Below are 576,716 nucleotides of genomic sequence, written 5' to 3' on the forward strand. Positions count from 1 at the left end.
CCCACCAGCCGTCTCTACAACCTTTCCCGTCCAGAGAGGGAAGCCATGGAGATGTACATAAAGGACTCCTTAGCCGCTGGTATCATCAGGCCCTCCTCATCTCCCCTGGGTGCTGGCTTCTTCTTCGTTAAGAAGAGAGACGCCACCCTCCGGCCTTGCATTGACTTTAGAGGACTCAACAACATCACCATAAAAAATAAATACCCTCTCCCCCTCCTGAGTTCAGCGTTCGAGCCATTACATGGAGCCACCATCTTTTCCAAGCTTGACCTCCGCAACGCCTACCACCTGGTGAGAATTAGGGAGGGGGACGAGTGGAAAACTGCCTTCAACACACCCCTGGGTCACTTCAAGTACAGAGTCATGCCTTTTGGACTCACTAACGCCCCCGCTGTTTTTCAAGCCCTCATCAATGATGTGCTCAGAGACTTCCTCAACCGGTTTGTGTTCGTGTACCTGGATGACATCCTCATCTTCTCTCGTTCCCTGGAGGAACACGTCACCCATGTCCGCCAAGTCCTTCAGCGGCTCCTGGAGAACAGACTCTATGCTAAGGCTGAAAAATGTGAGTTCCACGTTCCTTCTGTCAAGTTTTTGGGTTTTGTCATTGGCTGTGGGCAGGTGAAGGCGGATCCAGAGAAAATCAAGACAGTGGTGGAATGGCCGGTCCCCTCCTCCGTCAAGCAGCTTCAGAAGTTCCTTGGCTTCGCCAACTTCTACGGCCGCTTCATCCGCAATTACAGCAGCCTGGCAGCACCACTCACGAGACTCACCTCTTCCAAGACCCCTTTTCGCTGGACCCCTGAAGCTGAGACAGCCTTTAACACCCTCAAAGAGTGCTTTACCTCAGCCCCCATCCTGGTCCAACCCAATCCTTCTCTGCAGTTCATCCTAGAGGTGGACGCCTCTGATGTTGGAGTAGGAGCTGTCCTCTCCCAGCGCTCCCCCAGCGACCAGAAACTTCACCCCTGCGCCTTCTTCTCCAAAAAACTTTTGCCGGCAGAGAGGAATTATGATGTGGGAAACCGTGAACTGTTAGCCATCAAGCTAGCACTCGAGGAATGGAGACACTGGCTCGAGGGGGCAGAACTTCCCTTTCTGGTTTGGACAGATCACAAAAACCTCGCATACATTCAGACAGCCAAGACATTAAACTCTCGCCAAGCCCGCTGGGCTCTGTTTTTTGACCGCTTCTGAAGAAGAAGCCCCCTCGAGTCCAGCCCCCATTGTCCCGTCATCCCTGGTGGTTACATTTACATTTACCCTGACAAGCCTGGTGGGTCGCCTGGTGGCGACCATTGAGGGGGGGAGTACTGTCATGAGTCTGTGTTCCCAGTGTGTCTCCCCTCCTCCGTGTCTGTGTCTCCCTCTCTCCTAGGGGCGGGTCCAGTAAGCCAGCAGGTGTGCAGGCTACGCACCTGTTCCTCATTCTCATCAGTCTCAGTTAAAGCCCGGTCTCTCCAGCCACTCGTTGTCAGATCGTCCAGTTTCCCACGCGGTATACTGTGTTTTGACTCTCGGCTCCTTCAGTGATCTTGTTGCCAGTGTTTCCTGTTGCTGTTTCGTTGTGACTTACTTTGTTTCTCCTGTGATCAGGAATCCTCCTTGCTCACCTGCATTCTGCCTGCGCCTGCTGGATCCGCCCCCGTCCTTCACCGTGCCTCACCGTTGTGCCCCACCACCTCGTCTCTCCACCCTGCCTTCGCCCTGCCTCACTGCACTGCCTCGCCATCCAGCCACAACATTCAATTAAAGCACCTTTAACTCATTCCTGTCTCCGAGTCTCGCTTTTGGGTCCCACTCTCAGCTGTTTAACGTGACAGATATGAATCGCTTGGCTTCTTTACCATTATCACTAGTGAGGCACATTAATTTAATTAAAATGATAGTACTACCAAAGTTCTAATATCTCTTCCAAAGTATCCCAATTCTAATTAAAAAGACTTGATAAAAGTATTACTACTTTTATATGGGGGAACAAACCTAGTTGAATTAGCAAGACCCACCTCCAAAGATCAAAGCGCTCAGGTGGTTTAGCTCTGCCCAATTTCCTCTTCTATTACTGGCCGTGCAACATCCAGAAGTTAATTCACTTGTTCGAAGACACACCAGTTGCAGGAAAGGCAGTTTGGGTGCAATTAGAGTTCTCCTCGTGCCAACACCATTTGGGCTCAGTGGTTTGCACAGCCCTGTCCCTTCTTGGTAATAATCTAAGTTCAAGCATAATAGTTAATCAATATGGGCTCAATTTAGAAGACATTTTGGGCTGCAAGGACCTTCTATCCTCTGCCCCATTAAGTCTAATCACATGTTCATTCCCTCTTGCACAGACCCTGCTTTCACTTTGTGGGTTAATAAGGGGATTAGGACAATTAATAATTTATACATGGAAGACATATTTGCATCTTTTTTTTTTTCTTTTTCGACTTACCTAAGAACCACTTTTTTCGTTATTTATAGGTCAGGAGCTTTGTATAAAAGACATTTAATTCATTTCCAGATAAGCCCATTAAATCACAAATTGACCATATACTTGGATTGAATTTGGAGAGTGGTCGATTGATATCTCAGATCTATTGGCTCATTGACAACATTAACCCTCACCCCATTGAAAACTTAAAAGCAGCTTGGGACTCTGACCTTGGAGTAGCTCTAACTGACGACCAATGGGACTCACTCTTAGACTTGATACACACATTGTCAACATCCGCCAAACATGGCCTAATACAACTGAAAGTGGTACATAGGGTCCATCTTACTAATGCTAGATTGGCAAAGATTTACCTAAACACAGAACCATTATGCCCTCGATGCAAAGGCCAGCCTGCAGACCTAATGCACATGTTCTGGTTGTGTCCAGGTCTCCACAATTTCTGGTCAAGTATTTTTAAAGCTTTTGGTGTGATGTTTGGAATCTGGTGTGACCCAGACCCAATCTGTGCCCTCTTTGGTTTAACATCAAAGGAATCCCGGGCCCTTTTGCCAAATAAAGCCTATGGTGTCATCTACAGCCATCTACTTAATAAGTGTGTAAACCCATCCCCTAGCCTGGTTTTAAGAATCTTAGATGAGACTATGACACTCTCGCACTTTCAGACCATCTCTCTAGATGTGTTCTCTAAATTACTGCTCTCATCTAAACCTACAACCTGTTTATTTGACCCTCTCCCGGCAAAACGAATTAAAGAACTCCTTCCGATTCTTGGCACCCCACTACTCAACATTATTAACAGGTCCCTCTCATCTGGCATTGTCCCCACTTCTTTCAAATCAGCTGTAATCAAACCACTACTCAAAAAACCTACTCTTGATCCTGACGTTCTCAACAACTTCAGACCAATCTCAAATCTCCCTTTCATCTCAAAGGTCCTTGAAAAAATAGTCTCCAGTTAACTCACTGATCACCTTTCACGCAATAGCCTCCTTGATCCTTTTCAATCTGGTTTCAAACCACTACATAGCACTGAGACTGCCCTCACCAAAATAACCAGTGACCTTCTCCTTGCATCTGATTCCAATTCTTCTTCACTTCTCATTCTCCTAGATTTAAGTGCAGCTTTTGATAGGGTCGATCACAACATTCTGCTAGATCGTCTGTCCAATCACGTAGGCATCCATGGTACTGCACTTTCCTGGTTACAATCATATCTGAGTGACAGAAAGCACTGTGTCTCATATAAAAACACTACATCCATATCCTCCTTAGTGCAGTTTGGCGTACCACAGGGATCTGTCTTGGGTCCCTTACTCTTTTGTATATACTTACTGCCCCTTGGTGACATATTTCGTAGATTTGGCATTAACTATCATTGTTATGCCGATGACACGCAAATTTACATTCCACTTACACCTGACAATCAATCCCAAATTACAAATCTTGAATCCTGCTTAGCTGCTGTTACTCACTGGATGTCACAAAATTTTTTACGACTGAATGCCAACAAAACCGAACTACTAATCCTAGGCCCGAGCACCCAACTACCACTCCTCACTGACCTTAGTCTAAACATTGATAACTGTGTTGTCACCCCAAAATCAACAGTTAAAAACCTTGGTGTGACTTTTGATTCATCTCTGTCCTTCGATGCAGAAATCCTAGTTCACGCCTTTGTTTCATCTAGACTAGATTATTGCAATATCCTCCTCTCTGGCCTACCGCAGCGCAGCACAAACAAATTACAACTTGTTCAAAATGCAGCAGCCAGGATACTTACCAAAACCAGGAAATATGAGCACATAACCCCAGCTTTAATCACTCTCCACTGGCTCCCAATCCAGTCCAGATCAGACTTCAAGCTGCTTTTACTCACCTATAAATCTCTTCATGGCCTAGCACCCCCATACTTATCCAAACTAATCACTCCATACGTTCCAGCACGTGCTCTCCGTTCACAAAATGGTAACTACCTCACAGTCCCCAAAGTTCACAAAAAATCAGTAGGTGGTAGAGCATTTTCCCACCGTGCCCCACTTCTCTGGAACCGGCTCCCCCAACCACTAAGGGATGCTGAATCTGTTGACATTTTTAAATCAAGACTAAAAACCTATTTATTTTCCCAAGCATATGGCACAACTTGATAGCACTTTTTTTTTTTAATCTGTAAATTGTATTTTTCTAATGTATTTTATCTATGTGAACTGTAAAGTGTTTCGAGACCATGTTTATGGTGATTTTACACTTTAAATAAAGCTGAATTGAATTGAAATTGAATTGTGTCGTAGCCTTCACTACACTCCTTGCGAGACGTTTGATCCTTTTAAGATGGAAACAACATGCTCCCCCATCCTTCTCCCACTGGATCAAAGACGTTATGTATTTCTTAAAACCTGAAAAAATAAAATAGACATTTAAAGGGTCCTCCCAGACCTTTGCTAAGATATGGAGACCCTTCCTGGACTTTCTGACTCTATACACGAACCCTTTGATAAAGAGTGAGGTGGGAGTAAAGGATAAGGTGAGAGGTCCTATTGCAATAGTTACAGCAGGTTTTTTTTTGCTTTTTGTTGTTGTTGTTGTTGTTGTTGTTGTTGTTGTTGTTTTCCCCTTTCTTTTCAATCCCCTTAAATTGCTTGTTATAACCCTTTATTTACTCATGTTTAATTAGTCTTTGTTTGTGTAACTGATACTGTATTTGATTATCTGAGTATGGCTCTTCTTCCTCTATATTAATATTCTGTACCATGCAATCTTAAGGACGAGTGGGTGGGGTGGTGGGGATGGGGATGGTTTTTTTTTCATTTGGCAACATGCTTGATGATTATTGCTTTTTTGTATTTGGGAGATGAACTGAATCAAGTATGCCTTATTTGTGTTGTTCTGTTTTTGTGGGATAAGCACAGTGAACCATATCAATTTATGTTGTCCTTTAAATTAATTTAGTGTCACATGTTCCTTACATAGAAATTAGATTCTAAGAGTTTCTGGGAACAATTGGCAACTTAAACTATTTTAGGTGATGTGAATTTTTTTTTTAGCAAGCTACATTCGTACTGAGAAGCTGCTGTGTGAAGACAAAGTCTTACAGAAAAAAAAAATCCAACTGTGTAACTACACAGTGTACCTGTGTCTTGTGTTTAGCCACAGCCATAGTTTTCAACATCCCCTGTTTGTCTCAGGACCACAGACTTAAATTTAGCCCACAAGTCACCATCTTTGTGGCATTTATGGATTTTTGGCAGTGAATAGGACTCTATGTTTATTTCTTCCAATGCATGTGTGTGTTGACCTCAAGTATATTGTGTTTGTTGTGTGTGTGTGTGTGTGTGTGCGTGTGTATGTGTGTGTGTGTGTATATTAACTGAGCTATGTGCTTATCATCAGTAACTTCTGTGCTCATCGGAGCCTAGCTTTGCCTGTGCGTATGAGCTATATTGGTAGTAAAATCGTATTCCAAAATGGTTCCGTTATCATCCAGTTTCATTATGAATAAATGTGGCTCTCTTAACGGTCAGTGACTGCCCAGCCTGACCTCACAGCACATCTCTTAGTAATACTGTTATTTTTCCAAGGGGTGTAAACACACACTAATTTTAATCTATTAGTAAAAAATAAACTACTATATCGGGTATTATGGAACAGCATGGACTGACACTGGAAACACGAATAATAATTTGCCATGTAACATCTTTTTTTTAAAAATGTGAAATAATCTGAAACAACATGAAATGCCTTATCAAATCTACATTTTAATCCCTACATTAAGATACGTAGGGGCCCCAGATCAAAAATGAGCTGCAAGGCCACTATCAGCCCCACCTTCTTCCCCTTCTCTGTATAATGTGTACATTATTGTGGAGGACCACCGAGCCTCAGGTTGGTTGTGTTGTAATTTCATTAAGCACAAGCGGACTGAGCAATGTGTGCTAACTAAGATTGATTCACCTGTGTTGGCAGCTGCAGGTGAATTGCAAAAGAAAATAGACAACCTGTCGAGTGATTTGAGAGCTGAAATCCTCAATGTACGCTCAGACCTTACTAAAGTAATTGATGATATACAGAAGGAAAGCATGATGTTTGCAACAGGCGTTGGAGATCTCGAGGAGGGAGCTAATTGCTATGATAACCGGGTAGTGGAGCTCGAAGCTAAAGTCACCACACTGTCCTTGCAAGTAACCCAGCTGATGGACAAGACTGAAAATTTGGAGTGTCGACATGAGCTAACTGTAGGCTGATCGGTGTGGAGGAAGGATTTGGACTAGGATTTCAACTACTGCAGGAGACGCTGGGCTTGGATTATACTCCGACGCTTGACCGGGCACACAGGGGCTTACAGCCGAGACCAAAAGAGGGGGGCACCCTGCGACCGGTAATTATCAAATTCCACTACTTTCAGGAGAAAGTTGACGTTCTCCGAAAGGCCATGGGACGGGGCCCATTTTTCACAACGGTAAGCTTTTCACATCTACCCGGACTACTCGGCCGCGGTCAGGAAAAGGAGAGCAGCCTTCACTGATGTCCGGGATTTACTTTGCCGATGCCCAGGTGTGAAATATGGTCTCCTATATCAAGCTACACTCAAGATCACGACCCCAGCTGGTGAACAAACGTCTTTGGAGGACCCGACCAAGGCAAAGCGCTATATTGAGGCCAACCTGTGCCCATGGGAGACAGAGGGAGAGTGAAAATTAATGTTTGGGACCATGACAGGTACTATTTATGCTACATTGTGAAGCTACAGCCGGTGGAACAAGCTGGCCAAGTACCGATCTGTTTACTACACTGCAGTTGGTTGCATTTTACGTTTGGACTATGATTGAGACTGAGGGATATTTGCAGCCATCATGGAAACATAGACGGAAAAGCAAAATTAGTACTTTGGGAACTGGGAGCCACTGTGGAAATGCGTGTAGCAAAAAGACATTAGGTTACGGTGGCAGATTTGTTAAGTGCAGGTAATAAGACTTTACACACACACACTTTATCTGGACCTGGAAAATCTTTTTCTAATGTTAAGAGATTTATTTATTTTTATGTGAATTCCGGAGCTATAATGCCACTTTTTAAGTTGAATTGTGACTCATTTTTTCTCAGCCAGTTTCTAACTTATTTTATTGATTGATTTATTTTCAATTACAAAAAAAATTATAATAATGTGGGTGTATGTGTGGGTGTATGTGTGTGCATATGTGTACATATATGTGTATGTGTGTGCATGTATGTGTATGTATATCTATATACTGTATATATATATATATATATATATATACACACACATCTGTCTTTTTTTTCACATGTATCTTTATTGGGTTGTCAATACATAACAATATCCACAGTGCCACATGATACCCATTTTTATCGACCATATAAGAATAAAACACAAGCCGACCCTCCCACCTCCCCAACAACATCAAAACAACAAACACACAAACCAAACATACATATGGGAGGAGTTCAAAGAAGTTCTGGAATTTTTTGTGTATTGTGCTTAGGGCTACATGGTCGGTTGCATACCCAAACCTATAAAATTTGTAACATTTATTCCATAAAATAACTTAATGTATTGTGTTAATCTCCCAGAGAAGAGAGAGAATTGACATAGGACAGAATGGGATTCCAAGTTTTGTTGAATTTTTCAGAGTGACCCCTTAAACTATTTTTAATTTTCTCAAAGAAAAGGTAGGACAATAAGTCTTTCAGCCAAGAATTAGGCGATGGAGGTTTCTGATCCTCCAGTGAAGTAAGATACGTCTGCAGGCTACCACAGAAGCAGAAGCAATGATATTGCTCTCCTTTGAGGTAAAACAAGTAAATTCTTAAGGAACACCGAAAATAGAGGTCAAGGGGCTCGGGACCACAGCTCTATTGAGGGCTTTTGAAAGTGTATCATAAAAAGAGGACCAGAATGAACTCAGCTTTGGACAGGAGAAAAACATTTCTGTGATTGGCAGGGGATAAACAGCATCTGCCACACACGTCACCTGTGTTAAACAGTTTATCAAGTTTGATTTTGGATAGGTGTATCCTATGTAAGACCTTAAACTGGATCAGTGTCAGGCTAGCACAGGATGCAGTAGAATTGACCCTGTTCAGGGCCCTCTGCCACCACTCATCTGAGAAGGAAGTACCAAATTCTTTTTCCCAAGTATTTCTAGATGTCAGGGGAGATGATAATAATGACATTATTAACTTTACCACAGCTGAAATGAATCCACAGGCTACAGGGAAGGGTAGCATTGTATCAGTAAGAGAATCAGGTGGTTTATGGGGAAAGTTAGGTAGGTTGCAGTGGACAAAGTCTCGGGTTTGAAAATATCTAAATAAATGAGATTGTGGGAGGTCAAATGTAATCTTAAGATTGTCAAAAGATGCAAAGACACTGTCAACAAACAATTGTTTAAAATGAACCAGACCTTTCTCCTTCCACACAGAGAAGACTGGGTCGAGTGCGGCAGGCTGAAATAAATGGTTGTCACAGATAGGCAATAAAAGGGAAGGAGAAACAATTTTAAGATGCCGTCTAAACTGCCTCCAAATCTTTACAGTGGATAGGATAATCAGGTTAGAAGTGTATTTGGCAGGGTATGAGTTTAAGGGAGCGCATATTAAAGCTGATAAAGACGTAGAGTCACAAGAGCAAGCTTCCATTTGACACCAATCTGTAGAAGGGGAATTGTATCAAATGTGGATTTTTTGAATATTGGCTGCCCAATAGCACCATCTTCTTTATTCCTTTGTAAGATACAATGTTTTGTTCTTGGGGTCTTGCCTGCCCAAATAAAAAATGAAATGCTTCTATCTAGTTGCTTAAAAAAAGATAGGGGAAAGAATATTAGTAAACATTGAAAAAGGAATAGAAACCTGTGTAAAACATCCATTTTAATTGAGTTGATTCTACCAAAAAGTGAGAGGGGGAGAGTATTCCAGCGTTGCAGATCTGATTTCACCTCTTTAACCAACTTCAAAATGTTGTGCTTATAGAGTGAGGCAAGACTATATGAAATGCTAATTCCTAAGTATTGGAAGCCAGAGGATGGCAAGCAGAAAGGAAGCATCTGAGCTGGGATCTGTTTTGCTGTGTTATTAAGAGGGAAACATTCACTCTTCCTAATGTTCAGCTTGTAGCCTGAAAAGGAGCCAAATGTTTGTAAAATGTCAAGAATATTATTGATGCAAGCCATTGGGTTTGAGACATAAAGTAAGAGGTCATCGGCGTAAAGCGAGACCCTGTGCTCGATCCCGTCTCTGTAAATACCAGTGAAAAGTGGAGAGCTCCAAAGAGCAATAGAAAGTGGTTCAACTGCAACAGCAAACAGTATAGGCGACAAAGGACAGCCTTGGCGGCAGCCACGATTTAAGGAGAAAAGTTCAGATTGAGTTGAGTTAATAGTCACACTAGCAGTAGGGGCACTATATAACAGTTGAACCCATGAAATGTACGTTTGCCCAAAGTCAAATCTGTTAAGAACTGAAAATAAATAACCCCACTCCACGCGGTCAAATGCTTTCTCCACATCCATAGTAATCACCATTTGAGCATCCTGTGTGTTTGAAACCGGTTTGGTTGCCAGAGATGATACTTGGTAGGCAGGGGTCAAGACGGCTAGCAAGGATCTTAGCAAACAATTTTATGTCAGAGTTGAGTAAACTGACCGGTCTCCAACTGCTACATTGTTCCAGGTTTTTATTTTTCTTTGGAATTAGTGAAATTGATGCTCGAGTTAAGGATAAAGGGAGATTTCCACACTTCAAAGAATCACTGAACATATCCAGTAACAACAGAGCTAGCTCATCAGAAAATGTCTTTAAAAATTCAGCTGGGAAGCCGTCTGGGCCTGGTGCCTTGCCATTCTGCATTGAGTTAAGAGGGGCTGAAACCTCTTCCAGACAGAGTGGGGCATCTAACTTAGTTTTGGTTGTTTCATGAATGATAGGGAAATCTAAGTTGTCTAAGAATTTATACATTGAAGAATTTTCAGATGGGGCTTCTGACTTGTAATGATTGGCATTATAGTTGGATGTAACCATTACCGATATTACGGTAAATCTCGGTTAATTTTTACACGGTAAGAATTACCGTTTATGTTTAAATTAATTGTATTATCACGGTGGATTATCGCATGTGTAAACACAAAGAATGAAAACATAGCGGAAGGTGGTGATAGCGGCACTCAGGACATTTTCCCCCCAACTAAACGCACAAAGTCTGAGGTCTGGGCGTACTTTGGGTTTCTGAAGAATGCCGAGGGACAGCTGATGGAGGACAACTATCCTGTGTGCAGAACATGCAGAAAGAAAGTTGCTGCGAAGGGTAGCAACACTACACATCTGCTGGCTCATCTCCGTGACCATCATCCACAGCTTTACAGCCAATGCAAGTTATGCCATGCAAACGTCAGTTATTGTGCGAGGGACTTCGGTTTTACTAAGATTGTCATAATGTGTAACTCTCGAAGTATACGGGACATCTGAGCCGTATCTGTCCTCCTAAACGGCGACTAGGTTTTCCGTTTTCGTTTAAGACACTTAGGAGCTAATACTAGCCGAGTAGCTAATAGCCGTATTAGCAGCAATGTTGCTAAGTGTTTCAAAACGAAACGGAGCTGAAAACACTGAGCGGAGAGGACAGAATATAAACTGACGTAACATAACGCTAATTGAGATCAACTATGATTGAATCACTGTGATTATGGTTATTGTATGGCGAGCTAGAATAGACATAGACGGCCAGTTATGCTTTCTCGACATAAGCTCAAGGAAACAACATAAAACGCTGCCGTGTTAACCTTTGACCGAGAGCCTTAATGGACTCTAGGTTTTATAAGGTTAATTAAATTCACTGCACACAGTCTTGACCTAACACACACACACACACACACACACACACACGAGAACATGCACTCCTTTTCTCATACAGGCACTCCTTCACATGCACACTTCTAATGTGTGAATTATTCTGTGTAACGATGACCATTGTCCTTAGGGTTTTTTTGGTTTCTCCTGCACATTTGGATATCTATTCTATATATTGTATGTTTTTTGTTATACTCTTGCATTGTTTTGTTTTATATATATATATATTTTCCTCTCGTGCTAATAAATAATAATATATAAATTGTTTACATATTTTGCTGACTGTTAAGATGCACCAGACAAGTAAGCTTTGTTCCTGTAATTTGTTTACATATTAAACATAAAGTAATTAAAATAAATTTTTCTGTTGCTGTGCCAATCCCGTGTCCCTTTAATGTGAAAGTTTCATTTTAATATAAGATTTTGGCTGATAACATTTTAGTATGATAAGGAAGTTACAAGATTTATTGAAGTTATTTCAATGTATCTATTTTTTGGACAATTTACAGCACTATAATCGAGATATCAAATTTTCCATATCGTTACATCCCTAGTATAATAGAGAGCAAGAGCCTTATTTATCTCAACTACAGTTTGGGGGCTTTTGCGAATTTCAAGAGGCGGATTGGCGCTTAAGTTGCAGTGCTAAAGACATGAGGCCAAAGCGTATTCCATCCTTGTACAGCAAAGCCTTCACTTTGTTGAAGGTGGCCCACTTCTTGGCGAGTGTGGCACTGAAATCTTCAAAAATCCTGATGGAATGGCCACGGTATGAGATGTCCCGGTTCCTTCCTGGTCCACTGCAGTGCACGTTCCTTCTGAGTGTATTTGTGGAAGCGCACAATAAGGGGCCAGGATCCTTGCAGTGGTTTCAGGCCCAAGCTGCAGTGCGCACAGTCCAGTTCCAAGTTGGGATCCAGTAGCGCGCCCCCGATGACTTCTTTGAACATTGCGGACATGAAAAGTCGAGCATCATCTCCTTCCATTCCCTCTGGGATGCCAATCACACAGAGATTCTGCCTTTTGGAACGGGAAACCAGATCTCCAATGGCAAGTTTTCATTAGTCTGGGCAGTAGACTCCAACTTAGATTTCAGTGTGGCCACTTCATTTTCTAAAGTGGTGATTCCATCTGAATGAGCACTGAGAGCCATTTCCATACCAGCGATAGTGGCGGAGTGAGTGGCCACAGTGTCCGTGATCTTTTGAAGAGAAGTTTGAATCGGGACCAGGGCGGTGGTTAAGGTAGTGGTAAGTTCACCTGTTATGTCCTTACGTAGCTTCTCCAGTTCATCAACTAGCATGTCAGATGTTAGCTGCTGGGTGCGAGCTGTCTCTGCGCTGGGGCTGTGGGGATCCATCTTGCTAGCATCCTTGTCTTGTGGGCTGAAATGTTGAGTCAGCTGTTGTTGATGTTTGCCACGACTGCCATGAGATTTACTCATTTTGGTTTGATGGAATAGTGATGAGTGAAATATGGTAATGAAAACCTGGGTGTAGATATTTAAAAATGATAAAATATCAGGGACCAAACTCCATGTGTCCGATCACTCCATCCCACCATGTGATCCCCCATATATATGCATCTTAATCTAGTTTTTATCTATGTCTACCTTGATTAGGTACATCCTCCAACTGCAAGTCTAATGTGTAAGGTGATATCTCAGCTTGTGACCATATAAGTAATAATTCTTGAGGGGCGAGGCTGTGTGCCGAGGAACGCTGATTGGTGGAACATGCACTTGCAGTGTTCGGCACTTCCTGGCACGGGCAGCCACTGCAAACTTTATTTCATTTCTACAAGTTTCACTTGTGTTTTGATTAAAGATGGGTACCGAAACCTGGTACTAAATTATCAAAGACTGTAGTATTGATAAGCGGCAATGGTATTGGTTCTTTTGTGCCGGTGCTGAACTCCTCCACACACACATCCACTCACACATGCCTACACGACACGGTAACCGGTGAACAGCCGAGCGGCCGTGGTGGAAACAAAGTGAAGGTAACTCGAAAATGACTCGAGTTGATTAACCCTTAGCGAGTAAGAAGCCAATACTTTGTCAATATGTGTTCAGCAAGCGTAAATATGTAGACAGTGATATTCAATAAGCTCCGTCCACAGTCTCTCATCCACCGTCACTAACATTATATCTTACACAAGGACAGCACACTAGTTCGGCTGATAGTGAATTGTTACTAATAAGTTCTGTATGTAGACTTACGTTTGACACTTATCTTAAAAGACTTTTAAATTTAGCTGCCTGCTGAGACAAACAGCCTCTACTCTCTACATGAACACTAATGTCTCATTGTGTCATATGGATTACTGTTGATTTATTATGCTGATCTGTTCTGTATGACATCTATTGCATGTCTGTCCGTCCTGGAAGAGGGATCCCTCCTCAGTTGCTCTTCCTGAGGTTTCTACCGTTTTTTTCCCCCGTTAAAGGGTTTTTTGGGGGGGGAGTTTTTCCTTATCCGCTGTGAGGGTCTAAAGGACAGAGGGATGTTGTATGCTGTAAAGCCCTGTGAGGCAAATTGTGATTTGTGATACTGGGCTTTATAAATAAAATTGATTGATTGATTGATTGATTGATTGATAATGTTACCATGTTACCAGCCAATAAGCTCGCGAAGCTGAAGATAGGGCACACGCCAAATCATTTACATCATCACGCTAATGAATGCAAATATAAATACAAATATTCAGTCATTTGAAATTGTTAAAGCGCTATATCATGTTTTTGCAGGAGACATATCTGAATATTAACTCTCAAAAGAGGTTAAGATGTAAATGGATCGGACAAACGTTTCATTCACGTTTTAACTCTAAAGCCAGTGAAACAGCTATTCTTATTCGGAAGGAGGTTCCTTTTGAACTCTCTAAAGTTATCTCCGATATTAATGGCAGGTATGTTGTTGCAGTTGGTTGGCTAGCATCTATGGCCCAACCTGGGATGATTCACAATTCTTTATTAATATCTTTTCAGCACTTCCTGATCTTACCTCTTACAAATTGGTGTTGGGTGGAGACTTTAATTACGTTCTTCATGCCCATTTAGACAGATCAAATCCGAGACCAAATAGTACTCTGTCATCGGCTGCAGTAGCCATTAACTCTTTCCTTTGCTCTTTCGGCCTGTCAGACCCATGGCGGAGTAAAAATCCTACTGTAAAACAATTTTCTTTTTTTCCCTCATCCACCATAGTTACTCCAGGATTGACTATTTCATTATAGACAGTCACCTAATTCCTCGTACTCTTACTCGTCGTCCTCCGCTTATCCGGGTCCGGGTTGCGGGGGCAGCAGCCTCAGCAAAGAAGCCCAGACAGTCCTCTCCCCAGCCACTTCCGTCAGCTCTTCCGAGGGAACCCCGAGGTGTTCCCAGGCCAGCCGGGCGATGTAATCCCTCCAGCGTGTTCTGGGGCAGCCCCGAGTCTCCTCCCAGTTGGACATGCCTGAAACACCTCCAAAGGGAGGCGTCCAGAAGGCATCCTTACCAGATGCCTGAACCACCTCAACTGGCTCCTCTCGATGTGGAGGAGCAGCGGCTCTACTCCGAGTCCCTCCCGGATGTCGGAGCTCCTCACCCTATCTCTAAGGCTGAGCCCAGCCACCCTGCGGAGGAAACTCATTTTGGCCGCCTGTACTTGCGATCTCGTTCTTTCGGTCACTACCCAGAGCTCGTGCCCATAGGTGAGGGTTGGAACGTAGATCGACCGTTAAAACGAGAGCTTTACTTTCTGGTTAAGCTCCCTCTTCACCACAACAGACCGGTTAAGCCCCTGCATCACTACTGACGCTGCCCCAGTCCGCCTGTCAATCTCCCGCTCCATCCTACCCTCACTCGTGAACAAGATCCCGAGATACTTAAACTCCTCCACCTGAGGCAGGACCTCCCCCCCGACCTGGAGTGGGCAATCCACCCTTTTCCGGCTGAGGACCATGGCCTCAGACATTCAGGTGCTGATTCTCATCCCAGCCGCTTCACACTCGGCTACGAACCGTCCCAGCAAGAGCCGGAGGTCACTGTTCGATGGGGCTAGGAGGACCACGTCATCCGCAGAAAGCAGGGACAAGATCCTCCCGTTACCGAACCTGACACCCTCCACCACTCGGCTGCGCCTAGAAATTCTGTCCAGGAAAGTTATGAACAGAACTGGTGACAAAGGGCAGCCCTGGTGGAGTCCAACTCTCACCGGGAACAGGTCTGACTTACTGCCGGCCACGCTTACCAGACTCGCGCTCCTTCGGTACAGGGACCTTAGCCCTTAGCAAGGGGCCACCAACCCATACTCCCGGAGCACCCCCCACAGGATGCCCCTGGGAACACGGTCATGAGCCTTCTCCAAATCCACAAAACACATGTGGACTGGTTGGGCGAACTCCCATGTCCCCTCCAGCACCCTGGCTGGATCCACGGTTCCGTGTCTGGGACGAAAACCACATTGCTCTTCCTCAATCTGAGGTTCAACTATTGACCGGACCCTCTTCTCCAGCACCGTGGAGTAGACCTTACTGGGTAGGCTGAGGAGTGTGATCCCCCTGTTTTTGGAACACACCCTCTGGTCCCCTTTCTTGAAGATGGGGAGTACCACCCCGGTCTGCCACTCTGGCACTGCCCCCGATGTCCACGCAATGTTGCAGAGGCATGTCAACCAGGACAGCCCTACAACATCCAGAGCCTTGAGATATCCAGGGCGAATCTCATCCATCCCCAACAGCAGCTCCCCACCCCCACTGTAAACAGTGTGAGCAAGTTGCCGCCTTCCCCCCCAAGGTGCCGGATGGTTTGCCAGAACCTCTTTGGAGCCAATCAGTAGTCTTTCTCCATGGCCTCATCGAACTCCTCCCACACCCAAGTCTTTGCCTCCACGACTGCCGCTGCTGCGCTCCGCTTGGCCCGCTGGTACACGCCAGCTGCTTCCGGAGACCCACAGAGCAACCATGCCCTGTAGGCCTCCTTCTTCAGCCTCACCCCACCTCACCCTCACCTCTAGTGTCCACCAGCGGGTTCAGGGATTACCGTCGCAACTGGCCCCAGTGGCCTTGCGGCCACAGCTCGCAACCACCGCCTCAACAATGGCAGAGCGGAACAAGGCCCATTCGGACTCAATGTCACCCTCTGCCCTCAGGATGCGGTCAAAGCTCTCCCGGAGGAGGGAGCTGAAGATCATCTTAACAGGTTCTTCCACCAGGCGTTCCCAGCAGACCCTCACTGCTCGTTTGGGCCTGCCGGGTCTGCGCGGCGTCCTCCCCTGCCACCTGATCCAACTCACCACCAGGTGGTGATCAGTTCTGCTCCTCTCTTCACCCGAGTGTCCAGAACATATGGCCGCAGGTCAAATGATACGACTACAAAGTCAATCATTGACCTGCGACCTAGGCTGTCCTGGTGCCACGTGCACCAATGGACATCCTTATGTTCGAACATGGTGTTAGTTATGGCCAAACTGCGACCTGCACAGAAGTCCAATAACTGAACCCCACTCGAGTTCAGATCAGGCAAGCCGTTCCTCCCAATCACGCCCCTCCAGGTCCTGCTGTCATTGCCCACGTGAGCGTTGAAGTCCCCCAGCAGAACAATGGAGTCCCCGGTTGGGGCACTGTCCAGCACCTGTCCCAGGGACTCCAAAAAGGGTGGGTACTCTGAACTGTTGTTCGGTGCATAAGCACAGACAACAGTCAGGATCCGTTCCCCGACCTGAAGGTGCAGGGAAGCAATCCTTTCGTCTACTGATGTAAACCCCAACGTACAGGCAGAGAGACTGGGGGCTATCAGAAAGCCCACCCCGGCCCTCCGCCTCTCACCCGGAGCAACTCCAGCAAAAGAGAGAGTCCAACCCCTCTCAAGGACTTGGGTTCCAGAGCTGGAACTACGTGTCGAGGTGAGGCCAACTATATCTAGCCGGTAACGCTCAACCTCTTCCACTAGCTCTGGCTCCTTCCCCGCCATTCCATGTCCCAAGAACCAACTTCCGTAGCCGAGGATCGGACCGCTAAGGCCCCTGCCTTGGTCTGCTGCCCAATCCACAACGCACCACTCCCTTCTGGATCCCTCTGCGGGTGGTGGGCCTGCAGGGGGACAAGCCCATGTAGCCGGTTCAGGCTGGGCCCGGTCGAACCCCATGGGCAAAGGCCCGGCCACCAGGCGCTCGCCCAAGGGCCCCAACCCCAGGCCTGGCTCCAGGACGTGGCCCCGGTAACCCTCCGGGCCGGGTACACAATCTCCTGTTGTCTTCCATCATGAAGGGTCTTTTGAACCATTCTTCGTCTGGCCCTTCGCCCAGAACCAATCTGCCATGGGAAACCCTACCAGGGGCAAAATGCCCCCAACAGCATAGCTCCTAGGGTCATGGAATTCCACCTAATTCCTTTGGTTTCTAAAAGTCAGTCGTATAATATATCATCATATAACACCCCTTGTGGGGTGCCCCCTCACTCTGACATCTCTCCACTTTGTGAATGTATAGGTCCTGTTTGTGCATGTGTATGTTTTTCAGACCTGTGTGTTAATGACAAAAAGAGTAAAAAAATTGAATTTCCCCTCAGGGGGATTAATAAAGCTGTGACGGCCTCCTGCCTCTAGGGCCTGCTGTTGTGTTTTGTGTTCCCTCTTTTGTGTTGTCTTCTTTCCCTGCAGGTCGTAGGTGGGGCTTGCCACACCTGGGTGGACCTGGCCAGTCCACAGGTGTATAAGAGCTGGCACTGCTCCTCACATTGTTCTCTGCTCCTCTCTGCTCTGCTCTGCGCCGCTCCATGACCTACCTGGTGCGGCTGCATCACTGCGCCCGCGATTCCTCGGCGCATTATGTTGTGGTTTAGTTAGTTCTGTTAGTATTTGATTATGTTGCCAATTACCTAAGTTTATATTGTTTGTAATAAAATCATTTCGTTTTACTTTCACAACCGTACGTCTCCTCGTCTTTGTCATGGCTTTGAGCCAGGTCATGACAAAAGCATATAAAAAAATAAATAAATAAAAATAAAAAAAGCACTTTGTAAATGCAGGTTCAACAGTAATAACCTCCAGATATGTATTTGATGAAAATTGCAAATACTTTTACAGGCGCGCATTTGAGAATTTCAATTGCACATATTTAAAACAAGAAATATTTGTGTGTGCATCACAAATATGTTTATAAATCTTATTTTTTATATGTGGATATTCTTTTACTTGGAATGAAATTAAACGTAAAAACATATTTTTGTGTGCATTGAAAATGTGCTTGTGTTTTGAGTCATACATATATATATATATATATATATCCAAATATATTTGTGAATCCTTTGTTGTGCATTTATTAATTCCTGTGTGCATTTATTTAGATAGCTCCATATTCCCCCATGTCCAATGGGGGATGAAGTACGTAAATAAAAATGGGGGATGATAATATATCAACAAATCATTTATTCTGGAACAACAAGCAAGGTACATACAGTACATGTTTTCTCTGAGGAATACTGTAAGTCTGTGGGTTTCTCAGTTCATCATCAGATTTGTATTTATACTGATATTTCCTCAGGAAGTGAATGTTAACCCCCAATAATTAAGGAGGACATCAAAATAGACACACCGCAAATAAAGGTTAGAGCCAAGGGTTATCATATCTTTTCTTCATTAAAATATTTGGATACAAAACAGGATTCAACATGTGTTGGGATATGTTCTTAAATCATTGCAGCAGGCAGTTTTCCATTGGATAGATTTTACTAAGGAAAGTTGCAGTGTCTCTAGTTATAAAAGCCTCTCCAGTACCAGCAGGTACAGTTGAGACCTGCAGCTATGAGCAGGATGACCAGCAGAGTGATGAACAGGCCAAAGCCGATGATGGTGGCAACTACGGCCCAGACTAACGTCCTCTTGGACATATCAATCAGAGGTGACTTGAGGGCCATCCGCACCCTGCGTGCCCGCCGCCGGTCCTGAGGAGGGTAGCGGGACAGGTTGACATTCTCCATGCCCAGAGAGCGGACCAGGCACGCCCTGTGGTGGCTCAGTGTGTCAAAGGTGTGTTTACCATGGTAGCGGCCCATACCACTCTGACCTGGAGGGGTCACAAACAACCCTGCAGTTATGCCTTTTCAATTAAAACAACTGCATTTTACAACCTTTTACTGTCTGGTATTCAGTGTTCATAAGTCCTGTGTGTGAGTGCGCTTCTCACACAGCACTCTCACATCTACTTCATACTAAAAGACAGCTAAGGGAATGGCAAGTGTAAAGCAGGTCTAGCTTCTCCTGCACTACAGACTTTATTAATGTTATCTTTAGCTGATTCGTGTCATTTTCCCTTAGAACACATGGTTTTGCCAGAAGGACTGTTAGACAGTGACCTCAGCCCAAACTACTTGTGCATCAGATTGAGAATGTATTTTTAATTTGGTTGATTAATGTGGTAATGAAGTGTGTGAAAATAGTTAGAAGTGTATTAATAAATACCCAGAGCACAAAGTGACATCATCCAATAACTTGTTTTGCCAGACCAATAGTAAACAACTCAAAAGATTGCACTAAAACAGAGTAAACCAACAAATTCTCACACAGGAGAAGCTGGAACCACCGGTTTGCATTTTTTTTTAAATAACTTAAATGGTGAAACCGTTTTTAAATTATTAATCAATAGAGTCAATTTACAAATCAGTTCACCTTAACCATTCATGTTTTTTGTGCAATTTCAAAATGCTAAAATGTATTGTCACCTTGTTTTGAGCTAGACTGTATTAGAGGGGAAATTTGGGCCAAACAAAAAAGATTGCCCTGAGGACCCCCTAACTGCACCTGCAATGTAGTGTAGATTAGGGATGCACAATACTGGATTTTTTGCTGAATATCCTACTAATTTGGCTGGTAACAGATGCCGATATATCCATATTATATGGAAAATTGTGCAACTTTCTTCCCTGAATCCTCTGACTGAATATACTTCTTTATCTGTATGCTTTTGAGTCTGAAATAAAGATTGATTGATTGATTGATTGATTGATTGATTACCCCAGTTTATCTATATTTTTATATGAATTTTCATTTATGTAGACCTTCTTATGTAATACCCTTGTTTAAGACCTTGGCCTCTAGTTTCCCGGTGCAGCGCAGGGTGGCGCAGGGTGGCGAACCCCGCCCAGAGCTAATTTCGAGCAGCGCAACCCAAGACACGTTCAGTTTGGCACTTTGGCAGGCCGAGGTGCGCTGAGATGGGTTTGGCAGCGCAGCAGGGGAGGTGTCGACAGATCAAGCTTGGCGCAGTGACAGTTTCATGCCAAAAGGCTTCACCGAAGGTGCGCTAAAAGCTCGCCAGCTGAAACCAGGTTTACTGTCAACGCAGGTGTAAGTTGAAGTTTGGCTGACCGGCGGACAGTGCGCACACGTCACCAAAACCTCACAGGCAGGTTTCCAGAATGTCAGGCACATTAACGATGCAATAAATACCCAAAAAACACTATTCAATGCAACTATCTGCAATCAGCACATAAATGTATCTCTATATCGACTGTCCCATCACATGTGATGTCAGATCAAAGGGGATTGGCACCGTTTGGCACGTTTGACACGCGTAATGGAAACCCAACCTGATTTGATTAACACAGTTGCAAACTAATGAGTTCACATCCCTCTCAGCCAACCACAAACAGCCACAGCATCAGATAGGGAGTATATATTCAGCATCTGTCATCTTAGAAAAGTCAAAAGAAAAGAAACAGAGTGAGACTGCACATGCGCGCGCACATGAGAGAAACACAACATTGATTTACAATTGTGGTGACCTCCTCCCAGGCAACCTTTGCATCATCAGCCCGTGGAGGTCTGCTCGCAGTTCCGTATATTCGGACACTGCGAGCTTGGACCTCCCGGACCAAAACATCAGTTTCCTCCTGGGAGCAGTTTGGCTGTCTGACGCTGCTGCTCTCTTCTGCCATGGCGAATTGAGTAAACTCTCATTACACCTTCGCGGCGCATTTAAGGGCGAGGAGAGGGGCTCATTTGATTGGTGTGATGTGTGTAAAACCCACTCCACGCCTTCTCTCCTCCCTTTTTCCGACTTGCGCATATAGGAGGTACGGAGGTGGGAAATAGGAGTAGCTGCGCCAGCGCGCACAGTGTGCCAAACTCGCAAAATCCGCCTGGCCACACCCAGTCGGTCTGCAAAACTAGAGGCCCGTGTATTTATACTTGCATTGTGTAATAATATTGTTTCATTTTCTGATTTATATGCATTTCAAAAGAATGTTTCCTTTAAAATTTGTAAAGCCCAAAGGAAAATAATAATAACAGCCTTTTGTTTTCTAAGGTTATTTTATTTTGCGCAGCTTAAAGAAAAAAGAGTTTACTCCATAGAGTACAAGTTGAACAGGTGGTAATTTGCTTGTTATGCTGTTGGCCTGTCATGGGGGCGAAGAAGAAGAAAAGGGTCAGACCTGGCAATGCTGGAGAAATAGCAGCATGGAGGAGAGCAGCCCACAGTGAGTAGGAAAAAGTACTAAATGGTGAGCCAGCTACAACTGACTGTAAGCACAGGAGCATACAGTGCATGGGGTTTTGTTCAGTGACTATGAATGACTGTAAAAAACAGTTTTTACAAAGTGTCATGCCGGAAGAACCGTGTGGATGGTTTAGCCCACTAGCATAAAGCTAGCTATTTTAGCTGCCACTAACTATTGTGGATTTTAGCTCACTAGCCATTAGCTAGCTCAGCAGTTGAGTTTACACTGGTCAGTGGAGAGGATAACACTACATCAGAAGAGGATGACACAGCATTGCGGGACTCATCCTTAACATCATAGGTTTTTTAGCATCGGCCTTTGGATTTAAAACTGTTTTGTTTTTTTTTTCTGTGAAAGACCTTGTTTGGCAGCGGCCTCTGGATTTACTGTGGTCAGGAGCTCCACCATACATACTACAGAGACGTTGACAGACTGTAACAATACCACATCTGTGGGCCCAATTGTTTTATTGTTTAGTACGTATTCATATCACAGTTTGTCAATACACTGAAATGACAAACTTATCTGGGTTCATTTATGGTGATGAGAATATAATCTTCACACAGCATTTTGTACTATATTGTAAGTCCTTTTGCACCAAAAAGTTGGTAACCAAAAGTAGGCCTACTAAAAGTTAGTAATCATAAGCACTCAAGGCATTTTATCTTTGGTTAATGGTCATTTCATTGTCATTTAACAGCATGTCAGAGCTATCTTTTCTGCTTCGTTGCTCTGGTAGTAATCAACATAGTATGAGCCAACTGTGAAAGGGTTATAGGTACTTATTTTATCATCTGTTTATCTGACTGTTTTAATTTTGTCATTTATATTCGTCATACATACTTGAATATCTTTCAGATATGTTGTTTTGTTACTTGTGCTGTATCATTTACCTGTTTTGTACATGTTGACATTGTCAATTTAAAAAAAAAAAAGAGCTCAATTTGTCATATCAGAAGAGACTGACATGTTGGCCAATTCTGATTCATTCATTTTAAGGCCAATATCGGCCCATACCGATGATGCGCTGATATTATCATGCATCCCTAGTCTAGATGAGTAAACATGCAGACAGTAATGCAATTTCAGTCTTACCAACACCACCAAACGGGAGTGAGCTGAGTGTGTAGTGTATCATGACGTCATTGACTGTCACTCCTCCACTTGTGGTCTCATTAATCATCCTTTTTGTTGCCTTTGAGAGACAAGAAGAAAGGGAAGGAAAAAGATAAACAACATTAAAGATTAAAACATGTTTTTTTTTAATCTCCTCTTACCTTCTTATCAGAGCAGAAGATGTAGAGAGCCAGAGGTTTCTCTCTCTCGTTGATGAAGCGGATGGCATCATCCATATCACTCACAGTTACTATAGGCAGCAGGGGGCCAAAAATCTCCTCCTGCATCAGCCTGGAGTGAGGGGGCACATCCTTCAGCACTGTTGGGGCTGCACAGACAGTGTCAGAAATCTGAAATTACACACAGCACTCTGACTTATTCACTATATCACTGTTCCTTCCTACCGATGTAGCGCTGTGAGGCATCACTCTGTCCTCCAACCACAGTGGTGTAACCCTCCATCAGACCCATGATTCTGTTGAAATGACGCTGGTTGATGATTCGGCCATAGTCTGGCGAGCACTTGGGATCAGCACCATAAAATTCCTTGGATGGATCAAAAGGTATTGATGAAACTCCAGGCTGTGCAGTTTCATTTAAATAAAGATGTGAGCTGAGGCAGGTTAAAAGGATGCTACCAGTAGAGTTTGTCGGATGCTTTCCACCACTCGGCCCTGGATGCAGGGTTCACACAGGATGTAGTCTGGAGCGATGCATGTCTGACCACAGTTGACAAACTTCCCCCATGTGATACGACTGCACACAAACCATGTGGAAGAACACATTTACAGTGCTGATCATTTTCATTTACAGTTCAACTAATGAACAGTGTATGTTTCAGGGTTTGAAGGCTTTTAAGTACAAGTATGCATGAATAGCTAAACCAAATTCTAGCAAACTGCTAAATTTGTGGTTTTGTTCCATCCTCACAAATGGAAATACATTTGCATTGTTTTTAACCCTTTTCCAAACCAGTATTTAAGTTTTACACTGAATTTTCTACGTTCCAGACAGCTACTGGTTTCCATGTGTTTCACTACATGTTGATCTGACTCGTTTGTTTTGTTGTTATTGTTGATGCTGTTGTTGCAAAAAAAAAAAAAAAAAAAAAAAGGTTAACAGCTTTCTCCTAATGTAAACAAATTAATCACTGTGACAAATTCTTCAGGAAGTCTCTCAAATACCGTATTTTGTTAGAGCATACTGAAATGAAAAGAAACAGATGCCTGCCAATAAGGTAAGAAATCAATCCTTAAAGCCACTACAAGGAACTTTTAACTGGATATGCAAAAGTCTCTTGTTTCTGCTGATGTCTGTGCGTGACCTACAACAGCAAATGAGACCATCGATGTGAAGATAAGCTATTTCTATATAGTATATCCATACCTTTAGGAAACTGTCTCTGGGTCCACCCCAGGTCTCTTCCAGGACGAAACGATTTACGGCACTCAGACGGCACACGTCATCTTACCTAGCTGCTTACATTTATAGTGACCCTTATAAATAGTTGTTATTCCTCCTCCTCGACCCGACGTCCGCGGGGAGTTAAAATAGCAGCAATCATCGGGTAAAAGTTCTGTGAAAGCACTGGACTCACCAACAGTCAGCCACGTCTCAGTCACCCAGAGAAAACCCAATCCTCGGGGAGTCAGGAAATCCTTCAGGATAAACGTTTTGTTCACTAGCGATCTAGCATTTACCAGCTCAATCCTGGCAGGAGCCAGCAGGTCCACAGCATTAGCTGTCCAGAGAGCCACACGCAGAGGCCGCAGGTTGCGCAGATTCACCCCGCACCAGCGGGGACGAGGAGAGCAGGGGCCGCAGGGCTGGAACACCTCATCCGGGCTGACGACAGGTGCCAGCCAGGCGTCGACAGGGTCCAGCGAGTGCCGAGAAATAAAGAGGTGAGGCACTGCTCCATACTCAGTCCAAGAAGCCGTGGAAGTGCTCGCCAAACAGGCCTTCAGCCTTACCTGCTGACCGCTGCGTCTACCCCGGTGGCAGTGGCGCTTACGCTGGAGAGGTGGAGCTGGGGCACAACAGAGGTGAGCTGGGATCCCCGATAGGAACGGGGGCAAAGTTTTCCCGTCTTGTTGTTTCATGCATCCCCAAAATAAACACATGCGCGAGCCAGGTAAGCGTCTTTACGACAATGCGTGCTAGAGCTCATGGGAAATGTAGGCTTCATTCCGGCAAAACACTACCGCTTTTGTCCACAGGGTTGCCAAAATCAACTCAAAATGAAAGTTCCTTGTAGGGGCTTTAATGTAAGATATAGTTTGGAAAATTGAGTAATGTAAAGTGAAGCATAGGTCTTTTGTATTTGATACCAAAATCAGTAATGTGTAGGTTATTTACCTCAGTATTCCATAATACCGCTTTATTATTATCACTTCCATTTAATGATAAATGTACTGTTCAGTGGTAGTACACTGTTAAGAAATAAACATTAAAAATAAAAAGAGAAAAAATGACAGAAAACAATTTAAAAACACAAAGAAATTGTAATTTGTATTAAAAACTCTGTAAAATTGCAGATATTATCTGTAAATTAACAATCCAAGTGTTATTTTAAGTATTATGCTAATAAAACCAAATTAGATTTATTTCTCTTTTTTTTAACAAAAAATACTGTATTATTTATACAGTATTTTTTTCTGCTTTCTGAAATTACAGAAAAATGTATGCAAAGTTACAATTATTATCTGTAATTAAATATGTTGCTCATTATTATAATGGTGTATGTCCATACCAATAATGTCAAGTTTTTCTTTGTAATTTTAAGGTAAAGCTTATTATGTGTTTTTTCGTTGTTGTATTTTTACATTCAAAGTCTGTAACCCAGTTGGATGGAAAATAACTGTTTTTTTGTTTTTTGTTTTCTACAAAACTCTGTAAAATTGCAGCTATTATCTGTAAATTAACAACCCAAGTGTGTTTTTACTGGGTTTTTTTTTTTTTTACTTTTAAATACTGTATTATTTATACAGTATTTTTTCAGCTTTTCTTAACTTAAAGAAAATACACGTAACATTACAATAATTATCTGTAATTAAATATGTAGCTCATTATGTAAAGGTTCATGTCCATACTTACAATTTTCTTTGTAATTCTGGAGTAAATCTAATTAGTTTTATATTTATGGCTTTGTGCTAACACTACACTTTTACATAACTGCAGACATAGCAGCTGTGATAGTAAACGCTGCTGCCTCGTTGGTCAAAGTGCTAAACCTCAACAGATCACTACCGTCATACAGTACAAGGTACTGTATTTTTGGCATAAACCATGAGGCCAAATTGCCAAATTAACAATGATAATATCTTGCCCTCAGACCCAACAGCCAGCATTACACTCTGTGTATGACTACTGGTGATATGGGCTGCTCTGGTGAGTGGTGTGTTACCGGCAGGCGACTACGATGTTACAGTTTTTGTCAATGTAGCAGGGGCTCTTCCCTCCCAGCTCCAGGGTCACTGGGGTGAGGTGGCGAGCTGCAGCCTCCATCACTACTTTACCCACCGCGCTGCTGCCTGTGTAGAAGACGTGGTCAAACCTGAGCCTCAGCAGCTCCTGTGTCTCTGACACTCCACCTGTTACAACTGGGTACAGATCCTGGAGATAAACAGCGAAGTTTTATTTAGTATACCATTAAATATACACCTGTGTCAAATACACCGGGTAACTAACAAAAATATAAAGCATGTTTGAAAATGATTTGCATGCTCCTGACACATTCAAGATGAGTCCGCTCATACAGCAGGCACTTGGCCCTGGCGTCAGACATATCTGTGAATGACTGTACTCTGTTGGTACGAGGAATTGATGTCACAGCAGCTCTGAACATTATTCCATCAACAATAGCAGTTTAGTGTTCAGACCTTGTCCAGATAGCGAGGCAGCAGAGCCCGGAGGAGGAGGGACGAGTACTCACTGAGCTCTGACGGCTTCACCACAGCTGCATTGCCTGCAGAGAGAGAACACAAGCTTCTGTGAATGGAATGAGATCACTGAGTGACGGAAAGCAGACAAGTAGGAGGCTGAGAATGCAGGGCTGAGGATGCTATCAAACTGGAGTTCACACAAACATATTTCTCTATCATTTTTTCTCAGACTTGTGCTGCAGAACGCAACTTTGACCAACATGCATATTTGAAGTCATTAACTAATATTTTTATTTGTATTTTATTTTTGTATTTATTATTTTATTATCTGTTATTTCAATATCTGCAAATGATCGCTGAAGTAAGTGTATAGGTAATACACTATTTACCCAGAAGAGTGACAATGAATAAGAATCATCATCTCTTTATCTATGCACAATTTACAAAACCCAATTAAAAGGAAGCACATTACTCCAAAAACTTAAAAAGCAAGGAGGAAAAATTATTTTTCTTCAGAAAATACATTTGAGCTAAGTGGAACATATAAAACTGGAAAATTAGCTTCAGCCCAAGTGTTTTCCTCGTCCCACACATCAGCCAGAGGAGCAATGTGTGGTAATGGAGGTCTAGATGACTACATTTAAATACACTACAAAGAGACACTGAGAGGCTGGTGATAGAAAGGTTCCCTACCAGCAGCAATAGCTCCAACCAGGGGCAGGAGAGTGAGGGCCCAGGGATAGTTCCAGGCCCCGATGATGAGCACCACTCCCAGAGGCTCCGGCTGGACATAAACCTCATCTGATATGGTGAGGAGGTTCTTCTCAACTGGCCTTGGAGCCGTCCACTCTGCCATTTTCTCGATGGCCAATTTGATCTCATTCTCAATGCCAATTAGCTCCAAGAGTGGCGTGTCATACTGGCTCTGTAGGAAATCCAGCATACTTAACATATTTCACAACATTACATGTTACATGCAGCACTGTGTTGTGTCTGCACTCACCCTGTTGATGTCCTGTTTTAGAGCAGTGGAGATCTCAGTCTCTTTCTCAGTGATCATCCTCTGCAGGGCGTTGAGCTGCTGCAGTCTGAACTCGAGAGGCCGTGACCTGCCGCTGAGGAAGGCCTCCTTGGCTCGCTGCACCACCTGCCTCTCCATACAGTCAGCTGGAGGACAGCAAAGAGCCTCTGGATCAGCAGACGGAAATGTAGGACAGCAACGTCTGTTAAAATAGCCAGTTTTCAGTCATGCTCTTCTGAGCACAATGAACTAGCAAAATATCCTACAATGACCAAAGCTTTTTCAGAGCTCTGAGCAAACAATTAATTTCCCCTCCTTCATCAATACACATGATGCTTTCTCTAATAAATTATACGGTTACCTACGTGAAAACATACAAACCTAGAATTATTGCCCTGCGGTTGTATGCCTCCATGCACCTGTCAAGTTTCTCTTACAGTTTTCATACATGTCTGCGAAAACATGGACGGTTCACACACATATCCCCCCCCCCCTTGACAGCACAGAAGATCTATGCAATCAGCATAGTTTCAATGTGGACACCCAAGATTAGTGTCACCAATTAACTATCTCTCCTTTTCTGTTCCTGAGATATGATGTTGCATGGCCAGAAAAATGTTCGCAGTGCAGTTGACCTTTGACCTTTTGGCTATATAACATGTCATGACTTCATCACTTTATCCTGTTAGACATTTGTGCAAAGTTTTGTCATAGTTGGCTTAAGAATTCTTGAGTTATGGATAAAACATGTTTTGTGAAGTCACAAGCCCCTTTTACACTGCCAGATTTTCCGCAAATGTTGGGCCATTTTGCCAGCAAGCTGTGAGTGTTTAGACACAGAGAGCCGGATTGGCGAGTTAATCCGAGGTGCCTAATTTTCTGCCTCGTAGGGTAGTCATATTGGCGGAACCCTTTTAGTTTAAACAGACTGAGACGGCCTTCCGTAACAGGAGGGGCTGTTAATGACTTGTGGGAGGAGCTGTTGATGACGCCACACGTACAAGCCACTAGCGGTGGATAAACAGGAAACAGCTGATAGCAGGAATTAGCGAGCAGCTAGTAGCAAGAGGGAAACGCAAACCTGACAGACACTGTAAAGATGAGCAACTGGGGAGACAAGGAATTGAGCGCCGTCCTTGCCCTCGCAAATGAAGAGGCCATTAACCGTCAAATGACGAGAATGATGAAGAACGGGCCAACTTACAAGAGAAAGCACAGAGCTCCCGAAGGAGTTCCCGAAGGACTGACCAGCCGCAGCTTCCCTCCCACATTACTGGTTACGTCACACGCTGAGCCACACATTTTGTTACTTGCTCACGCCCCACATTGCCCTGAAAAAGGCACATTCTGTATAAACAAAAGTAGGTAGGCGGCATTTTGCCGCACTCCTCGATTTTGTTTTTACATTGCCAATGCTGAAAAAAGACTGACTGGGCTTTCCTGCAAATTTGCACAATTCCTTTCTTAAAAGGGCTAGTGACCTTGACCTTTGATCTTCAACCACCAAAGTCTAATCAGTTCATTTTTGAGTCTAAGTGAAGGTTTGTACCAAATTTAAAGAGATTCTTTCGAGCGTACTGGAAATATAGTGATCACCAGAATGTGATGGACTGATGGACAACCTGAAAAAATAACATAAATGACTGTTTAACCGTTTTATTCAGTCTTATAAGTGATGCCAAAAGACAACAACAGTAACATAGTGCCTACAGTTATACAACAAACCAGCCTTTTAAAAATGTTGTTTCCTCTTTAACCCAGATTTGGATTTCTATTTCTTCCAAAAAATACCTCCACTGACCTTTTGTTTTGTTTTGTTTTGTTTTGCTTTGATTGGATGCAAATATACCTGAACAAAATTGTCTTGTATGATTTTTACCAAAATGCTCAAATAAATACCCATAACATTGTTGTTTTTAAAATGAAAGTAAAAGCTACTATAAATATGCTTTAAAGGTAACTGTTGTTTTCATTGGGTGGCTTGTTGTTATTGTGATAGATCCTTCAACTGGGGTCCGTTTCACAAAGCAGGTTTAGTGGAAACTCAGAGTCTGTTAACCCTGAAATGAGGGAAACTCTTCTGTTTCAAAAAGGGAGGTAACTCAAACCAGAGAAAGAGGGGTAACTCTAGCCTGTTTCAGAGAGAGAGGTAACTTAAGCTCTCGGTCAGTTACCGTAGTAACAGACTCTATGAACCTAACCTGGTCGGGACCATGTTTTTCTCAATGAACCTCGAGTTTCTCTCTGTCTCCGCCCTCTTTCAGAGCCGCACACTCCATTTGATTTCCTCATTCATTCAGTCAGCAGGCGAGTTTTGGCGTAGCCTAGTTCTGCCGTCTGACATTAAAAAAATCATTTAAGAAATCAGAGTCAGTATTACAAGTCCATTAGGCACAGTAGGTGGAGACTTTTTTCACTAACATGTATGGGGTGCCGTTTGTAAAGTGTCTCACGCTGAAAATAACATCAACATTTTGCCACATTTAGCTTCAAACAATGTTTAAAAAAGTATTGTGATTTTTTTAACGTCACCTTTTACCACATTTACAGCAATATTTGTTAACTTAGAAATATATTAAATAGTTAAATCTAAATATTAAATGTGGCACCTAAATGTTAAATGTTAAATCTAAATATTAAATCTAAATCTAAATGTTAAATCTAAATATTAAATCTAAATCTAAATGCTAAATCTAAATCTAAATGTTAAATCTAAATGCTAAATATAAATATAAATATAAATGTTAAATCTAAATCTAAATGTTAAATCTAAATGTTTTGGGTGAAACTAAATATTTAGCTAATATGCAAATTCACACTGCCGGTCACCAGAAGTACCAAAATAAAAGCTTGAGATGGTCAGACTGTTTATAGAATCAAATAACGAATTAAAACCAACTTATCGGGGGAAATGGACACTTGAACATACATTAGCGTGATAATAACTACCTAAAATAACAAGAAACGTGTTTGGAGAAATTTTATTTGATGTGTACTTTGAGCTGTTAGTGTCCCTTCTGAGGGAATCACCTTGTTGTTTACAAATACTTCCAGGTAGAAAACCAGCGGAGTTTAGCAACATATATATATGCACATCTCACGTTTTTCACGTCACTGTATCACCGTTTAGACTAATCTGGTGTTTGTAAAGTCTATAAACACTATGACTGAACAAACATTACTATCACGGTCTGAAATTAATAACATGGTTATCGTAGATTAGCGGGGCTAACTGTTAGCTGTTAGCCCCGTTAGCGGTGTCTGTAATGACTCACTAACTCTAAACGGTCCGTGAAGAAAATATTTTTTCCAGCGGATGTCTTAGTTACAACATGATTGAGCTAACTGGAGTAGTTTAATGTCGTATCCGACAATGGGAGACATTTAACAGATGACGTCCTGATAGCTTTGCTGCTGCTGCAGCCACTGATGCTTTCTAGACATCGTGATTTCCCAAAACTGAATAAATACCACACATCGCAACACAAAACTGCTTTGCTAGCTCAATCATGTTGTAACTAAGACATCCGCTGGAAAAAAATATTTTTTTCACGGACCGTTTAGAGTTAGTGAGTCATTACAGACACTGCTAACGGGGCTAAGAACTGACGGTTGTTAGCTTAGCTTAGGTTGTTAGTCCCTCCGAAGGGACACTAACAACTCAAAGTACACGTCAAATAAAATTTCTCCAAACACGTTTCTTGTTATTTTAGGTAGTTATTATCATGCTAATGTATGTTCAAGTGTCCATTTCCCCCGATAAGTTGGTTTTAATTCGTTATTTGATTCTATAAACAGTGTGACCATCTCGAGCTTTTATTTTGGTACTTCTGGTGACCGGCAGTGTGAATTTGCATATTAGCTAAATATTTAGTTTCACCCAAAACATTTAGATTTAACATTTAGATTTAGATTTAGATTTAATATTTAGATTTAACATTTACATTTATATTTATATTTATATTTAGCATTTAGATTTAGATTTAACATTTAGATTTAGATTTAGATTTAGCATTTAGATTTAACATTTAACATTTAGGTGCCACATTTAATATTTAGATTTAACTATTTAATATATTTCTAATTTAACAAATATTGCTGTAAATGTGGTAAAAGGTGACGTTAAAAAAATCACAATACTTTTTTAAACATTGTTTGAAGCTAAATGTGGCAAAATGTTGATGTTATTTTCAGCGTGAGACACTTTACAAACGGCACCCCATAAACATGACATGTCCTTTTGATAACGATCCCGTGGATGAAGGTGCAGCATTACTGCACAGAGAATTAAATGTTTGTCGGGAGATGGTTATCAGACCGCGCATAGATGTTTTAGCATTTCCACACAATTATCTTTTTGAGCGGTACCGTTTCACGTCACAGTCCATCATCTACGTACACAACCTAATCCGTCCTTACATTTGCAACATTACCAATCGTAGTCATGCTCTCACACCCCAGCAGATATTGTGTGTTGCACTCATAGACTGTATAAAAATGCGCTGCGTTTCTTTGCAAATGGAAGTTTTTTGTACAATGTCGGAGATGCTGAGCACTTGAGTAAGGCAACTGTATGCAGGGCGGTCAGAAAAGTGTGCTCGTTTTACAGGCATCTGCCTTCTTTCTGTTGGCTGAGTAGAAGTCTGTGTTAGTTTAAATAGGCTTAATTATTTAACAGAACATGATATAGATGAGAACACATTTATGTGTGTGAAAACAGCATTATGTTGGGGATAAAACAACTGCACAGTCAAACAGCCACTTAATATTTACTTTACAATGTAAAACATGATCAAAATGAGGCACCCCCATGAGATTATGCCGAGGTCTTACCTGTTTGAACAGTGTTTTTATATTTCATCCTAAACTGCTGCCAAGTGCGCTTCTCCCCGCGGGATTGCATCTACATGAAATAAATTAATAGGCTACCATTCAAGCGGTTTTCCCCTGTAATATTATTGTGCTTGCAAAGGACTACATTTAAACTTACGCATTGACCCGAACAGCAATGTTCTCCCACGCCGTCTCCCTCTCTTTTGCAGCTGCAGTGGTGTTGCACTTCTTTTTGAAAACGTGTGCAAACTCTCCGTATGAGCGCATTAAGATTTCTAATTCTAGTGGAGTGAAAAACGCAGCGCTCCTCTTCCCCGTTGCCATGGTGACTTGTTGAATCGGGGCTCCATTGATGCTGGCTTTTTATAGTTGTGGTGCACGCGCTTAACTCCAGGTGAAACTACTCCGAGTTGATTAAACTGATTCACATCAGCTGTTCTGGAACCAGAAACTCAGAGTTTCCTATCTCAGAGTAGATCAACTCAGAGTTCAGGATTAGACTCAGAGTTTGTTGAACCTGCTTTGTGAAACGGACCCCACATATTTGAAGAAGACTTGACCACCTCCTCTTGTAGCCCAGTTTGATGGCTCGATTTAATGGATTGTTGATTTTCTAAGCTGTAAAATAAAGCAGGTCAGCACATCACTCTCTTACAACATGACCACCTGCACAGGCTCCCCTCAGGGATCTGTTTTATCATCCCTTTTGTTTATTTTATATACCAAGTCTCGCACTAGAAACTTCTTAACAGGCACTTAACTAAGTATGTGGAAGATATTGCCTTAGTGACCATCCTACAAAATGGGGACGAGGAGCATGGGCCAGTTCTTGAAGTCAAATCTATTTCTGAATACCTCTAAAACAAAGGAAATGTCAAAACATTTAGATGGCTGCATTCCTCTGTCCCTGCTTATATCAATGGAGAGCCAATGCAAACTGTTAGAGAATACAAGTACCTTGGCATTGCGCACTTGGCCACAAGCTTAAATGGCACATGTGGACTGATGGCATATGCACCGAGACAAAACAAAGAAAGTACTTTATAGAGAAAATGTTTAAATGTCCACAACAAAATGCTCAAAATTGTGCTATTACTGAAAGTGTTTTATCCTTCTGCATAATTTGCTGATTCAGTAATGCTCGAGAAGCACAGAAAAAGACTGTCAGAAAAACTGTTTAAACCACCAGTAAACTACTAGAAAGTAGCTTACCAAGTATGGAATGCAAATACAGAGACAAAATGATGACAATGGCAAGCAACATTGTGGATGACCAGAGGCACCCTCTTGCCTCCCAATTTAATCTATTGCTTTCTGGGCAACGATGTTATCCTCCTCTATTCACTACAACCAGAGCCAATGTCTCATTTGTTCCACAAGCCATTAAGTTTTTACACAGGTAATGCACACATCACCTTATCCCATATGCAATGTGGCCCCTTCGTCCTGGTCCCAAAAGATGTCCAGCTGGTCTTTCCCCCTCCTCCTATTTGTATGGGCATATGAATGAGTAGGCCTATGTCTAAGTATGTCTATAGATGATTTTTTGTATGTGTGACTTTCATTATACTGGTACATGTATGTTTATGGTTTCTTTGTAATTGTGTGATAAAATGCCTTTGTGATTATGCTGCAAACCAATATCCCCATGGGAACAAATAAAAGTTATCTATTCTACCTATTTGCTTCAGTCTGTGAGAGTATCTCTCCCTTTGGATTATAAGCCACATCTACTGTGAGGTCAGGTCATTTGGGACACGTTTTGGTAGACTATAAAAGCATCTAAAACTCTGAAGACTACCCGAAGTGTTACTTTTATACCTTGTTATGGTTCTCTGCTATAGTTCTGTAAAGAAAATAAGTTGCCAAGTAAAATCATTTAGAAACTTTGGACATTCAAACATATCAATAACCCCAACCTCACTCCAATGGCATGTTCAGGTAAAATGGGACAGTCATGTTTGTTTGTTTTAAATGGTTAAATCCATTTGTCAGTTCAGTCATTAATTCATTAAACCATTAATGTAACCTGTGGCTATTTATTTAAAAAGGTTGTCCATCTTTTCTAACATGCTTTCCCTGTTCTTTCGCTTCCTGTTCCTCTGTGCCGTATTATCTTCAATGGACAAGCATGCGTGTAGTAGTCAGTGGTGTAATATAGACTAATATAGGCAGTATGATTGCACTGGGGGCCCCGGGGTGGAAGGGCCCATAGAGAGAGCAGGCCCTTGAAAGTGATACAGTTTGCCAACTCAGAAATATTTAGCTTAATTTTTCTGTCCCATTTTCCCCGAGTGCATTCAGTGCTCTCTCAAAACCCTTTCTCATAAAAAGTAAAGTGCATTATGAAAATATGTTAATTATAAGTCAAACATTTAATAAAATGCAGCATCCTGCATATACATTTTTGTTATTATTTTCACTGCAGTAATCATATTAGCAAAAAGAGAAACATGTTACATGGCTTTCCTTGCAAGTTCTGGAACCAGTGATTATTTACTTTTTGCTCTGCACATACTCATTGTTTCAGATCAATAAAAATAATTGACTCAAATAAAGGACATTTGTAGAAACAATGTCATGACATGTTGGTGATTGGCTGCTAATGTTTAAAGAGCACAAGATGGAAAACCTTATTTGTCCCATTTGACCTGAATTCCCCCTTACCATTGAGATGTGCTTTTGCTGAATGATGGTGGGATTAGAATCTGCATTTCTGCTGTAGTTCGTACAAATGTCTCACAAAGTGAGGATCGCGCATTAACAGGTAGCCTAAACTGTGACAGCAGGGCCTGGACAGCCTCAGTAACGATCTGAGCGCGCTGTGATCGAATATCAACATCATGTCATGGCAGCATTAGTTTAGTCGTCTGATTCAGGAAACAAAATGAGAAAACATAAAAACAGACTTACCTGTGTTCAGGTCAGATACACATCCAGTGGGTTCTTTATAAAAATATGAGTATAATAATCCCTCACTTATTTGATCTGAATGCGATTCAGATGTCCGACACGCTGCGGGCTGACTGACTGACTGACTGAGGCTCATTATACTGTGTTATAGTCAGTCAGGCTGCTCTAGGATCAGTTTAAACCCCCCCCCCCCCCCCCCCCCCATCATGGAGCTCGTTGATAGCAGCCATGTCATAAATTACAATAACCTTGGGATCTTGTTAATTATATACCACTGTTAAGATATATCAAACTCATAAATCACTTATGTATAAAATGAAAAACACATTGTTAAAAAAAACTAGCAGCAAAACAATGAATTTTAACTTTTTAGTTGAGATTTAATTGAAAGTGTAGAACACGATAAAAAAGAGAACTGGCATCATTAAGAGCAAACACGATATTCCCATTTTGATGGATTATGACCATGTGATTAATCACTGTACCAGTGCTAAGTACTCTGACTAGCAGTGACAGAATGTTTCATAGTTACAGAATTTTAAAGTCAAATCTCCATTTACCAGATTAAATACAAATATTACAGATAATATAACTATGATAATGATGTGAAACAATAAAAACTTCAATAGCAGCTTAAGATGTAAAAGAAATGAAAAGGACGGGCTACATGAATGAGTAATGATATGGACCAGTAAATCTCAGGAGTGCTGTATTTCACTATAAGTCAGGAGTTCATCTTGGGACAAGACAGGATTTAACTTGGGCCATCAGTTTGTGCTCCTCTGCTTCACTGCAGGAATCTCTGAAAGAAACATGACCACCAAATGAATAAGTGTAAAGAGACAAATTCAAAGTGTTTGAAATACAGGGATAACTAACTGTTTACAGAATCACAAGTGTGGATGTCAACAAACATGGTGGGGTGGACCAAAACAAAAGGGCCATTTAGCAGAGGAGAGTAAAGCATGCTGGGTAATTAAAGGGAGGCGGATAAAGGGGCATTATGCTGGTAGATTTCCTGGACAACACTGCACATTGTCTGCTGGAGACAAAGCCATTGCTGTATGGGGGTACAGGCCTGTAGGACTGTGGGTATGTATGGGGGAGTGCTCATATCTGGTTATCTTGGGAAACATATTTGTCATTATTTAAAAGGCTGTAAATTACACCCCAGAGTTTAAAAAAATCTCTCTTTAAAAGTTAATCATTGTTTTTCAGTTGTTAGATAAAGCATGACTGTTGCATAAATCACGAAGGCTTCCTGCTATTAAGGTGAAAATAGTCCCATCAGTCATTCTAAAGTCATGCCAGCACTGATTATCACTGTATACAGTTTTCAGTGTTAACCTTAGGTCAGACAATGAGACAACAAAGTACTTGTATTTTTTAAAAAAGAAAAAAGCACTTACAGGAAAACAACATTTTATTCTGTAAGACAAGTCAGTGGTGACATGGTTGTTGGGCAATTTTTTAAAAGGGGTTGTGTGGAGTACTTATCCATATTCAGTGTATTACACAGTAGATGTCAGTCAGTGCACCTCCAGTTTGGAGTAGCAGGCTTAGGTCTGACTGGGTAGCTAAGCAATAGACTGCTGTGGAGGGGTCAGCAACAAATCCCATTTTAGCCACCTAAAAAAAGTGAGTTTAAGTGTAGGCTATATTAAGAATATGTTCACAGCTTTACCTTGCCATCAAACAGTGATTTCCAATGGGAAAATGGAATTGTTATATCGTTCTCTTCAGAGCCAAGCTCCATTGAGAAAAACAGTGATTAAACATTGATGAACACAGGAACTGCTGGTCTACCACTGCCTTTAACAGTTAGTTTGTAAAGTAAGTAACTAATCAATGCAGTGGTACACCAGGTTAGCAAGCTAAAATTACAGTTTTTGTCAGTGGAGTTTGGTGTTTTTGACAAGAGAATAGAGGGGAACTGAAGCTATTAATGGTTTCACAGTTGGGATGGGCTGTCTGACAGAAGTGGTTAAGCCTTACAAAGTGTACATGATATTGATTTCTTTGAGGTGTGACTTGTTTTTACTAGCTAAATTACGTTTTGTTACTGACCCCTCCACAGCAGTACATTGCTAAGCTTCAGTGTTGGACTCCGGCCTGCTTCTCCAAACTGGAGGCGTACTGACTTACATCTGCTGTATGTAATACACCGTCTATGGATATGTACCTCAGACCCAAAAAATCCGGACTTTCCCTTTAAGGCCTAAGGCAGGGGTGGGCAATCATTTTCTACAGAGGGCAACATCAGAAATCTGTTATGGTTTAGGGGGCAGACAGACATAGCAGATGTGTTTTATGTGCACTATCACAGTAAATATTGGGTTCTACATAAAGCACTCATTTCTGGTTTATAACAATTCAAACAAAATGAAACATAGTTTCCAGCCTACAGTACTAATTAAAGAAATAATGTTCCGAATATAACAAACAAAAAACAACATACTAAGTACTAAGTTTTCAGGGATAAAATTACCCCTCCTGTTATACTGGACTTTGAAAACTATGGAAAATCTTTTTCTCACTTGAATTAATACATTTTTGATCAAACCCATTCAGGCATCTTTATAAAAAGTCCAGATTACATCTCTAGGCTTTAGGTGGAATTTAGGTGGAATTACCCAAATGCATTTTACTTACTGGCCTAACACAAGTGTACAAGTCAACACACAGGCTTTCTGCGACACAACAACCTATCTTAGAGGGAGGAATAAAACCTCTGACGCGCTTGGAGAAGGGCACTAAAACAAGGTGTCATTTCTGGTGTATGCAGAGCACAGCTGACACATGTTCATCTGTGAGAAAGGATCTGTATCTCCATTTGTTTGTTCATCATTTCAATAAAGCACATGGCTTCACCACCTCAGTGGAGAAATATTTAGAAGCTTATACCTTGTTAAATATCATTAAGGATTAACCTTTCTCTTTTTGCCACTTTTTTTTTAAGTGCAGAATGCTTGCATCCTAGCTGGGGGTTTGTGTGAACGTCAGAGTGGCAGAGGTAGCCTGCATTCAGCTATGTATTGAGACAGCAAACACAGATGTTTCATACACCTCTGAAGCAAAAATAAAAGTATAGGATTAATTAATTTGAAGGAAGGTTAACAGCATTTCTAATTGATTTTTTAGAATCAGAATCACCTTTACTGGCAACAAGTGCAACTTGTGTGCAAAGTGTGCATGCACAATGAGGATCCAGCTAAATAAAGGAGGATCCTGGTCTTGAATCTGGACTGGACCCAGCACTGGAACTTAAATGACTGAACACACACAAACAATGGTAGAACACTGCAGATGTGGAACCAGGTTCAACACACACAAAAACACTGCAGCTAATCCCTCCTGAAAGACATCAGTTTTTATGTTAAGGCTGGTGATTTCTTAGGGTCAACAAATGGCATGAAATTAACCATTAACCAAAACCTGCGGTGACTTGATGTTACTAACAATTATTGTTTTGTATCTAAAACCTGATGTATCTTACAGGGACAGTTTGGATTTTTTTGTAGTGGGGTTGTATGAGATACTTATCCATAGTCAGTGTGTTACGATACAGTAGATGTCAGTCAGCCTGCCACCAGTTTGGAGAAGCCAGATGGGTCAGACATGGAAGCTAAGTAATGCACTGCTGTGGACAGGGTCAGCAACAAAATGTATTTTAGCCACATGAAAAAGTTCCACCTAAAGAAATCAATATCACTTTAAGCACATACTATATTGAGAGTATTTTCACAGCTTCACCTTAATGTCAGACAGAGTAGAACCTGGAGACCAAAGAAGTTAGTGTGCCACACACAAGGTTTGCAACTAACTTTCCGGCAACAAGGAGAACCAAGCTGAGTTAGCACCCCAACATCTAACTCTGCAAAGACCCCAAGCTACCGGCTTCCTCGGATCTGCACCTTTGGAACCAAGGACACAACAAAGACCGCTTCTGGGACCACAGCTCTCTCCAGCCTTCCACTTCCTGCTAACAAAAGCAGCACACCACAAAGCGACTCTTTCCTCCATCCATCCAAGGATTGGTAATGTAACAAGTGGACATAGTGTTGTAAATTATAGTATAGGCCTCACAGGGGAACACCATAAATGTTGAGAACAATACTGGGCATCACACGGAGGCACCAAAAATGTAGGGAATCTACTGCTGATACTGTAAAAGAGGGGATACTATTTGTTGTGATCTAGGCACCAGTGCTATGTTTTACACAGTGGCACCATTTGTTGGGACTTAAGCCTTAACACAGGCATGACCTCGTAATAGATCTCTTGGCTATCTGAAATAATTAATAATTACTGATAATAATCATTAATTATATTAAATAATGTGACTTAATTAACATTAAATCACCTCGTGGGGCACCATTCTCGAAAAGGAAAAAATGATAGCCAGTGAAAGATATCAGTCTCATAACGTTCACTAAACTGTCAATTTGGAATTTTGATTAATAATTAAATTAACAACAATAACCACATTTAATAGTAAAGCCTGAAGGATTTTGGAGTTCTTGACAAAGCAGAAGTTGACTATTCATTCACTCTTGTGCAACATTAAACAGACAGCAGGTATAATTCCAAAAAAATATATTTATTCATAAAGGAAGCAAAGCAAAACAAACTCACTAATTCTAACTAACTAACTAACTATATACAAGCTTGGTGTGTGTGTGTGTGTGTGTGTGTGTGTGTGTGTGTGTGTGTGTGTGTGTGTGTGCGTGCAAGAGAGAGAGGGAGAAAGACAAAGGCGGGTGTGGTAATCAAAGGGCCGTTTGGCCTACAAAACAAAGTGGCTGACAACAGAGAACTACAAGATGTCTGAATCAAAGCTGGCTTCAGGTTGGGGGAGGGTTTGTCTGACTGTGTGGTCAGGACAAAGACAAAGGAAAAGAAGCAGGACTTTGAGTTGCCTCTTTGGGTGTAGCTCTGTTGAAAGCAAATTTGTTACTGAGTCTATGTGAATGTGATATGTGTTGCAAACTGTCTGGATTAGTGCAGAGGATGTTTAGTTGCGTGCAAGATTCCATCTGAGAACAGCATTAGCAAACTAACATCACGTAACTTTGGCGAAGCCAACTAACCAATAACCTAACTGCAAACAATAAACAGAGAACTACTTATACACTGAACGCAACTCACTGGACTTGCATAAACCAAATCGGTTTTCCAGAAAACTTCTTAGGAAGCTACAGACGTGTAAAACAAAACAGTGCCGATATCAAAAGAAAACCTTTTATTCCTCTTTTGACTGGTGTGGTATATTTTAGTTCCTTTACCTGCACCACAAATGCGGCCAAGCCAGCTAACGTGGCCAGCAGTGCCATGCGCCGCAGCCTGCACACATTGACCTCCTTGAGCAGAATGAATCGAGTCCAGCCCAGCTTTTTGGCTGTGTGAGGGGGATAACGTATGTTGTTGACTCCTTCCATCTTCAGCTGCTTGATCAGACAGCTGCGCAGGTGGCTAAGCTGGTCAAAGCTGTGTCGGCCGTGGTAACAGCCCATACCACTGTTACCTGAGAAGATGTGTGAGAATAAGTCAGTTATAAATGTGTGTTTATTCCTCCAAATCTAAAAGAGGCTAAATAGCTGCAGGTTGATTTACTTGTTATGCACTTACCAACTCCTCCAAAGGGCAGAGCACTTACACTAAAGTGTACCAGACAGTCATTAGCCAGCAGAGCTCCACTGGATGTCTCAGCTATCATCCTTTTGATCAGCTGTTTATCAGACAGGAACAGTCAGGGCAAGTCAATCAGACAAGAGCAATCTTAACATCAAAACCATTCAAAAATCACGGTGACAACTAGAATTACTGCCTTGCCATTTTTTTACCTCCACAAACCAGTCAAGTTGGTCAAAGGCTTTCTGCCAAAAAGGGGTCTCTTGGTTAAGGTTAGAAAACAGTCACAGTTTGGGTTAAAATTAATGGATTTCTTTCAATATCTGACCAAATGTCGCCCCTGTTCTCGAGAAATGACATTGAGCAACAGCCAGGAAAGTGTTTTTGCAGAACATTATGACATCACAGTGAAGCTGACCTTTGAACTTTTAGATAAAAAAAAACATTTCATTACTTCATCATTTTATCCTATTAGACATTTCTTGTTAATCATGTCATAAGTAGTGTGTGAACTTTTGAGTTATGGCCAAAAATATGTTTTGTGAGGTCACAGTGACCTTGACCTTTGACCACCAAATTCTAATTAGTTCATTCTTAAGTTCAAGTGGACATTTGTGCATCAAATATGAGAAAAATTCCTTAAGGCCTTCTTGAGATACAGTGTTCACAAGAATGCGACAGATGAGGTCACAGTGACATTGGCCTTTGACTTCTGACCATCAAAATCTTATCACTTAATTGATGAGTCCAAGTGGATGTTTGTGCCAAATCTAATGAAATTCCCTCAAGGTGTTCTTGAGATATTGTGTTCACAAGAATGGGATGGACAGGCAGCAAATGTACAGCCCGAAAACATAATGTCTTCAGCAACAGCTGCATAAAAACATCTAAATATTAACATCTGAAAATAAACATGTTTACTGGTGATGATGTTACCTTGTTGTCATGGGAGAAGATATATATAACCAGAGGTTTTTCTCTCTCATTAATAAACTGAATGGCCTCGTCTACACCGTTCACTGTGATGATGGGCAGCAGTGGCCCAAAGATCTCTTCCTTCATCACTTTGGATTTTCCTGTCACGTCCTTCAGCACAGTGGGGGCTGCAAGGAGACAGGCAGGAGAGGTTCACTCTAAGATGTATTGCTACTGCGTTTTGCACGGTGGACAAACAAGATACAAGTGGTGTAGTGTAATATGGCTTCCAGTTGTAAGTATCCTGGCAAGAAATAAAATATCGGTATGTTCTTTACATATTACATATACAGCAGAACCACTAGTACTTTTATTTTGAAGCACCCAGCTTGTCTAGGCCAGAAGTGTGGATGTTTTTATTGTGAACTCGAAGCTTCCAGTCAACGGTTAGCTGTTGGCCGTTAGCACAAAGTTAAACTGTTGCTGCTGCTCCTTTAAATGTGAGAATTTATTCACTTTGAGCTGGACAAAAACTAACAGCTCTCTAGTTCATGTATTAATAGTATTTGCAAGTCACACTGATTTTCTATGGTCGCAAAATGTGACAACATAGTCGTGGTCTGGAGCCCTGCAGATACAAAAACACACACTTCTGCTCACACTATCGTTAAACTCATTGTTTTAAACTGCTACTGCGGTGCTACTACACGTGATATTTTATTCACTGTGAGCTGGGAACAAATTAACAGCTTTCCAGTCCATATATTAATAATATTTCCTAGTCACAGTGGTGCTCCATAGTTGAAAAATGGCACTAAAAAGTGACGTTAGTGGTCTATAGCCCTGCAGATGAGAAACATGTTTCACCTGCTCAGTGTCGCTCAGGAGAAAGTGGTCTGGATGGGCGGAGGAGTGTGTGTGAAGTATCATGTTTGTGAGTCTTTCTTTTTGTGTGTGTGCGTGTCTGTGAGATAGAGAGAGCTATAGGAGAGGGTGAAAGAACCAAAACGCCAAAGACAGTCTCATGCAGGTGGCTGACAGTTTATACTCGATGTTCACAATGTTGCATAGGCTACAACCCACAAAGAACAAGCAGCAGTACATAGAGCATATTCAATATTTCACCCGCCCTTACAATAAGGGCTACCACCAATAAAATATCAATTATTCAGCTGGCCTGAACTAACTCTATCTCAATTAATTCAGTTTACACAACTTCAGATGCTTGCTTCACATACAGTACAAATTCTATTTAGCAACCAATTGTTCAAACATATCATGTACCTATGTAGCACTGGGATTCATCACTGTCTCCACCAACAGCAACTGTGCTCCCCTCCATAAGAGCCACGATCCTCTTAAAGTGCCGCTGGTTAATAATGCGTCCGTAATCCTCAAAGGTTTCAGGATTATCCGTGTAAAACTCCTGTGATATGTGAAATAAAAGAGAAATGATGTTCATATAACTTAGAATCTCACTGTTAAAGACAATTTATAGATGATAAGGGGAAAGCAATATGAACAATAGTTCCTCTATATCAAGTTATGGTTTCTACTGTTTAATATGGGATATGGATACACTGTTTTCCTATTCTTAGTATGTAAACCAGATTGTGCTCTTGGTATTGCACCACTACAAAGGTGGGCTCTGATAAACTAAAGCCCACAGAGATGGTGCTACAGAGCCGCTACAAAATCCCTTCTTTATGCCACCTTTGCATTTTTACAAAGGACCAAACAGCGGTAGCATCAAGGGCTCCAGCTCCATTGTGTGATTTTAGACAGCATGCAGGCATCATGGAAGCTTAAGAGGCATAAAAGGCGTGACATGTAACACAACAACGTCGGCTTCAATATATGTGTCAGCATAACATGACAGTAACTACACTATCATTTACGATCCTTGTTATATGGCAGCTGAGCTCGTCCTCTGCTCGGAGGGTAAGGAGCTCCTGGACCTCATTGTCTTCCCAATTTGTGGACAGTTATGGGTGCTGTTCCTATTCTTGAGTTAGCTGCTAATTGCTACCCCCTACATTTTAATTCTCCCACAGTGGTTTACACACAACACATTGCCAAAACATCACAGCCTTCACTCATGATCTCACAAATGTATGACAGAATACTGGGTGTATGGTCATTTCCATGCAAAGTTCATCTTTTATCATTGTGGATGTGAGTGGAGGATACGATCAAATCTCACATTAGGTCCTTGCTCGTGTTCGCAAGTTTGAGTGAGTGACTTGCGGTGCCTAAGTAAATCTGGCTGAATTGGAGGTTTGTTATTAGACCATTCTTTGACTGGTATCTTAGTATTTGCAGCCACATATTAATCACTAAAAAAACGTATGGCCACCATATGGACTCACGCTCTCTATCACAGCTGGCATTTGCATGGCTCTGTGGGGCTGACTGCGGGCTGACTGAAGGATAAACACTGCTTGTGCTCGGTTTTATCTGAAACTTTTCTTTTTTCATAAACACTGACAAACCAAAGCATGTTTATATAATTTATCATTAAAACATCCTTAAAAAGAAAGAAATAAACCACGTAACAGTGTAATTATTTAAATACTAGTAGCCTATGGGTTATTACATTTTTAATGGTGTCCAGCCCCTACACAGGTAGTGTGACTATGTCTCCTCTGCCACCTGTTATGTCCAAAACAGAAGCAGACCCCATACACGCAGCCACGTGCTCCTTGGTCCCGGACAATTATAAGCCTTTATATGAATATTAGGGTATAACAATACCAATATTATATGATGTACAGGCTAATATTATAAATATATGTATACTATAGGTTGGTACATATCATGGATGTATAAATTCAATATTCCAAGCTCAAGTTCAATTGTCCACTACAACACCATTGACCTCAATAGTGATTTCATTTATACTGCGTTTTTCTGACTTCCTTTGATGTCAGTTTTCAGGCTGCAAAGTCTTACTACGGCTATTTAGGGCAACAAAAAGTTTACTTTGGATGCCTCGATACAATGGAAAACCAAGAAAGCATGGCAGAGGAGATAACCACACACCAATGCAACTGGGCTGGACAGCCACAAATAAGGTTCACAGGCTGAGATCAATGCAAAAAAATGTCAAATTATCTAAGACATCCATGCACAAAAAGAAGGGTGCTCAAAGTGCAAAAAATAATTTTAAAAAAGTGAATAAATAGTTTCTGTTTTCAGGCTGCCAAATAGAACCAGTTGTTTAAATTGGATCTGGGACATCAGAGAAGTTTCTCTTCTTGGCAGTATTTTTATTTTATTATCACTGACATTTTCAGCACTGTAATGCGTCTTTAAGTGTCCTGAAAAGCGCTATATAAATCTGATGCATCATTATTATTATTAGTAGTAGTATTAGTAGTAGTAGTAGTACGCCTCTCCATGTCGTAAACTCTATGGGTAAGGCCTCTAAACCCAGAATATATCGGGGCGGGATATTTACATGATGACTGTATTCAGCAATCACATTTATGAACATCCGATCATTCCTACACTGTGATTGGCGAGATAAGACCAACCTTGATGCACTTCTTTATCTCTTCTACCACTTGGCTCTGGATGGATGATTCACACAGGATAAAGTCTGGAGCAATGCATGTCTGACCACAGTTGACAAACTTTCCCCACGTGATGCGACTGTATTGGGAGAAAAAAATAATGCAAAAGCATCAAACCTTGAAGAAACACTTTTACGTTATGGTAGCTCTCCAACTGCTGTATGTTTGGTGGTTATTTGAGCTTCAACATTTTTGTGTTATGTTTTACAGTCCACACTAACCGACATGCAACAGCTATGTCACAGTTTTTGTCAATGTAGCAGGGGCTCTTTCCTCCCAGCTCCAGGGTCACTGGGGTGAGATGGCGAGCTGCAGCCGCCATCACCAATTTACCCACTGTGCTGTTTCCTGTGTAGAAAATGTGGTCAAATCTCTGCTTCAGCAACTCCTGGGTCTCTGACACTCCACCTGTCACCACTGGGTACAGATCCTACGGAATGTATAAGGACTTATTAAAATACATGTACATTTAGACAACATGTAGATGAAGGAGAAAGAGCTAACATATTATAACTGAACAAAGAAAGCTCACTTTGTCCAGATAGTGAGGGAGAAGTTCATCCATGACCTTGGCAGAGTGAGAGCTGACCTCAGACGGCTTTATTACTGCTGCATTACCTGAAAGATGAAAAAGAGACACTGTGGCAGGATATGTAATGAAAAAGAAAAAGGTCTTTTGCCAATGAAAGGAAAGCCCAGTCACAATAGGGAAGCAAGTGACACTCACCCACACTTCTCACAGTAAACCCTGTAATGCATGTTTTGATAAAGTTCATCATTTATTAGAGAGCTAATTCTGCTGCCTGTCTTATAATAACCAGCAGTGCACAAGCACTGAATGACAAGAGGTTAAGTTGGGACTCCTATTTAATTCCGCTTTGCTCACATACTGTAGTGTTTCGCTGGATATTCATAATTTCAGCCATGTCGCTGGCATGTATGAAAACTGGGATATGACTGTTCTTGCAGCCACACAACTCACTTAAAAGTCTACTTTACACTACATGGTTCAAGTGACCCAATTCCAGATATCTGCCAATAGGTCTGTAATCTAAACAGACAGCTTGGACATTTCCTGGCAATCCACGTCGTACGTCATGAATAATGCGACGACAGGGCATTTTGATGACATGCTCATGCGCGAGGGAAAAGAAGGAAAGCCGAATAAATCGCACGTTAATCAAAAACTATGAACCAAAAAAGCACAATCTATCCAGAGTGAGACAAACTGCTTGATCCCCGTCTCCAGTGTACCAGCAGAGAACCTGCAGAACCGAATCAGCAAAAAACCACACCGGGCTACACAGCCTCTCTACCTGAGCAGCTGAAGCTGCGGCTCGCACCCTCGACACACAGACGGTGCTTCTGCATGCCAGCCAAACGTGTGCGCAACTGTGAGAAATAAATATGTGAAGTGTACACTGCTTTTCTATCATTTTTTTTTTCTTTCTTTCATTCTGTCAGCGACATACACTCCAACACAGGATGGGTTGTTTTTATTGACTGAGTTGATAATTAAGCCATATTGATGCACGGATCGGCTCTGATAGTACTCGAATCAGCATGTACCTAGCAATCATCCGGCCGCACCCGGCTGCAGCTGCACGGACATTTCCACCGCTCTGTGTAGGCTAAGTTATCTTTTAAATTATGTGGAGCAGCGCCAGCTTTCCAGGTGATTTATTCTTTAACGATTAACTTCAAATATTTAAAGTTAGTCCTTAAAATTGCTTTCAGTAATGTAAACATTTCCATGCGCGCAGTAATGTCACTGTAGCAAATACCGTGGGACATTTACACAGTGGTCAAGAGTGCTGAACCGGAAGTGTCGCACAAAAAACGGAAGCTGGCTGCGTTCTGTTTTGCCTCCGTGTCTCCGTGAAAAATAAATTGAATAGAACATGTAAACAGCAGTCAAGAAAAATTGGATATAGGCAACAAATCAGAATTGGGCATCAAGACATGGTAGTGTAAAGGCAGCCTAAATGTGTCGTGGCTGCATTGCATTCTGGTCTCTTGAATGTTCTGTCAATGTGGAAATTAACATGTGTGCTTCCTCCGTGATATATTCATCCCTGTATTATTGTTGAATGCAAATTGTTAAAGGGATAGTTCAGGGTTTTTTTTTAAGTGGGGTTGTATAGGGTACTTATCCATAGATATTGTATATTACACACAGTAGAGGTCAGTCAACATGCCCCCAGTTCGGACAAGCAGGCTGGAGTCTAACCTAATCAATGTACTGCTGTGGAGGGGTCAGCAACAAAACCTACTTTTGCCATCTAAAAAAAACCAGTCCCACCTAAAAAAAAATTATTATCATTTTAAGTGTATGCTATATTGAGAGTATTTTCACTGCTTTACCTTAATGTCACGCAGTCATTTTCAACAGGAAAATGAATCTGCTACATGTATATTACTCTCTTCAGAACCAGACTCCATTGAGAAAAACAGTGATTTAACATTGCTGAACACAGGCACTGCCGGTCTACCACTGCCTTGATCAGTTATTCTGTTTGTGTTATTGTGTGACTTTGGCATTTAAAAGGGTTAGTTCAGTTTCCCTAAAGTCACACAATAACACACACTAACTGGCGGATTGAAACAGTAGTAGTCCGGCAGCTGTTATGTTCAGTGTGCTAAAATTACTGTTTTTGTCAATGGAGTCAGGTGGCTTTTAACAAGAGCACAGATGGGGAACTGAATCCAAAGATAGCTATCCCATCAGAACAAGCTGTCTAATCATCAGTCAGAGACCCCTCAGTCAACTGAGATTGCTTCAAGTCTAACAGTTTTTTAATTCTTTGCAAGTCAGTGTGCTGTGCGGTGTACTTCTGGGGATGTTTTGGTCCCCAGATTTTACTGTGGAGTGAGCCTTCATGCTACTCTTTAGTACAGACAGCTGTGGACTGGATGCAGTGGCACGGAGAAGGAGGAGAAACTTTGCACCACAAGGTTTCGAGATAACATTATCATCTCTCTTCTGATTAGAAGTGGTGAATTTACAGCTTACAGATACTTAATACGAAACGTCTCTGGCTTTAGTTTGATATATAGTGATGGCAAAAATATTGATGCACATTTCCGATCCAACGTTAGCGCAATCAGCTTGTTGACTATATTACTTGAATGCCACTATCACACTGAACATCCAACTGAGCCCCGTTTAGACTTTCAAACCAAACCTTATATGAAAAAAAAAAAAAAAGCATCACTGAGTGTTAATATTAAACAGCCAAATTTGATCTGAGCGCATGTAGCATCTGTGACCTATCATATGCTATGCACCTTTAAAAACACCAGTAACCCTATCTACAAAAACATGTAGCTATACAGTATATGGGTATATTTAGTACCAGCAGCAATCGCTCCAACAAGTGGCTGGAGGGTAACAGCCCAGGGGTAGTTCCAGGCCCCGATGATGAGCACCACTCCCAAAGGCTCCGGCTGCACATAAACCTCATCTGCTATGGTGAGGAGGTTCTTCTCTACTGGCCGAGGAGCTGCCCACTCTGCCAGTTTCTGTATAGCCAGGTTGATCTCTCCCTCCAGTCCCAGCATCTCAAACAGCTCCGTCCCATGTTCACTCTGAAAGCAGGAGGGGCAGAAACCAGTGCTCATCCCCAATTGGTTTGTTTATTCATTTGTTAATTCACCTTTTTTTTTTTTTTTTTTTTAAATTTGTTAGGCAGAAACAAATTACCGTTACCGGAAATGTTTAGCCTCAAAGTCTAATCATCATCTGCAGCTAGACTGTTAGATCATCTAAAGAAAGCAAACTAATAGTAACATTGTGTTGAGTACCATTTAGTTCATCCACTCAAGCTTTAATTTTCAGTATCACTTTATGTGATATCACCTGGGGCTGGGCAATAAACTGCATATACATATACGATATGATATATATTAATTTGTTGGAGATAAAAATAATTAGGCTTAATTCAAATTAGGCAGACAGGCACTGCTGTCAATACTGCAGTGACTTAAATGTTTTTAATTGCCTTTTTTTTTAAAAAATGCACAAATTTAATTCAACCGTTGTCATTGTTCTCAAATTTCCTTAACTTGCTACATCCCATATGGTAACAGCTAGCTAGCAAAAATTATCAAAAGGTGATAATAAATTGTGTGCTCTGCTTTAGGCTGCTATCAGCATTATTTTTATAGCATCACCTGCTATATATAAAAAAAAAATGTAAACTCAGTAATACATAACGCCCTTTGGTTCACACAGTGCAGTGGTGCTGACAGTAATAAGGGCTGCACATGTGACGGGAGAATGCACTGTGCATGCAGATGGTTGTAATTTTACTAAATTCCTATTTAATGTGATGCCAGCAAATAATCTGTACATGTGACAGAAGAGTGTGCTGCTAAATGCAGTGCAGTGTTACAATTCAATTGAATGGGTATACTTTTAACCAAAACATGCCAGTAGATCTAATAATGCCTTTTTATGTTCACTCTTAAAATGTGTGCTTTTTAAATTGAAATTGTGAAAAAAAAAATCAAAAATTCAAATAACTGAGTTTAACTTCCATTGGAAATTTTCCAACTTTTTGCAACCCTCAACTTGGCTGCGCACTTCATTGTTGTCTCAAGATTTACTACGCAAGTGACACAGGTGTTTGATTTGGGGAATGAAGGGAATATCACAGCCTTCAAATGTTTCAGAAAAACGTTTGTATATTGGTTCAAAACATGGATGCTGAGATAATTGACTCTACCCGTTAGAAAAACAATTTTTAAGGTAAAGCTGAAAAATACTGAGATGCTTTTCATTTTACACTTTGTTGTCCAACTCTACTGAAACTGACTGAATATACACTTTCCTGTATTTGAAAAGTGTACATTACTCTTTAAAGGCAAAGAGCATCATGGAATGATTTCATAACATAATTTCATTCCGATTTCAACAGATGTCCTGTTTTTCCTAATGACCTTAAAAGTAAGCACTGCAATTTCACATATAGTGATAATAATCTGGGCAGTGAATGTTTGCTCTGCTGGCATAATGTCTGCTATATAGTCTTGTCAGTACTGACCCCATGCTCCCTAGGAAGTAGGGGTGGAGGGGTGGGGGAAAGATCGATTCTTTGATATATCGCGATGCAGACGTGGACGACTCCGCATCAATTCACAAATGTCAATAATATATTGTGTCAATGTATGATTATAACATGATGTTGACGGAACAAAAGAGGCGGAACGTAACTGTGACGTCAGTGTAGCACCCGGAGAGTCTATGGCACGGATGAGCTAAAGTTCACTTGTGCTATTTCATCTTCACAAAAGACAGCAGTTGCAAGCTTGTTTTAATTTAATGTCTAAATAATTACATTTGCGAGGCGAACATGAAGTCCTCCTCCCTGCTCCTGACAGTTTTTCACCTTATGAGCTCTTTTAAGGTCTAAGATACTTTGTGAATAACTTTTATCTTTACAAGGACCTAGTCTTAACTTTAAGGGGAAATTCTGAGAAAATGTCACAGTTCTTAGAATTTTCTTATAATTTCGTCACTAGGAGCAACTCTTAGCACTAGGCAGCTTCATGAATACGGCCCCTGATTATCAGAATGTACATAACATAGCTTAAGAAACTCCACACAGCCTGGTAAACACTTTTCATGTTAACGTGATTGTGCTTTGAAGTTGTTACAATTCATCCAGGCTGTGAGTTTGTTATATCACAGAATAGTTGATTATCCAAAGGATGGCCAGTGTGGCGTGTTGCTTTAAATGTTGCTAGCATTATCTCCTTTCCTCTCATAAAAGATGGTCCAGTGTATCCTATTATAAGGTATTATAAAGGAGACACTGAAGCACTTTTCCTTAATATTAAGGGAATTTGAACAGCTCTTATCACGGCAGACACTCTAATACTTCCAGGTCATTTTACTCAGTCAGTAACCTTCCTAAGCAAAAAGGACTTTTCTACTGATACACTGATACAGCACTTCTACACTGCCATCATTGAGTCCATCCTCATCTCCTCCATCACCACCTGGTACGCTGCTGCCACAGCCAAGGACAAGGGCAGACTGCAGTGCATCATCTGCTCTGCTGAGAAGGTGATTGGCTGCAATCTGCCATCCCTACAGGACCTGTAGACCTCCAGGACCCTAAAGCAAGCAGAAAAGATTGCCGCTGACCCCTCCCACCATGAACACAAACTCTTTTTAACACTTCCCTCAGGGAGCTGCTGTCCATCAAGACCAAAACCTCCTGCCACAAAAACATTTTTCCCTCACTGCAGTGGGCCTCATCTACAGGATTCGGGACCCCCACTAATATGGACTCTTATGCATTACATTATTACACATCTTGGACTGCTATCTTTGCACACTGCACATATCCACTCTACTGTGCATTTTTTGCACATCCTCGGATTAATATTTTAATATTCAACTGTACAGGTTTTTTTTAATTAAATGCCTTAAACAACTATATTGCACATATCTTAGGATCTTATATCTTTGCATTTTCATTGTATTTTTTCTTTTCTAAATTCAAATTCATAAGTGTTGCAGAACTTTACCTTACTTTACTTTAGAACTTTACTTTACTTTTATTTTCATTCCTCTTAATGTGATTACCGTGTTAAATGTATGCACCAAAAACCAAAGCAAACTCCATGGAAGTGAAAACCTACTTGGCGAAAAATCCTTTTCTGACTCTGATTCACTGGAGCCCTGTAAAGTTCAAACCCACCTTGCCGAGGTCCTTTGTGACAGCATCTGCGATGTCCTTCCTCCTCTCAGTGATGAAGCGGTGCAGGCTCTTCAGCTGCTGGACTCTGAACTCCAGAGGTTTGGTCTTCCCAGTCTGGAAGGACTTCCTGGCCAACTGTACAGCCAGCTGTTCTCGGGACATCCTAAACTTAAAATGAATATACAGTATGAGGGCCTGGCGTCACCATTTGGAGTCCCTTGACACCTTGTTTGATTTAACAAAATTCTAATTACCGGATTCGCCATACCTTTCGTCAATTCTTCCTGTAAGTCCAGACGGGCTTTGCATTGGTTGATAATGACAGCAATAGCACAGCAAACTGTTGTTACATAGCAAGCTATAACAAATATACCAACAAACACAAACGATCAATATCTGTGTAAGTAATAGGCCTACCTGAAGACCAGTTATTGCAAATTAAAGTTTTACCATTTAACGCCAGTCGCACGATTTACTGTGACGTTAAACTGCTGACATCAGTTAGCCAGAGATATTGGATGAAGCGAGATACCCCACTCAGCTCACTTCCTGATTCAGTGACATCAGCGCCACGCCCCCGTAGGAGACTTGCGGCAGCTCTGAATGTATTGTTGTCAATGAGGAAAATGAACGTGATCACAATTTATGGTCAATTCTTTCGCCATATAGTCACTAAAGTAAATATTAGGTTCATCTTCCACAAGCCACATATCTTCCCAATATTCTGACACTAAAGCTGCATTTTTCATCCGCACAGATCAAGAGAAAGTTAACTTTGTTTGAGCCCTGTCCGTCTCAGAAAACAAGTTCTCGCGAGATCTCGTAATCCCGATAAACAGGCGGTAAAATCACAGTTAGCTTACAAACAGTTATTTACCGCCAGTAATAAATAAAAAATGCCTAAGATTTGTGCAGCAATAGGCTGCGATAATAGGAAGAATGTATTTTCATTCCACCTGCTTCTCGATCCGCATACACAGACATCCACAGACATCCACAGAGCCTCTGTTCAACACGGTGATAGGAAGGGGGGGTTTGAGGGAGAACAGGCTCTGATTGGAGGGAGACCTAACCACGCCCACATAGGAGACAGGAAGAGTAACCGTGTTCTTAACACTGGATAAGCCTATGGTGGGGTATCTCCCTTCATCCAATATCTCTGGACAGAGCCCTTGAATAGTTGTTATATTCTACGGCACTGTCTCTGGACATATATACGCTCCTACACACACCAGCCCCCTCACACATTGCCCTCATTCCTGTCACACTCGCACCCCGCCCCCCTACCTATACTCATTCAATCCCAAACATGCCATTAACTCACAGAACACTGACATTATAACAGAACATTTACTGCAGGGTCGCTACAATACATATATGTATATATATATATATATATATATATATATATATATATATATGTGTGTGTATGTGTGTGTGTGTGTGTGTGTGTGTGTGTGTATATGTGTGTGTATGTATGTGTACTGTGTATTGTCTTTCGGCACTACCTTGTTCTCTATAGCTGATGTAAGGTGAATTACTCCTGTGTGGGATCAATAAAGTTCTTATCGTAGCCATCTGAGAAGATTAAATACATTGTTTTTGGTGCCTAACTGTTTCCCAAGTACATTAGTGTGTGTGTGAATGAATAAACGAGAGGCATTAACGTAAATTTCTTTGTAGAAAGGCGCTTTATGAAATTAAGTCCATTTACTTCTATTAGTTTACAGCTAGCTGTTTAGCCCCTCCCACCTAGGAAAAAATGTGAGGAGCTAGCGCTAGGAGCGATGAGCGAGCATTGTCGGTTTAAGAGACAAGAGACGTCCTTTCCACCATAGACATATATATATGTATACGTATATATGTCTATGCTTTCCACGGTAGCGTCATGTGAAGCGACGTCCATTTCTGATAACGGCGGCACGGCTGGATCTGCTGCATATCTACATCCCAAGTCACATTAATTATATTTGCTGATCAAAGCCCCCCCCCCCCGTGATGACTTTGGTCACACACTTTTGCATGTATTGCCCAAGCCCCAACCTCCGGGGGAGACGAGTGAGACCAATGCGGAAGTGCCAAAAACTGCAGTTCACTGACTGTCCACTTGAGGCTGGCTCCGGAAGTGAGTCAATTCCCGTAGACCCCCATGTTAAAATGCCCATCTTTAGAGCAGAAATAAACATGTTTACAGCCTGGTACAAAAAATGGTTTTGGTCTCTATAGTTAAGTTCCCCTTTCATGACAACTCTGGGGGGGGGGTGAAATTTTTTGTAACTCTTCCGTTTAAATGTTATTAAGGTTTGAAATTGCGCATAATTAAGGGCGTGGTCACTTTGACTGACAGGTCGCACCATCACAGGTGGCTAACTAGCATGCTAACTAGCCGCTGGCTCTGCTGCAGAGCTGAGCCTCGACTCGGCCGTCTGCTCGGCGTCATCTCAGCCAATTCGTGCCCATATTCAAGGCATTGAACCTGTACTCTCAGCCGTGTTTGCGCCTTTCGGATAATTTTTCAGGCAAATATTGGAGTAATATGGCTTGCTGTTCGACTAATTATACCAACAGACCGTCCAAGAAGTCTGTGCTCCAGGTTTTTCGGTAAGTGAAATTCTGAAATTCTAGTATTATTTTTTTTATGTTTATATGTTAGCACTAATTAGCGGTCACCATCTAGCTTGTCAGCAGCGTGTATCGGTGTTTGCGGTCACCACCTAGCTTGTCAGCTTATTATTATATTATTAAGTCTTTATTCAATACATGTAAAATCACGTTGATACCGGAGGTCTCATTTTCAAATGCGACCTGTATCACAGCAGCAACATCCACATCAAGTTACAGAGCCACAGACAATACGATACAACACAAGCTTAGCTCGTTAACTAGCTAACCAGCCAGCTAACGGTTAGCCTTCGAGCAAGACGCCAGTCCGGGGATGCATCGAAGTCAGAGCCTGACAGAGAAGTGTTAGGATTTAACGTTAGGCATTTAGGGGGAGAATATTTTGAACAAAAGGCTGAGGTTTGAAAATAAAGGTCCACCACGTTAGTTGGCTAACGTGTTGCAATGTTAACGTTGTCATATGAGCAGTGTAACGTTAACGTAACATTAAGCCTATACTTGTGTATTTAAATTAAAAAGTGGCGAACTGTGTGAAATTACAATAAGGTGTGTAACATCATTGAAAAAAAAACTAATGTGACATTTGACTGTCACATATAAAATATTAAGAAGACTAGTGTATGATATAGGCCTGTGCTTAAACAACAATAGATAATGCACAGACAGAATATGAGGACTGTGATGGCCACCACCTTTTTGTTTTGCTAAAATAAATTGATTATGATCTGTTAAACACTGAAGTAAGTTAAGTTGTATTGTTTGCATGTAAAGGTGTCTGTAAAGTAGGTAGCTAACACATATATTACTTTTAATATCTATTTGTCTGTGTAAAGTTTTCCTCTAGGTGACCCAGACAGACTGGACCAGTGGACTCCAAACAAGACTTCCCGTCTGTGCAGTGAACACTTTGAGAGTCATCACTTCAGCACTGACTCCAGGATAAAGACAACTTTTTTTATACAGTACCTCACAAAGAGTCAAGAAACTTATTAGTTTAAAATGATGAATTATTGTCCATAATACATTTAAATGCATTACATAAATTACTAATTGTCATACATTACTAAGTACTCGATTAGGGCACAGCTTGCTCTGTACTATTACTGATAAGGTGAAATTACTGACACACCAGTGCAGTTTAGTGTTCCCCTGATGCAAAAGGCCAAATGAAGATTTTATCAATCAAGGAACATGACATGTATTTACCGACTTTAACATTTTAGTGTCTTTTATGCAAAGACCCTTTATCAAAGTGAGAATTACTACCTTTTTCCCCACAGTCTGTGAAGAACCAATGGAAAAAATATTCTCAAAATGAGACAGCCGAACATAGCATGATTCCACAGTGGCAGTGAGCTTTGAGAACAGTTCAGTTTCCTTTTGATAGCAACAATTATTTTAATGTGGATGAATTGCATACTGTACATTCATACTCCACTTGTCTTGATAGTACAGTTAAATTTAAAATCACATTCAAATATAAAGTTGAATATCTACAGAACTTAAACACAAAACTATTTTATGAATTACAGCCACTTACTCAGCAATAAGATCATTTTGGTGGTGAGTGGGCTTTTAACCAAGACAGGCTGTAGTTAATGTTTTCTACCTGTGTTTTTAACCTATTATCTTTCTCTCATGTAGGACACTTGAGGAAAGTTACAACGCCTCAGCCAATGTGATATTTACTCCACAGTAAAGAGGTTGTTTAACAAGAAATTAAGATTTTGCAAATTATGACACTGGGTCCTAATCCATAGGTTTTATAATTACTGTTATAAATCTTTTCATTTATTTCATGTGTACTTTTTGTAACATTTTAAAATGGATGTTTTCATGAATGCAAGCTTTGACTTAATTTTGTTAAACTGTTTGTGAAACGGTTCGAATTTTTGTGATATAAAGTGGATCAGACAAAATTTACTTTAGAATAAAAGCTAATTTCTTGAAAGCTGTCTTTCATCAGTTTCCTGTGATGATTGGAAATATAGTGGGGATTTAAACCTTTAACAAAATATAATAGTTATTAATGGCATCTTAATGTTTTCATTTATGTCTTAACATTTACCCAAGTTTGCATTTGTCTTAGCAGAATGTAAAAAAAAAAAATGAAAAGCTGATGTTATGTGCTGGTTTTGTTTGGACATTTCTTTAAGACAAATGAAGAAAATTCACTGAGAAAGTCTCCTCCTTTTGTGAAAAACAAGGAAATATCTGCACATTGAATAGTTTTAAGTCCCGTAGGAGGTATTATTTATTTGTGACGTTGTGACATATGAGAAGGTTCTGTGGATATTGCTCGGTATTGAGACTTATATAGTGAGGCTAAAAAAAAACAGCAACACATATTTGGCTGATTATGTTTCTGTTTGCCTCACTATAAAAACGTCACAGTACCTTTGCCTGAGGAAGACCCTCTCAGAGTTGGCAACATAGCGAACAAGTGATACCTCCTTGGGGGCTTCAAAACTATTGTGTCCAGCTAATTCTTTGTTTTTCACTTTGAGCCCTTTTATCCAGTCACATTCTTCTGTGTTAAAACTAGACTTCTAACAGAGCAGCAAACAAAGGTCACTCTCCAAAATCTTCTCAGGCTCTGCTGCTGGGTGTAAGATGCTTAGTTATCTTCAAGTACAAAGTTAAAATAATCAGGACCACACAGAAATGGACAGCTTAATTTTTTGTCAGTGACAATGTTAAACATTAATGCTTAATGTTTTGTCTGTAGTATATGATTTGTTTGTCCTTTCAATTGACAGTCAGATTTGATTGTGAAATACAACATTCAGTCAGTAACAAAGACAAAAGGAGTGCAAATGTAAATAGAATTTATTGAAATTTATTGAAAACAAGTTATAGATGAATATCAAAAACTCAACATTAGCCATGACAGCCTGGGCTATGATCAGGCCTAACAAAATGTGTCCTAAAGGCCAAATTCAGAAGCAGTAACAGTGCCAACTGTAAGCAGTTCACTGCGTTTGGAGGTGGTCTTTAAGACAATTAACTAATTTACTTAAAAACATATAATTTTCCCTAGGTGTGAGATGAATGTGTCTGATGTGAGGGTGCTCAATTATGGCACCATTTAAACTATGAACAAATGTAGCCATAACACACATTTCCTGGCCTTATCAATCTTTGCTGGATTGCCACCAGCCTCCCACCTGCATCTTTGGGCCAGTGAAGAAAATATTATCTTAATGCCAGGATGCTGGAGGTGAAGCTGGTGCAGGTCCTCCATCATGCTGACCAGCTTCTTGACACTGCTGACCTTCACCATGCCATTGCCGCCACAGTGGATGATGAGGACATCTGGTGCTGCTCTTCCTCGCAGGGAGTGCGAAAAGAAGGAGAGAAGGCCTCTCCACTGCAGTCAGCCAAACCAGCTGTTGCTATCTGCATAAAGTATTAAAGCATGAAATCCCGCATTTTTAATGTACGAAAGCATCCTGTATCATAACTACATATGTGCCTTTTGTAACAAACCAAACCGCGTGAAGATCAGTTGAAAATTCAGTGAGTTATTCTATTTTACTTGTGCATACAGCTCCTTCCTCAATAGAAGTGAATGCACTGTGGAGGCGAAGCGAGACCCATCCAAGATGGCGGCCGGCGAGGACGCGCTCAGGCAGTCGATGCGGCGTCTGTGTATATATGTCTATGTGAGTTAGCTAACTGGTTCTTGTTCTTCTTCTTCTTCTTCCTCCTCCTACTCCTACTCTTCTTCTACGTTTTATTGGTGGTTGGCAAACCAGCTTTTGAGTGCATTATCGGCACCTACTGGACTGGAGAATCGTGCATCGGCAGGAAAATGAAATAAAACAAAAACAAGTCAGCGAATAAATACTAAATTAAAATCTCTCCATAACTCGTAAGTGGCTGAAGCCCAAGGCTCCCTCGGTTGAAGATTGGATAGACATAGTTCATCAGAAATATACAATGTAAAAAGTGACATATTCCCTCAGAGTACAACTACATAAATTCCCTTATAGGGTCAAAGTGGCTTGACATTATTAAGTCCCAAAGACCAGACTTAACATGAGACACCTGTGCATAGTTTGAATAATGCCATTCCTCCTGTTCAAAAGGTCAGCAGTAGGGCCTTTTGTGCTTTACTTTTGCAACATTTAAAAAAAAAAAACCAACTCTGCTAATAGCTCATAGATAGCTCATAGTATATACAAAAAATACGTAACTTAACTAAAATCTCAGATTCCTCTGTAATACCAGAGTCGCCAGGGTTACATGTGGAGCTCTGTATTAGTTTCTCTTTCCTTCTTCTCCAACTCAACATGAGTTTATAGGTGTTGATGACAGCTGAAAGTCCAAATGAAAGAAAATGTAGTGTGTATGTATATGTACATGTGTGTGTGTGTGTGTGTGGGGGGGGGGGGGGAGTAAGACCTGCATGCATTTGTCAAAATGTGTGGCTGAGTTTGACTGTGAATTGGCTTTTGAAGAGGACCTATTATGTTTTTTCCCCTTTTCCTTCATGTTTTATAGCTGTAGGCCTCAGCTAAATGGCTAACCAATGTTATTGTTTTGAAATGCTTTTGCTACACAGTAAGTTAAACTGCCAGTTGGGAGGTCTCAGTGAGATGAATTTAACGATTACATTGTGGAGAATCTAACAGAGCTAACAATGTATAGCATGTCCATAATGACAAAAGTTTCAACATTATTATGTGTGATGCCCGATCCAAGCAGCTAACTCATTCGCTCAAACAGGGGGTCGAATTAAGACCTGCATTTATTTGTCAAAAAGTGTGGCTGCACTCAGAGTTTGCTTGGGATTGGGAATCAAACTCTGGGAAATTATGATAGATGTACAAGGTGTTTTTTACTTGTAGCTCTGTTACATGAAGGCCATTCACAATATCGTTACCAACATTGTAGTAATTTAATTTATATACAATTACTAAATCAGCCTACTACCACCTTAAAAACATTGCAAGAATAAAATAATTTCTATCTAAACAAGATACAGAAAAACTTGTTCATGCTTTCATTTTCAGCAGGCTGGACTATTGTAACGGTGTCTTCACAGGCCTGAGTAAAAAATCAATCAAACAACTGCAGCTTGTCCAGAACGCTGCTGCCAAGTCCTCACCAACACCAAGAGAGTGGAGCACATTACACCAGTGCTTAAGTCACTGCACTGGCTTCCTGTGTGTCAAAGGATAGACTTTAAAATCTTGTTACTTGTCTATAAAGCATTAAATGGTCTCGGGCCTAAATACATCTCTGATATACTTGTACGTTATGAAGCATCCAGACCCCTCAGATCATCTGGAACAGGTTTACTCAGTGTTCCCAGGATCAAAACCAAACAAGGTGAAGCAGCCTTTAGTTTCTATGCTCCCCGCCTGTGGAGCAAACTTCCAGGATATCTGAGGTCGGCTGAAAGTGTCAACTCATTTAAATCAGGGCTTAAAACATTACTATTTACTGCATCTTACCAGTGAACTAGATATGTAACTTATTGTTAGGATAATCTGTAGCTGTTGTTTTTATATTTGTCTTCTGTTGCTTTTGCTTTATGTTTGCTTTTTAAATGCATTTTCTGCACTGTTTTTAACTATTTATTGTCTTGCTTTTAGCTTTTATTTTTAATTATCTGTTGTTCCTTTAATGTTTTATTTTAATGCATTGCTCTTGTAAAGCACATTGAATTGCCTTGTGTATCGCAGGCTCCCAATTCCATCTGTGATGTTTTTATTCCCACAGCTGGGGAAATCATAAGTTCGCACAATTTTGGTATTCCTCTGTTCACCTACAGCAGCTGACGAGGGTGTGTCGTGAGCCTGAGCCGTGTTCGCGCTGTAGTAGTAGGTATATATAGGGCCCCTTTTAAAAAAGAAAAGAAAGCAACAGCAACAGACAATGAAAAGATTGTTCAAAAAGGAGTGGAAAGAAGTCGAAATTTCATCTCACCCCTTCATAAGAAAGAAACTGATCATTTGCGGACTCTTAATAGCACCATTAATTAGCGCCAACATTTTGTTTTGTTGGAGGAAATGATCCCTGTTAAAGATAATGGGCCTAATTGACAGCTTTGCTGCTGGAAATGTGGAAAGTAGCCTATCATGTCTACACTTCATGGTGTTTGAGGGATTTTCCTTTTTGTTTTTTAAAGAGGGAGACTAAGTATATTTTTGCGCGGCTGTTAATTTCTAACACAGCTCAATATCAGGATGATTTTATTCAGACTATCAATTTGGTGTTGATGATTTAATTGTGGCATCAGCTTTAAGGTTTATTGTAGCATATATAACATTATGACAAAGAAGACCAATTTATCAGACGCAATGATGTTAGATGATAATTGTATTATACACGCAATTCATCTGTGCAGCATTGATTTCATGGGATTCAAGGGTGTGATCAGTGTCAGATGCCACGGTGTTGGCCTTTTCTGTAATGTTGCTTTTCTCCTCCTCATATTTTAGTAGAATTAATCTCTGATCCTCACATGAGAAATACTTTTTTCCTCACATACGGCGCTCTGTGGTGACGCTCAGTGATGCTCAGTGATGCTGCGCTTCTCTCATGATTGTGATTGGTCCGCTGCGTGCGCGTTCACAGCTCTTAAAAAGCAACCCTGGGTTGAGTTACCGAGTTGATATCCAGCGTCGTGATACCGATTATGCTGATTGCCATTGTCAGGGTTAGTCAACCCAGGATAGGTCTGGGTAACCCAGGAAAGGTTGCTCTCGCTTCGTGATACAGGCCCCTGCTCAACAAATAAATGCGGAAACAAAAGACAATAAAACTAACCTAACTCCTAACTGAAAAACTCAACAACTAAAATGGCTTCTCCCTCCTACTTCTGGGGCCTGTATCACGAAGCAGGATTAATGTCTTAGCGAGTTAACTTAAGGGTTAACCCTGGGTTTTCCGTCTCACGAAGCCGGTTCAGTTCTTATCGGGCTAGATCACCATGGTAACTTACTCTGAACGGCTATCCTGCTCTGGAGCAGGGTAAGTTCAGGGTTGAATCTGATCCTATAAAAAGCACCACCCACTGGCCAATCAGCTGTTCGGAAAAAAATGACTCCACTGACAGAAATGCAGCCCAGTCATGACGGGAAGTTTAATTAATTTGATTGATTTTGATTTGAAAGTTTATTTTGAACATTAAAAAAGAAAAGAAAACAACAACAACAGACAATGAAAAGATTGTTCAAAAAGGAGTGGAAAGAAGTCGAAATTTCATCCCACCCCCTTCATAAGAAAGAAACTGATCATTTGCGGACTCTTAATAGCACCATTAATTAGTGCCAACATTTTGTTTTGTTGGAGGAAATGATCCCTGTTAAAGATAATGGGCCTAATTGACAGCTTTGCTGCTGGAAATGTGGAAAGTAGCCTATCATGTCTACACTTCATGGTGTTTGAGGGATAGGTAGCCTATATTTTGCACAGCTGTTAATTTCTAACACAGCTCAATATCAGGATGATTTTATTCAGACTATCAATTTGGTGTTGATGATTTAATTGTGGCGTCAGCTTTAAGGTTTATTGTAGCATATATAACATTATGACAAAGAAGACCAATTTATCAGACGCAATGATGTTAGATGATAATTGTATTATACACGCAATTCATCTGCGCAGCATTGATTTCATGGGATTCAAGGGTGTGATCAGTGTCAGATGCACAGGTACAGGTACTGTAGCCACTTGAACCAGTGATGAGTAATTTAACCTACACAATTTTATTTGCTACCTTGTTTTGTCTTGATTTTTCCCTCTCTCCTCCTCTCTTTCTTCTTTCCTGACCCATTTTTTTTTCCTTCTCTATTATGTGATTTCATTGATGTTTTGACAGGGGAATTTCTTTGATGAGCTTTTAGTGGCTTCTAACCTCTCCGGCACTTTTCTTTTTTTAATCTTGTAAATGTTATACTGTCTGTTACTGTCATTATGTGCAAATAAACTAATCTAAACTAAAACTAAACATTATTCATCCTGTTATGCGTTGCCATGCATGTTTCCTCCTCCTGCAGCTGCCACGGTGTTGGCCTTTTCTGTAATGTTGCTTTTCTCCTCCTCATATTTTAGTAGAATTAATCTCTGATCCTCACTAGAAATACTTTTTTCCTCACATACGGCGCTCTGTGAGGACGCTCAGTGACGCTCAGTGATGCCTCCCCTTCTGTTCCCGAGATATGATGTTGAGTAATGGCCAGAAAAGAGTTTTTGCAGAATATTTAAATGTCACAGCAAAGTTTACCTTTGACCTTTTGGATATAAAATTTCATCACTTAATAATTATACCCTATTAGACATTTGTGTGAAATAGTGTCATTATTAGCCAAGAATCTTAAGTTATGGCCAAAAGCATGTTTTGTGGGGTCACAGTGACCTTGACCTTTGACCACCAAACTGATCAGTTCATTCTTAAGTTCAAGTGGACGTTTGCACCAAATTTGAGGAAACTCCCTCAAGGCCTTGTTGAGATAATATGTTTAAAAGAATGAGACGGATGCATGGTCACAGTGATCTTGACCTCTGACCACAAAAATCACATCACTTTGTTGTCCAAGTGGATGTTTTTGCCAAATTTCAAGAAATTCCCTCAAGATATTTGTGAGATATCGCGTTTATGCGAATGACACAGATGCAAAGTCACAGTGATCTTAACCTTTGACCTTGGACCACCAAAACCTAATCACTTCCTTGTTCAGTCTGGAGCAGACGTTTGCTCCGAATTTGAAGAAATTCCCTCAAGGTGTTCGAGATATTGCGTTCACAATAAAACACATTTGACCACCAAATCTGATTAGCTCATTGTTGAGTCCAAGTGGATGTTAGTGCCAAATTTGAAGATATTCCCTCAGGGTGTTCTTCAGATATCACCTTCAGAAGAATGGGAAGGATGGACAGACAGACAGCTGGGCAACCTGAAAACATTATGCTTTCAGCCACAGCTATCACCAGCGTGGTGGCATTAAAAAAAAGATAAATTAAAAGAAAACACAACAACAAATTTCATTTTTGTTTGTTTTTATTAACAAAGACAGACACCCCTTTTTGAGGGGCACAAGTATAACATTAACATTTCTCTTTGAAAAACTGGTGCTTGGAAAGGATTGCATTTTCTGGGTCATGAGTCTGACAGCAGATTTTTTCAGAATGCATTCAGATCAAGCTGGGGAGGCGCAAAACAACGGTACATACATTCAAGATTCTAGAGGTTCTACGGGGTAAAAATGCAGACTTTGTACCCATGCTTCATCTAAACACAGTCCATGGGCAAAATAGTTGAGAGTAAAACTCAGGTTGGTTTCCATCAGCTTTATTTGTCACTCTGCACTCTGGTAATGGTAAAAGGCTTGTGTGGTTCAGAGTGCTCATGACAAGGACGAGAGAAACAGAAACCCGATATGTTTAAAAAACAAAACAAAAAAACAATACATTACAGAAACAGACCCAGAGACCACTGGGTGCCTGTGAATGCATTTATACACATTTTTACACAGAAAAATAATGTATTCACACCTGTACAGAGGAGTACGCCTTTGTGTGCTTTCACAAGAAGGCATCTTCTTTTCCAACGTTAACTGTATACTACTGGCCGTAATGCACACCTGCCAAGTGCACGTGTGTTTATATACACTCATACATACAGTACATACACTGTTGGAGCACAGCAGACGATTGAGGGGAGGCAGAAGGGACAGAGTGGATGTTGGGCAGTGCAGATTGTGACAAATCAAAACATTTTGGAAAACAAGTATGAAATCTAAAGACATCACACTCATTTCAGAATATTTCATAAGACCCACTGAAGAAATATGAGTCTTGATCCTAATAATGAACAATCCTGGTAGAAAGAGTTCTCTGGAAAGTTTTGGAGCTGCCACAAGTTTTGCTTTATTCTTTGGCACACCCCTGTTGTGCCAAAAGAGGTTTCTTTATCAAACCCTTGGCATACATGAATAAAATGTATCAAATTCAACTATGTACATATAAAGATTTGTGCTCTTTCACTGACAAGCAGGCCATCTGATGCTAGCATCAATGCCCTCAAAACTCAAACTGTGATCTCACATGCACGCACCTCCCTCCCAAAAAGAGGGGAAAGGAATCATCACATGCACCACATACAAATATATACAAGTTTGCAAACATCAAGTTTTGTTAAAAAATGAGCTACAGATACTGACAGGACATAAAAAGCTGTAGTATTATAGTAAAATGAAACTTATTATGGTAACTTGTCAAGTAATATGACCATTCAGTTTCACACTTCAGTCCATCAGGGTTTAAAGAGGTAAAAATAATAAAAGGTAATCAAAGCTCCTCAGCCCTGTATGTATAAGTCATTTATCAAACTACAGTATTTTAAAGAATGATGTTGGTTTGAATAGTAAAGAACAGGGAAACCTTAAAATGCTGCATTCAAATTGTAGCCCACTTTTCCTTATGTCAGACATATTTACTGTATCTGGAGTTAAAGGGATATTTTAACTGATTTAGCATTACACTTCCATTAAGTTGGAGAACAACTAATATGGGTCAAGATCCCTAAGTATCCTACATATCCTATAATGCAACCCGATACCATCTGCCATTAGACCCTCCTTGCTTGGTAATGCCTCCATTTCCAACTCCACACCACCAGTTTACAACACTTTATACTTTTACATTATCTGTTAAAAAAACTGGAGTCTCCAGGCCCAGTCAAGATAACTCTCATGACATCATCTAGGTCAAAATCTCGGGAAACCCCACTTTAAAATAGTTTATTGATGTCTTCCCCATTGCCCGAAGAACAGTGCTGTGTACACTGCTCTGCTGCAGACAGGTATGCCTTTCTGTGTGTTCTGTTTGTTTGTCACTGGTGTGTCACGTCTGATGTTACAGCTGGCCAGAAGACAGGTTAACAAACAGCAGAAAGCAGCATGGAGGCCTGTGAAACTGATACGGTGGTTACTTTTTTTCCTACTTATTCAGTCTCTCTTTCAAACTCAGTGCAGACTCACTTGTTGTAGCGCTACTTGGGCAGAAATGGATGGTATTTTGTGGTTGTGCGTCAGTGCATCTCGCTGGTAAAGGTAGCTAAAATTAGCGCATTCACCTGGGTGTTGCATTTCCATTACTGCCAATTGGAGCCACAGTCATCTGACGTGGGTATGAATGCCGATTGTAACCTTTCCCATCACATACAGTATATAAGCCAGGTGTAAGCAGGTGTTTGGGGGGTTTTGTTCAGTGGGAAAGGGGCAATTTTTTTTTACAATTCACAGGCTGAGGAGAGCTTCTTGTGACAAATTAACTGATTTTTGTGTGTAAAATTGGTGACATGCCTATTTATATATAGGAATTTAAATCAGCTAACAAGACAAACTAGGCCCCAAAAAGCTGAGCTGCAGCCAATAGGTCTTGGCCAACAGCACTGTTTTCCACCCAAGTTTCCCTGGTGGGAAATGTATGCATTCTGTAGATGTGTTTATTGTGCATACAGAGCAGATCAGTTTTAACGGTGGGAGCGGGAGTGATCAGAAAACCCCTCCCCTGCCTTCACATTTTTATCTTCAGAACTTGTACAGATAAACGTCTCATCCTCTCAATCTACAATAAAGTGCTTGAGCTAACACAAGAAACATAAAAACAAAGCAGTTACAAAACTACGTGTTCCACTGCTTACATGTCTAATTTCTGTAACAAGAGTTTGTTTCATGTAAAAATCCATGTTGGTGAATCTGTTACAGTGATCAGCCATAAGCCTTTTGCTAATTCTTCCATTTCCTTCCACGCCAATACTTGAGGTTCAAGATAGGCAGGAAAATCAAACATCCATGTTCTTCTGAACCAATAAATAACAACAACTTAAACATAGAGTAAATTACCACTGATATTACAGAATAAGCAGAATTTAAAAAAAAAACATGAAGTGCTTCATGAGGAGTCTCTTGAAGCCCACAACACTGTCTCATAGTCCTGTCCATCCTCTTTCTCTTCTGGTAAAAAACAAATATCCTTAAAGATGGACTTTAGTTTTTATTTATGTTGATCAAATGGTTTTCCTCCATCATAGCATAAGAAAAAAAAATGCACTTGAAAGTGCACGCATTATGTTCACATCCGGTTTCAGCCTTTTGTTTCTGCATCCATTGTCATCTTTGGTTGTAAATTTGTGCATCAGTTGCTTGTCACAGTTCAGTCCATGATGCACTGGTATGATGATAAATACAGATGAAACCTATCAAGGTGCTGAAAAGTGCTTCAACTGCTACAGGAGAGAACAGCAGCTTTATGTGAATGCAAGTCAATAGTTTTAGGATGTGGTCCCTGTGTGTGTACATGTGCGTTTGTGTGAGGGCTACTACTCGTAGAGTGTGACAGTGCAGTAGCAGAGGGCTGAGATCCTGCGGTCCACGCTGGCCTTGTCTGCAGGGAGAGTAAACAAAACAGCAACATATAAATAGAAGTCATTTAAGCAAACACTTAAATAAATAAAATCAGTGAAGGCAGACTAAAAGGCTGCTAGATCTGCAGATTCAGCAAACTCTCTTAACTGCACAGTTTTTGACCTTTGACCAGCAAAATCTATTCAGCTTTTTGTTGAGTCCAAGGGAACGTCTGTGCCAAATTTGAAGAAATTCCGTCAAGGTGTTTTTGAGGTATCACTTTTAAAAGGACGCGACAGATGCAAGGTCACGGTGACCTTGACCTTTGACCACCAAAATCCAAATCAGTTCATTGTTGATTGAAAGTGTGCATTTTGTACCAAATCTGAACAAAATTACTTTCTTGAGATATTGCATTCACAAGGATGAGATGGATGGACAGACTGATGCACGTACGAACAGACGTACAGACAACCCGAAAACATAATGCCTCCGGCCACAGCTATCGCTGGCACAGAGGCATAAAACATAAATGTAGCAGTGTCAGTGGTGGTGTTAGAGGACCGCAAAATACCAAAATATTACTACAGCTGTTAATACTGGGTCATCTCAAAGCTGTACCATGACAGACATATGAGTGAATAGTTTGACTTTAACTAAGTCAAACAGGGTCTGAAATGAACCTTTTCCACTAATTGCCACTTTGTCTGCCACTTTTGAAATGTGTGTGCTCATTGAAGGAGTATTTAGATCATTCAGACTTCATTTAATGTAAAGAATGTCATTCAGTGTTTGATATAACCTCCACTTTACCGGCTGCAACATTAAAATGCTGAACACGTTAAAGCAACAATAATTATAATCCAAAAATATGTATTCTTCTTAAATGACCCATTCTGCAGGAGGAGTACTTTTACTTCTAGTATTTTAAGTAGGCCTTTATTTAAATGCTAATATTTATGTATTTTAATTTTTTAATGATTACACTTTAGTAATACTACCTTTAATTAAGTAAAAGATTAAGCACCCCTCGGACACTTGTAAATCACAGTGTTTCAATTACACCATGCCTTTTGAGGGAGCCCTATTTTGCGGGCGTAGAATGGTACTGTGCACATGCACGTGCATACATGAATGTGTCTGCCTATCTTTGGAAGCAAGACATGAGAACTTTTGTTGGGTCCTGAGGAGCCGCATTGTTTTATTTTTGAACAAACTGAAACCTACAGTGTACATTTATTACCACTTGACAACTGAACTGCTATTTTCACCTCTGCTCTGGTCACCAACACCCATCTGCTCTGAACACATCCAGCATCACAGTTCCTGTCTGTCTCTCTCTCTGTCAGTTTCAATTTCAAAGAGCTTTATTGGCATGACAGTTTAGAAACAATATCGCAAAAGTGATTCATAGTAATTTCAATACATGGATAAAATCAAATAAAGTATATAAAAAGAAAAGAAAATAATAATAATAACAATAATTACAGATAAAATAGAATACACTAATATGTTTTCAGTTGGACATGGAGCAGGAGAATAGCTCATCTGTGATCACTGTCTGTTCTCTGAGGCTCTCACATGTTTTGATAAACTTTGCTGTTTCCAGGACAACATGTTTTCTCTCCCAGCAGGTACTGCATTTTCACTGCATCACCGGATTGAGAGAACTCTTCACACTGTGAGATCAGTGTGAAGAGTTTGTCTCTGATGTCCGAGTATCTCCTGCAGTGGAGCAGGAAGTGCTGCTCAGTCTCTGGTTGGTTCTGCTGGCAGAGCGAGCACACTCCTCAGCCTCTCATCCTGTAGCCTACTCAGGTACTCTGCTACACCGCACTCTCTCCTTAGAGCTGAGTAACACTGCAGCCTGCTTTGGTTCTGGATCTCATTTCTCCAGAAGGTGATGTAGCTGAGTTTATGTTGGTTGATGATCTGATTGGGGTGGTAGTGGGACGTGGGGGTGTGGGTGGTATGTGTGGGGGCAGAGCTGAGTTTTAGTACTAACTGGCTAAGCTTGCTGTTCTCTATGGTCTCCTCTTGGCTTTGAGGTGCGGTGACCAGACGTCCCCGATTTCCGAGGACATCCCCCGATTTGGATGACCTGTCCCTGGTAAAAGCTGTCCCTGAAAATGTCCCCGATTGTGACACTGAATGGGGGAAAAATGCGTGCAGACTCAAACGCCAGTTATTACGGTAGTCAGTAAACGCATCGCCTGAGAAGACGTCGTATGACTTACAGACGTTATCAGGAAGCACGACCAGATGCAGCAGCATCAACAACAACAATCTAGAGGCAGCAAAAAGGAGAGAAAAGGAGACCGGTGGCCATGTTAAATGGTATGTTGTTATGAACTTATTTATTTTGTGTGAACTGGCAGTAGACTTGACTCTGTGTGTGTGTGTGTGTGTGTGTGTGTGTGTGTGTGTGAAGTGAGGTAAAGTAAGTATGATTGTAACATGCAGTGCGTAACATGCAGGAGAGGAGATAGAAGGAGAAACTGGCTGAATGTAGTCTGTCCCCCTGATGAGTGACTTTTGTGAGTGCACTTTATAAATGTAGGCTATTCTTTGATTTTAATAAAGCAGCATTTTGTTGATGTTGTTTAGCCTTACTGATGCTGTTGCATGGGGGATACAATTATTTTTATTGTAATGAAAAAATCATATCTGCAGTAGAAAGTTGCATTTTGGAAATTTGGTTTGGTACAAAGTGGTACATGGTCTGAAAGGTTGAGGAACCTCTGATGTAGGTCTAGCACATTTCAAACAGAGGCAATTACATAGAGCAGATAAAAAAGAGCACAATGACTAAATTATGTAAGTATATTACCAAAACTGATGTTATTTCTTTAAGAAAATATTCACTTACTATTGGCTCTGTTCTTGCAGTTTTTCTCATGTTCTCCTCTGCTCTTATTCTACCCAGGCTCCTGGGGCGGAGGCTACGGAGGTGGATGAATGAGGGGATCATGGTGATGTCACCCATTTTTTGATTGCCACCTCAAGTCATAAATATCAGTTCAGTATTCAGGTATGAGTACAAACCTTTGACCAAAAAAAATCCATCCTCAAGCTAATAAGATTAAGATATTTTTGTCCTCCTCAGTGGATGGATGGTTGGTGATGTCACTCATTTGTTTGATTGATTGCAACCTTTTGTGTAATAAAAGCTGGTCAAAATACACAAAAAAGTACTTGTCCCCGTTTTTTTATTTCATAATGATAATATTTAATGATTTTTCACCGCCGCTCTGAAAATGTCCCTGATTTTCATCTCAGAAATCTGGTCACCTTACTTTGAGGGGCTTTGTATTGATATGAGTCCGGGTCACTTAATTTTAAGTGGTTGTAGAATTTTAGAGATCGTTTTTGGATTTGGATCAGAATGGGAAATCGGCCCAGTTCTGCTCAGCAGCCATTGTTGGGGGTGTTTCTACGCAGACGTGTCACGTCAATAGAACGACGTCGTTAGCCAAGATAACGTTTCTGAAATTCAGTTTACCAACTTTTCGGTTTCCAGCAGTGAGTCAGCAGAACTAGCGTTAGCTAGCTAATGTTAGTGAACGTTAGCTAGCTAACGCTAGTTAGACACTAGTTAGACGCTAGCTAGCTAACGTTAGCGAACATTAGCTAGCTAGCAAAGCTAACGCTAGTTCTGCTGACTCACTGCTCATGTTCAGTCAGAAGTCCGTTTCTGAAACTCAGTTTACCAACTTTTCGGTTTCCAGCAGTGAGTCAGCAGAACTAGCGTTAGCTAGCGAACATTAGCTAGCTATCTAAGCTAAAGCTAGAACCTAGAACGCTAAAACCTATAACAACCTATCTTTGTTTTACCTATAGCAACCTATCTTTGTTTTACCCTTGTGTCAGTCCGTTTTACTGGGTTTGCTACAGCTGCTCTACAACCTTCTCCTAGCCATTAGCTTTACTACAGGCTCTCATGACCCACCACCACCACCATCTCTCCATCACCATAGATAATTGTATCATATTGATCTAGTTTATTATGTTGATCGAGTGTTTGTCATTTTGCTGTGCTGTGCTTCCCTATCTGGATAAGGACAAAATATAAATATAATATTATATGAATATAATATTGAATACGGTACCTAAAATTCTCACAGATCAATGCTCCCTGCTATTTTAATAGGTATATCCTTTGTTCTGTTGGCAGTAGGACTACTTCGTGAGTGCCAGTAGAGGGCCAGTAGATGGCGCTATAGCCCCATGTTCAAAATCTGCGCTGGACGCTTGTCAACGTCATCACGTTTTAACAATGCAACGGACAAGTCCTTGGCTTGTTTGCAGTGAGGCAGAGAGCCACAGTACAACCCTAACATTTACATGAGGTTCACAGACAATTTTGTGTGTTTTCTGCAGTAAACACAGGTTCTCCTTCATCTCAGGCCCATTTAGTGGCCGTAACTTGCATAAAATGCATAAATGGTAATTTATGCATTATTTATTACGATTTAGGGGAGATTTCCTGTTAGTAGTGATCACACACGGCAACATAGCAACCATCTTGATAATAAACGATCTTTGGCCGATCATGTGACCGCTCACAGCTTTATTTATTTTGGTGTATCTGTGTTTCAACATTAGGCCGCCTAACAAGATGAGTGAGTGTGTATGATGTGTCCTTTTTTATTGCCTTGGCACGCGGTTGCCAATAACATTGGCTAACGTTATCTACGTCACGTTACGTTACGTTTTGCTGTCAGTAGTGGAAACCGACCTGGGTTCGTTTGTGTGTATTAACGTTAGCGTGTAGCCAAATATTTTATGCAACACAATAAGCTTAGCTATGTTTGCAATATTTTCCTAGCTGCTAGGGTTTGTTTACACAAAATAGTTTAAATGGCAAGGTGTAGATGCGTTAAGAGTGTGTGTGTGTGTGTGTGTCTGGACGGGGGGGGGGGGGGTCGGTTTTGTGTTTGGGCCCTATCCAACCTCAAGGCGTTGTGCAGCAGGGGCCCAAAATAAGTGATTTGAGGGCATCCCCCTAAAAAATTTGTGCCCCCTCACATTTTGGGGTTGCATGACGCCCCTGTTTCTACGTACTTTCAAAACGTTTCTGCACATTTCTAAGTGCAGCGTTTCTATTGGGTGCTTGTCCCCTTTCTTGAATTCTTGATTGTTGAGGGGACCCCATACTTCACTGCCATCTAGAATAATAGGTTCGATTATAGTTTGCATTATTTTTATAACTCTGGTGTTTTCCATATTAACCGACAGGGCCCACATCAAGCAGAATCTTTGCAGATGATCCAGCTGCAGTTGGAGAGCATCTGCGGTTGGTGCAAGCAGGATCATATCGTCAGCAAACAGCAGACATTTTATCTCGGTGTCACCTAGTAATACTCCGGGGATGACAGAAAGCTCTACGGACTTTGCCAGGTCATTTATATAAATATCAAACAGGGTGGGGCTGAGGCTGCAGCCCTGTCTTACCCTTCGACCCTGCTGGAAATGATCTGTTTCTCTGCTGCCGATTTTGACTGCACATTTATTATTGGCATACATTGATTTGACTACATCATATGTTTTGCCTCCTACTCCATTTTTTCATAGTTTTAGGAAAAGGCCTTGATGCTAGATTGAGTCAAATGCTTTTTTTAAGTCATTGAAGCAAGAAAAAATGTTCTTGTTTTGGTGGACTTGTTTGTTAATTAGGCTATGGAGGGTATAAATATGATCTGTGGTTCGATGTTTTGGTGTGAATCCAATCTGACTTCTACTCAGGATGTTATGTTGGTGGAGGAAGTCTTGTAGTCAGTGGTTGATGATGCTGCAGAGCAACTTTCCTAAATTACTGCTTATACATATACCCCGGTAGTTTTCCAGGTCAAGTTTGTCTCCATTTTTGAATATCAGTGTCAAGATTCCTTGGCTTCAGATGTCGGGGAAATAACCAACACTGAGAACAAAGTTAATTTTAGTATAGCACAGCATTTCACATAAGATACCATCAGGACCACTGGCCTTTTTTGTGCACAGGTTCTGGATTTTTGCTAATAACTCTAATCACTGCTCTGTGATTGGAAAGTCCAGAGGATTTTGGTTCTGTTTAATCACAGATTCTAAAGTCTGGAGTTTTTTTACAGTGGTCCTGTTGGGTTGAATTCAGATTTATTTCTCTGTATAGATTTTCAAACTGATTTTTCCATATTTGACCATTTTGAATAAGTATCTTGCTGTGGTTTAGTGAGGTAGTACCAATATTTCCAGAAATGTGTTGTGCCTGTTGGGATTCACAGGACCACAGAAGATTTGTCATTTGTTAAAATCTAAACTGGACATGTGAAGGCTTCTCTTCTCTGCATGCTCTTTGTTCTTCAGACAAAGAGAGCTATTTCTCACCTCAGTGAGAACAGTCGCCAAACTTGATTGGACAGGACTTTTACAGTGACACGTGACTCTGTGATGTCACAGGCATCTGTAGAAGATCTGCTCCCTTCAGACAATCTTTCTCTTACTCAGGAGCTGCCGAACAGCTCACACTTCTTTCCTGCTGGGCCTGGAACAGCCCAGATCTTCATTCATCTTCTAACCGCTTCATCCTCTTGAGGGTCGCGGGGGGGCTGGAGCCTATCCCAGCTGACATCGGGCGAGAGGCAGGGTACACCCTGGACAGGTCGCCAGACTATCGCAAGGAACAGCCCAGATGTTATATATAATTTATACATACTATATATATATATATATATATATATATATATATATATATATATTAGTATCTCACATAAGTGAGTACAGTACACCCCTCCCATTTTGCAAATATTTCATTTTATCTTTTCATGGGACAACACTATAGAAATGACACTTTGATATAACTTAAAGCAGTCAGTGTACAGCTGACATGTACAGTGTACATGGAGCAGATAGATGTGAAGACACCTTATGCTATATATATATATATATATATATATATGTGTGTGTGTGTGTGTGTGTGGTGTATATATACACACATATACACACAAACATATATATATATATATATATATATTGTATTGTATATTGTGCTTTTGTGCTTGACTATTTGATGTATCACTGAGGTTGCATTTATGAATGATCCATATTTGTATTGTTTTTAATGTTAATCTGAACCAGCTGGTTTCTGTTGAAAGGGACACACGCCCACAAACCATTTAACGCTGAGCACGGCTATGAGCTGAGATGCGTCCATTCGACTGCTGCTGTGCAATCCACTATATTAAAAAGTATTATACTTATTAGTGAGTGCTGTCGGGTTTTTCTGCTTTGCTGTAATTTTTTTGGACCGGCACCCAATTACGCTTTGAGACTTTTGAGTGAGCACGCCAAGTTTGCTGAAGACTTATCTCCATACACAACAGTACTAGTCAGCCGGCCGTGACCTCCCCAAGATGGCGGCGACGTTGACGCATTGCTGAAACGGGCCGAAGACGTCAACGAGGTATCTACTGTATATGACATCTATGGTCCTGACCACACAGTCAGACAAACACCTCCCCTGACCTGAAGCCACCTTTGAATCGGCCATCCTGTAGCTCTGTTGTCAGCCATTTTGTTTTGTAGGCCAAACAGCACTTTGATCACCACACCCGCCTTCGTCTCTCTCTCTCGCACACACACACACACCCACACCCACACACACACACACACACACACACACACACACCAAGCTTGTACATAGTTAGTTAGAATTAGTGAGTTTGTTTTGCTTTGTTTACTTTGTGAATAAATATAATTCTTTGGAATCATACCTACTGTCTGTTTAATGTTGCACAAGAGTGAATGAATAGCCAACCTCTGCTGCGTCAAGAACTCCGAAATCCTCCAGCTTTACTGTTAATTTTGGTTGTTGTCATTAATTTAATTATTAATCAAAACTCCAAATTAATAGTTTAGCGTATTTTATGAGACTGATATCTTTAACTGGCTATCATTTTCCCTTTACAGGAATGGTTCCCCACGAGGTGATTTAATGTTAATTAAGTCACATTATTTAACATAATTATTAATTATTATTAATAATTATTTCTGATAGCCAGTTTACAACTTCAATGGTGTCCCCTTGGTGAGGCCTAATATTGTTGTTCCCAACATAATTGGTGTCTCCGTGTGACACCCTGAAAATGTTGACCCCAACATGCCAATGGACTTTCAATTACATCAAGTTGGTGTTGGATATGTTTCTCTCTTTTTGTTCTCAGTGTTCTTTTGTATTGGTTTAATGTTTTACAGTATTGATGGCGAAGGTCCGGGTTATTTGGTTGTCTGTGTTTTTGATTTGATAGCTCTCTTAGTCAGTGTGCTTTACAAAAAAACAATTTCTGTGACTCACTATTGGACCAACCTTATCAAAACTTGTCAGAACTTTATTGGTATCTAATGGCACAACAAAAATTACACCATAAATCAGAAATTCATCGTCAAAACATCACAAAACCTGTTTAAATTGGTCAATGGGGCCAACAAGTCCAACAAGTATATTCCCCATGTTGAACGGTCAGCTCTGTACATGACTTGTAAGACAGGTCGGGAATTTTTCTTATACCCAGATAGCTGTAATTTCAGGAAGACAGTGAATTTGACAAATTCTCTTAAATCATTCGGAAATGCCAGTTGAGACCCAATCTGTCATTTAAACGTTTCCTGCATAAAGTCTGTTGTGAAGTACTGTGAGTGTGTGTGTGCCTCAGAGTTTGTACTCACACTTGACCACGTTCTCAATGTCAGTGGGGTCCTGAAGGATCTTGGACAGGCCGTCCAGCAGCATTGCAGCCTTGCTGTAGCGGTATGCTATATCTTCTGTTTGCTTGAACATCTCATCCAGAGCTGCTGACTGAACCTGAAACACACATACAGCATCGCATTAGGCTGACCAGTATAGATTACTGCTGCACTTAACTAAACACATTGTTTGAAAAACCTGGTGTAAATGACTAGAATTAATACCAGACTACAGTCATTTTGTCACTCTAAGCCCTGAACATTTTTGTTTCTGTACTGTGTATGTGAGACTCACCATCTCCACCGCATAATTATAGATGAGCTTCTCTGCAGTGACGCTGTTGATTTCATCCACAAAACGCTGCTTATCGGAGAAGAAGTGGTTGAGTTTGTCAGTCAACTGCCGACAGAGGGAGATGCAGCTTTTGTAGCGCTCATTCAGACCCTTCACCACTGAGAGAAAACAAGATTTGGGATTGGTATTTTTGCATAAACTTGTATTTGAAAGTTAGAAATGTTTTACATACTGTGTCTTTCTGCTGCTGATTAAATGCGTGAAAAGCATATTTCTCCTCTTTTCTCACCTACAGTTTCCATTTTAATGCATTGGTCACAGTTTAAGTCAAGTGATGACAAATTAAATGTCCTCACCCTGTTTGACAGCAGTGGAAGGATTGAGCTTGGCTGATTTAATCTGAGCTTTAGCCAGATGGAGGGAGGAAGCCAGGAGCTGAGCTGCCTTCATATAGAGCACCAACTGCTCCACCTGCCTGTAGGGGGCAGCACAACCATACAATTTATACTGCGCAAGTACATACATAAAATACAGTAGAACACACAGTAGCAACACCAGTGAACAAAGAGCCTCCTCAGACTACATGACATCATTATCTATATGAGATTATCAGTGAGTCAGAAGAGACTTTATTCATTCCTTACCCCCACTCTTTGCTGAGCTGGCTGATCTGGTCCACAACCACACTATCCTGTGGAGGGTAGAGGGAAGCGGCCGACACACCAAGCTCCGTCCCTCCAGCTCGCACTGCTGCCATCTCCAGTACACAGTCAGTGAACGAAAGTATCATCCTTAGGTGCATCAGGGTGTCTGTATGCTCCCGCTGGATCAGACATGACAAAGAGTAGAATTAAAACACAGAAGAAGATGAGAAGAGTGTACAAGTGAGTCATTAAGTTGTCTAAGGGCCTGTGTCCACATAGTGTTTTTGCCTTAGTGTCGATTTTGTTTTTTCAATTGTTCCCAATGAGGAGAGCAAATACTGCCACCTGGAGAAAAGGTGCCACACCCAGCGTCGTTTTTTAAAGCACTCCAGCTGTTATGTGCAGCCCCTCCGAGCACTGAAAATCTTTGAACTTTGCTTACAGGCGCTAGTGACATCATTGCCACGTCTTTAGACACTGTATGTCAATCATAAACTATCACAACAAACACAGAAAAGGTGGGAGAAGATCAGCTAGACACTGAATGTTGTTGGTGAGTGTTGTGCTTTTATCCCTGTACGCGTTGTAACCTTGTTAACTGTGTAGTAAACCCTCTGTAAATGCAGCATTACTTTCGCTACTTAGCTAACAGTAGTATCAAGATATTGTGATAGAAAAAGCACCAGGGGCGCTTTCTTTTATTTCTCCAGCGCTCTGCCACCGCTTTTCTACTGAAGAAAAATGCTATGCGGACACATGCCCTAATTGATCAATTTCTCGATTAAGTGAGGAAAAATAGACACCAAACTTTTGAACTCAAACCTCCTCACCTCCATGAGGGTCTCCTCGGGCAGCTCAGGGGCTTCAAATGTGATGAATCCCTCCAAGCTGGGAGGGGAGGTACCATAGGGAACGTAGCGCAGGCTGCTGGGTGCCCCCTCAGTCCCGGGGACAGCCTGCCCGCCCCCAAAACCTCCTGGAGGAGAGGAGCCCATGGCCATGCCTGGAGGAGAACCGACATAAACCCGGCCACTAGTGGAACACAGGGAGCCAGCTGAACTGTTGGATCCCACTGAGAGAAAGATGGGGAGGGGAGAGATTAATTACATCTGACAAATACTACTTCACTAAGAAAACCTCACAGCCTTCTTGCCTCTAAGTGCTTATTTATTTGCATACTACCTCAGCTCAGGTGAACGGTCCTCACCTGAAGTGGTGCGTGGTCGTGTGCCCAGATGGCTGCAGGTAGGAGGAGTGCTGCTGTTTGGTGGTGAACCCACAGTGAAAAGGACTGTACGGGGACTTGCTGACCCACCGGGAACATGGCCACTGGGACCTGCAGGGGCTTTGGAAGAAGGCATTTGACTGTTTTAATTCTTAAATGAAGATGAAGTTTAAATTAAGCTTCAATAATGATAATAACAATAATAATAATAATAATAATAATGATGATGATAATAAAACTAGAATTACAGCCTTGCAGTTCTATGCCTCTGCGAACCAGTCAAGTTGCCGCTACAGTTTACATCCATGTCTGTGAAAACATGGATGCTTCACACACATCAATTCAGTGTCTCGCCAAATGTCTCCCTTTCTGTTCCTGCATTACAGCACTGAATAATAGCAAGAAAAGTGTTTTATTCAGAACATAATGATGTCACAGTGAAGCTGATCTTTGACCTTTTGGATATAAATTGTAAGCACTTCATCATTTTATGCTATTAGATATTTGTGTGAAATTTTGTCCTAATTAGTGTATGAATTCTTCAGTTATGGCCAAAAATAATTTTTTTTTGAGGTCACAGCAACCTTGACCTGCTTCGACCACCAAATTCTGATCAGTTCATTCTTGAGTCCAAGTGGACGTTTGAGCCAAATGTGTAGAAATTCTCTTGAGGCGTTCTTGAGATATCATGTTCACAAAATTGTGACAGATGGATGGACAACCCGAAAACACAGCTATTGCTGGTGCGGAGGCATGAAAAAGCATTAAATACACTGTAAGACGAAACAGTTTAATTCAGCTATTATGTTTATGGGTCAAAGACGTGGCATGTCAATTCTGGTGTCCAAAGCATATTTATATTGTTAAAAATATATAAATATTTCAAAACACTACATTATGTTACTCAACTCTCCCCTCTTTACTTACTCATATGAGTATTCACTATAAGAAATGAAAATTTAAGGAGCTATTGAGCTCAAAAGTACCAAATTGTCCTTCCTGGGTAACGTCCCTGCTTAAATCTAAGTACAAAAATATGCAAAAAATGTCAGAAATCTTAATGAAAGGATTAATTATCTACTGGGGCATAATTGTGTTAATGTTTGCAATGACATATGCAAATATAGAAACAATGCTAAGGTTATTTACATTTTAACGCAAGAAATACTTTTGTCTCCACAGATGGATTTCCATAATGTCCTTCCTGGGTAACAGTCTATAGTGGCTATATATTACCATATTTGGATTTGGATAGTCATGTGACAGACTGCTGTATCAGCCAGAAGATTCTGAAGGACCCCCAAAACACATTACAAGGTCAAAAATTCTCTCTTAAAATGTTGATATTTTGACCTTTTCAGTCACTGGTGCGATATGTCCTCAAATCATGTGTCTTTCTGGATAACACTAATAAAACATTTATGATGTTTATATATTTAAAAACTACCTATTTCATGTGAAATATTACACTGATGCGTTGAAGTTTAAGTTATAGTTTTCCACAGTAGGCCTAGTTAAAGCCTGATTATAAAGGGAAAATTGTTTTTTTGTCCTTCCTGGATAACGATATGTCCTCCCTGGATAACAAAGATCTTCTGTTACCCAGGACATGTCCTCTGTTATCCAGAGTGGACATGTTTATCAGTGCAGATTTGTATTAGTATCTGTAGCTTTTTAGGCATTGACTTGATATTGTTATATTATATTAATAACAATATGTATTTATGTTATGTATTTTTTTTTTTAACTTTTATGGTATTTTCTGTTATTTATCTTGAATTTATCTTATTCAATGAACACAGGCCATTATCATAGATTTTTGTGAATTTATAGTCCAAAAATGAACCAATAATAATGCTATAATCTAATATTTATGTTTTTAATAAGGTTTTAGTACAGTTTTTTGTTTTGTTCTTCCAGATGCCACTGTCTGATAAAGAGAGGCAGAGACTATACAGGGCTAGGAAGAATGCTGATCCACAAGCTAGGGCTGAGTATCTTGAGGAAAAGAGAGCAAGGTATTGTGATTTAGTGAAGGCAGATCAGTAAAAAGGAAAAAAAAATCAAAATAGGTTTACACACATTGCAAAAGGCTTAGATGTTTTAGTTAACCCTCCTGTTATGTTGTGGGTCAAACTGACCCATTTCAATGTTTAAGAACACAGAAAACATGTTTTTATTAAGTTTTAGAGCATGAAACTGTTTCTGCTGGACTTGATTAGTGTAATGAACATGTAAACGAAAATGACTACTGACACGACAGTCATAATGGAGGAAGGGTAGGAATATCACATTTCTTGCAAATCGAGACACAAGAGAAGAGAATGACAGCCCAGGAGGCTCTGGAACATCCTTGATCAGGATAGTGAAGATGAGGAGGAATTGTCTGAAAATGAAGATGATCTTCATATCAACTCTGATCATGATGATGAATTTTCAGACCATCAACTCCAAGAGAAACATTCATATCAAAAAATGGCCAGATAGAATATTGAATGCCTCATTTTTGCCAGTGTACTAAAAAAAATCAGTTTGAAAGTTATTTTTTAATGAAAAACGAGTGAATTCTCATAAGTAAACCATGATCTGTAAGGGGTGAAACACTTGATTACATTAAATAATGATTGTATTAATATAAATTGAGCTAACGATAATGTTTATAGAGAGAAATATATTTACCTCCACCAAAGAGGTTATGTTTCCACCGGCGTTGTTCTGTTTGTCTGTTTGTTCATTTGTTCATTTGTTTGTTTGTTTGTTTGTTTGTTTGTTTGTCTGCAAAATAACTCAAAAAAGTTAAAAACGGATTTTGACGAAATTTCCAGGAAAGGTGGATAATGGGACAAGGAACAGATAAAATTTTGGTGGTGATCGGTTGAAGCAAAGTGGATAAAATAATAAATAACGTCTATGGTCTGACAGCCTCAGCAGCAATTAAGACGGTGAAAATAGCGCCATCTGGTGGCCAGAAAGCACGTCTTGTTCTACTTGCTAAATATTGTTAAATTCTAAAGTTGAAATTAATGTTCTGTGTTGGAAAAAAGACTGTGAAAAATACAAAAAAGATTATATTCTGTGTTGGTACAAAATAAAAACGAAGTAAATACACCACAGTGTCTACCTTGTGAAGGCATATATAACCTAATAATGATAGTGATGCAAAGAAACCTAATTGTGATGCAGGCTGCAAAATCTGATGCAGAGGGGGAGGGAATATCACCTACTTGGCGGAGGTCTGCACTCTCTGAGTGCTTTTCTAGTTTTAAACTACTTTCAGATGGTTAAATATCCACCGGGTCAATTTGATCCGGAAACATCATTGCATTACTTGATAAATGAGTTACATTGTTGCATGACATGAAAGATTAAAAAACATCTTTTCAGATCTTTAACAGCTGTCAGTCTCTTTGTATTATGTATGTTTGTTGAAAAAAATATGTTCCTGAGACAGCCTTTAATGATAATTACTTTGAAATCTTGCAGTATGTCATTCTGGGTAACAATGAGTCAAGTCAAGTCAAGTCAGTCAAGTAATTTAACCCAGATTTTCATGTTATATTACTCAATCATGTTTCTTGAGTTGAGGATACAATAACAACCCTTTTACCTTTACTATAAAACATTTTAAGACATTTTCCATCTTTTTTTCTCTTTTTGGCATGGAACATTGTGTGATCAACAGCAACTAATGAACCCATTTCAGTATAAATATCCAAATATATTACATTAATTGTAATGAAAATGTTTTCTGAGCAGTAATTGTTTGTTGAGCTCTAACTATAGTTATCTATAAACTTTTATATGCCAACAATGGTAGACATTTTAATTAATTTTCAATTCCATTCCCAGGAAGGACATTTTCCATGGAATTATCCATATGATTGACTGAAAAATGTTAATTGCATTTTTAAAATGAATTATTTTTGTTGAGTTATATACAGAACACTCTAATAAAGATAGAAATGCCTAAATTGGCATTTTTAGCCAATTTGATTTATTTTCAATTTTCAAATCCTTATTTGTCTTTGACCCTTATACAGATCTTTTTAAATGTAAGAACACAGACGAGACATAAGTAATTTCATATTGACTAAATGCCTGAACCAAGAAAACCTTTAGTAACTGTCCATTGAGTGTGCAGCAGTGCACCCATACCTGTGTCCATGGGTCGCTCTGCATTCAAGCTGTCAGTGCTGCCCTGATAGGCCTGTCCACCCAGAGTGATTCTGATTGGCTGCTCAGATAGACGACCTGTACTAACAGACCTAATGGGAAACCACGGATAACGTCAGCACGTTGTTAAACAATAGACAAAATGACGTCACATGATATGGGCTAGACAGAGGGGGATCAAAGTTATACAAAGTCCTAGTGCCTGTTCCTTGAAAAACGCGTAAATACACGACATGGGTGACGTATCACAGGTCTCAACTGATTACAACCTGGAAATTAAAACTGTTCTTTTCTGCAAATCTCTGATCTTTATGTTGGGGAAGTACAACAATTTAGAAGCAGTCACTGTTAGATTTAGACATGTCTTTAAAGAAATGCATGTGAAACAAACCTGAACCAGTGTGAAACTAAAACACTCCATGTAAACCGACAAAACAGATAAAGAAGCAAGTAGGTAACTAAAAAGACATTTCCAGGAACTCCTGTATCTAGTCCAAAGTTTAACATTAGATTTCAATCAGGTTGATAAGTGATATCTTACTTATCAACTGTACAATAAATAGTATATGTATACTGAATAGCATCATATCCATCATAATGGCAATGAAGCACAATGACTGGACCAGACCTAATAGCTATCAGTGGACATTCATTTATCAGTGTGACAGTTGAGGTGGAAGCTGAGATGGGTGCAAAACAAAAGTAATGGGAGACTGTAGATCTGGGCAAGTAAAGAGAACAGACAGAGAACATGTTCTTTTCAGTGAGTCCTACCTGCCGAAGGTCCTGCTGGCCTCAGGGGCAGCCGGGCGTCCGGTGAGGTATGGGCTGCAGTGGTGGGCACAGATATCCCGGGCATCTGCCAATGTCTTGGTTGGCACAGGGCTATCAGCCAGTGCCATCAGGTTACAGGATGCCTGTGTTTTAGGGATCTTGAATGGCGCCGAAATGGCCTGAATGGAAAAAAAACAAATAACAGGGAAATTTTAACAACTGATATTTAAGTTTATTTGGTATCTGCACGCTTAATATCTTCACTTCACCTTTGTTGGGGAGCCAATGATGGTGGGCAGCGGTGACTTCTGCAGCCAGTCAGATGTGCGGGGGGAGGAGCCCAGGAGCTTGGTGGGGGAGGAGCCAAGGTTGACTGGCCGCCCGAGCTGAGGGGAATGACTGCAGGAGGAGGAGGAGGAGGAGGGCTGAACAGGGTCTGACAACTGCTTGTGGAGTTTCTGCCTGGTCTGGTAGACCTCAGTCAGGGTGGGGGCACTCTGAAGCCGAGCCCCCAGGAGTTGAGAGGATGGGACAGGGGAACCTTGAAAACGTAGAGGGGCTTGATAAGAGCTCAGTTCAATTTGATGAGCCATGTCATATACAGCAGTATGATAAGCAACTTGTGTAATATCCATTCAGATCAATCAAGGGCAGTGTATCTTTGTGCATTCTCTCTGGCAAGTCAGAGGAGACATAACTTCAACCCTTTTTATATAGACATCGCCCTATAGGACCACTAAAAAGTCCCCTCTTGATGCTGCCTTTGCATTTTTACACAGAACCAAACGACAGCGGCATCATACTGCTCCAGTGTGTGATTTTAGATAGCACGCTGGCATCACATAGTCAAAAGTGACAAGCGTGGGGCATTGGTGGCTTAGTGGTAGAGCAGACACCCCATGTACAAGGCTGTTGCCGCAGCGGCCCGGGTTCGACTCCAGCCTGTGGCCCTTTGCTGCATGTCACTCCCTCTCTCTCTCCCCTTTCACACTTGTCTGTCCTATCCATTAAAGGCTAAAACTGCCCAAAAAAAATCTTAAAAAAAATAATAATAAAAAAGTGACAAGCGTGACGTGTAACACAACAGTGTCAGCCTCTCGTGCGATATACAACACACACGTCAGCAGCACCTTATAAACAATAACAATGGCATAACATGTCAATAATAATCATTTACCTACCCTGTTATATGGCAGCTCATCTTGTGCTCTGCTCAGAGGGTAAGACGCTCCTAGACCTCACCGTTTTCCCAATTTACAAAAATTTTCAGTTGTTCTTTTTTTTTTTTTTTTTTTTTTTTGAGTTAGCTGCTAACAGCTGGCAGCTACTTTTTAAATCTCCCGCGGTGGCTCGCATGCATAACACGTTGTCAAAACATCACATATATGCTGCCGTCCTGCTGGCTGTCCCATTTATACAGACATCGTTTTGGTGCTGTTGCTACAGAGGCCAGACCTATCCATCCCCTCATTTCACAATTGTATCTTTAATACAGAACAGCGAGGCGGCATAACAGCGTGATACTTCGCCTTGAACAGGCAGTGTAAAAAGGGCTTTCGTGTCTCATTTGTCTCTCAGCTTAAGGCAGTCTTCAGCTCTAACCCTTTCTCTACATGGGAGAAAAAACTTTTATGAGCTTTGCTCCATCACAGTTTCTACCCAACCAGCTACAGTACAAAAGACAAGACTCTACTGACAGTACACTACCCATCTTTTAATAAAATGGTCACTATGATCGCAAACCTCTTGACACAAACAGCCAAGAAGATCTACGACATCTCTAGTCTTAATATAACAGCAGCGTCAGACACAAAAACCTTGACTCCTTATGACTCATATGCTTTGTCAATGATACAGTCATGACACACAAGAGAGAATCAAAACAACTAACTGCAGTTAATGCTAATACTAACTATTGTAAATGCCAATGCATATCATATTATACTGTGTGGTATTTCTGTACTGGCTTTTTGGCAAGGGGCTATATGGATTTGTGTCCTGTTCAGTTTAACTTCTTTTGCAAACTATAACCTACACTTTGCATGTATATGCACTCCAGCTTTGACATTAACTGTCTGTGCTTTAATACCTTAAACCATTTGCTGTTTCAACAGCCCACATTCACCTACAGTTGGCACAGTTTGCTGTGGGTTAACCCAGTCACCAGGCTATGTAGGGACAGCTGAAGTTTTGCCTGTGAACTGACCTCCCGAGGAGCTGCGGCTGCGAGGCTCGTGGTTCTGCAGGTGACAGCAGCAGTGACCCAGCTGCTCAGGGATAGTGCCCACTGCAAACAAAGTTATTTTCATTGTGAGCTGCTGGACATGTTTAATGCATGTCTGGAAGGTGTTATTAAAAAGATGTCTAGACATGCCCTTACCAAGAGGTGAAGGGGAGTAGGGACGGGAGCTGCCAGTGGAGAGACGTCTGCCTACTGTCTGAGGGATATCTGCAGAGCTGGGGGACCCCGAGCCCACCTTGGGAAACCCCATAGGACTAGTGTTGGAGCGCCTCACAGTGGCAGACCTAGAAAACACAAACACTCATAACATACATAGAATTCATTCCAGTTTCAGAGCCATGACGAAAATGCTTTGTCTCAATCAACACTGAACTAATCAAAATAATTAATGACAGAAGTTTACTTGTTGGAGGTAAGCTGTTTGCAGAGGTGGGTGCAGTTAAGAGCCTGTTGTCTGCAGCTCTTCATCTAACATCTCACTGTGGATGATTATGCGTTTACAGCCCCCATGGTTTAGCATCCCTACCACTACTAGGCAGTAAAGACATGCTCAGCATGATGACGTTCCATAGTCTCATTTTGCCACTTGTTAGCAACCCCCTTTTTTAAAGCACATAAAGTTTTAAAATTCACAGGGGGGGATTTACTGTCATATTTTATGTCACAGAATAAAACATTAAAGTCTCTTTAGCTTATGTTGACCACAGACTTTATTTCAGGCATCTAACCAAAAACACACTGACTCTGAGACAGTGGAACCAGCAGTGCTAAAATTAACTAACTCATATCCAGGTATTAGGACTCAATCCTCTATTAAACGAGCTGCTACTCCAGAAACATTATGCAAATCCTTATTTCCATGGCTACAATCACCACAGGAGGAATTTAATGATAAAACAATTAAATTACCAGACAAACACAAGCCCACACAGACGCCAACACAATACAACCTTTAAATAATGAGCGCATTTACAGCTGATTAAAGCCTACAGTAGCCCTAGTATTCTCTGTTTCAGACAATAGACTGGTAACAGGAGGAACAGAACTAATTTTCCTGTGTAACAAGGTGCCACTCTTCTTTCTTCCTCTGCCCTCCCATCTGCTTTATCTTTACATAAAACCACCAACAAACCCTCCCAGCAACAGGGTGAGGAGCCACCAACTCTGGCAGGTATGTACTGTATCTGATGTAATTTCAGTGAAACTTTATGGCTGATGAAATAACAGCCTGGGCTTTCATTACCTAGTCAGAAAGTTCACTCCCAAGTGTTTAGAATAATATTAGTAACACGACAAAAGGTCAACAAATAAGTGCCCATTTCAGGTGTTTCATTACTAATCACTAAACAGGTATATATAATAAAAGTTAAGTCAGAACTATCCAGCACCAAGAGCACAAACTGTTCTTACCTGGGGGAGCTGTACAGTGTGGTTGTCGGGCTGCTAGACAGATTTTGCTTGATGCGCTGGTAGTTACGGATCTGGGTAGGAACAGGGATTGGGGTGGTCTCAGCCCGTGGGGATACCATCGGGGTCTGTCCGGGGATAGGCTGCAGCTGCCTGGAGGGACAGAATGGGGAGATGAAGGCAGTTAGTCAGTCCGCACGAAAGTGCTTCTGCTTCCATATCTGCAGGGCATCTTCAGGGGTGTCAACACCCATAATAACTTAAAACTCCAGCTGCTGCTTATGTAATAAATAAAACATAAACAAGGACAAGAGTAAAATGTAGGGAGTTTGCCTCTATGGCTTCATGTTCTTTGATCACTTGCCGTGTAAAAGCAGGTTGAGGAAGTTAAGTTTAGCCCGGTCGATCATGAGGGCAGTGGAAAAAAAGGGGGGGGGCCTCCATGTAAACACAAGGCAGCACCAATCAACTTAAAGCTCATGCTGCTGGGGGCAGGGCTAGAGGCAGGGGCAGTTAATAGCACGTGCAAGGGACGTCTTCTGTGTTCAGCAGACACAGAAGGGGAAGTGCAGAGAGGCACAGCTCATTTGCATTCTTTTGTTATTCCAGAAGAGACAGAATGTTCTCAAACATTGAGTCATGACCGAGTCACCCACAGAGGACCTTTACTTACATGTAGAATGCAAAAAAAGAGGAGGAGTGAAGAAAATGGCCGTTAGAGAGTGGCACCAGTTGGAAACCAGTATTATGTAATGATGTAAAAGCCTGGGAGGGTCTACAAGGGAGAGAGGAGGAGGACACGTGAGGCAAAGACTAGTCCAGACAAAGAGCCAGAGAGGAGTCGTTTTGTTTATTCCTTCAAATCAAAAATACAAACATGGCCACATGCTGTCCTTCTCCACACACTAAACACAGATCAAGAAGACATATGATACAGTATCCCATGATAGAGGGTTTCTATTTTTCTCCTGGTTGCTAAAAGCTTTATTGATCCCAGCCAAGGTTTAGGATGGAGAAGAATGCTGTGCTCTGTTGCTTCCTTGTTAAAAAGAGAGATAGAGAATTTATAGGTCAGTGAACAGCTGCTTTTTTAAGGACAGAGACTTGAACTTAAGTCAGTTGCCACTCCACTGACCTGTTTTCTACCAAGTAGCTAAAGAGTTCCAGCCTCTTTCTTTTTTATAATTTGTCACTTCTGATACTCCTCATTCATCTTCCCCTTTTCCTTACATTACCTTGTTTGTCCATCCACCAATTTCTTGCTTTATTAACAATGATCATCTCGCTCCAGACATCTTATTTTCTCTCCAACTCCCCAAACACACACTGCCCTCCATCTATCCTTTTCCTCAACTCCAATCAATATAGGACAAACAGGGCTCAGAGGATAAACAAGGCTGTGATACAGAAGCTCTTTAATAGTGGGGCTGATGCTACTAAATTGCAAGGGACACCTCCTGTAGTGAAGAAAAACCTGGTTCTTCCTGTTTCAATTGTCAACTAATTAGGCAAGCAGAAAACAGATATTGCTATGGAGAGACTGTAAAAGGTCAGCAGAGGGAGTGAGTAAAGATGTCAGCATGATCAGCCAGAGGACAATGAGACAGAACAGCAACAGAGACAAAAAAAGAGTGAGTGCAATGACAAAGGGAACAGAGGGGAAAGAGAACAGTTTAGCTTAAGGCTGTTTACATATGCAAACAGGACAGAAGGGAGATAGAGTAACTATAAAGCAGTGTCTGACTGCAGGTTATTAACAAATGAGAAGGGGAAGATCAAAAACAATAGCCCCTTTTACACAGTGATCATGCTTTAAGGACACTATGAAATCTCTTCTTTATAATGCCTTTGCATTTTTACACATAACTGAACAATGGCGGCATCATGTTGTTCCAGTGTGGGATTTTGGACAGCATGCCGGCACCGCAAAATCAAAGAGGCGTGACAGACATGATGTTTAAAACAACAGTGTCTGCCCTTAGTGTGACATACAACAGATGTGTCAGCAGCACTTTGTTAACAATAACATGGCTAAACAATTATTTACCGTTTCTGTCATATGACGGCTGATCTTGTCCTGTGCTCAGAGGGTAAAGAGCTCCCGGACCTCATTGTTTTCACAATTTGCAGACAGTTTCAGGGGCTGCTCTTCTGTTTAAGTTGGCTGCTAACTGCTACAGGCTACTTTTCAGATCTCCCACGATGGGTCACACACTTAACACGTCATCAAAATGTCATACCCATGTCATCCATGATCCTGTCCTACTGGCTGTCCCGTTTATAAAGACATAATTTTGGTACTGTTACTACTTCCAATGCTGAATCTAAGGTGAGACCACTCTGTCCCCCCAGTCCACAACTGTACCTATTATACAGAACAGCTAGACACCATAATGGTGTGAACAGCATCTTGGAGATGCAGTATAAAAGGGGCTACTAGCTCTTGAAGGTGGGACTTTCACACTGTTATGCCCCCTCACCGTTCACCGTTCTGTCTCCCCATGGAATGGGGGGAAAAAGTTGTCTCAACTTTAAGGCAGCATCAGAGGTAGTAACAGTGCAGAATGATGTCTCTATTAATGGGACAGCTAGCAGGACGACTTCATGGGTGGCACGGATGAGGCGTTTTGATGACGTGTTATGTGTGCAACCCACCGCGGGAGATTTATAAAGTAGCCGACAGCAGTTAGTAGCTATATCAAAGAAAAAGAACAGCAGCTGAAAATGTCCATAAGTGATGAAATATTGAGGTCCAGGAGCTCCTTATCCTCCAAGCAGAGGACGAGATCAGCAGCCATGTAACAGGGACCGTAAATGTTTGTTATTGCCATGTTAATGCCATTGATGCCGCTGTTGTTTGGTTCTGTGTAAAAAGCAAAGGCAGTATAAAGAGACATCATAGTTGCCCTATTGTCTCCAGGATTTACATCTTCAGCAAGAACCAATGGGCATGAGGCTGAAGGCCAAGGACAGAGTGGGAAAGTCCAATTATATTGAGAAATGTACCTTCACATTGATAGTTTCAGTCTTTTCATTGGACTTGTTGGCAATAAGAAAAATCTGGATTAATAGCAGCCTTTTTGACCTGATACTAAATTTAAGACCAATTTAGTTGGAGAAAGAAGAAACAATTCGTGTCTGATGAAATATAGCTAGTGACAGTTCAAAAATGTTAAATGAGCAGAACATAAAACAGCAGGAAATAACTGCTGGACATGAGGTGTGTTTATTGAGTATGGTGAGTATTAGTAGTAAATTCTACTAACTATTTTTAAAGCTGAAGAGGTCAGTAACTGCCTTCACTTTGGGAGCAGAATGTGTTTGCAGTGCATGTGAGCATGTTTTGATCTTTGAATACACAGCTGAAGCCCATTAATAACACTCAGTTTGTTGTGTGTTGGTGAGTATGCAAGTCTATTCTTATCCCACAGTCCTTGGTGGGTCAGGTGCTTTATTTAGAACAGCACCACCTTGTTTGGCTCTATGTCTGATTCATATCTCACTAATCATGTAGAGTCTAGGAGGTGGGCAGAGCAATTCAGTCATGACAAATGGACAGTGAGTGTGAGTGATATGTGGTGTAAAGCTGAGTGGAGGTTGTTTTGCTGGTGGTCTGAAAGCCAGAAATAGTGAAAGGAAGAAACAAAGGATGCCTCGTTGACATAAAAACACATGAAGAATAGATGAAATTACCTCACACAGGTACACTTAAATTCAAGGCTGCATGTGAAATTAAATGACTCAGCATCATGTCACACTCCCACTGGACAGTCTGTCTATTTTTTACTCTGACTCTGGTCGACATCAAGCTCATACTCTATGAACTGTGTCTGATTAGCAGGCTCATATGAAATCTGTGCTATCAGAACTCCACAGATTTTCCATAGATTTTAGGAAGACAGATGCTGCTTGTAAAACTCAGAATGTTGTCACTGTCTCCTCAACTTCCTTGTGCATGTGTGTGACAGTCGTGTGCTATATTCAGTTGGCATTAAAATCAAAGTTAGTGGTGTAATGAAAAGAAATGTCAAAAATAACATTTACTTTTAACAGAGTGTTCATAGATTGACAAATAATTTTTTGCTCTCTCTGCTCCATACTGAACCTTTCATTTTAAAGGCCATGTGTCCCACATTTAATTGATTGACTTTTCTAACAAATGCTTACATTTTTTCTTGAAGTATTCATGATTAATCAAATTTTTGATTCAAAGTTTCTACCAAAATCTACTAAGTAAATAGTTTAGCCTGCTTCTGGAAATTTTAGGTTTTAATGTATTGTGTGGGGGCTATTAGGGATGCACAATAACTTTTCTTTTAAACCGATACCGATAACTTTCAGCTCCTAAAGGCCGATACCGATAACTGATAACCGATAAAACACACACACACACACACACACACACACACACACACACACACATACATACATATATATATATATATATATATATATATATATATATACACACACACACACACACACACATATACATACATACATACATAATGTATGTGTGTTTGTTATCGGTATCGGACATCAATCAATACTATGAACAAAACCAAAACAGTTTTGACTCTTTAAATGAAGAGATATTTATTTTTTCCGATGAAAAACTATTGGCAAGCATCTCAAACATTTTCGACAAGATATCAAACAAAAAAACTATTTGATATCTCAAATGAACATCAATTTAAATAAGGTGCATTACTTATTGATATAAAAATAAAGGCCCCTTGAACTGATGCAAATACATGCATTGGGATTACAAACTGAAAAAGTTCATTCCAGAAGTTAAAAAAAATAATAACAAAAAAAATAAAAAAAATAAAATAATAATCACTTTTCTATAATACATCAATGATATTTCAAAGGAATAAATTACTTATTGACTTATTCATACTTCAAAAACAGCATCAATAAGTGATTAACATGGGGGGGATCAAAATAAAATAAATAAATGAAATAAAAATCAACCAGCCACCCTCCTCCCCTGACAAGTCCCTTCATAAGTAAAGAACTGTCCCTAAAGTTTCTCCTCTGATACGCTACATACTGTGTGCCGCCATGGCTCGGCTGTTCAGGTACTTTTGGGCAGTCATGACAACAAGTTATTCACCTGGAGCCGGACTTCTCCGTTGCCGGTAAGCCGTTATAATGCGCCGCCGTATTTGACAGGAATACGTATTCCTGTCCGTGTCTGTGACCTCCGTTCAACCCACAACCGGAGGGATTCACCGTTACTGTTTATTGCTACGCTGCCGACATTTTACTCTGTCCGTCACCGCAAGCTGTTTGATTGCGTTATCAAAACACGCCGCTATTATTTGGCCTTGCTTTTCACTTATTCCACCGAATACCGAATGTGTGTTTTTTTTGCAATATTCGGCCGAATATATATATATATATATATATATATATATATATATATACATAAGTATATGACCAAATTATATATGTTATCGGGACTATTCGTCATGATATCGGACTTATCGGAATGATATAATAATTTCCTGTTATCAGCCCAATAATTATCGGCCCGATAGTTATCGTGCACCCCTAGTGTTAATAAGAACATTGTTTCCTTTGGACAAAGCCAAACTGTTTTCTTGTTTCCAGTCTTTATGCTAAGCCAACTGACAAACTCTCAGTAAGTAAGCAAATATTTCACAAAATATCGAACTGCTTTAATTCCTTTTACATTTATTGTCAAAGCAGTAATGCCTCCCATTGAATCAGGTTTCCTGTATAGGTTTTAATTTCTCTTTCTAGAACTTCATTTCTGTGTTTATAGCTTTAAGCATTGGATTAATTAGAACTCATGCAATTTGTAAAGTACGGTATGTGTGATGACTGTAATAAACCTTTGTATTTCTGTATATTATCCAAATCTATATCTGGTGGACAGCATTGTACTCACCCACCACACATGAGGAACTCACTGGACAGCCGGCGGCATGCTCCCATTGGCTGGTCATCTGAGGACAGACAAAGAAAGAAGGAACAAAAAGAATAATGAAGGTGCAACAGGATTTACTGACACTCCCAGTGCTATGCACTTTGTTAATTGTTTGACTGGAGGTCTAGCAGGTGTGTGTGTATGTGTGTGTGTGTGTGTGTGTGTTGCAGCAGGTGCAGAGCATGAGGGTTCACAGTCAAGAGGGTAAGAGTGTGTACCTACTGTTTGTGGACTGATGTCTACAATTACAGCATGAAATGGTTAGCAGCTGTCTAATCTACTGGCTGTGGATTTTGTGACATGTGCTATGTGAGTGTGTGGGAACATGTGTGCTGTAGGTATCAACAGCAGGTAGTGAATGCCACCTCACTACATGTGTGCGGTAGCCATGGCTTAGTGTGTGTAATGAGTACAGTTTCAAGACATTGGCGTGCTTGCAAAGACCAGATGTCTGTCATTCATTTCTGGGTCTACAGGTCACATGTACTTCAGACAGTATATACAACCACCCCACCTCCTGCCACTGGCTTTGGGTGCTTCCCAGCAGTCTGGCCTTTACTGTGTAAATCTTCTGTCTGTGACTGTGCAGTATGTAAATTGATTAGATAAGCATTTATTGAACCCCTAGACTGAAAATTCAGGTGTTGTAGCACCACAAAGACAGAAATAATATGTGCAGATAAACAGAGAAGTGAAAAAAAAAAAAAAAAATAGAATAACATATATAGAACTAGTATAAGCAGGGGTGGACTGGAACAAAAAGTTGGCCCTGGCATTTTTGCCATATATAATAATGCTAGGGCTGCTCGATTATGGAAAAAATCATAAAAATCATAAATCACTGGGTCAAAATTGAAATCACGTTTATGCAAACGATTATGCAGCGCACGTGATGACTTAAATTGTTTACACGACGGCATGTCATTTCTGTCTCTACATGGTCGCGCGTTTACAATTCTCCTCTGCTTTCTGTACACACACAGACACAGACCAGCCTCTGTCGCTCTCCCTCTGCCATTTTCCGCACACTGTTTTTGAAATCTTTTGCGATCACCTGCCCCTCGCATTATTCATAGTTCACCTACTCCTCACTGGCTCGTGGAGTGAATAGAGGAGAGGAGGGGAGGGGAGGGGGCAGTATTGCGCATGCGCGGCTTTCGTAGAAGACAAAATAACATCTCCAGGCGTCTGTGACCAAAAATCAATTTACCCTCGATTTCATTAATTTTGAAATCGTTTGACCTCAAAATCGTAATCCCGATCACCAGACAATTAATTGCACAGCCTTAAATAATGCTATACCTGACTACCTCAGATATGAGTGATTACAATACTGATAGACTCATACCAGCCCAGACGTTGCCCAGGTTAACAAGGTCCGCGTCAGTTGCCAGGGAACCAGGGCAATCTGATGACAAATGGCTTACTGTAACAAGACATACATGGACAACACGGATATGATGGAATGCTTCTATACCAGCAATCCCAGTGAGAAGGGATATATGCAGAGAATGTGGGACTCATGGATACTTCGAAACCCACAATCTACACTAACTAAGAAACATCTGGTAGCACAGTGTTCCAACTAGAGATCAATGAAATACTTCAACAATGCCATGGCAAGGGGGAGCCGGGACGACGGGTCAGCGGGGGGATGTCATCATCACCCCTACAATCTGAGATTGGGTACCAAGCCCCAGTAGATAAAAACAACCTCAATGTAAAAGCAGCTGACCTGAGAAGGAAGATCATGAACAAACTGGAAACCTGGAGCCTCTGACGAATCCCGAAGCTGAGTTGCCAAGTACCATCGGATGATCTGCTAGATGTGAATAATTAATACTATCCCTACAAGGACCATCACTGAGACCAACAAGCTGATTAAGAGTACAGCAACAGTAATCCTGGAGATGTTTGGATACAAGATGGACATAGTACAGAAGAACCAACACCCTCCAGACGGTTGGAGGCCAAGATAAAGGCAACACAGAGAGAAGTTAGCCAACTAGCAGAGCTACACAGAGGGAACATGGTGAATAAAGGGGTACCAGGGAAATACAACAAGCTCTCCATTCCTGAGGCACTTGGAGCTGCCAAACAAAGACTAACAGCTCTTGTCACAGGCCGTGACAGTCCTGATCATGACAGACCCCCAGAAGGGAACCATCCCATCCAACTACAGACAGATAACCTGTCTCTGCACAACATGGAAGCTCCTGTCAGGCATCATAGCCAGGCATATGGTCCAATACATGAGCGAGGCACAGAAAGGAATTAGCAGTAACATTAGAGGAGCCAAGCACCAGCTACTGGTCGACAGAGCAATCGCCAGAGACTGCAAGAACAGGAAGACCAACCTGTGAACCACTTGGATTGACCATAAGAAAGCCTATGACTCAATGCCACACACGTGGATACTAGAATGTTTAGAACTATATAAAATCAACAGAACACTAAGAGCCTTCATAAAGAACTCCACTTGAATGTGGAAGATGACCCTAGAGGCCAACTCAAAGCAGATTGCCCAAGTCAACATCAAATGCAGCATATATCAAGGGGGTGCACTGTCACCACTGCTGTTCTGCATAGGCCTGAATCCCCTCAGTCAGATCATCAAGAAGATTGGCTATGGATACCGATTCTGAAGTGGGGTAACAATCAGCCATCTGCTCTACATAAATGAAAGTGTGGCCGGATGGTATCAAAGAGAGGCAAGATGATCAGAACTGAGGGAGTTGACCTACCAGAGGGCAACACAGGGGTGATATCCAGGACAGCTACAAGTAACTTGGGATCCAACAGGCTAATGGAAATCATGAGGAGGCCACAAGAAAGTCGACCACAACCAAATACCTCCAGAGAGTAAGGCAAGTCCTGAGAAGTCAGCTGAATGGTCAGAACAAGGTCCAAACCATCAACATGTATAGTGCCAGTCATCAGATACCCAGCTGGGATCGTAAGCTGGCCAAAAGAGGAGATAGAAGCCACCGATACAAACACAAGAAAGCTCCTCACCATGCATGGAGGGTTCCACCCCATGTCCAGCACCCTGAGGCTATATACTAAGTGGAAAGAAGGAAGCCGAAGACTAGCATCAGAGTCACTATCCAGGATGAAACATCCAAAATCCAGGGGCACCGTCAGATAGAGGAAGTGGCTGATATCAAGAAGACCTACCAGTGGCTGGAGAATGCTGGACTGACAGACAGCACAGAGGCATCAATCATCGCAGCACAAGAACAGGCCTAAAGCACAAGGGCCACAAAGGCCAGGGTTTACCACAGCAGATCAGACCCAAGGTGTGGGCTGTGCAAAGATGCCCCTGAGACGGTCTAGCACATAGTGGCAGGGTGTAAGATGCAAGCAGGATCAGCATGCATGGAGAGGCACAAACAAGTGGCTGGGATAGTGTACAGGAACATTTGTACCCAGTATGGGATCGAGGTACCCAAATGCCAATGGGACACACAACCAAAGGTGGCTGACAATAACAGGGCTAAGATCCTGCGGGACTTCAGCTCCCAGACTGACAAACAGCTGCTGGCTAACCAACTGGACATAGTGGTGGTTGACAAACACCAGAAGAGAGCAATGGTGTTCATATAAAGCTCTTCCTAGGACAGCACACTTCTGGACTGAGGCTTCAAATGTTGTTCCTGGAACATGCCGAAGCCACTCAGACACCCACCAGTTTGGGGGTCAATGCCCTGAGTGTACCTACTTCCACAGGACCACGTCAACTTTGACCTTCCACATCTGATCCAGCTGTTCTTTCAACTGTTGATACTTCTCCAACTTTTCATGTTCCTTCTCTCTGATGTTGCTGTCAGCTGGTATCACCACATCTACCATCATATATATATACGCACACACACACACACACACACACACAGACATATATATATATATATATATTTGTGTGTGTATATAAAAAAAATTCCCTCTCAGCCTCACTTGGTGGGGGCGGTGGTGTGTTTCCTCAAGCTCAGGTCCTCTACCAGAGGCCTGGGAGTGTGAGAGTTCTGCGCAGTATCTTAGCTGTTCCTAGGACTGCACTCTTCTAGACAGAGACCTAAGATGTTTTATCTGGAATCTGCTGGTGCCAGTCTCCCAGTTTGGTGGTCACAGCCCCCAGTGCTCCGATTACCACTTGGACCACTTTGGACCTCACCTTCCACATCTGTTCTAGTTGTTCCTTCAGCCTCTAGTACTTTTTAGTCTTTTCATGCTCTTTCTTCCTGATGTTACTGTCAGCTGGGATTGCCCCATCTACCACAACTGCCCTCTTCTGCTCCTTGTCAGCCACCACTACGTCTGGTTGGTTAGCTAGCAGCTGCTTGTCACTCTGGAACTTGAAGGCCCACAGGATCTTAGCCCTGTTGTTCTCAACTATTATCGTGGGTGTCTGACAATATAACAATATAAGTATGTGTGTTGGCACTTACAACTGTCAGTAGAGATGTGAGGCACCAGGACAAAGTCGTCAGTGTCACAGGACGAGTTCTTACTGCTGGTGCTTCCTGCAGACTCTTTAGACAGCTGCAGGAAGCTAGGCGAACCGAGTGGAGGGGATGACAGACCATCTTCTGCTAGTGTCTGCATGTCCGGAAGAGACTGTGTGTTCACAGACACAGAGAGAGAGAGAGAGAGAGAGAGAGAGAGAGATAGAGAGAGAGAGAGAGCGAGAGAGAGAGAGAGAGAGAGAGAGAAGGGGGGGGGGGGGGGGTAATGAATGATGCAATTAAGGCTTCCAGGCAGGGCAGTGCTGACTGTCAAGCTAATGTTATCACATTGTTAGAGAGAACACTGACATCCTGGGAAATTAGCTTGCCCTGCATTCCAACTGCTGCTGTGAGATGAGATGTACCACTGTGCAAACATTTTTCAACACACATTTTTGCTTTTGCTCCCATTTTTCACAGGTCAAGGTTAAAGATCTAAGACTTTTTGTGCACTGAATAAATCTATTTCTCTCAAATTTTGGTCTCAAATGTGTTCAAATCCGTGTCAGTAAACACTTGTCCGTTTCCAAGATAATCCATCTAGCTGACAGGTGTGGCATATCAAGATGCGCATTAAACAGCATTACACCACAGGTGTGTCTTGGGATGGTCACAATAAAAGGCCACTCTAAAATGTGCAGTTTGATCACACATCACAATGCCACAGATGTCACATAAGTGCACAAGTTGGTTACAATGACAACCAACTGTCAGGTCAAGACTCTGGTGATGATGATGAGCATGCAGACGAGCTTCCCTGAGACGATTTCTGATAGTTTTTGCAAAATTCTTTGGATGTGCAAACCAAGTGTTGCATCAGCTGTTCAGGTGGCTAGTCTCAGACGGTCTTGCAGGTGAAAATGCTGGATCTGGAAATCCTAAGCTGGTGTAGTTAAACATGGTCTGCCATTGTGAGGCTGGTTGGATGTTGTGCCAAATTCACAGAAACAACATTGGGCTGGCTTATGGTAGTGAAATGAACATTCAGTTCACTGCCAATAGCTCTGGTGGACGTTCCTGCAGTCAGCATGCCAATGGCACACTCCCTAAAAATTGAGATGATTGTGATCAGACTGCACATATAGTCCCATCCCAATGCACACCTGTGTAGTAATGATGCTGTTAAATCAGCATCTTGGTATGCCACAGAATAAATGCTCTCTAACACAGATTTAACAAATCTGTGACCAAAAATTGAGAGAAATACATCTTTTCAGTGCATAAAAGTGGTCGTAGATCTTTAACTTAAACCCGTTAAAACAGGAGCAAAAACAAAATTGTTGCGTTCAAGATTTTGTTCAGTATATTAACATTTTAGTAGCATTAGCTTTAGCTCTTAAAGCAGCAGTATTCATAATACTGTTCCTGTTACTGCATCTCGCTAACTCGGCTCTACTGCATGTCACTAACTCTGCTTCTTCTCCAGAGCCTTTGTGCTCCACTGTCTGGCAGGTTAACTCATATAGCAGCTGTGCCTGGATTGTGTGACGTGGTTGCGCTGCTGCCATGGTCCTGCCTGATACTGCCTACTGCTGCTGTTATCATTAGTCATACTTCTATTGTTATTATACATATATGATTATTATTGTCACATATATACTATCATATATTAACATAGAATTACAACACATTGGACCACAATGGCCATATTTATTATAATAATATTATTACTTAAATTAATGTTGTTGTAAGCTATTGTCATTACTGTCTGTCCTGCATCTCTCTTTATGTCTCATTTTGTCAAATGGAATACTGTAAATTTATTATGTTGATCTGTTCTGTATGACATCTATTGCACGTCTGTTCATCCTGGAAGAGGGAACCTTCCTCAGTTGCTCAGTTTTGGGAAGTTTTTCCTTATCCACTGTGAGTGTCAAAAGGACAGAGGGATGTTGTATGCTGTAAAGCCCTCTGAGGCAAAATTGTGATTTGTGATATTGGCCTTTATAAATAAAATTGAAATAAAATGGTTAGTATTTTATTTCCTTTATTACAGTGTAAGTGTAATCCCTTTTGAATGAGGATTCATAAAGTAATATCAAACTCACAGGAGGGGAGTTGTATCGGACGCATGGGGAGCTGCCACAGGAGCTGTCAGTCACTGCGCTGGAGGCACTGGGGACTGGCACTGGACACGCTGAGGAGAATAAATACACAATTAATGATGTTTTTAAGTTGGATGATGTGGAAGTGTAGTACAGCAAGTTATCTTGCTTAGGAATGTGACCTTTGTGCTTACATTTTTTAATGGTAGATGAAGGCTCCAGGAAAGGATGGCTGAAAAATGTATCTGTAGAGTGAGGGGTTTAGAGAGACAAAACAGATCAGAGAATTTTTTTAACAACATATTATATATATATACAGTACAGGCCAAAAGTTTGGACACACCTTCTCATTCAATGCGTTTTCTTTATTTTCATGACTACTTACATTGTAGATTCTCACTGAAGGCATCAAAACTATGAATGAACACATGTGGAGTTATGTACTTAACAAAAAAAGGTGAAATAACTGAAAACATGTTTTATATTCTAATTTCTTCAAAATAGCCACCCTTTGCTCTGATTACTGCTTTGCACACTCTTGGCATTCTCTCCATGAGCTTCAAGAGGTAGTCACCTGAAATGGTTTCCACTTCACAGGTGTGCCTTATCAGGGTTAATTAGTGGAATTTCTTGCTTTATCAATGGGGTTGGGACCATCAGTTGTGTTGTGCAGAAGTCAGGTTAATACACAGCCGACAGCCCTATTGGACAACTGTTAAAATTCATATTATGGCAAGAACCAATCAGCTAACTAAAGAAAAACGAGTGGCCATCATTACTTTAAGAAATGAAGGTCAGTCAGTCCGGAAAATTGCAAAAACGTTAAATGTGTCCCCAAGTGGAGTCGCAAAAACCATCAAGCACTACAACGAAACTGGCACACATGAGGACCGACCCAGGAAAGGAAGACCAAGAGTCACCTCTGCTTCTGAGGATAAGTTCATCCGAGTCACCAGCCTCAGAAATCGCAAGTTAACAGCAGCTCAGATCAGAGACCAGATGAATGCCACACAGAGTTCTAGCAGCAGACCCATCTCTAGAACAACTGTTAAGAGGAGACTGCGTGAATCAGGCCTTCATGGTCAAATAGCTGCTAGGAAACCACTGCTAAGGACAGGCAACAAGCAGAAGAGATTTGTTTGGGCCAAGAAACACAAGGAATGGACATTAGACCAGTGGAAATCTGTGCTTTGGTCTGATGAGTCCAAATTTGAGATCTTTGGTTCCAACCGCCGTGTCTTTGTGAGACGCAGAAAAGGTGAACGGATGGATTCCACATGCCTGGTTCCCACTGTGAAGCATGGAGGAGGAGGTGTGATGGTGTGGGGGTGTTTTGCTGGTGACACTGTTGGGGATTTATTCAAAATTGAAGGCACACTGAACCAGCATGGTTACCACAGCATCCTGCAGCGACATGCCATCCCATCAGGTTTGCGTTTAGTTGGACGATCATTTATTTTTCAACAGGACAATGACCCCAAACACACCTCCATGCTGTGTAAGGGCTATTTGACCAAGAAGGAGAGTGATGGAGTGCTGCGGCAGATGACCTGGCCTCCACAGTCACCGGACCTGGACCCAATCGAGATGGTTTGGGGTGAGCTGGACCGCAGAGTGAAGGCAAAGGGGCCAACAAGTGCTAAACACCTCTGGGAACTCCTTCAAGACTGTTGGAAAACCATTTCAGGTGACTACCTCTTGAAGCTCATGGAGAGAATGCCAAGAGTGTGCAAAGCAGTAATCAGAGCAAAGGGTGGCTATTTTGAAGAAACTAGAATATAAAACATGTTTTCAGTTATTTCACCTTTTTTTGTTAAGTACATAACTCCACATGTGTTCATTCATAGTTTTGATGCCTTCAGTGAGAATCTACAATGTAAATAGTCATGAAAATAAAGAAAATGCATTGAATGAGAAGGTGTGTCCAAACTTTTGGCCTGTACTGTATATATATATATATATATACATATATATATATAAAAATATAAAACTGAACAATACATGTGTCATTACAAGTTCAACGACATTACTCTGATGTTACCACTGACCAAAGTCCATCCTGTCTTTCTGATTCCTCTGCAGCAGCCCAAGCAAAAGGTTGCCAAGTTGTTGGGATGTCTCCCTTGGGATGCTGGGTAATGAGAACATGGGAACATTAACCCCTTATATTTTGTAGAGTGCCTACAGACAACAATCTTAAGTTCTAAGTTCACATTATGTAAGATGGATCTAATCAAGTCTTGGTTGCAATTTGTCAGACTGTACAACATCAATTAAGAGGCAAAGCCTGGGGAACTGCAGCCCCACAGTGTAAACAGAAACACAACTAAGATTCTACAGTCGCGCTAGTGGCTCTGTGAGGCTATACTGAGGCACAGCAGAGCTTAAGGCTAAACACTAACCTCATGCTCACATGCTCATAATGACAAGGCCAACATGCTAATGCTAATAAGGTATACTTTTTGTAAAAGTTACCATATTAGCTGAGCATGCTAACAGTTACTAATCAGCAATAAACACAAATACAGCTGAACCTGAATGGAATGTCACTGGTTTACAGGTATTTGATCATAAACCAAAGCATTGGACAAATAAGGAGTTTGACCTGATCAGAGAAGCAGGTGACAAGTCAGAGTCACCAAAGTGATAACAGTTCATCGTGAGGGGAACATGACTGTGTGTGCCATATACATGACAATTCATTCCAAAGTTGTTGAGATATTTCACTAATAAACAAAAATGTCCACATCCTGGTGGGGCTAAAGGAAAAATAAGGTGGTGACCTAAGAATCCATGAAGACTTGTACATAATATTATTGCAATCCATCCTATAGTTGTTGAAATACAGTATTTCAGTCTGGACCCAAGTGGTGGATTGAATTACAAACACTGCCATTGACAGAGCCACACTACTACCATTGTCCCTGCTTGCATCTAGCTAAAAACAGATTCAAGCAGGAACATGTCATCAACTGGCATCATCCATCTGCACCAGTCTTAAACATTTTACCAGTTTTCTCAAAATTGTCACCCTTTATTTGGGACAACCCAAATCACACAAAAGGAGCCTTAAAACAAAAGACGAGGCTTTGTGGCTTACACAGGTTGTAAATTCTTGTTCTTCTCATAGAACATCCTCAGGTCTTGGGGACTATTGGCCTGAAAATATCAATAGAAAACTTAGTTAGACAGGCACACACACATATACAAACACATTTGTTACTGGTTTGGTGTGCATAGTATTAACCTGGAATGGTGGCTTGCCAACCAGACATTGGTAAATGACTGTCCCTATGCTCCACAAGTCAGCCTTTGCATCATAGTTCTGGGACATGATGACCTCTGGGGCCTAAGGGAGGAAAGGTCATATGTAAAAATCCAGAGCAGGGACACCTACTCAATACACTACTGAGAAAGCTGACAGGGCATCTGAAAGTGACTGACCTCAGCTGGAATTCTACACACACACAAAACATACACAATGAAAGACACTGACCATGTACATGGGCGACCCACAGAGTGTGGCTGCCATCATGTTGCTCTGGAGGTAACGTGCAAAGCCAAAGTCAGCTGCAAAACAGAAGCATGAAACAAACCAGTCAGTACATGTTTAATTATTACAAGCGACACAAGCCGCCATTGTTAGACTTTGGAGAATGCTTGGGAGACAAACACTGGGAACAGTAACGCATGCATAAAATTGTTTTGCACTCAAAACAGAGCTAAGACAGAGATGGAAAATGCCATCAGTCAGAAATGTGTTTATTACATTACTGTAGTTCCCAAAATAAGATGTTTTAAGTTTAGAAAACATAGTGGCTATTTTTGTTTTTAATGTGCATGTTATGTACTGTGCACTTTTGCCTTTCATTTTGCTTCTGATTAAAGATATTTCATATTTACAATAATATATATATATATATATATATATATACACACACATATATATGTATATATATATATATATATATATATATATATATATACACACACATATATATATGTGTATATATATATATATATATATATATATATATTTAGATTTAGATTATGTGGCCTCTAAATTTAAAACTTGGACCAACCAAAGCAGCATGACTTAGACGCTGTTTAAGAATTATACATATACACAATATACTGTAACTATAAATTTGGATTAAATAGATGTTAGACATTGTCTTTTCTTTTAGCCAGACAAAAGGTGGGAAATACACTGTACATTCACTGCAAGACACCAGATACATAAGCATATCGATATGAAATATATTTTATTTATTTACTTAACCTTTATTTAACCAGAAAATCTCGAGATCAAAAATCTCTTCTTCATGTAATAGTTCCTGAAAGCATGTAACAGTTTTAGAAAACTTGTAGCTCACCATGTACCATGTACTGATTTGAAATTCCTTTCAGCTGGAATAAAAGGCTGATAAAGGAGTTGTTGTTTTTTTTTTTTTTAATCTAATTCTGTCACCTATTTTGATGCGGATGCCACTGATGTTGGACTTCTTGCGACCCACATATGACAGGAGGATGTTCTGTGGCTTTAGGTCCCGGTGGATGATTCCTTTGCTGTTGAGGATGCGCATGGCAGCAGCAATCTGCTGGAGGAAAACCCTAAGTGTGTCTTCTCTTAGTGTCCCCTTGGCTAAAGAAGAGGAGAGACAAAAACGTGTTAACTGTGTGCATACAACTTTTGTTTGTTTACAAGGAAACTCCACAGGGCACCTTTAAGCAAACGTGCTCATTTAGAAGTACCTTCTTAAGGATAACAATTTTAAGGCTGACCTACTGATCTCATTTAGGGGCTTCCTGCTGCCTAATGAAGGGCACTGATTTACTTGTTTCCTTGGTTTACTTATTTCCTTGCATTACCCCAACACTCCACAACTTAAATTACTGCCTCCCACTTCTATGCCTCTGTGCACCAATCAAGTTGCACTTACAGTTTACATCCATGTCTCTGAAAAGATAGATGCTTTACACACATCTTCCTCCCAGCACAGAAGATCTTAACAATCAGCACGATTTCAAGGTGGACACCCAAGATTAGTGTCACCAATTCAGTATCTAACCAAATGTCTCCCCTTCTGCTTCTGAGTTATCATGTTGAATAATGGCCAGAAAAGTGTTCTTGCAGAACATTATGATGTCACATTGAAGTTGACCTTTTGGATATAAAATGTCACAGTGACCTTTGACTTTCAACCACCAAATTCTAAGCAGTTCATCGTTGCGTCCAAGTGGCCATTTGTACCAAATTTGAGAAAATTCCTTCAGGGTGCTCATGAGATAATGCGTTCACAAGAACAAGAGAGAAGTAAGGTCACAGTGGCCTTGACTATTGACCATCAAAATCCAGTCCAGGAGTCCATGTTGACAGGTGTGCCAAATCTGGAAAAAAAAAAAAAAAAAAAATCCATCCCTAAAAGTGTTCTTGAGATACTGCGTTCACATGAATGGGATGGACGTACATATGGACGGAAATACAACCCATAAACGTGATGCCTCCGGCAACCGCTATTGCCGGCACAGAGGCATAAAAACTGCTCATCAGCCTCACATGATTAAAGCTATAAAATAATCCTGAGGTAAATAAAGTCGCTGGTGGTCATGACATGAGTCTTTTCTGACGTTAGACTAAGAGGATTCCTCTCTCATTGTCTTTATCCCCCTCTCTCTCCATCACACCGTTGTGATTACAGTGTAGGTATAAATCAAACTAGTAAGCATTCATCAAGAACATTAATATTAATTAATATTATTAATTTGGGGGTTTGCTGCTCTTTGCCCACCACTGTAGACCAACTTCTATCACAGACAAGTTGTGTAAGTGGTAAAATTATTCACTAGTGAGATCCTCTTGTGTAATGCAGGATCATCATTACCTATGCATTCTTCACAGACTTGCTGAAACACATAGGTGAACACAGCATCCCTCCCCTGATGAGACTACAGTCACAACGACTAATAAGTTCAAGCAATGCAGACAGTTGGATGCAATCTGGTACACAGAGCACAGTTACACTCTGAACAAGTGCTATAACCCCACAGGATTCATTACACAACCACATAAGATAATGATGTGGAGACTCCTGAATCACCCTGTCACCGATGGGTCTGACCATGACCCATTCTCTAATGTGCAAAATGTGGACATGTGGAGCAGGTGAAATATGCAAAAGTACAGAGCTGTTCTAGCAATACAATCAATGTTTTTATGTAACAGAGGTGTAAACACCTGTGGTTATCTGGCAGATGTGTTGGCAAACTGCTTTACATTTGGGGGGATTTGAAGAAGGCGATTTGATTTTAACTCTATAAAACCATTCACAGCATCTTTAATATTACATTATGAGTGTTCAGCACATTTTGTGACCCTCTTTGAACACCTATGTCAAATAAGGTGAGTGAACCATTCTTATGCTCAAATGCTGTGAGAGGAGATACCCTGAAGTGTTGAGGAGAACCGTTTAGTTTGTTTCCATATAAATGATGTGCAGTAAAGAAACAGACAATTTGATAGTAAATGTTTAGCTTCTGTATGTGGAATTGCTATTATACATCAATTACAAACATTTGACAGAAAAAGTTTCACTCAAAACCCTCTAGCTTCCCTCTGCCCTACGAGCAGAGGTGTGAACTGGAGTCACATGACTTGGACTTGGGTCAAACTTGAGGCACAAATTTCATGACCTTAGACTCTACCTGACAAAATCAAGAAAGACTTGCAACTCCACTTGGACTTTATTACCAATGGCTCATGACTTCACTTAGACTTAAGCCTTCTGACTGAAAAATATTTGATATCTTTTACAAAGCCCACAGAATAAAAAGTATGTTAAAATGTGTGCCACAAATCAATTAATTTTCTTTCAGTATCTGATTGAACTAACACTAATGTTATTTATTCCCAGCAAATTCACTTTGTTTGAACCAATCCGAAGCACCCAGTCAAGCTGTGGGAAAGAACCATGAAGAACTACTGAGTGCCAGTTGGAAAAAATGATACCAAAGATCATTTCATTCATGTACAAAAACTATAAAGTGGTCCAAAAAAAAAAAAAACTAACAGCAGTATGCAAAACGTGCAGGTAGAAAATTACAGAAAGAGATGCAACAACTTCGAACTTTGCTCAACATCTGAGATTGCACAAAGAAGGTTAAGTCGAGGCTAACACTCACATAATTAGCAAGCTTATGTTTAGCCAACATTGGCTTAACAGCTAAGAATGTTTCATACAGGCTTGTTTTGACAAATAAATTCAAATTTTAAAAAGCATTCGTGATTTATGTTCATTTCAAATTGTTATTACATTTGTTAAAGAACACATTATGACTTGTTTAGGACTTGGGACTTGATTTGGGACTTGTCTGTCTTGACCTGGGACTTAACTTGGGTCTCAAATGCAAAGACTTGAGACTTACTTGTGACTCGCAAAACAAAGACTTGGTCCCATTTCTGTTTACTAGATTTCCTCCAGAGCTTTCACAATGTGTAATGTGGCTGAAAAGGGCTAAAGGCTGTAGAAGAAATCTAGTAAGCGGACCTATAAGTACAAACAATCTGTAAACAGAAAGTATTTCACTTACTACAGTAGTGAAACAAAATTAATTTTAACTATTTTTCTTTAATCAGGGTTTTGTTTAATGTCTTTCATAAGGACTGTTTACAAGTATTTAAGAAACAGACACCATTTTTAAGTAAAGCTGCAAGCAACGTTGGGCGAGACCTCGGAGTCACGCCGTTTTGGCCTCCAGCTCACGTAGACAGTTCTAGACAAAAGTGTAGACGATTTTAGACCCCTCTGCACTCAGTTGACAATTTCTCCACATTTGCTCATGTTAATTTCAGAGGCAGTAGCTCCCTTCCTGTTGAATTTAGGTCAGGGATGTCAGCGCGTGATTTGTAGGTCTCGATGAGACGAACAAGCTAGTTTTGGTTGAATGTTTCTACGACATTCCTACAGGCCGCAGTGGCCATTTTAGTGTGTCTAGGTGGCGCTAGAGATCCCACTTTGGCACTTTTGGGGTTCATTTTTTCCCCCCCATTTTATCAAATTTTTTGCCAGTTCTGACATGCGTGCCAATTTTGGTGAGTTTTTGAGCATGTTTAGGGGGTCAAATTTTGTTTTTTTGCACACCAATGGGGTCCTGTGTCATGCAATAAGTGCCCTTCTTTCCTTTTCGCCCCTGCCTTTCAAATATCCATCGCTGAGAGAGAGAGACAAGCTGTGAGAGACCAGGCAGATGGAGATGGCTTTAAAATGTCTTGACCTCCTCCCTTTTATTCCCAAACCATGGGTCCAATCGTCAATCTGAACATACCAGCAGAGAGATACACTTGTCCCGAACGGAGACATATAGGTTTTTATGTTTGTGGAGTCAAAAAATGCGATCTTGGTCGCAAGTTTAAGATGTCTAGCTCACAGCTGGCAATTTCTCCACATTTGCTCATGTTACTTTCAGAGGCACTAGCTCACTTCCTGTTGGATTTAGGTCAGGGGTGTAAGTGCGTGATTTGTAGGTCTTGATGAGAAGAACAAGCCAGTTTTGGTTTGATCTTTCTACGACATTCCTACGGGCCACAGCAGCCATTTTAGTGTGTCTAGGTGGCACGAAGATTGTCAGGAGGTTTTGTGTCACGTCACCTTTAAGAGGACATAAAATCCAAACCGTTTGAGTAATGACAAAGTTACTCAGAAGATCTGTTCAGCAGGAATTGGCCTGTGATGTGTGCAAGTTTGAACCTGATACAATAAACAGTGGGCCATATTAGTGTGTCTAGGTGGCGCAAGATCGTCAGGAGGTTTTGTGTCACGTCACCTTTAAGAGGGTATAAAATCCAAACTGTTTGAGTAATGACAAAGTTATGAAGAGGATCTGTTCAGCAGGAGTTGGCCTGTAATGTGTGCTTGTTTGGAGCTGATATGATAAATGGTGTAGGCGAAATCTTACTTTAAAGGGCAAATAGTTCACTTCCTGTTGAGTTTAGGTCAGGGGTGTCAGTGCGTGATTTGGTCTGAGACGAACGATGAGACGAACAAGCCAGGTTTGGTTTGATCTTTCTACGACATTCCTACGGGCTGCAGTGGCCATTTTAGTGTGCCTAGGTGGCGCTAGAGAGCCCATTTTGGCACTTTAGGGGTTAATTTTATCAAAATTTTTGCCAGTCCTGACATAAGTGCCAATTTTGGTGAGTTTTTGAGCATGTTTAGGGGGTCAAAGTCGAGCTCAAAGAGGCGGCGGGAGAAAGACTAAAGAAAGAAAGACAGAACAATAATAATAATAATAATAATAATAATAATAAACGTACCAAAAACAATTAATTAATTAATCCTGAGTCATTGACTCAACCAGGAATGTCTTTCATTTCAATGATTACAGAAGACATGAATTTAATATCCGTCTGTTATCTACACTGCAAAACCATAAGCATGAAACTTGAAATTCTGGTTTCCTCACTTGCTACTTTAGATTCAAGCAGTGAGAGTGAGACACACTATGCCCATGATGTCACTCAGTACATTTACATGTCTGACTAAAACCAGACTTTCAAAATACATGTTAACATATTAGTCATACTGAAATTGTACTAAATCAAATTTGTCAAAGTCGGACTAACACCCAAATTATACAAATGGGAGTCGAATTACTCCTGCATGTTTACAGTCAATTAGACCCACACTGGCCTAGGTGCTCTGCGCATGCTCCACATTTTCTGCCCTGGTATAACAATCAGCTCACCTTTAAAGCCTTGTCATAATTCAAATTCGAAAGCTACAGTTAATGCTTAACCTTGGTTAGTGAGGGGGGGACAAAATAAGGGGCCTGACCCTGGACCCTTACTGACTCCAGCAGATGAACATAGACAACGAAACTTAAATATACTCAAGGATGATTTATTTTTATCTTGTGCCCCACCCCAAATGAAAATACAAAAAAAAACAAACCAAAAAAAAAAACATAAGGTTGAAAAAAAGGTATTCGGCGGAATTTCCCTTTTAATAATAACTGTCCTCATCCAAGAAAAGATAATCCCAGTGCTAAAGGACAATCCATTGTCCAATGCTTAAAATGAAAAAATAGGCTCTGGGAAAAAACAATGCATTGCCAAAAATGAAAAATGTTGAGAAAAAAGAGGAATCACACTCATCAGGGTGGAATAAACAGAAACAATCTGGTCCTACTTGGAGGATGGGTCCGTTTCTTTCTGGTTCTCCACACACAGTCGAGGAAACACCAAAAACATGAGTTGTAGAAAACTTCTTCTTCTTCCAAGGCAGACTGCTACACTGCACCTCTGTTCCTCTTCCTCTTTCCCAAACAAAATCAAAAGAACCCTCTCCAAACAATTCCCTGCTCTTTTATGTCCTACCTGCCACGCCCCTTCACCTGAGTGCAGCACACCTGAACACAGTTAACTACCAGGAGGAACAAGATTAGAGCGGGGTTGAGATGGAGACACTGGAAGACACATGAAGATTATATTAGAAGGCTAATCTGTTATTCAAACCCTCTAGCAATCCTGTACATGATCCTCGCCTCAGTGTCACACTGGGCTTTGACCAGTTGGTCAAATGCATAACAGAAGAACAGTTTGCCACAAGCTAACCGTAGTTAACTTGTTTGTTGTTTGTTTGGTCTGTGAAATAATAGGTCCAGTACCAACAAGCTGAAAGGGGGCATAACGCCAACTATCGTAGCTGAGTCGGACATACTTAGGTCAGTAAATAGATTCCCCTCCAATGGTTGTCAACTGGGACAAGGACAGTAGTCCAATTAAATGGCCTAGTCGAGCTATGGTTATAGCTCGACTTAACTATGCATGTAAATGTACTGACTGACAATACAAAGATGGCTACACGCCAGTGGTAACTCAAAACCAGTGGTGGAATCAGTAAAGTAATGGGGGCCATCATTAACAGTGTTTGTCTTTTTGTTTTTTGTGTGTTTCACTGGTGTTAAAATGCTACATCTCAGACTTTGGCCAAGAGGAGAGACTGAATTTTTGGACGAGGGACACACTAGTATGTATGCATCTGGATTATTTTATGTTCTTTATTTTTACTTTTTGGTATTTGAGGGTTCTGAAACATGCAAAACAGAACTTTCACTGTCCACTTTGTGTAAGATAACTTGTTGCTGTATGACTAGAAATGCTGGCCTTTGTTATAAACTATCACAGAGGCATAAACACTGTGCTGACTGGCTCTGAACTAGAGAAGGAACCCTTTGTGAAAAGCTGTAGTGGTTCCCACACACATACCACCAACCCGGAAAACATGAGGACATGCAATATTCACTCACAGACACACACCATCTCTTCAACATTCCCACATGATATTTCACAAACTATCCATCACACATAGATAATAATCACATGCACACATTCCCACACCTACACTCACAACAGCTGCAGTCACAGTACGTGCGTTTACATGGAGCCATGTATTCCTTTTGCATTCAGGTTGGAAGCCCTACCTGAATAGAATGCTCCTTGTAAACACCTCAACCCGAGTGAAAACAGCCAACCCGAAAGAAAATCTAATTGGGTGCACAGGGGTGGAATATTCCTTTTCAGAACCCGAATGGAAGAGTTTTTCTGTCTTGTATACACCTCCTACCCGATTTCAGCGATTCCGTTCTTTCTGCGCATTCTTGTTTCCTTGCCCTTCTGGCGCGATGACGTATACAGCATGCATAGCAACGGGCTGAGATAGAGCAGAGCAGTCAGACCCGTTGCACTCACCGGTTTCCATTCGCCACAGCACGGACCTCTATCCCCCTTCTTCGACCTTCTAACTCTCTTCTCCTCCTCAACAAACCAAGTATTAGCAGAACAAGATTGTTGTCGTACTGCTGCTTCAAGAATATAAGCAAAACAAGCCCGAAAAAGGCACTAAGAACGGCGTCGTCAAGCATCTTATTATCCAGAGTGAGGACTACTGTGTTTTCTTCCGGTACATGTAAAATCCGCCCCGCCCCCTATCCAATCAGAAACCTTCCCTGCCCCAAACCTTGCGCAGACCCGAATAAAGGCAATTAAACTGATCTACCATTCGGAATGAATATTTCCCATGTAAACTACCTGGAAAGACTTTAATTCCGAATGATTTCATTCAGATTTATTTCATTCTGAATGAGAAGCCATCATGTAACCACACCCAGTGTGATGCTTACCTTGCAGGTAGTCAGCGAGATCACCTCCATTACAGTACTGTGTGTAGGGAGACAAACAGTCACTATCAACAATTATTAAATTCAGGTTCAACAATGTCAAGCTGAGAAGCACATTTCAGCATTTGGTATTATATATGCATGATTGTTCAAATCCAAGCCCAGATAATGGCAGACTCATCAATTAATCTGCTGAAAGACTGGAGCTTTATCTATGCTGACAACTAAAGTGCAATTAGTTCTTATGAGGGATAACAAGATTAGGCAGACGAGATTAGTGTGGTAGGTTAAAAGAAAGTGAACTGCTGGGTGGATGAGCAAAGACGAGGTAGACTAAAACTACAGTCCACTCCCACAGAACAGGATTCCTGAGTGTAACCCTGCTTGCTTCACCCTGGCCCCTGGGTCTGAGGTGAACTTCCTGTACAGGTGACATATTTAATCCCTGTCCCCTTCTCCTCAAGAGGCTCTTGCCTTTTGCCAGGCCGCCATTGTAAATGAGAATTTGTTCTCAATGACTAAAAAAAAAAAAAAAAAAAAGGGAAAAACTCCTTTGCATAGATTCTCTAAGCTTTACTGTAGAAATTAACAGCATCCTTCCAAAATATGACCTTCTTTAGTGTTTTGATGATGGTGGTGGAGAGCATCTAATACTTTCACTCCACAGTCACCCATAGCTGTTCAGTGTGGTTGAAATCTGCCAAAGCTTCTTTACATAATTTTCAAAATCATCAAATGATTAAAGAGGCAACAGATAGACAGGATTCGTTTCTTTCTTTCTTTTTTCTTTTTTTTAGCTTGGCGCCACCTAGCATCAGCGGTGTTGCTTGCACTGTCGCAATGACCAAATTGACCGTGGGGATCAGAGACAATCAATAAAATGTAGGCTGTAAAGCCACCGGTACACCTCTATGTATATGTAGAATGAGAAGGTGTGTGGACACTCTACTAAATAAACGCGTAAGGAGACGAGCAACAATTATCAGACCTATCTGAAGAAAAAACAAATAGTCCGCTGCGCGTCGGGGTTCCATTCCCCTGTCGGGAGTTATTTTTCAACAGTCACCGGCTCACTATACATTATCCTGCTTTTAGAACATGGCACTCTTAAATACTTGATTCTGATTGGTCAATCAACAAAATTCTGCGGTGTTTATTTCTCGAGGTATCACCGCTGCTCTGCTGCTCCGTTGCTCCGTTGCTCCGTTGCTAGGGACGCCATAGCAATGGTCGACTAAGGAGCATCAAAATTTAGTCATTTAGTCCACACAGCTCTCCCAAACTGGCCTGGAGAGCAGGGAGATCATGTCAGTCACTGGCCATAAATGTGAGGGCAGCCTTCGCAGCTGCCGTAGAATGGCAATGAGGATGTCAGCCGACCAACACTCGCTACCCGGTCCCTGGTTGCGGCAATTTGCGATGCTGGCCAGCTAGGAATGAACTAGCAGCCAGTACAGTACAGTCCTCTCTCGTCTAGCGAACATTTAGCCATGTTACTTACTGATCCATTAGAAAGAACGCTAGCTGGACATCGGTTTTGAAGCCTCTTTGGTCACGGAGCTCCCTCCATCTCTTGAATGCCTGACTGAGGTTTACTCGTTTCTCCTCTTCTTTTATCACTCTCCTTTTTGCTCTTCTTTGCCTCCTCAGACAGAGGAGCTCATTTTCTTTCGCTAGGCCATTGTTCACTTGTTTCCAAACTTTGTCCGTCTGCCATTGTGCTCGTGACTCAACTATCTCATGCCCAACTCCTCATAAGAACCAGCTCCAGTCCTTGACTGGCTGACCGACCAGTTTCGCAATACATGACGCGTTTCCTGCCATAAAGCAGATTTTTTTCCGCGAAATTTAGGCACCAGTGGCAGAAGCTTATTGCAAAGACTGCAAAGCCACTAAGTAACCTATGTAAACGCTGATAGTCTGATTTTACTGTGGCTACTACCCTGTGCAACCCACATTATTTTCATAATGATATATTTAGGAAAAGATGCTATCTGTTGCCTCTTATTCTGGGTTTTCCTCCAATTTGTCTATATATATTTAACCTTTCTGCAAGTGATGACACACTATAAATACTGTGAAAATGTGGCCTGACACAACACAATACTTAAAAACAGTTGATAGACACCACTAGTAGATGACAGATAATTATACACTGCATGATTCTACTTTGTACACAAAACAAATAAAACATGGCCTTCCTCCCTCTGTCAGTCAAGCATGCAAAAAACCTGTAGCTTCACTACCTGACTGTAGCCTCTAATGAAGCTGAATTTAATTCTGGCCTTTTTTGATCAGCATCCAGCTTCCGTGTATTAATGCTCTGGGTGACTTCATCCTAAAATGAAGAATTCTTATAGACTTATACTGAAAATTATAACTACAAAAAGCCATTATCTGGGACAGCTAATTGCCCATTGTGTATTTCTGTGTCATATGGAAGCGTAGTTCAGCCACGCCAGTTAAAAAAAAAAAAAAAAAATGATAAATATCAGGTAATAACATGAAAAGCTTCTTGTTATAACAAAAAGTTCTTCATGGTTTTACAAGATATGTTAATTTTATAACAAGATATTTTCACATTAGGACAAGACACTTTTCTTGTAAAAACAACAACAACAAAAAAACTTGTCATCTACTTTGTTATAACCTGAAAGGTTTCACATAACACAAAAGTTTTCTTGTGAAAAAAAAACAAACTTTTGTTCTAACAATATACTATTTATTTTGTTATAACGTGAAACGTTCCACATTATACCAAGAAACTTTTCTTGAAAAAAAGAAAAACTTTTCTTATGACAATATACTATTTATTTTGTTAAAATGTGAAACATTTCACATTATAAGAAACTTTTTTGAAAAAAGAAAACTTTTCATTATAACAATAAATAATGTGAAAAGTTTCATGTTTTTACAGCCTCTCCCAGGTGATTTTGACAGAGAATCGTTAAAACCCTTGTTAGTATAGGCTAACAGTATGCACACTTACCATGATATCATCCACTGTGCTTAATAACATATATATCTATAACGTGAAACATATACTGGCATAACAAGATAAATAGTATATCATTATAACAAGAAAAGAACACAAAATAAGCTTTGCTATAATGTGTAAATATCTGGCTATAACATGAAAATATCTTCTAAAAATGTGAAAAACATCTTGTTATAACAAGCAACTTTTCACGTTATTACCTGATACTGAGCGTTTTTGTTAGTTTTTTTTTGTTTTTTGTTTTTTTCTGGCATGGCAGTACTGTACTTTCATGGTGTCAGCTCCAAAAACAACATAATAAAAAAAACACCATGATGTCAATCAATGTAACCTAGTCCTACGACAGTTAATCCAAACACACAACATTCCATTGGATTATTAATGAGTATACTGTAGAGCTGTCTACGCATAGAGCAAAACAGGATTTTAAGCAAAGGCTTTCAGGTAACATGATTCCTAGAAAACAGAGGGGTGTATTTTCAATGAGTAACTTGCAGTCAGGGTGTGTTTTCTACCCTGCAGCCAGCTGAGAGTGTCGCAAAACAAGTGGAGACATTTAGGGAGGATGCAGAAAGAAAAACAAAAGAGGAAAAGGCAAGTCAAAAGACTGCCAAAAGGGGAAGAACACATGCAGACAGCCACTGTTGGGGGTAAACCATTACATAATTTATGTTATCACGTTACTTACATAAATAAAGTGTTGTTAATTAACTAATTCATCTTTAGAGTAAGTAACATAGAAACAAGTTACACTGAATTTCCCAGCACAAGTGACAGCACATGAGAAGAGGGTATGAATGAGCTCTGACTCCTCAAATACCCAGACATTTCTATACTTACCTCCATGACCAGGAAAACAGAGTTGGGTGTTTCCTGGAAGAGAAGAGACACAGAATCAGTTACAGAAGCCATTTGCCCTGAAGCAGCTGTCAGCTCAATCACACATCCATAAGAAAACAGCCTTGAGGAAAAAATCCACAATACATAACACCAGCACTTGCTATTTTTTGCTATATCTAAATATAGATTTCTGTCTTATGGAAATGCTGTTTAATGGTTGTGACACAGACAATATTTCAAATTTTGCTCAGCAGCAAGTCATGGAAAAACTACCCCTGTCAACAATGTAACATTGCATAAACATTGCACACACTGGCACAAGAAGCATGATGGAACGTGTTGAGCTAAATTGAGCTAAAAATGGAAGGTCATGGCTTCAATGATAACCAATCACCTTATTTCAACACCTTTAACTTTTCAACAAGGTTCAAAACAATGATGTTCAGTGTCAGGACTTCTATGTAATCTAATCATTGAACCATCAGCAGAGAAAATAAGATCTAAAAAGAACATTAAAAGCACAAAACTTAAGTACTGGAATGATGGTGGACTTGAAGCGTGTGGGTATGACAGACTGAGCCAGGGACAGGTTGAATATCATTGTGAACACTGGCACTAGTTGGTCAGCCAATAGTTTGAGGACCCGCCCATTGACACCCTCTGGTCCTGTTGTTTTCTTGATATTCACATGCTTAAAAGCCCTCCTGACATCATGCTCAGAGAGGAACCTAACAGAAAGAACCAATTCATTAAGCTCTGCTTCATCTGAATTTATTCATAGGCTGCTGAATGTCTCTAAGTGAGCATAAAAGTTATTCATTTACTATAGATGCATCTTCACCCCAGTTCAGACCATATATTCACAGTGAGACAGGTTAAAACTTGCAACTATTGCAATGCGTCATACTGGTTCACACCAATGCAAATGAACAATGTGTCGTCTCCATAGCAGCATCTTTATGTACTTCTGACGAGCCAATAAACATCACTGCAACTTTTTTCTGCAACGTTGTACAACTGTTGGGTCTCGATGCAAATCTTTGGTCTGAACTGGGCTTAGACCTTGCCACATGCTTCTGGGAATTTCCTCCTGGAATTTTAGTTCCACTTTCTCCCAGTGGTCCCTTTAAGCTTCTTTTTTCAGTCTACATCGTAGACTGCTGCTTTCTAATTGTTCATGTTTCCTGACTACTCTATAGCTGCCTCTGAATGGCATATAGCAGTGATCCAGAGTGTTTATTCCCCTTGTGGGACAAGGAATATATTGAAAGGAGACAGGCATAACCATAATAAAGTGATCCTTAACTTGAAGTCTCCAGCAACAGTGAGCGCAGTTCGGTCAGTCTGTGAGCTGTTCAGGTCTTTGCAGACATTTGGCAGGGCAGCATCTGTATTCACTTGTGATGGAATGTAGACCTCTAATGACTGACGTAAAGTCCCTTGGTAGAATGTGCAATCTACATTTGATTGTTAATAACTCCAGATCAGGTCACAGGAACGGGATAGCATTTTAATAATCCCGCTGTCACACCAGTATTTACCATAAAGTGTAGGCCTTCTCCTTTCCTCTTACATGAGTCCTCTGTTTGGTCCGATCAGTATACAAAAAGGGTCACCTGGTTGAATGGCGTTGTCCGGTATTCCAGGATTAGCCAAGTTTCAGTGAAGGATATTACAGTTCCTGATATCTAGTTGGAAACTGACACAGGCACAGGGATAATCCAGTTTATTGTCCAAGCCTCTACATCAGCGAGCAGGATGCTTGATAGAGAAGATCAGTATGGTCGGACTCCGGGTTTTTTTCAGACCTAAATGTATTGCAGAGTTTTGCACAGCGACGACCGGATCTTTGCTCTCAAACCACAAAAAAATGTGATGGCACATTTCACATTGGCTAGTCATCCTGTTTAATTTGTCTTCTGATTAAATTGGAACCGTTGAAACAAGTTGTAGGAAGCCTCTGCAAGTAATTGGTTGCTGGCAGACATTCTGTGCTGCAATAAAATGGTTAATTAGCAGTGCTGTGCACCGTAGAGCCGATGCACTTCTGGTTTTGGCTTCTCTAGCTTTACTGCTGTGTAGCCTACAGCCTTTATAGACTGAGCTGAGTAGTGATGCAGTGATGTAGTGACGATCACTGCTGCCCGTCCTGCAGGTCCATTTGCGGGTCCCGCGGGTTACAGGTCAACCCGCGGGACCCGCAAATGGACCTGCGGGACGGGCAGCAGTGATCGTCTGTTAAATCGGTCTGTAAATGATATTTTGACATTATTGGCTATTACTGTCATGGCACCCGAAGGTACTGATGCGTTGAGCAGGTGACAGTCCGCGGCCGTTTCCAAAACACACTTGTGTCATGCACTCCAAAAGAAACTTGTTGAAACTTTAAACAATAATTTATTGTACAAAATGGGGGAAACAAACACTGACAAAAACGGTTCCATAATTCTAAGCTACAAGTTAGAGGGAATAGTGATAAAGTGGTAAAACTTGGCATTGGCTACCAGCTCCGTTGGTAGGCTATTAGGGGTGTAACGATACATCGATCCACATCGATACATCGATTCATTGATTAACGATCCAATTATATTGATGCAAAATGAAAACATCGATCCATATCGTCATCTTAAAGATACACATTTATTTTGAAATTCACATAGCACGTCTATGTCACCATTTCTGGGCAAGTGCGCCTCCGCTCAAACAACAAACAGAGCTCAGAAATAAAATAGTCAAATCATATTCTAGTTGTTTTTGTGAGTTGATGTAAATGATTGTGTTAGATGGGCATATGATATCGCGTCATATCGATCGCAGGCTCCTGAATCAAATCGAATCAAAATCGTATCGTGACAGACTTTGTGATATCGGCAAACATCATATCGCCATCCAAACAAATCGATATAATATCGTATTGTGATGAAGCTGGTGATTTACACCCCTATAGGCTATACTATATTTTCACATTTTTAACAATGCAATTTAAAAGCTTTGATTTTTATTGATAACCTACATTTACCAAACAACAAAAAGACTACATTTAGCACCAAAAAAAAATGTTTAAAAAAAAAAAAAGTAAATAAAAAAATGAATATTGAATACCAAATTTTCATAACAAATATTCGAATATCCCAATATTTGGGTACAGCCCTACAAATTACAACCAAACAAACAAAAAAAATCTACCAGCATCTGTGACCCCTTTCAGTCCATCCTCCCCATCCTAAACCCCATCCTCACACTCCTTTAATGGATGTACTCCTCATGGTCTCATACATTAACATACTACTTCTCTGCTCTTTGCATTTCATCACAATGAGCAACTTCACGTGACACATGCAGTGCATGTGTCACGTGATGTAAACACGGGTAAGGAAAGCTCGTATTTTCGCTGGTCTCTGAGCGCGGAGGACAGAGAAGCAGTCAGAGCTACAGGCTACAATGAGGCTAAAAACAGAGTTCGTATGACGTTTTTCGAAACAACCTTTTATGTCGGGGCTGCAGGACACTTGGATCACTACGGATGAGCATGTTGGAGATATTTTGTGGTTTCAATTTTTTGTTCTTGGACATTAGTCTGGGGTGCCGTTAGCCATTAGGTGTGCTACCCACTCCCCCCTCGGATCTCCGCAAGGGATGTGAGGACTCTAAAACTTCACCAGAGCCCCCCTCGACATGAGGGTGAGTAGATAATGGCTGAATTTTCATTTTTGGGTGCACTATCCCTTTAAAGGCCACTTTTTCTAAATTGATTGTTTCCATTGCCTCAGTGATCCATTCCTTCTCAGACGGAGCTTTTGAGCAGATCCAGTTGTTCATAATTATTTTCTTTGAGATCATACATAGAGAGAGGAAGACCTTTTTATCCTTAAATGAAACTTTGTTAAGTTGGTGTAAATTGCCTAATATATATGACTCTGGTGTTAGTGGAATAGTTATGTTAATATGGCTCATTGCCTGTTTTGTTATACCAAACCAAATCTCTTGTTTTTTTTGTGGCAGTCCCAAAGTAAGTGAAACAAAGTTCCATCAGCATTGCCACATTTCAGACATTTACTGTCTTCTTTTAAGCCCATTTTAAACAGTTTTGATGGTGTGTAGTATAGCCTATTAAGTATTTTAAATGATCTTAGTTTGTTTTTTATACAACGAAAAGGCTGCCTTGCATTTTTCCATAAGTCATTCCAGGACAGTTCTTCCTCTCATTTATGTAGATCTCTAGCCCCTTTTTTTTTTTGCACAACCGTTAAATTGATCATCACTGCTATCATTTAGAATTGTATACCATAATTTAACTATATTTTTATTCAGCAGGTCATGACTGAAGAGGACATTTTCAAATTTGTGTGTGTAATTGCTCAAAATATCTATCGAAACAGATTTTTTAATAGAGTACTGTAAAGTAATGTAATTCAAGTATTCGCTTTTTGTAATGTTGAATTCAGTCATTAGTTCATCAACACTTTTACAACAGTTGTTTGAGAGAATGTGACAAAGCTCAGTTACTCCATTGTCTTTCAATTTCTTCCACTTAATGACCTTTTTGTTAAATGTTATATTTGAGTTCTGCCATATTGGCTGGTTTATCGAAGTATCTGTGTTAATTCTGAGAATCTTTGTACATGACTTTAAAATATTGAAAGACACTTCAATGGGGGTTCCAATCAATTCCTTAGTAAGAGTTTTCATTAAGTATAGACATTTTGTGTCAATATTTAAGCATGTAATACACTCTCCTCAACTGTTTTCCAGTCTTTAATCACACTGGGATCAAATGACATTTGTACTTGTTGACAACCAAATGATAAATAATAGTGAAAAAAATTAGGAAGCTGTAAACCACCTTTTTTGTTTGGATTAGACATCCTCAGGTATGAACATCGAGCTTTTTTACCATGCCATACAAATGCTGAGATTGCTTTGTGTAAATCATCAAACCAGGCTTTTCGTATTGTAACAGGCAACATTCTCAAGATGTAATTGATAGTAGGAAGAATATTCATTTTTCCAATATTCACTCGACCCCAAAGAGATATGGGAAGGCTTGACCAACGATCAATATTTGCATTTATTTTATTAAAAGTTTGAGTGAGATTTGTATCCCTCGTTTGGTAGATGTTTGATGTAATTTTTTAATCCTAAATATGTTATTTCTGTTTGTTTCCATTTTATTATGGTATTGTTTACACATGAGATATCACAAGTTTTGTTGAAAGGCATAATTCACATTTCTCCCAATTTATTTTATATCCTAACAGAGAGCCATAGTGAGTAGTGATCTGATTTAGATGAAAAAGTGAGGATTCCACATCTGTTAAATACAATATAATATCATCACAATACAATGATATTTTATGCGTTTGGCTTCCAATTTGTATGTGTTTCATATTGTTTTCAGATCTAATTTTCTCAGCTAGTGGCTCAATGGCAAAATTAAACAATAGTCCTGAAACCGGAAATCCTTGTTTTGCACTTTGATGTAGAGTGAATGGTTTGGAGCAGAGGTCATTAGTTCTTACTGAAGCCGTTGGTTTAAGATAAAGCATTATAATCCACTGTATGAAGTTAGTGCAAAATCCATATTTCTGCAAAGTAGTGAACATAAATAACCATTCAATGCGGTCGAAGGCTCTTTCAGCATCTAATGTACACAGTGCAGCCGACATGGTGAGTTTTTTTGAATAGTACGTATATGATATTAAATAGTTTCCTTGTATTATCAGATGAATATCGTTTCTTCATGAAGCCAGTTTGGTCAGTGTGTATCAGCTTTCCGACTACCTTAAATAATCTTGCTGCAAGAATTTTAGCCAAGATTTTATTATCAAGATTTGCTAAAGATATTGGACGATAATTCTTGCACATTAGAGGGTCCTTACCTTTTTTATGAATTAATGAAATATGTGAATAATTAAATAAAGGTGAAAAACTTCCATTTTCAAATGATGCTTGATATGTCTGCAGTAGCAGAGGTGATTGATCCTCACTGAACTCCTGATAGAACTCTGCGTTGTAGCCATCAGGAATCAAGGAATTTATGGCCTGATTTACTTCATATATGGTTATTGGCTGATCGAGTGTATGTTTTTCCTCTTCTGTTAAGAAGGCAAGATTAACGTGATTAAAAAAGATTTGTAGTGACTCAGGTTATCATCACTGTCAGACCTGTAGAGGTTTTTGTAAAATTCTGTAAATGTTTGTTTATTTGATCAGGATCAGAGGATATTGAGTTGTTTGGCAATCTGATACTAGAAAATGTATTTTTTGTCATCTGTTTTTTAAGTCTTGAAGCCAATAGCATTCCTGCCTTTTCCCAACTTTCATAGTAATTTAATTTTGCTCTCTTTAATTTATATTTAATTTTGCCTCTTATAATGTCATCATATTTAACCTTTAACTTGCACAGTTCTGTCCATACTCGTCCTTGTATTCATTTGACAGTAAACTTTGTAACAGCTTTAAAAATAACCAAAAAAAACAAGACAAAACATAGTTTCTTTCAACACTAGAATTAAGATATATTCACAAACGAAAAAACATAAAAAACAATAAGTAGTGTTTAACTTTTGATTGAACACTAAATTAAAACCCTCGGCGCACACTGCAGCACAATCAAACAGATGCGCAACTCAGAGCATCAGAAGTGTCTCTGACACCAGACTCAAAGCGGACCGGTGGAACTGGAAAATGCATATTTTACATCAATAAAATCTAGTTTATCATTATTTTGAGTCACATTGTTGAAAAAATTTAGTCGTCTGTGTTCAAGCAGGATAATAGCAGGTCTCCATTGTGCGTCGGGCTTTCTATTTCCTTGTCGGAGATTTTTTCTTTTTTAATTACATGATATATAGGCTATTCTCCCTTAACTCACCAGTAAAAAATACCTTTATCCATTTCAGATAACCAGTGCCAATAATATCCCCGTTCTCTGATTTACTGTGAAACATTTTTAGGCAACTCATGCAAAAATCAGACCAGAGGACTCCACAACCATACTTATTAGGCCTACGAGTTACTACTTACGTTTTTCAAGTGATTTCCCAAATTTGTTGTTGAGCTGTGATATGCCAATTGCTTTTGGCAAATCTGGCGCTCTGCTTTCTGGGGGTTGTCGGGCATATTTTAAAGTGCAACCACACATCTGATGACCTCTTGGACATGTCTGCCAGCTCTTAGTGCGCTCATTGTCAGTATCGGACTGGTGGGGGTTAGTGTTAAAGCCTCCCCCAAAAAAACAAAGGAAAAAAAAAAGCGCAGAAGCTTCGAATTTTTTTTCTTTCACAATCGAATCCAGTGCCATCAAACGAAGCTTCGAATTTTTTGGGTCAGCCCTAAAAAGTATAATCTCTGACATCACTGTGCATTGTTCTCCAAATGTCTACAAGTCCGGAGGCATGCATTAACTTCAGTAATGTAAATACAGATTTTTTTGGTTGGCTTATCTTTCCACTCTTGTCAACTTGTGGGTTTAGTGTTAAATTTAGATCTCCCCCTAATATTATTGTCGAGTTAAAAAATCTAATAGTTTACTCTCTACTGTACTGAAAAATGTTGGACAATCTTCATTAGGTGCATATACAGTGGTGGAAAAAAGTTTTCGGACACCCCATGCATTTGTGAAATATTGCATTAAGAATCACTCTTAGGTCTTCAAGTGCAATTTCTTTTAGTACAGTCACAGCCAAAATACTAAATAAATCCTAAAAAAGCCATTAAAAACTTAAAATTGATTGGTTCCATAAAAATACATAAGAAATTTTGAGTATTGGGTCATTTTGGTACCAGTGATGAAGGTCGTTCTTTTTATTAAAAGACACAATTTTTGTTGCCAAGCTTCGTGTCTACATAAAGCCAGCACATTTGAAAGTTCTTCAGACACAAAAATGGCTAAAACAAGGAACCTAACGCAGGAAACACACCTGAAGATAAAGATTCTCAGCCAGGAAGGGTACAGCTGCTGCCAGATAGCTAGGAAGTGCAGATGCAGTCCTTCAGCAGTTGGATACACTCTGCAGAAATACAGCCGAACCAACAGCTTGGAAGACAAACCAAGATCTGGGCGTCCAAGGGTTTCTTCAGCAAGAAATGACCGCATCCTGATCCGCATGCGCAGGCAAAACCGCCGAATGACATCACAGGAGCTTCAGCAGCAGTGGTCAAACCAAACTGGTGTCCAGTGTTCCACCCGCACTGTACGTGGCCGACTTTTAGATCATAGCTTAAGGTCCTACAAGGCTATCAAGAAGCCCCTGATCAATGAGAGACAGAGGTTAGCCCGGCGTCGTTGGGCCCAGGCACACAAGAACTGGACAGCCAGGAATTGGAAGAAGATTTTGTAGTCAGATGAGTACCCTCCTACTAATGTGAGGGTACGCAGAAGGCCAGGCGAAGCATTATCTCCAGCATGTACAGTACCTACTGTCAAGCATGATGGAGGCAGTATCATGGTTTGGGGATACATGAGTGCTGCTGGTGTTGGTCATCTCACTGTCTGTGATGGCACATTGAACTCTACCAAGTATTGTACCATTCTCGAAACCCACATGCTCCCTTCTGCGCGTGCACTGTTCCGTCGAGGTAAAAACTGGATGTTTCAACAAGATAATGCCCTTGCCACACATCCAAGGCCAGTAGAACTTGACTGCAGGAGCACAGTATCCAGGTCTTAGAGTGGCCAGCTCAATCCCCGGACATGAGCCCCATTGAAAATCTGTGGTGGATTATCAAAAGGTCTGTTTCAAAGCATAAACCAAAGAATTTAGAAGAATTAAAAGCAGTAATTCAAGAAGAATGGGACAAGATTACCCCTCAACAGTGTGAAAGGCTCGTGGGGAACATGCCAGCCAGGATTAGAGCTCTACTACGTGCCAATGGCAGGACTACTAAATATTAATTTGATGATGTGATGGTTTATTTATTTTTTGTTCAGTTTTGAACACATTCTCTGTTATTTGTTGACTTTGATACCGACAATGTTGAGAACTGACATACTGAAACTGTCAAGAATTTAGTTTTGTTAGTTTTTCTTGTAAACAATAAACAAAAAAATATAATTTGCATTTGTTTGTATCTGTCTAATGCAGCCACACCTTTTGAAACACAAAAAAGATTTTTCCACAAATATTTCATGATAATATTTCAGTTTGTGTAAAATTTTAAGGGTGTCCGAAAACTTTTTTCCACCACTGTATATTTACTAAAGTAAAGTTTTTTAACCCCACAGAAACATTAATAAGAATATACCTCCCAGATGAATCTCTTAGTACATTGTTGACTGTGAAGTTTAATTTCTTATTAAATATGACAGCAACACCAGCCCTCTTTGAGGACTGTCCAGCACCAAGTACCTCTCCAACCCATTCTCTTTTTAAATGGCTCAGCTTTTCTGTTTTTACATGTGTTTCTTGGAGAAAGATGATCTCTTAATTCTCTCCTGTTCATTAAACTAGATTAGATTAAATATCAAACAAAAGAGCATATTTCTTCTTTTCATTGTCAAATACAAATGGATGCAATGAAACAGTAAGGGTAGCTTTCAATTACATCCCAGAGACTGTTGAGAGGTACACATCTTCTCCTCTCAGTTTCCACTCACCCGTTTATCCCACCCTCCCCTTGATTCCCCTCACACCCATCCCCACACATACACAAAAGGGGCCACACATAAAAGAAGAAAACAAACAAACAAATACACATTAAAACAGAGAAAAGCACACAAAGGTCTATAGGGAGAACCTCCATAATCTGTTCTCCTCGGCTGTCCATTTTAAAGTCACTGTTACCTAATGCTTTCAAGAAACTATAAGAATAGAAAAAAAAATGTTGTCCCTTTTATATAGCTATTCGGGCTTATCAACGTCTACACCTAGTGTGACGGATTTAAATCAAGATAGTAGTTTTAACTGAGGAATTCGACAACAGTCTTACCACTGTAACAAAGCAGGTAGCATCACTTTACCCAGGTTTACTCCGCACCAACAGCTCCATTTGCGGCCTCGGAATCCAGAAATGCAGAGGCTTTAGCAACATCTTCAAACGTATAGCACTTGCCGGCCCGATTTAGAAGGTGGCTGGGTACAGCAGAAAAGCCTGGAAATGGGCCTTCTGTGCCCTGTTCAGGACCGGGTAGCAGGGCTTATGTCTTTTGGATGTAGCCTTGCTGTAGTCCAATGCAAACTTTATCTGATGACCAGCTACCTGCACTGGATGTCTTCAGGACTCATTGAGTGTCCAATCCCGGTCAGTGCACCTCAGGCACTATAAGATCAAAGGGCGGGGTTGAGAATAGGCATCTCTGGGCGCACCAACCCTGTGCGCACGCATTATTTCTGGAGGTTGCTCAGCCAGTGCAGGATACCATTTTGGGATGTTGGCCAATAAATATTGCCTGGCATTTGATGACTCGATTCCCTCCTTAAGGTTAATCAATAGTATATTCTCTCTACATGCTCGATCTTCAAGCTGGGTGAGTCTGTCCTCATATGTGACTAGGGCCGTAACGGTACATGTATTTGTGTCGAACCATTCGGTACGCAACTTTCGGTTCGGCACGACCCTGTACCGAATTATTGGGCACAGGATATTATTTTATTTTATTTTGTTTTATTTTAATTCCGTTTTTGCGAGCTGAACCATTTAAAATATCTAGTTCCCTGACGGACATAATTGAGTGACGGACCGAGTCCGACCGTAAATCTCCGCTTTCACTTTGTGCAGCGCATTCTCGCATTTTGACAACATGGCAAGCGAGCCTGATGAACCTGAAGACCCACCCACAAACCTTAAGTCCTCCGTTTGGGAACACTTTGGTTTCAGGGTAAAATACGAAGATGGAAATAAACAAGTGGACAAGACAAAAGCAGTGTGCCGACACTGCAGAACAGCGGTAGGGTATGTACTTGGAAACACGTCTAACATGCTTACGCATCTAAAGCGACACCACCCAAGTTTGAACGTTAACCGGCACGACTAGAAAAAGCAATCTGGTGCAAACTACAATATTGTCGTCGTTTACAAAGAAAGAGCGTTTCCCTGACCATCGCGCTAAAGAAATAACCAACGCCATTGGAGTTGAGTAAAATTGTTTCAGCTGCACTTTAGATATAAGCATGTTTTGTTTACTGCACTTTAACAAAGTGGGAAAGCTAAGTAAGTTCCTAGTAAAACTGAATCTGAGCAGGCTTTAAAGCTGACCAGCTGCACTATACTTTTTATTGAGTAAAACTGTTTAAGCAGAAATGTATATTTATATTTTTCATTCAAAAAATGTGTTAAAAAAACAGCAGGATTTTATTTTTCACTTTTATATTTCTATTTTCATTCAAACAATGTGAAAAAGCAGGATTTTATATGTATATGTTTGATTCAAAAATTGTGTAAAAAGAGTTAACTGCTGTGGTGGTATGTTTTAATAAGGTTACCAATAAGTAAAACATATTTAATAGTTGTCTATTTTTTTCATTACTGTACCGAAAAAAAAACCGAACCGTGACTTGTGTACCGAGGTACGTACCGAACCGAGATTTTTGTGTACCGTTACACCCCTATATTTGACCAGTCTGGTCTGATATTGCGCACAGTCTGTCTCAAGTTTTATCACACGGGAGTCAATCTTCCCCACAGTGTCGTGCAGTGATTTTAGCTGCTCAGCTTTGCGATTCAGAGGAGACTGCATCGTGTCGACTTTTTTTTCTAGCCGAATAAATCGTTCTTTAACGACATCATCTGCTTCTTGAAAATGTTTGGACAACACATTTTCAATGAATTTTGCGAGAGATGCAGAGTCTTTGCAGTCAAAAGCAGCGTCGGAAAGTTGGTTCATTGTTTGGCGTTCACGTGAGGCAACTCTCCTAGCGTGCATCAAGTGTGCAAAGTTTCACACTCTTATCTTAATAAATCCCAGGTATTCATTTACTCACAGCAGTTCAGTTGAAAAGTCCCTCGCATTAGGACATTTAGAACATTTATGGACAGCTCGGAGAGCACAGTCGGTGTCACTCTACCACCATCACACCAGAAGCTCCAGCTCTTTACTCTGCACTCAAATTGTGATTTGTGATACTGGGCTTTATAAATAAAATTGATGGTATTGGTTCTTTTGTGACGGCCCTGAACTACTCCACATAAACACACTTCTACACACACAGACGCCTACACGACACGGTAACCAGTGAACAGCCGAGCGGCCGTGGTGAAAACAAAGTGAAGAAAACTCAAAAACTACTCAAGTTAAACCTTGCTGAGTAAGCTGCCAATACTGTATCAATACATGTGTTCAGCAGGCATGAACATGTAAACATGTAGACAGCAATATTCAATAGGCTCCATACGCAGTCTCTCATCCACCGTCACTAACGTTATGTCTTACACAAGGACAGCACGCTAGTTCAGCTGATAGGGAATTGTTTCAAATAAGCTCAAATGACAGCTGTCTGTATGTAGACTAACTTAGTTTGACACTTGTCTAAAAATACTTTTAAATTTGGCTGCTGGCTGAGACAAACAGCTCCAACTCTCTCCACCAGCATGTAACCAGCCAAGCTGGCAGAGCCAAATACAGGGCACACGAATCATCTTCGTCATCAGCCTGATTTGAATACATTTTCCGGAACTTTGAGGTGCAGTGGAAACGCAAACCACACAGATTACCAGGAATTCTTTTACCCAGGTAAATAAATTCCTGGAAATAAAAGTTCCTGGAAATGTTGGTGGAAAAGGGGCTAATGTTTAAATTTGAAAACTTTGACTGACCAGGTTGCAAAGTCAGCAGGGGGAGAGTTGTGAGTTGATTTCTCAATCCTGGTGAGTGTCTCAAAGTCATATTTCATCACTGTTGTTTTTATCATTAATAACAAAAGCACAAATAAAATAGATGTAGAGCATAGATTTAGCATAAATATTAGTGGAGCTGATCAGGTCTGTGCCTTGTAGGGGGATCAGGGTAAAGTGTCACAAAAGATTATTGCACAATCACAAACTCAAGTGTCCCCCACCCAGCATCAGAGAAAACTGATAAACAAATAGCAGCCTGACAAGCTCTAAAAGCTGCTGCCTTATTTTTTTACAGTGTGTTTTGGCACTTCTGATGTCAGTGTCTCTGGCTGCTGCAGTTGGCTCATTTTGGTTTGTGGCCTAATTGCTAAGAAGTGAGATGAATTTCAAGAGACAGGTGGTGACAGCAGCACATAGGGCAGCCTTTGTTTGTGAGGGTTTAGAGGAAGTAGCGGCACACAGTTAAGAAAGTATTGACTGCTTGAACTGTTTACAAGAATCAATGTTTTCTAGAGGGTGCTGCTCGTAACTGGCTGCATCTGAAATAAACAGTGGACTTTGGACCTAATAGCTCGATGCCAGATGAGGGCTGGGCTCCAAAACATTCCCTTCCAGCAAAAAACTATTCCAAAACAACTACGATATAAATAGCCCCTCTGTCATCATAACCTTGTCGCACTCATGTAATGTTAGAAGCGGTTTGAAACTGACAAAACAATACACACAAAAATACTCCCAACTGCCAAGAGTCCATGTGAGCCAAATAAGCACTGTGTCTGGTTAGTTGTTAACTTAATGCGTCACACTACAGCTCCAGGAGTGGTTATGTAACAATATGGGGGTAGGGATATGGACAAACTGGAGAGGGTGACGATGGAAAGGAGAGAGGGAGAGAGAGAGAGAGAGAGAGAGAGAGAGAGAGTGAGAGAGAGAGAGAGAGAGAGTGTGTGTGTGTGTGTGTGTGTGTGTGTGTGTGTGTACTGGGGAAGCATTTGTGGTGAGCCAGTGTGCTTTTGTCACACAAGCAACTACCTTATTACAGTTACAGGACAACAGTTATTATCTGCTGAGGACAAAAGGTCAGGATTACTTCTTGATTTTCAGAGTGGTTCACTCTTGAGTGTATTGTTTTGCAGCCAGGTACACAATTTGTTATTGCACAGATATGCTGATATGAACAGTAACAGTACACACAAAACACTGTGCACAGAAAGGAACAGAACATGCCATAAAAATGCACTAACCTGCCAGAATGTAATGAAGTCAGGTCAAGTCAACTTTATTTATAGAGCACATTTAAAAACAACAATCATTGACCAAAGTGCTTTACAATGGATACAATGGATACTTCTCTCCCAGAAGGGTTCGACTCGTTTCCGGAGAGGATACGCTGGCGAGAACGGACAGAAAGGAGGCGACGGCGGCGCTGCGAAAGATGCCGTAAATGAGGCAAATGAGCCGGTATCAAAGCTAGGCTAACCGCAACACCGCACAAACCAGCGGTTCCAAGCGTCTTTCTCGCCAGCGTCCGCTCCCTGGTTAACAAGATGGACGAGATTAAACTACGGGACGTTAACAACCGGATAAACAGCTGTATCATGGTGATAACAGAGACCTGGCTGCATGAAAACATCCCGGACCTAGCCGCGGAGCTAGCAGGATGTACAATCTTCCGGGCGGGCCACACATCGGACTCCGGTAAGAAGATAGGAGGAGGTGTGTGTGTGTCTATATTAACAACAGTTGGTGCACGGACGCTGCCGTTATTGAGAGACACTGCTGTCCAGACCTGGGGTTTCTAATGTTGAAGTGCAGACCTTATTATTTGCCCAGGGAAATAACTCAAGTGTTTGTAACTGCCGTGTATATCCACCCGCGAGCTAATGCTAATGTAACTATGAGCAGACTGCATGACAGCGTCATCAGGCAACAAAACAAACACCCAGAGGGCTTCTTCATCGTCGCTGGAGACTTTAATCACACCAACTTAAAGACTGTGCTCCCCAGATTTTACAAGAATGTTGACATTCAAACAAGGAAGGCCAGAACACTAGACCAGGTCTACACCAACATCTCTGGAGCCTACAAAGCCCGCCCCTCCCCCCACCTCGGACACTCACACCATCTTTCCCTGTTCCTGACACCAGCTTACAAACCCCTCATCTGTAGGTCTAAGTCACAGTATAAGTCAGTGCAGTGCTGGACTGAGGAGGCCACACTATCCTTGCAGGACTGTTTTGAGGACACCATATATGAGCTCTTTGAAGACCCAGACATTGAGCTCCACACTTTCTCTGTACTGTCATACATCAGTTTCTGCATGGACAATGTAACATCAAGGAAACAGGAGAAAACATTCCCCAACCAAAAACCCTGGTTTAATGCCAATATCAGAGCACTACTCCAGGCCAGGGATTCAGCACTGAGGTCAAGGGACAGGGAAGCCTACAGAAAGGCTAGAGCGGACCTGAACAGAGGCATCAAGGCTGCTAAAGCGAAGTACAGAGAACAGATAGAGGCCAACCTCAGGGAGAACAACCCCTGCTCCATGTGGAAAGGCATACAGAATATTACGGACTATAAACCATGCCACAACACCGCCTCCCCCACCGACACTTCTCTCCCAGACCAGCTCAACACCGTTTTCTCCCGCTTTGAAGAGGACAACAGACAGGCAGAGGACACACAGCTGACATCATCAGAGCACGACCAGCCCCCCACCGTCCAACAACACCAGGTACTGCGATTCCTGCGTGGCATCAACACCAGGAAAGCACCAGGACCGGATGGAGTACCAGGGAGGGTGCTGAAATCATGTGCTCATCAGCTTGCTGCAGTATTCACTAACATCTTTAACCGTTCACTGCAGCAAGCCACAGTCCCCACCTGCCTGAAAACTGCCACCATAATCCCTGTGCCCAAATCCTCTGCCATCACAGGGTTGATGTGGTGGCCCTGACACCGGTGATCACGAAATGTATGGAGAGACTGGTGTTACAGCATGTCAAGGCCCACATCCCACCTGGCTTTGACCAACATCAGTTCGCCTACAGGTCCAACAGATCCACAGACGACGCCATCGCCCTCCACACCACTCTCAGCCACATTGAAAGCCCCAACATATATATCAGGATGCTGTTTGTTGACTTCAGCTCGGCATTTAACTCCATCAGCCCCAGCCGACTCATCAACAAACTGCAGACACTACAACTTGGAACCTCCCTCTGTCTGTGAATCAAGGACTTCCTGACTAACAGACCCCAGCATGTCAGAATGGGCACCTCCACATCCTCCACCATCATCCTCAATACTGGTGTTCCTCAGGGCTGTGTGCTGAGTCCAGTCTTGTACACACTGTACACTCATGACTGAGTCGCTACTCATGGCTCCAATACCCTCATCAAATTTGCGGATGATACAACCGTTTTGGGGCTCATCAACAACGGGGACGAGGCACCATACAAGGAAGAGGTCCAAGCACTGGCTGCCTGGTGCAGTGACAACCACCTCAACCTCAACACCAAGAAGACAAAAGAAGTCATCATTGACATCTGGAAGTCGAGTACCACACTGCACTCAGGCCTGAGCATCACTGGGGAGGAAGTGGAATGGGTCACCAGCTTTAAGCTCCTTGGTCTGCACATCTCGGAGGACCTGGGCTGGACTGTGAATGCCACCCTTATCATCAAAAAGGCCCAGCAGCGTCTATTCTTTCTGAGAACGCTGAGGAGGAACAAACTCCCTCCACCTCTGCTGAAAAACTTCTACCACTGCACAATAGAGAGTGTCCTCACCTATGGATGTACGGTGTGGTATGTCAGCTGCACTGCATCTGAAAAGAAACAACTGCAGCAGGTCATCAAGACGGCTCAGTGGATCATCGGCTCCCCACTTCCACACCTAGAGGAGATCTACTCCAGCTTCCCCATGGCTGTGAAGAGACTGCTGCAGGAACCATGTCCACACACCTACTACTACCTGGACTACTGACTGTCTTGCACTTTTGATACAGAATATTACAGTCTGTATCTGTTGTAAATATTCTAAACTGCACCTTATTTTTAATATTTTACTATTTATATTACATTATATTTTATGACTAGGACATACTGCTGCTACAAGGAGATGTTGCCAAACGGAATTTCATTGTTCAAAGCTTCTGAAATTATGCACAACCAAGAAAAATAATCAACTAAAACAGTAGAGTTCCTGCTCACAGGTCTTCTTAAAAACATTAATACAAAGGGTCTTAGAAATAAGGTCCAACTTTGTTTAAAGCCTGGACTGATTTAAAACACGATACATACTGTAAATGCCTTGAGCAAATTCAATGAAAAAGATGAATATCTAACAAATTTTGTAAGATGCTTTGGCTGATGATTTCCATTGCCTAGATTCCATTAAAAATATTCAAACGAAACATAGAAGGAAAGATAGAGGAAACAGAAAGAGAGAGCACTGAAAACTTGAGAACTCTGTCACCTCTGGTTTTTAACTTTGTAAGTGAGATGGAAAGCAGTGATTTGTCAGTGGATCTGAGGGGACAAAAGGTGGAATAGGGAGTGAGGAGTTCTGAAATATAATCTGGTGCTAGTCCATGCAGTGCTTTAAAAACAAATAAAAGAGTCTTAAAATAAATCCTATACTTTACAGGTAACTAGTGAAGCGAGGCCAATACAGGGGAAATGTGATCACTTCTCCTGGTACCAGTAATGAGCCTTGCTGCTGAATTCTGAACGAGCTGCAAGTGTGATAGAGCTGACTGGTTGATGCCAGTGTAGATGGAATTACAGTAATCTAATCGGGAGGAGATGAAAGCATGAACCTGAATTTCTAAATCTTTTATGGACAGAAATTATTTAACTTTTGCAATGGATCTAAGATGGAAGAAGCTTGAACTGACAACTGAGTTGATCTGTTTATCAAATTTAAAGCCAGAGTCAAAGATGACACCAAGATTCTTTACATGAGATTTCAAATGCGAAGACAGAGGACCAAGAGCACTGGTAACAGAGGCAGAAATGTCTGTAAGGCCAAAGATGAGGACCTCAGTTTTGTCATGGTTCAGCTGGAGAAAGCTTCGTGCCATTTTAGATTGTATGTCATTAATACAGTGTAATAGTGAATTAATGCTGCAAGGATGTGATGGTTTGGGAGGTACAACTGGGAATCATCTGCATAACAGAAGATAAGATATATTGTATTTCCTTAATATAGAGCCTAATGGAAGCATGTATAGTGAAAATAAAATTGGGCCTAAAATGGAACCTTGAGGAACACCATAGAAGATGGGAGCACTGACAGGCCAGTCCCTGAATGCCAACAACATGCTCCAAGCGGTCCAAGAGAATGGAGTGATCCACAGTATCAAATGCTGCTGAAAGATCTAAGAGAATCAGAGTGGCATAACATCCCGAGTCTAAGGATAAAAGTAAGTCATTTGTTACTCTCAACAAGGCAGATTCTGTGCTATGATGCTTTCTAAAGCCTGATTGAAATTTGTCCAGAATGCTGTAACTGTCAAGGTAGGAGATGAGTTGAGAGAAAACAATTTTTTCAGGACTATTGATAAAAATGAGAGCTTTGATATTGGACGGTAGTTACCAGGAACAGATGGACCATGATTTTCTTTTTTGATGAGAGGATGAATGACAGCATGTTTAAAGCATGTATGGACATAGCCGTTCACTAGAGAGCTATTAATTACTGAGAGAACACTGGGCAGACATGACTGTTAAAGTCTCCCAGGATCAGCACATGATCAGAATTAATGAGTACTGAGGATAGGAAGTGAGAGAACTCATCTATAAATTTTGGGTTGAATTTAGGGGGCCTGTATATGAGTGCTCAAAGTACCGGAGTTGATCTTTCAATCTTACACAACATCAATTCAAAACTTGTGACAGGAGTTTACAGTTAAAAACATTTTTAAAAATCACAGCAACACCCCCTCCCTGGCCAGTGGTGCGCGGTGAAATAAGAAATTTGTAATTTGGAAGACACAATTCAGAGAAGGCACTGACTTCACCAGGTCGTTGCCAGGATCTGGGGTTAGTGATAACAGAAATCAGTGAGCCTTGACAATTAATAGGTTTTGTGGGGAGGACCAATTAAAGTGGTGCTGCTATTGGAGGCTGGCAGGGGGCGCTGTGGTCAGCAATAGCGTCCAGAAGTGAGGGGAGGGGAGAAAGAGGTTGAGTGCGTACAGTTGGATGTGTTTACTGTCAGTCAAGTGGAGGTGGGTGCTCAACAGGACACAGTCAGATCAATATTAATTGATAAGAGCCGTGATCCTTCTCGGCTAGGATGCAGACCGTGCCTGCCAAACAATCAAGGTCTGCCCAAGGAAGTGGTAAAGTTGTCAGCAAAGGGAACATTTCTGCTTAGACAGTAACCCTTCAGCCAGAGACGGCTGGTGGTGATGTCACCAAAGCAAGGTGGGGGAAGCGGGACGGAAATAATTACCTGCTTCCCAGTGACCAGCAGGCTGTCCAACAGGTGGATGAAGAGTTTCTTTAGAAGATCCGACTTTTCTTGTTTTAGGTCATCTATGCCAGCCTCGACAACCACCGTGGAGGCAGAAGTGTGCTGGGCTGTAGCCTGCAGGGTGGCAGATGTAATATCCCTGACGGTGGCACCAGGGTGGCAGAAGGTCTGACCGTTGCGTACCGCCACATGTCTGACCATGGAGGACCCCACAATCAGCACAGAAGGAGGGTGCTGTTCCTGGGCATGCACCACTGACCTCCTGGAGGTGTGTTGGCGGCGCAATGGAGCCTGCTGTAGATGTCCCAGGTGTCGCTGGACCCCATCCGCTCCGGACATTTGTCTGATGGAAACCACGGCTGGGTGGAGGAATGGGAGCCGGTGGAGAGTCGGAACTTGCACCCACAGGGGGGAATTTCACACTCAGAATGTCGAACCTGTTGGCCAGCTGTAAGTCTAGAGATGGAGGAGGAAGGGACAGGAGAGCACCATTTCCTTTGGTAACCACTGACCAGGGCACCGGGTCCAGTTTAAGGGGTGTCGAGCTCACCAGAGCCTTCACTTCATCCCTGCCGCTGAGACGCCATAGCTCTGGTCGGTCCCGACAGAGGGTGGAGGTCGCCGATGTTTTGGTCTTTGCACCTTGGAAGTACCAATGGGTTGCAGATTGTTGAAGCTGTCACAGGCACTGGAGATTCAGCAGTGACGGAGCCGGTCCATGGTAAAGTGGTGTCATTGTTGGTGGACGTGTTTCGGTTACCATAACCAGAGGACTTAAGGAGTGTTGTATGTTTTGCCTGGGACGAGTCGACAGCAGAGAAGTCCACGAGCAATTTGTCCTTCTCTTAAGATCTGTCCGCAGATCTGCGATGCCTTCCTTCAGCTTTGAAAAAGGTAGGAAGGCATGACTCACACCCAGCCGACATGACAGAATAGTTTGTAACTCGGTCGCTCAAGTGAGAGAAACAAGACCGAGATGAGTCAGGAGAGGCTTTGTAGATAGCCGAAACATCCACAGAGGTCTCTCCTAATCTGAGGCCAGCAGTTACATTGACAAAAACCAGTATAAATCACAGATAAATTAGATTCTTGTTTAAAAACAGTGTTTCGCTGGTGTGGTTTGGTGTGCGGCTGCGAGGAACAGTCACAGCTCAACTTTTCCTCCAAAGTCTTTAAAAGTACAAGCCCAATGACTTAGATTCCTCATCCAGTTAAAGGACACGTTTTAATACAATCAGTGTCTTGTACAGGATGTATAAAAAAGAGGCCAAAAAAGTTTTACAAACTGGACAAATACTTAGCTTGCGGGAGCTGCACATGGAAGTCGAAAGCCATACATGCCGTAAAACCCCACTGAGCAAGCAACGTCTGTGGACGTCCAAGACTAGTTGATATCTTGTCCACAGATGTGATATCAACTAGTCTTGGACGTCCACAGACGTTGCTTGCTCAGTGGGACATAGCCATAATACACTTTCATGTGAAGTGCCAACACAGTGAAATACAGAAATTTAATGTAATAATTTCATTTGTATTGAAAACTTTCTAAGGCACAGAGTTGAATTATGGTCCACAAAAAACATGTTATGCAAGAGAGACACATGTACTGAAAATCATGTGTTTACTCATGCCTATGTGTTGATCAAACATGTTAAACACTAACTACATGTTCTGTGTGTGTGTGTGTGTGTTTGTGTGTGTGTGTGCCTCTGCCTCGGTGAGCAGTAAGTAACAGTGTTTTCCTCTGAGTCCCAGCCAGTTAAATGTCTGGAAAGCAAAGCTCTGTGAAGGAATGTGGGCAGAGGCCAGGGAGGTTCATACGGCAGGTTTTCTAGGAAAACTCACTGAGCTCCAAAAATCCCCTCCGAAAGTGTCCCAGAACATCGAATGTCCGTCTCTTTTCTTTTCAGCCTTCTTCATGTCAGTCCTGCCTCAATACCTTGTTTAACGCACACACACACACACACACACACACACACACACACACACACACACACACACACCAAAATACTTCATAGAAGCAACCACCCTCCTCCTTTGTTTACCTTTGAACCAACTATTATTCTCAACAATTTCTTTGTTTCTGTTTGTGTCAATAACTGAATAAACTAGAGACCACCTTGCAATGAAATCACCACAAACACACCTCCTGTTATCTCTGTTGCCAGTTCACAGAAGTCCAAACAGCAAAGCTGCACTGTGCAGCATGAGTGAGAGAGGAGGGAGAACACAGGACACCTTGTAATTAGACCAGTCTCCCTCACACTGCTGCAGCTTCCTCAACATCTCAATGGAGGAGGACTGGGAGCCGCCGAGCTATGTCCTTAAGACAGTTATTAAACACATCAAATGAGCAGAGCTTCTCCCAACTAAAGCCAGAATAAGGACCTGCAATTTGTCATGGGTGCACATACTCCCACATCTAGCCATGCAGTGTTTTGTCAATGCATAGCTATTCTGAGAGAAAAACAGGTAGCTGCTACTTCTTTACCTTTTTGTCCATACTCATGTGCTTGCTTGGCTTGGCTCAATTTTGTTTGACTTGGCCATTACAACAGGGCTACCTATTTCAAGGTGTGACTTAAACTGATGATGGCTTGTCTTGAGTGATGATGTTTAAAAGCAGCAGGCTGATCTATGGCTAAAGTCCGTTGTTATTTTGTTGCAAACATTCTTCCATCACCCAGCAGGGCAGGTAAAAGAAGTTTACCTGTTGGGAGTTGAGTTCGTTTGCAGAGGTGCAGTAAGAGCCTGTTGTTCATCAACATCCCACTGTAGCTGTTTCTGTTTGTACTCTTTCGCCCTGTGGTATCAGTAGCCACTGACACAGTTCCACAATTTTGGCAATAAACACATTACATTGCTATAGATTTTTCACAATGAAAGTCCCCCATTATTTTACTGTGTAAAAGATTTTATTGTGAAGCAGCATAATAAGAAAATGTTGTGTTCTCATCAGCAGTAACTTAATATGACTCCTGTGCAGCTGAAAGCAAACATGAAACAGTAAAATAAATCCGATATCTAGACTAAAAAGAGGACACAGGAGAGAAACTAAACTCCAAATCACAAAGATTCAGTTAGAAACTACAAAGGTACTGAAAGCTGAACAAATAGAGACTCTAAAAACATCTTTCTTTCTGGTCTCCTGCACAGACAGATTTGAGTTGAGTCTCGCAACACATGCTTGATTGGGCAAGGGGTCGTAGGGGGTTGACTGCCATCGGCAAGACATTACCGCTGCCTGCTTGGAGGCAGTGGGTCGCACTTATTGCCCTACTCCAGAGATGTTCCATCTATGCCACAGCTCGGTGTGGCTCGGCACATCTAAACTGGTAATGGAAAGACAAATCGACGCAGCATGGTTTGACTCAGTGCAGCCAAACCCTGTAATGGAAAAAGGGTACTTTACCCACTGAAGCAGCTTGTGATTCACATAGAGGCAGCCTTAAGTTTACTACATTCATAAAAGCTGACAAGAGGCCATATAGGTGTACATGAAGGCTTTAGTATCAATAAGTGAAGTTTTAAAACATTTTGAAACCTTTTTAATGCTTTAACCTGCTGGTCATATCTTCTGTTCTGATCGAACAACACGTTTAATGGCACTTTTCTAATTAGTTCGCCTTATATTTTAGACCTAATTCAGCCAAATAATACTGATCCTGCACAGACTGACAATCTGCAGGGCTAAGAAGTCCTGTAGAAGAACTGTGGTTGCGCAAAATGTTCTCTCTGCACTGCACATATGCCAGATGCCTATCTCCTCCAGTTTACTTGCAAAGTAAATGTAGTGCTGCCAGAGCACAACAGAGGCATACATATTCAGTGAAGATATTCAGTCTCAAGGACACTCTCCGGCTTCCGTAGGTGGAATAATGTTCTTCTTCACATAAGTCATAGCTTTGTCCGGGTCAGTAAACTCCATGTCCTCCCCTCTGTACATGACCACGTCACGCTGGAAACAGTATCCCATACCGGTCACGAAGCAGCTTCCTCACCTCTGTAAACGCAGCCCGGGCTTTAGCTACAGTTGCCGTGTAGTCCGGAAAGATGGTGATTGGTTCCCCGTTGAAACGGAGTGGACCCCGAGTGCGTGCGCGTCACAGTACGGCCCCAGGCTCCGATGCAAGCGGTCGATCAGTGGCTCTTTATCCAACTGTAGCACTTCAGTAGGCAGCTTTGACACAAAGGTTGTGGCGCTGGAGTCGGGTGTTTCGGGTACACCAATGATTCTTATGTTACATCTCCTCATCCTTCCTTTGATATCCTCACACTTCATTTTCAGTTCTGCCAATTCTGTCTTCATCTCACTCACAGTATTTTGTAGAGTAGCCACTTCATCCGACCAAGCCGATAGATTGTGTTGGAGGATCCAGTATACTTATATTTCCTCAGATTGGTTGCCATCTTGGCACCACTGCGGAGCTGTTTCAATTTCCGATTGAGTTTAGAGATAGTTTACTGTTGTATGAAATGGAATACACCTTACGTTTTTCGCTTAAAATAGAGGTTTAATGGGAGCTCATGTCAAACACAGCTTACTCCATTGCAGCCAAGCCCTTCCTCTCCGAGCTGCTTTTCTGAAGCAAAACAAAAGTTTACATGTTCTAAAAAAAAAGAGAAAACATTGCATGTCCTGCGATGTGACTCGCACATGCACACATTGCGATGGCAATGTTCAAACAATATATCGTGCAGCCCTACTAGGAAGGTGCTATAATAGTGCAGTTCAATCTAAATTAATCCTGTTGACAGCTCTGTGTCCACTTTATTGAGTTAATACTATTGTTGGGATTCACAGGACCACAGATGATTTGTCATTTGTTAAAATATAAACTGGAGAGGCTTTTCCTCTCTGCATGCTCTTTGTTCTCCAAACAAAGACAGCTATTTATATTCTCACCTCACACCTCAGACAGTCCTGCTCTCTTACTCGGGAACTGCGGAGCAGCCCACACATCTTTCCTGCTGGGCCTGGAAAGGCCCAGATGCTCAGACCCTTGCTCCTTGCCCTGAACCATCAAAGGTGGGGCAATTGCTAACAGACTCTCTTTTTTCCTGGACCACGAGTTGCCCACACTCAAGGCTGAGGCAAACCTGAACCAGAGAAGTTAGACTTGCAAGCACAAGGTTTGCAACTAGCTTTCCAGCAACAAGGAACTAAGTGAGTTAGCACTAACTCTGCAAGGACCCCGAGCGACTGGCTTCCTCGGATCAGAACCTTTGGAACAAGGACACAGCAAAGACTGCAGCTGGAACCACAGCTCTTTCCAGCCTTCTTCTGCCGGCTAACAAAGCAGTACACCACCAAGTGACTCTTCTTTTCCCGCTTCTTTTCCTTTGTCTTTGTCCTGACCACATAGTCACACAAACACCTCCCCCAACCTCAAGCCAGCTTTGATTTGGCCATCTTGTAGTTCTCTGTTGTCATCCATTTTGTTTTGTGGGCCAAACGGCTCTTTGATCACCACACCAGCCTTTGTCTTCCTCTCTCTCTCGCGCACACACACACACACACACACACACACACACACACACACACACACACCAAGCTTGTATATAGTTAGTTAGAATTTGTGTGTTTTGGTTTGCTTTGCTAGTTTGTGAATAAATATAATTCTTTGGAATCATACCTGCTGTCTGTTTAATGTTGCACAGGAGTGAATGAATCGTCAACCTCTGCTGCGTCAAGAACTCCAAAATCCTTCAGGCGTTACTGTTAATTTTGGTTGTTGTCATTAGTTTAATTATTAATCAAAACTCCAAATTAATAGTTTAACGTATTTTATGAGACTGATATCTTTAACTGGCTATCATTTTTCCCTTTACGGGAATGGTGTCCCACGAGGTGATTTAATGTTAATTAAGTCACATTATTTAACATAATTATTAATTATTATTAATAATAATTATTAATTATTTCTGATAGCCAATTGACCCCGACATAATTGGTGCCTCCGTGTGATGCCCTAATATGTTGCTGTTATCATTAGTCATACTTCTCTTATTATACACATATGATTATTGTCACATATGTATACCATCAGATATTAATATATACTTTCAACATATTGTACCACAATAGCCAGAATTATAATTATAATATTATTACTTTCATTAATGTTGTTGTAAGATATTACCATTGCTGTCTATTCTGCATCTCTCTCTGTCTCTCTTTCTGTCTCATTGTGTCATACGGATTACTGTTAATTTATTATGTTGATCTGTTCTGTACGACATCTATTGCACATCTGTTCGTCCTGGAAGAGGGATCCCTCCTCAGTTGCTCTTCCTGAGGTTTCTACCGTTTTTCTCCCCCGTTAAAGTTTTTTTTTTGGGGGGGGGGGGTTCCTTATCTGCTGCAAGGGTCCTAAGGACAGAGGGATGTCGTATGCTGTAAAGCCCTGTGAGGCAAATGGTGATTTGTGATATTGTTCTTCATAAATAAAATTGATTGACTGATTGATTGATTGATCACAACATATTTGGTGCCACCGTGTGAGACCTAAAATTATGTTCCCAACATATTTGGTGCCTCCGTGTGAAGCCCAAATTTAAATCCCAACACTATGGTAGCTAATGTTATAATCTCAAAGGCTGAGAGGGCAAGCTGCTGCTCAGAGATACTGAATAAACTGAGTAAGATACTGATGGGATGATCTAATGGTACTAGTCGGTCAGTACACAACTAAATGTTTTGCTACAATGTACCATGCTGAAAAACAGTCAGCTAAAGCTGTTTGTTTACTGACTGACAGACTCATCAGTCTGAATGTTTTTAAACAGCAAAAAGACACAATCTTCACGAACTTTGACAAACTATCAAATCAGTACAAAGTGTTGTTTCACCATTTAAGTCAACATTGCAGTGTAGCGTCAGCTTTTCAAGAACCATGAAATACAGTACAGGCCAAAAGTTTGGACACACCTTCTCATTCAATGCCTTTTCTTTATTTTCGTGACTATTTACATTGTAGATTCTCACTGAAGGCATCAAAACTATGAATGAACACATGTGGAGTTATGTACTTAACAAAAAAATGTAAAATAACTGAAAACATGTTTTATATTCTAGTTTCTTCAAAATAGCCACCCTTTGCTCTGATTACTGCTTTGCACACTCTTGGCATTCTCTCCATGAGCTTCAAGAGGTAGTCACCTGAAATGGTTTTCCAACAGTCTTGAAGGAGTTCCCAGAGATGTTTAGCACTTGTTGGCCCCTTTGCCTTCATTCTGCGGTCCAGCTCACCCCAAACCATCTCGATTGGGTTCAGGTCCGGTGACTGTGGAGGCCAGGTCATCTGCCGCAGCACTCCATCACTCTCCTTCTTGGTCAAATAGCCCTTACACAGCCTGGAGGTGTGTTTGGGGTCATTGTCCTGTTGAAAAATAAATGATCGTCCAACTAAACGCAAACCGGATGGGATGGCATGTCGCTGCAGGATGCTGTGGTAGCCATGCTGGTTCAGTGTGCCTTCAATTTTGAATAAATCCCCAACAGTGTCACCAACAAAACACCCCCACACCATCACACCTCCTCCTCCATGCTTCACAGTGGGAACCAGGCATGTGGAATCCATCCGTTCACCTTTTCTGCGTCTCACAAAGACACGGCGGTTGGAACCGAAGATCTCAAATTTGGACTCATCAGACCAAAGCACAGATTTCCACTGGTCTAATGTCCATTCCTTGTGTTTCTTGGCCCAAACAAATCTCTTCTGCTTGTTGCCTGTCCTTAGCAGAGGTTTCCTAGCAGCTATTTGACCATGAAGGCCTGATTCGCGCAGTCTCCTCTTAACAGTTGTTCTAGAGATGGGTCTGCTGCTAGAACTCTGTGTGGCATTCATCTGGTCTCTGATCTGAGCTGCTGTTAACTTGCGATTTCTGAGGCTGGTGACTCGGATGAACTTATCCTCAGAAGCAGAGGTGACTCTTGGTCTTCCTTTCCTGGGTCGGTCCTCATGTGTGCCAGTTTCGTTGTAGCGCTTGATGGTTTTTGCGACTCCACGTGGGGACACATTTAAAGTTTTTGCAATTTTCCGGACTGACTGACCTTCATTTCTTAAAGTAATGATGGCCACTCGTTTTTCTTTAGTTAGCTGATTGGTTCTTGCCATAATATGAATTTTAACAGTTGTCCAATAGGGCTGTCGGCTGTGTATTAACCTGACTTCTGCACAACACAACTGATGGTCCCAACCCCATTGATAAAGCAAGAAATTCCACTAATTAACCCTGATAAGGCACACCTGTGAAGTGGAAACCATTTCAGGTGACTACCTCTTGAAGCTCATCAAGAGAATGCCAAGAGTGTGCAAAGCAGTAATCAGAGCAAAGGGTGGCTATTTTGAAGAAACTAGAATATAAAACATGTTTTCAGTTATTTCACCTTTTTTTGTTAAGTACATAACTCCACATGTGTTCATTCATAGTTTTGATGCCTTCAGTGAGAATCTACAATGTAAATAGTCATGAAAATAAAAAAAACGCATTGAATGAGAAGGTGTGTCCAAACTTTTGGACTTTCTGTACTGTATTTAATAGTATTGGTATCATTCAACTTTTCAATAATATTCATACTAATTAAGCTCCTTCCCAGCTTTCCATCTATTCCTACTACTTCACCTTCTTTTTACACATTAAAGCCAGCATTGCAGTGTAAAGTCAGCCTTTTAAAAACTAAAATATACCACAGTATTGCTTTCATTCAACTATTCAATGACATTCATCCACATTTAAGCCAGCATTGCAGTGTAGTGTAAGCTTTTTAAAACACCTTCAAATATTCCTCATCATTCAAACATGCATGGTATCATTCAATGTTTCAAGTGAGCATTGTAGTGTAGTGTAAGCTATTCAGCTTGAGCATTCACACGCACACACCATGTCACATGTTAATTGCAGGTGTGACATGGTGTGTGCGTGTCTCAGAAATGACAGGAGCAGAATCTCCATTTTAATGAGCGTGTAAACATTATATATCAGCATTATCCATCTAAGATACACTACTACGGCCTTTACTACTAATTTCTAATTTTACTAATGTTGCTACTTTTGGGATTATAAATGTTAAATACGTATTTCAACATATTTACATACATACAATATTATTAACACATACATGTAGTATGTATTACATGTAGTTTGCAGTACTTGTAGTAGGCAGTACATATCAATGAATCAGCTACTGCCATTAATAGTACTCGGTGGCGGTAGCAGGCATCTGTCAAAATTTAGTATATGTATACTGTTGGACTGTATGTATAAAGGGGTTCAAGTGTCACCATAGCGCATTCTGACTCAAACTGCATTATCAGGTTTGTAGCAGAAGCTGCCCTCAGACTGACTTTGTAGAGGCTGTACAGCACAACCCTGACAACTGGACTGATGGAATTGATGGGATCACCTAAGTCAAGAGAGACAGAGGGTATTCTTAGGCCCTGATAGCACAGGACGCTGCACTGTGTTTTTTTTTTAACTGATGCCATTAGTAAAAACTTTTTATTGTTGCCAGGCAACCACCCCATCTCCTCTTGACATTCCTATGTAATCAACGTACTGTTTATTTACTTTATTTATTTGACAAATACTAGTATCTAGTCCCTAAAATGTTCAGGCAGAGGGTACTTGCTCTAGCTCTGGTTGAGGGTGAGAGGCTATCAGTTAATAGTTTGTCAGGCGCAAGGAAACAGAGATCTGTGTGGGTACACATGACCCTTAAAAAGAGGGTGGATTACAAGGAGTACCACCAGTTGGTCCAGGAGCTGCGCCAATGGCTGTTTCCAGGCATATTTTAGGATGACTCAGGGGCATTTTGACAACCTGCTGTCTATCGTTGGGACGTATAGCTCTGGGTATCCAGCAACTGCTACCACCAGTTTCTCCTGTTTGCCAGCTGTAAATTTGTTGTCATGACCACCACAGAAGGCCGCCTCCTAAATCATCCGACTGGACAATGGGGAAAAGGCAGATATGACGTGGGGCGTTTTTCTGCTCTGAGTTAAAGTTTTTTCAACACAAGGCGTTCAGAGCGCTCCTGCAAAAACTCCAGGCGCTTAGAGTGCGAAAAACGCAAGGCACATCACAATGCAAAAAACGTCAGCAAAAAACTTCATTTTCATTAAAATCAATTACAAAAAGGCACCCCAAACTGCTAAAACACATCCTGTGTGACCAGGGCCTTATTCAGCATTAAACTGAAGGACAAGCAACAGCAACATTGACCCTCTTTAATTATCTGACTAGACTCAAGTTTTTCTAACACTGGCTCCATACAGTAGATACTGGAACAGACACGGTCTCAGACACACCTGCTTGTGCACCACTCAAAGAATGACAGAGCAATTATCACTCAGTGGAGATTAATATTAAAATACTATTGAACACTTCATACTATATTATTCTAACATCAATTTGATGCAGAAAAGAAAAACATACCTGGACATCGTAAAGTGCCACAATGTTTTCATGCTGCAGCTCCTGAGTAAAAAACAGGACAGAAAATTGCATGTGTGATTCATTGGCAGGAACTTACATACTACAGCAGCTAAAGGCACCATTTTGATCAATATTTCTATCAGGGAAGTTGAGGTACCTCTCTGTCAAAGGTGCAGACTCACATAAGGTCAATGCCAAATCATTCTTTAAATACACTGAGGAGATAAGTTAGAGGCAATTAAGTGTCATGCTCACCTTAAGGATTTTGATTTCCTTGCCAAGAAGGATCTGGGACTTGGACAGGTTCTTCTTATTAATGCTCTTGATCGCCACCTCCCAATCTGTCTTCTGCAGAACATAGAGAGCAGGACAGAAAGGAAAAAAGATCAAACTTAATCCCAATGTCCTTGTAAAATGTCCCCTTAACTTGTATCAAAGATTAATGAAACAGGTAGTCCTGCTGATGTCAAGTCAAGTCACTTCTATTTTTGTAGCACATTTAAAAACAACAGGAGTTTAACCAACGTGGTTTCCAATAGGGGTAGATGTGTTCTATGATTGGAAAAGTAAAAAAGGTGCATAAAAGGCAATAATACATCCTGTAATGCAATACAATGATAACAGAGAGAAGGAAAGAACAAAAAGTAGAGGCTAAAACAAAATAAATGACACAAAGAAAAAAGCGGCAAGAGGATGTTTAAAAAATAAGCCTTGGACTGTTCACTTTTGTACAACACCTCAACCATTCTTACATTCTTACAACATATTAAGTTTGGTGTTCAACTTGTTTTGATTCATAACACCTAATGAACCAAATCCTTACAGTGTTATTATTGGCTGAAATACGACAGAATTGTCAACTAGCTACACTTTGTTACCATCTTCAGTCTGACATTGTCTGTGCGTTCCACTGCCCATACTGTACAGTATGCCAGATATTTTTTTTAATATGTTCCAATATGCTCATGCAGGCTTGGAAAGCAGCACCAGCCACCAGTCGGCTGCTAGATTTGCTTCACTCATATACTAATACCAGAATATTCTACTACATCTGGTTGAATTTTTGCGGTATGCAAGCCAGCATGCTTCTCTGGCTATTCTGACCCACAATCCTCTTCACAGCGGAAAATATGTCACATCAACTGAGCAGCAAACAGATTACAGCTTGACAGCTGATAGAAGCCCCAATGATAAATGACAGTATTAAAGTAACTGGTGACCAGTCAAATAGTAAAAATAAGAATATTGATTATTAAAGTGAACAAAATAATCATTAAGATTACTGACAACAAAAGGACATAACTAGAAAAATAACAATGACAGAGAAATGTAATTTTTCTGTTGTGAATATATTAGAATCTACAATGTATGCAGTTGTAACTGAAAAGTTAAAACTACACACATTACAAAGTAGCAATGGCAGAGCTCTCTGGGTTATCCTCCATCTCTGGCGAGTTTGGCAAATGGCGTTTTTTTTTTTTTTATTTCCAAGTTAGCTGATATATGAGCAAGAGGGTCAAAGTTTGGGGCACAATGTTACAAAGAAGCAGATGCCCCGATTATGTGCGTACTACATGCAACAATACATACTTTGTAAGGGCAGCTGCAGTACCTACTAAAAGTATGTGATTCAGAGTGCACCCTGTATTCACTCTTTCCGTGGGAAACAATTGCCTGAAGCTTATGTCATTTTAAGTCCACAACGATGCACAGCCATACCAAAATACTTTATTTGCCGGGATTTTAAGAGTGTAGCTGAACAAAGTACAACAAACTTTGATGTGAGGCAATATTGAGAAGATGTCTTAGAACAGCCTTGATAGCAGCAAGCATCTTGTCTAGCACTTGCCATTGTTGTTTATACTCCTTGGTGGTTTCAGCACACCATTTGACAACAGCTTAACAATGGTGTTAGTCCCACCTGTGGCACTGATTGGCTTTTGGTTAGTCCTACCACAGAGCTCATTGACTTTTTTCTTTTTTTTTTAAATTTTAACCAAGAAACTGCTGTTTCAGTAAGCTCGGTGGAGTGGGCGGATTCAAGGGTGTGCACCTAGGCAGGTGTTACTACTCTAATACACTGTAATTACATTCTTTGGTTCAGCCAACCATTTACTTCTTTCTAAGCAGGCAATTTCCAATACTTTCCAAATTGGAATTCAGTAAGGTGCAGTAAGAGCCTGTTGTCTGTAGCTCTTCAACTAACATATCACTGTGGCTGATTCTGCTTTTATTCTTCCCCCCTGCAGTCTTAGGCACGGTGGTGTAGTGGTTAGCACTGTCGCCTCATATCAAGAGTGTTCCTGGTTTCTGGTTTGAACCCAGGGTGGGGGAGCCCTTCTATATGGAGTTTGCATGTTCTCTCCGTGTCAGTGTGGATTTTCTCTGCGTACTCCGGCTTCCTCCCACAATCCAAAGAGATGCAGGCAAGGTTAATTGGTAACTATAAATCGGCCGTAGGTGTGAATGTGAGCATGAATGATTGTTTGTCTCTATGTTTTAGCCCTGCGATAGTCCGGCAACCTATCCAGGGTGTACCCTGCCTCTCACCCAGTGTCAGCTGGGATAGGATCCAGGCCCCCCGCAACCCTCAAGAGGATAAGTGGTTACGGAAAATGAATGAATGAATGAAAACAAAATTCCATTAATTCAGTAATAAAAACATTTCATTTCCTGCAGATTCTTCACAACAAAAGTCCCCCGTTATTTTGTTATGTAAAGGCTTTTAGTGTGAAGCAGCAAAATAAGGAAATATTGAGTTTTCATCAGCAGTAACTTCACACGACCCATACAGCTGAAAGTGAACATGAAACTAGGGCTGCAGCTATCACTTTTTTTAATAATCGAGTATTCTATAGATTATTCTGACAATTAATCAAGTAATTGGATAAGAAATACTGCGTGTTTTCATTAAATTATTTTTGCTTTATTTAAAGGGGCAAAAAGCGAAATCCTTTCACCGCAATGTTTGCAGTTGTGCATTGACTGTAGACCAAAACAAAGTGTGTCATGAATAGGGTTGGGTACCGAAACTCTGTATTTTTTGTACTTGGTACCGATTCACGTTGGTACTACCGAGTACCGATTCACTTAAAATGAATCGGTGCCAAATTTCGGTACCTGAGGTGGAGGCGGAGCGAGAGCGCATGACTCGCACCTCAGACTCAGCAACAATGGCGACAAAAAAAAAAAAGCGCAGACAAAAGTTAATGTGCAGCACTGTTCCTAAATGTTCTCAATAAAATGTTGAAACTGAGAAGTTTAGACTATGGGCTCGAATGATGCATAGTGCGTCCAAATTCACACCCGTTCTTCTCTGTGGATTTTCTCCGCGACCATGTGTCATAGCGAGAAGCCACGCATATCAGCGGAAACAGCAGAACTGTAGCTTTCCGACAAGGCCAAGTACTTGTCGGTAATCCAATGTTTTCACAGCGAAAAAAATTGATAAAATTACAATAAAATGATGTATAACAGAGCTTTCATACAGCTTTGCACACACATTATTCTTGGATGGATTACTCGCGAACGCAGGCTCGCACAGAAATGCCACGCATATCACATGAAAGCGCAGGACCACACACATCATTGTGCTGTCATCCCATCACGCTTGTCTACAAAATAAAAACCTGACGAATTTCTTTACAATTCATTATACAGATCTTGTTATCAGTCACTTCATATAGTGAGGAATATCGTATCTTACCACGTCTTAGGCTTGCGTGTGTTTCTCCCTGTCTATCCACATTTGTAGTCCGGCTTTCAAGATGCAAATATCTCCATATTGTCCAGTTGACACTCCACCAAACTTTGTATGACAAGACAAGCGCACTTCACCTTTGCGCACCCAGACAACTGCAGCCTAATTATGCATGCTGACAGGGCCGTAGTCACCATATACATTGAGGGGGACACGTGCCCCCCCACCAGTGCCCAAAATGTCCCCCCAATATATAACTGAAACTGAAAAACAAATATTACCTTGGAGGACATCATTGCACTTGGTTGACTATTTTTTTTATGATCTCAGATGTAAATATTGCATGTTTCTTTCAGATAAAACACATTTTTGACTTTTGAATGAGTCAGTGGAATTTCTTGCAATAATGAAAAAATACTGCCAATCATGTCCGCCTGGCACAAACCACATGTTTTGGACAGCTGTGAAGTGACAGAATGTCCCAGCATCATGGTTCTTATATTGCCAGATTCCAGAGAGCCTCCCTTCTTCATATATGGCAGAATATGTCAACTTCCAACTTGCTATGCTGAGATACATGTAAGAATTTAGGCACACAGATTTGTTTTTTTCATTGATATAAAAATTAATATAAAGTACAGGCACATAGAAGGACATGGAATGATGAGATTGTCCTGAAAAAAAACCAAAACAAAAACACCAAGATATGGCATGTGTACGTAGCCTTTATAATGACTGTGATATGAGCTTAAAAGTAAAGGCAGTAAAAATACCCCAAAAAGGCCTAGGGCCCATAGGGTTAAAAAGTACCGAAATAAGGTACCGTTTGGTACTGGTACCGAATTCCAGATACTGGTACCGGTACCGTATTCCTCACTATATGAAGTGACTGATAACAAGATCTGTATAATGGATTGTAAAGAAATTCGTTAGGTTTTTATTTTGTAGACAACTGATCTGGATTTAAGCTACAGTTCTGCTGTTTCCGCTGATATGCGTGGCTTCTCGCTATGACGCACGGTCGCGGAGAAAATCCACAGAGAAGAACGGGTGTGAATTTGGACGCACTATGCATCATTTGGGCCATAGTCTAAACTTCTCAGTTTCAACATTTTATTGAGAACATTTAGGAACAGTGCTGCACGTTAACTTTTGTCTGCGCATTTTTTTTTGTCGCCATTGTTGCTGAGTCTGAGGTGCGAGTCATGCGCTCTCGCTCCACCTCCACCTCAGGTACCAAAATTTGGCAAGATTCATTTTAAGTGAATCAGTACTCGGTAGTACTGACGTGAATCGGTACCAAGTACAAAATGTACCGAGTTTCGGTACCCAACTGTATTAACATCCCTACGCTTCTCCGCCAGGCTCAGTGAGCCGGAACGAAGAAGCGTGGGGACGTTAGCATTAGCACTAGTCGGCTGCCATGCTAACGTTCCGGGAGCCTGCTTAAGCATGGGGACGTCAGCGCTAGCACTAGTCGGCTGCCATGCTAACGTTCCAACTCTTCACCGTGAGACCAGGCTCACGGGCTTCTGGCTCCAGCTCACGGAGAAGAGAGGAATGTTAGTGTTAGCTCCCAGAGTTAGCACTAGAGCTACTACGGCTACTGGAGTAACTTGCAGCTATGGAGCACTTCTACCAGTTCTTCTAGTCACTGAGCCTCACCTCCATTTCAGCAAATATATTGCATTTATTACAGGTACCATCATCACTGAAGTAGGCAGGGGAATAGCTAAACACTAGTCTCGCTCACCAGACCTTTCTCAAGAAAAGAAAGGTCTGGCTGGGCCGACTCTCACTTTAAGATTGGAGAAAAAAACGCCACGGCTGCTTGTATTTCTTTCAACCAATCACAATCGTTCTTGGCGGTGCCACAGCAATGGTGCGCTTGCAAAAATATTGCCAGGGGGAAACAAGATTTGGTGTAACACACCCACAAAAATATCGCCTACAGGACGTGAACCATGGCAGAAAAATGGCTACATCCCCGCAAGATCAAACACCGCAAAAGTTAGTAAAGGATGTGTTGAAAACTGCAACCGGAGGTGGTAGGGCGGGACTTCAGCGGGTGGCTCGTTCCGCCCAATGAGAGGCTGATCTTTGCAGCGAACTTCCACCCACTCAGGCTAGCTAAACACAGCCGCCAGGCTCCCCGTCGGCCTACATTTTACAATTCTAATTGCAAATGTTAGCTGGGCTGCCGGGCTACTCACCTAACACAATCGTAACGCCTGACCCATTGCTGGGACAGAGCCGCTAATAACTCAAGCTCCGGACATTAACCCATGCTACGATTGTAACATTAAATTTAATTTAATTGACATAGCGACATGTGCCTAACGTTACTGTAACACTAATTAAAACAGACATTTGACTTTATGTTGTACCTGTCCAGGAGAAGAAGAGCTAGCTCCGAGTCAGATTGCAGTGCTCTCCACCTTGGAAATGCAAGGCCAATGTTAATCTGGGTTCTGTCCCTTTCTATATCTGACAACTTCTTCGCCAACAACTGTTGTTTCTTTAGAGGTAATGTCAGATCCTGGTCGTCTTCAGGTGTACATTCAGCTCTCTGCCATTTCATTTCGAAAATACGCGCTGCTAGGGATGTAACGATTACCGATATTACGGTAAATCTCGGTTAATTTTTACACGGTAATAATTACTGTTTATGTTTAAATTAATTGCATTATCGTGGTGGATTATCAGAATATGTAATAACAGCCTCATTCAAGTCTTGCGATGCAGGCGCTGCCTTAATGTTTAGCATGTGTAAACACAAAGAAGGAAAACATGGCAGAAGGTGGTGATAGCGGCACTCAGGACATTTCCCCCCCAACTAAACGCACAAAGTCTGAGGTCTGGGCGTACTTTGAGTTTCTGAAGAATGCCAAGGGACAGCTGATAGAGGACAACTATCCTGTGTGCAGAACATGCAGAAAGAAAGTTGCTGTGAAGGGTAGCAACACTACAAATCTGCTGGCTCATCTCCGTGACCATCATCCACAGCTTTACAGCCAATGCAAGTTATGCTATGCAAACGTCAGTTATTGTGTGAGGGACTTCGGTTTTACTAAGATTGTCATGATGTGTAATTTGAGCCATATCTGTCCTCCTAAACGGCGACTAGGTTTTCTGTTTTCGTTTAAGACACTTAGGAGCTAATACTAGCTGAGTAGCTAATAGCCGTATTAGCAGCTATGTTGCTAAGTGTTTCAAAACGAAACAGAGCTGAAAACATTGAGAGGAGGCGACAGAATATAAACCGACGTAACGTAACGCTAATTGAGATCAACTATGATTGAATCACTGTGATTATGGTTACTGTATGGCGAGCTAGAATCGATACAGACGGCCAGTTATGCTTTCTTGACATAAGCTCAAGGAAACAACATAAACCGCTGCCGTGTTAACCTTTGATTGAGAGCCTTAATGGACTCTCGGTTTTACAAGGTTAATTAACGTTAAATTCACTGCTCACAGTCTTGACCTAACACACACACACACACACACACACACACACACACACACACACACAAGAACATGCACTCCTTTTCTCATACAGGTACTCCTCTCACACGCACACATTTAATGTGTGAATTATTCTGTGTAATGATGACCATTGTCCTTAGGGCTTTTTTGGTTTCTCCTGCACATTTGTGATATCTATTCTATATATTGTATGTTTTTTTGTTCTACTCTTGCATTGTTTTGTTTTATATATATTTTTCCTCTCATGCTAATAAATAAATAATATATAAATTGTTTACATATTTTGCTGACTGTTCACGTGAACGTACATGAATGCGCGCCGGACCGGCTTGTAAACAATGGGCTGGAGATCAACACAGAGAGAGGGTGTGTGAGGTCATGCTATACTCCAGATGAAATTACACCTCTAGTTCTTCACATAGCAATTTTTTAATTCCTTCAATCTAGAAATGATGAATTTTGCTTATTGCCCCTTTAAGAGCAAGAGTAATATATAAAAGACAAAATAATAAAAAGTCTCTGAAATGAGAGAAATGAGCAACAAATTTGTTTCCTTTTATGAAAATTCAACATTTTTATTGCTATAAATGCAAAAACATTTGTCTGCAGTGTGCACTTTAACAGTTGTGACAGATCAAATGATGCATCTGCTGTCTGTAAACTCAACTACTTACTCAGTTGAACATGGTGGAACCCCCTGCACAAAGCTGTCCAAAGTAAGACTTCCTAAGACTGGGTAGTTTAGAATCATTCACTGTGGTCAAGGGGTGCCTTACACCTGCTGACCCTACTTACTGCAATCCCAATAAATATACCTGCTTTACTTGATTTGTGCATTTAGGCTCCATTTTCTGGTGTGTGTGTGTGTGTGTGTGTGTGTGTGTGTGTGTGTCTGTGTCTGAGAATGACTGCAGGGGAGCATGTGTACATGAGTGTAAACAAAATGACAACAGCATTTTATTTTCCATGTGTTACTACTTTCTATAACAAAACTTGGCTATTTCACATGATACATCGCCAGATAACGTTAGCGACCGCATTGATTTCTGTTCAGCCATTGTCAAGCCATTATACATGTACGTTCTTTACATGCATTATGAATCTCAGCTAGCACTCACTGATGCAATTAAACGTGACATTGACATTAGCTTGTTGTGTCGGGTCCACTGGCAAACTCGATTGCATAATAACTTTTACAAAGTGTGTAACAGAGCTGTAACATATGCAATCTGCAGTGTATGCCAAGATAAAATACCTCGAGGGGGAAGCAAGGTGAAACATTTCAACAACAAATTTTATATGGCATTTGAAGACGTGGCACCTAGCGGAGCATGGAGAGTTTGTTCAGCTGACAGTGAAGAGTGAAAAGAAAAAGGCAGAGAAGGCAGCATCCAAATGCCAGATAACAAAAACCACTTTAGAGTGCACCTGCCTGTATGACCATGATCATCAGAAGGCTATGGCAATCACAAGAACAGTCATTGTATTTATAGGGCTGGGCTATCAGCAACTCATTGAGGTGAAAGATTCTGAATTCCACCGAATGTTTTCTCACATTGACCCCAAGGACTCTCCAAGGCCGCACACATTAAACAGATGTTGCCCTACCCGAGCTCTACCAGGCAATGTATTCACATATAGATAGCCTCCTGATAGAAGACGTTTCTTCTATTTGCTTTACAAGTGACATCTGGAGCTTGGATGTCAGCCCCATGTCAATGCTGAGTTTGAAAGCTCACTGGATTGATGCAAACTTCCAATTTCGTAAAGCAGTCATGCATTCACAAAAGTTCTCACATTCCCATACTGCTGCAGCACTGCATGTCATACGCAGAGATAATGCCTGAAACACAGTATAAGCCATGGAAGATACCAAATTATAAAGTTTCGGAGGTATGGCCCATGCATTTCAGCTGGCTGTCCATAGTGTAGTGCTGTCTCAGTGCAGCATAAACAACCTTACAGCTACGGGAAGGCGCATTGCGGGGCACTTCAAGTACTCTCCACTTGCATTTTCCAGATTACAGAGACAGGGTTTCTCACATATTTATTTATTTGTGGCAGTCAGCCATGAATAAAGCATACGCCACCATGTTTTGATTTTCTAGTTTTGAACCTGAACCGTTCATTATGTGCACTGTTGGAATATATAAACCATTCAGTAATTTGTTGCTGAACAGTCGGAGAGATGGAGTTAGGGCTGTCAACGAATATTCTAAATTCGAATTTAAATTCGAATGTGAAAATTGATATTCGATTGTGGAGGAAAAAAAAAAACACCACCGCAGCTGTCCTCTTTGCGAGTGGGCGTTGGCCTGGGCCGCTGCACTGAACGCACTGCATAAGGCCACACCGCCCGCGTAAGTGCTGCGAAGGGCAGCGCACCGAAATTCTCACGCAAGCCGGAGCACTTCCATTCACATCAGACGCACATTTCTCCACGCTGGTCGGCAAGCGGTTCTGCTCCCAGCTGTTGTCTCCGTCACCCGGCTTGACACATTCGCTCGCGCAGAAAATAGACCAGACACCAAAACGATTGCTGCAGGGCGCAAGCCAGCCACGGAGCTGCGTGGCGCGGCGCAGCCGGTGTGAATGACACAATCGGTTAACATGGGCGCCGAAGGGAAACTGGCTTCGCTTCTCGGCGCTTCAAGGCTATTCGCAGCGCTTCCGTGGGCGGTGTGGCCTGACGGGTCAGGGAGGGGGGGCGAGCAAGAGGTCTGCGGCCGTTTATAACGTAATGTTATAGATAATTGTTTTATGTGTTTTAATGTGTAGGTATGTAAATGTTTTCAAAGACGTTTATGTTGAAATAAAAATACCTACAAGTAGTTATGTTTCCTTGTATTAATACATATACAAGTATGTTTCCTTGTATTAGTTTGCCCTCTTGTGGAGATAATGCGAAAAAAAAATCTAATGGTTTGAACCTATGAGTTATTTTTAGAAGGAATATTCAAACGTCATTTTTGAGCAATTTTGACAGCCCTAGACGGAGTAGCAGAATGTCAGGTGCAGTGACAGTGAAATTCAACCATTTATTGCACTGAATCTAAAACTTTACTTTCACTTACGAACAGCTGTTCCTCTCACCCATCAATCTGATCTGATTCACTTTGATCAGATCAACTGTACAATTATCCACACTGCCACTCAAATTACTACAAACTGCTGCTGAGAAAAAAAATGTTCACGGACTTATAAAAACCTCTGATTAGAGAGGGGACACTGAATGATATACAAGGACACACGGGCAAGAAAAACAAAACAAACAAAAAGAAAACCAGAGTCAGCAAGCCATTCATGGTTTTTTTTTTCAGTAACCTCTCTGTAATACGAACCCAGCAACTCACATTAAACATCAAATTGTATCACTGCACAGAGCACACCTCCTCATATTTTAGTGCTTTTTCTACTTTTCAGAAATTTTTACAAAAAAAGAAAATGTTTTTTCCCCCAGTAACTTCCAGTGTCACATTTAGTTTCACATATATTCAAGAACAGCATTGAAAGCTGCTGTAATCATGAGACGTTGATAATTAAAGTGTAGGGATCAATATTCAGTCAGTATTATGAATTCATGAATTAATCTGAATAAATATTCATAAAAATAGAAGACAAGAAGTGACCAAAGAAGTCCTAACATGATTTAAAAAAGTTTCCCTATAAGGTTTGCTGTGAAGCTGCTAAAAATGAATCTATGACCATATAAAATTTGAAGTAGACTGTGATGGTTACACGCACCTGTGCATGTACACAAAAAAAGCCCTATTAGAAGAATGGAAGAAATTCTAGCTGTCCCAATAACACCAGGCCACTTGGGTTTCTGACAGCTAGGCCAGCCTAGTACACTGAATGACTGCTGAATGACGAGGCACTCAGATGACAGCTAGAGCGGCAGCCAATCCACTTAAACTAAAAGCTAAGAGGGAGGAGAGAGACCTATTTTCTGACTGGGCTGAAATAATGTTTCCAGATGAGCTCCTGGAGCAGGTATAAAAAGACCTCAGAGCTCACATGAGCTCAAAAGGCTCTTAGGACATGTGCTACACATGCAAACACCCAGCTAAGGACACAAAAATAGATCCAGTGGGAAATGCTTGTGCCTATCACCTTGAGGAAAACACACAGGTAGTGTGAACAAATTTAATCAACATGGTCAGTTAAGCGGGATAATAAGGAAGGAATTCTATGGATAAAAAGACATGCTTTCCAAATGAATGTAGGTTAAAAGGATCTGTTCTAGTTCTGCAAGTGCACTCTACTTAAAGACTGGCATAGAATCTAGCACATGAGCGAGTGACATGAGTCTGCGTGTCTGTGACACACTGTCAACTGAGCTGCATCCATATCCAGATCACTGACAGCCTGCCCAGCCAAGTATGACTCAGCTGCCGACACTACACCCATAACAAAAAAATAAAAAAATAAAAATAAAAGGTGAACCCACTGGCCCATCATGCAATGCTGGAGGGTGAGGAGACATGCGGGTGGGGTGAAAGGTGTTCTATCAAACTAAATTAATGGCTTGGTAGTGCACAGTGTAATGGAGAGTTAAGCAGTGCAGAGTAGGCAGTTCTCCTCTGCCCAGAGTCATGCTGCAAAGACTGAAGTGTGCTTACATTTTCCAAAATAATGCATAATCCCATTTATGAATCACAGTGGATTACAGAGGTGAGAGCAACAAAGAGATTAACGTCAGCAACGCTGCAACCAGACATTGGCTGAAGGTGTTGTGATAGACAGCGGAAGAATGAGACTGAGCAGAAGACTATGATACCAAAGGAGTATCAACATACTTTAGATCTAATCTGGGGCAATTAGAGAAATTTTAGTCAATATGATCGTAAATTATGTGAAAATGTCAACTGGGACAGAGTTAATATTAAAGGGTGACTTCAGCTGACTGACATTTATAACACAGAGGTAACACATCTAGAAAAAGCCTAATAAGTTTGACTTTAATGTAAAATCTGTATGTGGCACTAACTGGTCAGGTATGAATTTATCCTAAGCTAAATAAATAAAATGAAATAAAATTTCATAAATCAGTTGATACATTTACATCTCATTTATCTTCCCAAAATGTCTCTACAACCTTTGAAGAGGAAGACCATATACTTAGTGATTTCATGAGAACCAATGCTCACAATACCTTTCGATTCCATGATGAAAAACACCCGGTGATACTCTTCTTTTTTTTTTTTTTTAAAACGAAGAACCGATACCAGCATAAGAATCGGTGCTATGACTCTTCAGGAACTGATGGGGCAGTATACGTCATAGCGTTACAGTCCATGCCTACATTCAGAGTGAGGGGGTGACGAGGAAGAGGAAAGAGAGGCTGCCTGCGAAAGCCCACATTCAGAACCAGTCACGGACGCACTTCGGGCCAGAAAATAGATCTGCTTTCAATATATGCAGTTTTAAACACCACTTTGTCTGTTTATTAATTGCTTTTAACTCGAATAAATTCCAAATTGCTTCTGAACCGTCCATGCTCCGTGCTGAGCTTTGTCCAGACTCCAGACATCTCCCTCTCTCCCCCAGCCCCTCCCCTGGGAGAGAGTCGGGCGGTCTCCTATGAGCCCAGCCTTCAAGACGTGCAACACTCCGTTAAATGTGATCATCAAAAAATATCCCAATTAAAATCAGTAGCATAATAAGCAGACATGTTCCATGTTATTTTGTTTAATTTCAACAACACAGAGAACAGCTTGAACAAGCTGCGTGTGAGCTAACGGTCAGGGATTTCACTCTCAGCAGTATGTGACTGCGCACGTGCGTCTACCTCCGAAACACAGCAGTTGTGGTGCGTTTCATTTATTGTACTGGGACGTTTGATTTTGTCACAACTGGACCATGGACGTCAAAAACGCCGTTTGCACCGTAGTGGGGCGGCATAGCTCAATATTTTTCTAGACTCGTTCAGTTTTGTGATAAAGGCACCAAATTTGGCAGATGTGTTGACAAATATATTTAGAACAAATCTGGATAGTGGACAGAAACTCGCCCCCTGGTGGCCAGAGCAGGCAATTGAATCCTACCTGCCCATGGACCCCTCCTGTTAATTGGATCCACTCCAAAATGTAATGGCTTCTAAATTGGGCCATGCTACATGCCTCCACCAAGTTTTGTGAAAATCAGTTGGACAGTTTTCATGTAATACTCATACAAAAAATGAATGGAAGTGAATGTGGACACGCCCCCTGAGTTGGATCAACGCCAAAATTGAATGTATTCTAAGCTGGTATGTGTTACATCCCTCCACCAAATTTTGTGAAAATCGGTCAGACAGTTTTTGTATAATTCTGCTAACAAACTAATAAATTGGGCAACATAGCTAAAGATTGTTCATTTTTGCAATAAAAGCACCAAATCTGGTATATTTAAAGCTTAATATACTGGAATAGAACATTGTGTTGGATGTCTTTAATTTACTATTATCCTACATTAGAATAAAACATATTTTACACTTTAACCGGTCTCTATATCATATTTGTGGTGCAGCAGCTTGCGGGGGTGACCAAAGTGTTCTATTCCAGTACATTAAAGTTACAATGTGTAACTTACGTGGCTGTTTATTAGCAAATATCAACTATTGCTTTCATAAATATATACTTACTAAAGTGTAATGCAATTCACATACAAATGGAAGCTTTCTCATAGGCTTAGAATGATTTCTCTCTATATACACAGGCAGGGCGCGGTTTGCTGGAGGCTGCCCTCTTGCTTCTCCATATTTGAATACAGTGGCCGAAAGGGATATACGCGCTTCACCTTTCGCGTTTACCTAGAACTTGCCGTCACTGGAGACGGTTAAGGTGAAGATCAATCCGGGCGCTTCTGCTTGAACCTGTTTTGTACTTTTATGATTCTGTCGCACTTTAAATGGAGGACCACACATATGTTTTGCCCCGTAAGAGGGAAACCACGCCACCAAATAAAAGAAAAAGATCAGATAAGTGAGGACGGGACAAAACGCAAGTGAATATCGCCGTTGCTTATTCCAGGTGGAAAGAACTCCTGTGGAAGAACACTCTGGAAACGCATATATTATAATCGTACCAACCTATATTTGCCACACTGTACCGTGACTATCACATAAATGTGCTATTTTAGCATTACTGTGCTAATGTTTGCTCATGTTACCAAAACAATTAGAGATAAAACACTGCAAGCTTCCTCATTCCATAGTACAGTTTAAATGGTCAAGTAATGGCTTCCGATATTTAGGTATTCACATTACCACATCTCTCGCCGATCTTTATCGCAATAATTTTGCTCCCCTGTTTGAAAAGACCATAGAGGATTTTGGCCGCTGGTCGGTTTTACCCATATCGCTTGTGGGACAGATAAGTCTGATTAAGATGGTTGTCCTCCCCAAGTTTTTATACTTTTTTCAGCACCTCCCTGTTTTGCTGACTAAATCTTTCTTCGACAACTTGGATAAGAGAATTTCAACATTCTTATGGAATGGCAAACCGGCAAGAATCCGCAAATCAATTCTGCAGTCCCCTAAAGACAGAGGTGGTTTCGCCCTCCCTGTCTTTAGATATTATTATTGGGCAGCCAATGTGCAAAAACTTCTTTTCTGGATGTGTGAAGATCAAGAATCCTTGCCTGTGTTTAGAAAACAAAGTCTTTCCTTTTTTATTGCGCTCAGTTTTGTGTGCACAACTTCCTCTACCTGTGTCGAGTATGGCCAGCTGTCCTATTGTGACTGTCTCTTTAAAGATCTGGTGTCAGTTTAGAAAGGCTTTTGGCTTTCCGGGTCCATCCACTCTGACCTCCATATACAGAAACTGTGCCTTCGAGCCATCGAGGACCGATTCAGCATTCCGGGTCTGGCATAACAATGGTATAAAGTCAGTTAACGATTTGTACACAAACAAGACAAGGAGTATAACCTCCCTCAACATCATCTTTTTTGTTTCTTTCAGGTCCGTGACTATGTTAAAAAAAATTTCCCCACTTTCCAAATCACCCTCCAGAAACCTTAGTTGATACTCTTTTAAACACAGATCCGATTGCCAAGGGATGTATTTCTTTTTTGTATAGGTCTATTTGGGCTACATCTCCAACTTCCCTTACTGCTGTTCAAAACGCGTGGGAGGAGAGTCTTAATATTAAATTAACTGAGCAACAATGGCAATCTGCATTGTTGCACTGCACTCTTTCTCTTGTTAACTTGTGATCAATCTGTGCTAGGCACAGGCTGATCCAATGTAAAGTTCTTTTTAGAACTCACTATACAAACGCAAGACTTGCGAAAATATACCCTTCTGTTAGCGATTCCTGTGCAGGGCTCAACAATAACGATTGCCCGATTGCCCGGGGCAAGTAAAACTCAAGGTCGGGCATGTAAACTAACAACTCACTTGCCCGATCGGGCAAGTTGCTAAAAATAGTAAAAGTTAATAACTAATTGATAAAATAAAGGTATTTTAAAATGTGCTCTTCTGCTCTGATGCAGCGGTCTCTCTGCCTGAAGTCACAGGCACAGCTGTGTAACCGTGTCCTGCCCACAGACCCCATTGATATTATTTTGTGCGACGGATGCTTCATATAATAACATAACAATATAGGCTACTATTTATGGTGTTATGTCATCATGTCATTTCTGTCTCTACTTGGTCACGCGTTAACAATTCTCCTCTGCTCTCTGTATCGCGCACGGCGGAGTTCCGCCACACACAGGTGAGCACACTAGAGCGGTTCGGGCCGCATTTTCCTGACCAAACCCGACCCCAAGCCTGGTGCAGTTTGTCAGCTGACAAAGATATTGAAATGGACAGTGTGTAAATAACCACCAACAGACTGCTGTTACGCACAGACAAACACGCTGCTCGCACAGCAGCTCAGTACGGCACTCATGCTGAGCTTGTGTTGCGTTCAGGCGTTGTCACGTAAATAACAACTTCCAACACTTAAACAGGTCATAGCACAAAACAGCAGCAGGTCAAGTGACTTTTTACTTTATTATATTCAATAAAATTGTATGTTCCTAAATCTTGAGACACCTCATATGTAAGCTAGACAGAAGCTAGACAATACATATATATATATATGTCTGAAAAATATATCTGCCAAATTTGGTGCTTTTATCACAAAACTGAACGATTTTATAGCTATGCCGCCCCACTACCAGGACAGGACAAACTTAAATAGTTTATTGAGTTTATTGCAGATGTTGATCAATGTTTTTTTACAACAAAAAATAGGTAAAGAGGAAAAGAGAAAAAGAAAAAATATAAGTAATATTAATCTGTTGATAGAAATGTTATTTTATATGCAACTATTTTAATAAAGTATTTTTTGTTTAAGTACATGGGATCTTAAGATTTTTTTTTATTTTTTTATTTTTTTATTTTTTTTACCGTGGTATCAGCTTTGGTATCGAGAATCGTGTAATTTTACTGGTATCAGCACCGACTGAATTTTTGGTATCGTGACATACTAAAAATAACTAACATATTCATCAAGTTTATCCGGTGTAATAACCTTACCAGCACTCAAACAGAGATTAATTTTTACTATATTGAGAGCTTTCATCAATGACTTCTGGGATAATCACTGCCTACAGTGAAGCAGTGGCTTGAAAAAATGGATGTGGTAGGAAAGAGAAACTTGAATAGTTTGATATGATTAAGTTTGTTATCCATTCCTCTCTTATTTAAAAAGAAAACATACTTCGACATAACAAACTCACTAGGCTACTTCTAATACATTTACTATGCGCTTCATAATTTGTGGGTGGTATTCAATGATTTATCAATGAATCAAGTATATATGCAGATTAATTGGCAATGAAGATAATTAGTTGCAGCTCTACTGTTCATCCTTTTAAATTCTTGATTATTCATACTGTATACATTTCAGCCACATGCACACTTAGGTAGCGGTGGAAATCACCAGAGGATCCCTGGTAAGATATTATGACAATACTTTGGTCACGATACAAAATAACTGCAATATTAAATACGTTGCAATATACTGAGTATTGCAATAATACATATTGTAATCTACTGCCTTTCTTCAACCGTAAATTATTACCCCAAAGGAAAACTTTGTCAACACCTCTTTTATGCAATATGATGCAATATCACTTCAGACATTATTTTGTGCTGCGCAATGTATCTAGTGGATTAAAAAGGCAATGATTTTCTTATTCTAGTAGGCTACCTGAAGTTTAATTTAGATTTGTAATATTGAAAATTTATACAATAAACGAAAAAGATACTTGGCACTGTGGGTTGATATGACACGGTCTAGGGCTGCACGGTATATGCAGTAGACGGTAGAAATGATATAAATTTGGCCCACGGTAGAGATTTGTGCTCTACCATCCTATCATCGATGACGTCATCGCACCTGCCTCAGTGTGAAAATGGCTGCGAGCACACAGACAGCGGAGCAAGAGGAGCTGGTTCACGTCCGTGATTTAGCGTAGCATGTGCAACATGTTATGCTGGAGAACTTGTGAGTGAGTGAGTTAATGTCTTATTAACAGCCCCGGACTTCTCAGACTCTTTTAGCGACTTAATGCTCAGAGTGAACTCATTCAGTGTCTCCTCTGGCAGCAGCACAGCGTCTCTCCCTCTCCTCTCTCGCCGTGCGCACACAGGAGTTGGTTTTCGGCAAGAGAGTTTGTCATAAACCTTTGGTAATGTAAACCTATGTGACGCTAGGGGCTCCACAAAAAACTCCATATGTGAATGTGTGATAGTTGTGGTATCATAGCAGCCTGTCACAGGTTACAGCGTGATGATTAGAGGAGAAATGGCAAAACATAAAGGTCCAGGTGGAAAAAACACAACTCAGTCATTTAGGATTTTGCTAAAAGAAGGAAATTACCTTTTGATATAGATCCCAGGGAACATTTTGCACCATAGAGTACTGGGTTTTAATTTTGAGTTTTGAGATCTGCATTCTGCACAATAAATGCTCTAAAAAATACATTATATCTTTGCTTTTGTTGTTGTTTTTTTATCAATTTAGCTTTGCTAAAGGACTACAAAACCCATTCAGAAACACTTCTATTATAACTTTTACACTTAAATTTATACCGCGATATATACCATTACCGTGAAGGGATTCGATTTATACTGTGATATAAATTTTAGGTCATACCGCCCAGCCCTAACACGGTCACACAAAAATATCATGATACTAAGCTGTATCGATTTTACCTTCACCCCTACACTTAGGGAAATGAGCCAGGCTGTGTTCTAGCTGCTGTGCCATGTTCCAACTTGTCTCTGAAAAATGTTAAGTTTAATATATTTTGCAGAGTTGCAGAGGGTCACGGTTTTCAAAGGATGTAAATGTAACTGGGTTTTGGCATAAAACTACAGAGATGTGTTTCTGTTCTGGCATTTGTTGTTAAATCAAATTCTTAACAAAGTCAAAAACACAATTGCTACTGCAAATTGGCTGATTGTCCAGCCTAATCTTTTGTGATTTTTGTATAATTTCTTGATATCATACTCTAACAAGAGCCTATATGTAACATCCAACTCTGCCTATGCAATGACTCAATCCATCACATCTGATGCATGCAGGTGGCTCTGACCTTCCTGTTCCTCCAACGTGGAAATAATCCTATAAATAGGCTAAATCGCATGCAGATGATAGGACTTAAAAAAGTAAATACACTGATCACATGCCAGGACCATTTTAACAGCACAGGAAGGAATGTGAGCAGTGGACGGATGTGCTTGATGCACAGCTTCCAGGATGACTGGGTGATTGTTTGCAGGCCTGCAGTCAGCTTAGTTTCTGAGCTGTGAGTTAGTTATCGATTGCTCCTCTGCCCAGGCTACAGCAGGGACTGTGGAAATGCTCTAAAGTGGCTTTTACTGAGGAATTCAGAACCATCTGTTTCACACCAGTAGCAGTGGGGGCAACATGATGTCATCTCCTGCATCTCTGTCAGATATATGCAAACAAACTCACCAGTTCCTGTATGTGATTAAAAAAAAAGATACATCCAAGTCAATTGTATTGACTTAATTCAATTTCTGCGTATTCTGTTAATAGTGTAGTAGGGTCCAGTGCTTCACTATGGACAAACTTTGTGCAGTTCTTACATGAGTGAGGATTGTATCCTTAAAAAGACGAAGGCAAAACATGCATCCCATCCTCCCTCCTGCCTCAGTACGTAAGCAAGTCATTCACTGCTGCCTGACTCATCCATTTCATGAATGAACCAAGAGGCATAAATACACTTACACAACTAACATCAGGCTGACGAATTAACACTGAAATCACCTGTCACATCATGACTTCACCATACATCAGATTGGATCAAGATGTTTAGCCATAAAAGCAGTGAAACATTACCACCACTGTCTGTTGCTTATTATTACAAAGCAATAAAAAGCTACTGACAGCCCACACATGCTGCTGCAGGACTGCATTCTGCAATGCCTCTGACTGACCCAGATTTTTAAATGAAGCTGCCTACTTGCCCCAATTTATCCTGCAAAAGACGAGGGAGAAGAAAGCAAGATAACACTGCAGGCAAGTTATTTATTTACCTTCCTGTGTCTTCCTTTAAACACCACAGCAAAGGCTCCGTGTCCAACCAAGTCTTTTCTGCTGTACTCAAAATCTCCCACAGTTTCCATTGTGATGGACTGATGGTCGAGTTGATACTGGGCACTGGTGGATAGCTGTAAATGTTGCTCTCCTCTTCAGAAAATTATCCTAGAGCAAATGATGCTCTCAGTCCTGGCAATGTTGCTTCTTGCACTACGGATTTATTTCATGTCAGGCTGCTCTGGTGTCCCTTATTGCATAAATAAGAGATGCAGTCAGGATATGATGCATTCACGTAACCTCTAAATAAGTTGAGATGTTTGTAATATCACACTGAACAGACGGTTGTGAGCATGGCTAACAACAATCCTGAGCTAAACTGTATCAGTGCCAGCTGTCAGTCTTTGACCCAGTTGGATAGCTGCAATCCAGCTTTGCATTACTCTCCAAGCAGGCTCACTAACACACTGTGTCCCTGGTCACCTAACCTGTTCAGTGGGACAGTTTAACGTTAACTTACATGATGCCAACCCAGTTGGACATGACTATGCAAAGACTGAAAGTAGCTGCAGACACCGAGCTATCTGTTAGCCTGACAGTGACATAACCCTGGGGCTACACCTAGCGTCATAGCTGCTGCCCATAGCAGGTCTCTACAAACATGTCCACAATAATATGTTAATAATGTTACCTTGTTTGGTGATGCTGGGCAATGTAAGCGTCATCTATCTAAAATACAAGTTGTAGCGACATATAAAGCTAGCTAACATCCGCGAGCCTACAGTCAGTGTTAGCATAAAAAATCTTAAGGATGCAACGCGAATGTCAACACATTACTGCTGTTAATCTGAAGATGTTAGTCCTTATGATATGTCTTCTTCGACGAGACGCCCGAGTCCACAAAACACATTTCTCTCCTCTTGAAAGACACTGATGTTTCTCCAGTGAGCACTGATTTCGTCCGTGTGACATACAAGAACACTTGGTTGTTTCCTTCGTCGTCGAGTCTGACAGAATAGCTTACGATAATGTTAGCCCTGGGAGTAGCTGTCTTCTTCAGTTATATTTAGTTTCACATTAAGACACTGTACGTTGACGTGTTAATAAAAGCTGTACAGTATTTACTCCCGGTACAGTCACATCATGACAGAGTGATGGTACTCCGGTCCCGACAGTCATTTGAACAAAACTGAAATGTAGTAGGCTATCATGTTCTCTGTTTATATCCTATCCTTCCGCGCAGGCCAGACTTTTCCTTCCGCTGCGAAGGGTAGTCCGCCTGCAGGAGCAGGTTAGAGGACGCTGTTTGTTTTTGTTGTTGTTGTTGTTATGTACTGTTTTTTTGTTTGTAAGTGTTGTTGAGTATATGTGCTAACCCTGATCATCTATATGGCAGCAACAACATTATTTTTTAATTATAATCGTTTTTGGATGGTCCAAAGTAGGCTATTTAGAGGATGTGATCAAACTGTCTTGGGATCCCCAAGAGTTGTTATGGGCTGTAGTTTAATTCATTTGAAATTATTCAAATGATTTCGGACTGACTGTTACATGAAAAGCATCTGATAACGTCTGTGTTGTATAATGTATCCTATATTTCAGATATTTATATCTATATTATTGCATTTTTGTATCTTTTGCAACAAAAAGAACTTGGGTGAAAGAGGAGGACGTTGCTCTTGACATTCTCAGATTATATAGGCTATGCCTATGTCATTCATTCTTTTTAAGAAATGACAAAGTTAAGTAATATGTGAAACTCAGGTATCAATCAAGAACTGACTGAAAAAAATTGACACAGTTAAAAGGGTCAGTTCAGATTTTCTCAAGTGGGGTTGTATGCGGTACATATCCGTGGATATCTCAAGACCATCTGTCTTCCAAGACAGATGGTTCGAAAGAGGTGTAAAAGAAGCCATCTAAAAACCATCTCTCAATAGAGGAGGAGGTCTGCGACACCACCTATCCCCCACCTATAATGCTGTCCTTTCATCCTTGCCCAGAAAATTTAACAACTTAACCTCTTAAAACAATGGTCGTTCACAAATGGCCCCATGTGACTCTAACGACTCCAATGACAACCGTTGCAGCAGTTTCAGCGAAGATCGTTGACACACCATTGGAGCACTAACGAACCAGTGACATCATTGGCCTTGTGAAGACCTCCCCAGAGGTTAAATACCTGGGTTGTTTCTACACCAGTTTGTCAGACTAGTTCCAGCCTAGTCTGACAGGCATGAACTGATGAAGCCTCTTGGATAAGAGGTTAAACGACTTCTAAGACAAAACCAAGTCCAGGTGCGTTCGATTCAATTGCCTTGAGATAACTATGACCTGGATGAATGAGAACATCCACAGGCATATCCATAGATAGTACATTATGTACCATAGATGGTGGTCAACACACCCCCTGTTTGGAGAAGCAGGCTGGAGCTCAGCACTTAAGCCATGTAATCTATTGCTGTGTAGGGGTCGGCAACTATTTTAGCCACCTAAAAAAAATCTGAATCAGTTTGATTGTACACTATTATTAAAATATTTTCACTGCTTTACTTTATAATTAGACAGCAATTTCTGACTTGAGCAAATCTTAGACTTGAGAAAAAACATTAATTTAACTTTGCTGAACACAGGAGCTGCTGGTCTACCGCTGCCTTGATCAGTTAGTTTGTGTTATTGTGTGACTTTGGTGTTCAAAGTTAGTTAGTTTGGTTAGTTTGGATTCACCAAAATCACACAACAATACAAAATAACTAACTGAATGTTGTAGTGGAAGACCAGCAGCTCACATTTTCAGCGAGCTAAATTTTTTGTTTTTGTCAATGGAGTTTGGTATCTTTAATGAGAGCATAGATGGGGAAATGTGGTCATTAATGGCTCCCCCGTTTGAACAGGCTGTCTAATAGAAAGGCAAAACAATGATAATACTCTCAATATAGCATACTTTTAAAGTGATACTGATTTTTTTCTTTAATTAGGACTTTTTTAGGTGGCTAAAATACATTTTGTTGCTGACCCCTTAGACACATTAGGCAAACAAATGGGGGAAAACAGGGAAGCACTGAACAAGTTACAAGTCTGTTGCTTACCATAGCCTACAGTGTACACCCACTGTTCAGATCTGACACCTTCTGGTGTCTGACAACAACATAACTAATAGTAGACTTTTTGTCTTAAAGACCCTTCTGGCATTTTGAACAAAAGCTAAACTGTTAAATGCATCACAGGCTCAGGCTGCATAAATGACATCCCTCTGTCCTTAGGACCCTTTAGGGAATATAAATATGTCGTCCCCCCCCCGCCCCCCCCCCTTTTTAAATTGAACAAAATATATAAAACTGCATCAGTCATCATAATTAAAGAGATGATCAAAGAAACAAACATAATCAGTAAACGAGACAAGGAATCAGGGGTGTAAAATATAGACTCTGTATATATTTTTATCATTATTCATGTACTGATAACATACAATTTGGACTATACTGTGATCTGAACAATATTTTTGTTTCATTATAAGTTTCACAAATATAACAGAACTGCTGTAATGTTCTTTATTTTTAGAGAAGGGGGTGGCTGGACTGTTACTTCTTTCTTATCTATTTATTTATTTTGACCCTCAAAATACAAATATCTTCCTTGAGCCTCCCTGAGTTACTGTCAGAAAATACATGACCCTCCCCTTCACCATTAATTAGTTATTAGATTTTACAAACCTACCCCGTTGATGTTTGAAAGTTAGAAGTTGAAGCTGAGACTTCCTGTAAGATGGCGGGCTGACAGGTCGGCTGCCTAGCTTTTTAGCTACAGACCGATCGCAATATTGAACATAGACTACAAGTTATTTACATCAGTTATTTCCAAAAGACTGAACACTTTTATAGTAGAATTAATAGACGAAGACCAAACAGGGTTTATATCGGGTCATCAAACCCAAGACAATATTCAAAGAACTAAGTGAATAGAGAAATAATACAAGAAATAATTGGGCAAACACAAGGACAGAATCAAAGTATTATGTTGATGCTGAAAAGGCATTTGACTGTGTTTTTTTTTTTTGTTTAAGATATTTTTTGGGCATTTTAACCTTTAATTGACAGGACAGACAAGTGTGAGAAGGGGAGAGAGAGGGGGAGTGACATGCAGGAAATGGCCACAGGCTGGAGTTGAATCCGGGCCCCTGTAGCAACAGCCTTGTACATGGAGCACCTGCTCTATCCACTAAGCCACCGATGCCCCGCATTTGACTGTGTTAACTTGACATTTCTTTATCAAGTATTAGAGCAATTCGGATTCAATAATAAATCTGTACAAATGATAAAAACATTGTACCAAAATCCTACTGCTAGAATCAAAATTAATGGAAATTTGACTGATAGAATATGGTTGCAGAGATCAGCCAGACAAGGTTGTTGTCTATCACCAATTTTGTTTGCGATCTTTATAGAACCGTTAGCCCAAGCAGTCCGACAAAATACAGAACTTAAAGGGGTTACAATTAAAGGGGTTAAATGGGTCTTCCCAAATTAATGGAGTACTTTTATGCAGTCCAACTGAGACCTGTATACTGTTGGTGTAAGTCAGAATTTAAAGCAAAATCGAAAGATATACAAAAAGAAACAAACCAAATTCCAATACAAAGTATGATTGGAGCTAACAAATTATCCAAGGAACTAGAATCTAACATGAATCAAATAACACCACACACACTAGATCTGTGATTTTAAGTACTGAAAAAGTATAAGATTCAAAATGAGGCAAATATTCTAAGATGGGTAGCCTATGTTAGTCATTTCAAACCTGCAAAATACAATCAAGGATTTCAGCATTGAGAAGGAAACAGGTGTACCAATGACTGTTACCTTGTGATTTCTTTACCAGTGATGTGTAAATGGATTTGTTAATAGAACACTCAAGGTCCACAGTAATCTCTGTGTGTGTTTGTGTGTTTGTTCAGGAACTTAAAGCTGGTGACTCTCACCAGCTGCACCAGTAACACCCATGATGGGTGTGTTGTTTTCTGAGGTCAGCACTACGTTTCTTTATTTTGTTGACATTTAACTACAGGTTGACGTCAGGACATCAAACCACAAGGTGTTCCTCCTCCTCCTCTCTATTGGGAGCAGGAGTGTGACTCATCTATATCACAATATTGACATGAGTACACTTTATAGTGTTGTTGCTGTGATAAGCCATGGATGAACAGAGAGTACAGAAAAGGGCTGAGCTCCATGGTGGTGGAGTAAAGTGTCCCGTTGCAGAGTGTACTGAGCAGTCACTTGTGGTAGGCCTGTGTTACCCAGCCAGCATTCACAAACAATAACACAGTCATTAAAGGCAGTATAAAGTACTAATACTCATAGTCCTCTAATAAAGTGATGGAATACTTCATTGCTATTATTATTTTTTTTCTCTATTTTGGGGATTCTGGGTCTGTATTCTTATGTCCTACTATTGTTGAAAATAAAGATTTTACGTAATTCATATACTATACAAAATGCTTTGAACAATTCTAGCCCACTTTATAAATGAACAGATGATCCACTATTCTGTTTTTTTTTTTTTTTTTACTTTATTTCAGAAAGTTGTTGGCTGACAGATCATTCTCTATAGCTTTGAAAAGATTGAGAGTAGGCTATACATTGATTTGCAAATGTATTCATCCCATGAACATCTGAACCATATTTAATCAAAATGTCTACAGTGGGGGTGTTGTGGTGTACTACGGGTTAAAGATATTGTAACAAATTTTCTCGTAAAATTACAGAAAACTACTGGCAGCTGTAGATGCCAGCATCCTACTGTAATTTACTTCAACAGTTTATTACCATTAAATTTAGTACAGTATTTTACAGCAGAATGTGACATTTACAGTGTAATACTGTATCTTACCTGCCAGTAATATACTGTATCTCTGCAGTGTTGCTATTGTAATTTACATTAATGGTTTTTAACTGTTCGTGTTAAAGTACACGATACTTAAATATTTTTTTTATATTCAAATTCATATAAACTACTGTAAAGTGTAGACATATGCTTTAAATCAGGGGTTAAATCAGGCCAAAGGCCCTTTAACTGAAAGGGAGATGGAGCAGGGAACCACTACTACATATATCATATAAAACTGAGTAGCATATTACTGGGCCTACATTAATGTACAGGGCAGCCTAAAGTACCATGTATAAACATACTTCTTTCTGGTGCATACAATACTAAGCTATTAAAATAATAATTATTGACTCATAACCTCTCAGATAGATCACATACTAATGGTACACCTAAAAATGTGGAAAAATAAAAGTCAGTTCTTCTTAGATTTGGCCTGCTTGTGTCCAGACTTGGTGGTGGAGTTGTATGTTGAGGACAGCACCATGGTGAGGAGCAGCAACACAGGCACCAGCAGGTATGGCAAGTATATGGAGACTAGCAGCCAGCGCTCCTGCAGAGTCTGGGGACCAGGATGGGGTTTCATAGGGAACTTATGGAGGAGGATGTGAGCTACAATTGGGATCAGTGTGGTGGCCACATGTGTGGAATACACAATGGCAGGAGTCCTGATCCACTTACAACCACCTGAAAGACAAGAAACACTGAGTGATCAAAAGACGCTCCAGCTGGAGAACACACTTTATGGTAGGAAATAGTTCCAATAACAACTGCTGTAACCCAATCACCAGAATAAATGTTGGCATTGTATTTTTCTGCAAAACAAAGATAACAGATACCTTACATGTGTACGTTATTATGTCGCGGATATGTTGAAACTTGATGTTTCTTCACATTTCAACAATGCTGTGGATAACGTGGTTAGGTTTAGGCACAAATACCACTTGGGTTATGGTTAGGAAAAGATAATGTTTTGGCTTTAAATACCCACTTTTGGTGGTACAATCCCAGCTGGATACACAACGATGTCTTTGTAAAAAGCAACAGCTCTTCGTGACACTAACCCGGCAGGAAATGCAGTGACAGGCCATTCAAAAACACCCATTTTTTGGTGGCTAAAAAGCCACTGGGAATGCAGCAATGACGATTGAAAAAACAATTGTATGTCTGTTGTGATTTCTAGCCTTTGTTGTATGATTTTGTTGTTTGGTTAAATGTTTTGTTTATTTATTTATTTATTTATATTGATATCCTGGGACTCAAGGAAAATTTCAGAATTTTATTCTGACAATAAAGTGAAATCAAATCAAATCAAATTGGTTGTTGTTTGTTGGCCTCAAACAGTGGTCTGCAGCTTGGCAGATGTCACACCATCCCCTCCACCTCCAGATGACAGTCAGCTCATATACTACCTCACTTTAGAAATGTCCCGTGTCTGGGACAGCGCACCTCCGACTTGTTTAACAATGAAAGAAAAATATATTTCAAGACCTAACCTTACATTACCCAAAGTCTAACTGTGGTTCCCCAAGACGTTATCAAAGAGTAGGCTAAAATAATTATTTCTTCGGTACGGTAGGTAATTAGCTTGGGTAAATGTTTACTGAATTCAGCAATGGGTCATACAACATTCTAAAAAGCCATTCAGCCATGTTTAAGGGTGAGTTCAGGTAATGTGAGACATCAGGTAAAGTAGCACATTATAATCATTTGACATGTGCAAAATCAACAGCCAATCATCAAACTGATCTTGAATTATTGCTACAACACTCCTTGTCACTAAACAATGGTTGGGTTGTTCTGACATCATCAGAACGGGCGTGGTCTCCCTTTAAAGGAAGTCTCTGCAGTGCAAGCACATGTTATGCTCAGCGGCATATGACATTCTATTTCTCAATGATACGGTTGTTAATGGAATTTAAATTAGATAACAACCTGCACTATGACTGAAACACACAGAAAATGTGTAAAATAATACTTTGCTTCATAAATGTCACTGTCTCACAGTACCTAAACGTCAGCTAATGTGGAAGGCATTGTTCAGGTTAAGTGAGACACTATTTTTTGCTTCACTTACGCTATAACACTATAATATATTTAACTGTTAGTATATAATCAACTCTTAGCACCACAGCCCTCTCACCCTCACACCCAGCATAGTCTATAAATTTACAGACATAAGCCTAAATCTAGATTAGTTTACCTCCATATAGGCAGGCCCATCATTAAGGCTAGATTGACAAAATAACGCTTTAAACCAGTGTTCCCCCTAACACAGCTATTATTAGTGGGTGAACTCCCTAATCCGTGATTACATGATAAATGTCCTCACATCACTTCAGTCATTAAAGCTGATGATTACAAGTCTGAAAATGAGTTGGAGTGTGGAGTTAGAAAGAAATCACCTGACCTCTGTATGACCTCTAGTTGGTAACATTTATGTAAACATACGTTTTTCCATATTTGCTGAAACTATCATTATATTTACACAGCACTAAATGAGACAGATAATCTGTGGGAAAAAAAAATCATATTCCTCTGCCTATTCTACTGCGACTGAAAACAATCAATGAGAGCTAAGGGCTCATTAACACACAATGTTAGATACAGAGAGGGAGCATGTACTCTGCCTTCATTTAATTTGTATTTGTGTACGTTTTCAGAAAGCCTAACAGGTTCGGACTCGGCGGAAGTCCACCAATGGTCATAGAGGCAGCGTAGCGTAATTAAAGCGAGATACGACTATAGGAGACGACAGAGACACTTCAGTTAACTCCGGAATGTAACGAATTGTAACTTCGTAACGTCAAAAGAATTCTTTGTCCACATGTCGGGATGTTTTAGTGACCTCACAGACCACTGCCATCTACAACGCTCCCTCTGTTGAATATCATAACCTCCTCCACCTTTGCCTCAGTTGTTGTTGTGTGAAACGTTGCCCTCTAGTGCCATCTATTGGCTATAGACCTACCTATGCCTACCATAAAGAACTCATGGAAGTTTGAGGGCAGTGAAGTTTGCAAGGGACGAATCTATTTTCGCTCATGAAGGGAGTATGAATGAGCCTTAAGAATAACTGTCCCACATTATCAAACAAGCTGTTCCACATTACTTGCTACCTGAGTGACAAAGGGGGGCAAAGTAGCATATGTTTGAAGGTGTGTAGCTTCTAAAAAATAATAGTCCCATTTCATTCCCACATACGAATGAGACTAATAAGGCCAAAAATAATTCACAGAAACATCACTGGAGTGAATTAACTGTTTTTGTAGTCTCCTGAGGCATAAACCAGAATGTGTCCCACATGATGCGTTTCTGTGTCAAAGAGCATCGCAGTATTAAACATATTTATAGCCTACATATTTTGTATAAACTGACCTTTCAGAAAAGCATAAGCTGCAACGGGAAAGAAAGGCGTCTGAAACACAGCCTCGCAGAAAATGAAAGAGCTGAACCATTCCGGCGGATACAGCACCATCGGGTCTTTGAACTCCTCTGCATACCACCTCAGGAGGTCTCTCAGCTGGTGGGGACAAAGATTCCATGTGTAAATTGTCTTATAGACACAAACAGCTGATAATGACTTTATAACTTCTATTTTCTCCTGGTTCTGACGCTTACCGGCTGAGGATACACATATCCAGGAAGCAGGGCTTGTAAGTCAATAAATACAGTGATAGGAATGTGAGAGGCAAAATAGAAGAAAAAGATTATTTCTAATACACGGAGAGACATTATCTGTCACTTGTTTGGTGCAAATGACAAGTACGAAACTGAGCCCAGATTCCCAGTAGTAGTGTGTCGTAGAAACGCGTGTTCCGAGGAGGAATTCCATTGGCTCAGAGTGGTATGGGGACGTTCCTGGACGCACCATTCAGGAGAAGGTACTTGGCATGCTACTTTAGGTGCCCCTCGTACATGTCGGATTTCCTCAATAGGCCTACTAAAATGCACAATTATGTTGTGGTAACTCCAGCGTAATCATTGTAATTGTTCACTTTACGTTTATTAAGTTAGTTGTTCTTTGATCAGTATTATCTGTTTATGTAGACTTCTTGTTGGTATGCATATATTTTTTTAAAATAATCTTGTACTGTAATGTCTGTTCTGCTGACAGTGGCCTACATTTGTTTATAACGTGCTGTGAATATGTTCTGTGTGTTCCTGGTTTACAATAGTTTTGAGGAAAAATAATACATAATGAAAAATACTTTAATATGGTGCCCCTTAAAAAAATGAACAATTTTCTCTGAAATAACCTGAAAGTGACAAAACACCATTGCTTATTCTATTTTTAATAGAAATCAGACTTTGCTTTTGATTTTTTTTTTTTAAATAATAAAACAAATGAAAACAACATGGACAAAGGTTAAGGGACCCTTGACGTAATATTTTGGTACACAATCTTCAGGGCCAGTCACAGCAATCAAACATTTTGTGCAACTGTAAACAGACAGTTTGGGCCTCTCCTCCTGAACACAGTGCTCCAGCTGTCTCAGGTTTGATAGGTGTCTCCTCTGGACTACTAGACTTTAGGCTGATATAGGCCTGGTCTGCTGGGGGAGATGTCCTTTTTCCTCCTTTCTCTCCCCTTACCAGTGGTGGATAAAGTACCTGAAAGACATACTTGTGTAAGAGTACCGATCTGGTAGAAGTTAAAGTCACACTTGAGAATATTACTTGAGTAAAAGTCAATAAGTATCTAATATTTATTGTAAGCTACATAAGTATCAAAAGTAATTCAGTGATATTAAATGGAATGAAATCATAAAAGAGGTGTTGGTTTTATGGATGGTCAATCTCCACAGGTTGTCCGGTAAAAACAGGATGCTGATGGGTGATATTAAATCCAGTTCACACACTAATTGACTTGCCACTCATTTATTTTCTCTTGGTCAGAATATCCATAGGTGAGGTAGGCTATATGATGGGTGCGATGGGTGGTTACTACGATAAAGAAATAAAACAGAGAACATGCACATAAATGAATATCTAACAATAAAAAAAACATTAACAGTATGACATGAATACAAATGGAGTTACTTAAGGAAATCACACTACAACATTGAATAGACTGTAGCGACCCTGGGGCAGTGGTGAGTGTGGTATGAGTGGAGTCAGTGTGCAGGCTGGAGATTGGTGGAGCAGAGAGGAGGAGGGCTGCCCCGCTGGGTACTGTAAGTGAGTATGTGTGTATGAAGTGTGTGTGCTACGCTGGAAGAGTCAGAGTTTTTGGAGTGCACAAATAAACGGGCCTTTTCCCCGAACGCTACTCTGGTCTCCTGCTCGTGAGTGATTCATTACACTGGTGTCAGAAGTGATTTGGGACAATGGACTACAAGCCTGGCGGGAGCTAGCCGAGCATTGGCGGTGAGTTAGCCTGTTTGCTAGCGCACGACATGGATTACTACGGCGGGAGGAGAGTGAAGAAGGAGGAGAGGGGAGACGAGGAGGAAGTAGCATGCAGGTGGTCGGAGGACATGGCCAGAGAGTTTGTGAGAGCTGCATGTGAGGTGAAGGAGCGCCTGAGAGAGGCTACTGTGAAGATGGCTAGCGATGCGGGCTTAACTCCGTCATCGGCGGCTCCCGGCATTCCTCCTCGCACCGATGTTATGCCGAGATCTGCATGCCTGCCGAGAATTGCATGCACTTCACGGGAGCGCGCGCGCACAGCCGAAAGGAAAGCTACCGTCTTGATTATTAAGGAAATGTCCTGTTTAAAAATGAAATAATCTTCTTTGTCAGGTTCATCAGTGATGATCATTGATCTGAAGTCTAGTTTTTTAATGTTTAACGTCATCAGTGTTTTATTAGAATTGGTAAAGTAGCGTTTCCTCGATTTAGACGGTGGGCCGAACGCGTTTTTCGTGTTGTTGATCGATCTCCGTCGATAGAGTACACAGTTTTTTGTGTGTGATATTAAACAATTCTATAGAGTCCGGGAAAATTTGTTGGCAGCTCTGGTTTGATCATATATTTTCACAAACTTGTATTTTAATTGTCACTCTGCTCAGGCAAATTGCAGGATAACTCTAGCTGATGAACCAATCAGATTGTAGTTTAGAGAATATCAACCAATGGCAGATGGCCTTAGGACCCGAAAATGTTAACAGGGAAAACTGACAGCTCCATCTTTTTTTTTTTTACTTATTCATGAGTGAAAATGAACAATTTAATGTAAATATATGGTATATAATCACCATCATCATTAATATATGTATGTAACATGACTGTATGATCTTAGTCTACACACATCCCTTTGCAGGTGCTAAAAATGGCCAGTGTCCTGATTTATTTTTCTATTTTCAGCTGATGTTGGCTACCACCGAGAATGCTATATGCAATATGCCAACAGAAGAAACATTGAGAGAGCTCGCAAGAGGAAAGAAAGGGCAATACAGCAGATTGAGGGTTTGTACAACATTGTGGTTTTGACTTTGGACAGTACATTCAATGTCAATTTTCATATCACAAATATTCATTTATGACACAGTGGTGAAGTATTCAGATCCTTTTGTTCAGTAAAAGTACTAATACCATAGTCATCACATAGTTTTCAATACATTTAATTCCCAACCCATTTTGTTTCTCATTACAATTAGATGATGAGGCACACACAAGTGCAAATGACCATCTGCCACCAGAGGTTAGAGTTCTTCGCTCAGCCACAACACAGGTTCCAGGTCACCTAAAGAGAACACCCCATCTCTTTCCAAGGCAGTGCATAAAATGCAAACGTGAAAAATATTTCACACAAAAACATAACCACAAGAGGGTTAAAGAGAATTTACAACAATGTGAAACATTGACAGCTGGTAAGCTGCTTCTTGCAGCTGAGGAACGCAAGGATGAAAACCTGCTACACATACGTGGGATAGATCTTGTTGCCTCAGAAGCAATGTATCATTTTAGATGCTACAGAAATTACATTGTATTTCTGTACAAAAAAGATGAAGCTGACTGCACCGGGAACAACCAGTTTCAGACTGGATACAATCATTTTTGTACAACAGTCGTGGAGGAGAGGTTACTGAAGAAACGGAAGGTATTCAAGCTTTCAGAGTTGAATGCTCTATTCAAAAAATGTGTCCATGAAAAAGAAGGAATTGACATCTCCTCTTACAAATCATTATCTTTAAAAATGAGACTACAAAAGTCCTGTCCTTTTCTGAAGTTTCAGAAATTATCAAGACATGACTTTGTCTATGTTGAGGATTTGACACCACATGAAGTGGTCCAAGATGAAGTTGCCACAGCTTCTTTTTCACCACCATCATCATCCTCTTCATCAGATGAAGATGACACAAGAGCACCTGAAACAAATGACACAAATGACATAAATGAGACAAGACTCTTGTACCATGCAGCCATGACACTTAAAGATGAAATAGTGGAAAGTGTAAAACTACCCCCACACTCAGATGGCCACCAACGGCACAGCAACTTAAAATGTCAGCTGCCTCAAATCTGATCCCAAATAAGCTCTTCAATTTTATCGCCTGGAGCACAGCCACGACAACCAATCCCTCTACTGATAATGAAAGAGTGAAAGTTAAAGAGGAGGAATCTGCAAAGGTTGTATCAATTTGTCAGGATGTTCTGAGACTTACAATGAAAGGGAGATGGCTCATGCCGAAACACTGTGCCCTAGCCATGGCTGTTAGACACATGACAGGATCAGCTCAGCTGATAGGGTTATTGAAAGGTCTTGGGCACTGTTCCTCCAACTCACAGGTGCTTGAACATGACACAGCTTTGGCACATCTGCAAATACAACGAGGTGACACATACATCCCCCAAAACATACATGTACAAATGCAAGCAACTCTTGTTTGGGACAATAACGATTTTGGAGAGGAAACATTATTGGGTAAGGGGACTACACACAATACAAATAGCATAATCATTCAAAACATGATTTCATGTGACGAACCTACCCCTGAAAACCAGTGTTTACAGAAAACAAGAAAGAGGTCACTTGATCCACCCTCTGCTCACCTTGAAACATACATCAGAGGAAAGAGCACAGGCCTGGAACATTTTGGGAAAGTAGTGGAACTAGATTTACAAACCCACATCCATGCCATGAAAACAGCATAAACATTGGATGGTGCTTAATTCCTCATGAAGACTGCAGTCCATGGTGAAGTCCTTCCTGGATGGACTGGTTTTAACACACTCATTCACAGAGGTCCAATTCCACCACCAACCAACATCGGATACGTTCCAGTGATTGATTCAAGTCCTACAGAACTGGGAACAGTATAAACCAACAGAAACTGCAAACAAACTAGAACTTCAGGAGATAGTTCTAGTCTTTGACCAAGCAATCTATGCAAAAGCTCAGGAGATATGGTGGAAGAATGAAACATACAAGGAAAGACTTACAGTCAGAATGGGGGAGTTTCACACATGTATGGCCTTCTTGTCCTGTATTGGCAAACATTTTGGGGATGCTGGCTTACAAGACATCCTGACTGAGGTTGATGATGTTATTGCTGCTGGGTCTGTTGGGGGAGTTGTAACAGGCCACCATTACAACAGAAGCATCCATAGCCACAAGTTGCTATGTGAGGCACTACACAGATTACGCTGGCAAGCATATTTTGAGACCCTACATCAGGACTGCCGTGAAACTGCTTTGAACGTCACCGCTGACCTCCAGAGAGCCTTCCTTGAAGAAGAATTTCAAGCCATCATTAAATCATGGGAGTTCAACACAATCCTTGAAGGCTATGAAAATTTCCACAAACAACAAGAAAGTAAAACATTCCAATTTTGGAACTCCTACATCGAAATTGAGGAAGACCTCCTTTGCTTCATCAGGGCCACACGAGAGGCAAATTGGGGTCTGCATCTCTCCAGCCTCCGCATCATGCTGCCATGGTTCTTTTCCTATGACAGAATGAATTACAGTAGATACATATCAGCATACTGGCTTGAGATGAACATCCTAAATGATAGTCATCCAAGAATCTACACACAGGTACAGGCAGGTGACTTTGTTGCACAGAGGCAGCAGGAATATGCCTTAACATGCACTGCATGTGACCAGGTAATAGAGCAGACAGCAAACAGGGACTCAAAGACTAAAGGTGGGCTTACAGGTTTTTCATTGAACAAAGGTGCAGTCCACAGGTGGACACTGACACAGCACGAGAGAGCAGCCATCACAATGGAGGTCAAGGACATGGCTGGGCAGAGCATGCCAACAAGACAGAGATCAGAGCTGGAGGAAAAAAGAAAGGATCAGGATGAAAAAGATGTTCAGAGCATTCTGTCAACTATACAACACATGATGAACCCATTTGATCAAACACTGGAAAAAGAGAAGCTTTACCATATAACATCAGGTCAGGTAGCATCAGAAGCTGTCTCTGCTGATCTGTTGAATGCAAAGGAGAGAGGTGAGAGGGCGTTTGTTATTTTTTTTCAACAACGTCTCAAAACAGATGAGGTGGAATTTCATGCTCCAGTGAAAAAAATGAAACTAAAGACATTTAAGGACACAGCAACCTCAAGTGTAACCAAAGTGAGAGACCGGGAGATAGGCATCAAAGCAGACAGAGATCTTTTCGCAAGGCTAATTATGATCGGAACAGCAAGGAAGATAGACATAGAGGAAATGCTGGTCTACAGTATGGGTCCCTTGCCTGCAGCCATTGCGAATATTGATGGCTCTCTTGTGACAACAGACAAAGCCAAATTAATGCACTTTCTGGAAGGATCAGCAAGTCCACCAGCAACAGTTGAAATCCCTGATAGTTCAACATGGGTGTGGGATGCAATGGCACTAATGCAGACTATGAAACCCCAAAATACATTTGGAAGGTTTGCCAACAGTGTACTAATGTACCTGATCAATGCAGCCAAAGCAAGTAAATCTAAAGTGGTGCACTTTGTCCCTGATACCTACAAAACAATGAGTGTAAAGAATGCAGAACGAGACCGACGAGGAACAAAAGGATGTCAGTTGACTACAATATATTCTGCTGAACAGAAAACACCCAAACAATGGTCTGAGTTCTTGTCTTGTGGTAATAACAAAGAGCAACTGCAACAGTTTCTTTTTGAGATGTGGTCAAAGTCCGGGAAAGATCAAATTGAAGATATTACGCTGATAGTTGGACATGGGTCTGAGTGTCACGTAATCAGAATGGCTAACAGTGGCACAGAGCTTGAGGTCTTACCGCTGCCAGCACTGTTCACAATACAGGAGGAGGCAGACACTCGGCTGTTACTTCACTGTGCACATGCCTCACAGTACAGTTCAAATATTGTGGTCAACAGTCCTGACACGGATGTGTTTGTACTGGCCATCAGTTTCTGCAAGGAAATTGGAGCAAATCTGTACTTCCACACAGGGAAGGCGGCAAACAAACGCACCATACATGTTCAGAGAATACACAACCATCTTGGTGATGAAGTCTCTGATGCTCTGATTGGTCTTCATTGTTTCACTGGCTGTGATACAGCGAGTGCTATGCATGGTGTTGGTAAACTGAAGGCAATAAAAACAATGCTATCTGACAAAGAGCACTGTGTCACATTAAGGAAGTTGGGAACATCTTTTCAACTCACAACAGAGCTTTATGAAGCAAGTGAAGCCTTTGCCTGTGCCCTCTATGACCTAAAAGGCTATAGGGATGTAAACTATGCAAGAAGTCAAATGTTCAAGAGTGGAAAGTGCACAGACAGAAGTCTACCACCAAACAGGGATGCCTTACATAAGCACACTCAGCGGGCAAACTACCAGGCAGCCACACAGGAGGTGCCTGCAGAGTCAGCCAGACATACCCCCACCAATGGCCCATGGTTGGAAGATTGAGGGAGACTTCTTTGGGACTGACTGGATGACACTTCCCCCAGCCCCTATTGGCATCTTGGAGCTCGTGTACTGCTCCTGTAAAAAAAACACAATGTGTTAAAGGGAGATGCACATGCAAACTGAACAAGCTACCATGCACAGACATGTGCCTTTGTTTGGACTGTGAGAACATTTCACACTAAGCCTTAGTGCAGGTGTGTTTTTTGCCCTTTGGCAAATTAAAAAAAGGAACTGTCTGAACTAAAAGAAAAGTTAATAATCGAAAAAAAATAAGATTCAGTTATAATTTGTATTATTGTTATTTTTCTGTTTGATGAAATACTTAAAGATGAAACAATTCAGGAGAAAGTATGTTAATGTTAAGTGATCGTCAGTTGATGTGAACTTCTGTATAAATGTTATCTTTACCACTTTAATCTCTGTCTTCTTGTCTTGTCACTGAAAGGCCAAATGAAGCTAAAACTAACTTAGCCTACTGTAATACAGTCTAGAGCTGCAACTAACGACTATTTTGATCAAGATGTCACACGTGTCCAGACGATGTGTAACAGCCTTTCAGTCACTAGGTTCGTTAGAGATGATTGGCGCACAATGCATGCCGGATAATTTTGTGTCCGACTTCATCCCATCTCGCTCTGACGTATTACAAAAGTGGACGGCGATAAAGCCGCGAGAGCGAAGCGGCCGCAGTTTTTAGAGCCAGGCGCTGCAGTTGCTCTCCACTGACTGCACTGCCTGGCTCTAACCTGATCTAACAGCTGATTGGTTTAGATGTCAACTCAACAATATAATGTTTTAGATAAACTACTCATTTTTGTTGAATTTTAGAGATTAAGATTGTATTTGTCTGATTTGAAGGGTTATTCTGTGAACAGAAAACATGTTGTGTGACTGATGGTGAAAACAAACTGATATATGGGTCTGATCACTTTTTTTAATGAATTGACATCATTCCAGACAGGATGTTAGTGTGTCTGTGACTTCCTGTACAGACTGAAGGCTGCTGGAAAACAAAGAGCATGGATACCAAGAGGCAAAGCTCCGTTGCATTTTTGCCAACAGCCACTAGGAGCGCTAACGCCATTTTGGACTGTTGAGCTTGGACTGTTGCACCTAGACAACATGCAAGATGTCAAGGAGAGAGGAGAAAAAAAGTAAAAGAAAACAGTGTAGTGCAATTAACTGCAACAACTATCAGTGGAACACTCCGCACCTGGCCTTCCACCGTTTCCCGAAGGATCCCGACAGAGGTGTAGGTTTTAAAGTGTTTTAATATCAATTTAATATGCCAGTTTTCGTGGGAAGATATATGTATACACGCATATATATATATACAGTACAGGCCAAAAGTTTGGACACACCTTCTCATTCAATGCGTTTTCTTTATTTTCATGACTATTCACATTGTAGATTCTCACTGAAGGCATCAAAACTATGAATGAACACATGTGGAGTTATGTACTTAACAAAAAAAGGTGAAATAACTGAAAACATGTTTTATATTCTAGTTTCTTCAAAATAGCCACCCTTTGCTCTGATTACTGCTTTGCACACTCTTGGCATTCTCTCCATGAGCTTCAAGAGGTAGTCACCTGAAATGGTTTCCACTTCACAGGTGTGCCTTATCAGGGTTAATTAGTGGAATTTCTTGCTTTATCAATGGGGTTGGGACCATCAGTTGTGTTGTGCAGAAGTCAGGTTAATACACAGCCGACAGCCCTATTGGACAACTGTTAAAGTTCATATTATGGCAAGAACCAATCAGCTAACTAAAGAAAAACGAGTGGCCATCATTACTTTAAGAAATGAAGGTCAGTCAGTCCGGAAAATTACAAAAACTTTAAATGTGTCCCCAAGTGGAGTCGCAAAAACCATCAAGCGCTACAACGAAACTGGCACACATGAGGACCGACCTAGGAAAGGAAGACCAAGAGTCACCTCTGATTCTGAGGATAAGTTCATCCGAGTCACCAGCCTCAGAAATCGCAAGTTAACAGCAGCTCAGATCAGAGACCAGATGAATGCCACACAGAGTTCTAGCAGCAGACCCATCTCTAGAACAACTGTTAAGAGGAGACTTGAATCAGGCCTTCATGGTCAAATAGCTGCTAGGAAACCACTGCTAAGGAGAGGCAACAAGCAGAAGAGATTTGTTTGGGCCAAGAAACACAAGGAATGGACATTAGACCAGTGGAAATCTGTGCTTTGGTCTGATGAGTCCAAATTTGAGATCTTTGGTTCCGACCGCCGTGTCTTTGTGAGACGCAGAAAAGGTGAACGGATGGATTCCACATGCCTGGTTCCCACTGTGAAGCATGGAGGAGGAGGTGTGATGGTGTGGGGGTGTTTTGCTGGTGACACTGTTGGGGATTTATTCAAAATTGAAGGCACACTGAACCAGCATGGCTACCACAGCATCCTGCAGCGACATGCCATCCCATCAGGTTTGCGTTTAGTTGGACGATCATTTATTTTTCAACAGGACAATGACCCCAAACACACCTCCAGGCTGTGTAAGGGCTATTTGACCAAGAAGGAGAGTGATGGAGTGCTGCGGCAGATGACCTGGCCTCCACAGTCACCGGACCTGAACCCAATCCAGATGGTTTGGGGTGAGCTGGACCGCAGAGTGAAGGCAAAGGGGCCAACAAGTGCTAAACACCTCTGGGAACTCCTTCAAGACTGTTGGAAAACCATTTCAGGTGACTACCTCTTGAAGCTCATGGAGAGAATGCCAAGAGTGTGCAAAGCAGTAATCAGAGCAAAGGGTGGCTATTTTGAAGAAACTAGAATATAAAACATGTTTTCAGTTATTTCACTTTTTTTTTTTTTAAGTACATAACTCCACGTGTTCATTCATAGTTTTGATGCCTTCAGTGAGAATCTACAATGTAAATAGTCATGAAAATAAAGAAAACGCATTGAATGAGAAGGTGTGTCCAAACTTTTGGCCTGTACTGTATATATATATATATATATATATGTATATATATATATATATATATATATATATATATGTAGGCCTATATATGGCCTCTTGGACCATTTATATCAGAACTGATTACTGCTTTAGCATTAAAATATATCAGATTAAAATAGCTTATATATTATTATTATTATTATTATTACTGTCCCCTTACTGTACAAACTGTAAATAAATCTTTATTCCTGACTATGTGACATCGCCATTAATGCGTTTCTAGTTAAAATATTGATTTCTTTTTTATTATTATTTTTTTTTGCTAGATTGGCTTATGATGGCTTATTTGAAGGAGTAATTAAGTTAATCTTCTCATAAGTGGATGTAATATGTAGAGATGCCATCTCGGCTGTTTTTCCTCGTTTAGTTTTTTTTTAAAGTCTATATTTTGCTTTACAAAAACGTGAAAAAGCAGCTGTGACCAAGTTATCACGAGGTGAGTAGCATTGTAAGCATAATTAATAGCGATATACTTAAGTTTGTCTGTGTGTTTTTGTATGCAAGCGGGTCTGCTGCGGTCTGCTGATAGTCCAAAATGGTGGCAGTAGGACGAAACCATGGGGGAATTTGTTGCTATGGAGCATTCTATTGAGCTTCGCCTCTTGGTATCCATGCTCTTTGTGGAAACTGTCCGACTTCACCGCAGCTTTTTGTCACCGCCCCCCGCTGCGACCACCTGCTCTCGTCTACTTTTCAGGCGAGGCGCAGTTCATCTCGAACGAGTCTATTCAGTCAGTGGCGAAGATGAAGACGGCCCCTCGCTGTCGTCCACGACAGCAGGGCCCGAGCAGTGCAGTCAGGATACTCTGAGCATTAGCTGGGTTACTCACAGCACAGTCCGTTTGTTCCTCAGGTTCTCCTCATCAGAAACTATGAACTGCAGCCTCATTAGTAGGCTGAGTTAGCTGTACTGTGGCTTAAGGTCCATTCGCTTTGCTAGCGATGAATGCTAACAACACATCGGTGGCTAATGAGCTAATACACAACGTGAATAACTGTTCAAAACACTTCAACTAATGTTAGAAACGTCTTCAGCTTCTCACGGAAGATATGCAGAAAATGTCCAGGTGAATACTGTCGGTTAGATAACATAAAGACCATGAATAAAGACACAAACTACATACTTTTTACTAGTGCTGCACGATTAATCTAATCGTAATTGCAATCGCGGTGTCAGGCTGTGGGATTACATAACCGCATAAAAGGCTGCGATTTGCGATTTAATGTAAATAAATGTTAACGTGTGTGCCTGTGAACGTGACTGCCTCTCCTGTAGTGTGTGGAGTTTGTTGACATCACGTCCACAAGCTATCCTGGTGCGTGCAGCCGGCGTGCAGCAGTGACCAACACAGAAGCTGAAGAAGAGCATGAGCTCGACCAAGAACAGCCTGAGTTGGTGGCGAAAAAAACGTCTGTTACATGGCAATACTTTGGATTTAGGTACGGCGACGTTGAACAGAAAGACGTGCTGTGTAAGTGTAAAAGTTAAAGTTGCCACGTCCCGCAGCAACACGACCAATCTATATCAACACTTGAGACAGCACAGCACAGGGAAAAGTAGGAAGAGTGCATGTGAGAGAAAGCCGAGCCGTGTAACGTTAAAGACAAAGAGACAACTGAAAGCACAGTTAAGCAAACATTTGTAAGTGTCACAGGAAAATCACGGACTCCATAACAAATGAAAAATTGAGCAATTTTGCTCGGTTTCGGCCCACTTGACATGCTGCTGTGTTGTGCTATGGTGCTGGAATTTGTCATTTACGTGACAACGCCTGAAAGCAACATATGCTCGCTCCACTGTGTGTACAGTTCCGTGCTGTGCTGCTGTGTGAGCAGCATGTTTGACTGTGCTCAGTCTGTTGATGGTCATTGACACACTGTCTGTCCATAACAATGTCAGGTCACTGCCCCCTAATATAATGTAGGGGAAACACTGAATCAAGCAAAAAGACTCATGATACCATTTATTTATTCCATTTTATTGTAATTATATTGTAATCGTAATCGCAAATCGCGATATTGTCCACCATAATCGCAATTGCACATCTTTACCAAATCGTGCAGCACTACTTTTTACGGTTAACTCCGGTCAACTCCTCTGAGCCGTGTTTACTACCTGTTTGGACGAATATCATTGGCACACTTCAAGTCAGGTAACGCTGGAACTAGTTGTTGATTGGTTTGCGGTATAGTACACCACAGCGTTTGCCTGATTAGTTTATCAAACATAAGTTTAGTTTTCATAAAAATATGATCAAATTGAGACTGCCAACAAACGGAAACATGTTCAGAAAAAATATATTAAGTTAATGTTAAAAAAGCAGCTACTCTATTGCTGAGGATCGATCATTTCAAAAACGAAAGCAAATAGGGACCTTTGGCCCACCGCCTCTGTGTCCCTGAGGATTTTCAATGGTCCTTTTAAATTTGCTTGTATTGTTGCTGTTGGCGGGGTGCCAAGTCGCATCTCTGCTATATTTGTGTTAACTTTAGTTTGTTTGCAGGTAAGGTTAAGTGATATCATTGCATTAAGTGGACTTGAAAATTATTCCCATTGGCTGCTGTTCGCAGTGGGCAGGATTGGACATATTGCTGACGACACCATGGATCCTCAGGTATGTTGTTTTTGCGGCACAGCTTTGGGCCTGCGTGATGGCCACCGTGTGTGTCCTTCCTGTTTAGGTAAGGCACATGTATTGGGTGACGTGGAAAGTCCATGTCCCGCGGCAGTTGATTTGCGTTATGAAGAAAGGGCCCGTAGGGCTAGACTAGTGCAGCAGTCTTCCCTTACGGGGGAAGCAGTTTCCTCCCCTGGTGATGAGCAGGAGTGTAGTTCTGGGCAACAGTCACACAAGCGCAGACTTGAGCAGTCCCATGGGCGTAGTTCGTTGAAAACACTAGATGTTGCAATCCCTCTTGTAGCACCACTTCTAATTCATGGGAAGTTCTTGAAAGATGGCTGCTATGAGGCTTTACCGCCAGGACACATCATCAGTTGTGTACCTCAGCATCGACGGGTGTTTCGGCCATTTAAGACAAGACACCCTCCACTGAGGCAGGCCCACCACAGGTTGATCAAGCCTGGGTGTGTGCCCGGGGGTTAACTCTTTGCCTTAGCGGCCCAGATGGTGTCGTTTCTCTTCAACCACAGCCAATGACTCGTCCTCTCAGCAGTGTTGGCCAGCTCTTTAATGGCCTGTCTGTAAGCCTGTCCCCTGACTCCAACCTCCCTAAGGAGCTTTGCTGTTGTACTGGCTACAAAGCCCCTGCATCCCACCTCCACTGGGCACACCTTTACTTTCCAGCCTCTGTCGTCTGCCTCAGCTGCTAAGATGGAGTACCGCAGCTTCTTGCGCTCATACGCTTCTTCCATGGCGTCCTCCCAGGGGACTGTCAGTTCAATGATGTAAACAAGCTGGGAGGAATTAGACCAAAGGACGAGGTCTGGTCGCAGGGTGGTCGACGCGACCTCCGGGGGGGAAAATGAGCCTCTGATCCAAGTCGACTCTGAACTGCCAATCCCTGGCTGCATTCAGTGGGCCCAGATCAGGGGTTGGGGGGTTGGTCCTCAGCTTGTCTCCCTCCGTAACAAACTATGGTGGGTGTCGGCGCGCATCCTGGTTGTTGAAGGGTTAGGCGTTGATGGATACCCACTTACACTCAAGTTTGTCAGCTAGACACCTGAGGACCTGGTTGTGTCTCCAAGTGTATCTGCCTTGAGTGAGGCTGGTCCTACAGCCAACCAGGATGTGTTTGAGCGTTGCTGGGGTCATACACAGGGGGCAGGATGGGTCTTTTCCAAGCCAAAGCTGCAGGTTTGTGGGAGAGGGCAGCACATTGTATGTAGCTCGGATGATGAAGCTCAACCTGTTGGATTCCATGCCCCGGAGTTCGCTCCATGTGAGTTTCCTCTTCTCAACGCCCTCCCATTTCATTCAGCGACCCTGTGTGGCCTGTGCTACGGTTTTGGAACGTCTAGCTGCTTCCTCCTGTCGGCACACCTCCTCTACCACCATGGTTCGACGTTCGGTTGCAGGTGCCTTTTGTCAGAGAGGTGTTACAGTTCCAAGGCCAAAGCCTCCTCTGCCTTGTTGGACGTGGCCCACTACGTCACGATGGAGGAGAGCAGATTTGGCCTGTTGCACAGCTGTGGTTGGGGTCCACTTATTCCCTGTTGCTAGGGTAGGAGCGGTGCCTCTCACTACTGGGTCCCGGGAGTCGGTGAGGGACATGTCTAGCCTCACCGTGGCACACTTGAACTCTTCAACCAGGCTAGAGATTGGTAGTGAAAGGGCTCCGTTGCTGTAGAGTCTGACGCTGCTGAGGCATTTGGGGAGTCCGAGCCACTTTCGCACATGTGAGTTCACCAGCCTTTCCAGTCGGTTGGCATGGGTTATTGAGACCTCGTACATGGTCAACGGCCACAGGAGTCTGGGTAGCAGCCCAAACTGGAAGCACCAGACTTTCAGTTTCCCTGGTAGTGCAGTGTTGTTGATCTGCCTGAGGCCATTAGCCGTGTCCTGCCGGAGTTGTTCAAGTCGCTGGGTGTCTCTGAGGTCTGCATTATACCATTGTCCAAGACTCTTAATGGGCTTCTCTAGGACTGTTGGTATTGGTTCATCACTGATGTGGAACCGCACGCCTGGTAGTTGGCCTTTAACAATGGAGATGCTGCGAGATTTGCTTGGCTTGAACTCCATTCGTGCCCACTGGATGTTTTCTTGGAGTTTCTGCAACAAGCGTCTAGTACATGGTTTTATTGTTGTAATGATGGTCATGTCGTCCATGTAGGCTCTAATTGGTGGCAGACTCAGGCCACTCTTGGTCCTTTCATCTCCCACAACCCAGCGAGATGCCCGTATGATCAGCTCCATTGCCATGACGAATGCCAGAAGGGAAATTGTGCAGCCTGCCATGATGCCGATTTCCAGATGCTGCCAGCTGGTGGTGTTGTTCTCAGCTGTTACACAGAACTGGAGATCCCAAAAGTAGCTCTTGACCAATCCTGTGATGTGGTTTGGTACGCCGAAGTAGCTGAACGCCGTCCACAAGAACTTGTGAGGGACCGAGCCAAAAGCATTGGCGAGGTCTAAGAAAACTACATGCAGGTCTCTCCGTTCCTTTTTGGCAGTTTGTATCTGGTGCCAAATAATATTGGCATGCTCCAGACATTCGGAGAAGTCCTCGATCCCGGCCTTCTGCACTGAAGTATCCACAAAGTTGTTGCTCTGCAGGAATGTAGAGAGCCTTTGTGCCAGGACACTAAAGAAGATCTTTCCCTCTACATTCAGCAGGCAGATCTGGCGAAACTGGCTGATGGATGAAGAGTCCTTCTCTTTGGGGATCAGGATGCCTCCGGCTCTTTGCCACACCTTCGGTATCACTCCCTTCTGCCATGCTACCTTCATCAGCTTCCAGAGGTGTTTAAGGACTGGTGTTCTTATAGAGCCTATACGGGATACCATTGGGCCCAGGGGCTGATGCCAATCTTGCCTGCTTCACGGTCTTCTCCACCTCACTCCATGTGGAGGGCCTTATGTCCATTTGGTGTTTGGGTGCCTGAATTGGTGGCATGTCGTTCGGGATGGTAACTGGCTCATGCCTCCGAACATCGGAGTAAGTTTTCCTCAGGTGCTCCTCCAGGTCTTTCATGGGCACTTTGAGGCTCCCACCCTTCTCTCGGTCAAAAAGGCCTTTGACAAAGCTGTAGGGATTGCTGTAGAAGAGGGTCCTTGTCCGTTCTTTCCTCTTGCGTTGCCGTCTGAGGTGCTCTGATCTTTGCAGCTTTGTCAGTCGCTGCTTTATTTCGGCCTGTAGAGCATCAAGTCCCACTCTCTCCATTTCTGTGGCCTTCCTCCACTGCTTTCTCAATTGTCTTCTTTCTTTCACCAACCTATCAATTTCCCGCTGCCTCCTGGACTTCGGCTGGATTGTCAAAGATCCTTGAGAAAGTAGTCGCAGACCAGCTGTGTGATTTTCTCCATGATAATAATCTATTTGAGGAATTTCAGTCAGGATTTAGAGTGCATCATAGCACTGAGACAGCACTAGTCAAAATTACTAATGACCTTCTCATTGCTTCAGACAAAGGACTCGTCTCTGTACTTGTTTTATTAGATCTTAGTGCAGCGTTTGACACTTTTGACCATCAAATTCTACTGCTGGGACTGGAACACTTAATTGGCCTAAAAGGTTCTGCACTGAGCTGGTTTAAATCTTATTTATCTGATTGTTTTCAGTTTGTTGACGTTCATAATGAATCATCCTCACGTACCAAAGTTTGTTTTGGAGTTCCGCAAGGTTCTGTGCTCGGACCAATCCTATTTACTCTATATATGCTTCCTTTAGGTAACATCATTAGAAATCACTCTATAAATTTCCATTGTTATGCGGATGATACTCAGTTGTATTTATCGATGAAGCCAGAAGAAACTAATCAATTAACTAAACTCCATAACTGCCTTAAAGACATAAAAACTTGGATGAGTACCGATTTCCTGATGTTAAATTCAGACAAAACTGAAGTTATTGTTCTTGGCCCCAAACATACTCAGAGACTCTTTATCTGATGACATAGTTTCTCTTGATGGCATTGCTCTGGCCTCTAGCACTACCGTAAGAAACCTCAGAGTGATATTTGATCAAGATTTGTCTTTTAATTCCATTTAAAACAAACCTCACGGACTGCATTTTTTCATCTGCGTAATATTACGAAAATTAGGCCCATCCTGACCCGAAAAGATGCAGAAAAATTGGTCCACGCTTTTGTTACCTCTAGGCTGGATTACTGTAACTCTCTATTATCAGGTAGCTCTAGTAAGTCCTTAAAAACTCTCCAGCTAATTCAGAATGCAGCAGCACGTGTACTAACAGGAACTAAGAAACGTTATCATATTTCTCCTGTTTTAGCTTCTCTGCACTGGCTCCCACACATGAGGGCTCATCGTGGCAGACTATCTGCTGACTCACCTCCGACCCAAGATGGCTCTCAAGATCCTCTGCGACGTCAAAATCGCGGTGAAAATCGTGTAATGTCAACTAGGCTTAAGATTATAGGCTTTTCAGTTCCTGTTGAAGCCCCTGCTTCATCTGACGGGGTCTGGGCTGGAATCTCACAGCCTCGTCCTTCAGCGGCAATCCCTGCGGCAGGAGATTATTGTCAAATGTTAAGTAGGTCATGGAATGCTCCTGGCAACGCTCCTCAGTTTAATTCCGGCTGCAGGGATGTCGTATGCTGTAAAGCCCTGTGAGGCAAACTGTGATTTGTGATATTGGGCTTTATAAATAAAACTGATTGATTGAGGCAGACTGACAGGACTGATATGTCTTATTCACTCAGCAGTTGACTTGTTCAATGATGGCGAGTGGATTTAATAATAGTGATAATAATGATGATGATGATGATAATAATAATAATGATAATGATGCTCATCACAGTGACAGTGGCAGGGCTACAGACCATTCTTTAATTGCCACAAACATCGGGTCCAGCTGTGCCGCCGTCATCGGGAATGGACGTCGCTTCACGTGACGCTTCAGTGGAAAGGACGTCTCATGTCTCTTAAACCGACAATGCTCGCTCATCGCTCCTAGGGCTAGCTCCTCTCCTTGCATTTTTTCCTAGGTGGGAGGGGCTAAACAGCTAGCAAAGTCGGCTAGGTAAGATAACTAGCAGTAATTTAAGAGACTTGGACGGACCCACAATTGGCCAGTCTCAATCGCAATGACAGCTTGCAAAGCATTTTTTTTTCTTCTTCTCTCGGTTTATTGGCGGATTACAAACAATTTAAAGGTGCATACCACCACCTACTGTACAAGAGTGTGCAACATCATGTCATTTAGCCTGTCTCTTAAATTCTACTCATCAGCCTAGTACGCTTGCAAAGCAGCATGGGAGTTCTGTAGTTCACGGGGAATTCAGTGCGGGAGCTGTGGTGAAAATCAGTTCTGAAACCTAAGTTTTTCGGGCTCCAGTTTCCAAAAAAAATTCGACCACACGAGTGGTGTGATAAAAAAAAAAAAAAGATATCCACACAAAAACGCAAAACCCGCTACCAAGTGATGTAATACACATGCCAAAGCAGTAGGTGGCGATGTAACTTCTAACGGAAAGGCCATTTTAACCAATCAGAAATCAGAGTCAATACCGAAATAGGGAAGTGCAGAAAATAAAAACAACCCAATCCACAAAAATAGTGCAACCTAATTTAACAATTCAACAGCAGAGGCGCCTGAACGACCAACTACACTACCACGAAGGCAGCAACAGGCCTGCCAACAGAGGTCCAACCCTGCCAGATCCAGAACCTCCCTTGGCAGGCCTGTTGCTGCTTTCATGGTAGTGTAGTTGGGGTAGCTAGCAACAGGAGCAGTCTCCTTTATTGGTGGTTAGGTTGAGCAGCTGGATATGACATCCAAAGAGAGCAGATAGGACGCTCACAAATAAAGTTAGTGTGACATATAGGTCATTTATGTGTATCTGCCCACTCAATTGTGACGTTATTTTATGCATATGATATCGATTTTGTATCTTTAAAGATACCATACAGATGCCCCCCATTCAATTTAAAGCATAACTGATTTGAGTAAAGGCACAAGAGCAAATCTGGGTATATAAAGAGTTGGTTTGCGCTGCGTTCTTCAGTTGGCAGTTACACCTAGAGTAAAGCTACTGAAGACCAGCAAAATCACCCTTTGTTTTCATTTATTCTTTCAGGTGGGTAAATGTCACCTAAGCACCTTCAGATTTTATCATTAGTCTACCCTTAATAGATAATTTGTTTATATAGTTTGTATTGTGCTTTGTGATATTGTTTGAGGGAACTGTAACGTAAGGTAACTGCATACGAGTGGATGCAACCATCACTAATGCTAGCGTAGTTCCTCCGGGATTTAAGCTTTAATTTTGACAATCTAACCTGTGACAACACATTGGCTAAGGTTTTAAGGACTGTAACTGTTGGTAGCTGTTGTTGATTTTGTTTAAATATGTTGAATTATAATTGTATGGGTTATTGTTTGTCTGGTGATTGAGCTAAACTAACTAATGCTCACGTCAGCTGTCACTTGTTGCCACAGCAACGGTAAACATTCACATACGGGCTAAGTGCAGAGTGCAGAATCAAGCTTCATTGTAAATATAGTTAAGATACATTGTATTTAACACAGGATGTGGGATTTTAGTAGTTAATAAACTTTTAGAAAAGAGCTATTTACCATCGCTCTGACTTCAAACAGTGGAGACAGGTAATAAAATACTGCAGTTATCTGATCTACACGCAACCGCTGACACCGGAGTCTTACAAAAACTTCACCATGGACTCTGGTTTCAAACAGCCAAACAGCCAAACTGCATAGAATTTCAGAAGTTTCAGAAGTACACGGGTCCGTGTGGACTAGGCCTAATAATAGCAAGAATGTTTTATTTGAACTGGTGCATGTAGATTGCTTTTGTTTAGCCAGGGCAGAACTATTCGACGGCGTAATGGTCAGTACCGTCGATGCCCCGGGGTGTAGCAGTAATGCCGGCTGTCAAGTGTTTCCAGTGGGAGAGAGGGAATCGTGGGTGTAGCCCGCTCTGTATGGAGCCACATCAAACCCACCAATAGAAACTTTTTAACTTGCAAGCAAAGATTACTGATTTATAACTAAAATGATCACATTTTTACTTACAAACTTGATTTTTGATTGCAGTTCAAGAAATATGCTCTCAAAACAGTTTTATATGATTGCAACAAAAAGACAAAAAAATACCTCCATAGTGATTCTGCTGGGCCTACTCAAAGGCCTGCTCTACAGCGGTGGTTGAATGCTTTCAACCTTCATCCAAGGAGGGACAGGCATGTGAAACTCTGAGTGACTCAGTCTTATCAGAGAGCTCTGTGTCCATGGCGGGACTGCAGGCTGCTACCACAGGGGGTTTCCTTGGGCAATCTGCCGTCAAGAAGGTCACTAGTGTTCACCGATGCATCCAGAACAGGCTGGGGAGCAGTCTGGGAGGGCAGAACAGTGAGAGGTGTCTGGGAACCACCTTGGGACACAGAACATATCAATGTGCTGGAGCTGAGGGCAGTGTACCTGGTTCTCAGGGCATTTCTTCCATTTATTCGTAGCAGACGTGTTCTGGTGAGGATGGACAATTCCTCCAATGTGTACCACATCAGCCATCAGGGGGGTCCGAAGTCTCTGCATTGTCTCAAAATTGCACAGAGTCTTCTGTCTTGGGCCTTTCCACACCTGGCCTCACACAGGGCCGTGTATCTGCCAGGAGAACTGAATCTGGCAGCAGATCTTCTGTCCAGGACCGGGCCTCTCCTGGGGGAGTAGAGACTGCACCCGGAGGTGGTGGCAGGCTTGTGGGCTCGCTTCGGCATAGCCCTGGTGGATCTGTTTGCGTCATGAGAGACAACTCACTGCCAATGGTGGTTTTCCCTGAGGCATCCAAGCGGTCCTTTGGGCCTGGATGCTCTGTCTCACGAGGGTTACTGTACGCTTGTCCCACACTGCCAGACAGAGTCGCGCAGGGGAGTTACAAGGTTCTGTTGGTGGCCCCACGGTGGTTGAGGAGACATTGGTTTCCAGCCCTTCTTCGCCTGATCCACGGTCAACCCTGTCCCTTGCCCCTCAGGGCGGACCTTCTTTCTCAGGCAGAGGGGCAAATCTGGCATCCCAAGCCAGCTGTCATGCAGTTGTGGGCTTGGCCTCTTCTCAGCCCATCACTCAGGGACTGAGTGAGGCTGTCCTGGTGACTATAGGCAATGCCAGAGCGCCCTCCACATGTGCTAATTATAATCAAAGATGGAAGTTGTTTGGGTCATGATGTCATGATAAGGGTTTGGATCCTGTCACCTGTTCACTGGCTTTGGTGCTGCTTTTCTTCCAGTCACAGCTTGATGCAGGTAGGGCAGCCAGCACTTTGAGGGTTTACTCTGCTGCAATATCCGCTTTCCATGAGCTGGTGGGGGGTCTTTCTGTAGGGAAACACCCCATGGTATCCTAATTTCTGAAAGGTGCTAAACGTTTACGTCCAGGCAGGACTTTGAGAGCTCCATCTTGGGACCTCCCTTTAGTGTTGAGGTCATTGGCTGTTGCCCCATATGAACCTCTGGAGTAGGCAGATCTGCAGCTTCTGTCACACAAGACTGCCTTCCTCCTGGCTGTATGTTCTGCCAAGAGGGTCAGTGAGCTATATACACACATATCTGTGAGTGAGAAGTGTTTAAGGTGGAAAGCAGAGAATGCAGGGGTGTTCCTGTGGCCAAACCCCTTTTTCCTCCCTAAGGTGGTAATTCATCAGACTGTGAATCAGGCAATTGAAATAAATGCATTCCGACCTAATCCTGCCTACCAAGGGGGTGTTGCTCTCAATATTTTGTGTCCAGTCAGAGCACTGAAGGCTTATGTTGAGCGTACTCGGTCACTGCGACAGGAATACACTCAGCTGTTCGTGTGTTATGGTGTTAAGCAGTTGGGCCAACCGTTGTCCAAGCAGCGTCTGTCCCACTGGTTGGTGGAGGCAATCTCTCATGCTTACTCCAGCCAAGGTTTTCCAATTCCTGACGGTCTGGTGGCCCACTCCACATGCAGTGTGGCCACTTCATGGGCAGCGCTTAAGGGAGTTGCTGTTAGTGACATTTGTGCAGCTGCGTCATGGAGTACCCCATACAAGTTTGTCAGGTTTTATAGAGTCAATGTATCATCGTTTCCATGTCAGCCACTGAGCAGGTTGGGGAGGTGTTGGACTCCTCCGTTCCCCGCGACAGTGTTGGTATGAGTCATCTAGTATAAAGACCGTGGTGACGGTCAGAAGTGAGGTCGAAATAGATCGTAAGTTATTTCCGTAACTATGGATCTATGAGACCGAATAATGACAGTCACCATCTCTTGTCGCTCGGAATGGGCTGAGGCGTTCCAGGCAAGAGGAAGACAGTAGCGGCAGTAGCTCAGTCCATAGGGACTTGGGTTGGGAACTGGAGGGTTGCCTGTCCGGACCAAATATGGAGCGTGTACTGGTGGCTGGAGAGGTGCCAGTTCACCTCCTGGGAACTACCGAGGTGCCCTTGAGCAAGGCACCGAACCCCCCAACTGCTCGGGGCACCTGTCCATGGCAGCCCCCTCACTCTGACATCTCTCCACTTTGTGCATGTATAGGTCCTGTTTGTGCATGTGTGTGTCTTTCAGACCTGTGTGTTAATGACAAAAGAGTGAAAAAAATTGAATTTCCCATCAGGGGCATTAATTAAGTTAGATAGGTTAGGAGATGGCATCATTCAGTGTAAAGACCATGGTGACATTGTTCGGTCTCATAGTTATGGACGTAACTTGCGTTAGTTTTGTGTCTGACTTCATCCCAACTTGCTCTGACGTATTACAAAAGTTGACGGCGATAAAATTGCGAGAGCGAGGCGGCCGCAGTTTTTTGAGCCAGGTGCTGCAGTTGCTCTCCACCGACTGCACTGCCTGGCTCTCACCTGATCTAACAGCTGATTGGTTTAGAGGTTGGCTCAACAATATGCCGTTTTAGATAAACTTTTAATTTTTGTTGGATTTCAGATATTTCAATTTTATTTGTCCGATTTGGAGGTTTATTCTGCAACAGAAAACATGTTGTGTGACTGATGGTGAAGTTTAGTTGTTAGAGACTAGATACATCCATCATAAACTATACAGAGTCTACTGTATATTAACAGGAGAGTGTTTTAGTTGTTCGGGGGACAAGTATTTAACATCACAAAGACTTGCGGTCAGTGGGATGTGAGGATAGCTAAAATAACATCTGTACAGATGTGAAGCCCTGACTATACTGTATCTGACTGATCTGTAATGAAAGATGTATAAAATATGAACCTCATAGTCAGACAAAATTAATTTAGCCTGTGTAGTTGAGGGGACAGGTCTGCTCTGCAGCAGCAAACTGATATGATGCTGATACACATGAAAATGAATGTAAAATAGAGGTTGAAGCATGAACATACATTATAGATCGCCTTTAAAGCATTTTAATAAATCAGTCTATTGTAACTAAAACAACTGGAGACTGAAAACAAACTCATATATGGGTCTGATAACATTTGAATAAATTGACATCATATGGGACAGGATGTAGCCTAAGTGTTTCTGTGACTTCCTGTACAGACTGAAGGCTGCTGGAAACTGTCGGGAAACTGTCTGACTTCACCGCAGCTTTTTGTCACTGCCTTCTGCTGCAGCTGCCTGCTCTCGTCTACTTTCAAGGCGAGGTGCAGTTCATCTCGAGTGAGTCTAGTGACAGTTGGTAATGATCTTTAATTAAACACAGGCAAAGCAGGCTCTTGGGCAGATAAAGAAACACAGGTAACGGTTTGTTCTTCAGGTTCAGAGCCCACACAGTCTCTGGGTTCAGGGGCCAGGGACCGACCGGGCTGAACCCAGAAGCAGGGCTGAAAATGAGGATGCGAGTCCTCGGATCTGAATACTCCAGTCTGCTAGCAGGCAGAGGTGACAGAGTGGGGCTTACTGGCGGCGTGGTCGAGAAGGCGAGGGGTCCTGAACCAGAAGAGCAGTTCAGCGAAGCAGCAGAGCCAACGAGGGACGAGCAGTCAGGGGAAGTCAGGACCAGGTGGCAGTGGCGGCGGCAGCCAATTTTTACTGGAGGTGCTGGGGGGGAGCTTGACTATTAATTGGAGGTGCTAAGGAGTTGTGGAGTGAGAGAGAGAGAGAGAGAGAGAGAGAGAGAGAGAGAGCGCACATATTTTCACAGGCCATAATACACATACTGAGCAATATAAAAGAACGACAGATTCAGACTCTTGCTCAACACAGCCTGCCCTCTCTCTCCCACACCTTAACAGACAGCCGTAAGCCATTTCAGGACCAAGGACACTGTCCTTGGTCCTGAAACGGCCCACACTAACACTAACACAACACTATCGACTATGCCAGAGTATAATGAAAAATAATTCCTGTACTGCACCTTGGCAGGCTAATATATTGTTACTCACCACTAGACGTCTTTACAGGAGAACGATGCGTCTGTTGTTATGGTTGCTGGCAAAGGCATCGATGATTTTTTCGGCGTCCAGCTCTTTGGTCCTTTTGGTGTTAATGGCCAAGAATGCCAGGTTAGTTTTGCGTGTATAGCCACTGCTGTTCCTCATGTACATCTTTAAACACTGGAGGCAAGAGAAACTCTGTTCGCAACTTGCTGAAGACATGGGAAGTGTTACTGATATACATATCAGTTTATACAAGTCTTCAAATGCATCCTTGTATGGGCCCATGAGTGACAGGAACTCCATTGTGCTGTTAACAGTGTGTCCTTTGTCTTTCTTTTTTGCAGCAGCCGGCAGACTTGGTGTAACTCTGCGGTCAAGTTCTTTTCATCTATGCCATAATACCGGGACATTGGCAGTATTTTTTGTTTGTTAAGAAATGCTGTGTGCTTAGGACTGAGGGCTGTCACACCCATTAGCATATTGTTTGCTTTTGATGAAAAGCGTCTCTTCATTTCACTTCACAAGAGTCTGTCAATAATCGGGTAAAACGAGTGCTGTCTCATGTCATCCATGGTGTCGTGCTTTCTCTCTATTGGAGCCTCAACTACAAAACTCTTCAAGTGTCGAGGTGGTTGGGCCTATCTTTTGTCGCGTGGTTGGCTCTGTGCTGTGATGCTGGCCTTCTCGCACAGCTCCTCTGCTCGCTCTCTAATATGTGTCCATGAATCCTCTGTGCGTTTTTCGGAGATGGCACTGATGACGGACTGGGCCAGGTCTCCTGCTGATGCTAGATCAAGATCGGGTGACTGCAATTGATCAGACATGAATTTAGTCAGTCTGAATAGATCTTCAAAGAGAGTCAGGTGCAGGACAAACTGCTCATCTATGATAGCAGATATAGCCCTTGCCTCAGCACTCCTGCGTAGGTTTAGTTGGCTGATAATGTCCTGCAGGGTAGCTCGGATGGATGGAAGAGCTTTCTTGATGACACACACAGTACAGGATACTGGCATGCCCAGCGTGTGTCAGGCAATCTCTTAAGCTCTATGCACTGCACTTTTGGTTTAAGTTCTATCTGCTTTTTCAAAAACATATCATGCACAGCAGACCCAGAGAAAAAGTTGTACAACATTTGTACAGTTTTGAAAAACTCAGCTGCAGTTTTCACGTTGTTGACACAGTCCACCAACACCAGATTATGAGCGTGGCAGCGTATGTAAAGCGCTTGTGGCACCTCTTGACGGAGCCTCTGTTGCTCACCGCTGTGACATCCTGACATGACAGCTGCGCCGTCATAACACTGTTCGATACATGCTTTGACATCAGTGTTGCACTGACTGAGCGTACTTTTGATACTGTTCAGTAGGAAGTCTGCATCCAGTCCATCAGCAACATCAAAATGTAAGAATTCCTCATGAACATCCCCTTTCTTCAGATAATGCACCACAATAGAAATTTGCTCCTTCTTACTGACGTCTTTACTCTCGTCTACCATAAGTGCAAAATACTCTGCCTCCTTCACTTCATCACTGATTTCTTTTCTCAACATATTTGCCATTACAGAAAAAAATCTCACTCTGAATGTCATGGTGTGTGTATTTAGCATTTGATGGATTGTCGCTAATCTTTTTGGCTACTGTACTGTCAAACATACTGATGACATTCAGCAGTTCAATGAAATTCCCTCTGTTTGTTGATTGCTCAACCTCAGCATGGCCTCTTTGAGCAATGCCCTGACAGGCTGTGTAGCACAAACTCTCCACCATGGCCTTCATGTACTGCTGACTTTCCTTGACAAGTTTTGAATGTCCTACATCAAGCAGGTGTGATATTTTTGAGCCGCTGTCCTGCTTCATCTTGAATTCAGTCCATGCCTCCATTGAAAAATTGTGTGCTGCACTTACATTATGAGACTTAAACTTGCTTGTAGCTTTTCGCCAGTTTCGGAAGCCAGTGATTGTGAATGCTGGCTCAGAATGAAATCCATGCTCACCACCGGGTTGTGAAAAATGCCTGCAGGCAAAACAAAAAGCTGCATCTCTGGTGATGCTGTTTTCCAGCCAGACATGTTGATCAAACCAGTGTACACTGAAACTCCTTTTCTGAGTCCCAAGCATCTGAGATTGGTATGCTTTCAGAATTGGATGTCTTGGCCCTTCATGTGGTTGTTGGCTAACATCCAGGGCATCCACGCAAGCACTGCCAGCTGCGTTGTTATTTGCATCATCATCAACACTGGACGTAGTAGCAGCACTGCCACTATTAGAGTCATCATCCTGATCCTCCGAGTCGAGATCTTTTTTGGACTGAGATTCTGTCTCTAAACTTACAGGACTTCTATTTGGTTGTGTCACACGAGGCCGCTAAGGTACTAAGAACCGTTCCATTTTGTCAGCTAAGTGCCCGTCACACTGTTTCTTCAATCACTTCAACCTGGCGGGGGGTCAGGTGCTGCGCTGGGGCAGGACCTACTGTAAATAATGTATTATCGGGCACCCTATAATACATTATTTATGGTACGTTTGCATTTCATGGGGGGTGCTATGGGGGTGGTATGGGCTTCGTTGGGGGTGCTGAAGCACATCCAAACCCCCCCAGCGCCGCCTATGCCAGGCGGAGAAGTCGGGACCAAGTGAGCAGACAGGACAGGCAGACTAGCCGACAATGGATGAGCAGGAGGTAAATAGAAGCCAGCCGATGGATCGAGGAACTGACGGGTAGGTGAAAGGAGAACACAGACACGTGTGGTGGCTCACAGACAGACAGTCTCTTAGCTGCAGCAGGCAACTGGCGAACAGGTGGGAACACTCAGGCTGAAGCTTCGTCGCAGGAAAACACCACACAGCCACAGGCAGAACTCGTGGTCGGGGACAAAAGACTGGTGAGTTAATGGGAAACAGACGATGCAGGCAGGTCAGAGGCAGGCAGGGTTGGCAACGGGAGATCAAGCAGTTAAGGAGTGCTGCAAAGTCTTGCATGTGGGCGAAGTACTACCTGGCAAAGGGTGAGTGAGCTCCAGAGGCTTTTAATAATAATGATAATAATAATAATAATAATGATAATGATAATACATTATACTTATATAGCGCTTCTCAGGACACTCAAAGACGCTTTACAAATTCAGGGTCAATGCTGATTCAACACATTTTTTATGCATTTATTTATTGATACATTTTCTTTTCTTCATAGTGTTAGAAACCTCAATGAATATGATTTAATCTAAAATCAGGAATACTCAAATCTGAAATGTGCAGGTGTTTTCAGTTAAAACCCATGCCAAGTTTTGTGTAAACATTTAGGAATAATTAAAAAAAATTAACACATCAAATGACCGCTACTCAAAATAGCATCCACATTTAGCAAAATGACCATCATACTACTGCAAATGAGAGTATAATGTTGTCCTATAGTATGAGCTGTTGTGGTAATGACTGTGCTCATATCTGTATGAGTATGACTGGATGTTTCCAGTCAGCTGGTAGCAAGGCAGTTGATGAAAAAACATAGCAGATGAAGAAGATAGCAGGTGTAATGAAGCATGGCAGAGGCAGCTGCTGCCCATCAGATAATGCAACTGTGACTTCAGCATCTGATATAACATATTGAGCCTATTTAGACCAGAGGCCTGTACTATGAAGCCAGTCCAACGTACTGACTAACCTGTCACATTGGCTATCTGGATAATGGGTACTACAAAGCTGGTTATCAAGTAGCTCAATCAGCTCTGGGTTTTCCTACCCGGCTGCGAGCATGTTCATGTGAAAGACGTGAGGCTGTTTATTATGAGCAACATCCTCAGACCCATGATTGAAGTAGACTGCTTCATATCATATGAGATTACATGGCAGAAAAAGTATCTGGGACTGTGAGACAGCAAAATGTAAATGGCACGGGATGTAAATGATACGCTGTAATCTTGTGACGGAAAATGTAGATCATTGATAATACTAGCCCAAAATTTACCATCAGCTGAGACTTAAATCATGTGTATGTGTCATTAGGCTCTATGTGACATTAGTATGGAGTGTTTTTGCTATTTAGTTGGATGATGATGAAACTACTCTGAATATGCCATATAAAACACTGTAAAGTAATGCCAAACTGTTTCTGCTACTTAAGTAAAGGGTGGAAAAGTAGTTTAGTTTGTGACTGATGAGATCCGTCTAACCAAAATGTTGCATTTATAAGAACAGCAGCCAACTGACAGTGTGTGGATTATTTTTCTATGAACTTTTTTCTTAGTTCTCATCACACAGGTGTCACGTTATTTTGAGCTGCAGAGATGAACTCAGAGTGTAAAATAGAAACACTGTCACTGCAGACGAAAATAAACTTTGCACAAGCTTAAAATCATGTGTTTAGTGTGTAAATTATCTCTGTGAGAAGATCTGTTTTATAAAAACCATTGGCAACAGAGCCCTGGAGCAATGAAATGATTCTGCTGACCTATAACAATAGACTACTCTTTTTTTAATTGAGATTCCGAACTTTTGTCAAGGGTGTGATTAAGGATGATCACGCAACACTTGGTCCAACTTGACATAAAATGGGTAAGTTATAGAGCTTTTAGCACACTGCCACCAAAGCAACCTCCTGCACTGATTGATTCCTTGTTGGTGACGCATCAGGATTACTTATTTACTTACTCCTCTTCGTCCCCTATGGGACATAAGGCTTCAATGACATCAGGATGCATTAGTGTTTACTCAGCAAAAGATGTGTGGTCAAATGCGTCCCAGACTGCCTCAGCAAGTGGTCTCAGTGATTGGATCACGATGTGTCTTGGTGGTCGTTTATAGGTATAAACAAGCTTAATAGTCCATGTATTGGACAAACTGAAAGTTTGACCTGACCTGATCAACACTGTAACCATTCATCCTGTGGGGAACATGACCGTCTGCACAAAAATTGTCAAAATATTTAGTCTTAAACAAAAAAGTGATCAACTGATCTCTCTTCTAGAGCCACAACATTTCAGTGGCTTAGATCAAATTCTGCATTACTCAAAGCACTAATAAAAACACATTTCAGTCTGGTGTCATTTCCTCTGCAGAATTTAATTTGTTGCTTGGGTATTTTGTTACAGATCAACAGTATCACTCCATATACAACTACAAGTACAGTATTTTGTACAGTTCATATTCAAATACATATTTTTCATTGGCTTATTTACAAAACACATTTTTTTATGTACATGTTTTAATATCAGTGCAACGTCACTTTCTTTCAACAAACAGCTTACAAAAAAGTTTTTTAAATTAACACATCTGGTTCAGATCCAACATAAATGAACTTAAATAAAAACAGGCTACAGACACTGACAGACAGCTCAGTAGTAGATCGCACTGCCTGCCAACACTCTATTCTACTGTGTGTGTGTGTGTGTGTGTGTGTGTGTGTGTGTGTGTTTGTGTGTGTTTGGGGAGGGGGTGGGGGGCTTAAGATAATATCCCCGTGGTTCACAAGATTGGTGTTTACCTAATTTCAGCATCAAAATTCACTTCTGTTGGGCAGAAAATCTTTGTTCCTGGATTTAAATTGTGTTATTTTGCTAATACAGTTTAAGCTACAGGTGTGGTAAGCTTAGCATCACACAAGTAGTCCAACAGTGCAAGGGAACATTCACAGCCACAAAAGACAGCTATTGCACCTTTAAATGAAGCAAACATTACAAACTGGGTTCTCAAGACGCTATCTTTAGGGAAATTTGCCCTTTAATTCATCTGATGAAGTTTTAAACAGACACAAACTGGACCTTGTCTACAGCTCAGTGCAAAGGCAGGAGGGCAGAGGACAAAAAGAACTGAGCAAGTAAACATAAATAGCACTCATCCGTTCGTTTCCATTTGTTCAACAAATCTACTCTGCAAAGAAAAAATAAGTTTCATTCAGTGACATTATCTCCTAAATACATCCACAATGACGTTATCTCCTCAAAAATACAGCAGCTTAAAAGGGGCGAGCGCAGAGATCCATCTCCTGTCATCTAAAAGACAAAGTATGGTGCTGCTGACTGTCTTCTGTCTCTTCACAGTGATTAGATTGAGCCCCGCGCAGGAGGAGCTCCATACACGCTGCTACACACTAGACACAAAGCTCTATCACTGTTCTCCACACAGCAAAACCTGCCAGACTAAGCTCAACAGTCACATCAAGAAGCCAGATCTTCAGATAAAAGCTGGAATAGAATTTAGAGTTTACATAAAACCAATAATTTGACTTAGCACAAAGAAGACAAGTGACACTCTAAATGTTGGGTCCAGTAATGTGTGAAGCTTTTACAGATGTGACTACAGTCAGACACACACTGCAGCTCTCAATGTTTTTCACAGGCTGTGGTCACTGTTGGACAATAAATGAACAATAAACTGAAACTATGTGATATCAGTGATTCTGTTTATGAGGACAGAAGTTTTGGTAACACTTGTATGGGTGTGGAAGTTTTTTAGCATTTCTGATTTCCAAGGAATCTCCTTAAAACAATCCAAATTTTGATTAAATGTTAAATAAATTAGGAAACATTTTGGAACTGAATTGTCTCAGTTTCCCCTGCAATTAGCACCAAATTATGTAATTCTTTTAGAAGTCTTCCATTGATTCACACTTCCATATAATTTCCTTTATAGGAAATGATTGTGTCTATGGGAGCCTTTAGGGCCAAAGTAACCTACTAGGGTGTGCCTGGGCAAAAATAGGGCTATGGGCCCCCACCTATGGGGTACTGTGCCAACCAAAAATACAGGACTTTAAGATCTGGTTTAAATAAAGGCTTTAATGGTGGATATTACAAAAATAAAATAAAAATAAAAAATGCAATTCATCAAATTAGCTCTAGGACACTGGGGGATCTGCCCAATTTGCCTGGTTGGTAGTCCAGCTTTGAGACCCTTAAAATCAAGTGTTACTGAAGCTTCTACAGATATTAAACAGGGTGCCATCTTGAAAATCAACACAAGGTGCAGACTCCATTTATAGCAATATTGAGATGTCTTATGAGTGGCCCTTAAGGATTCATTCAGCACCCTCACAAACTGATTTCTGCACAGTGGTTTCACTTACCTCCTGGCTGCTGTGATGAACAGGTGTACGCCAGGACACTGTGACATAATTGCAGGATGTGCTTACAGGAGACTCTAAGTACAAGAAATAGGCTCCAACCTTTGAACTGGAGAGGACAGTAACACTCAGCCTGGTGTTAAACTCCATCGATAAACACATCAAAATTTGTTTGCAAGTGTTTTCTGGAGTTGTACTACATATGAAAAAAAGCTGTGTGAAGTCTGATAATGTCCTCACGTGATGTCACTTGAGTCAGCATTAGTTAGGGCTGATAATGGAAATGAAAAAAATCTGGGGGTGGGGAGTTACACAGAAGTGAGATACCAGACCTCTGTAGCTGTTTAAAGCTGTAGTTGGTAACTTTTATATTTGCTGAAACTATCACCATATTCACACAGCACTAAATGAGACAGATAATCTGAAAAAAATATATTCGCCAGCCTATTCAACTGCTACTAAAAACAACCCATGAGAGCTAAGGGCTTATTTATGCTCAATGTTAGATACAGAGACCGAGACGAACAGAGCTTTCTGTCTGTACTCTGCATTCATTTAATCTGTATTTGTCCATGTTTTCTGGAAGCTTATGGATAAGGATGAGACAGAGCACCACCAGACATTGTGGAGGCAGTGTAGCATAGTTCAAGTGAAATATGACCATAGGAGAAAACAAAGACATTTAAATAATGGCAGAATGGAAGGAATCAGTAATACATAAATAATATTAGGATGTATATAATGGCCACACAGACAATCATCTACAATGCTGAGTCCACTTAAATGCACAGTATTATGACCTCCTCCACCATCGCCTCGTTTGTTTGTGTGTGAAACCTTTGACTCCATCCTGAGATGTATAATCGACTCTCTTGGCTGACTGTGGAGGCTAAACTAAAATCTAGTCTTTTTTTTATTCAAGCATACTGTCATAGAGGCGTCTCAGTTTGGAATATGCTCCCTACCAGCATTAGACAGATAAAAAATAGATATTCCTTCAAGAAGTCACTAAAACTAAAATTGATGAATCACATGTAATTTTTGTTGTGGCAGTTCTGGAACATTTTTGTGAATTTTATTTTATTATTTTGTAGTTTTTTTTTTTTTTTTTTACTTGGTGCAGTAAGTTTGTGACAATCTTGTTTTTGTCCTAATTTTGGGTTGATATTGAATTCTACTGTCTCACTGATATTGTGTGATTTTAAATTGATGTACTTTTAATGTTGTTTTGTGAGTGGACCCCAGGAAGACTAGCAACCACTTTGTGGAAGCTAATGGGGATCCAAATAAAGAATAAAGAATATTGACATTTGACTGTATCCATGCCATCTTAAAGGACAGATGGACGTATATAAGCAGCGGCGTTTACAACGTTTGGAAAAGACAAATCTATTTTTTAAATGAACCTTATGGAGTCTTTGATGCAGCTGTTAATCATGTCAATCACTGCTCATGAACTGCGGTCAAACTGTTATTCTAGGCAGTGCTGATCAAATATGAATGAAGATTCTGTTACTGCATTAACTACTTCTCACCTCAAATAATGTCAGAAACATATTTTACTATACTGTCAAGCTGTAAAATGAAAAAGCTGGTCCGTACAGCCACAAACTTTTTCATTTTACTGATAAACAGTTACTAAAATATGTTTCTGAAAACATCTGAGGTGAGAGATAGGCAGTGCAGTGACAGCATCTTGATTCATATTTGATCAGCAGTGCCTGGTTTGACTGCACACGAGCAGTGACACAGCCAGCACATGACTGACAGTTGTCTAAGAGACTCCTCGGCTCTGACTGGTTGTTGTCAGTGTGCTGCAGCAGATTCTAGCAAATTAGAAGCAGTAGGAAGAGGAGGAGGGAAGTGATTTTTTTCACAGACTGGCAGTCTCATGTAAATCTCTCAGAATATAGTGACAGTTTCAGCAAATATGACACAAAGTTATTTTTTATAAAAGTTAACAACTAAAACTTTATCTGTTACTAACACCAAAACATCCGACTGAACTGTCAGCCACTGAGATGCATTCTGGATAACATAAGCACCAGGTATTGACAAGAAGGATGAATGTGTGACATGAAAAGGATATCTCTCTGAGTGAAATGCTAAATTGGTGGAGTACTACTGTAAGTAACAATAACATTAAAATGACAGGCAAAATCATTTTGTACCTACAACAAAGTGTTCCTCAATGGCCCAAATTTGTCTGGTTTCATATTGGGGAGAATACAAACATTACCATTACAGATGAGTTTGAATCTCAATGGTTGGGAAATGCAGCAGGTGAAAAGTTCATGTTCTGAAGGTGCCTTGAAGACAAGCCTGATGCCTCTGCTGTAGCTTTAAGATAAACAGCCATTCTCAACCTGAAGTGGCTACTAGATTCCGCCTTGACAAAAGAAGATCACAACAATAAAATAAATCTTTTATAAAACAACGTCTTTGCAGAATCACAACCCCCCAACCCCGCCCACCTTACCACAAAAAAAAAAAAAAAAAAAAAAAAAAAAAATCAAACAATCAAACATATACTGTATATTATTCTTTTAGCATCTCTGTTTTGAAATCATGGCACCTGTCCTAATCAAACCCAAATTGATATTCAACCTTTTTGAGTTTCAGAGAAGTTATGGGTACACACAGGTTAACATTGCACAAATCACCACTGATATTTGGCAGAATAAAAAACAGTTCTGGCAGTCTGGGGGTGGGGGTCTGAAATGTGTGTACCATGACTCCTATATTGGAAGGAAGCATTTTATTTATAATTATTAATACTGTCACAGACTTTTAGGGTACAGTTGGCCGACAGACTGCAGGAAGCGATGAGGTAGCATGTGACTTATGTTTTCCCTGGTGACACTATCGCTAAAGAAAACCTTTGGAGAACCATTTATTAAAAGCCGACACAGTATCCAGTATAATAGATACCAAATTTTCTGTGGCATCAGATATGACATCAGCACAGGTACTTTAATTTTTGGGCCCTGTTAAACTTGGCATTTAAAACCCAACCTGTATCCAATTAGTGGCCTTGCAATTACACCTGAACTTTATTCTGTGGCCTCATTATTTTCCTTCCTCAGTAAGATACCCAGGCTCAGATCATATGATAACTCGAAGTGTCTTTTTTTTCTCATTTTGACATCACAAGTGATAAATGCACAAAAACAAAGCAACATCACTTCATGACTTGGCCATACTAGCATACATTTAGAGATGCTTTAGTATGCAAGTATGTATATGTTACAAGTGTGTTATGTTGAGGGTTGTTCACGAGGGGAGGAGGGGGTTTGTTTTGCTGGGCTCAGCAAAGTGCACCACTTTAGTGCTTTCACCGGGGCTTCATTGTTATCTTGGCAAACCTTCGCACCAAATTATGTTTGCTATCAAGTGAAAGTGCTGTGACGCGTCTCTAAAGACAGATACCACAGTTCGACTCTAGTCATTAGCAGTTTGTGAGAATTCTTCTTTACGTCTGGTGCTTCCTGCTCAGAGCAGCAGGTGGGAGCAGAGAGCAGATGTAGTGATAGCTGAAGGAAGTCGAGGTGCCATCACTGGAGGACACAGTATTTTTTGTAGTCGGACTCAAAGTCTTCATCCATGCTACTGGTGTCAGCCATTTTCTTGCCATCGATCTTTGGCAGGAACTGGGAGTAGTCGACTCCCTGTTGTTCGTAGAAGAGGATGTAGGCTGAGTCAGTGTCGATCTCCTCTGAGTGCACTTCCTGGAGGAATTTTTTTAAACACAGAGGGGTTGTGATTCATCTTTTTAAGGTACATGCCAATGAACCTGTTAGGTATTGTTACAAGCAAATGTGTGGTGGTATGCATCCATTACTCGGATGAATTTCCAAATATTACATACAGTGGATTTTATTCCAATGAGTTTGTATAGATCTGTTTTCACTTAGACATCTCTATTCTGTCAATTTGAGTAGAAACTAGAGCACAGAAGATTTGTGTGCCTGAAATCTGAAATCTTTTCCGGAGCAGGGGGCTTGGTTTTGCGGTCACAAAATGAAGAAATAGAAATGTATGTGTTGCAAAGGAACGTGTTTATTATCAAAACGAACAAAAAGATTATAGCTTTAGTAGTTACTTTTCAGATTAAACTTTTATAGCATAATGAGTTTATAAGTAAAGATTAAACTTTCAGGGTTCACCAGACTTTTTGACTTATAGCTCCTACATCTCTTTGTTGCCTGGGTGCTATTTATTTTTAGAAGCTAAATCATTTAGGCTGTTTGCAAAATTGTATCGCGCTTAATGTGAATTAAACAGGCGGTTACGTCGAAATTTCGCCTCTGGGCAAGCATGTCATCATTGAAATGGATCATATAATGTTGTGGTGGTAACTTTAAAACTTCAGCATAGAGGACTTTCATTGCAACTTTCGTTTCTGTCTGGTTTCTGTTACCTTACCTTCAAAATTACCGCTGGCTTACCGGAGCCTCTCCTGCTCTGTCTGTGCTCTGTGTCTCAATGTGACATGATGTGAAAGCATGCACAGGCGTCAGTGTTGATTGGCTATCACTTGTGCCATGTAACCAATGCAGTAGGGACTGCAGGCAGGGAGGGAGACAATCGATTATTGATAAAAAAATGTCTGATGCCGATTGTAGTAAACAGTAGGATGTGTTTACTCGCACACTGTGTGCCTAAATCATTTTCCCGGTTCGCACATATATATATTTTTAGGGGCAAATGCGATTGAAATGCTCGCACTGCAGAGCACTTCTGCCTGTGCCGGACAGAAACTTCGCCACGCTGGAAATCCGGCGCTGTGCCAGAGAACTTTAACCCCTGGTGAAAACATAGATGCTTCACACACGCCTTCCCTCCGGTAGCACAGAAGATCTATACAATTAGTACAGTTTCAAGGTGGACACCCAAGATTAGTGTCACCAATTCAGTATCTGATAGAATCCCCTGATGTTTTTGCAAAACATTATGATGTCACAGTGAAGTTGACCTTTGACCTTTTGGATATAAAATGTCATCACCAAATCATTATATCCTATTTCATTCCTCAACATTTGTGTCAATTTCTTCCATAATAATTGCCTGAATTCTTGAGTTATGGGCAACAAACATGTTTTGTGGGGTCACTGTGACCCTGACCTTTGACCTTCAACCACCAAATTCTAATCAGTTTATTCTTCAGTCCAATTGGACGATCGTGTCAAATTTTCAGGAAACTCCCTCAAGGCCTTCTTGAGATACTGAATGAGATGGATGCAAGGTCACAATGACATTGGCCTTTGACCACCAAAATCTAATTGGTTCATTGCTGAATCCAAAGTCCTGTTTCCACCAAACACTTTGGGTATAGTACCTCTGGGACCGAAGTAACCCATCAGACATGGTACCTAGACCCTTGGCCCGTTTAGTGTTTTCACCGTAAACAGTACTCTTAAATATGGGTGGGGTTGTTGTCACTCACTGCTCTGTCCAGCACTCACTGTATTTCCTCATCAGTGGTGATGCAGAGGGAAGTCTGCACTTCGTTTATCGTCCAGAGAGCGAGGCTGCATGCCAGCATTTTCAGAACAAAATAGAACAGGCTGTTGTTTTAAGATGTATTTTGGGCATTTTTGCCTTTAATGGATAGGACAGTGTGGCGTGAAGGGGGGAGAGAGAAGGGGGACAACACGCACCAAACGGCCGCGGGTTGGAATCGAACCCAGGCTGCTGCAGCAAGGACAGAGCCTTTGTACATGGGGCACCTGCTCTATCCACTAAGTCACTGACACCCCATGAGTCTCTCTCGATTGGATATTTAAAAATAGCAGGTATGTGCATTTAGTCCTTCTCAGGCAAGCACAGGGGATTAGTGTGTTGTAGCCCACAGGAACGATGCTCCACAATGATTTTTTTTTTCTCCAAGTGAGGATCAGAATATATGCAGTTCACATAACTCGGTCAAAATATATACATATTTTTAAACACTTGAAGATCAACTTACAAGAAACAATAAAAACTAATGGAATGGTCAGAGTTGTATTGAAATTAAGGTGTGCTGATGGATTCACGTTTTCAACTCATGCATTGAGTAACATTACAAGTAAACGTTCCACCTTAAAAGTAGCTGGCAGTTAACCCAGTGAATTAAGTTAATTTTTTCTCAGTCTACAAGACCATTCTCACTGAGGGCGAATATCCGTGCGAATTATTCTCACGGAGAAAAAGATAAAAGTTGATTTCATGGGTTCTTATGGAAGTTTGCACACCGGAGCGGAACTTTCGTGCAGTGAAAAAAGTTTCCGCCCAGACTTTGACCCCCCCCGCGGAATTCGCCGGCGGAACTACACAGCTGGGCCAATGAAATTGTTTGTTTATAGTCACGCAGACCCAGGAGAGTCTGAAATCCAGCCAGGCAGGACAGTATGGGAGAAAGGTTGATAAATCTCGTTTCACAGCACCGCGTCCTTTTTGATAAAAGACGGGATGTTTTTATGAACAGTGAATTAAAGGACAACGTCTGGCAGTCCATTGTCCAGCTTGGTGGCTGCGGTGAGAGTGGTAAGTGCTAAAGAAAGTTGATGTTGACGTTTGTTAAACATTAGCTTGCTATCTCGCTGCTGCTGCTGTCGTCCATGTTCACCCACACCTGTTCACACTGCGCGGAATTGGAACACAACAATGCGAAATTCCGCACCGTGTCGGTACCATGCCTGTGTATATGGTTTGAACACGGAAAAGCGCTGCGCGAATATTCTGCAAATCCGTCCCGCATTTCTGCATCGCGGCAGTGAGAATGAACCTTACAGCCGCTGCGAGAGGCAGCAAAACATCCTTTCATTTTATAGTTTTATTTTAACTAATGTATCTAAGACTTGCCACTGTATGAACAGTGGTTACATAAGCCTCAAAACCAGCCACAACTCAGCCCTGAGCAAAATTGAAGTCCACTAGTGACCAGTTAGCAGACTGCAGCGTTCACAGCTCCACCTTTTAGTACCGGATCTGTGTGCTAGGTACCCCAACAGAGGGGTGACTAAAATGGAGATGGTAAGGAACGCTTCCATTGGTACAATTCACAACTTTTCAGTGGAAACGGAAAAAAATGTGTATCAAACTCAACTGAACCATCAGACTGCTTGGTGGAAACAGGGCTCAAGTGAACATTTGTGCCACATTTGAAGAAATTCCCTCAATGTGATATCATGTCCATGAGAATGGGACAGATGGACAACCTGAAAACATAATGCCTCCAGCGCAGGCTATTGCCGGGATGAAGGCATGAAAAAATTCCCTTTAACCTAACTGACCCTTAACTGCCCTGCCCAGAGTCTTGACTCTTTTGTCTGAGGAACCTGTGCCTGTCAAGCTTTCCAGCCTAGCACTCAATATATGCAGCATGCCCTGGACGTGAGACAGAGTTATACAGATTGATTTTTAGTCGCCAACCATTGATATGGATGGCTCTAATGACAACTGTCACTGACAGATTATATCACCATGGTGACCATGCTAATAAACATTAGCTTGGTTGGATAGTCTTTCTCCAGCTCTCACATATGAAATCAGAACCCTGGAAAAAGGATGTTAAATATGCATTTGATGGCTAAATATGTGATGTAATGGGAACTCAGCACCATGTACTGATGCAAAACAGACTGAAGCTGAAGGTCCCAAGCAAACACTCAGGTCCCTCAACAACTGGTGAAAAAAAAAAGTAGCACCATTGTTCTTGCAGGGCTACATACTGTACATTTTTTGTACACCATAAAAAAAATTAAGGATGAGGAATAACTGATGTGTTTGGCAAAGTAATCTTGGGCATACTGACTAAAAATCCAATACAGAGCAGAAGCTGCTAGCATTACCCTCAACTTTGACTTCATAGCATTGTGCTGCTCGGTGAATGTGTCAGTCCTGAAAGTTACTTTTTCTAACTCCCCGAATCGTTACGTTAGCTAATATTATACTAGTGTTGTCTCTTGGCTGTGGTGCTAACACTAACATTAGCCATTTACTTTATAGCAACTATGGAGATAGATTTGTCTCATTATTTGTTTGAGCCGATGGACAACCCATGTGTTAATGTGTAATCTGTATATTTAAAACACCTTCCACAAATACAAATAAAGACTTAAATAGGTGTAAATAGGGATGCATGATATTGGATTTTTTGCCAATATCTGATATGCCGATTGTGATGGTTACAGCCACCCATGGTAATGTTTTCCCAAGCCACACTCTGTAAACTCATTATTTTGTTATCTACACAGGTTACTTTTATTTATGGTCAACCATACCTGAACAATTCTCATCACACAGTTGGTTTGATTTAGAAATTGTTTATTTGCTTTCAACCTTACACTGTTTAAGTGTACGCAGTCTAGCCTTGTAGGGTTACACAGGCAAACTGTTTGATATCAATCATGTGTTTCTTTGTCTTCGAATTACCAGGGAAGTCCCCCGTGGAGCATAAGGCGTGGCTGAGGGCTGAGGACTCTTAAATCCTGAAGCAAACCATGCTTTTCATTAGGCCAAACCATGTGCTGCCATGTCATAGGAGGGATTTGGGTTTTGTTTTGTGTTTAGCTGTAGTAGCTGTCCATTTTGGTTACCCCTTGTGTATTATTTGATTTGGCCAAGCCACTGTATACTCCCTTGTGTGCCATTTTGACATGTCAGTGTGTTCAGTTAACACCTTGTTAAGTTGTTATATTTAGTATAGTTGTGTTATGTTGACCTCTTTAACTCATCTGTTCACCATGGCTTTTTAATTCAATAATCCATCTCATGCCCAGTGTACCATTACAGTTTCTCTGCTTTCTTCTGTTGTTTGTTATAGTTTTGTTGCTTTTCTGTACTGCTTGTGTTGTATTGTACTGTTCTGTTGGTGTTATTGTTTCATTACTATGTATTGTAAAGTGACCTTGGGTTTCTTGAAAGGCACTATATACAGGCATGAAAATGGGTCAGGGGTGGAAAAAGGTGAGAAGGATACGAGACCCAGCACTTGCTAGGGGGTCCCGGGGTTATGCTTCTCAATTGTTTTTTGGTGGAAAAATGAGCTTCCAAATGCTCATATCTGATTTCTTTTAGATTTACTCTAGTGGTGGGCACATGCAGAATTATAAGATTGCACAAAAACAAACATATGAATGTATAATTAAGTGCAAATAAAGTATCTTTACATGTTCACATATGTTGTATAAGAGACGAGACCAGGGGCGGACTGGGATACAAATTCAGCCTGGGACATTCAGGTGCACCGGCCCACATACCGGCCCACGCATCAGCCCACACACCGACCCACACGTTTCTACCTATAATCCTCTATATGCTTGTACACACTACACGAACGCTGTCCTCAGAATCAACTGCATAAGAAAATCAGCAGTTATTGTTTAATTCCAGACTATAAAATAAATGCAATAATGAATTGGCCACAAATGGCTATGTGCTTATTATTCAACTTAAAATAAGAGCATATGACTCTATTCTAATGCATCTAATTTTATACACAATATAATTGACTGCCCTGCCCTGCCCTGCCCTGCTCTTATATTACATAACCCTTCTTAGTTGGCTCACGGCCATGAACTAAGGAGGTATAAATTGGGCAATAGGCCCTATAGTCAGCTTTTAGTCAACTTATTACTACAACAAAAGAATCCCACTTAATACTACTAAAAAGTTTTTCCTCTGGCTAAAATGTAATGCATAGTAGGCTGTGCCTTCACATCGCACCTGTCATATTTCTGGTCTCATCCTCCTCCTCATCACGACTGGGGTTAGTTTGTCCCTCAGCTTCATTGTTCTTGGGACTGGACCCAACAACTATATGTAATAACACTGACCAACAACAATATATCCTCTTTTTTCCTTCCTAATTTTAGGGATTATCAAGTCTCTTCTGTAGTGGAATTAACATCATTTTATGCATGCATACTCATGATGGCCCACCAGCAGATGGAGACATGAAATACAATACCACTTAATGTATGTAACATTCATTCATTGTACCAAATAAAAAAAGCATGCTGGCTGATTCTAGTAGTTCATTTGAAAGCTGATATTGTCCGATACCGATAAGGTGACGATATTATCGTGCATTCCTACTTGTAAACTCAAAAACCTAATAAAAAAAATATAAAAACGTTCTGCAAATAGACAAACAATTTTATTTTTTTTTTTTAAACAGAGGCTAAAAACCGGATTCATGAATATTTGTTGAAAAGTTATTAATGTTAGGAAGATATTCACAGATGTTATTTCATCTATTTGTAATTTCATTAATTTTTTTTTTTTTAAATATGTGGATTTTGTTTTAGTATTTGCAGATCCATTTTTATATTTGCAAATTAGGTTTTTGGGGTTTACAAATCTTTTTTTGTATTTGTGGAAGGTGTTTTATATGTACAGATTACACATTAACACATGGGTTGTTGATCGGTTCACTCAAGTAATACTGAAACACTTTTGATTTTGCTCTTGTATTTTTGATTTTGTAAAGACCGTAAAAACAACCCTCTTAACTCTTCACATTAGCATATTGCTTCTTTGACTGCCTCATGTTCGCCGCTAAAGTCACCAAAGCCTCTGGAAAAAGCTTAGCAGGCTGAGCCATGCCTGTTTGCGCTACTATGGGTGGGGTTTAACAATCAATTACTTTGAGTCAATATAATTAAAAACGACAAAAGTCCAAAGGGGACTCTTTATTGACAGTGTGGATGAATGTGATACTATATGTTTGGCCAGTTACCTATGGCAATGATCAAAATGCAGGTATGAAAGGTATTCTATTAATTTTGGAAATAAAATATGAAGTGTCTTAATGCATTACCTTACAGCTGCTGTCATTGTAACAGTACCATTTCTCATTAGGGTTTTTGGCATACGTCACATAGTGGCCTCCTCCCATGATTCCTGAATGGCACTGATGAGATAAAGCAGTAAAATAATTTTAGATATGTTTCAAAGCTTACTGAGGAAGCCTTAAACTACTCGTATCACAGTAACGTCAATGTATGGTACTTACTGATATTGCATAGAGGTTGTAGATGGCGTCCAGACACATATTGTCTCTGTGCTGGAGCAGCAAGTTGTCAGGGTCCATGGTGCTCTCTGTGCTGCAGTCTGAGCTCAGCCCGTTGCTGTCACCGTTCACCAGGACCACGTCACAGTGGCTACTGGATGCCTCAGTACTGCACGATGACTCTGACGTGATTGCCTCTCCGGATCCAGGAAGGCCTGATATTGCAGGCCCTGTTGTGCTCCCCTCTTTGTCTGTCTGTGGTGCGCCCTCCTGTAGCTCAGTTTCAGGATTAGCAGCTCCATCCAGGTTTTCCTTGCTGTTAGAGAGACGGTGTCTGCTGCCCAGCTGGGGCAGGCGTAGCCGGCCTGACCTGCGGCCTCCACTGCTGGTCTTTGGGCTGCCAGAGGGGCTGCTGGTCCGACTGAGAGAGGGTGCTGACTTCCTGCTGGAGGCAGGGGAGGCTGTTGGGAAACCACAAAGTAAAATTTACTTCCTGCACCGGTGGCCATTAGCTGCTTTGCTTATTTAAACTTCAGTCTATTTTGCTTCACATGCTTTCATGCTCTTAATCATGCTCTTGAACACATAACCAAAAAACATGTCTCTTTAAAACTGTGAGTTGTATAAGTGCATGAGTGGCTTGCAGTAACTAAATATTAGGCTTAAATCTACATGTGGTACCTTTTGGGAGGTTGAAAAAACCAGCGGGGGCAGAGATGGAGGACAGGTTGTCTTCTCCGAGCCTAAGTAGATCCTCGCTCTCGCTGCGAGAGTGAAGGCAGTGCTGCTCCAGGTCTCTGGGAGCCAGGAAGGCGCTGGGGTCAAAATTCTCCCTTGGGAACTTGACAATCTTCTGGGATTTGATCCAACGACCGTTTACAAATTGAAAGCGCTTCAGGTGGACAATCTGGGAAAGAGAACACACGTCATAAATACTGATCTGATCTTAAACTATTTTTATGCAACCAGTAAATTTAGCTCTACTTAAAGAATCTATGTGAGGCCAGAGCTCTGGTCTGACACAGAGTTAGGGCTCATTTATGCTCAACATTATTTACATACACTGACATGGATGGAGCATTCTGTCATTACTCTGTTGATTTCTTCTGTATTTGTGCAAGTTTTCTAAAAAACTCACAGATACTGACGAAACGGAGCAGTGTCACCGGAGACTGTGGAGGCAGCATAATGTAGTTTAAGTGAAATACAACCGTAGGAAACGACAAAGACATTTAAAAAAAAATGGAGCAATGGGATGAATCAGTAACAAAGTGAAAAAAATCCTCCATCCACATGTCACAAAGTATTTAATGTCCTCACACACCACCGTCTACAACTCTGCCTCTGTTAAAAGGTACCAATATTATGACTTCCTCCATCTTCGCCTAGTTTGCTATTGTGTGAAATGTTTGCCATCTAGCGCCATCTATTGGCTGTATCCATGCCATCCTAAAGGACAGGACAGGGCATTGATGTTTACAATATTTTACAACATTTGAAACAGACAAATCTATTTGCAAATGTAAAGGGAGTATAAATGAGTCCGCAGAAGAGTGCCACTGACCAGCATGGGTGGCAGCCTCCAGAGGTCCAGCTTCTTAGTGGCCAGCCGGTGCGTCTTGCACTTGGAGCAGTAGTAGAGCTCATCCTCACCCAGCTCTTCCTCACTGGTGAAGGCCTTTAAACAGCTGTCCAAGCTGATGGGCTCAGCTTGGGCTTGACGGGACTGCTCCACACTGCAGTGCTCCTCAACAATCTGGAAGGAGACCATGGTGGTGATGATACTAAATAGGGTGGGGATGAATTCACTCTATTCTGCCTTCTGCCTAACTCTTTTTTAACAACCAGTAACTGCTAGCAGATGAAGGGAATACACTCTAAAAAGGTACTTCATGGTGTCTTCTCAGGCAAAGCCAAGTGTTTTCTGGAGTCCATCTTCTGAGAGAAGACCATCTAATTCTGTATTTTCTGGCACCTAACCATTTATACTTTTCTGAATCAGTAGGCTATGCAAATGATCTGACAGGTGTATGTGAGTACTGTTTTTAAACTGTATTTTACTACTAACTTGTCGTGTTCATCACAAAATGCAGCTGAAGCAGCATTTTTACAAATACCCAAATTGACATGTACCACAATACTTTCAGTATGTAGCTTTAATTAATTACACATTACAGTAACATTACAACCTAATGGCACAGCCCACAGGTCCCTGGATCCTGGAGCCTTTATTAGATTGCTCTCTGAAGCTGAATGAACTGAGCATTGAAGGGATAGTTCAGATTTTTTTAAATGAGGCTGTATGGGGAACTTACTCATGGTCAGTGTATTTCATACAGTAGAGGTCAGTCAGCATGCCCCCAATTTGGAGAAGCAAGGAGGAATCTGACACAAAAACTAAGCACTCTACTGCTGTGGAGTGGTCAGCAACAAAACATATTCTAGATACCTAAAAAAATCAGTATCAGTTGCAATGTATGCTATTGTCACACAGTTTTACCTTTTCATCAGACAGCCTGTTCTGATGGGGAGGCCGATAAAGGCTGCAGCTCCCCATCTATGCTCTCATCAAAGTCACCAGACTCCACTGACAAAAACAATTATTTTAGCTCTCTGGACAAAGAGGCTGCTGGTCTACAGCTGCCTCAATCAGTTAGTTTATGTTCAGTTCAAACAAACTCAGTTCCATTTGTTTTTACAGTTCATTTGGGCCGGGGTGAAAGCTGGCAATTGAATCCTGGTGTGGACCAAACCACTGAACCAAGGCCGCTCGAAAAAGTGGGTCTCAGTCCACTTCCAAATGGACTCTGGTGCAGTTAATTTGTGATGTGAAAGAAAAGGAACCAACCACAGGATTTTATGAGAGCAGATATGTGATTTTAGCATATCAGCAGTTGCATCAATAATAAATCCATCTGCTGTTTGTGAAATCTGTCCATGACCTCATAACTGATCCTGATAGACGCCACGTATATCCCATAACCTATTTATGCTAATGCATACATGTAACCATGGTAACACACATGCATGGTCAGTGAGGGTACTTCCCCTGATAAAAAAGCTGTCAAAACTGTCATCATTGTATCTGACTGCATGTCCATTAAAAAGGGTTTGACAGTGTTCCCACAGTATAAAGCCCCAAATCATTACTGTACAAGGTGCCTTATTTTCATCCTGTCTCTGTGTTAGTCATTATTCAGAACATGCCATTGATATGCAGTCTGATAATAGCCTACTAATAATACTTACAATCAGTTATTTCTCTATGAGCTCTTTGTGAAACCAAAGAACAGAAATATAAACACCTTAGAAGCATTTAAGTGATGTTGCATAAACTCCTGATAGTCACCAAAATTTGATTTCCCTATGCAGGCCCTGATGCTGCAGGATGACAAACACCAAAACTGTATAATCAGCGTGTTACCTGTTAGTCGATAGAACTTCCTGTTTACTCCTCTTGGTACATTTGCAAAAAGTCAGTACAAACAGGAACCAAAACTAAAATGCAACAATGTATCATTTTTTCCCTCTGGTGTGGACCAAATAAACCCAACTACAGGTGTGATAGCACCCTTAAACACCACAGTCACACAATAACACAAACAAATGAACTTTTGGAGGTAGTGGCAGACCAGCAGCTCCTGCTGCAGTCATGTTAAATCACTAGTTTTCTCACTGGAGTCTTGCTTTGAGGAGAATGATTATTGGCTTAATTATCCTGTTGGAAATCACTGTCTGACATTAAGGTGAAGCAGTGAAAATATTTTAAATATAGCGTGCACTTAAAACCGATATTGATTTTTTTAGGTGGGACCTTTTATTGTGGCTAAAATATGTTTTGTTGCTGACCCCCAGATCAGTAGATTGCTGAGCTTCCATGTCTGACTCCAGCCTGCTTCTCCAAACTGGGGGTGTGCTGACTGACATCTACTGTTTGTAGTATACTGTCTAGGGATAAGTACCTCACCAAACCCCACTGGGGGGGAAAAAAAACCAAAAAAAAAACCTGAACTATCCCTTTAAGCAGCTCATTGGTAACACTGTATGGATGAATTGGGAACTAAAGCAGTTTCTGTTTCCCAGATTTCCTTATCTCATCTAGCTCATTTCTTCTTGTCTCTTACACAATAACACAAGACTTTGTCACTGTGAACCACAGCCATAAATTCATAAACTGCTGGAAAAGTCTGGAAACGAAATAGGCCTTAATGTCAGTAGGATGCAGGTAGGATTCAGGCTCATATATTTCCCAATAGATTATCTTGTTTGTCTACAATTATTAACTGTAGTACAAAAGACATAAAAATAAAAATGGTGCTGATGACAAATACTGTATATCCAGTATGGGGTAGTTAGAGGCTGACATTACAATAAAAGAAAGAAAAACACTGTTTTACGGTTGTAACCATTTCCATTGCACTTTTCTTTATGATAAGGTGAACAGAAAATCAGGGTGAATGGCCGATCATTTCAGTGTGTAAGCTAAGAGCTACACACTCAAAAATAATATCTCTAGAAAACAATATAGAAATGTACTAAATTTTTCAGTGAAATCCCTTGACTGCTTTTTATTACACTGGTGCTCACGGCCAGGGAGAGAGAGAGCAAATGTGTGTGTGTTTTACCCTCTCTTGGGAGGTCTGGTAGCGGAGATGCAGGGCCGTGGGGTCCCAGTCCACAGCTATATAAGCATTTCCTACAGAGGCCCTGTCCTCTGTACACTCTACTGTACAGCCTCGACAGAACCTGGAAACACACAGACACAGATACAGCTGCAGTACATACATGGGTTCAGACAACTTGGAAACTTGGAACCTATAAATTATTAACATTCCTAGTTTAAAAAACAAAACATTACTCTACATCTAATTTTGGTCTTGGTTTGTTAATTTCCTTGGTTAGCTTACCAATCCTGTAAAATTCACCTAAATTCAACTAAAACACGTATCCAAGACACACCCAAAGTAAACTGAAAGCTGTTCATGTTCCATATTCAGTACGTGTGCATGCTTCAGTACACTGAATTTTTTCCCCAACAGTCAGAATGACTATAGGTTTTTCTGAAAGTAAGTTATTTAAGTTTAAAAAAAATTGAAAACAGATGCTGCAGATGACTAGAACCGGAAAAAACAATAGGACCATAGCATGAAGCCTCACATAGTGCAAATTCAAAGTAGATAACAAGATATATGAGATATAGATGAGATATGTCTTACCTGTACCAGGGACACCAGGCACAGTAGTTGCCATCCTTTCCCACAACTCGTAAAGTAAAGGGGTACTGGTAGCCCATGCTGTCATCACTGCAGGTTAAAAGAAGAAGAAGAAGAAGAAGAAGAAGAAGAAGAAGAAGAAGAAGAAGAAGAAGAAGAAGAAAATAAAGCACATTATTTGTGTGGATATCATCATTTGAAACTGCTTGCTGCTATTCGGTTTTGACACTCGACAGTCAGCTTGCTCACAGCACTGTGTTGTACAAAACACTTTTAATGTTTTATTCTTAGAGTGGGGCACTGTTGGCAGTTGGATGAGCCTGGAGTAAATCATACTAAACAACAGATCAGAAATGGACCAAGCTTTAGATAGTAGCTCATAGCTGATACTGATAAGCCTTGATCTTGATTGTGCAGATCTAGTCAGGCTATTCCTAATAATCTTTACTTCAAGAGACGGGCATCGTCAGGAGGTGGAGTGGGTCATCAACTAATGGGAAGATCTGTGATTTGATCCCTCCACTCTGAATGTTGTTTCCTTGGGCAAGACACTGAACCCCAGATGTGTGAGTGCGTTTGGAATGAGTAGTACGTAGAACTTTGTCGCTGCGGCCACCAGCGTGTAAAAGATGCTATGCAAGTACAAGTCCATTCACATCTACAAAAAATTTATGTCAGTTACCTCTTTGCAAAGAAACTAGCATAGCATTGTGATGTGATTGTCTTAGCTTAGCACAAAGAGTGAAAGCAGGAGGAACAAGCTAACGGTCAAAAGCAAAAAAATTCACCGAAGTATGTTGAGTGAAAGGAGAAAACTGTCAGCTTACCAGTCCTGGGCGTGGTTGCTGGCTTCCTGTGGGGGCAGTGGGCTGGCCAGTCTGGACACTTGGATCCAGACAGCATCATAGAGATCCTTCTTACTGGTGTGGACAGTGCAGGGAACTATGAGTGGCATGCCGAACAGACTGGGTCGGTTCTTCTGAGATGACAGGAAGTACAGTTCTGTACGCATCTGAAGGGGTGACAAAGATGTTTAAGTTAAACCAACAGCTGGATTGCAGGCAAGACATTTATTTGGCACACATAGGCGAGCTCTGTGAACATCTCAGCATGAGCTCTGAGTGTAGGTTCACACTTTAAATGACAGCCTGCATAAAGCTTTATTAGAATGCAAAACAAAAATTCTGAATTATTTTTGGTCTGATGAATATGAGAGGTTGGATTGAGTAGTAAACTGTGAGCTAGTTTTATTTCTAAAGCTTGGAAAATTAGGTGAACTAGACTGAATAATACACACCACAAGTATGAAGACATACAGAGAATACTGTTCATGTTTTCCTATAATTTAAATATTTGGTCTCACACCCATGAAGGTGACATTTACATTGATAGTCGGTCCTGTAAGCCTGTTTGGACTGGGCACATATTGATGCAAGATACTACATTGATATCAGAATACAGACCCCCTTTATGAGTAGATTTTTGTTGTTGGATATAATTTCGTCCATATAAATGTCAGTATATTTTAGCACCATTTAGTTGCACATATTTTCCAGTATAATGTTATAATGGTTAATTTGAGAATTTATCAGCAGCAAAAGGTAAATTCATTCATTTATTCATTTTCCGTAGCCATTTATCCTGTTAGAGGTCGCGGGGGGCTGGAGCCTATCCTAGCTGTCATTGGGCAAGAGGTGGATTACACCCTGGACAGGTCGCCAGATTATCACAGGGCTGACACTAAGGACAGACAACCATTTATGTTCACAGTCACACCTTCAGCCAATTTAGAGTCGCTGATTAACCTAACCACTGTGCCACCAGTATCTGAAAATCTTCAGATGGTGGACTAACTAGTGACCCTGTTGGTGACTTTCAGTGGAATGTGTCTGTTGTTGTTGTACTGGTGGCAGCTGTTGAAAACATTAACAGAATACTCAGCAGTCCTTGTGTTTGCCTCTTTGTTTAATTTTTTTATCATAATGTCAAAACATACCTGATTCATCTTTGGAGTCTTGTCAATCAAATGTGTCACACACTAACACTCAGCAGTGTTTTGAACCTTGCTTGTTGTGACAGAACATGTTGAAAACAGGAAGAGAGCAATGTGCTTTTCCTCTGAATGTCCATCTTGAATACATTTTCTAAATGCATCTCAAGTGTGCCAAGGAAGCCTGGCCACAAAAATACCGAAAGTGTGTTATACACGCTTGCAACACATGCACCTGACTGAAATCTGACTGTACTAATGTGTTAATGAGCCAACAGTGTCCTCTTGTGCACACAGAGCAGCAACTTACCAAAATAGATAAAAACAAAAGTTCTGTACAGAGAAAGTACTGACAACTCAGACTGGGTGGATGGATATCTACAACATGATGCATCATTAATAACTTGTTGAATAAAACACCACAAAGTAAGTGTGGTAATCAGTTCATACTTGTTCTAAAACATTTATATGCATATGCAGTTAGACCTAATTAACAGAAATTGGTATTTATCTGTGTGAGAAAAAGGACGTGTGGTGTGCAACATGTGAAGAGTATCAATCACATGAGTCTCACAGTCAATGTGTGAGAGGTGGCAGCCCTGCAGTTAAAAATGGAGACATTTCTGGGGACAGCTCCAGCTGGGGATAGAAAACAGGGACATCTGGTCACCCTACGTTGCGCCTCCAACCTAAGTGATCACAGTGCTTTTTCATCCTTGAATTAGTTCATGTTTGTTCACCTTTCACTGTTAGCTTTATACATATTGTTAATAGTATTGCCCGTTACATTTTGCATTAAGTGTTTCTGATTATTTTGATAATCAGTGTCTTTGATAACCATTAGGGATTTTAGCCAGTCACATTTTCTGAGCTTTTCTTCAGTTAGTAGTCAGCTAGGCTAGCTGACTGGCTAACCTCATGATAAAAATGATCAAGACAGTGTACCTCAGTCACTTTAACTTTCTGCAGCTCTTCCAAGAAGTGAGTGTAAAAAAAAAAAAAAAAAAAAAAAAAAAAAAAAAGGGCCATAATGACATCACGTTAGCTAATGGGGATGCACGATATTGGATTTTTTGATATCCAATATACCAATATATAACAACTTATCTGGCCGATAACGAAACCAATATCAATACATTCACTTTTTTCCCCCCCAAATTTTAAGTGATCATCAAGTCTCTTCTGTAGTGGAATTAACATCACATTATGCATGCATACTCTTATTACGATGGCCCACCAGCAGACGGAGACATAAAACAGAGTGCTTTTTAATGTGTGTAATATTCATTGTATAGAATAAGAAAAGCATGTTGGCTGATTCTAATCATTCATTTTAAAGCCAATATCAGCCGATACCAATGGCGTACCAATATTATTGTGCATCCCTATTAGCTAAGCTCTGAACATCAGGCTGACGTTGGTGCTACACTGAGTGACTAGCTAACGTTGCAAATGGTTATCCAAGACACTGATTATCAAAATGATCAGAAACACTAAAGGAACTACTGTTAACAATATGTACAAAGCTAACTGTAAAAATGAAAAAGCACTGTCATTACTGGGGTTTGTGGCGAAGGCAGCAATACTGTAGAGTTAACAGGAAGTATACCAACATGCAGTTCATAAAATGGATATGATGTTACATAACACTACATTGTGCAAGTAGAGAACAGAGCAACTGCAACAAAGTAACCGTTTAAGGTTACATGATGTTTTAGCACATATTGTACTGTACAATACAGCACACTTCTTTTGTATAGAGTTCTCACCATCTTTCTGTGCATGGCAATGATGTATCCAATGAAGGGGCTCTCCTGCACTGGTGTAATATGTCCGTTGGCAACTCCATTAGCCAGGAGCATCTCTGGGTTACAGGGCACCGTGGTGCTGGGCCCACCATTGGGGATGAGGATGGGCTTATTGCCCATGTTTCCATTGGAAGCCAAGTTGTTGGCTATTGCAGTGATGTCTGATAAAGTGGAAGAGCGAAGAGATGAGAAAATGGAGAACTGAGGATTCAGACAGATAAGAGTGCAAAGACAAAATGTGGGTGAACAGACTCACCTGTCAGTGTGGGTGAGCTCAGTGACGTTGGTGAACCTGGCACTGGGATCTCAAATGCACACAGGAAGCCGTTAACAGACAGACGAACCTTCTGGTTGTCCTGAGGAAAGTTCTACAGACAAAGTGTTTCATAAGCTAGACTGACATTTGGTTTGGATCTGAGCTGCCAAAGTTACTGATTGTGTGCAGTTCAACTCATCATCAGTGAAGCTCTTGTCAAAAGCAATGCTTTAGTTTGTGTTGGTTTCTGAACAAAAAGGCAACACTTTTGTTTTTGCTCCCATTTTTCACAAGTATACATTAAAGATCTAACACTTTTATGCACTTATGCACTTAATAGATATATTTCTCTCAAATTTTGGTCACAAATTTGTGAAACTCCATGTTAGTGACTTGTTGGTGAAGATTCTCAGTCATCCAGGTCATGGCAATCGTAAGTGCTATATCATTGGCAACTGGACTTGCTTGTGTTTCTTGAAAACGTTTCACCTCTCATCCAAGGAGCTTCTTCAGTTCTAAATGACTGGTATGAAGTTGCACGCTTTAAACCCCCATGTGGGTGGGAACCCTTGCAGAGTCGTAGGGGTCACATGTGAGCTCTTAGTTTCAGAGTCGTTACAGTCACAATGTGAGTCGTTGACCCACCTGGCCACCAAAGAAGCAGTTAAGACAGGGAGGAAATGTCTGCTACAAGACAGCTCCCTTCCAGACAGGACCAACTTCACCCCAGACCACATTTGTGACCTGCTGGATCTTTGTTTGGCCACCACCTATTTCAAGTACAGCGAGGGTTTCTACTGATAAAAGCACAGCTGTGCTATGGGCTCACCGGTGTCCCCTATAATGGCCAATCTTAGTTTAGTTTAGTTTATTTAGTTCATCAAGGGACAGTGTGCAATAGCATTAGTCATCTACAAAGTGCTTGTAGCAGCAAAAAAAAAAAAAAAACTTTACATGGAAGATGTGGAGAACTGAAAAATTGAGGAAGTGGAAACTTTCACGGAACACATTAACACAGTGGACCCCAACATTAAATTCACACGGGAGGATGTCAGAGGAGACAGTCTACCCTTCTTAGACTGTGCAGTGCACACTGAAGAGGACAGGAACCTAAACATAGAGGTGTACAGAAAACCTGCACACGGACCAATACCTGCTGTTTGACTCTCACCACCCACTGGAGCACAAGTTGGGAGTTATCAAGACACTGAATCATCGGGCTGAAAATGTGCCCACTAGGACAGAGGGGAAGATGAAGGAACAGAAACAAATCAGGGAAGTTCTTCAAACCTGTGGCTATCCCGACTGGGCCTTTGCAAAAAACTCAAAAAGACCCAGAGCAGACAGAGAGGAAGAGATACAAAAACGTAACAACATTGTCATTCCTTATGTTGCAGGAGTGTCTGAGAAACTCAGGATTTTCAACAAACACCACATCCCTGTGCACTGTAAACCCAGTAACACACTGAGACAGAAACTTGTCCACCCCAAGGACAAAATACCCAGACATATGCAGAGTAATGTAATGTATGCAGTTCAGTGCAGCCAGGAATGCACAGATTTATACATTGGGGAGACAAAACAACCACTCCACAAGCGCATGGCACAGCACAGGAGAGCCAGCTCCTCAGATCAAGACTCAGCTGTCCACTTACATCTACAGGAAAAGGGACACTCCTTTGAGGACAGCAATGTGCACATCTTGGCCAGGTAGGAAAGATGGTTTGAAAGAGGAGTAAAAGAAGCCTACGTCAAGCTGGAACAACCATCGTTAAACAGAGGAGGTGGCTTACAACACCACTTATCACTCACCTACAGTGCAGTCTTGGGATCCCTCCCCAGACGACTTCACACCCATTCACCCCTGGTTCCACCTGACCCTAATGACTCTGATAGTGGCAAGGAGGGTAAACGACTCACACTGTGAACTTAACGACTCTGAAACTAAGAGCTCACATGTGATCCCTACGACTCTGCAAGGGTTCACACCCACACAGAGTTTAAAGCGTGCAACTTCTTACCAGTCGTTTAGAACTGAAGAAGCTCCTTGGATGAGAGGCGAAACGTTTTCAAGAAACACAAGCAAGTCCTGTTGCCTATGATATAGCACTTATAACTACCATGACCTGGATGACGATCCATGTTAGTGAGCACTTTAGGGCTGTAAAGTTCTAGTCGGTTGGTCAATTGCTTGATCATTATCCTGTTGTCTGACCAATTTCTCACTGGTTGGACATCGCTTATTAAGGTTGTGTGTTCTCCAAAGTGTTTATTTTCTCAGCTGAAAAACGACAGCTGTTGATATTATGTGCTTGTATTTGTCCTCTGTGATGACTGGTCTATGCTATATTTGTCCTGCCCTTCTCCACTGTGATTGGCCGGCTCATGACAGTGACGACTGAGCATTTTACCTCATGTCAAACAATTTTCAACTCTCATTTGTAATCGGAAAACGGTTAAATAATAACAGAGGACATTGAGTATAGGATTTATCATTATGGATTAATTTTGCTAAGTTTCCAAAAAGACACTGCAGTTCAACGCTGGATTACAAAGCTTCTAAAAGGAATATGATCACACCTGAGCCCTTGCTGGAGCAGCATGATGGCTAATGTTAGCTTCTGTGGTAAAAAAGTTTCTCTCTTGCATGCAGCGTTACAGAGATATGTAATGTTAATAATAACATTATGTAATATATGACATTGTCCAGTCCATGTAGCGTCCAGTATGTCAGATTTTTCTAATCAGTTCTGTTCAACGCTTTCATAGTGAGATGGACGCAGCTCACGTGGGAAGGTGTTAAATGTGTGCAGTTATTACATCAGAGATCACATTTATTTTTCACTCGAGGCATTCCACTTGCCTGAAGAGAGAGTTTACGTGCCCTGGGCAAGTGTTAATGTTGAGCCCTGTGACAGGAAAAAAAAAGGCTTTGGTGGACACACAACGTTACCTGGTAGAGTACACTTATTGCACTGTGGCGATTTAGTTAATCTAGAGATGTCCATGCAGATTTTTAACCCCACTGACCTTTCGTGTGGTCGAAGACTAAGTAGAATTTCATTCCACCAAGACTTTCTTTGGTTGATTACAGCCCGAGAGCACTTTTCCTTTTCCAAGATAATCCATCTACCTGACAGGCGTGGCATATCAGGATGCTGATTAAACAGCATAATTACTACACAGGTGTACCTTGGGATGGTCACAATACAAGGGCACTCTAAAATGTGCAGTTTGATCACATAACACAATGCCACAGATGTCACAAGGCTCTGGAACAACCTGCCTGAGGATGTAAGGCTCTCTGAGTCACTGGCTTCATTTAAGTCTCTCCTAAAAACATATTTCTATTGTAAAACATAACCTGACTTTATCTGAGCTTTTTAAAACTCATCTTAAAACCCATTTTTATTCCTTGGCTTTTAACTCAGCATGAGACTCTGCTCGTTTTAGAGTTTTTAATGTTTTGCTTTATTTTACTTTATTGTTTTAGTGTTTTTATTGTTTTTAATTGTTTTTATGTTTATGTACAGCACTTTGTTTCGGCCGTTGTTTTTAAAGTGCTGTATAAATAAAGTTTAGTTGAGTTGAGTTGAGCTGTCTATCTTATTGCTATCTTACTGACTTTAATGACCTTTTATTATTGTCGGGACAACAGCCATCTAAACCCCTCTAGAACCTAGATTGTAAGTAAATGGACAGAATGAGATGGGCTACTCTGAGGGTCAAATGTTTATTGCTTTGGCCTTTTCACCCCAGAGTTGACGAACTCTTTCACTGTCATCCTGACGCTGAGGGTGGGAAAGGTGTCAATTGGAAACCCTCCAGGTCTAACTTTCTAATTACCATCCTGGGAAAATCCAGCGTTTTTTGACAACTCAGCTAACTGCCAGACCCTGGGTCATTAACTATGCTTTTAAATTCACCACATCCTCTCCCCTTTTTGTCACATCCATGGGAGCCACCCCAGCTATTTGGCTCTCACCCTAAAGATGAGATTAGAAATCCAGATGGGAGTCGTAAATTCAGTATGCATTCCTGAGCAGAGACTAAGTTTCTCTTGTAACAGACTTTTCAATGTCTCTTGAAAGTAAAACTATATATTTTATCCATGTTCTATCATTATAACTCTGCATAATCCTTGTTTGTTTGTTAAATGATTTTTTCCCCACTCTTGTAGGTCATATTATGAGTGAGAAACTTGGTTCCTGCGTAACCCTTTCTTTTCTTAAGATCGAAATTATTTTAAACTTTTAAGTTTCGCTCGACACGTCCAGGATTGTCTTGTCTGTCCTGAGTTTTCTTTCTTTTGTCTGTGCCTTCACTAACATTATACCTGAAGCGACAAAGCCAGCCGATTGCAACATTTTTGTATGGTGAACGCTATATTTGGGTCTAATTTATTGATTTTAGACTTGGCAAGTTTTACATCTCCCAGTAAAGTTTGCATGGCTGTATCTTGGTTATTAATCTCCATGTCTTTCCATTTGGCCTCTATTTTGTCATCACACCAGGAAACAAGTGGAACGTACAGACTGTGCAGCGTAACTGTGCGTTCACACCAAACGCGATGGACGCGATGAACGCCACAATCCATTCAAAATCAACGTAAATGACGCGATGACACGCGATGTTGCTTCGGGCGACGCGTTTCAGGCGATAAGAGCGACGCGATGAACCGTTCATCGCCTCATCGCGTGTGTCGCTTGAAGTTGAAAAATTTGAACTTTTCAAGCGACATCGCGTGATGCTGTGCCACGACATCCAATCAGCGTTCATTTTCATAAAGAAATTATAAGCAACTAACCGGAGACAGATGGACAGGCGCTCCGCAGCTGGGATGGAGCGCCTGTAGTTGGTGTCCAGGCGGGAGATCCTCGCACCGTTACGGGCCAACAGGTCCTCAAAGTGGGCCAGCGTCAGCCTGAAGTCCCGCTGGAAACGACCGTCATCCAGACGCAGCTCTTGCAGGAGGTGATGATATTCACCCAGCTGTGTGCGTTTCTGGAGGATATTGTGAACCCAGACACGGCGGCGTTTGGGTCTCCGATCCAAATTAGATGTCCACAACAGATAAAGAGCAGCTACGGTAGTTAACTCAGCCATGGTTGACAAGAAAATAGCGGGAGGTGAAGAAAATTGCGGGAGGAGGGTTGCGTCATCCCGATTGAAGCGATGAAGCGATGATCAAAAAGGTGACATCTGTGATCAAGCGACGCGATACTCGCGTTACGGGCGATGACATCACGTCCATTGCGTTTGGTGTGAACGCACAGTAATACAGACATACCGCCTCTGTCTTTACTTAGTAAGAGAGTTGAATATTTAAAGTTACAATGTGTAACTTACGTGATTGTTTATTAGCAAATATCAACTATTGCTGTCATAAATATATACAGTACAGGCCAAAAGTTTGGACACACCTTCTCATTCAATGCATTTTCTTTATTTTCATGACTATTTACATTGTAGATTCTCACTGAAGGCATCAAAACTATGAATGAACACATGTGGAGTTATGTACTTAACAAAAAAAGGTGAAATAACTGAAAACATGTTTTATATTCTAGTTTCTTCAAAATAGCCACCCTTTGCTCTGATTACTGCTTTGCACACTCTTGGCATTCTCTCCATGAGCTTCAAGAGGTAGTCACCTGAAATGGTTTTCCAACAGTCTTGAAGGAGTTCCCAGAGGTGTTTAGCACTTGTTGGCCCCTTTGCCTTCACTCTGCGGTCCAGCTCACCCCAAACCATCTGGATTGGGTTCAGGTCCGGTGACTGTGGAGGCCAGGTCATCTGCCGCAGCACTCCATCACTCTCCTTCTTGGTCAAATAGCCCTTACACAGCCTGGAGGTGTGTTTGGGGTCATTGTCCTGTTGAAAAATAAATGATCGTCCAACTAAACGCAAACCAGATGGGATGGCATGTCGCTGCAGGATGCTGTGGTAACCATGCTGGTTCAATGTGCCTTCAATTTTGAATAAATCCCCAACAGTGTCACCAGCAAAACACGCCCACACCATCACACCTCGTCCTCCATGCTTCACAGTGGGAACCAGGCATGTGGAATCCATCCGTTCACCTTTTCTGCGTCTCACAAAGACACGGCGGTCGGAACCAAAGATCTCAAATTTGGACTCATCAGACCAAAGCACAGATTTCCACTGGTCTAATGTCCATTCCTTGTGTTTCTTGGCCCAAACAAATCTCTTCTGCTTATTGCCTCTCCTTAGCAGTGGTTTCCTAGCAGCTATTTGACCATGAAGGCCTGATTCGCACAGTCTCCTCTTAACAGTTGTTCTAGAGATGGGTCTGCTGCTAGAACTCTGTGTGGCATTCATCTGGTCTCTGATCTGAGCTGCTGTTAACTTGCGATTTCTGAGGCTGGTGACTCGGATGAACTTATCCTCAGAAGCAGAGGTGACTCTTGGTCTTCCTTTCCTGGGTCGGTCCTCATGTGTGCCAGTTTCGTTGTAGCGCTTGATGGTTTTTGCGACTCCACTTCGGGACACATTTAAAGTTTTTGCAATTTTCCAGACTGACTGACCTTCATTTCTTAAAGTAATGATGGCCACTTGTTTTTCTTTAGTTAGCTGATTGGTTCTTGCCATAATATGAATTTTAACAGTTGTCCAATAGGGCTGTCGGCTGTGTATTAACCTGACTTCTGCACAACACAACTGATGGTCCCAACCCCATTGATAAAGCAAGAAATTCCACTAATTAACCCTGATAAGGCACACCTGTGAAGTGGAAACCATTTCAGGTGACTACCTCTTGAAGCTCATGGAGAGAATGCCAAGAGTGTGCAAAGCAGTAATCAGAGCAAAGGGTGGCTATTTTGAGGAAGCTAGAATATAAAACATGTTTTCAGTTATTTCACCTTTTTTTGTTAAGTACATAACTCCACATGTGTTCATTCATAGCTTTGATGCCTTCAGTGAGAATCTACAATGTAAATAGTCATGAAAATAAAGAAAACGCATTGAATGAGAAGGTGTGTCCAAACTTTTGGCCTGTACTGTACTTACTAAAGTGTAATGCAATTCACATACAAATGGAAGCTTTCTCATAGGCTTAGAATGATTTCTCTCTATATACACAGGCAGGGCGCGGTCTGCTGGAGGCTGCCCTCTTGCGTCGCCATATTTGAATACAGTGGCCGAAAGGGATATACGCGCTTCACCTTTTGCATTTACCTAGAACTTGCCGTCACTGGAGACGGTTAAGGTGAAGATCAATCCGGGACGCTTCTGCTTGAACCTGCTTTGTACTTTTATGATTCTGTCGCACTTTAAATGGAGGACCACACATATGTTTTGCCCTGTAAGAGGGAAACCACGCCACCAAATAAAAGAAAAAGATCAGATAAGCGAGGACGGGACAAAATGCAAGTGAATATCGGCATTGCTTATTCCAGGTGGAAAGAACTCCTGTGGAAGACCACTCTGGAAATGCATTTATTATAATCGTACCAACCTATATTTGCCGCACTGTGCCGTGACTATCACATAAAATGTGTTATTTTAGCATTACTGTGCTAATGTTTGCTCGTGTTACCAAAACAACTACAGATAAAACACTCCTAACATAACGTTATATCTCACAGATAACCTATACGTCACTGGTAAGCTATCCACCTTATTTTTCACGGAAACACGGAGGCAAAACAGAACGCAGCCAGCTTCCGTTTTTTTGTGCGACACTTCCGGTCCAGCACTCTTACCACTGTGTAAATGGGAATCACCTTGTTGTTTACCTTGCTGAGTTTAGCTATATATATGTATATATCACATTTTTCACGTCACTATATCACCGTTTAGACTAATCTGATGTTTGTAAAGTCTATAAACACAATGACTGAACAAACATTAGTATTTTCTCTGTGTGTAATTAATAACATGGTCATCGTAGATTAGCTGGGCTAACCGTTAGCTGTTAGCCATTAGCCGTGTCTGTAATAACTCACTAAACTCACAAAGTGGCCTGTGAAAAAAATATTTTCTCCAGCGGATGTCTTAGTTACAACGTGATTGAGCTAATTGGAGTAGTTTCAGGTCGTATCCGACAACGGGAGGCTTTTAACGGATGGCGATCCTGATGTTAGCTTTGCTGCTAGTGTTAACGTTAGCTGTCCCTGTCAGCTGCAGCCACTGATGCTTTCTAGATATCGTCATTTCCCAAAATTGAATAAATACCACACATAGCAACACAAAACTGCTTTGCTAGCTCAATCATGTTGTAACGGCTGGATGGTTGATGCATACATGCTCAAGTGCTATCAGAGCCGATCCGCGCATCACTATGGCTTAATGATCAACTCAGTCAATTAAAACAACCCGTCCTGTGTTAGGAGTGTGTGTCGCTGACAGAAAGAAATAAAGAAAGAAAGCAAAGGGAAAAAAAGATAGAAAAGCAGCGTACATCTCACATATTTATTTCTCACAGTTGCGCACACGTTTGGCTGGCATGCAGAAGCACCATCTGTGTGTTGAGGGTGCGAGCCGCAGCTTCAGCTGCTCAGGTAGAGAGGCTTAGCCCGGTGTGTTATTTCACTGATTCGGTTCTGCAGGTTCTCTGCTGGTTCACTGGAGACGGGGATCAAGCAGTTTGTCTCACTCGGGATAGATTGTGCTTTTTTGGTTCATAGTTTATGATTGACGTGCGATTTATTCGCGTTTAGAGGGAATAAATTTCCGTTATAACGGAAACGTGGGCACAGTTATCTATGCAAAATACACAGAGTAACTAACTAACTGATTGACTAACATCAACAACTAAAAATTAAAAAAAAAAAAAAAGCTTGCACCGTTAGCTCCGGTAAGGGAAAGCATGAGGGAAAGCGGCTGACCAGAAGTCACGCACAAAAAAACGGAAGTTGATCACTATTTACTTCCGTGTTTGAAAATAAGGTGGATAACATATTGTAGTGTCCGCCAGGATGTGTGGAAAGGATGACGCAGTTTTTCGGCAAACCACCGTTTATTACTGAACAGTACAGGTTAATGTTGGCCATAACTACGCCAAAATAACCAACAAACAAGAACTTAGCTGTAACTCCAACTGTGCACTCCTGCTCTCTCCACCAGCTCGCTCATACACACACCAGCACGCGCACTCACACAGCCCTCATCCCCATCACACTCGCACCCCGCCCCCTACCTATACTCATTCAATCCCAAACATGCCATTAACTCACAGAACATTGACATTATAACAGAATATTTACTGCAGGGTCGCTACAATATTGTAACATGGTTTAGATTCCTAAATAAATATTCACCTCATCGCTAGATAGGCCTACTCCTGAAAAACTTGAAAAACTCGTGGATGACGCCATCTCTGTCTGCGCAAGGCTTTTTATCTAACGAGACCACCGTCACTTACCCGACGGGAGGGGTGAGCGAGTGAGCGCGAGTGAGCCCTGCAATCTAGAATTTGACCGCTGATGTCACTATTACTCACCATTTTTACACACTGAGGCTTTAATTCTAGGTTTTCTGCCATTCCAGATGAACCGTGATATTTGCTTGTCCCATTCGTTGAATTGTTTAGGAGGAATTTTTATTGGTAAAGACATTAAGAGATATAACAACCTTGGTAGAACATTTACAGTTCCAATCCTGTCACACTTATCCAAGGGGAGGAGAGACCAACGTCTCAAATCTTAAGTTGTCTTTTATTTTAGTGTTGATAGGATTGTAATTTCTTTCCTACATATCTCTGAATTTCTGTGTCAACCAAATTCCCAAATACTTTATAACTTTAAGATTCCAATTAAGAGGGGTGTCGGTAGAGTAGTGGATAGTGCCGGCAACCCATGTACAGAGGTGATGCCTTGCCGTAGCGGTCGCAGGTTCGACTCCGGCTTGTAACCATTTGCTGCATGTCATCCCTCAATTAAGAGAGAAGCTTTGCATGAACTTAGTGGTTGGGATAAAATTAAAAGATAAAACCTGGGTCTTCTGAATATTTAATTTATATCCAGAATATCGGCCCTAGGACTCAAGAAGATCAAGGTTGATAGGCAGGCAGACGCTTGGATTTTTCAGATATATTAATACGGCGTCTGCATATAATGCAATTTTGTGTTCAACACCCTTTATATTGACGCCTTCTATGTATTGATTTTGCCTAATTGCCTGCGTGAGCGGTTCAATATAAATTGCAAAGAGGCTGGGGGAAAGGGGACAGCCTTGCCTTACTCTGCATTCCAGAATTATTTGCTGTGTAAGACATCCGTTCACTCTTACCCGGGCAGTAGGCATATGATAAAGTGCTCTAAAAATACTAACTGACTCTTTTGAAAAACCGAATCTTTCCATTACTTTAAATTAAAACTGCCAATTTGCACAATCAAATGCTTTTTCAGCATCAAAACTTGCCAGTAACACACTGTCCTGCTCCCTTTCAACATGGTTAAGAACATGAAGTGTACGTCTAATATTGTCCTGAGTCTGTCGTCCCTTAGTCTCGTTCACCAGACCTTTCTCAAGAAAAGAAATATCTGGCTGGGCCGACTCTCACTTTAAGATTGTAAAAGAAAAGGCCCCGGCTGCTTGCATTTCTTTCAACCAATCAAAATCGTTCTGGGCGGTGCCACAGCAATGGTGCGCTTGCAAAAATATTGCCAGGGGGAAACAGGTTTTGGTGTAACACACCCACAAAAATATCGCCTACAGGACGCGAACCATGGCAGAAAAATGGCTACATCCCCGCAAGATCAAACACCGCAAAAGTTAGTAAAGGACGTGTTGAAAATAGTTGAAAACTGCTACACAACCGGAGGTGGTAGGGCGGGACTTCAGCGGGTGGCTCGTTCCACCCAATGAGAGGTTGATCTATGCAGTGAACTTCCGCCCACTCAGACTAGTTGTCCCCTAACAAAACCTGTCTGGTCCCCATCAATCAAGTCTGGTATAAATGAGTCAACTTGTCTAGAAATAATAGAAGTGTAGAGTTTGTAGTCCTGGTTCAGAACCGACATTGGCCTGTATGAGCTACATAATTCCTTATCCTTACCCTCCTTTGGAATCGCAGAAATTAGTGCCCGCCTCCATGATGGGGGAATAGTTGCATTTTTGAGGGTCCAGTTGAAGGAGGCTAAGAGGAGAGGTTTTATTTCCTGTCTGAACGCCTTATACCACTCCACTGGCAGTCCATCGCTGCCTGGTGCCTTGTTATTTTTAAGTCTGCCTACTGCTGAATCTAATTCTTCCTCTGTGATTTCCGCTGTTAAGTATGTATTTTGTATCTTTCCTATGGAGGGTAAGTCTAATAACTCCAGGAACTCATCAATGGACTGGTTGCTTCTTTGATTTGGTTGAGTATATAATGTTTTATAATAACTTTCAAATGACTTTTCTATATCCTCAAGATTGCTTGACACCATTCCAGTCTTAGGATCTTTAATCTTATTTATTGAATTTGTGGTCTGTTTTCGTCTTAGTCTCCATGCCAATAACCACGTTGCCTTTGGGCCGGCTTCACAATAAGATTGTCTCAGAAATTTGTGTTTTTTTTTCTAATTCATCTTTGTATATTTCATCAGTTTCTTTCCTGACTATTTTAATCTGTTCCAAATACTGAGGCTCTTTATTTTCTTTATGAATTCCCTCTAAATTTTTGAGTTTCTCTTCCAGCTTTTTAAGTTTTTGCTCCTTTGATCTTTTTATAGCACTATTAATTACAAACATTTTCCCTCTGAGGACTGCCTTTAGTGCATCCCAGAGTATAATCGGACTCACCTCTCCATTGTCATTATTTTCTATATAGGACTTGATTTCATTTTTTATCTGTTCAGTTGCCGTTTCATTATTAAGTAGACTTAGACTTAAGTAGACAATATGGAGGTATTTAACCTCCATATTGTTTTCCTTGGTCTGCTATCTAGGTGTAAACTAAGGTAAATTGGAGAGTGGTCTGATACATCCACAAGTCCAATGGTGCATTCCTGTACTCTGTGCCTATTAGGGTTGGGTCGGTTCTCGGTAATACCAATTCGGTTCGGTACTCCGTCTTGGACCAGGTTTTTTTTTTGGAGACCAACCGGACCGCATATTTGGGCAGAACGTATGCGGAGCGGATGCCGCAGAGGTCCACCCGGTAAAAGCGGACGTCCGCAAGCCCTGTGCGCGCAAAGCATGACCGCGTGGACTCCGCTCCGCGCACCAGTGTCACACAAAAGACTGCTCGGCATGTATTTTTCACATCGCAGGGATTTTTCATGGACATTTTTACAGGAAACTACAACGCTGAAGTGCACTCGACTATGGAAGCCCGAATGACTGCGGACATTCCTCGCAGAGTCCACTCCGCTTATAGTATGCCCGAGTCTGTGAGCACCTGTGTCTGCCTCTTCGCCAAGCGCACAGTGAGCAGGAGAGAGAGGGGGGTGGGGGTGGGGCAGGGACTGAGCTAGGAGGTGCGAGTGCGCATGCGCCGAGGCCTCTACTGTAGCCTGGGGAGTTGATAATGGCGGACAATTTAGTCTCGAAGAAATCAAAGAATGTACCACTATGGCAACACTTTGGCTTTGAGCCAGACGAAGGAGGCAACCCTTGTTTGCACTGATTGAGTAAGTTGCAAAATTTATTTGTAAGGAATAAAAGAAACCACGTGTTACTGTCACTCTGTTGTCCTATGGTCATTTTTTATTTTAAATGAGTCAATTGCGCCCCCAAGTGGCGAAAATCCGGTATTACCGACTTGATGCGGTTTTTCACAAAAACCGGACAGTTTTTTTTCCCCCTCATACCGACCCAACCCTAGTGCCTATCATTATTATTAACAAAAAAATAATCAAGTCTTGAATAGGCTGCGTGCGCTGCAGAATAAAATGTATGTATATAAAGTTATTTTTTAAACAACCTCACCTGCTTAGTTTGACTTTTTTTGTGACTAGTTGAGTCCTTTTGGTTCAACACCATGTTGAAATCTCCACTGCAAACCAGTGCTGTAGACTGTGTTGACAGTTTCCATAGTTATTGCTACAGCTTGATGACGTCAGGGCTGCTAGGAATGCTGGATACGTTCAGTCGACTGTGTTGTTGTTATCCAGAGCACGGCTAATAAAAGTTAACGAGTGCTACACCGTGATTGTCTACAGTCTTCGTCATTCATGCACATCCACAAGTGTGTCTTGTGATTGAGAGCTAATTAAGTCAAATATATTTTTAAAAATATTTTGGCAGTTCCCTGGTGGAATATAAACATTGAGTAATGTCAGCAGTCTATTTTCAATCTTACACTGAACCAGAACAAGGTGATCTTCCTTGTCCCTGATCTCCTTCGGCAATTCAAAATTTAGGGAGCTGTGTATCAAAATCAAAACAACTCTTTTACGCCCCCCTTTAAAACTACTATAAAAAAAAAAAAAGATTGTATCCAAAGTTTTTCAATTTTGCGTGTTCTGTTTCCGAGAGGTGTGTCTCTTGGAAAAATATCTGATAGGGCTGGTAAGCCCCTTAACATTAAGTGATACTATTTTGAAATTACGGTGCAAAACCTTCATTAATCATGTCATTGATGCTGGCAACCTGCATATCTCGTTGGGGCTCCTCGCTAGCACTTACGGTGACAGGTGAAAAAAAAAACAACCCCCCTTTTGACTAGCTCCACACATTCATGTACAGTAGTCCCGGTAATATGAGTGCAATTATTATTATTAAAGTCTGAGCATAAACACTGGTTCGATGACACAGCTAGATACATTTGAGTTGTCAGTGACAAAGAATAATAATAATAATAATAATAATGATAAAAATAAGTAAGAAATTAAAGAGCTTAAAGGTCTATATTTAGACAGTGTCTCTATTAAATGACCAGATAAAATCGGAGCGACCGATCTGAATGAGCGGTGTTTACAAGGTAGCAGCGTAAAATCAAAAATATCATCAGAAGGAACAAGCATAATGTAGGTATAGTAATTATATGCCGAGTTGATAAAAAAACAAACAAAAAAACAACCTGTCAAATAGGTTAAAAGAAACTTCAGGCTGCGATACTCAGCTAATAAAATGTTGCATTACTCGGCAGTCTAACAGTCACTTTATTCTTTAACTATGTTTTTCCTGTGAACCACCTGCTTATCATGGTCATGGGTTGCTATACAGTGGCAAGAAAAAGTATGTGAACCTTTTGGAATGTCATGGTTTTCTGAATAAATTTGTCATAAAATGTGATCTGATCTTCATCTAAGTCAAGGGTATTGACAAATATAATGTGTCTAAAATAATAACACAAAAAAAACTGATCTTTCATGTCTTTATTGAACACACTCATTCAACATTCAAAATGGCAGTGGAAAAAGTAAGTGAACCCTTAGAATTAATAACTGATTGTTGAGGAGGAATTTTAGCCCATTCTTCCTGGCAGAACTGCTTTAGCTCTGTCAAATTCTCTGGACGTCTCATGTGCATGGCTCTCTTCAAGTCATTCCGTAGCATCTCTATTGGGTTGAGGTCTGGGCTCTGACTTGGCCACTCCAAAAGGCGGATTTTGTTTTTCTGAAGCCATTCTGTTGTGGACTTGCTCTGGTGTTTTGGGTCGTTGTCCTGTTGCATCACCCACCTTCTACACAGTTTCAGCTGACGTTCAGACATTCTCAGATTATCCTGAAGAACTGTCTGGTAAACTTGGGAATTCATCTTCCCCTCAATGATTGCAAGCTGGCCAGGCCCTGATGCAGCAAAGCAGGCCCAAATCATGATGTTTCCTCCACCATACTTTACGGTTGGAATGATGTTTTCATGATGATATGCTGTGCCCTTTCTATGCCAGATGTAGTGCTGTGTGTTTTTTCCAAATAGTACAATCTTAGTTTCATCACTCCACAAAACATTTTGGCAATACCGCTGTGTCAATGTGCTCTTTTGCAAACTTCAGGCATCCTGCAATGTTCTTTTTAGTAAGCAGTGGTTTCCTTCGTGGTGTCCTGCAGTAGATACCCTGCTTGTTCAATGTCAACGTACTGTAGACTTGTGAACAGAGATGTTAGCCAGTTCCAATGATGCCTTCAGATCTTTGGCTGTCATTCGGGGTTGTTTCTTTAACTCACTGAAAGTCTTTGAAATCACTTTGTAACCCTTGCCAGCTTTATGAAATTCAACAATTCTTGATCGTAGATCCTCTGAAAGCTCTTTTTGGTGAGGCATGGCTCACATAAGTGTGTTCTTCTTGCGCAGAACAAACAAGTTTGAGGGATTTTTTAAGTCAAAGTAGCTGTAGTCCACACCTCCAAACTCATTGTCTTAACGAGACTCCAGGTGTTCTATAACCTGACTCCAATTAGCTTTGTTAAGGTCATTAACTCAAGGGTTCACATAGTTTTTTTTTTTTTTTGTTATTTTCAATGAAGACATGAAAGATCAATGTTTTTGTGGTATTATTTTAGACACATTATATTTGTCAATACCCTTGACTTGGATGAATATCAGATCACACTTTATGACAAATTTATTCAGAAAACCATGAAATTCCAAAAGGTTCACATACTTTTTCTTGCCACTGTATAACCCATAACATTATGTTATTTGTTACTTGCTGTCTCTGGAATTCCTTAAGCCGTTCCCGGACACGTCCAGTCAGGTCTCGATCAGTCTTTTTCCAGTGTGGCGCTAGGTCGAGTCTGCGCTCCCACTGCGGCTCCTCACTGCGGCACACCTCCACCTCGTTGCCCCATTTCCTCATGTCCTCTGCAGCCTCAGATGTGCTGTTGTACAGGCGGGTCCCAGATTCCCAATGGATCCTCATCTTGGCTGGATAGGGTGTTTGGAAGCGTATCTTCTGCTCCTTGAGGATTCTTTTAATGTCTTTGTAATCTTTGAGCTTCAAATTTACTTCAGTTGGAAAGTCATGAGAAAAGTTGACGACTTGGTCCCTGAGCATGATTTTCTTCGCTGCTTTTAAGACCTGGTCCTTCGTGGCGTAGTGTTAGAAATTAACCACGATGGAGCGGGGCAGCTCATTGCTCTTATATTTCAGCACAGTGGACCTGTGTGCTCTCTGTATTTCAAAATCTCCCGAGTCGAGTTCTGTGTTTTCGTCATCTTCTTGTTTTTTTTGTTGTCTCAGGCTTTTCCTAGTTTTTCCCCAACCCATTTTTGTGTCATTGAAATGTTATTTTTTTGGAAATTATATGGATTTTGTAGGGTTTAACTCTGATATGACCAAGAGCAAAACCTCTATGCCGCCATACTCATTGCGCCCGCCCCGGAAGTCGCTCCTACATTATCTTGATTTCAACTTTAGCCTTATTTTATCTTTAATGAGATGACACTTTATAGTGCTGCACGATTAATCTAATCACAATCGCAGTGTCAGGCTGTGCGATTACATAACCGCATAAAAGGCTGCGATTTGCGATTTAATGTAAATAAATGTTAACGTATGCCTGTGAACGTGACTGCCTCTCCTGTAGTGTGTGGAGTTTGTTGACATTATGCCCACAAGCTATCCTGGTGTGTGCAGCATGTATGGTCAGGTGACCACTCAGCGTGCAGCAGTGACCAACACAGATGCTGAAGAAGAGCATGAGCACGACCAAAAACAGGCTGAGTTGGTGGCGAAAAATAACCCGTAACGCCTATTATATGGTAATGCTTTGGATTCAGATATGCGATGTTGACCAGAAAGACGTGCTGTGTAAAACTTTAAAAGTTAAAGTTGCCACTTCCCACAGCAACACGACCAATCTGTATCAGCACTTGAGACAGCACAGAGAAAAGTATGTAGAATGCATGCGAGAGAAAGCCGAGCCGAGTAACATTAAAGACAACGAGACAACTGAAAGACACCAGAGCCTCATAAAACAACATCTAAGCACAGTTACGCAAACATTTCTAAGTGTCACAGGGAAATCATGGACTCCATAACAAATGAAAAACTAAGCAATTTTGCTCGGTTTCGGCCCACTTGACATGCTGCTGTGTTGTGCTATGGCGTGCTGGAATTTGTCATTTACGTGACAATGTCTGAACGCAACACAGGCTCGCTCCGCTGTAGCTTTTATACAGTCTATGTGCTGTAGGTACAGTGCCGGGCTGCGCTGCTGTGTGAGCAGCTTGATGGTGCTCAGTCTGTTGATGGTCATTAACACACTGTCCATAACAATAACTGCGTCAGGTCAGTGCCCCCCTAATATGATGTAGGCTAAACACTGAATCAAGCAGGAAGACTAATGATACAATTTTTTTTATTATATTGTAATCGCAATCGCAAATAGCGATATTGTCCACTCAAATCGCAAATGCACATTTTTATCAAATCGTGCAGCACTAACACTTTATGACATGTTATGTGTTTTATTCTTCTTGTTTTAATTGTGTTTAGTTTTATTTTACAGCACTTTGTAACTGTGTTTTGTAAATAAAGTTTATTATTATTATTATTATTATTATTATTTCACTACCATAAGATGTCTCCAGTGTTATTTCCCTGAATTTGGCAGGACATCCAACTGACCTACTATGTTGAATCGCCATATCTCTACAGCAGCCCAGTACAGATAGACCAAACACTGGCTCTAGAGTGGGCCTTTCACCCTTTTATGTAACCTGAAGGCTACTGATATATTGATTTGCTCAGTGGATTTTGATCTTATTTGCAAGTGTTTACAGCAGTTAGTTATTTCCAGTGTCCTATTCATATGGTGCAGTGAACAGCTAATGTGAAAGCTAGTTCAAGGTGAGAAAACTCAGCCTTTAATCTGATATCTAACTGTTTTGTATGACACTAAGAATGATGTAACCCCTTGCCCTCTGTGTTACAGGCTACACTGATCAGTGATCAGTGGAACAGTCTCAGTACCTTGATGTTGGAGGTGTGGACCTCAGCCAGCAGGATCTGCTCAGGCCTCAGACTGCACAGTTCACTCAGCTGTTTCTTGAGCCCTGTGTACTTTTCATCCATATTTAACCGCAGGCCATAGCGCACAGGTGTAGAGCCATCCAGTTTAATGACTACAAACACACCAAAGCGTAATATGTGATTGGGTTTTGTTGTTAAAAAAGAACACATTTTCAGAATCTTTCCTCTAGCTTTCTCACCAGTGATCTCCAGATGCATGGAGCTGTCCATGGGCAGGGGCAGAGACAGGAAGTTAAAGGGGTCAAAGCGAGCGCTGATGTGTCCACAGGTCTTACACTTCACCTGGGATTTGAGCTGACCGTGGAATAGATCCACCACAATGGAGCGGTTCCTGCGCAGGTGGTTCTCCCATGCCTTTAGAGTGGAGGAGCATTGACACACACACACACACACACACACACACACACACACACAATGGCGAGATCACACACCACTAATCCTGCAAACCCATCCCTTGGGATATACAGAAAACAACAAGACATCAATACAGCAATATTAGAAATTTAAAGGAGAGCTTAGCTAATAGTACTGACTGCTAGTGTTGCACGGTATACTGGTATCAACGGTAGACCGCGGTACTTAACACCACGGTACATATGATACCATAATGTTGGAATACCATAGTACTACGGTACCTCACGCACCACTACTGTGGGATAAGTTCAAAGTCCAATTGCAAGAAGGTGAGTGTCCATGCGCTGTCCAATAACGGCGCGCTGGCCACCTGGCAATATGCTGCTGCTGCAGTGGTTTGTTTTCCAGTGACATTTCAGGTATTAGCTGAGCTGTTGAGTATCTTTAAGCAGTGAAAGTTATTATTTATTTCTTTTTACTTGTAGGCTAGATTTGTTTATATATGCTACAGTGATTTGTTTTCCACCACAGAGCTCTACGGTGCAAGCATTTTACTCACATTTGCGACTAAAAATAGTTTTGTGCGAGCAAAAGAAATCATTCAGGAGCATGCTGTGCGAGTACAGATTTCAACCAGCCGCAGAAACGAAAGGCGAATCCTGCCGGTTGTGGGTTTAACGGGGGTCACAGACAGGAATACGGCGTAGCACTATGGCCAACGCAAGATAACTCGGTTTACTGGTGACCGAGAAGCCCGGCTCCAGGTGAATAAGTTGGTGTCATGACTGCCCAGTAGTACCTGAACAGCCGAGCTGTGGCGGCACACAGGTATGGGAGGAGAAACGAGCTGTTCACATTTCCACAAACCTCACCGCACTTAAGGGACTGTTCTTAACTTGTCAGGGGAGGAGGGTGGCTGGTTGATTTTTTTTTATTTCAATCCCCCCGATGTTAATCACTTATTGATGCTGTTTTTGAAGTATGAATAAGTGAATAAGTAATTTATTCCATTGAAATATCATTGATGTATTATAGAAAAGTGATTTATCTTTTTATAAATGACAAAAGGCACATCTGCTTAATTTTTGCTGTGGTATCGTGATACTAATCAGAACCGTGATACTTTCACTGGTATCGTACCGTGGGTCCCAATTTTGGTCCCGTGACAACACTACTGACTGCTCTATTCTCCTCATCCTTTGACTCATGAGGACTGTAATTAGTCGCAGTTCGGCATATGTTTTATGTCCATTACAATTCACCTTCCAATTGGTTCAGTCAGGAATGTACACCCCAATCTTATAAAATTGTTACAGGCGATCATAAGGTCCAGAATTGGATTTTACATTTCTTATTGACTATTCTGCAACGAGACATATTTGAAGAGAGAATTGCGATGCATCTCTGACCTCAGAGGCCACCTCCCAGTCAGGCCGGCCATCGCTGTCCTTTAGCTCCACGTAGGGTTTCTCATGGACTCTGTTGAGATCTTCATGGAGACCATCCAGCAGGAAGGCAAGCAGCTCCTGGGAGTCCTGCTGCTGGAAGCCATTAAAGCGTGGGGCATATTTTGCTATTGTCCACTGCAGAGGAAGCAATGAATTCATTAACTTTACTATGACTTTAAAAGCATTTTTAAAGGCACACTGTAAAACTGCTTCTGTAGCACTTAAACAAGTTTATACACAGGATTTAAACACTTCAAGTCCAATTCAGCCTGCAGCCAGGTAAAGAGAAATGGATCAAAAATTACAATACCTGACCAGACCCATAAACCAGGTAAGGAACCAAGACCCATAACAAGTAAGCAGAGCTACTGCACGTTGACAGCTTAAAAAAAAAATGCTACACTAAAACATACCAACTTCTCAGTTTGCAAGGCACACCATTATAAAAGGTACCAACAGGGAAATGTCCTTAAAATTTCATGTCTAAGACATTGATGAAACTGCTTACCCTGAGTTTGAGTGGAGCTACATTCTTCTGTGTTCCACTCCATAGCTCCATCACCAGGTCACCATAACACTTGGCCATGTGACCTCGCATCCCGATGGGGTTGGTTCTTAAATGCACCAACACAAGCCAGTTAAAATTATAAATTCATAATACTGATGGCAAGATTTATACCAGACTTAAGTTTCACCTGTTGAGCTCATAGAGGTGTCTCCCTGAAATGAAGTAGTCTGTGAGAGGCTTGGTGTTGCTCACACACTGGATACTGGAGTTCATGAAGCAGGTGTTGCCAAGGTTACTGAGGCCAGTAGCTCCTTTCTCTGTGGGAACTGGGATGAAAAAAACAAGGGCATACTGGTCAGATTTAAAGCTAAGTGTAACTGCAGGAAAAAAAGTAAAGGAGCTAACAAGCTTTCTTTACTGACCAGCACCAATAAATAACTGCATATTTGAGAAACTGTTAAAATTACTGCTACAATGTAGAGTTTATACCACCCCCTCTCAACATTTTTGTGGTGAACTAGTGGTGGGGGAAAAAACGATACAGCAGAGTATAGCTATATTTTGTGTGGCAATATTGTATCGATACACAGACGCCATGTATCGACTCTTTTATTATACACACTTGAATATTGCAAATACACAATTTAATACAACTTTTGGTTCTAGAATAATAAAATCAATTGCTTTTCGGTCCACTAGATGGTGCTGATGTTTGTTTTCCTGGTGAGGTCAGCAAAGGTCTCAGTCAGTAGTATTTAACAGAAAGTTCATCAAAACAAAGATCGAGGCACCGGAGAAAGAAATCAGAAATGTGCCATTGGTGTTCACATTGAACGCCTGGACCTATTTTAGATTTTTTTAAATACTCTGGGAATACAACGAACATGAGGGTTCACCTCATACGCCACCTTCCAGAGACAGCGTTAGCCACTGACGGCCACGCTAACCCTGCTCCGCCAAAAAATCAATTAACACTGCACACTTAGTTTGACAAAACTACTATCCTGCTCTGAAAGAGCGTTCATATAGCTTTGTTGAAAGAAAAGGTTTTTGTTACATGCTAAAAACACTAGAACCAAGGTACGTGACTCCGTCCCAACATTTTCATCGAGACAGCTGTGTCCAAGCTCTACAGAGAAGCGACGTAAAAAGTTGAGGGATCTTTGAGTACAGCAGGAAGGGTGGTATTAACTTGTGACGTGTGGACTTCAATGTCAGTGGATTCATATGTGACTATAATGGCACATTTAATCACAGAGAAGTGAAGACTACTGTCTCACGTTCTCCAAAATAGAGCAGGGCACGGCAAGTCACAACGGGGCAAACATTGCAGATTTCCTGCAAACCGCACCACAAGAATGGGGGATTGCTGACAAAAACCTTGTTGTTTTAACAGACAACGCTTCTAACATGGGTGTTGCCATTCTGTTATTTCCAGTTCCATTCCAGTTTTATCCCAGTTTTCTCTGAACTGGGGTAACAGTGACTTCACATCTGGTAAGAGTGATATGGGCTTCATAATCTGGACTGATAAAGGCCTAGGTAAAATTGCAGATTTTATTCGACAACGGCACTCTCATGTCATTTGAAGATTTGAAACAGATGTTTGACATCAAACAAAAACATTTCTTAAAATATCTGCAGATTAGGAGTGACATATCTAAAAATCCTTATCCTTACCTACTCTCATCTCTGTGGAAGAAATAGCTGTAAAACTCCACTCAAAGCCTGATTTCACACTTCTATAAAACAATCATGGACATGGACACCATTCTCTCTCCCTCCTTCACACTATCGTGTCCAAGGCAAGAAAAGCCCCCCAAAAATAATAAAAAATTAAAAAAAAAAAAAAAAGACAGTTAACTAACACCCATTTTAAATTATAATATAAGTGAATGTTGATAATATATGTAACTCCAATCATGTTAAATAAATTCAATCCCAATACCCTTGAAATATGTAAGAGATGTGAAATAAAGAGCATGCTATTTCATTGCTTATGAGACTGTCCAAATATCCGGGTTTTCTGGATAGAGGTTTTGGATATCCATTCATGTCATATGTGTTAAGTTGTCTGTGTGCCTCAAACTGTGTATCCTTGGAATTTTTCCCGTAAATTGTAAACTAAGCAAGGCAGATAAGAAAACAACACTCTACTGCTTATTACAAGCAAAACACACCATTGCCAGATTCTAGAAAATCCACTATCAGACCAAGTTTACAAGCCTGGCTTACTGGACTGTCACACTCTGTTGCCCCGGAAAAACTTACATTTATTATTAAGGGTAAATATTCTACTTTTGGTAAGATATGGGGATGTTTCATGACATTTCTAAGGAGGGAGAGGGCTACAAAAGTCTACCTGTTTTAATCTCCTGAATGCAACATAATTATGTGCATATTTTTTCCTATTTCTTTCCTTTTAATGTTGTATACAGTGCCCTCCAAAAGTATTGGAACAGTGAGGCCAATTCCTTTATTTTTGTTGTAGACTGAAAATATTTGAGTTTGACATCAAAAGATGAATATGGGACAAGAGATCAACATTTCAGCTTTTATTTCCAGGTATTTACATCTGGATCTGATACACAACTTAGAAGATAGCACCTTTTGTTTGAACCCACCCATTTTTCATGAGAGCAAAAGTATTGGAACATGTCACTGACAGGTGTGTTTTGTTGCCCAGGTGTCTCCCAGTTACACTGATTATTCAAACAATAAATAGCACTGAATGTCTGAGCTCAGTTTCAGATTGGGTACGATAGATTTTGCCTGTGCAGACTGCATTTAGAGGTGGAACCAACATGAAAACCAGAGAGCTGTGTATGGGTGAAAAAGAAGCAATTGTGAATCTGAGAGAAGATGGACAATCAATCAGAGCCATTGCACAAACATTGGCCATAGCCAGTACAACCATTTGGAATGTCCTGAAGAAGAAAGAAACCACTGGTGTACTAAGCAACAGACGTCGAACAGGTAGACCAAGGAAAACATCAGCAGTTGATGATAGAAACATTGTGAGAGCTGTAAAGAAAGACCCTAAAACAACTGTTAGTGACATCAGCAACAACCTCCAGAGGGCAGGAGTGAAGGTATCACAATCTACTGTTCGCAGAAGACTTCATGAACAAAAGTACAGAGGCTACACCAGAAGATGCAAACCACTCATTAGCAAGAAGAATAGGAAGGCCAGGCTGGAATTTGCCAGAAGGTACAGAGATGAGCCTAAAATTCTGGGAAAAAGTTTTATGGACTGATGAGACAAAGATTAACTTTTTCCAAAGTGACGGAAAGGCGAAAGTTTGGAGAAAGAAAGGATCTGCTCATGATCCCAAACATACAAGCTCATCTGTGAAACACGGTGGAGGTAATGTCATGGCTTGGGCTTGCATGGCTTCTTCTGGGACGGGCTCTTTCATCTTCATTGATGATGTAACACATGATGGCAGCAGCAAAATGAACTCAGAAGTCTACAGAAACATTTTGTCTGCTAATTTAAAGAAAGATGCAACCAAACTGATTGGGAGATCCTTCATCATGCTGCAAGATAACGACCCAAAACACACTGCCAAAACAACAAAGGAGTTCATCAGGGGCAAGAAGTGGAAGGTTTTAGACTGGCCAAGTCAGTCTCCAGACTTAAACCCAATAGAGCATGCATTTTACCTGCTGAAGAGGAGAGTGAAGGGAGTAACCCCCCAAAACAAACAACAACTGAAAGAGGCTGCAGTGAAAGCCTTGAAAAGCATCACAAAAGAAGAATGCAAAAGTTTGGTGATGTCAATGGGTCACAGGTTTGATGCAGTTATTGAAAGCAAAGGATTTGCAACTAAATATTAAGTCTCATTCACTTTAATCTATTTTAAGTTTATATGTTCCAATACTTGTGCGCACCTAAAAACTTTGCGTTCCATTACAAATAATGCTATCTTCTAAGTTGTGTATCAGATCCAGATGTAAATACCTGGAAATAAAAGCTGAAATGTTGATCTCTTGTCTCATATTCATCTTTTGATGTCAAACCCAAATGTTTTCAGTCTACAACAAAAGTAAACGAATTGAACTCACTGTTCCAATACTTTTGGAGGGCACTGTAGGTAGCGTTTCTGATTATTTATTTTGAAACTTGGAAAAGTACTCATTGTGTTGCCCTGTCATAGCAGTTGTTACTAAGACAATGCCTTACTGTGAATGTTGTTTTTGATGTAATATCTAAAGTATATTAAAAATCCAATAAACGCGCTTATTTAAAAAAAAAAAGAAAAAGAAAAAAGAAATCGCAATATATTTCTCTGCAATACTCAGCATGTCACAATATAGCAATATTGTATCGTGACTTAAGTATCGTGATAATATCGTATCTTATGTCCTCTGGTGATTCCCACCCCTAGTGTGAACACTACATAACAATAACATTAAAATATTACATAAATCGACATGGCAACATTTTTTTAATCTACCAGTCTTCTGCAAAAGATTTTGTTTTACCAAAGGGTATTAGGTATTATTACTATTAGGTATATGTATTTTTTCCTCAATTGATCATTTATATATGATCACTCCCTGCATCTGCTTTGAAAATGGACATCTAGCATTTTGTGGCCAACACAAGAGCTATTATAAAATATTAAAGAATAATGTTGCAGATGAGGTGGTGATTACAACTCTAATTCCCAGAGAATTTTGATCTTAAAATTATGTCTGCACACACACACACACACACACACACATTAACACACACACTCAAGTTTTAAAGTGGGACTTGGAGTTGTGGAACCCTAAGATCCAGTGTAATGGTGCAGGGGGGGAAATTACTGACCTCTAAATAACTCTAATATTGATTTGTACTGTGAGTAATCCGATGGACTTGTTTTCTCTGTGGACATGCTATGTCATCAGCTGAGCTTCTTTTAAGGATGCTGTGGCTCTGGGTTGCATTCTTCAATTTATAATGTTAGTGTGTTCCAGCTTACCTTTGTGCCTGTCCATCTTACTACTGTTGGCAATGAAAGACATTTCCTCTGGCCAGCTCATGTCTTTGTTCCTGACTATGGAAGAAGAGAAAGAGATTTTTTAAGATTAAATCATCTCAATTCCACTTTCATGTGGCATTACTCAGAATTATCAATGAAATTATCTGTTGATATAACACCACTATGCGTGTGAACAGAAATTTGTTAATTCTGGAGAGAAATGTAATTAAAAAAGGGAGGTGTGTCAGACCTTCAATAACTAGCTGCTGCTCATCATGGATCTTTAGACTTTCCAGTGTGTGATCTTCATCATCCAGGAGGGTTAGGTAGTTCTACAGGACAAAGAGAAGAGATTTAAGGAATTATTACTCTGTTGTTCTTTCTGTAAGTTCATTTTAGAAGTACCATTAGACACACTTGTATTAAACTGTTAGAGGGCCCTCAGGCAAAAATAAGCTGCTGGGGCCCCTATTAACCCCCCATTCCTTTCACACTTTGTGTGAGATGGGTGTCCACCTTATTCCTAACCCCCATGACACCTTGCGTGAATTATGGGTGCAACTTCCGGCGCTATTTGTAAAATATGTTCTGCTATAATATAGTGGTGTTTGAAGATGCTGTGAATAGTGTAGAATTGGTATGACAGGTCATTGTGACTTGATAGTCGGGCTTCTGCTCCTCAGAGTTGATCTCATCTAGTTAGTGGCACCAGCTGATTGATTTATCACACCTTATCACACAATCTGTCTGTGTGTATATCTGTCTGTGTCTCGGATCAACTTGCCAATCTGGCTCTGTGTGTCTAAATGCTCGCAGCTTGCCTGCAAAATGGCCCAACATTCACCGAATATCTGCCAGTGTAAAAGGGGCACGTGTTCTGTAAAGCACTCGTCAGTAGTACTGATGATAGTCAGGGACTGAAACATTTGCTGCTGTTTTTACTTACTCTATCATTTTTTTTTGTGCTTGAGCACCTTTTATTGTGCACAGATGTCTTTTTAATAAATAGACTATTAAGCATTGATCTCAGCCTATGGACCTTTTTGTGACTTTCTAGCCCAGTTACATTGGTGTGCGGGTGTCTCCTCTGATGTCCTACACAGTGCAAGAGCCTTTACTGCTGTGTGCTTCACCAGTGCAGAGGAAGGACAGAGAAATGCCACCAACACAGCTGACGTTACTAGAGTTAACAACCTTGCATTATGTTACTTTAAATGCAATAAAATCATAATTTATTATTGTAATCCACCTAAAACCAAAGATAGACACACGTCAACCCCAAACAAGTCAAGCTGAAGCTGACAAGCTATCTTTACAGCTGCTTAACTTAAGACCAGTGTAACATCTAATGGTCAATGTGTGTGTGTGTGTGTGTGTGTGTGTGTGTGTTATTTATTCTGAAGCTGCTACTTTACATTCTATTTTTTATATTTAGCAGCATTTAAGTTCATCACTTTGATGTTCTAAACTAAGAGACCACAAGAGACTTGAGGTTTTTTTTGTTACAGGAGTCTTTTAAGTTGAAGTTCAGCACATTGATATGTCTTGTTTTAAAGCCCTGTCTAGACAGCAAACATCTCAGACGTGTGCTTTGACTTGAGCATCTATGAGTGCAATAAATGTTTTTGTTGGGGAAAAAAAAAGGAATCGTGTGAGAGAATCAAGATCTCAATTCTTAGAGAGAAAAATTGTGATTCACATTTTAGCAAGAATCATGCAGCCCTAGTTTCATACAGCTGTACTGGCTGACCAATAATATTTCATACAAGCCAAATGTATAAAAGAAATGGCAGCTCTTGTGACAGCTTTGTGGCCCACCTCACTGTTGTAGAGCCACAGTCTCATGTCCTCCCCTTTGATGCGGAGTCTCTGGGACAGGTAGAGGTGGATGTCCTTGATGGTGGCCATGCGGCTGAAGCAGCCGGTGTAGGCCAACACTCTCTTAAGAGGAGCATTGGGGGATGGCACATTACCTGCTAAGTTGCACAAATAGAACAGGAACATTCACAAACCGACCCAAACACAGAATTGGTGCACATATTTGGTGTGTGTTCATTTTACTTTTTCTTAACTGAAGGGACTACAACTGTGATTTAAAAGTCCTTGTGTGTTACTGGCTATGCACAAGCTCACAGATGCAAACAACTGATCAACTACAACAACAGCATTCTGATGACTGAGGATTAGTTGTAAGGAAGCAGCAAGAAAGGGCTTTCTTGTCAATCAGCGCAGACTTGATTGGTCAATCAACTTAGTGGATTTAGTAGAATCAGATTGGATTAAATCAAACACAAACCCATTAATATTAGTGCTGTCTATTCAAATATAAGTATACACATTTAGAAGTTTTATAAACTGATCATGGCTTCAAAATAGTTATTAAAACTGGTGATTTTAATATCTGATTTCATTTTGTTCTATCGACACAGCTTTGATATTTAATTCTACCACTAAATGAACCATCCTCTACACTTGTTTGAGTGCTCTACTACTGCCTCAGGCTGTCAGGGAGACATTATGCAGAATACAACGCATTACTAGATCAATTTTAGATATTTAGCAACATGCCTGATAGAGGGTCTTAATTCCCAGCAATGACAAGCTGCTTAGACATATTATGAGTCATGACTGTAGCCAAAGTGCCACTTGGGTCTTGAGTCTCGCTTTGGCCTGAAATCTGATATGTTGACTTGATTTGCACCAGCGCTCTCATGCTGAGTGCTGATGCCATCCCAAGCCTGATTAACCAAGAGCAACTGTGTAAATGTCTATTTTATGCTTTGTCATTTGCTTTCTTTCTGCTGATAGGCACTATATACAAATAGATTTAGACATCATGCAAAGGGGTAAACACTGGAGTGAAATCCAGCTTCTATTATTGTGTGAGTGATTTGGTCTCTATATATGCTTTCCACTGTGAGTACACTGGACCTGAATGAACTGAAGTTTAAGTGACTGACACGGTGCAGCTTACAATCATCAACCTACATATACCAAAGTGACAAGACAGAAAACCTCAACAACCAACCACATAAATTACAACACAATGCAATGAATTGCAAATCTTTTTTGAGGTATATACAGCTGAGTACAGTACAAAGAGAACATATTTAATGTTGAAACTGATAAACTTTTAATTTTTTGTCAATATACACCATACACTCCGCTGTGAGGGTCCAAAGGACAGAGGGATGTCGTATGCTGTAAAGCCCTCTGAGGCAAATTGTTATTTGTGATATTCGGCTTTATAAATAAAACTGATTGACTGATTGACCAGAATGTGTATTTAAACTCTGTTGTTGGGTGTGGTTCAACATCATTCTACCTGTTAATTCAGTACCATGGCAGCACTTAGACAAAGGGGGTGAGTTTTTGGCTCAGATATTTTCTGTTGACAGCACTATCACATAATGTAATATTTCATTGTAATGTAATGTTTCATTTTGTTTTGCCTTAGTTATCCCAGTTGTTTGTTTAATAAACCACCATAAAACACATCTCTGGGCTTCAGCATGAATTTTTTTGAACTAATCACCATTATGAGCCTACTTAGCCTCTTAGCATATTTTTTCATTGATAGTAGTCCCTACACTTAATCTGTATTTAAAGCCTGCAATGCCTTCCAAAGAAGTAGGGAAGGGGCAGCAAAAGACTGGGAAAGGTGTAGAATGCTTAAAAAACACTAGTTTGTAACATGACCATGGGAAAACAGGTGAACTGGTAACATATTAAAGTATCATAATTAGGTAAGAAAAGGGCATCCTCTAAAGGCTCAGTTGTCCACAAGTTAAGAAAAAAAATACATTTTCAAGTTGTGAAAAGGGATTTCACCATCTACAATCCATAATTTCCTCAAAAGATTAAGAAATCCAGAGAAATCTTTGCACGAAGGGGCAAAGCTGAAAACCAACCCCGAATGCCTGTGACCTTTGACTTCTCATGTATCACTGCATCAAAATCCACCAACTTTGTATAACGCATATCACTATTTGGGCTCAGGAACACTTTGGAAAACGACTGTCAGTAAACACAGTTCATCACTGCATCTACAAATGCAACTTAAAGGGATAGTTCGACATGTTGGCAAATTCGCCTATTGCCATAATCCCTATAGTAATACGAGTAGGTACATTACCTTTAATTGTCAGTTCCTGCTGTTCTGAGATCGGTGGGACAGAGCTGCCCGCTGCTCAGCGCACAAAATGGAGGTCAACGGTACAGCGCCCTCTCTCCCTCAAAACTACTCAAATACACCATCAAATGACTCCAAAATGCTCTAGTGGAAAACACATGGCTTGCACATTCCCCACGCTATGAAATAATAATGTATAATTAAGTAACATTACAACACATGAAGCAAATACTCAGAACTACTTTCTTGAGTAAACCACTGGGCGGAGTGACACAGTGCACACCTGAGATAGTGCCGTAGTTATTGCTAGCAGCCTTGCATTTGTGGTATCGTCAGCTGGACGCACCAGAAAGTTTGAGAAAAGTTTACAGAGTGTTGTTGTAAATTATGGTTTACACATGTATTGTAAAAGGTTGCGGTAACAAGCCGAAGACACGGAGCAGAGTGAAGTTTCACGTAGTACATACCAAAAATATAGACAGGATGAAACAATGGCTATTTGTGCTGGACATCAACCCCAACACGCCTGTGGAAATGATCCGGAAAATGTTTGTTTACTCCAACCATTTTTTACCATAGGACTACAGTGAAAGGATTGAGTGCAGAAGCTCAGGAATGGTTCAAACACTTTTCTTGAAAGATACTGTCATACCATCTATCGGCATCACAAAACGAGCAGACATGGTAAGTGATCGTTGTGTATTTTGCTCAGCAATCTCTCTGCTGTAACGTTACCTCCATGTTGAGTAACATTAGCTTACAACCCAAGCATGGTAAATAAGGCTAAAATGCAAATATTGTTGTGGTTATGTTATGGATAAGTGCTTGCCCAGAGCATATAGTGAAGTGACTGGCATTATTTCTCATTGTTGGGAATAAACAGACTGCTAGGGAACATTTTATGTTGTTGTTGTTGTTGTAGCGGTAAGAAAATGGCACTCTACTGCTTATTACCAGCAAAACACCATTGCCAGATACTGGAAATCTACATTTAGACCAAGTTTACAAGTCTGGCTTACTGGACTGTCACACTCTATTGCCCTTGAAAAACTTACTTCTATGATTAAGGGTAAATATTCTACTTTTGTTAAGATATGGGGATGTTTTAGGCTGTCTGCTGATAGTGAGATTTGTAGTTAGCATGGCTGTGTGTAAGGACTGCGCTTTAAACTACTCACAGTTGAGAGATGAGATCCACCGCATGAAAGCTGAAATCCGAGAAAAGGACAAACTGATTGAAAGCTTCATGTCTGTCGCTACTGCCCAGTCGAAACGGATCTCCTGTCTGCAGGCGTCTACTCTCTCTGCCCCGCAGTTGGTCCGGTCACCGTCGTCCCGGCTGTCACAGGCCCTGTTTTCAGACTCTGCTGACACTCTCCTGTGGTTGCCTTCAACCAGTGCCGGTGTTGGTACCGTTGTCGACAACGGCACCTCTGGTGCTTGTCCATCAAATGTGGAGAGTGATCAGTCTGGATGTGGACCGGTGGTGATGGTGGCGTGTGGTGGTGAGGCTGCCGCAGCTGCTGCTGAGACCAGGGGCCCAGAGGTGTCTCTGCTGCCGGCGACTTCTCTGGCCCGGCCAGAGGATTCTTGGATCAGAACTGGTGCTAAGCCCAAGGTCCCAGTCCTCAGCTCCACACCAAACCGGCCTGCACACCTGCCGCTCTGGACGGATGTCGGAGAGACTCGGGTGGAGGATCACACCCCAGCATGGAGCTCTCAAACCGCTTCGGGATCCTGCCTGCTGAGGCGCCGGTTCACCCGGCAGATGCCCCCGCGGCCCCGACACCATCCGACCCGACCTCCTCGCTGGTTGCATCTAGTGCTGCTGCTTACTCTCCGCCTGCCGTCTCCCCTCCACCCGTCGCTGGTACTGATCAGACGGCTGTCCGGTCCATCAAGGGTCAGCAGAACAAACAGCTGGGGAAATCCTCCTCCTACCGACGCAGGTTGCTGAGGGAGGCCGTAAACAGCCGCTCGGGCGGTCTTCTTCGCCCGCAGCCACCGAAGGAGCAGCCTCCGGAGTTGAACCGTGTCCTCTCACCGCAGCTCTCGCCTGTCCAACCCGCCCATTCTCAGCCGGTGAGTTTGCCTCGCTCCGAGGTCACTCAATTTCCGCTGCATCCTTCTGACGGCGCTCAGCCGGCATCCCCTCAGCCACTTTTCTCTCCCACCACACTCATAATTGGAGATTCCATAATCAGGAATGTACGCTTTTTCAACGCAACCACCCTCTGCCTTCCTGGTGCCACTGTCCCTGTCATCTTGGAAAAGCTCAAAAGCATTCTGCCGTCACTCCCGTCCTCCATTAAGTGTCTGATTATTCATGTAGGTATTGTTGACTCTGCCCTTCGCCAGTCTGAAGTGACTAAGGTAAACTTTAACAACCTTTTTTACTTTTTAAAACAAACTGGTAAGACAATCTTCATCTCCGGACCCACTGCTCCACTGTCCCGCGGTGCTGGCCGCTTCTCCAGAGCCCTCTACCTCAACTTTTGGCTTCAGTACTCCTGCAGGGCTCACGATATGGCTTTTATTGACAATTTTAATCTCTTTTGGAATCGCTGGTCTTTTTTTAGAAAGGACGGGATCCACCCAAACAAACTGGGCTCTCAAATGCTGTCTGTAAACATTCAACATGTTGTGCACTATGCCTCTCGTGTCTGACTATTTACACCTGATGTCACTCACAATCACAATCCAGTTTCCCCCTCTTCCTCTACGTTTTCATCACAGCCAACAACCATCACCAGCTCCCCCTACTGTCCTACTGTCAGCTCCTCTGTCACTCTAGTTGTTATTAGAAATAGGCCCCATTTAAAGCACAGTCACTCCACTGCACCAAACGTGTGTAATCTTATCCATATTTCATCCAGTTATAGGGAAACTATTCTGCACACTCTCCAGACACCATGTCTTGCAAAAATGGCGCTTTTAAATGTCAGGTCACTCACAAACAAGTCATTCATTTTAAATGATTTTATTTTAACCCATAACTTAGACTTTTTATTTCTTACTGAAACTTGGCAAAGACCTGGTGAACTCAGCTCCTTCTCTGAGTTATGTCCCCCAAAATACAACCTTCTTAACTCACCACGGCTGACTGGCCATGGTGGGGGCCTGGCTGTGGTTTTTAGTGATATTTTTACCTGTAAACCCATGTCAACTGATGAATACACAAGCTTCGAATCACTGCTGTTTAAGATTGAACAGTCTATTCCAGTACTGTGTGCATTTATATACCGACCCCCTAAATTCAACAAGGCTTTTATTGATGAATTCTCCAATTTTTTATCTGCTATGGTTACTAAATCTGATAACCTCCTAATTTTAGGAGATTTTAATATTCATATCTGTTGTTCATCAAACTCACTTGGTCGGGATTTTAGACATTTAATAGACTCTTTCAATCTTACTCAGTCAGTCATGGGTCCTACTCATATACACGGCCACACTCTTGACCTTATTTTAACTCTTGGTGTCCCGGTTTCCAGTATTCAGATAAATAACATTAGTTTATCTGATCACTGGCCCATTATGTTTTCCACCTCTCTTCCCTCCCAAACTCCAAAACCCAATCGGCCAGGAAACTATTCCAGGTCTATTACCCCTCTCACTGCCAAACAGTTCTCAGATGCTTTCTCCTCTGCTGTCAGTATAGCTCCCCCTGCTGGTCTGGACACAGAAGAATTGGTCACACGTTTCAACTTCATTTGCACAAATATTCTTGATTCAATTGCCCCTCACAAAATCAGGAAACCGAAGATTAAAACTCAGCCCTGGCTAAACTCCACGACTCGTGCAGCTAGGCAGGATTGTAGAAGAGCAGAGCGTAAATGGAAAAAAGATAAGCTCCAAGTGTCTTACCAACATCTGAGAGACTGTCTGGCAAACTATCAACACTGTGCCAAAGCAGAGAGAACTAAATATTTTTCGGACATCATTCTCAAACATGCCCATAGACCTAAAGTTTTATTTACTACAATAAACACAGTTCTTAACCCTGTAGTCACAGAATATCATGAAACAACACCGGATACCTGTGAAAATTTCCTAAAATTCTTTATTAGCAAAATTGACAATATACGATCTCAGATCTCTCCACCCTCCTTCAATCCATCAGAATTAGGCTCATGTTCCTCATTTCTCAACAATTTTGTACCAATTTCTCTCTCCTCTTTGACACAGATAATCTCAAACATGAACCCTAGCACTTCTCCCTCAGACATTTTACCTTCACGTCTTTTTAAGGAAGTCCTGGACACCACTGGGCCAAGTATTTTAACAATGATAAATAGCTCTTTGATCAATGGCTGTGTACCAAATTGTTTTAAACATGCTGTCATTCACTCTCTGATCAAAAAACCCAACTTAGATCCATCTGTTCTTAATAATTACCGTCCAATTTCAAAGCTCTCCTTCTTATCCAAAATCCTTGAAAAAGTAGTTTTTTCGCAACTTATCAACTTTCTGGATCAATCAAACACACTCGATAAATTTCAGTCAGGATTTAGGAAACATCACAGTACAGAATCTGCTCTCCTGAGGGTGACAAATGATTTGTCATTGTTTTTAGATTCAGGAAATCACTCTGTTTTAATTTTGTTAGATCTGTCGGCAGCATTCGACACAGTTGATCACTCGATCCTCCTGGATCGCCTTAAGCATGTTGTTGGCATTCAAGGCCAGGCCCTTAAATGGTTTGCCTCCTACCTTCAGGACAGATCAGCCTCGGTCAAAATTGGAAATGTGTCGTTGTCTTCTGCTCCAATCCCCTGCGGAGTACCTCAAGGATCTATTTTAGGCACTATTTTATTTTCATTGTACATGTTGCCTCTGGGGTCTATTTTTAAAAAACATAACATTTCTTATCACTCCTATGCTGACGACACCCAGCTTTACCTCCCTCTGAAACCCTGTGATCCATGCAGTGTCTCATCCCTTTTAAATTGCATTGAGGATGTAAAAACCTGGATGGAAAAAAGCTTCCTCCAGCTGAACCAAAACAAAACAGAAATCTTAATCTTCGGCCCTGCAAACTGCCCCACGTCAATAATTGATGCCCTCGGGCCTTTGTCAGAAAATGTAAAATCCCATGCAAGAAATCTTGGTGTCATATTTGATTCTGGTTTAAAATTCGACAAACAAATAAATTCAGTTGTTAGCACTGCCTTCTACCACTTAAGATCAATAGCAAAAGTTAAATCACTACTATCCGCCAAAGACTTAGAGACCCTACTCCATGCATTTATTTCCTCTCGCATCGATTACTGCAATTCCCTTTATACTGGACTCAGTCAGTCAACACTTTCACGCCTGCAGCTGGTTCAAAATGCAGCAGCAAGACTCCTCACTGGTACCAGGAAGAGAGACCATATCTCCCCTGTACTGGCCTCTCTTCACTGGTTACCAGTGAAGTACAGAATTGATTTTAAAATCCTTTTATTTGTTTTTAAAGCACTGCATGAACTGTCACCAGGGTACATTTCTGATATGGTCATCCCTTATTCCACTTCCAGATCCCTTAGATCTGCTGACCAATCACTGCTCCTCATTCCACACACCAAGTTAAAAACCAAAGGTGATCGTGCATTTTCAGTTGTTGGCCCAAAATTGTGGAATAGTTTGCCACTAAATATTAGAACTTCCCCGTCCATCGAAGTCTTCAAAGCACGTCTGAAGACTCACCTTTTTTCTTTAGCCTTTTAATTATTATCGTGTAAATAGGCTCTTGTGTATATTCGATTCTATGTTTTATTTGTTGGTTGTCCGATCGCTCTTTACTAATTTATTATATCTTCTTATTTATGACTTTTGCTTTGTTTTGTTGTTTTTCGATTGATAATTTCTGTGTTATGTGAAGCACTTTGGTCAACTTCTGTTGTTTTTAAATGTGCTATATAAATAAATTGACTTGACTTGACTTGTTCCCTCGGGAGTTGTGGTGATTAATGAGTGTGGAGTTAGTATGTTCTCCCCGTGTTCCGACGATTATTTTGAGGCGTACTCTCGTCCCATCCCACCATCAACATATGTATGTAACATACAGTCACTGGCCACTTTGTTAGGTACACCTGTGTAATCTAATGCAATCCAGCAGAACGGCTATACCATGAGATTTGTGATGATTCTACTTTGTTTATTATTGAGGTCATAGTGAATGGTGGTGGTATACTGGGGTGGCCTCCTAATTTTGTCTAATTGAGGGGGACAAAATATTAGGAACACTTTTCAATATATTGCACTCCAGCACACCAGCAACACCCACTACAACCTCAATAATATGTATAGTAAAATAATCACCTTTCTGACAATGTCAACAAAAACTGAAAATGTAAAAGCTTTGTAAATGTAGAATGTGTGGCAGAGCTGTTGTTTCGGATTGTATTAGATTGCACAGGTGTACCTAATAAAGTGGCCAATAAGCCACACATTTACACCACCAATCCATGCCGGCTCTGGGTCTCCCCTCAGCTCCCCTGGTTGCTCGGCAGCCTCAGCCTCTCTTCTTGCTCTCTCTTCTTCCAAAACCTGTAACTCTTCCTCTGTATATTCTGGCTTCTTCTCAACAAACTTGTTGTTTTGATGACGGGAGAAACTGAACTAAACATAAGCTGTTTAAAATCACTCCACCCAGCAAGTACTGTATGTCTGGAATGTAGTTCCGGCTGTGCATTTGGCTTCAAAACAACTCTGTCTCGTAATATTACATAATTATTTCATAGTGTGGTGGATGTGTAAGCTACAAGTTGTCCACTAGAGCGTTTTGGAGTCATTTGATGGTGTATTTGATTAGTTCTGAGGGAGAGAGGGACCTGTACGGTTCACCTCGATTTTGTGCTCCGAGCAGCAGGCAGCTCTGTCCCACCGATCTCAGAACAACAGGCACTGATAATTAGAGGTAATGTACCTACTCATATGACTATAGGGATTACGGCAATAGGCGAATTTGCCAAAATGTCGAACTATCCCTTTAAGACTCCCTTTTGAATTGATTTATTTTTTTCCCTCCCATCCCCGCTCCCACACCCCTCTTTGGCGGAAGGGATTTTCCATTGGCGGAGGGCTAAAACAGCTTTGGCGGCCACCAAAAATATTTTCTATGCAGGGAAAACCCTGCCATGCAAAGTGAAAGCCATATATCAACAACATGGGAGTGGATATATACATATATATATATATATATACACACACATATATATGTATATATATATATATATATATATATATATATATATATACATATATATATAATACCATTATTATGGCTATATAAATGTGATTTATGGTGCTGTTAGACTGATGTTACACCACCCCACTCTGTTTACAGTATGTGCGAAAGACAAGAGGATTTTTTCTAACCTCAGCGAAAATGTTGTTTTTCAAAGACTACACGCCAACAAATATGGACTGAAGCAGAATCTTTTGTTTGATAAAAACAGCTTGTGAATATTAGAAATGATTACATAGATCTTTTCTTTTTTTATTATTATTTTGACGCTGGGACTGTACAACGCACTGCCTGCCGCACGCAGCACGGCTTCACCTCATTGATCTGTCGCTGTCTGTCTAAACAGATTCATGGGAGCGATTTTCACAAGATCTGATGCAAGAGTAATTTGTGATAAAATGTCTATTACTATTTATTAACACTAGAACCGCCAAGAGGTCATTTTTACCCTCCTGCCATTTTCAAATGCTTGTAACTTTGTCACAATAAAACTCTAACATCTCTCTGAGAGCGCAGTCACAGTACATCTTGACTGAAGTAGCTGCCCCAAAAGCACATGCACGCCATAATATCGATGACCATTTGAGCGCGTGTCTGATGGATCGTGTCATGCTGCAACACATCTGCGACTGTACGGTAGCAGAGGCGCGTCAGTGTGGAGCGGCGCATGGTTGCCAACACGACTCTGCGGTGCGCGATACAGAGAGCAGAGGAGAATTGTAAACATGCAAACATGTACAGAAATGACATGCTGTGGTGTAAATCATATAAATAACATAAGGCTACGGCTTCACCTCATTGATCTGTCACTGTCTGTTTAAACAGATTCATGGAAGCCATACTTCACAAAGCGCCGCTCATTCAGCTGTTTCACATAGTCTGAAAATGACTCCTCGGCTCCTCTATTTATCACATGCTTATAGCATTATGTTGTATCCTTTTACTGCCTTACCGCTGAGGTCTGAGCAGCTTCATGGAAGTGACATTTTACAATTCTTCATATTTTAAACTAACGAATTTCATGACTATTTCATTCCCTCTGAATGGGTGAGTGTTTCCATCTGAATAGGTTTCTCAGTCACGCACATCATCACACTAAGTGGGCTATACAAACTTTTGATGCAAACATTCAACAACACATCGTCACCGTCAATGTCTTTTATAATTCTTCACATTATAAACCAAGAAAAGGATTTTGTCTCTTAATGAATGTTAATGTAATTTTAAAATTTAAGTCTCTTAATGAGCAACTTTTTCAAAATGATCTAAGTAATTATTTTCAGGCACTAAGTTCTTTTCAGATTGTCAAAATATTGACACTTTAGGCACAATTTGGACATGTTCACTGTGGGGTGTACTCACTTATGTCGCCAGCAGTTTAGATGTTGATGGCTGTGTTTTGAGTAATTTTCAGAGGAAGGTAAATCTATACTACTATACAAGCTGTACACTGACTACTTTAAGTTATAGCAAAGAGTCATTTCTATAGTGTTGTCCCATGAAAAGATATTATGAAACATTTCCAAAAATGGGAGGGGTGTACTCACTTATGTGAGATACTGTATCCCTGGGGCCAGAGCGGGTGACATCGAGTCAAATTTAAAACTGCTGGCTAAGGCTAAACGTAGATTGAAGAAGATTGTTATTCATGTTGGTGGCAATGACACCCGGTTACGCCGGACCTCCGATTCGGCATTATGAACTCCTAGCTACCACTAGCGTCTCTCCTGGGTCGAGTTCAAAACTTTCACCTAAAAGGGGGCGTGGCCGTTGTGACGGCAGTGAGTGACGTTGTGTTGAAGTCATGTATACTAGATGTTTATCAGATAATGCTGTCACAAAATTTAAGGCAAAGATTCCATCGACGTTAAATTTAATACCATGTCCTTCTGTAACAGAGGTTTCCCGTACCGACTTTAAACTCCCGAATTGATCATCTCGTCGATAGCGCTGCAGGCTCGCTGCGAACAATGACTCTGTAGCACCTTGAGTTAACGAAGCAAAGAAAGTTAGCTCCTTGGTACAGCTCTCAAACCCAAAAATTAAAACAAATATCGCAAAAATTTGAAAGGAATTGGTGATTAACAAAACTGGAAGAATCTTGTTTAGTCTGGGAACAAAGTCTCAAAACGTATAAGAGGGGCCTCCGCAATGCCAAAGCAAACTATTACTCAGCATTAATAGAAGAAAATAAGAACAACCCCAGGTTTCAATGCTAGCTGAGGGCCAGGGTGTCTGTGATGTATTTGGGGAAGAGTGCTGTACCGCCTTTCCCATGAACACAGGTGAAGATGGCAACCTAACCAAGGCCTTAGAGAGCATATGTATGTTAAGAGACCAACATGTACAACATTCTAATTGGAACACCAAAACCACATCCTTGCTGGACTGGTTGCAGAGTCTATCTCCAAGAAAGATTTTGCAAACATTGGGGATACTGCTTGGGTTGGTTGTGCTGACATTCCTTGTGATTACTTGCTGTATCCTTCCCCTAGTACAACTTATGATTAAGAGAGCCCTGAGGACAGTAACAGAACAATTTGCTGTGTTAGTAGATCAACAGGCCTGTCGCAGCAATGGAGCTGCAAAAGCAAAACACCCCATATGAAGGTCCCCCCAAAAATTAATGAATAACATGTATGAGCCAATGACTGAAGCCGGAGGAGGAGAATATGAGAATATATAAGAGGACGTAGATAGGATAGGCATACACCACCATGTGCCATGGAATAGAAGAAACCCTTGCTGTTTCCATACCAAGTTAACAACTACCCAGCTGTAAGCTTTGCTCGAGTAATTGAATTAAAAGTGTCTTTTGTAACATCTAGATAAGTGCAGAATATGGCTGACAAATGGGGGGCCCATAACCCATACCACCTGACCCTAGGGCGGTTCTATCAACAAGGGCTCCTGGCTGTGCAGTACTGTCCGGTCTACACCGAACAACAACCTGTGCCACCTATTAGACCCTGTATGTACTCCCAGGAGGTGCCCGGATGGAAGCCCACTGATATCACTACACCCCAACGCCCCCACAAATGATCTACACACCCCCACCAGAGCAGCCACCACTGACCCTGCCTCCAGACCAGATTAACTTCAACCCCACCGGGGATCGACAGCAGGGAAACCCGCCTATGATAAGAGCCCCATACCCAGGAATGACTACACAAGGGTGGAGACCTGCAACATTCGATACAGCACCAGAACAAGGAGCCCTCGACCCAACTCCTAACACCCTCAACTCTTGTAGGCCAGCCCAACCAGGCCCAAGCCAAGAAGGAAACCTCCAGTGGATGTGCCCAAACAGCATGGTGCCGACCTCGTCTCAGAACATGGCGCAGGCAGGCCACATCCCAGGCAGGGCCAGCCTCCTCACAACTGGACTTGCTGCAAGGTGACCCCTCAGGAACCGAGAACTCCGAGTGGGATTGGCTGCCACTTAATAGGGATGGGGCCGATCCGATCCAGTATCAGTATCGGGTTCTGATACCAACGTAATTCACGGATCAGAAATTTCTGATCCACGAGCCACGTCTGTGCTTTCACGTTGTCTGCTGGAATGATATGATGATTGCTTCTTCTTCTTCTCTCTCTCTCTCTCTCTCTCTCTCGTATTCTATTACTGCATCTAGCTAACCCGGCCATTCTGGATGTCACTAACTCGGCTTCTTCTCCGGAGCCTTTGTGCTCCACTGTCTCTCAGATTAACTCATATCACAGCGGTGCCTGGACAGCGTGACATGTGTGGTTGTGCTGCTGCCGTGGTCCTGCCAGATGCCTCCTGCTGCTGCTGCCATCATTAGTCATTAGTCATACTTCTACTGTTATTATACACATATGATTATTGTCACACATGTATACTGTCAGATATTAATACATACTTTCAACATATTGTACCACAGTAGCCAGAACCATAACTATAATATTATTACTTTCAATAATGTTGTTGTAAGCTACTGTCATTACCTGCATCTCTCTCTCTCTCTCTCTCTCTCTCTCATTGTGTCATACGGATTACTGTTAATTTATTATGCTGATCTGTTCTGTACGACATCTATTGCACGTCTGTCCGTCCTGGAAGAGGGATCCCTCCTCAGTTGCTCTTCCTGAGGTTTCTACCGTTTTTTTTCCCCGTTAAAGGGTTTTTTTTTTGGGGGGGAGTTTTTCCTTATCCGCTGCGAGGGTCATAAGGACAGAGGGATGTCGTATGCTGTAAAGCCCTGTGAGGCAAATTGTGATTTGTGATATTGGGCTGTATAAATAAAATTGATTGATTGATTGATTGATAGTAGTGTTGCACTGACCGAGGTACTAAAACATGACAGTACATATGATACCATAATGTTGGAGTACTGTAGTACTACGTACCTCAGGTACCACTACTGTGGGATAAGATCAAAGTCCAGTCGCAAGAGCTTGAGTGTCCATGTGGTGTCCAATAACGGTGCGCGCTGTCCACCTGGCACTCGATATGCCGCTGCAGTGGTTTGTATCCAGTGACATTTCAGGTACGAACTGAGCTATTGAGTATCTTTAAGCAGTGAAAGTTATTATTAATTTCTTTTTACTTGTAGGTTCGATTTGTTTATATATGCTACAGTGATTTGTTTTCCACAGAGCTCTACGGTGCGAGCATTTTACTCGCATTTGCGACTAAAAATAGTTTTGTGCATGCAAAATAAATGATTCAGCACGCTGTGCCAGTACAGATTTCAACCAGCAGCAGAAACTAAAGGCAAATCCTGCCGGTTGTGGGTTGAACGGGGGTCACAGACACAGACGGGAATGTATTCCTGTCAAATACGGCGGAGGCTCATAGTGCTGCGCGGCGCAAGAACGGCTTACCGGCGACAGCTCTGAAGTCCGACTCCAGGTCCAATAATGTCCTCTTCTTGGCGTCATGACTGCCCAAAAGTACTTTAACTACCTTTAAATACCTGTGTGGCGGCACACAGGTATGTGGCGTGTCAGAGGAGAAACGAGCCGTTCACATTTCTCTTTGTGTGGCAGGGAACGGTTCACAAACCTCACCGCACTTTAGGGACTGTTCGTTACTTATGAAGGGACCGTCAGGGGAGGAGGGTGGCTGGTTGATTTTTATTTTATTTATTTATTTTATTTTGATCCCCCCTATGTTAATTACTTATTGATGCTGTTTTTGAAGTATGAATAAGTCAGTAAGTAATTTATTCCACTGAAATATCATTAATGTGTTATAGAAAAGTGATTCATCTTTTTATAAATGACAAAAGGCACATCTGCCTCATTTTCGCTGTGGTATCGTGATACTACTTAGAACCACGATACTTTCACTGGTATCGTACAGTGGGTCCCAATTTTGGTACTGTGACAACACTACTACATAGTAGTGTCTACTTGCATATTTGTTTTCAGGATGGGATTTTTCCTGTGAACAGGATTTCCTGCTTTTCTGACCTTATACTTACCTCAAGTTGCCTTTTGGTACATACACGCATACATACGTATATATCATACTTGGCTGTAGAGAGGAGTTTATTACAGCCTCATATAAAATCAACAATAATGATAATAATAATATTAAAGCAAACAGAGATCTGGTATCGGAATAGTATTGGTATCGGCAGATATCCAAATTCAGGTATCGGGATCGGATCGGAAGTGAAAAAATGTGGATCGGTGCATCCCTACCCCTTAATCCATCCCCTGAACGGATTTCATCCCAAGGCAATTATGCCAACTAGTCCATCAGCTGATGAGCCCTTTTCCATGCCTGGTTCACCTAGAATTGAACCAGAGAAGAAGCCATTGCCTTCCACGGCGAGAGCACAGCTACAAGGTCAAGGTCAAGGTCAAATTTATTTATATAGCACATTTAAAACAACCGAGGTTTGCCAAAGTGCTGTACAATCTAGAAAGCGCTAAAGTATTAAAATACAACTATAGAAATAGAAAAATGCAGTATTAGAGCACACAGTACATAGAAATATTAAGAGTAACAATAGAAAACAAAATAAAGTGCACAATAGGCACAAAATTCAATAAAAACAGTCCATACATCGGCAATGTTCGGCTCAACATGCGTCAAATGCTAATGAGAAAAGATGGGTCTTCAGCAACGACTTAAATATCTCAAGAGTCTGGGCAGATCTAATATACAGTGGTAAGCTGTTCCACAATTTTGGGGCAGCCACCGCGAAGGTTCGGTCGCCTTGAGTTTTGAGCCTAGATATCGGGACATCTAGAAGCAACTCAATTGATGACCTCAGTGCTCTAGCTGGTGTGTGAACATGGATGAGTTCAACTAAGTACTGGGGGGCCAGACCATTCAATATCTTAAAAACAAACATCAAAATCTTAAAATCAATCCTGCAGCGGACAGGAAGCCAATGCAAAGAGGCCAGAACTGGTGTTATGTGGTCACGTTTTTCCGTGCTGGTCAAAAGGCGAGCAGCAGCATTTTGCACTAGCTGCAGACGCCGCAAAGAACGTTTATCTAAGCCCACATACAGAGAGTTGCAGTAATCAAGCCTAGACGTAATGAAGGCATGGATAACTCTCTCCAAGTCTTTGGGTGAGAGATAGGGCTTTACTTTGGCGAGCAGGCGAAGCTGAAAGAAAGCACATTTGACCACACAACCAATTTGCCTGTCAAACTTAAAAGCACTATCAAAAGTGACACCAAGGCTTTTAATAAAAGAACTGTTTTTGGAAGCCAAGGGGCCCAGAGCACCAACAGAGTCATTTACACATTCTGGATATCCAAATACAATAACCTCAGTCTTATTATCATTTAGATTCAGGAAATTTAGGCCCATCCGAGTTTTTATGTCATTAAGACAAGCTAACAGAGGCTGCAGAGAGTCCTTACATTTTAATTTTAAAGGAAGGTACACTTGGACATCATCTGCAAAGCAATGAAAAGAAACATTATGCTTACGGAGAATGGAACCTAGGGGCAGCATATATAAAGAAAACAATAAAGGGCCCAAAATGGAGCCTTGGGGGACCCCACAGGTAAGAGGGGCCACATTTGAGGAGAATTCACCTAGATGGACAGAGAAACTCCTGTCGGTTAGGTACGACTGTAGCAACTTGAGGGCAGCACCTTTAATGCCTACACGGTGATCTAGGCGTGATGAGAGGGTCCTATGATCAACAGTATCAAAGGCAGCCGTCAAATCTAAGGTCACCAGGATAGCGGCACATCCTGAGTCCACAGTTAAGACAAGATCATTAAACACTCTTAAAAGAGCAGTTTCAGTACTGTGACCAGACCTAAAACCAGATTGAAACTTCTCATAGATATCATTTTGTACTAAAAATAATTGCAACTGTACAGCAATTACTTTGGACAGGAAGGGTAATTTGGAGATGGGCCTGAAGTTGGAGAGAACAGAGAGTCCAGGCTGGGCTTTTTAATGAGTGGCTGCACTATAGCATGTTTAAAAGGGGCAGGAAAACACCCTGAACTAAAACAGTTATGAATCAGAACAAGAATAAAAGATCCAACAAAATCAAAAACCTCTTTAAAAAGGTGCGAGGGAATACTGTCTGAGAGGCAGTTTGTGGGTCGCATCCCACGAACTATATCTGACAGAGAGGACAGTGATATAGGCTCAAACTGGTCAAAAACAGCTGGGCACATGGGAGGGTCAGAGGGATCAGGCTCAGCAAGACAAGGTACAAAATGAAGAGCAGAGATTTTCTCGACAAAAAGTTGAGGAAATCATTACAGAGAGCAGGAGTTGGAACAATGGGAGCAGTATCACGTGGGTTAACAAGAGAATCTAAATCATTAAACAGAACCTTTGGTTTATCAATGTTGTTTGAGACAAGGTGCGAGATGTAAGCGGTTTTAGCAGCTTTCACCGCTTTCTGATACTCCAATAAGCACTCCCGTAGAATCCCAACGGAGACATGCAACTTGTCCTTCTTCCACCTTCTCTCAGCACGCCTACAAGAGCGTCTGAGAGCACGTATAGAGTCATTTATCCATGGTTGAGAAATTGCCTTAGGGCGTTTGATGCTTAAGGGAGCGATGGCGTCCAAAATGCTAGTGCATGTGGAGTTAAAAAGAGCAACAAGCTCTTCAGCACTAAGGGCACCATACCCCTCCACAGTAGAATGCATATAACCATTAAAAGTTGTAGAAAATTGCAATGTAGTGCTGGAATTTGTAGCACGAAAACAGCGTGCAGGTGGACGAGCAGCGACAACAGAGCAGGGGACAGTAGCAGAAAATATAACAGCAAAGTGATCAGAAATACAAGCACTATTACAAATTTCACTGACACAGATAGACAAACCATGAGACAGCACTAGGTCAAGTGTATGCCCCTTATCATGCGTCAGGCCAGAGACCCACTGTGTGAGATTAAAGGAGTCGATCAGTGACAAGAAGTCTTTGACCAGAGAACTGGTTTCACAGCACACATGAATGTTCAGGCCACCGGAAATTAAGAAGTGATCAAAATCCACCATAATTCCAGACAGAAAGTTTTCAAAATCCTGAATAAAATTCTTATTGTATTTGGGTGGACGATATACCACCACGCACAGCAAGGGAGGAGAGGAATTCAGTTTAAAAAGCTGCACCTCAAAGCTGGAGTAAGTGACAGATGGTATCTGCTGACAGTGAAAGCTGGATTTGAAAACACAGGCTAGCCCTCCACCCTTGCCGGTGGTCCGAGGGGAGCTGAGAAATGTACAGTCAGGAGAGAGAAGTTCTGAAAACGGTGTGGACTCACCAGTATGCAGCCAGATTTCCGTCACGAACATAAAATCCAACATACGGGAGGTGAAAAAGTCATTCAGCAAGAAGGTCTTGTTAGTTAGGGATCTAGCATTGATCAAGGCCATCCTCAAGGTAACGTTAGGAGTCATGCTGGCCGAGGCACGTCTTAGCGGGCGAAGGTTTGTGTGGACAACGCCGCCTCTGGGCACACGCAACTGCCCAGGAAGAGACACCAACATCAGGCCACACTGGTCAGGGGCCGCCATTGATCCATGGGAGACAGCGAGTGGAACCGGCGTTGTCGTCCGGCCTGCAGAAGCAGAGCTCAATGGCGAAGTAGCAGGAGCAGCATCCATCGGCGTGCCAGGCGGCATCGTCAGGCCAGGAACAGCAGCAGCGGGAGGGCTGGGAATGACAGTCCGTAACCACGGTCCTCTGAGCTGTATTGAGCGTCTGACGGCAGAAGAGTAGCAAAATCCACCACGAAGGAGGCGAGGATCAGCCACACAGGACAGCGACAGATAGGCCTTGACATTCACCAATACACCACCACGCTTACCCCGTCTTCTCCAACGTTTTTTGCGACGTATACCTTCGGGGTCAAATTACTTCCTTCTGCATATTCGAATAAAACCCATACTTCCAAACTGCAGAAACTTTCTGCAGTTTGCAGTGAGTTAGATCAAGAAATAGCTAATTGCCCTTCTCCCAGTTTACTTAAAGGGATAGTGCACCCAAAAATGAAAATTCAGCCATTATCTACTCACCCATATGCCAAGGGAGGCTCAGGTGAAGTTTTAGAGTCCTCACATCCCTTGTGGAGATCCCAGGGGAGAGTGGGTAGCAGCACAACTCCACCTAATGCAGGCTGACGGCACCCCAGATTAAAACGTCCAAAAAAACCACATAATTGAAACCACAAAATATCTCCATACTGCTCGTCTGTAGTGATCCAAGTGTCCTGAAGCTCCGACATAAAAAGTTGTTTGGAAAAACGTCATTTGAACTGTTTTTAGCCTCATTGTAGCCTGTAGCTCTAACTGCCTCTCTGAACACCGAACTCACGTGTGCGCGCTTGTGCGCAAGACCAGCAAAAACACATGAACACAGATGAAGGCGGTGCCCCTGTCTCATGGTCTCATGCAAGCGCACACACGAGCGCCGTGTAGAGAGGGGCAGAGAGTTCAAATGACGTTTTTCCAAACAACTTTTCCTGTCGGGGCTTCAGGACACTTGGATCACTACGGACAAGCAGTATGGAGATATTTTGTGGTTTCAGTTATGTGTTTTTTTTGGCGTTTGAGCTGAATTTTAATTTTTGGATGCACTATCCCTTTAAACATGGTGTTGATTTGCAGACTGAATTTGATCTTATCGCAACCACTGATGCTGAGCACCTTCTTTTACGGTGACGTTCCACATATTATGAGACAGCAATAAAGCAAGCCAACTCCTGGCTCACCAATTACGCCGCCAGGCAGCCTCAAATATGATTTCTCAGATAAAAGATTTCTCAGGCACTTTACATATAGACTCTGCTGCAATTAATTCTGTCTTTTGTTTGTTTCATTCAAACCAGGGTTGAATGGAACTACTTGTGTACTGTACTACACAAATTTTGGAAAGGTATTTCTTATATGGATACATCGTCTTTTTACTTCTTCACAAGTGAGTATTTCCACCAATGGTATTCAATCCACTTTTTTCACTTATCTCATGGCACCAGACAGGGATGTCCCTTATCCCCTCTATTGTTTGCATTAGCAACAGAGCCTTTGTCAATCTATTAGCTTAAAACTACCTGAAAGCTACTGATTAAACTATTTCTTGCTTTTTATGGGCTGGAAAATCCCCCAAAGTTCACAAATCTCCAAAGATGCAACTTTTATGGTGGCTTGTCTTTCCCAAATTTCCAACTATATTTTTGGGCAGCACACATCCACAAAATTTTGTTCTGGTTTAAATAAACAGATCTGTCGTGGTCTAAGTTAGAGGCACAGTCTTGGGTTTCATCTTCACATCAAGCTCTGATTACCTCTTCTATTACAGCTCTGATTACCTCTTCTATTACATCCAAACCCTCTGGCTTTACAAACAACCAAGTTATAATTTCCACTCTCAAAATCTGGTACCAATTCTGGCAGCACTTCAGACTTACCTCAGCATCTTCCCTTGCTCCTTTGCTGAGGAATCATTTATTCCAACCCACATTTACAGACTCCACCTTCTTTGCATGGCATGATAAATGCTTGCAAGTTTTAAAAGACCTGTATAGGGATGGTATTTTTCGTGGCTTTGCAGACTTATCAAGTGAGTTTCACCTGCCACCTTCTCATCTCTTCTGTTATTTTCAAATTAGACATTGCGTTAAATCTTTGTTTCCTTCTTTTCCCTCTTTACCTCCGAATCAACTGTGGGATCAGTTTCTCTGTTTTGATCCCCTTCAAAAGTCACTACTTTCAAAGATTTATGGCATTCTCCTCTACTATGGCAGTACACCTGCTTCTAATGTGAAGGTCGCTTGTGAGTGTGAACTTGGGCTGAACTTGGACGATACCTGGTGGAATGCTGCTCTTAATGAAATCCACACAAGCTCAATTTAAGCTCGTCTCACACTGTTACAGTTTAAGGTACTTTTACAGAACAATTTTTCCAAAGCTTGATTGTCTCAAATTTACCCTAATATCACAGACAGCTGCAACAAACGTAGTGCTACACCCTGTAATCTATCCCATATGTTTTTTTCTTGTCCATTATTATCCTGATTTTGGCAGAACTACTTCCATATCATGTCAAAAATTCTTTCAATAACTATTAATGTCTCTCACCATATTGCCATTTTTGGGTTTCCTGAGGACCATAATTGATACACCTCCCAACAATTAGAAATCCTAGCTTATACTTCCTTACTGGCAAGACACCATCTTCTTCTCCATTGGCAGTCTACAAAAGCTCCCTCCAGCACTCAGTGGCTCAGTGATATCATGATCTTTCTAAAACTAGAGACGAATAAATACTCAATTAGAGTATCTCTCTCTTTGTTTTTTTGTTAAATTTGTTTTTCTTTTTGACCTGATTAGCATGATTAGTATGAATACACATTTCAAATGCACAATGCATGTTTAGTTATTTTTGGTCGTTTGTTTGACTGTTATCTATTGAGACGTACAGTACTTTGTTTACGCACTATTATTATTATTATTATTGTTATTATTATTATTATTACTATTACTATTATTATTATTATTATTATTATTATTATTATGATTTAAAAAGAGACAAAACACGATGTGACGATGCCAGACCTGCCTGGTCTGGCATCTAATCCTGCAAACTTCTCAGTACAGCAACATTAGCTTCACTGTTTCAATGATGTTCAGCTGAAAGAACGTGCATGCAGGCTGAAATTCAACTGTACTTTCCTGCTGGGAGATGCAGTGACTTAAATCAACAGTGAGTAAGAAAAATAATAACGTGACTTGTAATTTGTTAAACTATGAGAAGAAGGAAAAAAGTCTGCTAGCTGCTAGGCTAATTTATGCAATGTAAACATGCTTAAGCTAATAATGGGTCACTTGCAAAAAACAATTGTTTTGCTCAAGAACCTCGACAGTTATGACTGAGCTGAATTTGATACTTCTGTTTAATTATGTTTTTGTTAATCCTTCTTTTATGGCTGTTGGGAGAAGTTTGCCTTCAAGGCTTTAAGCCAGATAGTCCTTAGGTTTCATGAAAAAGATCATGTTTTAGGTTAAAATGAAAATATTTCTTCCAGAAAGGTCTTTTGAGAGAAAGCCCTGAAGGTTAACTTGCATGTGCTGTTTTACCTGTGTTAATGGAGTCAGTTTAAAGTAAACTTTACTGCACTTAAGCTGTTACAATTACTAACATCATTTATGTGTTGTTTTTATCTTTTATGGCCAAAAGCAAAAAAGAAAGGGGTGACAGCTTCCTCAATGACCGATTGTGTTAAATGGACATACAATATCATTTCATATGGATTGCAGGCCCCTAAATCGCATTGAATCAAAGTCATATCGTGGCGAACTTTGTAATATCAGCAAATATCGTATTGTTGTCCAAAGAATCGATATAATATAGTATCGTGATAAAACTGGTGATTTACACCAATATGCACTGTAAAAGAGGCTGCTGATCATATATTTACCCAGATGTATGATATTTCCTCCTGCTGTGACAGCAAGTGGACTTTCATTTTCATTTCATTTGCTATTCTCAAAATCACTGATTTTTTCCCCCGAATTCCTTTTTTGTGTGTTGTCTTTTTTTGACAAATTGTAAAGTACTGAGTGGAGAAATACAGTGGAATTAGACAGAGACAAATTCAAATTTGGTCAGTTTTCAGGTATTTAAAAAGTCAAATGAGTAAGTACTAATATGCCTAACATTATTATCATGTCCCAGACTGTTTCAAATATATTTTCTTTCAACAATCAAAAAAAATAATTTGTCTTGTTTGTTATGATTCAGAATACTTATAATGCAAATGAATGTAGAGCACTAGAACAAGTGTCATAAAGACTACTACTCTAATGGCACGGTCTATGAATATTAACGGCTTGAATTATGCAACTTCCCCTTCATGGGCCATTGGTTTATTCCATTGCCCACTCCAGAGAAATGTCAGGGCTGGATCAGTCTAGGAGGATTATAAGGGGGGGATGCAGGTAGCTCACAGAAGCATTTGTCGACGGCTTGCTCTGGGTCTTGCTGCAGGCTTACATTACCTCTTGGTGGGGGGAAATATGGTGGGAACATTCGCAGGCTGGTCATACCCATATTGACCCAGATGTTGGACTGGGGGGAGCGTGTGGCTGGCTGCTGGCGTAGGAAGAGGAGGTAGCGGGGGAAGAGCTCCAGCTCTGCTTGGTCTGTCTTGCTTTCCAGGATAACCTGCAGGGGTGAAGGGAAAGTTTTTTACCTTACATGCATGAAATACATTGATCAGTCTCGAAATCTATGACTGGAGTTTGTTTATGTGTTCACTTTTACTAGTGTAGCTCAGCTGAATTCACTTGGTCAAGATAAACCAAATAAATAATGGCAAAGGTAATCTGTGTCACAACGGGGAGGTAGTAGCTCGTCCACTGACAAGCTCAGTAACTGGAACTGGTCGCTGGAGAGGAACCAAACCCCCAACAGCTTGAGCCCCTTCACTCTGACATCTATCCATCCATTGATAAATATGTAAAGGACCTGTTAGTCCATGTGTGTCTTTCAGGCCTGTGTGTGTGTAAAATAACTGAGTGAAAATATATAATTGCACTCAGAGGGACTGATTAAGTATGCCTTCCTTCTTCTCAATTTACAGAGCGACTTCTTGGATCAACTTCGACCTATTATGAAATGAATGATAAAGACTACTATTGCTCTCACTTTCAGTTGTACTTTGAAATTAAGTTATTTAGATAATCTTGATTAACTGCTAGTTTCTGTTACACCGTGTCTTATTGCCTGTCCACTTGTGATTCTTGCCCTTAGGATTTTGTTGGAACATTCTTCAGAAATAAGACCTCAGTTGTAAAAACCCTTTAACTCTGACTTTTTCCAAGTCTGACAGCCCTGGGGTCTCATTTATAAAACTGTGCGTAGGATCCATACTAAAAGTGCACATGAGGACAAAAGCCTAAAATGGTGATCGTGCACATGTGGGTTGTCGACGGTGACCAAATGTGTGTCAGCTTCGTCAAGTGTATCTCATGTTTGTACACATGGGTCAGAGTTTTCCTACAGATGTGTTCATTCTCCTGTCAAGTGTGTTTTCTTTTATAGACCACAACTTTTGCGTGGGAAGTGGATTATGCCTCTTTCAGGCCTTGTTTTGCGATTACGCAACAGTTATACATAAGACTTCTGCTCTTAAAGGTCCAGTTTGAAGGATTTAGGGGAATATAACAGCAGAAACTGATTATAATGTTAATAATTGTGTTTTTCATTGGTGTATAATTACTTGAAACTACCAATGCTTGTTTTGTCACCTTACATGAGCTGTTCATATCTACATACAGCACTGGTCCTCTTCCATGGAGTCCGCCATGTTGTTTCTACAGTCAATGTATGTCAGGGGTCTACAACCTTTTTAATATGAACTGTCATTTTTAAATTTCTTGTTATCAGTGTGCCATATTAATACAGGGCTCAACAATAACGATTGCAAGGGGCAAGTAAAACTCTCAGGCATGTAAACTAACAACTCACTAGCCCGATCGGGCAAGTTGCTAAAAATAGTAAAAGTTAATAACTAATTGATAAAATAAATGTATTTTAAAACGTGCTCCTTCGGCTCTGTTGCAACAGTCTCTCTGCCTGAAGTCACTGGGCACACGCTGTGTAACAATGTCCTGCCCACAGCCCCCATTGATTGGTTACGTGGCACAAGTGAAGCCGCATGTCCAAAGGCACAGAGCGGCACAGTATATAAGAGGAGAGGAGAGGAGAGGGCTCTGTCTTACCTCTTCATAAACTAAAGTCATATTATTTTGCGCGACGGGCGCTTCATATAATAACATAACTATATATTATTTATGGTGTTATGTCTTCGTGTCATTTCAGTCTCTACATGGTCACGCGTTAACAATTTTCCTCTGCTCTCTGTATCGCGCATGGCGGAGATCCGCCACACACACAGGTGAGCATGCTAGAGCGGCTCGGGCCACATTTTCCTGACCAAACCTGACCCCGAGCCCGGTGCAGTTTGTCAGCTGACAAAGTTATTGTTATGGACACTGTGTAAATAATCATCAACGGAGTGGTGTTACGCACAGACCGTTCTCGGAACCTATCGGCTGTATTCAGCGTCTGACTTCTGGCAGATGGCAATACAGCCTCTGGGGGCAGATACCCGATTTTTTGGCATTCCGGTTTGAGGAGGCGAATTTCCGTTTCCGACTTCCGTTTATATATATAAGTAAATATGCTGAACCATTGCGATGGATTCAGAGTTTGCAGTGACGCCAATTATGTTCCGCCTCGTTAGTTCACCGCACGGAGTGTTTAACCTGGCAACAACTGCAGCCAGCTCAAACGTGATTGATCAATATCACACGGACTACAAACAGCCTAGCACCTTTTGTGAATCTTTGGGCAGAACTACACCGTGTAGTACACCGAGTTTTACGGCGTGCTGACGTATTGCGGTAAGCGAGTTGTGTCATTTCCGGTGTTTCTGTGACAGCGTCTCTGTACTGCTCTGGTGAATTCCACTAGCCTGCTTTCTTACTTCAGTTGCTTTAACATGTACTTCAAGTCTTAACCCACACTGGTTCTGTTTAAGCACTTATAGCTCTCCTCCTTTCTACGACTTTCTCGCTAATCTCTTAGCTGTTGTTTGCACGTTACTAGCCTTGGTAGCTACATTAGCTTTACAGTTAGCAATGGCTTCTCCCTCTGCTCTTTCTTACTCAGTGTGCCAAATGTTCAGTTATGCCTCTGCCTCCTTTAGCAACAGTGGTAATTGTAACAAGTGTAGCTTATTTGCTGCGTTGGAGGCGAGGCTTAGTGAATTAGAAGCGCGGTTCCGCACCATGGAAAACCATTCAGTAGCTGTGGTAGTTAGCCAGCCCCCTGTAGCCGGTGCGGAGCCACATAGCATAGCCTTAGCCTCTGCTAACTGTCCTCCAGTAACTCCTGTTCAGCTGGGAGGTTGGGTTACGGTTCGCCAGAGCCGAAGCTCACGGCTCACCACCAGCCTGTCCATGTTTCCAACCGCTTTTCCCCACTCAGCGACACACCCACTGAGGATAAAACTCTGGTTATTGGCAGCTCTATTCTGAGAAGCGTGAAGTTAGCAACACCAGTGGCCATAGTCAAATGTATCCCTGGGGCCAGAGCGGGCGACACTGAATCAAATTTAAAACTACTGGCTAAAGCTAAACGTAGATTCAGTAAGATTGTTATTCACGTCAGCGGCAATGACACCCGGTTACGCCAATCGGAGGTCACTAAAATTAATATTGCCTCGGTGTGTGAATATGCAAAAATGATGTCGGACTCCGTAGTTTTCTCTGGACCCCTCCCAAATCTGACCAGTGATGACATGTTTAGCCACATGTCATCATTTAATCGCTGGCTGTCCAGGTGGTGTCCAGTAAACAATGTGGATTTCGTTAATAATTGGCAAACTTTCTGGGGAAAAACCTGGTCTTATTAGGAGAGACGGTATTCATCCCACTTTGGATGGAGCTGCTCTCATTTCTAGGAACCTGGCAAACTTTATTAGTAATTTAAATCCCTGACAACCCAGAGTTGAGATCAGGACTCAGAGTCGCTGTCCTATACGCCTCTCTGAGCTTCTAGTTCAGTTACCCAGCCACAGTTTTCATAGTTTTATACAAACGGTGTCTGTCCCCCGACCACCTAAATTATTTAAATCTAAAATTAAACAAAGAGGAGTTGTGCATAACAACCTCATGAAAATTAAAACCTCTTGTGTGACAGAAAGACAAAACAGGAGAATTAAATGCGGACTGTTAAATATCAGGTCTCTATCGTCTAAAGCAGTGTTGGTAAACAAATTAATTTCAGATAATCATATTGATTTATTCAGTCTCACTGAAACCTGGCTGTGTCAAGATGAATATGTTAGTCTTAATGAGTCCACTCCTCCCAGTCATAATAATACCCACATTCCTCGAGGCAGCGACCAAGGAAGGGGGAGTTGCAGCCATTTTTAACTCTAGTCTGTTAATCAGCCCTAAACCTAAACTAGATTATAATTCATTTGAAAGCCTCGTTCTCAGTCTTTTACATCCGACCTGGAAAACCTCGCAGCCACTTTTATTTGTTATAGTGTACCGTGCTCCTGGCCCGTATTCTGAATTTGTATCTGAATTCTCAGAGTTTTTATCCAGTTTAGTTCTTAAATCAGATAAAGTTATTATTGTAGGCGATTTTAACATTCATGGTGACGTTGATAATGACTCCCTGGCTACTGCGTTCATCTCATTATTAGCCTCCACTGGCTTCAGTCAGGGTGTACATGAACCCATTCACTGTTTTAACCATACCCTCGACCTAGTTCTGACGTATGGAATTGAAATTGTTAACCTAAAAGTCTTTCCACAGAATCCCTCGCTATCAGATCATTATCTGATTACTTTTGATTTCTTTTTACTCGATTACACGCCACTCAGCAACAGTTACTATACTAGATGTTTATCAGATAGTGCTGTCGCAAAATTTAAGGAAAAGATTACTCCATCGTTAAATTCAATTCCAAGTCCCTCAGTAACAGAAGTTTCCTGTACCGACTTTAACCTCTCCCGAATTGATCATTTTGTCGATAGCGCCGTAGGCTCGCTGCGAACAACACTTGACTCTGTAGCTTCTCTTAAAAAGAAGTTAAAAAAGCAAAGAAAGTTTGCTCCTTGGTATAACTCTCAAACCCGTAAGTTAAAACAAATATCGTGAAAATTTGAAAGGAATTGGCGATTAACCAAACTGGAAGAATCTCGTTTAATCTGGACAGACAGTCTCAAAACTTATAAGAGGGGCCTCCACAATGCCAGAGCAAACTATTACTCAGCATTAATAGAAGACAATAAGAACAACCCCAGGTTTCTTGTCAGCACTGTAGCCAGGCTGACTGAGAGTCAAAGCTCTATTGAGCCTTGTATTACTTTAGCCCTTAGCAGTAATGATTTTATGAGCTTTTTTAATGACAAAATTCTAACTATTAAAGGCAAAATTCATAACCTCCTGTCCTCAGATAGTACCTATCTAACCTCAAACACAGCTGTAAGACCTAAAATATATTTAGATTGCTTCTCCTCAATTTCTCTTCAAGAACTGACCGCAGTGATTTCTTCATCTAAATCATCAACGTGTCTCTTAGACCCCATCCCAACTAGGCTACTTAAGGAGGTCTTTCCTTTAGTTAACACTCATATATTAGATATGATCAATCTATCCTTATTAACAGGCTATATACCACAGTCTTTTAAGGTAGCTGTAATTAAACCTCTACTAAAAAAGCCCACCCTGGATCCAGAGGTGTTAGCCAACTATAGACCAATATCTAATCTTCCCTTTATGTGAAAGATCCTTGAGAAAGTAGTCGCAGACCAGCTGTGTGATTTTCTCCATGATAATAATTTATTTGAGGAATTTCAGTCAGGATTTAGAGTGCATCATAGCACTGAGACAGCACTAGTTAAAATTACAAATGACCTTCTGATTGCTTCAGACAAAGGACTTGTCTCTGTACTTGTTTTATTAGATCTTAGTGCGCTTGACACAATTGACCATCAAATTCTACTGCAGAGACTGGATCACTTAATTGGCCTAAAAGGTTCTGCACTAAGCTGGTTTAAATCTTATTTATCTGATTGTTTTCAGTTTGTTGACGTTCATAATGAATCATCCTTACGTACCAAAGTTTGTTTTGGAGTTCCGCAAGGTTCTGTGCTCGGACCAATCCTATTTACTCTATATATGCTTCCTTTAAGTAACATCATTAGAAATCACTCTATAAATTTCCATTGTTATGCGGATGATACACAGTTGTATTTATCGATGAAGCCAGAAGAAAGTAATCAATTAACTAAACTCCATAACTGCCTTAAAGACATAAAAACTTGGATGAGCACCAATTTCCTGATGTTAAATTCAGACAAAACTGAAGTTATTGTTCTTGGCCCCAAACAATTCAGAGACTCTTTATCTGATGACATAGTTTCTCTAGATGGCATTGCTCTGGCCTCTAGCACTACCGTAAGAAACCTCGGAGTAATATTTGATCAAGATTTGTCTTTTAATTCTCATTTAAAACAAACCTCAAGGACTGCATTTTTTCATCTGCGTAATATTGCGAAAATTAGGCCTATCCTGACTGGAAAAGATGCAGAAAAATTGGTCCACGCTTTTGTTACCTCTAGGCTGGATTACTGTAACTCTCTATTACCTGGTAGCTCTAGTAAGTCCTTAAAAACTCTCCAGCTAATTCAGAATGCAGCACCATGTGTACTAACAGGAACTAAGAAACGTGATCATATTTCTCCTGTTTTAGCTTCTCTGCACTGGCTCCCTGTAAAATCCAGAATTGAATTTAAAATCCTACTGTTAACTTATAAAGCTCTAAATGGTCAAGCTCCGTCATATCTTAGAGAGCTCATAGTGTCATATTATCCCACCAGAACACTGCGCTCTGAGAACACAGGGTTACTCGTGGTCCCTAAAGTCTCCAAAAGTAGATCAGAAGCCAGAGCCTTCAGCTATCAGGCTCCTCTCCTGTGGAATCATCTTCCTGTTATGGTCCGGGAGGCAGACACCGTCTCCACATTTAAGACTAGACTTAAGACTTTCCTCTTTGATAAAGCTTATAGTTAGGGCTGGCTCAGGCTTGCCTTGTACCAGCCCCTAGTTAGGCTGACTTAGGCCTAGTCTGCCGGAGGACCCCCCTATAATACACTGGGCACCTTCTCTCCTTCTCTCTCTCTCGTATTCTATTACTGCATCTTGCTAACTCGGCCATTCTGGATGTCACTAACTCAGCTTCTTCTCCGGAGCCTTTGTGCTCCCCTGTCTCTCAGGTTAACTCGTATTGCAGCGGTGCCTGGACTGCGTGACGTGTGTGGTTGTGCTGCTGCCGTGGTCCTGCCAGATGCCTCCTGCTGCTGCTGCCATCATTAGTCATACTTCTACTGTTATTATACACATATGACTATTGTCACACATGTATACTGTCAGATATTAATACATACTTTCAACATATTGTACCACAGTAGCCAGAACCATAACTATAATATTATTACTTTCAATAATGTTGTTGTAAGCTACTGTCATTACCTGCATCTCTCTCTCTCTCTCTCTCTCTCTCATTGTGTCATACGGATTACTGTTAATTTATTATGCTGATCTGTTCTGTACGACATCTATTGCACGTCTGTCCGTCCTGGAAGAGGGATCCCTCCTCAGTTGCTCTTCCTGAGGTTTCTACCGTTTTTTTTCCCCGTTAAAGGGGGTTTTTTTGGGGGGAGTTTTTCCTTATCCGCTGCGAGGGTCATAAGGACAGAGGGATGTCGTATGCTGTAAAGCCCTGTGAGGCAAATTGTGATTTGTGATATTGGGCTTTATAAATAAAATTGATTGATTGATTGATTGATTCTGTTTTTCTGTAGACTATATACATCCCTGCTGTGCTCCTAATGAATGACCCAGCTCCAAAACTAGAAAATCAACACATGGCAGCAGATGTTATCTTGATGGGCCGCCACAAATAGATAAATGTGTGGCAAAACCCTGCACTTCAACATTTAAAAAAAAATCTTGCTTACTTATTGCTAGTGTGCCATTAGTTAGCTACAGCATGCCAAAGGGTGGCACGCATGCCCAAGGTTACTGACCCCTGATGTATTTATAACATGTAATCATTTGTAAATTAGTGAGTGATATTGTTGTGATTTTTGTGTAGTCAGGACATTCGGTGATTGGCTTAGCCAAAGCTAAGTAGATGCTTGTATACTATTGCTTCACACAGACCCAGGGTCTTGCATGCAACTTTACGAACCCAGCACCTCCACATATGCATATATTCTTATGCATACATACACACTTCAAACATAACACATAGTTGCAGGTTGCAGTTTTTGTTTTTTGTTTTTTTACATGTGCCATCCTCTGCTTCGTCAAGAACTCAAAAATCCTTTAAAGGTAGGATCTGGAGGATTTTCAAACAAAGCAAAATATAGACATGTACAAATAAAATCCTGCTTAATCATCACCTATGGGCTTCTACTCATGTGTGGTGGTGACTCTGTTTGCAGAGCTCCTGCCCTTTAACTGTATTTTGATGTTTTTGTGAGCTTGGACCGCTTCTGGGTGGAGATTTCCCCAGCCAGTGAGAGAGCACAGGTGCCGTGCCCGAGCGTGTCCGAGCATGTCCGAGTGTGCACCAGCGTGAGCCTTGCCTGAACCTATTCTATGAAGCCTTCTTCCATACCTCCGGGCTCCGTACACCCGGGAGAGTTGATAGGAGGGGCCGAATTTGAATGTGTGTTTACAAACAGCAACTGGAAAATCCTCCAGACCTTACCTTTAATCTTTATTCTTTATATGGTTAGTTATTATTTCAATTATTAATCAGAGTTCCAAATTGATAGTTTCATAGATAATTAATAATATTTCAATAATCACTGATCAGTTCTGATAGACATTTTAACATTTTTAACCAACAGTTGCTAATACAGGCTGTATTCACTCACTGGTCGCGGCAGGCTGAGGTTGGCACCGTACCAGTGGTAGAGTGCCCGCCACACCGGCTCTGGCACCGTCTCAAAGTCTCTGCCAGGCACCAGCTGCAAGGAGCGCTTCAGCCTACCACCCTCCATGGTTAACGTAGGAGCCTGAAGGGGCACAGCACAGACAAATAATAATGTAGATAAAAGACAAAGGAAAAAGGAAGCACCATCTGGTCCCTGAGAGCCTTTGCCAGCAGAAGGGGAGTGCCTCCTAATTAGGAATCTCAGATCATTTCTTCTGAAAGAAGCTGGCAAAAATATTCTCCTAACACTCAGTTGTCTTGTTTTATATCTGACAAACATTGCAAATGCTGTTAAGATAAACACACTGTGAATATTGCATGTATTGTCTTTCAAAGGTCTGGATCACATCTGTTCTTTTCAAACGCATGGCTTTAGAGCAGCCGTTTGATTCCTGTGGACAGATTATCTCTGAGACTGAGTAGCTTTACTGTTCTCATATGTCAAACATATGCCAAAGCATAGTTGTGAACATGATGCACAACCCATGCTACATGATCACCTCCTGATTGTATGTGGCTTTTCTGATCTAACCACCAGGTTGTCAAGACTGGAACTGAAACTGAAATATATTTTCATCTGCAAAGAATTACACAATCTTCCAAACAAAACAATTAATCCAAACACAACAGGAAAATATTCTTTTTTACAGACTAAAAGGGTGTAGGCTGGAGCTACAGCTTATTACACCCAGTCCTCCTTAATGACAAAATTCTATGTCTATGTTTATCTGGTCATTTAATTATTTTTAAACATGTACTTTATTCACAAAGTATTAATTATAAACTCCACATTACAAGTGTTCCATAAATGTGCCCCTTTTACTGAACAACAATGTTTTTATACATCAGCCCTTTGTTACTTAAAGGGAAATTTCAGTTTATTTCAACCTGTCTCCTATCGTCCTAAATTTGTTTCAAGTGACTAGTGACATAAAAATAATAGTTAGCATGTTAGCCGTTAGCCTAGATACAGCCGGGGCGCATAGTGGCGTCAGACCTGTTAAAACATAAGTGAACGGGCAATCTTCAAGTGCAAAGTTAGTCCACTAAACAAGCTTTTTTTTCCCACAAAGACCGCCTCATATCGTTAGGATAAATGTCAGAGAACATATAGAAAACAACATGTAAACGTGTTGTCTAACCTTACTGGTGTGCTGCCATGTTTGTTTATCCCTCTAGCTCTGCTTTCCAAAGTGCAGCCGAAATATATCTCGCCAGCTCTAGAAAAAGCCCAGCTGGATACTAATGTTACTCCAAGTGGAGGTGTCTCGTCCTCGGTCACATCCAGACCTTGAAAATAAGGCTGCAACCAGTCCCATTCCTTGCAACAGAGGCATTCCTCTTCTGTGGGCACTGGGGCACAGCATTCACAGGCACACCACCAATCTCCAGAGCAACGCAGCCTTGCAGCAGCCATTCCTCCTCTCTCATCCTCTACCTGTTGTGCCTCTCTCTCCTCCTCCTCTGTTCTTCAGTTTCATGAAGCTCTTCGTCAGTGTATTCTGGCTCAAATAAATAAGGGCGGCCATCAAACTCTGCAAAATCAAATTCCTCCTCCACAAAGTCGAAGTCTGGCCAAAAGTCAGCCATTATTCTATAAATCTTTCATAAAATAAATGAATGAACTTTTCAGGCTACTGTCCGGTTCTGCCTTGCAGCTGTTGCTGCTTGTTCAGGCACGCCATGAGATCGCTGCTTGTTCTTGCGGTATTTCGGCTGCGCTCTGGAAAGCAGAGCTAAAGGGGTAAACAAACATGGCAGCACACCGGTAAGGTAAGACAACACATTTACTTGTTGTTTTCTATATGTTCCCTGACATTTATCCTAACGATATGAGGCGGTCTTTGTGGAAAAAAGCTTGTTTAGTGGACTAACTTTGCACTTGAAGATTGCCCGTTCACTTACATTTTAACAGGTCTGACGCTATTATGCGCCCCGGCTGTATCTAGGCTAACGGCTAACATGCTAACTATAATTTTTATGTCACCAGCCATTTGAAACAAATTTAGGACGATAGGAGACTGGTTGAAATAAACTGAAATTTCCCTTTAAATACGCACATTTCTCTCAAATCACATTAGTCTTCTCTACTTATAAAACCACATCTTGAAATATGCACTTATATGCTTTGTCCCTGAAAGTGAGATGAGAACATCAATACCACTATCATATCTCTATGTATAACGCTAGAGTTTAACTTAACTTAGTATAAAGACTAGATGCAGGGGGAAACAGCTAGCCTCGCTCTGTCCACAGTTACTTACCAAAAACTCTAAAGCTAATCCAATCTAATTAACAAAATGTAAAGTAGCTTGTTATTTTAACCTGCAGATGAACAGAAATATAAAAGGATATGTGAAATGCAGCCATTTCTTGACAGACAACTATGTACACATCTGCTGCTCTTCTTTGCAGTCTCCAGCTACAGTGCAGGATGCCAGATACAGCTGTTGAGCACAAGTTTAGGTTTTGGTGCTTTTACCTTTAATTAATGTATGGGTTGAACAAACTAAAAAACATATAGTAATTAAGCTTTAGAGCTCAATGATCTCAGTGAGCTTTAGAAGGTTGGTTGGTGTATATTTTAACTTTGAGCAGAACCAGACTTACTGTTTTCCCCTGTTTCGACTTTCGGCTTAGCTTGGCTAAGCTGTCCTGACTCCAGCTCTGCACTTAGATATATGAGTGATTTTCTTGTTTCACTCTCAGGAATATAGCAAACAGGTACAGTACAGGCCAAAAGTTTGGACACACCTTCTCATTCAATGCGTTTTCTTTATTTTCATGACTATTTACATTGTAGATTCTCACTGAAGGCATCAAAACTATGAATGAACACATGTGGAGTTATGTACTTAACAAAAAAAGGTGAAATAACTGAAAACATGTTTTATATTCTAGTTTCTTCAAAATAGCCACCCTTTGCTCTGATTACTGCTTTGCACACTCTTGGCATTCTCTCCATGAGCTTCAAGAGGTAGTCACCTGAAATGGTTTCCACTTCACAGGTGTGCCTTATCAGGGTTAATTAGTGGAATTTCTTGCTTTATCAATGTGGTTGGGACCATCAGTTGTGTTGTGCAGAAGTCAGGTTAATACACAGCCGACAGCCCTATTGGACAACTGTTAAAATTCATATTATGGCAAGAACCAATCAGCTAACTAAAGAAAAACGAGTGGCCATCATTACTTTAAGAAATGAAGGTCAGTCAGTCCGGAAAATTGCAAAAACTTTAAATGTGTCCCCAAGTGGAGTCGCAAAAACCATCAAGCACTACAACGAAACTGGCACACATGAGGACCGACCCAGGAAAGGAAGACCAAGAGTCACCTCTGCTTCTGAGGATAAGTTCATCCGAGTCACCAGCCTCAGAAATCGCAAGTTAACAGCAGCTCAGATGAGAGACCAGATGAATGCCACACAGAGTTCTAGCAGCAGACCCATCTCTAGAACAACTGTTAAGAGGAGACTGCTCGAATCAGGCCTTCATGGTCAAATAGCTGCTAGGAAACCACTGCTAAGGAGAGGCAACAAGCAGAAGAGATTTGTTTGGGCCAAGAAACACAAGGAATGGACATTAGACCAGTGGAAATCTGTGCTTTGGTCTGATGAGTCCAAATTTCAGATCTTTGGTTCCAACCGCCGTGTCTTTGTGAGACGCAGAAAAGGTGAACGGATGGATTCCACATGCCTGGTTCCCACTGTGAAGCATGGAGGAGGAGGTGTGATGGTGTGGGGGTGTTTTGCTGGTGACACTGTTGGGGATTTATTCAAAATTGAAGGCACACTGAACCAGCATGGCTACCACAGCATCCTGCAGCGACATGCCATCCCATCCGGTTTATGCGTTTAGTTGGACGATCATTTATTTTTCAACAGGACAATGACCCCAAACACACCTCCAGGCTGTGTAAGGGCTATTTGACCAAGAAGGAGAGTGATGGAGTGCTGCGGCAGATGACCTGGCCTCCACAGTCACCGGACCTGAACCCAATCCAGATGGTTTGGGGTGAGCTGGACCGCAGAGTGAAGGCAAAGGGGCCAACAAGTGCTAAACACCTCTGGGAACTCCTTCAAGACTGTTGGAAAACCATTTCAGGTGACTACCTCTTGAAGCTCATTGAGAGAATGCCAAGAGTGTGCAAAGCAGTAATCAGAGCAAAGGGTGGCTATTTTGAAGAAACTAGAATATAAAACATGTTTTCAGTTATTTCACCTTTTTTTGTTAAGTACATAACTCCACATGTGTTCATTCATAGTTTTGATGCCTTCAGTGAGAATCTACAATTTAAATAGTCATGAAAATAAAGAAAACGCATTGAATGAGAAGGTGTGTCCAAACTTTTGGCCTGTACTGTATATTTTCAAAATGCTTAAGTATTAGCTTAAAGAACATCTGGGTATGTTTAGTTTGTCTTTCTTTTGGGGGAGATGGGTCAGGTGAAAACATTAAGAGTTGTAAATCATCAATATATAATTTAAATCAATCCATAAAAAAATGTAAACAAAACTAGTCATGAAGAAAGAACAAATGCAGTCTTTATTCAATGAAATGCTCTCAAATTACCCAGGACTTGTAGATTTTAAAACAGTACTAATTATGTTTTAAGTGAAACCCCAAATCCAAAAAAGTTGGGACACTGTGTAAAACATGAATAAAAAAAGAATGCAATGATTTGCAAATCCTTTTTGACCTGCATTCAATTAAATACAGTACAACAACATTATACAACGACATGTACAACACATTATGATAAAGTTGGGACAGGGGCAGGTTTACCACTGTGTGACATCCAGGGGTGGGTAGTAACGCGTCACAAGTAATGCACGTGAGTAAAAAAGTAGTTTTTTTGAGGAAGGAGCTAGGGCTGTCAAAAAAAATTCGAAGTTCCAAATATATTCGAATATATATATATTTTATAAGTTCGAACCTAAATTTGATAATTCGAATATCATTAATAATTAATTAAAACTATTGATAATGTTGTATATCGCGGCGAATCCCGTTCGGGCGGAGATGGCTCGCGCACAAGCCGGGCCAGAGAGGGACGCACAGCAGGAGGGAGAGGCGCCGACGGAGGAGCCCGCTGCGCCAACACTACCCACTGCGCTGTCCGGGATGTGTGACCTGTTCGGGAAGACATACAGGGTGAGTGTTGCACCTGCTGCCTCCCTGCCTACCCTTTTTAAAGAAGAGATGAAACGTTACCAGAATGAGACACCACTACGAGCCGACCAGGATCCACTCTTGTAGTGGAAAACTACAGGTGCACTGAAGTATCCAAACATGGCTCAGATAGCGAGGCAGAAGTTGGTCATACCTTGCACTTCAGTGAGGTCAGAACGGGTGTTTTCATTGGAGTGTCACGTTCATATTAATAAGCATAATAAGCATCTTATTTTTTGTGGGATTTTTTTGTAAAAAAAATAAAATAATAATAATAATAAATTCGAATATTCGAACTCTACTAAAGTGCCATGTTCTGAGCCCGCTGAACAAGTAAAGACCTGACCCCGATCGCAAAGATCCTGTCGGAGCCAGGTCGAAACGAAGAGCAAGCGGGAGCTGCCATCAACCATCCCTGGCCATATTTTTTGTGTCAAAATCCATAAAAAAGAACAGTTACTCGATGAAGTGCGTCCTGTGCCTGCCAAAAAAAACAGGAGATCCTTGCTTTCAAAAACTCATCGTCGAATCTCAGCAAGCATATTGAAGTACCATATATTGAATGGTTTCTTATTTATTTTATTGGATTTTATTAATTATGTTCACAGAAAAACAGACGTAGAAAAGACAAACAAGTTGGGATGTCAGTTCTGTTTTTAAAGCAAGGTCATCCACTCAAATTACAGATAGGGAAATAGAGAAAGAAGAGGTTAGGTGAGGAAAAGAGGTAGAGTGAGGGAGATGGAGAGTGGAAGATTGGTACCTGCTTCATTAAAAAAAGTTTTATCAACAAGTGCTATTTTTTCATTATTTTTGCACTGGTCCGCACACCCTAAAAAATATTCAAACGGAAAGTAACTTGTACTTGAGTAAATTATTAACAAGGTACTTTTTACTTTTACTTGAGGAGGTTTCTCAAATAGTAATTTTACTTCCACTTGAGTAATTTTTTATGGCAGTAATTGTACTTTTACTTGAGTACAGATTTTCAGTACTCTACCGAATCCCTGGAGACATCACCTCTCCTCATAACAAAACTCAGTAAGTATTTGGGAACTGAGGACACTAATTGTGGAAGTTCTTAAAGTGAAATTCAATTCAATTCAATTTTATTCATAAAGCCCAATATGACAAATCACGATTTGTCTCAGAGGGCTTTACAGCATACAACATCCCTCTTTGGACCCTCAAAGTGGATAAGGAAAAACTCTCCCCTAAAAACCTTTTGCCGGGAAAAAAAGGTAGAAACCTCAGGAAGAGCAACTGAGAAGGGATCCCTCTTCCAAGACAGACATACATACAATAGATGTCATGTGTACAGAACATCAACATAATAAATTTACAGTAACCCATATGACAAAATTAAACAGAAACAGAGATAGAGACAGAGAGAGATGCAGGGCAGACACTAATAATAATAGCAACGATAACATTGATTTTAGTAGTAGTAATAATAATAATAATAATAACAGCAGTATTAGTATTTTGGTAGCATATATGTTATAAGTAAATATTAAAATATGACAGTATATGTATGTGAGAATAATAATCATAATAATAGCAGTAGTAGTCAGCATCGAGCAGGACCACGAGCAGGACCACGACAGCAGTGTAACCACGACCCATGATCGAAATAAATTCTTTCCCATTCTGCTTGATATACCACTTCACTCGCTCAGCAGTCTGGGGTTTCTGTTGTCATATTTTGTGCATCACAATGTACCACACATGTTCAATGGGAGACAGGCCTGGACTGCAGGCAGGTCAGTCTAGTACCTGCACTCTTTTACTAGGGAAGCCACGCTGTTTGAACATGAGCAGAATGTGTCTTACTGACTTGTTGGAATAAGCAGGGACATCCCTGAAAAGGCGTAGTTTGGATGGCAGCATATGTAGCTCCAAAAGCTGTATACCTCTCAGCATTCATGGTGCCTTAACAGATGAGCAAGTTACCCATGATGGCTTGGGCACCAACGCACCCCCATACCATCACAGATCCTGGCCTTGAACTTTGAGCTGGTAACAGTCTGGATGGTCCTTTTCCTCTTTAGCCTGGAGGACACAACGTCCATGATTTACAAAAGTAATTTGAAATGTGGACTCCACAGCACACTTTTCCACTTTGTGTCCGTCCATCTCAGATGAGCTTGGGTGACAGAAGTTGGCAGTGTTTCTGGATGTTGTTGATATACGGCTTTCACTTTGCATGGTAGAGTCTCAACTTGCATTCGTAGATGCAGGGATGAACTGTGTTTACTGACAATGGCTTTCCAAAGTGTTCCTGTCTTGTTGTTTTTTATGCAGTGCTGCCTGAGAGGTCAAGGGGCACAGGCATTCAGTGTTGGTTTTCAGCCTTGCCCCTTATGTGCAGCGATTTCTCTGGATTCTCTGAATCTTTTGATGATATTATGGATTGTAGATGGTGAAATCCCTTAAGTCCTTGCATTGAGAAGCATGTTGTCAAACTCTTTGACTGTTTGCCCACAAAGTTTTTCACAAAGTGAGTGTATGTTTATAAAAAACAATAAAGTTTATGAGCTTGAATATTAAATATCTTGTCATTGTACTATATTCAATTGAACTGTCAAAAAGGATTCACATGTTTCGACATTTTTGGAATTGGGGTTGTGCTCAAAACATAATTAGTGCTGTTTTAAAATTAAAGTCCTCAACTCAACTCAACTCAAACTTTATTTATAGAGCACATTTAAAACAACCGGGTTTGACCAAAGTGCTGTACAGATTAAAAGCAGCATGGATGTTAAACATAACCCATACAATGCCGCAACTAAAATAAATACTAAAATACATAAACAAAGTGCAATAAAATAGAATAAAATAAAATAGAATAAAACAAATTAAATTTTAATTAAGATTTTGCCAGATGTCCACTTAAGCTCGATTAAAAGCCAGGGAGAAGAGGTGAGCCTTTAAGGAGGATTTAAAAACCTCAATCAATCCTGCAGAGCGGATGTGCCAGGGCAGGTTGTTCCAGAGCCTAGGGGCCGCGGCCACAAAGGCTCGGTCACCTTTGGTTTTTAGCCTCGTTTTGGGGGTGACCAGTAGCAGCTGATTTGAGGATCTCAGTGTTCTGGCAGGGGCATGAATACGAACGAGCTCAGTCAAGTACTGGTGGGCTATAGGCCATTAAGAGCTTTAAAAACAAACAATAAAATTCCTGAGTCCTGGGTAATTTGAGACCATCTCATTGAATAAAGGCGATATTTGTTCTCTATTTATAACTAGTTTTGCTTACTATTTTTTATTGATTGATTTTAAATCATATATTGATGATTTAAAGGTCTTGATTTTTTCACCTGACCCATCTTCAATTACAATTTCAGCCTGACCACACTGCAATGTAAATTGGCTCAGTCGATTCAAAATACAGTTTGAGAGCTGCAGCAAAGACTGATGTAACCATGACCAAAATGAGACAGGATTTTTAAGTGTTTTTAAATGTGAACATCTATACACCGTAAATAAGCTGGACACTCTGTGTGGGACTGTCTGCTTCTTTTCGTTACTTACATGCAAACCACATGTAGACACTGCTCATGTTTAGAAATCACACATACAGTACACACATGCACATATCCTTGCCTTCATGGGGTCCGTATTGACCAGAGGCTGGTTGTCAATGGCTCCAGGTCTTTGTGCTGCCAGCTGGGAGGGGAGTTGGCCATTGGCTCCAGAAAAACACTGATTGTTGTTGTCTGATATGTTGTGCTGACGGGCAAAACAGCTCTCTGTAGCAGAGGGAGCTACCTGGGGGCTCAGGGCTACTGGGACAGAAAGGATGAGAGTGAGTGACCAAGCCACAGCCACACACACACACACACACACACACACACACACACACACACACAGAGGGTAAAATGAAATCACGCATCAACACGAACAGATAGTGTTAAAATTCAGTCTGTTGTCAGGTTGGGATGTTTTAGTCAAAATTTGTGAGATTTGACTGGCATGAACAAATAAAAGCCAGTCATTGATAAAGGTTGGGTGAATACTATACAATAAATTCTCAAATAATAATTACTATGTACATAATGGACAGTTACCAAAAAGGCCTAACTTGAGGGCGGTGGTAATTTATTAATGTTTCTTCAGCACTAATCTTATGAGTGCAACAACAGTGATGTGATACTCATCAATGTGCTGCTCTGAGTTTCTTTTTTTATAATTTGGACATTATACTTGGAAATAAGCTTTTAAATGCATTAATGAATTAAAACAGCAGATGCATTTAAAGAGGCAACAGACAGCATCTTTTCCTAAATATATCATTATGAAAATAATGTGGGTTGCACAGGGCAGTGGCCACAGTAAAATCAGACTATCAGCATTTACATAGGCTACTTAGTGGCTTTGCAATCTTTGTATTAAGCTCCTGCCACCGGGGCAAAATTTTGCGGAAAAAAATCTGCTTTACGGCAGGAAATGCATCATGTATTGCGAAACTGGTCGGTCAGCCAGTCAGGGACTGGAGCTGATCCTTATGAGGAGTTGGGGATTAGATAGTTGAGTCACGAGCACAATGGCAGACGGACAAATGCTGGAGACAAGTGAAAAACGGCCTAGCGAAAGAAAACAAGCTCCTCTGTCTGAGGAGGCAAAGAAGAGGACAGTGATAAAAGAAGAGGAGAAACAAGAGTAAACTTCAGTCAAGCGTTCTTTCTAATGGATCAGTAAGTAACATGGCTAAATGTTAGCTAGACGAGAGAGGACTGTACTGTACTGGCTGCTAGTTAATTCCTAGCTGGCCAGCATCGCAAATCGCCGCCACCAGGCACCAGGTAGCGAGTGTTGGTCAGCTGACATCCTGTTGCCATTCTACGGCAGCCCTCGAACAGTGATACCCCCCTCCCTTCCTTCTGTTCTCTTCTCACGGAGGCAGCTATCGACGGACATCGCCCAGCTAAATTACTCCCAGCTATGAACACTGGACTTTTCACTGCAACAGCCTTAGACTTAGAAGCATCAAAATCAGTTAACGTTAGTCCACACAGCTCTCCCAAGCTGGCCTGGAGAGCAGGGAGATCATGTCGGTCACTGGCCATAAATGTGAGGGCAGCCTTCGCAGCTACTGGGCACCCAGTCTCTCCGACCGGGAGAAGTGGAGTAAAATCCTCTCCTCTGCTCCCGTTTGTCTGGTGAACACCTCTCCTCTGTCAATACACTCTGCCAGTAATTTAATAATATTGATGCCAGTTGTAACATTTGAATGTTTTAGTAGTAAGCCATGTTCTAAGCAGGATAATGTATAGTGAGCCGGTGACAGCTGAAAAATAACTCCGCTGTGCGTCGGGGTTCCATTCCCCTGTCGGGAGTTATTTTCCAACAGCCACTGGCTCACTATACATTATCCCTTACGTGTCTACTGTTGTTTGTACTGATACTGTACATATTGATATAATTTACTGTGAGTTGTTTGTACTGGTACTGTGCATTCTGGTATAATTACTTGCATTACTATTTGTTTTTTTCTTCAGATAAAGCTGATAATTGTTGCTTGGTTGTTACTCATTTATTTAGTAGAGTGTCCACACACCTTCTCATTCTACATATACAGAGAGGTATACTGGTGGCTTTACAGCCTACATTTTATTGATGATCTCTGATCCCCACGGTCAATATGCTCGTTGTGACAGTGCGAGCAACACCACTGACGCTAGGTGGCGCCAAGCTAAAAAAAATACCGAATCCTATCTGCTGCCTCTTTAAAGGGACAGTGCACCCAAAAATGAAAATTCAGCCATTATCTACTCACCCTCATGTCGAGGGGGACTCTGGTGAAGTTTTAGAGTCCTCACATCCCCTGCGGAGATCGGCGGGGGGAGCGGCTAGCACACCCAATGGCTGATGGCACCCCAGACTAATGTCCAAGAACACAAAATTGAAACCACAAAATATCTCCAACATGCTCATCCGTAGTGATCCAAGTGTCCTGCAGCCCCGACATAAAAAGTTGTTTCGAAAAACGTCATTTGAACTGTTTTTAGCCTCACTGTAGCCTGTAGCTCTGACTGCTTCTCTGTGCTCCGCGCTCATGTGTGCGCACCTGCGCGAGACCAGCGAAAGCAAGTGCTTTGCTTACCCGTGTTTACATTACGTGACACGTGCACCGCAAAGAGAGACAACAGTAACCACAGTAGCTAAAAGATAATTTGCACTACGGTCTTTTAGCAAAGGACAGCCCAACATGTCTGAAGACTTTGAAACTGAGGAGGAACAGCATTTCTTTGTTGAGCCGTATTTGTTTGACCCCGAATATACGGACGCGGAACTCAAGCTACTGGACGAAGCAGCTGCCGCAGCTCATGAGCCTAACCCTCAGCCAGCCGCAGAATACCAGAGTTGAGCACTGAGAACCTGGTGGTGTAGTTGTTTCAAATGCAAAGCAGTGCCAATGGATGAGGGAAGTCTTTGCTGTTCAGACTAGGAATGGGCGATGCCTGCACTTGAGAATCTGGACATCAGTACTGACGAGACTGCTGCTCTTCAGAGACCGTGCATCACCAATCACCCTGAGTTTCCAGCGCTACTGACCTGTGGTGTTCTGGAGACATTTTTTTACTTCCCCAAGATCAACTGGAAGAAAAGGCAGAGGCCTGCAGGACCAGATGGCAGGATTTCAAAGGAGTAAGTCATTCATTTCTACTGTAGTTCTACACGTGAGCGTGGAGCACAGAGAAGCAGTCAGAGCTACAGGCTACAATGAGGCTAAAAACAGAGTTCATATGACGTTTCTCGAAACAACTTTTTATGTCGGGGCTTCAGGACACTTGGATCACTACAGATGAGCATGTTGGAGATATTTAGTGGTTTCAATTTTGTGTTCTTGGACGTTAGTCTGGGGTGCCATCAACCATTAGGTGTGCTAGCTGCTCCCCCCGCCGATCTCCGCAAGGGATGTGAGGACTCTAAAACTTAACAGGAGCCTCCCTCGGCATGAGGGTGAGTAAAAAATGGCTGAATTTTCATTTTTGGGTGCACTATTCCTTTAAGATGTACAGTACATCAGCAGCAGTCAGAAATATTTTTGTATTTTTGTTTTATATGCTGTCTACTGTTGTGTGAAATACGTTGACTGACCAGTCTCTGTGGCCTCCGAGGCGCTGGACACAGCATCAGGTGACCTCTCCTCAGTGGGGCTGACTGGGCTGAAGGTTCCCAGTCCTCCCAGTCTGTCTGGTGGGGTGGGCTCTATAGTGGCTGTGGCCATCGGAGTTCTCAATGAGCTCAGGATGGACGGCTGCTCCACCACGATGCCCTTATGCTCCTGGACAGGGAGACAACAGCAGGGACTGTCTTGTCATTGTTTAAAGTGATATCTGTAATAAATGTGGTGTTTGCTTTCTTCACAGCCACTGCTTCTGTCACAGTGTGATGTTATATGGCAAGATGCAGAAAACCTGGTCTCATAAACAGATATGTTTGTATTATTCAAGTCTGCAGCAATGGCACTTCAAATGCGGTATAAACATAGACTGTATAACATAATGGACGTAGCTACCGTAATGTCACACAGTGGTTTGTGGACTCTCATTTTGAAGACTTGTGTTCCTCATTTCAGCTGTCACTATCTTGGTTTTTCAGAGCCAGGAGTGACCATATTTGGATGAGATGCTGGAACTATATAGCCTGGTAAGACCATCCTGAGGTCAACATTCTGCTTTGCTCTCTGTATCAGTCTGGACTCGGCGCTGCCTCAGACACTTTCATTGGGTGGGAGTTCTCGCCTTGACGTCTTCTTCATCACCAGCCGAGCCAGTTGATAAATCAAGCTTTTGCTTAATCCAGTCAGAGGAAAGGCAAAAACGTCTTTTCCTCTGAGAAACTCAGCGATTGCATACTCTTGTTCTTGTTTAATCGTTGTTATTGACTCTATTTCTGCAATAACTCACTTATTGCTGTGTTTACTCTACTAATGTTAGAGTAAGCATTTACTGCTTCAGGAGCTGCTATTACCATCCTGCAAACTGCGTCCTGACATTTTACGTCATCAGCTACAATGCAGTCCCTGATTGCCTCCTTAGGCTGTGGCCCTGATCAGACTTTAATTTCGTGTTTGGCGCAGCACCAAGTCCAGACTGATACAGCGAGCAAAACAGAATGTTGAGCTCATGTCATCAGGATGGTCTTACCAGGCTGTGAAATGTAGAGGAGCAAGGGGTGGATCTGACTCAGACTGGAGTGACACTTCCCTTAAATATGCACAAGTCTAAACCTTAATAAAATGTAAACAGGTGAGTTATATAAATATTCACCCCCGTACAGTTGTTATGAATGTTGAAATTAGCTATAGAGACCGAGACTAATTTTTGTAACAAACATATTTATTTCTGTATTTATATATATTTATACATTTATTTATAAATTTATTTCTGCTGTAAAGTTGGGCATTTTAAAATGGGGGTCTACGGGGATTTCCTCTGTTTTGGAGTCAGCCTCAAGTGGTCATTTGATAATCTGCAATTGTTGGCACTTCCGCACTGGATTAAACTTTCAGCCTCAGAAGTTGCCGCTTGGGCATTATTGAAATATAACACTGACATCTGTGAACAGAAAAGTGGGACACACCATTAAAAAAAGTTGATAAAACTACGAAAATAGACCAGTGCCACACTCGACCCAGAAACAACCTCCGAACAGTCCAGTATACATAAATCTGACATATCAGTAAGACAAAATATGTAAACTACATATTGTGTCAAGAAGTAGCCAACAAGTGAGCCATCTCACTTCCTTCTTAGTTGTGTTGAATTACACCTGTGCAGCAGCAATCGGTACTGATCAGAATGTATAAATCGGTATGTTAACTGCTCTTGGCAACAGATGCCGCTAACCACTTTGTGTGGACTGATAAATGATGTCTTGTCAGTCATTACAGATCGGTTAGCACAAAATAACACATCCTCCCGAACAGTCAATGGCTAACATGTACACAATGCCAGACAAAGAAAACAAAATGTCAATTCAGTCTGAATATTAGGCTAGGAAATCTATAGCCTATATCTCTAGTAGTAGTGGTAGACAGTAAGTTTGTCACAAACCTGTCAAATATCATGTACCTGAGTTAGATACTTTAAGACTTGTTTTCAAATTTCTTTATTAAGTTCTAGCTATAAAAAGACCAATACATTTTTTATTTTACAAAGTTGTAATTAGAGACTAAGTACTCCTGAATTGTCCTTTACAACAATGCACTGCATGTTAGGCAACACTAGCTATGATGTTGTTAAGTACAGTGCCTGATCAAAAGGCTTGTTGTGTTAATATAAATGCACATCTAGATCAACACATTTTGTCTTCTTTAACCTAACTCACATATTTAACGTAGTCCTTCCACTGCTGCCACCACAGCATGGAGATGAGGAACCAGTTCTGACCCTGCTGCAGCCCATGTCTGCTCTCCCTTTCTAACCAACCCCTGCACACAAACAGAGAGAAAAGCACAAAGACAATGGAAAACACTGATTGGGTCCAACAGCATATTCCTCAAAGTAGTATACAATCACACAACAGATGAAGAGGACAGGTATGCACCTGATGATTTGTCCCTCCTCGTCAGGAGTACCAGGTCTCAGGCCGAGGACTATGTGGCAGACCTGGACCAAGACACAAAACAACACACAAACATGTACAAAAAAGCATGATGATTAGGACTGCATTTCAATTTCAATACAAGTTCTACAACTACTGCACAGAATGTAAGTGAACTGACCTGGAAAAGCAGGTTTAAGAACTCATTGGCTAAAGAACTCTTCACACTCCAGATCTGGTAGTCTTCCAGGGTCAGGTGACCCAGCTGGTGAGGAGTCAAAAACACAATGGACAGCACACTCAGATTCACTATTCCTAAATATACACTGCTTTGAGACCTTAAAAGGGTGGAAGAAAATGTATTCATCTGCAATGTTGCTGTGGGTGAGACTAGTTGAGGGGTAAGACAAGACACCAGGTGACTAGAATGTTGCTATCAGTGTACAGGGCAGCTCACAGTGACAGTCAGTGGGACTATATGAAGTGTGTGTGAAGCAGGTTGAAGCTGTAATTGAGTATAAAGTGGTGCTGACATCACTGATTCTGCCAACAAGAGTTGTGTCTCACCTTTGTTGTGTCATGCATTGTCAGGATGTCCTCTACTATGTCTGACACGCTACTATGCAGCTCCTGCAAGATAACAAAAATATATCAACATGCAACGATCAATTTATCCTATGTTAAAGCTGTGAAAAAGATCACAACACTCCTGGGTGTGAAAATGTAGAATTAGTAAGAATATATTAGCAAGATTCTTAATCAGTCTGTCTGTTTGCAATGCCATCAATACCATAGCAATTAGGGGTGGGGGTAAAAATTAATACAGTATACTATCACGATATTTTGCATGCCGATATTGTATTGATAAACGGACTCCATGTATCGATCTTTTATTATACACATTATTGATTATTGCAAATACACATTATAATACAACTTTTGGTTCTAGAATAATACAATCCATTGCTTTTTCGGTCCACTAGATGGTGCTGATGTTTTATTTCCTGGTGAGGTCAGCAGAAGTCTCAGTCAGCAGCATTTGGCAGGAAGTTCATCAAAACAAACATGGACACACCAGAGAAAAGAATCAGAAATGCACCTTCGGGGCGCTAGAGAGTGAATAATGGAGTAAGATGTCTTTTGCTGAGTTCCTGCACAACTTTTCCCTTTAAAAAAAAACCAAACAAACAAACAAAAAAAAACGCTGATCTACAAACGAAAAGGTTAATTCATTTCACTAGCGCTCCTACAAAGCTGCAGTGCGGGTTTTACACACAGTAATGGAAGGTATTCTCAGGAAATATAAGAACAGTAGACCATCTAACACCAGGCCCACTGCCTCCTCCGGGCAGAGTTCAAGTGCTAACCGGGACCGTGTGCTCAACCCTTCCCTTACGGACTCTGAAGAAATGGGTACAGAAGATCAATAGTCCCAGATCCTTTCAACTTTAAAAGAGGACATTTTTGCTGTCATAAGAGCCAAATTGAAAAACTTTCTTACTGAAGATTTCAACTATCTTAAGACGAGCTCCAGGCAGTCATGGAGTTAGCAAACATGGTGCGAGCTCAAAATGAGCTCGACCAAATTGCAAACTACTGTAACCACCTTGACAAAAGAGCTGAAGGAGCTGAAAGACAAATGTGAGGATATGGAAGGGACATTCTCGTGGATCGGTCACATCGGGGCCTAACACCTAAGAACCCCAACAGAATGCCATACATAATTGTGGCTAAATTACATTACTACCAAGATTGTGTGTAAGTGCTGTGCTGGGCTCAAAGTCAGGCTATGCTAACATTCAGAGGAAAGCAAATCGCGTTCTTCCCCGATTACACTATACCACAGTGGCTAACACACGAGCTGCATTCACAGACGGCAGGAAACTACTACAAGAGCAGATAGGTGTCCGCTATGGGATATTATTCCCTGCCTGACTTCATATCAGTCACAACGGGACGGACAAAGAATTCCTGGACCCAAGCGAAGCCATGGCTTACATTACGAAACACATCATTACAACAACAGAGGATGGGACACAATAAGCAAAACTGTAACATTTCCAAAGCATTTACTTTCCATCCTCACTATTGATAAGACTTACCTTAAAGGGTTAAAGGGTGAATTTGACAAGATGTACTTTATGTTAAGACAAAAAGGCAATACCAGCAATATTTTAGCTTGCTTCACTATTTTTTTTTTCTTTCAAGTCAATTCTAAGTTTCAAATTACAATTCTGCTCCCTTTTTTTTTTTTTTTTAGCAAATTCTTTTCTAAACTGCCAACCATGACAACACATCACTTTATTCTAGGAGGAGACTTTAATTGTGTTTTCTCGCCTGTTTTAGACTGCAGCTCTCCTAAGAAGGTTTCTACTTCCAAATCAGCACAATCAATTTAACATTTTCTCAAAACATAAGGTATAGTTAATATATGGAGGTTCACAACCCTACTACTCCTACTACTTATTCATTCTTCTCTGCAGTACACAACTCCTATTCACGAATAGATTGTTTTTTGTGGATACAAATCTCCTCTTGTCAATAGTGGAATGTAACCAGGAAGCCATAGTTGTATCTGATTATAACCCACTGACTCTAACGTTATGTATCCCTACTACACAGTCCAGCTATCATTCTTGGGAAATAGAGTCTTTTTGGGTACTAATCAAACACCAGGAATATCCCAATCAATAATGTGGGAAGCGCTAAAGGCATATTAAAGAAACCAAATAATTTCATTTTGTGCACACCAGAGAGAGTGAAAAACGAACATCTTAAAAAAGATCAGATCAGATATTGGAGTTGGATTTGTTACATAGTCAGACGCCCTCTTCAATAACACTGAAAACACTGATTTTACAAGCAGAATAGCATCTTTTAGCAGCCCAACAAGCTGAATATCTGACATCTAAATTACAGTGTAACTTGTGAGCATGGGGAGAAGGCAGGGAAGCTCCTGTCCCACCAGTTGCTCCAGAGAACAGCTGCTCATGCTATCCCTGAAATACGTTATGAACAAGCCCTAAAACATACAGATAATACAAAAATGTATTCATGTTTCTACAGGTTTTATCAGTCACTGTATTCCACAAATCAATCTACTAATCCAACAGCCTTGGAGGATTTTTTTAAGAAACTGAATGTTTCATCAATCGATCTGGAAATGGTGACTGAACTGGAAAGGATAATAACCACTTTGGAGATAGACTGTGCAATTAAGAGCATGCAGACCAGGAAATCTTCAAGCCTTGAAGGATATCCTGCCAAATTTTTCAAAACATTATCCACCCAGCTCTCTCCATGACTACTATCTGTTTTTGAAGAGTCTTTCGTATCCCACTCCCTCCCCTCCTCTATGTTTCAGGCTGTCATTTCATTAATATTGAAAAAAGATAAAGAGCCCCTTGAATGTGACTCCTCCTGCCCAATTTCAATTTTAAATAGGGATGCAAAAATCCTCACAAAGGTTCTCACCCTACAAATGGAGAAGACCCTACCACTAATCATTTCACCTGATCAGACAGGTTTGTTAAAAGGTCAGGACTCCTTCTTCAACATCAGGCAACTTGTAGACATTCTCTATAATCGCTCTTCAGCCAGTACTCAGGAGATGATTAGAGATGACTTTCTGTTTTACACTTTACAACGGTTTGGCTTCGGCCCTAAATTTATATAATGGTGTTACGTGCCTGTGTGTTTGGGCACGCCCTTTGTTTTGTGTTTTTCCCTGTCTTTTTCAGCATGCAGCTGATCTCCATCATGCGTCATCACCAAGTGTATAAATGAATGGAGGAGGAGTAGTGTTGGTGCTAGTGGGCCAAGAGGCTGTGACAGAGTTGTGTCATTTAGACGTGGGTAACAAGTGAGCGTTTTGGCTTAGTGCTGTGATATTTTGGTTGGCTGTGTTTAATCTGTTCTTTTTTTGTGTTTCCCTGCTATAGGCGATCCAGTTCTGTTTTGGAGCTCGTTTTTCGCTGGTGGTCCTTTTTTTCCTGTTTTTTTTTTTTTTTGTTTTAAATAAACTTCCTTTAAACTGGCTATTCCCCTCTTTGTCGTAGCAGTTATCGTCCAATTTCCTTGCTCTGTGTGGATGCTAAGATACTGACCAAGATGTTAGCTAACCATTAAGAAGCTGTTCTGCAAAATATCATCTGTGTTGATCAAACAGGCTTTGTGCAAAGTAGACATTCCTTTCATAACATCAGAAGAGTTTTCGATATATTATACTCTTCATCCACTTGTGCTATTCCAGAGTTGATAATATCAATGGATGCTGAAAAGGCGTTTGATCGCTTTTATTTATCTCAGATCCTGACAGATCCCTTCCAGTTGTCACAACTATTGTGACGGAATTCAGTCGAATTTCAGGATATAAACTAAACTTTATTAAGAGTGACCTTATGCCAGTCAACAGTGCAGCTAAAAGTTACTCTTTTACAACACTGCCCTTTAAAATTGCGTCCGAGTCTTTTAGGTACCTAGGTGTCTGTGTAACTAAACATCACTCCAACTTATTTAGACACAATTTTACTCCGTTACTTAATCGAATAACTGATGATTTTGATCGCTGGTCTACTTTATCACCGTCATTAGCAGAGCGAATAAACTGTATATTAATGTATGTACTTCCCAAGTTTCTCCATTTTCTTCAGTGCATACCGGTTTTTATTCCAAAACGTTTCTTTCAGTCACTTGACAGTATTGTCTCACGCTTTATATGGAATAAAAATAATCCCAGAATCCGGAAAAGTATAATACAAAAATCCAAGGATATGGGGGGACTAACTCTTCCAAATTTTTCATTTTATTACTGGGCGGCTAACATTCGTACTCTGTTACACTGGCAGTCAATTAACACTCAGCCTCTGCCGTGGTTACAGATAGAGGAAGCTTCATGTGACTTTCCATTAAAATCTCTGCTTGGTCTGCCTTCAACTCTGTCGCCTCTGAAACATTCTACTAATTGTAGTGAAAAATAGTCTAAAAATTTGTACTCAATTCAAATGTCAATTTGAACTTCAAACGCTCTCGCCAAAAGACTTTGGACGATTATGGGATTAGATCCTTTAAAGACCTGAATATTGACAGGATATTTGCCTCATTTAGCCAATTAGTTTGCAAGTTTAACTTGCCCCAAACCCATTTTTTAAAATTCCTACAGATCCGTAACTTCTCACAGAAAGGTTTTTCTGGATTTCCTACCGTGCCACCATCTGATCTGCTAGACTCCATTTTCAATATTAATCCTCATCAAAGAGGCAGCTTTTCCAACATCTATAATATTCTCTTAAGTTCTCAAAAAGCAACTACTGATCGATTAAGAGTAGCTTGGTCAGAAGAAATTGGAGTCACAGTAGAACCTGATCTATGGATATCAGTACTAAAATGCACTCATACATCGTCTATCTGTGCGCGACATGCGGTATTACAATGCAAGGTGGTTCACAGAGCCCATTGGTGCAAAACCAAATTGGCACATTTCACTCCCAGTTTGGACCCTAAATGTGATAAACGCCATTTAGAACCAGCCAATCTCACTCATATGTTTTGGACGTGTCCCACTCTTATCTCATTTTGGAACTCAATATCTGACTCACTTTATGCCATTACATTAGTCAGAATACACCCATCACCTTTAATAGGTCTTTTTGGTGTACTGCCCGCTGGTCTTCTATTGCCCTCTTATTTTGCTGATTTAATAGCTTTTCTCACCTTACTTGCAAGATGAATTATTTTAATGCACTGGAAGAAACCCTACTCTCCATCGCACACACATTGGATCAGAGACATGCTCTGCTTCATGAAACTGGAAAAAATTAAATATTCTACCCTAGGAGTTGATTTGAAATTTGAGAAAATCTGGCACTCTGTCTTGGATCATGATAAGATGGCAACCGGCAGGTGTGGTGCGTTGATGGCCTGTCTTTTATATGTGACCTTTTTAGAGTTTTTAGGACACAGGTACTTTGTATCTTTTAACTGCTTCAGTCCTTCAACTGGTGGCAACTTAACTCATCAAGCTGACTTAACAAATGGGCTTTTCATCAAACCTCTTTTTGGTTTTGGCAAGCATGCTTTCTTCAGAGCCTTCAGGTCACCTGGCTCAACTCGTCCATCTAACGCCAGATCAGCTGATGGCAAATGCCAGATCGACAGCGGGGGATTATTAATAACTATCTGCCTGCTTTTATCTGGGGACATCCACCAGTGTCCGGGTCCTTCCTCCAGCCAACAGCTACCTTTAACAGCTATCGCGGATCTGCGGGATCTGCATGATCAAGGCTCTCCCAACTCTCAGATTTTACTGGACACTTTCCCTACGCCTTCTCTTGCTGCTGACGCTGTCAGCGTGGATGCACTCAGTGTCAGCGGTGCTACTGGGTTAGCCACGCCGAGTAGCGCGGATTCCCAGCTGACAGGGGGAAGCTCTGCCAGCCTGTCCAGGCCTCCGGCTACAGCTGATCTGCCAGAGTGTGGCAGTGGATTACCTATCGCTTCTGGAGTTGGTGAGCCTGCTGTGACTGCACAAGGCCCGGAGTGTTGTTCTCTAGTTGATCGGGATTACAAGTCAGTTTTCGGCAAGAAGGGTCTTCATTTTATGCACCTTAACGTGAGGAGTCTTCTGCCCAAGACAGATGAATTCAGACAGCTTGTGCATCATTCGGAGGTAGGAGTTATCTGTTTTAAGTTGGCTGGACTCTACTGTCAGTGACTCTGAAATTGCTATTTATAACTACAGCATTGTTAGGAAAGACCGAAACTGACAAGGGGACGGGATATGCGTGTTCGTGCGCTCAGACATTGCTTTTAATGTTAGAGATGATTTAATGGGTGATTTGGAGATAATTTGATTAGACATTTGTTTACACAAAACGAAGCCCATCCTTTTAGCGGCTTGCTACAGGCCCCCGCACCAGTCAACTTTTTATGAGTCTTTGGATCTGCTGCTTTCTAATCACACTGACTCTGTGAGCAGGGATCTCATTCTAATTGGGGACTTGAACACTAATGTCTCCAATGCTGCTCACCCCTCTGTTAAAGCGCTGATGAACTTGAGCTCGTCCTTTGGGTTAAAACAGCTGATTAAACAACCGACCAGAGTCTGTGAATCATCCGAGAGCATTATTGACCTTATTTTAGTATCTGACAGTGTTTTAATTTCTCAGAGTGGATCTACTGCTTATGGTATCAGTGATCATTACATTATTTTCTGTACCAGAAAAATGGGGAAAATTACTTTTAATTCTCACAAATCTGTGTTAGCCAGGTCCTTCAGGAAATACTCTGCTGATGGTTTTAAAGAGCTTATTACAGCTTTGGACTGGTCTCCTGTATTGTCTTGCATGTGTGTTGATAAAGCGTGGGAGGTTTTTAAGTTCAAGTTCCTCCAGGCTATCAATTCTGTTGCTCCCCTCAGGAAAGTTAGGGTTAAGCAGCGGTCCAGTCCTTGGTTTGACAGTGACATTCAGGTATCTATTAAAGCCAGGGATAAAGCCCTTCAAAATACCATTGGTCAAAAGCCCTGGAGGATTTTATCTTGTTTAAGGAATTGAGGAATGAAACGCAGGGGCTTATTAGGAAGGCTAAAAAGGACCATTACAAAGCTAAAATCTCAGACAATATGAACAACCCAAAGAAACTATGGAAATCCTTTAAGGAATTGGGGTCCGGTAATTCAAACAACAATAAAGCTACTAACATCGGGCTTAATATAAATAATGAGCTGGTTTTTAATAAACATCAGGTGGCCAATTATTTTAATAACTATTTTACATCTGTAGCCAAAAAACTGGTTCTTAAATTACCCCCTCTTCCTGGCTTATTTGGGATTGATCGAGTTAAGTCTTTTTATGCCAGCTTAAGAGTTTCTAAAAATTCCTTCTCTTTAAAAAGGGTCACAGTGGAGGTGATTGCAAAGAGACTTTCTGAACTTAAATGCTCTAAGGCAACTGGTCTTGACGGGATATCTCCTCTTTTTCTGAGAGATGTTGCATTCCTTATAGCCCCCTGCATCTCACACATTTTTAATCTTTCTGTTGATTTGGGTGTGTTCCCAAATGACCCGAAGATGGCCAAGGTTATTCCCCTTCACAAAAAAGGGAGCACTAGTGACCAGGGAACTATAGGCCGTCTCAATTTTGAGTGCAATTTCAAAAATTTTTGAAAAGGAAGTCAATGAGCAGCTCTCTGACTACCTGTGCAGGAACAACCTCTTATACAGATTTCAGTCAGGTTTTCGAAAATCTTACTCTGCTGACACCTGTTTACTTAACCGACCACTTAAGAAAAGAAGTTGATAATAAGAATCTGTGTGGTATGGTGCTACTGGACCTCCAAAAGGCATTTGATACTGTCAATCATTTCAGACTGATCAGTAAGCTTGAGGCCTTAGGTGTATCCACCTCTTCCTGCTGTTGGTTTTTGTCTTACTTGTCTGAGTGTTAAGCGTTAAGAGTTTGTGTAAACGGTGTCTTTTCAGATGCTCTGCCTGTCGAGTGTGGTGTGCCTCAGGACAGCATTCTGGGCCCTCTTTGGTTTTTGGTGTACATTAATGATATGAAGGATGTGTGTTCATGTGATTTATTTTTGTATGCCGATGACTCGGCACTCCTTGTCTCCCACAAGGAACAAGATTCCTTGGAGAGAATTTTGAGTGCTGAGCTGTCAAAGGTTAATTCATAGCTCATTGATAACATGTTGTCTTTGCACCTAGGTAAGACCGAGGCTATTCTTTTTGGTTCCAAACACAGGTTGAGTAAGTCCTCAGATGTCAAGGTCACACTAAATGGTGAGACTGTATCTGCTACCTCATCTGTCAAGTACCTCAGCTGTATTCTTGAAAGCAGTTTGGATGGTAACATTATGGCTTCCAAAGTTCTTGGCAAGGTTTCTGGACTCACTAAATTTTTAGCAAAAATCTCCAGATTGCTTGACAGGGAGTCAATGTTAGTTTTAGCTAACTCTTTAATTTTAAGTCATTTTGATTTTGCCAGTACCTCTTGGTTTGAGAGTTTAACTAAACTTCTCAAAGGCAAGCTCCAGGCTGCCCAAAACAGGCTTACGAGGGTGATTTTAGGTCTGGGCCCCCGGTCACACATAGGAAGGAGCCATTTTAAAGAACTCAACTGGCTTCCAGTTGAAGCGAGAGTCACTTTATCTAGGCTGTGTATGGTACATAAGATCATTTATGGTGCTGTCCCTGCTTTTTTAATAAATTATTTTCAACATGTTAGGGAAGTACACAGTATCTCTACAAGAGCCAGTGTTGCTGATGTGCGCTTATATAAGTTTAACTCTCTTATCGGTAAGGGGTCCTTTTCTTACATTGGGGCTTTTCAATGGAACGGCTTGGATTTGGTTATTAAATTAGCCTTCAATTTAAGACGGTTCAAATTTCTTACAAAAGCCTGGCTTTTGGAAAAGGTTCCTATGTGAAAATTGCCTCAGCTCTTGGAGACGTATCTGTCTCAAATATGATTGTTCCCTTCGTTTCTTTATTGTGACATAGTTGTGTATGTTTTTGTATGGTTTTATTGATGGAGCTTTAACCACCGCACATGTGGGTTGCCACCTGTGTTAGCCAACGTGCATGGGTAATATGTACTCTTGTGTTTTATGCAATCTAATAAAACTAAACATGTAGTATCGCTTCAGCTTCAGTTGGACTCCACCCTCGATGACTGAATTGCCTCCTGCGCCCTATTTATTTGTTTATTTATTTAACTTATAATTTTCTTTTGGATTAGATCGAGTTGTTAAGATTCTACCTATTCTATCACAGAAGAAAAAACAGAGACTGCCAAGGAGAAACCTATGAAATGCTTTTTTTTTCTCTGACTCTTCTCCTTCTCGGATCCTGACTCTCCACTACACAGCCATATAGACTGTATATAAGGGTGTAATTCACCAAATTTGTTTTCTCTCTTCAGACCCTGCATTGTTTTGTTTGTTTTTGTTTATTTGTTTTTTTTACATGAACAGGTAGACCGATTATAATGGCTACTGCTGAGCAGAAACTTATCAAATGTTGTTTGTCTTTTTTTTTTTCTTTTTCTTTTTTTACCAATCCAAATGTTTATCTTGAGTTTTACATGTTTGAAAAATGGAAAAACTGAGACTATCTTAAATAAATCATATAGAAAAAAAACCTTGCTATTCGTTTGGCTTGCCTTTTTCTTTTTTTTTCTATTTCATTGCGTTACTCCCCCATCCCCTAGACCTCTGGCGGGGACGTAACACATGAATTAAGATCCTTAATTCATTCCCGGTCACTGCAGTGCGCACTTATAGTAACACATCGCCCTATTTTGAGTTACAACGCGGTACTGGGCAGAGACGTCCTTTATGCCCACTTTTTTTTTGCCATGGCAATTGAGCCACTTGCCATAGCTCTGAGAATGTCCACAGATATCAGGAGGATTAAAAGATAATAAAGTGTCATTGTATGCTGATGACATGTTACTTTATATATCCGATCCATCTGCTAGTTTTCCATACTTATTAGAACTGCTTAATGAATTTGGTCAGTTATCCGGTTATAAAGTCAATTTTCAGAAAAGCAAATTAATGCCAATTGGGACTCCAAACCCGGATACCTCTCTTTGTTCAATCCCCTTTAAATCAGCCCTTAAAAAAATAGATATCTTGGGATTTGGATTACATGTGATTATTAAGATCTACATAAAGCCAATTATAAACCACTTTTGTCACATAGGAAGCAGGACTTTGACTGTTGGGACTCCTTATCTCTCTCTCTTGGAGGAAGAATGAACTCAGTCAAGATGATTTCTTTTACCTTAACTCCTCTGTATTTTTCAGAGTCTGACAAGATTTCTTACAAAATCTCTTTTCAGCAATTTAAACAGTCAAATTTCAACCTTCATTTAGAAAAGAAACTACCCAGAAGAATACTATTAAGACCTTGTAAAACACGGGGCATCTCACTTCCAAATTTTTTATACTATTATTGGTCAGCTAACATTAGAGCAATATTGTATTTGTTAGAAAAAGACACTACTGCTAGCTGGGTAATAATGGAGACAGCATCAATACCATGTGCTAAATTACTACTATCACAGTCTTTGTCTAACAATAAATCCAGTTGTAAAGTATACTGTTAAGATGTTTTATCAGTGCAGACATCACTTCAGACTACAGACCCTTTACTTGCTGCACCAGTGACAAAGAACCTAATGTTTACTCTGTCCACAATAGGTGCAGCATTTGATACTTGGTCAAACGATGGAATCACCTCACGATGTGATCTCAGACATCCCCTGAGCACACTTTTACAGGTGCTGGCAGCTCAAGCTTTGTGACTTTTTATTTTGGTTGTTTCCCTTCCTGCCCTTACCCATCCCTATTAGATTATGTTTTTGAATATATAGATAAAAAACAGTCTATATGTCAAATTTACAAATTACTCAATACTCATAATCTTGCAGCCTTGAACTCTTTAAAACAGAGACGGGAGGAGGACACTGGAGAACAGATATCAGACGAGGTGTGGCATAAAGCTATTCAAAAATGTATTCATCTTCTATTTGTCTGAGACACATTGTTGTTCAATTCAAGACTGTACACTGACTCCACTGGTCCAGATCTCAGTTGGTTAAGATTAGCAGTGATACTGATCCTATGTGCAACAGGTGTAAACAGTCTTCAGCCACTTCATGTCACGTTCTGGTCATGTCCGAAATTATGTCATTCCTCGGATTTAATATTTAAAACTTTTTCAACAATGTTTAGACGGCTGGGTCATGGCAATATTTGGAGCAATTCCTCTAGATGTTAAGTTATGTAGAGCCCGAACGTACATTATCTTTTTTCTGCTCACTTCTGGTCAAAGGGCTCATCCTGTTTAAATGGGAGAAGTCGTCCCCTCCAACATATGGACAATGGATTTAGGATGTTATGTATCATTTACAATTGGAGAAAATCTGTTGTTTTATTGAAGGATCAACTGCACACGTCTTTGCCCCCTGGCAACCTTTTTTTATTTTTGTAGCAAACATGGAAGCTGAAAAATTGTAATTAAACATGCTATACTCCCCTACTTATGTAACACAAGTCAATTAATTTGTTGTCATTTTTCCTTTTTTTATTTTCCCTTTTTTAAAATTCTTTTTCATTTATTCATTTCTTTTTTGTTCTTGTCTATTGGATTTTCTTTCACTGGTCTGGCTTTCTCTGTTCCTGGGTTGGTGGGTGGATGGGGTTGTCTTTTTGTCCTTGTTGGTTCTATGTTTGTTTGTTGATGCTCTGTGCAACTTTATTGAATTATTAATAAAAAATACCTTGTTTAAAAAAGAAATGCACCTTCTGCATTTAAATTAAACATTTGGACTTACTTCTGATTTTAAATACGGAAGGAAAGGAGGACTTGGACATGACACAGGAGATTTGCAAGCAGTGTCATATGAGAATAAAATAATTTGGGAATACTACAAACATGGGGCTCACCTCACACTCCACCATCCAGAGACAGTGTTTGCTGCTGACAACCAAGCTAACGCTAAATACGCTTCGCTGAAAAACAACCAACACTGGACACATCTAGCTTGACAAAACTACCATCCAATTCTAAGAGAGCTAACAAAATAACACAGTCCATCACCTACTTCATGTGCAAAGATCTGCTTCCATACAGCGTTGTTGAAAATGAAGGCTTTTGTTACTTGCAAAAAACACTGGAACCCAGGTATGTGACCCCATCCTGACATTTTTTCACCAACACAGCCGTACCCAAGCTCTACACAGAAGTCAAGCATAAAGTTAAGGAATCTTTGAGTATAGCAGGAAGGGTGGCATTAACTTGTGACACCTGGGGCTCTATTTTCGCAGCGCAGCACATTGTGGCGCAGGGTGGCGAACCCCACGCAGAGCTAGTTTCGAGCAGCGCAACCCGAGGCACGCTCAGTTTGGTAGTTTGTCAGGCCGAGGTGCGCTGAGATGGGTGTGGCGTCGCAGCAGGGGGAGGTGTTGACAGATCCAGCTTGGCGCAGTGACAGTTTCGTGCCAAAAGGCTTCGCTGAAGGTGCGCTAAAAGCTCGCAAGCTGAAACCAGGTCTACTGTCAGCGCATGCGGAGCGCAGCCGGTGTAAGTGGAAGTTTGGCTGACCGGCGGACAGTGCGCACATGTCACCAAAACCTCACAGGCAGGTTTCCAGAATATCAGGCACATTAACAATGCAATAAATAGCCCCAAAAACACTATTCAATGCAACTATCTGCAATCAGCACATAAATATATCTCTATATCGACTGTCCCGTCACATCTGATGTCAGATCAAAGGGGATTGGCACCGTTTGGCACGTGTAATGGAAACCCAACCTGATTTGATTAACACAGCTGCAAACTAAGGAGTTCACATCCCTCTCAGCCAACCACAAACAACCACAGCATCAGATAGGGAGTATATATATTCAGCATCTGTCATCTTAGAAAAGTCAAAAAAAAAAAAAAAAAACAGAGTGAGACTGCGAGAGAGAAAGAGAGAGCACGCGCGCACGAGAGAAACGCAACATTGATTTACAATTGTGGTGACCTCCTCCCAGGCTACCTTTGCATCATCAGCCCGTGGAGGTCTGCTTGGAGTTCTGTATATTCGGACACTGCGAGCTTGGACCTCCTGGACCAAAACATCAGTTTCCTCCTGGGAGAAGTTTGGCCGTCTGACGCTGCTGCTCTCTTCTGCCATGGCGAATTGAGTAAACTCTCATTACGCCTTCGCGCAGCGCATTTAAGGGCGAAGAGAGGGGCTCATTTGATTGGTGTAATGTGTGTAAAACCCACTCCATGCCTTCTCTCCTCCCTCTTTCCAACTTGCACAGGTAGGAGGGATGGAGGTGAGAAAGAGGAGTAGCTGGGCCAGGCGCACGGTGTGCCAAACTTGCAAAATCCGCCTGGCCACACTCAGTTGGCGAAGCGCAGGTGCGCTGCGCCCCCGCCTCGCCCGGTCTTTCTTTAAAAAAAGGTAATAAATCGCAATATATTTTATTGTAATACTCAGCATATCGCTGTAATATCGCATTGTGACCTAAGTATCGTGATAAAATAGTACTGTGGGTCCCCCGGTGATTCTCACCCCTAACAACAATAAAATGAGGTCTCGTGTGCTCTCAATGGAGTTGGCAGCTTGAGCGAGTTGCTCCGACAAATTCGACATTAAAGCGATATTGAGAACGATACTACCCCGTTTTTACTTCCAGAAACTTTTTAAAAACAGTTTGGCAGCCTTTCCAAGTCTAGGTCTTGGAGAACGGCGCGCAATAAAGAGCCTAACAAACAACATTCAGAAGCTAGCATAAACTCCCCCGAGCACGACATTATGGCGGAGTCAGAGTCAGCTTCAGCGCTAGACGTAGGCAAGACCACGCTTGGTTTTCTGGTGAAAGAGATTCGAGTGATCCGTGCGTCCACGCAAAATAGAAGTAATGACGACAGACATTCGAGCCAGAGTGGAGGTTTGACAGTCTGAGCTCCCACATTGGAGAGGCCGAGGCCCGGACCGGAGCGCTAGAGAGCGCAGCGGACACATCCAGTAACCAGACGGCAGCAATGAGGGAGGAAATACAGAAATTGCAAGACCACGTTGACAACTTGGACAACAGATGCTGCCGATGTAACATTAAAATTGTAGGGGTACTGTAACTGGCAGAAAATAAAGACAAGCATATGATTTTATTCCTGCAAAGAGAGATTCCTGACATGCTCGGACACCAGTTCAACACACCACTAGAGATACAGCGCGCACACAGGGTGCTGCCGGGTCCGCTGAGACGCGACCAGAGAGAGGGAGCCCGACCGCGGCCCGTTATGATCAACATGCTTAACCTAAGCCCTATATATTTCAGGCTGCCTTTGTTTCTATTGTTATGGAAAGATTTAATGCTCTACTTACTACCAGAGGGTGTAGGAAGATGTAAGGCTACTTTTAATTAGGATGATTTCACGGGGTTCTTATCAATATACAATGTTGGATTGACGGGAAGTCGAGTTCAAATGACCTGTGGTTCACCAGGTTTGGGGAAGTGTGTGTGTTGTTTTTCCCCAGCACCTTTGGTTTGGCTGGGAAGGGATTCTGGTTTATGGTTAATTTTTCTGTGATTTTTTTTTTTATGGGTTTGTTTTATATTACTCCTCCAAAATAATGTACGCACAGTTTATGGCAGCCTAACATCATAATGATAAGTCGCTCTTGCCAGTCTGACTGACATAGAAGATTTGAAAAGTTGGAATGTTATGATTAGGCTCAATCATGCCATTAAGAAAAAGAAAGTGTTGATATACAGTACAGGCCAAAAGTTTGGACACACCTTCTCATTCAATGCGTTTTCTTTATTTTCATGACTATTTACATTGTAGATTCTCACTGAAGGCATCAAAACTATGAATGAACACATGTGGAGTTATGTACTTAACAAAAAAAGGTGAAATAACTGAAAACATGTTTTATATTCTAGTTTCTTCAAAATAGCCACCCTTTGCTCTGATTACTGCTTTGCACACTCTTGGCATTCTCTCCATGAGCTTCAAGAGGTAGTCACCTGAAATGGTTTCCACTTCACAGGTGTGCCTTATCAGGGTTAATTAGTGGAATTTCTTGCTTTATCAATGGGGTTGGGACCATCAGTTGTGTTGTGCAGAAGTCAGGTTAATACACAGCCGACAGCCCTATTGGACAACTGTTAAAATTCATATTATGGCAAGAAGCAATCAGCTAACTAAAGAAAAACCAGTGGCCATCATTACTTTAAGAAATGAAGGTCAGTCAGTCCGGAAAATTGCAAAAACTTTAAATGTGTCCCCAAGTGGAGTCGCAAAAACCATCAAGCGCTACAACGAAACTGGCACACATGAGGACCGACCCAGGAAAGGAAGACCAAGAGTCACCTCTGCTTCTGAGGATAAGTTCATCCGAGTCACCAGCCTCAGAAATCGCAAGTTAACAGCAGCTCAGATCAGAGACCAGATGAATGCCACACAGAGTTCTAGCAGCAGACCCATCTCTAGAACAACTGTTAAGAGGAGACTGCGCGAATCAGGCCCTCATGGTCAAATAGCTGCTAGGAAAGCACTGCGAAGGAGAGGCAACAAGCAGAAGAGATTTGTTTGGGCCAAGAAACACAAGGAATGGACATTAGACCAGTGGAAATCTGTGCTTTGGTCTGATGAGTCCAAATTTGAGATCTTTGGTTCCAACCGCTGTGTCTTTGTGAGACGCAGAAAAGGTGAACGGATGGATTCCACATGCCTGGTTCCCACTGTGAAGCATGGAGGAGGAGGTGTGATGGTGTGGGGGTGTTTTGCTGGTGACACTGTTGGGGATTTTTTCAAAATTGAAGGCACACTGAACCAGCATGGCTACCACAGCATCCTGCAGCGACATGCCATCCCATCCGGTTTGCGTTTAGTTGGACGATCATTTATTTTTCAACAGGACAATGACCCCAAACACACCTCCAGGCTGTGTAAGGGCTATTTGACCAAGAAGGAGAGTGATGGAGTGCTGCGGCAGATGACCTGGCCTCCACAGTCACCGGACCTGAACCCAATCGAGATGGTTTGGGGTGAGTTGGACCGCAGAGTGAAGGCAAAGGAGCCAACAAGTGCTAAACACCTCTGGGAACTCCTTCAAGACTGTTGGAAAAGCATTTCAGGTGACTACCTCTTGAAGCTCATTGAGAGAATGCCAAGAGTGTGCAAAGCAGTAATCAGAGCAAAGGGTGGCTATTTTGAAGAAACTAGAATATAAAACATGTTTTCAGTTATTTCACCTTTTTTTGTTAAGTACATAACTCCACATGTGTTCATTCATAGTTTTGATGCCTTCAGTGAGAATCTACAATGTAAATAGTCATGAAAATAAAGAAAACGCATTGAATGAGAAGGTGTGTCCAAACTTTTGGCCTGTACTGTACCTTAACTCATCAAAATCTGATATTGTGTTTGTCCAAGAGACACATCTGAAAAAGAGGGAATCAGAAAAACTCCAGTGCTCATGGGTAGGAAAGGTGTTCTCTAGTCCGGGATCTGGCAAAAGGAGGGGGGTCTCTATCCTAATAAACAAAAAATTCAACTTTCATGAAACTAACGTGCTATCCGACTCAGAGGGCCGATAGATAATAGTGTGTGGACAGTTAATGGACACCTCAGTGATTTTATGTCATCTATGCCCCTAACGCGGACAGCCCTGAATTTTTTCATGGGTTAGCACAAACTCTTTTAGAACTTGGAGACACTCAAATAATACTAGGGGGTGATTTAAATCAGATTCTGGACCAGGATCTTGATAGATCGCAGCCTAGACATAGCACAAAAGGAACGTCAGCTGCAGCCATAAGGTAGTTAGTGAGTGACCTTGGCCTAGTAGATATCTGGAGGCTAATACATCCACAGGAAAGAGATTATTCTTTCTTTTCATCTCCTCACAATGTTTATACCAGAATTGATTATTTCTTAATTTCTCAGTCATCAGCGGTCAGAACTCTTTGCTCTGAAATTGGCAACATAGTCATCTCAGACCATGCACCTGTCTATCTTTGCCTTTCCAGACTATCTCAAGATCCTAAAAGCCGCAGATGGCGTCTAAACACCTCTTTACTGAAGGACAATGCATTTGTTAAAATGATCAGAGTCGAAATACTCTTTTTCACAAAAACTAACGAAAAACAAGACAGCACACTCTATCTGGTGGGACGCCCTTAAAGCCTACCTGAGAGGCAGGATAATTTCCTATGCATCATTTAAGAAAAGGTCTACTAATGAGTATACCGCTAAACTAGAGAGTCAGCTTAAGGAACTTGAAACCTCATATTCACAAAGCAGTGACAGATCCACTTTAAATAAGGTAATTACACCAAGTATGAGTTGAATAAAATATACCATAAAAGAGCTGAATATGCCCTATTTCGAATCAAACAGTCCTATTGGGAGATAGGCGAAAAAACTGAAAATATAAATTATAGATTAAAACAGCAAAACTGTTCAAATTATACAGCTAGCACTGGAATGGCAAATGGAGCTGTTACCACCTCCTCGAGGCAAATAAATGACGTATTCAAGTTCTTCTACAATGATCTTTATACATCACAAGGTGTATTAGACAAAAACAAATTTGATATTTTTTTTCACTGGCTTAAATCTTCCTCAGCTCTCCGATGAAGATAAAGAATACCTAGATTCTCAAATAAAAATTGAAGAGATATCTCAGGTCATTAAAAATATGTCCCCTGGAAAGGCTCCGGGACTAGATGGCCTCCCTGCAGAATTTTATAGGAAATTTGAAAACATTATTTGTCCCATATTTTTTGACGTATTTAAGGAAGCATTCGAAGCAGGTTCCTTACCACCCTCAATGCACATTGCAGTCATATCCCTTATCCATAAAAAAGGGAAAGACCCTTTAGACCTTGGTGGATACCGCCCTATTTCACTACTCAAAAATGACCAAAATTTTTTTGCAAAGGTAATTTCTAACAGACTGTCTATGGTTATTGGCAACATAAATGATACAGATCAGATGGCTTTATACCCCACCGCCACAGCTCTGAAAACCTCAGGAAGCTAGTGAACATACAACATGTGATTTATGACTCAGGTTCTCCAACAATAGCCCTGTCATTAGATGTAGCCAAGGCGTTTGACTGTGTCGAATGGGAATATCTTTTCGAAACTTTCAGAAGATTTGGTTTTGGAGGAAACTTTATTAATTGGATAAGAACCTTACATGATACTCCCTATGCTTGCATCTTAACAAATGGGCTAATGTCTGATATGTTCCAGCTACATAGATCAACAAGGCAGGGCTGCCCTCTAAGCACAGAACCTAAGAGATCATCCTCTTACACACGGGATTACTGTTGGCAACAAACAGCATAAGCTTTTCCTTTATGCTGATGACATGTTGTTGGTCTTAACTCAACCTAATATTTCCATACCTGCTCTACTACACTGTATTGATACTTTTACTCTCCTATCAGCTTATTGCATCAACTGGGATAAATCAGAGGTATTGCCCTTATCATGCTATTGTCCAGCCACCCTTTTCAATCAGTGGAAGTTCCGATGGTCTCCCAAGGGGATTAAATACCTAGGCATCTTGGTGACTCCCAGCTATAACGATATGGTCCAGGAAAACTTTAAACCCCTCCTTCAGAAAATGAAAAACAGCTTTGCCAGATGGTCCAGTATCTACCTCTCCTTATGGGGTAAAATAAATTCTCTCAAAATGATGACAGCTCCTATTATTTACTATATTTTAGCACATATTCCTTTAAATATCCCTAATTCTTACTTCAAAGAGATCGACAGACAAAGATTAGAATTTCTCTGGAAGCATTGGCACGAGGCAGGAATTAACTGTATATCAGACTTATTTGACGAAACCACAAAACACTTTTTAAATTTGAAAAAAAAATTCAGCTAAATATAATCTCCAACGCATCCAATTTTGGAGACATATTTAATTACAAAGTACATTATCTAAGTGGTTGGGAACTCCCCTCATCTGCCCGACAGGCAGCCCAGTGGAAGAGTTCGTGACAAAGGCATTATTGCAAAGAACAGTGACTCCGAGGATGTACCATATGCTCCAAAAACAAACATCTGACCCTTTGCAAAAAGTTAAGGGCCAGTGGGTAAATGAATCGAGCCTAGATATTTCCCCAGAAGAGTGGAGATTATGTTTAAGCAACACAAATACTTTGTTTAAAGAAATAGGTAGTAAATTTGTTCAGTTGAAAATTATCCACAGATGGCACTGGACACCACAAAAATGACACAAGTGGAATCTCATACCTAGTGATTGTTGTAGGAGATGTGGAGGTGTTGGTGGAATAATATTGAACACATTTTATTCAAAGTTGTCAAGAAACACTTTCTCATCACTGTAAAGTTGTTTATGTTGGGCATCACAACAGAACTTAAGGACTCAGGCCTCTCCCTCTCTGAGCAGGAGTGATGCAAGTGTGATGTGAGACGTGTGTGGCCGCTTCTCCCCGTCCCACTTTTTACTTCATATTTTGAAAATATCTGTCTTTGCCTACTTGAAGGATTCTGTCTAAATTACCCTGTAACTTGTTTTTGTGCCGGAATACATCTGAAATTTTGTGAAAAAGCAGAGATTTGCGCTGTACTCTCATTTTTTGGAGAGAACGGCATCTGATTGATATCACCTGTGCTCCATCAAGGGGCAAACTCAGGCACACTATGGCTGTCGGAATGAGAGGGACCAAGTCTTTCACAGCCGAAATGGCTTTGACAATGAAAGAAATTGTGCGTTAAGAGATTACTGCAGCATTCGTCTCTAGTTTACAGCCAGTAAATCAATGTTTGGAAGAGCTCAAGAGACAACTGACGGCATGTAATGAAAAAGTCACTGAACTGGAGCGGTCTGCGGTTGATATTGATATTCGGCTGTCTGAACTGGAAACAAACCAGCATGAGATTATGGAAGAAAATAAATACCTCAGATTGAAGGTGGAACAGCACGAGAATTAGAGCCGCAAGTATAACATAAGAATCACTGGCCTTCCAAATGGGGTTGAAGCCGGTAATCCCACCGCTTTTACATCTAAGCTGCTCCAGGATCTGTTTGGAGAGGAGACTGTGGGAACTGGCCCATTGATCAGCACTGCCCAACGCACTGGACCCACAAATAAAGAATCAAGATGTATGATCGCAAGATTCTACAGCTTCGAGATCAAGAGAAGGATAACTCAAAAGACACCACTATCCTGCTCTTTAATGTATCACGGGAAACTCAGTCCTGAAACCCTGACACAAAGAGCAACTTTCAATCAGTTGAGAGCGAAGTGGAAGAAGCTGGACCTGAGATGCAGTTTCATCCATCCTACTGCGACATTAATCCTAACTTTTCATGATGAAACACACAAGTTTACTACTGCGGAGGCGACACAGGACTTTTTTGATCGCCACATTAATTCTTTTCATACTAGACTACCAGAGATTGGAGAATCAAACACTGATAGGGACACGATCTATGACTATGACAGATGACATATTAGGCTATAGGGGATTCATGGAAGTGATTGACTTATAATGTGTTTTGTTTTTGCAAATGGATTGTAGGCCTAGTTTATAGAATATGGTGTAGTAGATGTGATCAAAGACATGAGTTACGTTTACTAGATTCTCACTATTTTTTAGAATTAGTATCATTTTGACCTGACATACACCAATTAATTTTCCTTTAATATATTTTTTTCTAATCATGTCTTAGAAATAATTTAAGTAGGCTACTTAAGAATATGTCAGGAATAAATAAATCAATAAATAATTCCCTATAGGCTTAACTGAATGGGAATGGGAGATGAGGAAATTTGATCCCAACATGTATGGGAAATTATATGTTTTGTGTATGTGTTTGTATGCTTGGTTCTGAATGTGTGTGTTGTTGTGTATGTGTGTGTTGTATGTTCAATAGTTCATAAATATAAGAAGGAGAAACAATTTATTTTATCATGATTTCAATGAATTTACCACGAAAAGGGTTTAAATTAGGTCACACTAATATCTGCAACCTGAGAAATAAAATTACGGAATTATCAGAAATTTTGTCTTTGGGAATACACTTACTGGCTTTATAGGAAACTCACTTAGATGATTCATTTAATGATAAAGTAGTGGCTATACAAGGATACAGTTGACAGCTGATTTAAGTTATTTAGGCTAACTTAGATCCCTTGGACTTGTTTAATTTGCTTGGCAGTCACGCTGACAGCGCGCACACTTCTTACAACGAGTGACGTCACGTGGACTGTACCATTACAAAAAAGGAAAGGTAAGGTTAATTTTTTTCTGTTTTCTTTGTCTGGCCTACTAAAAGTGAGGCAGACACGAAGTCGTGGGTTTTGGAGCCATGACAAGGGTGGGTAGTTATATATCACCTTAGTTGTACTTATTTGTTTTTTCGTTTTTCTTTTCTTTTTTTTTTAAGACTCTAATAAACACAGTGACAGTACATGTTTCTGGACAATCAGATATACCTATAAGTATTAATACGATTCTAGAACAATTACCATGTCAGACTTGATCATAAATTCATGGAATATCGAAGGCCTGGGTAACCCCATCATACAGAGAAAAAAACTATCCCTCCTTAAAAAAAAAAAAGCAAGATACATGTTGCCCTTTTACAAGAAACTTTCTTATCAGAAATTGAACATCTAAAACTACAAAAGGAAAATTAGACCTTGATTAATCAAAACAATACCATTTGAATTAGAGAAAAAAATCATAGACCCAAATGGACGATATGTTTTGATATCAGGTTCCATCAATGGAACACCTACCACTTTCTTAAATGTATATGCCCCGAACACAGATTAGCCTGCCTTCATGTCTGACATGGTATTGCTATTCAATGAAAACTGTAAAGGATTTCGGGTTATAGGTGAAGACTTTAATTGTGCATTAAACCACAAGATGGATAAATCCTGACAGTCTAAAAGTAACAAACCAAAGTCCAGAAAAGTTATTCAGGGTTTATGTACAGAAAGTGGTCTGGTGGATGTTTGGCGTGAATTAAACCCAAAGGTGAAAGATTACACTTACTTTTCAAATGCCAATAACTCGTACTCTAGAATTGATTACTTTTTTATTTATTCAAAGCACCTGCACATGATAAAAACTGTGGGATTAACCCAATTACTTTGTCAGACCATGCCAGAATTGACCTCACTATTCGTCTGGAAGGAGAGCAGTTCATTCCCAGGCAATGGAGATTCAATACTTCCTTGCTTAGGAATGAAACATTTAGATCAAAAACGAAAGTATGGATTAAAAAAAAATACATAGAAGAAAATAATGGACCCTAACATAATCTGGGAAGCTGCCAAAGCTACCTTAAGAGGCCTAATTATCTCATACACTGCATTTAGAAAAAGGGAAGAAAGGGCACAAACAAAAGAACTAGAAAAGGAAATTGAAAGATGTGAAGCACTTCATAAAGCTGCAGCTACAGAGGATAACTGGAAACAACTGATTGCAGCCAGAGCAAAATTAAACATCAAGACTACAAATTCAATCATGCAAGAACTGAATCATGTTAAACAAAAGCAATATGAATTTGGCAACAAACCTAGTAAACTACTGGCCCATCAAATAAAAAAAGAACAAGCGGAAAGAACTATAAAAGCGATCCATTTTAAGGACAATATCACACATCATCCAAAAGAAATTAATCAGGCCTTTCAGGAATACTACAACATGTTGTATAAATCTCAAAGTAACTATACACAAAACGAATTGGATCATTACTTAGAAAATATTAAACTACCAAAACTTTCGGAATCAGATCAACAGAGTCTTAACACACCTGTTACAAAACAGGAAATACTAGCAGTAATTAATTCAATGCCTATAGATAAGAGTCCAGGACCAGATGGCATTCCAGTCCAACTTTATAAAGAGTACTGGACTGATCTTAAACCTATTTTTATGGCAATGATCAATAACTTTATCCATAATAAAGAACTTCCTCAAACAATGAGTTTAGCAAACATTACTGTGCTACATAAAGTTGACAAAGATCCCCTAGTGTGCTCATCATATAGACCCATAAGTCTTCTAGATCATGATTATAAAATTATTGCCAAAGTATTAGCAAAAAGACTTGAAACCATTTTGCCTAAATTGATCAATCCGGATCAGTCAGGATTCATCAAGGGACGATATTCTAGTGACAATATTAGAAGGTTGTTGAACATAACTAATCACTTGGATGTTATTCAGATGCCTTCTCTGGTACTTTCTCTGGATGCAGAGAAGGCCTTCGATAGGGTTGAATGGAATTTTCTTTTCAGTGTATTGCATAAGCTAAATATGGGTTCAAATTTTATTGAATGGATTAAAATAATTTATCAAACTCCCAAAGCAGCAGTTATTACTAATGGTAGAGCATCTGACCATTTTCCTTTGATGAGAGGAATGAGACAAGAGTGCCCACTGTCAAGCTCATTGTTCGCAGCGGTGATTGAAATATTAGCTACATGTGTATGAGACAATACCAACATAAAAGGAGTGCATATTGACAAGGACGGACATAAAATATCTCTATTTGCTGACGATATAGTCCTATACATTAAACATCCAGAAAACTCCTTGCCACACTTGTATCGCGATCGAACAGTTTGGAAAATATTCAGGATACAAGATAAATTATAATAAATCAAATGCATGTCTTATACACATGAACCCAACAGAAAATATGCAGAAATCATACTCGTTTCAGTGGTCACCAGAGGGTTTTATTTACTTGGGAGTACACTTTACACCACATCTAAATGACCTATTTACAAAGAACTACATTCCTCTTATAAATTAGATTAACGCAGATTTATCCAGATGGGCCAATTTACTCTTATCCCTTTAAGGGAGGATAAATGGTCTTTAGGATGAATATTCTTCCAAGACTAAATTTTCTTTTTCAAACCTTGCCTTGTTACTTACCTATAACAATTTTTTTAACACTCTGAACAATCATGTCTCAAAATTTATCTCGTCCAATAAGAAGCCAAGGATTAAGCTATCGGCTCTTATGAAACCTGAACTCATGGGTGGCCTAGGTCTTCCCAGCCTTCAGTATTATTATTGGGCAGCTCAACTTCGAACAGTATTGTCATGGTTACTGGGAAGACCAAACTCTTATTGGGTGCAGACAGAAGCAGGATATGTTGACCCTTTACCTCTAAACTCTGTTATATTTATAAAGCACTTCAATAAAATAAAAAACATGGGACAAATCACCTATTTACCAAAATCCTGACTTAAAAAAATATTTATCTGCAATTGATGTAAGTAAGTGGAGACACTTGGGGATAACTCAGCTTAAAGACCTGTTTCACAAAAACAGGCAATTAAAAGCATTTCAGGAGTTAAGAGCGGAATTTAACATCCCTAATTCGGATTTCTTAAAATATATGCAAATTCATTATTATACGTTCACTTATTAAAGAAAACATACTGAACTTTGAACTGACTGAATTGGAAGAGAAATTAACTACCTCATCCACAATTAAAGGCCAAATTAGTGAATTATATGATACGTTAATTAAAGGTGGCCAAGCAGTTTTCCCTGCTCTATTAAAGAGCTGGGAGACAGATCTGGCGATGAGATTAGATGAAAACACTTGGCAAAACATCTGCGACAGAATATTCTTTGCATTTACAAGTAATAACATTAAAGAAACTAATTTCAAATTTATTCATGAATTCTATCTTACTCCTATAAAAATGCATAAAATTTCTAAAGAAAACTCACCAAATTGCCCAAGATGCAAAACTAAAGAAGGAACAGAGTTGAGTTGAGTTGAGTTATTCCCATGTGTTTATTTATTAAACGACATAACTAACTGTCATTTAGAATCAAAGAAATGTAGAATGTTGATCATCATCACATATTTTGCTAAGAAATGTATACTTCTCTTATGGAAAAATGAACTGTCACCAACATTTAGTATGTTTTTAGATCACATAGATCAATTTTTCCCTTTAGAAAAAATAACACTTGAAAGACACAATTGGGGCTACTTATTCCATGACCTTTGGTATCCACTATATACTCAATTAGAAAAACATAATTCATAAGTACATCTGATTTGTCACTGTGCATGTATTGATATTCATTATTACTATTATTATTATTGTTTTATTTTTATTTATTTGTTTTTTCTTGTGTGTGTGTGATGTCATTTGTCTGTTTTTGATGTATGCTTTGTTTTTTTTTTTGTTTTTTTTTTCTCTGTGTGTGTATATGGGAGAATGAGAGACTGGGGTAGGCATGGGGCATATTTGTACACATAAAAATGTTCAGGAGATCAAATGAAACCAATGTACATCTGCTAATGACATATTTCGAGATCGACTGAAAATAAAAATAATTTAAATACAGGGATACAATATTTTTAGAAGGGATAGGAATTCACATAGAGGGGGGTAGCAGTGTATGTTCAGAATCAAATTCCAACAAAAGTAAGTGTATGTATGATTTAATGGCTGTGGATATTGAAGTGATCTGGTTGCAAATTAATTTACTATATTTAAACCTGCTTGTGGGATGTATATATAGGCCACCTAGTGCAAAGTCTGAATATCTTGATCAACTGTGTGCCATGTTAGACAAAGTACAGTACAGGCCAAAAGTTTGGACACACCTTCTCATTCAATGCGTTTTCTTTATTTTCATGACTATTTACATTGTAGATTCTCACTGAAGGCATCAAAACTATGAATGAACACATGTGTAGTTATGTACTTAACAAAAAAAGGTGAAATAACTGAAAACATGTTTTATATTCTAGTTTCTTCAAAATAGCCACCCTTTGCTCTGATTACTGCTTTGCACACTCTTGGCATTCTCTCCATGAGCTTCAAGAGGTAGTCACCTGAAATGGTTTCCACTTCACAGGTGTGCCTTATCAGGGTTAATTAGTGGAATTTCCTGCTTTATCAATGGGGTTGGGACCATCAGTTGTGTTGTGCAGAAGTCAGGTTAATACACAGCCAACAGCCCTATTGGACAACTGTTAAAATTCATATTATGGCAAGAACCAATCAGCTAACTAAAGAAAAACGAGTGGCCATCAGTACTTTAAGAAATGAAGGTCAGTCAGTCCGGAAAATTGCAAAAACTTTAAATGTGTCCCCAACTGGAGTCGCAAAAACCATCAAGCACTACAACGAAACTGGCACACATGAGGACCGACCCAGGAAAGGAAGACCAAGAGTCACCTCTGCTTGTGAGGATAAGTTCATCCGAGTCACCAGCCTCAGAAATCGCAAGTTAACAGCAGCTCAGATGAGAGACCAGATGAATGCCACACAGAGTTCTAGCAGCAGACCCATCTCTAGAACAACTGTTAAGAGGAGACTGCGCGAATCAGGCCTTCATGGTCAAATAGCTGCTAGGAAACCACTGCTAAGGAGAGGCAACAAGAGATTTGTTTGGGCCAAGAAACACAAGGAATGGACATCAGACCAGTGGAAATCTGTGCTTTGGTCTGATGAGTCCAAATTTGAGATCTTTGGTTCCAACCGCCGTGTCTTTGTGAGACGCAGAAAAGGTGAACGGATGGATTCCACATGCCTGGTTCCCACTGTGAAGCATGGAGGAGGAGGAGGTGTGATGGTGTGGGGGTGTTTTGCTGGTGACACTGTTGGGGATTTATTCAAAATTGAAGGCACACTGAACCAGCATGGCTACCACAGCATCCTGCAGCGACATGCCATCCCATCCGGTTTGCGTTTAGTTGGACGATCATTTATTTTTCAACAGGACAATGACCCCAAACACACCTCCAGGCTGTGTAAGGGCTATTTGACCAAGAAGGAGAGTGATGGAGTGCTGCGGCAGATGACCTGGCCTCCACAGTCACCGGACCTGAACCCAATCCAGATGGTTTGGGGTGAGCTGGACCGCAGAGTGAAGGCAAAGGGGCCAACAAGTGCTAAACACCTCTGGGAACTCCTTCAAGACTGTTGGAAAAGCATTTCAGGTGACTACCTCTTGAAGCTCATGGAGAGAATGCCAAGAGTGTGCAAAGCAGTAATCAGAGCAAAGGGTGGCTATTTTGAAGAAACTAGAATATAAAACATGTTTTCAGTTATTTCACCTTTTTTTGTTAAGTACATAACTCCACATGTGTTCATTCATAGTTTTGATGCCTTCAGTGAGAATCTACAATGTAAATAGTCATGAAAATAAAGAAAACGCATTGAATGAGAAGGTGTGTCCAAACTTTTGGCCTGTACTGTATGTGATATTGGTCATGACGTTTACTGTTTAGGATATCTAAACACTGATTGGAATTCATCTAACTGGCCACTTAAAGAGAAGTTACAATCAGTCACAAGGGCGTGTAATTTAACTCAAATGGTGGACAGGCCAACGAGATTATGTATAAGGAAAGATAATCATAAAAGTGAAACGTGCATTGATCATATATTTACAAATTTTAGTAATTTCTGTTCTAATGTATTATCAATACCAGTGGGGTGTAGTGACCATAATTTAGTTGTAATTGTAAGAGAGACAATGGTTCCAAAATCAGGACGAAACATAGTTTACAAGCGTTCAATGAGAACATTTAGTGAAAATGCATTTATACACGATATCAAAACTATAAATTCGCAATATGTTCTTGAGAAGGATAATCCAGATGATGCACTAAACATATTTAACACATTCTTTTTACAGGTAATTGAAAAACATGCTCCAATTAGAAAAAAGACAGTTAGGAATTTGAATTCACCCTGGTTGGATACTGAGTTAAGAGAACTTATGAAACAAAGAGATGAAGCAAAACAAGCAGCTATTTTATCGGGTTTTGAGTCTGATTGGCAAATTTATAATAAGTTAAAAAATGATGTCACAACTTTAAACAAAAAGAAAAAACAATTGTTCTATGAAAAGAAAATTAAAAATGTGAAAAATGACAAATGACCTGGAAGTGGAAGGAACAATTTTGACCAAACCAGCTCATATTGCTAATTATTTTAATGATTATTTCTCTTCCAAGATTAACAATATAAGGAGTAACATGCAGCAGACAAGTATAGATTCCTATACAAGTCTAATCAAAAACTCAATCATGAATAATAAGAACTGTGAATTCAAAATTACAAAGGTTACTACTAAATATGTGGAGTGTTTGCTCAATAAATGTAAGGACAGGCCACCAGGGGTTGAAAATTTGGATGTAAAATGTCTCAGTATGGCTGCCAATTTAATTTCTGTTCCTGTCTGTTATATTATTAATTTGAGTATTGGAAAATGTATCTATCCTAAGGCGTGGAAGACAGCAAAAATTATCCCACTTAAACAAAATCGTGCTGCACCATCTTCTGGCATAAACAGTCACCCTATAAGTTTGTTACCAGCATTAGGAAAGATCATGGAGAGAGTTATTTTTGAACAAATACAAACGTATTTTGATATAAACAATTTAAACACAGATTATCAACATGCCTGTAGGTCTGGTCACAGTACATGCACGGCCTTAACACAAATGACTGATGATTGGCAATGTACTATGGAATATATGGTGAATATGTGATGAAAAATTAGTGGGTGCTGTTTTACTTCATTTTAGTGCTGCATTTGACATTATAGATCATTTTTTGTTATTGAATAAATTTAAACAGGGTTCAACGCTAAGGTTTTTTTTTCACTTGCCCAGTCGGGCAAGTTGGTCAGAGATCTACTTGTCAGAAGTCAGTTTTTACTTGCCCTATAAAAATTGTTTAATTTAAGCGGCTATCAAATAACAAAGACTGCAGTTATTTTATGTCATGTAATCTTTATTCACACTGTATTTATTAATTAAAACAACATCGTATGTTATCGTTACCGTCATGTATTGTAGCTTAATTCCTACACAAAAATGACAGTGTCAGGGCTGTGAAAAATTTGTCAATCGCTCTACGTCTATAATTTTGCGCCCTACTTGAGCCATGCCCACCTCTATTTATTTTTCACCCCTCTCTCCAGTTCTGCTGTATTAACACCAGGTTTAATATATTTTGCTTCCACCTCTCTGCCCTGCTCTACTCTACTTCAATGCTACTTAGCTCTCTCTCTACTCTACCAGTAGACTATCACATCCACCTGTTGCACAAAACGCACATAGCAGTGTTTCCCCTAGGATGGAGTTGTAGTAGCGGAGGTGAAGCACACGCATGAAAAATAATTTTCACATGCGTGAAACTTTTTTGTATGTTTGCAAAGCACAGCCTGCTGGGATGTTTCTATGTATCTACTGGCACCAGAAGGGCTCTTTAGGACTAAGTACATACAGTACATTTGTGCACAGCAATGAGCAGGTGAAATGTCTGTCTAGCTTACATATGAGGTGTCTCAATATTTAGGAACATACAATTTTATTGAATATAATAAAGTAAAAAGTCACTTGATATCCTGCTGTTTTGTGCTATGACCTAGGCTATTTAAGTGTTGGAAGTTGTTATTTACGTGACAGCGCCTGAACACAACACAAGCTCAGCACGAGTGCTGTGCTGCGCTGCTGTGCGAGCAGCATGTTTGTCTGTGCGTAACAGCAGTCTGTTGATGGTTATTTACACAGTGTCCATAACAATAACTTTGTCAGCTGACAAACTGCACCGGGCTCGGGGTCAGGTTTGGTCAGGAAAATGCGGCCCGAGCCGCTCTAGCATGCTCACCTGTGTGTGTGGCGGAACTTCGCCGTGCGCGATACAGAGAGCAGAGCAGAATTGTTAACGCGTGACCATGTAGAGACAGAAATGACACGATGACACAACACCATAAATAGTATATTTTTATGTTATTACACTGAACAGAAATATAAACTCAACACTTTAGTTTTTGCTCCCATTTTTCATGAGCTGAACTCAAGGATCTAAAACTTTTTCTACATACACAAAAGACCATTTCCCCTCAAATACTGTTCACAAATCTGTCTAAATCTGTGTTTGTGAGCACTTCTCCTTTGAGGAGATAATCCATCCCACCTCACAGGTGTGGCATATCAGAATGCTGATTAGACAGCATGATTATTGCACAGGTGTGCCTTAGGCTAGCCGCAATAAAAGGCCACTCTAAAATGTTCAGTTTTATCACACAGCACAATGCCACAGATGTCGCAAGTTTTGAGGGAGCGTGCAATTGGCATGCTGACTGCAGGAATGTCCACCAGAGCTGTTGCCCGTGAATTGAATGTTCATTTCTCTACCATAAGCCGTTTCCAAAGGCATTTCAGACAATTTGGCAGTACATCCAACTGGCCTCACAACCGCAGACCACGTGTAACCACACCAGCCCAGGACCTCCACATCCAGCATGTTCACCTCCAAGATCATCTGAGACCAGCCACCCAGACAGCTGCTGCAACAATCGGTTTGCATAACCAAAGAATTTCTGCACAAACTGTCAGAAACCGTCTCAGGGAAGCTCATCTGCATGCTCGTCGTCCTCATCTGGGTCTCAACCTGACTGCAGTTCATCGTCGTAACCGACTTGAGTGGGCAAATGCTCACATTCGATGGAGTCTGGCATGTTGGAGAGGTGTTCTCTTCACGGATGAATCCCATTTTTAAGTGTTCAGGGCAGATGGCAGACAGCATGTGTGGGCGTCGTGTGGGTGAGCGGTTTGCTGATGTCAACGTTGTGGATCGAGTGGTCTATGGTAGCGGTGGGGTTATGGCATGGGCAGGCATATGTTATGGACAACAAACACAGGTGCATTTTATTGATGGCATTTTGAATGCACAGAGATACTGTGACGAGATCCTGAGGCCCATTGTTGTGCCATTCATCCACGACCATCACCTCATGTTGCAGGATGATAATGCACGGCCCCATGTTGCAAGGATCTGTACACAATTCCTGGAAGCTGAAAACATCCCAGTTCTTGCATGGCCAGCATACTCACCGGACATGTCACCCATTGAGCATGTTTGGGATGTTCTGGATCGGCGTATATGACAGCGTGTTCCAGTTCCTGCCAATATCCAGCAACTTCGCACAGCCATTGAAGAAGAGTGGACCAACATTCCACAGGCCACAATCAACAACCTGATCAACTCTACGCGAAGGAGGTGTGTTGCACTGCGTGAGGCAAATGGTGGTCACACCAGATACTGACTGGTTTTCTGACGCCCCCAGACCTCCCAATAAAGCAAAACTGCACATTTCAGAGTGGCCTTTTATTGTGGCCAGCCTAAGGCACACCTGTGCAATAATCATGCTGTCTAATCAGCATCTTGATATGCCACACCTGTGAGGTGGGATGGATTATCTCCTCAAAGGAGAAGTGCTCACAAACACAGATTTAGACAGATTTGTGAACAGTATTTGAGGGGAAATGGTCTTTTGTGTATGTAGAAAAAGTTTTAGATCCTTGAGTTCAGCTCATGAAAAATGGGAGCAAAAACTAAAGTGTTGCGTTTATATTTTTGTTCAGTGTATATGAAGCCCGTCGCACAAAATAATATCAATGGGGGCTGTGGGCAGGACATTGTTACACAGCGTGTGCCTGTGACTTCAGGCAGAGAGACCGCTGCATCAGAGCAGAAGAGCACGTTTTAAAATACATTTATTTTATCAATTAGTTATTAACTTTTACTATTTTTAGCAACTTGCCCGATCGGGCAAGTGAGTTGTTAGTTTACATGCCCTACCTTGAGTTTTACTTGCCCCGGGCAATCGGGCAATCGTTACTGTTGAGCCCTGTTAAACATTATGGTTTCACTTCTCCTGCACTAAAGTGGATGGAGAACCACTTAACAAATAGAGGGCAGACAGTTTTCTTTAATGGTAGATTTTCCAAAGGTGAGTCAAGTTGACTGTGGAGTACCTCAAGGGAGTTGTTTGGGGCCTTTACTGTTTTCTATTTTCCTAAACGATCTTCCTTTGGTGTTAGATAAATCTCAAACTGCTATGTATGCGGATTATGCGACAATATATGCAGCAGGATCAACAACAGAAATAGTTAATGACGTCTTAGAAAGAGAGTTGAAATCAGTGGTTGGATGGGTGTCATGTAATAACCTTGTGCTTAATGTTGGTAAGACAAAGTCTGTATTAATTGGATCAAGATATGAACTGAGAGCTGAACCAAAACTTAACTTATATATAAACAACATTCCTGTTTATCAAGCACAAGAGACTAAACTTTTGGGTATCACTTTGAATCATAGTCTATCATGTTCTCAGTATACTGATAACATTGTGAGCAAAATGGGAAGGGGTGTGTCAGTTATAAGAAGACTTTCAAAAGGTATGCCACCAGATGTCATTTAACAGGTTCTTAATGCTTTAGTGTTGTCACAGCTTGATTACTGTTTTGTAATATGGTCTAGTGCTTTGATGAAGGGTATGACTAAATTGCAAGTTGCACAAAACAAAGCAGCATGTTGTGCTTTACACTGTTCTTATGGAACTAATGTGAAAGACATGCATGACAGCCTGAGATGGTTAACTGTAAGACAGAGGTCCTACTATGTTTTGTTAAATTTTGTTAGAAACATAATGGTAACACATTCTCCAAGGATATTGTATGGATAGTTACTTTCTCATTTTGCTCAACATGAATATCAAAAACAACATGCAACAGATTATTACCCAAAGTCAACACAAGCATCACACAGAAAACGGTCACGTATAGAACTATGGTGAGGTGTTTTTTTCCGGGGGGTTTTCGGACCTAATTGTATTGCGGAGTTTTGCACAGCCGCGATTGGATCTTTGCTCTCAAACCACAAAACAATGTGATGGCACAACAGTCTCCTTCAGTACATTATTCTATGCTTTCTTTTGATTTTCACATTGGCTAGTCATCCTGTTTAATTTGTCTTCTGATTAAATCGGAACCGTTGAAACAAGTTGTAGGAAGCCTCTGCAAGTAATTGGTTGCTGGCAGACACTCTGTGCTGCAACAAAATGGTTAATCAGCAGTGCTGTGCACTGTAGAGCTGATGCGCTGCTGGTTCTGCCGGCCTGAATAGAATATAATGTCTATATCCTTACTGTTGTGTACAGCCTTTATAGACTGAGCTGGGTAGTGATGCACAGGTCGACCCGTAACCTGCGGGACCAGCAAATGGACCTGCAGGTCGGGCAGCAGTGATCGTCTGTTAAATCAGTCTGTAAATGATATTTTGACATTATTATTATTATCTATTAATCTATAATCTATTACTGTCATGGCATCTGAAGGTACTGATGCGTTGAGCAGGAGACAGTCCACGGTTGTTTTCAAAACACACTTGTGTCACGCTCTCCAAAAGAAACTTGTTGAAACTTTAAACAATAATTTATTGTACAAAAAGGGGGAAACAAACGTTGACAAAAACGGTTCCATAATTCATATTAAATTCAAAAGATAACGGAAAAAAAAGCTACAAGTTAGAGGGAATAGTGATAAAGTGGTAAAACTTGGCATTGATCCACAGCCTCAGACGTTTGCGCTCAAGTGTGCCGTGCGCACAAGCTCAGTTGGTAGGCTATACTATATTTTCACATTTTTAACAATGCAATTTAAAAGTTTTGATTTTTATTGATAACCTACATTTACCAACAACAAAAAGGCTACATTTAGCACCAAAAAAATATGTTTAAAAAAAAAAAAAAAAAAAAAGTAAATTTACAAAAAAAATGAATATCGAATACCAAATTTTCATAACAAATACCTACCCATAGAAGTGAATATTAGAATATCCGAATATTTGGGTACAGCCCTACTATGTGGTAGGGAATTTTCATTATGAGAAAGGAAAAATTTCTGACAAATAAACCCTTGATTATTCTTACTGAGTATGAAATGTAAAATACTGGAAAGTTTAGATTTCTGAAAGATGTTTTCTATACTGTACCTGATTCTAAATGTTTGTGAACTATTGTGTGTTTATTGTGGTTACTGTATGGGTTTTGCACGTAGATGTGTATGATTTGTATTATGTTGGATGTATTGGATATGATGGACCCCAGGAAGAATAGCCATGCTTCGGCAAGTGCTAATGGTGGATCCATAATAAAGGAAAGAAAAGAAAGAAAGAAGTGGGTCATTCTGGCCATCACGACAGCCAAACGAGTGCTCTTGAGACACTGTAAAAAGGACTGACCCCCTCCCTATGAGGAGTGGGCCACTACTATGGCTCAACTGGCTAGCTATGAGAGAGTCTCATACTCTCTTACAGACAGACTGGACCAATATGAGCGCACATGTGGCTCATTTGTAACCTGGTTGAAACATACTTAAATATTGTACTCTGGAACAGTGCATTATGTATTGGATGTTTGCTGCATACTGTATGCTGTGCTGTCTGACTGAAATGGAGTTGTACATTTTTATTTATTTACTTTATTTTTAATTATTACTATTGTTGTTGTTGTCATTTATTTTAAGATCTTTATTAAGATTTTATTTTTATTTCATTACTGTCTTGTCTTTACATTGAAAAATGCTCAATAAAATTGTTCTTTGAAAAAAAAAAAAAATAATAATAAAATAAAAATTAAAAAAGACAATCCCTGCACTGTGCTGTCTTTTTAGACTGCCCAGCACTTTCATCTGCTAGCATTATCTTTCAAATAAACTGCCATGAAATCACAGCCATAAATACATCCGATTTGGGATCAGCTTAAGCCAGCATTAAACTAATAGTTTGCCATTTTAGGAAAAAGTCTATTATTCCAAGAATAAGATGAGAAGATCAATATTAGTCTCTTGTCTGTGCATACATTAACAGTAGACAATAGCTAAGTGCAGTGACTACAGCTTGTTGGAGTCTTGTCATAGTGAGGCTGCCAGGTTTGAGGTTTGGTACCTGGTCTTTGACCGCATCTGTGTACCTCAGCTATGGTCAGAGATGCTGCACAGAAGTGCTGTTCACATGGATAAATTATTGTTCTTCAAGAAACAGTTCCAACACTTAACAACAAATGGTCAAATTTACATTTCTATTGATGTATGAGTTAAATTGATAAACTACACACTGTAAATAGGTCAGTATTCAGGAACTGGTGGGCATGCTGGTTGGCACAGTGATGCAGTGGTTAGCACTGTTGCCTCACAACAAGATGGTTCCAGGTTGGAATCTGCAGGCTGGCAGGGGCCCTTTTGTGTGGAGTTTAGCTTGAAACACATTGGTGTTGCCACAGTATGGCACATCATGTGACTAATGTTAAGTGCTGTCCCCAGCACATGACTGACGTGCCGTGCTGCAGCTCGTTAACAGATGACAACACACTTTCATTGAAATATCTTAAGTCTTCATATTGAAGATACTTCTTCATTCGTGTAAAATCAATAAAAGTTAACATCTGACCTGAAGAGCCAATCTCCAGAGCTATGACTCACCAAGCAATATCTTTTTGGCCATGGTCTTTATAATGTCAGGACTGTGGATCGTTTAGCTTGGAATATATCTCAACCTCAACAACAAGTCCCTCGTCATCCATTCTTTGCCACACAGGATACAGCAACGGCAACAGAGTTCTCTTTATACATCCTTGGTGAGTAGAGAAGTTGCATTTAATTGCAGGAGTGTTGGGGCTGGAAATAGGACAGTGGCATGAAGTGTCACAAGGCACAATCCCCAAAAGCGCCGATGCGCATATAGCCATGGGTGTGGTGTTGTACACTGAAAATAACAGGGGCATATTTTTCGATGCGCGCCGTTTACTGCTGCTGGGTTTTGGCCTTTTGCATGTTTGTGTGCAAGTGTGAATGTGAGTGTAAACAGTTGTCTGTCTGTATGTGTGTCAGCCCTGTGATACGTGTAGCAGTCTGTCCAGGGTGTACCACCCCTTTTTCCCAGTGTCAGCTGGGATAGGCACTAGGGAACACGTGCATGCCGCAATGTCATTGCTCTGGCGTTTGAGCACGTCTGCTGCACGTCTACAACGAAAACATCGAATTTGAGGGCGCAAAAAATGCAGCATGCGTAATGCCCCTAAAACAGTAAGAAATTTTTTGACCCACGTGTTTATAACTGGACTTTGAATGACAATAACTTTGTCTGTAGGCCACAGCACAACAAAATAGGAAGTAACAACAAGAAACACTATTAGAACAGACAAAAAAACGTCCAGTGGTGTGCAAAATTAACTGCAGAGCTGATTTCACCCCGGCTTACACCTGGCAGAGATAATGATGTAAAATCTGATGTTTAGTACAACTTTGATACCTCTACTCTGCAGAGCAGGGGCCTTTGTCCACATACAGTCCATATCCACATCTACATTCAGTGTGCTAGTGTGTGTACTTACAGAGAGTGTGTCTGTGCGATTGTCCTTCCACACCTCTAGCAAGGCCACCACCATTTCATGGAGTTCATCTCGAGACAGAACTCCGTCACGGTCCAGATCAAACACTTTGAAGCAAACTGGCAGTCAAAGACAGCGATGTTAGTGGAGAAAAGCAAATATGATTTTGAAGCACAATACTCCCTACAAACCCAACACTAGGGCTGGGCGATAAATCAATTTTTCAATTAATTCGAATTTGTAGTTTAGGTCGAATTGTTTTAATGAAAATCGAATTTCTCTTTAACATCCGCCACCGACGCTCTCTACTGGGCTCCCATAGTTCAGAGTGGGCTCACCCCTCCCCCCCGTGCGCTTGATACACAGGAACATGGCAGCAAGCAGGGAATAACTCGTTCCCTTTCTTCAGTTATTTGGAAGTGGTTCGGTTTTGGGATGTCAGACACAGAACAAACAGCACCACGCTGCAAAGTGTGTTTGAAGGCTGTTGCTACCCAAGGTAGCAGTACTACCAATTCACTGCAGCACCTCAAACAGAGGCATGCTGCCAAGTGGGAGAGGTGTTGCTCCCTGCGAAAATATCCCTATTCAAGTACTGGAATTTGTTATTCACGTGACAACGCCTGAACGCAACACAGGCTCTGCTCCAGTTCTGGCCAGGCTTGGTTATAATTGTCAGGAAAATGCGTCCCAGGCCACGCTCTTGTGTGTTCACCTGTGTGTGTGTGTGTGTGTGTGTGTGTGCGCGCGCACCTGTCTGTGTTTGTGTGTGCGCACATCGGGGCTGAACCCCCCCTGCGCGATACAGAGAGCAGAGAAGGATTGTAGAGACAGAATGTAGAGACAGAAATGACATGCTGTTATGTAAATAAGATAAAAATAATAAGGCTATTTATTTTGTTTAAGGAAAGGACAAGGCAAAGACCTGTTCTATAGGAAAGGTAATCTTAAATGACTTCTGTTGTGATCTGGTGCTATATAGAAAATAAAATTAAATAAATTAACGTGCCCCCACCCCCCATATGATAAGAAAGGGGCCCGGTGGGAAGCGATCATGGATGCAGTCACGATATACAGTACAGACCAAAGGTTTGGACACACCTTCTCATTCAATGCGTTTTCTTTATTTTTATGACTATTTACATTGTAGATTCTCACTGAAGGCATCAAAACTATGAATGAACACATGTGGAGTTATGTACTTAACAAAAAAAGGTGAAATAACTGAAAACATGTTTTATATTCTAGTTTCTTCAAAATAGCCACCCTTTGCTCTGATTACTGCTTTGCACACTCTTGGCATTCTCTCCATGAGCTTCAAGAGGTAGTCACCTGAAATGCTTTTCCAACAGTCTTGAAGGAGTTCCCAGAGGTGTTTAGCACTTGTTGGCCCCTTTGCCTTCACTCTGCGGTCCAGCTCACCCCAAACCATCTCCATTGGGTTCAGGTCCGGTGACTGTGGAGGCCAGGTCATCTGCCGCAGCACTCCATCACTCTCCTTCTTGGTCAAATAGCCCTTACACAGCCTGGAGGTGTGTTTGGGGTCATTGTCCTGTTGAAAAATAAATGATCGTCCAACTAAACGCAAAACCGGATGGGATGGCATGTTGCTGCAGGATGCTGTGGTAGCCATGCTGGTTCAGTGTGCCTTCAATTTTGAATAAATCCCCAACAGTGTCACCAGCAAACACCCCACACCATCACACCTCCTCCTCCATGCTTCACAGTGAACCAGGCATGTGGAATCCATCCGCTCACCTTTTCTGCCTCACAAAAAGACACACGGCGTGTTGGAAATCCAAACAAATTTGGACTCATCAGACCAAAGCACAGATTTCCACTGGTCTAATGTCCATTCCTTGTGTTTCTTGGCCCAAACAAATCTCTTCTGCTTGTTGCCTCTCCTTAGCAGTGGTTTCCTAGCAGCTATTTGACCATGAAGGCCTGATTCGCGCAGTCTCCTCTTAACAGTTGTTCTAGAGATGGGTCTGCTGCTAGAACTCTGTGTGGCATTCATCTGGTCTCTGATCTGAGCTGCTGTTAACTTGCCATTTCTGAGGCTGGTGACTCGGATGAACTTATCCTCAGAAGCAGAGGTGACTCTTGGTCTTCCTTTCCTGGGTCGGTCCTCATGTGTGCCAGTTTCGTTGTAGTGCTTGATGGTTTTTGCGACTCCACTTGGGGACACATTTAAAGTTTTTGCAATTTTCCGGACTGACTGACCTTCATTTCTTAAAGTACTGATGGCCACTCGTTTTTCTTTAGTTAGCTGATTGATTCTTGCCATAATATGAATTTTAACAGTTGTCCAATAGGGCTGTCGGCTGTGTATTAACCTGACTTCTGCACAACACAACTGATGGTCCCAACCCCATTGATAAAGCAAGAAATTCCACTAATTAACCCTGATAAGGCACACCTGTGAAGTGGAAACCATTTCAGGTGACTACCTCTTGAAGCTCATGGAGAGAATGCCAAGAGTGTGCAAAGCAGTAATCAGAGCAAAGGGTGGCTATTTTGAAGAAACTAGAATATAAAACATGTTTTCAGTTATTTCACCTTTTTTTGTTAAGTACATAACTCCACATGTGTTCATTCATAGTTTTGATGCCTTCAGTGAGAATCTACAATGTAAATAGTCATGAAAATAAAGAAAACGCATTGAATGAGAAGGTGTGTCCAAACTTTTGGCCTCTACTGTATATCGCAAGAGATATGGTGGCCATATATACCGTGGAAAACCCGGGGTTTATTCAACATGTTGAAAGTTTTGGACCCCAGGTACGTGCTACCAGGCCACAAATATTCTTCTGAAAATTGATTTTAAGTAGGGGAGGTGAAAATTGATTTAAATCGTGAATTGGATTTGTTGTAAATCAGTTTTTTTTTTTTTTTAAAGGCCATATCGCCCAGCCCACCCAACACCATGCTGTTTAGTCTATTAGCAGGAAATCCAAAAATGTATGTAACGTTATGTAATTTCAAGCACCAATGAAAATTGAGATGACAATTGTGAACTAATAAGCTACAGCACAAATCAACACTTAAAATAACATCAAACACATCAAAAAATTATTACTTTTCAATTTTCAAATTCCAGACAACAGCTACAAAGAACAAATAGACTGGATTCCTTATGGTAAAAAGGCTTTGTATGTCAAGTGTCTGGGTTTTACTTATCTTAATTAGCTTACATTTTTGTCTTTCAGCAATGGGCCCCCTACAGCACGCAGAGAGTCCACAAGAGATCTCTTTGAAGTCGATGTGATTGTCCCTATTCTCATCGAAGGCGTGAAACAAACCTGGTAAACAACATCAATAACAATATTCATAGAAAGAGCAAGTCTTTGAAGAGGGTTGTATTCAGTGGTGAGGGACTGGATTTAAAAGCCTTAAGACCTACACAGGGCAATGATAATTGAATTGATAGATTTACCTGAATAAACTTGACAAACCAATTAGACATAAAAAGCACACATCAATATTGTCTTACCTTCACTCAGTGAGGCATGGATAGGAGGAGAGACTAGCGGGACAAAGGTTTCCAAGTCAAAGCGGCCAGTTCTGGACTGGGCTTTCAGAAGCCAGTAGCGCTTCTCCAAGTCAATTATGTCTGACTCCTCCACTGTAGGATAGGAAACACAGGAAGCCAAAGTTAAAACCATAAGTAGTGCAAAACTGTTCAAAGGGATAAGTGCTCTGAATTTTGTAGTGTTGTTCAGAAATGTAAGAACAAGTTAAAGTTCAACTATTGGGATCACTACTTCAGCTTAAGGTTATATTTTAGCTTTAGGTTTGTACTGCAAGTGTATGTGGCTTACTGACATTCTCTGATATGTTATTCTACACTTTCCAAGTGCTAGTAACTGCAGATCAGGTGTTAACATATTTTTACACATTAACACTTCCATTTAAGACAGATTGAAAGACGACAGACACGATAGATCTGATCATTTCTAAAGGATATTTTGGTGTAACAACAGCAAAGGTCCACACCAACAGCACACACAACCAAGAGGTCACCAGTAACAGAGAAGAGATGTCATTGTGCAGCAAAGGCATACCAGTTCAGTACTAGGTGTTAATAATAATCATATGTGTAACATTGCAGAAATTAGGCTCATCCTGTCTCAAAAAGACGAAGAAAAATTGGTCCATCTTTTGTTTTGTTACATAGATATGTATATATATATTAGGGATGTCCCAATCCGAATATCAGCCGCTGATATTAGCAAAAAACGGGCATCGGCATCGGATTGGACTGCATGGAAAAATGCCGATCCAAGAACTCCAATCCAGTTTTTCACAGAATCCGCTCTAGGCTTAAAAGAGACAATTTCAAACATAAGTACGCAAATTGGCTTCACTATAAATCGCAGAACTGACAGACAAACACTTGTCTTTATCTGGACACATTTCTCCCACCAATACAACATGCTAACGTTATTAGCACAAGTCTATGGCGTTTTACATTGTATAAATTAGCCTAGCGTCTAGAGATCTTTTCCTCTTCTCATATAAAACCAGGGACAACAGCAACATGTAACAAAGGTAATGGTATGTAATTTGGCTCCATTACAACTCCACAGCATTCACCGACAAAACAACTGTCTTATACTAACACGTTTTCCAAGCAAATACAACATGCTAACATTATTAGCGCCAGCCTATGGCATTTTACATTGTATAGATTAGCCTAGCAACGAGCGGAGATTTCCTCTGCTTATATGAAGCCAGGATAAGTCCCTAAGTATAAATCCCTGAAGGATAAATAACACACACGACTTAAAATGCTATTTTAGTGGAGGCTTTACTGTATTCACAATTTATTGTTTCTTATTGATCTTATCTTATTGTTCTCTGTGAAATACAAGTAAATACAAGCTTCGTTTCCACTGAGGGAAACAGTTTCAGCTTACAGAAACTGACAGGAGGTCTGCATCACCGCAACGCTGAGCGTGAGGGTGGGCGAGTCCAACTTTCTGTCAACAACAGGGGTGTTTTGAAAACACCCCCATTTTCACAGGTAACTTAGCCTGTCCCCCCGCTGCAGAAAATAATGGATTAATCCTGGAAAGCTATTGATGTAGCACTTTTCTCCTTATGAAAGTAACACGGCAATTATTCGACTAATGAGAATTTGGTCGGAGAGCATAGCCACCAAATGATCGACTAGTCGACCAGGAGACTACAGCCCTAATATATATATGTGTGTATATATATATATATATATATATATATATATATATATATATATGTGTGTGTGTGTGTATACATATATATATATATATATATATATATACACACACACACACACACACACACATATATATATATATATGTATATATACAGTCGTCAAGCCGAAGACGATGTACAAGAGGCATCATTGTGGAAAAAAATATTTCTCAGCTTTTATTTACATTTGAACAAAAAGTGGCATGTCCAAAATTATTCATGCCCTTCTCAATAATCAATAGAAAAGCCTTTATTGGCTATTACAGCAATCAAACGCTTCCTGTAATTGCTGACCATCTTTTTGCATGTCTCCATTGGTATTTTTGCCCATTCATCTTTAGCGATGAGCTCCAACTCTTTCAGGTTGGAGGGTCTCCTTGCCATCACCCTGATCTTTAGCTCCCTCCACAGATTCTCAATTGGATTCAAGTCAGGACTCTGGCTGGGCCACTGCCAAACGTTAATGTTTTTGTCTGCTAACCATTTCTTCACCACTTATGCTGTGTGTTTTGGGTCGTTGTTGTGCTGAAATGTCCACTGGTGCCCAAGGCCAAGTTTCTCTGCAGACTGCCTGATGTTGTTGCGAATCTTGATGTATTGCTCTTTTTTCATGGTGCCGTTTACTGTGATTAGGTTCCCTGGTCCATTGGCTGAAAAACACCCCGAAAGCATTAGGTTCCCACCACCATGTTTGACAGTGGGGATGGTGTTCTTAGGGTTGAAGGCTTCTCCTTTTGAGTTGATGAAAACAGCTGTTCCCAATGAATCAGGGTAATTAGGATGCTTTAGAGCAGCTTGGACTATTTGGAATGGTGTAGAACTTTGGATTTTCCCATAGACTGTGACAGTTTGCAAAGGGTATGAATAATTTTGGACATGCCACTTTTTGTTCAAATGTAAATAAAAGCTGAGAAATATTTTTTTCCACAAAGATGCCTCTTGTACATCGTCTTCTTATCTTCTGGGAGACGCCTGTGTCATTTCCAATCAAGAAAAAACTTGTTGACTGCGGGGTCACATCATCTCATACCAATCGTCCATTAAAAGGGCCAGGTTGAGGCGTCTTGCGGATATTGAGGCTGAGCTAGCCGTGTTGGAGGACACTTATCGCAATACAAATGATGAAGCCACCCTTAACGACATCTTGAAGATAAAGTACGAGTACGATCATATGCTTGGGGAACAAGTTGGAAATTATATCCGTAAACTCAAACAAAAGCATTTCGAGCTAGGAGATAAACCTGACAAATTACTTGCAAGGCAGTTAAAGGCGTACAGGCTGACAGGACAATACATAAAATCTCCTCTCCCACTGGACAACTGATAACTGATCCTGAACTGATTGACAGATTTTTTGATTTTTTTCAGTCAGCTATATACCTCCAAGTCTAAAGCCACTGACGTCGACCTCGATGATTTTCTCAATTCATTGAACATCCCAGTTCTTAATGAAGCCACTAAGCTAGAATTGGATTCTGACTTCACGCTAGAGGAAATCAAAACGGCCATTCGCTCTTTTCCCAATGGTAAAGCCTGTGGCCCGGATGGCTTCGGAATAGAATTTTATAAAAGACATATAGACATAATTGCCCCTCTTCTTCTTCGAATGATAAATTGTTCTGTGAAAGATGGAATCTTTCCTAATAGTGTGTATGATGCCCATATTTGTCTTCTCCTGAAAAAAGGCAGGGACAGCACTAACGTTGCGTCTTATCGCCCTCTAAGCCTGCTAAACAGTGATCAAAAGATTGTTGCAAAAGTTATGACAAACCGGCTAAACGAACACATCGGCACAATAATTCACCCTGATCAAACGGGCTTTATCCTAGATAGGTTTTCTTTCTCCAACACTTGTCGTTTGCTAAATATTATGTATTCCACAAGTTTACCTCACTCTGCTGTGATTTCATTAGACGCTCAGCAGGCGTTCGACCAAATTCATGACTCTATTAAAAATGCTATACGCCTGCCCCAAATCCACGGTCTTGACTAACCACGACAGGTCTCCCCCTTTCTTGCTGTACCCTGGAACCAGGCAGGGGTGTTGCCTCTCCCCCATGCTCTTTGCGCTCGCTCTAGAGCCTCTGGCTATCTCCGTCAGAGCCAGTCCTGAGATTACTGGTGTGGGGGGCGGCGTGTTCAACAGTCCCATTGGCCTGTACGCAGATGACGTGATCCTGACTTTGTCAGACATTAGGGTGTCCCTCACTCCACTTTTAAATCTTATAAAGAATTTCGGACAGCTTTCTGGTTTTACTATTAATTGGGAAAAAAGTCTGTTCATGCCTCTGTCTGATGGGCTCGATTCTGCCTTCCTTAACAACTTGCAGTTTAAAATTTCCACCGATCACTTTGTGTACCTTGGGATCAATATCACCAGGAACCCAAAGCTTCTTTTTAAGCTGAACTACTTGGACCTGACAGGTAAACTTAAAATCATGACAGACAAATGGAAACTTCTTCCTCTCTCGTTGGTTGGGCGTGTGAATGTCGTCAAGATGGTAGTTCTCCCCAAATTTATGTATCTTTTTCAAAATATACCTATATATCTCACAACTTCTTTCTTCAAGATGATAGATTCCATCATTATTCCCTTTATCTGGGCTGACAAACCCTCTCGCATCTCTAAGGCACACCTACAGAAACCCCCAGCTGAGGGAGGCCTGGGCCTCCCTGTTCTACGTCACTACTACTGGGCCTGTAACGCCAGAGCCTGGGTTTTTTGGAGCCACTCTGCAGCTGCGACTGGGCAGACGGTTTCCCTCTTCCCCAGTTGGCCTATAATAGAGACTCGTGTTGCTTCGGTGCTTACAGGTGCCTCCTTAGCAGCTATTTTATTCTCCAAATTAAATCTACCTCTTAGACGTCTGAAAGATGATTTTGTCATGCGTAACTCATTTAAGATCTTGAAACAGATTAAGGCTGTGCTGAATCTCCCCACGCTGTCTATCCATGCTCCTATTTGTCAGAATCCTTGTTTCAAGCCAGGCACGATGGATGCTGCTTTCGCACAGTGGTCAGACAAAGGCCTATGCGCTATCAAGGACCTTTACATTAACAATAACTTTGCTTCCTTCGCTCAACTGCAGGCAAAATTTGGTCTCCCTTCCAGCCATTTTTTCTGGTATTTGCAAGTTGGAAATTTTGTCAGGCAGTTGGTCTCACACTTCGAAACGATGCCCGAGCAACATAGCTTTTATGAGCTTATGACCAAACCTCCTACTTCCAAACGCTTAATCTCTCAATTTGTTAATCTTTTTAGCTTGGCAACCCCTTCTCTGCATATTAAGGGGGCATGGATATCAGATACCGGTGATGTGATTTCAGATGCGCTATGGGCCCAGGGACTGAATAGGATCAAAACTTGTTCTATCAATGCCAGACTTCAACTTATTCAGTTCAAAGTCATCCATCGGCTACATTTTTCCAAGACCAAACTGAATAGGATCTTTCCCTCTGTTTCTGCTACCTGTAATAATTAGATGACAAGACTCTGGGTCACCTTTTCTGGTCCTGCCCAAAGCTTAAGAATTTTTGGGATGACATTTTTCATTGTTGCAGTGATATATATCGTAAACAGTTGATTCCTGACAGTCTTCTCATAATACTGCTCCAACTTCTCTCTCACTCTTTCCTTATCACTTCAACAAGCCCTCATGTTTGGTATGATTGTAGCAAAACGGGTTATTTTGAGAGTGGAAATCAGTTTCCCCTCCTTGTTTCAAAAAATGGTTGAATGACATGGTTTCTTGTATATATTCTGATGAAATTCAATATACTCTGTCAGACACTCATCACAAGTTCCTTGATGTTTGGGGTCCCTTTATTGAGTATATTCGAAGGGATAGGCAGCATCCTAAGAACTAACTATACTGGACTGTATCCCTTTGTACTGTATTGACTGCACCGTGCTTTGAACAGTCAAGCTTCTAGTCTCCTTGACCTCACTTGGTCTCGGTTTTGTGGACTCTGTCTCGGACTGTATAATCCATATCCATATATATATATATATATATATATATATATATATATATATATATATATATATATATATATATATATATATATATATATACACACACACACACACACACACACACACACACACAGGATGGCTGAGGCTGCTGGGCTATTGACAACCAGTCGCAACCCTCTCTGATTTACTGATTTGCCTAGCTTACGATTTATTCTATATCAGTGCTGTTATCCTTATGAACTACAACTCTCAGACTGGATAATATTAAACGTTTAAAGATTATTCATCTGAATATTCGAAGTCTTTTGCCAAAAACAGATCTACTCCGTGCACGGGTAGCCCAACATAATCCCAATATTATTACACTGTCTGAAACATGGCTTAAGAGCAAAACCTCTGACAATGAAATCAAATTTGTAAATTATGTTCTATACAGAGCTGACAGAGGCTCCAGGGGCGGTGGTATGGCTATCTATGTGTCCTCCAGTTTAACTTCTGAGATAATAACGCTTACAGTTGATCCGATACATTTTGAATGCCTTTTTGTTAAAACCACATTTCATCAGAATAAATATATAACTGTTGGTAACGTGTACAGACCTCCCTCTGCCCCTGCAGAGTCTTCTAACTGTTTGATGTCCACCATTGATTCTATCCCATGTAAAAAAGAAATGACCATATTAGGTGATTTTAACAAAAAATGGTTAGACAAGTCTTCTATTAAAGACAGAAATAATTTTGGAAACCTAAACTTTACACAACTAATTAATGAATCTACTCGAATTACCCCCAAATCTCAATCGCTACTTGATTGGATACTTGTCACTCCCCCTGACAGATATATCAAAGCTGGTATTTTATCAGACTGCTTTAGTGATCACTCTGTTGTGTACTGTGTATGGAAAATCAAAATCCCAAAAGCACCACCAAAATTAATTAAAATTAGACAACATAAGAAAATGAACATAGACCTATTTATTAACAATTTGATTTCTATTAATTGAGACAGGTACCAGTTAATACCAACTGTCCAGGATTCCTGGGACTTTTTACACTCTGAGCTCACTCAAGTAGTTGATAAACATGCACCATGGAAAATTTCAAAGGTCAAGGGTCGACACCTACCCTGGATAAATGCAGACCTTATAAGAACCTTTAGGCAAAGGGATAGGGCTTGGGCTAAATTTCGGCAGACAAGGGAACATGCTGATTGGGAAACATACAGGAAACTGAGAAATATCTCCAAGACTATGACGCGTAATGCTAAATCTAATTATTACAAGGAATGTCTCTCCAATAACTTTAAAAATCCTAAATAATTCTGGAACAGTAAAAAACCATAATAAATACTAAAGATAAATGTCCTATTAATGAAATACGTAATGGAAATGTAATATCTCATGACCCCTTATCTATTGCCCAAGTGTTCAGTCAGCATTTTTACTCTGTCTGTTCTGACCTAATACCCGATTCTACTTACTCTCACAGCTTCAATAATTTTTTATTCTCTCACAGTACTTTTTCCTTTACGAAAATAACACTTACAGAAGTTCAAAATGCTATCAAGCAATTGAGTCTGAGCAGTGGTGCTGGTCTTGATGGGATTGAGCCCAGATATATCAAATTAGCCTCTCATATTCTGATGTTTCCACTTGCTGACTTGTTTAATATGTCTTTAGCTACCTGTGAGGACTAGTAATGTGGAAATATTCCCGAATTACCCTGATACATAAAGGTGGTGACATCCTCGATCCAAATAACTATAGGCCTATATCGATAATCTGCACTATTGCAAAAGTATTTGAAAAACTAATTTTTAATCAATTATCTCATTATTTTAAGATTAACAATATTCTATCGTCATTTCAATCCGGATTCAGACCTAATCATTCAACAACAACTACGCTCTTAAAATTGTGAAATGATTTATTTTCAGCTTTTGATTCTGGTAATCTCACAGGAGCTATTTTCATCAATTTCAAGAAGGCTTTTGATTTGGTTGATCACTATTTACTCCTTGATAAACTTCATGCAGTTGGTCTATCTCAAAATGCAATTTTATGGTTTAATTCTTATTTACATAACAGAAAACAATGTGTTGTTATTCAAGGGTGCAAGTCTGATTTATTTGTTCAACAAAGAGGTGTACCCCAGGGTTCAACACTCGGTCCACTTCTTTTCTCAATTTTTATCAATGATCTCCCTTTAATTTGTTCCAATACTTCAGCTCAACTATATGCAGATGATACTGTCATTTATGTCTCTAAACCTAACATTTCACAAATTCAAACTGCTCTTCAATCAGACTTTGATATTCTGCAAAACTGGCTTTTATCCAATACACTACTGCTCAATAAAACAAAATCTTACACTATGGTCTTTGGCACAAAATATAACCTCAGAATAGGGCTGCCACGATTAGTCGACTAATCGATGACTAATCGACTATTAAAATAATCGGTGACTATTTTAGTAGTCGACTAATCGGTTTGAGTCATTTTTCATAGAAAAGTACTATAAAAGTACCCCAAAATACTCTTACTGCAGCTTCTTAAGTTCAGATATTGGCAGCTTTACACATTCTCCCGTGACAGTGAACTAAAACCCTTTGGCGTGAGTATGAAACAACATTAGATGACGTAATTTTGGGGTTTGGGTGCAACAGACCGACGTTTTTCAACATTTTAACACATTTTTCGATGAAATGATTAGTCGACTAATCGAAGAAATAATCGACAGATTAGTCGACAATGAAAATAATCGTCAGTGGCAGCCCTACCTCAGAACAAAATCTAGTAACTTAATAATAACATGTAATGATGGTTCTAACCTGCATAGAGTTGATATGGCTTGACTCGGAACTTACCTTCAAACCTCACATTGATCATATTCTTCCTTCTCTCTCTTCTTATGGAGGCAGCTATCGACGGGCATCACCCAGCTAAGTTACGCCCAGCTAAGTGAACATTCAACTTTGTTTCCCATTTAATTTGAGCTCCAACCGGCCGCATCGTTTCCATACAGTACTGTTTATTCTAGAATCGGGAATGTTTACATGTGCATATTGGTATAATTCCACTGTGTCTACTGTTGTTTGTACTGATACTGTACTGTGACTTGTTTGTACTGGTATTGTGCATTCTGGTATAATTATTTGCATTACTATTTGATTTTTCTTCAGATAAATCTGATAATTGTTGCTCGGTCTCTTTACTCATTTATTTAGTAGAGTGTCCACACACCTTCTCATTCTACATATACATAGAGGTATACCGGTGGCTTTACAGCCTACATTTTATTGATTATCTCTGATCCCCACGGTCAATTTGGTCGTTGCAAAAGTGCGACGCAACAACACTGACGCTAGGTGGCGCCAAGCTAAAAAAAACAAACGAATCCTATCTGCTGCCTCTTTAATGTAAATTAAGTCACTTTATTTAACACAATTAATTATTATTATTAATAATAATTATTAATTATTTCAAATACCCAATTTGATACTTTCATTGGTGATCAATTACGGGGTCAGGCCCGTGTTAAGGCTTAAGTCCCGACAAATGGTGCCGCCATGTAAAACGTGGCACTGATGCCTAGATTACAACAAATGGTCTTTTACAGTATCACCAGTAGATCCTCCACATTTTTGGTGCCTCCGTTTGACACCCAGTATTGTTCCCAACATTTATGGTGTTCCCCCATGAGGACTACCAGTATAATTTACAACATTAATGGTGCCGCTGTGTGAGGCCCAGAATTGTTTCCAACATTAATGGTGCCCCGTGTAAGGCCTACTATTATAATTTACAACACTAATGGAGCCCCGTAGGGAGGCATAGTACAATTGACATTCATTCATATAATATGCAATATTAATATCAGGGTACATTTTTTGGTTCAAACCAGAAATTGTTGATTCCATATTGAGACAACTCAAAAGTCTTTACATTCATTACATTCATTCATAGACATTCAGCTGTACTTCCAAACAAGTACACTGTGGTGACAATTAACTGATTCATAAAGCTAAAGCAAACTTAAGAGACACTGTGTTACTGATCACTGCTATCTTTAAGCCCTCATAATGTTACACTAGTTTGCTATTGCTGCTGGCTTTTCAAGTTGACCTACCCTGTAGAAACTTGTAAGATTTTGGTTCAGCATTTGAATACCACATGTTCAACGCAATCTGATCAAGCTGTCAGAATTTGGTGTTGATTCTATTGTTCCTATTCTTCTTTTAAATCATCATTTCAGCCTAAGTAAGAGATAACAGCACAAGAGCCATAGTGTGCTACCAGCCCTGTGAAGTTGTAAACTGCCCACACATTTGACTTGTACTAAAACAACTTGTGCTTGCCTCACCTTCCTTTCAAGACCTAACAATGGAGAACCCCTGTTTAGAACAGTTTATCTCTTCCATCGCACAGAGCCTACACCCTGGTTGTCCTGAACTCATGAACAGGTTGAGTCTCAGTGAGTGCAGTAAAGAGATAAACTCTCTACTCAGTGACACAACTGTGATGTACAGACTGCATCCAATGGTCCATTGCTAAAATGCTCGCTCTTGATCTTTCACAGTCAAACCAGCCTTGCCTTTAAGAGCAAAGCACCCCTAGAAAAGGAGGCAGAAACCCTAAGAGCGCAAAATGCATTCTCCTCCATGAAGCACAGATGGCTAACGAGAAAGCCATGCGCTATATAGATGACTTGCATTCAGCAGAGTTAGACCTCTGCTTGTATAAGGAAGAACTGCTCAGGCTTAGAGCAGAACATCTAGCCCCACCAGTCCTACAGCCAGTGTGATCCCAGCTTCTCTGATTCAAACTTCTCCCTGGATAAGAGGTTAACACCGCCTCCGCTTAGACAACTGAGATCAACATATTGATGATTATATGAGAGAATTAGACAACTGTTTAGTTGACCTGCCACATGCAACCAAAAGGGAGAAGATTAAACTTGTGTGGAAGACCAGCTCAGAAGCTGTCCACAAGTTTATTCATTGCCAGCGTCCCAGTGTTAGAAATAATTAGACCCAGCTTCATCAAGCACTGAGTGAAGAATATTCTTTTACTGCTTTTGAAATTTCATCTATGGTTGAAGCCCTCCAAATTAAATATTCATGTCTTGAGGATCCTAGAGATTATTACAAATGTTTGAGACACGCATACTTTCAAGCCAAGAATGCACCAGGCTTAGAAGAGAACCCAACCTTCAAGCCCTTGTTCCTGCGTAACCTGCATCCTTGTCAGGGTCCAAAACTAACACTCGCCACTCGCCATTTACGGGTAGATTTTGTCTCTGGCTGGTAAATTTTTAAGACCACTCGCCACTCTGGCGAGTTATTTTTTTTACCAGTGAAAAATACATTTTTTGTTACTGGAGAACGATGCTGGTATCGGCTGGTTTCCTGGCAGAGTAATGTGTATTTCAGGGAGAGACGATCTTTGGTCAAGTAAGTGTGTCAGTCATGACATTAAAACAGCACGCCGAGGTGGATAGCTGTTGTTGATAGGCTTGTTGGCGAGGCGCAGCTGTGAGGCTAGCGGAGCGCTAGCCGCAGCATGACCGGAGGGAAGCACAGCCAGTTAGCCTCCACTAGCTTCCCAGCTAGAGCTGGCTCTCCGTTTGGATCCAACCAGAGCACCGAGCCCCAGTTTGTTATTCAGGTTAAAGTGGGAAGAAGCAGCGGGTTTGTTGGGCAGCTGAGTGAAGCTGGGTGAAGTGGAGCCTGTGGAGGAAACACTGGGACCGTCTGGATGTAATAGTCCGTGGAGGTGCTGTGGTGCTCGGCTGCACAGATAGGAAACCCCTCGGCTGACACGATGTACCACTCTCTCACTCCGCTACTTTGTTAATAGGCTTGTTCAAGATGAACTGCGCCTCGCCTGGAAAGTAGACGAGAGCAGGCGGCCGCACCGGGGGGCGGTGACAAAAAGCTGCAGTGAAGTCGGACAGTTTCCCGACAGTTTCCAGCAGCCTTCAGTCTGTACAGGAAGTCACAGACACACTTACATCCTGTCTGGAATGATGTCAATTTATTAAAAAAGTGATCATACCCATATATCAGTTTGTTTTCAGTCTCCAGTTGTTTTAATTGTGATAGATTAATTTATTAAAATGCTTTACAGGTGATCTGTAGTTTATGTTCATGGTTTATCCTCCATTTGACATGAATTCTCCTGTAAATCAGCATCATATCAGTTTGACCTGTCCCCTCAACTACACAGGCTGAATAAACTGTGTTTGACTATAAGGTTCATATTTTCAGAGGAAAAAAAAATACAAGACAACAACTTTCATTAAGGCTCAGTTAGATACAGTCAGGGCTTCACATCTGTACAGATGTTATTTTAAGAATCCTAACATCCCACTGACCACAAGTCTCTGTGTTGCTAAATACTTCAATAATTAAAAAAGTCCAATATTAATATACAGTAGACTCTGTATACTTCATGATGAGTGTAGGCCTATTTAGTCTGTGACAACTAAACTTCACCATCAGTCACAAAACATGTTTTCCGTTCACAAAATAAAGCTTCAAATCAGACAAATACAATTTTAATCTCTAAAATTCAACAAAAATTAAAAGTTTATCTAAAACGTCATCTTGTTGAGTCGACATCTAAACCAATCAGCTGTTAGATCAGGTGAGGGCCAGGCAGTGCAGTCGGTGGAAAGCAACTGCAGCGCTTGGCTCTAAAAACTGCGGCCGCCTCGCTCTCGTGGTTTTATCACCGTCCACTTTTTTAATACGTCAGAGCAAGTCGGGATGAAGTCAGACACAAAACTAACCAGCATGCATTGTGCACCGATCGCCGGTGATCGAATTTGCGCAGGACTGGCTCATCTTGAACGAACCTATTGTTAATGTACCTCCATGCTCTGAACCCCCGTAGAAGATTAAGAAGTAAGAAAAAATATCATGCTCCCGCTGCCGCCACCCCCCAGTCTCATCCACCGGCAGCATTAAGTGACTTGACTTTTTTTTTTCCTTCACTTACCAGCCAGCCTGGCTGGTAAGTGAAAAAGTTAGTTTTGGACCCTGATCCTTGTGTACGCACTCGTATTGGATTAATGACGTGTAAGGGTATCCCATCCATACAAGAGCTCAAGAAGTTTACACAGGTAGCTTGGGAACCTGCTGTCACTTCCAAAGCCAAGGAGATGCCAATGAAGCCTTCCAGTTCAAATCCTGCCGTGTCACACAGATCCTCTGCCCCAAAACACCACCCTCATTACAGTTCAAAGGGGGTGTGTGAAAAGACAGCAGGGAGACAAGAAGCATGACCACTATGTCCCCCAACTGTGTCGAGATGGCCATTCACAGAACAGAAGCTGTAGAAGGCCATACTCAGATATTCTGGCCCAGAACTGTGACCTGCCAATTGACCAGTCAGATGAGGAGCGCAGCATCTGTGGCCATAGTTCAGAATACAGTCAAAATCTTTCAGAAAGTGACAGCGCCTCTGAATGCCTCTCTGCCTCTGGTGTCAACCACTGTACTGACAGTAGCACAAATGCTAATCCAAAGTACCTTGTTTTTTGCAGTTAGGCAGACTTGAGTTGTCAGCAACAGCAGCAGCCCCAGTCATTCTAAACAGTAATAGCCAGACACCCTACTATTAGTTTAGGAAGTCTAAATTCTGGTTTGGACTCTGACACCACTGTCCAACTTTGCAAGTACACTTAGATTATTTTTGTAGAATCTTGTCAGTTACACCCCTAGTTTCAAAACACTAGGATAGGACACCACATTATGACCTCACAGACATTGTCATACACATGTTGTTGTCACTGTAGGTGCCACTCTCTGCATCTCATCTTACACATTTACATGACTAACATTCCACTGTCACTGTTGTTTATCTGGATTTTGTTTTATTACCTGAAGGTTTTGTTATGTCCTTAGAGACTATTCTTGCTTAGCTAAGATAGATAGTGCTAACAAATGCCCAGTTGGTTAACAAACTGCCCAGATGTTACAATGTGAATGAACTGACAAATGACTTTTTCCAACTGTGGACTGAACATGTTGTGCCCTCAGGATCACACATCAAGGGCTGTTCCCAACATTAATGGTATTCCCCCATAAGGCCTACCAGTATAATTTCCAACATTAATGGTGCCACTGTGTGAGGCCCAGAATTGTTTCCAACATTAATGGTGCCCCATGTGAGGCCTACTATTATAATTTACAGCAAGAACAACACGGCTAAGATCCTGTGGGATTTCAGCTTACAGACTGACAAACAGCTGCTGGCTAACAAACCGGACATAGTGGTGGTTGACAACACCGTTAAAGGGCAGTGGCGGTAGATGTGGCAATCCCAGCCAACAGCAACATCAGAAAGAAGGAACACGAAAAGGTGGAGAAGTATCATGGGCTGAAAGAACAGCTGGAACATGTGGAAGGTCAAAGTTGATGTGGTCCCCGTGGTAGGAGCACGAGGGGCAGTGACCCTAAACTGGGAGAGCGGCTCCGGCAGATTTCAGGAACAATATCTGAAGCCTCAGTCCAGAAGTGTGCAGTCCCAGGAACAGCTAAGATACTGCGCAGAACCCTCTAACTCCCAGGCCTCTTGTAGAGGACCTGAGCTTGAAGATGATACAGATACCACCCTAAGAGGATGAGAGGGTGAGGGGGAAAAAAAATTTAAAATAATAAAAAAATAGTACGGGGGCAGAGCTGAGATCAAGTAGTAATATCAAATACACTGGAGACAGTATGGGTATTTTTAATAAATACATATAGCTGGGGTAGGGAGCAGTATAGTGTATCCTATATACAATGAAAAATACAGCACTGTATAATTAACTGGTGTACAGTTTGTTAGGGCTGCAAACAACAATTTTATTTAGCATTTTCTTACGATTTATTTTTGACCATTTAGTATATAAAATGTCAGAAAATAATGGAAAATATTTTCCAGAGCCAAAGGTGATGTCCTCTAATAGCTTTCTGTCCAACCAACAGTCCAAAACCCAGATATTTAGTTTAGAATTATGTAAAAACCAATAAATGCATGATACAATACCACAGAAAACCCAATACAAGGTGGTATTGCAACATGGCCACTGGGTTGCTTGGTTTTTGACTCAATTTGTGACAGTGTGATACAGATCAGACCAATATAGCATATGAAGCTCTGTCAGGGTCAATGAACCAGCCTCCCCCTTTCAATATGCTAATCCACAGCTTATGGTAATAGGATTCAGCAGCTAACCAGCTAGCCTTTGGCATGGAGCCAAAACATATGACAGGTGTCAAAACACAGACATACAAATCAAATAGCAGTCAATTCCTAGCAGAAACTGGACTGTGGCTTCCCTGTCAGGCTATATAAGCCTGAACCCTTTCTGAAAGCTTGCTTTTAGCAGCTATTGGTCACACCTTCTAATCAGATGGGATGATGATAGTTGTGGTCGGCTGCTGGTGAAGAGGCACCCTGAAGAATTGACTGTCTGAGACGGCTTTTCCTCTCTCGTGCTGATTCCCTGTAGTCCAGAGGTGAACGTCAGGAAGTTCAACCTGGTCTTGACTGGAAAGCACTCAATTACCTTTTTACTGTCACTGTTCAACTCAGCCTCTTGGCTCAAATGTTTTTAACTTAAAAAGACTACAAGGGAGCATGGAGTATGAAATCAATGATTTAAATCATAAAGGGGACTACATGCAGACAACATGGAAGAAATAATATGAGACTGATAAATTATTAAGGATTATGGACTAAAGTGGGCATGGAGCGTACTAATGTCTATCTTTTCATCTTAAAGCTGATTTGGACACTACAAACTCAACAAAAAACAGTAAAGAACACCTCCTTGGCAATAATCATAAAACAAGTACATGCTCACCCAAGCAATGTGGTCCTATACAGCAAAGCTAAGACTAAAGCTGCATTTCCACCAAACACTTTTGGTATAGTATTCTTGGAATCATGCATGACCCATATGGCCGTGTACCTAGACCATAAATCTTTTGCATTTAAACCACAGACTGTCTTCTTATTATGTATCTGGGGTTGTTACCAGGTGGTAATAGCTGCGTCACTGCTCCATCAAGCTGTCCCTGTACCTCCTCTTCACCAATGAAGCAGAGGAACATCCGCTCCTCGCTGATCGTCCCCGGAACAGGGTTGCATGACATATTCATCACAAAAAAACGATCAGGCTGGAGTGTTAAAAGTAGAGAAGGGTGCAGTGCTGCATGAGCGCACAGGTATGATACTCCACCACTTTAATTTCTCCAAGTGAGGATGAATGGAGTATGTTTGCATTTAAACCTCTTTAAATTCATATGCATTTTTAAGTGCTCTAAGATCCAATCATCACAAAAGCATATATCATGCAAGAGAGCAAGTAAAAACAAATGGAAAGGCCAGAGCAATCACATTGTCGACTGGTTCACAACATCTACTCATGCACTGAGTAACATGCAAGAAAACATTCCACTTTCAAAGTTGCCGGTAGCTGCCTGCAGTAGACTTTGTGGGGCTAACTAGTTAACTAGTGAACTGTAAAGATTAAAAGGCACCAAAACATCCTTTCAATGTATAGCTATAGTTGAACAATGCCACCGTAGCAACAGTGGTTAGAACTCACTGTATTATGAGCAAGAGAGTTGATTCTCTACTGACAAAGTATCAGATTGCAGAGTTTCTAGCTCCATCTTTTAGTACTGGATCGGTGTGCTAGGTACGTCACCAGCAGGGTGATGAAAAAATGGGACAGTATGGAACAGTTCTGGTGGTACCATGTAGTGCTGCACGATTAATCTAATCGCAATCTCGATGTCAGGCTGTGTGATTACATAACCGCATAAAAGGCTACTATTTGCGATTTAATGTAAATAAATGTTAACGTGTGTGCCTGTGAACGTGACTACCTCTCCTGTAGTGTGTGGAGTTTGTTGACATCACATCCACAAGCTATCCTGGTGTGTGCAGCACGTATGGTCAGGTGACCACCCAGCGTGCAGCAGTGACCAACACAGACACTAAAGAAGAGCATGAGCACGACCATGAACAGGCTGAGTTGGTGGAGAAAAAAAACGCAATGTCTATTACATGGCGATACTTTGGATTCAGGTACGGCGACGCTGAACAGAAAGACGTGCTGTGTAAAAGTTTAAAAGTTAAAGTCGCCATGTCCCGCGGCAGCAACATGACCAATCTATATCAACACTTGAGACAGCACAAAGAAAAGTAGGAGGAATGCATGCGAGAGAAAGCCAAGCCGAGTGACGTTAAAGACAAAGAGACAATTGAAAGCCGCCAGAGCCTCATAAAACAACATCCAAGCACAGTTACACAAACATTTCTAAGTGTCACGGGGAAATCATGGACTCTATAACAAACTATATAATAACAAATGAAAAATTGAGCAATTTTGCTCGGTTTCAGCCCACTTGACACACTGCTGTGTTGTGCTATGGTGTGCTGAAATTTGTCATTTATGTGACAACGCCTGAAGGCAACACAGGCTCACCTCGCTGTAGATACAGTGACGTGCTGAATGTGCTCAGTCTGTTGATGGTTATTTAGACACTGTCCGTAACAATAACTATGTTAGGTCAGGTCAGTGCCCCCCTAATATAATGTAGGGGAAACACTGAATCAAGCAAGAAGACTCATGATACCATTTTTTTATTATATTGTAATCGCAATCGCAATATTGTCCACTCAAATCGCAATCGCACATTTTTATCAAATCGTGCAGCACTAGTACCACTCACAACTTTTGATAATGGAAACACAAAAATAATCATTCTGAAGTGTGACAAACTGAACTGAACCAGACTGCTCAAGCTGTGGATCTCAATGAATGGTAGGGGACGATGCTGTATCTTTTTAAATAAACCAGTGATTAGTCCTGGGAGATAAGAAGGCAAATAAATACTTGTCTTCGTCACGCTGAATGTTCCTCATGACAGCTGTGTTACCATCTGGCTGCTAATCTAAAAAACTCATCACACTAACTATGGATCACCTCCTGCACATCTCCCATCCATCTTAGGGTCACTCCCTGCTCCTATAAACATCAGTGTAGCTATCAAGGCTACACTTGTCATATTGTCTGTTGGAAATTCAAATCTTTGTAATGATGGCCGACTTTAAATTTTAGTTTGGCAGTTTACTCTGGAACAAGCTAAGGGATCTTAAATGTGTTTGTGGAAAGTGAGCCTAAAGACTTGCACTCCTGCCATAACATACAGAAGACCACTAAATCATCAGTCTGTTTGATTCTGCATTTAAAGGTTTATAAGCAAATACTGCTAATATGGATTTCTTGAGGAGCAAAATATGCCTCACAAACAGGGCTGGGTATCCACTGAAACTTTTCAGTACTAGTGCCAATACAATATGGAGCTGAAACCAAATGGAAAGTTCTCTAATCTTGTCTCAACACCAACAGCCATTCAAAAACATGGTAAGTAAAATGCAGTGCAAATTGACAAAATATAATATCAATATATAACAGGAACTGATAAAGATTTCAAAAAAAGACAAGAGTACAAATCTCTACAGGACATTTATTTGATGCAAGCTTTCAGTATCTTGACAACTTTCAATTTTAGGTTCTACAAATGCATCTTGGTTGTTACCAAATAAGTTTTGAGGTTTGATATCCAGCCCGATTAGCAAGTCTAACAAAAAGAAATGTCAATTTCTAATGTCATTACTATTTATATTCTTTTAAACCAATGCAAAACAACTTAAATGAAGTGGCCTTTTCTATTCATGTCAATCAAAAGGTTGAACAATCCTTAAACAAAGTGTTCCAATAATGGCTGTTCCAGATGTGACCATAAACAACAGTCATAAAGGTATCTACATTACGTAATAGTGCTGACCACAAATCAATCTGTCAATTTATTGCTTTTGTCTATATGGCAGGTGCCTTGATACCCACCTAGAGGTGCGACTCTCTCCGAGTGACAGCAGAGATACCATACCATTATCCATGGACCATCCTTAGAGAGGTGCTGCCACAGCCAGCATGTACCATAGCAAACTCCTTGTGATAAACACTCACAGAAACAATGCTATCTTGTCCTGTAGCCCAATTTCCTGCACATTTCTACTTTAATATAACAATATTGTGACGACGTCAGAGGCTAGCAAGTTAATAGAGAATTCAAGCTCTGTCATGAGTCAAGCCTTTCATTCTGGTTCTGGAAAGAGTTAAGAACCAGGAATGTGTCAGTCACTCTCTCTCTCCAACAACCACACACACAAACACACACATAAAGAGACACAAAGTTAAGAGGATAAACTCAGAGCAGGCAGATTAAAGGCAGCGTTCAGGTTCTCTGGACAAGACAGGTTCTTTCCAGCCCTCTGTCCTTAATTGGCAAAATAAAGCCTGGCTAAATTTACTTGGCCTAAAACTGTATCACTGTGTATTTTCTATTTTCCATGTACTATCTTTAAAATGTGTATGACACTGAAAAACGTAAGCATTTCTACAATGGTTTCACAAATATGGAAATGTCAACATATGCCACAACGCAACTTCTCCTGGATGTGCAAATCTAAATTTTTTGCATATACACCAGTCAATCAAAATAAGGAAGACTGTGCAAGACAGAATTCAAATATATGGTTTCTGAAATTAAATGCTTTGTAAAAAACCATAAGGTAACAGTTGCTAATGTGCCATTTGAAAACGTTCAAACGTTCATTTGAAATCACTGATTCTGGGTATTGTTTGAATTTTCTACTGATACTGTTACAATACCTGAGGTTTTTTTTTTCTCTACCGATACCAATTTGCATACCTCAGCTCTGCCAATAACAAGTCCCTGATAACAGAGTTCTCTTTATCCCAAGAGCAAAACCTGTATACCTCTCTGTGGGGAACTTGTGGGGATAACTTTCATGTAATGCAACATAAGGTCAAGGATTTTTGTGGCACTTTAAAGAGGCAACAGACAGCATCTTTTCCTAAATATATCATCATGAAAATAATGTGGGTTGCACAGGGTAGTGGCCACAGTAAAATCAGACTATCAGCATTTACATAGGTTACTTAGTGGCTTTGCAATAAGCTTCTGCCACCGGTGCTGAAATTTCGCTGAAAAAAACTGCTTTACGGCAGGAAATGCGTCATGTATTGCGAAATTGGTCGGTCAGCCAATCAGGGACTGGAGCTGGTCCTTATGAGGAGTTGGGCATGAGATAGTTGAGTCACGAGCACAATGGCAGACGGACAACGTTTGGAGACAAGTGAAAAACGGCCTAGCAAAAGAAAACGAGCTCCTCTGTCTGAGGAGGCAAAGAAGAGCAAAAAGGAGAGTGATAAAAGAAGAGGAAAAACAAGAGTAAACCTCAGTCGGGCGTTCAAGAGATGGAGGGAGCTCCGTGACCAAAGAGGCTTCAAAACTGATGTCCAGCTAGCTTTCTTTCTAATGGATCAGTAAGTAACAGGTCGCGTTAACCGGATATTCTCGGTCATTGACCGTTTTTTTTTACAACAATGACCGGAAAATCTGAAGGCCGTCGGTCATTTTGACTGGTTGCAATTACCACCCCTGCCCACTTGGCGGCGGAGTGCACAGTCAGTGGTTTAAGTGGCTGCCGTTTTCACACTGCAGAGAAAAAGTCATTCATCTGCTTCATGTAGCATTGTTGACATAACGGCCTGGACACACCAGATGCGTTAGTGCCGCAGAAGTCCTGCAAGAATACCCGCAAGTGTTTGACTGTCCACACAGGCAGCGCATTTCTCCTGCGCTCTCCGCAGGAGAAATGTCAGTACTCGTTTTTTCACATCAACAGGCCATTTTAAACATGGGTAAGTCCATATTTTAATCGTTTTTTATAACATAATAAGTTAATGACAATTTGTCACTGCATGTCCATGTATTGAGCATGTTGGGTAAACACTGAATGAACAGGGCATATTGTTCTGACCATTTAATTCATGTAGTTATGTCTGGAGGCTCGGTGACAAAAAATTTAAATTGTAATGAAGTGATTAGGATATTGAAAAATGTGTTCAGTTATGCACTGTTGTGTTATTTTAAATTATAAACACGGTATTTTCTCCTCAAGTTCATCGTGCGTGCTGTTGTTATTTTATTTTGAAAATTGGCCGGATTCTCTCGTCTTTTCTGTGTCCGACTTCCTGTTTGGTATGATCCGCTCCACCAAACGCTTGCGTGAAAAATGGACCAGATGCCGAACTGAAGCGCTGTGGCGTGTGGATGTCTGTTCATCTTTTCGTTCATGTCCTTATTAATGCACACTTTATAACTTGCTTGTTGGATTTATTAAAAATGAATGAATAAAAACTAAATGTCTTTGAATATCTTTATTATCATTTAAAAGCGAAAATTTAAATGACCAGTAAAAATAGATTATGACCGGATTTTTATGACCCTGTCAGTCAAAATGACCGGCAACGAAAAAGTCTAGCACAACGTCTGGTAAGTAACACGGCTAAATGGTAGATAGATGAGAGAGGACTGTACTGTACTGTACCGGCTGCTAGTTAATTCCTAGCTGGCCAGCATCGCAAATCGCCGCAACCAGGCACCAGGTAGCGAGTGTTGGTCGGCTGACATCCTTGTTGCCATTCTACGGCAGCCCTCAAACAGTGATACCCCCCTCCCTTCCTTCTGTTCTCTTCTCACGGAGGCAGCTATCGCTGGACATCGCCCAGCTAAGTCACGCCCAGCTAAGTGAACACTCAGCTTTGTGTCCCATTCAATTTGAGCTCCAACCGGCCACATCGTTTCCATACGGTACAGTTTATTCTTGAATCGGGACTGTTTACATGTGCATATTGGTATAATTCCACTGTGTCTACTGTTGTTTGTACTGATTCTGTACATATTGGTATAATTTACTGTGACTTGCTTGTACTGGTACTGTGCATTCTGGTATAATTATTTGCATTACTATTTGTTTTTTCTTCAGATAAAGCTGATAATTGTTGCTCAGTCTCTTTACTAATTTATTTAGTAGAGTGTCCACACACCTTCTCATTCTACATATACAGAGTGGTATACCAGTGGCTTTACAGCCTACATTTTATTTGATTTAGAGAGTCCAATAGAGTCATATTATTGATTATCTCTGATCCCCACAATCAATTTGGTCGTTGTGACAGTGCCACGCAACACCACAGACACTAGGTGGCGCCAAGCTAAAAAAAACAACAAATCCTATTTGTTGCCTCTTTAAGTTAAGTTGGTGGCCTGTCCTGACTGAATTCATGTGAAACAGAGAAACACTGAATTTTATAATGAAATTCACAAAAAAAACACCTTGAATTATTGCTTCACTGATGTATGCCTCCGCAAACCACTCAAGTTGCACTTACATTTACATCCATGTCTGCTTTCCTTTTGGATATAATGTCATCATTTCATCATGTTATCTTATTGGATATGTGTGTGAAATTTTTTCATAATCAGCATTTGAATTCTTGACTTCCGGCCAAAAACATGTTTTGTGAGGTCAGTGACCTTAACCTTTGACATTCAACCACCACATTCTAATCAGTTCATTCTAAGATCAAAGTGGACATTTATGCCAAATTTGAGGAAACTCCCTTAAGAGCTTTTTTAGATATTGCATTCAGGAGAATGAGATGTACACAAGGTCGCAGTGACCTTGCCCTTTGACCACCAAACTCTATCGTTTAGTTCAAGTGAATGTTGATGCCAATTTGAAAAAATTCGCTCAAGGTGCAAGGTTATGGTGGCCTTTGACCTTTCACCACCAAAATCTTATCAGTTTATTGCTGAGTTCAAGTGAAATGTTTGTGCCAAATTTGAAAATCCCTAAAAGAATTCTTGAGATAGCAAGATCGAAAGAATGGGATGTACAACCCAAAAACATAATGCCTCTGGCCCTGCTATCGCCGGTGCAGCGGCATAGAATTTTTTTTAAAAAAATCTGGATCTGTCCTGTCATAGCCAATATCCGATCTGCTAAATATGTTTTCCCACTTTTCCTAGAGTGACTGTGAAACTCACAAATGTTAAGTAATGTTTTCACCTACAAGTAGCTGTACAGTGCATTATTAGACTCACAAGTCAGTCTTTAGACGCTTTACTTAACTAAAGACTGATGTCTTTCTCCCTGATTTTGTGTTTAGATGGGCGGATACAATTTCAGAGTTTAAAAAAACTCCCTACATTGCAGAACCAATAGTAAATCCGCAGGGCGGTCCTTCGGTGGCTCTCTGAACTCTTGTGCTCGTAAACATAGTCCGGCTGCGTTAAAAGTTTTAAACAAAGTTGCTGTAAGTCCTTCATTTCCACAATCTTGTGGACTGAGCACACGTTTGATAAAACAGAGTTAAATCTCTCGGCATCCATTTTCAAGCTCTGTGTGTGTGTTTGTTTCCTTGCGGACGAGAAAAGGGGAAGCGCACATTTCCGGGAAGGCGTGTCCTTTTCAAAAAGGCAAGAGGCGTTGCTTTGTTGCTGGCCGTTTTCTCCGGTGTGTTATACACACTTTAGAAAGTGTCCCCAGACTATCAGAAGGCGGAGATCTCTGACTGTCTGGTGGCAAGACTAGTGCATTATTGACTCCTTTTCCACCTTCAAATTGCATCTGAAAACACACCTTTTCAAACTGGCATATTTGGTCTGATTTATGGACATATGGAGACTTTCACTGACTTTATGATGATTTTATACCTAATTTTGTAGTCTCTATATACAGACTCTACATTCAGTGAATGTAGAGTCTGTAGGCAAACCTCGGAGATCTTGCCTCCATGCGGTGAACTAATGAGGCGGAACATAATTGGTGTCACTGCAAACTCTAAATCCATCGCAATGGTTCAGCATATTTACTTACAGTATCTCACATAAATGAGTACACCCCTCCCATTTTTGCAAATATTTCATTATATCTTTTCATGGGACAACACTATAGAAATGACACTTTGATATAACTTAAAGTAGTAAGTGTACAGCTTGTATAGTAGTATATATATGAAAATTACTCAAAACACAGCCATCAACATCTAAACAGCTGGCAACATAAGTGAGTACACCCCACAGTGAACATGTCCAAATTGTGCCTAAAATGTCAATATTTTGTGTGCCAACCATTATTATCTAGCATTGCCTTAAGCCTTTTGGGCATGGAATTCACAAGAGCTCACAGGTTGCTTCAGGAATCCTCTCCCACTCCTCCATGATGACATCATGGAGCAGATGGATGTGAAGACACCTTGCGCTCCTCCATCCTTCAGCTTGAGGATGGCCCACAGGTGCATAGGTGAGTTTAGGGCTGCATACATACTTGGCCAGTCCATCACCTTCACCTTCAGCTTCCTCAGCAAGGCAGTTGTCATCTTCCAGGTGACAACTGCCTTGCTGAGGCAAGGGCGGTCGTCACCTGGAAGATGACAACTGCCTTGCTGAGGAAGCTGAAGGCAGTTGTCATCAGCAAGGCAGTTGTCATCTTCCAGGTGTGTTTTGGGTCATTATCATGTTGGAAAACTGCATTGCAGCTCAGTTTCTGAAGAGGGGCGATCATGCTCTGCTTGGAATTCATGTCTCCCTAAATGAACCGAGCTCCCCAGAGCCGGCAGCACTCATGCAGCCCCAAACCATGATGCTGCCACCACTATACTTGACTGTAGGCAAGGGACAGTTGTCTTGGAGCTCTTTCAGCATGTGTGGCACCTTGGTGAAGAGCACCAAGACAACTGTCCCTTGCCTACAGTCAAGTATAGTGGTGGCAGCACTCATGCAGCCCCCAACCATGATGCTGGGGGTTGTGTGAGTGTGCATGCTGGTGTGTGTATGAGCAAGCTGGAGGAGTGAGCAGGAGTGCACAGTTGGAGTTACAGCTAAGTTCTTGTTTGTTGGTTGTTTTGGCGTAGTTACGGCCAACAGTAACCTACTGTTCAGTAATAAATGGTGGTTTTCCGAATAACTGCGTCATCCTGGCAGACGCTACAGTATATATATATATATATACATACACATATACAGTACAGGCCAAAAGTTTGGACACATTCAATGCGTTTTCTTTATTTTCATGACTATTTACATTGTAGATTCTCACTGAAGGCATCAAAACTATGAATGAACACATGTGGAGTTATGTACTTAACAAAAAAAGGTGAAATAACTGAAAATATGTTTTATATTCTAGTTTCTTCAAAATAGCCATCCTTTGCTCTGATTACTGCTTTGCACACTCTTGGCATTCTCTCCATGAGCTTCAAGAGGTAGTCACCTGAAATGGTTTTCCAACAGTCTTGAAGGAGTTCCCAGAGGTGTTTAGCACTTGTTGGCCCCTTTGCCTTCACTCTGCGGTCCAGCTCACCCCAAACCATCTCCATTGGGTTCAGGTCCGGTGACTGTGGAGGCCAGGTCATCTGCCGCAGCACTCCATCACTCTCCTTCTTGGTCAAATAGCCCTTACACAGCCTAGAGGTGTGTTTGGGGTCATTGTCCTGTTGAAAAATAAATGATCGTCCAACTAAACCCAAACTGGATGGGAAGGCATGTCGCTGCCGGATGCTGTGGTAGCCATGCTGGTTCAGTGTGCCTTCAATTTTGAATAAATCCCCAACAGTGTCACCAGCAAAACACCCCCACACCATCACACCTCCTCCTCCTCCATGCTTCACAGTGGGAACCAGGCATGTGGAATCCATCCGTTCACCTTTTCTGCGTCTCACAACGACACGGCGGTTGGAACCAAAGATCTCAAATTTGGACTCATCAGACCAAAGCACATATTTCCACTGGTCTAATGTCCATTCCTTGTGTTTCTTGGCCCAAACAAATCTCTTCTGCTTGTTGCCTCTCCTTAGCAGTGGTTTCCTAGCAGCTATTTGACCATGAAGGCCTGATTCGCGCAGTCTCCTCTTAACAGTTGTTCTAGAGATGGGTCTGCTGCTAGAACTCTGTGTGGCATTCATCTGGTCTCTGATCTGAGCTGCTGTTAACTTGCGATTTCTGAGGCTGGTGACTCGGATGAACTTATCCTCAGAAGCAGAGGTGACTCTTGGTCTTCCTTTCCTGGGTCGGTCCTCATGTGTGCCAGTTTCGTTGTAGCGCTTGATGGTTTTGCGACTCCACTTGGGGACACATTTAAAGTTTTTGCAATTTTCCGGACTGACTGACCTTCATTTCTTAAAGTAATGATGGCCACTCGTTTTCTTTAGTTAGCTGATTGGTTCTTGCCATAATATGAATTTTAACAGTTGTCCAATAGGGCTGTCGGCTGTGTATTAACCTGACTTCTGCACAACACAACTGATGGTCCCAACCTCATTGATAAAGCAAGAAATTCCACTAATTAACCCTGATAAGGCACACCTGTGAAGTGGAAACCATTTCAGGTGACTACCTCTTGAAGCTCATGGAGAGAATGCCAAGAGTGTGCAAAGCAGTAATCAGAGCAAAGGGTGGCTATTTTGAAGAAACTAGAATATAAAACATGTTTTCAGTTATTTCACCTTTTTTTGTTAAGTACATAGCTCCACATGTGTTCATTCATAGCTCTGATGCCTTCAGTGAGAATCTACAATGTAAATAGTCATGAAAATAAAGAAAACGCATTGAATGAGAAGGTGTGTCCAAACTTTTGGCCTGTACTGTATATATATATATATATATATATATATATATATATATATACACACACACACACACATATATATACACATATATATATACATACACACACACACACACACACACACACACACACACACACACATATATACATATATACTGTGTATTGATTTTCGGCATTACCTTGTTCTCTATAGCTCGTGAATTACTCCTGTGTGGGATCAATAAAGTTCTTATCTTAGCCATCTGAGAAGATCAAATACATTGTTTTTGGTGCCTAACTGTTTCCCAAGTATATTAGTGCGTGTGTGAATGAATAAACGACAGGCATTAACGTATATTTCTTTGTAGAAAGGCGCTTTATGAAATTAAGTCCATTCACTTCTATTAGTTTACAGCGCAGCCTTGCCACATCCAATATGGCATCAACGTTGATGTATCGCAGCAGTGGGCAAACCCACTCGATGTGGCGTCTACTTATATATGTCTATGGTGTACTCACTTATGTGAGATACTGTGTATCTAAACGGAAGTTGGAAACGGAAATTCGTCTTCTCCGCCCAAATCAAACCGGAATGCCAAAAAATCGGGGGTCTGCCCCCAGAGGCTGTATCGCCGTCTACCAGAAGTCAGACGCCAAATACAGCCGATGGGTTCTGAGAATGCTAATTTTCTAGTATGAATTTTGTCTAGTTATTGTATGAAGTTATTGTATATTACTGAATTGTTTGACTTGATGATCTGTGAATACATTGCTGCTTGTGTTTTAACTGTGTCTTGTAAGGTGTCCTTGAGTGCTTTAAAAGGGGTCTATAAATATAATTTGTTGTTGCTGTTGTTGTTGTTGTAATTATTATTGTTATTATTAGTAGTATTAGTATTAGTAGTACTAGTAGAAGATTTGGCTTAAAATAATAGAAAAAAATAATAAATTTGGCAAAACCATTTAAATCAGTGACTACGTGGTCAATGAACAAGTAAAGAAGATCACACTTCCACTGCTTAACAGTTATTCAATATTCTGCATAAATTTCAGCTGGTAGGAAAAAGAATAGAGGTTTAATACCAGTCGTCCTAACTGCATTGTAATGATGTATTTCTTTAGTTTGTGTAGGATAACAAGAGGTTAACCGCTGATTTGGTGGTGATGATGATTTTAAAATTTTAAATAAACATATTTTGTTTTGGGTGTTTTTGTACAAAGCAGGACTTACAGTCTGGCTGAAACTGACTTGTTAAAGTTAATCGGTAATTTCTTTCTAAACACATTATAAACATTAGAAAACATTTGCTGAAGACATGAGAAGACTATGTAGTACTGAATTGTGTTGTTAGACAGTTCAATTGTTTTTCAGCATTTTTGTGTTCAACTAAAGTAAGCACAAAAAGTAAGGAAATTTGTGTTTGGTAGATTATTTCTTTGTTGTAACAGTGCTTCTTAGCAATAAATGTTATACCGTTGGAAAGCCTGTTTATTTCCCTTTTAAATACTGCCACATTTGTAAGGACCATGCATTTGTGGGATGAGTAGCAGAGCTCAGTATGTGGGTTGCGCCCATGAAAGCGATTGCTATGGACTTATTTTGAGCGTCTGGTACCCCCAACTGTGAGCATGGGCCCTGCTACAGTGGTCAGTTGGTGTCTGCTCCAAGAATCGGCATGCCACGTTTGACTGATCTGGATAGGGCTCGTGAGATAGGGCAACTTCAAGCTGGTGTTCCGTAAAACCAAGTTCGGGCATTATTTGGCGTGAGTCGTAGTACAACCTGCAAACTGAACTCCAAGTTCCATATAACGGGCCTGTCAAGACGTGCCATGAAGTGGGCATCCCAAGAACACCGTTTCCTCATCCCGTCAGCACTTAGGAACCGTAGGCAGTCTTCTACAGATTTGCAGTCAAGGTTTGCAGGACGATATGGCAGACTGCCCGCAACCAATCTCTGGTCTCACAGGGCTGCCAGGAGGCCTGCCATGACTGCTCTTCACCGTCAGACCCGTTTGCACTGGTGTCGGCAACATGTGCATGTATGCACTGGAACCTGAACATGTGGAGGAATGTTATGTTCAGTGATGAGTCAAGATTCTGCCTTCGGCAGTTGGATTGTAGGGTCAAAGTGTGGAGAAGACGCGGCGACCACTTTGCTGATTGCTGCACTGACAGAGTAAAATCTTTTGGTGGAGGCAGAGTGATGGTGTGGGGTGGCATCTACCTAACTGGAAAATGAGGCTTGTCATCATTGGAGGCAATCTCAATGCAGAGAGATATCAAGATGAAATTCTGCAACCAGTGGCAATCCCATATCTCCACAGTCTGGGTATGAACTCTATCCTCCAAGATGACAACGATCGCCCCCACAGAGCGGGGTTTATCAGACTACCTCCAGAACCTGGGAGTGGAGAGGATGGAATGGATGGAACATTTGTGGGATCAGCTCGGGCGTGCTGTTCATGCCAGAGTGACCAACACAATCACGTTGGCTGACTTACAACAAATGCTGGTTGTGGAATAGGATGCCATCCCACAGCAGTGCGTGACCAGGCTGGTGACCGGCATAAGGAGTAGGTGCCAGGCTGTTATGGCTGTGTATGGTTCTTCCACACGCAACTGATGCTCCTGTTTGGTAAATGAATAACTTGTTGAAATTGCCAATATGTCTTGTTTCTTCAGACTTCAATCATCCAATCCACCAAACAACACCAAACAAGAGTCAACAGCAATGCAACGCAACGCAGTTTATATAAAATTTAGATTTAGCTGCTAATGGGAATCTGTTACTGCACAGCAGCTCGCACTTCAGCTCAGGGGTTGTGTATGTTGCTGTGCTACTTAGCTGGTGAAAAGAGTACGAAGCTGTGCGTTGGCTCTTTTTTTTTGGCTTGCTGTGTTTTTGTCCACCACTCTCTCGCCATCGGCCTCATAATTCACAGCAAATCCAAAAACACCAGAACTGAAGGTTATCAGATGATCTTCTATTTCTGGTCCGGTAATGCCATTACTGACCATCTTGCAATGAGCTAGCTTAGCATAGCTGTATCTCGCTGGAGTAGAATGTTCTGGTTTGGGGTGGAAGGGGCAGACAGCATGTTGCCTGTTCTGTCGTGTGGGCTGCCTGGTTGAGAACATTATATGAAACACAGTTTAAGCTGTAGATTTTATTTTCCAAGTGTAACAGGATACTTAACTCAGTTTGTAATGCATACCAAACCGAAAGCAGCATTTGTTCGTTGGTTAGGAGGCCTCATACCAAACGGTTCATATTGCACCACTCAATATAAGGCCTCCTACCTGACCAAAAAATGCTTCTCTGCGGCGACAGACTCCCATTAGCAGCTAACTCAGCAGCACACAGTCTATGGTTGCACAGCATACAGATCACTAACCAGGGCATAAGAGCCACTGCAGAGCTATAACCTCTCATCCAGCAACTAACGTTAGCACAAAGAACTCACCCACAGCAGTAACTGCTGGCAGCCGATTTTGCCAGAAAAACTAAAGGTTTATGTTCCCTGACAGAGTCTCAATTGCAAATTAACTTTTTATCAGTTTTTTTAAGTCCTTTTTAATGATACACCTTTTAGATTGTGGTTGTTTTTATCTACATCTTTTCAATGGACAAAGCACTTCAATCATCCGACACTTGGATTTTAAGTTAACAGAGCCTGACTGCTGCCATACTCCTGTGAGAGAAACCGCACCAGCGCAAGCCTACTAGCACCTGATCTTCACAGCAGGCTGAGTTTTTGGACCCTTATGAGTAGGTTCCGACAACAGGAAGCCACCAGCTGTAATCGGCTTGACTCATCTAATCATTTAACTATCAACAAAACCATCTCTGCCGATTTTTGTTTTTCCTCTTTCTTTCAGGCCTCTGTGATTTCCGCATCCGAAATGACAGTCAGCTCATCAGTGTCAACACAGCTCCTTTATGCACCGTTTTACCCGGTTTAAATTCTCCTTCTATGATACTCTCTGCAAATATTGGATATTTTTAAACGATATCTTTTAACCCGATAAGGATTTTATATACCGACCGTCTGGCTTTTAAATTATTGGAAAATAAGCCGACGAACCATGCCATCTGTAAACTCTGGGGACTACATCTTACTCCAAAAAGCAAATAAAAAGATAACTGACCTTAAGGAGGACATAAGGCGGCTCTCTGATGAGCTTACAAAGAAAGACTCCCTCCTGTCAAGCTTCATGGAGATAGCCGTGGGGCAGTCCCAATGGATTGCCTCACTCAGTGCCACCGTTCAGGATACATTTGTGTGGGATCCTGCAATTTGTCCCCGGCCTTCCTTCGTTTTTTCCTCCGTCTTGGTCAGAGGTAGCAGCTCATGGTCGCATGGGGCACTCACACGAGGCAGCCTCATCTCCTGGCTTGGTCCTTTCCAACTACTAAGCGTCCCTGTCCGCTGACACTCCGGTCCACCAGGCTGATGCCTCTGCCGCCGCAGATCTGTCTGCTCCTCTCCTGGACCCCCCTCCGACAACGGCTCCAGCAGTTGCAACCTCTTCGCCACTACTGGATAACACTGTGGGGGTAGTTTCAGAGTCCTCATCCCATCCAAAGAGATCCTCTTCTTGTCGTAGCTTTCTGAAAGATGCTGTGATGAAACACTCATCTACGGGCACTAAAGAGCAGTTAGCCAGTCTGGCTCTCCGAAGGCAGCCTGCCTCCACCGTGCAGTTACTCCGTATCCACAAAGGAGCTCCAGGGTGATGTCTTCATTGCCGCATCCATCATCACACTGCACACCTCTGTCCTTATCCATGCCAACTCATGACACACCAGCCGTTTCCAGCATAGCTCCCATGCCATCCCACTTCACAACTGTGATTGTAGGAGACTCCATAGTCCGTAATGTTAGGATGAAGTTGGCAAAAACGTATTGTTTTCCTGGTGCAAGAGTCCAGGAAATAACCAGTAAAATTCCAGAGATTTTTCATAAACATCCAGAGTTGGAGAGGCTCGTTGTCCATGTGGGAACAAATGACGTCCCAAAACAATGTCTGAACTATTAAAGCTAGACTTCATCCACCTGTTGATATTCCGGCATACATAGAAATGCCACGCCTGCATCTCTGGCCTGTTACCCACCCTTGGCAGAGGGGTGAGTAGTTTCAGTCATCTGTTGAATTTACACACCTGGTTGTCTTCAGCTTGTAGTGATTACGGTGTAGACCTTCATTGACAATTTTAACTTATTTTGGGAGTGGAGACAGTTCTACAGGAGGGATAGCCTTCAACCAAACAGAGCTGGCTCTCGCATGCTAACAGCAAACTTGTCCTACCGTTTACAGCACTCACATGCTCCTCCGCTCACCAATAATTTCCATTCAGGCCACGCCTCAACTGGCGACCAGTCCAACATTAACTTATGTCTTCTGGGTCCAAGCCCACTTAAGAATAGTTCTGCTTATTTAAGTCCTGCATATAGCAGGGAAGGACCCGCTATTTTCGCCCAGGACCATATTGCGGTAAGCGAGTTGTGTCATTTCCAGTGTTTCTGTGACAGCGTCTCTGTGCTACTCTAGTGAATTCTACTAGTCTGCTTTCTGCTTTCTTACTTCAGTTGCTTTAACTTCTACTTCAAGTCTTAACCCACACTAGTTCCGTTTAAGCACTTATAGCTCTCCTCCTTTTTACGACTTCCCTGCTAATCTCTGAGCTGTTTGCACGTTACTAGCCTTGGTAGCTACATTAGCTTTACAGTTAGCGATGGCTTCTCCCTCTGCTCTTTCTTGTTCGGTGTGCCAAATGTTTAGCTATGCCTCTGCCTCCTTTAGCGACAGTGGTAACTGTAACAAGTGTAGCTTATTTGCTGCGTTGGAGGCGAGGCTTAGTGAATTAGAAGCACGGCTCCGCACCATGGAAAACCATTCAGTAGCTGCGGTAGTTAGCCAGCCCCCTGTAGCCGGTACGGAGCCACATAGCATAGCCTCCGCTAGCGGTCCTCCGGTAACACCCGTTGAGCCGGGAGGTTTGGTAACTGTTCGCCAGAGGCACAGCTCCAAGCCGAAGCCCACGGCTCACCACCAGCCTGTTTACGTTTCCAACTGCTTTTCCCCACTCAGTGACACACCCGCTGAGGATAAAACTCTGGTTATTGGCAGCTCTATTCTGAGGAACGTGAAGTTAGCAACACCAGCGGCCATTGTCAAATGTATTCCTGGGGCCAGAGCGGGCGACACTGAATCAAATTTAAAACTGCTGGCTAAAGCTAAACAAAGATTCAGTAAGATTGTTATTCACATCGGCGGTAATGACACCCGGTTACGCCAATCAGAGGTCACTAAAATTAATATTGCCTCGGTGTGTGAATATGCAAAAACGATGTCGGACTCCGTAGTTTTCTCTGGACCCCTCCCAAATCTGACCAGTGATGACATGTTTTGCCGCATGTCATCATTTAATCGCTGGCTGTCCAGGTGGTGTCCAGCAAACAATGTGAGTTTCATTAATAATTGGCAAACTTTCTGGGGAAAACCTGGTCTTATTAGGAGAGACGGTATTCATCCCACTTTGGATGGAGCTGCTCTCATTTCTAGGAACCTGGCAAATTTTATTAGTAATTCAAATCCCTGACAACCCAGAGTTGAGATCAGGACTCAGAGTCGCAGTCCTATACGCCTCTCTGAGCTTCTAGTTCAGTTACCCAGCCATAGTTTTCATAGTTTTATACAAACGGTGTCTGTCCCCCGACCACCTAAATTATCTAAATCTAAAATTAAACAAAGAGGAGTTGTGCATAACCTCATAAAAATTAAAACTTCTTCTGTGACAGAAAGACAAAACAGGAGAATTAAATGCAGACTGTTAAATATCAGGTCTCTATCGTCTAAAGCAGTGTTAGTAAACGAATTAATTTCAGATAATCATATTGATTTACTCAGTCTCACTGAAACCTGGCTGTGTCCTGTCTAAATGAATCCACTCCTCCCAGTCATAATAATACCCACATTCCTCGAGGCAGCAGCCGAGGAGGGGGAGTTGTAGCCATTTTTAACTCTAGTCTGTTAATCAACCCTAAACCTAAACTAGATTATAATTCATTTGAAAGCCTCGTTCTTAGTCTTTTACATCCAACCTGGAAAACCTCGCAGCCACTTTTATTTGTTATAGTGTACCGTGCTCCTGGCCCGTATTCTGAAACTGTTTCTGAATTCTCAGAGTTTTTATCCAGTTTAGTTCTGAAATCAGATAAAGTTATTATTGTAGGCGATTTTAACATTCATGTCGACGTTGATAATGACTCCCTGGCTACCGCGTTTATCTCATTATTAGACTACATTGGCTTCAGTCAGGGTGTACATGAACCCACTCACTGTTTTAACCATACCCTCGACCTAGTTCTGACGTATGGAATTGAAATTGATAACCTAACAGTCTTTCCACAGAATCCCTCACTATCGGATCATTATTTGATTACTTTCGATTTATTTTTACACGATTACATGCCACTCAGCAACGGTTACTATACTAGATGTTTATCAGATAGTGCTGTCGCAAAATTTAAGGAAATGATTACGCCGTCGTTAAATTCAATACCAAGTCCTTCAGTAACAGAGGTTTCCCGTGCCGACTTTAACCTCTCCCGAATTGATCATCTTGTCGATAGCGCCGTAGGCTCGCTGCGAACAATACTCGACTCTGTAGCTCCTCTTAAAAAGAAGTTAACAAAGCAAAGAAAGTTCGCTCCATGGTATAACTCTCAAACCTGTAAGTTAAAACAAATATCGCGAAAATTTGAAAGGAACTGGCGATTAACCAAACTGGAAGAATATCGTTAAATCTGGGCAGACAGTCTCAAAACTTATAAGAGGGGCCTCCGCAATGCCAGAGCAAACTATTACTCAGCATTAATAGAAGACAATAAGAACAACCCCAGGTTTCTTTTCAGCACTGTAGCCAGGCTGACTGAGAGTCAAAGCTCTATTGAGCCTTGTATTCCTTTAGCCCTTAGCAGTAATGATTTTATGAGCTTTTTTAATGACAAAATTCTAACTATTAGAGGTAAAATTCATGACCTCCTGTCCTCAGATAGTACCTATCTAACCTCAAACACAGCTATAAAACCTAATATATATTTAGATTGCTTCTCCCCAATTTCTCTTCAAGAATTGACCGCATTGATTTCTTCATCTAAATCATCAACGTGTCTCTTAGACCCCATCCCAACTAGGCTACTTAAGGAGGTCTTTCCTTTAGTTAACACTCATATATTAGATATGATCAATATATCCTTATTAACAGGCTATGTACCACAGTCTTTGCTGTAGCTGTAATTAAACCTCTACTAAAAAGCCCACCCTGGATCCAGAGGTGTTAGCCAACTATAGACCAATATCTAATCTTCCCTTTATGTCAAAGATCCTTGAGAAAGTAGTCGCAGACCAGCTGTGTGATTTTCTCCATGATAATAATTTATTTGAGGAATTTCAGTCAGGATTTAGAGTGCATCATAGCACTGAGACAGCACTAGTTAAAATTACAAATGACCTTCTGATTGCTTCAGACAAAGGACTTGTCTCTGTACTTGTTTTATTAGATCTTAGTGCGCTTGACACAATTGACCATCAAATTCTACTGCAGAGACTGGATCACTTAATTGGCCTAAAAGGTTCTATACTAAGCTGGTTTAAATCTTATTTATCTGATCGTTTTCAATTTGTTCACGTTCATAATGAATCGCCCTTACGTACCAAAGTTTGTTTTGGAGTTCATGAGTTCTGTGCTCGGACCAATCCTATTTACTCTATATATGCTTCCTTTAGGTTACATCATTAGAAATCACTCTATAAATTTCCATTGTTATGCGGATGATACTCAGTTGTATTTATCGATGAAGCCAGAAGAAAGTAATCAATTAACTAAACTCCATAACTGCCTTAAAGACATAAAAACTTGGATGAGCACCAATTTCCTGATGTTAAATTCAGACAAAACTGAAGTTATTGTTCTTGGCCCCAAACAACTCAGAGACTCTTTATCTGATGACATAGTTTCTCTAGATGGCATTGCTCTGGCCTCTAGCACTACCGTAAGAAACCTCGGAGTAATATTTGATCAAGATTTGTCTTTTAATTCTCAATTAAAACAAACCTCACAGACTGCATTTTTTAATCTGCGTAATGTTGCGAAAATTAGGCCTATCCTGACCCGAAAAGATGCAGAAAAATTGGTCCACGCTTTTGTTACCTCAAGGCTGGATTACTGTAACTCTCTATTATCAGGTTGCTCTAGTAAGTCCTTAAAAACTCTCCAGCTAATTCAGAATGCAGCAGCACGTGTACTAACAGGAACTAAGAAACGAGATCATATTTCTCCTGTTTTAGCTTCTCTGCACCGGCTCCCTGTAAAATCCAGAATTGAATTTAAAATCCTACTGTTAACTTATAAAGCTCTAAATGGTCAAGCTCCGTCATATCTTAGAGAGCTCATAGTGCCATATTATCCCACCAGAACACTGCGCTCTGAGAACGCAGGGTTACTCGTGGTCCCTAAAGTCTCCAAAAGTAGATCAGGAGCCAGAGCCTTCAGCTATCAGGCTCCTCTCCTGTGGAATCATCTTCCTGTTACGGTCCGGGAGGCAGACACCGTCTTCACATTTAAGACTAGACTTAAGACTTTCCTCTTTGATAAAGCTTATAGTTAGGGCTGGCTCAGGCTTGCCCTGTACCAGCCCCTAGTTAGGCTGACTTAGGCCTAGTCTGCCGGAGGACCCCCTATAATACACCGGGCACCTTCTCTCCTTCTCTCTCTCTCTCTCTCTCTCTCTCGTATTCTATTACTGCATCTTGCTAACTCAGCCATTCTGGATGTCACTAACTCGGCTTCTTCTCCGGAGCCTTTGTGCTCCACTATCTCTCAGATTAACTCATATCGCAGCGGTGCCTGGACAGCGTGGACGTGTGTGTGGTTGTGCTGCTGCCGTGGTCCTGCCAGATGCCTCCTGCTGCTGCTGCCATCATTAGTCATTAGTCATACTTCTACTGTTATTATACACATATGACTATTGTCACACTTGTATACTGCCAGATATTAATACATACTTTCAACATATTGTACCGCAGTAGCCAGAACTATAATATTATTACTTTTATTACTTTCAATAATGGTGTTGTAAGCTACTGTCATTACCTGCATCTCTCTCTCTCTCTCTCTCTCTCTCTCTCTCTCTCTCTCTCTTTCTTTCTCTGTCTCATTGTGTCATGTGGATTACTGTTAATTTGTTATGCTGATCTGTTCTGTACGACATCTATTGCACGTCTGTCCGTCCTGGAAGAGGGATCCCTCCTCAGTTGCTCTTCCTGAGGTTTCTACCGTTTTTTTTCCCCGTTAAAGGGTTTTTTTGGGGAGTTTTTCCTTATCCGCTGCGAGGGTCATAAGGACAGAGGGATGTCGTATGCTGTAAAGCCCTGTGAGGCAAATTGTGATTTGTGATATTGGGCTTTATAAATAAAATGGAATTGAATTGAATTGAATTGAATTTAAATCTTATTTATCTGATCATTTTCAGTTTGTTCACGTTCATAATGAGTCATCCTTACGTACTAAAGTTTGTTTTGGAGTTCCGCAAGGTTCTGTGCTTGGACCCATCCTATTTACTCTATATATGCTTCCTTTAGGTAACATCATTAGAAATCACTCTGTAAATTTCCATTGTTATGCGGATGATACGCAGTTGTATTTATCGATGAAGCCAAAAGGAAGAAATCAATTAACTAAACTCCATAATTGCCTTAAAGACATAAAAACCTGGATGAACACCAATTTCCTAATGTTAAATTCAGACAAAACTGAAGTTATTGCTCTTGGCCCCAAACAACTCAGAGACTCTTTATCTGATGACATAGTTTCTCTAGATGGCATTGCATTTGATCAAGATTTGTCTTTTAATTCTCATTTAAAACAAACCTCACGGACTGCATTTTTTCATCTGCGTAATATTGCGAAAATTAGGCCTATCCTGACCCGAAAAGATGCAGAAAAATTGGTCCACGCTTTTGTTACCTCAAGGCTGGATTACTGTAACTCTCTATTATCTGGTAGCTCTAGTAAGTCCTTAAAAACTCTCCAGCTAATTCAGAATGCAGCAGCACGTGTACTAACAGGAACTAAGAAACGTGATCATATTTCTCCTGTTTTACCTTCTCTGCACTGGCTCCCTGTAAAATCCAGAACTGAATTTAAAATCCTACTGTTAAAGGGAAATTTCGGTTTATTTCAACCCGTCTCCTATTGTCCTAAATTTGTTTCTAGTCACTAGTGACATAGAAATAATAGTTAGCATGTTAGCCGTTAGCCTAGATACAGCCGTAGCGTCAGAACTGAACGGGCATCCTTTCAAGTACCAAGTTAGTCCACTAAACAAGCTTTTTCTCCACAAAGGCCGCCTCATATTGTTAGGATAAATGTCAGAGAACATATAGAAAAAGACATGTAAACGTGTTGTTTTACCTTACCAGTGTGCTGCCATGTTTGTTGTTTGCCATTTAGCTAAGGTTGCAACCGGTCCCATTCCTTGCAACAGAAGTATTCCTCTTCTGTGGGCATTGGGGTACAGCATTCACAGGTAACGTTACACCACCAATCTCCAGAGCTAAAGCCTTCCAGCAGCCATTCCTCCTCTGTCGTCCTCTACCTGTTGTGCCTCTCTCTCTCTCTCCTCCTCCTCCGTTCTTCAATTTCACAAAGCTCTTCGTCAGTGCATTATGGCTCAAATAATAAGGGCGACCATAAAACTCTGCAAAATCTGGCAAAAAGTCAGCCATTATTCTATAAATCTTTCATAAAATAAATGAATGAACTTTTCAGGCTACTGTCCGGTTCTGCCTTGCAGCTACTGCTGCTTGTTCTCGCGAGATTTCAGGCATGGTATGAGATCGCTGCTTGTTCTCGCGATATTTCGGCTGCGCTTTGGGAAGCAGAGGTAAATGGTAAACACACCGTAAGGTAAGACAACAACTCTGAAGACCACCTAAATGTGGAATGTTAGTATATAGGCTTACCACACCGAGAGTCAATGGTAAACAACAAACATGGCAGCACACTGGTAAGGTGAGACAACAAGTTTACATGTCGTTTTCTCTATAGTAGGGGGGCCAATGTATTTCTGTAATTTTGGAATGTTAATTTTTGGAGAGTGGTTGGAATGTCTTCTTGGGTGATTAAACTTTGAGAAAAAATATGTCTCCATTTTTTCTATGTTTTTATACTTTTCTCTCAAATTTGATATTTTGAACCTTATTTGCACCATTAAATATGATTACAATGGTTAAAATCACTATTTTCATGAACTAAAATTAACACAAAGTCCTCTTTTTAGTTGTGATTATATTTAATAGTATTTGACAGATGTGATTACAAACAAACATTTAAATAAAAAACACAATAGCTATTGATCTTGCTGAAAAAAGAACAAAATTTCAAGTCATATCATTTTTGACCTTTGCAAAATTTCAAAGTTGTTTAAACATGCCTATTAATATATCAATCCAGACCTGAAGACCAATTGTCAATATAGAAATAAACAAATAAACAAAAAAACATGACACAATACAGTCTTCATGCTGCCAACAAAATCTTCCATGATAGAACGGATTTCAGTAACTTTGTTTCAGTAACTTTGTTTAAATGGAAGGATCACCATCATCCTCATCTTCATCAATGCCCATCAGATGTCCTTGGCTGACATTTGCACAAACCTCTTCATCTGCTCCACACAGGCACATCTCGGTGCAGTTGAGATTTTGAGACCTGCAAGAACAATGTGACATGCAAAAGGTTTTCTTGCAGCCACATTTGATGAGATGTATGATGGTGGCTGGGGCTGGGGGATCCTGTGTTGTGACTGGCACCAGTTTAACTCCCTCTGCCTCCCATCCATATTCTGTTGCCAGTGGTAACTGTGGGTAAGGTGTGAGGTCCTGATTCCATACCATTGTCTGGAAATGAGCTCATTGCGCCGTTTTGCCTTAGTGAATTGGACATCATCAATGTGAGCAGTGATTTTCTCCTTGATGGTATGTGTTGATGGCTGTACATTATGCACACCATTACATTCAAGGACCCTGGAGTATACCAGCTTCAGGTCTGTAATGGTGAGGACTTCTCTTGCCTTAAGTCTGCTGTGAACTAGGCTGACAAACTCAATATCTGAGGCTATTATGCCAGCATTATCTTCTTGCTTTTGGCACTCCTTGGTTTCATCAAAACTCTTTTTACCATGTTGGACATTCTTCACCCAACACTGGAGGTGATATTTGGCATCAATTGCACGTGCATCATCTGAACATATAGCAGCACTCAGCTGAACTTTCCACTGCTGGTTGTTGCTTCTCTGGACAGCTTCTCTCAGCTGTTCACCTGCATTAAAGGAAGAAACCTCATGAAGAGGATCTTTTGTCTCCTTCTGACAAAAGAAGCACAGATTTCCAGTCATAACAGCTGCTGCAGAACGGGTGTACCGGGTTTCACTGCACACGTTTGATGTACTTGATCCAGCTGCAGTTTCAGAAGATGGTCGCCCTAGCTTTTTCTGAAGAACCTGACTCTTACCTTCTTCACATCTTCACATGCTTTATTGTAGCGAGCTTTAGCACGCTTTAGCACGCTTTAGGTGCTCACTGTTGCAGGTGGATCCGTAGCAATTTCTGTGCCATGATGCTTTCTTGTGTTGCAGATCATCTGCACTGTAGGGTTTTAGTCTATCGCTGATCTGTGGATAATCGCCATCTCCATACTGTCCTCTCTCATGGATAAAATGAAGAACTTTGGAATATGTCTGCAATGATGGCTCTTTTATCATTCTATCTTTCTCTGCCTTCTGGCACAGGATACATTGTGCAAAATTTGTTTCCTGTCTGGCGTTTGTAGTGGATAGACTCTGTGCCATCTTGGTACTGCTATCTAGCTAGCTAGCTTGCTTGTTATCACAGTGAAAGCACTGACAATGGTAGTGAAAAAATGTACAGGGCCTATGTAACTTACCTGTGTAGTCTATGAGATGAGAAATGGCACGTTTTAAAATGGTAAAAGCAATGAAAATAATTCCTGTCAACTCTTGTTACTTCAAAAATAGGCTATGCGAAATAAATGGGTATTCTAACATCTGAGTGATGAATAATAATGAACCAGTATTATTTTCCTTGTACAGATTTGAGCATTTTAGGTTTATAAAATCAGTATGTCACAATTCGTATAATTTTGCGAAAAGGATGCGGTCATCAGCCCAGAAGTATTATTATAGGTATAAGTAGTATTATTTTATGAAATTGAATCTATTTTGTGCATTACTTTGTAGTATTTTGGTGGTTTTTCAGGATTATATCCTTAGATGTCCATAAGGAAAGGTAGTATTTTTGGCCAAAATACATCTGTATTTGACCTACAATTATTACCACTAAATCCAAAGGGAAAAAATGGAGACACTTTTATTTGTCTTGCTAGGAACCCCAAGAATCAAGATATAACAATCTCCAAAAATTAACAAGAAAAAATGACGGCTATTGATACTGGCTACGTTGGCCCCCCTACTAATATGTTCTCTGACATTTATCCTAACAATATGAGGCGGTCTTTGTGTGGAAAAAAGCTTGTTTAGTGGACTAACTTTGCACTTGAAAGGATGCCCGTTCAATTACGTTTTAACAGGTCTGACGCTACGGCTGTATCTAGGCTAACGGCTAACGTGCTAACTATTATTTCTATGTCACTAGTGACTTGAAACAAATTTAGGACGATAGGAGACAGGTTGAAATAAACCGAAATTTCCCTTTAACATATAAAGCTCTAAATGGTCAAGCTCCGTCATATCTTAGAGAGCTCATAGTGCCATATTATCCCACCAGAACTCTGCGCTCGGAGAATGCAGGGTTACTCGTGGTCCCTAAAGTCTCCAAAAGTAGATCAGGAGCCAGAGCCTTCAGCTATCAGGCTCCTCTCCTGTGGAATCATCTTCCTGTTGCGGTCCAGGAGGCAGACACCGTCTTCACATTTAAGACTAGACTTAAGACTTTCCTCTCTGATAAAGCTTATAGTTAGGGCTGGCTCAGGCTTGCCTTGTACCAGCCCCTAGTTAAGCTGACTTAGGCCTAGTCTGTCGGAGGACCCCCTATAATACACCGGGCACCTTCTCTCCTTCTCTCTCTCTCTCTCGTGTCCTATTACTGCATCTTGCTAACTCGGCCATTCTGGATGTCACTAACTCGGCTTCTTCTCCGGAGCCTTTCTGCTCCACTGTCTCTCAGGTTAATTGCAGCGGTGCCTGGATAATGTGATGTGTGTGGTTGTGCTGCTGCCGTGGTCCTGCCAGATGCCTCCTGCTGCTGCTGGCCTATCCCAGCTGACATCGGGCGAGAGGCAGGGTACACCCTGGACAGGTTGCCAGACTATCGCAGGGCTGACACATAGAGACAAACAACCATTCACGCTCACATTCACACCTACGGACAATTTAGAGTTATCAATTAACCTAGTCCCCAATCTGCATGTCTTTGGACTGTGGGAGGAAGCCAGAGTGCCCGGAGAGAACCCACGCTGACACGGGGAGAACATGCAAACTCCGCACAGAAGGGCTCCCACGCCCAGGATCGAACCGGCAACCCTCTTGCTGTGAGGCGAGAGTGCTAACCACTACACCACCGTGCCACCCATTAATATATTATTATTAATAATAATATTATTTCTTTCATTAATGCTGTTGTAAGCTACTGTCATTACCGTCTGTCCTGCATCTCTCTCTGTGTGTCTCTCTCTCTTTCTCTCTCTCTCTATCTCTCTCTGTCTCGAGTTGTGTCATACGGATTACTATTAATTTATTATGTTGATCTGTTCTGTACGATATCTATTGCACGTCTGTTCATTCTGGAAAAGGGATCCCTCCTCAGTTGCTCTTCCTGAGGTTTCTACCGTTTTTTTTTTTCCCCGTTAAAGGGTTTTTTTGGGGAGTTTTTCCTTATCTGGTGTGAGGGTCCAAAGGACAGAGGGATGTCATATGCTGTAAAGCCCTGTGAGGCAAATTGTGATTTGTGATATTGGGCTTTATAAATAAAACTGAATTGAATTATATCCATAAGAGGTCATTTAAAAACCTTGTTGAACAGGCTTGCTTACATGACCTACATATCAGTGACCTCTCTCTCACAAGTCTCATCCCACATGCTGACCTGGCACTGCAATGCTTTTTGTCTGTTTTTAACTCCTTAGTGGATAAACACACACCAGTTATGAGACTGAGGATTAAAAACAGATGTAACCCTTGGTTTAATCGTAATTTAATTGAGTTAATTTCACAAAGAAATAAAGCTTGGGCACAGGCTAGATCCAATGGTAGTGCTGTGGACTGGCAAACTTTCAGACATCTTAGGAACAAATGTACTAACTATTTAAAAAAATCTGTCTGACGGTGGTAACAACTCAGCAAAATTCTGGAAAATAGTTAAACCTCTTAAAGGCATTACTTCATCTCCCCTCTCTCTCAACAAATAGTTTTGGACTCTAGGGTCATGAATGACAAAAAGGAAATTTGTAATGCATTTAATGATCATTTATCAACTCTGGCTCTCTGTCTGAACAACTCAATAGCATATATGACAAACCAGAGCCTCATGATAATGTCTCTACCCTGCCAGAGAAAGAGGGGGTCTTATTTTCAGGTAATGTTTCTTTCTCATTTAGACCACTTAGCCATTCTGAAGTCTACCGTGCTTTGTGTAATTCAAAGTGCATGAAAAACTCCTTGGGCGCAGACCAGTTAGCTATCTCTTAAAGCTTGCTGCCCCCATCATTGCTGTGCCTTTGACGCACACTTTTAATTTAGCGCTCAGCTCTGGTTCAATTCCAAAAGTCTGGAAGTCAGCAATAGTGACTCCTCTACATAAGGGAGGAGACACTAATGATCTAAATAGCTATAGGCCTAAATTAAAAACTGTCATGCCTAGCTAAAGTGTTGGAATCTTTTGTAAATGAACAGCTCTGTATTTTTCTGTCTGCAAATGCTATTTTAAGTCCCGGTCAGTCTGGGTTCAGATCCGGCCATAGCACCATTACAGCAGCAACTGTGGTTCTAAATGATATAATTTCAGCCCTAGAAATTGTAGGAGACACTGTGCAGCCCTATTTATAGATTTGTCAAAGGTTTTTGATACTGTTGATCACATACTGCTTCTGAATCAATTAGCCCCGCTGGGTTTTGATGATGCATTCTTTAAATGGTTTCAGGATTACCTCACTGATAGAACCCAGTGTACAAATGCTGCAGGAATGTATTCAGAGTTTTTAAAATTAAAAAATCGTGTGCTACAAGGGTCAATTTTAGGTCCACTGTTGTTCACTTTGTATATTAGTGATATCTGTGCCTCTGTAGAAAACTGTAAAGCACATTTTTATGCAGATGACACAATTCTTTATGCTTGTGCACCATCACTCGAGGAAGCTGTATCAAACCTTCAGTGTGCATTTGACTGTGTGCAGAAATCCTTAAAAAATCTTAGACTGATTTGAAATGAAACCAAAACTAAATTCATGTTGTTCCCAAAGTCAGGGAAGTGTGATCTTGACGCCTTTTACATCTGTTCCCTTAATGGCACCTGCATTGAACATGTTACAGATTACAAATTCCTTGGCATCTGGCTATATGACAAGCTTTCATTTAAAACACGTGGTTGAGCTCACAAAGAAAGTGAGAATTAAATTGGGTGCATTGTACAGATTGAGGTCATGTTTCTCTTTAGAGAAGAGAAGGACAATTATTCAATCAACTATCATGTCAGTCTTAGATTATGGTGATATTTTGTATATCCATGAAGCTCAATCCACACTACAATCACTTACTATAGTCTACCACAGTTCTCTCAGTTTTATTACTGGGGATTATTTTAGAACTGTATCAAAATGTGGGGTGGTGTTCACTCACTAATAGAAGGGAAAAACATTGTCTCCTTTTTGTTTATAAGGCATTGCTTGGAAAGCTACCCTTCTACCTCACTTCTCTTTTAAATATCAAATCCATCTCTCATCGCACACGATCACAGGAATTTTTATCCCTTGAAACTCCTCAGATCAGTACAGAGCTTGGTAAATTAGCTTTTAGTTTTTTCCCCTCACATAAATGGATCAAGTTGCAAGAGGTATTGAAAATGGATGGGTATGTATTGGTCAATCATTTCAAGTATATGCTTGATGATATGGTTGTTTTACAGTGTTGCTGCTTTGGTTAATTGACAGACATAATTTTCTACCTATTACTGTTTTTATTGTTGTTGTTGTTGTTGTTGTTGTCATGTTTCTGTCCTTTATGGCAGACTCCATTCTTAATTATTTAACTTTTTCATCTTTCTACTGTTTTCATTGCTGTTTATAATTCTTGCTAGACATTGCTGCTACTTATTTTGTTTTCATGGACTTTTTTCATCACTTTATTGCAATTATATATTTGTATCCTTCTAGCCCATTGAATGTTAACTCAGGGCATTGCTGTAAAAGAGCTTAATGCTCAGTCAGTTTCCCCTGAATAAACAATGGTTGATGATGAGTACTGACAGCTGTTTAGCTTGTGTTTATATGATTGTGGCATCTAACAGAGATGTTTATTCATGTTTTTATTAGACTGAAAGATCTCAGAGAGCTCGTGGGACGTAGCTAACTCACTGCAACAAACAGTGGGCGAAAGAAAGGAAGTATGGCTCCAGCGCATCCTCGAGCAGGCTTTTAGGCCCACCCAAAAAATCCTGGACAGAGACATGATGAAAACTATTTAAAGGTTTAACTCGAACAATACAGTACTACACAGTTCGCAGTCTTTTCACATGTTTTCAACAAGTATTTTCTCTCATGTATAAAGTGTTCAAACAGAAATCACACACAAAAACAAATTTTCAAACATTTAAAGAATTAAAGAAAAAATGAATTGTTTCTTTTGTCTGTATTTGTTCATGATTACAATACTAAATTTAATATTTTATAAGAAGATGTTTTTGTTTTCCACACTGCTAGGAAGATAGATCACTTAGATATAGCTCCATCATTATTCAAAGTCAAGAAAGATTGTATTTTATGATGTAAAAAAAATAATTAAAACATTTAAAAATTAAGGAAATTTCTCTGACATTTCTAATTTTTTCTGCTGTATAAAAAAACATACTGAACTATGACACCACTGTACCATAATGAAACCAAACCATGAATTCAGTGAACAGTTTCATGTCTAATATTTGGGGTTTGAAAATCATTCCTAATAAAATTATTTCCATCTCAACTGTTGTTGGGGTTGCTTCAAAATAACAAAAAAATGCTAAATATCTTAAATACTGTAACATATTGTTTTTACTCCTTGCATTTTAAACGGGTCTCATGTAAAACTGTGTGGATACAGTTTCAACAAATATGACTAAAGTTACTATCATAAAAATTACCAACTGTACTTTAAAGGATAGGCTCACAATTTTCATTTTTAATATCATAGTACAGGTACACACACATTCATTAGTGACTTCCCATTATCAGAAGACTGGCTTTTTTTTTAGTGTATGGTATAGTGTATCAACTTAAAAAAGACACTAAATGGCTACCAAATAATATTTCTCTGGACAGATTATTAACATGAGTATGAACATCTACATGAAAACAGACTTGCCTAAGTGGACATGAAATATATGCAAACACAATAATTCAGAGTGTTTTGGGAACTTACAGTGTGTGACACCAGCCAGGGTCTGGTAGAAGGTGGGTGTGTCGCTGTCATCTGTGAGCGTGACACACACTCCTCCAGACAGAAGCCATCTGGATAAAGTGAAAGCTTCCTTGTTCTGTAAGAGCCAGTTCCTGAAGCGCTCATAATTCACCTTGTCACCCTGCCACAACACACAAACAGACAACTACGCTGTTAGTCTGTCAAAGCAGATAATGATCTGCATCTGTAAGTCTCTATCTGACTGTGAACCTAGTGTACATGTTCCTGTGTATGTGCATTTGGCAGTAGCAGGGTCTTTTAATGAGGATGGGATAGTTGATGAAACGATTAGTCAATTAATCCATTAGAGTATAAACTGTACATATACACACACACACACACACACACACACACATATTTATATCTATCTATCTATCTATCTATCTATATATGTATATACATATATGTGTGTGTGTATATATATATATATATATATATATATATATACATATATATATATATACATATATATATATATATATATATACACACATATATATATATATACACACACACACAGACACAGACACACACACAACCACACCCACACACACACAACCACACCCACACACACACACAACCACACCCACACGCACTAGTTATCACTAAAGAGACATGTCTGAGCACCAAGACCCGAGGCAAGGAAAAAGCCACCTCTGGGAGCCGTCCACACTGAGAGAGCCCACAGACCACGGCCACAGGGAGCGCTGCCGTAGAGACCAACCTGACCCGGGCAGACAGGAGGCTCCACACCGAGGTGCAGTGCCCTTCAGCCACCCAGGTCAGAGCTGTCCACGGGACAGCACCCACATCGGTAGACCAGGCACAAGTCTCAGTGTGGTAGGCCCCCATGAGGAAACACTGGAGCTAAAAACAGACTAAAACAGTAGGATAGGACAAAAGGTATAAAATGAACCAAATAAACAAAAAGCTATTTAACTCATAAAATGAAGTTAATAGCTAGGTAAGAATGATCTAAAACAGAGACATAAAATGCATCAAAACTAAAACCTATACCTAAAATGACAAAAGATAAATGTTAAATGAGATAAGAACGTAAAAAGAGGAAGGGTAAGAGCATTTTAAAAAAAAAAATTTAAAAATAGATAAATCTGTTAAAAGCCTGATAAAAGGAATTTCAAATAGATAAATAAAGAGATCAGTTAAAAGCCCGATTAAAAAGATGAGTCTTGAGCCTCTTTTTAAAAACATCAACAGTCTCTGCAGTCCTGATGTTCTCCGGCAGGCTGTTCCACAATTGGGGGCCATAATAACTAAATGCCGCCTCCCTGTGGGTTTTCAGTCCTGCCTTCTGGTATGGTTTAAAGACCTGTGCCGGAGGACCTCAGGGTCTGCGAGGGTTGATATGGTAAAAGCAGGTCAGATAAATAAGAAGGCCCAAGACCGTTAAGACATTTAAAAACTAATAAAAGAACCTTAAAATCGATCCTGAAGCGCACGGGGAGCCAATGCAGTGATTGTAAAACTGGTGTAATGTGCTCCCACCCTCTGGTCCTCGTCAGCACTCATGCAGCTGAATTCTGTAGTAATTGTAGATTTGAGATACTCTTTTTGGGAAGACCAGAGAGCAGGGCATTACAATAATCTAACCTACAGGAGATAAAAGCATGCATCAGCACCTCCATGCTGGCCTGAGAGAGAAACGGGCAGACTCTGGCTATATTCTTAAGGTGGTAGAAACCTACCTTTGTTATGTTTTTAATATGTGGAATAAAACAGAGCTCAGAGTCAAAAATCACACCCAGATTTTTTACAGATTGTGTTAGTTTAAAATCCTGTAGTTTTGGTAAAAGTTTCTCTCTCTGGCCTTCAGGACCAATGACTAAAACCTCTGTTTTGTCCTGGTTGAGCTGCAGGAAATTCGCTGCCATCCATGACTTTATGTCTAAAATGCAGTTAAAAAGGGCATCAATTGGCCCTGCGTCATCAGGAGACATGGCGATGTACAGTTGCGTATCATCAGCATAACTATGAAAGCTAATGCCGTGCCTCCTGATGACGTCCCCCAGGGGAAGCATGTAGAGATTAAAAAGAGTTGGACCTAAAATTGACCCCTGGGGGACCCCAAACTTTATCTCATGGGTTCCTGAGGAACATGTATCCATACTTACAAAGAAGTGTCGATCAGTAAAGTAAGAGACGAACCAGTTAAAAACAGTACCAGAGAGGCCGACCAGGTGCCTCAGTCTATTTAATAAAATGTGATGGTCGACTGTATCAAAGGCGGCGGTTAGATCCAGTAAAACCAAGACTGTGAGTTTATGGTTATCTAAATTGCACCTGATTTCGTTTAAAATATTTTAAAGGGCTGTCTCGGTACTGTGGTTCATCCTAAAACCAGACAGATACTTCTCTAAAGTGTTATTTGTATCTAAAAAATCATTTACTTGGGTAAAAACCAGTTTTTCTCAAATTCTGCTTAAAAATGGTAAGTTGGATACAGACCGATAATTATTAAAAATGTTGGGGTCTAAATTGCTTGGGGCTTCACCACTGCCGTTTTCAAGGAGGTCGGGAAGACACCCGTCTGAAGAGAGCAATTCACCATGTACAGTTGCTGTTCCTCAAAGAATCCGTAAAACGTTTTCAAAAACGGTGTGGGAATTGGGTCTAAAAGGCAGGTTGTGGGCTTTACTTGGGAGAAAACTCGACCAAGTGTCCTCGCATCAACCAGGGCAAAACTCTCCAGTGTTTCCTCAGGAAAAAGCAATGATTCAGGTGTGTCGACAGTTAAAATCTGTTGAGATAAAAGACTGGATCTGATGTCACTGATTTTACTTATGAAGCGGTCTGCAAAGTCCTCTCCAAGAGCATTGGCTGTTGTCTTAGGCAATCTGTTAAAATTACTGTTTGTTAAAATATCAATTGTGGAGAAGAGGAAATTGGGATTGTTTGTATTGTCAGAGATTAGTTTTTTGAAGTGGGAAATTCTTGCCTGTTTGACTGCGTTATTGTAGGTTTTGAGATGTTGACGTAATATTTCGTAGTGGACTGTTAGTTTTGATTTTCTCCATCTCCTCTCAGCACTCCTGCAGCATCTTTTCAGTTGTTTGATTTCCTGATTTCTCCACAGGGGTGTTGGTTTTGTTCTAATTGTTTTGATTAAAAGTGGAGCCACTGAGTCCAGCATTGACTTGAGTTTGTTGTTAAAATTGTCCACAATAAAATCACAGGGTGCTGGTAAAATCTCTGCAGATGTGCTCTGTAAAATCTGGACCTCCTGTTGGTTAAAACTGGTGATGTTAAAAAACACACAAAAGTGGTCGGACACAGCCAGATCCACAACAGAGGACACACTCACGGACAGGCTGTAGGTTATGACCAGGTCCAGGGTGCGCCCTCTGCTGTGGGTTGGCTGTGTGATATGCTGTTTAAAATCCAAACAGTTTAAGAGGTTTAAAAATTCTCTGGATACTGGGTCCAAGGTGTTGTCAGTGTGTAGATTAATGATGTGATGTGTAACTGTGAAAAGAAACTTAATTTGAGGACATTATGGTTTTTGTTACTGATGCAGTTCCGCATCCCCCCCCCCCCCCCCCCCCAAAATTTGGTGGGGAAGCCTCGGTGAGAACAACAGGTGCGTCAGTGCCAAGCCATGTCTCTGTAAGGAGAATACTGTCTAGGTTATTGTCTAAAATTAAATAATTCAGCACTGCCATTTTAATACACTGGACAAAAATATAAACGCAACACTAGTTTTTGCTCCCATTTTTCATGAGCTGAACTCAAAGATCTAAAACATCTTCTATATACACAAAAGACCATTTCCCTCAAATATTGTTGACAAATCTGTCTAAATCTGTGTTAGTGAGCACTTCTCCTTTGCCGAGATAATCCATCCCACCTCACAGGTGTGGCATATCAAGATGCTGATTAAACAGCATGATTATTGTCCAGGTGTGCCTTAGGCTGGCTACAATAAAAGGCCACTCTAAAATGTTCAGTTTTGCTTTACTGGGGGGTCTGGGGGATCAGAAAACCAGTCAGTATCTGGTGTGACCACCATTTTGATTTCAAAAGGCGCTTTTGTACTCTATTAACAAGCACAATAACTCACTGTACTGCCAAACTTTGCATCATGTCTGTGGAGGTGGCTCCATGTGGGAAACTTACAACAATAGCTGTTTTATGAGCACGTGACAAACACCTCTGTAATGATGAAAACAAACTTAACATGAGCCAGAGAGATAATGGAATGGAATGTTGTGTTTTTTATAAAATGAAATGGTCTAATAAAATCAATCAATTGATGAGGGTGCTGTGTAAGTTATCAGTCTGTAGCTTATTTGCTGCGGTCATTATGTCCAAAATGAGTTAACAAGACATTTGACTAGAATGACTGTAAATGCTAATACGCGTATTCATGTGGTGACAGACTGGCAGGCTGTGGTGTTTGCTGACCTCACTGAAGCACTTTTTGACGGAAGCAGGAACTTCTCCATCCAAGACCTGCAGAACTGCTTCTATATCTTCCCGAGCAGCATATCCACCCAGATCACTGGCAAACAGGCTGAAGAGGTCTGTGACAAACAAACAAACACACACACACACACACACACACACACACACACACACACACACACACACACACAGTGTCAGAAAAGATTTCAGCTTTGTCACAGGAAGGCAGGACTCTTGCATGTCACATCAGTAAGGACAGTAGAAGCTGCAATGTCAATAACTTCCTTATGGGTTAGCTTGCCTGCAAAACTCAACCACAGCTACGTATCAGAAAAATAAGAGGGGGAGAGAGGAGGTGGAGGCCACAAGAAGGTGCATTTTGGCACAAAACATCCAATCTCAGCCCTTAAAATTATGATGTGCGCACTTTTCATGTGTGAAACATAGATTGTGCTTTGTAGTAGGGCTGCAACTAATGCCTATTTTTGATTTATATATATTCGAAATATCTAATTAGGCTATGTGTGTGTTTCATCCCACACAGTCTCTAAGAGCATGAGACCCCAGGTAGACGGGCTCAGGGCAGTAGAAAGAGGCAGCTCAGGAGGGCAACCAGATGCGCAGAGCACCTCAGGAAGTCAGCAACATAGGCAGGGCCACAGGATGGCACAGAGTTTGACAACGAAGTTGCACCCCTCATGGAGATGGGATCCCACTGGAACCCAATCATGAAGATGAGACCCCACTGGAGGATGACCAAGGGACTTAAGATTAGGAATGGCAGTTGGCAGCTGATGATCCGGCTGCAGGTTGGACCCATGGAGAAACTCTTGAACATGTAATGGCTCCTTAATTAGCAAGTTGACTTTACAGAGACGGCATATCTTTTCAATTTCTCCTGACATTGTGGTGTTTGGTTTGTTCACCGCTCCACGACATGCGCATTAAGGCCCAAACATACTCGCCCCTGTGCACGCAAAGCTCAGATTTTACGACCGTGCGGACTCCGCTCCGCGCACCAGTGACTGCTCGGCATGTATTTTTCACATTGCGGGGATTTTTCATGGACATTTTTACAGGAAACTACAACGCGGAAGTGTGCTCGACTATGAAAGCCCGAATGACTGCGGACACTCCTCGTGGAGTCCGCTTCGCTTATAGTACGCCCGAGTATGCTTGTGTCGAGCGGGCGGAGGCGTTGATCTCCCCCCCACCCCCCACCCTCCGCTCTCTCACTAAGCAGCCTCCCTCTGTCTCCTCTCACTCAGCCTCGTTCAGCCTCAATCTCGTCAGCATGCTCCACACACATGCTGTCTCCCCCCCACAACTCGCGATTGCATCGTCATTTAAAAAAGACATCGTGAAACAACCCTTCTATCGCCGGCCCTTCTATGTGCCGATGGGCGATCGGATCGCCCATCGGCACAACCCTAGCTCACTGCATGAGTAATTGTTAATCAAACCTGTTTTATTAAAAATGAATACAAGTACAATAAAGTAGCCGACTGGACTTGTATGAGTAGTTGGCTGTTTGGTCTGCAGCTGGTGCTTATGGAAGGCTCTGTCACAACCCAAAGATATTTAGTTACTGTTATAAAGAAATAAAGAAACCAGAAAATATTTATATTTAAAAAGCTTGAATCAAAGACTTCTTTTTTTTCTTAAAAAACAAACAAACAAAACAAAAAAACAACTGAAGTAATTAAAAACATAAAGTTATAGTATCACAAAATTATCCAGGAGACTCATTTATGTTCACAATACGGAAAAGTGAGGATATGATTAAAATAAATCTTTTAAAGGAAACTGCAAAAATGCAAAATAGACTGCATTTACACAACGAGTGCTTTAACAGTCTTAGCGACCACAAAACCCTTTACACTACAGGCACCAGTCACACAATTCACATACATATTCATACACTGGTAGCTGAGGCTACCATACAAGATGCCTGCTCTTCAGATAATCATTCACACACATTAAAACACCAGCAATTTGGGGTTCTAGACAGCAGGGGCTAGGGATCACACCACTATTGACTGGTAGACAACCTCTTTACCTTCTGAGCCACAGCCACTATGATTACTACATCAGTGGAGCTGAGGTGGAGGAAGTGAACAGTTTTAGGTTACTGGGATTTAGCATCACAGAGAACCTGACATGGTCATGTCACTTCTCCACCCTGGTTAAGCAAGCTCAGAAACAGCTGCATTTCTTCAGGAAACTTAATAAGACTCAAAATTCCATGCCATCCTCCCATGCCAAGTTCTCGTCAATTTTTACAGAGGAGTAATAGAAAGCATACTAACTGAAAACATTACAAACTGGCATTGTTATCCACCATAAAAATTGTTTGGGTTTTTCTTGTGTAGCATAAAGAGACTACAATATGCATTTAGTTGTGCAACACTGTGTTGTGCAATGACAATTAATAAACCTTAAACCTTGGAGGAGAAGTTCCTGGATAATCTTACTTTTTTAACTTCAATATAGAGACAGGATACAGCGGGTAAAATAAATATTGAACACGTCAACATTTTTCTCAGTAAATATATTTCTAAAGGCGCTATTGTCGTGAAATTTTCACCAGATGTTGGTAACAACCCATGCAATCCACGCATGCAAAGAAACCAAAATAAATAATTTCAGAAATTAAAGTTATGTGTAATAAAATGGAATGACACAGGGAAAAAGTATTGAACACGCTTACTGAAATTTATTTAATACTTCGTACATAAGCCTTTGTTGGTAATGACAGCTTCAAGACACCTCCTGTATAGAGAAACTAGTCGCATACATTGATTAGGTGTGATTTTGGCCCATTCTTCCGCACAAACAGTCTTCAAATCTTGAAGTTTCCGTGGGCCTCTTCTGTGAACTCTGATATTTAGTTCTTTCCACAGATTTTCTATTGGATCCAAGTCAGGCGATTGGCTGGGCCATTCTAGCAGCTTTATTTTCTTTCTCTGAAACCAATTGAGAGTTTCCTTGGCTGTCTGTTTGGGATCATTGTCTTGCTGAAATGTCCACCCTCGTTTCATCTTCATCATCCTGGTAGATGGCAGCAGATTTTTATCAAGAATGTCTCGGTACATTTTTCCATTCATCCTTCCTTCAATTGTATGAAGTTTGCCAGTGCCGTATGCTGAAAAACAGCCCCACACCATGACGTTCCCACCTCCAAACTTCACTGTTGGTATGGTGTTTTTGGGGTGATGTGCAGTGCCATTTGACCTCCAAACATGGTGTGTATTATGGCATCCAAAGAGTTCAATTTTGGTCTCATCTGACCAGACTATATTCTCCCAGTATTTCACAGGCTTGTCTAAATGTTGTGCAGCAAACTTTAAACGTGCTTCAACATGCTTTTTCTTCAGCAATGGAGTCTTGCGTGGTGAGCGTGCATACAGGCCATGGCGGTTGAGTGCATTACTTATTGTTTTCTTTGAAACAATTGTACCTGCTAATTCTAGGTCTTTCTGAAGCTCTCCACAAGTGGTCCTTGGCTCTTGGACAACTCTTCTGATAATTCTTTTCATTCCTCTGTCAGAAATCTTGCGAGGAGCACCTGGTCGTGGCCGGTTTATGGTGAAATGATGTTCTTTCCACTTCCGGATTATGGCCCCAACAGTGCTCACTGGAACATTCAGAAGTTTAGAAATCCTTCTGTAACCAATACCATCAGTATGCTTTGCAACAATAAGGTTGCGAAGGTCTTGAGACAGCTCTTTGGTTTTACCCATCATGAGATGCTTCTTGTGTGACACCTTGGTAATGAGACACCTTTTTATAGGCCATCATTTGGGACTGAACCAGCTGATATTAATTTGCACTGACAAGTGGCAGGATTGCTTTCTAATTACTGATAGATTTCAGCTGGTGTCTTGGCTTTCCATGCCTTTTTGCACCTCCCTTTCGTCATGTGTTCAATACTTTTTCCCTGTGTCATTTCACATTATTACACATAACTTTTTTTATCGACATCTATGGTTTGATTTCTTTGCATGTGTGGATTGCATGGGTTGTTACCGACATCTGGTGAAAATTTCATGACAATAGCACCTTTAGAAATATAGTTACTGAGAAAAATGGTGACGTGTTCAATATTTATTTTACCCGCTGTATATGGATGGATATATGCACTTCAAAGTGAAGTATAGGGAGAAAATATTTAAAATCTGCAGGTGTAACTGGCAGTTCTAGCGAAGGATGAGGGTCTTCCTGCATGAAATCCGACTTACTCATGCCACTACTAAAAAAACTTTATTACTTAGTACTGAATTACTGCCACATGGCATATACCACCTCGCACCAGCCATGTTTCTCTTACAGTTTACATCCATGTCTGTAAACACATGTATGCCTCACACACATTTTCCCTCGGACAGCACACACAGATCTATACAACCAGCACAGTTTCAAGGTGGACACCCAAGAGTCATGTCACCAATTCATTATCTGACTAAATGTCTCCCCTTCTGTTCCTGAGATATGACACTGAATAATGGCCAGAAAAGTTTTATGCAGAGAATTATGTCACATTTAAGCTGACCTTTGACCTTTTGATTATAAAAAGTCATCGTTTCATTATTTCATCCTCATAGACATTTTTGTGAAGTTCACAGTGACCCTGACCTTCAACCACAAAATTCTAATTAGTTTATTCTTCGGTCCAAGTGGACATTTGTGTCAAATTTAAAGAAATTCTGTTAAGGTGTTCTTGACATAACACATTCACAAGAATGAGACAGATGCTAAGGCCTCATTTACACCATAAGCGATGCGGTCGCGAAACGGTCCACAAGCGTAGCAGTAGCACATGTGTATTCACACCAAAACCGAACAGACGTGTCGCACAGCAACCGTTGCTGTCCCGTCAAAATACAAACCAGACCTGAACAGTTGGTGGCGGTAGTGCACCATGTTTGCAAATCTCCAATAAACCCTAAAGAAGAAGTGAGTTTGGACCCAAAGCCCAGGTTGGACAGGTTTGCATGCCAGTGGTTATTCCAACGCGTGGAGAATTAATATTTAGCACCACAAAAGTCTTTGCTTGCTTTGTATTACTAGCCTTAGCACAAAAAGCCCATTCGTCTCGGTGCCTACGATGGCCAAGAGAGGTCACAACACAGGCAAACACAAGTTGTTTTGTTGAATACAGGAACCATTTGCTCGCAACTCGTCTCTTCTATTTTCGAGCTTGCTCGCGAAAGCAGCATGACTCGAGCAGCGTGTAGAACGGATGAGGTGTGAATGCTCTAACCTGTTAACATGCTCGCTTAAATGAAAACACATGTAAAGAGTGAACGTTTGCGAGTGCTACATGAATGCATCGCTTGCGGTGTAAATAAGGCCTAAGTCAGACTGATCTTGACCTCTGACAACCAAAATCCAATCAGTTCACTGATAAGTCCAAGTGAACATGTGTGCCAAATTTGAGGTGTAGGGCTGTAGTCAACCAAAGAAAATCTTGGTTGACTAAAGTTGCACATAATCTTCAACTATTTGATTAGTTGTGGGAAGAAAAAAAATCTGCACGTTATTTTTACTTCAGGTGGTGTGTCTGTGTCACTCTGCAGTTACACCTCCAAAACACTAGTCAGCGGTGGAGGACTGTGTTAAGTGCTGTAAAGTTTATTTCAAATCAAACTTTATTTATATAGTTGATTCAAAACACACACTAAAATATGGCTTAATTGAGACAATTTCAAACACAAGTCCACAAATTGGCTTCACTATAAATCGCAGAACTGACAGACAAAAACTTGTCTTTATCTGGACACATTTCCCCCACCAATACAACATGCTAACGTTATTAGCACAAGTCTATGGCATTTTACATTGTATAAATTGGCCTAGCGTCTAGCGATCATTTCCTCTTCTCATATAAAACCAGGGACAACAGCAACATTTAACAAAGGTAACGGCACATGATTTGGCTCCATTACAACTTACAACATTCACCGACAAAACAACTGTCTTATAGGACTGCACGATTAATCGTAATAAAATCGTGATCTTGATTCATATGCATATGCAATCTAATTTTTCAATGACGGCGATTCTGCCGGCCCCGCCCGTGCCGGGAGCCGGGACATCATCTGCATAAAAACAAGCGCTCCCAACGACGCAGCGTTATACCACGTGATGCAGAGCGACACCCGGCCGGCAGTTTGGAAAGCAGCGAGATAAGAGGGAAACACACTGCTAACTGTAGCCAGAGATACCCCACCATAGGCTTATCCAATGTTAAGAAAACGGTTACTCTTCCTGTCTCCTAAGTGGGCGTGGTTAGCTCTCCCTCCAGCCAGAGCCTGTTCTCTCTCTCAACCGCCCCTCCCTCCCAACCCCTGTTGGTAAGATGTGTGGCTTGTGGAAAATGAACCCAATATTTACTTCAGTGACTACAGGGTGAAAGAATTTACCATAAATTGTGATCACGTTCATTTTCCTCATTGACAACAATACATTCAGAGCTGCCGCAAGTCTCCTACGGGGGCGTGGCGCTGACGTCACTGAATCAGGAAGTGAGCTGAGTGGGGTATCTTGCTTTATCCAATATCTCTGCTGTAGCCTCAGTTTGTGCCTCATGCAGATCTGCTGGTAAAGTTAACTAAGCGTCAGCAAGCGTGATAAAAGACAGCAGAGAGGCGACATTGTGCAAATAAACCAAAGATTTATTAATTTTCTGTAGCAGTAAACACATGGGCCAATAACAAATGTGTTGACTAACTATGCTAAAGCTTTACAAGCTATTCAGGGCTGCTGACGATAACATTAACATGACAAACAGCAAGGCTACGGCTAACAAGTTAACGTACTAACACTCCTCAGACAGACACACACACACATACCGGACAGCCTCTCAGTCCTTAGCTGCTAACGTTAGCTCATGTACAACACAGGTACCACACAGAAACTTTTACAGAGGGTCATAATATGCTTCTAGTGACTGTCAAATCACCAGTGAAAGTTGTTTAAAATGCGTACACGGAGAGCAGCTGAGCGCCTGCTCTCATGGGACAAAGATCCTCTGAGAAGAAAGACGGATCACTCTGCTCTGTCGCCAGGAACAAACTGGGAGGCAAAGATCCTCTCTGAGGAAGATGGTTCACTTTGCTGCAGGGTTTTTTTTTTTGTTTTTTTTTTTAAATAAATTAAACACACATTAAAGAACATACAAGATCCTGTAGAGAATTAATACATATAATACAATAAACACTGCCAAATTAAATGAAGGAAGAGAATTTTTTAAAGGCAAATAAAATATTGGGGATTTATGTAAAAATATACAGAGACATATAAATAATTATATAGTTAAAGATATGTAGGCTATGTTAGGTGAATACTCCTGTCAAATGCATGGTGTTGAAACGTTTAATTTTGATCTCCCTTAGTCCATTTATACTTTATTTTATCATAATAATAACAATGAATATTATGAATTGTTCACATTTTAATTTAATTTTAAAAACATTTATCACACAGCATTTTGTGGAAAAGTCAAATGTTCAGTTTACAGTTTTAATAAACTTGGTACTGTTTCTCAGCACATATATTGTTTTGTCTTCATGCAATGTAATTAGCACATATTGTTATTGCACCATTGGTTGTGGCCTTGGTGCCCCACATTTTGGCCGTGATGCCCCAATAAATTTGTATTTATCAAAGGCCAAAGTGGAGGAGTGTTCCCTCTCTGCTGACCAGAGTTTATGTGCATTGTGTCTCTTGTATCAGGCACAATCGTAGGTTTTGTTATTTAATGATATTTTTTTTTATTATTTATTTATAATTAGGTGTGAGGACCCTATAGAAATGCAAGGATTTTTTTATTATTATTATTATTATTATTATTATTATTATTATTATCATTATTATTATTATTATTCCTCCAAATGAATTGCCTTTTTGGGAGGCTTAACATACCCGAAAACTCATGAAACTTTGCACACATCTCAGAACTGGTGAAAAATTTGATATTTTAAGGGTCTCGTGCGTGGGTTCCAAAAAATGGCTCAGTGGCGCCCCCTACAAAAGTTTGAGGAAACAGCCCCTGAAGCCAGTTTAACCTACAGTCAGGTCCATAATTATTTGGACAATGATACAGTTGTCATCATTTTGGCTCTGTACACCACCACAATGGGTTTTAAATGAAACAATGAATACCTGCTTAAAGTGCAGACTCTCAGCTTTCATTTAAGGCTTTTTTCAAAAATGTAGTATGAACCGTGTAGGAATTACAATCATTTCTTCACACAGTCCCCGAACTTTAAGGGCTCATAAGTATTTGGACAAACTAAGATAATCATCAATTAAACAGTCAGTTTTAATACTTGGTTGCAAATCCTTTACAGTCAATGACTGCCTCAAGTGTTGGACACATAGGCATCATCAGATGCTGGGTTTCTTCCCTGGTGATGCTCTGCCAGCCCTTTACTGCAGCCGTCTGCACTTCCTGCTTGTGTTTTGGGTGTTTTGCCCTCAGTTTTGGCTTCAGCAAGAGAAACGCATGCTCAATTGGATTCAGATCAGATGATATGACTTGGCCATTGCAGAACATTCCACTTCTTTGCCTTAAAAAGGTCTTTGGTTGCTTTTGCAGTATGCTTCAGGTCAATGTCCATCTGCACTGTGAAGCATCGTCCAATGAGTTTTGAAGCATTTAGTTGAATCTGAGCAGATAATGGTGCCCCAAACACTTCAGCTTTCATCCTGCTGCTCTTGTAAGCAAGACAAGACTTCACTAGAATAAATACAGAGGGTTTATCACAAGATGCAAACCATTGGTTAGCCTTAAAAATGGAAGGCCAGATTAGAGGTTGTCAAAAACCATCTAAAAAGCCTGTACAGTTGTGGAACAGCATACTATGGACAGATAAAACAAAGATCAACTACCAGAATGATGGGAAGACAAGAGAAGGAAGAAGGGAAGGAACTGCTCATGATCCAAAGCACACCACCTCATCAGTGAAGCATGGTGGAGGTATGTTGTTATGTCATGGCCATGTATGGCTGCCAGTGGAGCTGGTTCTCTTGTATTTATTGATGATGTGACTGCTGACAAGAGCAGCAGGATGAAAGCTGAAGTGTTTGGGGCACCATTATCTGCTCAGATTCAACTAAATGCTTCAAAACTCATTGGACGATGCTTCACAGTGCAGTTGGACACTGACCTGAAGCATACTGCAAAAGCAACCAAAGACATTTTTAAGGCAAAGAAGTGGAATGTTCTGCAATGGCCAAGTCATATCATCTGACCTGAATCCAATTGAGCATGTGTTTCTCTTGCTGAAGCCAAAACTGAGGGCAAAACACCCAAAACACAAGCAGGAAGTGCAGACGGCTACAGTAAAGGGCTGGCAGAGCATCACCAGGGAAGAAACCCAGCATCTCATGATGCCTATGTGTCCAACACTTGAGGCAGTCATTGACTGTAAAGGATTTGCAACCAAGTATTAAAACTGACTGTTTAATTGATGATTATCTTAGTTTGTCCAAATACTTATGAGCCCTTAAAGTTGGGGGACTGTGTGAAGAAATGGTTGTAATTCCTACACGGTTCATACTACATTTTTGAAAAAAAGCCTTAAATGAAAGCTGAGAGTCTGCACTTTAAGCAGGTATTCATTGTTTCATTTAAAACCCATTGTGGTGGTGTACAGAGCCAAAATGATGACAACTGTATCATTGTCCAAATAATTATGGACCTGACTGCACGTGTATGAAACTCGGCAGGCTCATGTAAAACTCCAGGACCTACAAAAAGGCCTCTTGGAGGCATCCTCTAAACCCAACAGGGAGTCGGCCATTTTGAATTTACTGTGCAATTTTGATGCATTTTTGGCCATTTCCAGGGGTCATAAATGAACGAAATAGTCCTAGAGATTTCATCCGATCGACTTCAAACCTTGGTCTGTCCCATCCCAAGACCTTGAAGATGAAAAGTTATCAAAAGCTTGAGTTTTCGTCAATGCGTGTGACCGTGGGATGGCGTCAAAGTTAGGGGTCTCGCCACTAAACAGGAAGTAGTTTATAACTCCAGCATACATGGTCCAATCTTGCCCAAACTTCACAGGATTGATGACAGTCCCGCCCTGAACACATCTACATGTCAATAATTAGACATAAACATAGCGCCGCCTACTGGCAACGGGAAATGTCATGGTTTAGACTTTAATGTACATCTCCTACAGACTTGACCAGATCCACCTCAAACTTGGTGAAAAAAGTCATAAGACGTTGATGACGCTTTATTGTGGAAATTGTGCGTTTTCGTCAAAGGGCGTGGCCATGGCCTGGCGGCGAACTTTGATGTTTCAACGTGATGATACAACGTTGCTGTAACTTGACTCCACATGGGAATATCTTGCCAAAACTTCACACATATGATGACAGTCCAGCCCGAACACATCTACAGAGGAATTTTGAATCACTGCCATAGCGCCACCTACTGGCAACAGAACGCTACTTTATACATTCTTTGATGTCCCTCTTCTAGCAGGTTAATCAGACCCACGTCAAACTTGCTGATCCAAGTCCTTACAAGTTGATGATACTTAAAAATGAAGCTTTTGAGTTTTCATCAAATGCTGTCACTGTGGCTCCGCCTTGTTTGCCATCAAACACGATGTTGTTTTGAAGGGATCAGGGATGCTTGAAAACTCACCAAACGTGGTATACACATCACAGGTCGCAAGTCCTGTTGTCTGATGTGATTTTTGTGCTTTGATGCACCAAGATGGCTCAACGGTGCCCCCTAGAACATTTCAATTAAGCAGCCCCCAAAGCTGGTTTGACCTGCATGTATGAAACTTGGTAGGCACCTCTATGCTCCAAACCCAACAGGAAGTCCGCCATTTTGAATTTACTTGTGCCACTTTTGTGCATTTTTGCCCATTTTCAGGACTTGTAAATTAACTAACTTGTCCTACAGATTGAATCAGATTGGCTCCAAACTTGGTGTATGTAAGTGTGACTATGTTGTGACCAAAAGTTATCACAGGATTTGCCCAATGTTGAATGGTGCGCCCGCTGCCGAGCATTGAATCTTGAGGTCTCGCCATGAAAAACGAAATTGCTGTAGCTCTGGCATAAATGGTCCAATCTCCACCAAACTTCACATGATTCATATTAGTCCCGCCCTGAACACATTTTCATTACCATATTGCCTGATAATCATAGCGCCACCTAGTGTCGAAAGGAAGTACTTCTTACCAGACACTTATTTTTGGATTCACCTGAAATTTCAATGCTGTGGTCTATATTTTATGTTCACAAACATGACATATCATTAGTGTCTACGTGTGCTGCAGAGGGTTTACTTTTGATGTCTCGCCATGAAACAGGAAATTGTTATAAATTTGGAGTAAACGGTGCGTTGTCCACCAAACTTGACATGATTTATATTTGTCCCACCCTGAACACATTTATATGACAATATTCCGTGATAGTCATAGCACCACCTAGTGGGGAAAGGAAGTACTTCTTACCAGACACTTATCTTTGGATTAACCTGAAATTTCGGTGCTGTGGTGTGTATTTGATGTACACAAACATGACATATCATTAGTGTCTATACATGCTGCAGAGGGTTTAAATTTGAGGTCTCGCCATGAAACAGGAAATCGCTATATTGTTGCCGTAAATGTTCTGATCTCCATCAAACTTCAGATGATTCATATTAGTTCTACCCTGAAAACATTTATATGACCATATTTCCTGATACTCATAGTGTTACCTAGTGGTGACAGGAAGTAGGTCTCAAACACTTCTCTTTTGATTTATCTGAAAGTGAAATGCTGTGGTGTATATTTGATGTACAAAAACATGATGTATAATTGCTGCAAGAGGAAGTGATACAAAATGTGAAATATGTCATTCCAGCACTGTATCAAGGATATGCAAAGTCACTCCTGCATGCGATGTCTAACTTTGACAGAAATGAATTGACACGTCAGAAGACGTCCTGCCAGCCCCCCCGAGTTGCGTGAAGGTGCGAGGGCCCGTTCATTGCTGCTTGCAGCTTTAATTTTTGTTATTTTTCCTTTTGTATCAGGAAATAAGCACAATAAATCGTGAGAGAATAGTGATCAATTATAAGCGTGATTCTCATTTTTTCCAGAATCGTGCAGCCCTACTGTCTTATACTAAACGCGTTTTCCAAGCAAATACAACATGCTAATGTTATTATCGCCAGCCTATGGCATTTCACATGGTAATATTATACATTAGCCTAGTGATGAGCGGAGATTTCCGCTGAGAGCATAGCGACCAAATAATCGACTAGTCGACCAGGAGACTACAGCCCTACTGAGGTGTTCTTCAGATATCACATTCACAAGAACGAGACAGACAAGGTCACAATGACCTTGACATTTGACCACCAAAATCTTATCAGTTTATCTTTAAGTCCAAGTAAAAATTTGTGCCAAATTTGGAGAAATTCCCTTAAGGCGTTCTTGAGATTACGTGTTCACAAAAGATGGGACGGACGGACGAAAAATAGATAACTTGTCCATTTCCATATGCGTCACATGGAACTAAAGACACTTATAAATTCTGCGGTCTGCTTCCAGTGAACAGAGCAAAAATGAATTAGATGGCTCTACTTCAGCTCAGACAGCCGTGTCAAAAACAGTGGTTCAAGTGTGTGGAAGCCCTTTGAAAAACAGCATTAATTAAGATTAACAAAAGAAAAAGAAAGAAAGAAAGGAAGAAAGAAAGAAAGAAAGAACGTTCACTTGCACTAATGTTAAGACAACAAAACTCTACACACAGAAGAGCAACACACACTTCTGTTAACTCATTCCAAACAACTTACACTTGGCCTTCTCCTCATCCCGTCCTCTGGTCAGAAGCACCAGACCCACAATCAGATTATTGAAGTGCAGCCCTTTAGATGAGCCTCCAAATGAGGTGTAGATCACCTAAAAGTAATAAAACACACAGGGCAATGTGAAAAAATGGACAACTTCATAATCACCTCATGTTCACATTGTCTGCAACATGATCAACAAGTTAGCAGAGGTCAATTTATTCACTACAGTGCTGACAACAGGAACATGTGAATGAGCAACAAGGCTGTCAGCTCAGACAATTTTACCATCAGTGGTCACCAGTGAGTCAAATTACAGCATTTTCTCATTTCCATTTCATGTGTTACACAGACATTATAAAAGGTTGACACATCATTCACACTTGTAATATCTACAAACATCGAATAAAGCTGCCATGCAATTAAGACAATCAAAGCTTAAATAATATGAAGCCCATTATGAAGTGATGTACTAATGGCGCATTCCAGGCAGGCTTCTGAACTCGTAAGTCACGACTTCAAGTCACGAGTTACGACTTTGTAGCGCTCCAGGAAAGTTACGGCAAACTGCCAGTTACTTCCTGTTTAACGTTGAACATATTATGTTAACATATTATGATTGCAACGTGCAAATTTATTTTACATTGTCCTAAAGTCTATTTCTCACCGTGTATCAGACGCAGCATCACCGCATCCACAGGGCTGCCACATTTGTTTGTGGGTTATGTGATGTCAGAGGTCGGAACTGGGAGTACATCAATTTGGTACGAGTTCATGGGTGGGAAGTTACAGGTTTGACTGCCGTTCCCGTGCACTTTCACGGGTTACAGGTTGTGAAAACATGAGTTACGGGTAGCCTGGAACGCACCATAACAATGAGAGGCTTTGAGTGAGGACATATCCCTTTACCAAAACATAGTTTACGCTTTGACAGCAGAACGGGGGGGGCACTGACAGATGAGTTATGACGTGGCGTATCACACTAGAAGTTTTCATCGTTTGTGGTTACACATGATTTTCATGAATTATGTTTTGGTTCAAGTACATTATTGGAGGTTGGCTGATTCTCACGGATACACCAGTGGTATAATCTCTGTGACAATACAAAGTGTTCATATATATATATATATATATATTTTTTTTTTTTTTTAAATGTTTGTGGGTATCTGTTACTATGTTAAATGTATTTTATGTTGCTCCGAACTTGAATCAATCCAAATAAGACTGAATACTGAGACTGAAGACTGAAGACTGAATGTACACTCTGTTTGATGTCACATAAACTCCCAAAGAAAGGCCTAAAAATGGCCCACATAAATATATGTAGTATTAAAAATAAATTAAATGAAGTGGAGGTTATACTTGTGTCTAATAATTTTCATATTTTAGCTGTGTCTGAAACACATTTAGATGCTACTTTTGAGGACGCATCCTTGATGATAGAGGGGTTTAATATTTATAAGAAAGACAGAAATGCTTATGGAGGTGGGGTTTGCATTTATGTGCTGCGCCACCTACCTGTAAGAATAAGGCATGTTTTAATGCAATCTGATATTGAAGCTCTCTGGTTGCAAGTACATTTAAAGCATCTTAAATCTATACTCATAGGATGTGGTTACAGACCCCCCAGTGCTAATTCTGAATATCTAGACAAAATACGTGAAAAGTTTGACTCTGCTTGTAGTACCAATTTTGAATTATATTTTATGGCAGATATGAATTAGACTGGAAGTCTTTGTCCTGTCCAATGAGAAGGAAATTAACAGATGTATGTGCAGCTTCAGGGCTGTCTCAAGCAATAGATAAACCAACAAGAATCAGTTTTAATAACGATGGCAGAAGAGTAGCAACTTGTATTGATCATCTCTATTTAAATACACCTGAGATTTGCTCTAAAGCTATATCTATGCCTACAGAATGTAGCGATCATAATTTAAGTTTAGTTTAGTTTAGTTTAGTTTATTTACTTTATTAATCCCCCTGAGGAGAAATTCAATGTGTTCACTCTTGCTTGTCAATTACACACAGGTCCGAAAGACACACACATGCACAAACAGGACCCATACATACACAAAGTGGAGAGATGTCAGAGTGAGGGGGCTGCCCTTGGTGAGGCACCCCGAGCGTGAGAATAATTAAAAAAGAGGCCTTTTAAAACATTTAATGAGGAGAAATACAAAGTTGTCAAATATCTTGTGGCTTGAAGATCCTGAAGCTGCCTTTAAGGTTTTTGATGACACATTAACAAGTGTCATAGATCATCATGCACCTCTGAAAAAATCCACAGTGAGAACTATTAATTCACCATGGTTGGACAGAGAAATTAAAAAACATATGATTGAAAGAGATCAGGCAAAACAGATTGCCTTATCATCTGGTATATAATCAGATTGGCAAGTTTATTGTAAATGAAGGAATTTTGTTACAAAATTAAATAGGAGAAAGAATAAAGAATATTATGGCAACATAGCTCAGGAAATTAAACAGGATAGTAAAAGATTATGGAGCATGTTAAATCATTTAGTTAAGGGCAATACCAAGTCTTCACCATCTTACTTAGAAACTGGGGGGGAGTTTTTAACTAAACCTAGGATATTGCTAATCATTTGAATAATTATTTTATAAATAAAATTGATAAGCTGAAAAATATTGTACAGCATAACAACACTGATCTCGCAGTTACATTAATAAATGAAATTATGGAGGGTAGAGAATGTAATTTTGATTTCAAGAATGTTACGGTATCAAAAGTTGAGTTAATGTTAATGACTTGCAAGAATAAGTCACCTGGGATTGATTTTCTTGATGGAAGGCTATTAAAACCTGTTGTTGCTATTGTGGCCCCAGTGATTACACATATAATTAATCTATGTCTGACTAAAAATATATGGCCAAAGGGATGGAAAATTGCAAAAGTTATACCAATACCAAAAAACAAAAAGTTGCAGTTTTCTGAGTCAAATAGTCGTCCTACAAGTTTATTGTCAATTCTAAGTAAAATAATGGAAACAGTCGTGTATGAGCAAATTCAGTCATATTTTTCTTATAATAACTTATTTACAGATTTTCAGCATGCTTATAGGGAAAAATACTCCACGGCAACAGCTTTGACCCAAATGTTTGACGATTGGTGTAATGATCTCGAGCAAAAGAAAATGATCAGAGCTGTTTTTCTTGATTTTTCTGCAGCTTTCGATATTCTTGGTCATGAATTATTATTATTATTATTATTATTATTATTATTATTAGGAAAATTGAAATGTTATGGGTTCTCATCCTCAGCTTTATTAACAATTAAACGTTATCTGAGTGAAAGATGGCAAATGGTTTATTTTAATGGAAGTGAGTCAGATTTAAAACTGGTCAAACATGGAGTACCTCAAGGAAGTTGCCATGGACCTCTTTTGTATTCTATTTTCACCAATGATTTCGCCTTGGCATTAAATACAGCTCACATGCTGATGATACAACAATTTATTTAGCTGGAAGAACTATTGATGAATTAAATGAAAATTCAAGTGAAGAAATGAAGTTGGTTTCAGAGTGGGTTAGCTGTAATAAACTTTTTTGAATGTACAAAAAACAACCAGTATGGTTATTGGATCAAAAAATTCATTGAGTTCAAATCTAAAGCTTGATGTTACCATTAATAATCAATCCATCAAACAAGTGAATGAAGTTAAATTACTAGGGATTATCATAGATAACAGATTATCATGGAATATACATATTAAGATAAATAATAACTAAAACTGGAAATATTCTTTCTATGATTAGGGGATGCTCTAAATATTTAATAACGCAAACCACTAAACTGGTAATCCAAGCTTTGGTTTTGTCACACATGGATTATTGTACAGTTGTTTGGTCCAATACCTCACTAGCCAACATCAGAAAACTACAGCTTATACAAAATAAAGCAGCACGTGTAATACTTTCCTGTGGAATGAGGACAAACATTTGTAAAATGCATGCCAGTCTCTGTTGGTTGGATGTTAAGAACAGATTGTTATATTTGTTGATGGTATTTATTCGAAATGTTATCACAACAAAGATGCCAAATATTTTTTGTAGAAAATTATCTTTTAGTTCAGAGACACATAATTACTCAACTTGTCATGCTAGGGGAGGTTATATTACCTTACCCAGAACATTTTCTCAACATACAATAATATACAGAGCTATGAAGAAGTGGAATGCCCTTCCTAATTATGTTATACAACAGCAGGGCTCAACAATAAGGATTGCCCGATTGCCCGGGGCAAGTAAAACTCACGGTCCAGCATGTAAATTAACAACACACTTGCCCGATCGGGCAAGTTGCTAAAAATAGTAAAAGTTAATAACTAATTGATAAAATAAATGTATTTTAAAACGTGCTCCTTCGGCTCTGATGCAGCGGTCTCTCTGCCTGAAGTCACAGGCACACGTAACAATGTCCTCCCCACAGCCCCCATTGATATTATTTTGCACGACGGACACTTCATATAATAACATAACAATATACTATTTATGGTGTTATGCCATCGTGTCATTTCTGTCTCTACATGGTCACGCGTTAACAATTCTCCTCTGCTCTCTGTATCGCGCACGGCGGAATTCCGCCACACACACAGGTGAGCATGCTAGAGCGGCTCAGGCCGCATTTTCCTGACCAAACCTGACCCCGAGCCCGGTGCAGTTTGTCAGCTGACAAAGTTATTGTTATGGACACTGTGTAGCCTAAATAACCATCGACAGACTGCACATTATGCACAGACAAAAAGCTGCTCGCACAGCAGTGCAGCACGGCACTCATGCTGAGCTTGTGTTGCGTTCAGGCTTTGTCACGTAAATAACAACTTACAACTAACAACACTTGAATAGGTCATAGCACAAAACAGCAGCATGTCAAGTGACTTTTTACTTTTATTATATTCAATACAATTGTATGTTCCTAAATCTTGAGACGCCTCATATGTAAGCTAGAAAGACATTTCACCGGCTCATTACTGTGCACACATGTACTGTATGTACTTAGTCCTAAAGAGCCCTTCTGGTGCCAGTAGGTACATAGAAACATCCCAGCAGGCTGTGCTTTGCAAGCATACAAATAAGTTTCACGCATGTGAAAATTATTTTTCATGCGTGTGCTTCACCTCCGCTGCTACAACTCCATCCTAGGGGAAACACTGCTATGTGTGTTTTGTGCAACAGGTGGATGTGGTAGTCTACTGGTAGAGTAGAGAGAGAGCTAAGTGGCGTTGAAGTAGAGTAGAGCAGGGCAGAGAGATGGAAGCAAAATATATTAAACCCGGTGTTAATACAGCAGAACTGGAAAGAGGGGTGAAAAATAAATAGAGGTGGGCATGGCTCAAGTAGGGTGCAAAATTATAGACGGACAATGATTGACAAATTTTTCACTTTAAGCCCTGACACATTTGTGTAGGAATTAAGCTACAATACATGACATGTTCGCAAATACAGTGCGAATAAAGATTACATAACATAAAAATAACTGCAGTCTTTGTTATTTGATAGCCGCTTAAATTAAACAATTTTTTTAGGGCAAGTAAAAACTGACTTCGGGCAAGTAGATCTCTGACCAACTTGCCCAACCGGGCAAGTGAAAAAAAAACCTTAGCGTTGAACCCTGAACAGAAAAACATGGTAACTTTTAAAATAAAACTGAGAGATTATTATTTAACTCAAAATTTCAACCATTAGACACCACAGGTCATTTATACCTGTTCTCCGTGTTTGGGTCATGGCATATTGTGTGACAGGATATACAGTAAATGGTTTGTGATGATTCAATGTGGCAGCTTGTAATTCGGATGTTCAGTGTTCGTCTCATGTCGCGTGTGTTCTATGTATGTGTATTTGTGTATATGTATGTATTAAGTATGTCTTGTATATGTATTGTCACTCATGAAGATGAAAAGACCCCAGGAAGAATAGCGGCTGCTTTGCAAAAGCTAATGGGGATCTTAATAAACTAAACTATGTCTCCCACACCACAGCTCTGATAATTAATTTAAAGAAAAACTAAAAAAAAAAGAAAAAAAAAAAGAAAAAAAAGAAATGCACGTTGGTACTGCACCAACACAATGGGTCTCATTCATGAAAAGTGAGTAAATCTGTGTGTATATTTGCACATAAAAGCCTACTCTACTAAAAACCTACTCCGGATTCAGGAACGCTGCGGGAAACTCAGATTTGATCGTAAACACGTGTGTATGATCATGAAAGCCAATCCATCATAAAGTGACAGCGCACTCCTGGTAATCAGCAATTAGCATAAATCCCCGCCCATGAATAGCCATTGACCACCATATAAGGAGGTGTAGGTGCATCCAGTCGACCTGTCAGTCATGGCGCAAACAAAGAAAGAGAGAGAAAGAAAAAATAATTTTTCCGAAGCGGAGATCGAAATAATTTTGGGTTAAGTGGACTTAAGAAAAAACATTTTATTTTCTTCAGTTAGTAGTGGTGTGACGGGGACAGGCAAAGCGAAGGCCCGCAGGGAGGTAACAGATGCTGTTAATGTTGTCTCCGTAGTACAAAGAACCATGTCAGAGGTGAAGCGTAAATGGTTTGCTATGAAACTGGGGGCAAAGAAACGCATAAGCACACACACAAAAAAATACAGTGATCACCAAACAAACAGAAGATTCATTTGTGGGGTTTTGAATGAAGTGGGAACAGGAAACCAGAGATGTTTTGTGCATAATGGATAAACTCTGAATCAGTGATGGCTGTCGGAATGTAGAACGTTTCATGAATGAGTGGGTCTCATTCATGAAACGTGAGCAGAAGGAATTTGTGTGTAAACTGTTCGTAGACGGAAATTTACGTGCATGTCCGCATTCATCAGTATTTTAGTAGCTCCAATCTTTTCGTAGCTACTAACAAAATCTACTCCTGCTCCTGACCACTCGTAGTGCTTGTGTAAATTTAGTAAAGCACATAAAAATTGCTTGTCACTATTGGAAATTACAATTTTAATTCGTATTGCGCTCTGTTATGTACACAATACACAGATGCCTTTGAAACACTTAATCTAAATATGACAAAATATTAAAAATATAACACATTTAGTTAAATTAGTTGGCAATTAGCAGGTTTAAGATCCAGATTAGGTTCATGACTGTGAATTATCTATGTAAATGGACTCAATAGATTACACGTTCTTTCTACATGTTGAATGATGATAATAAAAATATCCGTAAGGACAGCTGGATCACAGCCTCTTTGGCCTCGGTGCCTGGGTTCAGCACGGGCAGCAGGAGCAGCTGAAAGAATTATTTGAGACAACATGTGTTTTTTTTGTTTTGTTTTTTTGTGGTTTTTTGATCATTTGAATGAATAAATCTGATTTGAAAATGTTTAATTTACGTTGTATTAAACAGAGCTTTAGGCTATTAAGATTCAAATAATTTGAAGACGATGCATACAAACTGCTGTAGGCTATATGTTATCCGTATCATTTGTTAAAATAAATGTTAAATAGCTCTACATTCTGACAGCCATCACTGATTTAGAGTTTATCCATTACGCACAAAACATCTCTGGTTTCCCGTTCCCACTTCATTCAAAACCCCACAAATGAATCTTCTGTTTGTTTGGTGACCACTACGCTATCAATGATGTTTTTCAGAATGTATTATGATACAACACCTTACAGTCTGGGTTTGATGGTGACTCCAGTGGAGGCGTGTCTCCGTCAAGAATAATTCCTGACAGAGAGGTCTCCCCAATTATGCCAGCGATGCGCTCATCTGCAGCAGACAGTTGTGACTGTGAGCCTCCTCCTCCTGTGGCTGCTGTATTTTTTGTGTGTGCTCATGCGTTTCTTTGCCTCCAGTTTCATATCAAACCATTTACGCTTCACCTCTGACATGGTTCTTTGTACCACGAAGACAACATTAACAGCATCTGTTTCCTCCCTCCAGGCCTTCGCTTTGCCTGTCCCCGTCACACCACTACTAACTGAAGAAAATAAAATGTTTTTTCTTAAGTCCACTTCACCCAAAAATTATTGCGATCTCCGCTTCGGAAAAATTATTTCTCTCTCTCTCTCTTTCTTTGTTTGCGCCATGACTGACAGGTCGACTGGATGCACCTACACCTCCTTATATGGTGGTCAATGGCTATTCATGGGCGGGGATTTATACTAATTGCTGATTACCAGGAGCGCGCTGTCACTTTATGGTGGATTGGCTTTCATGATCATACACACGTGTTTACGATCAAATCTGAGTTTCCCGCAGCGTTCCTGAATCCGGAGTAGGTTTTTAGTAGAGTAGGCTTTTATGTGCAAATATACACACAGATTTACTCACTTTTCATGAATGAGACCCACTGTGTGCAAAGGAAGCAAGGAGAGGATGACTGCTGAGCTGCAGCTGCCTGCAGGTGTCTGTTCTCTGGGATTCTTTAAGAAGGTAGGTAGGTAGGTAGGTAGGTAGGTAGTACTTTATTGATCCCAAACTGAGAAATTCTAGGGTTACAGCAGCAAGTAATCAAACAGTATGTGAACAGTAAAATATTTAAGAAAAATAAGTAAGTAAAATTGTAAAATATGTGGTATGTAACTTCTTTTTTTTTCTTAATAATTATGAGAGGAGTGCGCTTTTGTTGCTTGAGCACCAGCCCTCAAAAATGTCTTGCGAGACAGAAATCCACGATAGGGGGCTGTGTTGTCATTTTGCAAGGCTCAACAAAAGAGAAGGTTACAGATAGGGATGCAACGAAATGAAAATTTGTGGCCGAAGCCAAAGCCGAATAAAATTAAACACTTGGCCGAATACCGAATGCCGTTGTTTAGTTTTTCATTAGTTTTTGCAGATGAACACCCTCCAGATTAGTGTTGTCACAGTACCAAAATTGGGACCCACAGTACGATACCAGTGAAAGTATCACAGTTCTGTGTAATATCACGATACCGCAGCGGAAATGAGGCAGATGTGCATTTTGTCATTTTTAAAAAGATAATCATTTTTCTATAATACATCAATGATATTTCAATGGAATAAATTACTTATTGACTTATTCATACTTCAAAAACGGCATCAATAAGTGATTAACATAGCGGGGATCGAAATATAATAAACAAAATTAAAAAATCAACAAAAATCAACCAGCCCTCCTACCCTGACAAGTTAAGAACAGTCCCTTAAGTGCGGTGAGGTTTGTGGACCATTACACAAAGAGAGAAATGTGAATGGCTCGTTTCTCCTCTGACACGTCACATACCTGTGTGCCGCCATGGCTTGGCTGTCCAGGTACTTTTAGGCAGTCATGACACCAAGAAGAGGAAATTATTGGACCTGGAGCTGGGCTTCTCGGTCGCCGGTAAGTCGTTATCTTGCACCGCAGAGCACTATGGCTGCCGTCTGTGACCCCCGTTCAACCCACAACTGGCAGGATTCGCCTTTCGTTTCTGCTGCTGGTTGAAATCTGTACTCACACAGCGTACTCCTGAATGATTTCTTTTGCTCGCACTAAACTATTTTTAGTCGCAAATGCGAGTAAAATGCTTGCACCGTAGAGCTCTGTGGAAAACAAATCACTGTAGTATATATAAACAAATCTAGCCTACAAGTAAAAAGAAATAAATAATAACTTGCACTGCTTAATATTTTCCCGCGAGTGGTAGTATCAAAACATGCAGCAGATATTGAGTTGCCTGTCTTTTTGTGGTAGTGAACTGGGTTGGCACTGAACTGTTTGTGTTTGTGGGGAAAAAAGAAAGAGACTATATACCAAGTGGATTGAGTCTAAAGTTTAGGTTGATGAAATAAATGTCAGGGGACTATTCAGTAGTTTGGTTTAGTAGTTTTTAGTGGTAGTCTCACATAAACCTACAGGGTTTTCTACAGGGCCTCCCCAAGAATTGTTATTTTATTGTTTTTGTGTATTTTGAAGAGAGGCATGGCCAAAATGAAAAAAAAAGCCTGTCTTCACCTGGTTTTTGTTGTAAATAGTTATGTTATTGTTGTTTATAGTTTGATTTTATCTCAATTTGACATTTTTTTAAATTGTGCAAATTGAACTGAACTCAACTTTTTACATTGTGTTATTGTCATGTACATATACAGAGATGATGAGCAGCCTGGGACATCTACAGCCCCAGCAAGAGGCAGAGGCAGGGGGCGTCAGCGTGGGAAGGAGAATAGATGCCAGTCTAGATCTCCATGTGACCGGTCATCCCAGCCACACCACAGCCCTGAGGCCTGGAGAACAGAGAGTGAACCTGAGACTGCTCCAGGAGTCAGTAGGTTCATGCCCCACAGACCACCAGGAGCCCAGGTGGACATGCACTCGGTATACACACCGAAAGATCTGTTTCAGCTGTTTTTCTCCACTGCCACTGTGAAGACACTCTCCAAGAACACAAACAAATATGCAGCAATACAGCAGGAAATGGGGAAGAAGGACAACTGGGCTGAAGTCGAGGTTGAGGAGCTCTATAAATTATTTGGCCTTCTCATGTAAATAGTATTGGTGTCACTGCCATGTCTCCAGGACTACTGGAGACAAAACCACATCCTGTCTTTTGCACTATTTAGGAACCCCTCACAGTCTGTGAATGGAAGGCCTGTTATGTAGTTCTCTGTCTAATTGTGCACATAAACTTTTTTGAAGAGAGGCATGGCCAAAATGAAAAAAAAAAACGCCTATGTGTTCACCTGGTTTTTGTTGGAAATAGTTGTATATAGCTTAATTTTATCTCAGTTATACTTTTGTATATACATATTTACAACTTATGTTTACATTTTCTGCCTTTGAATTTTTTCATTGAGCATGTTTGAATTTTGTATATTGATTTATTTTTCAAATCCGATTTTGTGTTTTTGAGTGTTTTTGGGTCTAGTATGTTAATATAGTATGTCAGAGTGGAAAAATAATTTTCTGGTCATATAGCTCAGGTTGTGCTGGAAAAAAAAGATATCAAACATTGGCATGACAAACATTTTTTTATGTGGTATGTAAAGGCAAAAATCAAAAGTATACAAAACGGCCAAAATAGCCCAAGACCCTCAAGGGTTAAAGATACTCAATAGCTCAGCTAATACCTGAAATGTCACTCGATACAAACCACTGCAGCGGCATATTGAGTGCCAGGTGGTGAGCGTGCCATTACTGAACGGCGCATGGACACTCACCCTCTTGCGGTTGGACTTTGAACTTACAGTGCCCTCCAAAAGTATTGGAACAGTGAAGCCAATTCCTTTATTTTTGTTGTAGACTGAAAATATTTGAGTTTGACATCAAAAGATGAATATGGGACAAGAGATCAACATTTCAGCTTTTATTTCCAGGTATTTACATCTGGATCTGATACACAACTTAGAAGATAGCACCTTTTGTTTGAACTCACCCATTTTTCATGAGAGCAAAAGTATTGGAACATGTCACTAACAGGTGTGTTTTGTTGCCCAGGTGTCTCCCAATTACATTGATTATTCAAACAATAAATAGCACTGAATGTCTGAGCTCAGTTTCAGATTGGGTACGATAGATTTTGCCTGTGCAGACTGCATTTAGAGGTGGAACCAACATGAAAACCAGAGAGCTGTCTATGGGTGAAAAAGAAGCAATTGTGAATCTGAGAGAAGATGGACAATCAATCAGAGCCATTGCACAAACATTGGCCATAGCCAGTACAACCATTTGGAATGTCCTGAAGAAGAAAGAAACCACTGGTGTACTAAGCAACAGATGTCGAACAGGTAGACCAAGGAAAACATCAGCAGTTGATGATAGAAACATTGTGAGAGCTGTAAAGAAAGACCCTAAAACAACTGTTAGTGACATCAGCAACAACCTCCAGAGGGCAGGAGTGAAGGTATCACAATCTACTGTTCGCAGAAGACTTCATGAACAAAAGTACAGAGGCTACACCAGAAGATGCAAACCACTCATTAGCAAGAAGAATAGGAAGGCCAGGCTGGAATTTGCCAAAAGGTACAGAGATGAGCCTCAAAAGTTCTGGGAAAAAGTTTTATGGACTGATGAGACAAAGATTAACTTTTTCCAAAGTGACGGAAAGACGAAAGTTTGGAGAAAGAAAGGATCTGCTCATGATCCCAAACATACAAGCTCATCTGTGAAACATGGTGGAGGTAATGTCATGGCGTGGGCTTGCATGGCTTCTTCTGGGACGGGCTCTTTCATCTTCATTGATGATGTAACACATGATGGCAGCAGCAAAATGAACTCAGAAGTCTACAGAAACATTTTGTCTGCTAATTTAAAGAAAGATGCAACCAAACTGATTGGGAGATCCTTCATCATGCTGCAAGATAACGACCCAAAACACACTGCCAAAACAACAAAGGAGTTCATCAGGGGCAAGAAGTGGAAGGTTTTAGACTGGCCAAGTCAGTCTCCAGACTTAAACCCAATAGAGCATGCATTTTACCTGCTGAAGAGGAGAGTGAAGGGAGTAACCCCCCAAAACAAACAACAACTGAAAGAGGCTGCAGTGAAAGCCTTGAAAAGCATCACAAAAGAAGAATGCAAAAGTTTGGTGATGTCAATGGGTCACAGGCTTGATGCAGTTATTGAAAGCAAAGGATTTGCAACTAAATATTAAGTCTCATTCACTTTAATCTATTTTAAATTTATATGTTCCAATACTTTTGCTCACCTAAAAATGTTGTGTTCCATTACAAATAATGCTATCTTCTAAGTTGTGTATCAGATCCAGATGTAAATACCTGGAAATAAAAGCTGAAATGTTGATCTCTTGTCTCATATTCATCTTTTGATGTCAAACCCAAATGTTTTCAGTCTACAACAAAAGTAAACAAATTGGACTCACTGTTCCAATACTTTTGGAGGGCACTGTATCCCACAGTAGTGGTACCTAGTTACAGATCAGTGTATGCAAATGCAGGAAGTCCACTTGTATGTGAGCTGTAGAGAGGTGACTCTGCAGTCAGTGAGCTCATAAACTGTGTTCCCATCAGTGGGTCACACACAGCAGAGGACCTTCGCTTGTGGTTTAAAAAAAGGGAAGTCAAAGTTTGTCAAACTATGCAAGACCTACCACCAAACGTCTCCCATGTGCTCCATTGTAATCACCTATTCGGGGTGAGTCAACGTGTACAAGTTGAGATCATAAACAGTTATGAAAAATTAGTACACGAAAAACGTTTTGGGTTGGTTTTTTTTTTTTTTTAGGAGGGAAGAGGGTGATACTAATTGTTGACTAACTGTGATTGACTGTGATTATGACAAGAAACGGTGTGAGACCGGGTTTTGACAACAGGTCAGTAGCCTACGTGCTCCATTCTATTAAAACGCTACATTCATTAAGGGGGTTGTTCACCAGTGGGCTACAATGAGTACTGGGCCATCAAATCACAGCATCCGCGGTGAGAGGACAAGGCATTGTTTGTGCTTTTACACACGGGTCAGTGGTGAAGTGGCGCACATGACTCGTGCTATGGACCGACGGTCGAGCCACGTATCTTGGTGCCACTTAAAAACAGGTAATACATCTAGCTACATCTTTCCCACATCAAATATCCGTGATCACCTAGACCCGCATGTGTAAAAGCGCGCAGAATTCCATGTCCTCTCACCGCAGATGCTGTGATTTGATGGCCCAGTACTCATTGAAGCCCACTCTTATAAGACCCAATAATAATAATAATAATAATAATAATAATAATAATAATAAGTTACTGTGGACCTATATGCCATGCTTTTTAATAACATTACCAGAAGAGTTCACTGAAAAACAGGTAATGTCAGCCGGAATTAATCATGTGCGTTCCCGGTGAAAATCGCTGACATGCATGGGAAATACAGCTTCTACAGGCTCGCCATAGCTTCCTGTCAGGACTCAAAGACCAGAATTCGGGACGGCGGACCGTCGGACTGTCGGAATGGCAATATTTCGGAGTGGCGGCCTGTAACCATTGGTTAAACGGCCCGTTTGGTTGGTATTCGGATAACTGGGGCTTTACTGGTATAAAATTTGTTTTTTTAATTTTTCATACATATATGAATTCCATCAAAATAGAAACTTTGTATGAGTACACTACGCTACATTTTTGGCCATCTTGCCATCATCAGGGAGGTGCCTTGAGGCTGTTTGTAGTTTCCTTATACACAACACATTGATCAGTCATGTGACTAATACATCACCATAGATAACCCTACATATAAAAACTACAGTTATCCTTTTTTTTTTTTTAAAGATACTGTTCACAAAAACTCATTGTCCTTAGTTTAATGCAAGACTATGGTTACTACCAATAACCATAAATACAGAGTCCAGCATTTGAATCAAATTTTCACACTATTCCCTTTCAACTTCTTCATCTTAACTCATCATCAGTGTGTAAAAAGTTTAAATATCAATGTTTCAACACAAATAAATAAAAAAAATCTCTACTCTTTAGACTAATTATTCAGGTAACTCTTTAAAAATACAGTTTATTTAAATCACCTCTATCACCAAACATTTATAATTAACACTAACTAGTCACACATATCTATTCAATAATTACACTTCCAATTGCTCTCAAATATCTCTTTTATGAAGAACAAATGTCATTCAGTAGCCTATACAGAAATGGCCTCAAGTCTAACTCTGCATGCCCGATGTACAAGCAAATATGTTTATTGTGTGAATACTGAGTCATCATTCACACTATTTTGATCCAAATGTTTATTATGTGAATGCTGATTCAGCATCGGGATCCCAGAGAGCAGAGGACTCCAGTGCTGCTGTGGAAAACTACTATAACATTACTCCGTGCAGAGGCAGCTGCAGAGCTGTGCTACCAGTTAAATCATTCCACAACCCAGAACCATGGACTACCAGAACCACCAACCTATATTACAGTGCACAAGGTAAAGATGTTCCCCCAGTAACATCAGACTTGATCAGCATCCCCAGTAGAAAAAAAACTACTATCCAAAATCCACAAGACAATTTCCAAATCCAACCTAACAATATCCAGCCCTTCAAAAAGATGGGAACAAGACCTACAGATCACCCTGGTGTCGACTTCTGGACCCAAATGTGCAAAACATCCTCTCTAAATCCACACATACAAACATGCAACTGTTTAATTAAAAGTATTTATAGAGTACACTATGGCTAAAAAAAATCATATCTCAGTATTTTCAGGCTGAATGGTGATACACAATATATCTCTATGAAACGGGCTACATGTTCAGCTGCAAGTCAAAGCCACATTCGAGATGTCATAAGCGCATTTATAAAAACAGACTGCGATAAAAATAAAATGCAAAGGCAGGGATTTTTTTTCCCTGTTTGAAAATATACAGCTGCACCACATGTAAATGAAAAATTATACCAAATAAATAGCAGGGCTGTACATTAACTTTTTACAGAGAGCACTGGAGCTACAGAGTTTTAAAGGTATGCGGCACAGGCCACAAAACTAACATGAGTTTGAAAGGATCAAGTAGGCCTAAATCCATTGTAGTTTGGAACTAGGGATGCACCGAATATTCAGTAACCGAATATATTCGGCCGAATATTGCAAAAAAACACACATTCGGTATTCGGTGGAATAAGTTAAAAGCAAGGCCGAATAATAGCGGCATGTTTTGATAATGCAATCAAACAGCATGCCGTGATGGGCGGAGTGAAATGTCGGCAGTGTGGCGATCCGCCTGTCACGGCACTCGTATTTGCGACTAAAAATAGTTTTGAGCGAGCAAAATAGGCTTAAATCATTCAGCACGCTGTGCGAGCAGCCTAGAGATTTCAACCACCAGCAGAAACGAAAGGCGAATCCCACCAGTTGTGGGTTGAATGGGGGTCACAGACACAGACAGTAATGTATTCCTGTCAAATACAGCGGCCATCGGCTTACCGACGACGGACAAGTCGACTCCAATAATATCCTCTTCTTGGCGTGTGGACTGCCCAGAAGTACCTGAACAGCCGAGCCAGCCGAATACAGGTATGTGATGTGTCAGAGGAGAAACGAGCCGTTCACGGCCCACAAACCTCACCGCACTTTAGGGACTGTTCTTTACTTGTCAGGGGAGGAGAGTGGCTGGTTGATTCTTATTTTATTTATTTATTTTATTTTGATCCCCCCTATGTTCATCACTGATTGATGTTGTTTTTGAAGTATGAATAAGTCTAAAGCTGTCTAAAATCATTTCAATCATAAAAACTTCCACCTGCATGCTAGATCCCATCCCATCCACCATTGTTAAGCACTGCTTCCCCACCATCTCCCCACTTGTCTCCAAAATTGTCAACTCCTCCCTCAGCTTTGCCTCTGCCCCTCCTTCACTCAAACTGGCTGCAGTCACCCCCATCATTAAAAAACCTGGTCTCAACCCTGACATCATGAGCAATTTCCAGCCCATTTCCAACCTCTCATTCCTCTCAAAAATCCTTGAACGTGTCATCGCCTCACAAATCAAATCCCACCTTAACAATAATGACCTCTTCGAACAATTTCAATCTGGATTCCGCACACAACACAGCACCGAAACTGCCCTCCTTAAAGTCACAAACGACCTCCTCCTCTCCTCAGACCCCAGCCTACTCTCCATCCTCATCCTCCTTGATCTCACCGCCGCCTTTGACACCATCAACCACTCCGTCCTACTCTCCCGCCTGCAATCCCTCCTCAAGATCACTGACAATGTCCTCACCTGGCTACATTCCTATCTCACTGACAACAACTCTACAACTCTACATAACATACGCAAATAAACTCAGAGCAATACTTTTGTACTTACATACATATGTTTCCTGTGCTCTATTAGACTTTAACCTTGTTGTTGTGCACTACTGCAAGTCTGCATATTCTTCTTCTAACACTACTCAACACTAGCCCTGCGTTCCAATACCCATACTACCATACTATTTAGTATGCCAGAAAAAGAATTAGTGTGTCCCAATACATAGTATGTCAGATGCAGTATGCCAAAAGTACCAGGATGTTCTACTACATCCGGCCATATTTCGCATTATGCATGTCAGCATGCTTCTTTGGCCATTCTGACCCACAATCCTTTGCGCAGCCGAAGTTACGTCGCACTGACTGAGCTGCGTGTACAACCAACACCCACACTTCCTTTCATACATGGTTTATTTAATTTGAGATACTAAGACACTACATATTAGGACTGCAATGATCTGATTATATACTGTCACGCATCATACAGTTTTGCAAGAACACAGTTACAACATTCAACTTTATTGTGATTATAGTATAATCAATGTTAGGGTTCAACTATGACTACAATATAGAAGATTCTGGTGGTGTAAGTGTGGTATAAATAATGAATAAATATGACTAAATATGAATACACTATGGGCCAGGTATGAGCAGTATAGACTAGTAAATATATAAATAGTAAAAGTAAAATACATATTTAGTAATGTAGTAAGAATGTGCAAGCATGTTACACTACAAATAAAAGTAATGTGAATGTAAGGCTGCTTCACGTGCAGACAGAATATAGTGCCAGCAGCTGCATAGCTGTAAATATATTTAATATAATATATTTAACAAACATCTGCCAGCAACAGAGAACTATGTGTGAAGGGGGTTAATATGCCTACTGGTGACTAGTTCAATAGACAGGACAGTAATAATAGGCTTGAGACTGTTTACGTGAACACGTCAGTTTATTATAAACAACCACCTACATTACGACATAACAGCAACGCTCTCCGGCACCTCCGACGGTATGCACGACTCTGGCGAGCTTGATGAGAGGAGATTTGCTGCATCTCTGAAGTACAACAAAACAAAATATTCAAATGTGGCACTACAGACGGCGGTGGAAGTGAGCAAGAGGGTCGGAGTTCAGGGAGCAATGTGATGGCGGATGTAGTGTGTCCCAATAGTATGCATACTGCATACTATACTACATACTTTTTAAGGGCAGCTGCAGTACATACTAAAAGTATATAGTAGAAGTATGCGATTTGAAACGCAGGGCCGGTTCGTTCGAGATGAGCCACAATGCATGCTGGTTAGTTTTGTGTCTGACTTCATCCCGACTTGCTCTGACGTTTTACAAAAGTGGACGGCAATAAAACCGCGAGAGCGAGGCAGCCGCAGTTTTTAGAACCAGGCGCTGCAGTTGCTCTCCACCAACTGCACTGCCTGGCTCTCATCTGATCTAACAGCTGATTGGTTTAGATGTCCAACAATATGACGTTTTAGATAAACTACTAATTTTTGTTTAATTTTAGAGATTAAGATTGTATTTGTCTGATTTGAAGGTTTATTCTGTGAACAGAAAACATGTTGTATGACTGATTGTGAAGTTTAGTTGTCAGAGACTAAATACATTCATCATAAACTATACAGAGTCTACTGTATATTAACACTGGACTGTTTTAATTATTGAAGTATTTAGCAATACAGAGACTTGTGGTCAGTGGGATGTGAGGATTCTTAAAATAACATCTGTACAGATGTGAAGCCCTGACTGTATCTGACCAAGCCTTAATGAAAGCTGTTGTCTTGTTTTTTTTTTTCCTGAAAGTATTAACCTTATAGTCAAACACAGTTTATTTAGCTGGTGTAGCTGAGGGGACAGGTCAAACTGATATGATGCTGATTTACAGGAGAATTCATGTCAAATGGAGGATAAACCATGAACATAAACTACAGATCACCTGTAAAGCATTTTAATAAATTAATCTATCACAATTAAAACAACTGGAGACTGAAAACAAACTGATATATGGGTCTGATCACTTTCTTAATGAATTGACATCATTCCAGACAGGATGTAAGTGTGTCTGTGACTCCCTGTACGGACTGAAGGCTGCTGGAAACTGTCCAACTTCACCGCTTCTTTCTGTCACCGCCCCCCGCTGCGGCCGCCTGCTCTCGTCTACTTTCCAGGCGAGGCACAGTTCATCTCAAACAAGCCTACTGAAAAGGTATAACTACTTATACTCAACTCGTGCACCACCTAGTGGTGTGGTGGGCTATGGGCAGCTCCCTGCACTTTTCATTTTCATCTACTGTTCATTGCTGTACTCATTTACTGTTCAGTGTTTTACTTATTACAGTACTTTAAACCTCATAGAGTACTTTTATATTTTTCCATTAATTTGTTTACTTGTAAAAGTTTTTTATTCAAAGTGCTGCTGGCAGCTCCCTGTGCTGTTTCATTGGAAAAATTCTCAGGACAAATATAAGCTTAATTGTATTTGAATGTAGTGCTTTGTCAGTGTTTTTTTGTTTTGTTTTGTTTTTTTAATTCTGTGTGAACCATGATTTTTACAGCTGGCATATATCGGCTGTCAATATCGGCTATCGACATCTCTGTTTCATAATAATCGATACGGCTCTGAAAAAAACATATCGGCCGATCCCTATCATCCACAACACCCATCAATATCATCATCATACTTTCAGGTGGAGTTGTTTGTGCTTAACATCTATCAATCTTTGGTTTTAGGTGGATTACAATAATAAACTACACTAGTTTGGAGGACTATATTCCATTTACAGTAATGTAAGGAGAGGTTGTTAACTCAAGTAACGTCACCCTTGTCAGTGGCGATTCCTTAGCCTCCCTTCTCTCTGCCCCGTGTCTGTGTGCACTGGTGAGACACACAGCGGATTAGAGAAGAAGGAGGGAGAGAGACGCAGCCGATCTATAGGAAACCACAATAAAGGCTCTCACACTGAGCTCAAATGAAACGAGTGCACATAAACCTGTTAAATAACATCAATAAACTAATTAATTTCTTCAAAGGGGGGTTGGGGATCCCGTTGGTAGAGGAAACACCTGTTCCACAGCAAGTAAGTCAACACCTGAATGCAGCACGACATGAATGCATGGGGAAATAGGAGTGAGTGAATCTTCATCATATAGAAATGACACAGCACATTTAAATCGAGATCATGATTTTAATCGTGTAGCCCTATTATCCATTGAACAGAGTTCAGATGCATGCACTTGCCCAGCTGCACTACTGGTCCTTGAGTGAGACTGTTTATGCAAGTGTTTTAAATAGTAGGGATCGACCGATATGGTTTTTTTAGGACCGATACCGATTATTAGTAGTCAAGGAAACTGATAACCGATATTTAGAACCGATATTCATTTGCAGTAAAAAATTAAAATTTTGGCGTCAAAATTTAGAATAACACACCTGGGATTAGACTGAATACAACAGTATACTGTTTGTTTGTTTTTGTACACTGAAAATCTGTGATAAAAAGACCTTAAACTTTTGTAGAATAACACAAACTCTGGCGCAAATCTTGGTTAAAATGGTTGGTTGTTTTATTATATAAAAAACAAGTGCAGAGATCTCTTAAAGTTCACTGAAAATGAAATGGCTCCCTGATTTTTTTATAAGATCAAAGTAAAAACTGAACTGCACAGTACTGAAATTTGAGTCTCGGCAATAAGTTAAATTATCTAAAAACAAAACGTTCAGGGATCTTCTAGCAGCATTTATAAAAGTTCACTGAAATAAATAACAGTTAATTAATGATGTCTTATATTCTCTCTCAGGTACATCTGATCCAGCCTGATTAAGTGCAAACCAATAAAGAGGGTGGCAGGAACAGGAACCTTGGCTCACTTCATTTGTTGATAGCTTTAGTAGTTATTACATTTCAGATTATTTATTTATTTATTTATTTATTTATTTTTTACATCAAATAGCATAATTAGTTTATAAATAAAGATTAAACTTTCAGTGGTTACAGACTTATTTTTATTAAAGTATTTTGTAATTACATGTATTTAATATACCAGTCACATTTCATTTTTTCAGCAAAATAAGTACTTTTACTTTAATGCCAAGTAAATTTAATTGATATTCTTCTATACTTTTTGCATGTCTAAATGAACTAATAAAGCCTACAAAACAACCTCACATCAGTTGCTGAAGCTAGCGTGCATGTACAGACACACACGCACACCACACACACACGCACACACACACACGCACACACGCACACACAGTCCATGTCAACATAGCTGCACACAGACAACAGTTTCTTCTCAGCGCCACACACACACACACACACACAAGCAAGCGCCATACCGACCATACACAGCTGAAATGCACTGAAGTAAACTTGTCTTGTAAACATGTCCGTTAGCTTTAGCAGCCGATGTGAAGTAGTTTTAGACGACATTATTGTTTCTAATGGCTGCCTGTTGCGACTTGCGAGCAACCGCGTGAGGGGGGGAACAGACACTGAGATACAGTATGAAGATGGTGTGTTTATCAAGCATCAACAGTGGTGTCTTTAAAACTTCAGCACAGAGGATTTCTTATTGCAACTTCAACATTTTCTGTTGCCTTGCCTTCAAACATCACACTGCTGCTTCACGGAGCAGTCCTCTCTCCCCTCCTCTCTCTCTGTGCCGCTGCAGCGCTGCATCTACCTTCAGTGTTGATTGGCTGTCCCTCACTTGTGCCGTGTAGCCAATCAGTGGAGGCTGTAGGCGGGACATTTGTTACACAGCACAGAGTGGAGACTTCAGGCAGACAGGCAGAGAGAGACGGCTGCATGCGAGCCAAAGGTGCACGTTTTAATTAAAATAAACGTATTTTAATTAAAATAAACGTATTTTATTGGCTATCGGTGGAAAAAATGGCCAATGCCGATGATCATAAAAATGCTGAATATCGGCCGATATTATCGGCAGTGCCGATTATTGGTCGATCCCTAATAAATAGTAAGATTTTAATGAAAATCAATGGGTTTGGGAAGTACTGAGCATACCACTGGATATATGAGACTTGGATTATACTGCACAAGTTATGTGAGTTTGCAAATAGATGTTTTGATATAGTTTTGCTGTTGTTAAATGCCCTTCGCCCCTTACTTCAGTTCATCAGGAATTTATCCGTTTTTAGCATCCTCCCTTTATTGCGGAGGCGTATGAGAAAAACAAAGTAACACAGGCTGAGTAACTGATGCAAAGACGGTCATCTTATGGGTTAAGTATTCCTTAAAAACAGAAGGAATAGGCATGGGAAAAAAGCTGCATAGCATTTGAATGTTGATTTAAAAGTCAAATGTCAACATGGGGCACCGGTGGCTTAGTGGTAGAGCAGGCACCCCATGTACAAGGTTGTTGCCGCAGCGGCCCGGGCTTGACTCTGGCCTGTGGCCCTTTGCTGCATGTCACTCCCTCTCTCTCTCTCCCCCCTTCACGCTTGTCTGTCCTATCCATTAAAAGCTAAAAAAGCCCAAAAAATATCTTAAAAAAAAAAAAGTCAAATATCAACATTATGGATGAAGCTTTAAAGCTTTGATTTGATTTTCATGGCTATCTGGACAGCACTCAGCACTTCACTGTAGCTGTCATCTCAGAGTAATCATCATGCTTAATGGTACATGGTGTGACAACACTGTGGCTTACCTCTGCAACTTTATGGGGAACTCCATCTCCCAGCACTTCTCTGTAAAAGCATTGCTGGGTCATGTAATAGGTGAGGCCGCTGGTTCTCTTGAAGGCATCTTTCAGCCGCTTCAATTCCACATCAGTGACTGGAGAGAGAAAGACAGGAACACAAATGTGATTATTAATGTGGTATGCTTTGTTTCTTCAATTCAAAAAAAAAAATTGTAAACTACAAGAAATATGAGGGGTTGGGGTAAAATCGATAAAGCATAGTTTCACAAAATTTTTGTGTGGTGATATTGTATCGCTGCATGGATGACAAGTATTGATTTTTTAATTATATAAATGATTAATATTACAAATACAAATATGACTTTTGGTAGACAACTAGATTAGTACAATCACTTTTTCAGTTCACTAGATACATTTTGCGGCTATAAAAATAACTGAAGTGAGAAAAACAGTTTATCTATAATACAGATAATACAGAGGTTGACAAAGTTTTCCTTCGGGGACATAATTTGCTGGTGAAAAAAGGGTAATAAATCTCAATATATCACAATATATCACAATATATGATATTGCAATTCTCCGCATATCGCAAGACGTTTAAAAATCGCAACAATGCTGTGATGTAACTTATGTTCATGATAATAATGTTTTGTGGGGCCTCTGATGATTCCCACTCCTAGAAGGTACAGCAAAAAAAGCAGTAACAGTGTATGTAATAATCCATCCTAATGTAACTTTAACTTTAATGGTAAATGGACCTGCATTTGTATAGTGCCTTTCTAGTCATCCGACCGCTCAAAGTGCTTTTTACACTACAAGTAACATTCGCGAGACCGTGAGACATAGGCACCCTGTTCATGTATGCTCACGAGCTTTCGCTGGTCTCGTGCGCAAGTGCGCATACGTGAGCTCAGTGCACAGAGAGGCAGTTAGAGCTGCAAGCTACAATGAGGCTAAAAGTTCAAATGACGTTTTTCCAAACAACTTTTTATGTCGGGGCTTCAAGACACTTGGATCACTACGGACAAGCAGTATGGAGATATTTTGTGGTTTCAATTATGTGTTTTTGGATGTTTGAATCTGGGGCGCAATAAGCCTCCATTAGGTGGAGTTGTGTTGCTACCCCCCTCCCCTTGGATCTCCGCAAGTGATGTGAGGACTCTAAAACTGCACCTGAGCCTCCATCGGCATATGGGTGAGTAGATAATGGCTGAATTTTCATTTTTGGGTGCACTATCCCTTTAAGGATACTTCAACATGTAGACTGGAGGAGCAGAAGATGAACCACTGATCTTTCGATAGGTGGACGACTTGCTCTACCTCTTATTCACAGCCACCCTCAACTTTAGCCAGGTTTCACTATTTTCTACCAACTGATCTAGGTTATCGTAATTGACCAGGACATTATGTGTGCTGTTAGATAGGGCTAAGCAATAAATCGATTTTATTGATTAATTCGAATTTGTAGTTTAGGTCGATTTGTTTTAATGAAAATTGAGTTTCTCTTGCCTGCAGACAGAGAGAGAGGCAGTTGAGAGAGCCAAAGTAGTGCATTTTTAAATAGTGTATTTTATCAACTTATGGATGAGTTGTCATGATTGCAATAATTAAAAAAAGCAGAATATCACAACTGCTAATCTCCCAGGCCGATAATTAGCAATCCTTGGTTTCATTTGATGAATGTAAACTACCATCTCAGCTGGCTCTCACTTCTTTCACGAAGTCAATTTAGTAGGGGTGGGGGGAAAAAAACGAATTTTTATATTAATCGCGATTTTTTTCTTGGACGATTCTAAAAATCAATTCTCTCCCCAGAATCAATATTTTTCTATTTATTTTAGGCCTTTTTTTTTCACCAATAACCAATAAAATAATTTATTTTAAAACGTGCTCCTCTGGCTCTGATACACCCATCTCTATAGAGCTCGTAAGTTGCATGTTTCCATTTCCAGTACATGGGACCTTAAAAATTGATTTCTCATAATGTGTTTCAATGGCTAGATGAAAATTATTTTCTGGTCCCGTTTGAATTGTGCCATGAATTTCACATATGTTGTTTGTGAATTTTTAATATATTTTTTTGTGCAAAGAAGGCTACAATTTAGCGGGAAGAAGTTTGATACTGTTAGGCTTTGTGTGAGAGCACTTTGTGGACTACAGCTCTTCGCTGCTCTCGATGCGTATGATATACATCACCACTCGCACTCGGAACGTGGCTGTGTCTCTGGTACACTTCACCGCCTTCTTCCAAGGAGAGGACAAAAGCCTTAAGCGTGGCGAAAACCACTACAAGTCTGGACATGTGAAAAGTTTCAGCGCACCGGCATCTTGATGTGATGGCTCCGTAGATTGTGGCAGAAGACGCAGCAGCAGCATTGTGCGTTGAGAAGTGGAGGGAAAGTGTGATGACGTGACGTCAAATAGGCAACATGTAGTCTTTCTCATTACGTTGTTTCCACAGCCTTTAACTGAAGAATCATACAATAAACTGTCAAATTCTTAACATGAAAAAATATTATTTAGACCCATACAAAACATTTGTGTAATCCAAGGCATTTAATGACTGGGACCAGAAAATAATAATTTTCTCTACATTGACTCCCATTTTCCGAGCCTAGAGGTCTGATGAGGGTCTACGAGAAGGGGCCTGACTTACGAGCTCTATGCCTTAAGTCCCCACTCTTGGCTGTGTAACAATGTCCCGCCTACAGCCCCCACTGATTGGTTACACTGATTGATTATACGGAACAAGTGATAGCCAATCAACACTGAAGCTTCTACATGCAGCGCCACAGACTTGGAGGAGAAGCAGACTGCTCCATGAGCCACGGCAAAAAAAAAAAAAGATTTAGGCGAATCGTCATCAAATGACTGAAGTACTTAATAAAAAGGAGACAAAAGTTAACTCAAAATATAGCTGGGATGAGTGCCACAAATGTGGAAAAACAATTAGCGCATGGTCCGCTAGCATAATGCTAACATATAATGGAAATCTTCATAGATGCGCTAACAGAAATTAGCATCGGCGCCGCAACGGCATTACAGTGGTGGAAAAAAGTTTTCGGACACCCCATGCATTTGTGAAATATTGCATTAAGAATCACTCTTAGGTCTTCAAGTGCAATTTCTTTTAGTACAGTCACAGCCAAAATACTAAATAAATCCTAAAAAAGCCATTAAAAACTTAAAATTGATTGGTTCCATAAAAATACATAAGAAATTTTGAGTATTGGGTCATTTTGGTACCAGTGATGAAGGTCGTTCTTTTTATTAAAAGACACAATTTTTGTTGCCAAGCTTCATGTCTACATAAAGCCAGCACATTTGAAAGTTCTTCAGACACAAAAATGGCTAAAACAAGGAACCTAACGCAGGAAACACGCCTGAAGATAAAGATTCTCAGCCAGGAAGGGTACAGCTGCCGCCAGATAGCCAGGAAGTGCAGATGCAGTCCTTCAGCAGTTGGATACACTCTGCAGAAATACAGACGAACCAACAGCTTGGAAGACAAACCAAGATCTGGGCGTCCAAGGGTTTCTTCAGCAAGAAATGACCGCATCCTGATCCGCATGTGCAGGCAAAACCGCCGAATGACATCACAGGAGCTTCAGCAGCAGTGGTCAAACCAAACTGGTGTCCAGTGTTCCACCTGCACTGTACGTGGCCGACTTTTAGATCATGGCTTAAGGTCCTACAAGGCTATCAAGAAGCCCCTGATCAATGAGAGACAGAGGTTAGCCCGGCGTTGTTGGGCCCAGGCACACAAGAACTGGACAGCCAGGAATTGGAAGAAGATTTTGCGGTCAGATGAGTCCAGTTTCCAGCTTTATCTTCCTCCTACTAATGTGAGGGTACGCAGAAGGCCAGGCGAAGCATTATCTCCAGCATGTACAGTACCTACTGTCATGCATGATGGAGGCAGTATCATGGTTTGGGGATGCATGAATGCTGCTGGTGTTGGTCATCTCACTGTCTGTGATGGCACATTGAACTCTACCAAGTATTGTACCATTCTCGAAACCCACATGCTCCCTTCTGCGCGTGCACTGTTCCGTCGAGGTAAAAACTGGATGTTTCAACAAGATAATGCCCTTGCCACACATCCAAGGCCAGTAGAACTTGGCTGCAGGAGCACAGTATCCAGGTCTTAGAGTGGCCAGCTCAATCCCCGGACATGAGCCCCATTGAAAATCTGTGGTGGATTATCAAAAGGTCTGTTTCAAAGCATAAACCAAAGAATTTAGGAGAATTAAAAGCAGTAATTCAAGAAGAATGGGACAAGATTACCCCTCAACAGTGTGAAAGGCTCGTGGGGAACATGCCAGCCAGGATTAGAGCTCTACTACGTGCCAGTGGCAGGACTACTAAATATTAATTTGATGATGTGATGGTTTATTTATTTTTTGTTCAGTTTTGAACACATTCTCTGTTATTTGTTGACTTTGATACCGACAATGTTGAGAACTGACATATTGAAACTGTCAAGAATTTAGTTATGTTAGTTTTTCTTGTAAACAATAAACAAAAAAATATAATTTGTATTTGTTTGTATCTGTCTAATGCAGCCACACCTTTTGAAACACAAAAAAGATTTTTCCACAAATATTTCATGATAATATTTGAGATTGTGTAAAATTTTAAGGGTGTCCGAAAACTTTTTTCCACCACTGTACAATGACAAACAATAAAGTAGATAGATAATAGATAATAGATAGATAATAGCAAAATTGTTACAATTAGATGGACAAATGGGGAAGGAAAATAAGCAGTCCACATTATAGAGAACACTGTGTATTGTTGATGCTGTGATGCAATGGGTGTATTCTCCGACACTGGGCTGCATTAACTCAACAGTTACCATTCATTGCAGAGCAAACAATGAGTGGGATTTTTGCAACTGCCCCAGAACACTTTCCATTCATGTACTCCCCCCACCCACCCACCCACACCCACACACACACACACACACCCACACACACCACCACCACCACCACCATCGGCGATCACAGTCTCACACTCATTAAAAGCAAATTTTCAGTGTTAGATCACCTTTGAATGATCATGGCAGCAGAGCAGCAGCCAGCAAAGCCTTCTGCTGTGACTCAATGTTTGCCCTCCTATGAAATAAGCTGGGTCTGGCTGGCCTGCAGCTACTAGCAACACTGGAAACACTGCTACAGTGAAGTTGTTGCAAAACCGCTTTCCATGGACGATCAATGAAGTTCAGGTGTTCCTCTGCATCGCCCATGATGAGGAAATTACAGCAACAGCGGAAACAACCCTGCCTACATTTAAAGCCCAGTTTCCACCAAGCAGTACACTTCAGTTCAGTTCAGTACGCATTTTTTCCATTTCTACTGTGAAAAGTTGTGGATGGTACCAGTAGAACCTTCCTTACTGTCCACATTTTTGGTCATCCCCTCCCTTAAATTTGTTTATCTGGGTGTTTTAGCTCTTTTCTCTGGAGCGGAAACTGACGCAAATGAGCTCATTAATCAATGAGGGGGAAAACAACATGATTCGATGATTAGTCGGCTAAAGGAAAAATCCGTCAAATCAGATTCAACTATGAAAATTCTTAGTCGGGGACACCCCTAATAACGTTAATAGGAAACAATGTTTTGTTGCCTCTAGCAGCAGTTGCAGTCTGAGAAAAACGATTCAATTCACTGTGCAGACTGCCAGCAGCTACCAGCAACCTTTAAGGTGGAACTTTTACTTGTAATGTTACTCAATGCATAAGTTGACAATGTGAATCCATCAACACCCCTTATATCTTAATAACAACTTGATCATTCCATTAGTTTTTAATTGTCTTTCTTGGATGACATACACTTTTAGTAATGAGTGCATCTTCAAGCGTTTGAAATGTACCTGCTAACTACTTAGGACAACCTAGGGTTAGACCAGAGGGTGAGTACAATGTTTCTACAGCAACACTGTTTGGTCAGGATGGCATAATACCAGCGACAATCGCCGAATGTGCGGCTCCGCTTGCTGGCTCCTACCAGACCCAGTAAGTGCACAGTGCAGTAAATTAAAGAGTAGCAAAAGTAACTGAGAGACTGAAATGCGTAATGGGTCAAAACCATTATTTGCAGTTAAACACTTTAGTCTATATGGTCAACTGGCGACACCCCTATACGGAACTGAACCAAAATCCAAAACTGAAAGCTTGATCTTCATCTCCATACTAGGGCTGAGCAATTAATCACATTCAAATTGACATTGCCATTTATTAGTGCGCAATTTTCAAATTGCAAAAGCCACAATTCTAAAGAAGTTTTTTTTTTTGTTTGTTTGTTTTTTTAATGCTACACAATCTAACCAACCAGAGGGTCGAGAACATCTTCACATGCACACACACAGTGCCCTAAGAACTGCAGGGCCTTGTTGTTCTTTAATCAGATTTAAGTTAAATCATGATGATGTTATTGCATGTTGGCAACAGGGAGGAGCTGAGGGACATTCAGAGGGAGCTGAGTGCAAAGATCAATGAGGCTAAGGACGGCTACAGGAGGAAGCTGGAGAGGAAACTCCAGCAGAATAACATGAGGGAGGTCTGGAGTGGTATGAGGACCATCACCGGTTACAGACCAACTAGCAGTGGAGCTGATGGTAGTGTGGCTAGGGCCAATGAGTTAAATCTGTTCTTCAATAGGTATGACACTGCAGCCCCGGCCCCTGTTGGCTCTCCTGCTGCCTGTCTCCAGCCACCACCACTTCTAACCCCCCCTCCTCCTCCTGATAGCACCTCATCCAACTTAGTGAGCCCCTCACACCCATCCCCCACTCCTCACACCTCCTCTGGCTCCCATGCTACCTGCCCTCCTCTCACTTTGGACTCCAACTCTCCCCCTCCTCAACCTGCACTCTTTACACCTCTACATGTTAGGAGACAGCTGAGCAAACTCCCCGCTAGTAAGGCTGCAGGCCCTGATGGTGTCAGCCCACGGGTTCTCAGAGCCTGCGCCGAACAGCTCTGTGGAGTGCTTCATCGTGTCTTCAACATGAGCCTGTGCCTCCAGAGGGTCCCTGTGATATGGAAGACGTCCTGCCTCATTCCAGTGCCAAAGACACCGCAGCCCAGCGGTCTCTCAGACTACCGACCGGTGGCACTGACGTCACATATCATGAAGACCCTGGAGAGACTTGTCCTGGGGCAGCTCAGGCCTACGGTCAGGCCGCACCTGGATCCCCTCCAGTTCTCCTACCAGCCCCGGATTGGAGTTGAGGATGCCCTCATTTACCTGCTGAACCACGTCTACGCCCACCTGGACAAGCCGGGGAGCACTGTGAGGGTCACGTTCTTTGACTTCTCCAGTGCTTTCAATACCATCAGGCCTACTCTACTGGGTGACAAGCTGACGGCGATGCAGGTGAATCCCCCCTTGTGTCCTGGATTGTGGATTACCTCACTGGCCAACCACAGTACGTGCGCTTGCGGCACTGTGTGTCAGACACAGTGGTCAGCAATACCGGGGCCCCACAAGGTACTGTCCTCTCTCCTTTCCTCTTCACCCTTTACACCACGGACTTCAGCTACCAGACAGAGTCTTGTCATCTTCAGAAGTTTTCTGATGACTCTGCTATAGTTGGATGTATCAGCAAGGGTGAGGAGGCTGAATACAGGGCTGTGGTGAATAACTTTGTCTCATGGTGTGAGCTGAACCACCTGCAGCTCAACACAACAAAGACAAAAGAGCTGGTGGTGGATCTGAGGAGAACGAGGACACCAGTGACCCCAGTTTCCATCCTGGGGCATAAAGTGGACATCGTAGAACACTACACGTATCTGGGTGTGTTCATTGACAATAAACTGGACTGGACTAAGAACAGTGAAGTCCTTTTACAAGAAGGGACAGAGCCACCTCTATTTTCTGAGGAGGCTCCGCTTCTTTAATATCTGCCGGGCTATGCTGAGGATGTTTTATGAGTCTGTGGTGGCCAGTGCTATTCTGTTTGCTGTTGTGTGCTGGGGCAGCAGACTGAGAGTAGCCGATGCCAACAGACTCAACAAGCTGATCAGAAAGGCCAGTGACGCTGTGGGGGTGGAGCTGGACCCTCTGACAGCAGTGTCAGACAGGAGGATGCTGTCGAAGGTGCAGGCAATACTTTAGCATGGCTCTCACCCTCTCCACAACGCTCTGGTCGAACAGAGGAGCACCTTCAGCCAGAGACTGATTGCTCCTAAATGCACCACTGAGCGCCACAGGAAGTCATTCTTACCTGTGGCCATTAAACTGTACAACTCCTCCCTCTGATGATCGGACTCATTTGGCTATTTATAAAACAAAACACACAATATAATTACTTATTCTTATTTCATTTATAACACTACAACCATTTCACTGTATATTGTATATATTTCAGATTGTCTAATTTACTATTTTATTATTTATTTTATTGTCTACTTTAATATTTTATTTTATTTTATTTTAATGGCTACTTTAATATTTTATTTTATTTTATTTTATTTTATTTTAATGGCTACTTTGATATTTTATTTTATTTATTTCATTGCCTATTTTAGTATCTTATTTATATCTTCATCTTTATCTCTTGTTTCCATTCATGCTGTATTTCTGTTTCTACTCTGCACGGAGCATTGGAACAAAAACAATTTCCCCCCGAGGATTAATAAAGTATTCTGAATCTGAATCTGGCTTGAAGTTACAAGTTATGCCCTAATATTATACTGTGATTGAAGGTTTTACAGTTCAGTGGTTAAATAAATATGTTATTCACATCAATTCATGCATCAATTCATCTCATGTCATTTTAACTCATGGGCCTGGCCCACATGAAAAAGCAGTTTATATGCTGTGTAGTGTTGTCACTATACCAAAGTCTTTATTTCGGTACAGATACCAATATGAATTTCGATACTTCTCGGCACTTTTTCATAAGGAAAAGTCCTTTTGGATACAAACCTTTAGAACAATAAACAGTAAGGGTGTAACGGTACCAAAAAAAAATCATGGTTCGGTAAGTACCTTGGTACAGACGTCACGGTTTGGTTGCTCAAATGTTTCACCAAGTTGGTGTTGTCTCGTGATGTCTCCCTTTGCGAGGCAGAAATTTCTCTTGCCTTTTTTCACGGTTGCCAGCTGCGAATGAACAGGTGTTGTCATACACACCACTTGCGCAATCTGTGCTCCAGTAGGAACAAGGAAGGTGTTCGTGTGCATAAATGAATTAAATAAATTAATGAATTGAATCAATTTAAAAAATGTAATCCAAATGCAGTATAGTACCGTTTGGAATACTCTAGTACCGCTGTACTATTTTAGTACCGGTATACCGTGCAACACTAATGCTGTGTGTATCCAATGTTGTGTTAGTCATGATACAGAATGATTCATTGTTTGTGTAAAGTGAATAATACCAAAGATAAGGAAAAAATCCATACTGCATTTATTGCAATATTGGTCTAAAATATTGCAATTACATTGTTTTCCAGTATTGTTCAGCCCTACTCTCTACTCTCAATACCCTTGCAAGCAACACAGCTGATTGAATATTTGGAAATTAGATGACATTTTTCTTTAAATCAAGTACGCTGTTTTGTGTCTTTGACTTCTTTTCAAACTAATTTTATCACACATGCTCATTTTGCATACCAGTAATTAGCCAGGGCAGTTTCTTCCCCATACAAGTAAATGTTCAGTCACCCTGTCATTAGCATTTGCTCCCACATGCAGGAGGTATTGTAACAGCATATGACATCTCTCCAGTTTGTGCACGTATAGGTCCTGTTTGTGTATGTGTGTGTCTTTCAGACCTGTGTGTTAATGACAAAAAAGAGTGAAAAAAATTGAATTTCCCCTCATGGGGATTAATAAAGTATATAAAAACTGTCCTATTGATTAAAGGCAAAATGGCCCAAAAAATATCTTTAAAAATAAATAAATAAATAAATAAATAAATAAATAATTATCTACAAATGTGATTCAAATATGTGTCTAAAGCTCTTCTCCTGTCAGCGAATGCGCTAAGTATTTTCCAGTGGCACAAAATTAAACACACACTTCAGCACTGCTGCTGGAGAAAATACTAAGGGAAACACTGATGTTTGCTTCAAACTCAAGGCCTCTTATCCTTAGTCGTTCGTTTGCTTTCCTCACATTTGTTTCTCTGTTTGTGCCCTGAGCTGAACTGTTGTTCAGAGACATTTCTCTCACCAATGGGCTCTGCTGACTCTGACCGCGATTTGGCACGCTGAATTGGCTGAATAACAGCCGACAAGGGCCAACAAGAGCCATCTAGTGTCAACGGTGCAGGACACACTACAAAAATTTGGGCGAAAGCTGCTTACTGACAGCCCAACACTGACTAACGGCTGTGGGCTTGGTGTGTCAGGACTCCAATGGTCCAAGCCTGTCTCTGTGAGTCACCTTTTTGGGCTACTATGATTGTACCCTCTGCTATTTAAACAAAGGCAATAAAATTAGGGTTTGAAATTACCCTTTAAAAAAAATAAAATAAAAAATCACAGAGGATTTGGACAAATATTATTTACTAACAGACAAAACATACAATAAACAGGTAACAATTGCATGGCTGAGACGATTCCTTTTATTGCCTGTTTTGCCTGGCACTGCAACACCTTCAGAAACACAGCCTCTGCTTGGTCCACAAGTCAGGATAATATCCTCTGATTGGTCGACAGACTCAATCCAGGCATCATGCGACCCACAAATTTGAAGGGGTTTTTTTTCTTTCATTATGTAAAACGAGGAAGCAAGTTCACCAGTGTAGGCCAATGTGTGTAAGAGGAGAAAAGTCTGGGAGTGAGTGATTAGTTAACTGCAAGGACCACGACATCTAAACTCATCAGTAGGCTCACTGGAGATTAACTGCGCCTTGCTTGGAAAGTGGACAAAAGCAGGCAATTGCAGCAGGAGGCGGTGACAACAAGCTGCGGTCAAGTCAGAGGCTGAATTCAAATGTCCACCCGCACTTCAGATGTACATAGTGTACGCCAGAAAGATATATCTTTTAAGCATCGTCATCGTGATGCACACGTGCTCAATATTAACATCGCGGGGCTTGCGATGTGGCTTGCCCTAATTAAATCAAGCATGCACGTTTAAATTGCAGAGTGATGCGCGTAAAACTCACTTCCGTTTAATGACTGACCAACAAAACATGTCTTATTTAGTGGAATAAAGAATAAATGGCCTATTCAAATGCTGGAAGTTGTTATTTATGTGGCAACGCCTGAACGCAACATAGGCTCCGCTCCATTGACTGTGTGCACAGTTTGGGCCTGGCTCGGTTATAAATGTCTTGGACTTGGGAAAATGCGGCCCGAGCCGCGCTCTAGTGTGCTCACCTGTGTCTGTGTGTGTCTGTCTGTCACGCAAAATAATATAACTTTAGTTTATGAACAGATAAGACGGAGCCCTCTCCTCTCCTCTTATATGCTTTACTCACAAGTGTGTGAATTGACCTGGTTATGAAGCTTCCGCAGCGGCAAATAATATAATGGTAGTTTCTAAAGAGCTAAGACGAAGAAAAAATTAAAATTAAAAAATCAGCAGTGGGGTGCGCTGCTGCTAGTTGCATATAGGGGAAACACTGAAAGATGGTGGTTTCACTGAACAAATGCCTATTTTCAGCACATTTTATGCTGTTGCATTCAAAACAATATCAGCCTAATAATTCCAGAATGATTCATTCTCACCAAGTAGAGCTACTGAAGTCATCTGGTGGAAAATAATGCATCCTTAAAAAAAATTAAAAATCGCAATATATATCCCTGGGGGCAAAAAAACAAAAAAAAAATCTATAAATCAATATATATAATATAAATCAATATCGTGCAGCCCTAATGTAGTGTGACGTATTTACCATCATCACGTAGAGTCTACGAGGGCAGAGAATGCAAGCTGCTAATAGACAGCCCTTGAAACCATTTTACTCGTTACCATGCAGGGTCCGACATTAACGGTTGCCCAAATGCCCGGGGCAAGTAAAAACAGCTGGCGGGCCAGCAGACCCTGCACAGACATGCCCGATCGGGCAAGCAGCACCGACTCGGACAGACACACATACCGGACAGCCTCTCAGTCCTTACACGCTAACGTTAGCTCATGTACAACACAGGTACCACACAGAAACTTTAACAAAAGGTCATAATATGCTTCTAGTGACTGTCAAATCACCAGCGAAAGTTGTTTTAAATGTGGACAAGGAGAACAGCTGCCTGCTCTCATGGGACAAAGATCCTCTGAGAAGAAAGATGGTTCACTCTGCTCTGTCGCCAGGAACAAACTGGGAGGCAAAGATCCTCTCTGAGGAAGAGGGTTCATTTTGCTGCAGGGTTCACCAAAAGGTTTTTTTTTTCTTTTAATAAATTGAACACACATTAAAGAACATACAAGATCCTGTAGAGAATTAATACATATAATACAATACAATAAACATTGTCAAATTAAATGAAGGAAGAGGATTTTTTTAAAGGCAAATTAATATGGGGGATTTATGTAAAAATATCCATAGAGAAATATAAATTATTATATAATTAAAGATATGTAGGCTATGTTAGGTGAATACTCCTGTCAGTGACCATGACCACTGGCATTGGCAAAAGAACTGGAGTTGGTCCCCGGACGCGGCACTGTGGCTGCCCACTGCTCCTAGTGTATACAGTAGGATGGGTCAAATGCAGAGGTCAAATGTATGTAATGTGCTGAGAAAGGACAATAAAGAATAACTAGGAGATAACAAAAGAATAAAGAAACTTCAAAGACTTAAAAAATAAGGGACATAAATCAAAACAACAAGAAATGAGATATATCCCCAGTTATTGCACCATTGGTTTTGGCCTTGATGCCCCACATTCTGGCCGTGATGCCCCAATAAATTTATATTTATCAAAGGCCGAAGTGGCCTTGCCCTAGAAATATCTTAACTCCAGGCCTGTAATCGTGTATTTCCTCTCCTGTTTCTGTCCTCGGAGGGGCCAGTTGCAGTGTGCTGCTTTTTTATGTGCTGCTGCCTCCATTGGCTGAGCGTCTCTGCTGACGTAAGATAGAAGTCATGAGCAAAAATATGCACCACACAGCCAGAAAAAGAACCTCTTAGGCAGGGCAAGTAAGAATTTAGATGGGGCAAGTAGATTTGAGAAGTGCTTGCCTGATAGGGCAAGTAGGGAAAAACCTTAACGTCGGACCCTGCCATGCAAATGTTCAACTATCGCTGCTGTCATACTCATATATATGTCATAAGTTGATGCATAATGCCTACTATGGATATAAATCCCATGTATAGCCTTTTTTGTGATTAAACAAAACTGTATTAATATATCTCTATATAACATACAGGCTACATGCATTCAAAATGTTTATAAATAAGGACAGGACTATACCTCAATAAATTGGGCATTACTTACTTTAGAAGACCTTATTTTGTTATTTTTCAGCCATTTTTTATTCTATTACACTGCGCAGCCTGATAGATTGCAATGATAAAATGTATTTTCAGCCCCTTTGCAGCCTACACTTCTACATATTTCTGTATCATGATGTGGTTAAACATTATTTCTGTCCCACACAATTCAAGTAACATTTTAATAGACCAAACTATCAGTAACTATTTTACACAATTTTTATACAAATTTTTTTTGGCAGTTGAAAAACCTACAACATCATGTCCATTTTGCAATTAATTGTGGGTTATTAAATTGGTGAAGTCTGCCAAAGTCTGCACCCCAAGCAGACTGTCTGGAAGTCTGCAGAAAGTCAACTTTAGGCTCCTTGTGGACTGGATGACAGTGTAGCTTTGGACAGCCCTAAGCACTCCCAGATTTCCCAGGATCGCACCCGCAAAGTCTGCGAGTCTGCAAGTGCAGTGAAGTCATTTGGATTCAGTCAGAGAGTTTCCTGACAGTTTCCAGCAGCCTTCAGTCCATACAGGAAGTCACAGAAACACAATATGATGACGATGTCCGGTGCTATGCTGATTCATTAAAATATTATCAGACTCATATATCAGTTTGTTCTCAGTCTCCAATTGTTTTAATTATGATAGATAGTTTAAAGTATGATAGATGATAGATTAAAATGCTTTACAGGCTTTCTGTAATCTATGTTCATGGTTCAACCTCCATTTTACATGAATTCTCATGTAAATCAGCATCACATCAGTTAGCTGCTGCAGAGCAGCTGAGCAAACGTGTCGCCTCAACTACATAGGCTAACTAATTGTGTCTGAATATAAGGTTTATATTTTCAGAAGAAATAAAAAACAAGCCAACAGCTTTCATTAAAGATCAGTCAGATACAGTCAGGGCTTCACTTCTGTGCAGATGTTATTTTAAGAATTTTCACACCCCACTGACCACAAGTCTCTGTGATGTTAAATACTTCAATAATTAAAACAGTCCAATGTTAATACACAGTAGACTGCATATAGTTTATGATACAGTTAAAATGGCCAAAAATGTGAATAATTGCATTGCAGGACGATTTAAGGTGTGCATCCAAATTTTCTGCTTGTGCTCCTGAAATTTTCAGTTAGAGGCTGCAGTGCTCCTACTAAAAAAAAGTTAGTCTGGAGCCCTGTGAAATCCATTTTCAGATAACGTTTTATTAGACATCACGTTAATTTTTTGTTTGTCTGAACCGACATCTTCATGATGCAGTCTGACAGGAATAGAATGCAGTTATACTGACAAAATAACCATGGAATGTTATGGCATATTCATCACAGTCCCATATCGAGACAATTCATGGTATCACCAAATCGGGATATCACCAAATTCAATATACTGTTTAATCCCTCGGATGATACTGAAAAGATGTCATTTAGGCAATGGAAGCAACAAGAGGTCACTGTTTGTTCAAACAGGAGCTTCTGTATGAAAATAATAGTGAAGAATCCTAACTGAAAATAAGTTACATACCCAAGAACATTTATAAATATGAATGCAATGGTCTGTCTGACTTTCCTCTTGAACCCTGGTTTAGATATGACAGTGTCCTGAACAGATGTGTAACAGCCTCTCATAGCCTGGAATCAAAACAAAGTTAAGCTATTGGCAACCCAGGGAGTGAAGTGCAACAAAAAGGCCATCAAGGATAAGATCTCCTATGTGCTTCCTGATAAATGCTCACCCACATCTTACATAAGTGCACCAACGCTCTAAGCATGACATGACGTTACAACACAGCGTTACCCAGCTCTGTGATTTGCTTGTCCTACTAAATTCACTCCTGCATATAACCTGATCTGACAGCAAAATGTTTTAGAAAGGCACCCATGATTCCCTAGGATGTAAAATACATTATCTGACGTTGCAGTGTATACAGGTCTGGTAGACCCTGTCTATCACTGATCAATAAATGGCGCCTACAATTTAAAAAAAATGTCCACAGGCTAAATTCTAACTAAACTAACGTTAAACGCAGCGACAGCAACTTTCAGTCCAGCTGTCTGCTGTTCTGCCAAATGTCCCGACTATGCAGCTAACATTAGCTAACTCGTGTGTGTACAGTTCAGCAGAAGCAACCTGACAGTCCCCCAGCACAAACACCGACGATTAAGTTAACATTAGCCCGTACCACATAGGCTTGAAATCCGCCAGACTGGGGCTACAACAGTCAAGAGATATTTCCCTCTAAGAACATGGCTGAGTCAACCCAGCTAGCCAACTGTCTTGCTAATAGACAAGTAACGTTGAGCTAGTAGCAGTACAGACATTGCCGTTCACTTACTCAACATTATGTGGCTCAGGTAATTAAAAACTAAGCTAGTTAAGTGACACACTGTATTGTTAGCCAAAAAGTTAGCACACATTCAAAGCCATCTCTACACAACTGTTTCGCAAATATTGTCAAGCCAGCACATCCTTCCTCGTTAGCCAACAAAAGGCTCACAACCAACGCTTTCGTAGCCATGGAGAGAACGTCACGCCAAACACAATCCAAAAATCTGTCTATTTTCCGTGACCTTGCTGATAGGCGACGGCATGCGCCTCATAGAATAGTAGTGAGCTCCAGTTCAATATTGACAGGACGAATAACCTAATTCGGGGTGGACAGGATCTATACAATGATGTCCAACTACAAACTATCTATGACTTAATGACTTCAAACGCTTCCTTCTGCAACGCAGCGTTGTGTATTGTAGTTGAAGGCGACCGCAGAAAATATCGGCTGAGCTTACATTAAACTTAACATGTTATTAATCATGTGAGGCTTTCCGACAATCTTCCATGCCGAATTGACTAATAGATCCTAACAAATCGGTAGAGGCCGTGTATTACTTTCTGTCAGGTGTCTACCATATCAAATAACCAAGGCCACGGAAACCGCTAGATTTTAATGGGTGGTCAGGACGTCCTCCTCCTATATACCGGGCTAGCCTAAAAGCTGTCAGTTATCAGTTAGCTAAGCTAGCGCAACTAAGGTGGATTTAGCCAATTGCTTTTCGGCTTACCTCTCTTCACGGCCTCGTCATACGACAGGAATCCTATCCTCGACTCTTTGGCCCCCATGCTCCCCTCATTTCATTGCGGTGTGGGTAAATAAACGTCGTCCACTGAGTTGATAGCTGAAAACTGTCGCCTTGGCCGTTTGTGAAATGGGTTCCTGCTGGTGTGTGTATGTGGTGAACGGGTGAATGTTTTCAGCGACGCCTCCATTCTGTCACATGATCTTACTCTACAGGTCAGTTGATCAGCTCCTGTCTTGTAAACACAGCCAACATGATAGACAGAGGGGTTTTATTTTGATCTCAATAACTTCATAAAGTTTTGCCCTTCATCTCGCAAATTACAAAAAGGCATTAAATGACTCACTATGCGCAGTCACACCGAGCTGTCAATACGTGTAGAGTGTAGTTTTGTACAGAAGTGCGTGCGAGTAGCACTACCCCGTGGCTGTTCAGCTAAATAATGCTGGCTTACACCCATCCCCAATAGTGGAAAGCTGCAGCATCGGAGGCTGCAGTTTCAGGACCGTTTAATTTTCGTCACAGCGCCACCTATTGAGCGGAGGCTGCAATACCGGAGGCTGCAGTTTCTTTTTTCTTTTTTTTCTCTCTCTTTTTTATTCTTCTTTATTGAAGATATAGAACATTAGAACAGTATATGGGGCATTCTACCGATTTTGTGCAAAGTGCTGTCCCTTAACAAATAAACAACAAAAATAATAAAATTGAGTATTCAGACATAGGCTAGATATTTACAAAGATTATGTCATGACCTATTTAAACTCAGGACATTAAATGAGAAAGTGATACGCTAAATATATACAAAATCACCATTTATAGGGTACTTTCTATTGGGAAGTAGCTGTCCCCAACCCTGACCTCTAAAATTCAATTCATGTAAATAACACTTAAAACATTTTTCATATTTTTTTCAAAAGTATAATTTAAAACATCTTTGTGATTAAGTTTAAACAGAAGTTGAAAGATTTAGATGTATTGTGGGATTAATTTTTAAATTAAGAAACTATGCTAAAAAAAATAGTTTTCATGTCACTACCGAAACACAAGTTTTAATGCTCTGGTTGAGTCTGGATTTTAGCCACACCCCTGAATTTCTGAGAAGGGGGTAGTACTGCACCCCCGTCCCAGATGGCTGCATGGTAAGTCGCTGACTCCCATCATTTTTTAAATAAATGTCTTCCAAACTCTGAAAATCATTGTGTAACTTTTAAAATTGTCACTACCTAACACACGTTCTCTTCAATTATGTAAAAAATTTGGGGGGGGTTATGCAAAATATTATGTTTTTCTGTGTGAACAACTCTTCAAATATATGTGCTTGTTAGCCATGTGATTGCTAGCATTCTTTAGTTATCCTGAAAAATAGCTAGGATTGTCACTACCGAAACAGTCACTACCGAAACCTATGGTAAAGTTTCGGTAGTGACATGATCATTTCGGTAGCGACAAAATGGAATGGTCAGTAGTTAAACCCCATAGTTTTGTGGTCCAAAGTCTTGCTTTTCTCTGCTCTGCTCTGATCTGCTCTGCTCTATTCTGCTCTACTCTACCCTGGTCTACTCTACTCTGCTTTACTCTACTCTGCTCTGTTGTACTCTGCTCTACTTTGCACTACTCTGCTCTACTCTACTATACTCTGCTCTACTATACTCTTCTCTACTTTGCTCTACTCTGCTCTACTCTACTCTGCTTTACTCCATATTCTACTCTTCTCTACTCTATTCTGCTTTACTCTATTCTGCTCTGTTCTGCTCTGCTCTACTTTGCTCTACTCTCCTCTACTCTGCTCTGCTCTACTCTGCACTGCTCTGTTCTACTCTGCTCTACTCTACTATACTCTGCTCTACTCTTTTCTACTCTATTCTGCTCTACTCTGCTCTGTTCTACTCTGCTCTTCATTGCTCTACTCTGTTCTACTCTGCTTTACTTTGCACTACTCTGCTCTGTTCTACTCTACTCTCTGCTCTACTCTGCTCTGTTCTCCTTTGCTCTACTCTACTATACTCTGCTCTCCTTTGCTCTACTCTACTCTACTTTGCTCTTCTCTGCTCTATTTTGCTCTACTCTGCTCTGTTCTACTCTACTCCGTTCTACTCTTCTCTGCTCTCCTCTACTTTGCTCTACTATACTCTGCTCTAATCTATTCTACTATACTCTTCTCCACTCTGCTCTGCTCTCTCAGAAATTAAATTGTTTTATTGACCACAAAACATTTGTCTTTGAATTTGTAATTCCCACAATGCAACCTTAAAAACAGAATAATAGTCACTACCGAAACAGTGCAGTCACTACCGAAACACTGGGTGTTTTGTTAAAAATAAAGTATATTGAGTTATCAGCTAAAGTATTATGATGCTAATCGGTTACTTTCATGTTCTGTTTCATCAATTATTAACTCTGAAATCAATCTGATCAGCGTTATGCATTTTACAAAGAAAGACTGCATTTAGATATTGAAGAATTCTATAATTTGAACTTCGAAATTTGTTAAAAATATTATTTTTTATAGATTTAATTGTGAAAACCTTCAGTCAAAATTTGTAAAAATTTAAATCTTTAGACAAGGGAAGGAACAAGCATAACAGGTTCATATATATTTTTTTGTATTTACAGTCATTTTACTAGATATGTGACCTTTACATATGGTACAATATATATAGGGACAACGTTTTGGAAATAAAACATACAAAATTTCTAAATATTTCCAGCCTACCTTTGCACACATTTGGTAGAATGCCCCATATAACAGCGACATACTCATTTCTGTCCAACTGTCCAACTCATGTCAAAGCAAAAAGAAAGTCACACCTCCTGCATTGTGCCAGATATCAAAAAAACCTGCCATAAAGGTTGTGTAACATACATGACAAAGGAGAAGATATAAAGTTAATAGAAAAAAAATACAAATCAATGAAAAAAAAATGAATAAATAAATAAAATAAATAAATTAATAAATAATAATTAAACAAAAAGTAGAAGGGGTTTAGGACAGCTGAAGTGTTTCCATAAGTGTATACAGTTTCTTAGCCTGGGCATTATCATTCTTATTAATACATCTTTGAAGCAGAGAGAGTTAATTTTTAAGTGCAGACCATGAGGGGGAGGACTTAGCGAATTGACACTTGTGTACATAATATTTTGTTGCAATAATCAAATTGTTAACCAAATTTATTTTTTATTTTTATTTTTGAGGATTACTCCCATCTGAATATTTTTACTGAAGGCTGCAGTTTCAGGACCGCAGGTTTAGGACCGTTTAATTTTTTTTTTTTTTTTTTTTAAATGCTTTATTAACATGGCAATCATACAAAAAACATACAATACATACCAGACAATACGAGACATACTTAACATACCAGACATACAAAACATAAGGGTATCAAAATAATAATTGATTAATAATAAGTCTATATATAAGTTTGCAGATGTCAATGGTTTTGGCTGCTTTGATGTTCTTCAGTCCTTTTAATGTTCCAATGTAGTGTTTCAGTCCAATCTTGAACTGTTGGATCCGTGGTTTCCTGTCTGATCATCTACATTTGTGAATGAAGAATTTTCCAAATAAAATAAACAGGTTTAATATGAACAGTTTCTTTTGATTTATTCTGTCTTCTTCAGAAAAATAAAAAATAATGTCCTTCAAGTCAAGGTCAATAGAATGACCAGTCAAAGTCCTAAAATAAAATTCCACATCGAACCAAAATAACCTGACACTGGGGCACACATAAAATAAATGATTAACAGTTTCCTCCTCCATTTTACACAACACACAGTTTTTGTCAGTGTTTCTGTATCTTGAAATCAGTTTGTTGACTGGATAAATTGAATGGAAAATTTTAAAAGAAACTTCCCAAACTTTATTGGTGACACAATACTTCTTGTTAATCAGCCAAGCTGAGTCCCAATTAATATATTGAAATTCAGAGTCCCAGAATGCCCTAGCAGATGAAATTGCCGTCTCTTCGCAGAGACCCCGAATATGACGGTTGTTGCACTTTCTGTCTGTGAAGCATATATACCCCCCAACATTATGTTTGAAGTGAACTGTGCATTAATACCTAAGGTGCTACATCCCTGTAAAAGTCTCAAGAGTCCAGAGAGTATAGCATCAAAGACAATTGCATATTCCTTAGGTGTAATAGGAATTCCATATGTGCTAAGAAAATCAGTATATGGCAGTAAGAATATAATTTTTAACCAAACTATCAATATATAAGGATTTGTTTTTGTATTTAATATATTTTTTATTCCAAATTAAACATTTGTGTGGAGAAAAGTTGTGTTTGTATGTAATTTATGAAGGTATTATTGGTGAAAAAGGTTTGAGTACCTGTAACAGTAGAATTTGTAGTTGTGTACAGTGATTTGTATGTGTGTAAGTATGAGTCGTGTGCTTGTACAGTGATTTGTATGTGTATCAGTATGAGTTGTGTACTTGTAGATTTTTTTTCTCTCCACAAATACAACACAACACTTACACATTCACAAATTCTTAATTACAGGTGCACAAATCCTATTTTACAAGTCACAGATTAAAAAACTGACACGCTCACATTTTTTGCTCCTATTGTTGCAGTATATTTGGTGCAAAACATATTTGTGCACCTGTATCAAACAATGTAAAGGTGTGGACAAAATTTGAATATGTGCAAATCTGAATGTGAACTTGTGCAAAAAATGTTCAATGTATGTAAAATAATTTCTCAGGAAATTATGTGTGTTCCTTTAAAACACAAATACAAATCCATAATTACAACTGCTTGAATCTTCCCCATGAGTCACAGATTCTGTTTCCTTCCCCACGAGTCACAGATTCTGTTTCCCTCAACTACAAATCACAAATCGTGCCTCCACTGAGATATTTGGTGAAAAACTATCCGTGCATTCAGTCTATGGAGAAAAAGGCGGGTGCTGATCTGAGATCTAACAGCAGCAGAGATAGTGATTTTGGCAACATTCAAGGTAGGTTGTATTTTTAACCACATTAATAAATAAACTGCGACGCGAAGCTGAGAAATTTAGCGTCCTGTCACTTTTCCTTTGTTTTGCTAACCCTCTTCCCTGCTGTGTGCATTTGTTTTCATTGAAGTCATTGAGAAATAAATCTGTGGAGCAGTTGATTATCATACACATTTTACAATGTGTATATTGTTGTAGTCTTATCTGTCATAAACTGTAACAAGAGATTACGGGGCGCATGTGTGGCATGGTCGTGGTGCCACTGAGAGGAGAGCTGTGACCCCGGGTCAGATCAGCTCATGCAGACTTAGTTTTCAGACAAGACACGCGGAAGAGAGAGCGTCAGATTCATATGCTGTTTTACAAGACAATCCTTTGTAGGTTGAAAATGTGGATCTATAAAAATACTAGTTAATATCTATGCTTGAGAGATGGTAACGTAGTAAATTCACAATTACTCCTATTCTCCTCTCTCTGTGTGTTGCTCTGAGGTTTGAGGTGGAGCTGCAGGGTTGAGTGGAGGTGTGTAGGGAAGTTTGTGCTGTTGAACGTAACCGTTGTGAAACAATCAGAAAATAACGTGTTATTGATCTGATTCAGCGGCTTTCTTACTATCACCGCTCAATACAACAATACAAAATACGCAAAACGAAAGGAAAACAAAAGGTGAGATTCAAATAAAATACACACAAACAGGCACAAATTACTGCTTTCCTCCCTCCCTCTCGATTTGCAAGTACAGCACCCTGAATCAGAGCATTTCAAAAGCCCTCAGGTAGTTGAATGCCTCTGGAACAGGCCCATTTATAGCAACCCACTGGATCCGTGGCGTGCACGATCCGGCCGAGGCGTGGGTGCTGGAGCTAATAGCAGCCATTCAAGAAGCTGCTCCACCAGCCGCGGCCTAGAAGCGGCTCGGCGCTCCGCTCCGCTAAAATTACGCGCCGGGTCTATTTCTGACGGCGCGTCAATTTGCACAGACTAAATGAGTCAAACAGGAAGTCAGGCGCAGAAAAGACGAGAGTATCCAGTCGATTTTCAAAATAAAAGACCCATGAAAACTCCGGATCGTATTTCACATCACTACACAAACATGATGTGACAGGCATGAGTCAAATGAAAAGGAAAAAGTTTTCAGAGCTTACCTCAGTGGTGCTGTATGTTGCCGTGCAGGCTCAGAGTTGTCTTAAATACAGCCCCACAATTCTCTACTGATGTGTTCTGGGTGTTTTCAAGAATGCTCACGAAGTGGATGTCAGTATTCCTCAATATTCCGCTTAGAAATGCGGTCTGCTCTATCAACTCAGGCTCACATTAGCGCTAGGAGAGCGACGTGTGTGGTGAGGCCGGGGAGGGTGAGGGGGAGGGAGGGGGGAGCCGAAGAATTCCCAGTAGGAGCTCCAGCCGGTGCGCTACAGAGTGACGTTCATTTACCGGAGGCATTTTATATCTGGCCAGTTTTTGGAGACTGTGGCAGGGCAAATTAGTCAATGTATGGGAAACACTAAACACTAGAAAACTCAGGCCCTTTTCCTTCTTGTGTGGTGTATTCTGCATGATTCACTGGGTGTGCCTCTTTAAGTGGTCCGACCGGCAACCTGTTGAGACGATTTAGTTCCGCGTTCCCCCTCCGCCTCCTCGGTGGGGGGGCCACAGGGGGGGCCGGACTCGGAGTTACGGGGGCACTGGCCCCTGCTGGCCCCCGCCTAAAACCGCCATTGATTGCAAGGTACGTTACAAGAGGTAAATGAGTCTTCTGAACACAATTTAACTTTAGCGTAACTTAGATATTAAACACAGACGTGTATGTATTTAAAAATGATTAAACTACTAAAGGCTCTATGTCTACCTGTGTGCTGGAGCACCCCTAAAATGGGTCTAACAATGCCCCTGTGCACACGGCAGGGAGGAGGGTTAGCAAAACAGAGGAAGAGTGACAGGACGCTAAATTTCTCAGCTTCGCATCAGAGTTTATTTATTAATGTGGTTAAAAATACAACCTACCTTGAATGAATGAATGAATGAATGGATGAATTGAAAATCGCTGTTTCTGCTGCTGTTTATTTAAATCCAATCCACTACCGGCAGGAATTCTACTCCTTCTCACAATGTTGACAAAAGCCCCCCTCATTTGATTGGCTGTGGGACAAAAGCCCCTCTCATCTGATTCGAGCAGTTGTAATTATGGATTTGTATTTGTGTTTTAAAGGAACACACATAATTTCCTGAGAAATTATTTTACATACATTGAACATTTTTTGCACAAGTTCACATTCAGATTTGCACATATTCAAATTTGGTCGACAACTTCACATTGTTTGATACAGGTGCACAAATATGTTTTGCACCAAATATACTGCAACAATAGGAGCAAAAATGTGAGCGAGTCAGATTTTTAATCTGTGACTTGTAAAATAGGATTTGTGCACCTGTAATTAAGAATTTGTGAATGTGTAAGTGTTGTGTTGTATTTGTGGAGAGAAAAAAAATCTACAAGTACACAACTCATACTTACACACATACAAATCACTGTACACAACTACAAATTCTACTGTTACAGGCGCTCAAACCTTTTTCACCAATAATACCTTCATAGTAATTATCCAGGATAAAAGAACTTGTTTGTGGAAACTAGATAATTGAATTGGAATTTTGTCAATATTAAAGTCACATTGTAAGAGGAAATCTATGCCACCTAGTCTATCAAAGATTATATTTATAATGGTGTATCACATTTTATTCTTCCCTTCTATATAATGTTTTAACCATTTTACCTTTATTGTTGTGTTTGATGTACTGAAATTGAGCACATTAAGACCCCCGTTGGAGTAGAAATTGCATAAAACACCCTTTTTTAGATAGTGAATGAAGTTGAAGAGTTTAGAATCTTTTTTTTTTTTTTTTTTTGATTAAAGCAAGAGGAACGTTCAATACCATAGCTGTATAAATAAGCCATGACAAACCTTCACCTTTTGATAATAATATACGGCCATTCAAAGATAGATCACGCAATAGCCAGCTATCAAATTTTTCTGTATTTTTTCGATTAATGGGTTAAAATTCAGAGCCACTCTATCCACCTGGTTTTTACAGACCTTAATACCCAAGTAAGATACCACATCTTTTATAGGAATACCACATATTTCAGCTAAGTCACCCGGTCTATCTTTTAAAGGGAAAAGATTGCATTTCTTGATATTTAGTTTTAATCCAGAGACCAAGGAAAAACTGCCAAGGCAGTCCACAGCCTTCTTATTTGCATTTGTTTGCATGACTCACAAAAACAGAAAAGGAGCAATTGGATCCCCATGTTTTTTTGTTTTTTTTTCTCACAACTTGTCTGCATTGGTCTTCATAGCTTAGCGCCACAAAAGGGTGTAAGCCTCTTGTGAAGATTGATGCACTGTTAATCTTGCAGTCAAGTATTTTATACCCATAATGCGTGGTTGTGACTGTCACCCACCCTCCCTGGAGACTAGCCTAACAGCCTTTATTGGAAAAACTTCCTAATATGAGCCAGAGAGGGCCGTGATACACCAAAGTGTGTCAAGGGGGAAGTAAGGAAACAAGCAAGGGGGAGGGGGCAGGTGCTTAAGTCCTGAGTTGTATAGTGACAGTGAATGCGGAGAAGAAGGAGGAAAAACAAACAAACAAATAAACAAACAAACAAAAAAAACAGAGGAGAAACAGGCAGTGTAGCTGATGTATTGTGGCCTTGAGTGGGCAGGTTATAAGTCTCCAATTCTCAATTTTCAAAACATCTTTATCTGCTTAGGAATTAAGGATATAAGACCCTGACACATTGAGTATCAAGTATTTTATAAAATTCACCTGTTATTCCATCATTCCCAGGGGATTTATTCACTTTTAGCTTGGAGATGCCGATTTTAATTTCTTTCAATGCCAAAGTTTGATCACACATAATTTTGGATTCCTCATCTATAGTCTTTGCATTTTCTTTAATGTATGAGAAGAAGGACGTATCATCAATATCAATCTTTTTCCTATACAATTCTTCATAGAATTTTGGAACAAAACAATTTATTTCTTTCGCATTTTCTGAGATTTGACCATCAATATTGATTTTGGTCAAGGAGGACATTTCAGCTTTTTTCCTTTCCAAGTTAAAGAAATACTTGGTATTCTTTTCACCTTCTTCTAACCACTGCCTCCTAGATCTTACAATCACTCCTTCTTCATATAACTGGTCCAACTGTGTTTGCAATAGGTTTAAATTATCCTTATCTTGTTGGCAAATATTTTCTTTTCCATGTATCATAACAATTTCTTTAATTATACTGTCTTCTTTTATCCTTTTAGCTTTTGCAATTTCCTTCCCTCTTTGAATAGCCAATTTTCTAATTCTATACTTCATAAGTTCCCACTGTCCATCATAGGAGTTCAGGGATTTTGCTTTATTCCAACTTTCTTTAATCATTAATTTGGCCTCATTTAAGAATCGTTTGTCATTTAAAAGAGTATTATTTAACTTCCAATAACTAAAGTTGCGCTTTTTACCTTCCATTCTGTTAGTCAAATTAACTGATATGTAAATCAATTTGTGGTCAGTAAGTACAGAGAGTTCTATATTTACACCTATTACTTGATTTTCTAATTCTCTAGAAATTAACCAAAAGTCAATCCTTGATTGCTTGGACATGTCTTTGGTGCACCAGGTGAACTGCATTTTATCGGGATTCCTGTGTCCCCAAATATCAAAACAATTTAGACTTAGGCATAAGTCATCAAATTCAGCATTATTATTAGCTCTTATAGGTCTAAGTGGTACGCAGTCAAGCAAAGGATCTTTAATAGAGAAACTAAAAGAAAAAACAGGTCAAGCGTAAAAAAAACAGGTAGAAATATACCTGAGCATAGTGTAGCAGCACTAAACACTGGGTTCATGTTCACTGTTGAGCACTAGATGGCAGCATTGCTACACCCTACTGACCTCCCTACGCTTGCAGCTCCTTCCCGTCAATTATTGCGCTAACCCCAACAAAAAAAGATTTCTTTTCTTCTTTGTGGGCAGCCTCTGTCTGGGGCCACAGCCTGTTGCGAATCTCCCTGTCCTTTACCATCAGGTCTTCTCCAGACCTCAGCTTCCTGGACATGAGATATTCCGATCCCTTTGCCTTCTTCCAAACGAGCTCTTTGGTCTCTAGATGTGAATTGTGTGAGCACCGTTCGAATCTTGTCTCCAATTCTGTGCCTGATGTTGATGTGGAAGCACAGGCTGTCTCTGATCTCTGGAACGATGGTGTGGCAGATTTCAATCACTTGCTGTTTGACGTCCTCTCCTTCTTGTTCTTTCAGCCCATACAGTCTCATGTTCCATCTTCTCTGGTAACATTCAGCCTCGTTCACCCTGTCTTCCAGCTCAGAGACTCGCTTCTCATGGCTTGTGACCGTAGTCTTCATTTCAGTGACATCGGTTTTCACATCCTGGATTTCTTTGAACAGGAATTCTGAGCTTTCTTTCAAGGCATCGATATTTTCAACATTTTCTTTAATCAACTTTTCCAAACCGTCAGCCTTCTCTTCCAGCCATTAGCCCTCTCAATGACTTTATCCACTTGACAAATGACCACCACACGATGTTCAAACGATCAATAAAAGAAGCTGCACTCAGTGGGCGCTCCTTCTATATTAATATTCATATGCTTTGTTAACTACGACCTTTATTCATTTAGGTCGGACCTTTCAAACTACAAATATTTCACCATCCAATGTGAGAAATCAATGCTAACATTCAAAAATAGCTGACTGTTACCCTATTTCGTGTGTAAGCGTGCACAATGAAGAGACAAAAGTCAATTTGAGAAACTTAATTTTCAAATTTCTACAAACAATATCTGATGGCCAGTCTGCTTTTCCTGGCAGCCTGCAAGAGACAGAAATGACGATAAGCACATAACTTCAAGAAACAAATCCCAACTTCACCACTGTATTTTTTTTTTTTAGCATTTTAGCTGTCTTTTAGCCAGATTGAAGGCTTTGGGTCCATCACACTGCTTAATTTAGTGTTGAAAGGGTTAAGTAACGGGATCCGTTAACTCCGTTAACTGTTAACAGCAGCTCACCAATCAGTCCTACATCTCGGAAAAGCAGTCGTTTCAAAACTGCGCTATTACCTGTAGCCACCGGGTCAGTTTGCTTTGCAGAGGAGACCTCGACTGATAAATTGCCCATAAAATCACATTAACAACATACCGAATGCATCCTTAAACTTCACTATGGCCCTGTTTAGATGACAACAGTTTCTATAAAAATGGAAAAGTCTGTCCTTTGCGTTTTAGAAAACGACATGACGACGTTATTGAAATGATCTCCGTTCACACAGAGCCGCAAAATCGAGTAAGGTAAAGCTGCAGTACCAGAGGCTGCAGTTTCAGGACTGCAGTTTTACCCAAATACTATTTCTTATTAAATAGTTATAATCAGTGTTGGACAGTAATGCGTAATTTGATTGATGAAGCTCAGGTAACTATGCATTACCATTGCCGGTCCTCTCCACTCCTCTCATCCATACCTAAACACCCGTTCTGGGATACACAGTGTCGGCCCACTTTGCTTGTCCTTCGCGGTCCTCTCCGCTCCTCTCACCCACACTTGAGCACACGTTCTGGGATACACAGTGTCGGCCCTCCCACAACGGGTGCTCAAGTGTGGGTGAGAAGAACGGAGAGGACCGCGACGAGGTGGAGTTGCTACAGTAGACCTACACTTTGCTGGAGAAGCGTTGATAAAATCAACTGGGTGAGCAGCACAAACAGAGCTCGGCATTGTTGTTGTTATGGTTGACTTTCTCGCGTATGACTAGTGACTGGAACCGTAATGCGCATGTGTGAAATGTCTGTTTTTCAGAGGAACTACATATTGCAAGTTTACATGACAGCGGAGACGGTGCCGTTTCCAAAAAAATGCACTCTGGAACCTGTTTTCAAAATGTTGCATTTTCAGGCACCCAAAACTCTGCTGTCTTGTAAACTATCAGCCAAAACGCAACTAAAGTTTACCATTTTCAGTTGAAATCATTGTCATATAAACGTGACCTATGAGTGGATCCTAAGTCTCGAGCCCTGCCCGGGACCACTGGTGGGAGCTCCGGGCACTTCCACTTTAACCCAAAACGAGCGCTCACGATAACCAGATACGCAGATAACGTCAACTAGGGAAAATAAAATGAAAACACCACAGTTGTAGCCTGTTAGCTAACATGAGCTAAACTAGCTAACAGCTAACGAAAGATAATGTTAGCTGGTGGCGACCTGTGCTATATACCCCCAGTCGTGCCTCACCAGGAACCTCTTAACAGTCACAGAATAAACAACATAGCTATTTTCTGCCAATTTATTCCAGTTAGCTTACCTGAAACCAACTGTGATGAGATGCTGCGACCTGCGAGCTCAGTTCCAAACAAAGACCACAGGGATTAAATTCTGCCTTCCATGGCAACTTCTGTATGTGGGCAGGTATAGGCCGACCCAAAGCCGATGTAACAGAGACATTTGATGAGCTGGGACAAAAGACGATTAAATTTAAAGATATCCGCCCATGCGGCCGATGCTTGTCAGACGTTATAAATTAAGGGCCGATGTGTCATCCTTTGGCCAACGTCGGCCAGATGTAGGTGTGCTATCTGGGTAATGTATAGTTACCTGGGCTTGTAACTATAATCTAATTACTATTACTGATTAATTTCTCCTATTTTTGAAATTATAACGCGTTACATTACTCCGTTACTTTAAAAACAAACTAGCCTAATCAAATTACGCGTTAGCGCCCAACACTGATTATAACTATTTAATAAGAAAATAGTGTTTGGGTACAACAAAAAATAAAAATAAACTTCAGGTAGCTAATTGCAGCCTCCGCTGGGAAAATGGCGCTGTGACAAAAATTAAATGGTCCTAAAACTGCGGTCCTGAAACTGCAGCCTCCGGTACTGCAGCTTTACTTTATTCCCCATCACAGCGACCAGTGTTCATGCCAGTGTCATGCAGAACAGGAACAAGGGTAGTGGCCACAGCAGGGGTGTAATTATAGACAGTGCAGGCAGGGTGGTTGCACTGGGGCCTATGGGGTGAAGGGGCCCACTGTCTCGGTCTATTTTAACTATATAATAGGCAGAAAACAGGTCCTTGTGAGTAATTAGGGTCCGGGCAGCTAAGCTGCCAGGACACTATGTAATCCTAGGTATTCTTCTTCTTCTTCTTCTCCTTCTTCTTCTTCTTTCTTCTTCCGAGGAAATCATACTTCCCATGGGTGAAAACTCACCAAACTTTGCACAAAGGTCCAGTCTCATGCTAGATATCCTCAGCTGTAAACTCAAGCCAATAGTCCGGATGGTGGCGCTACAGCAAGCATCTAAAGTTCAAAACTTTGAAAATTCATAACAAATCAACCATACGTGCTACAACTTCACAACTTTCATCAAACTATAGCCCCAATAATGAAGAAACTTTTGTACATTTAAACCTATTAAAAATTATGAAGTTCATCACTCTGTTTTTTTTCTCAAAAACTGTAAAACTTCTTAAACCTATCTCCTAACCTATCTCTTTTTTGCTCAATTGACACCAAACTTGCTACAGAGTATCTTCAGACCTACAAAAACTACATTTCTCAGATTTTTGATTTATCAAAATTGAGCCTACAGTGCATCAAAATGTTTGACTGTAAATGGTACTGTAAACATATACATGCAAATTCTTGCTAAATAAATCTTCAATGTTCATGAAAAAATGACAAAATTCTGGAGTCATGGTAGATGATGTGTGGCAAATTTCAGGATTTTATCTCAAAAACTGAATTTTTGACAGCATTTTGAATTTTGCTCTTATGTGAACAATTGGAGTCAATGTAAAAATGGCAATTTTAAACATCAGTTTTTCACTTATGAAGCAAATCAATCATTGTTACAAACAAATTACCAACATTTCCATGCTGTCTAGATGCAATATGTGTATTTTCAGATTTTTGTCTTAATAACTGAATTTTTTTTTTACAGTGGTTTCAAATCTGCCTTTCCATGCACGGATGGCTGCTTTCCTACACAACAGTGAATGGCTTACTCAGTTTGTGAAGCCACTGCTGACTTACTACTTACCAATTGGCTCAGAGAGGTAGATGACTGTCTTAGGTTTCAGAGGTTGCGGGTTTGAGCCTCAACTGGTGCAGAATCCACATTGTAATGTAATTATCTTCTTGTGCTCCAGCTTATTGCTTAAAATTGCCTGAGCGTGACTGATCACTGTGCAGCATCTTCAAGTCTTTTTTCTGCTAGAAAATCTGCCTTCTCATGCTTGAAAATAAACCAAACTTTGCACAAAGATCCAGTGTCAATACTTTAGTGTGAAACCATCTGAGGCTTCTCACTTTGCGCATAGCTCAACTAGTTAAACATCAGTTTTTCCACTTATGAAGCAAATCAATCATTGTTAAAATAAATTACCAACATCTCCATGCTGTCCAGATGCAATATGTGTATTTTCAGATTTTTGTTTCAATAACTGAATTTTTTACAGTGGTTTGAAATCTGCTTTTCCATGCATGGACGGCTGCTAAACCTGCACGTCTGGCTTAGTCAATCTGGGAAGCTACACATGTATTGTCACTGACTAATTAGCTCAGTGAGATAGAAATTGATTCTTTGTCTCAGAGGTTGTGAGTTCAAGCTTCAGCTGAGGCAAATGGCAGATTGTGTTGCTAAATTCCTAAATGTCTTCCAAATTTTCTGCTTGTTGCTCAGAATTGCCTAAACTGCCCGGACCCGACCCATCTATAATTTAGATTGCTAACTTAGAAATATGTTCAAAGATAAAATCTATTTGCCATTTGCTACATATTCATTTGGAAAGGCAAACCCATCTCCACCTTTTTTTTTTTTTTTTGGATCTTGTACTAAGAGCCTGTTTTTGTGCTGTCATGATTAGTGCTTCTGTGCTGTCTTTCAGCCCAGCCTTTTCCAGCCACTGGTAGGATTTCTTGATGTCAGCCGCTTCTTCGATCTGTCGGTGGTACATGCCATGCAGGGACTTGTCCTTCCATGATGGTTCATCCTCCTCTTCTGCATTCTGCAGCTCATCTTTGTGCTGCCATCTTCCTGATGTATTCCTGGATCTTGGTTGTTTCGTCCTTGACAGTGACTCTGATGTTCACCAGTCCTTAGCTCCCCTCGCTCCACTTAATGTACAGTCTCAGGGTTCTGGACTTGGGATGAAACCCTCCATGCAGTGTGAGAGGCTTCCTTGTCTATCCGATGACTGGCTGGGCATATGTGTTGATGGCTTGAACCTTGTTCTTTCAGTTCAGACGACTTTTCAGGACCTGCCTTACTCTGTGCAAGTATTTGGCTGTGGCTGACTTCCTTTTGGCCTCCACATGGTTCCCAAGGTATTTGTAGCTGTCCTGAACATCTGCAATGCCACCCTCTGGTAGTACAAAGCCAGGTCATTGACTGATAGTTGGATAGGACCACACCGCTTTGGGGATCCTTCATGATCAGGACTGTCTATCCTTGGGTTAGGTGCGGTGTTGTCCAGCTCTTCATACCTGACACTCTGTCTTGGATGTCTGCAATTGTAATAATAATGATAATAATAATAATGATAATAATAATAATACATTTTATTTATAGAGTGGTAAGGTAAAAGGTTAAAAATGATCAAAAAATGGACTACAATAAAATACACACAACATCATTCACACATTAAAAGCTGTTTTGAAAAGATGTGTTTTGAGTTTTGATTTGAACTGGGTCAGGTCAGTCAATCACTTCAATCATTATTTTTTTATCGTGCAAACACAAAAATGTGACATTATTTATAAGTGACAGAAATGGAGCACCTAAAAGAGACAATGAACAACGACCTGTAGGCAGAGACTAACAACAGACAAGAACATGAACTGAGGAAAAGAACAAACAAACAAAAACAAAAAAGCAAAACAAAACAGAAGGGGGGCACTAAAATACTTGTGTTAAATTCCTGTGTTTAACTGTGAGTATATGTGTGTGTGTGTGTGTGTGTGTGTGTGTGTGTGTGTGTGTGTGTGTGTGTATGTGCCTGTGGGTGTGGGTGCATGTATGTCTGTCTGGGTGTAGCAGTGATGAAGATGTCCAGGGGCCAGTATCATGAAGCAGCATTAATGTCTTGTAACTTCAGCAAGGTAACTTAGGGGTTAACCCTGGGTTTTCGGTCTCACGAAGCCGGTTCAGTTCTTATCGGGGTAGATCACCATGGTAACTTACTCTGAACGGCTATCCTGCTCCGGAGCAGGGTAAGTTCAGGGTTGAATCTGATCCTATAAAAAGCACCACCCACTGGCCAATCAGCTGTTCGGAAAAAAATGACTCCGCTGACAGAAATGCAGCCCAGTCATGACGGGAAGTTTAATTAATTTGATTGATTTTGATTTGAAAGTTTATTTTGAACATTAAAAAAGAAAAGAAAGCAACAACAACAGACACTGAAAAGATTGTTAAAAAAGGAGTGGAAAGAGGTCGAAATTTCATCCCACCCCTTCATAAGAAAGAAACTGATCATTTGCGGGCACTTAATATCATAATATCATTAACGGTGATAAATTGTGTTTAAGGAAAGAAAAAAACAACAAAGTGGGAGGGAAAGAAGAGAATGCTCCATTTTATCCTAGTTTCTTTTCTTCTTTCTTTTACGTTTTCCCTTCCTCATTCACCATCATCATCTTCAAACTTAAAAGAGTGTTAAAAAGAAAAAAAAAGTAAATAATTACATAATAATAATAATAATAATAATAAATGAAAAATAAAAAGTACAGATGGGGTGTTGTTGTTTGCGGTGTAGCATGATTTCTTTGGGAAACTGATCATTCAATCCATAGTCCATTCCCTTCAGTTGTCTCCACCAGTTGTGGAGATTTTCTGGCCCGTGCGGTGAATGTGATGGATTTGATGGTGTCAGCTGGGATTTTGAGCTGATGGATCATGAAGTCTTTTACTGATTTCTCCAGGTCATCTGTGGGATGTTCAGGGATGCCGGTGAAAACAAGATTGTCTTTCATGCTGCGTGATTGTTGGTTGAGTATGGTTTCTTTCATGTTTTTGTTGTCGGCGGTAACAGAGGTGAGTTGAGTGGAGAGTGTTTTCACTGACTGCTGTAGTGATTTGTTTTCTCGTGTGAGATTATCAATTTGTTCCTGACTGAATTCCAGGTTCTGACGTAGAGCCTGGAATTCCTTGTGTAGTACTTCAATGAGTGTGATCCTGTTGTCGAGTCCAGAGAGTTTTGTTCAGTGGATATGAGAATGTCGCTTACCTCTGTGCAGCATGGCAGTTTGGGAGATGTTGGTGTACCTGAGCCAGAGAAGGAGTTGCAATGGAATCTTTTTTTATCATGGGTGGGAGTGGATGTGGATTTGCTTCGGCAATGTATTGCCCTTATCCATGGTGCAAAGTCTGTAGAAACACTCGTCGATGTATTCTTTGAGGTGATCCAGGTCGTTTGGTATTGTAATCCAGATGAGTGGGAAAATGAAAAAAGAGGAAAAGAAAAAAAAAAGAACTGGAGAAGAGGAAAAAGAAAAGTTTCGTATCCGAGTAAAAGTTTGTTTTGATTTGTAGTCTACCAACCAGGAGCTGCCATCTGAGATCTCGCACTGTCTTGAGAGAGTTGTGTTCACAGTGGCATCAGCATGAGTAAGTTGGTCTCTATCAATTAATTTTATTTATAAAGCCCAATATCACAAATCACAATTTGCCTCACAGGGCTTTACAGCATACGACATCCCTCTGTTCTTTGGACCCTCGCGGCGGATAAGGAAAAACTCCCCCAAAAACCCCTTTAACAGGGGAAAAAAATGATAGAAACCTCAGGAAGAGCAACTGAGGAGGGATCCCTCTTCCAGGATGGACAGACGTGCAATAGATGTCGTACAGAACAGATCAACATGATAAATTAACAGTAATCCATATGACACAATGAGACAGAAAGAGAGACAGGGACACAGAGAGATGCAGGACAGACAGTAATGACACTAGCTTACAACAACATTAATGAAAGTAATAATATTATAATCATAGTTACAGCTATTGTGGTACAACAAGTTGAAAGTATATAGTAATATATGATAGTATAGAAGTAGAAGTATGACTAATGATAACAGCAGCAGCAGGAGGCATCTGGCAGGACCACGGCAGCAGCACAGCCACACACGTCACACTATCCAGGCACTGCTGCGATATATGTTAACCTGCGAGACAGTGGAAGACACAGGGGCTGGAGAAGAAGCCGAGTTAGTGACATGCAGTATGGCCGAGTTAGCAAGATGCAATGACAGGACATGAGTGTTAGCAAAGGGGAGAGAGAGAGAGAGAGAGAGAGAGAGAGAGAGAAGGAGTGAATGTGCTCGGTGTATTATAGGAGGTCCCCCGGCAGACTAGGCCTAAGTCAGCCTAACTAGGGGCTGGTACAAGTCAAGCCTGAGTCGGCCCTAACTATAAGCTTTATCAAAGAGGAAAGTCTTAAGTCCAGTCTTGAATGTGGAGATGGTGTCTGCCTCCCGGACCACAACAGGAAGATGATTCCACAGGAGAGGAGCCTCTGAGCCTGATAGCTGAAGGCTCTGGCTCCTGATCTACTTTTGGAGACTTTAGGGACCACGAGTAACCCTGCATTCTCAGAGCGCAGTGTTCTGGTGGGATAATATGGCACTATGAGCTCTCTAAGATATAACGGAGCCTGACCATTTAGGGCTTTATAAGTTAACAGTATGATTTTAAATTCAGTTCTGGATTTTACAGGGAGCCAGTGCAGAGAAGCTAAAACAGGAGAAATATGATCAGTTCCTGTTAGTACACATGCCGCTGCATTCTGAATTAGCTGGAGAGTTTTTAAAGACTACCTGATAATAGGGAGTGAAATAGGTCTAATTTTAGCAATATTATGCAGATGAAAAAATGCAGTCCGTGAGATTTGTTTTAAATGAGAATTAAAAGACAAATCTTGGTCAAAAATTACTCAGAGGTTTCTTACGGTAGTGCTAGAGGCCAGAGCAATGCCATCTTGAGAAACTATGACAACAGATAAAGAGTCTCTGAGTTGTTTGGGGTCAAGAACGATAACTTCAGTTTTGTCTGAATTTAACATAAAGAAATTGTGCTCATCCAGGTTTTTGTCTTTAAGGCAATTATGAAGTTTAGTTAACTGATTAGTTTCTTCTGGCTTCATTGATAATACAACTGTGTATCATCCGCATAACAATGGAAATTTACAGAGTGATTTCGAATGATGTTACCTAAAGGAAGCATATATAGAGTAAATAGGACTGGTCTGAGCACAGAACCTTGTGGAACTCCAAAACAAACTTTAGTATGTAAGGATGATTAATCGTGAACGTGAACAAACTGAAAACAATCAGATAAATAAGATTTAAACCAGCTTAGTGCAGAACCTTTTAGGCCAATTAAGTGATCCAGTCTCTGCAGTAGAATTTGATGGTCAGTTGTGTCAAATGCCACACTAAGATCTAATAAAACGAGTACAGAGACGAGTCCTTTGTCTGAAGCAATCAGAAGATCATTTGTAATTTTAACTAGTGCTGTCTCAGTGCTATGATGCACTCTAAATCCTGACTGAAATTCTTCAAATAAATTATTATCCTGGAGAAAATCACACAGCTGGTCTGCGACTACTTTCTCAAGGATCTATGAAAGAAATGGAAGATTAGATTTTGGTCTGTAGTTGGCTAACACCTCTGGATCCAGGGTGGGCTTTTTTAGGAGACGTTTAATTACAGCTACCTTAAAAGACTGTGGTACATAGCCTGTTAATAACAATATATTGATCATGTCTGATAAGTGAGTGTTAATTAAAGGTAAGACTTCCTTAAGTAGCCTAGTTGGGATGGGGTCTAAGAGACACGTTGATGATTTAGATGAAGAAATCACTGCGGTCAATTGTTGAGGAGAATCAGGGAGAAGCAATCTAAATATATTTTAGGTCTTACAGCTGTGTTTGAGGTTAGATAGGTACTATCTGAGGACAGGAGGTCATGAATTTTGCCTCTAATAGTTAGAATTTTGTCATTAAAAAAGCTCATAAAATCATTACTGCAAAGGGCTAAAGGAATACAAGGTGCTGAAAAGAAACCTGGGGTTGTTCTTATTTTCTTCTATTAATGCTGAGTAATAGTTTGCTCTGGCATTGCGGAGGCCCCTCTTATACGTTTTGACACTGTCTGCCCAGACTAAATGAGATTCTTCCTATTTGGTTAATCGCCAGTTCCTTTCAAATTTTCGTGATATTTGTTTTAACTTACAGGTTTGAGAGTTATACCAAGGAGCGAACTTTCTTTGCTTTGCTAACTTCTTTTTAAGAGGTGCTACAGAGTCGAGTGTTGTTCACAGCGAGCCTACAGCGCTATCGATAAGATGATCAATTCGGAAGAGTTTAAAGGCGCTGTATGTAAGAATGTGGCCAAAACGGTTACTGCACTCAAATTCAAAATACTGCCGCGAGTCTTGTCCCCCCCCCCTACAGATTCGAGGTTGCTGGACAGCGGCACGCTGGAGACTGATTTCTTTGCCCACGGACGGCTGCCGTGACAGGGCCGTGTCACTGCATCCGTGATCTTCGGTTTTCCAGTAGACCGTTAGAGCAAGTCCAGCTTCTCTGCTGCTGCCGGGATACAGCGGAGGAGCCGGCTGCTAATGTTATGTACTGGGACACTGCTAATGCTGCTTGCCGTGCTGCTGAGACTCTACTGACTGCGTGACTGGTAGACGGCGGTGGGTGGTGCAACAGGCCAAAACACAAATTCAAAACATAAACATGATTTGTGGACCGTAAAATATTTTTTTAAATGCTAATATTCTGGCCGTACTATTGTTGTCGGTGACATCAGTATGTTATAGGAACATTATTCCTTAGTCTCTGTGACATATTAGGAGGATTTTATGACTATTTGCTTTAGATTTCTTACATATAGCTCCTTTAAAGTCGGTACGGGAAACCTCTGTTACTGAAGGACATGGTATTAAATTTAACAATGAAGGAATTATTTCCTTGAATTTTGCAACAGCAGTATCTGATAAACATCTAGTATAGTAACTGTTGCTGAGTGGCAAGAGTGTAATCGAGTAAAAAGAAATCAAAAGTAATCAAATAATGATCTGATTGCGAGGGATTCTGTGGCAAGACTGTTAGGTTATCAATTTCAATTCCATACGTCAGAACTAGATCGAGGGTATGGTGAAAACAGTGAGTGGGTTTATGTACACCCTAACAGAAGCCAATGGAGTCTAATAATGAGATAAAAGCAGTAGCCAGGGAGTCATTATCAACGTCAACATGAATGTTGCAATTGCCTACAATAATAACTTTATCTGATTTAAGAACTAAACTCTGAGAATTCAGATACAAATTCAAAATACGGACCATGAGCACGGTACACTATAACAAATAAAAGTGGCTGCAAAGTTTTCTAGGTCAGATGTAAAAGACTAAGAACAAGGCTTTCAAATGAATTATAATCTAGTTTAGGTTTAGGGCTGATTAACAGACTAGAGTTTAAAATGGCTGCAACTCCCCCTCCTCGGCCGCTGCCTCGAGAATGTGGGTATTATTGTGACGGGTCCATGTCATTGGTCCGATAGCCCATCGGTCCGACATCCCATTAGTCCGACCGTCCGCAGTGCTGAACAGCTCCCGGTGGGCGTATTTCTGCTTTGATGGTGCGCCATGACCGGCTCTGGGTCAGCTGGGAAAGGCTTGAGGCGAAGCAGGCTCACGGCTTATGTTTGTCACTTTCTTTTTCATTTTAACCCACAACATGATCTTTTCCTGACCCTAACCAAGTGGTTTTTGTGCCGAAACCTAACCAGACCTTAACCACAGGGCATCATGATGATTTTGAAACAACTGGACTTCGGAACAATGGGTTTAATATGGTCGAAACAATGGGATGTCGGACCAGTGGGCTGTCGGACCAATGGGCAGTTCCCATTGTGACTGGGAGGAGTGGATTCATCAATATATAATAATATATAATATATAAATCAATATAATTATCTGATATTAATTCATTTACTAAAACTGCTTTAGATGTTAGAGACCTGGGGCCATATTTATCAAGCGTCTTAGAGTGCCATTTTAGTCTTATGTGCTGAGAATTTGTGAAATTTAGTCCTCCTCTCAAATTTAAGAATAAAAGCTATTTATCAACCTTCTCAAGTCTAAGAATCACTCCTACTCCCCCAGCTATTTAAGAGGCCTCCAGAGGTGTCCTAAGCGATTAGGAGTTGCCAGTAGAGGATGGCACTGAGGCGAGAGAGACGTGCGCAAACATTCCGGGAGCGGAAGGATGTCCTGGCTTTGTTTGATGACGAGCAGCTGATCAAACGGTATTGTTTGGACAAAGCGGGTATTATTATTGTCACAGATTTAATAAGGGACGTCATCTCATCAGTAACATCACGCAGCAGAGCTTTCGCAGCAGAATTAAAGGTCATCACAATGCTTCGATATCTTGCCACTGGAAAAATGCAACAGTGTAACGCTGATTATTTGGGGCCATCACAACCATCAATTAGCAAAATTGTTATGGAATCAATAACAGCCCTTACTGCTCCTCACCTCATCATGCATTACACCGACTTCCCAACTACACCCCGGGTAATTCAACAGAAGCAAACTGCATTCATGCAAACAGCTGGCTTCCCTGGAGTGGTCGGTGCAATCGATGGCACACATATTAGGATCATCGCTCCAAGCGTGGACGAGAGCGTTTATGTAAACAGGAAGAGGTACCATAGTATCAACACGCAAATAGTGTTTGATGCAGACTACAACATCCCAAGTGGCCTGGGTCCACTCATGATGCAAGGATCCTAAATGAAAGTGACCTGAAGCAGCTGTTTGAGAGGCACATTGTGCCACCTGGGTGTCACCTAATTGGGGATAAGGGATATCCCTTACGCCACTGGCTTCTTATCCCTTTTCCGATGCCACAGACACAAGGTCAAATGAACTATAACAGGTTAGCCCAACGAAATGCCTAATTGTTTTAAATTTAAAATGTTTAATTAACTTTATTAAATATGGTTTAATAGGAGGGTTTATTCTCGTCACAGGGCACACAAAAGCACAAGAAGTGTGGTGGAGAGAGGGATTGGCCAGTGGAAGCGGAGATTCCACGTTCTGCATTCAGAAATATGGCACACTCCAGACAGAGCGTGCCGCATCATTATGGCATGTGCAATACTGCACAACATTTGTAAGGCGCGCAATGTCCCACTCCCACCAGCAGGCGATGATGATGATGATGAGGGAGGAGATGGAGATGCAAGCGTCCCTAGCAACATCCATCCATCCATCCATCTAATAGTATCTCTTCTTCTCTCCAGTTTAGTTTTCTTTTTGATTCCATGTTGGTTTCAGCTTGGTGGACTGTGGCTGCAGTACACAGGGCCACTCACTTAACTGCACACCAGTTTCAAGTTAGTTGCCTAATTAGTGAATTGGAAAGATAAGGAAACATTTATTTTTGATTCATTGCCAATGTATATGTTTTGTCAAAATGTCAAAATATACACTCCCATTGTCCATTTAACTATTCACTGAGATATTTCTAAGGTATTTCTATATTCTTAGATAAGGGATTCCCTTCAGTGATTGGTCATTTCTATGGACTTGGAAGTGACATCACCTAAAATTCTGTTTACGGCACATAGTACTGTCGTGATTCAGCTCTGAGACCGACACTTAAGATTCAGTCCTACACTTCACTAAAAGTATGAGTAGGACGCTTGATAACTAACTTTTAAGTGCAGCTTTCAACGAAGAATTTTTTTAGTCATAAGTTGACTTTTAGCAGTGCTCTTAGGAGTAATTCTAAGAAGCTTGATAAATACGGGCCCAGACACTTAAGATTCAGTCCTACGCTTCACTAAAAGTGTGAGTAAGACACTTAATAACTAACTTTTAAGTGCAGCTTTCAGCGAAGAATTTTTTTACTAATAACTCGACTCTTAGCAGTGCTCTTAGGAGTAATTCTAAGAAGCTTGATAAATACGGGCCCTGGGGCCGTATTCCGAAAGATTCTTAGCGCAGAGTTGCTCCTAGTGGCAAAATTCTAAGAAAATTCTTAGAATTGTGATGTTTTCTAAGAATTTCCCCTCAAAGTTAAGAGTAGATCCTGGTAAAGACAAAAGGTATTCCTAAAGGATCTTAGCTCTTGAGAGAGCTCCTAAGGTGAGATCTGTTAAAAGCAGGAAGGAGGACTTTTAAGAGGCTTAGGAGTTTCTTAAGCAGAGGAGAAAATGGCGGAAAGAAGATGCATTTCATTGAGCTGCATCATTGAAGAGTCAGTGCCTTCCTTCAGCCTAGTGATACTAACTTCTGACTGTCCCAGGACATTAAACACTGTTTCTGCAATCTGGGACAGCTGCTTAGCAGGTGGCCCACCCCCTAAAAAACAATCCAGTAACCAATATGTACGCATTAATTATATATTTAAATTAACTTTGCCAGCAGTTGTAAGTAAGTGGTGTATCACTCACCTGTGCGTGAAGATTCACGTTTCTGTGCTGCAATCTCCTCTCTTGCTTTCGACTGCAACACATACCACCTCTTCTCGCACTCCTCACTTGTGCACACAACCAGCGGAAAAGAGGCATTTATCTGTTGCGCTATATATTCCCATGCCTGCTTCTTGGCCTGTAGTGTGACACTGGGGCCAAATCTACCTCTCAAAACACTTTTATTCTCTTTGACCAATTGAGCCAGAAGCAAACACTGTTCCTCTGTCCAGTTGGGTTTCCTACTTCTTTTCTTCTCCATTGCTGTTTGGTTTGTAGAAGATTTGAATGCCAACCAACACTGCTTCTTATAGGCCGGTTAGCAGTCACAGAAATTGATGAAAGCTGAGCCATTTTACCTTTGTTAATACCAAATGGATGAAGTGCAAAAATTACCAGCATGGTAAATGAATGTAAGCAAATAAATATAACTATCAGCATGTGAATACTGTGTGGGCCTGAGTTTTCACACATTTTGTAAGATAATTTTAAAGAATAGCTTACTGTTTATTTAACAGAGATTTCCTTTTTATGTAAAATATTATTTATAATTACACAGTCTTCATAGAGGTTAGATTCTATGATTAAGTCTATTGATTTGACGGTCCATTCTATGCCCATTATCAACAAAAGTGTATTTTTCGCTTGAGGAGGATTTGCTTTCCGCTGGATGCTCACTCGTTGCAGGCCAACAAGCGTGCATTCATGGGCATAGTGGGTTTCCCTGGTGTTGTTGGTGTTATTGATGGGACTCACGTCCGCATAACTGCACCATCACAAGACGAGGACATTTATATCAACACAAAGCGGTATCAAAGCATCAACACTGAGATTGTTTTCAATGTGGACTATAAGATTTTGGACGTTGTGGCAAAATGGCCAGGCTCAACGCACGATTTGAGAATACTGTCTGAGAGCGGCCTGAGACAGCTGTTTGAAGGACACTGCGTGCCAGCTGGTTGCCACCTGTTAGGGGACAGTGGTTATCCATGCAGACCTTGGCTTTTAACACCATACCTCCGTCCAGACCCAGGACCACAACTATTTTACCACAGGTAATGTAAATATTTTTCGAATTATAGGCTGTTATGCATGGGAGTTGAAATTAAAGAGCAGTTGGAGTAGCTTATATTAGTTTAAATGTCTGGAGAAGTGAAGGCTGTCGCCAGGAAAGGTCTGCAAAATAATAATAGCTTGCGCAGTACTCCACAACATCTGTAAGGCCAGGCAAATCCCAGGACCTCCCGAGGATGGCCAGGACAGCAGTGATGATGCGGATGATGAAGATGTTCATCCTCAGCAGGAGAGGAATTTCGCTCTGACTGGAAATCTTTACAGCGCTCAATTTACACAGTTGCACTTTAGGTAATTTCCAATCAGTGTAATGGTGGCTGCATTGAACCAACATACGTAAACATTCAAAACTTGTTAAACTATTTATCAGCCAGTTTATTTTTGAGATGCTCAATTTTTAGTCTGTAATACTCCTCCTGTAGAGGACTTTATCATGCTGCCTGAGGACATCCATCTCAGCCTCCAACTTCTTCTCCAGCAGGGATGGTGTTGGCAAGGGAGCAGGAGCAGTAGCAGGAGCAGGAGCCATCTCAGGCTTAACATGGGCCCGTGATGTTGAAGGCCCCGGTTCCTCTGTTGGCTCAGAGCTGCAGAAAAGAGGAAATATTCATCAGCCTTGTTTATTATAATTGCTTTGTTTTATTTCTTTTCATGCATTTCACATGTCAAACATGGCTACAAAAGAAATTAGAAATATAGGCGATGCTACAGGCTATGGCCTCCTCCTCTAAATAATTTTTTTTTCTTGATATTCTGTCTATCCTACCTTGTGAAAATCAATTTGTCCTACCTTTGACACAGTTCCGCTAGCTGAATCAATGAGCTATCAATGCCCTCCTTCAGCCCGGTGATGCTGGTGTCGGACTTTCCCAAAATGCTAAAAACAGTCTCTGCCACCTGTGACAGCTGTTTAGCTGGTGATTGATGGTGACACTGATTTGTCGGGCAATGCGCTCCCAAGTCTGCCTCTTCCCTTGTGCCGTGATCCCGGGACCGAATTTCCCTCTTACAACTCCTTTGTTCTCCTCCACGAGCTGTGCCAACAGCAGGCACAGCTCTTCTGTCCAGTTCAGCTTTCTCGTTCTTTTTTTTCTCCATTTCGTTCGTTGTTTTGGTCATTCTGCCAAATCAAACCGCTTTTTACAAGGAGGCCAGCAATCACAGTAACTGTTCACAGCTGAGTCTACGTCCACCATTAATAATTTTATTTTTTTTTTAATTTTATATACTTTATTAATCCCCGAGGGGAAATTCAATTTTTCACTCTGTTGTCAATTACACACAGGTCCGAACACACACATGCACAAACTGGACCTATACATGCACTAAGTGGAGAGATGTCAGAGTGGGCTGCCCATGACAGGCGCTCTGAGCGGCTGGGGGGTTCGGTGCCTTGCTCAGGGGCACCTCGGCAGTGCCCAGGAGGTGAACAATCACCATCGCCATCAAATAGATTAAGTAGTAAAATTACCAGCATGGCGAGTAAACATGACAATAAGCAAATCAATATAATAATCAGCATGTGAATGAGGTACGTTCAAACATTTTGAAGCTGTGTAACAATTAATTTTAATCATCATGACATAAAATTATTTTTCATGATTACACATTTCTTAATACAGTCTAAGTTCTATGATCAGTTGATTTCACTGTCCATTCATTACTAGGAGCGCATTTGTTTTTGTTTTATTTTTTATTTTTTCCTTTTTGTAACAACCAATCACAGCTTTTAGAAGACTGCGTCATACCTAGCAACGGGGTCAACCACACCTCCTCACTAAGATAAAAGTTTCTGTCTCCTCCTTGCTCAGAGTTGCTCTCAGAAACTTCCTGAATCACTCTTAAGCTAAGATTCCTTGCTAGGAATTTTTAGGCTAAGTTAGGAGCTCTCTGAGAGGACTCTGAGAATCTTTGTGAATACAGGCCCTCATATTTAACAGTATTCAGTTCAATTCAATTCAATTTTATTTATAAAGCCCAATATCACAAATCACAATTTGCCTCACAGGGCTTTACAGCATACGACATCCCTCTGTCCTTATGACCCTCGCAGCGGATAAGGAAAAACTCCCCAAAAAAAAACCTTTAACGGGGAAAAAAACGGTAGAAACCTCAGGAAGAGCAACTGAGGAGGGATCCCTCTTCCAGGACGGACAGACGTGCAATAGATGTCGTACAGAACAGATCAGCATAACAAATTAACAGTAATCCACGTGACACAATGAGACAGAGAGAGAGAGAGAGAGAGAGAGAGAGAGAGAGAGAGATGCAGGTAATGACAGTAGCTTACAACAACATTATTGATAGTAACAATATTATAGTTATAGTTCTGGCTACTGCAGTACAATATGTTGAAAGTATGTATTAATATCTGGCAGTATTCAAGTGTGACAATAGTCATATGTGTATAATAACAGTAGAAGTATGACTAATGACTAATGATGGCAGCAGGAGCAGGAGGCATCTGGCAGGACCACGACAGCAGCACAACCACGTACGTCACGCTGTCCAGGCACCGCTGCGATATGAGTTAATCTGAGTGATAGTGGAGCACAAAGGCTCCGGAGAAGAAGCCAAGTTAGTGACATCCAGAATGGCCGAGTTAGCAAGATGCAGTAATAGAATACGAGAGAGAGAGAGAGAGAGAAGGAGAGAAGGTGCCCGGTGTATTATAGGGGGGTCCTCCGGCAGACTAGGCCTAAGTCAGCCTAACTAGGGGCTGGTACAGGGCAAGCCTGAGCCAGCCCTAACTGTAAGCTTTATCAAAGAGGAAAGTCTTAAGTCTAGTCTTAAATGTGAAGACGGTGTCTGCCTCCCGGACCGTAACAGGAAGATGATTCCACAGGAGAGGAGCCTGATAGCTAAAGGCTCTGGCTCCTGATCTACTTTTGGAGACTTTAGGGACCACGAGTAACCCTGCGTTCTCAGAGCGCAGAGTTCTGGTGGGATAATAAGGCACTATGAGCTCTGTAAGATATGACGGAGCTTGACCATTTAGAGCTTTATAAGTTAAAAGTAGGATTTTAAATTCAATTCTGGATTTTACAGGGAGCCAGTGCAGAGAAGCTAAAACAGGAGAAATATGATCTCGTTTCTTAGTTCCTGTTAGTACACGTGCTGCTGCATTCTGAATTAGCTGGAGAGTTTTTAAGGACTTACTAGAGCTACCTGATAATAGAGAGTTACAGTAATCCAGCCTTGAGGTAACAAAAGCGTGGACCAATTTTTCTGCATCTTTTCGGGTCAGGATAGGCCTAATTTTCGCAATATTACACAGATGAAAAAATGCAGTCCGTGCAGTCCAGTAGCCTGGTTCCAGACCATAGACCCCGCCCACTCAACTGAGTAGGCTTGCATCTCTGGTCTGGCATACTGCAATGAATTTGTGATTTATCTCATCCAAACGATGGATGGACCAATAAACGCAGGGGGTGGGGGCGGGACTAGCAATTAGCCAATCAGCGCCACGCTAATGGCAACCGCTGCAGATCCTACAGACCACATTAACGATGCTATCGAGGTATTTCGCCACTACTCGCGTTAATGGAGGACCAAATTAAGGAACCTGCTAAACTGGATTTAACGGCAATGCAGCTGGGCGTGCACGACGGAGACGGGCAATGCTCGCTTGTTTTCGGCACCCCCGAGGCATGGATACTAATGACGTCAGATTCTGGGTGAGTCGTTGATCTCTACTGATTGGTTAGGGAAAAATCAAATTCTCTCCCCCTTGTAAATCGCCTTCAATGGAAGCGATGTCATACTGAAGGTTCTGGGAGCTTCAGTCTGACACTCAGGCTAATTTAACAGTCCAAATTTAATTCTCCTGTTTTGTCTTTCTGTCACAGAAGAGGTTTTGTGATCGCGGGATGGGGAAGGGGTGAGCAGGCGGGCAGCAGAGTTCTGGATGTATTTATTTAGGAGTTTGGATGGCGTACCATAAGGAATGCTGTTATAGTAGTCAATTCTGGATGTGATGAAGGCATGGATGAGAGTTTCAGCAGCAGTGGGGGAGAACAGTGGGCAGAGACGAGCTATGTTGTATGTACGATCAATCAATCAATCAATCAATCAATCAATCAAATCAATCAGTCAATCAATCAATGTTTTCTTAGGTCGAAGAAGGCAGTACTGGTGATGTGATTGACGTTTTTCGGAAGAGAGGTTGTTGTCAAAAATGACTCAGAGATTTCGGATGTGTAGAGAGGAATGCAGAGTGGAATCGTCAATGGTGAGGCGGAAGTTGTGAGAGGTTTTGGTGAGGGATTTGGGACCAATAATGATCATGCCCGATTTGTCACAGTTCAGTTTGAGGAAGCAGTGGAGATGTAGAGCTGGATGGCATCAGCATAGCAGTGGAAGTTGAGACCATAGCTGTAAATGATATTGCCAAGGGGGAGCATGTAAAGGACGAATAGGAAGGGGCCAAGCACTGAACCCTGGAGGATGCCTTGGGACAGAGGAGCAAGGGAGGAAGTGCAGTTGTTAATACTGATGAACAGATGCCGGTTTGTGAGGTATGACCTTAGCCAGGAGGGGGGCAGTACTGGTGATGCCGAGGGAAGATTTGAGATGGGAAATGAGAATTGTGTCTTTGATTGTGTCAATGCTGTGAGGTCAGCAAGGATAAGAATTGAGAGATGACCAGAGTCTGAGGCAAGGAGGAGATCATTGGTGACTTGGAGGAGGGTGCTTTCCGTGCTGTGCTGTGAGCTGAAGCTAGATTGAAATGATTCAAACAGGTTGTTGGAGGAGAGGTGGGCTTTAAGTTGAGAGGCAACAGCATGCCCTAGTACTTTTGACAGAAAGGGGAGATTTGAGATGGGTCGGAAATTATTCATGTCGTCAGGATCCAGTCCAGGGCCCGTATTCCTAAAGATTCTGAGAATCCTCTCAGAGAGCTCCTAACTTAGCCTAAAAATTCCCAGCAAGGAGTCTTAGCTTACGAGTGATTCCAGAACACTCTCAGAGAACTCTGAGCAAGGAATGGACAGAAGCTCCTATCTTAGTGAGGAGGTGTGGTTGACCCCGTTGCTAGGTATGAGTCATCATTTCCAAAGCTGTGATTGGTTGATCCTAAAAGCTGGATAAAAAACTTACTTTTGGTGATAATTGATAAACTTAATTATGGAATCTAATCTTATGAAGACTGTGTAATTGTAAATAACATATCACATAAAAGAAAATACATGTTAAATGAATAGTAAACTGTACTATAAAATAATCCTACTGAATGCCCACATATTCACAGTGATGGTTATATTAATTTGCTTTTATTAATTGCATGCTTTTGTACTTTCAACTATCAACATCTCAACTTAATTTGGTATTAACGAGTGTAACACAGCACAGCTTTCATCAATGTCCTTGATTGCTGACAGGTGTATAAGAAGTAGGCTTGTCTGGCTTTTACATCTGCTACAAACTAGTGAACAACAATGGAGAAAAAAAGAACAAGAAAACCCAACTGGACCGAGGAACAGTGTTTGCTTTTGGCTCAATTGATCAATGAGCATAAAAGTGTTTTGAGGGGTAAATTTAGCCCCAGTGTCACAGTGCAAGCCAAGAAGCAAGCCTGGGACACTATAGCACAACAGATAAATGCCTCCTTTCCGTTGGTTGTGCGCACAAGTGAGGATTGCGAAGCGGTGGTATGTGTTGCAGTCAAAAGCAAAGAGGAGATTGCTGCACAAAAACGTGAAGCTTCACGCACAGGTGAGTGATATACCACTTCCTTACACCTGCTGGCAAAGTTAATTTAAATGCCTAATTATTGTGTATATATTGATTTACTGGATTTCCTTTTAGGGGGTGGACCACCTTCTAAGCAGCTGTCCCAGGTTGCAGAAACAGTATTTGATATACTGGGGCAGTCAGAAGTTGGCATCACCGGGCTGAGGGAAGGCATTGACTCCTCAATGTTGCAGGCCATTGAAATGCAACAATGGTAGAACAAATGAGTTTTCATATATCAAGAAGCAGGAAAACAAAATATTAAGCACAGTGTTTATACATTGCATAAACCATTTAGCGTATTGCTTGTGCATGTTCCTTCTACTAAATCACCACTAAATGTGTTCCCCTTTCTGTAGCATGGAGCGATCAGAGGAACCGGGCCCCTCAACATCACAGGTGTACGACCATCAGACAGAGTCCAGCCTGCCCGCTGCTGCCGCTCAAACACCATCCCTGCCTGCTGCACCTGCTGCTCCAACACCATCCCTGCAGGACAGAAGATTAGAGTTGACGATGGATGTCTTAACGCAGCAGAAAAGAGTTCTCTGCCTACAGGAGGAGTACTATAGACTGAAAATTCAGTTCCTAAAAAATAAATTGAGTGACAAATAGATATTGTGTCTTTGAGTAATGTGTCATGTATGTAACTATTGTAAGTGATGTTTGGTAAAACTATGTGGTACATTGATTAAATGCATTCACACATTTTCTAATTACATATATTTTCTAATTACATATACTGTAACTTGCCTGAAATGTAAATTTGTAAAGTGGCCTCTGTAAGATAGTCCACTTTGAGCCAAGTTCCCCTGTGGAAAGTCAATGTTTTCTTCACCACCACCACCATCATCATCGCTCTCCTCGTCACCATCACCCTCAAGGGTTCTGCAATCTGCCGAGCCTTGCAAATGTTGTGCAGTATTGCACAGGCCACGATGACTTTGCAGACTTTATCAGGGGTCAGCAGCACCTCTCCATGGAGGACATGAAAGCGTCTCTTCATTTGGCCAATGCCATGCTCCACAGCTGCCCTTGTTCTCTTATGGGCCCTACAGACATAATTAAACATTATACATTATGTACATTATTTGATGGAAATATCTAGGATAATCCAACATGCAATTTACATTTTATGTCCATGCATAATTCTATATTGTTTGGGTTACCTGTTGTAGTTTAGTTGCGGCCCTTGGTGTGGCTGGAGGTAAGGTGTTAGGAGCCATGGTTTGCATGGGTAGCCACTGTCCCCTAACAAGTGGCAATTGGCTGGCACATAATGTCCCTCGAAAAGCTGTCTGAGACCACTCTCAGAGAGCATTCTGGCATCATGTGTTGAGCCTGGCCATTTAGCAACAATGTCTAAAATTTTGTAGTCAGCACTGAAAACAAGCTGAACATTGATGCTGTGAAATCTTTTCCTGTTCACAAAGATGGCTTCATCTTCTGATGGTGCAATTATTCTGACATGTGTCCCATCAATTACACCCACAACACCAGGGAATCCTGCAATGTCCATAAATGCCCTTTTGTGGGCTTGCAAAGTGCGGGCATCCAGTGGAAATTTAACAAATTGTGTCACAATGTGAGGTTGTGACAATGCTGTCAATGTTTGATTGATGACCCTGCTGATGGAGGGTTGTGACAGACCCAAGTCATCACTGCTGCATTGTTGCATTTTCCCTGTTGCCAAATACCTCAAGGTTGTGATTACCTTCATTTCAGGTGATATGGCATTGTGTGGGAATGATGTTGACATCCCCGCTTTGACCTGTCGTCCTGGCTCCCCCTTGCTTTAACATGTTTGTTGTACCCAAGCGGCAACCTCCGGGGGAGATGAGTGAAGCCAATGCGGAAGTGCCAAAAACTGCAGTTCATTGACTGGCCACTTGGGGTTGGCTCCAGAAGCGAGTCAATCCCCATAGACCCCCATGTTAAAATGCCCAACTTTACAGTAGAAATAAACATGTTTACAGCCTGGTACAAAAAAACAGTTTTGGTCTCTATAGCTAATTTCCCCTTTCATGACAACTGTGGGGGGGATCTCATCCATTTAAATGTTATGAAGGTTTATAATTGTGCATAATTAAGGGCGAGGTCACTTTGAGTGACAGGTGGCACCATCACGCTCTGCGGAGCTGAGCTCAGACTCGGCCATCTGCTCGGCGTCAACTCAGCTAATTCGTGTCCATGTTCAAGTCATTGAACTTGTCCTCCCAGCCGTGTTTGTGCCTTTTGGATATATTTTTCAGGCAAATATTGGAGTAATATGGCTTGCTGTTCAATTAATTTTACCAACAGACCGTCCAAGAAGTCTGTGCTCCAGGTTTTTCGGTAAGTGAAATTTGGAAATTCTAGTATTATTTTATTTATGTTTATATGTTAGCACTGATTAGCGGGTATCGGTGTCTGCTGTCACCACCTAGCTTGTCAGCTTATTATTATATTATTAAGCCTTTATTTAGGACATGTAAACTCACGTTGAGACCGGAGGTCTCATTTTCAAGTGCGACCTGTATCACAGCAGCAACATCCACATCAAGTTACAGAGCAACAGACAATATAACGTTAATACAAAACAAGCTTAGCTTGTTAACTAGCTAACTAGCCTGCTAACGGTTAGCCTTCAAGCAAGACACTAATCCGAGGTGCATCAAAGTCAGAACCTGACAGAGAAGTGTTAGGATTTAGGCATTTAGGGAGAGAGTATTTTGAACAAAGGTGTCTGTGTGAGGTTTGAGTGGACACTCAACACAAGAAGACAGAACTGGACTCTGAACAAGACTTCCCGTCTGTGTAGTGAACACTTTAAGAGTCATCACTTCAGCAATGACTCCAGGATAAAGACACCTTTTTCATACAGTACCTCACAAAGAGTCAAGAAACTTATTAGTTTAAAATGATGAATTATTGACCATAATACATTTAAATGCATTACATATATTACTAATTGTCATACATTACTAAGTACTCGATTAGGGCACAGCTTGCTCCGTACTATTCCTGATAAGGTGAAATTACTGACACACCAGTGCAGTTTAGTGTTCCCCTGATGCAAAAGGCCAGATGAAGATTTTATCAATCAAGGAACATGACATGTATTTACCGACTTTAACATTTTAGTGTCTTTTATGCAAAGACCCTTTATCAAAGTGAGAACTACTACCTTTTTCCCCACAGTCTGTGAAGAACCAATGGAAAAAAATATTCTCAAAATGAGACAGCTGAACATAGCATGATTCCACAGTGGCAGTGAGCTTTGAGAACAGTTCAGTTTCCTTTTGATAGCAACAATTATTTTAATGTGGATGAACTGCATACTGTACATTCATACTCCATTTGTCTTGGTAGTACACTGTTAAATTTAAAATCACATTCAAATATAAAGTCGAATATCTACAGAAGTTAAACACAAAACTATTTTATGAATGACAGCCACTTACTCAGCAATAAGATCATTTTGGTGGTGAGTGGGCTTTTAACCAAGACAGGCTGTAGTCAGTGTTTTCTACCTGTGTTTTTAACCTGTCATCTTTCTGTCATGTAGGACACTTGAGGAAAGTGAAAACACTTAGGCCGATGTGATATTTACTCCACAGTAAAGAGGTTGTTTCACAAGAAATTAAGATTTTGCAAATTATGACAATGGGTCCTAATCCATAGGTTTTATAATTACTGTTATAAATCTTTTCATTTATTTCATGTGTACTTTTTGTAACATTTTAAAATGGATGTTTTCATGAATGCAAGATTTGACTTTATTTTGTTAAACTGTTATTGTAATGGTTATAATTTTTGTTATATAAAATGGCTCAGACAAAATTTACTTGAGTAAAAGCAAATGTTTTGAAAGCTCTCATTCATCAGTTTCCTGTGATGATTGGAAATATAGTGGGGATTTAAACCATTAACAAAACATAATGGTTATTATTGGCATCTTAATGTTTTCATTTATGTCTTAACATTTACCCAAGTTTGCATTTATCTTAGCAAAATGTAAAAAAAAAATGAAAAGCTGATGTTATGTGCTGGTTTTGTTTGGACATTTCTTTAAGACAAATGAAGAAAATTCACTATGAAACTATTCTCCTTTTGTGAAAAACAAGGAATTATCTGCACACTGAATAGTTTTAAGCCCCGTAGGAGGTATCATTTATTTGTGACGTTGTGACATATGAGAAGGTTCGGTGGGTATTGCTCGGTATTGACGCTTATATAGTAAGGCTAAAAAAAAACCCGTAACACACAGTTGGCTGATTATGTTTCTGTTTGCCTCACTATAAAAACGACATGATACCTTTGCCTGAGGAAGACCCTCTCAGAGTTGGCAACAGCGAACAAGTGATGCCTCCTTGGGGGCTTCAAAACTATTGTGTCCAGCTAATTGTTTTTCACTTAGAGCCCTTTTATCCAGTCACATTCTTCTGTGTTAAAACTAGACTTCTAACAGAGCAGCAAACAAAGGTCACTCTCCAAAATCTTCTCAGGCTCTGCTGCTGGGTGTAAGGTGCTTAGTTATCTTCAAGTACAAAGTTAAAATAATCAGGCCCACACAGAAATGGACAGCTTAATTTTTTGTCAGTGACAATGTTAAACATTAATGCTTTATGTTTTATCTGTAGTGTATGATTTGTTTGTCCTTTCAATTGACAGTCAGATTTGATTGTGAAATACAACATTCAGTCAGTAATAAAGACAGGAGTGCAAATATATGGAGAATTAATTGAAATTTTAAACAAGTTATAGATGAATATAAAAAACTCAACATTAGCCATGACAGACTGGGCTATGTTCAAGCCTAACAAAATGTGTCCTAAAGGCCAAATTCAAAAGCAGTGACACTGCCAACTGTAAGCAGTTCACTGCATTTGGAGGTGGTCTTTAAGACAATTAGCTAATTTACTTATAAACATATAATTTCCCCTAGGTGTGAAATGAACTCCATCTTTCAAAAATAGCCCAGGACTGTCATGTCTGATGTGAGGGTGCTCAATTATGGCACCATTTATACTATGAACAAATGAAGCCATAACACTATTAACAAATTTCCTGGCCATATCAGTCTTTGCTAGATTGCCACCAGCCTCCCACCTGCACCTCTGGGCCAATGAAGAAAATATTATCTTAAAGGGATAGTTCGACATTTTGGCAAATTCGCCTATTGCCATAATCCCTATAGTCATATGAGTAGGTACATTACTTTTAATTGTCAGTGCCTGCTGTTCTGAGATCGGTGGGACAGAGCTGCCCGCTGAAATGGAAGTGAAGGGTACAGCGCCCTCTCTCCCTCAAAACTAATCAAATACACCATCAAATGACTCCAAAACGCTCTAGTGGACAACACATGGCTTGCACATTCCCCACGCTATGAAATAATAATGTATAATTAAGTAACATTACAACACATGAAGCAAATACTCGGAACTACTGTCTTGAGTAAACCACTGGGCGGAGTGACACAGTGCACACATGAAACAGTGCCATTGTTAATGCTTGCAGCCTTGCATTTGCGGTATTGTCAGCTGGACGCACCAGAAAGTTTGAGAAAAGTTTACATAGTAAAGTTTCACGTAGTACATACCAAAAATATAGACAGGATGAAACAATGGCTATTTGTGCTGGACACTGACCCCAACATGCCTGTGGAAATGGTCCGGAAAATGTTTATTTACTCCAACCATTTTTTACCATAGGACTACAGTGAAAGGATTGACTGCAGAAGCTCAGGAATGGTTCAAACGCTTTTCTTGAAAGATACTGCCATACCATCTGTCAGCATCACAAAACGAGCAGACGTGGTAAGTGATCGTTGTGTATTTTGCTCAGCAATCTCTCTGCTGTAACGTTACCTCCATGTTGAGTAACATTAGCCTACATCCCAAGCATGGTAAATAAGGCTAAAATGCAAATGTTGTTGTGGTTATGTTATGGATAAGTGCTTGCCCAGAGCATATAGTGAAGTGACTGGCATTAATTCTCATTGCTGGGAATAAACAGACTGCTGCTAGGGAACATTTTATGTTGTTGTTCCCTCAGGTGTTGTGGTGATTTATGAGTGTGGAGTTAGCATGTTCTCCCCGATTATTTTGAGGCGTACTCTCGTCCCATCCTGCCATCAATGTATGTATGTAACGTATAGTCACTGGCCACTTTGGCTAAATTTTCAGTTATTGTTGACATTGTCTAGAAAGTGATGATTCTACTTTGTTTATTACTGTGGTCATAGTGAATGGTGGTAGTGTACTGGGACGGCCTCCTCATTTTGTCTAATTGAGGGGGACAATATATTAGGAACACTTTTCAATATATTGCACTCCAGTTCACCAGCACCACCCACTACGACCTCAATAATAAAGTAGAACAATCACCTTTCTGACAATGTCAACAAAAACTGAAAATGTAAAAGCTTTGTAAATATAGAATGTGTTTCTGTGTTTAATGTGCTGTGCACGTCATTATGGGAAGTTATTCGGCCAGCACTTGTCAATCATTTATGTGTGTCCAATTGTCTGCTTTTCTGGAGGGAATCCCCGGCGAACCACGCCTCCAGCCCGCTCTCCGCTGCTGCTGTTCAGTGTTCCCTCGCTTGCTGGTCGGCCGGCCTCCTCGCTGTCGTCATCAGTTCCAGCCAATCACCGCTTCACCGGCCTCTCGTCCGAACCTTTAAAAGCAGCTCGGAGTCAACGGCAAAGGCGGCTGTGATTTAATCTGAGCATTCTGCCTTGCTCCGTTTGTGTTTTCAGCTGCTGTAATCTGTTAGTTGTTGTTGTAACTGGGGAATCTGTGGGCTTTAGGAATTAGCTCCTTAGCCTAGCCACATATCCTTTCACACACACACACGTAGATTGTTTGCTGTATGGTACACTAGCTTTATGGGTGTCGGTTCGAGTGTTGTTTTATTTTATAGGTAAGTGATAGAGCAGACAGGCAGATAGCCTATATTTTAGTTTTGTTATTCTGGGTGGCCTTCCACCACCATTAGGTAGCTGGGGTGTTTATTTTGTTGGTGACAGGTCAGAGTTTTGGTTTTAATTGTTTTATGGTTTGCCGTCACCCGCAGCCCTTCCCTGAGTTTGTTATACTGTAAATGTAATTCACCGCCGAGGCTCCTTTCTTGAAGCCCGATTTCCGGGTTGCACTGGAGCCTGCAAGCGTGTTTTCTTTTGTGTGCCGCTTTTTACAAAAGCGTAGCTTGTACTGTTTATTTATTTTGTGTATGAATAAACGGCAGCTTGCCTTATTCACTTTACTTTCATTATTTGGTTTTATGTTGCTTCCCTTACCCCTAGACACATACTGGGTTGTAACAGTGACGTCACGGTGACTACGTCCATATTTTTATACAGTCTATGGTTGTACCTCATCAGTCTCTAATTGTGATCTCTCTTTCTCTCTCTCTCTCTCTCTCTCTCTATATATATATATATATTCATTCATTCATCTTCTAACCGCTTCATCCTCTTGGGAGTCGCGGGGAGGCTGGAGCCTATCCCAGCTGACATCAGGCGAGAGGCAGGGTACACCCTGGACAGGTCGCCAGACTATCGCAGGGCTGACACATAGAGACAAACAACCATTCACGCTCACATTCACACCTTCGGACAATTTAGAGTTATCAATTAACCTAGTCCCTAATCTGCATGTCTTTGGACTGTGGGAGGAAGCCGGAGTGCCTGGAGAGAACCCACGCTGATACAGGGAGAACATGCAGACTCCGCACAGAAGGGCTCCCACACCCGGGATCGAATCGGCAACCCTCTTGCTGTGAGGCGGCAGTGCTAACCACCACACCACCATGCCGCCCTATTCTTTCTTTCTATCTATCTATCTATCTATCTATCTATCTATCTATCTATCTATCTGTCTGTATCTGTATCTTTATCATCTTTATCGATCCATTGTATCAGGCCAACGATTGGTTCTTCAACAGGGGTCCGTTTCACAAAGCAGGTTCAACAAACTCTGAGTCTAATCCTGAACTCTGAGTTGATCTACTCTGAGATAGGAAACTCTGAGTTTCTGGTTCCAGAACAGCTGATGTGAATCAGTTTAATCAACTCGGAGTAGTTTCACCTGGAGTTAAGCGCTTGCACCACGACTATAAAAAGCCAGCATCAATGGAGCCCCAATTCGACGAGTCACCATGGCAACAGGGAAGAGGAGCGCTGCGTTTTTCACCCCACTAGAATTAGAAATCTTAATGCGCTCATACGGCGAGTTTGCACGTGTTTTCAAAAAGAAGTGCAACACCGCTGCAGCTGCAAAAGAGAGGGAGACGGCGTGGGAGAACATTGCTGCTCGGGTCAATGCATAAGTTTACATGTAGTCCTTTGCAATCACACTAATATTACAGGGGAAAACTGCTTGAATGGTAGCCTATTAATTTATTTCATTTAGATGCAATCCCGCGGGGAGAAGCGTATTTGGCAGCAGTTCAGGATGAAATATAAAAACATTGTTCAAACAGGTAAGACCTCGGCATAATCTCATGGGGGTGCCTCATTTTGATCATGTTTTACATTGTAAAGTAAATATTAAGTGGCTGTTTGACTGTGCAGTTGTTTTATCCCCAACATAATGCTGTTTTCACACACATAAATGTCTTCTCATCTATATCATGTTCTGTTAAATAATTAAGCCTATTTAAACTAACACAGACTTCTACTCAGCCAGCAGAAAGAAGGCAGATGCCCGTAAAACGAGCACACTTTTCTGACCACCCTGCATACAGTTGTCTTACTCAAGTGCTCAGCATCTCCGACATTGTACAAAATTACTTCCATTTGCAAAGAAACGCAGCGCAACACACAATATCTGCTGGGATGTGAGAGCATGACTACGATTGGTAATGTTGCAAATGTAAGGACGGATTAGGTTGTGTATGTAGATGATGGACTGTGACGTGAAACGGTACAGCTCAAAAATATAATTGTCTGGAAATGCTAGAACATCTATGCGCGGTCTGATAACCATCTCTCGAATATTTAATTCTCTGCGCAGTAATGCTGCTCCTTCATCCACGGATCGTTATCAGAAGGACATGCCATGTTAGTGAAAAAGTCGCCACATACTGTGCCTGATGGACTTCTAATATAGCCTACTGACTCTGATTTTTTTTTTTTAAATGACAGACGGCAGAACTACGCTACGGCAAAACTCGCCTGCTGACTGAATGAATGAGGAAATCAAATGGAGTGTGTGGCTCTGAAAGAGGGCGGAGACAGAGAGAAACTCGAGGTTCATTGACAAAAACCTGGTCCCGACCAGGTTAGGTTCATAGAGTCTGTTACTACGGTAACTGACCGAGAGCTTAAGTTACCTCTCTCTCTGAAACAGGCTAGAGTTACCCCTCTTTCTCTGGTTTGAGTTACCTCCCTTTTTGAAACAGAAAACTCAGAGTTTCCCTCATTTCAGGGTTAACAGACTCTGAGTTTTCACTAAACCTGCTTTGTGAAACGGACCCCAGACAGCTAGTTAGCTACTTAACTCGCATGTAGAGCACTCTTCTGAAGGAAATAACGTCCACAGCACTCCGGTGTAAAGGGATATAAAAAAGACGGATTTATTTAAATTTCCACGGTAAATCCTTTACAGGGGAAAAACAAAAGTGTATTGCTTAATCAAATGTAAGTCCACAACTGTCTACACTACAGTAAGAAAACTGTATAGCTTCTCAGTCCACAGAATCACTGTCAACCTAAACAAGGAGCGTTCTGTCATGTCTAAGAAATGTTAAGTTAATTAGGGACCTCGGCCTGAAAGGGCGAGGACCCTCTTGTTCTTGTAGTGTTTATTATTATTATTATTATTATTATTGTTTCTTTCTTTCTTTCTTTCAGCGTACGCGACTTTCAACTGGAATTTGACCCCCTAAACATGCTCGAAAACTCACCAAAATTGGCATGCCTGTCAGGACTGGCGAAAAATTTTATAAACTGACGAAATTAATCTGAAAAGTGCCAAAATGGGCTCTCTAGCGCCACCTAGAAACACAAAAATGGCCGCTGCAGCCAGTAGGAACGTCGTAGGAAGATCAAACCAAAACAGCCTCGTTCGTCTCATCAAGACCTACAAATCACGCGCTCGCACCCATGACCTAACTCCAACAGGAAGTGAGATATTTCCCTTTCAAAATAAGAGTTTTCCTCAAAAAAAAAAATTCCTTTAAAAATCAACTAGTCCGACACCGTTTATCGTATCGGCTTCAAACTCGCACAGCTTATTGGTCAACGTGTCCTTATCAAGTATTGTGCGTAACTTTTTCAATCCTCGACTGGTTTGGATGTTATGACGCGTTTCAGGTGATGTGCCCCAAAACCTCCTGAGGATTTGTTGTGCCACCTAGACACACTAAAATGCCCGGTGCGACGGGTAGGAACCACTTAGAAGGACCAAACCAAAACTGTCTCGTTCGTCTCATAAAGACCTACAAATGTCGCGCTGCAACCCCTGACCTAACTCCAACAGGAAGTGAGCTGTCGGTCTTTGAATGTAAGATGGCGTTTTTCACAAATTCTGTCGATCAAAAATTATTTGCTCCTACACCGTTTATCATAACTGCTTCAAACTTGCACAAATTACAGCTCTACCCCTGCTGAACATTACTTGTGAAGGACTTTGTCATAACTTGAACGGTTTGGATTTTAGAAGCATTAGAAGGTGCAGGACACAACTCCTCATGATGATCTCTGGAAGAAAAGATGAGGGCCAACACACTGTAAACTTGTGATTAAGGTGACATTTTTCAGTCCATAGACATACAAGCTTTATATGTTTGCGTTCAGAACAAATTTATCTATCTGGTGATGCTTTCAGATTGAAGATGGGACCCACGGTTTGGCATCTGGAAGCATTTGTTTGAGAAAGTTTCAAGCCATTCTGCTCTGTGTCTGAGCTGCATGCAGTCCTTAATTAGCATAACAAAGGCTTCACTCTGACAGTCTGTGTGTCAGAGTGAAGTGTGTATGTGTGTGGTCACACACACATGAGGTTTTAAATTACTTTAAAAATGACCTTAAAAGTATTTCCATGTATTTTATCAATTTTATGTCTCTGAACCCAAGAGACTGACCTGGAGGGTTGCAGTAAATGACCTCATTTCAAGTACAAGTCAGTAACAGTGTTACAAACATCAGGAAAGAATATACATCTTTGAGGAAATGTAACATTCAACAACACAGTAGTCTCATCAAACACCTTTCTTTTGATGTAATTGACAGAAAAATTAAATGCTGTGTTTTTGATGCATATAACATTATGTATACTTCGTGCAATCTGTAACTTTGTCTGCCACAAACAGGAAGTATGTGAACATGTGAGATATGTCAATATGTCAGCAAACTCTCTCTCTCTCCCTCCCTGACCCCATCTCTCTCTCTCTCTCTCTCTCTGTCTCTCTCTCTCTCTCTCTCTCTCTCTCTCTCTCTCTCTCTCTCTCTCTCTCTCTCTCTCTCTCTCTCTCTCGTGTCCTGTTACTGCATGTCAGTAACGCGGCCTCTTTTTCAGAGCCTTTGTGCTCCACTGTCTTGCAGGTTAACTTCTATCACAAACTGTCAAAGTTTCATTAGGTCACATGGCTTATGTCTACAAATTGCAAAATATACGCTCACACCACCTTCATAAGAACCCTTTACAGTTTTTAAAATTGAGTTTGACTTATGATTCTGGCTATTGTGGTACAACATGTGGGAAGTATATATTAATATCTGATGGTATACATATGTGACAATAATCATATGTGTGTAATAACAGGAGAAGTATGGCACACACAGACAGAAACGGACACACACACACACACACACACACACACACACACCAGTCCCTATCCCCCCTCCCTCTCTCTCTCTCTCTCTCTCTCTCAATTCTCAATTCTCAATTCAGTAAGCTTTATTGGCATGACTGTAGATTAACAATATTGCCAAAGACATTAAAATTTACAAATAAAGTACAATAATAAAAGTAAGTCAGAAAACTATAAAAAAAAGATTAAATATATGATATATAATACAAAATACACCAATCTACAATACAATACACCAATATATAATATAGAAAAAAAAATGAATAAAGAAAAATGTAGATTGTGAGTTACAAGGACTGTAAATATAGACAGGTGTGTCAGGTGTTGTGATGGTTGTCCCTCAGGCTGTGGCATAACCTGACATATGTTGCTGCTGCTAAGCTGCTGACTCTGTTCTCTCCAAGGATGTGTTGCATTTTAGTTTGATCAGGCAGAGAATCAAAGTCAGTGACTTTATGTTTTATTTTTGAGAGGAAGTCGGCTCTGATGTGTTCATACTTGCTGCAGTGCAACAGGAAGTGTGTCTCTGTCTCCACTTGTCTGTGTGGACAGAGCTCACACAACCTGTCCTCTCTGGGCAGCCAGGTCTGCCTGTGTCTGCCCGTCTCTATGGCCAAGCTGTGGTCACTGAGTCTGTACATGGTCAAAGTCTTCCTCAGTTTCTCATCAGTCACGGTGCTCAGATATTCTGCCACCGTGTACTGTCTGTTCAGAGCCAAATAACACTGAAGTTTGCTTTGCGTTTTGTGGTCGATGTCCAATAGTTAATGTAATGTTCTTTTTTGTTTCTCTATAATTTGGTGGGTCCAGATTGTGTGAGGGCTGTGCTGAGGTCTTGTGTTGTTAGAGGAGCTGAGCCTCAGGACTAGCTGGCTGAGGGGGCTCTTCTCCATGTTCTCCTCTTGGCATTGCATTTCTCTCTCGCTCTCTCTCTCTCCCCCCTCTGTCCTCTTTCTCCCTTCTCTCCCTCTCTGCATGTTGAGAACCTCCGTCTATGTCTGTCTGTCTGTGTTTCTCATACTTCTACTGTTATTATACACATATGATTAGTGTCACATATGTATACAATCAGATATTAATTCAACATATTGTACTATAGTTGCCAGAATTATAATTATAATATTATTACTTTTATTAATGTTGTTGTAAGCTACATTATGTGCAATAAACATTTGGGAGCTGCTATGACAGATTGACAGTCTGATCCTTGTGCACAGTGTTATTAAATCAAATAAATATAAAAACGACAGAGGTTTGATTTGAGCTGAGGATGAATTTGTGCAGTGTAATATTTGAACGTTAAGACAAAAGTGATGCTCAAAGAAATGACTGATCTGCAAAAATTCAGTAACTTAAGACAGTCCTGAGTAACAAAGAAATGTGCAGCAGGTTAACTTCTATCACAGCGGTGCCTGGCTGGTGACATGTGAGGTTGTGTTGCTGCTGTAGTGTGAAATGCCTCCTGCTGATTTTGTTATCATTACTTATTAGTCAAACTGAGCTTGAAGTCACCTAATGACATGGTCATTAATTAGCATAACAATGGCTTCACTCTGACAGACACAAGCCTGTGTGTGTGTTTGTGTGTGATGTTATTTGAATGTAATGTGACGTTTTTCACTAATTCAGTCGATCTAATATTATTTGCTCCTAGACCGTTTATTATAACTGCTTCAAACTTGCACAAATTACAGCTCTACCCTGCTGAACATTACTTGTGAAGGACTTTGTCATAACTTGAACGGTTTGGATTTAAGAAGCGTTAGAAGGTGCAGGACACAACTCCTCATGATGATCTCTGGAAGAAAAGATGAGGGCCAACACACTGTAAACCTGTGATTAAGGTGACATTTTTCAGTCCATAGACATACAAGCTTTATATGTTTGCGTTCAGAACAAATTTATCTATCTGGTGATGCTTTCAGATTGAAGATGGGACCCACGGTTTGGAATCTGGAAGGATTTGTTTGAGAAAGTTTCAAGCCATTCTGCTCTGTGTGTGAGATGCAGCTCTCATCAATTAGCATAACAAAGGCTTCACTCTGACACACTGTCAGAGTGAAGTGTGTGGTCACACAGACATGACAGTATAACATTTACCAAACTCATTCCTAAAACTTTGTCATACATATGTGACAATAATCATATGTGTATAATAACAGTAGAATTATGGCACACACAGACAGACACGGACACACAGAGACACACAGACAGACAGACAGACAGACACACACACACACACACTCCACTCCCTTTTATTATACACATATGATTAGTGTCACATATGTATACAATCAGATATTAATTCAACATATTGTACACACACTCCACTCCCTGCCCCCCCCCCTCTCTTTCTCTGTCTCTCTCTCTCCCTGTCCTCTTTCTCCCTTTTCTCCCTTTCTGCATGTCTAACTCGGTCGTCTATGTGTGTGTGTGTTATACTTCTACTGTTATTATACACATATGATTATTGTCACATATGTATACTATCAGATATTAATTCAACATATTGTACCACAATTGCTAGAATTATAATTTTAATATTATTGCTTTCATTAATGTTGTTGTAAGCTACTGTCATGATCATCTCTCCTGCATCTCTCTCTGTCTCCCCTTCTGTCTCATGGGGTCCTGAGGATAGAGGGATGTTGTATGCTGTAAAGCCCTGTGAGGCAAATTGTGATTTGTGATATTGATTGATTGATTGATCGATATTTGTTTCTTGACTCAACAGCATTCAATGACAGTATTTCAGTTACAGATGTAGTAAATTTAAAGACTCTGCAATGTTGCACCATTGCTCACTCAGAAATATTAACAAATAATTTGCAATATTAGGCTATAGGAATTATGTTCCATCAGTGTGACTAATAACATCATTGATAGAGATTATTAGTCATTGATAGTACGTCTTTGAAGCGTCATAAAGATTTTTAAAATGTAAACAATAAGACCTACATATTATGAGCATTAAACATTTCAGAGCTGATCTGACAGACTGACAGTCTGGTCCTTGTGCACAGTGTTATTAAAACAAATAAATATAAAACGACAGAGGTTTGATTTGATCATCACACATGTCAAAGTTTCATTAGGTCACATGGCTTATGTCTATAACTTTCAAAATATACGCTCACACCACCTTCATAAGAACCCTTTACAGTTTTTAAAATTGAGTTTGACTTATGATTCTGGCTATTGTGGTACAACATGTGGGAAGTATATATTAATATCTGATAGTATACATATGTGACAATAATCATATGTGTGTAATAACAGGAGAAGTATGGCACACACAGACAGACACGGACACACACAGAGACACACACACACACACACACACACACTCCACTCCCTATACCCCCTCTCTCAATTCTCAATTCTCAATTCAGTAAGCTTTATTGGCATGACTGTAGATTAACAATATTGCCAAAGACATTAAAATTTACAAATAAAGTACAATAATAAAAGTAAGTCAGAAAACTATAAAAAAAAGATTAAATATATGATATATAATACAAAATACACCAATCTACAATACAATACACCAATATATAATATAGAAAAAAAAATGAATAAAGAAAAATGTAGATTGTGAGTTACAAGGACTGTAAATATAGACAGGTGTGTCAGGTGTTGTGATGGTTGTCCCTCAGGCTGTGGCATAACCTGACATATGTTGCTGCTGCTAAGCTGCTCTCTCTCTCTCTCTCTCTCTCTCTCTCTCTCTCTCTCTCTCTCTCTCTCTCTCCTCCCTCTGTCCTCTTTCTCTCATCTCTCCCTCTCTGCATGTTGAGAACTCGGCCGTCTATGTCTGTCTGTCTGTGTGTGTCATACTTCTAGTGTTATTATACACATATGATTAGTGTCACATATGTATACAATCAGATTTTAATTCAACATTTGTAGGTCTTAGTATATATTTGTGTCTGTTTGCTGCACTTAGATCCTCAAAGCAGCCAGTACACATCACTCAAGCTTTCACTAGGTCACATGATTTCAAATGAATATGGATGTGTAGTTTGATCATCACACATGTCAAAGTTTCATTAGGTCACATGGCTTGTGTCTACAAGTTTCAAATTATAAGCTCACACCACCTTCATAAGAACCTTGCATTTTTAACCCTGCGGGCCCCTTATAAAAAATCACACCTGTCCCCTTCGGAACAGTGTGAACAACAGAAAAATATTAAATATTAACATATTTCTCTACATTTTTTTTTGCTTAAATCTTTTAAGCAACTTGTTCTCAGATTATGCATATCTAATATTCATTCCTTTTGAGGATTTTCACAACATATTTGCCATTTTATTTACATGAAGTCACTGTTACTTTAATGAAAAAAACATGAATTAAGATTAACTATATAATAAATGTTGGATGGATTTTTTTATTTTATTTATCACAGTCTGTGATATGTGAATGATAAATAACAACACCAATTTTGATGCATTATCATTTTTGGGGGCAGTTTCTATTTTTCAATAAAAATAGACACTGTTCCCCTTCAGGACTTTTTTTTTGTCTTTGTTGAAAAACAACCATAAAAATATTAATTTTTTTTATGTATGAGAGAGAAAGACAGGGAGATATATTATATTATAATTATATCTATATATATATATATATATATATATATATATATATATATATATATATATATATATATATATATATATATATATGTAGAGAGAGAGAGAGAGAGAGACATGGAGAAAAAAAATAATGTAACCTTAAAGCAACCTGCAGTTCATAATTTGCAAATTTTAGTGACAAAATTACACTCACACACACACAGACACACACACACTCCACTCCCTGTCCCCCCCCCCTCTCTCTCTCTCTGTCTCTCTTTCTCCCCCCTCTCTCCTCTCTCTCCCTTCTCTCCCTCTCTGCTTGTCACTAACTGCCGTACTGCATGTCAGTAACTCGGCCTCTTCTCCAGAGCCTTTGTGTTCCACTGTCTTACAGGTTAACTTCTATCACAGCGGTGCCTGGATAGTGTGGTGTGTGTGGTTGTGTTGCTGCTGTGGTGTCAAATGCGTCCTGCTGATTCTGTTATCATTAGTCATTAGTCAAACTGAACTTGAAGTGCCTGTGCTGTCACCTAAGTACGTGGTCATTAATTAGCATAACAATGGCTTCACTCTGACAGACACAGGCCTGTGTGTGTTTGTGTGTGTGTGTGTTGTTTGATCATCGCACATGTCAAAATTTCATTAGGTCACATGGCTTAGGTCTGCAACTTGAGCTGGGGGACGACGGCGGGGGGCCGAGGTCCCTCCCAACGCTGCTTGCAGCTTTAATTTAATTAGTTTTTGTCTTGTGTCTATGTTCTCTCGTGATTTCCTGTTTTATTTTGAAATCTAGCTCTCCTCTCCTTCCAGGCAACTTGCTCCTTCCCCTGTGTCTTTTCCCGCTGGTCTGATTGTCTGCCTCGCCCCTGATTGTTTCCACCTGTGCCCTTACCTCGTGTGTATATATTGTCTGCGTCTCCCTTTGTCCTGTGCCAGTTCGTCTTGTCCGTCGTGCCAGTGAACCAGCGTTGTATCCATGCCATTTGCCATTGCCATTGTCAGATCTTGTTATTTTGATACTTTATTCATGTTCTGATTTCTGTTTGTTTTTTCCTAGTCATAGTACAGCCTCAGTAGAGTGATTTTCTGTTTGTTTTTTCATAGTGTTTTCTGTTTGTTTTTTCTTGTTTAATCTGGGCAAACAGTCTCAAAACGTATAAGAGGGGCCTCCGCAATGCCAGAGAAAACTATTACTCAGCATTAATAGAAGAAAACAAGAATAACCCCAGGTTTCTTTTCAGCACTGTAGCCAGGCTGACTGAGAGTCAAAGCTCTATTGAGCCTTGTATTCCTTTAGCCCTTAGCAGTAATGATTTTATGAGCTTTTTTAATGACAAAATTCTAACTATTAGAGGCAAAATTCATGACCTCCTGTCCTCAGATAGTACCTATCTAACCTCAAACACAGCTGTAAAACCTAATATATATTTAGATTGCTTCTACCCAATTTCTTTTCAAGAATTGACCACAGTGATTTCTTCATCTAAATCATCGTGTCTCTTAGACCGCATCCCAACTAGGCTACTTAAGGAGGTCTTACCTTTAGTTAACACTCATATATTAGATATGGTCAATATATCCTTATTAACAGGCTATGTACCACAGTCTTTTAAGGTAGCTATAATTAAACCTCTCCTAAAAAGCCCACCCTGGATCCAGAGGTGTTAGCCAACTATAGACCAATATCTAATCTTCCCTTTATGTCAAAGATCCTTGAGAAAGTAGTCGCAGACCAGCTGTGTGATTTTCTCCATGACAATAATTTATTTGAGGAATTTCAGTCAAGATTTAGAGTGCATCATAGCACTGAGACAGCACTAGTTAAAATTACAAATGACCTTCTGATTGCTTCAGACAAAGGACTTGTCTCTCTACTTGTTTTATTAGATCTTAGTGCAGCGTTTGACACTATTGACCATCAAATTCTGCTACAGAGACTGGAACACTTAATTGGCCTAAAAGGTTCTGCACTAAGCTGGTTTAAATCTTATTTATCTGATCGTTTTCAGTTTGTTCACGTTCATAATGAGTCATCCTTACGTACTAAAGTTTGTTTTGGAGTTCCGCAAGGTTCTGTGCTCGGACCAATCCTATTTAATCTATATATGCTTCCTTTAGGTAACATCATTAGAAATCACTCTGTAAATTTCCATTGTTATGCGGATGATACACAGTTGTATTTATCTATGAAGCCAGAAGAAAGTAATCAATTAACTAAACTTCATAATTGCCTTAAAGACATAAAAACCTGGATGAGCACCAATTTCCTGATGTTAAATTCAGACAAAACTGAAGTTATTGTTCTTGGCCCCAAACAACTCAGAGACTCTTTATCTGATGACGTAGTTTCTCTAGATGGCATTGCTCTGGCCTCTCGCACTACCATAAAAAACCTCCAAGTAACATTTGATCAAGATTTGTCTTTTAATTCTCATTTAAAACAAACCTCAAGGACTGCATTTTTTCATCTGCGTAATATTGCGAAAATTAGGCCTATCCTGACCCGAAAAGATGCAGAAAAATTGGTCCACGCTTTTGTTACCTCAAGGCTGGATTACTGTAACTCTCTATTATCAGGTAGCTCTAGTAAGTCCTTAAAAACTCTCCAGCTAATTCAGAATGCAGCAGCACGTGTACTAACAGGAACTAAGAAACGTGATCATATTTCTCCTGTTTTAGCTTCTCTGCACTGGCTCCCTGTAAAATCCAGAATTGAATTTAAAATCCTACTGTTAACTTATAAAGCTCTAAATGGTCAGGCTCCATTATATCTTAGAGAGCTCATAGTGCCATATTATCCCACCAGAACACTGCGCTCTGAGAACGCAGGGTTACTCGTGGTCCCTAAAGTCTCCAAAAGTAGATCAGGAGCCAGAGCCTTAAGCTATCAGGCTCCTCTCATGTGTGGAATCATCTTCCTGTTACGGTACGGGAGGCAGACACCGTCTCCACATTTAAGACTAGACTTAAGACTTTCCTCTTTGATAAAGCTTATAGTTAGGGCTGGCTCAGGCTTGCCTTGTACCAGCCCCTAGTTAGGCTGACTTAGGCCTAGTCTGCCAGAGGACCCTACACCGGGCACCTTCTCTCCTTCTCTCTCTCTCTCTCTCTCTCTCGTGTCCTATTACTGCATCTTGCTAACTTGGCCGTACTGCATGTCACTAACTCGGCTTCTTCTCCGGCCCCTGTGTCTTCCACTGTCTCGCAGGTTAACTCATATTGCAGTGGTGCCTGGATAGTGTGACGTGCGTGGTTGTGCTGCTGCCGTGGTCCTGCCAGAGGCCTCCTGCTGCTGCTGTTATCACTAGTCATACTTCTACTGTTATTATACACATATGATTATTGTCACACATGTATACTATCAGATATTAATATATTATTATTAATTATAATATTACTTTCATTAATGTTGTTGTAAGCTACTGTCATTACCGTCTGTCCTGCATCTCTCTCTGTCTCTGTCTCTCTCTCTCTCTGTCTCTCTCTCTGTCTCATTGTGTCATACGGATTACTGTTAATTTATTATGTTGATCTGTTCTGTACGACATCTATTGCACGTCTGTCCGTCCTGGAAGAGGGATCCCTCCTCAGTTGCTCTAAAGGGTTTTTTTTGGAGTTTTTCCTTATCCACTGTGAGGGTCCAAAGGACAGAGGGATGTTGTATGCTGTACAGCCCTGTGAGGCAAATTGTGATTTGTGATATTGGGCTTTATAAATAAAACTGATTGATTGATAGTACCTGTTGCTTCTTAAAGGGACAGTAGCCCCAAAATACTAACATGAAAATCTCAGTAAATAAAAAGGGTTTCTATAGCCTACTTGCTATACTGAGCATTCATAAGCAAATTCTAACCAAGATATCTATGTAAAACTTATTTGGATTAACTAAGAAAATATATAAAATTAATCTCTAAAAATATAGAATAAGGCCTATCTTAATCCAAGCCATATAAAAGCACTTAGGCTCCTATATACCGGCCCGGCCCCTAATTGTTCTCTTAACCTAGAGACAATTACCAAACAAGTAAAAAATAAGGAGCCAAAAAATAAGACTCGTCTTCTGTCTGCTGGTGCCAGAGGTTACAAGCACATAGCACACCGTTGGAGGACGGTCTTTACCACCGCCTCATGTAGCCTCTTGAAGAAGACAGACCTTGGCGATAGGTCTGTCTAACGTGGTCGTCTTGGTCTTGATGCGGACGCGGCACACAAGCCCCTGCCTGTTGGGAACCACCTCGATGACCTTGCCCAGGACCCATGAGTTGCACGGAGCAGCGTCAACAACGATCAAGACGATGTCTCCCGCAGCGAAGCTGCGCGTTGCACGTGTCCACTTCTGCCACTCTTTTTTTCTCATTTAGACTTTTATTGGCAGCCAAAAATTTAACATATAACAATACATGATATTTCCAAGTTAATAATATGGATACCAATACAGTTTTTCCATTTTTATAAAAAGAAAAAGAAAAGAGAAAAGGAAAGAGAGAGAGGGGAAAAAAAATTTAAAAAAAGGAAAAAAAAAAAGGTGGAGGACTTACAGAGACAGTATTATCTCAATAATACAGGGGAAGGTGGGATACACCGGAAAAACAGGTACAACCAGGACAGGTAATTCATTTCAGCACAATAGGTAAGCGTTCTATAGATGGGAAAAGAGTCTTTTCAGATCCTGGGGAAAATGGGTATCCTTCAAATCCTGTCTATTATTTCATTCCATAAGGACTGATCCTTGTTATACAGTTCTGTGAGGTAAGAGGCGGCTCCCTCCATGGAAATTGTCTCTAAAAATGTTTGAAGCCATAGACCTTTTCCCAGCTGATCTGCATCCTTCCAGTTAGTTACAATCAATGTTTTAGTTGTTATATAACCAGTTGCTATTATTTGTTTGTTATATTTAGACAATGACCCCTTCTCCATATAATTTAACAGACATATTACCGGGTTGCAACCAACAGGGAAGCCAATAATTTCACCAAGGGATTGTGTTACATTTTCCCAAAAAGATTTTACTTTTGGGCAAACCCAAACCATATCATAAAATGTACCTTTGTCTTGTTGACAATGCCAACAACAATCGGAGACGGAAGCATTCATACTATGTAGGTGAACAGGGGTAAAATATGTTCTATGTAGAATATTATAATTTATCATTTTATTCTTTACTGATTTTGATATTTTATGTAGTGTTTTCCAGATTTAACTCCATTTTTCCATTTCTAATGTTCTCCCTAAATCAGTCTCCCAGTTTCTTTGAACTAAATTCCAGTTATTTCCTGATGAACTGTTTAACATTTTATATAGTTTAGAGGTGATCTTATATTTCTGTTTGACCACTGATTCCAGCATGATTTCTGTCTCTGTCATTGTGGGTATATTAACCACTTCACCAAAATATTTAGTCAGGTGTGATCTTATTTGCATGTATATTAGATAATCCTTATTGTCAATTTTTTATGAATCTAAAAGTTGGGCAAAAGATTTCAGTTTTCTGTCTCTAAGGTTTATCAAATCCCCAATAATTCTTATACCTTTGGTTTCCCAAGGCTTATTTTGAAGAGGTTTTCCATTCAATGTAAACCCGTAGTTGTTCCATAAGGGAACATTGGGAGAGTTGTTAACTTTAAAATTGATCATATCTTGAAATTTTTTCACCATAGAACAAGAAAACTGAATCAGTAGATTATCAATATTTTTACTTACTGGAGCATACCACATCCCTTGTAATGAAAGCTTATCTTTTTGCATATCTAAAGCCTCCTGTTCAATGCTTTCCCATCCAGTGTCTCTAGAATCAGCCCCGTAACCCCATTTCAAGGGATATCTAGCATTAAATGCTATGTAATATTTATATATATTTGGGAGGCCAAGGCCCCCCCTTTCCCCTGTCCACATATAAATTTTTAACACTGACTTGAGGGGGTTTGTTGTTCCAAATGAAGTTTCTAAATATAACTTCTACTTCTTTGAAAAACTTACTATCTAAAGGAAATGGGATAGCGGCCATGAGGAAACTTATCCTCAGTAGGACGTTCATTTTAATAGTATCTATTCGACCCCAGATGGTCAACAGGAGCGATTTCCACCTCTCAATATCCACCTTGATGTTATAAATCAGGTTTTTCAGATTAAACGGAGCAATATCTTGCAGGTTAGATTTCAGAGTTACACCGAGATAACACATTCCCTCAGGAAACCACTTAAACGGCAAACCAGAAATATGTGATTTAAAACAATGGACATTTAAAGGTAATGCCTCGGATTTATCCCAATTGACCTTATAGGCTGAGATGGCACCAAACTCTTCCACTGTCTCCAAAATGTATTTAAGGGAAGTGGATGAGTCAGATACTGTCAGCAATATATCATCCGCAAAAAGACTTAATTTCATCTCTGTTATAGGGGGCTGCAATACCTTTAATATTGTGATTGTTCCTGATTAAAATAGCCAGAGGTTCTAGTGATAAGGGGCTCAAATTACAGCCTTGAGGGGTCCCACGTTTAAGCTGAAATAAATTGGAAACTATGATATTAGTAATAATTTTGGCTTTTGGTTGTGAATAAATCAAAGAAATGTACTTTATGAAATTAGGACCAAATCCAAATTTAGAGTGTTTTGAAAAGATGAGGCCATTCAATACGGTCGAAAGCTTTTTTGGCGTCCAGAGACACCGCTATAGCTGGAACGCCCGAGGAATTGACATAATGCATTACATGAAATAGCTTACGCATATTGTCCGCAATTTGCCTTGATTTTACAAACCCAATTTGGTCAATATGAATAAGTTTAGGTATAATTCCCTCTAATCTTCTTGCCAAAATTTTTGCATAAATCTTTCTCTCAGAGTTAAGGAGAGAAATAGGGTAATATCCTGCACACTGTAGTGGATCCTTATTGGGCTTAGGCAAGACTGTGATAAGGGAAACTTGGGAGGAGGTAAGTAACCTTTTCCTTTAGCTTCATTAAACACCTTTTGCAATTTATCAACTAGTAGTGGAGAGAACATTTTAAAGAAATTAATACTATAGCCATCTTCACCTGGGGCGCGGCCACTGGCCATACTGTTAATAACATTTATTATTTCAGTTTGAGATATTGGTCTTTCAAGGTCCTCTCTGTCTTCGTTTGATAAAATGGACATCTCTATTTTGCTAAAGAACCTATTCAGGTCTTCTGGGGAGGGATTGACCTCTGAGGAGTAAAGAGTTTCATAGTACTCCCTAAATCTTTTATTAATATCTAGAGGAATTTTTAATATTTCACCCTTGTCTGATTTAATAGCAGGAATAAGACGTGAGGACCTGGCCTGCTGAAGCCAATAAGCCAATAATTTCCCCGCCTTGTCCCCATTTTTAAAATATTTTGATTTCAAGCAGTACAGATCAAATTCGTTTTTCTTGTTCATTAAATTTTTAACTTCCAATCTGGCCCTTTGTAGCTCTGTATACAGCTTTTCATCCTTCGGGTTTGCCTTATGTGCTACTTCCAAATCTAACAATTTTTTAGTGGAATCAGTTCATTTTTTTGCATTTAATTTCTTTTGGTTAGATGCAAAACTTATAAGCCATCCCTTACACGTAGCTTTGTATGCCTCCCAAACTGTAGCAAAGGACTCTACAGATTCACTATTAGTGTCAAAAAAGAATTGTGTTTCTGTCTTAATTAATTCCACCAAACTTTCGTTTAGGAACAAGGAGTTATTAAGTTTCCACATAGAGGGCCTAATATAATATGAGGAGGGGGATAAAGTCAGTGTCAAAGGGCAATGATCACTATAAATCATATTTTTAATATCAGAATTCCAGACATGCTAGAGACAATTACCAAACAAGTAAAAAATAAGGAGCCAAAAAATAAAGGACTCGTCTTCTGTCTGCTGGTGCCAGAGGTTACAAGCACATAGCACACCGTAGGAGGACGGTCTTTACCACTGCCTCATGTAGCCTCTTGAAGAAGACAGACCTTGGTGATAGGTCTGTCTAATGTGGTCGTCTTGGTCTCGATGCGGACGCGGCGCACAAGCCCCTGCCTGTCGGGAACTGCCTCGATGACCTTGCCCAGGACCCATGAGTTGCACGGAGCAGTGTCAACGACGATCAAGACGATATCTCCCTCAGCGAAGTTGCGCGTTGCACGTGTCCACTTCTGCCACTCTTGAAGATTTGCCATATACTGGACTTGTCTCCATCTCTTGTGGGCATAGAGATCCTCCTTCACAAAGAGACCTGGTGGCAGGGAAGGCTTGGACTGGAGGAGCAGGAGATGATTGGGGGTAAGCGCCTCCAGATCGTTAGGGTCATTGGAAGCCTTGGTAATTGGTCGACTGTTGATAATGGCCTCTGCCTCACACAGTACAGTGTGAAGGCCTTCCTCATCCAGTGTTTGGAGCTTTAAAGTGGCACTGAGAATCTTCCTGACCGACCTAATCATCCACTCCCAGACTCCCATGGTGAGAACCAGTAGGAGGGTTGAACATCCACTGGACTCCCCTCTGACATAGAGTGTCCTCAATCTTGGAGGTATTCCACTGTTCAATAGCTCTCCTTAGCTAACGCTCAGCCCCAACGAAATTCATCCCGTTGTCTGAATGGAGGATTTTCACCTGGCCTCTTCTTGCTAGGAAGCGTTGGAGAGCGTCAATGAATGAGTCAGTATCCAAGATTGACGCTACATCAATATGGACAGCACGGATAGCCAGACAAGTGAAGATGACACCATACCTCTTCACGATGCTTCTGCCACATTTGACTTCGGACCGAAGTAGTCTACCCCAGTGTTGGTGAATGGGGGATCATCTGGAAGGACCCTGTCCTGAGGTAAATCAGCCATCTGTTGTTGTCCAGCAGCACCATACAAGCTTTGACAGGTTACACACTTGGAAAGAACTCTCCTTTTAGCTGCGTGAGCACCAGGGATCCAGTACTTGAGTCGTAGTTCTGAGAGCACATGGTTATGACGCCATCACCCTTCTGAAGCGCAGAGATCTCTTCAGAGTATTTCCTCCGCTGACTGAAATGAATAATCTCAAGATCTGCCTCCTTTATATTCCCCACAGTGAGGCTGGTCTTCACAAGGCCTGCCTTGAAGATCTTCTTCAGATCTGCGTCTGACCCTCAGTCTGCGTGAGAGAAGCATTTATCTCCTTGCTCTCCAACTGCCTTCTTGAGGCTATTCCAAGAAGAGAAGTACTCCATGAACCGCTGCACTGTATCCAACTGCTCTTCAGCTGCAGTAGCGCAGACCATGGCATTCCTTACCTCTGAGTCCTCCGTGGTTAGGTCCTCAGGGTGGTCTGGATTCTTAGGCCATTCCTCCTCGGGCTTAGTGAGAAAGTCCGGCCCCTGTATCCAAGTCTCATTGCACAAGAAAGACTCCACATTAAGTCCCCTTGACGCATAGTTGGCGGGATTCTTTGCAGTATCCACGTACCGCAACTGTCTTACTTCGGACAGCTTCAAGATGATCTCCACTCGATTTGGTTCAAAGGTCCGGAACCTACTGGTCCTGTTTCCAGTGTATTTAAGCATAGTCGTGCTGTCTGACCAGAACATGGATTCTTCTAACTGGAGCTGCAGTTCTGATCTCGAGGTTCTGTCCATGTGCGTTGCCTAGCAGCCGCTGTTAGCTCCATGCGTGGGATGGTAATCGGCTTGTGTGGGGCCACTCTGGCCTTCGCCATGACAAAAGCAACATGAAGCTTGTTGTCATTACTCTTCTGTAGCAGATAACTCACTGTTCCGTAGCCTTCTTGGCTAGCATCTGCAAAGTGATGCAGCTGGCTGAAATGTTGCTTCGCCGAAGCCTTTGGGCTTGAAACACTGAACCACACCAAACCCTTCCAACATATGAAGGTCCTCCATCCAGTTGGACCACTGTAGAGCTAGATGCTCGGGAATTATATCATCCCAACCTAGCTTGAGTCGACAGAGCTCTTGTAGGATCGTCTTTGCCATCAAGACCACCGGTGCCAGGATACCCAGCGGATCGTAGATTGCACCAACTACAGAGAGAATGCCTCTTCTGGTGGGTGGTCAGTCTTGTATGACGATCTTAAACCTGAAGCTGTCAGATTTCGTACACCACCGCACTCCCAAAGCTCGCACGACAGGGAGCATGTCAGAGCTTCCTCTTCAGAGTGAACTGACTTGAGACAGTCATCGACATTTCCTGCTGTCTTCTGCACACTTCTAAAGAGCGGAGCTGTCACAACTTGGAGAAGAGGTGGCACCGAATATGTGCACTGTCATCCTGTACTCCACCAAGTCTCGGCTGATGTCACCGTAAGGCCACCAGAGAAACCGGAGAAGGTCGGCATCCTCAACCGGCACCCTGACCTGGTGGAACATGGCCTCCACATCTGCCATGACAGACACCTCCTCTCGCCTGAACCTGGTGATGACACCGAGCAGAGTACTGGTTAGATCCGGCCCCTGTAGCAGCTGGTCGTTCAATGAGGTGCCCTGGAACGACGCTCCACAATCGAACACCGCTCGGATCCTCATCTTCTTAGCATGGTACACACCATGGTGTGACAAGTACTAAACCTTCCCGTCATTGCAGCCGAGCTCCTCCCTGGGAACCTTTACTGCGTAGCCCTTGGAAATCCAATCATTCACGAACACAGAGTTATCAGACTGGAACTGAGGATTCTTAACCAACTTTCTCCTCAAGTTGAGAGCTAGCTGTTCCGCTACTGTTCTGTTGTTTGGCATCTTGACTACTGTGTTCCTTAGTGGCAGCTCGATGCTCTCGTGTCCCTCTGTCAGTCGAACAGACTGTGAGACCATTTCAAGAAACTGGATGTCACCCCTCGACATTTCCTGACGGTCTTCTTGACACTCTGGAAAGTCATTCCTGAACTGTTGACTCCAAAGCTCATCTAGCTTGGCCACTGATATGCGGTTGGATGTGACCTGAATGAGTCCACTAGTAGTTTCATGGCCATCACCTTCCTGGAGGGGGCCATTGACGATCCAGCACAGTCATGTTTTCACTGCATACAGCCCGTCGCCCACGCTGGATATAACCTCCTGTAGAAACATAAATTTAAGGTTGGGAGCTGGGCCAGAAAGCTCGCGACCTCGTTCCCTTCTTTTCGAACAAACTTTGTTTGTTTTCTATTAAATATCAAAAACTCAAATACACAGAGGTCAAAAAATCACTGGAGACATGTAGAATCAGATGGAACTGAGTTTAATGTGCACGCAGGCATCAGCACAATACAACTCAATGAGTCATGCTCCGGAGCAAGACTGAAATTTCTTTGTCTATGTACTCGCTTTTATTGTGAGTCTCCACCTTTTTTCTTTCATCCTACCCACTTGGGCTGAACATAACAGTGTCACGGCTTATCTGTTCTTCCCCTGAAGCCAGCCTATCTACTTGCACTCATACATAATAGTATCCCCGCTCTCCTTTTCTCCCTGGGAGCCAATTTCACCGTGTAATGCTTTCCTGGGCAGTCTAGGCCCGCCTCCTCTTACCAGAGTCATATCAGGACAAGCTGGAATTCCCCTAACTTTCCACCAATGTTTCTGAGCCCATCCTCATGCTATTTTTAAAAACTGATGCACAGTGAATCCTAGGTACTTCTCCACCACAATGCTTAAGTGCTCAATGAGTATATGTGTGTGTCATAGGAATACATGAAGTAATAAACCAGTGTGTGACTTGTCAGTGCGTATTGCTTCAACACGTATCTTTAAAGGTCAACTTAAAGGTACAGTATAAACACTACAGTAAATCAGTACAGTATTACACTACACTCCCATGGTTCCATAGCTTTGGATATGTCTGTCCCAATGAGAGGCCTATCTCTGCTTGAATCTCAGGAATCTGCACTTGACTGTGGTGGGGCCACTTATCCACATCCTCTTGTGTAAGGATGAAGAAGCTAAGCAAGATGCAGTGACTTGTTCTGTTATTAAGTGTTTGTCCGAAAATTTTTCGTGTTCGTTTCATCTGTCTACATCGAAATACAAGTACAGTCGACAGGCTCTGTTAGACATCTGCAGGAGCCAGCTTTACAACACTTTGGATACTGTACAAACAGAGACAATAAAGAAGCTTGGATTACTCCGCCGGCCTGCAACCACACCAGACTCGACTGCTTCTCCCTCCCGGAAAGGAGGTGCTGCAAGCAGTGTGCAAGGAAGCAGAAGAGGGGCAAGCACGGAGGTATCCGGGCTAGACTAGCCGCTAGACCAACTTGCCCAGCCATACCATCCATTCTTCTAGCAAATATACGATCCCTGGACAATAAAATGGATCACATACGACTGCTGAGGTCAGCGAATCGAAACGTGAGTAACTGCTGTGTGCTTCTCTTCACTGAAACATGGCTAAGTAACAACATCCCGACTCTGCTGTACAACTGGAGCAGCTAACATGCTATCGAGTGGACAGATCCCTCGTAAATGGAGGAAAGACTCGCAGCGGTGGGGTCTGTGTTTACATCTGTGATGCGTGGTGCCGGGACGCTGTGGTGGTATGCAAACACTGTTCACCACTGGCAGAGTTTATGATCATAAGGTGCTGTCCTTTCTATCTGCCGAGGGAATTTACAGCAATTTTGCTAGTCGCCGTTTATATTCCTCCCACCCCCAACAGCAGTGACAGGAATGCGGCACTTTGTGAACTGTATCAGGCCATCAGTGAACAACAGACAGCACACCCAGATGGATTCACAATCCTCACTGGAGATTTTAATCATGCTGATCTTAAGACCTTCCTCCCAAAACTTCACCAGCATGTTGATTTCCCAACAAGAGGGGACAACACTTTGGACCTGGTCTACACTACTGACAAAGGAGCATACAAGGCTTCACCCCTCCCGCACATTGGACTCTCCAATCACACCACAGTTATGCTAACGCCAGCATACAGACCAAGAGTGAAAGTCAACAAACTGGTCCTGAAACAGGTACGGGTGTGGCCACAGGGGGCCTCCTGTGCTCTTCAAGACTGCTTTGACACAACCGACTGGGAAATGTTTAAGCAGGCAGCCACATACAACAACCACACAGACATTGAAGAATACACAGACACTGTTACTTCTTATATCATTAAGTGCTTCGATGATGTGACCCACACCAAAAACCATCATCACCCGAGCTAACCGGAAGCCATGGTTGACAGGGGATGCCCATCGGCTGCTGAGGGCCAGAGACAACGCCTTCAGAGCCGTGGATGAAACTGGCCTGAGAGCAACGAGAGCCAACCTGTCCCGCGGCATCAGGAAAGCAAAACAGGAATACACACACAAGATAACCTGCCATTTCAAAGACAGCAGAGACACACGGAGCCTGTGGCAGGGCATTCAGACCATCACGGACTATAAACCTGCGCCACAGCTCTGTGATAGCAACATCTCTCTGCTCAACAACCTCAACAGCTTCTTTGCATGTTTTGAAGCACAAAACAACACACATCCACAGAAGACTCCCCCCCCCCCCCCGCCACGATCAGGCGCTGTGTCTGTCTGCTGCCAGCGTGAAAAGGACACTCTCCACTATCAACACCCCCAAGGCAACAGGTCCAGACAACATCCCTGGTCGTGTGCTGAAGGACTGCGCAGAGGAGCTTAAGGATGTATTCACGGACATCTTTAACACTTCTCTGAGACAGGCTGCTGTTCCATCATGTTTCAAGTCCACCATCTCTTGTTCCCATCCATTATGTTGCCAAACAGAGTGTGCAGGGCTTCCATGGCTTGCTTGTTAACAAAACTGCAAAGTCTCTAAACTTGGCGCCACACTGTTCATTTTCTAGGATACCATAGGCTTTGCTTCTCCACCATTCCCTCAGCTTGTACAGAAGCTTGGCAGTGATGGCATGCAAGGTGGATGCGCTGTCAAGCTCCTCAATGTACTCCACGTCAGACATAGCATTGAGGCATCCAGTCCATCATCAGGCTTAATAGTCGGCCAGTTCAGTGCTTTGTCCATGTATGCCCTTGAGATCTTCTCTTTCGTATCCATTTCCAAAATGCTCTTTCAAGAGCCTCTTTGCCTCCACGTTCTGGATCCATGTGAAGACAACTTCGTATCAGCTCTCTTGGCTGTCCATCCGTGTACTGCTCCATGAAGCACAGGCGGTCTTTGTTACTATCCGTCTCATCCTCCACTCCATGTTCAAAGGCCATGATGAATAGCCTGTACTCCATCAGGTCTCCTTTAAATATAGGAATCTTCTGAGGAGGCAGAGTAGTAAGGTTTTGTTGTTTTGCTAGGAAATCCATGATGGCCTTTGTAGACTCCTTAGTCTCTTGTTCTGGCTGTTTACCTCTTACAGGTGCACTGTTGTTGCTACTACTAGTAGATTCTGTGTTTACCAGTGCCACAGCGTGGGGAGTAGATGTAGCTTGTTTGCAAGCTTGTGGCTCGAAGGGCTTAGCTGCCATAACATAAGAGTTCATTCCATCCTGACTAGGCGCTCTAGATGAGACTCGGAGGCCCTCAAACTCGTCTAGTACTCTGAACTTAGCATCTGAGGCGGCTAAAGCAGTCTGTATCTTTAGCTCTTCTCTCTGTATCTTTAGTTTGGCCTCCTGATCATCAAGTAATTATTTTTGTCTTAGAGCGGAAGCTTGGGCTTGCAACTCAGCTCTCTCTAATTCACCTTTCAGACGAGCTGCTGATGCAGATGACGAGACTTTAGAATGTACTGAGGATGCTGCTTTAGACCCTTGCTTACGTGTGGCTATCATGAGAGATATGCTATCTGCAGGCGCAACCTCTTCGTTGTGCTTCTTAGCCTCAGCAATACGCAGATGAACCTCTTTCATCCATGCCTCGGTAGTAGAAGTAGTAAAACATGTCAGCCTTGGGCGTAAACCATCCCTCCTGATCTTTATTCATCTCATCATCTGAGATCTGACTTAGCAACACCTTAACTCAGGTATTAAGCTCACAAAACTCTCCAAACAGCTTGTTGAACTCTACTATCAATATTGTTTGGACAACTTGCAAGTTGCTATCGTTGCCGTCATCCATTAACTGATCTATCTGGTTCATTTTACCAGTTAGCCAACCTAGCTTAGCTTTCCTTGCGCTAATGGCATGACGCAGCTTTTCATTAAAGGCCTTTACCGTGATTTTAACCTGTCTAGGCTCGGCCAACGATGTGGAATCTGCTTCCTTCATAGTGACTTTTATAATATTGGAAATAAAAAGTTTACTGTAGGCCTACAAAAGTCCTCAATCAAATGACCAAGTGCGGCTTCACTGGCAGGCTAGCTAGCCAAGTCACACACGAGGTCAAAATGCCATTGGGATGGGGGCCTTTGCTGCATGTCATTCCCCTCTCTCTCTCCCCCTTTCACACTTGGCTGTCCTATCCATTAAAGGCAAAAATGCCCAAAAACATAACAACAAAAAAAATGCCGTTGGGATAACATTAGCATTGGCTTCTGAAGAGTAGTGCCCATCACCTTCCATGTGAATACAAGAGGCCTAGAAGGTGCCTACCTTCGTTCTCTGCTTACTCACGGCAAAGTCTTTTATAGCTTTCCTTCTTTCCAGAGGTCCAGTGTACCGTGAGAGAGTCCTTTCTCCAGATGAAGTAGAGTTTTCTTACTAATGTTCAGGCCAATGATTGGGTTCTTCGACGGACAGCTAGTTAGCTACTTAACTCACATGTAGAGCACTCTTCTGAAGGAAATAATGTCCACAGCACTCCGGTGTAAAGGGATATTAAAAAGACAGACTTATTTAAATTTCCACGGTAAATCCTTTACAGGAGAAAAACAAAAGTGTATTCCCTAATCAAATATAAGTCCACAACTGTCTACACTATGGTAAGAAAACTGTATAGCTTCTCAGTCCATAGAATCACTGTCAGCCTAAACAAGGAGCATTCTCTCTACTGACTAACGTGACTTCACCAAGAAACCTGTCGCTTCTTAAAGGGACAGTAGCCCCAAAATACTAACATGAAAATCTCAGTAAATAAAAAGGGTTTCTATAGCCTACTTGCTATACTGAGCATTCATAAGCAAATTCTAACGAAGATATCTATGTAAAACGTATTTGGATTAACTAAGAAAATATATAAAAAATAATCTCTATAATCTAAAATATAGAATAAGGCCTAGCTTAATCCAAGCCATATAAAAGCACCTAGGCTCCTATAAAGATATAAAATGATAAATATACAGATACAGTTATCTGTTGCAGAGCAGCAGCGTTTTCTCTTTGTTCTGACAAACACCTAGCCTGGAAATCCAGACCCAAATCTAGAAAGATTTAGGGTCTGGCTATGAGTAATGCAAATGGCCCAACTCAAGGGGCGGCACCAAGCATGCATTTGAAAATATCACTGCACGCAACTGGATAACACTACGACCAACCAGAACAATACACGGGGTGACATATCCAGAGCGCTACCAGCGGAGCTAACTGGTAGATTAGACTCTTGCCGTATCCGGTCGCCAAAACAGCAAAAACGTCCTTTTTGCAAAGAAAAGATTCAAGCGCTGTCTTCTGTTCCTCTTTTAGAGAAAAAGCCAAGTCTAACTCGTTCATTGTAGCGGCCAATGCTGTTTCAAACAACTGGTGTTCATCCGTAGCCATCTTGCAATGTTTACTGACTGATTCCGGACTTCGTTGTCGCAGCGCTGTCGTCATCTGTTTAGCTCGCCTCTGGCCCGCCTATATCAGATACACTGATGTGATTGGTGCAGCTCGCCTCCAACGGCATGGGTAATGAGCATCATCACCAGCTCAGTGGCCTAGTGGTAGAGTGTCCGCCCTGAGACTGGGAGGTTCGATCCCCGGCCAGGTCATACCAAAGACTATAAAAATGGGACCCATTGCCTCCCTGCTAAGCACTCAGCATCAGGGGTTGGAACTGGGGGGTTAGATCACTACATGATTCCCGAGCGTGGCACCGCTGCTGCTCACCGCTCCCTCAGGGGATGGGTCAAATGCGGACAACAAATTTCACACACTCAGGTGTGTGACAATCAGTGGAACTTTAAAACTTTAAAATTACTGATTGCCAGACTGACTCGCCGAGCAAATTCAAAAATGTGCTCTTGCGAGAACTCTGGATCTCCAGGGTAACAAACACCTGCACATGAATAACCTGCATTCTATATTTATACTCTGTATTGTGTACTGTGTCCTGCTCAGAGGTACAGAATGCATGTAGCTATATGATATAGGCCTATTTATTATTTGAATCTGTATTTATTGATATTCTGATTGTGACATCATTATTTTATAACACAGAATATGATTATGGTGTGTGTTTAACACTGGCAATGATTTATTCGGCCAAAATGTTTCAGGGAAAATTAAAATTCTGCAACTCATCAACCCCAAGCCCAGGCTCATGTGTGACTGAATGGAAATGACAATCACTGATAAAAGTGTGTCTTGCTGACAGACTCTCTCCACATTTTACTATGAATAATAAAAGTTGAGGAAGAAAAGAAAAAAATAGTTTGTAGTCCTTTTCTTGTTCAGATTTTTAACTAGATGATGAATCAGAAAACAAATGAAATAAAAACTAGGAGTGATACTCTGACAGCCTCCTTGACTCCTCTGAACGTGTTTAATGGACTAAGACCTCCTTCAAGAATGCCGGTGTCAATTGATTGCCGGGTCAAGTGATCAAGGATATTGGGTGTTTCTTAAAGTCAAAGAAGTATCTTCAAACAGCCGAATTTCAAGGAGGCTACGTCATCAAACCCCGCCGAAGGACTGATCCAATGTCAAGGATCCTTCTGAATGTCACAGAGGACTGAATCCTTCTTTCAGAGAAATTCCAAGGATGCATGTGTGTATCCTCAGTGGGTACAAAATCCCCACAATGCTTTGCACATGATTTGCTGGAAGTGAAGGCGGGGCCTCTTCAACAAAATTTGCACCAGGGAAGCTCGGCAGGATTTAGAAAAATATGTCATTTATTTGGATTAATGTCTCCAGGAGTTTTTATCATACAAGTGTGAAAAAATACTGACAGAAAACATATGAATTACACCTTCCAATGTGTCCACTGCCAAATAATGTGATTTTTTTTTTTAAATAACGTGATTTAGATAAAACAAAAGTTTTTAAATTAATCACTTACAGCAGCAATGAAGCGCTAAGTGTCCACCTACCCTCCTGTTCACATGATAACAACATGATAATTGCTTTCATTCTGTCAGCTTCAGTTGGTGTATTTTTCGGGCGAATCATGGTGAGAACGGCCACAGTAAAGACATTAGAACAGGGGCGTTGCTGGGAGTTGAAAACATCCAGGGCTTTAGCCCTGAAGTGGGAACAATTATTAACCAGGGGGTCAGGGGGTTTCTCCCCCGGGAAAATTTTGAATAATTCCATGTTAAACACGTGATTTTAATGTATTTTGACAAAGAATTTTGACAAAAAATGAGCACTTGTCTTCTATTATTGGGTTGCCCAAATTGTTGGTTAAAACTTGTTAAACCCTGTTATGGCCGGCTCGTAGGCCGCAACAAATGAGGGAGATGAGGGAGAGGTCTAGAGACGTTGCGGTTCCAAATGTTAACATAAGTTTATTAAACAAGTTAAACAGTAAATACTGTGATGGGGTGTGGAAGTCAGTATCAGTGGTGTGTGAGGGTGCATGGATGTGTTGGATAATGTAAGGTGCATGTTGTCAGTGCAAAACAACCAATGGCAACTCAAAAGTAAAAGGCAGCATGGCTAGAGGAGGGGACTGACAGGAGCGCAGCAGCAGCCACGTCCGCACCGACTGCGATCGATGAACACGAACACGAGAGCGAGCAAGGAGCACACGGGGACTGGGAAGGCGGGGTTATGTAACCTGGGAACACTGGCCAGGTGTTCCCAGTTACTTGATGGCATCTCAGCTCCACCCAGCTGAGGACCTGCAAGACACAGAGCACACACACAGTACCATTGAAGGACCAAGGCCCTGGGGCCGTCACAACCCGAAAATCCTCCAACTGGGGGACTTTGAAAACGACTTTGCAAACACAGTGTGAAACAATGCACTGATCATGAAGAATATAATGATGTTGCACATCAAATTAAACAGCAGAACCTGGGCTAACAAGGCTGTATAAACCATTTTTACATGCCCCAAACACAGGTCAAACAACAACTAAATGAATAACAACAAATCAAACTCCATACAGCACTGATGTGCCAACCCACTCACCATATTTCGGGCTCTAACTTGACGCCACGTTATGCAAAACACACACCATTCATCTCAAATGAAAGCAGAGACTCAGCTGTTTCCACACATATGTCATGACCGAACAAAGGACCTGAACCCAAATGCACGATTCAGGAATCAAAGTTCAAAATCAAAGTTTTATTAAATAAAAACGCAAAATGAAAATCACTCTTGACAGAGGAAAACCTACACTTAATCTAAGAACAAAAATGATCTAGAAAATAAATGCTGTTTCTTAAGAAACAAGGTTCTCTCACACAAAGGACAAGACGAACTGGCACAGGACAAAGGGAGACGCAGACTATATACACAAGGTAAGGGCACAGTTGGAAACAATCAGGGGCGAGGCAGACAATCAAGCCGTTTCTCAGTACACAAGTTCAGCAGTTCGGACTTGTGGACTTGGCAAGTTCCACACGAGAGTCCGGACTTCCCAAGAACGGGAGGACAAGAGTACAGTCATTTCTGCTTTTGGAACAGCATTGAACTTGATGATGTCACCACCTCCGCTCGCCTTGGCTGTTGTACTGTGTTGTATACATGCATTTAGAATAAAACAATATAAACACAGCCCAGCCCTGCGTCTTTTCATAGACATTGTAAGAAATTAATGTATATACGTTTATAATGTTTCAACATATATAACTGACACACAAAAACATATAAATAGCCAAAATAGTTTCATAAAATGTCTTATAAACCCTTTTCCCCGCAGCTTGATCATATTTAATCTATAGCCTATCCAATTCCCGCACCTGAACTCTGATAATAATCAAAAGTCAGGTGTGGCGGGAAAGTTTGTGGAGAGTTGGTGGTTATTGTGATCATGAGCACTGGCGAGATGGAAATCAAAAATCAATAACGGACATGGATCAGAGAAGGCGTCTTGGTGCATGTTATTGCAGCAGGATTGCTGTACCTGCAGGCTGAGGAGGAGGCTGCCCAGCTGAGGAGGCAGATCCGAGAAAGACAGCGGAGAATGAGACGGAGGATGAGGATGAGACGTGATGAGACTAAAGAAATGAATGAATGAAAAGTTAAAAGTACTCATTATGCAGAGTGACCCAATTTCAAGTGTTGTTATCATTATATACATTCTTAGTTAGTCTATCACTGCATTTGTCTCATCATTATGCTTTCTGTCTACATTTTTATGGAGACTTGACAGTTTACTTGGTACACCTAGAAAAAACAAAAGCAGTTTAATATTGTATTAAGTATAACATTTTATTGAAGTGTTGAGTTGTAGATTGTGGTGCTGTTGAATTGTACTGGATTATACTGACAGCAGTTTCTCATTTAGTCTATCCTCACCAATATAAATGGGATCAAACAGGTCAGATGTTAAGAGGAAAATTTTATTTAGCCACACTTCAGACATCAGGTATACAATTCATATCAGATAATCAATATTTAAAATGCTGTTGAATAAATACTACAATAAATACAATTAATCTTTAAATACAATAAATTAATTACAATAAATTCTTAAATTAAAATCATTATTGAATGGTAAAAACACATAAATATGGAAAAGAGTACATACAAAGAACAATTACATTAACAATGTTACAACATTTAATAACATAATATATCTTATATACTGAGACTGAATGTTGCCCATTAGACATTCCCCAAACGAATTACATTTCATATTTAACCACTACAGAGATATCAGTGACGAATTTAAAAGGACTACCCGATAGAGGCTGCTCTCGGTGGGGCAGCCTGAGCGCTCATACACATATGTTTATTATCTATGAACACTGACACCGCTGTCATCTAGCGGACCTCACATTCAAGTGGGCTCTGTATTAATAGCCTACATCGACCACGGGTTTGAAGTTTAAACTACGCATGAAAACACTACGTTCCATGACAACACAACAGTAACATATCGGTAATTATGGCTTACAATTGTGCACCGTTCCCTCACTTGCCATTTCTGAAGATTGTTGCGAAATGCATGCTGGGATACCTGGCTGTCTGAAGTCCACACAAGTCTACTCCGATGCATCCCCGGTAAAAGGGGCGTAGTGAGAACACATCCGGCCATTTGGACTGAACTTGGCTAGACGTGAACTTTGAATTGGAACAGCACTTGGGCTGTGACTGATGACGTGTCACAAGTCCACAAGAACACAAGTCCGCACAAGAACGCATATTGAGAAACGGCTTCAGACCAGCGGGAAAACACACAGGTGAAGGAGCAAGTTGCCTGAAATGAGAGGAGAGTTAGCTTTCAAAATAAAACAGGAAATCACAAGATAACATAGATACGAGACAAAACTGATTAACTTAAGTTAACATTGTTTCTTGGACATGACAACATATGCGCCAAAGCACTCTACACCAAAGCATCAGAGAGGTAGAGGCCAAAGAACAACAACAATAGAAATCGTTTCGTCGAACTATAGTTGTAAAATTTCTCTTACCGTTTACAATTAGCAATTTACGAAAACAAAAAATCAAATATATAGTTATGTACATATGCCATGTAAGCTGGTGTGACAGTGAGTGTGTTGTGTGCTGCTGTGCTGCAAGCACTGCTGTCTGTTGTGCTCCTGTGCTGTGCCGTGGACTTTAATGGTGCGGACACACCAAATCGTCATCAAAGAACTAGCAGCGACAAAAGCCAACTGTCTACGTCGCCTCACATCGCCCTGTGTGAGTTGCATTTGAACACACTACACAGACTACATCCGACGGCCAAGTGGCTGCATGAGAGTAGACATAGTGGAGTGACAGAGTGGTACATCCTGACAGCTGAGGTGTTACCTATCTGTGCAGCCGAGCACTGCAGCACCTCCACGGACTATTACATTCAGACGGTCCCAGTGTATGGAGGCTTTATCCCTATCTTTATTCAAGAGAGTGGTCTTTCAGTTTGAGAGCATTATTTATTGATTTCACACTCAAAAATCCTGCCCTTGTACTCAAATAGACTCTGCTTGCGATTGGATCTACTCTGTTTCCGCTCAAACTGTGTGCTCGCACTCAGATACCATGTTGCTCACACAGATTTCCTGCTCAAGCTTCGGCTTTTCTCCTCGCGCTCAAACTGTTTCTGTGCCCTCGCAGAATTTCTGCTCTCAGATTTCTGCCCTGCGCTTGGATTTTTTTGTGTAACAGCCCAGTCAAAATCCCCCAACCAATAAAATGCCAGATGTACTGTTGACCAATGAAATGATCCCTGCCTCCTTGTGGGCACGCTCGCTTTAGTTTTAGAGCGTCCCGTCCAGGCAGGTACTCTTTAACCAGATTCATCCACTCCCACCCTCCAGGGCTTTATTAAATGTTCTTCCCTTGCTTTCTTTACAACTTTTGGAATAAAGGGACTGTTATTTTACACACATGCGCCATATATATATATATATATATATATATATATATATATATATATATATACACACACACACACACACACACAAAAATATATATATATATATATATATATATATATATATATATATATATAGATAGATAGATAGATAGATAGATAGATATACATATACATATATATATATACATACATATACATACTGTAGAAACATAAATTTGAAGGTCTGGAGCTTCTTTAGTCCTTCCCCCTTGGAGCTGAAACATAACGGTGTCACATTTCTCTTGTCTCCCCCTGACGGCCGCCTCTTTACTTGCACTTGAACATAATAGTATCCTCTCTCTCCTTTTCTCCCTTGGAGCCAATTCCACCCAGAGCCCTTGAAGAGAGAGTCGCGACATCTCCGTTCACTCTAATGGGCCATTTTTTTCACAGCAATGGCGGATCGTGGAGCCTCACAATAGTTCCCGGAAGTCGACAGCGGACGTATACGGCACACGCGGAGTTAAAGCAGAAAGACCGTTTGTGATGCACTCCTGAAGGGTAAGACGTCTAAAAAATCAGATTGCATATTATCAGCATATCTGAATCAAGTTACCAGATGCATTAAGGCATGTTACTGGTGTATTACTCGCTAAATTAGTAGATGCACGGAACAATAACCGATAAGCTAACATGTTAGGCTAGCATACTGGCGAAAGTTAGCAACACATGAGGTTAATCATACAGCAGCCTATTGATTTTACATTTCTTTCTCTTAAACCATTTTATCCAACGTTAGGAAATTAGTGAAAAAACACTTCTAATGGAGAGTTTTTGCTGGTCAGTGGGTATTAAATATTAACGTTAGCTTAATTAATATATAACATTGGTGCAAGAGATAGAGTGGTGAGTGGAGGAGGTGAAATGAGGATATCATTTTGAAGTTTAAGCTAGTGCAATAAAGTTAACATTGCACTATAGAAAGGAAGATGGCTATTTTGTGATATATTGCTGTTGATATGGATTTAGAGTGCATATGAGGCATCTAAAAAGCAAAGAGTAATGTAACTTTATGTAAACAAAAACGTGAGCGCCTTTAGGCTTTATGTGTGTGATGACTATAGTGTTACCTTCTATGTTATGTTGCAGCCCAACTGATTTTGCATAGGTGGCTAAGGGAGAGGGAAGTTTGAGGACCTGGGTGAGATGAAAAACACAAGGTAAATAATTCTGAAAAATGTAACATACTAGGCTAAGTGGGGAATTATACTTAAATTCAAGTGTTTTGCTACTAAATTATGTAAGCAATCACACAAAACATATTTTTTACTGAATTATATAACTTGTTTGTGTATATTGATAACCTACTGTAGAAGCACTAGGTGCTGGTTGGTGGTGGAGGAGCTGTACTGCTGCAGGACTGTTCCTTGATGGAGGATGCTGCAGATCAGAGCTGAGTGGACCTTGTTGAGACTAAAACATGACAAGGTATGTTTCAAAAAGGAATTGTACTCAACATGTCTCTTGCTGCATTTGATATTAATTATATAAGGAATCATACTGAATTTGTAATATATAAGGAGTCATACTGCAGTGATGCTGCATGCTTTTTGCCAGGAGTGTTGTAGGGTGAGGACCAACGATGTTACGGGTCAGCAGTGGTGAGACCAATGATGATGCAGGTGAGGAGTGATGAGGACCAGCGATGTTATGCAGGTCAGCAGTGGTGAGGACAAACGATGTTATGCAGGTCAGCAGTGATGAGGACTAACGATGTTATGCAGGTCAGCAGTGATGAGGACTAACAATGTTATGCAGGTCAGCAGTGGTGAGGACAAACGATGTTATGCAGGTCAGCAGTGGTGAGGACCAGTGATGTTATGCAGGTCAGCAGTGGTGAGGACTAACAATGTTATGCAGGTCAGCAGTGGTGAGGACTAACGATGTTATGCAGGTCAGCAGTGGTGAGGACTAACAATGTTATGCAGGTCAGCAGTGGTGAGGACCAGTGATGTTATGCAGGTCAGCAGTGGTGAGGACTAACAATGTTATGCAGGTCAGCAGTGGTGAGGACTAACAATGTTATGCAGGTCAGCAGTGGTGAGGACCAGTGATGTTATGCAGGTCAGCAGTGGTGAGGACTAACAATGTTATGCAGGTCAGCAGTGGTGAGGACCAGTGATGTTATGCAGGTCAGCAGTGGTGAGGACCAGTGATGTTATGCAGGTCAGCAGTGGTGAGGACTAACAATGTTATGCAGGTCAGCAGTGGTGAGGACTAACAATGTTATGCAGGTCAGCAGTGGTGAGGACCAGTGATGTTATGCAGGTCAGCAGTGGTGAGGACCAGTGATGTTATGCAGGTCAGCAGTGGTGAGGACCAGTGATGTTATGCAGGTCAGCAGTGGTGAGGACTAACAATGTTATGCAGGTCAGCAGTGGTGAGGACCAGTGATGTTATGCAGGTCAGCAGTGGTGAGGACCAGTGATGTTATGCAGGTCAGCAGTGGTGAGGACCAGTGATGTTATGCAGGTCAGCAGTGGTGAGGACAAACGATGTTATGCAGGTCAGCAGTGGTGAGGACCAGTGATGTTATGCAGGTCAGCAGTGGTGAGGACAAACGATGTTATGCAGGTCAGCAGTGGTGAGGACAAACGATGTTATGCAGGTCAGCAGTGGTGAGGACAAACGATGTTATGCAGGTCAGCAGTGGTGAGGACTAACAATGTTATGCAGGTCAGCAGTGGTGAGGACCAGTGATGTTATGCAGGTCAGCAGTGGTGAGGACTAACAATGTTATGCAGGTCAGCAGTGGTGAGGACAAATGATGTTATGCAAGTCAGCAGTGGTGAGGACTAACGATGTTATGCAGGTCAGCAGTGGTGAGGACAAATGATGTTATGCAAGTCAGCAGTGGTGAGGACAAACAATGTTATGCAGGTCAGCAGTGGTGAGGACAAATGATGTTATGCAAGTCAGCAGTGGTGAGGACAAATGATGTTATGCAGGTCAGCAGTGGTGAGGACAAATGATGTTATGCAGGTCAGCAGTGGTGAGGACAAATGATGTTATGCAAGTCAGCAGTGGTGAGGACAAATGATGTTATGCAGGTCAGCAGTGGTGAGGACAAATGATGTTATGCAAGTCAGCAGTGGTGAGGACAAATGATGTTATGCAGGTCAGCAGTGGTGAGGACAAATGATGTTATGCAGGTCAGCAGTGGTGAGGACAAATGATGTTATGCAGGTCAGCAGTGGTGAGGACAAATGATGTTATGCAGGTCAGCAGTGGTGAGGACAAATGATGTTATGCAAGTCAGCAGTGGTGAGGACTAACGATGTTATGCAGGTCAGCAGTGGTGAGGACAAATGATGTTATGCAAGTCAGCAGTGGTGAGGACTAACGATGTTATGCAGGTCAGCAGTGGTGAGGACAAATGATGTTATGCAGGTCAGCAGTGGTGAGGACAAATGATGTTATGCAGGTCAGCAGTGGTGAGGACAAATGATGTTATGCAAGTCAGCAGTGGTGAGGACAAATGATGTTATGCAGGTCAGCAGTGGTGAGGACAAATGATGTTATGCAGGTCAGCAGTGGTGAGGACAAATGATGTTATGCAAGTCAGCAGTGGTGAGGACAAATGATGTTATGCAGGTCAGCAGTGGTGAGGACAAATGATGTTATGCAAGTCAGCAGTGGTGAGGACTAACAATGTTAGAGGCTGAGGAGCAGTGATGTTGGCTGGATGCTGGTAGGTGGAGGAGCAGTGATGTTGGCTTGGTGCTGGTAGGTGTAGGAGCAGTGAGGCTGAGGTTGGGTGGGCACGGGTATGTGGAGGAGCATTCTTGTTGGCTGGGTGCTGGAAGGTGGAGGAACACTGCTGTAAGCTTGGATAAGAATAGTAAAGTTGGCTGGGCAGTTGAAGCTGGCTGGGTGCTGGCAGGTGGAGGAAAAGTGAGGTTGTTTTGGTTATGGTAGGTGGAGAACTGACTGGGTGCTGGAGTATTTGTGGGAGCAATGGTTAGTCCAAATGTCTCCATTGCAACAACCAGTGGGGTTGGTAGCACTTTTGGAGCTGTGTGGGGGTTCGTGGATGTTGACACGTGGCTACTGTTGTTCCTTTTCACCTTTTTGGACTGGCTCTTGCTTCCAAGATGCCCATCTTTTAAGTGTTGTTTTTTTTCTGTCATTTCGTTGTTTTTTTTTGCCTCAATTCGCAACCTCAGCCGTATGAATCTTTTAATGATTTTTTCTTTCACTCCACAGCATGATGGAAGCCTGCTGGAGAGTGCCTGAGCTTCTTGCTCCAAGACACCCACTGCGTCGGGGAGCTCCATGAAGGAGGAACCGGTCCTGGTCCTAAACAGTTCCTCGATTTTGTGGATGAAATCATAGGCCTCTTGGGAGGGACGACAAAGAGCACCTGCCTTAAACTCTTTAAGGTCCACTAAGGTGCTGTTTTCTCCAGCAGGACTGTCATCATTGTGCCCTGTTGCAATTTTGCATTTTCCACAAATGCTCGCAAACTTGAGGACTTTGTGGATGATGTAGCCTGCGAGATGGAAGAGAATGCATTTCTCCATTTTTTGTGAGGTCAGATGCTGTTCACCACCATCAGCTGTTCCACCCTGACTGACGGAGTGACATTTTGCTCCACTGTGTCCAAGTCTGTTGGAAGTCTGCCACAAAGGTATTGTCATCTTCCTGGTAGCTCCCTGACCTGATGGTTGTGAGGAACTGCCCCACAGATATCATTCGCAGTGCATGATGGAATTCCACTGGAGTTGGGACAGGATTTTTAGATCTCACACAGCTGAATGTGTTTTCAAGGCAGTCTTGTGTGAACCTAGATGTCAACACAAACCTGTGTCCTTGATTCAACATCTCCTACTGTATGGCCAATATTGTTGTTGTTGCCATTATCACCCCTGTTTGAACAGGCTTCCAGCCTCCCTTTTCACCAATCTTCATCCCACGGAGCAGATGGACGAAGTCCTGGAGGAAGGTGATGGCCTTTTTGTACTCCTCCATTCTGATCCTGCTCAAGGCTGTGATTGGATGGCGAGATGACATTGAACCAATGATCAACTTGCTCCAGCAGCCACGCTGTGGTCATGTATGACAGAGGGCGGTTTTCTTGCTGCATCATGTATGTCAGTTTTTTCGAAATTACTTGGCTCAATGGCTGCAGCTGAGAGATGCGGAGCTATTTTTAATGCCATTCCTTTTTGAAAGGTCAGTAAGTCCTTAATAGGGACCACTGAAGCCCCGATAGTGGGGAGGTTCTCTTTTTTTTTTTAACAATATCCTGTGGAATACTAAACACCTGTCCACGGACAAGGGCACTTTTTAGATTTTTCACCAGATGCGGGACATCAGACATGAAATGGAGCTGCCTGTCTGGTGTTGCTGGATGTGGCAATGATGTTGTCTTGTGGTCAACACCAAAGGATTTCCACATGGCCCGGTTAGGGCTACCCATGTCAGTGGTGACATTAAGCACATGTAGCCCGATGGATGCTGCCCTCTTTATAATTTCAATAATTATTGGCCTGTACTCTGCTCCATCTGTCAAATTGCCACTGTAATGATATGCCACTACTTGCTTCCATCTTGTTGTGTTTCCAGCCAACATAAATACACAAGCGTGTGTAGCTACTCCTGTGTGACCTGGTAAAGTCACATCACCATACAGTTTGCCTGTAAGCATGTGGAGCTCCACACTGGGTGTAATTGCCATTTCATCCAAGGTCAACACACACTCCCTTTCAAGCTCGGTTAGTCCATCTACCTTCAGTTTTAGAAAATCAAAGACCTATGTTAATACTCCAGGCTCAAATTTAACACACTGCATTCTTCTTTGCAGGGTTCTGATTCCTGGTAGGGGAATCTGCAATTCCTGCAGGGTTTTGTAACCCGTTTGACCAGCAGCAAAGCGGATTTTTAATGCCTTTTTAATGGTCGCATTGCTCCATTTCATCCCTTTTGTGGTTAGTCTTCCTAATGCCTTCATTTGGTCTTTTGAAAAACTTTTCTTTATTTTTTTGTCCCTAATTTCCATTGCCTTCTTGAGAGCTGCATTTTCCTTCCTTAATTTTTTTCAGTGCTGCCTTTGCTTTTTTGGTGATATTTTCTTGTTTCTTTATTTTTTTTAATAGGTCCAACTGACTGGCTGCTGGCTTACTGACTTGTTGCTGGCTCATTGGTAAGCTGACTGGTTGCTGGCTCACTGGGTAGTGTCAGCTCTCCCTCTCCCTCCTCACTAGCCACATCCTCTCTTTCTTCACTTAGACTTTCCCTTCTCTCAGTGTCCTCACCTCTTTCCTCAGTGTTTGAAAATGATGTAAGTAGAAGACATGGGACTGTTAATTTTTAAGAATTCAAAATAAGTATTACTTCAACATAAGAACTATTACTAGAGTTAATAAGAGTTCAGAATTATACCTGTGCCACTGTTGACACTGTAGCTATGATCAGCAGCTATGACCTCAATATTTATAGGTCCAGGGGTGCACCGTGTTGCAGGGGCCCTCCTCTTTTTGATTGCCGTGCGATGCACAAAGACGGTGGGTATGGCATCTGCCCTCAGCCTAAACTTGCCCTTTTTGGTCCTTACAAACTGGTCTGCCTCAAAGTGTACCTGCAGAATGACTTGAGTTAACCTCTCACACACATTGCTGTTTTGTCTACCTCTGCACATAGTATGAGGGAACAGTTAATTCTTACTGGACAAATATACACTCACTATATATCAAAAGATAACCAAGACCATGAGACAACTTTTTACAAATTCATCACTTCAGTAACTGATGCCAGTTGTCACATTTTGTTAAACATGTACAACTAATGAACTTCCATAATTTAGGCTGGAGAACAAAGATCACACCACATATCTCAAGGAAATTTCCCATTCAAGCCTATAAAGGTATGTCTAACCCTTTCTCCTCTGTCTTTTTCCCCCTGTCTCTCAGTACAAGAACAGAGGGATTAGGGAGAGCCTAGAGACTCCCTGCAATGCCACAGCGCCCTCATCCTGAGTCTCAGCTCCCTGAGTTTTGCAAGCCTTTCCCTCCTCCCTGTTTTTAATAAATCAGTCTAAGCTTCCCAGTGATGTGGTCTTTCTTTGTGGAAAAAGTGCAAATACAGGTGTTTTGAATGTTTTTACCTCACATATTATGTTGTTGTTGTATTTTTTATTTACAGTCAGATTGCTCCTGCTGAGCTGAGCCAACCATTTTTTTCTCCTCTCTGTGTCAGTGGGGAAACCGTACATGCGTACGCCTCTCTCTGAGCGACTGGAGCATCCCCACGCAGCACAGTAAACCATGGTGGCGACTATATGAGAGGACAATATGAAAGAAAGGGCACAAACAAACTGCTTTATATGCTATTCATGTTTCTGAGTGTATAAGAAATTTATTTAATGCATTCATAGCCATTAATAATGCACAGTAAAAAACAAATGCGACATATATGTTTGTGTATAAGCTACTGCCACTGGTATTCCATTGACCCATAGCTGATTATCATTGATAGTCACCTCTTGGTCGTCTTCTTTCCTATCTGAAAGTCATAGAGATTACAGTAGTCATTGAATAATTCCAATTATTATATAATCAATAATATAGGGATGTGATTGCTCTTGGCTACCATACAAGACTAAGGACCTATTTTTTTTAAACCACTCAAAGCCATAAACAACAGCAACACACTCTTTAACCAAGGTAACATTAGCCTAAAATATGTCACATAACTAGCTGTTAACACTAACGTTAATCCTTAAATACTGGCGAAATTTACTTTTCAAAAGACATAATGATATAAGTACACATGTTCTAAATAAATATTGTGAATCGATGCATTTAATTACCAATAATTACCTAAAAATCAGAGTTTTGTCTCTCTGACTAGGGTATTTAAATTGCCCGCCTATTGACTTCTGGGAACTATTCGAAGTCTGCATGAGTCACATGACGCACAAGCATTTTGGACTTCCGTTGTCGCGACTCTGTTATATTCTACGGCACTGATTCCACCGTGTAATGTTTTTCTGGGCAGTCTAAGACCCACCTCCTCTAGGGTCATATCAGGACAAGCTGGAATTTCCCTAACTTTCCACCAGTGGTTTCTGAGTCCATCCTCATTTAGAAATGATACACAGTGAATCCTAGGTATTTCTCCACCACAATGCTTAAGTGCTCAATGAGTGTATGTGTGTCATAAGAATACATGAAATAATAACCCAGTGTGTGATTTGTCTGTTGCACAGAGTACATTGCTTCAATAAGTATCTTTTAAAAGTCAACTTAAAGGTACAGTATAACTCTTCAGTAAATCAGTACATTACACTACAATACATATATACATATACATATATATACATATATATGTATATGTGTATATATATATATATATATATATATATATATATATACACGCACATACATATACACACACACATATATATACACACACGCACATATATATATATATATATATATATATATATATATACATACATACAGACACATTGTCAATATCTATTTTTTTGGGGGGCTTTTTAGCCTTTAATGTATAGGACAGACAAGCATGAGGGGGGGAGTGACATGCAGTGAAGGTCCACAGGCCGGAGTTGAACCCAGGCCGCTGTGGCAACAGCCTTGTACATGGGGCGCCTGCTCTACCACTAAGCCACCGACTGACATTGTCAGTATCTATTATATATTTGTGTTCAGACTGTTTGAACCTCAACCCTGATGAAGGCTCATTTGAGGAACTGAAACACGTTGGTCCTTGTTTTTAATTTTGTACCAGCCATGCCACAATAAAGGCTTTTTAACTTTTTTCTAAAACAGAGCTGCCTTGGTTTTTCAGGTTTTTGTCCTGCATTTAATTCTGACTGCTTCCTTTTTCGGTATGTGCAAGGATTCAACTTGATACATTTTTTTAATATTCGATTTGTTTTCGATTTAATTGACTACTCATTCTTGTGTCCTGACGATAGTTTGATTCTCTGTTTAGATTTTTATAAGGCAATCCACACTGTTGAACATAACTTTATATTTAGAACAATTGAAAGGTTTGGTTTTGGCGAATTTTTCTCTAAAGCTGTCAAAACATTTTACTGTAATGGTAATAGCTCCATCAGATTAAAAAATGGTACATCCCCAAGATTTGAGTTACAAAGGGGTATGCAGCAGGGCTGCCCTGCTTCACCATATCTATTTATTTGTAATCAACTTCTTTCTACCCACAGTCCATTGAAAGGGATTTGTATAGCACATAGAGAAGTTATTATTTGCCAACTGGCAGACGACACCACACTCTTTTTAAAAAATGCCAGCCCACTGCACTGGTATTCTCAGCAGCATCGGGCCTTTGCCTTAATCTGAAAAAATGTGAACTGTTCTCACTTAAAGAATATAACACTCCCCAAATCTGTAACATACCTATTAAAAAAAGGTAACATACCTTGGGATAACTGTCATGAGAAACAAAGAAAATAGATGTACTGAAAACTTTAATACTGTTATTGATAGACCAAAAAGAAACTTGACCAGTGGCTTCAGAGGGATTTATCCCTAAAAGGTCGAACTCTGCTAGCAAAAGCTGAAGGCTTATCTCGTATTGCATATGCAGCCATTCCTTTATATATTAGTAGGCAGCTCTGCACATCTGTCGATAAAATATTTTTTAATTTTCTATGGAAAAATAGACGCATTATGTCAAAAAATCTGTTATTACGAATACGTATGATTCTGATGGCCTAAATTTTCTTGATTTTACTACTCTTAATAACACATTTAAAATTAATTGGATTAAACAGTTTCTAAATAACCCCACGTCAATATGGAACTTCATACCGAACTATATTTTTTCAATGCTTGGAGGGCTTCAATATGTTCTTCTTTGTGATTACAAAATAGAAAAGCTTCTGCAAAATATATCTAAATTCCATAAGCAAATGCTTTTAGTATGGTCGCTAATCTATAAACATAACTTCTCACCACATAGGTGTTATATCTGGAATAATGGTCACATCACTTTTAAAAACAAATCTTTATTCTTTAAAACATGGTTTGAAAATGACATAATCCTAGTGACCCAGCTTCTCAATGGTAATGGAAATTTACTTAATTATTCAGAATTCCTTCAGACCTTCCATATTCCTGTGACTCCTAGAGAATTCAGTATAGTAATGGATGCCATTCCCTCTGCCATTGTAACGTTATTAAAAGGGACTAAACTGCCCACTTGTTTACCACTGAACCCAGAAAACACTGCAGTGGGAGAAATATGCTTCTCTAATAAGGAAAAAAAAACAACAACCGTGTTATTCGATCTCTTTTTCAGAAAGACATAACTACTGTTCCTGCTGCTGTTCATTACTGGGCAGGGTTTGTCCCTGATTTGTAGTGGCGTAACATCTGGAGTTTACCTTATAAGTATCTGCTCACGAATAAAGTGAGAGAAGTGACCTTTAAGTGGATGCACAGATACTATCCTGCTAAACAGTATCTGCTAAAATTTAAAAAGGACTTGTGTGTTGACTGCTCGTTATCTGATGTGTTACCTGAAACTGTTGTCCATCTTTTTTGGCAATGTCTCCACTCTATTAAGTTTGGGAAAGACTTTACCCATTTTATTGTTGTTAAGATAGACTCTGACTTTCGTTTATATTGGAAAGATGTATTGTTTGGTGTCCATAGCAATGAAAAGAAAAGACATACAAAATTTTATATTATTAACTTATTAATTATTTTAGGAAAATACCACATTCATAAGGCTAAATTTAGTAACGCAAAACCTTCATTTATTGCATTTGAAAAAGAAACCAAACCAAAACAATATATATCAACAACTATTAGTGATTCAAATAATAAGAAAGCTGCCAAAACTCATGAGTTATGTACTTTGCTTAATATTTTTAAATGAAACTCCCACTAGCTGCTATGTTGTTGTATATTAACAACTGTGTATTTGTGTTTTTCTACTGTTTGTTTGTAATGTTTCCTATAAATCAATAAAAAAAGAAATTAAAAAAAAAATCACTCAATTGTCAACATATATTCACGCAGGTTGTTTGTTACAAATGTCAGACATGGAGGACAGACACTACATTATAATTATATTATCGTTATCATTTTATTATTATCATTATTATTATTATTATCACTATTATTATAACTATATTGCTATTATCATTATTTTATTATTATTATCGTTATTATTATTATTTTTATTATCACTCTCATTATTATCATTATTATTATTGTAGGGCGGCACGGTGGTGTGGTGGTTAGCACTCTCGCCTCACAGCAAGAGGGTTGTCGGTTCGATCCCGGGCGTGGGAGCCCTTCTGTGCGGAGTTTGCATGTTCTCCCCGTGTCAGCGTGGGTTCTCTCTGGGCACTCTGGCTTCCTCCCACAGTCCAAAGACATGCAGGTTGGGGACTAGGTTAATTGATAACTCTAAATTGTCCGTAGGTGTGAATGTGAGTGTGAATGGTTGTTTGTCTCTATGTGTCAGCCCTGCGATAGTCTGGCGACCTGTCCAGGGTGTACCCTGCCTCTCGCCCGATGTAGCTGGGATAGGCTCCAGGCCCCCCGTGACCCTCAAGAGGATGAAGCAGTTAGAAGATGAATGAATGAATGAATGAATTATTATTGTAGGTATAAAATATAAATACACATCTAATACCTATCATTAATCTTCTAACTGGTCAATCACTGCAGTCTAAGGTGTGTTTTTTTTTCAGACCAGAGGCAGTTTATAGATTAAATAACATTGCATTTTAACCAAAATGATGTCTCAAATTAGTTATTTCACTAGTAAGCAGCTGTGTAATACGTGGGATAACGTTAAGTGAGCTGGTTATATTATGGATAGAACCCGGACGCCGAGTGGAGGGCTTCTATCCGTCCTGTCAGGGTTTATTTCACTATTTAACAACCTGCTCGGGCTGAGGGGGAACTTCGGGATGGGCGGATGGCGGCGGCTGGCAGGGGAGAGCGAGCGCGGACTGTGAATGGACAGGAGATGGCAGAGGGAAGTGACAGGTCAGGAAATGATGGGATGGAATTAGGTGGCGGGAGAAATTAAAGTTGGAAGGTTGTGAAAGGGGGGAAGGCGAAGCGTAAACGCAGGAATAAGGGACAGGGAGGAATGAGCTCAGCGTCGGAAGAAACAGATAGCGAGCAAGCAAGAGAGGATGAGGAAGAGCATAAAGTAATCATTAGACTGGAGCAAGAAGGTGCCTCGTTTGGTGAGTGGAATCCTGTTCACCTTACCAAAGCAATAAATAAACAAGTGGGAGATGTGAAAAGTGCGAGAGTGTTGCGCAATGGAGCACTGCTGATTTTTTGTAGAGATAGTGAGCAGCTGGGGAGAGCCATCAGGGTGGATAAAATTGAGGGGAAGAAGGTGGTAGCAACGCTGGCTAGGAAGGGAGGAGGGTTCACTCGAGGAGTAATCTTCGGTGTGCCGTTAAGTATATCTACTGATCAGATAAAAGAAAATGTAAAGGGAGCGAAAGTGAGGGAAGCAAAGCGCCTGAAAACAACCCGTGAGGGAAAGATGTGACAGTCTGTCGGTTTTGGTTACATTTGACGAGGAGCAACTCCCTGATAAAGTGTATATAGGGTATATGAGGTACGGTGTGAGGCTCTATGTGCCTCCGCCATTGAGGTGCTTTAAATGCCAGAAGTATGGGCATGTTGCAGCAGTGTGTAAGGGGAAACAAAGGTGTGGGAGATGTGCTGGGGAGCATGAATATGGGAAATGTGAAAACGGAGCCAAGCTTAAGTGCTGCAATTGTGGAGGGGAACATACTTCTGCATACAGGGGATGTGAAGTCAGTAAGAGAGCAGCAGAAGTGCAGCAAATTCAAACATCACACGGGTCACATACGCAGAAGCGGCCAGGAGGGTGAGGGTGCAGGCAACTGAAAGTAATGCTAGGGCGACAGAAAGGCATGAAGTGAGAGCACATGAAGGCTGTAAAAGAATTAAGGAAGACACGATGATTGTGGGGAAGAGAGATTTCGTACTGTTTATGGTTGAAGTGATTAACTGTACAACGCAATCGGACAAAAAAATGGAAAAAATCAAAATAATAGTGAAAGCAGCAGAGAAGTATCTGGGACTGGAGGCCATCGGGTGGGAGGAAGTGGAGGACCTTTTGAAAGGAGGGGCATTCAGTTCACAGATTCCGTCACAACAGTCATCAATATGGGGTGGGGGATCATCATGGTCCTAAGTATATTGCAATGGAATGCAAGAAGCCTCATAGCTAATGGGCAGGAATTTAAGAAGTTTATTTCTGGGTTACAGGACAAACCCAGTATAATCTGCGTTCAAGAAACATGGCTGAGAGTGCAGTGGGATTTTGTACTACATGGGTACACGGCTGTAAGAAATGACAGGAAGAATGGGACAGGTGGTGGGGTAGCTACCTTTGTTAAGGATGGAACAGGGTTCAATATTGTTCAAATAGGGACAGAACATGAGGCCATAACAATTAAAATTTGGACAGGAAGGTATGAGGTAGCGGTTATTAATTACTATAACCCATGCAACAGATTGAGTATGGATACACTGAATACGGTACTGGGGGATGTGCAAGGGAAAATAGTGTGGTGTGGGGACTTCAATGCACATAGCACTTTATGGGGGAGTGAGAGAACAGACTCAAATGGTTCAATAGTGGAAGAATTTATAGAGGATAAAGGGTTAGTATGTATGAATGATGGGAGGGGCACTAGGTATGATTGTGTACGAAATAAGGAGAGTGCAATTGACTTAACTTTAATGTCTAATGAGATGGCAGGTGTCACAGATTGGGAAGTGCGAGATGAAATATTAATGGGGAGTGATCACTATCCAGTCATTAGTAAGGTGGGAGTAGAAATGCAGCGAGAGGAGGAAAGGAGGGTGCCAAGGTGGAAAATTCAGAATGCTAAATGGGATGTTTATCAGGCAGTGAGTAGAAATAAACTTGAGGAGTTACATGAGGGGCAAGGGATAGATGTAGATGAATGGAATGAGAGAGTGGTCACAGCTATAATACAGTCTGCTGATGAGACAGTTCCAAAAGTGTCAGGGGGCAGAAGTGTAAAAAGTGTACCATGGTGGGACGATAACTGCAAACAGGCAATAAAAACACGCAACAGGGCATTCAGATTGTTGAAGAAACAGCATACAATGGAGTCATTAATCCAATATAAAAGGTCACAGGCAGTGGTGAGAAGGACGATCAGAGCAGCTAAGCGGGCGTGCTGGAGGAAGTACTGTAGTGGAATAGGGCAGGAGGTACAGCTATCAGATGTTTGGGGAATGATCAAAAAAATGAGTGGAATAAGGAGAAGTATAACAATCCCGATTCTGAAGAAAGATAATAGAACAGCAGTCAGTAGTTTAGAGAAGGCGAAACTATTGGCTGAAACGTTGATTCGAGTTCATAGTTCAGAAAATATCTCAGCAGAAGCAAAGCAGCATAGGCAAAATGTGCTGACACGAAACACTTGGGTTACTAAGAAAAAGCAGGCAAGAGGGGATGACCTAGACCTGCCCTTTAATTTGTATGAATTAAGACGAGCCATCTCCAACGCGCGGCAGTCGTCGCCAGGGAAAGATGATGTTTGCTACTGTATGTTAGATCACATGGATGACAGGTCGCTGGGGGTAATATTGAAGCTATTTAACAAAGTATGGGATTCAAGGGAGGTTCCACAAGCATGGAAACACTCAGTAATAGTGCCAATTTTGAAACCAGGTAAAGGAGCGTCAGATCCATCAAATTATAGGCCAATTGCACTTACATCCCAGTTAGGGAAGACAATGGAGAAGATGGTGACAGAAAGGCTCATGTATTTTTTAGAGAGTCGAGATCTTTTTTCATCGTATCAAAGTGGGTTTCGTAAAGGAAGAAATACGATGGATTCAGTGCTTAGGTTAGAATCGGATATTAGGAAAGCACAGACAAATAAAGAAATAGTGATGGCAGTGTTCTTCGACATAGAGAAGGCATATGATAGGCTATGGAAAGAAGGGCTGCTGATTAAATTAGATAAGTTGGGAGTAGGAGGGAAATTATATAACTGGGTGTTGAGCTTCCTGTTTGGGAGAACGATAGAGGTGAGAGTAGGGCAGGAATTCTCTCCAATATATAAGGTTGAAAACGGAACTCCGCAAGGGAGTGTGTGTAGTGAGAGATAAGTGTAAGAATGTTAATAACCTTATGAGGTGTTTGTCAGGGCGAGATTGGGGTGCAACCAGGAAGTCTCTATTAAACATATATCAAGCTATGATGAGATCTAGAATAGATTATGGCAGTGTGGCTTATATGTCAGCAGCAGAGAGTCACCTTAAGAAGCTGGATGTGGAACAGGCCAAAGGGCTGAGGATATGTAGTGGGGCGTTTAAGACCTCTCCAGTGGCTGCTCTACAAGTTGAGGTGGGGGAAGAGCCTCTGAGGATAAGAAGGGTGAAGCTCATGCTGGCATACTGGGTGTATCTGCAGGGGCACAAAAGGTCTCATCCAGCAAAAGCAATATTAGAGGAGTGTTCAGAGTACAGCAAGGCAAATTTTTGGAGCTTGGGCTGGGTTGGAAATATAAAAGCTGAGAGTGTTGGTTTATGTAATATGCAGTATGTGTCAAGTAGTTCTTTACCAGAAATTCCTCCTTGGGTATTTCAGGAGCCAATGGTGGACTTTGGTGTTCAGTGCCAACTAAAGAAAAAATCAGGGCAAAGTGGTACAGGAGTTATTGTGCAAAGATATATTGAACAGAACTATGCAAACAAGCTATTGATATTTACGGATGGGTCAAAGGATCCAGAGACTGGGCGCACAGGGGCAGCAGTCTACATTGCAGAACAGAGACTGGCAATTAAAGAGAGAGCTACAGATCATGCCTCGGTTTATGCGGTTGAGCTCTTAGCTATTACACTTGCCTTAAAGTGGTTGAAGGAAGGCAGTACTGTGCATGCATTAATAGCGTCAGACAGCTATGCAGCCCTAAAAAGTATTAAAACAATGAAGTCATGTAGACAAGACCTAGTTATGGAGATACATCAACTGTTACATCAACTCCATAGCAGGGGGGGAACAGTCAGCTTTGTGTGGGTCCCAGCTCATGCAGGGGTTGAGGGCAATGAAGAGGTGGACATACTGGCAAAACAAGCAGTCAAAGCGCAAACAATACACAACAATATTCCGCTGGGCAGAACTGAAGGGAAATCAATCATTAAAACACATATGCAGAAGGTGTGGCAGGAGTACTGGGACAGAAATGACACAGGGAGACATTTTTACAGTATACCGAAGCAAGTGGGGGGAGGGCGGGTGTTGGGCAGGATCAGGAAGGAGGAGGTGGCCCTCACCCGCCTCAGGCTGGGACATACAGGGCTGAACAGCACATTAAGAATAGTTGGTAAACACCCTACAGGTAACTGTAGAAGCTGTAATGAGCAGGAGACAGTGCAACACGTGTTAATGGAATGCAAAGAGTATGAAAGAGAGAGGAGAGTGTTAAAAGCAGGCCTGGAGAAAGAGAAAGTAGGATTCACACTAGGGAATCTGTTACAAAGATCAGACGATATTAATAAACATGTACGAAGATATTTGAGGAAAACTGGTTTAGTTGAGAGGATCTAGATTGGGTTTGGAGGGGGTTCCCCCCTCCCATTTCTTTGTGTTTTTTTTTTTTTTTTTTTTTTTTTTGTTTTGTTATTTTTGTTTTTTTAATTTACTGCTAGCCTCCTGTTCCACACTCCAGTCCGGTAGGTGGCGGCAATGCGCCTAATAGTAGGATGCCAGCCGCCAATCAAAACCAAAAGAAGAAGAAGAAGAAGAGGGGGAACTTCCGGTGATGATGTAGGAGGAAGTCGCTTGGAAGAGGTCTCCCGATTGAACTGTTAATATATCCCTGTAAACGCCACAATTGATTCGGGAAAGTGACAAATTACAGTTTAAACTTCAACTCGGTCGTGAAATGTCTAAAACTAAAGTGAGTGCTTCTAACTGCCCAGTCACTTGTGGCATCACTGCGGCGGCTACTGTAGCTAGGAAGCTTGCTAAAATGGCGACCGCGAGTCCGGATGCCAGCGACACACCTGGTCTCGTCCAAGTCCCGCCGGACATTTTATCAACGAGCCAGCTAGTTTCTGAACTGGAGAAACAACGAACCTCGCTGCTGAAGGACATGTCAACCTTAATCCAGGAGTCTGTTAAACCAATACAGTCCTCGGTGGACGCACTCCGCGAGACGGTGAATCACTTTAATGGCCAGAGACCCTGGCCGGGGACAACTCTGAGCGCATAACAAGCACGGAAAAGACGGTGAAGATGCTGGAAGCCCAGAACAAGTCTCTTCAAGACCGCCTCGATGATCTTGAAAATAGGTCCCGTAGAGTCAACCTCCGGATAATTAACATCCCTGAGGGCAGTGAAAAGGGACGGGACCCGACCGAGTTCATATCTGATCTGCTGATGGAAAACCTCGGCCCCGGCATCTTCACCAGACCCCTGGAGCTCGAGAGAGCACATCGCTCCCTAGCCCCTAAACCTGGACCGGGAGGTAGACCCAGGCCTTTTGTGGTATGCTTTCATCGTTTTCAGGAGAGGGAGAAAGTGCTTCGCTGGGCCAGACAACACGAGCTTAAGCACCGCGAAACAACGCTCCGAGTGTACCCAGACGTCAGCGCCATTACTGCAAAGAAACGAGCCGCTTTCAACAGCTCTCTACCAGAAAGGAGTGAAGTTCAGGCTTCTCTTCCCTGCTCATCTGCAAGTTTCATATGAGGATGAAACGTTCACTTTTGAGACTCCGGAGGACGCGCACGCATTTTACAACGAGCAAGTGATGGACAAAGAGTAAGACGCCGTATAGTGTTCCCCCTTGTCATCCACACCTGGGTTTTTCTTCCCCGCTTGTTTGAATGAGGCCGTCTGCTCCTGCTTCTGGTTGCTACCCTGTGGACTTACTGTTTTGCAGACATCCTCAACAAGAGTCATGGTAACCATGGAAACGGGTAGGCGCGTGAACTGTGTTTACTCTGATCATGCTCCAGGAACCAGGTGCATAGACTTATTGTATTTTGCTCTGTTACATTGGGGACTTTGTTCACTTCCAACTGTACAGTGTGAGTAACATTTATATGTGATGTCATCACTATCTTTTTTGTCCTGATTTTGATGGTAAACGTTTAAAGTTGGTCTCAGTGAGTCCTTGGTTTAGCTGATGTGCCTCTGATGCACTCATGTCTATCATATATGAAGCATTGCTTTATTAGACACTTTATTTGATTATTTATTTATTTTCCTCTAACATCACTACCTCTTTTTGTTTACTTTTCTGTCTTGCGGTAGAATTTATTAAGTAAGATGGTTTCTTTATTGAGGAAAATATTGAGGCAAACTCATTACTGGCCTGTCTACCTTAGGTAAATGTTAAGACTAATGTTGACTTTCTGTAATCTCGAGTCGTTCTTTAAAAACGTGGTGTATGTTTTATATAACGTTCATCTGGATGACCTCTTGAACAAGAGATGGCTATGGAAGCAGAAAGTGTTATCCTGTTGGGATTGAAGATGTGGATGTGTTCGGTTTGTATAAGGGAAAGGGGGGTGGGAGGGTTGTATTTTTGATATGCTTGTTTTTGTCTTGTGTTTTTGTTTTGTTTTCTCCCCTTTTTCTTTGGCTCAGGAGTCGCGTCAGGCCTCGGAGAGATCCTTGTTTCTTTATGATATGACGACTCAGGGTAGGAATCTTCGCTTTATCTCTTGGAACCTGAAGGGCGCCAACCAGCTCATTAAACGTAACAAGATAATGACTCATTTAAAGCAACTCAGGGGTGATATTTTCTTTTTACAGGAAACTCACCTCTGCTCCTCAAAGGTTAACCGTATCAAGCAACCTTGGATAGGGCATATATTTCACTCTAAATTCCCAGTAAGGGCAAGGGATGCGGCTATCCTCATACATAAGAGTGTTCCGTTTGAGTTGTCAAACTCCATTGAAGACCCTAATGGTCGATTTGTAATTATTTCTGGTAGACTATGTGACATGCCTGTGGTAATGGCCTGTGTTTATGCACCTACATGGGATGATGATAAATTCATTACAAGCTTTTTCTCTTCTCTTCCTAAAGTTGATGACCACTACTTAATTATTGGTGGCGACTTCAATTTGATTCAAAACCCCTCCCTAGACAGGTCCTCCTCTAATCCTCAAGTGTTATCCAAGTCAGCTAAAGTCCTTGACACATATAGGACCAGTTTAGGTTTATTTGATCCATGGAGAGCTAAATCCCATTCAGACAAAGCTTTTTCCTTTTTTTCACATGTCCATCATTCATATTCGCGGATAGATTTTTTTCTCTTGGATAATTATTTTTTATCAGAGGTCCACTCATGTGAGTACCATAGCATTGTTATCTCAGACCACGCCCCCGTATCTGTAGATATTAGCTTTCCTAGGCGTGTCCCCCCTCCAGACAGTGGAGACTTAACTCTTCTTTGCTAGCACAAGCTTCCTTTAAAGACTTCCTTCATACGCAGATCTCCGTGTTCTTTGATACTAATGATCTTCCAGAGATCTCTAGATGCACTCTGTGGGAAACTTTTAAGGCGTTTATGTGTGGGCAAATTATATCATACAGTACAGGCCAAAAGTTTGGACACACCTTCTCATTCAATGCGTTTTCTTTATTTTCATGACTATTTACATTGTAGATTCTCACTGAAGGCATCAAAACTATGAATGAACACATGTGGAGTTATGTACTTAACAAAAAAAGGTGAAATAACTGAAAACATGTTTTATATTCTAGTTTCTTCAAAATAGCCACCCTTTGCTCTGATTACTGCTTTGCACACTCTTGGCATTCTCTCCATGAGCTTCAAGAGGTAGTCACCTGAAATGGTTTCCACTTCACAGGTGTGCCTTATCAGGGTTAATTAGTGGAATTTCTTGCTTTATCAATGGGGTTGGGACCATCAGTTGTGTTGTGCAGAAGTCAGGTTAATACACAGCCGACAGCCCTATTGGACAACTGTTAAAATTCATATTATGGCAAGAACCAATCAGCTAACTAAAGAAAAATGAGTGGCCATCATTACTTTAAGAAATGAAGGTCAGTCAGTCCGGAAAATTGCAAAAACTTTAAATGTGTCCCCAAGTGGAGTCGCAAAAACCATCAAGCGCTACAACGAAACTGGCACACATGAGGACCGACCCAGGAAAGGAAGACCAAGAGTCACCTCTGATTCTGAGGATAAGTTCATCCGAGTCACCAGCCTCAGAAATCGCAAGTTAACAGCAGCTCAGATCAGAGACCAGATGAATGCCACACAGAGTTCTAGCAGCAGACCCATCTCTAGAACAACTGTTAAGAGGAGACTGCGCGAATCAGGCCTTCATGGTCAAATAGTTGCTAGGAAACCACTGCTAAGGAGAGGCAACAAGCAGAAGAGATTTGTTTGGGCCAAGAAACACAAGGAATGGACATTAGACCAGTGGAAATCTGTGCTTTGGTCTGATGAGTCCAAATTTGAGATCTTTGGTTCCAACCGCCGTGTCTTTGTGAGGCAGAAAAGGTGAGCGGATGGATTCCACATGCCTGGTTCCCACTGTGAAGCATGGAGGAGGAGGTGTGATGGTGTGGGGTGTTTTGCTGGTGACACTGTTGGGGATTTATTCAAAATTGAAGGCACACTGAACCAGCATGGCTACCACAGCATCCTGCAGCGACATGCCATCCCATCCGGTTTGCGTTTAGTTGGACGATCATTTATTTTTCAACAGGACAATGACCCCAAACACACCTCCAGGCTGTGTAAGGGCTATTTGACCAAGAAGGAGAGTGATGGAGTGCTGCGGCAGATGACCTGGCCTCCACAGTCACCGGACCTGAACCCAATCGAGATGGTTTGGGGTGAGCTGGACCGCAGAGTGAAGGCAAATGGGCCAACAAGTGCTAAACACCTCTGGGAACTCCTTCAAGACTGTTGAAATACCATTTCAGGTGACTACCTCTTGAAGCTCATGGAGAGAATGCCAAGAGTGTGCAAAGCAGTAATCAGAGCAAAGGGTGGCTATTTTGAAGAAACTAGAATATAAAACATGTTTTCAGTTATTTCACCTTTTTTTTGTTAAGTACATAACTCCACATGTGTTCATTCATAGTTTTGATGCCTTCAGTGAGAATCTACAATGTAAATAGTCATGAAAATAAAGAAAACGCATTGAATGAGAAGGTGTGTCCAAACTTTTGGCCTGTACTGTATGTTTCATCCCTAAAGAAGGCAGAAAGGGTGGAGTCAGAGTCACTCACCAAGGAGATATTTAAAATCGACAATTTGTACGCTACAGCTCCAACCCCTGCTCTTTACAAAGAACGCCTTCAGCTTCAGTCCAAATTTGACTTATTATCCACAAGTAAAACACAGAAGCAGTTATTCCTCGCTAAACAACGTTTCTTTGAGAGTGGGGACAAAGCAGGAAGATTATTAGTGCATCAGGCGCGGGCAGCCACACTATCCAGACTGATTCCCAAGATCAAATCCACGTCAGGTGAAGTTACCTCAGATCCTATCAAGATTAATAAGATATTTTGTTCTTTTTATTCTAATCTCTACTCCTCACAATGCCCTTCAGATGTTTGGGATGGAGACAACCCTCTAGATAAGATTGTTTTTCCTAAAATGGGTGAGAATTTGTGTAGGGAGCTGGGAAATCCAATTTCTACCAGGGAAGTACAGGAGGCAAGTATGTCACTTCAGAATGGTAAAACTCCAGGCCCTGATGGGTTCACTGTTGAGTTTTTCAAGCTATTCTCTGCCACCATTGCTCCAGCCCTCCAGAGAATGTATAATGAATCCTTTGCTGAGGGCCGCCTACCTCCCACCCTGTCGGAGGCCTCTATTTCTCTCCTGCTTAAGAGTGATAAAGACCCTCTTATGTGTGGTAGCTATAGGCCCATTTCTCTCTTAAATGTTGTCCTAAAGATCCTGTCAAAAATCCTAGCCCAACGCCTACAGCGGGTCCTATCAAATATAATATCAACTGATCAAACAGGTTTCATGCTTGGAAGGCACTCATTTCATAACACAAGGAGGCTCTTAAATATCATTAGTGCTCCTAGTTCGACTATCCCGGAAGTGATTATCTCACTAGATGCAGAAAAGGCCTTCGACAGGGTGGAGTGGAGCTTCCTTTTTTTGTTTTGCAGAAATTTGGCTTCACCCAAGAATTTATATCTTGGATCAAGTTGCTTTATGCCAATCCAGTTGCCTCCGTCCACACAAATGGACTCCAGTCCGCCCCATTTCCCCTCTATCGTGGAACCAGACAGGGCTGCCCTCTTTCCCCCCTCCTATTTGCCATAGCTATTGAGCCTCTAGCCATCTGGCTGCGTCAGGAGGGTGGGTTTGAGGGCATCACCAGAGCTGGTACAGTTCATAAATTATCATTGTATGCTGATGACCTCCTTTTATACATGTCTAATCCAGCTGCCGCTCTCCCCGTGGTTCTAAATATCTTTGACAAATTTGGGTCCTATTCAGGTTATAAGCTTAACCTCCACAAGAGCGAACTTCTCCCCATCAACTCTCTGGCCAGAAATATATCCCCTGCTTTTTTCCCTTTCAAATATGCTACAGACGGATTTAAATACTTGGGGGTGCACATTACAAATTCAATCAATCAACTTTTCTCCAAAAATTTCGCTCCTCTCCTTGAGAGGTGTAAACTAGACTTTGACAGATGGTCTGGTCTCCCTCTATCCCTGGTAGGTCGTGTTAGTTTAGTTAAAATGGTTGTTTTACCCAAGTGTCTATATCTCTTTTCACATATCCCCGTCCTTATTAAAAAGTCTTTTTTTAGATCCCTCGATCAGTTAATAAGTTCCTTCCTCTGGGGCAATAAAAATCCATGCATCAGAAGATCAGTTCTACAGCTCCCAAAGGCTCTTGGTGGCTTAGCACTGCCCAATTTCTTACACTATTACTGGTCCTGTAATGTTCATAAACTTTTATACTGGATTACCAACACAGCAGATGTAGAGCGCCCTGCATGGGTAGATATAGAACTAGCATCCTCTAAACTTTCTCTTCACTCCCTGGCTCGCTCCCAACTCCCTTTGACTGCCTCCAACTTTACCTCAAACCCAGTGGTAACTAACTCTGTTAGAATTTGGATTCAAATTAGGAAAAGCCTAGGCCTCCATAGAGCCTCAGACCTCTCTCCCATTGTAAACAATCACCTATTTCTGCCCTCTTGCACTGATTTGACCTTTCGGACTTGGTTTGATAAAGGGATAACTAAATTTAGGGACCTTTACAACCAAGGGACTTTTATGTCCTTTTCTGAGCTTTCAACAAAATTTGACCTGCCTAAATCCCACCTATTTCGTTTTTTTTCAGGCAAGGCATTTTATTCAGAATCAGGACCCCAAATTCCCTAGTCGTCCCACGGAAACTTTGGTTGACTCATTATTGGCTCTTGATCCTAAACAAAAGCGGCTAATCTCTAGCATTTACAGCCTTATCAGTTCTGCTATTGACACCCCAGCGTCCAGTCCCAAGGATTCCTGGGAGCAAGAGCTTGGAACCACACTGCCTGATGATTATTGGCAACAAGTTTTATGGTTGGTTCACTCCTCTTCAATCTGTGCGAGGCACGGCCTCCTACAGTGTGAAGTTGTACACAAAGTTCATTATACTAATTTGAGGCTATTTCGGATTTACCCCAATGTAACTGATTCATGTAACAGGTGCAAACAATCTCCAGCCAACCATTCCCATATGTTTTGGTTTTGTCCCAGGCTTACCACATTTTGGCCTGAAATCTTCAATACTCTTAGCACAGCATATAACACTACTATCTCTCCTGATCCTCTCTTGGCCCTATTTGGTTCCCCCCTGCAGCCTCTTGCCTCTAAAGTTATGCAAACTGTTCTTGCCTTTGCCACCCTGTTGGCCAGGCGACTCATACTTCTTAATTGGAAACACCCCCAACATCCATCTCACAGCAGGTGGGTGAAACAGGTGCTACTGTCCATTAATCTTGAAAAACTTAGATTTTCCCCTCAATGGTTCCTTAGGCCCTTTTGAAAAGACTTGGAGACCTCTCTTAAATTATACTGAATCTTTGACATCTCTGCCTGATTGCGACGACTGATGTTCAAGCATCCTGTGTCATAGCTACATGTGTAACTTTTTTAACAAATCAAACTGTTTGGAAATCAGTCGAAAATTAAGTGAATAATTCTACTTTCAGATTGTGGAGTACCTCTCACCTCCGTAGATGTACATGCACTACCTAAAGGACTTCCGGCAAGATGGTGGGCCGGGTGCATCATAACTTCTGAGCGCTGTCTGCTTGTCCCAATTTTTCAATAACTTCACCATCCAACTGCCTTTATCTGACTCTTTAAGCTTTATACTGTTTTGACGTTCAACATTGATAAAGAACTGAGTCATGAAACCAACTGCTCCAGCCTGTGGGAACACGGCTGCTATTCACCACAACTACGCGGCTAAGATGGACATTTCAACTGACAGCCTCAAAAGAAAAGACCCATTTTCTCCAGTAAAAAACCAACCGCCAAAATGAGAGACCTGACTACTGACAAAGGTATGAAGGTCATCCTGGAAGTGATAAAACAGCTCACCAATAAAGTGGATAGTCTTGGCACCCAAATACAACAGAACTCAGTTCTGCTAGCTAGCATGGCTAAAGCAGTGGAGTTTAACGCGGCGGAGATCAAAGACTGCAAAATTCAGCTACAGTCCACGGAACGGGAGGTATTGGTGATAAAAAAAAGAAAACGCTGAGTTATTGGAAAGAGTCCTGGAGATTGAACAGTACAAGTGTCGTTGGAACCTCAGAATACAAGGGATAAAGGAGAAAGAAGGAGAAAATACACGAGAAGTGGTGGCAAACCTGCTGATAAAACCCCCCCCCCACGGGCCCCCAACATCAGTCACATTGTGGACTCGGCTCACCAGCTGGGCAGACAAAAGGAAAACAAGACGAGGCAGGTCATCGTCCAATTCACACAGAGAATACACCGGGATGCGCTGTGGAAGATGACCAAGGATTCCTCCATCTGCAAAGAACTTGGGATCATCTTCATCGAAGACTTCTGCAAGGCTGGAAAACGAGCTTACTACAGAGGAGGAGCTGGATACATCAACGGACACAGAATCACTTAATAAAAACACTTGAAGAATACTGGTAGTTAAAACCTATGAATAAATAAGCATTAAACAGGGTTTTAATCTTCCCTGCTATAAGAAGGTTGGATGGTTAAGTTAAAAGTATTTTGATATTGAAGGCACATTGCCTAAAGTTATCTTTTGGGCTTTTTCTTATTTTCCACTTCTCTTCACTCAGTTGGACTTCTTACTGTCTACTAGCGGTTGCTAGATGTGGTTCACAATGAATGTTGATTTTTCTTGTATTTCCTTGAATACTAGGGGCTTAAGAGATGTCACTAAGAGAAAATCTATTTTTTTATTCTGTAAGGGCGAGAAAGCTAATTTTATTTTGTTACAGGAAACACACTCAAAACCAGACGATGAAAAATTCTGGATTAACCAATGGGGGATAAAATTATTTTTGACCATGGCTCCACAAAATCAGCTGGGTTGGCCATTCTGTTCTTAACTCTCCTGGTAAATTGGTGGCCTCTAAATCCAGTAACAATGGTCACTGGCTAATCTGTGTTTTGAATATTGATGATCAGTATAGTATTCTTGTTAATATCATCAAAACAAACTATTACTTACAGAGCTTTCTGATAATATTGAAAACCTTAAACTTACCTATCCACTTGCAACTGTAATTGTGGGAGGAGATTACAATATGATTTATGATGAATATCTGGACAGATACTCTTCTAAAAGTCAACACAGCTCTCATAACTTTGTCTTATCTCATTTCTGTGGCAATCATGACTTAGTTGATCCCTGGCGCTTGAAACACCCTGACACTAAACAATACTCCTTGTTCAAACCAAATAATGCATTAAAATCCAGAATCAACTTCTGGTTAATTTCTGCTTCAATGATGCATTCTGTTTCAGACTGTTGTATGTCAGCAGCTCCTCTATCAGATCACTCTGTTATTAAGTTGAGTTTTAAACCCCCTGGTGGTAGCTGTAGAAACAAGGGCTACTGGAAATTCAATTCAACCTTATTAAATTGATGGTATAAAATCTCTAATTGCTGAAGTGATGGCTGAGGATGCTATAATATCATATGTTTCAAAGTGGGAGTTTTTAAAATTTAAAATTCGAGAATTTTCCATTCATTTTGGGAAATCATTTAACAGAAGCAACAAACTAGCAGAACTTAATTTAATTAAAGAAATTAACACTTATTGTAATGAGGCATCACCACTGACTGTGATAAACAGTCAGTGGTGATGCCACTGACTGTGATAAACAGAAATTACTAACTCTGCAAACAAAACTTGATGAGATTTATCTCAAAAAAGCAGAAGGGGCCTACATAAGATCCAGAGCTAAATGGACAGAAGATGATGAAAGAAGCACAGCTTGTTTTTGTCAATTAGAAAAAAGAAGGCAAGAGAGAAATTCAATTAAAACCTTAATGATTCAAAACCAACTATGTACTTCTTTTTACAGTAAATTGATTGATTCGAACTCTTTTTCCAACCATATCAAAGATCTTATCCCCTGTATAGATGAGGAGTTTGCAAAGTTATGTGAAGCTGATATTACTATTTTTGAGCTGGACAAAGCTGTAGACAGCTTATCTTTAAATAAATCTCCCGGCTGTGATGGCCTTACATGTAATTTCTACCAACACTTTTGGGACCTATTAAAGTAGAATAATCACCTTTCTGACAAAAGCTGAAAAAGTAAAAGCTTTGTAAACATACAATATGTGGCAGAGCTGTTGTATTGGATTGTATTAGATTGCACAGGTGTACCTAATAAAGTGGCCAGTAAGCCCCACATTTACACCACCAATCCATGCCTGCTCTGGATCTGCCCCTGGTTGCTCGGCAGCCTCAGCCCGTGAGACCATGCTGATCAAAAGTTATTAAAAGCTTTTCTCTATGTCAAGGGGTGTGGCAGCTATGACGCCGCCCTCGCCACCAAATCAGTTGGCTTTTTGATGGCTTCAGCGACCTCATATCCTCACGAAATTGATACACAGGTCAAGAATGGCGAGCTCTTACATTTGATAGGGCCGTTGCCCATGGGGGGGACAAAATGCCTCTATAGTCCCCCTTGAAATTTTCAAAAAACCGTCCCCATAGGGATTTTCTTGGAGTACGAAGATGAAACGTCACACCACGTCAGGGTTAAGTTACTCTGAGTTTTCACATAACCGCTTCAGTGATGCATGCTGCTGGCCCCCCGCGATAGTGCAGGAGAGCGAGGGCCCGGTCACAGCTGCTTGCAGCTTTAATTAGGGGGTAGTGCCCGAGGGGCCGAGGGAACGTGTATGCAAGCAGACGCGTTTCCTAGGACCAGTGGTGCTAGGAACCTTATTGTTTTTGTAAAGATTTTTATTTTTATTCTTCCGTAGGTAAAAGTGGTGCTGCAGGCTAAACCGTGCAAGGGAGGGCAGTGCAATTTGGAGGGGTGGTCCAGACCCCTGCACATACCTCAGACACAAAAAACTATGTATGTCTGCCTGCGGGGGGTGCTATAACCTAGGCCAATGCGTTTTTGCCTATAGCTCCCACACCGTATGTCGCACACTCAAAAATCTTGTATCCCCAGCTTCCCTGAATAGAGCTGAATCACTTTGTCTAGGCCACGCCCACTTGTGCCTAGGAAGTTTTTTCGCAAAATCGTGAAAACTGGAAAACCTATTTTTTCGAACTTCTCCTTGGGATTTTGTCCAATCTGCGTGAAACTTGACATATACACTCTTTTACTGGATCTGATCTAAAGTTATCAAAAGAATTTTATTCAATCAAAAAATGCGCAAATTATTAACAAACTTCTATAGCTAGCTATAAAAATGCAAACTGTTGGACATCTCGGTCAAACTAAATGCTATTAACACCAAATTTGAGATCATTGGTTGGCATAAGACTGTGAGGATATGAGCCGAATTCGGCGAATTTTGGCAACTAGGGGGCGCTACAAATATGGTAAGTTTATATCTCTTGAACGGCTGCACCGATTTCTACGAAATTCAGTTGGTATGATGAGAGCCAATTCTGAGGTCATATCTTGAAGGTGGTCATGACTGGTCAATGTGGTTGTGGCTTATTACAAGATAAAGAACAAACATTAATGTCAGCCAAACTATTATGCTGAGGGCTTTGAAATTTTAAGGGTACATATAGAATAGGACACAGATCTTCCGTACCAAAAATTGCACATGTACTCCACTAGGTGGCACTATAACGGATGCAAACGCGTTTTTGCCTGCAACTTACACATTTTAAATGACACTTTCACAAACATTATATCCATGTGTTCCCTGGATACAGCTGGGTTTTCTGACACAGGCCCCGCCCACTTTTGCTGCCGTCTTTGCTAATTCACCACATGTCCAAAACCTACTTTTTCGAACTCCTCCTACATTTTAAGTGCCACCTGCCTGAAACTTTGCACATAGAATCTCCAGATGTGTCTGATGAAGAGTTATCAAAAGAATTTTGGCACTCCAAAAAATGCACTTGTTACAACCAAACAATCTTTTTTGCTAGCTAAAAAACACACATTGCTTCATATTTCACTCAAAGTAGATGCTTTCAACATCAAACTTAAGTACCCGAGCACCTAGCGGTGCGAGGACCCTATTGTAATGCAAGGATTTTTTTATTATTATTATTCTTCCTCCGAATGAATTGCCTTTTTGGGAGGCTTAACATACCCAAAAACTCATGAAACTTTGCACACATCTCAGAACTGGTGAAAAATTTGATATTTTAAGGGTCTCGTGTGCTGGTTCCAAAAAATGGCTCAGTAGCGCCCCCTACAAAAGTTTGTGGAAACAGCCCCTGAAGCCAGTTTAACCTACATGTATGAAACTCAGCAGGCTTATGTAGCGCTCAGAGACACACAAAAAAGCCTCTTGGAGGCATGCTCTAAACCCAACAGGAAGTCGGCCATTTTGAATTTACTGTGCAATTTTGATGCATTTTTGGCCATTTCCAGGGGTCATAAATGAACGAACTAGTCCTAGAGATTTCATCCAATCAATTTCAAACCTTGGTCTGTCCCATCCCAAGACCTTGAAGATGAAAAGTTATCAAAAGCTTGAGTTTTTGTCAATGCGTGTGACTGTGGGATGGCGTCAAAGTTAGGGGTCTCGCCACTTAACAGGAAGTAGTTTATAACTCCAGCATACATGGTCCAATCTTGCCCAAACTTCACAGGATTGATGACAGTCCTGCCCTGAACACATCTACATGTCAATAATTACATCTTCTACAGACTTGACCAGATCCACCTCAAACTTGGTCAAAAAAGCCATAAGACATTGATGACGCTTTATTGTGGAAACTGTGAGTTTTCGTCTAAGGCCGTGGCCATGGCCTGGCGGCGAACTTTGATGTTTCACCATGATGATACAACGTTGCTGTAACTTGACTTCACATGGGAATATCTTGCCAAAACTTCACACATATGATGACAGTCCAGCCCTGAACACATCTACAGAGGAATTTTGAATTACCGTCATAGCGCCACCTACTGGTAACAGAAAGTTACTTTACACATTCGTTGATGTCCCTCTTCTAGCAGGTTAATCAGACCCACATCAAACTTGCTGATCTAAGTCCTTAGACCTTGATGATACTTAAAAATGAAGCTTCTGAGTTTTCATCAAACACTGTCACCGTAGCGCCGCCTTGTTTACCATCAAACACAATGTTGTTTTGAAGGGACAAGTGAAGCTTGAAAACTCACCAAACAAGGCATACACATCACAGGTCACAAGTCCTGTTGTCTGATGTGATTTTTGTGCTTTGATGCACCAAGATGGCTCAACAGCTCCCCCTAGAATATTTCAATTAAGCAGCCCCCAAAGCTGGTTTGACCTGCATGTATGAAACTTGGTAGGCACCTGTAACACTCTATCACGTACAAAAAAGCCTTTTGGAGCCATGCTCCAAACCCAACAGGAAGTCCACCATGTTGAATGTACTTGTGCCACTTTTGTGCATTTTTGGCCATGCCCATGGTCTTGTAAATTAACGAACTTGTCCTACAGATTTAATCAGATTTTCTCCAAACTTGGTTTATGTGAGTCTGATTACGTTGCGACCAAAAGTTATTACAGAATCTGCCCAATGTTGAATTTTGAGGTCTTGCCATGAAAAAAGAATTTGCTATAAGTTTGGCGTAAATGATCAGATCTCCATCAAACTTCGGATGATTCATATTAGTCCCGCCCTGAACACATTTACATACATTCATATGACCATATTTCCTGATTCTCATAGTGCCACCTAGTGGTGACAGGTAATAGGTCTCATCAAACACTTATCTTTTGATTTATCTGAAAGTTAAATGCTGTGGAGGAAGTGATACAAAATGTGACATATCTCATTCCAGCACTGTATCAGGGATATGCCAAGTCACTCCTGCATGCGATGTCTAACTTTGACAGAAATGAATTGACACATCAGAAGACGTCCTGCCAGAGTTGCGTGAAGGTGCACGGGCCAGTTCATCGCTGCTTGCGGCTTTAATTATTATTATTCTTAACTCCAATGAATTGCCTTTTTGGGAGCCTTAACGTACCTGAAAACCCATGAAACTTTGCACACATCTCAGAACTGGTGAAAAATTTGATATTTTACAGGTCTCGTGCCTGCAAGCTCTCTCCCAGTGAGACTTAATTAAACAAGCAATACCATTTTGTACTTTGTTATATGAAAGAAGACTACTGATCATTTTCCATCTTAAAATTTGTGCAGCTCTTGTCAATCTTAGGGGACAGCTTATTTCTAGCAAATAGACAGAATCTCTAACTGACAAGACTGGAGACACAGAGCAGCAGAGAGGGAGGGAGGAAGGGAGGGAGAGATGGGGGGAGAATGTATTCACTTTAATAAGGCAATATTCCTACTCGTACCATTTCTCATGCTCTCCATCCCGATGATACTGTGATTACTTGTTCATACTGGTGCAGTCAATGACATCAATGAAACATCTTGTCTCAGAATAAACAGAAATCTGCTGTCAGACATTTGTGTGTCAACTTTTTATTAACTGTATTGTATTGTGGGTGAATATCTGCACATCATGGAATCTAATTTGATTGGAAGAATGTGACATAAAATTTCATGAAAATGTTAATTTGGTACAGTATTTTCTTTTGAACAAATATCGGAACTATTTACAAACTGCAATAGGGCATAGTGCAATATCATTTATCAGGTAAATTACATTCTTTGGCACTTACTGTAGGCCTTTTAACTTCAAACACTGTTACACTTTACTCCGTTTTCTCATGAACAACATTTTCTTTACTCTGTTTTCTTTGTAACTTTTGACTTTGCTCTGTCACTGAACGTTTTTTTTATGTACTTCTATTGTAGCCTGTGTGCTCATTTATGTGCACTCCCCCTAAAAAAGATTCAATAACCCTTTCCTTTTCTTGTTCTCTAACTTTTCACCAGCTCCAAGTACCTCAGGCCAAGCTTTATGTTCTTGGCCAGGAAATCATCCACCAGCCTGGGTAGCATATGCATAAAGTAAAAACCCTGCAGTGTATGCATTTCTTTCTCTGCATAGTCCTTATTAAAAGGCACATCCAATTCCAGGCTCTCGCTTGGTGTCCAGATCATCAGCTTGCAGCTCTCCAGTCCCATACACAGCATGGTCAACTGGATCTGGAAAAAATGTTAACAATACAGTGCATATCATTAGTCATTGCTGCTCCTAAATATTAGTCACATGACGAGTAGCAGTAGTGGGTTTTGGCTGTGTGTATACTCTGACTTACCTGTTGGTAGTATCTACCCTGTCCATTGTGAACCAGAAGGAACTGCCCACCATCCTGTGGTCCATCATGCAGGGGTCGGACGTCTCTGCGAGGCTGTTGCAGAAACGCTGCCAGTGATCCCTGTGGAGATTTCACCTCAAGCAGCTGCGTCTGGTTCAGGACTCCGTCAGGGCTGGCTCCGAACCAGGGATGGTCAGAATGCAAGATTAGGCCTTTCCTCTCCACTGTATTGCCTCTTTCCTCTTGCATCTGGATGGCCTTTTCCTCATGGGCTTGACCTGTCTTGGTTGCTGTTTTACCCATGAATGTAGGATATAAATGTTCACTGATGAACTTTGCTGGATCGGTTGTGATGCGCTTGGGGACCTTTTTGGCCGTACTCGTTGTAAGACGCAGCATTCTGGCATCATGCCACACTTGTGAGTGACTTTGGGTCTGGGTCTCACGGGTCAATAGTTCAGATTGTTTGGGGGTCAGGTTTATGTTGCTTTCATAGAACATACGACATTTCTCACAGCTCAGTTCTGTGCCATGTGCAGTGTGGGGTATGTGAGAAAAAGATAAGACACCCTCAACAGCCTAGCTTACATCACTAGTCTTGGCTCTATAACATAACTGTAGGAGACCATCCGTGGGAAGCTGAAAAAGTGGGGCCATTGTGCTTGCATCAACATGGGATTTGAAATCTGCATGGTTCTTAAAAATATGGGGAGAGGGAGTTGTATCTGATGATGATGACGATGATGGCAGTGGGTCTGAGACAGTATGGTCTGGTTTGTGACGTTTGAAATTGATGTGTTGAGCTTTCTTCAGCCCTACATTCTTTTTTCTCCCTGCATTCCAACGTCGTTGCGTATCAGTGCATGCTAATCCTGTCTTTCCCTGTCTCACTGCATTTTCAACCTGCATACAGAGGGACAGGGTGTACAAATAGTGCACCTTTAAAACAAATGCACCTTGAAAAGTGCACACACTATTCAACTTACTTTCACTTAGACCTATAGCTAGCTATAACTGTGCTGAACATGTACCCCTTTATAAATTGACCACACAGACATCTAGGCTCTTAAGTATAATTTTAGTGACTTTATTTAATAAAACACATTACAATAATAATAATAATAATAGTGAGATTTGTTTACACAGACCTGCAAACTCTGTAGTAGTGAAAAGGGTGACAACATACAAAATTAAACCCAAAACAAAACTACAACATAGACAACAGATGGTTGAATGACTTCTACACTCAGCTTGCAACTAACCTTCCACATGATGGCTGCTGCATGGCTGCAGGAGCGTCCTGCACCTGCTATGCAGGTACAGCCTGCTGTCTGCACTTCACCTGACATCATAGCTAGAACCCAAGCCTGGTGGTGTGGTACAGTCAGGGCTTGACTTGGCTCAACGTTAGCCTTGAGGTATACCATGTCATTACCCACAGACTTGAGCAACACAGGTCCTACTTTATTGCTATGCAAGTACTGATAAGCTTCGGCGCTCTTCATATTATTCATAGCCTCACCATCACAATATAAGGCATTGATGACATAGCTAAAGATACTAGCATACGTGATCCTCGGCCACTTAACTTCATCCTCCCAATCTGTGATAGAGGAGGGAAGGGACAACGATACTTCCCCTCTTCGGATTGCTGTTTTGGTGTGCTCCCATCTCGCCATTATGATTAATGTAAAGCATCAAAGTAGCGAGCTAACTAACGTTGTAAAATACGAGACCGTAATGTAAACAGCCTGGCTAGCTAGCTACTTCGCGTTCTGCCGGAGTCAACCGGATGTTTCACCCATAATTGTTGGAAACGCCCACCCCGGAAGCGCTCCAGGAAAATTGTGGATAGAGGCGTTGGGGGCGGGGCTCTTATCATGTCCAGAAATTTTGAAGCAGTTTGGATGAATTATGTGGGAGAGAGAGCTACTTAAATATGCATGGCGATGGATCAAAAATGGCAGCACCATAGCAGCCACGCCCTTTGACCTACAGACATGCAGAGCACAACTATTGATCAGCATGGTGTCTGGATGATCCGTAAAAAATTTGAAGTCGATCGGATGAAATCCCTAGGACTAGTTTGTTAAAATACAACATGTGGAAATCATGCCAAAATGACAAATCAAAATCAAAATGGCCGACTTCCTGTTTGGAGTAGACCATTGGTGCCAGAGACTTTTATGTGCGTCTGGACAACATACACATATGTACCAATTTTCATGTTCCTACTCCAAAAAAAAACCCCTATGGGGAGGGTTTTTTGAAAATTTTGAGGGGGTGCTATAGAGGCATTTTGTCCACCTCATGGGTGACGCCCCTATCAGATGCAAGAGCTCGCCATTTTTGACCTGTGTATCAATTTTCATGAGGATATGAAGTTGCTGAAGCCATCAAAAAGCCAAACGTATTTGTTGGCGAGGGAGGTGCCATCGCGGCCACGCCCCTTGACATAGAGAAAAGCTTTTAATAACTTATGATCAGCATGGTCTCTGGATGATCTGTAAAAATTTGAAGTTGACTGGATGAAATCCCTAGGACTAGTTTGTTAAAATACAACATTTGGAAATCACACCAAAATGACAAGTCAAAATCAAAATGGCCCACTTCCTGTTTGGAGTAGACCATTGGTGCCAGAAACTTTTATGTGCGTCTGGACAACATACACATGTGTACCAATTTTCATGTTCCAACTCCAAAAAAACTATGGGGAGGGGTTTTTGAAAATTTCAAGGGGGCGCTACAGAGGCATTTTGTCCCCCCCATGGGCGACGCCCCTATCAGATGTAAGAGCTCGCTATTCTTGACCTGTGTATGAATTTTCATGAGGAGATGAGGTCGTCCTCCGGCCGAGGTCCCTAATAATAATAATACTACTACTAATAATACTACTACTACTAATAATAATTCCTTCAGTTTGAATAGGGCCTTCACTCGGCCTTTGGTTGGTGCTCGGGCCCTAATAATAATAATAATTATAATAATAATAATAATAATAATAATAATATGGGGCGGCACGGTGGTGTGGTGGTTAGCACTCTTGCCTCACAGCAAGAGGGTTGCCGGTTCGATCCCGGGTGTGGGAGCCCCTTTGTGCGGAGTTTGCATGTTCTCCCCGTGTCAGCGTGGGTTCTCTCCGGGCACTCCGGCTTCCTCCCACAGTCCAAAGACATGCAGATTGGGGACTAGATTAACTGATAACTCTAAATTGTTCGTAGGTGTGAATGTGAGCGTGAATGGTTGTTTGTCTCTATGTGTCAGCCCTGCGATAGTCTGGCGACCTGTCCAGGGTGTACCCTGCCTCTCGCCCGATGTAGCTGGGATAGGCTCCAGCCCCCCCGCGGCCCTCAAGAGGATGAAGCGGTTAGAAGATGAATGAATGAATGAATGAATGATAATAATTATAATAATAATAATTTCTTCAGTTTCAAGAGGGCCTTCGCCCGGCTTTCAGACAGTGCTTGGGCCCTAATAATAATAATAATAAATCCTTGCATTTCAATAGGGTCCTCGCACCGCTAGGTGCTAGTCACATTATTTAACATAATTATTAATTATTAATAATAATTATTAATTATTTCCGATAGCCAATTAAACCCCAACATATTTGGTACCTCCGTGTGAAGCCTAGTGTGTTGACCCCAACATATTTGGTGCCACCGTGTGAGGTAAATATATGTTGATTCCCAACATATCTCATTTGGAACAATTGTGACATACTATTCAAAAACAAATCTATTTTTTTCTCAAACTGGTTTAACAACAATATACTATTTGTAAAGCAGTTATTTAATTCAGAAGGTCTGCTGATGAATTACTCTGAATTTTTGTGTAGTTATAATATTCCTGTCTCCCCAAGAGAATTTGCCATTGTAATGGATGCTATTCCCACAGGTGTGATGATGCTTTTCAAGGATAACACTGAACCACCTCTTTTTACGTTTACGTTTTCTGTGAATGACTCTACTGTAGGAAAAATATGTTTTCTGTCCAGCCCTTCAACTCGGAACAGAAGGATCAGAGCGCTCTTTCAGAATGACATTGTCACCACTCCTTACGTACTCATTACTAAACCTTGGGATGTCTGTTACAAACTTCTCCACCGATGTTATCCTGCAAAACATTATTTACAAAAAATGAGAAATGACATTGACACTAACTGCTCTTTTTGTGGACTTGATAGTGAGACAACTGTACATTTGTTTTGGAGCTGCCCCTATACTGTCACTTTTTGAAAAGATTTTGTCGAGTATATTCGTTGCAACATTTATGTTCTATTTTCACTACTGTACAAAGATGTGCTGTTTGTATTTTATGTCAGCATTTCAAAACAAAAACAATTCTATATCATTAATCTATTTATTATCTTAGCGAAATTCCATATTCATAAGAGTAAATTTAGTAACAGAAAACCCTTGTTCAAAATTTTTATGAATGAAATGCAGCAATACTTACAAACCATTTAGCACTCCACAAAATCCAAAGCTATAAAGACTCTGAAAATATGTAAACAATTTAATTGTTTGAGCTGCTGAACTGTTTTATTTATTTATTTGTTTATTTTATTTCTCTTTCTTTTCTCTTAACCCTGGCATATATGTTCTGGTCATGTCTATCACGGCTTGTTTTGTACAAGAATTGAAATAAAGTTTTAAAAAAAAAAAAAAAAAAAAAAGTATATTACGGCCCCGGATGACGCCTGTGCGTGTGACAGCTTTGCCAGCTTCTTATCCATCGCTCTGCTTCCTACGTCACGAAGCTGGCGTGAACAGCGTGAAAGCGCACACAGAACACTACATTTAACGCTACTTTGGCCGACTTCAGCAGCTCGTGGACACTTCCGTGATAAAAGCATGAATACATAAATGGCGGTGTTAAGACTAAGGCGTTTCTGCTTGCTTTGATGGGTAGCCAGTCGGCAGGTTGCGTCATCTTTTCGTTCGAGATGGGACTCCATGTTTTGCTGTACTGGCCGAATATTATTGGTGAGAAACATTCGATTAAACTTTAAGAGACTGTATTTTGTGTTATGTGCAGGGGCGTGACAGCTGTGTACCCAGGTAACTTGGCCATTAGCCTACTGTAAACACACATCAGCCAGGCTGCTAGAATATTATAGTGTATTTATGCTGGAATCTTACATAATATCCTAGCCTAGTTAATTAGAAGAATGTCACTAAACTAGGATTTCATGCAGAACATTGATGTTGAAAGGCACTGTGATGATAAAAACGTTGAAATTGATTTGAACTGACCTTGGCTAAGGGACTGTTAGTAACTTATGATGGGGGATGGTGCAAAAAGGTGGAGGTATGTCAGATACATTTTAAGCACTGGGGAGGGACTTGTTTTTTTTAATCTGGTGTAGGGGAGGGGCATACAGCTTTAAATGGTTGTATTTTTTATTTATTTTTCTGCCGATTTTTAAAGAAAATCTGTGGGCAGGTTTGGAAGGTCACCAAAATTACACCATTTATCAAAGCCAGAAACAGTAAAAAAAAAAAAAAAAAAAAAATAAAAAAATAAACAAAAACAAACAGAGGCTTTTATAGCTCCAGGATATTATCTTCATCTTTTAACTTTAAACTTTCAAAAAATCAAGGGTAAGTTTTAAAAATCTAATAATGATTGGAGGATCATGCATTTTCCTCCAGTCAGTCCAGTCCAGCTTTGGAGAGGGTCAAAGTAAAAAAAAAAGAAAAGAAGAAAAAAAAAATTAGTCAGAACCCAGCCATCCCCCTTCTGTAATAAACATTCCCTCACGGCAGTGCTAGTAGGCTTACAAGTGCAAGGCTATATGTCCGTTACTGAGTTGAAGAGTTCCTTCACTCGGCTGTTTTAATTAGTTATGCTTTTGTCTTTTTCAGGATACATTAGAATTGGCCTTGTACTTGCGGCATGGGCTGCCTTTGAGACACCAGCAGTATTTGTTTCTCTTTACTCAATCTTCATAGCACTTGATGGTAAAGTACCTGTTTACTGTGTTTGACCTGTGGGTACAGGATTTGAATTTTCATTCTTATGCTGATAGTCTTGAAGTGATGCTGCTAGATCATATTTTGTACCAACTCCATACTTGGCATCAGTACAAAATAAACAACCACTGTCGTATTGAACGTGTCTACAGTACAGTAACCATTTTTGTACAGAAAGAGTAGGTTTTAATAATGACATTAATAAGGCCTGCCTTTCCTTTGTGTGTGCACTAAGGTACTGGCACAATAATTATTAATGCTATTAATTACACCTGTGCTACAGGCCTTTTCCACAGGAGACATTTTGATACATAACACAGGTGTAAATAAGAAAAGGAGTGATGGCTGTATTCCATTCAGCTGCTTCATTTTCAACTTCCTGGTATTGTGCAAGCTGGCTTATTGTCACACTGTCAGGGCTTACTTAAATAGAGTAGGCCTGTCCTGTACAACTGTACTTTTCCTGTTATAACAAGTCAAAATGTCTTCTGTTAAAACACGTTACGCTGCTTGTAGATAATGTTTTACACCAGCTAGGGACTGGATTATTTTTTGAAAAAGACAGCAGTTGACCACCACTGTAGTATTGAGGAGTTTTTCATAGCTGTAACTGATAGCATAAATCATTTAGGTTTCCATTTAGGGCTCTGATCATGTATATGCAGATTCAGTGGTATGCTTTCAATGTCACTTAAATGGAATTGAGCCATTCTAAAATGTATTCATTACGCCTGTACTTTATCTTCTATCACAAGTGAAAATTGACTATATATGCTACTGTATGTGATTTTAGATTAAAGGTATTACTAATGGAATGCTGAAAATGATACTGCATAAACTGGAATACAGAATCTTGGGTATTGCTTGAAAGTGTAGTTGTGTCCAGTTTCAAACGGATATGAGCATTCTGTCTGCAGTATGTGATAATGTTTATTGTGCAGGAGTGGACGGCTGGCTGGCGAGGAGGCTGTGCCAGAGCTCAAGGTTTGGAGCTTGGCTGGATGTTGTGGTGGACAACTTGGGCAGAGGCATGCTGTGGAGCCTGCTGTTTAAGGTCTGATGGCTGCCAACATTAAATACACACAGTATACACACATTCACACTAATTGCGCACATTACATTGGGATTACACTGGATGCGGAAGTGCTGCAGGGCGTGACGATTTTCCTATTGGCCCCGCTGTTAAAGAGATCGTTCCCATTTTTTGAAGTGGGGTTGTATAACATGAGGTACTTTCGGTAGTCAGTGTATTACTGTCTGCAATAATCTGCAATATAGTTTCAGTTTCTGGTCTATTTTTTCCACAAGCTGTGAGTGAATCTGGCAAAAAAACCACACTAATAATCTATTCTGAACTATGTCAAGGATATATTACTTAGGATATAAATGATCTGATTCTTATTAATGATAAAATATCCACCCCATGCTTATTTATACCACATTTTGTCAAATGTGTCTAAACAGAGAGCAAGAGAGAGACACACACACACACAAGCAGACGGAGACAGAGCTATATATGTGAATAGAAAATAACAGAGGAGCAGATCACTTGCTGACCGGCTTGGAGAAATGTTCCTCTGGTATAAACAGCCAGTGGAATGCTCACATGACAGTTGTCATATCACAGTGCTTCTGTGTCCAGTGGAAACATGGCCTTAGGTTGTGATGTTTGTATACGATCATCATCTAGGAAAACTTTTAAAATGAGCTTCCCTTTTAAATGTACAGTAGCTAGCAATCACTCCATCAATTTGTTTGTCACATGAAATCATATGAATACCATTTCAGTGATATATAATCTGTCAGTTCCAGTTCCTGTTTCCTATCCAGTGTCATATGAAATTGTTGCACATCTAAAATTAACATGACCTCACGTTGTGTCAATCACATTTGCGCACTGACTTCAAAATTTTCATCCATCTTTTCAGAGTTTTCAGAACAGTTTGATTTTCTGCATTTTTACTGTATCTGTCAAAAGCCTTTAGAGAGTTGTTTGAGTGAGAAGTGGTGAAGAAAATGTGGTGGTGGAACACATCTGTGACAAGATAGAGGAACAGGTCACACAATACACATGGGGAGAGTGGTGACAGCCAGATAGGTAACTCCAAGAGAAGCAATGTCCTTTTTTCATTTTATCTTGTATTGCAGTTTTTCTCACAGTAAAACAACAGTAAATGCATCAAACTCAGTGTGCAAGGTTTCTCTGTGTAACGTTTTTTGGTTTTGGATGACAGATTTAAAAAACACATACCAAACAAATGGACTCAATGTGCAAAGCCTTTAGACAGGGTCTCATAAGGATTCTTGTGTCCAGAGGGTAGAAGCTCCTCCTGAGCCTCTCAGTGCTGCCTGCTGAAATGGATCTTTAATGATTCTATTGGCCTAATTTTTTGCAGTGCCTCGTGTAAGTACGTTTTAGTCAGGGTAGCGCAGGGGCCTGTTGCTCGAAAGTAGAACTAACCAATCCAGGATAAGTGGAAAAGCGAGGTTGGACAAATTCGCCTAAGTCCATCCTGGCTTAATTGGTTGTTCGAATGCCTAGCCAGGCTGAGGAGGCGCGGCTTTGTCAAGCCAGTTGTAACTCATTCGGATAAGTGTGCGTCCTTGGCTTTCTTAAATAGACCCCGAGATCGATCACTGATTCACCAATGCAGCAATGGAGAGGACGCGTGCCGCATACCTCTCACCCAGTGAGCAGCGTCTCATCATGGACCCTTATGAAGAGGTAAAACATATAATCATGAAGAAAGGAAACACTGCAGCGACAATAAAGCAGAGAGAGTGGGTGGCAAACAATTGCAGACCAACTGATTGCATAAGTAATCTAAAAATATACACTTGCTGCGCACATGAATCTGTCATAATTAGGGTCCGGGCAGCTAAGCTGCCAGTAATCCTAGGTATTCTTCTTCTTCTTCTTTTTTCTTCTTTCTTCTTCTTCTTCTTCCGAGGAAATTGTACTTCCCATGGGTGAAAACTCACCAAACTTTGCACAAAGGTCCAGTCTCATGCCAGATATCCTCAGCTGTAAACTCAAGCCAATAGTCCTGAAAAACTTTGAAAATTCATAACAAATCAACCATACGTGCAACAACTTCACAACTTTCATCAAACTGTAGCCCCAATACTTAAGAAACGTTTGTACACTTAAACCTATTAAAAATTATGAAGTTCAAAAACTGTAAAACTTCTTAAACCTATCTCCTCCCACAATTTTTGCTCAATTGACACCAAACTTGCTACAGAGTATCTTCAGACTGTCCTACAAAAACTATGTTTCTCAGATTTTTGATTTATCAAAATTGAGCCTACAGTGCATCAAAATGTTTGACTGTCACGGTACTGTAAACATATACATGCAAATTCTTGCTAAATAAATCTTCAATGTTCATGAAAATGACAAAATTCAGGAGTCATGGTAGATGATGTGAGTCAATGTAAAAATGGCAATTTTAAACATCAGTTTTTCACTTATGAAGCAAATCAATCATTGTTACAAACAAATGACCAACATCTCCATGCTGTCTAGATGCAATATGTGTATTTTCAGATTTTTGTCTCAATAACTGAATTTTTTACAGTGGTTTCAAATATGCCTTTCCATGCACGGATGGCTGCTTTCCTACACAACAGTGAATGGCTTACTCAGTTTGTGAAGCCACTGTTGAGTTGCTACTTGCCAATTAGCTCAGAGCGGTAGATGACCATCTTAGGTTCCAGAGGTTGTGGATTCGAGCTTCAACTGGTGCAGAATCCACATTGTAATATAAACATCTTCTTGTGCTCCAGCTTACTGCTTAAAATTGCCTGAGCGTGACTGATCACTGTGCAGCATCTTCAAGTCTTTTTTCTGCTAGAAAATCTGCCTTCTCATGCTTGAAACTAAACCAAACTTTGCACAAAGATCCATTGTCAATACTTCAGTGTGAAACTGTCAGAGGCTTCTCACTTTGCACATAGCTCAACTAGTTAAACATCAGTTTTCCACTTATGAAGCAAATCAATCATTGTTACAATAAATTACCAACATCTCCATGCTGTCTAGATGCAATATGTGTATTTTCAGATTTTTGTTTTGATAACTGAATTTTTTACAGTGGTTTGAAATCTGCTTTTCCATGCATGGACAGCTACTAAACCTGCACGTCTGGCTTAGTCAATTTGTGAAGCTACGCATGAATTGTCACTGACTAATTAGCTCAGTGAGATAGAAACTGATTCTTTGTCTCAGAGGTTGTGAGTTCAAGCTTCAGCTGATGGAAAAGGTAGATTGTGGGCAGCTACAGACTCTGTCCCACCCACAGAAACCGCCCTCTTCATACAAGGTACATTATTCCAGTATACTCTACATGGAATCAGTCATTTTATTCATTCATTAATCAACCATTGGTGTTATGTGGACTGTCTGAATTTGGATTGTCTTGCAGTGTCAGGAAGACCGGAAGATGATCCAGTGAGTGTTATTCATTAGAGGCATTTGCTTGACATGTCTTGCAAGTTTACATTAGGTCAATGCAAATTCTAATTAATGTGGCAGGGTGAAGGCACATCTGCAGCAGGGGATGCAGCAGATGAGGAGGAGACACTTTCTCTGGACTCTAGAAGGTTTGAGGTAACCTGCCAGTCTTGTGGAGATAATTTAATACTTAATGTATAAGAAGTCAGTGATGTGGTGCTCATAGAAAATATATTTGTAACAGGACACAGATGAACAGCCTGACAGCCTGCCTGGAAATGTAGTGAGTATTGCCTGAAGGACATCCACGGTGTCCACAATTGCTGTGCTAATAGATATGTGTTTTACAGAATTCACAAACTGTCAGACACAGGCCTGGAATTTCGTCATTTTAGGGGCAAGGCCACTTGGCCTTTCGTGTTGTCAATTTTTTGAGGGCACAAAGGCCAAAAGCCAGGGCAGCAAGGCCATACAATAAAACAATGATTTTAAGTCCACGTCCATAATGAATTTAATTTAAGGACTAAGGATGTATAACTTATCAGTGAAATGAATAAATAAAAAAAGCTCAAGTAATAATACTGAGTATAGTAAGTAACAATGTGATTTATTTAATAGCACTAATAAACCCAATGTGTTTTAAATATAGAACAACCAGGTTCATGTATTTATAAGCAAACAATCTTAAATATTAGGCCTAAATATTTTTTGAGTGTACACAGTGCAGTGATTAATTGAACAAGACTGGCTTACAATTATTTTGATGTGTTGTTAGATAGCTAACAAACAAACAAACTACAGCAGAACTATTCAATTATTATTTCAACTGGGCCGCATTTCAAAACCAGATAATGTCGATGGGCCACATTCTTAGCAGCGAGCAACCAATCCACGTTTTTTTTGCATACATATATATATTTATATATGCAGGCATGGCCCTCCTCAACATGATGCAGAAACAGACTAAAAGAGAGCTATCAATGCACAGAAGCATAATAAGTGACATTAACAGTGTCTACCAACACACACTATCTCTCTTCCAGCATCGCCCTCTGCCCTCTCCCCTCCACACACACACACACACACACACCACACCACACCACACACCTCCTGACGTTTTCCTTACAGGTCAGTTACACAGTTTTATACAGTCCATGGCAGCAACAGTCATGTTTACAATAACAAAGTCACTATTTAAAACCCAATAATATCTGACTGGAATATAAATATTCCTCCTGACATCACAATACTGAGTGAAAAAAGTCACGTTATCTAAACATGAAGACAGACACCAGTATCTGTCATTCATCCTGCTCTCTGTCCCTCCTCTACTGAGGACACTCGCTGTCCGCAGGTCGGCTGCCTCAGGTACATGTTCAGATAAAGTGTTAGCCTACATACAGACAGCTTTCATTTAGTTTGTCTTTAACACTTTGCTGTTAGCACCGCGAGTGCGATGTGCTTGTGTCAACCGCGATCATAAATCATAATAGCGGTGAATGAGAGACTGTGGACAGAGCGGATTGAAATATTCTACATGCTGATCACATGTATTGGCTTGGCTAGCAGAGGTTTTATCGCACTTACAGTAACAAGCGTAGTTGTCGTTAACTAGAGTCATCTTGAAGTTATATTTCCTTCACCTGCACCGCGGCCTCTCTGCTGTTGAGTTTGTGTGTGTGTGTGTGTGTGTGTGTGTGTGTCTGTGTGTGTGTGTGTGTGCGCGCGCTGTGAGGGGTGACATGCAGAGAGCAGGAGAGAGGCTGCAGAATGTTGATGAAACCGAAACTTTAAAAAGTAACGCCGATAATGGCGGAGCTTACTATTATTATGGCGTTGATTGAACTTGCCTTGGGTTGTTTCATACCGGGTCTCGGTACCGATCCCTGCCTGGGCGTTTGATGAAGTCTCCTGGCTGGCCGGTGATAGACTGGTGTCAAACTGTCGTTATAGCCTGTCTGAGCGGTTCATGCCAGGCTCCAATCAAACCCCCCACTGGTGATGTATGCATCGTCTCATTATATGTTTCTCAGTAAGAGTTCAGAATGTCATCGCATTTTTTTTCTCAATAGATGCAGGTATCAAAGCCGTGTTGACAGGAAAGAGGCAGAGGAGAAAACCGCAAAATCACCTGGGGCAGTGCGGGCGGGGCATCAAGGCCACTGTGGCCTTAGGGCAGATATTTTTTTCAAGGGCACAGGGCCAAATTGGGAGGCCACAAGAGCCATGGCCCTCGTGGCCCTCGTGAAATTCCTGCCCTGGTCAGACAGCTATATGCTACTCATCTGAGGAAGCAAATAGCCCTGGCGGATGTCAAGCTCCAGTGTGAGAAGAGAAAGCTGCAGGACATGGAGCCTGACAGAAAAATTAAAAGGAAAAACCTTAAGGAAACTGGACTTGCAAATTAAGAAACTACAGAAAGAAGTAAGTGACTTTAATGCACATTGTAAGCATGACTGTGATGCAATGTATTAATCAATATTATTTCTCTCTTTCTCTCCACAGCTCAAAGCAGACAGTGACTGATTTTAGTATTTTTCATTTAAATAAAATGAGGTCAAAGAATATTGTGGTTTCATGTTTTCATTCATTGATGTAAAGTACACTGGAGTTTTTGGTCCAGTTAACTGGGAATATAATTTGGGAAGGTCATACAGTTATGAAACCTAATAACCACTAATTGTATTAATGCCAAATACACTTACTTGTATGTTTATTCCAACAATTATTCCTTTTAGTGGTAAGGATATGTGCATGTGAAAGTATGCTTGGGCTATGACAAAAATAATGTTTTAAATGTTAAATGTTTTTTTTTTATTATTGTAGGCTTAATGTATTTTGTTCAAAATTGAGGCAAACACGTACATAAGAACATGAAATGACGGTAACCACATTGATTTCCGATTGCAGTGACAGCTGACTGGACAGATAATGCACCAGGCTAAACTAAGCCTGGTTGTTAGCCTGGTCGGGATCAGGCTAAGTGCACAGAATAAATCTCCATGGCAACATATGTGCCTCTGCTTTCGAACAACCGAATCAACGCTAAATTAAGCCAGGATAACCAACATATCCCGACTTAATCCCTTATCTAGGTTTCGAACAACAGGCCCCAGGACTTATAGTGTTCATAGCTGGTGTTTGATCCCTCCATGCCTCGGTGCCTTCTCTGATGCTTAGACGGACATAGAGATGGTTTTGCTTGTCCACGTAGTCAGAATTGTAGCTGGAGTTCATCTTTTCCTTTTTTTCCTTGATGTTTTATCTCTGATGCGTATACTTGAAAACTTCCGGCAGCCAGTTAGCAGAGTCAGCAGCAGGAGAGTTCACAAAGTAATGAGCTGATTTCCTTACCCTAATGAGTGACTGAAAGTTGTATATTCCTGTCATTGTCCAATATTAATCACAAAAAGTATAGCTAATATTTGTAAATAACTTAATTAGCATATGTTAGCATAAATTTTGCAGATCTGACAGAGTGGCGTTCAGATAGGTCCACGCCTAATAACAAAATTATTATATACAGTAAATGATTAGCTGGTACAAAGAACCCTAGTATTTGCAAAAAAACCAAATCCCTATTAATCCTTATTTGACGCGCAGCAGCAGCCCGTACTGTTCTGTGTCATGATTTTTGTGACATCAAGCAGAATAGCCACTGTACCACTCACTCAGCCTTGTCTGTACAGATTTACTTGTGACTTTGACTCTGAATAGATCATGCTTGTATGTCTATGGTATGAAACACTTATTGCAAACACACAGGTGTCTTGCTGTTAAAATGTGTCTCTTCTGATATATGCCATATCTGCATTGTGTTATAGTGGGGTTGGCTGGTGTTTGCTTTGGAGTGGTGTGTGTTTGTGTGTAACCACAATGCCAGAGGTGACCAGTGGAAGAGCAGTTTCATCACCAGCCCTCAACTCATACAAGCTATCATGGCAAACGGTAACAAGACTTTCACTGTAAACAAGGTGATGTACTGTGCAGCTTAAGATAAATCACATATTCCATGAGTTCATTTGAAACTGAATCTGTATCTGGTGCTTTTAGGGTTTCGAACACCTCTCGGCACGTGGGTGGTGAGCGGATTGCACGGCCTCCCCCTGTGGCTGTATGGGTGCCAGTGGGGTTTACTCACTCACTGGCTGTTTGTACCTCCATGGATCCAGGCTCTGGGGACCCTGCTGCTGACTGCAGGCCGCCTGCTGGCTCTATCAGTGGAGGTCATGTTGACAATTGTGAAGATGCATTGAAATAATTACTGCTTATATTTCACATTATGTGATCATGTAAAGCTGTCTCACAGCCAACATTCTATCTGTTTCTCTGCAGATATGGTGCATATGGACACACATTGAATACCTCACCAATGAGGAGACACAGGAGGCAAAGAATTGAAAGGCACTCAGCACAGTCAACTTCTACTGTACATCTACGCTGGTATATTGCTTACATTATTCCACTACATTTATGTGATAACTGTCTAAGTTATCTAGAATCTTACCATTGTTACTTAATTTCCGTATGAATGAAATGATGCATTCTTTCATGCTGACTGGTAGTGATAAATTAGTTGCAGCTTCTCTAAAGACTTGGAAAAGAAAATTCTTGAATAAAACACCAAAGCATCTGTTAAATAGGTTTGAGGGGGTACCTGTTTTTTCATACCTTCTTGAACAATGGCCTCAGGTCAAATTTGGGTATCTCCAAAACACAAAAAAAACCCAAATTCCTGTGGGAGAACGTTGGAGAATTGGGGAAAGCAGTGTGTCATGATTTCTAAGGTAAAATCAGTCTGCTCAAGTAACAGCAAGTGATGACCAATTACAGTTTGAAAATGTAACATTAACCAATGCTGAAGATCTACATCGACAAACGTAATATTGGTCATCTGTCTCAGTGTCCTCTTCTTCTTAATTGCTTATCTTGGAGAAATGATCCCACTGAATGGCCAGTAGTGACATACCCAGATATTTACAACTATTTCAGTAAATCACCAGGGGGGTATTCCATCAACGTAGCTAAGAATATCCAGACTAAGGTGTAATCTTGAAGTTTGACTAAACACCAACTCCCAATCTAGCGCCAACCCATTCCATCAAGTGAAATCAGCTGGCTCCAATTGACGCTAATTCAAGCCTCAACTCATGCACACACCCAGGGAAAATAAAAAGCCCACACTAGTCGAGTGCCGAAAATGTTGCAAAATGTCAAAAAGCAAAGGAAAGGAGTGAGCGGAGGCTTTTTCTGCAGCGGAGCAAACGCTCCTTATGGAAGTGTATGAGGACTATAAGGACATAATTAAGAAAAAGGCAATACTTAAAAAAGGCTCAATGCGCAAGTGACAAAGAAAATTCAGCATTTCAGCATAATATCATGTTATATAAATCCTGCATCAAAGGGACAAAATATATGTATCTAAGAACACCTATTAAATCTAACAATTCAAGTATGCCTAATGAAATTCACCACGTGTAAATTAATTAATTAATTAGTGATAGACTCACATTTACCTACTGATTCCTATGTAAATTTCAGATGATGCATTTAATCAAACTATTTTATGTGAATCATTGCATTTATCACATAGCTGAGTGTAGATTTTGACATTTCCGAAATGATCAGTTTATAGGAAATAATCACATTACATTTATCTGTTGATTGTAGAAAATGACATTTAGCAAATCCATCAGTTCAGTGGAGATGAGGAAAACTATTAAGTGAATGCAGGTGATAGTGAATCAATTATCTATTTCTCATCATTTGTGAGTCAACTGTAAGCTCTATCCCTGATTATATCAATATAAGGAAAATCCCCTTAAATGTATGGAATGTGCTATAAGATTAGGAACAGACAAACCACAATGGTGTGTGTCCCATTTTAATGTGGTTGCTTTGTGTCATGGTTAATTCATAAATATAAAAGATAACCATATGTTAATGTGATCATTTCAAGCCCTACGCATGATGTATGGTGATGCTAGAAATAATCAAAATGAATAGAAAATACACCCTTTTTACCTCTCTGCAAACAGTTGCCTTTAAGGCCTCTACACATGATCAGCTGTAAAACCGCTTTGCGCTGGCTGTCCCATTGTTTGTCTATGGAGAGGGCGGCAACGCCTGACAAAGCAGCACCGTTACCCTTGGCGTCGTGCGGCGCTCGGATTTTCCGCCTGAGCGCTGCGCTCAGAGTTGAAATTATTTGAACTTTGACCGCGCCGCTGCGCCGCACCTGGCAGTGAGCGAAGCGCGTTGTTCTTATCATGTGAAGGCCGCTTTACTTACCCTCTCAGCATCACCAACACTATACAGGAATGTACCGCTAGCAGAGAACCTCAGTGCAATACAGACTGACTGCACAGTGGTCAGAGACGGCTGCGGCGTGTGACCTTTATAATGTGTGGTTCCAGCAAACTGCACAGATACCGAACCAGTGCCTCTCCCACAGATAGGAGTCTGTCTGTATCAATGGGTTGGTCCTGTCCTGGAAGACCCGTGGGGCTGGTGGTGGTTGGAAGGCCCACTGAACAATGTGGGCCTCCTCATCAGCAGGATCCTCGATGAAGGGGCATGCCATTATTTCCTAATCTACTCTTTCTTGCTCTGTCTCTGTGTCTCTCTGGGTGTGTCCCTCTCCCTCTCTGGCTGTTGTCAGTTGACCTTAATTGGCTGTGAATTTGCTAGCCAATTGGAAACACAGCGGGGTGGGGATGGGAGGGCAATCACATATTCATGTACAATCTTTTATTTAATACCTCAGTTTCATTTTATTATAGTTTTGTTTTCATTAAATTGATTTTGTCTTTACTGCTGTTTTTTTTTAATTATCTTATTTTTATTACATTTTGTTTTTTAATAGTTAATGTTTTTTGATAATTATGTTATATATTTTATGATCTACATATTATTATATCATAACATGACAGTTGTGAGTGTGTAAAAGCACTGGCCGAACTGTCTTTTAGGTGTCTGTTCTTGTCTATTGAACATTTTTTGATCATAGATGGAGCTAATCCTTACCTGAATCCTGCTACAGACCAGGATTGCCCGGCAGCATAAATTACCATGGTTGATGGAACAGAGTTGTGGCTCAGGTTGATGGAACAGAAACCAGAGTTTAGCTCGATGTATCAGGCTTAGCCAGAAACATGGTTTCCAAGGTTACCGATGTGAGGCTAATCTTAGCCACTTTGATGGAACAGAACTCTGGCTCACATTAGCCAGACTTGGCCATTTAAGCCTAGATTTGCCTTTAGCCTGCTTGATGGAATACCCCCCTGGTAAAATCGTTTAATCCAACAAAGATCAAAACCAGACCTTACGCAGCTTAGTTAGCTTCGACCTCTACCGTTTGTATGGACAAATTAGTAAAATTCTTTCTGTACATAACATTAGGCACACTTAGTGTCAGGATCCCACAGTTTTCCCATTCTTCCTGCTGATGCCTCACGTCTTATTGTTTAAAAGCTCCTTTTTTTTTGGTTTGGCAGGTTGTAAACACTTTTATAGATTCTTTACAATGTTGATAGTGCATCCCACCACAAAGCAGCTTGTAGGAATTTTTGTGTTGTTTGCTAACAGACGTAAATGACAAGGAGGCACCTTCACGCAATACAAAGTCAATAGAGAGTGATGAGCTGTTTTCCCCTCTGGTGGGGGCGGAACTTAAATGTGATCTGTTTCCATTCATTTAACAAGCAGAAACTGTACATTTCCTGTAAAAATGGAAGTTTATTTTGAAAAGAGACAACACATGTAACAAGTATAAATTCAACTGCTGTCCCTGAATGTCCTAAAGTGATGCAGGAGGGGTACCTACTACATCATATTTTGATGTGTAGGGCCACTGACTAAGCATCAGTATTTGAGTTGGGAGTGAGAATGTTATGCAACATCACCCAGTTACTCTGTAACCAGAGCAAATACTGAAACATTATCTGAGACTAATTAAGGAATGCCGGCAGGCTGGTTAGAGGTATGAAAACACCTCCAGTAAAAACGGTTTCTGTTGATGATGAGTATTGTGTGATGACTGTAATTTGCTTTATGAAATGACACTAGCCACCAAAGGGAGAGACTTATTGTTCACGTAGATCACACCACATTAAACAGGAAGACTATATCCAAAGCCTGTATCTGCAATGGATTCAGTTTTAAGTAAAACTCTTGTGCACTGTATACCAACAAAACTTTCTTCATGTATATTTAGGGGCAGCAGTAGCTCAGTCCATAGGGACTTGGGTTGGGAACCGGAGGGTCGCCTGTTCAAGTCCCCATCCGGACCAAAATATGGAGCGTGGACTGGTAGCTGGAGAGGTGTCAGTTCACCTCCTGGGCACTGCCGAGGTGCCCCTGAGCAAGGCACCGAACCCCCCAACCGCTCGGAGCGCCTGTCATGGGCAACCCACTCTGACATCTCTCCACTTAGTGCATGTATAGGTCCCGTTTGTGCGTGTGTGTTCGGACCTGTGTTTAATTGACAAACAGAGTGAAAAATTGAATTTCCCCTCGGGGATTAATAAAGTATATTAAATTATTTACACCTGCCCACTGCTGCTAAACATAACAAGGTGTGTGCAAATGTTTGAGAATGTTGAAGAGTGTTGAGAGTCTGAGCTGAAGCAACTACAACAGTATATGACTTTACTTTTTCTGCTATGGAACCTCATACCTTTGGTTTATTCTCAGTTTGACTTCAGCAAAAGGCTCACTTTGGGTTAGAAAAAAATTCAGAAACTATTTCTATGATAAAATAAACCAATAAATGCAAAGATACAACATCACTACAAAACAAGGCTGGGCAGCAAGGGTTAGTAACAAGACTTTCATGTGATGGCATTAATGTTTGACTGGTGGGAAATAGTTGACTTAAATGACCTAAATGGAATTAGTTATATAAGCGTTTTTCCTTTGAAAGATATTTTTTATTTCTAGATGTGTTGACTGTTAAAAAGGCTAAGCTGTGCCTTTATTTGATTCTGAGCAAAATATTTTTTATTAAAGGGATACTTTGATGAATTTTAAGCAGTTTTGTATCTTAACAATGTGGATAGTGTGTGTTCATGAACTGTGGTAAAATTTCATCTTGCCAACACTGCTCATCTCTCAGCTCAATTACACGCGATAATGCGGCACATTTTCACTGGCTTTTGGGTGTAGCTATTCTAAACCTTTTTATAGTGTTTCAAATCAGATTAAACAGTATAGTATAGTCTAGTAGTACATGACAGTATATAAGGACAATTTGTCATCCATCCATCCATCCTCTTAATAGGAGGCACCCGATCAGATGCCCAAACCACCTCAACCGGTCGGTTTCGACGCAAAGGGCCAGCAGCTCTACTCCGAACTCCTGCCGGATGTCTGAGCTCCTCACCCTATCTCTAAGGCTGAGCCCAGACACCCTTCTGAGGAAACTCATTTCGGCCGCTTGTATCCACAATCTCATTCTTTTGGTCATTACCCAAAGCTCATAACCACAGGTGAGGGTTGGGACGTAGATGGACCGGTAAATAGAGAGCTTCGCCTTCTGGCCCAGCTCCCTCTTCACCACGACAGTCCTGGCTCTTCTGCTGTTTGTCTGTTTTACTGATGTAGCAATTACAGTATTGGACTCAACAATTCATAATTAATTCCAAAATATGTAACTATAAATCATAACTCAAGATTATGCCTCAGAAACACATGAACTGACATAACAAAGGAGCCTGATGGAACTCAACTTCAACAATGAGTTTTATATTAAATAACAGAAATCAAATCCTTGGAGCAGCACCACCCATTAAAAAACAGAGGTTTATAGCCAATTAGCCTATTAATAAATTTAGTATCACAAACTGAAGGCTGCTACAGAGTTCTTTTCCTGATGTACAGTTGACCCAACATATACACCCACACAAATCAAAAGATCAGTTTTCTTTATAAATGAAATATTTATTGAACGAGTAACTACAAACTTAAAAAAAAAAACCTAAACAGTTTATTTTACAATTGCAGGGAAGTTACCTGGCTGCATTTACTGATGTCTTGCAATAAAATGCTGAGAGACAAGTTTCAAGAGGTGTGATCTTTTGTTCACCACTAAAACAACACAGACCCGAACACATTGAGGAATTGTACTGGTGAAACAGGAACAGGCATCACCTAAACTGCTGCCACAACGTTGGTTGGGTACAACACTAAAGTATCATTGTATGTTCCAGGGGCACTGCCAGGAATTTTGGGCCCCATGAAAAAAAAATCACATTGGGCACCCCCTGCGCAACTGTTGTGTCTAGGACCTAAGTGACCCATTAAAAGCTTTATATAACTCTAACTTGCAACTGTCTTGCTCCTTGTAGTTCACTACTACCAGTACAATATTTACTGCTTGTGAGTTGTACATGCAACAGTCTGCATACAGTATGCAATTCACTATTTGATGCGAGATTAAAAGCAGCCATAAAAAATGTGTTAAAGTCCATCTTTTACAGTCTAAATGTAATTTTTATCGTAAAATCCCAAAATGGAGAATTCTCTTAACATTAATTAAATATTTAGAAAAATAACTTAAATATACATTAACTTTTCAATCAAAATGAATTAAGATCATCATCTCAAAATAATGAAAACAGCAGATTTTTATTCTTTATCTATAGATGTCATATAACAGCCATAATTAAATCTAAATGAAAGCATCTAACTGGATTATTTTAATATTGCCTGTAACTTTCATACAGGCTGAGTTAGGCTACTTAATGTCCAGCATCCAGTACAGACAGTTGTAGGCTGTTTTTGTTTCATAATAATCATTATGTGGAAAAATAATTTGCTTGAATTTCTGTCATTAAAAATATTTCATTTTCTTTTGTGTAATGATAAAAAAAAGAGCAAGAGGGGGGAGAGAGAAATTCCCACAGACTCCTTGCAATGATGCTAACTGGCATGTCATTCAACACATGTTGCTCACCTTCTTCATTGGGACGGGGAGGGGTAAAGTTATGGGGAGACAGGGCTGCTGCTTCTGACTCATCTGTTGTTGAGTCTGGTAAAAGGGGCAGGGACAACTGATTTAATATGAATATCTTGCTAAACATTTACCTGCACTGATTAAATGTAGGTTAAAAAGGAGTGGAGTGTAGGCTAACACTAGTCTGTAGCTATCTTATTTCACTTTGGACATTAAGCTAACAGGTTCATCTCTACCACTCACAGACTATAGGCTACCCACCTTTCTTGGAGCAAAACTGGGTCATATATTGATACCCTTTCTTTTGCCTCTCCTCTCTCTCCTTTCTCTCTTTCCTTCTTTGAAAACCGGGTTTTCTTTTAGTACTAGGAAGCATGATGATGACTGTAGCGTTCTAACACAACTGCTGACTACTAGGCACTGTCACCGTCAGTGTGCTAATGCAGGACCAAACCATTTCATGCACATACAGGGGGGTGATCAGTCAATATGGATGTTTACTTTTTGGTCAAAGGGGATATTTAACTTTTACTGCCAAAAACAAGTAAAAACAAAGAGATCATTAATTTCATTACTATATTTGAAAAAAACATATTTTTAATGATGATGGTTTAATAATTTTATATTCATTTTTACCTATTTTGGAATTATCCTAACTAACCTGCACTTCATGAACACCTAGCAGCACAGATGACCCAGCTGCTAAGGGATGGGACCCACCCAGAATGGTTGACACAGGGCAGGACAGACCTCCAGAGAGTAAGGCAAGTCCTGAGAAGTCAGCTGAATGGTCAGAACAAGGTCCAAGCCATCAACATGTACACACTGCCAGTCATTAGATACCCAGCTGGGATCATGAGCTGGCCAAAGTAGGAGATGGAAGCCACCGATATCAAGACAAGAAAGCTCCTCACCATAGGCCTGTTTCCACCGCAGGAACTTCAAGGTAATTTTACGGGGCCGGGGCCGTTGGTGCGTGTCTCCACGGCAGGAACCACCCCTGAAGGACAGAGTTCTGGAAATTTTACAGGGGCTAAACAAGTCCCTGCCTCGGAGTAGGTACTCAAAACGTCCTGAGAAACTCCTGTCTGGGGCTTTGGGTTTACTTGGTGCTGATTGGATATACTCAAGGCGGGATGTGACGTCAACAGAAAGCGACAAAATAGCCGCCATTTTTAAAACTCAGCAAACGAGGGTTAGCTTGTTCATAGCTTCCACCACCATGTAAACGAAGAGACACGCCAGAAACACAGCAACCGCCTCAGCTCCTAAGGAGAATCCCTACTAGGGATAATGTATAGTGAGCTGGTGACAGTTGAAAAATAACTCCCGACAGGGGAATAGAACCCCGGAAGGGAGTTATTTTTCAACTGTCACCAGCTCACTATAGAGGAAATTGCCTTGTTGTTTACAAACACTTCCGGGTAGAAAACCAGCAGAGTTTAGCTGTATCACATTTTTCACATCGCTATATCACCGTTTAGACTAATCTGATGTTTGTAAAGTCTATAAACACACTAGGCTCGTTCGAGATGAACTGCGCCTCGCCTGGAAAGTACACGAGAGCAGGCGGCCGCAGTGGGGGGCGGTGACAAAAAGCCGCGGTGAAGTCGGACGGTTTCCCGACAGTTTCCAGCGGGTCCATGTCATTGGGTGCGTCCCAAGTCTCTTAAATTACTGCTAGTGCTACTGCTAGCTGACTTTGCTAGCTGTTTAGCCCCTCCCACCTAGGAAAAAATGCGAGGAGCTAGCGCTAGGAGCGATGAGCGAGCAATGTCGGTTTAAGAGACATGAGACGGCCTTACTCTGAAGCGTCACGTGAAGCGACGTCAATTCCTGATGACGGCGGCACAACTGGCTCTGCTCTTATACAGTCTATGGATCTGCTGCATAACGGAGCCAGCGTTCATAGCGTACATCCTAAGTCTCATTATATTCGCTGATCAAAGCCGTAACCCCCTGCCCCCCGCCATCATGACTTTGGTCACACAGTTTTGCATGTGTTACCATTGTTACTGAGACATTTGCCGAAGTTTGTGGCAATTAAAGAACGGTCTGTAGCCCTGCCACTGTCACTGTGATGAGCATCATTATCATTATTATTATTATTATTATCATCATCATTATTATCACTATTATTAAATCCACTCGCCATCATTCAACAAGTCAGCTGCTGAGTGAATAAGACATCAGACCTGTCAGTCTACCTCAATCAATTCAATTTTATTTATAAAGCCCAATATCACAATTTGCCTCACAGGGCTTTACAGCATACGACATCCCTCTGTCCTTATGACCCTCACAGCGGATAAAGAAAAACTCCGCAAAAAACCCTTTAATAGGGAAAAAACGGTAGAAACCTCAGGAAGAGCAACTGAGGAGGGATCCCTCTTCATGATAAATTAACAGTAATCCGTATGACACAATGAGACAGAGAGAGAGAGAGACAGACAGACAGACAGACAGAGAGAGAGGTGCAGGACAGACGGTAATGACAGTAGCTTACAACAACATGAAAGTAATAATATTAATTAATATTAATATTAATATTAATAGGCTAATTAATATTACCTACAAGCTATTAAACATTATTCCACTCACATGACATGCAGGACAATTAATGATGGGCAAATGTGTGTGTGTGTTTGTGTGTGGTGTTATATCAACACGTGTGGTTCTGGACATGAGCAGCTGTACATTTAACAGCCACACATCACCGACAGTCCGCTGAACAACGCAACAGATTGTGAATGAAATAAACTTAATTACAACATGACAGTCTTGCACGAAATATCATTAACGTTACTCTTTGTAGTCACGTAGGCATGTGAATTACAGTGTTTCATTGCAAAGAATGCATGTAACGGGTACACTTGCGCTATTTCTCCGCCATCTCGTTCAAATGAGCCAGATAAAGGGGGCGGGTATTTATACGTCAGGGCCTCAAGCTGAAAAAGACTTCCTGTTAGGAACCTGTCAACCATCCTAGCTCGTAGCTGCTTAAAGCTTGCTGCTAGCTCCTAGCGCTAGCTCCTCGCTGCACAAATAAGAGACTTGGGACGGCCTAGAAGATGGCTGACCTCGAACGACTTCCGGTTCAAGCGAGGAGCTAGCAGTAGCACTATAAAAATAAGAGACTTGGGACGCACCCATTGGTTCGACATCCCATTAGTCCGACTGTCCGCGGTGCTGAACGGCTCGCGGCGGGCGTATGGTGCGCCGCGACCGGCTTGAGGCAGAGCAGGCTCACGGCTTATGTGTTTGTCACTTTCTTTTTCATTTTAACCCACACCATGATCTTTTCCTGACCCTAACCAAGTGGTTTTTGTGCCTAAACCTAACCAGACCTTAACCACAGGGCATCATGACGATTTCGGAACGGACTTAGGAACAATGAGTTTAATATGGTCGGAACAATGGGCTGTCGAACTAATGGGCAGTTCCCTTTCCAGCAGCCTTCAGTCCGTACAGGAAGTCACAGACACACTCATCTCCTGCCTCGAATGATGTCAGTTCATTAAAAAAGTGATCATACCCATATATCAGTTTGTTTTCAGTCTCCAGTTGTTTTAATTGTGATAGATTAATTTATTAAAATGCTTTACAGGTGATCTGTAGTTTATGTTCATGGTTTATCCTCCATTTGACATGAATTCTCCTGTAAATCAGCATCATATCAGTTTGACCCATCCCCTCAACTACACAGGCTGAATAAACTGTGTTTGACTATAAGGTTAATACTTTCAGAGGAAAAAAAATACAAGACAACAGCTTTCATTAAGGCTCAGTCAGATACAGTCAGGGCTTCACATCTGATGTTATTTTAAGAATCCTCACATCCCACTGACCACAAGTCTCTGTGTTGCTAAATACTTCAATAATTAAAAAGTCCAGTGTTAATATACAGTAGACTCTGTATCTAAAACGTCATCTTGTTGAGTCAACATCTGAACCAATCAGCTATTAGGTCAGGTTAGAGCCAGGCGGTGCAGTCGGTGGAGAGCAACTTTTTTTTTTTTTTTTTTTTGAACAAATACAAATACAAAAAAAGACATACTCATTACTGACCACATGTGCAGATTACATTAAAAGGAAAATCACACCTCCTACATATAGAATCAAAAAACAGCTTAATAACTGTTAAATGCCATTGAAATGAAAAAATGTAATGAATGATGTAAAATAAAATACAAAATAAATAAATAAATAAATAAATAAACAGGGGGGTTCAATTCAATTGAAGATTGTCTATAAGTGTGTATAATTTCTCAGCTTGGGCGTTATCGATTGTTTTCAGACATTTTTGAAACAAAAGAAGTTCATTCTTAAGTGCAGACCATGAGGGGGGAGTTTTGGAGCATCTGCATTTATGTATATAAAATTTTGTTACTATGATGAGATTGTTAACCAAGAATTCAGTTTTCTTAACTTTGAGGATTACACCCATTTGAATATTCTGATAAGAGAAGAAATCGATCTCTATGGACTTGGAAGACAGCAAACCATAGAGACATCTCCATATATTCTGGACAGTTTCACATCCGAAAAATAGATGTTCTGTTGTTTCCAGATTTACACCACACATTTGACAATTTTCAATCTCGAATTTAAATCTTTTTTTCAAGAATTCATTGGATGGATATATGTCATTTATCATTTTAAAGTGGATCTCCTTATATTCCGGAGGAAGTGGAAATTTTAAAAATTTTGTTCTGATCGCTGATCTGTCAGATTTGTTGTAATTTTGGAGAATAAGAGTGCTCCTTGTTTTTCCCGGATATATGGAGTTTACAAAGAACTGTCTAAGGAATTTATTATGACATTTGTCATTCATGAAATCTACATCATCAATATTAATTTTGGGCAGTCTTAGTGTTCCTATGGTCCTTAAACTATTCTTCGCTATTTGAATAAAGGCACTTGGAATGTTATTCGTTACTTTTTTATATTCTTCAATGGAGCATTCAATATTATGTCTATTATTAAATTCCTCCAGTTCAAGAACATTACCATGATTGTCCATTAAATGTGCAGTGGACCAAATACCTTTCTCCATCCAGTTTCCCATAAAAATAGATTTCCTCCTGCTCAATATAACTCTGTTATTCCATAATGGAACATTATAAGGGCTAAAATTGTGTTTGAAGATCATTTTCCATTGTAACAATACCTGTTGATGAAAAGTAGATAGTTTAATAGGCAATTTTGTAATTTCAAAATCACATGTAAGTAAGAACTTAATACCTCCTACTTTATTGAATATAAATGAGGGTAATGAGAACCATATATCATTTCCATTCTTTAAAAAAGACTGGAGCCATTTAAGTTTTAACACCCCATTCATGATTTCAAAATCAATTGCCTTAAGTTCGGTGGAGAGCAACTGCAGCGCCTGGCTCTAAAAACTTCGGCTGCCTCGCTCTCGCGGTTTTATCGGCGTCCACTTTTGTGATACGTCAGAGCAAGTCGGGATGAAGTTGGACACAAAACTGACCGGCATGCGTTGTGCGCTGATCGCCGGTGATTGAATCTGTGCAGGCCTGGCTCATCTCGAACAAACATTACTATTTCTGTGTGGACGTTTCGTAATTAATAACATGGTTATCGTAGATTAGCTGGGCTAACCGTTAGCTGTTAGCCGTTAGCGGTGTCTGTAATAACTCAATAACTCAATAAACGGTCCGTGAAAAAAATATTTTCTCCAGCGGATATCTTAGTTACAACATGATTGAGCTAGCAAAGCAGTCTTGTGTTGCTATGTATTTGTATTTGTATTATTTATTTGCACAGTATTAAAACAATTGGTATAAAAACATCAACAACAACAAAAAAACAATTGTGCAGATGAGATGAAAAACTCCTTAAAGGGTTATAATTTATCTCACCTATATATTCAATAAAACAAAAAGACAAAGATTTAAAATTGCCTATAAAATAATCAATACGATACAATATAGTACCAAAAATAGAAATATAAATTAGAAAAGAAACATAAAGTAGGCCATCTAATAAAGTCTCTAATCAATGCTGTGTGTGTGTGTGTGTGCGCGCGCGCTTTGTATATTTATCAGAAATAAACAAAATCGAGAACAGACATAAAAAAACTAATCAAATGTGTGACACTAATCTACATTCAAAAGATCATCAAAGCACCGTAGTCAAATGCAAAGTTTATCCTGCATCTAAACAATTTTATAGTTCATTTTGAATATAGAGAAACCAGAAATTGTTTAAATTATTTTTAAATATTGACAGAGATGGAGAGATATTTACCAAGTGTAAATACACAATGTGTGGTATTTATTCAGTTTTGGGAAATCACGATGTCTAGAAAGCATCAGTGGCTGCAGCTGACAGGGTCAGCTAACAGCAGCAGCAAAGCTAACATTAGGATGTCATCTGTTAAAAGCCTCCCGTTGTCGGATACGACATGAAACTACTCCAGTTAGCTCAATCATGTTGTAACTAAGACATCTGCTGGAAAAAAAAATTTTTTCGCGGACCATTTATTGAGTTACTGAGTTACTACAGACACCGCTAACGGCTAACAGCTAACAGCATCCCTACGCCCCTACGTCGCCTGTCGCCCCGGTCAAAATGGTCGCCCAACAATTACGTCACATCCAGAGCCCGGTAACTTTACAGGAACCTTTCTCCTACTCTGCTCTCTCAGTGGAGTCATGGCGGTTGAGAGGGCTGAGCGAGAGAACGTTCCTGTAGTAGTTCCTGCCCCCCAAATAGTACCAGGAACTTCTTCAGTGGAAACAGGCCTATGCATAGAGGGTTCCACCCCAAGTCCAACACCCTGAGGCTATACACTAGGTGGAAAGAGGGAGGCCGAGGACTAGTGAGCATCAGAGCCACTATCCACGGTGAAACATCCAAAATCCAGGAGAACATCAAGAAGATCATCTGTAGAAGAACATCTGTATCCAGTATGGACTTGAAGTACCCAAATCTCGATGGGCACACCTCCAAATGTGGTTGAGAACAAGGCTAAGATCCTGTGGGACTTCAGCTTCCAGACTGACAAACAGCTGCTGGCTAACCAATTATAGTGGTAGTTGACAGACCAGAAGAAGGCAGTAGCGGTAGATGTGGCGATACCAGCTGACAGCAACATCAGATAGAAGGAACACGAAAAGTTGGAGAAGTATCAAGGGTTGAAAGAACAGCTGGAACAGATGTGGAAGGTCAAAGTTGACGTGGTCCCCATGGTAGTAGGAGCACTCGGGGCAGTGACCCCCAAACTGGGAGAGTGGCTCCGGCAGATTCCAGGAGCAACATCTGAAGCCTCAGTCCAGAAGTGTGCAGTCCCAGGAACAGCTAAGATACTGCGCAGAACCCTCTAACTCCCAGGCCTCTGGTAGAGGACCCGAGCTTGAGGATGACACGGACACTACCCTCAGAGGGTGAGAGGGTGATTTTACATAAGTGATATAGTGATTTTATTATATATTCTTGGTGCCTTTTGTGTTCAGTTCAATGCTCTATTTGTTCAATTAAATAATTACCTTTATTTTTTTTTTCTTTTTAATTCAACAAGCTATTTGTTGTATTTCAGCAGTAAACTGACAGCAGCAGAAAGGCAGAGCTGAGAACACTTTATCTGTTTATTATCGCAAGTAATTGTTGTTGTTGTCACAATATTCAACTAAGTTATTGCATATTTCCCTCATGTAGCCAATGTGTATCACATGATGGTAGTGGTGTTTGAGTGAGTCATATCTGATATTTACATCTGAACACATTATACATTAGAAAATACTTGTTAAAAACATGTGAGATGCTAGGAACTGTGTAGCTCTGAATTGTGGAGTTAAACCATTGTTTTTCAACATTTGTGTCCAGCATTTTTTGGGCAGGGTTAACAGCCTGCTCAATGATGCAGTGGAGCAAGCCTTAGCATAAGGCCCCTACACTATGTAGCCGTTGAGTTTTCTAGTTGTAAAACTCTTGTTTGTTAATAACATTTGTTTGTCCATGTTTTGTTTCACTGGGTTGTAAATAAATTCTGGTTTAAGGTGTAAACACAAGAAAAACTGCATGTGGCTTTTGTGATCAATGATATTAAGTTTTAATGTTTTTGCAGCTAACAGTGAAGCAGTGACAGGACAACAGTGAAACATCCCCTCATTACATTTGGTGTCAATCATCTCAACTCATAGAGAGAAACAGGGCTGTAGGAGAGATCATGGCTTTATTGAACATCTCTAACTTTGCCCATCTTTCCCAGCAAGCCTACACCCTCTGACCCTCCATCCCCTCCAGCACTGAAATTATGGTATTCAGATATCACTAGATCATAATAATGACCGATAGGTATAGCCAAGTCAAATTTTCTCCTTACATTTATCAGACAGCTGGTTTCTCAGGGTTATTGATAAAGGAAAAACACCCTTCAATACGCTGAGGAAAAAAAAAAAAAAAAATTTCTGAGTCAATTTTTGTCTTTTTCCTCTTGGCCAAACAAAGAAAGTGAGAATTCAGCTGGAGTGTAGACAGAAAATGCTTTATGTAAATATAAGTGAGAAGGAACCTTTTCTGGAAATTTCAGGACTGGTACAGGGAAAAATCCATTGTAGAAGTCACAGAAATTATGAGCCCATGTTTCCGAAACAGTAACCCTCATAGACCAGAGTGCAATTCAGCAGGACGACATGTCACCTTTGATTGAAAGCAGTCAGTGTTGCCAAAGGGGAGAACAAAATAAACCCTAGGTTGGATCAACCATGATTATATCTCAACAGTATATGAGTATTTGTGGGGAGATTTTTCTATTATATTTTTGCAGTTGCTGACTTTGTAGGACAAGAATGTATGTATTGACTATTTGTCACAAGCCCAACTCTACTCTGTTTTTTCTGTAAATTTTCCAAATTTCATTTGTAATCTGTGTATAGAACTGCTTGGAAATACCTACTGCAGGTAACATTCATTTCCACCTGTGCCCAGAGGGAGAGTGCGCTTCTTGAAGCCTATGCACTGAGAGTGTAGCTGAGTGTCCTTTAAGGGGCTAAGGCAGGACCACCTCAGCTAGAGCCACTGACATCACTGCGAGAGGCGGAGACGTCTGGCAGCACTTAAGCAACAGCAAGGCAAAGCTTGTTTTCTTCATTCACTTAAAAAAATTACAGTGGGGTACTTACTATGACTATGATTTTGCATTACTTACAGGGTCCGTTCACCCGTACCTATTTCTCACTTACCTCTAATTGATATGTAGGCATGCAGATAGTTTTGGTTTGATTAAAGATATAGTTTGGATTTTTTTAAATGGGGTAGTGTGGGGTACTTTTGCATAGTTAGTGTATTACATACAACTGATGTCAGTCGGCGCGCCTCCAGTTTGGAGAAACAGGCTGGAGTCTGACATGGAAGCTGAACAATGTACTGCTGTTGAGGAGTCAGCAACAAAACACATTTAGCCACCTTAAAAAGGTCCCACCTAAAACAATCAATATCAGTTTAAGTCTGTATATTGAGAGTATTTTCACTACTGTATCTTTAAGTCAGACAGCCTGTTCCGATGGGAAGCTGTTAACGGCTTCAGTTCCCCATCTGTGCTCTTGTCAAAGCCACCACACTCCATTGAGAAAAACTGTAATTTTAGGTCGCTGAACACAGGAGCTGCTGATCTACAGCTACAGCATTCAGTTGGTCAGTTTGTGTTATTGTGTGACTTTGGTGAATCTGAGCTAAGCCCTTTAAATGCCCAAGTCACATGATAACACAAACTAACTGTTAAAGGTAGACCAGCAGCTCCTGTGTTCAGCAATGTTAAATAACCTTTTCTCAATGGAGTCTGGCTTTGAAGAGAGAAATATAAGTGCATTTTCCCATTGGAAGTCACTGTCTGACATTAAGGTAAAGCAATGAAAATACTCTGCATATTGTGTACACTTAAACTGATATTGTTTTAGGGGGACTTCATATGATGGCTAACATACATTTTGTTGCTGACTCCTCCACCGCAGTAGATAGCTTAGTTTGTGTGTCAGACTAAGCTGCTACAGCCTGCTTCTCCAAACTGGGGGCATGCAGACTGACAACTATTGTATGTAATAAACTGTTGATGGATAAGTACCACATACAACCCAAAATCTGAACTGTCCCTTTAACCCAGTTCAGAGATAACCATCTCTGACATTTCTGTCTCCACCTCAACACAATCGAAGTGTACAGGACTTCATTAGTAGAATTGACAAATGACAAAAGAGGCAACAGCAACATTTCCTTCAGAGTGTCAAGTGGGGCCCCAAACTTTAGTTTTCCCAGGGACTTTCAGAGGAACTTGGAATGATTCCACCAAAACTATCTGCAAGGTCAGATACAGTGGCAGTTGTGCCCAACCTGAGAGTCTGGACCCCACTAGAGGTTGCAAGTTCATAACCATGACAAGAAGAACACAAATCTACTATACACATTATGTTCACCTTTTGAAATACTGTATGGTTGTACCTCAAAAAAAAATCTACAATTGACTAATTGATAGTTAACTACAGTAACAAGCAAATATGGTTGGGAACTGCATTGTATGCGAGATACATTTTGTTTTTAATTTTTTTTTTTTTTATATAATCTCAGTGATCTGATCCTGCTCCATGTAGACCAGCAGTTGTCCGCAAGGACAAATTAATTTCCTTTCGCTGACATAGGCTGAAAAAGTTATTGTGTTCATGGTTATTATTCCCACTGATTCATTATGATTAAAGACCAGCATCCTCAGGAGAGTTAAGCTCTAAGGTGATTAAACTGATGGGATTTTGGAAATAACCAGTAAGTATGGTGGAAAAACATGGTCCAGTTAAAAAAAAATTATCTGGAACTTTGCATTAATGGGATATCTGACAGGAAGGAATGGAGTGGTCAGATGCACAGGTAAACAGTGCACATGTACGCACGCACGCACGCACGCACGCACGCACGCACACACACACACACACACACGCAATGTTGGTCCCCATTGCCCTTAAGAGTATAATAGTTTATTAAGCACTTAGAAGTATGGGCCCGTCTACAGACAGATAACTGCAAGGTGGTGTAAGGCTGGTAATCATCAGTGGAGCACTTGGGCACCAAGAGTTCTATCTGTTTATACTGACACACACGTACACACTCAATCATGAAGCCACACCTTAAGATTAACAAATAAGGGGAGGCTTAGAAGCCTCTGTACATGCAGCATCTTCCTCTTTTCACTCCTGTCCAAGTCCCTTGTTTGAAAGTGATAGTTTGAGGTGTTTCTTCAGAACTCATAGCTAACTCAGTAAGAAAAGCATTAACAAAGGGCTACATAAACATACACTTTTGCATATAAATTATTGGCATTTTAATTGTTCAAAGTCAAGACTAAGCTGGAAAAAGAGATAAAATAAATTGAAAACAGGACCTGTGAAGCCTATTATGTGTGTAACAATACACCCACTGGTTGAACACATTCCACTGTTTGTAATCTCTCACCGCCAAGCAGTTTAAAACAGGAGTTCTCTTAGGGTCCACTTTCATTTCTTCACAAAGAAAAAAACCCCAAAAAAACAGGGAGCCTTCAGTTCAAACTTAAGTTGCAATCTGCTGTATTATTTTACTGTACAAGTGTCAAAAATATCTGACATTTTCCATCTCTGATCCACCATGTGATGATGTTGCTGGATGAAGGCTGAAACAAGTTTTTCACACGTGTATGGGTCCAGATACTGTCATGTATATAGCCCTGGAGAACATGGTTTTTATCTGTGATGAGTCTCATGGCATTCAGAGCTACACAGGTTCAAATACAAAAAGCAAAAATCTCCTCCAATTCCAAATTGAAAAGAAAAGAAAAAGGCGAGCAAGACAAGAGG

General features: G+C 41.1%; 7 protein-coding genes and 1 long non-coding RNA gene across 49 annotated transcripts in view; 2 read left to right on the forward strand and 6 right to left on the reverse strand.

Moving 5' to 3' along the window:
* Positions 1 to 18,665: 18,665 nt before the first annotated feature.
* LOC125889089 (aldehyde dehydrogenase, dimeric NADP-preferring-like) lies at positions 18,666 to 35,665 on the reverse strand. 4 transcript variants are annotated; one of them, XM_049576793.1, is made up of 10 exons: positions 35,540 to 35,665; positions 27,776 to 27,995; positions 27,466 to 27,697; positions 26,770 to 26,855; positions 26,295 to 26,503; positions 23,527 to 23,644; positions 23,293 to 23,434; positions 23,050 to 23,216; positions 22,868 to 22,967; positions 18,666 to 19,338 (listed from the first exon to the last, which is right to left on the reverse strand). In XM_049576793.1, exons 2-10 carry the CDS (start codon positions 27,929 to 27,931, stop codon positions 19,025 to 19,027), a joined length of 1,524 nt encoding a protein of 507 aa, XP_049432750.1. In that variant the 5' UTR covers positions 27,932 to 27,995; positions 35,540 to 35,665; the 3' UTR covers positions 18,666 to 19,024. The 4 variants fall into 4 exon arrangements, with proteins under 4 accessions (XP_049432750.1, XP_049432751.1, XP_049432752.1 ...); XM_049576794.1 differs by having other exon boundaries at positions 27,776 to 27,960; positions 35,540 to 35,660; XM_049576795.1 differs by having other exon boundaries at positions 27,776 to 27,939; positions 35,540 to 35,657.
* Positions 35,666 to 35,927: 262 nt separating this feature from the next.
* On the reverse strand, positions 35,928 to 52,937 carry LOC125889087 (aldehyde dehydrogenase family 3 member A2-like). 17 transcript variants are annotated; one of them, XM_049576790.1, is made up of 11 exons: positions 52,639 to 52,914; positions 52,371 to 52,533; positions 49,017 to 49,248; positions 46,193 to 46,278; positions 45,882 to 46,090; positions 45,622 to 45,739; positions 43,370 to 43,511; positions 42,107 to 42,273; positions 41,168 to 41,267; positions 40,825 to 41,063; positions 35,928 to 36,341 (listed from the first exon to the last, which is right to left on the reverse strand). In XM_049576790.1, exons 1-11 carry the CDS (start codon positions 52,677 to 52,679, stop codon positions 36,327 to 36,329), a joined length of 1,512 nt encoding a protein of 503 aa, XP_049432747.1. In that variant the 5' UTR covers positions 52,680 to 52,914; the 3' UTR covers positions 35,928 to 36,326. The 17 variants fall into 17 exon arrangements, 16 of the variants coding, with proteins under 16 accessions (XP_049432747.1, XP_049432748.1, XP_049432733.1 ...); XR_007449399.1 differs by lacking the exon at positions 35,928 to 36,341 and adding an exon at positions 37,680 to 39,179 and having other exon boundaries at positions 39,293 to 41,063; positions 52,639 to 52,915; XM_049576776.1 differs by lacking the exon at positions 35,928 to 36,341 and having other exon boundaries at positions 37,680 to 41,063; positions 52,639 to 52,728; positions 52,821 to 52,937.
* Positions 52,938 to 63,987: 11,050 nt separating this feature from the next.
* ulk2 (unc-51 like autophagy activating kinase 2) lies at positions 63,988 to 166,018 on the reverse strand. 3 transcript variants are annotated; one of them, XM_049576742.1, is made up of 29 exons: positions 165,477 to 166,018; positions 164,785 to 165,035; positions 145,309 to 145,401; positions 145,054 to 145,095; positions 115,354 to 115,386; positions 111,519 to 111,555; positions 103,810 to 103,983; positions 102,835 to 102,908; positions 102,586 to 102,687; positions 102,439 to 102,497; positions 101,387 to 101,469; positions 99,533 to 99,583; positions 99,342 to 99,430; positions 97,237 to 97,405; positions 92,753 to 92,810; positions 87,506 to 87,607; positions 86,836 to 86,985; positions 85,564 to 85,709; positions 85,390 to 85,470; positions 83,453 to 83,724; positions 83,184 to 83,362; positions 82,392 to 82,501; positions 78,219 to 78,356; positions 77,842 to 78,083; positions 77,012 to 77,190; positions 76,724 to 76,842; positions 76,368 to 76,525; positions 76,055 to 76,190; positions 63,988 to 67,394 (listed from the first exon to the last, which is right to left on the reverse strand). In XM_049576742.1, the coding sequence occupies exons 2-29, from the start codon at positions 164,872 to 164,874 to the stop codon at positions 67,330 to 67,332; spliced, it is 3,231 nt and encodes a 1,076-aa protein (XP_049432699.1). In that variant the 5' UTR covers positions 164,875 to 165,035; positions 165,477 to 166,018; the 3' UTR covers positions 63,988 to 67,329. The 3 variants fall into 3 exon arrangements, with proteins under 3 accessions (XP_049432699.1, XP_049432698.1, XP_049432700.1); XM_049576741.1 differs by having other exon boundaries at positions 164,785 to 166,018; XM_049576743.1 differs by lacking the exon at positions 87,506 to 87,607 and having other exon boundaries at positions 164,785 to 166,016.
* Positions 166,019 to 169,702: 3,684 nt separating this feature from the next.
* tmem97 (transmembrane protein 97) lies at positions 169,703 to 174,476 on the reverse strand. The gene is made up of 3 exons (XM_049576848.1): positions 174,290 to 174,476; positions 174,047 to 174,191; positions 169,703 to 171,355 (listed from the first exon to the last, which is right to left on the reverse strand). Exons 1-3 carry the CDS (start codon positions 174,401 to 174,403, stop codon positions 171,084 to 171,086), a joined length of 531 nt encoding a protein of 176 aa, XP_049432805.1. The 5' UTR covers positions 174,404 to 174,476; the 3' UTR covers positions 169,703 to 171,083.
* Positions 174,477 to 175,134: 658 nt separating this feature from the next.
* Positions 175,135 to 441,760, reverse strand: usp32 (ubiquitin specific peptidase 32). Of its 8 annotated transcripts, XR_007449392.1 has the most exons (41): positions 441,322 to 441,760; positions 424,882 to 425,009; positions 402,523 to 402,628; positions 389,703 to 389,821; positions 385,242 to 385,401; positions 339,262 to 339,393; positions 338,963 to 339,070; positions 335,772 to 335,887; positions 299,569 to 299,631; positions 299,183 to 299,266; positions 299,005 to 299,066; positions 298,786 to 298,888; positions 296,551 to 296,737; positions 293,053 to 293,234; positions 284,223 to 284,363; positions 275,751 to 275,916; positions 252,739 to 252,896; positions 251,171 to 251,252; positions 250,921 to 250,995; positions 246,135 to 246,273; positions 245,948 to 246,053; positions 245,401 to 245,574; positions 243,817 to 243,991; positions 243,578 to 243,729; positions 225,769 to 225,880; positions 225,474 to 225,673; positions 222,542 to 222,726; positions 221,718 to 221,804; positions 221,127 to 221,247; positions 218,066 to 218,257; positions 217,183 to 217,408; positions 216,505 to 216,962; positions 216,310 to 216,402; positions 181,466 to 181,571; positions 180,009 to 180,053; positions 179,774 to 179,897; positions 179,460 to 179,563; positions 179,287 to 179,342; positions 178,279 to 179,175; positions 178,078 to 178,199; positions 175,135 to 177,981 (listed from the first exon to the last, which is right to left on the reverse strand). XR_007449392.1 is itself a non-coding variant. In XM_049576738.1 (34 exons), exons 1-34 carry the CDS (start codon positions 441,377 to 441,379, stop codon positions 209,060 to 209,062), a joined length of 4,824 nt encoding a protein of 1,607 aa, XP_049432695.1. In that variant the 5' UTR covers positions 441,380 to 441,760; the 3' UTR covers positions 203,886 to 209,059. The 8 variants fall into 8 exon arrangements, 1 of the variants encoding a protein (XP_049432695.1); XR_007449391.1 differs by having other exon boundaries at positions 178,279 to 179,342; XR_007449393.1 differs by having other exon boundaries at positions 178,279 to 179,563; positions 293,053 to 293,231.
* A 70,943-nt stretch (positions 441,761 to 512,703) lies between these two features.
* Positions 512,704 to 515,927, forward strand: LOC125889132 (uncharacterized). The gene is made up of 4 exons (XR_007449417.1): positions 512,704 to 512,753; positions 512,907 to 513,021; positions 513,151 to 513,215; positions 515,800 to 515,927. It is a non-coding gene; the product is annotated as an uncharacterized LOC125889132 (long non-coding RNA).
* A 32,258-nt stretch (positions 515,928 to 548,185) lies between these two features.
* si:ch1073-145m9.1 (uncharacterized) lies at positions 548,186 to 564,393 on the forward strand. 13 transcript variants are annotated; one of them, XR_007449407.1, is made up of 9 exons: positions 548,186 to 548,473; positions 549,356 to 549,451; positions 550,405 to 553,916; positions 554,001 to 554,075; positions 554,164 to 554,202; positions 555,992 to 557,867; positions 557,973 to 558,145; positions 558,255 to 558,362; positions 562,135 to 564,392. XR_007449407.1 is itself a non-coding variant. In XM_049576841.1 (7 exons), exons 1-6 carry the CDS (start codon positions 548,392 to 548,394, stop codon positions 558,318 to 558,320), a joined length of 654 nt encoding a protein of 217 aa, XP_049432798.1. In that variant the 5' UTR covers positions 548,193 to 548,391; the 3' UTR covers positions 558,321 to 558,362; positions 562,135 to 564,379. The 13 variants fall into 13 exon arrangements, 2 of the variants coding, with proteins under 2 accessions (XP_049432799.1, XP_049432798.1); XR_007449408.1 differs by having other exon boundaries at positions 550,405 to 553,788; positions 553,891 to 553,916; positions 554,164 to 557,867; XR_007449402.1 differs by having other exon boundaries at positions 550,405 to 554,075.
* Positions 564,394 to 575,422: 11,029 nt separating this feature from the next.
* The window catches only part of appbp2 (amyloid beta precursor protein (cytoplasmic tail) binding protein 2), a 43,342-nt gene continuing 42,048 nt past the window's right edge, over positions 575,423 to 576,716 (reverse strand). For both annotated transcript variants that reach the window (XM_049576766.1, XM_049576767.1), the window contains exon 13: positions 575,423 to 576,716. This exon is cut by the window's right edge and continues 642 nt beyond it. The gene's annotated coding sequence lies outside the window, so the exon portion shown is untranslated.

This window comes from Epinephelus fuscoguttatus, linkage group LG5, assembly GCF_011397635.1.
Source record: "Epinephelus fuscoguttatus linkage group LG5, E.fuscoguttatus.final_Chr_v1".
Taxonomy (NCBI): domain Eukaryota; kingdom Metazoa; phylum Chordata; class Actinopteri; order Perciformes; family Serranidae; genus Epinephelus; species Epinephelus fuscoguttatus.

Excerpts from the sequence above, each read along its gene's own strand:
- LOC125889087 (XM_049576776.1), bottom strand. The coding sequence starts at position 52,679 with ATGCAAAGCCCGTCTGGACTTACAGGAAGAATTGACGAAAG. Across the intron at positions 42,274-43,369 it reads TGAATCCCAGTGCTACATAG|CCCCCACTGTGCTGAAGGAC; the intron begins GTACATGATATG and ends GTCTCCTTGCAG. Across the intron at positions 41,064-41,167 it reads TCTGCCCTTTGGAGGAGTTG|GTAACAGTGGTATGGGCTGT; the intron begins GTAAGTGCATAA and ends ACATCTTCTCAG.
- ulk2 (XM_049576742.1), bottom strand. The coding sequence starts at position 164,874 with ATGGAAACTGTGGGAGATTTTGAGTACAGCAGAAAAGACTTGGTTGGA. Across the intron at positions 101,470-102,438 it reads AACAAGAATTTACAACCTGT|CATCCCAAGGGAGACATCCC; the intron begins GTAAGCCACAAA and ends CTCATTACCCAG. Across the intron at positions 77,191-77,841 it reads CCGAGGAGACCCTCATGGAG|CGGGAGCATACAGACACCCT; the intron begins GTGAGGAGGTTT and ends TGTCTGATCCAG.
- tmem97 (XM_049576848.1), bottom strand. The coding sequence starts at position 174,403 with ATGTCTCTCCGTGTATTAGAAATAATCTTTTTCTTCTATTTTGCCTCT. Across the intron at positions 174,192-174,289 it reads GATATGTGTATCCTCAGCCG|CTGAGAGACCTCCTGAGGTG; the intron begins GTAAGCGTCAGA and ends TGTCCCCACCAG. Across the intron at positions 171,356-174,046 it reads AGCTTATGCTTTTCTGAAAG|GTGGTTGTAAGTGGATCAGG; the intron begins GTCAGTTTATAC and ends CTTGTCTTTCAG.
- si:ch1073-145m9.1 (XM_049576841.1), top strand. The coding sequence starts at position 548,392 with ATGGGTAGCCAGTCGGCAGGTTGCGTCATCTTTTCGTTCGAGATGGGA. Across the intron at positions 549,452-550,404 it reads AATCTTCATAGCACTTGATG|GAGTGGACGGCTGGCTGGCG; the intron begins GTAAAGTACCTG and ends TTTATTGTGCAG. Across the intron at positions 557,868-557,972 it reads ACAAGCTATCATGGCAAACG|GGTTTCGAACACCTCTCGGC; the intron begins GTAACAAGACTT and ends TGGTGCTTTTAG.
- usp32 (XM_049576738.1), bottom strand. The coding sequence starts at position 441,379 with ATGGGGGCCAAAGAGTCGAGGATAGGATTCCTGTCGTATGACGAGGCC. Across the intron at positions 251,253-252,738 it reads TGTGGCTCTACAACAGTGAG|AACTACCTAACCCTCCTGGA; the intron begins GTGGGCCACAAA and ends TTTGTCCTGTAG. Across the intron at positions 250,996-251,170 it reads GCAGCAGCTAGTTATTGAAG|TCAGGAACAAAGACATGAGC; the intron begins GTCTGACACACC and ends CTTCTTCCATAG.
- LOC125889089 (XM_049576793.1), bottom strand. The coding sequence starts at position 27,931 with ATGGAGAGGCAGGTGGTGCAGCGAGCCAAGGAGGCCTTCCTCAGCGGC. Across the intron at positions 26,504-26,769 it reads TGCCTCGCTATCTGGACAAG|GATCTGTACCCAGTTGTAAC; the intron begins GTCTGAACACTA and ends GTTTATCTCCAG. Across the intron at positions 23,435-23,526 it reads GCATCCGACAAACTCTACTG|GAATTTTATGGTGCTGATCC; the intron begins GTAGCATCCTTT and ends GATCCATCCAAG.